Raw genomic sequence first — 576,716 nt, 5'->3', positions numbered from 1 at the left:
CCCCAGTTGGCTGGAGCCCCTGGGTATGGGCCCCATCGGCCTCGTGGCTAATCCGCCACTGAGTGCAATGTACACACAGCTATAATAACAATGAATATACATTGTGGCTTGGACCTGCAAGACCTTGCGCGGTGCACAGCAGGGAGAACCAGTCTGTTGCACACCCGGGCAAGTGTGAGAGAAGGCTGGTGATGAGCACTGCTGTCCCATTTGCCCCAGACACTGGGCTTTGGCATGGCAGTGCACCTCCCTCCCCTCACACGCCTGCCCCCTCGCTTGCTAGTGTGCACTGCACAAAGGGGGTGGAGTGAGCTGCGCAATGGTCTTGTCTGAGGAGATGATTTAAATGCAGGCCTCATCCCACCAACCAGGGCCTTTACCATGCATTCCCCCCGGGCAAAATCCTGGGCCTATGGAAGTCAGTGGCAAAACTCCCATGGATTTCAAAGGGGCCAGAATATCACCCAGGGCTTCAGTCATGTTATGGGGCAGGAAGGGCTTGATGGCTGCCCAGCAGCATTCTCAGCATCCCCTGAAACATGACTCCTGCCACCTAGAGACACAGTCTGCACCTGCGTGGCTCCTTAGGCCGGCTGTACTCATAGAATCATAGAATATCAGGGTTGGAAGGGACCTCAGGAGGTCATCTAGTCCAACCCCCTGCTCAAAGCAGGACCAACCCCAACTAAATCATCCCAGCCAGGGCTTTCTCAAGCCTGACCTTAAAAATATGTAAGGAAGGCGATTCCACCACCTCCCTAGGTAACGCATTCCACTGTTTCACCACCCTCTTAAAGTGTAGGTCCCCATAGCTGCCTCTCTCAGGGGTGTGAAAATCCCCCCCCCCCAAGTGTAGTAGCTATGCTGACCTACCCCCCGGCAGAGTCACAGCTAGGTCAGCGGAAGAATGCTTCTGTCAGCCTAGCTACCACTGCTGGGGGAGGTGGCGACCCAGAAACCCCCCTTCCATCACTGTCATCTGCATCTACACTATAGGGTGGCCAACTTTCTAATCACATGAAATTGAACACCCCCAGCCCGCTCCCTTTCTGATGCCCTGCCCATGCCCTACCCCTTCTCTGAGGCCCCACCCCCCCACTCGCTCCATCCCCCCTCCCTCCATCACTTGCTCTTCCCCACCCTCACTCACTTTCACCAGGATGGGGCAGGGTGTTGGGGTGCAGGAGGGGGTGAGGACTCTGGTTGGGGGTGCAGGCTCTGGGGTGGGGCCAGGGATGATGGGTTTGGGGTGCAGGAGGGGGCTCCGGGCTGGTGCAGAGGCTGGGGTGCAGGGGGGTGAGGGCTCCTGCTGGGCGTGTGGGCTCTGGGGTGAGGCTGGGGATGAGGGGTTTGGGGTGCAGGAGCGGGCTCCAGGCTGGTGCAGAGGCTGGGGTGCCGGGGGGTGAGGGCTCCTGCTGGGCGTGTGGGCTCTGGGGATGAGGGGTTTGGGGTGCAGGAAGGGGCTCTGGGCTGGAGCAGAGGCTGGGGTGCAGGGGGGTGAGGTCTCCTGCTGGGCGTGTGGGCTCTGGGGTGGGGCTGGGGATGAGGGGTTTGGGGTGCAGGAGGGGGCTCTGGGCTGGAGCAGAAGCTGGGGTGCAGGGGGGTGAGGTCTCCTGCTGGGTGTGTGGGCTCTGGGGTGGGGCTGGGGATGAGGGGTTTGGGGTGCAGGAGGGGGCTCTGGGCTGGAGCAGAGGCTGGGGTGCAGGGGGGTGAGGGCTCCTGCTGGGCGTGTGGGCTCTGGGGTGGGGCTGGGGATGAGGGGTTTGGGGTGCAGGAGGGGGCTCTGGGCTGGAGCAGAGGCTGGGGTGCAGGGGGGTGAGGGCTCCTGCTGGGCGTGTGGGCTCTGGGGTGGGGCTGGGGATGAGGGGTTTGGGGTGCAGGAGGGGGCTCTGGGCTGGAGCAGAGGCTGGGGTGCAGGGGGGTGAGGGCTCCTGCTGGGCGTGTGGGCTCTGGGGTGGGGCTGGGGATGAGGGGTTTGGGGTGCAGGAGGGGGTGAGGACTCTGGTTGGGGGTGCAGGCTCTGGGGTGGGGCTGGGGATGAGGGGTTTGGGGTGCAGGAGGGGGTGAGGACTCTGGTTGGGCGTGTGGGCTCTGGGGTGGGGCTGGGGATGAGGGGTTTGGGGTGCAGGAGGGGGCTCCGGGCTGGTGCAGAGGCTGGGGTGCCGGGGGGTGAGGACTCCTGCTGGGCATGTGGGCTCTGGGGTGGGGCTGGGGATGAGGGGTTTGGGGTGCAGGAGGGGGCTCCGGGCTGGTGCAGAGGCTGGGGTGCCGGGGGGTGAGGTCTCCTGCTGGGCGTGTGGGCTCTGGGGTGGGGCTGGGGATGAGGGGTTTGGGGTGCAGGAGGGGGTGAGGACTCTGGTTGGGGGTGCAGGCTCTGGGGTGGGGCTGGGGATGAGGGGTTTGGGGTGCAGGAGGGGGTGAGGACTCTGATTGGGCGTGTGGGCTCTGTGGTGGGGCTGGGGATGAGGGGTTTGGGGTGCAGGAGGGGGTGAGGACTCTGGTTGGGCGTGTGGGCTCTGGGGTGGGGCTGGGGATGAGGGGTTTGGGGTGCAGGAGCGGGCTCCGGGCTGGTGCAGAGGCTGGGGTGCCGGGGGGTGAGGTCTCCTGCTGGGCGTGTGGGCTCTGGGGTGGGGCTGGGGATGAGGGGTTTGGGGTGCAGGAGGGGGTTCCGGGCTGGGCCAGGGGGTTGGAATGCAAGGAGAGGTGTGTGTGCGGGGTCCTGGCAGCGCTTACCGCGGCTCTGCAGCCTCTAGGCTCATGGGCAGCCAGGTGGTTCCGCGGAGCGGACTTTTAATGACCCGGTCGACGGTGCTGACCGGAGGCACCAGGGTCCCTTTTCGATTGGAAGTTCCAGTTGAAAAGCAGACACCTGGCAACCCTACTATACTACGGAGTTGTACCCCCATAGCTACAGCACTGTGGTGCAGATATGGCCTGAGTTAAGGTCTTAGAGTGGGAGCCGTGTTAGTCTGTAGCAGCAAAAACAATGAGGCATCCTTGTGGTACCTTAGAGACTAACAGATTTATTTGGGCATAAGCTTTCGTGGGTAAGAACCCACTTCATCAGATGCATGTCTGACTCCTCTGTTAGTCCCACAACGGCAATTACAATCAAAGCACCTGAACATTTGAATTCAAGGCAAAGAGGAGCAAAACCAGGTGGCTGTGGGATTATTTGAATAAAATGAAACCCAAGGATGGTTTAGACCCAGCCACATTTGTCCAGCCCCTCCCCCAACATCCAGGGCTCTGTGCATGAATGGTTCTGGTTTTGCCCATCAGAGTTCAGTCAGAACACTTCATGGCCAGTATTCAACTTGGCCTGCAGTCAAACCTTAATCCTCAGCCAGGAAATGCCAGAGAAATCAAGCCTGAGAGTGACGTCTAACTCACCACAAATGTAAAAGATCCGGAGCGGTGTCAGACTGTGGTCATGCCAAAGGCAAACACACAGACAACTCTGGCTCCATTCGACATTCCAAAGGGTTCCAGACTCCCCTAGATGGCAAAAGGACCATTGGCATGATCACCTTTACCAGCCGGCAGCTTGTCCTGATCCGTGCTGCTCGCTCTGCTCCTCTTCCTCAGCCTCAGTGAGCAAGCCCTCCCCCCACTGTCCTCTCTTCGCCTCTCTTCCCCAAAGGCAGTGACAAATGGAGTGACTCGGTGAGCTCTGGAAGGACATCACAGACACGGAATCTGGGAGCTCTAGAATCACATGGCTACTCATCTTAGTGCAAAAAGAACAGGAGGATTTGTGGCACTTTAGAGACTAACAAATGTATTTGAGCATAAGCTTTCGTGAGCTACAGCTCACTTCATCGGATGCATTCAGTGGAAAATACAATGGGGAGATTTGTATACACAGAGAACATGAAACAATGGGTGTTACCATACACACTGTAAGGAGAGTGATCACTTAACCCCTGCAGCATCCTGAACTCCAGAGGGCCACCGAGGATCTGGAACTGGGCTGAGTGGGCCGAGGAATTCCTTAGAGCGCGGACTGTATGGGGCAGGGAGCCTGTCTGCCATTATTTGTACAGCACCCAGCACAGCAGGGCCCCAATCCTGACTGGGGACCCCTGCCCTAACAACAATATAAATTCTACTAGTACTACCTTGGCAGGCCAATAACCCCCTGAAGACAATGAGAGGTAAGGAAGGAGGACCCTGGGGGCTGCAGTGGGGAGGAGGTGTTGGCAGTACCCCACCTTCCCCTGAGATGAAGGGGAGAGGATTCAGAGACCCTCTTTCCCACACACTCCCCCTTCTGAGGGAGGCCAGGGATTTGGGGGGAAGGGGGCTTGGTAAGCGTCTGTGTATTGTAAAGGCAGGGATTTCACAGCCTGAGATCAGCACCTGTGGGGCAGTACCACCAGAACCAGGGCCCATTCCATGTCCAAGCGCTGGGTTACCTGTTCCTCTCCAGCACCATGGGCTCCACGGCATTCCTCTTCCCATGATCCACAGTGCAGGGTCTCTGGGGGGCCAAGAGACATTGTCCCTCACAGACCTTCAGGGATTTCCTGACCCTGTCTGACTGCTATGACCTGGTGTCCCCACATGCAGAGAGCAGAGCAGCCCCACTGCCCCGTGACCCCTCGGTCCTGAGGAAGGGTTAAGAGCAGGCCTTGTTCTCCAGTAAGTGGAAGCATCCCTCTTGCTCTTGCTATGGGGAGTGGGAGCAGGGAGGATGCTCCTCACAGATCTTGAGGTACCTGTAGGCTCAGGGGAGGACCCCCTGCCCATTGCATGCAGTCTGTGCCCTTGTCAAGGTTCCTCTGTCACAGGCCATGGTACGGCCTGTCATTTCTACCCCACCAAAGGGAGGCTGCAGCTTTGGGTCCAGCTCTCTGCGCGGCATGGAGATGACCCAGGAGCTGAGGCCCGCGGCCCATCTCTATAACACTCTCCTTCAGCCCCAGACTCATTTACTCCCAGTGTAAACAACATCCTTACAGCAACCCTTCTGCATTCCACTCAGCAGCCCTCCTCGCGCCTCCGCTTGCAACAGCAGCAGCATGTCCATCTCTGAGTGACCTGGTGGCGCTCTGCAACAGCTTCACGCGCCAACCCTTGCTGAACAGCTCTTGCTTATCCTGTGCAGTCAGCTCCGAAGAAGCCTGCTTCTCCCAGGCTGATTACTCATCTGGGAAGAAAACGCATTTGCCATGTGCCTGCTGCTCGGGGTTAGTCGGATCTAAGCAAGTTGGACCTGTGGCTACCCCTGCCCTTCTCCTGCCTCTGTTCTCCCTGCGGAGCTGCAGCAAGGTGCTTGGTACTGCTGTCGGCTCCAGCTGGCATACAGCTCCAGCAGGGGCAACTCACCACCCGGGCAGGTGGCACTGACTAGGGCTCTTCTAGTGCCCGGGGAGAGCTGCAAAGGCCAGAAAGCGCTAGGATGTGGTCCCTGTCCATGCGGAGCCCTCGGACTACTGTGGCATGCAAGGAATTGTGTGATTAAACCCCAGCGCATCCAGCTGGGTGTGCAGCCGTGACTCCTGCTGGGCTCTCCTCGGTGTGAATAGGTGCTCACTGCAATGGTCCTTGTGCTAAATCGAAGACAGCAGGAAATCTCATCCTGCATTGCATTAAACCCTTCCTGGGAGTCACAATAGGGGCTCCCCGCCTGGCCACTTAACCCCTTCTTGATCAGCACCTTGCTCCCTCCACCTCCTCACCTCTGTGACCTCTAGGACAGCCAGTGGCTGGAGGGGCTGGGCTGTGAAATCCGGTGGAGACAGTGTGACAGATATGGCAACTTCCTGCCATATCTGGGGAGACCTTATTGAATTCATCTGAAGTATTTTGGGGGTCCCATGTCTTAAAGTAATAGTTCATGTATGATTCTGTTCTGCGGCATGGGGGAGGAGTTCCCACAGCTCCTCCTGGAACTGAAAATGGGGTGGCGATAAGGCAAATCAGCCAGGTACCACCTCCTGGGAAGGTTCTCATCTACTAGTTCAGACTGGATTCTCTAGGGACCAACAGACAAAGAAAGGACGTCTGGATAAATAGGCTGCATTTAAACTGATTTGAGGCTTGCTTTCTGATCCAGCAAATGGACAGGAGCTGCTGTCCAAGGGGCTCCCTACCCTTGAGGAAGGGTTGATAAAATTTTGGGCTCTGGAGGCCCCATAAGACTGAGGGTGACCTCTGTAAATTGTTAGCAGGTGTATAGGAATGCTATTTTTTTTAAAATGTTTTCTCTATAATGCTTTTACTTTAAGAATAAATGTGCTTGCTCAGAAGCTCAGAACTGGGGTAACTGGTAACTGTGGGCAATACATGTTTATCGCTCTCAGAGAGAAAGCCAAGTGCAGGCACTGGCTTGTTTAGGCAGCCTGGCTTGCTGAGGATATCTGGGTATAGCTCAGGGAGCTGTCCAGCCTTATAACCCCTGGTCAGGAGGGAGGGAAATGCGGGTCTCCACCCAGGAGAGGTGATGGCTGGGAGCTGGAAACCTTTGAGTGGCTGGCCTGAAGGACCAGAGGGTTATACTGGTACAGACATCCTGAATCTGTGACAGATCGCTCTCCTCCCTCCCCTCCCCTCGATGACACAGCCCTAAAGAGAAGGAGAGAGGAGGTGAGGTGTGACAGGAGCAGTGGTGGCCCTGCTAGCTAGGAAACACCACGCAGAATGCAGCCTGTGTCCTAGACGTGGGCACAATGCTCTCTGCTGTGCCAAGTGCCCTGCTGCCATGCATGTATGTGTGAGACGCACTGCTCTTTCCAGGTAGGGACTCATCCAGAAGAACAATGGTGGATAAACTAAACAGAAATAAGTCACCAGGACCAGATGCTATTCACCCAAGAGTTCTGAGGAAACTCAAATGTGAAATTGCAGAACTGCTAACTGTAGTCTGTAACCTATCATTTAAATCAGGTTCTGTAACAGATGACTGGAGGATAGCTAATGTGACCCCAATTTTTAAAAAGAGCTCCAGAGGTGACCCCAGTAATTACAGGCCGGTAAGCCTGACTTCAGTACTGGGCAAACTGGTTGAAACTATAGTAAAGAACAGAATTGTCAGACACACAGATGAACTTAATTTGTTGGGGAAGAGTCAACATGGTTTTAGTAAAGGGAAATCATGCCTCAGCAATCTACTAGAATTCTTTGAGGGGGTCAACAAGCATATGGACAAGGGGGATCCAGTGGATATAGTGTACTTAGATTTTCAGAAAGCCTTTGACAAGGTCCCTCAACAAAGGCTCTTAAGCAAAGTGAGCTGTCATGGGATAAGAGGGAAGGTCCTCTCATAGATCAGTAACTGGTTAAAAGACCGGAAACAAAGAGTAGGAATAAATGGCTTGTTTTCAGAATGGAGAGAGGTAAATAGTGGTGTGTACTGGGCCCAGTGCTATTCAACATATTCATAAATGATCTAGAAAAAGGGGTAAACAGTGAGGTGGCAAAATTTGCAGATAATACAAAACTACTCAAGCTAGTTAAGTCCCAGGCAGACTGTAAAGAGCTACAAAAGGATCTCACAAAACTGGGTGACTGGGCAACAAAATGGCAGATGAAATTCAATGTTGATAAATGCAAAGTAATGCACACTGGATAGATAATAAGACAAAAAATATCATATTACCTCTATATAAATCCATGGTTCGCCCACACCTTGAATACTGTGTGCAGTTCTGGTTGCCCCAGATCAAAAAAGATATGTTGGAATTGGAAAAGGTACAGAAAAGGGCAACAAAAATGATTAGGGGTATGGAATGGCTTTCAGATGAGGAGAGTGATAAAACTGGGACTTTTCAGCTTGGAAAAGGACTAAGGGGTATGATAGAGGTCTATAAAATCATGACTGGTGTGGAGAAAATAAATAAGGAAGTGTTATTTACTCCTCCTCATAACACAAGAACTAGGGGTCACCAAATGAAATTAATAGGCAGTAGGTTTGTTTTAAACACAAGGAAGTATTTCGTCACACAACGCACGGTCAACCTGTGGAACTCCTTGCCAGAGGATGTTGTGAAGGCCAAGATTATAACAGGGTTCAAAAAGAACTAGATAAATTCCTGGAGGATAGGTCCATCAATTGCTATTAGCCAGGATGGGCAGGGATGGTGTCCCTAGCCTCTGTGAAGCTGGGAATGAATGACAGGGGATGGATCACTTGGTCACTTGACCACCTGTTGATCACTTTAGATAAGCTATTACCAGCAGGACAGTGGGGTGGGAGGAGGTATTGTTTCATATTCTCTGTGTATATATAAAGTCTGCTGCAGTTTCCACGGTATGCATCTGATGAAGTGAGCTGTAGCTCACGAAAGCTCATGCTCAAATAAATTGGTTAGTCTCTAAGGTGCCACAAGTACTCCTTTTCTTTTTGGTGATTACCTGCTCTGTTCATTCCCCCTGGGGCACCTGGCATTGGCCGCTGTCAGAAGACAGGATACTGGGCTCGATGGACCTTTGGTCTGACCTAGTGTGGCCGTTCTGATGTAACAATGGCACCAATTTAGAACAGAACCAGCCCCAATTTTTATCTTGTGACTTGGCAGCGTCCTGATTTTCAGAAGCATTAGGAGGCACTTGGGGTCAGTTCTTCAGCTTGGCACTTGGACAGCCAGCCAGGCACATGGATTCTGCCCCAGAGCTATGAAAACCCATGGCCCTGGTTGCTAGCATAGCCCGGCAGGAATGCTGTGGATACACACGGCCCTGTTCTGCCATCACTAATGCTGCATAGGACCTGGCGTTCTGCATAATGCAGACAAGCTGGGTGGGTTATGGAAGTGTGTCAGGGAGGGTACCGCTGTATTTGAAAACTCAGCCTGCCCTTCCAGAATGAATACTCACCAGGACGGGCTGCGTAGTGGGGGGAGAGCTGCTCAGCCAAGGCCTGGGTAGATGTGAGGGAAAGGGGGAGAACTGGGCAGAGAAGCAGTGTAGATGTGGACAACATTAATACAGACATTCTAAAATGTTGTTTCTTTGAACGCTGACACAGGACACGTAGCCTGAGCCCATGTGATCCCCATTGTACAGGATAAACATCATCCTTTCTCAGGGGTAGAAATCAGTCCCCAGGATCACACCACCCACGGGGCCAATGGGCCAATATGCACTTGCATTTACCTGACCTTCCCATTGTCAACAATACACACCAATCACACCAGAGGACAGCAAAACTAATCCCAGCCGAGCCAAATTGCTCATGGCATTTCCAAGCTGTATTCAAACTCAAGTGGGAAGTCAGTTAGACATGGTAAGTGCTTGGATGGCAGAATAGGGCTAACACAAAGAAAGCGCAATGCAGATCGGATGAGGAGATTTACCTGACAATAGGAATGTGTCCCCCGTGGCATTGCATAATCCCCAGGCAGAGGGCGGGGAACATTCCCCTTCACACTGGGGGGGTTTTCAAACTTCCCTTGCTAGACAGAGAACAGCAGCTCCAGAGCCAGCCCTGGTTTTGCTGCCTGTGTTATGGCTCAGCTCAGCTCCAGGGCTGCTGGGTTAGCAGAAACAGCTCTGAGTAGGTTTGTTCTCACTTCCACAAGGAGCAAAACATTGAACCTGTTGGGCCAAATTTTGGACTTTCCAGTTCTGGAGCTCAACCCTTCAAACACCGAACAATGAGTGCAATGTTACTCCTGTGAGCAATTCCCAACAGGGTTACTCCTGGGAGTAACAATACACACATGCTTAGGGGCTTGCAGGAGTGGTGCCCACTGCCCTGGTGTCATTGGCCCCTCTCCCCCATCTCTGATTTGTTCCTGCACACAGCATGGAGCAGGGTACATGCTTTACATGCATAAATGCCCTGACCTGTGCAAATCAACTGCTGGGCACCCAGCAAGGGGCCTACATCAGACAGTCCTAGAGTCCTACAGCGTAAGCCAGGAGGAATCACCAGCTCATCTGGTCTGACCGCTTGTACATCACAGGCCACCAGCACCACCCAGCACCCGCACTCTACACCCAACAATTGAAATGAGACCAAAGTTACAGCCCACTGAAAACCAGACTGTGATGGATCACAGGGAGAGAACAGGAGGGCCCGAGGCCTCTGCAATGGCAGGGAAATGATTAACTGAGATATACCTAGATGAGGTTGGCAAGTGACCCACACGCTGCAGAGCAAGGCTACCCCCCCACACTCCCGGGTCACTGCTAATCTGATCTGGAGGAAATTCCTTCCCAACCCCACACACGGTGATCAGTCAGACCCTGAGAGTGTGAGCCAGAAGCAGCCCACCCATCACCTGAGAGAGAGAATGCTTGGTGCCACCTCCGAGCCCTGGCCCTCCCTGGCCCATGTCCCGTCTTCAGCCGTGGCCTGCCCTGATGCTTCAGAGGAAGGGAAGGAAAAACAACACAACATCAAACACCAGAACATAGTGGGAGGTGGGGAGGGGGAAATCCCCTCCTGACCCCTGCAAGTGGCTGGATGAAAACCTGAAACATGAGATTAAATAAAATGGGGGTCCAAAGTGAGAGGCAAGTCAGAGGCACTCTGAAAACCTGGCCTAGCCTAGTGTCATCTGGGCTGCAGCATGTAAAGAGGGGATATTAGGCCTTAACTGGGAACAAGAGACTTCAGTTTGGAACATTTAAAAATACACTTGTAACCTTTGCAGAATGACAGCTGGGTCCAGTTGATCCCACCAGAGCTTGCATGACCTCTCCAAGTCATCTCTATTTTAACCCCACCACTGTCGGGGCCTCAGAACATCACAGGTATCACTTTCCTAACTGAGGCCAGGGTGGAACTGTCCTGGAAACTGGCTAATGCTTCACCTTCCTCAACAGAGCAGGACAGTTAGTCCCACCTCTGCAAACCACACCTGTTCAGCAAAGCACTTTGTTATATCCTTGGCACGCGCATGCGTATGCACACACACACACACACAAGTTAGATCAAAATATCAAATACTCTGCTGGGAGGATGCAATGCAGCTTTGCTTTATTTCTTAGAATTCAGAACACACAAGAATCCCAAAGCAGAGAGAGACAAAAAAGACTGCTCCCTGAGGCAGAGACAGCCAACTCACCCCCCAACCTCTTGTTGTAGGCTGGCTGGCTACAGACTGACTGCTGCTAGATGCCAGATTTGGCATGATTTTGGCAATTAATTGATCGTTGACTATTAGTGGTAAATAGGCCCAATGGCCTGTGATGGGATGTTAGATGGGGTGGGATCTGAGTTACTACAGAGAATTCTTTCCTGGGTGTCTGGCTGGTGAGTCTTGCCCACATGCTCAGGGTTTAGCTGATAGCCATATTTGGGTTTGGGAAGGAATTTTCCTCCAGGGCAGATTGGCAGAGGGCCTGGGGGTTTTTCACCTTCCTCTACAGCGTGGGGCATGGGTCACTTGCTGGAGGATTCTCTGCACCTTGAAGTCTTTGAACCATGATTTGAGGACTTCAGTAGCTCAGACATAGGTGAGAGGTTTATTGCAGGAGTGGGTGGGTGAGATTCTGTGGCCTGTGTTGTGCAGGAGGTCAGACTAGATGATCATAATGGTCCCTTCTGACCTTAAAGTCAATGAGTCTATGAGGCTATGAGATTGCATGCTTCCCTAGGGAATTCCCTGCCTGCAACCAGGGCCAGGAAATCCCCTGAGAATTTAAAGCAATAGATCTCAATTTTAACAGAAAGAAAAGGAGGACTTGTGGCACCTTAGAGACTAACAAATTTATTTGAGCATGAGCTTTCGTGAGCTACAGCTCACTTCATCGGATGCATTCAGTGGTTTTTCCATGTTATCCAGAAGCAATGCAGGCTCTGAGATCCAAACACAGCAATCTCCCACATACAGAGATCAGTAGGAGCCAGGGGGTGCTGATCACCCCTTAGAATCTGGCCACTACATCCCAGACAGGGAGGGCAGCTCCCAAAACAGAACAGAGAAGGGCCTGTTTGATTGTGTAATGTGGACCTGCCATGTCAGGAACAAGGTTCAAGGTCGAGTGCTGTAAACCATCAAGGCAGCTTATATAATGTTGCCCCTTTTCAACCTGAGCAGCTAGACAAAAGGCCCTGGGGATAGCCCAGCTGGGAGTAGAAATACCAGCCAGGTATTTATTTGAAGCAGTTTTGTTTTCTTACAAAGAATGCACAAAGCCCTGAATGCAGAAAGAACCAAGGAGCAGGAAACAGCTTCCTTTGCTCACAGCACCAAGTGTGCTCTTTTCAGCCTGCACCCCTGACCCAAGAATCTCTCCCCAGGTTTCCCCAGGGTCAGACGCCAGGCTCTCAGCTGCTCCTCTGGCTGTGTGGCTGTCTCCCCAGTGTCAGAGTTTTTTCTGTTCTGCCTCCCCCCGCCCCCCCCCCCCCACACATATACCAACCACAGGCGCACACACATCTGACCACAATACCCAGGCGAACCCCTTGCCCACATAGTGCTCCTGTCTGGGTAGACTCTGTGAGGCCTTGTTTTTGGTGTGAAGTGGAGGGTGCAGGGCACATTCACACTTCCGTTTTAACAAGGTTTCCTCCAGCTTCTAACAATAACCCCAGAGCCAGTATAAATGGTGTATGAGCCAGATCCAGCAGCTGCGCCCCAGCCCTTCCCCAGGCTGAACTGCGCCTCAGGACTGCTCTGAGCGTTAACTGCATGACCTAGCACTTACAAAATCCTAAAGCAATTGCATTTAATAATATTCTGCAGGAACTCTTTTCCTGCTGCATGGAGCAGCAGAACTAACGATGTTCTGAATTACGATTGGTTTTCTTACGTTTATTGCTGTTGATAAGTGCGTGTAATCTGCAGGATTCAGATCTGTGGAGGAAAACAGAGAAATGAATCCAAATATGACTGATTATTCTGATTTATTATTTGTATGGTGCTAGCTCGCAGGACCATTCAGCATGGAGCAAGGCTCCGTGATGCTAGCTGCTGTACAGATACATAATCAAAGCTGGTCCATGAGACAAAGGGTTTACAATCTAGGCACATTACTCTGGTCCTCAATGGATGCACAGATAAAGCAGGTGGAGGAGGAGGTGAGAAATGATTTTTGACATGGGTGTTTATAATCCTACAACATGGAAAGGAGGACTTGTGGCACCTCAGAGACTAACAAATTTATTTGAGCATAAGCTTTCGTGAGCTACAGCTCACTTCACAACATGGGTTAGTCCTAGAGTCAGAGAGTTTAAGGCCAGAAGGGACCACCAGATAGGGTTACCACCTGGACAGTATTTGACTGGCCTGTCTGGTTTTTTATGGATTTGCCAGAAAATAATTTAATCTGCCGTGTTTTTTTACTTGAGTCTAAAGAATTGCATTATTCTCACAATACATTGGGATAGCTAATGGTAAAAGTTTGTGTCCAGCTAAAGATGCTGCAGTGTTCCCAATTCCACAGTTTAAGTGATAACAGATCAAAACTGTTGAAAATACAGCAGCTGTCTGCTCACCAACACGCAAGCGCATTGCACATGTGTGTGTAAGAGAGGGTTTGAGTCATGTGGGCGTGAGGAGACGTGTGATGTTATTAATCTTATCTATATTGTGTTCTCTCTCTGGATACTATAAGTAGCTGTTGAAGGGGGGGTTGTGGAGTTGCCTTGTGTGTGGGGGGGTGAGTGCTGGATTTTTTGCATTTCTAAGGTAGCAACCCAACCATCAGATCATCCAGTCCAGCCTGTACATCACAGACCACCAACACCACCCAGCACCCGCACACTATCCCCAACAACCAAAACAAGACCAAAGTGTTACACCCTAGAGGAGAGTAGCCTGTTCTGTACCACAGCCACGAGGAGGGGAACCGAGGTGCACCAGTATCTGCAATGGCAGGGAAAGGATTAAATAAACAAGATGTACCCAGATAACCCTGGCTTGGAACAAGCAGCAGCCAACTCATGAGCCTGATCCAAAGCCCAGTGGAAAGACACCCATTGACAGTAATGGGCTTTGGGTCAGGCCCCAATTTATCCACATCACTGCTCTACACACACATTGTCTTGTAATGTGGTCAAGACTGGTCAGTGCGTTGTTGTGCTGGTGACGGGTGTGAGCCTGCCAGCCCTGCAGACTGGGACATTCTCATTGTGCACAGAACATGGAAAGGGCAGTAGTGTAGGATTCCCAAACATTAGCGCCTGATCATTGGCCTCCACCTCAGTGTGGAATGGGCAAGAGGCAGTTAATCTCCATGCCTCTTCACTTGCAAAAAGTTCCCTTGGCGGGGTTTCAGGCTGCTGCCACACACCTTTCTCCATTTCCCCCTAGGCCGGGAATCCATTGCCAGCAGGATAGCGCTACATTAAAAACCTCCCACAAACTGAGGTCGACATAGAGGTCACTCGGGGAGCATTTTCTTCTTCAAGACAGCAGCTCTCAGTGAGCCTGAACAGTGGTTCCAGCCCAGCCTCTGGGAGCCAGCTGTGTCTCCGGGATTCTTGTACCTGTTGAGTACAGGTCTCCCTGCCCTCCTTGAAAGAATCACTGCTTTGCCTGCTGTCTCAGCAGTGTTGCTTTGGTCCAACAACCCCAAATTCTGGGGAGACTGAAGTTCCTCTGTGCTTGAACTGGAGCAATAACTATTTACACATTTCATCATAGCTAATCAATTGCAATTGCACAATGACCTTTCAGCCATGAGAGCATGTGGGTCAGGGGGAGTCGGGAAGGGCAAAGATGCAGATGTTTTAATCTGGATTCACAAAGTCTGGGGGGATTCATCACAGCCCTTATAGCACAGGACCCCAGACTGTGGGGTGCACCCCCCTAGGGGGGCGCTGAGGAACATTTTGGGGGGGGAGGGGAAGGCATGGCTGGGCCCTGGGCTAGCCCCCATGGATGGCAGGGAGGAAGCGTCACTCAGCTCTGCTCCTGGCCCTGGCCCCGGCTGCTGGCCCAGTGCCCAGGACTCTGATCCTAGCCCTACACCCGGGGGCTCCACTGTTGGTCTCATCCCCTGGCCAAGTCTCAGCTCCCAGCCCAGCCCTGATCCCAGAGCCACAGCCCCGCTCCTGGCCCCAGGCGAGGCAGACAAAGATAAGTGGGGACATGAGGTAAAAAGTTTGGGGACCACTGCCTTATAGACTTCCCTTTCCACCATGCACGCTCCTTAGCACACCATAGGCCCTAATAACACTTGCTGTCAGTGTCTTTGTTTAACGGACTCACCTTCTTGCATCATTATGAATAAGAACAAGCCAATTCCCTGGACTTTGGCACCAATTAAGGCCGTTTATGCCATGTACCTGCAGTTGCCTTCAAGCCAGTCATTGATTGGAGAATAATGTACATTGGTTAGGGTTTTTTCTAAGGTTGGCCTGTACGTGCAAGTTGGGATGCTTTCTACTGGACAAGATAATTTTAGACCGATGTTACATCATGGAAAATGTTTAAACAAAAGTTTCGTTTCAGAGTGAGTTGCATAACCACGATTATTTGTTCTACTAGGGAACTGGCCCAGTAATTAAAACGGGAAGAGGTTATTCAGTGGAATAACTAAGTCATAGTTGCAGAACTGGCTATAACAGATGAGGTGGTTGCCAAAGTCAGCAAAATATTAGAGGCCGCAAAAAGGATAGTGTTTGTAGGCTGTAAGGGCATACGTTTTCCAGTTTGTCCAGAGCAGAGAGTTATCTCTGCACAGCAGTATTCATGGAGCTGATCTGGGACAGCTCAGTGAAGAGCCAAGAACAAAGTATCTTCCTTTTAAAGTAAAAACTTGCAAACAGCTAATTGCAATGGGAGCCGCCCAGCCAGAGTGATTACAGAGGAGAGCCCAGCTAAGTGGCAGCTTCAGGGCAGCTGCTGTGGCAGGTGCTATGCGACGGGATTCCCCAGATGTTACTGTGCTCAAACCCACACACCTGCACCCCCAGAATCATACAATAAACCCAATGCCATTGATTAAAATGCACGGACAAGCCAAGGGAATTCCATTCTTGGCCCGGCCTGCTATTGACATCGATAATGAAGCTCTTGTAGAACAGGACTGGGGGACACAGGTTCAGGTACGCAGAGCGCAAACTGGGCACGTAGACTGCAAGCTCTCTGGGACAGGGCTGCCTCTTGTTCTGTGTTTGTACCTGGCACAGTGGGGACCCGGGCCAGGGCTGGAGCTCCTAGGTGCTGCCACAATACAAACAATCAATACAAATTAGGACAAAGTTTTCAAATTTCTGTGGTTAACTTGTGGCAGCTACGTCCGCATTTAGGCACCTGCGTGAGCTGTTTCCCAGCAGCTGGAGGCTCTAGGGTGGTACAATGGCTGTTGAGTTCAACATGAGGTAAGGGGGCTTAGCACCTAGGAGATATGCTCTGCACTTCAGAAGATCCAGCTCTTCACTTCTCCCCTTTGCAATCAGGAGTTGGGCTGCTTTCCCCGTACGCCATGAAAATATGTAAGTTCAGTGAGAACATGTGCCCTGTGCCTTGTGTTGGCATGTAGCTTCCTGCGGGACACGGTCAATGGCCACTGCCCGCCTCAGCTGTGGAGGGGGAGGAGAAATGAGATAGTCCAAAAGCATCATTATGACTTTGCAAAACACAGGGACAAAAGCTTCCATGAGCTCGTTAAGGCTGATACAAGAACAAAGGAGACAGCTATGGTAGGAGGTGTAGAAAAATAATCTATATTCCATAGATATGCAATAGAATGCCCCTACACATAAGGTATAACAGTGCTCCACGCACTTCACTCACCTCCCCATTCACTTCTGGATCCAGTTTCCTATCCATATCTGAGTGTTAGCTCTAAGGACATGGAGCACATTGGTTACTAAGGGTCTGATCCTGAAGACATGGGGTGAAATCCAGGCTCCATTGGAGTCAATGGAAAAACTTGCACTGGCTTTAATGGGGCCAGGATTCCACCCATAAACATCACATAAGAGGGGATCACTGCCATGATTCAGGGCTGCAAGATCAGATCCAAACAGATGGCTTTTATGAGGCACTGTTTTACACAACAAGTTTTCAAACAGAGGGCTTGTTGACACTTGAAATCATAGAATATCAGGGTTGGAAGGGACCACAGGAGATCATCTAATCTAACCCCTGCTCAAAAGCAGGGCCAATCCCCAATTTTTGCCCCAGAGCCCTAAACGGCCCTGTTGCCTGGGGTGCCATTTCATCTAGGGCCAGCCCTGATCAGATGAACATAGAATACAAATAATTCTGTGTTTTCTCTAACTGCCAGTACTGCTCTAGGTTCGGAGGGTCAGGCTGGGTTATTTCCTTCCCTCACTCATCATCACTGATGCTAAGATTTCTGTACTTAAATGAGGTCCTCAGTCACACTTGTGCAGCCTCATTGTCTCAGTGATTTGCCTGGGTGTAACTAATGGGAAGTCAGTGATGTAGCCCACAGAGCAAGCTTTAGCATTTATTTTATTCCGCAGTAACGCAAAGGACCTTCAGGCCTGTCCCCTCTACGACATTGGCTTTAGCAGTTAGCATAAGGCTAAAGGCCTATGGACTTTGGCACAGACAAATGACCCGATGGTCACCCCAAATTTTGGGGACCTGAGAATAGAGTGTTTAAGGGGGAAATTTGTTCATAACGACACCAGCCAAACACAGGAACATGAGCTAACACCAGCTTCTGGATAGGATGGGAACATCTGCCGCTGTCTAACCACAAGAGGGCCATGGCAACGAACTGATGTATATGAGAATAAATTGAGATCATTAGTGTACTAACCTATAGGACAAGGGCACCCCAGCATTAGTAATGTGAGGAAATACAAATAAGGAAGAGGGGAGAACCCCCTACAGAATATACATTAGGCATGGTGGCATCAGCATAACGTATTATAAAAGTTGTATCCCAGCCCTTGGGCAGGAGGAGAGAGAGATGTAGCCCTTGGGAGGTGCCGCTGGTGGTGATGAGGAAGAGGATGGCTGACATTTCGGGCTGTTCTGCGAGGGATGGTGTGAGTATGGATGTGCAGACGTACTTTCTGTATTATCTCCCTCTACCGTGCTGGGTTAGAGCCCTTGTGACTGTGCTGAATGTATTAAGCTACTGGAAGTACAGAAGGGTTCCTGTAGTGGGAGGGTTGCAGCTGGGCACATTGGGGTTCCCAACAGAACAGTAATTTTAATAATACTGGGCCTGATCTTGGGACAAGAACCTGTCAAACCTCAGAGTGATAACTGGGGATTCTTAAAAAGAAAAGGAGTACTTGTGGCACCTTAGAGACTAACCAATTCATTTGAGCATGAGCTTTCGTGAGCCACAGCTCACTTCATCAGATGTTTACCGTGGAAACTGCAGCAGACTTTATATACACACAGAGAATATGAAACAATACCTCCTCCCACCCCACTGTCCTGCTGGTAATAGCTTATCTAAAGTGATCAACAGGTGGGCCATTTCCAGCACAAATCCAGGTTTTCTCACCCTCCACCCCCCCACACAAATTCACTCTCCTGCTGGTGCTAGCCCATCCAAAGTGACAACTCTTTACATAGTCAAGTCGGGCTATTTCCTGCATAGATCCAGGTTTTCTCACATCCCCCCACCCCCATACACACACAAACTCACTCTCCTGCTGGTAATAGCTCATCTAAACTGACCACTCTCCAAGTTAAGTAATCAATATAATTAAGGATCCAATTCTGTCATTGAGGTCATCGGTTCCATGACTTTAACGGACCTCTGTGACTTCTTTGGCTTCAGCCCACTGCAGCGGTGGGGCTGGAGCAGTTGTCAACCCCACCATAGGAGCAGTGGGCCAGGGCCAGAGCAGCCGCCGCTGGAGCAGCCCTTGGGGCTGATGGGCAGCCCCCATGCGCAGGAGCAGCGGCCGGTCTGGAGGAGCAGTCAGTGGTCAGCCACCAGCAGGCCTCCGATGTTAGTCCCCTCAGGATATTTTTAGTAAAAGTCATGGACAGGTTACCAGCTTCTATGGATTTTTGTTTATTGCCCTTGATCTGTCCGTGACTTTTACTAAAAATACGCGTGACAAAATATTAGCCTTAACTATAATTAACATGATTCATAGACTGGGCTACGGTGAACAATTATGTTCATTAAGCACAAGTGGGCCTAAAGTCTCTTTCAGCTGGGTTGGCTCCTGCAATAAAAACTTACTGTCACTTGACTCAACAGACCAGCTCTGTGTGAGCAAGGGGTTGCTATTCCTTACAAAGACACAGTAGTTGTTCAGAGTAGAGCTAGACCATCACTGCATACCAGCATCTGGCTACCGCAAGATGACTCAGCACGGCAGAGCTAATTAGTAACGAGCAAGCAAACCAGTTAATCAGGTGGCATGAGGCAGCCACGCCCTAGCCTGCAGAGAAACCTCGCTCTCCGTGGCCCCTCACTGAGAGAGATACCCCTGAGATTCGACTCCAAGGGCCAGGTTTTTAAAAGTGTTTAGGTGCCTTCCATTCAAATCCAGGGGAATTAGTACCTAGGCACTTTTGAAACTCTCACTTGGCTCCTATCTGCACCTTTAGGTGCCTAAACACCTGTTTTGTACACGACTTATATCCGAAAGGCTGAATTGGGAAACTGGGCTTGGCGAAAATGTTGCTCAGGCTACAGAACTAATTCTTCTTTCCTTGGGGAGGGTCACTCCCAGCTGGGATTTTTAAAGCTTCAAAAACTGCAGCTTGTAGCAGGTTTCAGAGGAACAGCCGTGTTAGTCTGTATTCGCAAAAAGAAAAGGAGTACTTGTGGCACCAGAACTCCTTTCAGCAGGGCAGGCTGAATGAAAGAACAAAGAGTTGAGAAACCTTCCAAGGTTTTTCTGCTCCCTGCTGGGGCGTTTCTGCAAGGCAGAGTGGATGGGTGGGCCTGAAAGCAGTCACTAGAGTTAGCTAACTTGAGGTTAAATCCGAGTGAAGACAAGGCAGTTTGTAGCATTCACATGAGTTCACAGGTCCACATAGACCCCAGCCTCCCCCATAGTCTTTACTTCGACCTTCTAACACGAAAATGACAAACTGCCTTGTCTCCACTAGGATCCTGTTAGTTCCTTTTCTCCTAGCGAAGATGAACCCCAAACCAGTTTGGCCTGCTCCCCAGCCCTTGCACTGATGGCTGCGAGAGATAAGATTACCTGACTTCCAAACTTTTCCTAAAAGTGGGAGAAGGGCAGGGACTGTGCCTGAATATCATATCCAGGACACAAGGCTTTTGTGCCCTGCATTTGCTGAAGCATCAAAGTTCCACTGTGTGGGGGCCTCTCTATTGTAGTGGCAGGGTCCCCAGAGCCTGGCTCATCCAGTACCTAGCCAGTCAACAATCTTTGGCACTAGAAACGATTGAACAGCTGGGAAGGCACCAGCAGGACAGTTATGTTGAATGCACAAGGAGAGAATATATTGTTTGATAAGCTTCTAACTACCCTCCATTTACCTAGAAAAATGTCTAAAGTAAGTGGCTACTTATTAACCTCATAAAAATTATGGGTTGGTGTTTTAACCTCCAACCTGTGGATAACCCTAAAGTATTTGCCACTCTGATGTGATTTCTGGAAGCATCATCCTTTGGAGGCAATACAGGCAGGAGGGATGAGAAAACTGGCTTCCCCACTGCAAATAGCCACAGTGCTAATGACAGGGGTGCAAACACCGAGATGGCCAAGTTGCAGAAGAAGTATGTAGCTTTTCCAGTTATCTGCAACACTTGGATTAAGTTGCTTTCTTTTAGTAGCTCTTTTGCTATTGTAAGCAATAGAATACAGCTATTTTGCAGCATTCTTCTGAAGCGGTGGATCCTGGCCCTTTCCAAACTCATTCCCTTGCTCAGTGCTTTGGATTTTGTGCTTACCTAACACTAGCTGAGTGGCCTCCCACCTTTACTTTGGGAACAGCCCTGAAATCCTTTGGAACATGGCCCCTTTGGTTTTGCGTCTAAATTTTTGTTAGCTAGCATTTCATGACTGCATGTATACAACTGGTTGGGATGGACAAAAAGTGGCTTTCCCCTAGTGCTAGAGGGCAAAGAGTCAGATTTCAATGTACCTTGGAGGTGAGCAGAAATGGCACAGCTGTCTTCTTTGGTGCAGAGCCAAGTTCTAGGAGCTGCTAAAAAGTGGAGACTCAGCAGTGAACATCTGGAGAGGCGTTGCATCCACACAGTGACACAATAATCATGTCCTCTCGTTTATGGGGATGATGCCCCTGCATCGGCAAGACTCAGCCCAATGAGCTGGCCTTGGCGATAGTCCATAGGGCTGGGCTCCACGAAGGGACTTGTGGGGTGCAGTGCAGAGCAGCACAGCACCAGACTGTTAGGTGCTAGAAGATCACAGGAAAAACGCCGTGCGCTACAAAGCCTGCGTTAGGCGCCCAGGCTCCCTCTGCGATGAAAGGGAAGAGACAGGCACCTGAAAGTGGATCCACTGAAGACAGCATGTTAGCTGGGGAGTCGCTTCAACTAGTCACTCAGAGTTGTCAGTGATGGGGGTGTCCTAGCCTCACTCCTCTCAGGGAGAAGGCACCTATGTCTCTCCCTCTCTCTCTGCCCCACTGACGGTTCCACTGTGGCTAAACACTTAGTTCCTGGGACAGAGAGCACATGTGAGAGTTTAGGCACGTAAGTACCCCTGTGGAGCTGAGCCTAGCCCCCGAATCACCCCAGGGTGTTGGAAGAAGGAGGGGGCTGCTCCCCTTTGTGAGGAGATCCCTGCAGCTCTTACACCTTCTCCCCATATGTTTTGGACCACGAGGACTTTTACGCCACTATTCTGTTTGCTCAGTGCTGCTCATGGGACCTGATTCCCCATGCCTGAGGTCAGGATCCACGCTGCCTCCAGAGTGCTAAGTGGAGCAAAGGAAGCATTTTTATTAACCTCATCAAAATGGTCCTTTGCAGCCCCAGAAGTCTGCCTTATGAGAGGCAGGTGCCAGGTCAGGTAGGGCCTCTGGCAGTTCCAGCACAAGCCGTCTTTCTGCTCTGAATACTGCATTCAATGCAAGCCTGGGGAGGAGGAGGAGAAAGGTCCATGTTCACACAAAGCTATGCTGGGGTTACACAAAGGCTCTTCATTTGAAAGCACAGGATGTAAGAAGATTACAAACAACCAGTGCCATTTCTGCTGAGCGGCTGAGCGTTATGCTAATACACTAATGAGATGACAGAGAGATAGGACCGGATCCTTAGCTGGTGTAAATCAGTGCACTGCATTCATTTCAGGGGAGCTATGCTGATGTACACCAACTGAGGATCTCACTCACAGTATTTGCATCTGGAATTGACACGTACGTTTGTATATTTCAGCTTTGGTGCCTTAGGACCACCACCAACCTTGTTTGCTGGAGACAAAGACTTGGGTACACCCATCCAGATAGGGCAGACTGAATCTAAGGGTAATTTTGTGCATGAGACAACATGTTTTTACTGAAATACACTTTTCTGGCCCTACCCATACTCACATGTTTGACAAAGTCCAAAAAAGAGGAGCAGAAAGTAAGATTTCAAAAGCTCAAAGTATGGGAGTTGTAACGGGGTCTGCTTACCCCGAACTAGCCCAGACAGGGTTCAACCCCTATTATTGACAGCAGAAGTCCCGCCTCCCCGGTGGGACTGGCCATGCTCGAGATGCTCTAGCAATGTAAAGGGAGGAAGCCCAGCTCATTCTGTGCTGGAGGCTGCAGGGGAGGGATCTGTCTGGGAAGTGCCTGTGGAGGGTCAGCCACAGCTACTGACTGTGCCGGAAATCAGAGCCTCCCTGGGCCTGCTTGACCTCCAGCAACTGGAGGAGCCACAGGAGGCGACCAGCCCAGCTGACCATGGAGAATCTGAAGTCTCACGGGAGACCCCAGTGCAGACTCTGGTAGGAAGTGACCCAGGGAGGGAGATGGAGTGGTACCTCCTGCCCAGGAAACCGCAGTGTGTTTTGGTAGGACCCCCTCGCCCCCTGACCGTGCTGAGTCAGTGGCAAGTTGTTACACCACTGTTAGGGCCCTGGGTCAGGGCCTGGTGGAGTCGGGAGGGCTTGGGCCTCTCTACCTGGGCTGCCACACCCCTTGGTGGGTGCCCCTATAGACTCTGGCTGCTAGGCCACACTGCCCTGATCCTAGGGGCATAAACTGTCACAGGAGTCTTTTCTTTCTTTATAATAAATAGGGTTACAAACCCTTTTTGAAGGATCAGCATTTCTGGTCTAGATCATTCACACACAGAATTGTGTTACACCCAGAGCCAAATCCGGAAGCCTTTCCTCAGGAAAATCTCCCACAGGATGAATGGAAGTCTAGCTGGAGTAAGGAAGCAATAAGAACTGCAGGTTGGGGCTGTAGGTTTCCACAGAACAGAATCAGCACCCTCTGTGGTAGAGAGACAAGGTGGGTGAGGGCCAGCTTCTCATACATAAATGAGATTGCCTCACCCACCTTGTCTGTCTAACATCCTGAGACCAACATGGCTACAACAACACTGCATCCACCCTCTGTGCTAACTTCTTCGGCTGTACCTGTGCTTGCCATTCCTACCGTCTAACATTCTTTGCCTGTTGGAGTGCAAAGTCATTTATGATTCTTTCCAGCTCATGAGCAATCATGTTTCCATAGTTGAGAATATTTTTAATGCACTCTTCCCACATGTGACCTGGAGCTGTGTTTCTCAACCTTTTTGACACCAGGGACTGTTTTGCTGCCTTCCTAAACTAGAAAGGGAGATCTCCGGGACCAGCGCTGGTCCACAGACAGGTCATTGAGAAACACTGGCCTACAGTACGTTGTCTCTCTCTGGAATTTAGATTTTTCCACAAATCCACCATGGAGAAGTCATCTTGCCCAAGAAACATGTCTCGCAAACACCTTTTTATGCTGCTATTTGCTAACATTTTTACTGACTAAAGAAATCTCTTACATCATGTTGGGGAAAACAGAAATACAATGTGTTTGGGTGTCATGAAATCCACTTGTATGACAACACGTAGAACATGTTTTGTGTGTATAAACAGTTATGTGTGATGCTGGGAAAGTCATTTAGACCAAATGTTTCACAGGAGGCTACTAGTTGTGGATTTCTGATTTTCTGGGCACCCACCATGTGACTCCTGGGGCCTGATTCACAGAAATGCTGAACACTACCAGCTGCAACTAAGGTCAATGGGGGCTGTGCTCCAAAACTAACGTGCTATAAAACGTGAAGCACTCTGAAAAATCAGTTCCTAGTTTCTCAAATTGAGTATCCAAATTTAGTTGACCCTTCTAACAATTTTGGCTTTCATTTCAGTTTCCCATGGATAAAAATGAGGACAATATCATAGAATCATAGAATATCAGGGTTGGAAGGGACCTCAGGATGTCATCTAGTCCAACCCCCTTCTCAAAGCAGGACCAATCCCCAATTAAATCATCCCAGCCAGGGCTTTGTCAAGCCTGACCTTAAAAACTTCTAAGGAAGAAGATTCTACCACCTCCCTAGGTAACGCATTCCAGTGTTTCACCACCCTCCTAGTGAAAAAGTTTTTCCTAATATCCAACCTAAATCTCCCCCACTGCAACTTGAGACCATTACTTCTTGTCCTGTCTTCTTCTACCACTGAAATAGTCTAGAACCATGCTCTCTGGAACCACCTCTCAGGTAGTTGAAAGCAGCTATCAAATCCCCCCTCATTCTTCTCTTCTGCAGACTAAACAATCCCAGTTCCTTCTGCCTCTCCTCATAAGTCATGTGTTCCAGACCCCTAATCATTTTTGTTGTCTTTCACTGGACTCTCTCCAATTTATCCACATCCTTCTTGTAGTGTGGGGCCCAAAACTGGACACAGTACTCCAGATGAGGCCTCACCAATGTCGAATAGAGGGGAACGATCACGTCCCTCCATCGGCTGGCTATGCCCCTACTTATACATCCCAAAATGTCTGTTATTACTTGGAACCACTTAAATCCTACTTTTTATACTTAATACAATCACTTTTGCTTATTAATTAACCCAGAGTTGTTGCAACCAGGGCCCTATGGTTGCACCAGGCCTTGTACAGAGGAGGTCAAGTGGGGTATCTATGGGAAGGTTGCAGTTTGCTGGTTATGATTATGCTGTCGGTAGGTGTAACATTTTTGTATTTGAAGTTATGAATATTGGCTAGGTACTTGTATCTCAATGTGTTTGATTCTAAGTAGTCTCAGTGAAGCATTTGGTCAGCTTCTTGAGAAAGGACTATTCTCAGTAAGTGCCCAATCAAGAAACACTTAAACTGACAATGGACTTTTGAGAGACGCCAATCCACACCTGAACTTGCCTGGGAATGTTCAAACTAACATGTAAACAATGGCGTCAGCCCGCAAAAAGCTGAATCATTCATTGATATGTGATGTGTCCAGGTGGCTACAAACTCCATCTTGTTGCTGTGACTTTGCACAGAAGAACAAAAGGGTTTCCACCCACAAGAGGGAGAATATAAAAGGCCCTGGAAGTCTCTCCATTTTGTCTTCATCTGGCTTTGGATGGGCAGCGTAAATAAGATGGGGGGCTACAAATCAAATGAGTAAGGATACAAAGAAATATCAAACAGCTACTCACTCAGGCAACACTCTCCCTCCTAGGCACTGGACGAGGCAAGCGCCTGTGGGAAAAGTAGTGTGTGATCCTGTCAATACAGACTGCACGGTCATGCAGGCACACAAGAGGGCCAAGTGAAGTATGGGTAACCTTAATTCTGTCATGCCCTAACTTCTGAGTGCCTGACTTTGCAACCACAATATTCTAACTTTTAAAAAGTTTTTATTTAGTTATTTTTTTAATGTAACTTGGAAAGACTCTTTAAATCACCATTTTGCTACAGTTTCATGTGGCTGTTCACTGGAAGCATTAGGACCCTACCAAAGTCATAGTCCATTTTGGTCAATTTCGTGGCCGGTGGTTTTAAAATTAGTCAAGTTCACATTTTCAGATGTTTACATCTGAAATTTCATGTGTTATAAAACCCTGGGGGTCCTAACACAAAAAGCAGTCAGGGTGGGTGGGCTGCAAGGCTATTGTAGGGGGGTCATGGGATTACCACCCTCACTGCTGCCCTGCTGCTGGCAGGGGCACGGCCTTCAGGGGCACTGTCGTTCGTTCGTTCTTCCCCCCGCCCCGTCTCATCTCTTAGTCCAAATCCACCCTGTTCCCTGGGCATCAGATTGGGGGGGGGGGGGTAGGTGGAGAGGGAGCCCAGCAGCAGCCTGCTCAGATCAGCTGTTTGCTTAAACAACTGCTGGCACCTGTAGTGACTGCGAGTCAAAGCACTGGAAACAGTTGGTGGGTAACAAAAGTGAAGCAAATCGCTCCCTTGGATACATGTTTCTCCTTGGTCCCGAGGTTCCTGCATGGGTGTTATGCAGGCCAGGGAGGGAGCGAGGCTGGGGGAAGTGAGGCAGGCAACAGGGGTGAAATTCAGAATTTGGGAGGGGACTGCTGGGGTGAAGGAGAAGGGCCAGGAACGCTACTGGCTGGTAATGCTCCTGGGAATGGCGCCAGGAGTGAGAAGGCAGCGTTGACCCCGGATGTGCATTGGCCCTTCCACACAGAAAGGAACTATTGGAGCAGAGCATAGGTGGCCTCTACGTCCCATAGGTGGCCTCTACTCAGCCACATTTCACAGCGTCTACCGCTTATGTGTCCACCCAACTGCACTCCGATCCAGAGCAGCGGCCTGCCTAGTCCAGGAAGTCAAGGAAGTCCGTGGCATGATGCCCATTTCCCACGCTCAGTGGCCCATGCTTTGCAAAGGTGTGTGGCCCATGCCAATGCACGACAGCCAAGGCCGGATTAACCTTTTGTGGGCCTAGCACCAAACCTATTTGTGGGCCCCAATGGAGGCAATGGTGCATTGTGCGGGGAGGTGGGTTCCCAGAGCGAGGGGCCAGCCAAGGGCAGCCCTGCTCTGCCCAGCCCAGTGCAGGGCACTATTTACAAACCGGCATTTGCCAGATGCACAGTGGCCCGCCCGGCCATGTGCTGCTAGCATGCCCCTTGCCCTTGGGGGGGCAGGCCAATGCCATGCCACACAGCCCCTTCCCCCCCCCACCCACATCCCATAGGCACTGATTCTGTGGGTGCTTCGGGACTAGAGCACCCACAGCAAAAGGTAGTGTGCACTGAGCACCCACCAGCGGCCCCACCAATCAGCTCCTCCCCCTCGCTACCAGCACCTCCTGCCTGCCGCTGATCAGCGGCGAGGGGGAGGAGCAGGAAGAGGCGGAGCGAGGGCGGAGGGTGCAGAATGAGGCAGGAAGAGGCGGGGTGGAGGTGGGGTCTTGGGGAAAAGGGTGGAGTGGGAGCGGGGCCTGGGACAAAGGGGGGGTCAAGCACACCAGGAATCAGAAAGTTGGCACTTCTGCAACACCCCCCGCCTCCCTATGGCTGGAGCCCTCCCCGGACCTGTTATGGCCATTCCCTCCCAGACTCTGACCCACAAATGCACAGCACCCTGCAGAGCACCACTCCTGCCCAGCGCCCCCCTGCCCACAGGCCGAGCGCCCCCTTGCCTGCAGCCCCACCACAACTACCCAGCACCCCACAAAGAACCCCCACTCCCTAGTGCCCCAACACACACTGATCTTCCCCACCCCCTCACAGCCCAGCGCCTGCCCCCCAAGAGACCCACTCCCCCACGCCGTGCCTCCTGGCCGCAGTCACTGGCCTTGCTGGGAAGTGACTGTATGCCAGGGGCGGGGAATGGCTCCAGACCCTTGGGAGTGGCGCAATCAGCCAGGTCAAGGCCTGCCCCTGCCTCAGGACCCACCTGCCTGGAGGGGCCCAGCCAAGCCTCCCCCACTGTTCTCCCTTCTCCCCACAACTGGCCGAGACTGGCCAGGCTTCTGTACCAGTCCTAGGTGGCTCAGCTCCGGGGGTCAATGGTGGGAAGCAGAGACTGCCTGGAGCTGGAGGTGCACTGGGGTCCGGCCAGGGGGCAGAGCGGAGCTGGTGGGTGGGTCAGGGAGTGGAGAGGAGTTCTCGGCCAGCCAAGAGGAGCAAGTGATGGGTGAAGGGGAGCCAGCTGGCTGGCAGGTTCTCGGGGTGCAGGGCAAGCGGAGCAGGCCGGGGCCCCTTCTGAGCATGGGCCTGGCTCCGTGGCACCACTGACCCCATTGTAAACCCAGCACTGATGGCAGCTGAGGCTCTGGCCTGGGAAATCTGGAAAAAGACAAGGGAAAGATTAGATCCACAGGAAACTCAATACAAAGGAGTAAACAACATCAAGCTGAAATTAGCTAACAGATTTGTGTGACGGAGTAGGGAGTGGGGCGAATTGATCGGGGAATATTGCAGGGGAGTTTTATTGGGACTGTCTGCATTGGTGATGGGATACCAGGGTGTGAATTCACTTGAGGGACATACCTGAGCATGTAACCTGAGCCCAGGAGGGGGGTTGGGGCCAGGTGACACCTTTTGCCCAGAAAAGTGGACAAAGGCTGGAGGAGGAGCCAGGGGGAGGCTGGATGAGATGGCTGGAGGGGGGTTTCAGTTTGAAGCTGGCTGGGGAAATGGAGGGAGCCCCAAGGCTGGGGTCTATAAGCTCCCTGCCCCCCAGAAGGACCTGACTGAGGGGTCCTGTTTGTACCTACAAACTCTGTTTTGGACTGTGTTCCTGTTGTCTAATAAACCTTCCGTTTTCCTGGCTGGCTGAGAGTCACAGTGAATCACAGGAAGTAGGGGGTGCCGGGCGCTGACTCCCCCACACTCCGTGACAATCTGCACATGAAATTAGTCACATTAAAGGAAAAGGGAAATATCCTCAGCTGCCAGTGTGCACCAGCTGGAGATCTGCTCCCATAATACTTACCTGACCAGTGTTATCTGATTTTGAAGGGCCATGCTTTGAAAAAACGGGAAAACAGATCAGGTCAAAGGCTTTTGGCTTTTCATGTATTGTGCAGAAGTTACATGCATATCACTGAGCGCAAAGCACATACAGCTTCTTGGCTGCACAATGTTTAGGTATCAGTCCTGTACGGAAAGACATATAGAAGGTTGCTTTGGTGAAGGCTGTGAATACAAGATTCAGGCTTGTGCTCTGCATGGTCACAGATGAGCTATCTTGCTAATCAGGATCCAGTGATCCCAAAGGGAAGGCTTTTAATAACAGATATTGTCATTTACATAAAGAACGAGGAGTACTTGTGGCACCTTAGAGACTAACAAATGCACGCATCTGATGAAGTGGGTTTTAGCCCACGAAAGCTTATGCCCAAATAAATTTGTTAGTCTGTAAGGTGCTACAAGTACTCCTGTTCTTTTTGCTGATACAGACTAACATGGCTATCACTCTGAAACCTGTCATTTGCTTGGAGATCAAATGAGTTCCACACAGCAAACTGCATCATATTCCAGTCTTTCATGACAAATAAATTCAAAGTGATTACAGAAATCTTTAACATTTATAAGCACATGATAAGCCCTGTTCCCAAGGGTCTCCTGATATACCAGCTCTGCTGCTTTTTTAAAAAGACTGGTTTCCATTGCATTACCCCAATGATATGCCAGTGTCATTCAATTGAAATGAATGGTGTGACACTGCAGTGCACAGCAATGAACCATGCAGGTGGCATCAGACTGCAAAGTTCTCTACACTCATTACCAGGGCTCATATCACTGGCACTTCAGAACATGATCTTCCTGCAGCATTTGGATTCTTGGCATATAATCAGCCTGAAAGAGAGCAAGCACCGAATTTATCCAGCTGATCACAGTTTTCTTGTCATCTGATGATCACAAAGCACATTAGAAACATTAATTCATTCTCTGAATGAATTATTCTAGGTATACTATACCACTCAGCTGAGTGGTAGGTTAGTATACCTGCACCCATTTTACAGATGAGTAAACTGAAGCACAGAGCAAGTCAGAGAAAAGAACCCTGGAGCTCTGACTCTCAATTCCTATTCTAACCACTAGGTTATATTTCTTTACTGTGGTTCCTAATTACGCAGAAGCAAGAGAGGTGCCTACTGAATGACCTCCACTACTTTGTCAAACACAGTGGTTTTCTTTGCAGAGCCTCCATCCAAGGCCTAACCCTGTTTCGTTTAGGTATAACCTGAGCACAGCTCAAGCTGGGCTGGCTGCAGAATAACTTGGAATCTTTTACAAATCTTTGAGTACTGGGTGGGAGGCTGAATTGTAGCCAGTGAACAGCACACACTGTTGGGCCGGCCTCTGCTCTGAACTCTGCTTTTCCCAGGTGAATGGTACACAAGTTGTGCAGCATGGTATTAGGAACAACGTTAAGATGGACTGTGCCAGAGTTCCAATAGCGGGGTAATCCTCCCCCTGCCTCCCCGGGAACCTGCTGTCTCCTGCTTCTCCTCGGAGCCAAAACAGGCCGCGAGAGCCAGTCAGTGCTAAGGGGCAATTGGCCATTAACTATCATAAAAACTGAACTTTTTGGGGGGGAAACTTTCAAATGTGCCTACGGGACGCAGGGGTTCATGTACCACTAACTTTCAGCAGGAGGTGTGCTTCTAAATCCCTTTGGGGCTTTTGAAAATCTCTCCCTTAAACATTCTGTGAAGCGCCTATAAATAGCAAGTGATGACCCTGAAGCTAATACTGGGTTTGGGATCTCTGGGCTCGGCTGTATTTTGGTCTCCAGGCTCAGTTGCTCTCTGTTTAGGATGTCAGCTCAGCCACGCCTGAGTGAATTCCAGCCTCATAATCACCGCTGCTGTGCCATATGTCCCCCGGGGTGTATTTGTTCCATAATGGACACACATAGTGATGTCAAAACTTGGCAGCACTCAGAGAGGAGATGTCTCCAAACCTGCTAGAACATTATTTAGTTGCATGAGACAAGAGGAAATTTAACTGAGTTTCTGTAGCAAAGAGAAGAATCATGTGGTGCCATAAATTAAGGTGAGGTCATGTCATCTTCGGAGGTCAGACACAAACACAATCATTAAAACAAACCACTAATCCTCTTTAAATAAAACAGAGCAAAGTGTCCAGACTACTGCCCTGGTATGTAAACGACTCCTTGACACATGCTGCAAATCCACCCCCAAGCCTAATATGCTTCATATAGCTGGTGTTGGCAGGTTAGGGTGACTACTGAGCAGATGTAGCCCAGATGCCATGTCTGGAACAGAATGGACAGGGACCATGATGGCATATCCCTAGCCTGGTCTGCTTATCATCGGCATGTGCGTGCATCTTATCTACGGAGATCACTCCCTCTCTGCTGCAGGCTGCTTCCCTTCTTTAGGGTGCTATCTCCTAAGGACAAGAATAGTGTGTGCCATAAGTCAAAACATGCCCCAGCTGTACGAGGCTCCTGCTTTATTAACTTCCCCGAGGCTGCCCCAGACCCACAGGAGAGTTCCTGAAGAAGGCCCAGTGTGCTCTGTCCTAATTATCCATGAGCAATATTATCTGTGTGACATCAGTCTGTGGGCAGAGTCAAGTGCTCCCTTGTAAAATCACCATTTATGGATTGTTGGGCCAATGGCACCTGACTTGATTTGTAAAATTCACTCTAGTGACAACTGGCAGCTATGTCCTTCTGCTCTAGTCACATGGAATCCTTTTTCCAAAGAGCCCCCCATTCCTTGCTCTCAGCAGGGGGAAATGCAGGTCTTGGGAGTTGTCAGACACGTGCAGCTGTCTGCAGCACGGAGGAGAGATCAGGTTGAAAAAGTCAAGCCCATCAGCAGCTGCTATTAAGAAGTTGCAGGGTCACAAGTCCCTGTTCTCTTTTCTCTCTCTCACAGCAGCTATACGTTTGATTTGGGCCTAATTCTGTAGCCTTGACATGAACAGCCCCATTGGCTCCAAGGGTTGGAACCTTAAATATTTGTCTGTATATGAAAGATTTGGTGATCACACCCAGGCCTGGCCATAGTACTTCAGACATAAGCACCTAACCAATAACCCATTTGGCACCAGTCCAACGGCATTTCACTTCTTGCAGGAGGCAGGTGGCAGAAAATGGAGCTTATTTTTTTACAGCCAAGGAGCTATTTTGTCATTACCCTAAAGCTGTGTCTTAAGAACAGCTGGACCCCAGACAAGCAGGTCTTTGGGTGCTACCACCATACAGTGCCCCTAAGACCTCTCTAGCTCTAGTGGTGACAGTCCCATGGGCTGGGCTGGACTGGAGCCAGCCGCATCTTGTAGCAGCACGCTGGACAGTGCTGCTAGGGTCTAAGGCAAGATGGTTTGCATTGAATGCCATCAGTGGCGTGTTTTCACACGGGGCGATGGACCTTGGGCCAGTACGAGCACGTGCAGAGGAGACACAGTCTCAGTTCCGTGCTCTGTCACTGGCTCCCTGTGAGATCGCGATTTCAGTGGAAGTTAGGAGCCTTAATACCTGAGGACATGGACCTCAGTCCTTCTGAGCTTCATGCCCACCTGTCCAGTGTGCATAGTGGCCCTGCCTTCTGGACAGATTTACAGTGAAGATTTACAGTATTTCATGTGTTTGAGACACAAATACTGCAATGGTGGGGGCTGTACAACTGCCTGCGATAGATCCACTTCCTCACCCAGGCTGAGCACGTCACAGCCCCTGCAGAGCTGGCCAGCACACTCCACGCTCCCTGGAGCTTTGGGAGGGTCCCAGGTCGGTTTGCAGATGTGAGGGGCTGTTGGCACTAGGCTACTGCCAGCGCTCTGCCTGCCAGCTGTCTGCAGCTTTCTCAGATTGCTGCTTCGGGCCTTGGTAGAGATGTCACAGCCCTGCACCAGTTCCCAAGCTTTCACAGCTGTGAGCTCACCGACGGCACATAAATGAGCTGGAACACAGTACTTCTGGTCCAGTTCCTAGCAAAAGCCTAGCTAAACCTAGCAGCTCCCTTTGGGTCACCTTTCACCTCCCACACCAGGGACCAGCCAAGCAGTTATCCCCTCACTGAGCCCACCACTGGTGTGATGGAGTCTATTCTCTGAAAACATCCACTCAGTGTGCAGCAGGAGTCAAAAAAGCAAACAGAATATTGGGAATCATTAAGAAAGGGATAGATAATAAGACAGAAACAGAAAATATCCTGTTGCCTCTATATAAATCCATGGTATGCCCACATCCTGAATACTGCGTGCAGATGTGGTCGCCCCATCTCAAAAAAGATACATTGGAATTTGAAAAGGTTCAGAAAAGGGGGGATATGAGAGAGGTCTATAAAATCATGACTGGTGTGGAGAAAGTAAATAAAGGAAGTGTTATTTACTCCTTCTCATAACACAAGAACTAGGGGTCACCAAATTAAATTAATCGGCAGCAGGTTTAAAACAAACAAAAGGAAGTATTTCTTCACACAACTCACGGTCAACCTGTGGAACTCCTTGCCAGAGGATGTTGTGAAGCCAAGACTATAACAGGGTTCAAAAAAGAACTCTTGATGATTACCTGTTCTGTTCATTCCCTCTGGGGCACCTGGCATTGGCCACTGTCAGAAGACAGGATACTGGGCTAGATGGACCTTTCTTATGTTTCTTATGGCCGTTCTTATGTTCTTATTGGCTTGAGGACAAGCCCCAGGGGAAGTCTGACAGACGTCTTCTCTCTCTATGAAGTACCGAGATGCAGGAAGTTCACTGGTTCCCACTCCAGCCATGGAGGCTGTTGGGAGCTGCTCTTCCAGCACTGCCCCATTGATTTGTGCTTTCCCCCAAACAAAGCCATGTTTGCAAATGTGTTGGTAATGCTGTTCCCAGCAGCCTGCTGGGGCTACAGGGGCATTTGTCAATTACTGGTGTCTTGCCTATTGAAAGCACTTGGCATTTGGCCTTTTGCCTCTCCATGCAGCAGAGATCTACCCCAACAGCCAGCTAATGCACATTGTATCTGATGCATTGTTTACAGTAGCTGCCAGGCTGCAGTGTGATGAGTGTGCTGAGAGCCAGCTACCACCCAGGAACTGCTTTCAGGGTAGGAAGTTCCACCCAAAATCAAAGGGATTGCTTTCTCTGTGCTAGTATGGGAGAAGCAAGCTCAGCTTGAGTCACTTTGAGACCTTGGGTCCAGCCAGGATGTGAAAGCAGAAGAGACAGTTCTGATGGCAGGCCCCAGGAAGAAGATATGGGTATAACGTTTATCTTACAATATGCATAGAATACATCACTGGCCAATTACAAGAGGGCAGGTCAGATCCTCAGCTGCTGTAAATGAGCAGGGCTCCACTGAAGTGATTGGATCAATGCTGATTTACACCAGCTGAGGACCCAACTCGTAGTAGTTTTGTGAGCAGGAACCATGGTACATAGCATTACTGGGGGAAGCTTACTAAGCCCTGTCTACACATAGATTTTTTTACCAGTTCAACATGGTCTCCTAGGGGTGTGGGTTTTTTTACCAATACACTTATACCAGTACAACCGCCAGTGTGGACACAGTTATACAGGTATAAGTGTGCCTTTTACTGATGTAGATTATTCCTCTTCCCATATGGGAATAGCTATACCAGTATGCACACCCACTGTACGGTTTGCACGGTGTTAGCAATACTGGTAGAAAGCAATACTTCTTTTGTGTGGAGATAAGCACCAAGGAATCTGTTTGAGTCTTTCACAAGTATTCTCATGATATGTACAACCAGGTTTTCCACCTTCTCCTATCTATTCCCTTGGAAAGGAAGGGAATTAGACTGCTTGTATATTTCATGCAGCAGTGTTTTCTGTGGGCAGTATAGGAAGGTAGGGACAGGTGACTTGTTTTGAACACTGTGCTGTGTCACCATCCCTCTTCTAAGCAAAGTCAGAGAGGATTTTCTGAACTAAAAGCCTTCAGTGTATAGCTGCTGACTGTGGAGTAAGAATTTGGAAGAAGAGCTCTCTCCTCAGTGGTTTGAGCATTGGCCTGCTAAACCCAGGGTTGTGAGTTCAATCCTTGAGGGGGCCATTTAGGGATCTGGGGCAAAAATTGGGGATTGGTCCTGCTTTGAGCAGGGGGTTGGACTAGATGATCTCCTGAGGTCCCTTCCAACCCTGATATTCTATGATTCTATGATTCTCAGCCCAGTTAATACCATGCACCATGGCCTGGCTGGGCAACGTCTTAGAGAATGGGGCCCACACGTTGATGCTGCAAAGACAGCCATTGAAATACCAGGCTGCTGCAGACTTCCCTGCTTTCTAAGCAAGGCAAGTCCTTCCCGGAAGGCTCTGTGTTGTAGCTGGCAGGGTTCTGAACAGACTCGAGCCAGGCACATTTTTCCCAGTGCACCTGGGGCCACTCAGCTTTCTCTCGTGCCTTGCTGCTCAGTGCTGACTTGCCACATCCCAGAAAAACCGGGCAAGCGCTGAACGTGTTCCTGTGAGAGGGCTCTCTGCACAGCTGGCATCCTATGGCTATTCGCAGAAGATCCTTGTGGCAGCTTGGCACATCTTAACGCTCTTGACTCTCTCAATGGTCGCACTATGAACAGCTGAGTTGATGGAGGCGTGTGCAGCTCAGTGATAGCCTGACTCCCGTTCTGTTTATTTCCTTTGCAGCAGGCTGGGCTGGATGTCAAAAGTGACAATGAAGGAGATGACCAGCCCACTTTTCCTATCCCCAATCTGTATAGACAGCAATGAGAATAGCGGTGGAAGAGGATAATGTTGCCTTTTGCATTGAATAAGACTTGGCTGCATGGCTAGCACATTTGCAAGGCAAGAATCGCATTGTCAGGGAGTTGGTAGCACTACTTCTAATGCAAATTGCTTACTGGCAGGAAGTTTCAAGGCATATTGTAACAGTTAAGCTTCTTGCTGGAGATAGGTGACCTGCTGAGCCGTTTTTGGTTAAAGTCTGCAGCTTTGGGGGTGTGGACCAGAGCTGGGTCTGTGTTGCAGCAGGCTAGTGTGTCTGGCTCAACAAGGCAGGGTTCTGGAGTCCCAAGCCATCAGGGAAAATGGGCTCAGAGGTAACTGTAGCACGTCAGGTGACAGTCCCAAGGGGGTCTCTGTGACTGAACTCGGCACAGTACATTTATAAAGTTTGCGGACGATACCAAGCTGGGAGGGCTTGCAAATGCTTTGGAGGATAGGATTATAATTCAAAATGATCGGGACAAACTGGAGAAATGGTCTGAAGTAAACAGGATGAAATTCAATAAGGACAAATGCAAAGTACTCCACTTAGGAAGGAACAATCAGTTGCACATATAGGAAATGGGAAATGACGGCCTAGGAAGGAGTACTGTGGAAAGGGATCTGGAGGTCTTAGTGGACCACAAGCTAATTATAAGTCAACAGTGTAACGCTGTTGTAAATAAAGCGAACATCATTCTGGGATGTGTTAGCAGGAGTGTTGTAAGCAAAACATGAGAAGTAATTCTTCTACTCTACTCCACGCTGATTAGGTCTCAACTGGAGTATTGTGTCCAGTTCTGGGTGCCACATTCCAGGAAAGATGTGGACAAATTGGAGAAAGTCCAGAGAAGAGCAACAAAAATGATTAAAAGTCTAGAAAACATGACCTAGGAAGGAAGATTGAAAAAATTGGGTTTGTTTAGTCTGGAGAAGAGAAGACTGAGAGGGGACATGATAACAGTTTTCAAGTACATAAAAGATTGTTATAAGGAGGAGGGAGAAAAATTGTTGTTCTTAATCTCTGAGGATAGGACAAGAAGCAATGAGTTTAAAGGGAGGTTTAGGTTGGACGAAAAACTTCTGTTAGGGAGGTTAAGCACTGGAATAAATTGCCTAGGGAGGTGGTGGAATCTCCGTCATTGGAGATTTTTAAGTGCAGGTTAGACAAACACCTGCCAGGGATGGTCTAGATTATACCGAGTCCTGCCATGAGTGCAGAGGACTGGACTAGATGACCTCTCAAGGTCCCTTCCAATCCTATGATTGGCAGCACTTAAAGCTTGCAAGATGCCAGTTTAAACATGCAGCATTTCCTTTAACTCTTAAGGGTTTATGGTTTTAGGTTGATCCAAGCAGTATACAACCTGCTCATTGTCTTCCATTTCTTTTCGTGTTTATTCAGTAATATACAGGACTTGTTGATTGTCCTAAGCTGGGTCCTTTTTTGCTTTCGTTAACACCGTGTTCACAAAAAGGGGGTCACAGAATAACGTTAGCCTCAGACATCCCATATCGTTAATCCAGGCCCCAGAGGACTCATGAGTGCAGCCTCTCTCAGGATCAGGTGCTTGGCATCCATGTTTGAAAACTTTAGCCTAATGACCATCTCTACAGACAGACAAATGAGGGTTTAAGATCAGCTATAATAAGCTCAGATATAGCACTTTCCGGCACGGAGCTCAAAGCACATCTCAAAGAAGCATGAATATCGTGACTCACTCTACAGAAGGGGAAGTGACCTATACAAGGTCACACAGGAGAACCAGGAGTAGAGTCAGCTCACTGACACTGCAAGTCAAAGCTTTACCCACTGGGTCACACGGCTGCTAGCCTGAAATGACCTCCTTTGCAAGCCGAAGACCTACCACAGCAGAGACAATGTCAAACAATCTTGATCTGTTCAAGGATGTTTCTAATTCTTCACCTGAAAGGTGCACTGAGGAAGATCAACCACCACCTCCAGACTATTTCACAAACCCTAGTTTGAACAGAGAGGTTTTCATGATTTTTCAATATATGTGATTCTTTCTCATTTAAAAATCCCTCAGCAGCCTTCTTAACCTAAACAAAAGCCCCTTGTCCTTAGCTCTCCCACGTGTAACCCCCACCCTTGTGACCTGCAAAAATGCATACAGAGGTCTGCTCTCCAAATTGATTTCCTGACCCAAAACTACATGCAATATCTTAAGTGGGAAGTCCAGAATAACAGGTTAGAGGGGGAAAGGAAACTGTGGGTGGTTGGCTCTGCCCTAGTACTGTCCTGTTTGTTTCTGTTACGGAGCTCCCGTGAAATACACAGCTCAACAGCAGGAATGAATTAAGGGTAGAATTCATTAGCTGTGCATAATCCCACAGTATAGTAATAATACCATGGGCTTTTGCAGAGTGGCTGTCTGCGTGCCCTGAAATACAGAAACACTGGCTTTATCTCTGTGTGATAGCAACAGACTTAATAATGCCTTACACTTCATTAGCACAGCACTCTCCAGCCACAGATCTCAAAATGCCTGACAAGCAGAAATGAGCTGAGCCTCCCTAAGGCCCCCTGTGCATGGGGCTATTATCAGCAAAGACCTGACATCTCCTCCTGGATATCTCTCCAGCCACTTACATGTGCCATGGGCAAACCCTCCCTCGAGAGCTGCCATCCCCCAGTGCCATCCCCCTGTCTGAGGGTGCTCTCTCTCACCCTCCCAGTTGCTCACTGTGACGAAGCTGGGGATTTTTGTAGTGTTTTACATGAATAGCATGTGCCTTCCTCAGTTTCCCTGTGTGCTGCATGTTTAACGAGGTGGTGAGAGAGGGTTTGTTGTTGCAGAGGACCAGGTGTGACCTCGCCTAGCAGCCCGGACCCCCGGACAATGGCCTGGAGATGGGGAATCCTAACAACTGGTGACTAAAAGGCCCACCCAGCTTGGCAGTCAGCTGGTTCTGACCAGTGGAAGGACAAAGGGCTGAGGAGAGAGGACCCCAGTGACCTGACCAACCAGTTCCAGCCAGAGGGGAACAAAGGACGGAAGAGAGAGGGCCCCAGAGACCTGTTTACCTGGGACGGAAGACAAAGGACAGGGGAGGAGCTGTTGGGGCCCCTGATATCAGATGCCCAGCTGGAAAGTGTAGGGTCTCTGGACTGGAGACAGAGAGAGCAGCCAAACCCACCTGGATGCAGGGGAGACTTAGATGTGCTGTGCTGAGGGAGGCCAGGCCTGAGGCCCTGAGAGCTTCCTTTGCTGGGTTCAGATGCTTAATAAACCCTCCAGTGTTACGCTGGCTGAGAATTGCTCTGGTGTAGAGAACCGGGGGGCATTATTCCCTCTGGGAGTGGAGGCTCTGGGGATCCAAAGCGAGTGGATTCCCTGAGGGGGCCCACGGCAAGAGAGTGGCATGCTAAGGCTCAGAGAGGTGTGGTTCCAGGAGGCAGAGGGGCTTAACCCCCGAGAGAGCGTGGACCCCTGAGAAGGGCTGTCACGCTGAAAGGGGTTCCCCTCAGGGACCGTACAGGGTCAAGAGTGGGCATGACCTGTGAGTCCGTGACACTCATGCAGACACATCTTTCAGTCTGCCCTGTCTGCAGCCCCCCACAGACATGCTGAGTCACAGCCCTGTCACTAAGGCTGCTCAAAAATGTTTCTATTGGAAGTTTCAGAGTAACAGCCGTGTTAGTCTGTATTCGCAAAAAGAAAAGGAGGACTTGTGGCACCTTAGAGACTAACCAATTTATTTGAGCATGAGCTTTCGTGAGCTACAGCTCACTTCTTCGGATGCATACCATGGAAACTGCAGAAGACATTATATACACACAGAGACCATGAAACAATACCCCCTCCCACCCCACTGTCCTGCTGGTAATAGCTTATCTAAAGTGATCATCAAGTTGGGCCATTTCCAGCACAAATCCAGGTTTTCTCACCCTCCGCCCCCTCCCCCTCCAAACTCACTCTCCTGCTGGTAATAGCCCATCCAAAGTGACCACTCTCTTCACAATGTGTATGATAATCAAGGTGGGCCATTTCCTGCACAAATCCAGGTTCTCTCACTCCCTCACCCCCCTCCAAAAACCACACACACAAACTCACTCTCCTGCTGGTAATAGCTTATCCAAAGTGACCACTCTCCCTACAATGTGCATGATAATCAAGGTGGGCCATTTCCAGCACAAATCCAGGTTTTCTCACCCCCCCACCCCCATACACACACAAACTCACTCTCCTGCTGGTAATAGCGGAGGGTGAGAAAACCTGGATTTGTGCTGGAAATGGCCCAACTTGATGATCACTTTAGATAAGCTATTACCAGCAGGACAGTGGGGTGGGAGGAGGTATTGTTTCATATTCTCTGTGTGTATATAAAGTCTGCTGCAGTTTCCACGGTATGCATCCGATGAAGTGAGCTGTAGCTCACGAAAGCTCATGCTCAAATAAATTGGTTAGTCTCTAAGGTGCCACAAGTACTCCTTTTCTATTGGAAGTGTTTTTCAACAGAAAATTGTGGTTTTGACTAAGCAAAATTTCTCATGAGAAGTGTCTGCTTTCCGCCAAGAGAACTGGTATTTTATTGAAAAACTTAGCACCTGAAAACCAGCATATTGTGATTTGGAAATGCTGCCATATTGCCTCCTGGAGTTGTAGTACGCTTACCTCATGTCCCCATTCTGCTCTATGGGCTGGGCTCCCCAGCTGGATTACATCTCCCATGATGCACAGGGCATCCCCCTCAACTCCATTCAAAACATTGCTAGTAGGGCATGGCCCTTGCCTATCCTTCTGAGTATGTCACCCCTGTCTGAGCCCCTGCACTGGTTCCCCCTCCGCCATCACATCAAAGTGAAACTTCTTATTCACCCTTTGAAGGCCTGTCCCAGCGCTGCCCCTTCCTGTGTATCAGCTCTTGTATCTTAGCATGTTGGCCCTTCTACTCAACCGCCCACACCAGCATCCTTTGCCCATTTGTCCCCTTCTCCCACAAGCACCGGCATGCTTTCTTCCATGGCATCGCTGGTAATCTGTGCAGTCGTTGCCATGTGCTCCTTCAAATCCCTTCTCCAGCCCTGCCTCTCCTGTGATGCCCCTGGGAAATTGCCAGCTGGGAATGGGACTGCCAGCAGGGAGTGCTGGAATTTATAGCTTAGCACTTTAAGCAACAATACAGCTGTGAATGCCCTGTAAGCCGTCGTCTGACCGCATACAGCTACCACAGTCTGTGTCACCATGTGTGTCCTCCCTCCTGCTTTCCCTCTGTCTCTGAGCTGTAGCCACATGCTGCAGCTTGTCTTCAATTCAGCTGGGAGCTCTTCAGGCCTGGATTGTCTCTGACTGTGTCTCTGAGTAGTGCCCGGCCCAATGGGACCCCTGCCAGGACGGGGGCCTCCTGTAACACTAAAAGTACTAATCACCCTGCTTTACAGATGGAGAAACCTCCACACTGAATCTGGTGTGCTCAAGGGAGCCCCAAGGAGTCAGGGGTCCAAATAACCGCCTTGGGCGCTTGGCAATCCCAGCCAGAGAGGTTAAGTTACTTACCAAGTTCACACAACAAATCCCCGTCAGAGCTGGGAACAGAACTCAGATCTTCCGATTCAAGACCTGTGCTTTGACAAGTAGATTGGACTTCCTGTCAATTTTCCACACAACATTTGTTTGAGCATTAGCTACACAGGAAACTATAATGTGTCCAAGTAACATTTCCTAGCATCTCTATTAATTTATTATTATTTATTTATTCCATCATGGCACTTCCCAGACCTATTAAAACCATAGGTGCCAAGGATCTCACATTCTGAATGAACTGAAATACAAGGGCTGAAAATAAACAAGGGCGTGGAATGATGCTGAAGCTCATGAGATGTGTGTATTCACACACAAACACTCGTGCGCACACACACGCACCTCCTGAGAGTTCTGTTTGTGTTTCTTTGTGTAGCGTTGAGTGTTAGCATTTCTCAGCTCCACTGGGCAGGCATGAGTTAGTGATTCAGCCCCTCTGGCTTTAGCTCAGCACTCTCCTTCCCCATCAGCCCAGCTCCTGTCAGAGAAGAAAGGCCAGATCTGTGCAGGGGCGGCTTGTCAGCCCAGGCAAGTGGGGCACAGCCTAACCGACAATTCCCCAAAGCTAAAAAGTACACCCTGCCTATTCTTTTTCGCTTCAGTGCTAAATCCATTCCGAGTAAAGGACAAGCGGTGAGCTGATTGAAACGCCCGAACTCCCTCTCTCCAGGAGCGAGAGGCAGCGCCAGACAGGTCGAAGCACAGTTCGAAGTTCTGGCACTGGGAGAGGCTCCAGTCTTGGTGTTGCTAATAGTGCCTCCCGAAGCTGCCCTGTTACCATAGCAATGTACCACACTCAGGAGACACTTTATCAGGGCGTTGCTGTGGTAACCCCTGCTTGGTGATGCTATGGCAGGAGGGTAGAGGTTAAGCCTGGGCTGCAGGGAGTTTGCAGGGGGCAGGGATGGGCCCTGGGCCGTGCACCTGCCTGGCCCCCTCCCTGGAGGTGGGCCCCAGGCCTGTGCCAGCCCACAGAGCGGGGGCAGTGAGGGAAGCGCCAGCTTCCCGAGGCTGCCTGCTGCTGCACTGTAAAGAGGATAAGCTTTTAATAGCCCATAAACCTTACACTAGGTTGGGGTGGAAATCACTTTTGTGATGTGTGCCTCACCTGTCAAAAAAGTCCCGAGCCACTCCTGGCTCTGCGCAACGCTGGGAAGGGCTGCCTGCCGCGGGAGCAGCTGGCGGTGTCAGAACACAGCGTGAGAGGAATCTGGAAAACCTGATAAGAGACAAGAAGTCAAGTGGTCCGTAAATAGGAATAATGGCAGCAGGAGGGAATGCTACATATGGCAATGTGTGCTGGGGCTGCCATGCAGCTAGGAGTGTGAAGGAGCCGGGCAGCCACAGTGTCACCTTTCACTCCCTAACACCCAGGATACCCAGGGTGGGTGTGCATCATCCCAACCCCTCACCCCACACACTGGGTGTGCATCACTCCAGCCCCCTCCCCTCCATGCGTGGTGTGCATCAGACCCCTCCCCCACACTGGCTGTAAATCACCCCAGATCCCCTGTCCCCATGCTGGATGTACATCCCCCGCACCCACACATACACATGTTGTGTGTGTATCCCCCTCACACACACACACTGAGTGTGCATCACCTCCTCACACACACACACTGGCTGTGCATAACTCCCCCCCACACACATTCTGGGTGCGCATCACCCCCCCCCCCACACACACACATATTGGGTGTACATCATCCCTCCACACACACACACTCTGGGTGTGCATCACCCCTCACACAGACGTGCTGGGTGTGCATCACACCCCTCCACCCCACATGCTGGCTGTACATCACACACACACACACACTCTGGGTGTGCATCACCCCTCCCACCCCACACACACAGCCCCTGCCTCCATTGGCTCTGCTCTGGTGGCACAAAGTGGACTAAGAGCTGCTGCACCAGGGCAAGAGGGATGGATCCCCCCGGCTTAGCCAGAGCGAGTTCCTGGACAGGGAAACACAATGCACAGTCTTCACACAACTCACCATCAACCAGTGGAACCTCTTGCCAGAGGATGCTGTGAAGGCCAAAACTATAACTGAGTTCAAAAAAAGAGTAAGTTCATGGAGGATAGGTCCATCATTGGCTATTAGCCGGGATGGGCAGGGATGGTGTCCCTAGCCTCTGTTTGCCAGAAGCTGGGACTGGCCGACAGGGGACAGATCACTCCATCATCGCCTGTTCTGGTCATTCCCTCTGAAGCACCTGGCTACTGTCAGAAGACAGGATACTGGGCTAGATGGACCATTGGTCTGACCCCATATGGCTGTTCTTATGGATAGTCCTGGCCTACATACAGCTTTTGTAACTGTGTCACAGAGGGGTATGATTTTTATGCTAAGCTAGTTTTACCTGTACGGCCCCTATTAGGGATGCAGTTTTACTGCTATAAACGTGCCTTATCCTGGAACAGCTCATTCACCTCCCAGCTGGGAGCAGCCATACCAATGCAGCCATACCCTTGATGCTGACAGAACTGCTTCTAAGTTAACCTCGGTTTGTCGCATGCGCAGGATCTGAGCCTCTGGCCTTTCTCCCACGCAATGTTTGCTGCTTCGATTGTGCCTGGATGAGATCCGCAGCCACGGGCTGTAAGCAGATTCATTCACTGCAAGCTGGCCACCAAGGAAATGAGACAGCAGCTCTCAGGTTGGCTCCCACTGACCAGTCACTCCAGCCGTAGAGGCGAAAGGGGCTGCAGTTGTTCGGAGCCTGGCCCATTGCCCGTGTTAGGCACGTAGCAGGAGGCTGCTACCTTCACGGCAGAGTGGCCACGGCTCAGGACACTGCAGCTCCACTTTGGTTTCTCCTGAACCAGTCTTGCTGTGCTCGGGGTTGGAATGTAGCTGCCGGCGCGACGGGGGTCCCTTTCTCATTAGCCTGATCTCCCCTATGCCAGGGTCTGGCCCAATTCCAGCCCTGGCGCTCTTTTAAACAAAACATGTCAGCATGTTGAAGGGCTGAACACATGCCATTGCTGTGGCTAGAGTGTTAACCCCAGGAACCTCCACAATACACAGCCATCGTCAATGTGGACCTCAAACCCCTCAGCCACAGCTGAATAACGTCTTTTTAACGATCTTTCGTAGAACATAAAAGACTTTAATTGGTGTTTATTTCAACTACGTCCTTCTCTCGTGTTATTTTATGAGATCAAATAATAACTATGTGCATACAAGAACGCTGAGCTAAGAGAGCTGTTGATTATTGGTATCAAAGTAAAAACTGTCTCAAAATGTCTCAAGGACAAAGAACCCTTTCATATATTAATGTAGGATCTGAACAAAATAAGAAATGGGGAATAAAAACAGTTGCTGACACTTTTGTTCCACAATTTGGCAGTGAGGATCAGATAACCTACAGCTGAGCTAGTTGCCCTGTTTTCAGAGAATTCTCTGCTCTTAAACCGAGAAATCAAAACCACATCGCCAACATCCTGACCATAACACAGGGACTGGTCTGTAGCTTTCCTTAGTCTCGCTTGTGCAAGACAGGGTACAGGAACTGCTCTAGATTGTCTTCTCTTTCCTTTTGCTCCATTCCTGTCTGGGCTTCTGGACTGGAACCCTACAGCTCTAGGTTAATTTCCCTGCCCTACCACAGATTTCGTGCGGGACCCTGGGCATATCCCTCAGCACCAGATTTTCAAGAGCTTAACTCCCATTTGGTCACATAAATAAGGTCCAGATTTTCCAAACTGTGCAGGTCCCACAATGTCCCTTAGGGACGGATCATTAAAACAGCTCAGCACCCAACGTGCACCTGACCTGCTGAGCGCTTCTGAAAATCGGGCCACTAATGGGAGCTGGGCTCTTTTGAAAAGCTCCCTCCAATTGGGGGTTTTGTGTGTTTCTGAAAGTCTGGCCTCAGTCCCTGTGTGCCTCCATTCCTAATCTGCCTGCTGGGGGTAAGGGCGCAGCCCTACCTGCCCGGGTGTTGTGAGGGAGACATTATTAATGTTTGTGACTAGGCACTTGTTCTTCAGTCCTCAGTGCCAGGAAATGCCAGGAAATAACAACTAGTCACCATGGAGCAGATGCACAGGCTCTGCCCAGCAGTCCTTCACCAGCCAGACCCCCTTCACCTCGTCCCTGCACAGCGGGCAATGTAAGGAAGCTCAGGATCACTCCCCCCCCCCTTGGCAGAAGGCGAAGCTGTGCAGAATCCACACTGGGCTTAGGGCTCAGAAGCAGCTAGACCCGGGGCTATGCTGCATTTCGCTCAGAGAGCCTGGCGAGGGGCACCACTCACCTGCGAGACAGCGGGGTAGAGATGAGTTCAGTTAAAGGCTGAAACCAAAAAAATGCGGGCAGTCCTTGATGGGGGCTGTCCCAGGGACTCCAGCTCCCCAGGCAGAGGCAGGCTGGATGCTTGGCAGTTTTATTAAGTGTTTAAATCTTCCTCTGATGGCTTCTTTGTAAGGCAGTGACTGGAGATTCCCTTGTAGTTCATGTGTGGATGATGGGGTTATACCGTGTGTATGGAGTGTTAATAAATGCTGTAATGATAACAATATTTACATTCTAGTGCATTATTTCCAGGGGCGTCTCCTTGAAGCAGTAGCCCCCCAGAGGACCCAGCTGTACAGACTGAGCTCCTCTGAGCTCATTAGTAGGGCACATAGGAGAGGCTTGAACCAGAGCAGTGAAAAGCTTGTTCCAGGCCTGGATTAGCCTGGCAGACTGTTGCAAACAGCATAACCTTGAGCGTCCCTGAGGGTTTTGAGCTGCGTCATATGGGAGGATGGTGAAAGAGCACAGCTCTAGGTGTCCGTGACAGGCAGCCAGCGGGGCTCACAGCCTCTTCCCGCTGACCTGACCTTCTAGAGAACTGAGATCAGGAAGCTAATGCCAGCTTGAGAAAAGGGCTGACGTGATCCCTGCTGCACCCACTGAGCTGAGAGAATTGCTAGGGAGTGCAGTCTGCTGGCAGAGAGTGTGTCCTCCTCATCTTAGCAATCAGGAAGTAGCTCCGTTCGGGATCCGATCCTGGGCAGCCTTAAGGAATAAATACAATATCGACAGCTCTCTCCAAAGCTTTTGGGTTTGTATAATGCACTGCAGGCTCGATATGAATTCAGTTCAGTGGGAATAAAATGAGGGCGGTACATATGTGTGCCTATATACACACCTATGAGACAGAGCTATGTGTGTGCATGTGTATCTATAGGTTTTATACACATGTGTGAGCATGTATCCATAGTCATATAGATATATGTGCAAACACACATATATATACACACACAATGTGTGTGCCTTACATCCAGACATTCACAGACACTGGACCATAGCTACACAGAGAGTGACATGTCTGCCATCACCGACCATGGTGCTAGCTAGACGAACATATCCCCTACAGACCCTGAGATGCTCGCAGGATAATTTTGTATTGCTCTGAAATAACTCGGGAAGCTACACTGTAGGGCAGTGATAGAGCTCAGCGGTCCAGCAACCAAATTAGCAATGAAGATTACCCAGAAAAGCCACAGTCATGTGAATTCATTGTTTCATCTACTGTAGTACTGTTCATATGTAAACAATATGGCAGGGAAATATTTACTTTGGATATAATATATATATCTATCATTCCCACAGCAAATAAGTTAATAACTTAGTGCACGTTGATAACTTCATTGGTCAATAACATAGGAGAAGTATCCTGACTGGTTAATAACTTTAATATCATGTGCTGCAAAGAGCCGCAGGGGAGACATTAAAGAGCCACTTGTGACTCAAAAGCCTCAGTCTGAGTATCGCTGCTGTAGAGACAGAAAAGTGCTGGAAAGCTGGGCCCTTTTCTGGGCCATTTTCCTAGACAGTTTGGCCCAGTTCCACCCCAGACCTGACTGACAAGGCACTCAATTCTGCAGCTTTGTGTCAAGCGGGTGCTAGAAGTGGAGTGGGGGTTGGTTACTGTAACCATGGCTTCGCAATGCCCCTTCTGGGCATCAGCGATGCCACGAGAAGGGGCAGCTCTGCAGTTACCCCCAGCTCCCTGGAGAAGGCACAGAGACTGTTGCTGTCCTCATAACCCCATTCTCTGTTATCCTCTCCACACTGCCTGAACCTGACACATGGCCATGCACTCCGACCAGCCTCTCCCTCAGCCTCAGCCCGTCCTGGCATCTCCTCCTGTTGTTCTTACCTTAACTAGGGACCCAGCGAGGGATTGCCCTGCTGCAGAGGGCGTGGGAAGAGCACAAGGACTGTGCTTGGGGGAATACAGGGAGGGCAAGGGCTGGGGCCATGCATCACCCGACAGGGGGTAGGGTGGAGAAGTGCCCACCATAGGCGCCGACTTCCACTGTTCCTGGTGGGTGCTCAACCCCACCCCCGCCCCTGGCCCCACTCCTGCACTGCCCCGCCCCTTCCCCAAAGTTCCTACTCCCTTCCTGCCCCCATTCCATCCCCTTCCCCCAAGTCCCCGCCCCTGTCCTGCCTCTTCTCTGTCTCCTTCCCTGAGCATGCTGCATCCCCGCTCCTCCTCCCTCCCTCCTGGAAAGTCCTAAGTGCCACCAAACAACTGTTTGGTGACGGGAAACGCTGGGAGGTAGGCAGAGGAGCGGGGATGCAGCGCGCTCAAGGTGGGGGAAGAGGTAGGGCAGGGGGCAGGGAGCTTGGCTGCCGGTGGGTGCAAGCACCCACTAATTTTCCCCCATGGGTGCTCCAGCCCCGAAGCACCCACGGAGTCGGCGCCTATGCGCCCAGCACACACACGCATTCACTCTTCTTGTGTGTTCCTGCCACTGCTTACCAACCCTGAAGTGCAGAAAGGTGCATGCCCCCCACAGCACAACTCCACTCCCAGAGAGCTTGTACCCCCCTCTCCCGTGATGTGACGTAATCTCTTCCTGAACTCCTCCTATCCTACTTGGGGGAAGTGCCCACCTAGCTCTTCAGGGCAGGAAAAGCCTCATTTCTCTGCAAGTGTCTTTGGGACACCATGTCAGTTATTATGTCCAAAGAGTCAAGCCCTGAAAAGTTAGGACAGACCAGAATTATGGTCTCCATGTGACCTTCTGTTGGGATGTCCCAAGACCCTCTTCCGCTCAGGTCCCACACATTCAGTTCAATTCCAGAATTCGCCACTTTATTTGGCATACAGCAACGCTACACCCAGGGTGAGCAAGCTCAGGTGCAGGGGGGCAGATGCAGGGTATATCACAAACCCAAAGTCACACCACAAAACTTCTCCTTACACTCATCTCTACTAACACCTGCATTCCTGACTGTACATTGCATCACATACTTCATGGCTTGGCTACTTTTCAGGAACCCATCCCTGTCCAGCATGCTCTGTCCATGTGCTGTTCACTGTAACCTGAGTGCTGCATTCCAGGTTCATCTTCTCCATTGCCCTTAGTACCAGGACATTCCTGCTTATTTGAGCTAGACTCACTCCAGCCTACTTACAACTTAATCTTCTCTTCACCTTCCCAGTCATGCCCATGGAAACGAGGTCTTATGTCAAGGTGGGCCTACACCTTCGTGCAGTCCCCTTGTGCGGATGCATTATGACACGTTCTGCAAGGACATTATCTCAGGATACTTTTTCGACATGACCCCGCAATCCATTCCATAATCCACCATTCTAGGAATTCAGTGCTCAGAGGAATTTGTATGGACTTTCACCCAGGACACTAACCAGTGATGAGCTGCCAAAATCTTAACAACTGGTTCCCTCCTCACCCCACAAGAGGGCCGTGGCCCGCCCCTGCCCCCTGGGACTCCTGCCCCGCCCCCGGGACTCCTGCCCCATCCAACCCCCCGCATCCCTTGACGCCCCCCGTCCCGGGACCCCAGCCCCATCCACCCCCCTCCCCATCCCCTGACTGCCCCCAGAACCGGGCAGGAGGGTCTCATGGGTCACCGAGTGGGTGCCCACCCCGCCCTGCCCCTAAGAGCCAGAGGGAACTGCCGGGGGGTGAGGTGGGGAGTCCCGGCGGTGCTTACCTGGGGTAGCTCCCAGGAAGCATCTAGCAGGTCCCCCTGGCTCCTAGGGGCAGGGTAGCATAGCTGGGGGGGAGCAGGGGGAGCGGCCGCTCCCCCACTGATCACATCAAAAGTGGCACCTGAGATGCTGACTCCTGTGGGTGCTCCAGCACCTGTGAAATTCGGGCCACCTATCTGTGTAGCTGCCTAAATATGGACGTAGAAACTTAACTTCACAGACGCACTTTTTAAAATCTTGTGCGTCCCCACCCCACAGACTGACAATGTATGCTGTTTCCAGATCTACAGCCAGTCCAGCCGATGCCAGCACCTCCGGCCTTGGTGGGGTGCTATTCCACTTTCATGGACATGACTGGGAGCCCTTAACGCACAGTTCCAGGTCACTTTCAGACACTGAGGTCTCATGCGCCCAATCACTGAAAGCCAGTCTGGAGCACGTGAGCACCTACCTGAGAGATTTGCAGGGTCGTGATCGCTCTGAGCTAGTGCCATACCACAGGCAACTCGAACCATTAACCAACAGCAAGGACATAGATCCAGCGCCCCTTGCATGCCAGACACTGACTCAGGCAAGTTAGTGATGAGTTCAAATCCAGTACAGACTTTCCACCAGGGAAGGCTGCAATGCTGGCTGGCATCTTACTGAGGAGCCCCATAGATCCATTATATTCTCAGGATGATAGCGGAGGCCTCTGGGAGTCATTCTGAGTGCTCCTCAGCTTCAACAGAAAGTAGGGTGGATTAACATAGCCCCTGGAGCCAGTCCACAGGTGCAGACTGGATCCAGAAATGGCTGGCAGAGTCGCTTATCAGATCCTGGCTTCTGTGCAATGAGATGAGAGCTCGCTGAAGCTGATGGTCTGGTTACCTGTGGCTGTCAAATTGTACCCACAGTCCTCGTGGCAAGGATACAATGGAAGCCAAATGTCTCCTCTCCAATCCACACTGGGGCTATCTTTGCATATTCTGCATGCAGAACGTCCACTGATGCAAAGGGAACTGGGTGTGGAATGAGTGACAGGCATGCGCAGTGGGGAAACATTTGTGTAGCTTGTCATGCCGATGAGATCTCTTCGAACCTGGGACCCAGCCCGCAGCTGGGAAAAGAGGAGTTTGCCCCGGAAGGGAGGCATAAGACTTCATGGATACACAGAGTCCAAGGCCAGAAGGGAAAGGGACAACTGTGATCATTTAGTCTGACCTCCTGTGTTGCACAAGCCAGAGAGCTGCCCCCAAATAATTCCTCTCAGAAGAAACATCCAGTCATGATTCAGAAATTGCCAGTGGTAGAGACTCCACCGGGCCCGGTGTCTTGTCCCCGTGGTTAACTACCCTCGCTGGTGACACCTTACATTTTATTCCCAGCCTGACATTCACTAGCCTCAGCTCCCAGCCATTGGACTATTCTAGACTTTTCTCTGCTAGCCTGAAGAGCCTCTTATCAAATATTTGTTCCCATGTCGGCTTATACACTGAAATTAAGTCACCCCTTAGCCTTGTCTTTGTTAAGCTAAACAAACAAACAAAGCTCCAAGCACTCCTGGATGGAGAGTCCATTCCTGACACACTGTGGTTGGTGGCAACATCTCACCAGCATTTGGGACACATTTAAGATGGAAGCAGAAGCCCCGAACAGTCAAGCTCATTAATGATGCTGTGGTACACCCCTTGGGAGTGGGGCCCAAACCCCAGTGTCCTGGCCACGTTCCAACTTGGACAATCACAGTTCACATAGCTACATGGAAGGGACAGTTACGCGTCCCCTTGGAGTTCCCACCGGCTTGACTTCCTGTCCTAAACTCCTATGTAGCATTTCTGTGCTCTGTGAAGCTGTTGCTACACCCTTGCCCTCAGAAGAGGCTGTCGTTCCATCGGGGTGTGCGGGGGGGGGGGTAGTAGCCCCTGTAAATCGTTTACCCACTGTACAGGCTGTGGGGATGTGTGTGGAGTAGGGACTCAAGATGAGGGCTTCAGATCAAGGTGCTTTTCAATGAGAGAGTCCAGCGAAGGGCAACAAAAATGATTAGGGGTCTGGAACACATGACTTATGAGGAGAGGCTGAGGGAGCTGGGATTGTTTAGCCTGCAGAAGAGAAGAATGAGGGGGGATTTGATAGCTGCTTTCAACTACCTGAAAGGGGGTTCCAAAGAGGATGGCTCTAGACTGTTCTCAATGGTAGCAGATGACAGAACGAGGAGTAATGGTCTCAAGTTGCAGTGGGGGAGGTTTAGATTGGATATTAGGAAAAACTTTTTCACTAAGAGGGTGGTGAAACACTGGAATGCGTTACCTAGGGAGGTGGTAGAATCTCCTTCCTTAGAGGTTTTTAAGGTCAGGCTTGACAAAGCCCTGGCTGGGATGATTTAACTGGGAATTGGTCCTGCTTCAAGCAGGGGGTTGGACTAGATGACCTTCTGGGGTCCCTTCCAACCCTTATATTCTATGATTCTATGATTCTATGAATGTAGTTGTCGTATTGCTATTAGTAATGTTAAAAGCCATTGATTTGCCTAGCAGAAGTCTCTGCCCTGCCCCCTTTGCTGTTTTTGCATGGCCATCCATAGTCCTTCCTTTGCCAAAAGGAATATCAAGGGCCAAGCTTAAAATAAAACCAAACACAAGGGTTGACTGAGGTGATAACCAAAAGGAAAGGCTCATCCGATCTCATTCCAGAGTGATCCTGCCAATTGGAGGAGTTGTGGTTTCCAAAGCACTGTGTCCCCTGTGTGTTTTCAGGGGACATGACATGTGATAGCTAAGTAATCTAATACCTTCCTGATCACTCACCCACTGAAACACAATACAGAATGCTGTGTGGAAACATTGTTTGCCAGCTCAGCACTTAGTGGAAAGAGGCCAAACGCATTTCTGCTCAGTTCCTTTGTAAGGCCCCAGCATTGGTCTGTCTCCTGCAGAACATTTGCATCATGCAGGTAGGGGTGCGGCAGAGCTGGGATACTTTGGACAGAAGAGTGCAGTGGAAGAGTTTCTGATCTCACACTGGTGTAAATAAGGAATAACTCTGAAGTCACAGGAGTGGTAAATCAGTGGTAGTTTTAGTAAAAGTGATTGTGACTTGATCACTTTTGTAATGTGCAAACAGAATAAAGTCCAGACCAGCAATATATATACTTGGTGCTTTAAAAGGGCCAGTTTAACAAAGCTGAAAACAATCATGAGCCAAATATTCTGGGAGGAAGAATTTAATCAGAAAACTGTGAATGACAATTGAGAATTGTTTAAGAACATTTTACTAGATGCCCAAAAGGCCATAATCAAGGATGAAGGCTGTATGGTTAAAAAAAGGATCGACCTTAAAGGAGAAGTGAAGGGAGCTATAATATATATATATAATGGTGTTAGGGGGCTTATTCCTTCACCCACTTACTTCCCTGGTCCTTCTCGCATGAACAGAGAGCAACAATACCCGAAGTCCAAAGGTGCAAACAATTCGATGTTTATTGGGGTGAACTTCCAGCAAGCATGATTCCAGTTTCCTTCCTTAGTATCCTCCTTCCCAGCTCTGACACCACAGAGCCTTACACCTGTGTCCCTGTTCCCATTCCTACCCTTAGCCAAACATGATTCCAACTTCCTTACTCCCATTCCCTGTTCCCATTTCCCCCTTTAGCAAAACATGATTCCAATTTTCTTACCCCCATTCCCTGTTCCCATCTCCCCCTTTTAGCAAAACATGATTCCAATTTTCTTACCCCCATTCCCTGTTCCCATCTCACACACCCACATGCCCACCCCCACCCACACCCACTCACTTCCTCATTGACTACAGATTATATAGTAAAACTTGAGTTCTGCTTAGCTATACCTTAACCAATCATTTTCCTGAATTTTAACTAACCAATCCTAACATATTGTAACATGATTATGTAACCAATTATATCCCACCACCTCAATTAGTTTACACCCAGCAAAATTAATTATACAGCAGACAGGAACAATCACAGAACCAGACAGAGATTATACAGACAAACAACAGCAAAGTGGGAACTATAATGACAAAACAATACAGAAGTGAGGATTTCACATCCCAGCTATTGATAAGTGAGTTCTTGCCAGACAGGATGCTATCAAACTAAGTTTCCTTTTACATTTTCTAGGCACTTCCCTTTCTCTGGAGGTGATAGGAATACAATCCTGTCCTGATAGAGCCTAACAGCCCAATAGCACCTTATTTCAATGTGACTAGTTTGGAATGTGAGGATGTGACCGTTCGCTCCCCAGCTTATGGCTGCCTCTGCTGCTTAGCCAAAGGCCTGAGCCTAAGCACAGGGCCACAAACTGTCACAGTAAGAGAAGGCCCTTACACTGGCAGACAGTGGTTTTGATTCTTTCTTTTATACCTCTATCACTAGCCAAGTGATAAGAATACACCTAAATTCTTAGAGTATAGGCCTTTACAGACAGGCCTGAATATCTATATCCTAACAAATGGAAGAAAGGGGATGCTGATAGTAATGAATATAAATCAGAAGCTAGGAATTGTAGCATATTGGTAAGGGATGCAAAGAGACACAAGGAGAAATCTATGATCAGCAGAGTTAAGGGGAATAAAGAGGAGATTTTTAAGTATGATAAGAACACAAAGAATCCTAACAATGGTATTGGTCCATTCCTAGGTGGAAATGTAGAATGATCAGTAATAATGCACGAAAGGCAGATGCATTCAATCAATATTTCCATTCTGTCCTTGGAAAAAAAGAGATGATGTGCTCCTATCACATCATGATGATGACAACGCGCTTTCCCTTTCAACAGTAACTCATGGGGATGTTAAAGAGCAGTCACTAAAGTTAGACCTTTTTGAATCAGCAAGTACAAATAACTTACATCCAAGAGTTCTAAAAGAGTTGGTTGAGGCTCATTGGATCTTTAAGGTTGATTTACAGTAAGACTTGGAACATTGGGAAAGTTCCAGAATGCTGGAAGAAAGCAATGTTGCCCCAGTATTTAAAAAGGATAAATGGTATGACCTAGATAATTATAGACCTGGCAGTCTGGGAGCAGCTGATACTGTACTCAGTAAATAAAGATTTAAAGGAAGGTAATATAATTAATGCCAATCAACATGGGTTTATGGAAAAGAGATCCTGTCAAACTAACTTGACTTCTTTTTCTGATGAGATTACAAGTTTGACTGATAAAGGCAGTAGTGTTGATATAATAGACTTAGACTTCTCTAAGGTGTTTGACTTGGTACCGCATGACATTTTCATTAACAAAACAGACCAATGTAAAATTAACATAGCACACATTAAGTAGATTAAAAACTGTCTAACTGGTAGGTCTCAAAATGTAATTATAAATGAGGAATCATCACCAAGTGGGTGTGTTTCTAGAGGGGACCCACAAGGATCAGTTCATGGCCCTACACTATTCAACATTTTTATCAATGACCTGGGGAATAAAAACATAAACTCATCTGCAGACAACACAAAAGTTGGGGGAGTGATAAATAATGAAGAGGCCAGGTCACTGATACAGAGTGATCTGGATCTCTTGTAAGCTGGGTGCAAGCAAACAATATGAGTTTTAATATGGCTAAAGATCAATGTATACTTCTAGGAAGAAAGAATGTGGGCCATATTTACACAGTGGGATACTCTATCCCGAGCAGCTGTGACTCTGAAAAAGATTTGGGGGTCATGGTAGATAATTAGCTGAACAGGCGTGCTTCTTCGAGTGGTTGCACATCTCCAATCCACTTCCGGTGTATGCATGCCTAGTGCACTAGCGGGAAGGATTTTTCCCTCAGTGGAACCCATCCAAGTGGCGTATGCACCCATCGCTGCCTCATGTTGCTGTGTGCTGGTATAAAAGGCAGAGCCACTGTGAGGGTGCCCCCCCATAAGGCTTTATGGAAATATGCTTCTGAATGTGTATATGACATAACTGGAATATGTTTTATGCTACATATGCCATGTAACATATCTCTGTAAAGGTTATGATCTACTGAATATATTCATCCTATTTGTATGCATGTGTCATTGTTGTATTTGGAGCTATGAATATTGGCTGTATACTTGTCTGATTGTAAATAACCTTAGTAAGGCATTTGGTCAGCTTCTTTAGAAAGGAATTTGCAAATTAAGTGCCTGGTCAAGAAGCATTTAACGAACAATGGATGTTGGAAGGCTCCAATCCACATAAGAAGTCTTCCTGGAGACATTCAAGATACCATGTTGGCAATGGCTGCTGCCTGAAAAAACTGAGTCATGCATGGACATGTGACTTGCCCATGTGACTCCAAAACTCCATCTTGGAGCTGAACTTTGCATAGGGGAGAGGAGGGGGTCTCCTCCCACAAGAGAAAGTCTATTTAAGCCTGTGGGAGACCCCTTCATTTTGTCTTCAGCTGGCTAAAGAGAGAGCCTCTCCACCCCCAAGGATACCTGAAAGAAACTGGAACAAAGGACAGTAACTACACGGGGTGTGAGTGATTGCTGGACCCAGACTAGAAGGTGACTAGTCTGTAAAAGGAAGCTTACCGGAATTCCTCTAACGGTGAGGTTTTTATCTGTATTCAGTTATTTCTTACTGTATTAGACATAGACTGGCTGTTCTATTTTATTTTGCTTGGTAATTCACTTTGTTCTGTCTGCTATTACTTGGAAACACTTAAATCCTACTTTCTGTATTTAATAAAATCACTTTTTACTTATTAATTAACCCAAAGTATGTATTAAGACCTGGTGGGGGGGCAAACAGCTGTGCATATCTCTCTATCAGTGTTATAGAGGGCGAACAATTTATGAGTTTACCCTGTATAAGCTTTATACAGAAGAAGAAGTCACGTGCACAGGACACAGCACTTCCATAGGCACCAGCCTGAGCTGATGGGGCTCGCTGCCTCCCCGCCTCCCCAGAGCTACACTGCAGCCTCGTGCAGCAGCCCCAATGCCCACTCAGGGCCAGAGAGATTCAGGGTTTGCTTCTTGTAGGGGGGGACTCAGATACCCCCATGTGTGACCTCACCGAAACCCAGGCAGACGGACAGATAAAGCAGGCACTGGCTGAGGTCTCTGTGCTCCCACCAAGGCACCGGGCTTCCAGCTGACTCAGGAAATGTGGCTGCAAGGAGCTGGCTAGTGTTGAGGGGTACTGCAGCAAGCACAGCAAGGCAAGGAGAAGTGCAAGTGATTAGATCAAGGTCTGCCAAGCGGGAGCCAAGTCTGGTTCAATAGCCAGTAACAGGAAGAAAAGTAAAGAGAGGCAGACAAGCCAGGATGTCATTTGCAGGGTTGTGGGTAGCCCTGTTTTACCAGAGCAATGGAGCGGGGTTCATCATCCAGGCCCTTCCTTCTGGGTAAGGCTTATGCTGTGTTAGTGTCACCCCCAGGGTGGAAACCCCCCAGGCCCCGCTCTGTGGCATGGAGAGGAGGAAGGCAGTTTCCAAGGGCACGTCCCGTTCTCCTGCAGGAGACCACACTGGCTCCCATTGCTGCTGTTGCCTCCCCCGGCAGCGAGGTAAGAATATCAAGCCCACCTGGAGTGAGTACGGGGTGGGGGGGGAGGCCGGCACAGAGCGTGCGCTGGGCAGCAATCACATGAAGGCAGAGTGCTGGGAAGCTGCTAGCCTGCCAGCTCAGAGACTGAAGTCCTGGCTTTGTTCATAGAACAAATACTGCAGAGCACAAACACTGCACGGATCCCCTGTGGCACAGTGAGCACATCACAAGCATGACTTGGGCAGGCCTCGCCCAGCCGAGAGAGGGGCCCAAATAACCTTCTGCTTCTTCTACCTTGCAAGAGCTTCACCTTGCGATAGGGGCTGGGAGGAGAGCACTGATGGCATCTGTGCACAAATGGCCACTGTCTGGGCGTTGCTGGGCATTCAGCGGTGGGCACCCAAAGCGCTTGGCACATGAAAAGCAAGGTCTAAAGCCCAGGACAGCAGGTGAGAGGCTGGCTATGGGGAGCTTGACTACCTGGCTGTGGGGGTTGGTACTTAGACTGGTTTCCACCCAAACCAGCACTGGAGTAACTCAATGGGATTGCATGGCCCCCCCGCCCTGTGTTGTTGCAGGGCAGCGCTCCCATTTCAGCTGCAGAGTGTTCCATGGCCATGTAACTTACAAGGTAAAACACAGGGATGAAACTAAACTGAAAATAAGCTGCCTGTAACCAAACTGCACATGTCACACACAAGCTGGCATTGACTGAAAGAGCACCTTGAGCTACATTAGTTCCAGCCTGTGTGTAGACAAGGCTTAAGAGTTTAGAAGAAGCTTCTGGTAGCTCCTCTGTACCCAGCCCAAAGCTTTGTGCAGCCAGAGTCTGAATCCAGCCAAAGGGTTTTCTTGCCCTTTCCTCCCTGGAGAGCCGAGCCTGCATCACCAGAGCTGCCTCCTCAGGGCGTGACTTACTTGATCTCAGGACTGCACCCTGGCATGCACACTTAGGCCTTGTCCAGCTGATGAAAGAGGGGGCCTTTTAAAATCCTGGTACCTCACTCAAGTGAGTTAACCTGATTCTAAACAGCCCTGTGCAGACAATTTACAATTGTGTTAGCTGGAGTTAGCTCGTGGGGTCTTCATCTTGGCTCCAACAGCTAACATCGAGTTAAAGGGGACACCCTTCATCTACATTAGGAAAAGTGGGGATTTAGGTCAGGCTTAGCTAAACCAGACCTAACCTCCTCCACTTTTCCTCACTGAGACAAAGCCAGACTGCTAGCTCTCTGCAGCTAGCTCGCAGCATTAACAAGCACTCTTTTGCCTCGGCGAGAGTAGGATAAAAGGTGTGCTATCATGTGGAAGCAAACACATGTTAAATAACATGTTTGAATGGCCTAGTGTGGATAAGATGGTGTGCTTCTAACAGGGACTAAGCAGTTTAACCTGTTAAAAGCTCACTGCCGTGGCTAGACTAAGCTTTGTAAGCCTTCTGCTAGGTGTTGTCAGCAACAAAAAGGGCTGGGTTAGATTATAGCCAGTAGTTCATCCTCCAGGGGTTTAAAACAAAGATAACTTTATGGGGAGGGGGCACCAGAATAAACTTGGGAAAGGCAGAAGTTAATAAGCCAACAGTACTCTGAGGTAAGATTCCCACCCCTCCCTCCGGGATGTTTTAGCAAGAGTCCCTCAATCCTCCTCTCACAGTTACGAGTGGCTACTGCAGTCTAGCCACTTCCCAGCTTCCCCGCTCACACCTGGTTGCCAGCCTGTCTCCAGCCCCAATGGGGAGGGCTGCGTGGGGTTCTACTACCTGACGCGATTCCACTGGAGTCACTGGGTTACACGGCTCTTTGCTGTGGTGTCAGCCCAAGCTGCTTGGCCCTGTTTCCTGCCTCAGCTTGGTGGCTAGTCTTCAGAGAGGGGTCAGGGGCATGTAGGGCCCTTCACATACTCCTTGTTTCCAGGGAGCCACTCCCAGCAGCAAATATGAACCCCTACCCCCTCTTTCTAGTCTGGGCCAGGCTCTCTTGCCCAACCTTGCCAGACTGTGGTTTTGGTCAGGGTGACCCTTCATGGCAGGCACATTTAGAGCTGCTGTTCACTGCCCCCTCAGTTTCCCACAGGGATAATAAAGGCCCGTCACCCTCGCGCTTAAAACATCATGGAACTTTGACTAAAATATCCCAAACTGTCACATAACCGAAATGCCAGTAAGGCCTGGCCCACTCAATCACTTCCCATGGCTCACCCTGAGATGGCACCAGAGCACTCCCTCCCCTGTGGAGTCCCTGGCCCCTGTAGTTTTCAGGCAGCTCTGGGCCATGCTTCTCTCATTTCACCACCAGGTGTCAATAGCCCGCTCCCTGCTCACCAGGGCTTTCATCGTACTAAGATCTAGCTGCCATATAGCTCTTTCCATCAATAAGGGCAGGCCTACACTACAAAATTAAGTCTACTTAAGTTGACGTACAGCCACCGCAGTAACTAAAGAGGTGGGTCATGTCCACACTATGCGCCTTCTGTCAGCGGTGCGTGTCCTCACCAGGAAATCATCCACCAACTTAACGGTGTGGGGCACTGACAGCTGAGTCCCACTACCCCGGACTGACAGCTAGAGCCGCCCCCCGCCCCGCACCACGGCTGTCAGTCTGAGCCCACAGCTTGATAGCGGGCCGTCAGCCTCCCGGGGCCGGGGGGCTCCAGCCGTCGGCCGCCCGGGGCCGGGGGGCTCCAGCCGTCGGCCGCCAGGCTATGTAATCAAAGCAGTGGCCACATAGGCACTGCATCGCCCTACTACATCGACCTAAGCACTCCGCCTCTCCCGGAGGTCGGCGTAGTGGGTGAGTTCCATCAGTGGGAGCACCACTGTAGACCAGGCGCAAAGGCTCTGGCCCACTAAGGCTAATCACCCCTCCAGGCAGTGGGACTGGGGCTGGAAGGGGAGTGAAGGAAGAATCCCTCTACAGGTGACCCGCAGGAACACAGTGCGGCTACAAGCACCAGCGTCATGGCCTTGGAGATGGCAGCTAATTGTGTGCCACTGGAGGGGGATGCAGAGCCCGGCTGGACTGGTCTGGGCCTCACCACCCATGGAGTGCCAGTCACAGGGCTGGAGCAGCCGCTGCCGCCCCTGTCTCCCAGAGCAAGGAGCCAGAGGAACTACGTAGTGTCAGATCCCCAAGGCCCCCTCCTCCCCCGCACCCTCCCCCATGTAACAGTGTGCAGGGAATTGGGCTCTGGGCTATAGTGCAGGGGCATGTGCCCATCCCTGACCTCCCCTTTGCACAGTGGCAGAGCCTCAGTCCTCCAGGAGAGCCCCCCGGCCCCGCCCACACTGGGGAAGCAGGCTGGGCCCTCGGTGCATCTTCCACAGGGAACCCAGGCTAGCCCTGTGTGGCTCTCTGCCCCCCTCTAGTAGTCAGACCACGTATGGCACTTTAGGACTGCAGCCAGTCCCTGTGGCGTGGCTGGTACAGTCCTGGCCCATATGGGGAGAACTGTGTTTCTAGTGGGGTGAGGGTCTGGAGCACTCACATAGCTCTCTGCCCCCCTCTAGCAGTCAGATCACACATGGCGGGTTGGGACGCTGCCAGCCCTTTAGCCGAAGCCCTAGAGCTTCATGCATTTAAATCCCGTGGCCACGGGTTCGGTCCGCGCACAGAGTCGAGTGGCTAATGCACCTTTCAAGTGAGTAGCATGCGTGTGTTTGGAAAGGCTAGCCCTTGAGCTGGATGTGGCAATCTGGCTCCAGTGTCAGGATTACAGTGTTCTCAACAGCCTTTCCGTCACTCTGGCTCAAAGCCTGCCATAGGGACAGGTGACCTTTATTGGTGCTCTCTCCCCTCTGTTTGACAATTGATCAGTGTCTCCTGTGCCTGGCACCCAGGAAGCCTCGGTTACCTCTCGGCCGATAATCGCCTGGGGTTACTGGTTTCAGGCTTCCTTCAGCACCCAACAACTCACAGTCATCAAGCTGAAGGCCAGGAGGGCCCACCAGCCATCCAGTCTGACCTCCTGCATTGCCCAGGCCGCCAGCACCATGCAGCACCCACCCACTGAAATGAGATCTAAGCATCACCGCCCACAGGAGACTGAACCAGCCTGTGCCATGGGCAAAGAATAGGAGAGCCCCAGGTACCCCTATGCCCAGGGCCCCTGCAGTGGCAGGGATTGATTACGGGACCCATCCCCCAGGATGACCCAGCCTTCTCATCAGAGACACCAACTTTCCAATGTGCAGGAGGGAGCTCGACCCCTGGCCCCGCCCCCAGCCCCAGCCCCACCCCCACTCCCACTCCACCCCTTCCCCCAAGGCTCCACCCACATCTTCCCGCCCCCGCTCTACCCCCGCCCTGCCTCTTGCTGCCCTATTCCACCCCCTCCCCCAAGCGCACCGTATCCTCGCTCCTCCCCTCTAACCCCCAGCACCTCCTGCATGCAGTGAAACAGCTGACCGCAGCGAGTGGGAGGCACTGGGGGGAGGGGGGAGCTGATAGGGGGGCTGCCAGCGGGTGCTCAGTACCCACCATTTTCCCCCCGTGGGTCTTCCAGGGCTGGAGCACCCACGGACTTGTTGCCTATGCTTCTCATTGCTCTCTGCTCCCATCCCACTGCCTGGAGTTTTACCGTTGAAGCCAGTGGGAGCAGTCAGGCCGATGCTGAGCATGTCAGGAAATCTGTGCATGTCTGTGCATGCGGAGTCTGCATTGCCATGCCCCAGGAAATACTGCTGTGGGTTGGACAGAGTGCAAGGGTCGCATAGTGAGCCCTGGTTACTGGCCATGGAGGAGATGCAAGAGTTGTGCTCTCTGTAAGAGACTTTCATGCACTACTTTTGTCTTTGGAAGTGGTTTCTGTGGTGAGCTGGCCCAGGCAGCTCCGATCCCTCCAGGGCTAGTCAGTGTGGGTCAGGTGACTTCAGCTCTGGGAGGGGCTGAAGGCGATGATGCAGTCCTTCCACTACCACAGTCAGATCTGTTTCTGAGTCAGTTTGAAAGTCAATAATCCTTCCGTGACCATTCAGTTTCACTCTGCAGGCAGGGTGGGTGTCATCACATGTGACAGATCCCAGAACTGGTGGCTCTTGACTGTCTGTAGTAGTCAGTTCCCTGACTGCCTTAGAGTGGCAAACTCCTGCAAAAGGTCCATAGTTTGTGCATGTATTACAGTATCTCCAACCTGTCTGTGATGTTGAGCCCGTTTGGTTTTGCAAGAATGTCTGCATACGCTCTGGGGCAACATCCCTTTCCATTAGCAGTAGGGTGCATGGTTTGGCAGTTTGACAGGACTGCACCTGTGGTCAGTGGAGACCCTGCAGTTTGCTTGCCTGTGGTTTCCAGGAGAGAAGGCTGCTGGCCAGGCATTCATTGCTGGAGGTGTTGGACTCTGGAATTTACTCCTGCCCTCCTTTAGCCAGAGCTTGGCTTTGTTCATCTTCTGGGAGCACTGCACAGCTCATCTGTTCTCCTGGGCATTTTGGGGTAGTCAGATAGGGGGCTAGCTAGCCTGGGAAACAAGCAGGGAGAACTGGAAGTCCTGGCACAATCAAGGAATTATGATGTGATTGGAATAACAGAGACTTGGTGGGATAACTCACATGACTGGAGTACTGTCATGGATGGTTATAAACTGTTCAGGAAGGACAGGCAGGGCAGAAAAGGTGGGGGAGTTGCACTGTATGTAAGGGAGCAGTATGACTGCTCAGAGCTCCGGTATGAAACTGCAGAAAAACCTGAGTGTCTCTGGATTAAGTTTAGAAGTGTGAGCAACAAGGGTGATGTTGTGGTGGGAGTCTGCTATAGACCACCGGACCAGGGGGGATGAGGTGGACGAGGGTTTCTTCCGTCAACTAACGGAAGTTACTAGATCGCAGGCCCTGGTTCTCATGGGGGACTTCCATCACCCTGATATCTGCTGGGAGAGCAATACAGCGGTGCACAGACAACCCAGGAAGTTTTTGGAAAGTGTAGGGGACAATTTCCTGGTGCAAATGCTGGAGGAACCAACTAGGGGCAGAGCTCTTCTTGACCTGCGGCTCACAAACCGGGAAGAATTAGTAGGGGAAGCAAAAGTGGATGGGAACCTGGGAGGCAGTGACCATGAGATGGTCGGGTTCAGGATCCTGACACAAGGAAGAAAGGAAAGCAGCAGAATACGGACCCTGGACTTCAGAAAAGCAGACTTTGACTCCCTCAGGGAACTGATGGGCAGGATCCCCTGGGAGGCTAATATGAGGGGGAAAGGAGTCCAGGAGAGCTGGCTGTATTTTAAAGACTTATTGAGGGCACAGGAACAAACCATCCCGATGTGCAGAAAAAATAGCAAATATGGCAGGCAACCAGCTTGGCTTAACAGTGAAATCCTTGCTGATCTTAAACACAAAAAAGAAGCTTACAAGAAGTGGAAGATTGAACAAATGCCCAGGGAGGAGTATAAAAATATTGCTCAGGCATGCAGGAGTGAAATCACGAAGGCCAAATCACACCTGGAGTTGCAGCTAGCAAGGGATGTTAAGAGTAACAAGAAGGGTTTCTTCAGGTATGTTAGCAACAAGAAGAAGGTCAAGGAAAGTGTGGGCCCCTTATTGAATGAGGGAGGCAACCTAGTGACAGAAGATGTGGAAAAATGTACTTAATGTGCTTTTTTCCTCTGTCTTCACGAACAAGGTCAGCCCCCAGACTACTGCACTGGGCAGCACAGCATGGGCAGGAGGTGACCAGCCCTCTGTGAAGAAAGAAGTGGTTCGGGACTATTTAGAAAAACTGGACGAGCACAAGTCCATGGGGCCGGATGCGCTGTATCCAAGGGTGCTAAAGGAGTTGGCGGATGTGATTGCAGAGCCATTGGCCATTATCTTTGAAAACTCATGGCGATCGGGGGAGGTCCCAGATGACTGGAAAAAGGCTAATGTAGTGCCCAGCTGCTGGCCCCCGCCCCAGGCTAGTGCCCCCAGCCTTGGAATAGGTGCCCTGGAGTGATAGGAGGCAGGGAGGGCACGGCCGCAGTCCCCCAACCCCAGGAGGGCAGGTGGTGTGGCTGCAGCACCTCCCGCCCCAGAGCAAAGGGAGAGCAGATGGCGCGGCCCAAGCCGGGGCCACCCCAGAGGGAGACTGGAGCAGCCGTACTGAGCGGAAGCAGGAGGGGGAGGGTTTGGGGGCGAAGCGTGAGCGGGGCCATGGCTGGCTGTTTGGGGAAGCACGGCCTCCCCCAGCCTATGGTACCCGCACCCCATGTCTGGGACCAACATGGCTACAACACTGGTATAAAGGAGACAGATCGGGAACTTATATTCACCCTCTGACAATACAAAGGTATGGAAACATGCAAGGACATTGAAAGGGGGCCAGTTCTGAACAGACGAAAGAAATACTTTACACAATGTGCCATTCGCCTGTGGAACTCATTGTCATGAGGTAACACTGAAGCCAAGCACTGAGCAGGATTCACACAAGGATTGGACATTTCTCTGGATAACATATTCATGTGTATAATAGTATGAATTAAATAAAGAGCAGCCTTGGAAGGGCCAGAAACTCTCCTGCTTCAGAGCATAAGCCAGCCTCCAACTAACAGGGGCTAGAAAGAAGCCTTCTCTGGGGACAGGTTATCCCATAACTGTGGGGGTTCTTGCACCTTCCTCTGAGGCAGCTGGCAGACAGAGGATGCTCGAGGAGTTGGGCCCCAGCTCTGATCCAGTCTGGCACTTCCATGGTCCTAAAATTGCCATGAAAGTCAGCAGAAAAAGACAGGAAGAAATGCAGTGCTTGGCCAGAGGTCCCGCTGTGTGATTGTGAGACCCACCCACCCCTCTCTGTGTGAGGCAAGCGTCCGCCCGCGTTCCTTTGGCAGTCTGGGACTGGCTCAGGGCGACCAGACGAGTCAGCTCTTGCCAAAGGGAAGATGTCTTCCAAGGGGGTTCAGAGGTTTTAGAGTCATTTAAATCCAAAGCTCGCCAGAAAAATGTTTTTCCGTTTGGAAACAGCCTGTCCTAAGCACACACAGCTCTCTCTCCAGACTCTATCCCAGTCAGCTTCTGTCAGCAATGGACACCCAACCGTCAATTCAAGCACAGCTGGCAAGGCGGCCACAGGGTCAGATTCCAATCTGTGACGGTGGTGTGAATGCCTTTTCAGTGGAGTTACTCCCCATTCATACCGGAGTATCTGAGGCCTTGTCTACACTGGCAAGTTGTGGCGCAGTAAAGCAGCTTTCTGCGTCGGAACTCCCAGGCTGCACCCGCTGCCAAGCCACTGAGTGTGCAGAAACGGGCAGCTGCAGCACGGTAAAAAGACCACCCCGAGAAGAGCCATTCAGCTTTCTGCACGGGTGCCTCAGCGCTGCGGTGCCAGAGTGGACACCCTGGTCGATACAGCGCGGCGATTGGGCTCTGGGAGGCAGGGCCGTCCTTAGGCGTACGCAGCTGCCTAGGGCGTTAACCCTAGATTGCCCCAAATTTCATGGTGCCCTAGGCAGCTGCGTGCTGCATACGCGGCAGCCCCAGCCCCAGTGACCAGCCCTATCCCTCGGCTGCCCCCCCCCCGCGGGCTGCACCCACCTCAAGGGGCAGGGCCGTCCCTAGGGGGGTGTGGGGCCCTGGACAGCTCCCACCTCTTCCCCTTTCCCCCGGCCCGCTCCCATTCCACCTCTTCCCCCAGCGACCCCGCACCCACCGGCAGCAGCGGGAAGTGGAGCAACCCGGCCCCAGCCCGCTCCACTCCTCCAGCTCCCACTTCCCGCCGTCGGTGAGTGCGGGGAGGCTGGGGAAAGGACCCCCCCCCCCCCCCGCTGTCACCGGCGGCAGGAAGCGGAGTGCCGTGGCTGGGAGCTGGCGGAGTAGAGCTGGCTGAGACCGGGCTGCTCTGCTTCCCGCCACTGCCGTGAATGCGGGGGTGAGGGGGATCCCTTCCCCCAACCCCCCTTCCCCGAGCGACAAGGCTGGGGCCGGGGTGAGGGAGGCGGAGCGGACTGCGGACTGCTCCCCGCTAATCTCCTGGGCCACTCTGGGCCCCCCAAAAGTGCCCCCCACAGCTCCTGCCTCCCAGACGCTGGGGGTGGGGGGAGGCCGGGGGGGCTGTGTAAGGCACCCAAATGGCTAGGGACGGCCCTGCCGGGAGGTGTCCCACAGTGCCTGTTCTCGCCTCTCTGGTCATTGGTTTGACCTCTACTGCTCGGCCCCCAGGTGACCAGCTGTGAGCCCCACCCCTTCAGTTCCTTGGGGGCAGAAGAGAAAGAGGGGCTCTGTGGGACAGCTGCCCAGAGTGCCTGGCTCCAAATAGCGCTGCCAGGGCCACACGCGGGACCACGCTATTGCACAAGCAGCGGACAGTGTGAACACACAGCAGCGGTTTCCCGTCCGCGCGCTCTGAGCCAGGCTGGAGCGGCCGGCGCTGTCTTTCCGCCAGGGAAGACAGACCCCGAGAGCGGGCTGTGGCCTGCCCAGTGCTCTGAGCAGTTAGCTGTTTGCGAGGAGGGTTCTCCGCTGGTCAGATGACAAGGAGTGACCGCATTTGCTGGGCTCCTTTAGGGAATGGACACTGTCACACCTGGCTCTTCCCAGCTACTTACAGCAGCCAGTCACTGCGCTTATCACAGAGCAACCCTGCCCCCCTACCCTTACTGAACACCTCGGGGCTGGGAACGAGAGGCAGGCAGGGGTTAAAGGAGATTGAAACGGGCGGGGAAGTGCTCACCTGGCCAGCCAAAGCAGATGGGGGGGCCCCCCTTGTGCTCTGGCAGAGAAGGGTGGACACTACATTGATGACATCTTTGTCATCTGGACCCATGGGAAAGAGGCCCGTAAGGAATTCCAGCAGGATTTCAACAATTTCCACCTCACCATCAACTTCAGCCTGGACCAGTCCACACAAGAGACCCACTTCCTGGACACTACAATGCAAATAAGCCATGGTCACCTAAACACCAACCTGTACTGTAGGGCTCCATACTCTGGCCGTGGAGACACGCACCTCTCTAGGAGTCAGAACACAGTTATTGCAGCTGGTGGCCGTAGCAACAACACCTGCTCAGCAACTTTACAGGAGGCAATTTATAGCTTTAATCTATGGGCGATGAGAAGCAGCATGAGTCAAAACCCAGCAGCTGCTAAGAATAGCTCTCATTTACCTTGATGACATGAACCAAAATAGCCCTAATTCTAGCAGCCTCCACAGGCTGATCAACGTCACTCAGTGATCAAAATTAAAAAGTAACTTGATAAATGGGGCCGAAAATCGCTGTCATCCCAAAAAGAGCGATATGCCACCACTTCCACCCCAGGGGCACATTTCATTGGCACCTCTACAAATGCTGAGCAAACAATTAAGCCCCTTGTGAAGTTTCTGTGGTTGAATGGGGTTCTTCCAGTTGTGCAAAGAGGTAAATTTAGCATAAAGAAGTTGGGTCATAGAATATCAGGGTTGGAAGGGACGTCAAGAGGTCATCTAGTCCAACGCCCTGCTCAAAGCAGGACCAATCCCTGACTAAATCATCCCAGCCAAGGCTTTGTCAAGCCTGACCTCAAAAACTTCTAAGGAAAGAGATTCCACCACCCTCCTAGTGAAAAAGCTTTTCCTAATATCCAACCTAAACCTCCCCCACTGCAACTTGAGACCATTGCTCCTCGTTCTATCATCTGCTACCACTGAGAACAGTCTAGATCCATCTTCTTTGGAACCCCCTTTCAGGTAGTTGAAAGCAGCTATCAAATCCCCCCTCATTCTTCTCTTCCGCAGACTAAACAATCCCAGTTCCCTCAGCCTCTCCTCATAAGTCATGTGCTCCAATCCCCTAATCATTTTTGTTGCCCTCTGCTGGACTCTTTCCAATTTTTTCCACATCCTTATTGTAGTGTGGGGCCCAAAACTGGACACAGTACTCCAGATGAGGCCTTACCAATGTCGAATAGAGGGGAACGATCACGTCCCTCGATCTATGGGCAATGCCCCTACTTACACATCCCAAAATGCCATTGGCCTTCTTGGCAACAAGGGCACACCGTTGACTCATATCCAGCTTCTCATGCACTGTAACTCCTAGGTCCTTTTCTGCAGAACTGCTGCCTAGCCATTCGGTCCCTAGTCTGTAGAAGTGCATGGGATTCTTCCGTCCTAAGTGCAGGACTCTGCACTTGTCCTTGTTGAACCTCATCAGATTTCTTTTGGCCCAATCCTCTAATATGTCTAGGGCCCTCTGTATCCTATCCCTACCCTCCAGCGTATCTACCTCTCCTCCCAGTTTAGTGTCACACTTCTAAAAGCATTCACCAAGTTTGGGTGTCTGGCTTGTGTCACCTAGGGCCCCATTCTCTGAGTTGCTATGTGGGCACTCAGCACTGCTGAAAAATCAGGCCCTAGCTATTGGGTGGGACACCCAGCAATTAAGGTACCCCAAATCAGTGGGCACATAAAGCAAACTCTTTCCCCAGATTTCCCCGCAGGACAGTGGCAGTGTTACTTCTCAGCACTGGCTTGACACTAGCTGGAATTACAGCTCGTGAACAGCAAGGATGGATGTAAATTTTCTTATCTTGTTTCCCCTCGAGGTTGATTAAAGTTGTGTTGCTAAAATGAAAGCGTGTTAGATACACAGGGAAAATACATCTTAGAAATGCAAACACTGTAGATTGCTGGGGGAATAGCTGGCTTAAAGGCTTCTCTGGCCATAGTAATACACGCTTGAAGGCAGCACCTGCATCATTGTTTGAACGCGCATTATAGTCAAAGAAGGGCTTGCATGCATCAGTGAGATTTCTAACAGCTCCCTTCTTTCTGTGTTTCCCATCTCCCTGTAGGATAGTGTGCTATGGCACAGTCTCCGGGGGGACTTAGCCCAGCGGCTAGCTGCTTACTGCAATGCCTGCTGGGCTTTGACGGACTAATTTAAATAACTAATGTTGCTTGATAAGATACACAATGTTCCCTTCACCAATTTGCACACTACCCCTCATCCCCATTGCAGACATGCTCCCTTTGGGCCCTCAGTCCCTGCAATAAAGATAAGGGACCTACAAAAAGCTGCACCTGTTTCATGTTACAGGAAAGAGCCATTTAATCTACCCACAACAGAGATAATGGTCACTGAGCTTGATTACCATGCCTCCTGGTAACTCAATACAATCAGTCAGCTGGGAAGGAGGCTTCTGTTTCTATTTGGATTGAATTTGGTATTTACAGGATTAAATAAAACTCTCTGACTGTAGTACCCAGCACAGTGGGGTCTGACCCCGGCTGGGGACTCTGGGTCCTGCTGCAGTACAAACAACCACAAGTAATAAACATAAGCAAACAGTTATGCAGTGTGATTCCCCCCTGGGAGAAACCGCATGGAGTGTGACTTCATGCAGCAGCCAGCAAATCCCCCATTCGCTGGTTAACAAAGAAAGACTGTTCCGATCAGACGACAGTTCAGAAATCAGCGTCAGATGGAATTTTCCCCGAGTGGCTGTGTCTGCATCTTTTGACTGCACTCTGCCGTGAGCAGCATGGGACCCAAGCCTCAGCGGTTCTCCATCTATTTGCCATTCTGGGCTGCATATGCGGCCTACAATGTGTTATGTGGGTGGCATCCAATCCTACCTGTATGGCCCTGAGGATGTGACATGCGCTGCAGCTGTGTGCTGCTTAGGCCACAGGGGCTGCAGGTTGAGAACCGCTGCATCAGACACACTGGGACAGAGCCTTGGATATGTTTAGGCTCCTCGTTTCCATTGATTTCAGGGGAAGTTAGGAGCCTAAATATCTTTGAGAATCTGGGCCCCAGGGGTTATTGCAGAGAGGCCAAGAAAGTGCCATTTCCCCTTACAGCACCTTCCTCCCAGGTATTGCACCGTGGGAGTTTCTCTCTCCGACCTTGGCCAGGCCAGCAGAGGCAGCCATCTTGAGGGAAGGATAGGAGTACAACAGCAAGGATCTCTCTAGCTATAGTGAGGCCAGTCCAGTCACGTGCACTAGGGGCCAGATCCAGCGTTCACTGCAGTCAATAGGAGCCCTTGTGTTGTCTTGAGTGGGCACGGGCCTGGGCCTAGGAGTGCCTTGGTGCTGAATAGCATACCAGGGTAGGCTGTGCGATATTCCTTGTCTGCAATAATGGGAACTGCTAGGCCTATTGTTTTAAGAAGAGAGCGAGAGGAGCCATGCAATGACTGTGCTATGGAAAAACATTATGGGGTCTAATGCCCCCAAGCATCCTGCTGTTTCAGAGAGGGGCTGGTGCTTCAGCAGGGAGAACAAGCCTGGGGGCCATGGAGTACTCACTAACCCATCTGTGTCAGGGTCCATCGAGAGCCTCATTGAGCATGCTGGCGGCAGGGCGAGCGCCCAGGCCAAAAGTCTAGGCTGAAATATGTGTGGAGAACGCCAGCCCCTGCTCAGAATGCGAGGGGCCCATGCTTACCCCGACTATGGGTATTCTGGTACCGGGCCAGGTCCTTCTCTGGGGCTAAGGAGCACAAAGGCATAGTTCAAGGAGGAACGCCAAGCCCATCTCTGCACTCCCCAGTCACTAGGGTACATTAGCCTAACTTGTGCTGTTGGCTAACGGTGTCAGGGGGCCATGTCTGCGGCTGGGGGAATGGTGCCGCTGTTCCTCCAGGGGTGCCCAGGCTGTCAGCGAGAGGGAGAGCTATGCAGGGATGTTGGTTCAGGCCCTGCTTTGCCTGCTGATCTCGTGCATGGGGGTTACCTCTCAGGGCTCTGCGCTCAGGTTCTGCCCCAAACAGATGTACCAGAGCAGGGATCTCAAACTCAGATCACCATGAGGACTAGTACATTGGCCTGAGGGCCGCATCACTGACACCTTGTCATACGATACAAAAGTATAGCCAAAAATGAAAAAAATGAAGAGTAATATAGTATGCTATTAAAAGTCAATGTATTAACTTTTTAAAAAGTTAAAGCTAAGCTATTACCAGCAGGAGAGAAAACCTTTTGTAGTGATAAACACCCATTTTTTTCATGGTCTGTGTGTATAAAAACATCTTCCGTATTTTCCACAGTATGCATCCGATGAAGTGAGCTGTAGCTCACGAAAGCTCATGCTCAAATCATAGAATCATAGAATATCAGGGTTGGAAGGGACCCCAGAAGGTCATCTAGTCCAACCCCCTGCTCGAAGCAGGACCAATTCCCAGTTAAATCATCCCAGCCAGGGCTTTGCCAAGCCTGACCTTAAAAACCTCTAAGGAAGGAGATTCTACCACCTCCCTAGGTAACGCATTCCAGTGTTTCACCACCCTCTTAGTGAAAAAGTTTTTCCTAATATCCAATCTAAACCTCCCCCACTGCAACTTGAGACCATTACTCCTCGTTCTGTCATCTGCTACCATTGAGAACAGTCTAGAGCCATCCTCTTTGGAACCCCCTTTCAGGTAGTTGAAAGCAGCTATCAAATCCCCCCTCATTCTTCTCTTCTGCAGGCTAAACAATCCCAGCTCCCTCAGCCTCTCCTCATAACTCATGTGTTCTAGACCCCTAATCATTTTTGTTGCCGTTCGCTGGACTCTCTCCAATTTATCCACATCCTTCTTGTAGTGTGGGGCCCAAAACTGGACACAGTACTCCAGATGAGGCCTCACCAATGTCGAATAGAGGGGAACGATCATGTCCCTCGATCTGCTCGCTATGCCCCTACTTATACATCCCAAAATGCCATTGGCCTTCTTGGCAACAAGGGCACACTGCTGACTCATATCCAGCTTCTCGTCCACTGTCACCCCTAGGTCCTTTTCCGCAGAACTGCTGCCTAGCCATTCGGTCCCTAGTCTGTAGCTGTGCATTGGGTTCTTCCGTCCTAAGTGCAGGACCCTGCACTTATCCTTATTAAACCTCATCAGATTTCTTTTGGCCCAATCCTCCAATTTGTCTAGGTCCTTCTGTATCCTATCCCTCCCCTCCAGCGTATCTACCACTCCTCCCAGTTTAGTATCATCCGCAAATTTGCTGAGAGTGCAATCCACACCATCCTCCAGATCATTTATGAAGATATTGAACAAAACCGGCCCCAGGACCGACCCTTGGGGCACTCCACTTGATACCGGCTGCCAACTAGACATGGAGCCATTGATCACTACCCGTTGAGCCTGACAATCTAGCCAGCTTTCTATCCACCTTATAGTGCATTCATCCAGCCCATACTTCCTTAACTTGCTGACAAGAATACTGTGGGAGACCGTGTCAAAAGCTTTAAATTGGTTCGTCTCTAAGGTGCCACAAGTCCTCTTGTTCTTTTTGCGGATACAGACTAACATGGCTGCTACTCTGAAACCTTTTTAAAAACTGTAATGCGAAGAGAGGTTTTAATAAACTATAAACACTCAGCAATGCACCTCACTCAAATGACAAAACACGCATTTACTTTTAGAATTACTTTGGTTAAAACCCCCTGCGCTGCCTCCGGCCCCGCCCCCACTCCACTCCTTCCATGAGGCCCCACCCCTGCCCTGCCTCTTCCCACCCCTTCCCCAAAGTCCCCGCCCCAACTCCACCCCTTCCCTGCCCCTATTCCAACCCCTTCCTCAAATCCCCGCCCCTGCCCCGCCTCTTCTTCGCCTCCTCCCCTGAGTGTGCTGCATCCCCGCTCCGCCCTCCTCCCTCCCGGAAAGTCCTAAGCGCCACCAAACAGCTGTTTGGCGGTGGGAAGCGCTGGGAGGTAGGTGGAGGAGAGGGGACGCGATGCGCTCGGGGGCAGGGGGAAGGAGGGGACTGGAGGGAAGGGAGCTTGGCTGCCAGTGGAGTCGGCACCTATGGCAGGCTGCAGGAAATAACTCCGTGGGCCGCATGTTTGAGACTCTTGTGCTAGGGGATGGTTATGGCACAAGAGACCTTCAGCTACAGTGGTGGTCTCCAACCTTTTTATACCCAAGATCACTTTTTGAATGTAAGGGCAATTCAGAATCTACCCTGGCCCTTCCCCGAGGCCCCGCCCCTTCCCCAAAGCCCCATCCTGCTCACTCCATGCCCCCCTCTCTCTGTCACTCACTCTCATCCACCCTCACTCACTTTCACTGGGCTGGGGCAGGGGTTTGGGGTTTGGAAAGGTTGCGGGCTCTGGGCTGGGGACGAGGGGGTCGCAGTGTGAGATGGGGCTCTGGGCTGAGCCTGGAGCAGGGGGTATGGGGTGCAGGAGGGGGTACTGGGTGCTGGCTCTGGGAGGGGTTCAGGGCTGGGGGTTGGGGTGCAGGAGGGGGTTCTGGGTGCAGAAGGGGGTATGGGATGCTAGCTCCTGAAGGGGGCTCAGGGCTGGGGGTTGGGTGCAGGAGGGGTTATGGGGTGCTGGCTCTGGGAGGGGGCTCAGGGATGGGGTTGGGGTGTGGCCTCCCGCTGGGCAGCACTTACCTCCGGTAGGTCCCGGTGGGCGCAGCAAGGCTAAGGCAGGGTCCCTGCCTACCCCACCCCCACACCGCTCCCAGAAGAGGCCAACACACCCCTGCGGCCGCTGGAGTGGGGAGGGCAGGGGGCATGTGGCTCCATGCGCTGCCCCACTGCAAGCACCGCCCCCACAGCTCTCCCGGCCAATGGGAGCTGCGGGGCCGGTGCTTGCAGGCAGGAGCAGCACACATGGAAGGAGACCTCTGCCCCCCACCTCCGGGGTCGCCAGGCTGCAGTGGCCCCTTTCAGGAGTGGTGTGGGGCCAGGGTAGCCTTAGCCCGCCACACTGCGCTGCTGCCGGAGATTGCGATCGACTGGGAGATCCTCTAGGATCGACCAGTCAATTGTGATCGACCGGTTGGTGACCACTGAGCCTCAGAGAGACATTTGAGAGGCCAGGCAATAACTCAGAATCAGCCATCGTTGCCCAGACTCCGTGCATTGGCAAGAGAGGCACGAGCGGTTTAAAAGCCCTTTCAATGTAATTGCCACAGGTCCCTTCTGGAGCTGGAAACACTCAGGCACAGGCCTGCCTGGGGATCCTGCCTTGGCTAGACGGCCTCCGTGGGCAGAGCCAACACCAGCATGCACTCCCCTCATGCGCGGGCAAAGCCCACGGAAGGCAATGGGACTCTAGCTGGAACAGGAGCTGAGTAAGACCCGTGGCTATTGGCCTTGAGGGTGGGGAGCACCAAGGGCTGTGATTTCTGGGGTGTGACTCCCAGGAGCCCCGCTGGTGGCGGGATGACATCACTGCAGAGGCGATGTGATGTCCTAGCAGGATGACCGTTTCCAGTGACGGCATGTTTGAATGAGAGGACATCAAAGGCATCCAGTGCCTGCATTAGCAGAGCTATGAGTAGAGAAAGGCCAATGGGCATTTTCACTGAGGTCTTTGTCAGCGTCTGATTGCACTGAGAACTGATCCGCTGATGTGACGTGCCTGGAGCCCCGCCCCTGCAGCAGACCAGCCCTGTCTTTCCGCTGCTGGGCTTGCCCCGCTCCGGGGGTGCACGGAGGAGCCTGCCTGGCTGTGCTGTGGAAGTGGGGCTGCACGTTAACATGGCCAGCACTCTAGTTCCTCCAGGGGGCGTTGTGGGTACGGTGCAGCACGACTCACGCAGGGGTCTTTCGTACGTGCCATTGGGCTTGCCGCTCCTCTTCCCCACGGGCCTGCCGCAGGAGATGGGGAAACACAGGGCTTGCCAACCTCTGGCTGAGCCTCAAGCACAGGGCATGCAGCACCGAACACAGCGTCAAACAAACAAAGCTTGCCTCCACCCCCATCCAGGTGCACAGGACTCACCCTGGCAGTGGGACCACCATCTCCCAGCACTACATCCGGCATGTTCCTGGGGGCGCGAGGAGCCCTGGCCTACGTGACTCGCAACACTTCCAAGCCGGCATGCCTTTTCTCCTGGCGTAGCACACGCCTGTCAAAGCCCGCAGACGGGGCTATTGTGCACAGTGCCACAAGCACTTCAGATTTTCCACGTCACTTCTCTTTCTGGTTACCGTGCTCAGCGAGGCAGCATTTTCAATGGCTCACTAGAATATTAATGAATAGCAAACAGAGAGCAAACCACTCTCCAGAGTGTATTCTATTTGTATTTTACAGCTTGGCATTGTACCAAATCATGCCCAGATGGGCCATAACGCCTCACCCCTTGAGCTGTTTCCTTTGCGCTGTAGCTGTCACCTTCCTTACTCTGGTGATGGGACACAGACAGTAACAATGCAGCTTTCCCAAGCTTCCTCTACCACCGGTTTATTACCTATTGGTCCCCACCATTGCTACCACTGAGGCTGATCCCTGGTGGTAGCAACCATGGGAGTGCTTGGGTAGATGTTCGTAGGTGCCAGGAGCAGCTGTTCTGAACACCCATGTCCCCTAGACCAGTTCCGGGCGGGCGCAGATGACCTAGTGGATAAGATGCAAGCAGCCAGTGTACACCGGCGCTCCTGGCTTTGCTCGCACTGATGAAGCGGAACTGGTGGTAGCAACAGTGTGAAATTTACAGAAAATTGGATTCGCGTAGACACCCCTCAAGCAGCCAGGTGTTCTCCAAGATGGCCCTTAATATGGCGCAGAAAGCACCTGGGGTCATATGGGACTGCACTGTCTAGTTTCCTAGGGTCTGCTACTGTTACCAAATGTTTCAGAGTGGAGAAAGGAACCAATGATAAGGGATGGTTTAAATCAATCACCTTTTGCCACTGTGAGGCAGCAGAAGGGACACCAAGAGCCAGACTGCAGCCATTTCGTCTGATGGGGAGGCTGAAGGGAGCAGCAGTCCCATCTTGCACGTACAACCCAGACCCTCTCTGCATTCCCAGGGGGCTGAAGGGGAGAGAATGGTTTGGGAAGAAAAACGGCAACATGCCTACAGCATACTGCCCCTCTGGGCAAGTTGTCACTATTTTCTCTGCTGAAGATATACATGGGATCAATAAAGGCAGGCTATAATGGGGACCCTGTGCAGCACTACAATGATATCCCTGCCTCACTTTCCCTTAATGGGCTTTCAGTAAGTCCAATGAGGCTGATGTATATTGAAGTGCCCCTTCAGGGATCTAGCTTATTTAACCCAAAGATGGAACATTACACAAATAGGCCTCAACTCCAGCATTCTAGCATCCTCAGCATCCTTGGTCCAACCCCCCTCAAGCCCAGGTCCCTTATCAGAGAGGCCCTCTTGACCCAGAAACCTCTTCTGGTGCCAGGGCCTCTTGTCATCAGCTGGGGAAGTATCTCTCCTCTTGAGTCACGGTCCCCACAGAGATCACACTATGACACCCCTTCCTCAGGACAGCATATAATGCCTTTGATTGGGGGCTCCTGCACCCACCTGGATAAGTCCTTCCATTGGAGCTCCTCCCTTGCAGAGCCTCCCCCACCTAGGAGCGCTCTTCCTTGGTTTCCTGTCCTGGTGAGGCCCCTCACCAGCTCCCCTGAGAAGCCCTCCCCTTGGGAGCTCTCTCTTTCTGCATTCTGGGGACTGGTCCTCTCCCCAGGAGCCCTGATCTGTAGGGAGACCCACTTGGTGTAGCTTCCTAGCCAGCCCCGGAGGAGCTTTTTCCCCAGGTGCTCCCTCCCTGCTTTCTGTCCTGCCGAGCACACAGGGCAGAAGTTAATTAGTTCTGAGTTATCCCCAGATGGATCCGGGCTGGCTTGTTCTCTTCAGCAGAGCCTGTCACAGGTAGGCCAAGCACCTGGCCACCTCAGGGGCCAGCTACCCTATGACCCAGGCTCTGTGGGAACAGAGGGGGAGATTTCTTACCAGGGTGTAGGAAAATCAGACACTCCAGACACCAGCCCTGTGCATGGTTAATATATTAATGTGGCTGAGAAAGGAAACAGCCACTCTCCCTTCTCCCCACAGAGCCCGCGGGTGTCTCTGGCAGCAAGGCGGAGATTTAGCAGTCCCTCCTGGAGGCCACCTCAGACCCCAGTGCCCCAACAAAGCACAGGGCATGCAGCACCAAACACACCGTCACAGCCTGATTGCCCCATCAGTGGCTATGGCAAGACCGTTCCCAAATGAAAATTGGGTTCCCCCTCAACGCACCTCGATTGTGGGGCCTAGGGGCCAAAGCCACAGCTCTGGTGCTCATCAGCGACTCCTGACTGAGAGATTCATTCATCTCCATCCTGGTGTTTCTAGGGCTCCCCATTGCCCTAGGGTAGGAAGGTACCAGCTCCCCTTTGGTCAAGCACGAAAAGTTACTCCTGACACCTCCAGTTATTGAAAGCCAGCTGTGGACCCCGTCTTCCCCCTGTGACCAGGCTCCATGTGGGGTGCCGGGATTTCATGAGTAGCTGGGCCAGGGACATACACAATGGCAGCCTGGCTGGTGACCTTCCCTCGGGGTTGGTGCTTGGCACTGTGCCCGCCCTCCAGCCTGACTTCCCTCCACCGACTGGCACCTAGCCAGAAAAAAGCCCCGGCGGGACTAGAATGCCGTATGTGACATAACCCGCAGGTGGGAAGGGCTTTGGCTTCACCCGACTCTGCCCTGAATTATTTGGCCACTGCCCTTGACAGGCTGCTTGTTTGAGACTGGCCTGGCCTGATTCCCTCCCTGCACTACCTACGCTAGCAAGCTCAGCCCAGCTTTGTCCAACAGTACTGTCTCCAGGTGGCTGCAGCTGGCTCTTGAGTATGGATGGTACCTCCAGGCTTACAAATAAATCTGCTCCCTTTTTCAGCCTATGCCAGTTCAGCATCTGCCCTATGGACTATCAAACGGGTCGTCACTTGCGAGTGTGGAGTTTGGCCACTTCTGTGTTAGGCTGTGAAATCATTTAAAAAATGTACAACAGCGGTGCAGGCATGTTGCTTTCTTGGCTAGGAAATGCTATTTGCAGAGGTAGGCACCCTGGGAAACCAGCTGTGCAGGCCACTGTTAGCGACCAAAAGGGCAGGTGACAATTGGCTGTGAGGGATGGGAACATGTGGTTACTGTGGTACCAACCCCACATCAAAACTTGCCTTCAGAGATTGTTTCTCTGTGACTTGGAGCACGGAGTACCATTTGCTCCAATGAGTGCAAACCATCGTTCGGAGATCATATTAATAGATAGGGTGCAGCAATGAGTAGGTGAGATTTCACAGCATGACATACTTCCCCAGTGGACATGCTCGGCTGCAGGCGTTCAGCACTGGCCTGACGCTGGTCCCATTGATCAGCTCCCATTAATTTCAATGGGAGCAGCATGAGGCCAGCAGTAAATGCTGCTGAAAATTCTGCCTTTTCTTTACAGTGAAGTAAGTTAAGAGCATTGGGTGCAGAATTCGGATTACAACTTTTGTTACAATTAACGGGAGAAATGCCAATACATGGCACTGAAAATTTAACCTATTGCACAAAGACCTAATTCAGGTCATGGCAAGTTGGGGATGTGTGTTTGAGTCATGTTGGAATCCAGATTTTTAGAGGTGCTTGGATTCAGTGAATTGCTCATTGGCACAAATGTAAACACATCAGATAACCACATGATTAACAGCATCCCACTAAAATGCAGCATTCATAAGTCTCATGCCCTGTAACATTAACACAGTCTGCCATGGGACAAATCTAATCATAGCAATTAGAGAATAGATGTTCAGATAAGCTAATAAAACAGTTATTAGGCTCAGGAGTAAAAGGGTGAAACTCTCTGGCCTGTGGTCAGACTCGATGATCTAATGGTCCCTCCTGGCCTTAAAAATCTGTGAGCCTATGAGTCAGTGTTTAGTGAGAAGTCTCTGTTCTGAATTTGTGCAGGATGGTTCTCAGTCCGAAAAGGCAAATACAGGAGTTCTTAAAGTCCCATTGGCAGTGAGAACTGAGATCCTATTATCACATTCTTAGGGAACTGTATTTAAACACATGCTTTTCTGGACAGGGGCCAACATGAGTTCAAATCTCAGAAGGCTCTCTTTTCTGTGAGACACAGTGTGCAAAAGCCTCATGTCTCATGACAACATAGCCTCAGAGCAGACTGTAAGCAGGGCAATGGGAACAAAAACAAATTAGGAACAATTTTTAAAAAATCCAACAGTAGATCATAGAATCATAGAATCTCAGGGTTGGAAGGGACCTCAGGAGGTCATCTAGTCCAACCCCCTGCTCATTGGTGTAGATGTTATACCAATGCTACATACATTTGATTCTGATTTTCAACATCTTTTTACCTTATCTGATCTGTATCCAGTCACTAGCTAATACTTGCTGGGTCAGTCACCAAAATAGATTCCTGCATGCTTACTCGAAACCTGCCCCACCCTCCCCGCTTTTGTATGTAGAATGTGTTTATTAGTTACAGAACGGCTGAGCCTCTCGGTATCCATGCCACAAGCGCGTGGCCTCCACCTTGAGCCCAAAGGACTAGCTGAGGCCAGCAAAGTATCATAACTGCAAACCTAGACCTGAGAGAGCCTCTATTTCCAGCATGCTCTTGTCATGATACTCTCATGTGCCTGCCTTACACTACCATTGCCCTGGGCGAGCATGCCACACATGGTGCCAGCACTGAGATTTACTGCAGTGCAGAGGCCCCGTGCTGGGCTGATAGCTCTGGGCCCCCACTGTCACTGGATGGTGCCAGAAACCGATAGGGGTGATCAGGCTGGCCTGGAGAGGAAAGTGAGACCCAAGGACTTTGATGCCAACTGGCAGAGGGCACAGGGTACATAGGGCTACAGGGATCCCCTGAGGTCACTGACAGGGGTGATGTAAGGTCTCTGCTGAAAGCCTGTGCCACACTGGTCATCATAACCATTGTGAGATGTATGTATGGCGAATATGTGAGGAGTTACGTCTACATGCTGAATATTATGTGCACTAGGCCTTGTAGTTAAAGGCAGGTCACTCAAAGGCAGCGTGTCTTGAACAAACGTCTTCAGGCACGAGGGAGGAAGCACTGATCTCCTGGGTGGGCGACTGTGGATGATGTGTCTTACAATAGACACCTGTGAGCCTACTGAGCCAATGAGGAGCTTGCGGAGACTTCAGGAGGAAATTATCAGGAAGAGGTGCGCAGCGGGGGGCGGGGTCACCCCGTTTTCAGGTGAAGATCAAAGGTCTGGTCAGGTATATCTGGGGATGCAGAGAGATGTCCTTGCATCCTTCTGTCTGGGAGGACAGGCTGGCAGTGGGCTTGATCTTATGAAAGGGGGTTCTCCGCCATCCTGGCTGAAAATGCTGGGGAAAGGACTTGGGGTAGCTATCTGTAGGAGACAGGAGGAAGGTCTTGAGAGTTAAGTTTAGGCTCTTCAAAGCATGCTATAATGTTGTTATGTAACCATTTGCATCTGATAGTAAGCTGGTGTGTACTGTTCCTTTGGGAGCAGAGTGAGAGGTCGGTGAGTGTTCAGCGGGGCAGGGGCTTAGCGCTCCACAGGGATGCTGGGGTGGGTGTGTTCCTATCGCTAACCTCGTGCTGCCAGAGGCTGGTGGGATCAGGGAGCTGATCCATAACATGTCCAGATGAGACTGCTCCATGCTAAGGGCAGATGGTGGTGAGGTGCCTTCCAACCCTGGGGAGTGTCACAGAAAGGGCAAGGCAATGGGTCAGCTGTCCCCAGAACAGAGACCAGTGGGGCAGGCTTGCTAAAGCAGTCCCCAAGCTAGCTAGGGCCTCCACAGCAATATTCATCTGGCCTGAGCTGATCAGCGAGCATGTGCGCCCCTCCACCAGAGCCTGCAGAGCTGAGGACTGGGGGAGAGCACAATGCCATTATGTCCATGTTCTGTTCCCAGCTCCACCAGAACCTCTCACAGTGATGCATCATAGTGCAAGACCAGAAATGGCCAGACTGACAGGGGTGAGATGGGTGTGTCACAGGGTACCACTCACCACTAGGGCACCTCCTCTTGGTTGCTCTGGGGGTTAGCTCCCTCCAGGTCCAAGACTCCCTTCTGTCATTTGTTCACATGTCCCAGAGCCTCCCCCTCTGCAACTCAGGGCACGCCCTCTTCATGGCTTGGCCTCCAGCCTAGTCACTATAGTCCTCTCCTTCTGGGGTATCAAGGTTTCTCCATCCAAAAGGGCAGTCTTCCCTTCCTTCCCCAGTGGCTGCTAGGGGAACCCTGGCCCACCCTATATCCCCAGCTTCCATGCCTAGCAACTATGATCTGCTTGCTCCCAGACTCTGCTGCTATTTCCCTGGACTCCTTCCTACATCTTCTGGCTGCCTTCTTCTTTCTGGGAAAATTCCTTGGGTGGGGGGGTGGGGGGAAAGGATGATGATGGTGGGTCCAGTACATCCTGTCCACGGTACAATGTTTTATTACTTCTGTCTGTTATGCTGGAGATGATAGATAAAAACTGCTGTGTTGGACTGAAAGGAGATGTTCTCAGTCCATTTATAGCTTCTGCCTTCTGTTTCCTACAGCACTGGACACTATCTGAGTCACTGAAAAGTTATCATGGGAATGCTGGGAAAGCCACATCCCACCGCCTTGCACTATGGAAATGTGGGAAAGGGGGGGAAAGGGGGGGAAGTAGAAATGTTGATAATTGCCTGAAGTGAACTGTATAACATCTACAGTCACAGAATGGCAATTTAAAATGTTAACTGGTGCTACTACTAAAGACAGATCTTCCTTACATTGTAAAATAGAAGGACTAAAAATTCCCAACTCCCAATCCTGCAAACGCTTATGGCCAGATTTTGCCACCCAGAGCCCTGGTCTACACTATGGGGTTAGGTCGAATTTAGCAGCGTTAGGTCGATTTTAAAATGAATGAATCTACACAACTAACCCTGTTCTGTCAACCTAAAGGGCTCTTAAAATCCACTTCTGTACTCCTCCCAGGCGAGGGGAGTAGCGCTAAAACTCGACCTTGCTGGGTCGAATTTGGGGTAGTGCAGACACAATTTGATGGTATTGGCCTCCGGGAGCTATCCCAGAGTGCTCCAATGTGACCGCTCTGGACAGCACTTTGAACTCTGATGCACTATCCAGGTACACAGGAAAAGCCCCGGGAACTTTTGAATTTCACTTCCTGTTTGGTCAGCGTGCAGTCCCCCCAGAATCGCAAATGAGCTTCAGCATGGACTGAAAGGGAGACACTGGATCTGATTGCTGTATGGGGAGAAGAATCTGTGAAGGCCGAACTCCGATCAAAAAGAAGAAATGCTTAATACATATGCCAAAATCGCACAGGGCACGATAGACAGAGGCTACAACAGGGACACACAGCAGTGCCACGTGAAAGTCAAGGAGCTCAGGCAAGCCTACCAAAAGACAAAGGAGGCAAATGGTCACGCCGGGTCAGAGCCCCATGCATGCTGCTTCTATGATCAGCTGCATGGTATTCTAGGGGGGGACCCTACCATTACCCCACCACTGTCCGTGGGCACCTGCAAGGGGGGAGTTTCACTCAACAGGGAGGAGGATTTTGTGGAGGAGGAGCAGGAGGAGGAGGAGAATGTGCAGCAGGCAAGTGGTGAATTCGTTCTCCCCAGCAGCCAGGACCTTTTCCTCACCCTGGAGCCAATACCCTCCCAAGGCGGGATCCCCGACCATGAAGCCGGAGAAGGCACCTCTGGTGCGTGCACATTTGTAACTACAGTACAGGCGTTAAAAGCAATAGTGTTTAATGTTTGATTTGCCCTGAAGAATTGAGATGCATTCGTGGCCAGTACAGCTACTGGAAAAGTCTGTTAATGTGTCTGGGGATGGAGCAGGAATCCTCCAGGGACATCTCTATGAAGCTCTCCTGGAGGTACTCTGAAAGCCTTTGCAGAAGGTTTCTGAGGAGGGCTGCCTTATTTCTTCCTCCACGGTAGGACGCTTTACCACGCCAAGCCAGTAGCAAGTAGTCTGGAATCATTGCAGCACAAAGCATGGCAGCGAATGGTCCTGGGTTTGGTCGCATTCAAGCAACATTCGGTCTTAATCTTTCTGTGTTAGCCTCAGGAGAGTGATATCATTCATGGTCACCTGGTTGAAATAGGGGGATTTTTGTAAGGGAACAGTAAAAGGACCCCATTCATGCTGGGCTGTTTGTGCTTGGCTAAAAGGGATCATCCCGGAGAATAGCCACGCGGCGGAGGGTGGGGTGAAGGGATCATTCTAGAGAATAGCCGCACGGTGGGGTGGGCAGAGATGTGTGCATTGTTCCGCTTGCATTGCTACGAGTGCCTGTATTGAGTCCACTTGGTGCTCCATGATGCTTAGCAGCCGCTTTGTGCTTTTGTGCCGGCGCTCCTCATTCTGCTGGCGGATCCTCCTGTCACTGTCCCGCCACTCCTGCACTTTTTGATTTTCATTACTGGAATGCTGCATTACTTCATGCAGCATGTCCTCTTTGCTTCTACATGGCCTCTTTCTGATTCTATGGAGTCTTTCAGCCGGTGATAACAGGGACAGTTGAGATCTCAAGGTTGCATCCGTAAAGGCAAAATGCAAACACTTAACAGAGGCAGCATTGTTCACACCAGATAGAGCAATGTTTCCCCTGTACTTAAAGACAAGCAAAGTCTACACAATAGCATAATTTGTTGTGTTTCTTTTCACATAGCAGTTGTGTTTCTTTTCAATAAATTAATTTTCTTTTCAATAAATGGATTTTTTGGCTTTGAAAACATTCTTTATTATTGCATAAAGTAAAAGACACCTTAGCCCAGGAAAGAAACAGGCCCTGCAAGTCAGCATAGCAAACACAGATTCCTACTAACATTGGAGCCACTGCACTTCACTCCCGTCTGGTGGCTTTCAGCCTGAAATTGCTCCCTCAAGGCATCCCTAATCCTTGCAGCCCCGTGCTGGGCCCTTCTAATAGCCCTGCTCTCTGGCTGTTCAAATTCAGCCTCCAGGTGTTGAACCTCCAAACTCCATGCCCGAGGGAATCATTCACCCTTCCCTTCACAAATGTTATGGAGGGTACAGCACGCGGATATAACAGTGGGGATGCTGTCATCGGCCAGGTCCAGCTTCCCATACAGAGAGCACCAGAGGCCCTTTAAACGGCCAAAAGCACACTCCACAGTCATTCTACGCTGGCTCAGACTGTTGTTGAACTGCTCCTTGCTGCTGTCAAGGTTCCCTGTGTAGGGTTTCATGTGTAGGGTTTCATGAGCCATGGCATTAAAGGGTAAACGGGGTCTCCAAGGATCACAATGGGTATTTTGACTTCCCCTACGGTGATCTTCTGGTCTGGGAAGAAAGTCCCGGCTTGCAGCTTCCTGAACAGGCCAGTGTTCTGAAAGATGCGTGCGTCATGCACCTTTCCGGGCCAGCCTGCGTTAATGTCAATGAAACGGCCACAGTGATCCACAAGCGCCTGGAGAACCATAGAGAAATACCCCTTCTGATTTATGTACTCTGAGGCTCGGTGGGCTGGTGCCAGAATTGGAATATGCATCCCATCTATCGCCCCTCCGCAGTTAGGGAAACCCATTTGTGCAAAGCCAGCCACAGTGTCACACACATTGCCAAGAGTCACAGTTCTTCTGAGCAGGATGCAGTTAATGGCCCTGCAAACTTGCATCAACACAATTCCAACTGTAGACTTTCCCACTCCAAACTGGTTAGCGACTGATCAGTAGTTGTCTGGAGTTGCCAGCTTCCAGATTGCAATAGCCACTCACTTCTCCACCGTCAGGGCAGCTTTCAGTCTCGTGTCCTTGTGCCGCAGGGTGGGGGCGAGCTCCTCACACAGTCCCATGAAAGTGGCTTTTCTCATCCGAAAGTTCTGCAGCCACTGCTCATCATCCCAGACTTGCAAGACGATGTGATCCCACCACTCAGTGCTCGTTTCCTGACCCCAGAAGCAGCATTCCACGGTGGTGAGCATGTCCGTGAATGCCACAAGCAATCTCGTATCATATGCATTACGCGACTCAACATCATCGTCAGAGCCCTCACTGTCAGTTTGTAGCTTAAGGAGTAACTTGACTGCAATTCATGACGTGCTGGCGAGACCCATCAGCATACTCCTCAGCAGTTCGGGCTCCATTCCTGCAGACCGAAAGGGAAGACAGAGCGCGCAGTACAAAAAACGTTGAAAGATGGCGCCAGATGTGGATGGAAGCACAGGGATTGCTGGGATGAAAACTGATGCATCACGGGGCATTGGGACAGGACCCAGAATGTCCCGCATTCCCCATCCCCTTCCCAGAAGCCACAGCGCCAGAATGGGAAGAGGTGCTCTGTGGGACAGCTGCCCATAATGCACCGCTCCCAATGCCGCTGCAAGTGCTACAAATGTGGCCACGCCAGTGCGCTTGTTCCTGTCAGTGTGGACAGACTGCAGCGCTTTCCCTACTGCGCTCTCCGAAGGCAGGTTTAACTCACAGAGCTCTATATCTGCAAGTGTAGCCATGCCCTAAGTGTTAGTATGTTTGGGCTTAAAGTTTGTATATTAGATGCATGGGAACATTTTCAAAGTGGCCCAAATGATATGTTGTCTGTTTTTGGAACTTGATGCCACAATATATATTTAAGGCTCCTTTTCAAATACTTAAATACTTAAGAATATCTCCTTCTACTTATATTCTGTGCAGAACTCTAACTGTTGAGGAAGACCTGCAGACAGTTTGGAATCAAAAAGACAGTTTAGTAGATTAAAAAAAGAAAGCCAGATTTTCCTCCTTATCTGGCTGAGACAACATAAGGGTTTTTGGTTCCTAAATCCAAATAACTTTGCGTTTTAATGCATCAGTGCTTGTCCCTGCTAAATTGCACATAACCACTGAAGCTATTAAAAATATCTTTTTATGGCAATGTCACAACACTTCTTACTGAGCCGCTAAGATCCGGGTATCATGCCTGATCACCTCAGCATTTCTGATGAGGAAGCAAAATTTGATCCACTGATTATGTCTGAGGAAGAGCTTTTTACTCACTGCCTGCAGTTGTACTTGCTCAGATCATTATCTGAGATAGCACGGTCTGAGACAGCACAGCAAGATTTGGGGCATTACTGTATTTATTAGTCTGCCAGTCCAACCGTTCTCTACTATGGTTAGCCACACCTGGGCTGTTTTAGAGGCTTTTGCTTCAGACTTCTGCAAGAACATTTTAAAAGTGTTTCTCTGCCAAGTTAGTCACTATGTATTTGTTGATGCCTTCGTTTTGAAAATGTAAATAAGATGACCAAAAAAAAGAAAAAGGAAAGGGCTCGGCGCAGTGTAGGTCAGACACAGTGAGACACAGGACTGTGAAATCTAGTACTGGAGACATCCTACAGGTGTAAAGTTATCGCTGCTGCAGTGACTGATTTTGCACAGATTTCGGGGGTTCTATAAAATCCAGGAAATTCTGCTGGATTCCACAAGGGGATCTATATATCTGGAGTTTAAAGTCCCTCAAATGCCAGCAGATACCCCTCAAGGTCCATGCAGTGGTGCAGGATTTACATTGACAGACTGTGGAACATTAACAGCACAAAAGGTGTGACCGACCTCCTTCACTCAGGCCATTAGCTGCAGGCAAGAGCTCACCTCCTGTGTCCAAACAGCAGCTCCCCTCCCGGCAGTGTTTGCAAAAGGAGAGAGAGGTGTGATACACAGCAGCGCAGATAGTCAACAGCACTTCACTTTGCTGGAGTGAAGGCAGGGCCTAGTCAACAGCAGTATCTGTGTCTGGAAGTGTAGGTGATGTGAAATTAATGGCCCCAGTTACAGCTGAGAAACTATTTGCTTTGCCCAGCACTGTATCTCTAAGGCCATCTGCTGTTCAAAATAGGTTTGTGCAGTTAAAAGAACATTAGACAATTCCTACATTGCTTTAGGAGGCAGTACTGCGGCTACTGTACTTACAGCTAAACCTTGGTCATTATACAGATGCACAACTCTCATTTAGCTAATGCCATAGAAAGCCATTCTTGCCAGACAGTCAAAGTGAAAATCTGATATTACAACAAAAGCATATTGAACTGGGATTTTCTGTGAAGAGCACTGCAATTTTGCAGCAGTTCTATCGTGAAGCTGAGCTGTTGTAAGAGAGAATTCTTGATTTAGATAAAATGTCAGGACACAGCACAATAAATGAGGAATTAAACAGATGATATAAAAAAAGACCTCAAGGAACATTTTTACAAGTGTCCTTATTTCTTCTGCAGGAACAAAGTGGCTGGGAGAGCAATACAGCAGTGCACAGACCATCCAGGAAGTTTTTGGAGAGTGTTGGGGACAACTTCCTGGTACAAGTGCTGGAGGAACCAACTAGGGGCCATGCTCCTCTTGACCCGCTGCTAACAAACAGGGAAGAATTGGTAGGGGAAGTAGAAGTGGGTGGCAATCCGGGCAGCAGTGACCATGAGATGGTCAAGTTCAGGATCCTAACAAAAGGAAGAAAGGAGAGCAGCAGAATACGGACCCTGGATTTCAGAAAAGCAGACTTTCACTCCCTCAGGGAACTGATGGGCAGGATCCCCTGGGAGGCGGGGGGGAAAGGGGGGGGGAAAGGAGTCCAGGAGAGCTGGCTGTATTTTAAAGAAGACTTATTGAGGTTACAGGAACAAACCATCCCAATGTGCAGAAAGAATAGCAAATATGGCAGGCGACCAGCTTGGCTTAACAGTGACATCGTTGCTGATCTTAAACACAAAAAAGAAGCTTACAAGAAGTGGAAACTTGGGCAGATGACTAGGGAGGAGTATAAAAATATTGCTCAAGCATGCAGGGGTGTAAATCAGGAAGGCCAAAGCACAAATGGAGTTGCAGCTAGCAAGGGATGTGAAGGGTAACAAGAAGGGTTTCTACAGGTATTTTAGCAACAAGAAGGTGGTCAGGGAAAGTGTGGGACCCTTACTGAATGGGGGAGGCAACATAGTGACAGATGATGTGGTAAAAGCTGAAGGACTCAATGCTTTTTTTTGCCTCGGTCTTCACAGACCAGGTCAGCTCCCAGACTGCTGCACTGGGCAACACAGTATGGGGAGGAAGTAAGCAGCCCTCAGTGGTGAAAGAACAGGTTAAGGACTATTTAGAAAAGCTGGACGTGCACACGTCCATAGGTCTGGATGCACTGCATCTGAGGTTGCTGAGGGAGTTGGTCAATGTGATTGCAGAGCCATTGGCCATTATCTTTGAAAACTCATGGTGATCAGGGAGGTCCCGGACGATTGGAAAAAGGCAAATATAGTGCCCATCTTTTAAAAAGGGAAGAACTACAGCGGAACTACAGACCAGTCAGCCTCACCTCAGGCCCTGGAAAAATCATGGATCAGGTCCTCAAGGAATCCATTTTGAAACACTTGGAGGAGAGGAAGGTGATCAGGAACAGTCAACATGGATTCACCAAGGGCAAGTCATACCTGACCAACCTGATTGCCTTCTATGATGAGATAAGTGGCTCTGTGGATATGAGGAAAGCCGTGGATGTTATATACCTTGACTTTAGCAAGCTTTTGATACTGTCTTCCACAGTATTCTTGCCAACAAGTTAAAGAAGTATGGATTGGATGAATGGACTATAAGGTGGATAGAAAGCTGGCTCAATCAATGGGCTCAACGGGTAGTGATTAACGACTCGATGTCTAGTTGGCAGCCGATATCAAGCGGAGTGCCCCAGGGATCGGTCCTGGAGCCGGTTTTGTTCATTAATGATCTGGATGATGGAATGTATTGCACCCTCTGCAAGTTCACGGATGACACTAAGCTGAGGAGAGAGGAGAGTAGTGAAACACTGGAATGCATTGTCTAGGGAGGTGGTGGAATCTCCTTCCTTAGAAGTTTTTAAGGTCAGGCTTGACAAAGCCCTGGCTGGGATGATTTAGTTGGGGACTGATCCTGCTTTGAGCAGGGGGTTGGACTAGATGACCTCCTGAGGTCCCTTCCAACCCTGGTATTCTATGATTCTATGATTCTATGCTGGAGGGTTACGATAGGGTCCAGAGTGACCTAGACAAATTGAAGGATTGAGCTAAGAGAAATCTGATGAGGTTCAAGAAGGACAAGTGCAGAGTCCTGCACTTAGAATGGAAGAATCCCATGCACTGCTACAGGCTGGGTACTGACTGGCTAAGCAGCAGTTCTGCAGAAAAGGACCTGGGGATTACAGTGGACGAGAAGCTGGATATGAATCAGCAGTGTGTCCTTGTTGCCAAGAAGGCTAACGCCATATTGGGCTACATTAGTAGGAGCATTGCCAGCAGAATGTGGGAAGTGATTATTCCCCTCTATTTGGCATTGGTGAGGCCACATCTGGAGTATTGTATCCAGTTTTGGGCCCCCCTCTACAGAAAGGATGTGGACAAATTGGAGAGAGTCCAGCGGAGGGCAACAGAAATGATTAGGGGGTTGGGGCACATGATTTATGAGAGAGGCTGAGGGAACTGGGCTTATTTAGTCTTCAGAAGAGAAGACTGAGTGGGGATTTGATAGCAGCCTTCAGCTACCTGAAGGGGGGTTCGAAAGAGGATGGAGCTTGGCTGTTCTTAGCGGTGGCAGATGACAGAACAAGGAATAATGGTCTCAAGTTGCAATGGGAGAGGTCTGGGTTGGATATTAGGAAAAACTATTTCACTAGGAGGGAGGTGAAGCACTGGAATGGGTTACCTAGGGAGGTGGTGAAATCTCCATCCTTAGAGGTTTTTAAGGCCCAGCTTGATGAAACCCTGGCTGGGATGATTTAGTTGGTGTTGGTCCTGCTTTGAGCAGGGGGTTGGACTAGATGACCCTCCTGAGGTCTCTTCCAACCCTAATCTTCTATGATTCTATATAGGTTGAATGCTGTGGGGTAGTAAGGCCCAAAACAAAAGATCAATTTTATAGATTTGCAAAGGGTTCCCCAGCCAGAGGGGAAACTGAGGTACAAACTAACCTATCAGCACAAGGTGACTGCAGGTCACCAAGGGGAAATTGAAGCACAGGTGCACATTAGACAGAAGATGACCAGGAGGAATTCCACACAGCTAGAAGTTTTCAAGTGATACCAGGTTCTCAATGTGGAAACTGTGGAAGATATCTCCTAAGATCCAAAGAATCTTGGATGTGGTCCAAGGGAACAGAGCGATGTATGGGACCACACCAGTGGATGGGAGCTTGACCCAACTTGTAAGAAAATCAAGCTTGCCCACAAAGAGTTCTCCAACTGTCCAAGGAAGACATACGATCCTTGCTGGGGATTCAATACTCAGAAAAATTGAGAGAACATTCTACAAGGGACAGGTGGACAAGAGGACAGTGTTTTGTCTTCCTGGAGCCAAGACATGAGATGTCACTCTAAGATCGGGAAGCCTTCTGAAGTTGATAGGTAAGGATCCATTGGTGATGGTTCATACTGGCACTAATGACATTGTGTCATGGGATTTCTCACAGACAGTAGATGACTTCATGAAACTCAGAAGTGTGCTGAAGAATAATAATGTCCAAACAATCTTCTCTGAGATCCTTTCTGTCCCATAAGCAAAGGAAGTCAGAAAGAAGAAAATTCTGGACGTGAAGCTCTGGCTAGGTAAGGGGTATAGGTTACAGAGTTTGGTTTTGTGGAACATTGATCCACCTTCTATAGGGAGAGGGGGCTGTGTAGTTTGGGTGGCCTTCTCAGGAGAAGGGGGACCAATCTTCTCATGAACAAGCTGGTTAGAGTAGACAGGAGAGGGTTAAAGTAATAACAAAAAGAGAAGGTAAAAACATTTAGAACAAAATTAAACAAAGAACCGAAGCATATGAACAGAAGAAATTCTTTAATTACCAATACACTAATGCTAGGAGCCTGAGCAACAAACAAGAGGAACCGGGATTACTCATTTATGATCATAAATTCAATCTAGTTGGTGTGACTGACACCTGGTGGGATGATTCCCATGGCGGGAATGTTAAGATCAATGGCTATAATCTAATTAGGAAGGATCGAGTGGGCAAAGGTGGGGGGAGTGGCATTCTGCCAAAAATGGCATCACCTGTTTCCGTGTCACTGTTAACTTGGAAGAAAATTATCTTGAATGCTTAGGGAATGCTCACTATTCTAATAGATAAACCACATGATGAGGTATTAGTTGATGTCTGCTACAAACCACCAAATGACACTTGGGAACAGAATGACCTGCCTCCTTACACACCTATCTAAAAAAAGGGGGGGGGGGGACTTTCCGTTTCAGTGACATGTGCTCAAGGTGTCATGCAGCCAATACTAAAACAACGTCGAAATTTCTAAACATTATAGATGACAATTTCCTAGCTCAAAAAAGTGTTGCAGCCAACACAGCGGGAGCTTGTCCTGACACATAAAGAGGAACTGATTACAGAACTGATCACATTTATAATGTGCAAACTGAATAAAGTCCAGACCACTAATATACATATTTGGTGCTTAAAAGGGCCAACTTCACAAAGCTGAAAACAGTTATGAGCCAAATCAGCTGGGAGGAAGAATTTAATCAGTAAAATCTGAATGAAAATTGGGAATTGTTTCAGAACACTTTACTAGATACCCAAAGAGACATAATCAAGAAAGAAGATTGTATGGTTACAAAACTGACCTGGTTTAGAGGGGAATTGAAAGCATTCATAAATTAAAAAAAATAAAAACCGAAAGGGAAGCTGATAGTAACAAGCAGCTCGCCCAGAAGCAGCTCTCCTGGAAGTGCCTTCTCCGGCTCCTGAGTGGAGGGGCGGCCAGGGGGCTCTGCACACTGCCACATCTGCAGGCGCCGCCCTCGCAGCTCCTATTGCAATGCCGGGGGGGGGCCATGCCACTGCTTCCGGGAACCATGTGGAGCGGCCCCCCGACCCTGCTACCGGCTGGAGCGTTGGAGCACTGGAGCGCTGGAGCAGGGCAAGCCCCAGAGCCTGCTCCCCAGCGGGAGCTGGAGGGCCGGCTTAAAATGGCTGGTGGGCCGGATCTGGCCTCCAGGCCATAGTTTGCCCACCCCTGAGCTAGGAGTTGTAGAAAATTGATAGGGGAAGCAAAGGGAGAAAAGGAGAACTCTATGACCAGAGTTAAGGACAATAAAAAAACTCCTTAAATATATGAGGATCAAAAAGAATGCTAACAATGGTATGCTCAAATAAATTGGTTAGTCTCTAAGGTGCCACAAGTCCTCCTGTTCTTTTTTGCGGATACAGACTAACACGGCTGCTGCTCTGAAACAATGGTATTGGACCATTACTAGAAAATGGTAGAACCATCAGTAACAATGCAGAAAAGGCCGGCATGTTCCGTAAATATTTCTGTTCTGAGGGAAAAAACCCCAGATGATGTAGTCATGTCATATATTACACCCTTTCGTTCCACTAATATCTCGGAGGATGTTAAACAGCAGTTACTAAATTTAGACATATTTAAATAAGCAGTTCCAGACAACTGGCCTGCAAGATTTTTAAAAGAGGCGCTCACTTGACCATAAATGTTGATGTTCAATAAGTCTTGGAACGGTGGGGAAGCTCCAGAAGCCTGGAGCTAATGTTGTGCCAATATTTAAAAAGGGTAAAAGAGATGACCTGGGTAATTATAGGCCTGTCAGTCTGACACTGATCCCAGGCAAGATAATGGAGCAGCTGATACAGGGCTCCATAAATAATTAAAGGAGGGTAATATAATTAATACCAATCAACATGGGTTTATGTAAATTAGGTCTTGTCAAATCACTTAATTTTTTTGGTGAGATTACAGGTTTGGTTGATGGGGCATGGCTCCGGGCCGCTGCCTCTTGAGTCCTCGTGCCCGCCTGTTTCCTGTACACGGGGGCGGGGGGGGGGGGGGGGGCAGGGCAAGGGGGTTGGGGTGGGGCTGGGGGAAGGTAAGTTGGGGGAAGAGAGAAGGATAGGCCAGGAGGAAGAGAAGGGGGTGGGCTGGGGCAGGGGACAGTGGGGGGAGAAGAAGAGAAGGGGATACAGGATTGGGCGGGGGGGAAGGGGGGAGAAGCTGGGCATGTGGCGTCCCCTCGGCAGCAGCAGCAGCCCTAGCAGGGAGGTGGCTGCAACCAAACCAGAGGAGCCACGTTGCTGCGGCAGCCAGCTCTGGAGGGGCCACCCCCAGCAGCCGGGGCTGCCCCGTTGAGCTGGACCGTCCCCGCAGCCCAGGTACCACTCCAGGCGGGGGGAGAGAGCCAGGGAGCCAAGGCACCTGGCTTCAGCATGCGCATGTGTGTGCACGCACTTTGCCCTCCCCATACAGCAGTCACACGACACCTATGGCCAGGGGTAACAGCGGTCCTGTAATAGACTCGATGTTTGACCTGGAACGGCATGGCACGTTCAGGAAAAAAACGTAGGAAAATATAAAATTAACAGGGCAAACATTAAATGGGTTTAAAACTGACTAACAGGTCAGTCTCAAAATGTAATTTTCAATGGGGAATTACCACAGAATGGATGTATGTCCAGCAGGGTCCCACACGAATTGGTTTGTGGCCCTACACTATTTAACATTTTTATCAATGATTTAGAAGAAAACATAAAATCATCACTGATCAGTTTTGCAGATGACACAAAAGTTGGGGGAGTGGTAAATAACGAAGAGGCCAGGTCACTGATTCAGAGCGATCTGGATCATTTGGTAAGTTGGGTGCAAGCAAACAATGTGGGTTTTAATGCGCCTAAATGTGATTGTATAGATTTAGAAACAAAGACCATCAGCCATACTTACAGGATGGGAGGGCTCTCTCCTGGGAAGCCAGGATTCTAAAAAGATTTGGGGGTTCTGGTGGATGATCAGCTCAGCATGAGCTCCCAGTGTGGTGCTGTGGCCAAAAGAGCTGATGTGATCCTGGGCTGTATAAACAAGGCCATCTCGACTCGAGCAGGAGCAGACAGGTTATTTCACCTCCGGAACTGGCACCGAAGCAACCGCTGCGGGAATCCTGTGTCCAGTTCTGGTGCCCACAATTCAAGAAGGATGTTGATAAATTTGGAGAGGGGTCAGAGAAGAGCCATGAGAATCATTAAAGGATTAGAAAACCTTCCTCTATCCTGATAGACTCAAGGAGCTCTATCTATTTTGCTGAACAAAGAGAAGATTAAGAGGCAACATGGTTACAAAAAGAACAGGAGGACTTGTGGCACCTTAGAGACTAACAAATTTATTGGAGCATGAGCTTTCATGAGCTACAGCTCAAGCTCACTTTATGCTCAAATAAATTCGTCTCTAAGGTGCCACAAGTCCTCCTGTTCTTTTTTGCGGATACAGACTAACACGGCTGCTGCTCTGAAACCTGTCATTAAACATGGTTACAGTCTATAAGTACCTAAATGGGAAACAAGTATGTAATACTGGGCTCTTCAGGCTAGCAGAGAAAGATCTAACACGTTCCAATGCCTGGAAGTTGAAGCCAGAGAATTTCAGACTGCACATAAGGTGTACATTTTTAACAGTGAGAGTAATTACCCACTGAAACAATTTACCAGGGATTATGGTGGATTCTCCATCACTGAACATTAGTAAATCAAGGCTGGATGCGTTTCTAGAAGATCTGCTCTAGGGCTTATTTTGGGGGAGTTCTCTGGCCTGTGTTATCCAGAAGGTCAGACTAGATGATCATAGAATCATAGAATATCAGGGTTGGAAGGGACCTCAGGAGATCATCTAGTCCAACCCCCTGCTCAAAAGCAGGACCCATCCCCAATTAAATCATCCCAGCCAGGGCTTTTGGATCACAGTGGTCCCTTCTGGCCTTGGACTCTATGAATCAGATCTGAGAGCGAAGCCACATTTCCCCACCCTACCCCAGGCACTCACAACCTGTTGAGCATGAACACTCATTCCTTAATCACTTATTTCAGCCATTTCTGAGAACAAGGTTAAGAGAAAATACATTATTTTGGATTTTGGATCATGTTAAATTAATTTTCAACTTATTTTGAGGAATTCTAGCACCCCCATGCTGTGGAGCAGGGACTTAAAACTTGGCAGGAGTCACATTTGTGCCAGGGATGTGCCTTTTGCTGTTTCCATAAAAAATCATCCAAATGTGGCAAATTCATAAGCCCTTGAAAACATCTCAGTTTGCACATGCTCAGTAGAGACTTTGTTTGAGTTTGGCAGCTAAGTTCTCCAAAACTTGAACCTTTACTGAGTTTGCTGCAGCCTGGGGACGCAGGACCTATGCAGGAGTTTCCCTGCAATTGCTGCTCCAGGTTTCTGGGGGACCAGGTACAGGAACTCCAGTGTCTCCACTGCTGTTGCCTGAGTACCCCAAACCAGTAGAAAAGTTTGACCTTGATCTCATTGTGCCTCAATTTCCCCATCTGTAAAATGGGGATAATACCACCACCTCACCTCAAAAGGGCATAGTGAAGATGCATTCATTAATGAGTGTGAATCACTCACATACAATAGGGATGAGTGCCATACTACAGCCCATAAGGAAATTAATAATTCTGTAATCAACAGGGTTTGAATAGTGGTCAGTAAATATGGCCTGGGGCCACACAGCAAACAAGCAGACTAAAGCAAATTGTTGAATAGCTGTTCATTAAGTGAGCACCATCCATCCCGTGCACTGAATGAGGTAGAGACCCTGTTCAGCTTGGAGCAACCACCTGGTCCAACTCTGCAAGCCAACATAGCCCAGAGCAAAGTGGGTCAGGGCCTTGCAAAGCCTGCTCAGCTCACCTCTGCTAGCCTGATGATAAGAGCCCATGCTGTTCTAGTCAAGGAGTTGAGTCTGTTCTGTGCCATTGACATCATTCCAGAGAGCATCCGTTCCTCCATCAGTGTGGAAACACCATACAATACAGTCCCTCCACAATCCCTACATCACAGTCCTCCTCCACGAGACAGAGCTGTACCCTTCTCTTTCTGGACCCAACCTTCACTATCCCACCAAAATATAGTTCTTGTAGAGTTCGGGTGACCCCTGAGCCAGGGCATGTTCAACACAATTTTTATGCCCCTCTTTATTGCCAAGTTAACTGTTTTTTATTAGTCTTCTACTTAAAACATAAACAAAATCTAACCAAACCCACCAATCCTGTTAGGTGGAATTGTGGATAACCATGGACATGAAGCGGACAGAGCAGTTTTTTGCCCTTCTCACTGCCAGTGCTCCAGAGAGCTCCATTCCTGTAGGAGCGCCATTCCTTCTGTAGAGCTCCATTCCTTCTAGTTATGGGACTTGTAGTGGGTCCTGTCCCTTGTGTTATGGCTTTGTCACACACTATCTCATAGTTGGGCTTGGGCAAGTTGATAGGTATGGACATGGGTGTGACCCAGGGTGCCTGGGGCAGCCCTCCCGAAAATGCCAAGGTCAGGGCAGGCTGCAAAAGGGACAGAGAATATGCCCAAAACTGGTGGTTAACACTGAAGTTAGACTCACCAACCACTCATAAACTGTGCTCCTGATCCCCCACACTGGCTATCGAGAAGCTGAAAAAAGAAATCACACAGTCATAGAATCATAGAAGATTAGGGCTGGAAGAGACCTCAGGCGGTCATCTAGTCCAACCCCCTGCTCAAAGCAGGACCAATCCCCAACTAAATCATCCCAGCCAGCGCTTTGTCAAGCCTGACCTTAAAAACCTCTAAGGAAGGAGATTCCACCACCTCCCTAGGTAACCCATTCCAGTGCTTCACCGCCCTCCTAGTGAAATAGTTTTTCCTAATATCCAACCTAGACCTCCCCCCACTGCAACTTGAGACCATTGCTCCTTGTTCTGTCATCTGCTCCACCCCACCCCTTATAGTTCTCTGGCTCCCAATTGGCACATGGGTCCAGTACCGTGAGAGGTTATTTAAAAACTCTACTCACTATATAAAATGTTATTCTGACCCCAAAGGGTCAGCCACATTACTAGGTCAATATTAGTTTAGATCTCACCCCAAATCCCACGCTGCCAGCCAATCCTTTAGCATCTAAAACTAAAGGTTTATTATAAAGGAAAAAGAAAGAACAAGAAGAGAGTTGTTAAATGGTAAAGCAGTCAGATACATACAGACTTCAAAGGCCATATATCAGGTTCTTAGCAGTACTGGTGAGTTTGCTGGCTTGAAAGTTCCTCTGGAACAGATCCACAGCTCGGATGGGTCCTTTGTTCAGAGTTTTGTTTATAGAAAAGTCCCTCCAGAGGTAGGAAGCAGGAACGAAGACAAGATGGAGAAGATGCAGCTGCCTTTTATACTCTTGTGCCCTGTGGCTTGTACTTCCTTTGTCCCAAACACAAGCTTCACAGCACATGGCATAGAAAAGTCTTAGAGTTCTGCCCATAGGCAGGCCCCTACATGGCTTGCTGACTCATAAGCTGTATCCCTGACTCTGTTCAATGGGTTCATTGTACAACATTGTTCATTGTACAACAGGCTAGACAGTGTTGATGCCAGTCTGTTTGAGGGTGTCACCCAGAAACACAGCACAAGTATTTCAACCTATCTATAACTCCCACTACAAAGGGGATACAAACATATAAACAAGCTTATCATATTTAGCAAATTATAACATTTGTTAACATTTTCGCAGATACCTCACATGGTATATCTGCTCAGATTCCTTGCAGTTTTATAATATTGGTGTTAATAATATCATAAAGTATATCACATAATATCACATGGTATATCTGCTCAGATTCCTTGCAGTTTTATAATATTGGTGTTAATAATATCATAAAGTGTCTCCCGTATTTCATACAGCATCACAATGGGTACAGAGAAACAGTCTCTCTACAAGCTGACTCCTCCGAGAAGTGCATCTTCCTGGGAATGCTGCTCAAACACGCAGTTGGGAACTTGCGAAGAAGAATGATTATTGCTCTCTCAGGCAGTGGCCAACAGCCCCTAGCAGTGCAGAAGGGGAGTCTACACAATGCCAAGCAGTCTGGCTAATGTGAATATTAATGGGCTTTTAGGCATTTGGCTGAAAGAGCTCGTAGGCCCAGTCATCATCGTCATCAAGTGTGCACTGTGGACCATTGCACCAACCAGAGTAGCCATGATTGATGATGTCATACCTGGTGTTGTGTAGTGAAGTTCCCAGATGTGGCTTACCCTGCGAATCCACGAATTTCCGGGGCGCCCTGTAGGCAGTGCCAGGTAGGGTCAGAGCATGCACCCCTTCATGAACTGATGGAGAGGTTAAGAGCAACATGGCTGAAGAAAAGCCAGATCTCTGCCAGACTGTGACATGGTGCACAAAGTCAGATCACTTTATTCTCAGGATTTGGTGCTGACAGAGTATATGGAATGTCTCCAGCCACTCCAACTCTGCCTGTAACAGGATCCAGGTTTCTGACCTGTACAGCAATATAGACAGCACACATGTTCACTAGATCCTGACCTCAGTCTCAGCACATAGATGTTTTGCAGTTTACACAGATGAACTTGTCAGTGTTCTCCACAGTGCTCGATCCCACATGCTGAGGGTTCTGGTGGCCCAGCTCAGACGTTCTGGACCTGGGTCTTCTGCTATGAGATGTTCAACCCCATAGTTTGTAGGCCCAGTGATCATCAGCAAAGGCAGATTCAGCCCATAAATACCTTTGGCTCCATTCTAAAAGAATCAGTGACCCTAAGGTGGCTGCAGAGGACCTCAGAGTGTCTACTGTCACTCTTGCATCTTCTCACAGGACCAGTGCATTAATGGAAGCTAAAACACCCTCCAAACAGCTGCTTCCTAACAGCTACAGAAGTTAAGATGAGGATTAGTGCTAACAGTAGCAGCAGCAGAGACAGCAAGGGTTGCTGGACAGGGCCCTCGTCTAGGGAGCAGGAGACTTGGATTCTAATCCTGGCTTTGCTAAGGATCTGCTGTATGATCTATGGCAAGTCGCTTCCCCTCTCCAGGCCTCGGTTTGCCTCTTGTCCAGTTAGACGGGGAGCTTGCTGGGGCAGGGGACATCTCTCAGAAAGTGCCCAGCCCAACAGGGCTTTGATCTTAGCCTGTGCCACTTTCTGAGGAGTGCATGCGGAAAGTTCTCGCTGAGATCAAGGCCCTGTTGGGCTGGGCACTTTCTGAGGGACATAGATGGAGGGATGGACAGCACAGCTTCCTCAGCCACCAGCACTCAACATCCGAAAGCCAGTGAGCTACTGCCTCAACTTCCTATCAGCACTTTAACTCCACAGCAGAAGCCAAGCCACGGAGAGGAGCCAGGGGCAGGAGGGCTGGGTGCTGGCCGGTGGAGAGGTTGGTCCTGGGGAGTGCACTGACATCTAATAAACACCCTGAGAATCATGGGAGGGCCAGCCTGGAGCAGCTGGGAGTCCTGCAGGCAGAGGAGCAGGGCCATGGATAATCACTGCCTGGTAGGAGCATGATCCCGTGCTGTTCAATGTACCTTTCAATGGGGGTGGGGGACGAGGGGGCTGGCCTTGTCAACCCCCACTCCACCCCGAAGGCTGGGCCCAGGAAAGCCAACCGGCCTGGTCCAGTGTGTCAGGAGAGGGGATTGCAGGCCATGCTCCCCCCTCCAAGGGTCAGCACAATGCACAGGGAGGGTGTGAGAGAGGGGCATGTCTGGGGAGGCTCCCACATGTGCTTTGACTCAAAGCTGGCAGTGAATTGGGGTAAATTTTGCTTTAAAGTTCAGGGGTTCATCTGGGCCTGAATCTGGAAACAAAACTCAGGGAACAGGGCTAGGAGGGTGGGGGTGAGGCTGGCCTTTGCAGATGAGACCAATGGATGTATTCACATGGGCCTGTGTGCTCGGGTCTCCTGCTCACATCCAGGGCCCGTTCCTTCCCACGCTGCCTCTTATTTAACCCTTCACTAGCCAGTGACCCAAGCAGACATGCAGTTGCTCATGGGTTTATCGTCATCTAATGCCAGCTCTCCTCTGCACAGGCCCATGGCATTCCTCCTCCTCCCCACAGTGGGTGCAGAGTGGATGTGTCTTTCTCTGCATCACTTTCTGCAGTAAAAGGAAGTAAAATCAAGAGAAAGCTCTGAGTTTCCACTTTACCCAGGGAGCAGAATCTGGTTAGTCTTGTCCCTTGAGATTGTTTCACTGCATGAGTCTAAGTAGGGATTGGGTGTGCTGGTGGGGCTGTGCTGAATCTAGGGCAGGAAGAGCACTTGACTTGCTCACGCACTTCTAGAGACTAATCTTTTTTTTAAAAAAGGGATTTGAGTTTCTGTGTCCCAGAAATACCATAACCTCAGCACCTTCCCCACACGCAAAGAGAAAGCTACGTCTGATTTCTGTGTAGAAGGTGCTGTGCTGAGCTCTGAAGAACCTCATTGCATGCCTGTGCAAAGAGACCAAAAGCCCAGCTGGAATAAAAAGAAAATCTATCCTGAAAAGACAGCCCTAGCAAGGGGCTGTGTAACAAGGCCAGCCTTTTAGATGAAAGGCCAGTCTGACAGGGAAGAGAATCAGATTATTACTTTCTCTTTCGGCCCTGGACAGCTACTGAAGGAAAGAACCAGTCGCCACTCATGAAGGTTGACAAGGCAGCCATAACGATGAATTAAATCTGCAATCATTATAAACCTCAACAGACACTGTCTCTCATCAGCCACTGCATTGCTTAATCTTTCTAGACAAACTTGTCAAGACTTCGTGAGAATGGCAACTGCCTAATGTTATATCCAGCATCAAGGACTGATCACCTTTGGGAATCAGATCCTGTGCAGTGTTGGGGCTGGTGGTACTTGGATAATCATAGAATCATAGAATATCAGGGTTGGAAGGGACCTCAGGAGGTCATCTAGTCCAACCCCCTGCTCAAAGCAGGACCAATCCCCAATTAAATCATCCCAGCCAGGGCTTTGTCAAGCCTGACCTTAAAAACTTCTAAGGAAGGAGATTCTACCACCTCCCTAGGTAACCCATTCCAGTGTTTCACCACCCTCCTAGTGAAAAAGTTTTTCCTAATATCCAACCTAAACCTCCCCCACTGCAACTTGAGACCATTACTCCTTGTCCTGTCCTCTTCCACCACTGAGAATAGTCTAGAACCATCCTCTCTGGAACCACCTCTCAGGTAGTTGAAAGCAGCTATCAAATCCCCCCTCATTCTTCTCTTCTGCAGAGTAAACAATCCCAGTTCCCTCAGCCTCTCCTCATAAGTCATGTGTTCCAGACCCCTAATCATTTTTGTTGCCCTTCGCTGGACTCTCTCCAATTTATCCACATCCTTCTTGTAGTGTGGGGCCCAAAACTGGACACACTACTCCAGATGAGGCCTCACCAATGTCATAGAATATCAGGGTTGGAAGGGACCCCAGAAGGTCATCTAGTCCAACCCCCTGCTCGAAGCAGGACCAATTCCCAGTTAAATCATCCCAGCCAGGGCTTTGTCAAGCCTGACCTTAAAAACCTCTAAGGAAGGAGATTCTACCACCTCCCTAGGTAACGCATTCCAGTGTTTCACCACCCTCTTAGTGAAAAAGTTTTTCCTAATATCCAATCTAAACCTCCCCCACTGCAACTTGAGACCATTACGCCTCGTTCTGTCATCTGCTACCATTGAGAACAGTCTAGAGCCATCCTCTTTGGAACCCCCTTTCAGGTAGTTGAAAGCAGCTATCAAATCCCCCCTCATTCTTCTCTTCTGCAGGCTAAACAATCCCAGCTCCCTCAGCCTCTCCTCATAAGTCATGTGTTCCAGACCCCTAATCATTTTTGTTGCCCTTCGCTGGACTCTCTCCAATTTATCCACATCCTGCTTGTAGTGTGGGGCCCAAAACTGGACACAGTACTCCAGATGAGGCCTCACCAATGTCGAATAGAGGGGAACGATCACGTCCCTCGATCTGCTCGCTATGCCCCTACTTATACATCCCAAAATGCCATTGGCCTTCTTGGCAACAAGGGCACACTGCTGACTCATATCCAGCTTCTCGTCCACTGTCACCCCTGGGTCCTTTTCCGCAGAACTGCTGCCTAGCCATTCGGTCCCTAGTCTGTAGCTGTGCATTGGGTTCTTCCGTCCTAAGTGCAGGACCCTGCACTTATCCCTATTGAACCTCATCAGATTTCTTTTGGCCCAATCCTCCAATTTGTCTAGGTCCTTCTGTATCCTATCCCTCCCCTCCAGCGTATCTACCACTCCTCCCAGTTTAGTATCATCCGCAAATTTGCTGAGAGTGCAATCCACACCATCCTCCAGATCATTTATGAAGATATTGAACAAAACCGGCCCCAGGACCGACCCTTGGGGCACTCCACTTGATACCGGCTGCCAACTAGACATGGAGCCATTGATCACTACCCGTTGAGCCCGACAATCTAGCCAGCTTTCTACCCACCTTATAGTGCATTCATCCAGCCCATACTTCCTTAACTTGCTGACAAGAATACTGTGGGAGACCGTGTCAAAAGCTTTGCTAAAGTCAAGAAACAATACATCCACTGCTTTCCCTTCATCCACAGAACCAGTAATCTCATCATAAAAGGCGATTAGATTAGTCAGGCATGACCTTCCCTTGGTGAATCCATGCTGGCTGTTCCTGATCACTTTCCTCTCATGCAAGTGCTTCAGGATTGATTCTTTGAGGACCTGCTCCATGATTTTTCCAGGGACTGAGGTGAGGCTGACTGGCCTGTAGTTCCCAGGATCCTCCTTCTTCCCTTTTTTAAAGATTGGCACTACATTAGCCTTTTTCCAGTCATCCGGGACTTCCCCGGTTCGCCACGAGTTTTCAAAGATAATGGCCAATGGCTCTGCAATCACAGCCGCCAATTCCTTCAGCACTCTCGGATGCAACTCGTCCGGCCCCATGGACTTGTGCACGTCCAGCTTTTCTAAATAGTCCCTAACCACCTCTATCTCCACAGAGGGCTGGCCATCTCTTCCCCATTTTGTGATGCCCAGCGTAGCAGTCTGGGAGCTGACCTTGTTAGTGAAAACAGAGGCAAAAAAAGCATTGAGTACATTAGCTTTTTCCACATCCTCTGTCACTAGGTTGCCTCCCTCATTCAGTAAGGGGCCCACACTTTCCTTGGCTTTCTTCTTGTTGCCAACATACCTGAAGAAACCTTTCTTGTTACTCTTAACATCTTTGGCTAGCTGCAGCTCCAGGTGCAGTTTGGCCCTCCTGATATCATTCCTACATGCCCGAGCAATATTTTTATACTCTTCCCTGGTCATATGTCCAACCTTACACTTCTTGTAAGCTTCTTTTTTATGTTTAAGATCCGCTAGGATTTCACCATTAAGCCAAGCTGGTCGCCTGCCATATTTACTATTCTTTCGACTCATCTGGATGGTTTGTCCCTGGAACCTCAACAGGGATTCCTTGAAATACAGCCAGCTCTCCTGGACTCCTTTCCCCTTCAAGTTAGTCCCCCAGGGGATCCTGGCCATCCGTTCCCTGAGGGAGTCGAAGTCTGCTTTTCTGAAGTCCAGGGTCTGTATCCTGCTGCTTACCTTTCTTCCCTGCGTCAGGATCCTGAACTCAACCAACTCATGGTCACTGCCGAATAGAGGGGAATGATCACGTCCCTCGATCTGCTGGGTATGCCCCTACTTATACATCCCAAAATGCCATTGGCCTTCTTGGCAACAAGGGCACACTGTTGACTCATATCCAGCTTCTCGTCCACTGTCACCCTTAGGTCCTTTTCTGCAGAACTGCTGCCTAGCCATTCGGTCCCTAGTCTGTAGCGGTGCATGGGATTCTTCCGTCCTAAGTGCAGGACCCTGCACTTATTCTTGTTGAACCTCATCAGATTTCTTTTGGCCCAATCCTCCAATTTGTCTAGGTCCCTCTGTATCCTATCCCTACCTGCCACCGTATCTACACTCCTCCTAGTTTAGTATCATCCACAAATTTGCTGAGGGTGCAATCCACACCATCCTCCAGATCATTTATGAAGATATTGAACAAAATCGGCCCCAGGACCGACCCTTGGGGCACTCCACTAGATACCGGCTGCCAACTAGACATGGAGCCATTGATCACTACCCGTTGAGCCCGACAATCTAGCCAGCTTTCTACCCACCTTATAGTGCATTCATCCAGCCCATACTTCCTTAACTTGCTGACAAGAATACTGTGGGAGACCATGTCAAAAGCTTTGCTAAAGTCAAGAAACAATACATCCACTGCTTTCCCTTCATCCACAGAACCAGTAATCTCATCATAGAAGGCGATTAGATTAGTCAGGCATGATAAATGTCAGTCTGATCAAAACTCCATGACAACTGAAGACAAAAAATAAGAAAAACATGTTTGGCTTGTCTGGGGTTTCCGTGTCTAATAAAGCACAGATCTGGTGGTTGCACTGATGTAGTGGAAGCCTTTAGTGTAGACCTACTGCACTGATGTGTGAACCACAAAGTAAAACTATTTCCCCATGTTTATTCCCCCCCACCTCGCTGTTCCTCAGACGTTCTTGTCAACTGCTGGAAATGGCCCACCTTGATTATCACTACAAAAGGTTCCCCTCCCCGTCCCCCCGCTCTCCTGCTGGTAATAGCTCACCTTACCTGATCACTCTCGTTACAGTGTGTATGGTAATACCCATTGTTTCATGTTCTCTGTCTATATAAATCTCCCCACTGTATTTTCCACTGAATGCATCCGACGAAGTGAGCTGTAGCTCACAAAAGCTTATGCTCAAATAAATTTGTTAGTCTCTAAGGTGCTACAAGTCCTCCTTTTCTTTTTCCAAGTCTATAAGTAAACCAAGAGATGCTGGGGTGTTGAATCATCATGTGTCAGATGAGTGGAAATACAGCATCTGCTTCTAGAGGGCAGGTGCCAGGACAATATGCCGAGAGAGAGAATGCTGATGGCACGATGGATGGGTGAAGACTGTCCCGTTGTTCCGATCTATTTGCAGGGGCTGGAACCCCAGTAGTAGAAAACCATGGTCGGACTGGGCATCACCCACTATAGCAATGTTGCTTAGTTTAAAGGGAAGCCACGAATGAAATGCAAGTGGAGGTTGTGACGGGTTTTCCCAGGGTGCAACCTGGAACTGGAGTACCGCTGAGCCCTCTCTTCCTCCAACCTGGGTTTTCTCTCACACTGTGATGCTGTTGCTAAGCCACAAACCTCTCTCAGGTACTGTACTTAAAGACATCCACAGGCAGGGACACACCCAGCTGAGTTATATGAATGCTTCTCCCAGTTCTCTCATGAACTAACAATAGAGAGGCTCCAGCCAATTCCTCCCAGCCCTCAGCTTATGACCCTAGAGCTGTACCGGTCCATCCCTCCCTCAATGTGGAGAGGACATGCACCAGTTTTTGTACACTGAGCAGATTTCCCAAGCATTTCAACCACAATGCACTGTTTTAGATAAAACATAAAATAGGTTTATTAACTACAGAAAGATAGATTTTAAGTGATTATAAGTGGTAGACATAAAGGATAGAGATGGTTACCAGAGAAAACAAAAATAAGCACACAATCTGAATTCTATAAGCAGGATTTGAATCAAGCAGTGTCTCACTCTGATAGATAGTACAAACAGGTCACATATTTTCAATACACAAGCTGAAACCTGTAACTTCAGCCTGTGACAGCCTCCCCCATTCAAGATCTTTGTCCTACAGATGTTTTTCCAGGTGTTGAGTGGGGGGGGGGGGAAGAGAAATGAGGCCAAGTGGTGATGTCACTTCCCCTCTTTTATTGCTTCTTTCATCTTGCTTGGGTGGGTCAAGCAGTCTCCATTGTCTATGTGCTATGTCTGAGAAGTCTCCACTGTATACAGTTCCTAGGATAGCCCTTGTGAGTGTGGATTCCCTTAAATGGGCCATCAGCAGCATCTGGCTGCTCCACTGTTGTACCTGAAAGGCTGGTTATGGGTGTTCCCAACCTCATAACATATTCCAGTAACACACACGTAGCAAAACTTCATAACTTCTTATACAATGATAAACACTAATATCCTGTTGACTGGTATGTGCTAACAGATCAAGACTTTTAAAATGATACCTCACAAGGCAGACTTTGTACACAACACATCATAATTATATGACAGCAGTGAATATGGGGGTTCCAAGGGGCTGCCACAGAGGTCACATTTTCTTATGGGCTGAAAGAAGGTAGATTCCAAACACGTCATTGACTTTTTCACTGATGCTGCAGGTTACTCACTCGGGCATTTGTGACTCATTGACACACCCCTGAAGATAAGGGAAGTGGGAGATGCCCTCAGGAAAGGGAGCTAGAGTCTGGGACAAATAGGTCAAAGTAGCATCCCTAAAAGGCAGCCAACACAGGGTAGGAGACTGAGGCCTTATCTATATTCAAAGATGCACTGTTTTAACTAAATGAATTATTTTAAACCTATTTAGTTAAGCTGGTGCAAGATACAGTGTGAACACCCTTAACTTGATTTAAACCAGGTTTATACCCATTTACCTGAAGTTGATTCCTTACCAAAATCTATATAAATCAGGTTTAAATTGTATTAAGAGGATCCACTTTTGTTTGAACCAGTTTTACCCGAATCAGTTTTAAAAAAAAGAATCACATCATGAGTTAAAAGTATTTCAGTAGAAACAAGGCCATAGGCTGGTGTTTATGATGTGTTTAGATTTTAAAAAGGGTAACTTTGACCTTGTAGGCAGAGTATGTAAAGTGCAGGTTTCTCTCACTTTAGAACCACTATCCAGTAAGAGCAAATCTTTGTTCTGGCTGTGATATTGTAACATCTCTTTTTGCCTTCTGATCAGTTGTGTCCAGTTGCATCACTCACATGGCTGATTGTGCCGCAGTGTGTCAGGACAAAGCAGCATCACACTACAAGATACGATGCACGCAGCATGATGGGAAGTGATAGCTAAGTGTCAGAGGAAGAGAGATTCATTTTTTAATCTATTATTTATTGTCAGTGGGTATTGTAATCTGAGCAAAGCCAATGAACAGAATCAGAGCAGACAGGTAGGCATCTGTATGTCATTAGACCAGGGTTAAAAGGAGACTCTTGGGGAATTCAGAGCTTTTTGTGTTGTTTCTCTTTTTTAACTCTGTATTCTTTGTAATGCTATTAAACACACCTTAAAACAAACCAATCTGCATCTACTTTAAGGTCAGCAGGGACCATTATGGTCATCAAACATAATACAGGTCATAGAATTTCAGAGGCTGGAATCATTGGTTGATTGACCTAGAACATGTCTCTTAGAAAGATGTCCAATCTTGATTTAAAATGATAGAGAATCCACTGCAGCCATAGCTGAGGTAATAGCAGATTTTTCAGTTTGCCAAATTGTTTCAGAGCAAACCAAAAATGAATGGTTGGGTTGAATGAAACATTTTGTTTTGACAAAATCAAAATGCTTAATTGCCGTTTTGATCAATTAAAATGTTTGCTTTTTAAATAAAATTAAAGGAAAATAGTTTTGGACTGAAAAAAAAATCAAAACATTTCATTTTGAAAAATGTCAAAACAAAATGTTTCGGCTTTTTCCAATGTATGTAATTATTTTACTGTCACAATCCAGACACAAATTCCTGAACATTTTACGGCCACCGAATCTGCATTTTCCCCACAAACATGTGGCTGAAAAATGTTGCCCAGCACGAAGCAGAACCCTGATACAAATGTGCTCCCTGCACCCAGTCTCAGTTTGACCAACTTCATCTTCCAGCCCCTGGAGCTCACTGTACCTTGCTCTGCCCTCGAGCTGTGGAAAGCTCCTCTTTCTGTTGAATAAACTAAAGAGATTGAGCTTTTTAAGCATCTCACTGTAACACAGATTTCCCAGACTTCTGATCTTTCTTGTGGCTCTTTTTCTGAGCACATTCCAGTCTTTTAACATCCATTTTACAATACTGACAGCAATGGGCTCCCGAATGCCATATACAAAGGTAATATCACACAAATCTGAAAAAAATCCCCAAGATACTTGAAATCCTGAAAATTTTCCCATTCAGATTAAAATACTTTCGGTAAATCAAAATGTGGGGCTTGTGTGACATAAAGCCATATTACCAGCAGCTATTGACCTTTGTGAAGATGAATAGCATTCGTTATGAACCCAAGAGGTAATGTTGGTATTTTCTGCAGAGAGCAATAAATCCTGGTTTTCAATGTCAGGAAGAAGAAAACACTATCTGCATTGTTACGTACATTCTGAATAGATCTGGAAATCTCTCCACTAAGGCCACACATTTTATAAGCGTAACATTTCCAAAGTCACTATACTTACGACAGGGAATGACACAAGACAGGTATTTTGGTAGAAGATCTATCCAGACTTTATTTGCTGCAACTGGGAAATGATCTACTTTAGCTGCAATCCAATACTGCATTTGAAGGAATTTCTTACAAATTACACTCTGACCAGATCAGCAACCCGATTGTCCTGTGTGATTTCAGCTCCACGTCTTCATTCATTGCTTGTAGAGTGAGGTGGTGACATTTTTCTTCACCTCGGGTACTGTATAAAGGAGAGAATCAAAGCAGGCTAGGAGTTGCTAGTTGTTGTTATGTCTGTGGATTGAAAAGAGAAGGAGAACGTGAACAGTGTCTTACCAATGAAATCACAAAGCTGTGGAATCATAAAGAGTGGCTTATTTTCAACCTGGAGTTTAAGTTTAAATTGTTCAAGGCACATGAATTAGTTGACCTGGAGGCAGGGCCATCCCTAGGGGGGGTGCATGGTCCGGGGCAGATTCGTCTCTTTCGGGACCAACCGTGCTGGCCAATCGTACCGGCCTGCAGGGCCCCCCAAAGCTCGGGGCCCGGAGCGGTCGCCCCGATTCGCCCTACCCAAGGGACGGCTCTGCCTGGAAGCTGCCCGCAAAAGCTTTAACCCCTTTGACTCTCCAGAGCCTGGAAAATCTTGGGCCAGATTCCGATTGTCACAATTCAGGGCAACTGCACCTATATTCTCCCCTACCCCTGTGGTCCAGCCAGGGCACCCACTGAGGCTTATGGCTCTCAGCTGCTATTGCTCTTGGGCAGAGATCAGGGGTTTTACCAGGCTGCACAGTTCCCAGCCTACACTGTGTTACTCCAACAAGCCAGAGCCATTGGCCATTATCTTTAAAAACTCCTGGCGATCGGGGGAGGTCCCAGATGACTGGAAAAAGACTAATGTAGTGCCCATCTTTAAAAAAGGGAAGGAGGAGGATCTGGGGAACTACAGACCAGTCAGTCTCACCTCAGTCCCTGGAAAAATCATGGAGCAGGTCCTCAAGGAATCAATTCTGAAGCATTTAGAGGAGAGGAAAGTGATCAGGAACAGACAGGATGGATTCACCAAGGGCAAGTCATGCCTGACGTATCTAATTGCCTTCTATGATGAGATAACTGGTTCTGTGGATGAGGGGAAAGCAGTGTTGTTCCTTGACTTTAGCAAAGCTTTTGACACGGTCTCCCACAGTATTCTTGCCAGCAAGTTAAAGAAGTATGGGCTGGATGAAAGGTCTATAAGGTGGATAGAAAGCTGGCTAGATCATCGGGCTCAACGGGTAGTGATCAATGGCTCCATGTCTAGTTGGCAGCCAGTACCAAGCGGAGTGCCCGAAGAGTTGGTCCTGGGGCCGGTTTTGTTCAATATCTTCATTAATGATCTGGAGGATGGCGTGGATTGCACCCTCAGCAAGTGTGCAGATGACACTAAACTGGGAGGAGTGGTAGATACTCTGGAGGGTAGGGATAGGATACAGAGGGCCCTAGACAAATTAGAGGATTGGGCCAAAAGAAATCAAATGAGGTTCAATAAGGACAAGTGCAGAGTCCTGCACTTAGGATGGAAGAATCCCATGCACCGCTACAGACCAGGGACCTAGTGGTTAGGCAGCAGTTCTGCAGAATAGGACCTAGGGGTTACAGTGGATGAGAAGCTGGATATGAGTCAACAGTGTGCCCTTGTTGCAAAGAAGGCTAACAGCATTTTGGGCTGTATAAGTAAAAGTATTGCCAGCAGATTGAGGGACGTGATCATTCCCCTCTATTTGGCATTGGTGAGGCCTCATCTGGAGTACTGTGTCCAGTTTTGGGTCCCACACTTCAAGAAGGATGTGGAAATTTGGAGAGAGTCCAGTGGAGGGCAACAAAAATGATTAGGGGACTGGAGCACATAATTTATGAGGCGAGGCTGAAGGAACTGGGATTATTTAGTCTGCAGAAGAGAAGAATGAGGGGGGATTTGACAGCTGCTTTCAACTACCTGAAAGGGGGGTTCCAAAGAGGATGGATCTAGACTGTTCTCAGTGGTAGCAGACGACAGAACAAGGAGTAATGGTCTCAAGTTGCAGTGCGGGAGGTTTAGGTTGGATATTAGGAAAAACTTTTTCACTAGGAGGGTGGTGAAGCACTGGAATGTGTTACCTAGGGAGGTGGTAGAATCTCCTTCCTTAGAGGTTTTTAAGGTCAGGCTTGACAAAGCCCTGGCTGGGATGATTTAATTGGGGATTGTTCCTGCTTTGAGCAGGGGGTTGGACTAGATGACCTCCTGAGGTCCCTTCCAACCCTGATATTCTCTGATTCAGTGGCTCTGCAATCACAGCCGCCAGCTCCTTGAGCACTCTCGGATGCAGTGCATCCAGCCCCATGGACTTAGATGCTTATTTCAGGTAGGGTTTTAGAAGTTGTGTTTTTCCTGCCCTGGTCTCTCTCGGTCCTGGAGAGAATCACAAAGAAAGCTCAAACAAAAATCTCCCCCCACAGATTTGAAAGGATCTTCTTCCCTTATTGGTCCCTTTGGTCAGGTGCCAACCAAGTTATTTGAGCTTCTTAACCCCTTACAGGTAAAGGAGGGATTTTATGCTACCCTTAGCTGAATGTTTATGACAGCCCTGGTCAGTGGGGTCTCAGAAGACAGAGAGTTGTGATTTCTGGACCCATCTCAGTGCTAATTAGTCAAGGGGAGGAGAGATGCTACCATCAGAAGTCCTGACTTTGCCCCAGTGCACAGCCCTCTTAGCACCACCCTGACCAATCAGTGCTAAGGAGTGTGAAGCGTTTGACACGTGATTTGAAAAAATGTGCCTAGGGATGTGAATTTTTTTAACAACTTGTATAGTCCTAAACTGCTAACATGTACATACCCTGAGAGGAGGTATCCCGTGGCGGAGTGGAATTTTGTTAAATTAATCCATGTAAAAATGGTTTAAAATGTCAAGGGACTATTTTAACATTTCATTCCAAATACACAGCAAATAATTGTGTTTTCCTCTAGCTTTTCAAACTGTGTGGAATCACCTGCAGTACCTTGTCTGTGTGTGTTGTGCAGTATTGCCCCAGCGTTGACATTTTCCAAAGAACGTATCATTTTCTTTGCTCATTGGGGGCAGTTCTGCCCTTCAGTCAACAGCAAGAGGGTCTGGACATATAAGTACCATGTGTGCCCATCTCATGTAGCTCTCAAGAGAGATGGCCCATCCAAAACACTCCTTGAGAAGGGGCTGATCCATTTCCTGTCATTGATTTTGGCTTAACCTCCCATCATCCCCACACTCTACCTCAAATGCCTAACAGATCGTGGCAGAATGATGGACAGGGCCTACTTGTTCTGCAGCCCTATTACAGGCTACCCCAGCCTGGGGAGCGACCCAGTGCTCCCTAATCTACAGCATATTCACAACAGCATGACAGTCAATGGCAAAAATATCAAGGGTTTCCTTTTTGCCATAGTTTAGAGAAAAACAACTCTAATGTCTGCACTAGAGACCAGCATGTACAAACAGGGGGAAAACTTCCATCCTTTGTGCTGTAGGGTTTTGTTTTGTTTTTTAAATAAAAAAGCAGTAAAAACATCCCATTGTCTGAGACCTCCACAACTCTAGGCAATAACTCATTAGTGATATTTTCTCTACCCCTGTGTGACAAGATGGCCGACGTTAGTCTTGGGGGGTCCTGCCCTTTTCTTGGCGGGGAGCTAAAATGCCAACCCTTGCCCCGTTCTTGGGGCGCCGATGGCCTCGCTAGTGGCCCAGGAAGGTGGTAAAGGAGGGAAGTGGGGGAGGGGTCTGGGTTTGCTCCTTACTCTGAGCCCCAGCCCCTCTCAACTCTTGCGAGTTCTTACCCTCTTCTCCCTTGGGTAGGGAAGGGAGTCTCCCTCCCCTACTGGGGCAGGGTCCCTCTTACTTCAGTTCTCTGACTTTCCAAGTCTCACAGCAACACAGCACAGCACAGCTCCGGTCGGTTGGTCAGTCCGTCCGTTGGTCGGTCCGTCCGTCGGTCCGTCCATCCGTCGGTCGGTCAGTCCGTCCGTCCTTCTCCTTCTGTCTGCCTGAAGCAGAGGGTTTTATTAGATTCCTAACAGGGCCTTAATTGACTGCAGGTCCTCCAATTAACCTGCAGCCCCCTTCCCTAGTCTATAGGGACCCACGCCTTAATTAGCCTTGAGCTTATATATTTCCCCTCTAGCACTCTCCCACTGCTCCCTGGCCCTTCTGTATCACACCTTGTAAGAATATTAAAGAATTTTTAAAATGATTTTAACAAATTTCCTGCTTCCTGCTTTTTAGTTTAATAATTTAAGTTTTATATATTTATATATATATAAATCATTTTCTCCATTCACTATTGTTAGGGGTTGTTATAAATATTTAAAACATATATATATATATATATATATATATTGACAATACAAACCTTTTTTGGCTTTAAAATCTGGTATGACTACATGTCGGATGTCAGAAAACTGATATAAGAGCTATTTTAGGGCCCAGCCCCCCAAGTTCCTATGACCATTGTGCTAGGAACATATCCTGACGTGTCCAAAGCTAAATAAAGACAGACACCTGCTTAGAATTTTCATGGCTGCACCCAATAAATGCATTTGATCACTTTGGTTGCAAAACCAGACTTTTTACAGAACCAAAATAAAAGAATTAAGACAGTGAAGTGAATTACTATCTACATTGCATTAAAAATTGGCCTATTTGAGAAAAGATGAGCCAAAAGGGATGAACTGATTTTTAAACATTCATTCACAGGATTTTTACAAAATCAATATTAATACCCATTAGAAAGTGTAAACTATAATTCTTTACATTCTGTATTTGCTCCCTCTTTCATACTTATGTAAGAATATCAGCAATTCTGTTTATCTTTTTTTAAAGTCTCATATTTGCTTTCTAAAAACCTGTAATAAAATATATAATTCTTATATCACAGATCAGTATAAAGTATCATTATAAATACCTAGGTCTTCACACTCCTCTCTCCAATAGTTCCTGTGGGAAAATGTGCTGAGAAGTTTTTTACTGACATTTTGATTTATAAACTCCAATTTTCCTTAAAACCCCTCACATATTTCACGAAATATTTTTCCTCTTTCTGTCTTTGCATTTTATCTTCTCCTTGCATCCCAATGTATTTCTTTATCATTTCTAGTTGTGGTGCTATTTCTCAGTTATTAGTTTAGGCGTATGACATGAAATCCTGCTGCTTCTTCCCCTCCCAACATAAGATGAGCCTTCTGCTTGAGGGTCAGAGGGCAGAAGGGATCAGGTTGGGCCCCGGAAGGGAAAGGGTTTGGGTTATAATATCACATCTGGATATCCTCATTTCCTGTTGTTGGGAACACTGGGACATGGCCACTAGGTAACTCGAGGGGATGGAAGACCACGAGTGTCGATGAAGCCCCCTCGCACTAGGCCCAAGTGTCCTTGGCCCCCCCTCCCGCCTGGAGGCACTCGCAGCAGTTCTGCGTACTAGGCCCAAGTGTCCTTGGCCCCCCCGCCTGGAGGCACTCACAGCAATTATGCTGAGGATCTGCAACAATATGTTGCAGAGTCAGACCGCCTGAAACTAAACAAGGCCAAACAGGGCAGATATGGAAGAACAATGCTGAATAAAGCAGCTTTATGTATAACAGAGAACAAGGGAACTAGCTGGTAACTGGATTGGCTGGCTATATGGATACTTAGGGCAGCTTGCTATTGGATAAGTATGATGAAGAAAGGATGTATAAAGGTCTGTGTAACTTCCTGCTTTATGTGCAGGATTTGAGATTCTATTCTCCCTGTACCTTTTTGAAGCTTCAAATAAACTTTTCGGCTTCTCGTTGTGATTATTGGGTGAAGCACACCGGGTAGTGAACCAAGTTGTTGTTTTGCCTCTCGGCACTGGGTGCCGGCAACACTGTGATGTCATCATCCTTATTTTATCTCTGGATCAATCTCAATCTCACCTTGACAGAAGCTGGGGCAGTTGCTACTGTCAAGCCCTTTAGCATGCTAATCTCTGTGTTGCCTCTGCAAGATGCTGGCAGATATCACAGTGGGTTACCTTGGATTCCAAATCAGCTGCTAAACCTAGGCACAGTGTTAGAGAACCCAGAATCCTTGGAGAGAAACTGCTCCCTATGCAGAGCCTTCCACGTCTCTGCGTATGCACATCACATCTCACCTGTATCACCCTGCAGCATGGCTCGAATGAAACATGACAGGGCTGCTCCTCCAGCCCTTCACTGCCACTCAGGCATCACTCCGAGAGTATTTTAGGGAGCAATCAGAGAGACTTCACATGGAGTTCAGTGCTTGGATCAGGAGAAAGTAAACAGGGCAGGTGCTGGAGTACTTCCAGCTTCAAGGACATTTTGAGCACATTCAAGGGGAAGTGCAATTATGCACGCTACGCCTTAAACTCTCAGATTGCGCGTTGCCAGCTGCACAACAGCAGAGGGTGGGCAAGGGATCTGGAGCGGGGGCACAGCCAGGAAGGTCAGGTGCAGAGGGCGGCTGGCTAACTGAAGGAGGTTGACTGGGAGCCAGGTGGGATAGTGGCAAGCACCAGTAAGAGCTACAGAAGGCACTTGTATGTGCAGCCAAGTGGGTGTCACAGCTCCACGGGATCTGTGCTACACCCCAGCTTGTAAACAGTCCCTTGGAGGAACCCTTTCAATGTGCCAGCCCCCCAAGCCAGGCAATCTCAACACCTCCACAACTGAGCCTCCATGCTCCAACAGCCCTGCGTCACACCATGAGCTCTGCTCAGTGATCCAGCTGAGACAGATTCCTGGTCAGAGACTTTGACACTGTTCAGGGACCAGTGCACCTCAGCCAGCATTTGCAGTGACACGAAGCAACCTTTTCAAAACAGAGCAGTGTTTATTAGCCAACTCGAACACAGCATCGGGAAGTCCTTAGGTTAGCACAGGGAAATAAGGGTTAAATCATAGTCCAAACCAGTGCTCCACCCACTCAGCCTGCCATGGAACCCAGTTCTGGCTCTGGTTCGCCAGTCTCAGGTGACAGCTCTGTGTTGCTCCCAAAAGCCAACTCTTATTCTAGCCCCTGACACCCCTCAGGCCATTGCTCAATTCCTGCAGACCCACGCTGAGTTCACAAGTCTGTCTGCCAGAGCTTCCCATGGCAAGGTGTCGACTCTACAGTCCTCAGGGGCTCCCACTGGCCTTGTGGCTCCTCCATTGATATGGGTGGGTTTCAGCCAGTCCTTTAACAACCCATTCATTCCACCCCAGAGCTGTGGGCCCTGGACACCTGCAAGAAATCTACCAGTGTTTAGGCAAAAGTCTTCTCAAGTCTGCAGTAGATCAGATGAAACATTTCAGTCCAGCAAATCGGCATTTTCCAACCAGTCTAGTTGAGTGGCTGGTCATGCAGGGGAAGGATCTGGAGTGTGAATCAGGGCAGGAGTTTAAAGGCCAAGGGGAAGGAGTAGAAGTGGGTGGATCTCAGATGGCAAGAGAAGGAGAGGAGAGATTAATAGCTTCTCAGGCCAGAAGGGACCATTGTGATCTTCTGATCTGACCTCCTATACAACAGAGTCTAGAGAATCAAAGGCATGCAGTGCTACAAAAGATTTTCAACCCTTTGGTTACGTGCCTCCCCCCCTCCCCCGGGTTAAAGGGTTAAATAACTCTCTCTTACAAGGGAAAGATGCAGCAGCCAAAATGAAGGAAGAAATACCTCAGTATTTTAAATACAACCTAACCCTAGACATAAGGGTGGCTATGATTTCCAGTAAGCTAATGCAGTATGGATGGGAAAGGATACAGGCCAAGCCTAGGGAATGATTCACAATGAGATATTTATCTGACAAATTTGACCTCATTCTGCTTATAGAATATCATTTTCCTCCAATACATGTTACAGTTAGATAACAGATTTTGGTTTACAGATGTATCATGACTATTTGAAACTCAAACTGTGTGGCTTAGATGTGATTTATCAGATCATTCTATCACATCAGGCCAAGCTTTTCCAGAATGGGAGGTTGGGCTTGGGTGGTCATGTCAGGCTGAACGTGGCTGCTGCAGAGTGCATGCTCCCCAGCAGGAACAGCGAGCAGACTCTGTGGTGACAGCTTGTGTCTCTGTGTGGGGTCAGAGAAGCAAGCGGAGGCTGGGGACAGCCCTAAGGCACTGCTGGGGCTGTGCAAACAGGCACCAAGCTGAAACCAACGGGCCATCGGAACATCCAGGAGCAGCAGTAGCCTTCATTCGGCTTTAATCAATCGTAAACACTGAAGATGCAGGTGACAGGAGTGACAGATACAAGTCCTCTAGTGGCCTCCTTGCCAGACACTGATAACTGGTTTCATTTGGGTTGGATTTTTTTTTATCCTCAGACACATTCTTCTTGGAAAGCGTCAAATATCTGTCAACAGGAACTTTGCTCAGAGATTTCATGGTGATTTAACAGAGCATCTTCTGTACATGCCTGAACCGGATTTACAATTCAGGGTTCCTGTGTTACCTCCTAATTACACTCACTGGTGCACAGTCAGGTTAGTTTGGGGTTTGTGGATTCAGTTCTTAGAAACAGAGCACAGCATCTTATGAAAGTTTTTGTGGATGTCCCAAGAATGTGCAGTTACACCATGTTCACAAAATGAATTTTATTATTGGTGTTAGACAAGGGTTAGCCCATCTGCTGGTGGACTATTGTACAAATCACAGCAGCTGCTGCTTCTGTATTTGTGTTACTAACCTCTATGGTCATGTGTGGGTATTTCAGACACATGCTTAAAAATCTCACTATGCTTCCTACCTTTGCCCCTTTCCCCCAACTCCCCTCCTCATCCCCTCTCCCACCTCCCTTAGGTAACCCTAAAACAAGTCATGTATATCAAAGCATTCAAGTATTGACTACATCCTCACCTGGGAATTCGATTTGTTAAACAGCGGGGGGGATAGCTCAGTGGTTTGAGCTTTGGCCTGCTAAACCTAGAGTTGTGAGTTCAATCCTTGAGGGGCCATTTAGGGATCGGGGCAAAAATTGGGGATTGGTCCTGCTTAGAGCAGGGGGGTGGACTAGATGACCTCCTGAGGTCCCTTCTATGAGGGAACTGTTAGGCAAAAATTAAAAATTCAGTTAGCAGCTAAGGCAAAACCCCACATAACTAACAAGCTGGCCTACCAGAGGCCCAAGGACAATAGCAGCTGTAAACACTGGATAACTTAACTGGTCAGATGTCTGCCCAGTAACTCAGCCTCTCAGTAAGAAAGAACTGTACAAATCCTCCACAGCTTTCCAGATATCTGTGAACACTCACCCCTACCCCCACCATCCCACCCCTTCGCCTTAAGGGTAGTCATAGATAATTAATGTAATCAGGATGGTTTCTATCTGTATGTTCTGTTCCTGTCGTTATCATGTTAAGTGTTCTCTCCCTCTCTCTCTCTCTGAAACAATGTTTGTCTCTGTAAGTACAAAATAAATGCAAATAATATATATATATATATATATAAAACTGGTCACTGCAACATCGTACTTTTGAAGTTGTTTATCAGTCTCCCCGGTGCCATAAATAAACCTCTTCAGTATTGTCTGTGCTGACTGATTCTTGGAGAAAAGAATCTCCTTGCTTCACATTGGCTTCAACATATATTAATCATTCATATACTGAAAAGAGACAGCAGCTGACACAAAACATTAATGTATACAGTGAACAATATCTTTGGAGGCAATACTTCTCAAGGAGCCATGAATTTTAGGTAAAATGCATTAAAATAACTTTCTTTACTCTTCACCTGCAAATTGCACATTTTATTTCAAAGACAGGCATATCATTCTACAGTAATGCCTTCTGGGTGCTGGGTTTTGCAGAAGGCTTTTATTAAGCTCCATTATATTCCTGCAAGAGGATAACTTGAAATTTCTGGAGGATTACAAAAATGCTCCCTGGTTTAATAAAGGTTTCCTGAGAGCCGTTCTGAAATTCCAGTGGCTTATGAACTCTTCACTCTGAGAAAAATACCTTTACATGCTCTTTATCACAGATTCACATGACCACCCTTTCCTGGCTTAGCAGTACTCAAGTCCACTACACAGAGTTTCTAACATTCAGGAGCTTTTCAGCGCAGAGGCTATAAGCCAGGCATTTTTGAAACCTTTGGGGTTCGGTCATAAGTGTGCCACCAAGCAGGGGAATAGCACGTTGAAGTAGGGAGGTGCCATTACTGCTGTAGAGGGCATCAGTTAGACCATTACTCAGCGGTGAAAGTAAGTTAGAGGACTTACCGGTATGCCGCAGTCCTGAGCAGGGGGCGTGGCCTCAACCAGAAGAGGCGTGGCCTCAACCGGAAGAGACAGGGCCTTAAATCCCCGGGCTCTTTAAATCTTGATTTAAAGGGCCAGGGCTCAGGGGCGATTTAAAGGGCCCAGGGCTCCAGCTGCCGCTACTGCAGTGGAGCCCCGGGCCCTTTAAATCACTGAGGAGAACCTGGGGGCTCCCGGCTGCCACCGCTACCCCGGGGATCTGGGCTCTGGCAGAGCTTTAAAGGGCCTGGGGCTTCGCTGTGGTAGTGGCTACCCCAGGGCTTTGGCAGCAGGGCTCAGGTGGGGATTTAAAGGGCCCCGGGAGGGTAGGGGGGGCTGGAGCTCCGGGGCCCTTTAAATCCCTGCCAGAGCCCCGCCGCCGCTATCCCAGGGCTTCGGCAGCAGGGCTCAGGCGGGGATTTAAAGGGCCAGGGCAATATCAGTGGCTGGAGCTCTGGGGCCCTTTAAATCCCCGCTGCAGCCCGGCCGCTGCTACCCCAGGGCTTTAAATTGCCCTCTGGGAAAGCCGGTCCTGGTACAGCGCAGTGGCTCTTATTGGTACACCATACCGAGGAATACCAGCTTACTTTCACCTCTGCCATTACTGCAGGCTGCAGAAAAGCACAACATAAGATTTGATATTTGAAATTCTGCTTTATAGTGGGAGACTTAAGAAGCTCAAGCTATTTATTTTTCCTAAAGAAAGGTCAAGTGGTGACTTAATCATGGTCCACAAATACCTACCAGGGGAGAGATTTCTGAGAGTAGAGGGTTCTTTTAATCTGTCAGACAAAGGTCTAATGAGACTTCATGGCTGGAAGCTGAAGCTAGACAAATTCAAACTAGAAATATGGCATAAATTGTTAACAGTTGAGGGTGATTAACCACTGGAACAGCTTCCCAAGTGTTGTGGTGGATTCTCCATCACTTGAAATCAGGGCTGGATGTCTTTCTAGAAAATGCACTGTAGCTCTCACCAAAAGTTATGGAGCCACAGATCTGGTCATCTGGTCAAGCTCCCACTGTTGGACATTTGCCAGGCTGCTGAGCAGGGGCAGTGCAACAGTGTGGATCCTTGGGGTGCTGAGAGCCATTGAACCAAACTATAAACCCTGTGTGTGATGGAAACCACTTCAAGCCAGGGGTGCTGCTGCCCCCCCCCCCACATCCCTAGTTCCAGTACCTATGCTGCTGAGTCAGGGATAAGCGATATTGAAAGCCAGTTGACTCAGGCTTAGCAAAAGGTTCCTAACCCAGTTACTCTCTACTCAAGAGATAAAGCACAAGAGAGCACAGATGACTGGAAAACAGACTCTCCTGAGCGGCATGTGCCTCTCTCTAGCTCACCCTTCCCTTGGGAGTCCTTGGGGGACCATCTGTGTTCAGGTAGGCAGGGTTCCCTGCAGCAGCTCCCCTCTGCTTGAGCTGGTGAAAATGGCCAAAGATGCACAGCAGAACAGCTACCACCTTTCTGTAACCTCCCAGTGTCTTTGATCATGTGACTGACTGATCAGTCGCAAAAGAGGACCACAGTCCCCTACCAGATAACATTGTTTCCAGGCGACTTCTCCGGATAAACCAGCTCTCCTAGGTAGGAGCCAGCCTTTTGTCTGTGTGAACAGAGGGCCATCCAGATTTAACAGCCCTTTATTGTTAGTCTTGTGCCTCTATCCCTTGGCATTTCAGCTTGATGTGGAGGTAGACGGACAATAGAGAAAGTGAACGAACCCCCGCATTCAAAATGGAGCTTGCAGTCTGACATGAATACACGTAGACAGCCCCCAGGATCAACCAGTATCGTAAGCTGTATATGGACAGATTCCCCAGATCATCACATATGGGCATGGTGAAGAAATTCCTGGGTGAGGTTCTGTGGTCTGTGCTATGCAGAAGGTCAGGCAGGAGGATTATAATGGTCCCTCTTGGCTTTAAAATCTATTAATCTGAATCACCACATGAAAGAAATAAAGCCGTTCAGGGGCTTGCCATTTGCTGCACAGCCAAAAGTGAAGCAGTCTGGGGGGAGGGGTATCTCAGTGGTTTGAGCATTGGCCTGCTAAACCCAGGGTTGCGAGTTCAATCCTTGAGGGGACTATGTAGGGATCTGGGGCAAAAATTGGGGATTAGTCCTGCTTTGAGCAGGGGATTGGACTAGATGACCTCCTGAGGTCCCTTCCAACCCTGAGATTCTATGAAGTCCTCAGGTTTGGAAATGACACATGATTTCATTCAAAGATTGTTTCCCATGTATTGGGCCAAATCTTCAGCCAGTGTAAATAGGTATAGCTCTATTGACTTATGCAGATTGCAACCAGCAGAGGACCTGGCACATTACATTTTTAATGTAGGCCTGAAGGAGACAAGAACAATCCCACTGAGAGTTAAGGAAAACAAATACCTTTCAACTGAGCACTTTGCTAAATCCCCTCACACAAGAATTCTCCACAAGCAAAGAGCTACAGTGAAGTCTCCTATTACTAGGACTTCATTGCTCTTACAAAATACACTGCAGTGTATAAAACAGATGTCATGTAAGTATATGCTAAATAATTAAACTGCACTTACCAAATAAATGAGCAAAGTATGTTTAATGCACTTTCAATTCAGGAAAGATCTTAAGCATTTGCTGAAAGTTAAGTATGTGCATAAGTCCCATTGAAGTCAGTCCATATTTCCTGAATAGGAAAGCTTTTCCTACATTTGCTTTTGAATCTGGGTTTAACCTATTTGCTAATTCACAAAATTCAATAATTTGCAATGAGTCATATTAAGGCAAATGAGCAAAAGCCTTTTCTAATTGCATTTGAATCCATTCCCTTTAAAATGAGAAGTGCATTTAACAATGTCACCAAACAGGACATATATCACCCCAAGGTGGTCGATTCAAAAACAGCTTCATCTCCTAAGTGGAAAGGAACCCTTATTTTGTGCAGTTGTACTGCACACTTGCTGTTTTGATCTGGATTAACCCAGAATCATCTTATTTTCTGGATTTAAGTATCTTTTGATACCCAGACTGCAGTCATGTTCTTTGGATACAAAGATCACGTCCTTGTGTAAACATTCCTAAATTCTGTCTCTGTATCTCTGACTGTGGGCTACCCTAGCTGGGGGATAGAGTCAAGGGGGTGTGCAGGGCAAAGCAGCTTTCCCTCTCCTGCCAAGAGCAGAGAGAGACAGAGATCCTTCTTTCTCTCTTGGGCTTGTGTGAGTGCAGCTGATGGTGAAGAACAACCTGAACATGAAGATGTGGCCAAAAGAACTAATGCAATCCTTGGATGTCTGACTATGGGAATATCAAAGAGGAGTAGGGAGGTGGTTGTACTTTATATGGCACTGGTGAAGTTATCACTGAAATACTGTCTCCAGTTCTGCTGTCCACACGTCAAAAAGGATGTTGAAATGAGGAAAGAGTTCAGAAAAGAGCTACAAGGATGCCTGGCCTCTCGGTTGGTCTCCAGAATCTAAGCTTTCTATGATTTAAAAAGCAAGTCTCTAGCGGTTATGGTGGTAAAAAAAAAACCCTGCAAAATGTGACCAATTCAGAGACACCTCCACGAATTTGCAGAGAGTGTGAGGTGTGATCTGCTCCGTTCATTTCAGTGAGGACTAAGGTAGATGCCAATGAGGATACCTTATATGTCAAAATTGTGAACTACTGCAGTGCTTACCACAGCACGTAAGGAAGGAGAAGGAGGGTCATACAATGAAGATGGGAGGGAGGAAAGTCGGGGTGGCTTTAGGTCTTCTCATGAAATGGAGAGAGAAGGGTTAGGGGAGCAGAAGGAGAGAATTTGAGATTTGGGGGATGAAGGAAAGGGTGTTTGGGGAGAAAGAGTGAAGATTGGGGGAAAAGGGCATTTGCAGGAGTGAGGGAGTCAGGAAATATGCAGGGAGGAAAGAATTGCTCTTGGGTACTCAGTACTTTTGAATCTGCATCCTGGATCACTCCCGCTGGCAGAGCCACCATTCTCACCAGGAGGAATACACCATGGTTTACATGGCCTCCAACTGGAAATTTATTTTCACAACTGGCCCCCAGAGAAACATCCTCTGCTCAGAAGTGTCTAGCAAGAGGAGCAAACCTCCTGCCCCTGACAGCTACTCCCCAACCCTTGTCCCACTGGGCCCCTTCCGCCCTAATCCCAGATCCAGGCACTGCATGGGCAGGTGCCTGCTGCCCATCTGATGCAGACATCCAGGCCTCTACCATCCAGAGCCCTTGATTCCCAAGAACAGATGGAACGTAGCACCACAGAATCTATGTGGGATGCACCATAACGAATGCGGAGTCTGAATCTGATTTCACGTTGTACAAACGTTGCCAAATAACTCTATTCGTTGAATTCTGGAAGAAGAGCAGGTCCTGGGTTCTATGGAAACCAGCACCTATGAGTTCATAAGAAGTTTTGGTCTCAGAGTCTCCTTCCTTGCTTCGCAGGCATTTTTATTAGCGGCAGTCACCCTGCAGCATGTCTAATGGGAGCTTGGCATGCATAAGAATGAGTGCTTTGGAGAGATGATTCAGAATAATTATCATGCTCCATGCTAGCTGGGTTTCCCTTTAGCGTGGGTGCTGTGATCATGATTTACATATCTTTTTAAATAGAATTAATATGCTGGAGTCAAGAGGGGAGAAATAAATTATATCTCCAGCTTTTCATGAGCACTAATTTAAGTCCACAAAAGAACACAAATGAAGGCGAAAGTTTAGGACACATGGTGTTGGCACCGGCAGCAATAAATTAGATTGCATGAATCATGAACAATGCTCGTCAGTGTCATTGCAGACCCAATTAGTAAATAAGGAAGAACTGCCCTTGGTTACACCTACAACTCAGTTACTCTCCATTAACTTGAATTAGACAATACTTCGCTGTTGCAACTTCAGATCAGTGGGGTTGCACAGGTGTCACTGGCGTGGGACATTGTCCATTGGTTCTGTTACCTTCCTCAGTCTACATCTAAGACTTTTGAATGATAAGTGTATTCCCAAGGTAAAACTCCAGAGAGAGAGAGAAATTGTTCTGAGTGACATGAGGGAATAGAACTAGGAGTGGGATGAAATTAAATCCAGAAAGACAGAAGTCTCAATACCTGCAACATCTTGTTCTCCGGCCTTGACAAATGCATTCCTGCCCCACTCACACCCAGTCGGAGTGCTGCTACATAGGCCGTGTTCCTAGCTCCGGGCTTTGATCATCTCACCCCACTCTTTGAATCCACCCACTGGCTCCTCTTCTCTATCTTATCAAACATCACTTTCAAGGCCCTTCACAGCCTGTCCCCACCTACCTGTCATTTCTCACTCAGTATCAAAAGGTCGGCTCTTGTCTCCAGTCAGCCCATGGTGTCAGCCTCTATCGGCCACTTGTTAAATTCACAAACAAGCACTTTTGTGCATTCCCCCACCCTGCCCCTCATGCTTGGGAGGAGCCATTTCATTATCCTCCTTCAAATGCCTTCTTAAGAACTTAAGGATGGCCATATGGAGTCAGACCAATTGTCCATCTAACCCAGCATCCTGTCTTACAGCAGTGGCCAGTGCCAGATGCTTGAGAGGGAATGAACAGAACAGGGCAATGATCAAGTGATCCCTGTCATCCAGTCCCAGCTTCTGTCAGTCAGAGGTTTAGGAACACCTAGAGCATGGGGTTGCCTCCCTGACCATCTTGGCTAATAGCCATTGATGGACCTACCCTCCATGAACTTACTAGCTCTTTTTTGAACCTTGTTATACTTATGGCCTTCACAACATCCCCTAGTAACCAGTTCCACAGGTTGACTGTGAGTTCTATAAAACTCTCCTCTGCCACAATCCCTACACAAAGGAACTGGTTAAAAGGGGAGAATACAATGTATCATACTGAAAGGTGAACTGTCAGGCTGGAGGGACGTTGCTAGTGGAGTTCCTCAGGAATCGGTCTTGGGACTGATCTTATTAACATTTTTATTACTGACCGTGGCACAAAAATTGGGAGTGTGCTAATAAAATTTGTGGATGACACAAATTTGGGTGATATTGCCAATATGGAGGAGGACCGGAATATCAGACAAGAAGATCTGGATGACCTTGTAAACTGGAGTAATAGAAATGGGATGAAATTTAATGGTGCAAAGTACAAGATCATGTATTTAGGGATAACAACAAGAACTTTTGCTATAAGCTGGGAACTTTTCAGTTGGAAGTGACAGAAGAGGAGAAAGACCTGGATGTATTGGTTGATCGCAGGATGACTATAAGCCGCCAATATGATGCGACTGTGAAAAAAGGCTAATGTGGTCCTAGGATGCATCAGGTGAGGTATTCCCAGTAAAGACAGGGAAGTGTTAGCACCATTATACAAGGCACTGGTGAGCCCTCATCTGGAATACTGTGTGCAGTTCTGGTCCCCCATGGTTAAGAAAGATAAATTCCAATTCAGATGGGAACCGGTGCAGAGAAGGGCTACTACAATGATCAGAGGAATGGAAAACTTCCCTTATGAGAGGAGACTCAAAGAACTTGGCTTGTTTAGCCTAACCAAAAGAAGGCTGAGGGGTATGATTGCTCTCTATAAATACATCAGAGGGATAAATATCAGGGAGGGAGAGGACTTATTTAAGTTAAGCACAAGAAAAGATGGATATAAACTGGCCATCAACAAGTTTAGGCTTGAAATTAGATGAAGGTTTCTAACCATCAGAGGAGTGAAGTTCTGGAACAACCTTCCAAGGTGAGCAGTGGGGGCAAAACACCTAACTGGCTTCAAGACTGAGCTTGATAAGTTTATGGAGGGGAGAGTACGATGAGACTGTCTACAATGGCACGTAGCCAACCTGTGACTGCTAGCAGCAAATATCTCCAATGACTAGTGATGGGACACTAGAAGGGGAGGGCTCTGAGTTACTACAGAGAATTCTTTCCCAGGTGTCTGCCTGGTGGGTCTTGCCCACGTGCTCAGGGTCTAACTGATCAACATACTTGGGGTCTGAAAGGAATTTCCACATGGGTCAGATTGGCAGAGAGCCTGGTTTTTGGGTTTTTTTCCACCCCCTTTCTCTGCAGCATGGGGCCTGGGCCACTTGCAGGTTTAAACTAGTGTAAATGATGGATTCTCTGTAACTTGAAGTCTTCAAAGCATGCTTTGAGGACGTTAGTAACTCAGCCAGAGGCCATGGGGCTATTACAAGAGAAGGTGGGTGAGGTTCTGTGGCCTGTGATATGCAGGAGGTCTCAATATGGGGTCTCAATGTGGCCCGCGGAGTTATTTCCTGTGGCCCACCATAGGTGCCAACTCCACTGGCAGCCAAGCTCCCCTGCCCCCCGCACCCCTCCTCCCGCCGTGAGCATGCCACGTCCCCTCTCCTCCGCCTGCCTCCCAGCGCTTCCCGCTGCCAAACAGCTGTTTGGCAGTGCTTAGGACTTTCCAGGAGAGAGGGAGGAGGAGCGGGGACACAGCACACTCAGGGGAGGAGGCGGAGAAGAGGTGGGACTGGGGCAGGGATTTGGGGAAGGGGTTGGAATAGGGGCAGGGAAGAGGTGGAGTTGGAGTGGGGACTTTGGGGAAGGGATTGGAATGGGGGCGGGGAAGGGGTGGAGTGGGGGCGGAGCTGGGGGCAGAGGGCAAGTAATTTTAGTAATTTTAAAAGTAAATGCGTGTTTTGTCATTTGAGTGAGGTGCATTGCTGAGTGTTTATATTTTATTAAAACCCCTTTTTGCATTACAGTTTTTAAAAAGTTAATACATTGACTTTTAATAGCATACTATATTACTCTTCATTTTTTTCATTTTTGACTATACTTTTGTATTGTTGTATGAAAAGATTTCAGTGATGTGGCCCTCAGGCCAATGTACTAGTCCTCATGTGGCCCTTGTGGTGATTTGAGTTTGAGATCCCTGGACTAGATGGTCATGATGGTCCCTCCTGACCTTAGAGTCTATGAGAAATGTTCTGTAACTGTAGGTGCTATGGGGGAGAGCAACAGACAGTGTGAAAAGTTGCAAAGGAAGAATGAACATAAGAACGGCCATACTGGGTCAGACCAAAGGTCCATCTAGCCCAGTATCCTGTCTTCTGACAGTGGCCAATGCCAGGTGCCCCAGAGGGAATGAAGAGAACAGGGAATCATCAAGTGATCCATCTGCTGTCACCCATTCCCAGCTTCTGGCAAACAGAGGCTAGGGTCACCATCCCTGCCCATCCTGGCTAATAGCCATTGATGGACCTATACTCCATGAATTTATCTAGTTCTTTTTTGAACCCTCTTATAATCTTGGGCTTCACAATATCCTCTGGTAACCGGTTCCACAGGTTGACTGTGAGTTGTGTGACAAAATACTTCCTTTTGTTTGTTTTAAACCTGCTGCCTATTAATTTCATTTGGTGACTCATAGTTCTTGTATTATGAGAAGGAGTAAATAACACTTCCCTATTTACTTTTTCCAAACCTGTCATGATTTTATAGACCTCTATCATATCACCACTTAGTCTCTTTTCCAAGCTGAGAAGTCCCAGTCTTATTAATCTCTCCTCATACAAAAGCTGTTCCATACCCTTAATCATTTTTGTTGCCCTTTTCTGAACCTTTTCCAATTCCAATATTTCTTTTTTGAGATGGGGCAACCACATCTGCATGCAGTATTTAAGATGTGAACATACCATGCATTTATATAGACACAATATGATACTGTCTTTTTATCGATCCCTTTCTTAATGATTTCCAACATTCTGTTCTCTTTTTTGACTGCCTCTTGCACATTGAGCAGCTGTTTTCAAAGAACTATCCACAGTGACTCCAAATTCATAGAATCATAGAATATCAGGGTTGGAAGGGACCTCAGGAGGTCATCTAGTCCACCCCCTGCTCAAAGCAGGACCAATCCCCAACTAAATCATCCCAGCCAGGGCTTTGTCAAGCCTGACCTTAAAAACCTCTAAGGACAGAGATTCCACCACCTCCCTAGGTAACCCATTCCCGTGCTTCACCACCCTCCTAGTGAAATTTTCTTCCCTAATATCCAAACTAAACCTCTCCCACTGCAACTTGAGACCATTGCTCCTTGTTCTGTCGTCTGCTACCACGGAGAACACTCTAGATCCATCCTCTTTGGAACCCCCTTTCAGGTAGTTGAAGGCTGCTATCAAATCCCCCCTCACTCTTCTCTTCAGCAGACTAAATAATTCCAGTCCCCTCAGCCTCTCCTCATAAATCATGTGCTCCAGCCCCCTAATCATTTTTGTTGCCCTCTGCTGGACTCTTTCCAATTTTTCCACATCCTTCTTATCATAGAATCATAGAATATCAGGGTTGGAAGGGACCTCAGGAGGTCATCTAGTCCAACCCCCTGCTCAAAGCAGGACCAACACCAACTAAATCATCCCAGCCAGGGCTTTGTCAAGCCTGGCCTTAAAAACCTCTAAGGAAGGAGATTCTACCACCTCCCTAGGTAACGCATTCCAGTGTTTCACCACCTTCCTAGTGAAAAAGTGTTTTCCTAAAATCCAAACTAAACCTCCTCCACTGCAACTTGAGACCATTACTCCTCGTTCTGTCATCTGCTACTATGGAGAACAGTCTAGATCCATCCTCTTTGGAACCCCCTTTCAGGTAGCTGAAAGCAGCTATCAAATCCCCCCTCATTCTTCTCTTCTGCAGATTAAATCATCCCAGTTCCCCTCAGCCTCTCCTCATAAGTCAAGTGCTCCAGCCCCTTAATCATTTTTGTTGCTCTTCGTGGGACTCTCTCCAATTTTTCCACATCCTTCTTGTAGTGTGGGACCCAAAACTGGACACAGTACTCCAGACGAGGCCTCACCAATGCCAAATAGAGGGGAATGATCACATCCCTTGATCTGCTGGCAATGCTCCTAAAATACTGTTAGCCTTCTTGACAACAAGGGCACACTGTTGACTCATATCCAGTTTCTCATCCACTGTAACCCTTAGGTCCTTTTCTGCAGAACTGCTGCCTAACTGTTCGGTCCCTAGTCTATAGCTGTGTATGGGATTCTTCCATCCTAAGTGCAGGACTCTGCACTTGTCCTTGTTGAACCTCATCAGATTTCTTTTGGCCCAATCCTCTAATTTGTCTAGGGCCCTCTGTATCCTATCCCTACCTTCCAGCGTATCTACCACTCCTCCCAGTTTAGTGTAATCTACAGACTTGCTGAGGGTGCAATCCACGCCATCCTCCAGATCGTTAATGAAGATATTGAACAAAACCGGCCCCAGGACCGACCCTTGGGGCACTTCGCTTGATACAGGCTGCCAACTAGACATGGAGCCATTGATCACTACCCATTGAACCTGACAATCTAGCCAGCTTTCTATCCACCTTATGGGTCCACCATCCCTGCCCATCCTGGCTGTGACAGGATCCTGTGACAGGACAGGGTGCAGCCTAGGACTGTGGGACTGCTGTGCCCCCTGAACTCTCCAGCCTGGGCTGTCTCTCATAAATGCTTTGCTAGTGACAAGCAGCAAACCCCTCCATGTGCTGTTATCACTCAGCACAACAGCATGTGGAACCTCACACCCAGCTAGATTGCATGAATGCTCCCAGAGTCACTCGTGAATCTCAAGAGAAAGGCACCAGCCAAATCCCCCCACCTCCCAGACTTGTACCTCGGGAATATACCATCTTTATTAATTGGTTCATCACTTAATCAATGGAAAGTGGATATACACCAGCCTTTGCAAACCTGAGCAGATTACCAAACACTTCAAGCAAACTCACTAGTAAAGATAAACAGTAAAAGAAGTTTATTGACAACAAAAGATAGATTTTAAGTGATTATAAGTGATAGGCAAAAAGTCAGAGTTAGGGCTAGTCTACGCTGTGTGGTCGTGGAGCTCTCCCAGTGCTCTAAAAAAACCACCTCAATGAGGGGTGTGGCTACCAGCGCTGGGAGCGTGGCTACCAGTGCTGGGGCACTGTTTACACAGGCGCTTTACAGCGCTGCAACTTGCTGCGCTCAGGGGGTTGTTTTTTCAAACCCCTGAATGAGAAAGTTGCAGCGCTGTTAATTGCCAGTGTAGACAAGCCCTTAGTTACCAAAAGAAATAAAATATAAGCACACAGTCTAAACTCTCAACCCTATTAGACTGTGCAACAACTAGATTAAGCAGTTTTTCTCACCCCACTGGATATTGCAGTTCATAGTACACAGGTTTCACCATTGAAACCTGGGCCAGTCTCCTCTGCTGGAGTCTTCAGTCTTCTGTGAGTCTCCTTGTTGCTTATAGCATAGGTGGGGGCAAGAGAAAGGCTAAGCATGTGGCCGCTGTGTTCTGTTTTATACTGTCACTCCCATGTGCATGGAGAACACAAGTCCAGGCATGTCCAGTGGGCATTGCTGAGTCCCCAGGCAAGGTTGAGCAATTCCCCTGGTGTGGCCTAATTCAAGTGAGTCATTGCATTGTAGCTCCCTTGCTGGACAATGGCTGGTTATGTCTGTTCAGCACCCATCTGGGTGTTGGTTACCTCCCTTGTCAGTGTCGCTGGAGAGTTAGTATCTGGGTGCCTCCCAAACCAACAGCATATTTTAGTGACAACCATACAACACATTCTCATAACTTCATATGCATTGATGATATACATATATAGATAGAAAAATGACTTTCAGCAGATCATAACCTTTCCCCGATACCTCACACAGCGTGTTCTAGATGCAATATCACCATTATATATAAATGAGGAATATGGGGGCTACAGGGTGCTCCCCCAAGGTATAGAATGTCACACTGGCTAATAGCCATTGATGGACCTATCCTCCATGAACTTATCTAGTTCGTTTTTTAACCCTGTTATATCTTGGCCTTCACAACATCCTCTGGAAGGAGTTCCACAGACTGACTGTGCGTCACGTAATCGATCCTCCTTCACCTGGAGAACTCCCTTGCAAAACTCCCCTGCTAGTCGCTCCTGGTCGCTAGCTTCTCTGGTCGCTTAGGAGCCGGCTTTTTAAAACCCTGGTCTTCCTGAGTAGCCCCACCCCCTTGGTTAAGGGTTGATGGGTGCTAAATGGCTTAGGGATCTGGCCCTTACCGAAATCAGATCCCTCCTTCCCTATTAACAATTTCCCATGGAATGCAAAGAAGGAATCATTCAATTAAACTAACAGCAGCTAAACTTAAAGCAAATAAAAGGAAATACTACTTCACACTGTGTAGCCAGCCCATGGAATTCATTAGCCAGGAGGTCCTAGAGGCAAATACTGTTGCTGTATTTATAAAGAACCAGGTAATTTTATCAATAATAACACATAATTATGTCGCAGTCAACCCTCAGTCTCAGGGCATCAGCAAATTGTGAGAGGTTACAGGGGAAGTAGGATACAGAGGGACCTAGACAAATTGAAGGATTGGGCCAAAAGAAATCTGATGCGGTTCAACAAGGACAAGTGCAGAGTCCTGCACTTAGGATGGAAGAATCCCATGCACTGCTACAGACTAGGGACTGAGCGGCTAGGCAGCAGTTCTGCAGAAAAGGACCTAGGGGTGACAGTGGATGAGAAGCTGGATACGAGTTAACAGTGTGCCCTTGTTGCCAAGAAGGCCAATGGCATTTTGGGCTGTATAAGTAGGAGCATTGCCAGCAGATCGAGGGACGTGATCGTTCCCCTCTATTCGACATTGGTGAGGCCTCATCTGGAGTACTGTGTCCAGTTTTGGGCCCCACACTACAAGAAGGATGTGGAAAAACTGGAAAGAGTCCAGCAGAGGGCAACAAAAGTGACTACGGGGCTGGAGCACATGACTTATGAGGAGAGACTGAGGGAACTGGGATGATTTAGTCTGCAGAAGAGAAGAATGAGGGGGGATTTGATAGCTGCTTTCAACTACCTGAAGGGGGGTTCCAAAGAGGATGGATCTAGACTGTTCTCAGTGGTAGCAGATGACAGAACAAGGAGTAATGGTCTCAAGTTGCAGTGGGGGAGGTTTAGGTTGGATATTAGGAAAAACGTTTTCACTAGGAGGGTGGTGAAGCACTGGAATGGGTTACCTAGGGAGGTGGTAGAATCTCTTTCCTTAGAGGTTTTTAATATCAGGCTTGACAAAGCCCTGGCTGGGATGATTTTGTTGGGGATTGGTCTTGCTCTGAGCAGGGGGTTGGACTAGATGACCTCCTGAGGTCCCTTCCAACCCTGATATTCTATGATTCTATGATTCTCCCTACACACAGCATTGCACAGCTGGCTAAGTGCAAGAGTGGTAAAGGAGGAATTGCCTTCCCATGGAGCATCTGCTGCTGGTCTCTGCTGGAGGCAGGATATCTGACATGACATAGACCAAGTGCTGCGTGATCCGGGATGGCAAATCCTATCTCCCTATGCAGATTACCAGGCTAATGCACTGGCCTAAATGGAAACTTGTGGAATTTACACGTTCCAAAATTGAAGCAACAGCCACCATAAATGCTCCAAAATATCTGTTTTCTAGGTGAAAATTGTTCTGTAAATATTCCCTTGAAAAAACTATGAATATCTTCAGCCACTTGGCCACACTGTGTGCGCGCACTTTCCAAAACTATTCTCGCCAATGAAGTTTTCTTTCAGGAATGTTTGCTCAGACAGTGGCTTTTAAGTGAATATTAAAGAACACTCACCCCAGACAATGAGTTAGGTAACCTGGGGTCTAATCCCATCTATCCCACCAGTTTTCCCATCTATAAAATGGAAATAATGTTGTGATTTGTGTTAATCAGTTGCTGTAGAACACTGTGTAAACAAAGTATTAGCATTGTATCTAATTCCTTTATAAAAGAAAGAAAACTAAATATTAGACCCACTCAGCTCTAATACTAACAGGTTCTGACATCTTTTGGCAAGTCACTTAAGGGAAACTGTTTAGGTTTAAAATTATAATGTATATTCTTACTTTGTTACTAACTCTGCAGAGAGAGAGACCCTGTCAGGACTCCTGGGTTCTATCTCAGCTCTGGGAGGGGAGAGGGGTATATTGGGTTACAGAGGACGGGGGGGGGGGGTGCAGATACATCTCAGTTCTATATAAGAACATCAGAACGGCCATACTGAGTAAAACCAATGGTCCATCTAGCCCAGTATCCTGTCTTCCAACAGTGGCCAATGCCAAGTGCTTCAGAGGGAATGAACAGAACAGGTAATCATCGAATGATTCATCCACTGTCGTCCACTCCCAGCCTCTGGCAAACAGAGACTAGGGACACTCAGAGCATGGGGTTGCATCCCTGCCCATCCTGACTAATAGTCATTGATGGACCTATCCTCCATGAACTTATCTAGTTCTGTTTTGAATCCTGTTATAGTTTTGACCTTCACAGTATCCCCTGGCAAAGAGTTCCAGGGGTTGACTGTGAAGAAATATTTTCTTTTGTTTGTTTTAAATCTTCAGACTATTCATTTCATTGGTGACCCATAGTTATTGTGTTATGCGAAGGAGTAAATAACACTTCCTTATGCAACTTTTCAACACTATTCATGATTTTATAGACCTCTATCATATCCCCCCTTAGTCGTCTCTTTTCCAAGCTGAAAAGTCCCAGTCATTTCAACCTCTCCTCATATGACAGCCGTTCCATACCCCTAATCATTTCTGGGGCTGAAGCCTGAGCAATGTAGCTTCGTGGAGGCCCCTGGCAATTGCCCTGCTTGCTACCCCCACATTTTTATGGCTGACTTAGAACAACACTTCCTCAACTCTCGTCCCCTAATACCCCTACTCTACTTGCACTACATTGATGACATCATCATCTGGACCCATGGAAAAGAAGCCCTTGAGGAATTCCACCATGATTTCAATAATTTCCATCCCAACATCAACCTCAGCCTGCACCAGTCCACACAAGAGATCCACTTCCTGGACACTACGGTGCTAATAAGCGATGGTCACATAAACACCACCCTATACCTACTGACCACTATTCCTACCTACATGCCTCCAGCTTTCACCCAGACCACACCACACGATCCATCGTCTACAGCCAAGCTCTACGATACAACCGCCTTTGCTCCAACCCCTCAGACAGAGACAGACACCTACAAGATTTCTATCAAGCATTCTTACAACTACAATACCTACCTGCTGAAGTGAAGAAACAAATTGACAGAGCCAGAAGAGTACCCAGAAGTCACCTACTACAGGACAGGCCCAATAAAGATAATAACAGAACGCCACCAGCCATCACCTTCAGCCCCCAACTAAAACCTCTGCAACGCATCATCAAGGATCTACAACCTATCCTGAAGGACGACCCATCACTCTCACAGATCTTGGGAGACAGGCCAGTCCTTGCTTACAGACAGCCCCCCAACCTGAAGCAAATACTCACCAGCAACCCACACCACACAACAGAACCACTAACCTAGGAACCTATCCTTGCAACAAAGCCCGTTGCCAACTGTGTCCACATATCTATTCAGGAGACACCATCCTAGGGCCTAATCACATCAGCCACACTATCAGAGGCTCGTTCACCTGCGCATCTACCAATGTGATATATGCCATCATGTGCCAGGAATTCCCCTCTGCCATGTACATTGGTCAAAATGGACAGTCTCTACGTAAAAGAGTAAATGGACACAAATCAGATGTCAAGAATTATAACATTCATAAACCAGTCGGAGAACACTTCAATCTCTCTGGTCACTCGATTTCAGACCTAAAGGTCGCAATATTAGAACAAAAAGACTTCAAAAACAGACTCCAATGAGAGACGGCTGAATTGGAATTAATTTGCAAACTGGATGCAATTAACTTAGGCTTGAATAGAGACTGGGAGTAGATGTGTCATTACACAAAGTAAAACTATTTCCCCATGTTTATTTCCCCCACTCCCCACTGCTCCTTGGACATAACTGCTGGAAATGGCCCACCTTGATTATCACTACAAAAGGTTTTCTCCCCCCCACCCCCCGCTTTCCTGCTGGTGATCAATCTCCTTACAGTGTGTATGATAACACCCATTTTTTCATGTTCTGTGTGTATATAAATCTCCTCACTGTATTTTCCACTGAGTGCATCTGATGAAGTGAGCTGTAGCTTACGAAAGCTTATGCTCAAATAAATTGGTTAGTCTCTAAGGTGCCACTAGTACTCCTTTTCTTTTTATTTTAGTATTGTTTGTGGGGTTACATGTCATTTTCTGGTCTGTGATGGGCTGAAATCTTTCCTGTGTCATTTAATAGAAGGATACACCCTTGTCTCACTGTCACGCACACGTATGGCCTGAGGGCGCTCAGCTCTTTGCAGTGACTGGGATCCTTAGGCCCCGCCAGCAATCACATCACAGGGAGCCAAGTGCTCTCAGCTCCACCCCGGAGGAACTCAGAGCCCTTCCGGATCTGGTCTGCAGCGATCCACTGCTCGAGTGGTTACAAAGCATGGTGGCTGACATGCTATTTGTCATTGTGTGGCAGGTGTGCCTCACCCCATGTGCTAATAAAGCAACCAGCAGCTGTACTGAATTTAGAGAAACAGAAGTGAATGCTAGCTATTCAGGGAGAGAACCTCCCCTCTTGGCACTGGTTGTATATGCCCTGGCAATCCTCCCCATTTCCCCAGAAAGATCAAGGACCTCTTTGATGACTACAAAGGAATCCCAGTTTGTAACATGCTCTGCACGCTTGTGGCACTATGTGACTACAGAATAATACAACTAAATGCATCAGCTACAAAGGAACCAAGTGAGGTTTGAAAGCAAGCCAGCTCTCAAGACGAGGCGCGTGTTCTGGTCTGCTCTCTCCACGGGAAGAGCAAGATGCCTTGGGCAAACTTTGGCTGAGATGCAAGCTGGGCAAGAGAGAGCCCTAAACAAGTTCCCGATTGACAGTCCACCTGTGAGCCACAGAAATCTGGGCAAGAACCAGCCTGCAAGGAGGCTACACCCCTGGGGGACTCACCTTGATGATAAATGATGATCTTCTGAGCCATGGGAATTAGAACAGAAGTACTTGTGGCAGCTTAGAGACTAACAAATTTATTAGAGCATAAGCTTTCATGGGCTACAGCCCATTTCATCCGATGCATAAAATGGAACATATAGTAACACACACACACACAAGTTGGAAGATACCATACAAACTGTGAGAGGTTAATTAGTTAAGATGAGCTATTATCAGCAGGAGAAAAAAACTTTTGTAGTGATAATCAAGATGGCCCATTTAGACAGTTGACAAGAAGGTGTGAGGATACTTAACTTAAGGAAATAGATTCAATATGTGTAATGCATCCGATGAAGTGAGCTGTAGCTCAAGAAAGCTAATGCTCAAATAAATTGGTTAGTCTCTAAGGTGCCACAAGTCCTCCTTTTCTTTTTGCAAATACAGACTAACACGGCTGGTACTCTGAAACCAGTTTCTCCTTGGAGTCTGTTTTTGAAGCTTTTCTGTTGCAAAATTGCCACCCTTAAATCTTTTACTGAGTGGCCAGAGAGGTTGAAGTGTTCTCTTACCGGTTTTTGAATGTTATGATTCCTGATGTCAGATTTGTGTTAGAGCAGAGAATGCTTTATCCCACTAGAGAATTAGGACCCCCATCCTCTTCCAGTAGGAAACAGCACTTGTTAGTCTTGCGAGAGCATAAGCAATCACAACTTGAAAATGGAACACTTTGTCCACAAACAATTTGAGGGGTCTAAAAATGCATTCGCCATAGTTTCCTCTCCTTTGGAGTTCTGTGCCCTTGGACCCATGGTGGAGCTCAGCTTTGCAGGTGGAGAGATATGAAAAACAACCCAATGAAATGGTTTCAAACTCACTGAAGCATTTTAACAAGTTTATTTTTCTTGTAATGGATGTGGAGCAAAGTCAGTCTGACAGCGTGGTATAGTATAGCTGTTTGTTGGGGCACATTGATTTTATTGGCACACATTGTGATGAGCTCTAGCTCATGACTTTTGCTTGTGCATAATGTCCCATCCCAAACTCATGCCATTAAACCTTTATGTCACATCACACTCTCATTCTTTCATTCTGTATATTTTGTGTACCCAGGAAACAATACAACTTTGGAGGCATAATTTTAAATGGATTGAGGTATTTTACAGTCACTTGGAGTGGTTTTGTCTCTGTATTTTAAAGTAATAGAAAGAAATGACGAGTGAACATCTGAGCATTAACAACCAACTGCGCCATTGACATCCATCCTTGTGCGGTTATCTGAGTGCTGCACAGTGGAGCTCCTGCTATGAACATTTCAGTACAGCTGGGGGAGGGAGTTCATGTGTATCTCACTTGTTAAATATTGAAGTATTGAAGGGAATGAAGCAGTAAATTTAAACAAAATGGTGATAGCAAGACTTTTTGCAATGCATTCAAGACTGCATTTGGGATGTAATTTTTAGTATGCCCAGTAATCGATGCCAAGGCATAGGCCCCGAAGAAAGATTCACAGCACTATCTACATTCATATTTTGGGCAGGGAGGGGTATGCTAGCAAAGAGCTGCTAGACTCTGAATGACAATGTAAAACACAGATGATTGTAATTTTCCCTCAATCCAATGGCTAACGAGAGGATAAGCATGAAAGTGTGGCAAGTATGAATTGTGTATTATCTTTCTTCATGAACTGTCTGCTGGAAGCCATATCCAGGTCTGTTCTGGAAACTGTGGGTCAGCCCTGGCCCCCAAGCCAGCCCCTGTGCACCATTCTAGTGGCACAAAAGGACTGGAAAGCAGCTGGGGATTCTTGTAAGGGGTTATTATGAGCCAGCACAACTTAGCTTAGAGTGTCCCAGAGGGTGCTCTAACTAGTGCTGGGGGCTTAACTAGCATCCAGCTGGTCCCAGCACTGAGGGCAGGGGGAAGGGGATGTAAAGCATAGCTCTGGAATATGTGGTCATGCCCAGCAGTGGCACCCAGATACTTAAGGCTATGAGGTTATAGGAGAGTCCGGGCAAACTGGGCAGCTCCCCATTTCGTTAGCTACATTGTACAAGGACTCCCCACCTCCCACAACGATGATTTGGGCTGGGGATGAAACACAAACCATTCAGTAGCCATAAGGGCCAGGAGAAGGAATCACACTTTTTCACAGATTCCAAGGCCAGAAGGGACCATTGTGATCATCTAGTCTGACCCCCTGTATAACGCAGGCCACAGAGCTTCCCCAAAATAATTTCTCGAGCAGATCTTTTAGAAAAGCAACTGTGAAGAAGTGGGGGATTTTTTTAGTGTTTTGCATGAATACTGTGTGGGTCTCAGTTTTCCCTGTGTGCTGAATGTGTAACAAGGTGGTGGGAGAGGGGGTTTGTTGTTACAGAGTACGAGGTGTGACCTTGCCTAGGTGTCAAGCACCCAAACAACTGCCTGGAGATGGGGGACCCCAGCGACCGGTGACCTGGTGACCAGGAGTCCTACCTGTGCTTGGCAGTCAGCCTGTTCTGGCCAGTGGGAGGACAAAGGGCTGAGGAGAGAGGACCCCAGGGACCTGATCAACTGGTTCCAGCTAGTGGTGAACAAAGGACAGAATAGAGAAGGCCCAGGCGACTTGTTTACCTGGGACTGAAGACAAAGGACAGGGGAGGAGCTGGGGGAGGCGATATAGGATGCGTGGCTGGAAGGATGGGGCTTCTGGACTGGTCTGAGAGAGCAGACAGAGCCCACCTGGATGCAGGAGAGACCTAGATGTACTGTGCTGAGGGTTGCTAGGCCCGAGGGTCCTGAGGAGTTTCATGTGCTGTGTTCAGACTCTCAATAAACCCTCCTGTTTTACACTGGCTGAGTGTGTAGAGAACAGAGTTGCCTTGCTCCCTCTGCGAGTGGAGGCCCTGAGGGTCCAGAGCAAGTGGACTCCCTGAGGTGGCCCACAGCAGAGCCAGGTGTGCTGGAGGCTCAGAGAGGTGCGGTCCCAGGAGGTGGAGGGGCTTACGACTTAACCCCTGAGAGTAGACCCCTGAGAAAGGCTGTTACACTGAAGGGGATTCCTCCCAGGGACTGTACGAAGCTGAAAGAGAGCACAAGTCCTGTGAGTCCGTGACAGCATCCAATCTGGATTTAAAAATGGTTAGTGATGGAGAATCCACCACAACCCATGGTAAATTGTTCCAGTGGTTAATTACTCACTGTTAAAAATTGACACCTTATTTCCAGTCTGAACTCATCTAGCTTCAACTTCCAGCCCTTGGATCATGCCAAATCGAAGAGCCCATTATTAAATATTTGTTCCCTGTGTAGGTATTTAGAGACTGTGACAAAGCTCTGTCATTGCCTCCATGGGTCCCGCGTTTCCTGGCGGATTTCGCTAGCCTCAGAGGCTCACTGTGACCCTGCACATAACGCTTCTCTCTCTAGAGACAAGTGTCACAGTCTACTGAGCCATTTTCTTCATAAGCCAGCGAGGGAGGTGAGGAGAAGTTATCCTTCCTTGCACAGTCTCTGTTCTCTCCCAGTCTCAGTGATTAATCAGGGAGCAAAGGTGCAGGGGCTGGGGGGGGGAGGAGGCCCGAGTGCACCCTCTACTCTGGGCTCCAGCCCAGGGACCCTAATAGTATCAGCTATGGTAGCTGACCTTTTAGAAACATAACATTTTTTACAATTTCCTGGGCTACTTCTCCCACAGCAGCCCTCACTTCCTCCAGCTCCACTTCACCCTTACCTCAGGGCCTCCTTCCTTGTGCCTGATATGGTGTGTACTACTCAGCCTCTCCAACAGTGCAACTTCCTCCCACAGCTCCTGACATCCACACCCACCTGACTGGCTGGGAGGCTTTTAACTAGTTTCAGTCAGCCCCTGATTGGCTTCAGGTGTCCCAATCAACCTAGCCTTCTCCCTGCCTTCTGGAAAGTTCTTAATTGGCCCCAGGTGTCTTAATTGACCTGGAGCAGCTGCCATTTCACCTATCCTGGTACCAGGGATTTGTTTAGCCTGGAGCTAATATATTTCTCTCCCACTACTTTTCTATAGCCATCTGGCCTTGCCCCGTCACAAGACTATAATCAAGTCACCCCTTAACCTTCTCTTTGTTAAACTATGTTCGACTCAAGGACCTCAAGCTATCACTAGAAGGCAGGTTTTCTAATCCTTTAATTATTCTTGTGGCTCTTCTCTGAACCCTCTCCGATTTTTCAACATCCTTCTTGAATTGTGGGCACCAGAACTGGACACAGGATTCCAACAGTGGTCACACCAGTGCCAAATAGAGGTAAAATAACTCTCTGCTACTACTTGAGATTCCCCTGTTTATACATCCCAGGATTGCGTTAGACCATTTGGCCACAGAATTGCTTTGGGAGCTCATGTACAGCTGATTATCCACCATGACCTCCAAATCTTTTTTAGTCCCTGCTTCCCAGGAGAGAGGCCCCCATCTCTTAAGGGCAGCCTACGTTCCTTGTTCCCAGATGTATACAGAGACCTCAGGTGGAAGGGCCCATCTGAAATGGGTCAGGCCCTCCCCCTCAGGCCAAATATAAAAAGTCATTATGGACAACAGTTCCCAAACTATGGAACCCCCCCAGGCCCATCTCGTCCCCACCAAACTATTCACCATAACTACGAGACCACTGGGGAGCTGGCAAGACAGCACAGGCTGAGAGGTCAGCAGGATGCAGACAGCAACCAGCCCTTTAACTCTGTGCATTGAGCAGCCAGTTTCCTGTTGGATGGATAGTTACACATAATGGAAGGTTTCTACTTTTTTCTTTAAAAATAGGAAAATATATTTTTAAAACCTACTTTAAGAATGCTTTTTGTGTTGCAAAACCAAGCACTCGAAAGGTAGGAAATGCCAGATTTACAGTTGCTCATGTGACCTTAATTCTGCCCCTTGTACGCGTAACTCATCTGCTCAGGGCTGTCAGAAGAAACAAATCTCTAGGGGTTCTTCTTAAAATTAAGAAATCCACCAGCTCAAGGCCCCACACAGAAACCTGTGAAAAGCTAAACACCTCTCCTGGGCACCCTCGACAGGCATCTTCCCCACTCAGCATGGAGTCTGGGCATGAAACAAGAGAAAGCCATCAGGGGACACATCATCAGTCTGGGGAAACACAGCAACAGCAGAGATAAGTGAATGAAAACTCAGATTCCTCCTCCATGCCCCACTCTCCTGGTGTCTTTGCAGGAATGCTGTAACTCAGTTCCCCACCTGCCTGTGTGGACATCCAGCAAGCAAATATCCTTTAACAAATTACTCCCCCCTCCTTCCCCATCCACTGCACCCCACTCACGGTTTGGTGTCACTGGGTAGCATGGTCCAAGAGTCTGGGAGTGCACTCAGGTAGACCTGTCTCCAGTCCCTTGGGAAATGCTATCTGGTTTGGTGCTCAGGTGCCAAACCCAGCGTAGCTAGAGTGATCTCAGCTTTACTTGTGCTGGGTAGAGATGCCCTTACTGGAGTGCCCTCAGTTCAGCTGCTGCTGCCCTCTGAGGCTTCTGCAAAGAGACTTCTCTTGTTGCAGAGCTGCCGCCGCCCTGTTCCATCTTTCATCGCAGAATTGCCTCGGCATTATCCTTTGCTAAGTCTTCATTGGAGAGTATTCAATGGCACATCAGACCCTTGAGCAGAGTCCTTATTGTTGGAGACATGCTGCTTGCCACAGAGTAGAAAAGTCTTTCTCCTCCTCTGCTTGCAGGTCAGTCCTACTACTCCACCAGTTTGGAATTCATGTGCAGTTCTGGTTACTCCCAAAAGTGTCACTTGGAGGATTTCTGGGTAGCAAGCATATGCAAATGAACTGTCTCCACAGCTATACTTCCCCCTGTTGACCAATAGATGGGGGCAAAGAACTCCTTTCTGCGGAGCTTTTATGTGTAGCTTATAAAGCAGCCCCTTGGCTTCACCACTAGATGGATGCAGTGAGCTTCCCACCTGCTAGAGCTCAGGTACAGGGTTACATGCATAGCTGTTATGATACAGTCTAATTACAGGATCACACACTTTTTTCCCCCACAAGACCCCTGCCTTATTCAGTGCACTGGATGCACACAAAAAGGGGGTTTATTAAGACTGCATGGTGAGACAGGACATCATCCTGCTCCTGTCTCTTTTCTAGCCACAACCTTTGTGCAATTTATTTACCATGTTTTCCCCCCATCACCATTACAAAACTTGTGCATCTTTGTATACAACAGCATTCACTCCCCAGCTCATTCAGCAAAGGAGGAAGAAGCGGATGGTATCTCCTCCGGAGAGATCTCTACTGGCTCTGACAAGGGCCGGATTAACGCAGGGGCTTTAGGGACTGCAGCCCAGGGCCTCGGGCTAAGGGGAGCCCTACAAAAATAAATCCATAATTATACACAATTCAGTGGTCACCAACCCATTGATTGTGATAAACTGGTCGATCCCGTAGCCTCTGCCAGTTGATTGCGATCTCCAGGCTGCTAAAAGTCCAGTGGTGCAGCAACGCTCAGAATCATAGAATATCAGGGTTGGAAGGGACCTCAGGAGATCATCTAGTCCAACCCCCTGCTCAAAGCAGGACCAATCCCCAATTTTTGCCCCAGATCCCTAAATTGCCCCCCTCAAGGATTGAACTCACAACCCTGGGTTTAGCAGGCCACTGCTCAAACTGCTGAGCTATCCCTCCCTCCAACAGGTTTAGGCAGGCTGCTTGCATGCCATGGCCCCACGCTGCTCCCAAAAGCGGCCTGCTAATGGCATGTCTCTGCAGCCCCTGATGTGTGTGGGGGGGTGGGGGAGGAGTCTCTGTGTGTTGTCCCTGCAGCTCCCAGACCCCGCACCTCCTCCTGCACCCCAACCCCCTGCCCCAGGTCAGAATCCCCCTCCTGCACCCAAACTCCCTCCCAGACCCCACACCCCAACCCCAGGTCAGAATCCCCCTCCTGCACCCAAACTCCCTCCCAGACCCCACACCCCAACCCCCTGCCCCAGGTCAGAATCCCCCTCCTGCACCCAAACTCCCTCCCAGACCCCACACCCCCTCCTGTACCCCAACCCCCGACCCCAGGTCAGAATCCCCTCCTGCACCAAACTCCCTCCTAGAGCCCGCACCCCTCACCTTCTCCTGCACCCCAGCCCCCTGCCCCAGCCTGGAGCCCCCTCCTGCACCCAAACTCCCTCCCAGACCCCACACCCCAACCCCCTGCCCCAGGTCAGAATCCCCCTCCTGCACCCAAACTCCCTCCCAGACCCCACACCCCAATCCCCTGTCCCAGGTCAGAATCCCCTCCTGCACCAAACTCCCTCCTAGAGCCCACACCCCTCACCTTCTCCTGCACCCCAGCCCCCTGCCCCAGCCTGGAGCCCCCTCCTGCACCCAAACTCCCTCCCAGACCCCACACCCCAATCCCCTGTCCCAGGTCAGAATCCCCCTCCTGCACCAAACTCCCTCCTAGAGCCCGCACCCCAATCCCCTGTCCCAGGTCAGAATCCCCCTCCTGCACCCAAACTCCCTCCCAGACCCCACACCCCAACCCCCTGTCCCAGGTCAGAATCCCCTCCTGCACCAAACTCCCTCCTAGAGCCCGCACCCCTCACCTTCTCCTGCACCCCAGCCCCCTGCCCCAGCCTGGAGCCCCCTCCTGCACCCAAACTCCCTCCCAGAAAGAAACTAATATAACAGCTGTTCTAAGGTAAGAAGTAGGCTATTTTGAATTAACTTAACTATATTCTACATGTTCTAAGACTGAAATGTAATCACAGAATGGCTTTATGTTAATTAAAAGGCAAGTCTAGCATAGCATTAACAGCCTTGATGCCATAATTGTGATCATTTTGTTTTAAATTAGGAAAGAGACTTGTTAGGGTTCCCTCCCCATTCTGAACTCTAGGGTACAGATGTGGGGACCCACATGACAGACCCCCTAAGCTTATTTCTACCAGCTTAGGTTAAAAACTTCCCCAAGGCACAAATCCTTTGTCCTTGGATGGTACGCTGCCACCACCAAGTGATTTAGACAAAGAATCAGGGAAAGGACCACTTGGAATTCCTATTCCCCCAAAATATCCCCGCCCCCAAGCCCTACACCCTCTTCTTGGGAAGGCTTGAGAATAATCTACCAACCAAATAGGTAAACCAGATTCTTAAAAAACAGAACTTTATAATAAAGAAAAAAAAGTAAAAGAAGCACCTCTGTAAAATCAGGATGGAAGGTAACTTTACAGGGTAATCAGATTCAAAACACAGGATTGCCCTCTAAACAAAACTTTAAAGTTACAAAAAACAGGGATAAACCTCCCCCTTAGCACAGGGAAAATTCATAAGTTGAAAACAAAAGGTAATTAACGCGCCCTGCCTTATTTACTTACTCTTTTTGCAAGATTGAGACTCACTTTAGGATGGTTTATAGAAAAAGGAGTTTTCTGACTTGGTGCTTCTCAAGAGAACACACAAACAAAGAGCAGGAACAAAGCCTTCCCCCCACCCCCCAGATTTGAAAGTATCATCTTTCCCCATTGGTCCTTTTGGTTAGGTGCCAACCAGGTTATTTGAGCTTCTTAACCCCTTATAGGTAAGGAGGAATTCTAGGCTACCCTTAGCTGTATGGTTATGACAGACTTGTATACCAGGGCCCCACAAAATCTAATAGCCCCGGACCCACAGGAGAATTAATCCGGCCCTGGCTCTCACTCTCAAAAGTCTGCTATTCTCTCTCTTCCCTCTGAGCCCTTCCTTCCCGTGTCTTGCTACTTTCTCACCTCATGAGTTAACTAACTTTGTAGCTCTCTCCTGCCCAGCCCAGTCTATCGGTTAGGCACAGTCTTGCCCCTCAGATTTTCTCCCGCCAGGGATGATTCAGTTGGTGAGCCAGCAATCAGGGCGCTGTCACAACTGCCATTGCCCAGCCCCCGTCACAGATGGGCAGCTGTGAAGCTGGCATTGCCTGACTTTTGGCTGGTTGGCTTTGCAGCTAGAGCCAGTTGGAAACTTTCCAGTGAAACGTTTTACAGACATAAATCCTGAGTCATCAAAAGTGAAATACTCCCTGGAAACACATCACTTCCAATGACCTGAGGAGGAGCTCGAAAGCTCGTCTCTCTCACCAACAGAAGCTGTTCCAGTAAAAGATATTGCTTCTCCCACCTTGTCTGTCTGACACCCTGGAACCGACATGGCTACAACAGCATTGGGAAAAGAGGAGTCTTAACAGAACGCAGGCAGGATTTTGTAGCTTCCTGGTCCCTGCTAGCTCGCTTACCCCACTCCTCAGCAGCCCACTGGGGTCACAGAATCATAGAAATGTCAGGGTGGACAGGACCTCAGGAGGTCAACTACTCAGCCCTGCCTCAGCCTGGGGGATGGAGTTTACCTAGCCCAGCCCTGACAGGTGTTTGTCCAACCTGGTCTTAAACCCCCCAGTGAGGGGGATTCCACAATCTCCCTTCAAAGCTTGGGTGGCAGGGGCTCCCTCAAGTCCTCTCCAGGCCCCACTGCCAGTCATGTACAATGTCTGCCCACCCCCCAGTTCATAGCACACGAGGGGCTCTCAGAATAAAACAAAAAAGAACGGGTGTCCCCCGCCCCCTCTCCTGTAGGAGACAGGGGACTCCAAGTGAAAGACAAGAAGGGCAAAGGTGGCCTGGCTCTCAGGCAGTCTTTTGGACTGGGTCTATCAGCAGGTCTACTGTCCCTTAGTGGGGCCTACCTCTGCCCTCTCCTCTGGGGTGTCCTGCCCCAGGTTGTCTGTGCACCTCTGTGGGTGCTGAGGCCTGCAACTGTCTCCCTCTCATCTGCCATCTCTGGGATTGGAACAGCCTTTCTCCTCTTCACCACCCCTTCCTGGGCCAGGTTTCCCCCCATCCAGGCAGAACAAGCCCTGCAGCTGCACCTTGTTAGTGCCAAACAGGCCCAGAAGAGCTTGTTAGTCTCCTCTCGGCCAGACTGAGGGCATGTATCTTCACAGAAACCTATTCCAGAGATTATCTACCCTTGTCATTAGAAAGTTTTTTCCTAATATCGAACCTAAATTGCCTTGCTGAAAATTATAACAGCCCTTAACAGATCTGAAGACAGTTAATCTCTCCTCAGTCTTCTTTTCTCAAGAGTAAACATGGCCAGTTTTTTAAACCTCTCCTCATAGGTCAGGTTTTCTAAACCTTTGATCATTGTTGTTGCACTCCTGACTCTCTCCAATTGGTCCACATCTTTCCCAAAGTGAGGTGCCCAAAATAGGACATGGTACTCCAGCTGAGGCCTCACCAGTGTCAAGTAGAGCAGGACAATCACCGCCTGTGTTACTTAGAATACTCCTCTTAATATATCTGTGATAGAGTGCTGGACCCTACTGAGTTCTCGGAGTGAGCGGGTGTGAGCCTGTCCATAGCTGAAGGCCCCTCCCCTATTGAACCTGGGGCTCAAGTGAGTTTGGGGGACAACTGATGTCAAACAGAGACAGGAGTGAGGGTTACAGGGTGCAGGGAGCATGAAGGTGACACCGAGCAGAGAACCCCAGACAACGCCCACTGCTCCTTGCAGACATCCAGAGAGCTAGTGGATATGGCCCAGAGGAACTCTGCCCGGATGCGTGATCGAAGGGAGGAAAAGAAATAGGCCCCACAGTTGCAGAGCACCTCCCCATCCAGCATCCTCCTCCTGGTGTTATAGATGACCAGGAGGTGGTTGGTGAGGAGGTCTTGTGTCTTTGTGGGACCACAGATAGGGTGTGTTGCAGGGAAAAGTGCAGCCATAACCTATGGAGAAAGTTCTGGAGAAGCCGGAAAAGGGACTATAATCTGGTACACTCTGTGTAGATGTGTGCCAGGGTCTACCTCACGCTGCAGAAGGGGCAAGTGTCAGGGAAAGGGGGGTGAACCGCACAAAGTACATGCCTGTGCTCACAGCCCCACGAAGGAGCCACCAGCAGATGTTCCCGACAGGCCGTGGGACCAGAGTAGAATACAAACTGGCCCACCAGGGTTCCTCACCCTCCACAGATGGTAAGAGGTCCCGACACTTGATGTTGGGATGGAACACGAGGGTAAGGGAATGAAAGATGTGGAGCATAAGCGTGTACAGTTGTTTCTAAGCCACAGTTCAAACACGAACTGGCAGCAAGTCACACAGCTGGTTCAGAATATGGAGCGGGGGTGGGGGCAGGGGAAACTCGCGGAGCAGGGGCCTGATGCCAAGCAGGTGGGCAGAGAGCACCCTCCTGCAGGACCCACTCAAGGAAAACCTGAGAGGTGGGCAGTAAGGCTGCCCTCACCTTCTGGAGTATGCATTGGGGGACATAGAATCATAGAATATAAGGGTTGGAAGGGACCCCAGAAGGTCATCTAGTCCAACCCCCTGCTCGAAGCAGGACCAATTCCCAGTTAAATCATCCCAGCCAGGGCTTTGTCAAGCCTGACCTTAAAAACCTCTAAGGAAGGAGATTCTACCACCTCCCTAGGTAACGCATTCCAGTGTTTCACCACCCTCTTAGTGAAAAAGTTTTTCCTAATATCCAATCTAAACCTCCCCCACTGCAGCTTGAGACCATTACTCCTCGTTCTGTCATCTGATACCATTGAGAACAATCTAGAGCCATCCTCTTTGGAACCCCCTTTCAGGTAGTTGAAAGCAGCTATCAAATCCCCCCTCATTCTTCTCTTCTGCAGGCTAAACAATCCCAGCTCCCTCAGCCTCTCCTCATAACTCATGTGTTCCAGACCCCTAATCATTTTGGTTGCCCTTCGCTGGACTCTCTCCAATTTATCCACATCCTTCTTGAAGTGTGGGGCCCAAAACTGGACACAGTACTCCAGATGAGGCCTCACCAATGTCGAATAGAGGGGAACGATCACATCCCTCGATCTGCTCGCTATGCCCCTACTTATACATCCCAAAATGCCATTGGCCTTCTTGGCAACAAGGGCACACTGCTGACTCATATCCAGCTTCTCGTCCACTGTCACCCCTAGGTCCTTTTCCGCAGAACTGCTGCCTAGCCATTCGGTCCCTATGAAGGGTGGAGAGCCCCAGGATCTGACTGAGCGCCAGGGGATCCACCCCAGTGCCCCCGGTCATAGTCCAGGAGGTCTCCAATTCTGGTGGTTCTTGCCAGGATCAGCCTCTGGTGCACCGAGGGGGATTCTGCCACGTGCACACCAAGTTGGGGGTTGTGTAGCAGGGGCTCCGCGAGGAGATCTGCTGCCTCGGTGGCCACCACAGACCTGGTTGCTGATACCAGCTTCCAGGTCTGGAGGAGGTCCTGGTAGAAGACTGGCAGCTCAGAGAGGTCTCGCGGAAGACCCCTTGGATGGAGACAAAAGAGCTGCCAGTCATATCGGAGCCCTCAGAGGTAGTGGAGGAAGGCGTGTGCCAACATGCTCCACACCAGACTATCTGCACCATAAGGGTGTCTTTTCAGGGCCTGGAGGCGGAAGACATGGACCTTACTGCAGAGACAGACCAGGCCCTGTCCTCACTCCTCTAGGGGAAGACGCAGGACCCCTGCAGAGACCCAGTGCAGCTTGGGTCAGAAAAACTCCAGAATTAGCCTCTGGAGCCAGGCTAGGATACCCAGAGCCAGGCTCAGGGTGTTGAGCCAATGCCAGAGCATATACAGGACCAGCTGGTTAAGCATCAGTACCCTCCCTCACAGGGAAAGGCACCGAAGCAGTCCTGTTCACCTCCGCAGCCACTCAGCCACCCTGCCCTCCAAATCTTGCCAGTTCTCTGGCAGGGAGAGATGGGTGCAAGAAAGGTAAACATCCAGATAGAGCAGCAGGCCTGCGTTCCACTGGATGGCTTGGAGTGCAGGTGGGAGGGAGCTTGCCTGTTACCCATCCCCGACCATCAGGCCAGAGCTCTTGACCCAGTTGACCTAGGCAGAAGAGGCTGCTAAGTAGATAGCTTGGCAGGCCTCCACTTGCACCAGGTCTGGGTCCCGGACCACTAGGAGCATGTTGTTGGCATACACTGACAGGACCAACCAGAGCTCCAGTTCATGGAGCACCAGCCCCATCATCCTCCTGCAGAGGCGATGGAGGAAAGGCTCAGTGGTCACAGTGTAAAGCTGGTCTGACAGCGGACAGTCTTGATGCACCCCTCGCCAGAAGCTGACTGGTCAGGGTCCAGTTGAGCCTAACCAAACACTCCATGAAAGGGTAGAACACTGGAGAAAGCCCACAAACCGGGTCCTGAAGTCGAATGCCTACAGCGTGCCCAGGAGATACCCATGGTCCAGCCTGTCAAATGCCTTCTCTTGGTCCAGGGACTGGAGAGCAAACAGATCATCCCTACATCCAAGCTTGAGGAGGTCATGGACCAAATAAAGGTTATCAAAGATGGTGTGGCCCGGGACAGTGTAGGTCTGGTCAGGGTGGACCACATTCACCAGCACGGACCCTAGCCACAGCAAGATGGCCTTTGCTATGACTTTGTAGTCTGTGCTGAGTGAGATGGGATGCCAATTCTGAAGGTCACAGCATCTTAGGCAGCAAGGCAAGCACGTCACCTGCATGACAACGGGAGCACCCGCTCCCTAAGAACTTGGCCCAGATGACAGCAAGGTCTGGGCCCAGGACGTCCCAGAACATGCAGTAGAACTCCATGGTCAGCCTGTCCATGTCCGGAAATTTATTAGTGGGCATCAGATGGAGGGCTTCCGAGAACATGGCCAGAGTGAGGGGCAGCTCTAACTGGTCCCAGTCACCCGTGCTGACCATCGGGAGTGTGTCCTAGAGCACCCTGCAGGCATCTGCATCTGTTGGATCCAGGGAGAAAAGGCTGACCTAGAAGACCCTGGCCCTCCCCCACATCATCACTGGATCCATGATGCGGGTGCCATCCCCTGCCAAAAGGCAGGTGACATGCTTCTTGGTCCCCTTCTTTTTTCTCCAGGGCATAAAAGAAGTGGGAGCTGTGATCCATCTCCCAAAGGAGAAGGATGAGGGATCAAACAAAGGCACCCCGAGTCCTATGGTCATCAAGGGCCCAGAGCTCCCTGTACGCGCCACAGAGGGATGGATCCCCAGGGCTGGCAGCCAGACGCCTCTCCAGCTCCAAGACCTCCTAATCCAGTTACTCTATCATCAGGTCCCTCCACCAGCTAGTCCCCTATGTATAGCTACAGCAGAAGAGCAGGGTGCGCATCTTCCCCACACCCCAACACCAATGCACCGAGGGAAAGGCTCACCCCTGCCCACGCCAGGCCAGCCAGAAGTCCCGGAAGGATGCCATGAAGCCCATGTCCTCCAGCAGGCTATTGTTGAAATGCCAATAGACTGGCCCTGGCCTCTCCACAGTAAGAGAGGCTGTCACAGCCACCAAATGATGGCCCAAGAAGGGGGCCGGTCAGATGCTTGACGAGTGGGCCCATGATAGATTAAAGCAAGATTCAAAAAAATTCAGTCCTTGGCACCATGATGGACTTGGCACCCATGGCCATGGCAACAGGTGAGGGATTGCCTGAATCCAGGCCTCCAGATGGGAAAGGAAGTAGCTGCCCCATCTCAGCACCAGCCATCACCACAATGGGCTCAGTGGCCTGGAGTAGGGTGATGTCTGTGGCCAGGCAGGTGGATGAGCCGAGTGGGGACAGCTGCCTAGGGAAGGGGAGGGGATGGTGCAATGAAATCAGCACCCAGAGTGAGGCCTGCTGGCAGAGGTTCACCCTCCCCCTAGGTAACCAGGGTCAGACCCAGGACTTAGAGCTCCTCGAAAATGGAGCTAAAGTCCTCACCACCACCACCAAGTCCTTCCCATCAGCAACCGAGACAACGTCTACCTTGGCGCCTATGGGGAGCATGGATGACAAAGGGGCGGGGGGCTCCCTCCGAGGCCTCCTCGGGGAGGGGATCCAGGAGGGAGGCTTTACTGCCGCCTCTGCTGCCATGGTATCCCAGGCCAGCCCCAGCCACTGGGCCTTGTCAGGGGGCGCAGCACAAGGCTGGGCAGCAGCAGCCTCCCGTCATGGTCTTACGGGCGGCCTCCTCCCCCTCCATGCCGAGGAGGAGGTGCTGGGCCCACACCTTCCACTTGCTGTGCTTCCCCTGAATGAGCACCCAGCCCTCCAAGGTGGTAGTGGAGGGCTGGCCAGTGGGGGCAGGTCTAGGGGGCAAGAGTGATGGTTTCAGTGGTCGGGGAGGCAAAGGTGGGACAATACACTGTACACAGTGGTGACGGGGCCCACCCGCATTACAGAGGGGCTATCCCTGGAGCCCAAGCAGAGGCGATGGCAGGGGAAGGAGGAGAAAGGGCAGCACCCGGAACTGGGTGGCCAGGGTCGCTGGCAGTAACAGGGCCAGCACCCTCCCGGGTCTTGGGAGTCCCAGATGCCCCTTCGTGCCAGCCAAGGGGCAGTTCCTCTGGACATGCCCCATTGCCCAGCAAAGGAAGCACCAGGCCTCCCCCAAGGAATAATGCACCCAGTACTGCGTCCCCTGAAAGGACCCCTCGAGAGCCTCTTTGTCACAAGTTGCCAGCAGCAGCCGGATCTGTACCTGCCAGTGGAATGAGAGGCAGAGGCAGATTAAGATTTACTGGGGCCCTGGGCACAAAGAACATTTGGGCTTCCCCACCCGCACCCCACGGCCCAGCACGCTGCTCCTCCCCTTCCCTCACCCAAGGCCCTGCTCCCTGGCCTGTGGTCAGAACTGCCCAAAGACCCCAGGCTGCTGTGGGGAGCCCTGGACCCTCCACCTGTCCTGGGCAGCACACCCTGGGGGGCAGGGACATGGGCCAAGGGCTGATCTCAGGCTCCCCGGCCTCCCCTCCCAGGGCAGGTGGAGGGACTGGGGCTCCCCAGGCAGCTTTTAAGTGATCCACAATCTCAGCATCTCTCCTTTTCTGGCTCTGGATGGGGTTAGCCCTGTGGTTCCCTTGCCTAAATCAAGATCAGGACTCCATTTCATGAGACTACACAGACCTCACAAACACAGACTAAAGGATGATCCCTACTCCCAAGAGCTCCAATCATTCTTAAAAGCCAACACAACAAGTGAACATGATGGATGCTAGGAGGGGAGTGATGAGGGACTCTTGCAGTTCCGAGCTGGTCAACAGGAAGGTCCCAAATCAGGTATTTTTTTAAGAATAGCTTTGTTAGAGTTCCCTACCAGATCCTTGGGACTCCCTCAAGGCCCCACTCCAGGGACAAGTGACCCTGGGCTTGCTGTCCATTATTTTTAAAGCATTTTATTTATTTTCTCCTTCTGTACAGACTCTCCTTATCAGGGCCCTTTCCCCAACATTATTAGTTCCCATCTCTTCAGCCCCTTCAAACTGTAGGCCAGTCCCTCAGGGTGTGTACTACCCGTCTCTTTGCGTCTAGGCACAGGGCCAGGGTGGGTTCATGAAGTATATGGAGTCCACTGATCAGTTATGGAATGCCTGCTTTGATGTCCCCACCAGTGAGGGTGCCAATGGGGCCTACCTGTTACCTAACTCCCTACTTAAGCTGCTCATCACTAGGGACTTTCTTATTGCTATGGACCTTATGTGGAAGGCACTCAGGTCCTGCAGTGATGGACAGCAGGACAAAACCCTGAGATAGCAAGCTAGACATCTCCCCTACATAGGAGTCAATCTCCCAGCCCTACAAAAGCACTCCCAGAGTCTGGAACTGCTGAAAGCTGAGGGGCTCCTCACGCTAAAAGGAACCTCCATGTAGAGCTGCTGAGAGGGGATATGGAGCTACCAGGGCCATGTGCTCCCAAAAGCCTGGCATCACAGAAAGAAGGGGAAAGAGGTCAGCTCCGTTACCAGCTGCAGTAAGCAGCAAGAAGTACCTCTGAAAGAGCAGCCCCTTTGTGCTGCACAGAATGACCCTTGGAGGGAACAGTCAGAGCTGCTGGTTCACAGGGAAACAAAACCTCCTGTCAGAGCCATAGACTCAGCCCAGTAGTGGAAGAGGGAACCAGAGGCTAGTCTGGCTCACACATCACCAGCAGGATGGCTAGCTGGGCCATCTAATGCAGGCAATGGGGTTAGGGCTCTGTGGGGCTCACCCGGGGGCAGGACCCAAAGGTAATGGGGGGAGGGGGATGTGGCTGCACATGAGTCACCAGTGTGTGTGACCTGAAGGTGGCAGGACAGTTGGGGTGGGGACTGCACAGAGGTCAGGATGTGGCCTGCCGAATCATTCCTGCTGGTGATGCTGCAAGGCTGGGAAGGCCCTAGCATGATTCCCAGCTCCTTGGGAGTTGGAGGCATTCGTGCCCCTGAGACAATGAGCACAGGGCCCTGCGAGGTGGGTTGGACAGTCACTCACTAGCACAGCGCTGTACCGTGAGTCACCCTTTGCCTGTGCTGTGATGGGGAGGCTGCAAGGTCCCAGCCCCTGACAGAGCATCCCGAGTAGGGCAGGGGCTGGGAAAGCCCTTGCAAAGGCTCCTCCCGGCCTCCATGCTGCTCGTCCTCATCCCCTGCACGAGCAGCTTGTGCCCAGACGAGGTGCCAATGCCAGGGCATGGCTGAGCACTGCCACAAAGAGGCAGACTGTGGTTGCTCATGGAGACCACAGCTTCCAGCAAGCAGAGATGACAAAATTACTCAGTCCAGCAACAACAGCATTCCTACCACAGAGTCCAGCAACAGCAGCTGTTCCTCCTCCTCAACATCAGCAGCCAGCCAGGAGAGACCCCAGTGGTGGTGGGGTCACTCACTCCTCTCTGAGAGGAAGGCCAGCAGGGTCTCCCACATAGCAGCTAGTGAGAAAGCAGGAGGGATCTGGGAGTGGGGGCTGCTAGAATTGAACAGGTGGGCCCTCTGCTCACTTAGGCACCAATCAGTTCCCCTGGAGAAGGCTGACTGGGGAAATATGCAGCTAATTAGCTAATCAGTCTGGGGGCTGTGAACCAACTAGCCATCATCTGAAGGCTATAACAGAAGACACAGGAAGGAAACAAGGGGAGAGGATGGGGTTAACTGAGTCCAGTTGTGCTATGAAATCCCAAGGGTGAGGAAGCTCTGTTCCTCCCTAGCCCTGTGGGAAAGGGCAGGAAATCACCATAGGTACTTATCTGCACAAGACTCTATTAGTGTTGGTGGTGGGTGTCAAGGTTCCTTCCCCACTCTGAACTCTAGGGTACAAATGTGGGGACCAGCATGAAAACCTCCTAAGCTTACTTTTACTAGCTTGGGTTAAAACTTCCCCAAGGTACAAACTATTTTACCCTTTGCCCTTTCGCTGCCACCACCAAATGTTTATCCAGATACTGGGAAAGAGTTGTCTGGAAACGTCTTTCCCCCCAAAATCCTCCCAACCCTTGCACCCCACTTCCTCACCAATTTGCATAGGTGACCACAGACCCAAACCCTTGGATCTTAAGAACAATGAAAAAACATTCAGTTTCTTACAAGAAGAGTTTTAATAGAAGAAAAATTAAAAAAGAATCACCTCTATAAAATTAGGATGGTAAATACCTTACAGGGTAATTAGATTCAAAACATAGAGAATCCCCCTAGGCAAAAACCTGAAGTTACAAAAAGACACAAAGACAGGAATATCCATTCCTTTCAACACAGCTTATTTCCTCAGCCATTTAAAGAAATCATAATCTAATGCATATCTAGCTAGATTACTTACTAAGTTCTAAGACTCCGTTCCTGTTCTGTCCCCAGCAAAAGCATCACACAGACAGACCCTTTGTTTTTTTTTCCCCCCTCCAGCTTTGAAAGTATCTTGTCTCCTCATTGGTCATTGTAGTCAGATGCCAGCGAGGTTATCCTAGCTTCTTAACCCTTTACAGGTGAAAGGGTTTTTCCTCTGGCCAGGAGGGATTTTAAAGGTGTTTACCCTTCCCGTATTTATGACACGCCCCCCAAATCTCAGCTAGGGTGAAACGCTGGCTGGGATTTCTTCCTGGAGCTCTAGGAAAAAACAGAGTTAATAAGACACATGCACCTCTAAATGTACTACCAAGTACATAAAGACTAACAATATTTTCCACATCTCAAGGATGATTTTAACCAGTTGATTCTGGGAAACTTTCACGGGAGAGTGCATCAGCCACTTTGTTAGAAGCTTCTGAGATGTGTTGGATGTCGAAATCAAAATCTTGGAGAGCTAAACTCCACCGAATAAGTTTTTTGTTATTTCCCGTGGCGGTATGAAGCCACTGTAGTGCAGCATGGTTGGTTTGCAGGTGGAAACGCCGTCCCCAAACATATGGGCGTAGCTTTTCCAGAGCATAGACAATGGCGTAACATTCTTTTTCACTGATTGACCAGTTGCTTTCCCTCTCAGACAGCTTCTTGCTGAGAAACACTACAGGGTGGAATTCTTGATCTGGTCCTTCCTGCATTAAAACTGCTCCCACACCACGCTCAGACGCATCTGTGGTTACTAGGAACGGTTTGTCAAAGTCTGGAGCCCTTAGTACAGGGTCAGACATGAGTGTCGCTTTAAGCTGGTTAAAGGCTTTCTGACACTCTTCGGTCCACTGAACGGCATTTGGCTGTTTCTTTTTGGTTAGGTCTGTCAGTGGGGCGGCGATTTGGCTGTATTGCAGTACAAATAGTCTGTAATAACCGGCCAAGCCTAAGAAGGATTGAACCTGTTTCTTTGACCTTGGGACAGGTCCCTTTTGGATAGCATCCACTTTGGCCTGTAGGGGGTTGATAGTTCCTTGACCCACCTGGTGTCCAAGGTAAGTCACTCTGTTTAGGCCTATTTGACACTTCTTAGCCTTAACAGTTAGTCTTGCCTCTCTTATGCGCTCGAAGACTTTTTGTAGATGTTCCAGGTGTTCTGCCCAGGAATCCGAAAATATGGCCACATCGTCAAGGTAGGCGACTGCATATTCTCCTAATCCCGCTAGGGGACCATCTACAAGTCTTTGGAAGGTGGCGGGTGCATTCCACAGCCTGAAAGGGAGTACATTAAATTCATACAGCCCGACATGTGTGTGGACCATGAATTTGGTATGGCCCTACTCATAACAGAAGAACCAGGGATCACCAAATGAAATTAATAGGCAGCAGGTTTAAAACAAACAAAAGCAAGTATTTTTTCACACAATGCACAGTCAACCTGTGGAACTCCTTGCCAGAGGATGTTGTGAAGGCCAAGACTATAACAGGGTTCAAAAAAGATCTAGATAAATTCATGGAGCTATTAGCCAGGATGGGCAGGGATGGTGTCCCTAGCCTCTGTTTGCCAGAAGCTGGGAATGAGAGACAGGGAGGGGATGCGCTTGATGATTCCCTGTTTTGTTCATTCCCTCTAGGGCACCTGGCATTGGCCATTGGTGGAAGATAGGATACTGGGCTAGATGGACCTTTGGTCTGACCCAGTATGACCATTCTTATGAAACCCTGCATTTATGTGTTCCCTATTACAATCTTGCTGTTATCTGCTGCTGACCTTTTCCTACCCTTTAATTTAGTATTGACTTCTGAGCCTGGTTGGGCTTTTTATTATGTATATCTTCATTTTATTTATTATTCAATGGGAGGAATGATGATGGGGATTTTCTTCTCCAGCATTTTCTCGTTCCCACCTTTTTACAAAAAAAGACCGATTAAAATAAACTGTAGTCTTTTTATCCTTAAAGAAGGGGTTAAGGTGTGTAAGAAGTAGCTGCGACAAGAGCTGCACTAGTCATTCCAAGTGCATTTGGCTCAGTTCTGGTGGCCCCACATAGTCTTACTGGAATTTGCTAGTATGTAACAGACAATAGAGTTCCTGGTTGTTACGGCGTCTGAGCTCTCCAGAGAGATCAGGGGAGAAAGGTCTTATATCCAGCAGGAAAGCAGCGTGTTGATTGAAAGGGAGGAAATGGGCTTCATTTATCAGTGATTTTATTCTCTGCTTCCTCTTCACCATTATCTTCTCCTCCCTGCTGGGACACTAGGAAAGGACGATGTAATGTGATGTACAAACCCTGTGCTAGACCAAGGCATGAAAAAGTTAATGGTCTGTCCTGGAGACTGGGACTTAAGTCAGCCCAGCCCTAGCATAGCTGACAGCAGTGTACTGCTCAGACTGAGGCTGCTCCAGCTATAGCTAATAACCAGGAGGGAACTGAACTTGAATGGGAGGCAGCCACCATGACCAGGGGGATGCATGTCTCTACAGAGCTGGGTTCACAGGCCTGGGGACTACAGCCAACAAGTTGGGGTGTAAGAGGCTTCCCTGGGGAAAGGGTGACTCAGCTGCCATCAGTCTGATCACTCAGGGAATGGGATAGACTGACGGGAGATAAGGGGGACAGTGCACATGGCATTTGTGTTGCCTCTTAGACTGTGGATTTGTGTGTAGACAGTCATGGAGCCTGAGGTCAAAAGGCACCTACAGATCATCTAGTCTGACCTCCTGCGTATCACAGGCCACCAGCACCGCCTAGCGCTCGCTTGCTGAACTCAGCAACCACAATGAGCCCAAAGTGTTGCAGCTTGTAGGAGACTTGCCTGTTCCGTGCCCTGGGCAGAGAACAGGAGGGATCCAGGTGCACCAGTGCCCTAGCCCCTTGCAATGGCAGGGAATTAAGTTGAGACAGACCCAGGTGATTCTGGCAGATGAACCACAGCCTGCTATCAGGATCCTGGGCAAAGGGAAGCAGGAGTTTGGGATTCCAGAACTGAAGCCAGAGGTTAGAGGTGCTAGCAGGGTCAAGAGTTCAGCCAAGGGTCAGAGCCAGGAATCAGGCTGAGGGTCAAAACCAGGTATCGGGGTCCGTGTTGGGATTCCAGGGGCCAATCAGGAGTCAGAATCCAAGTCAGAACCAAGGTCAATACCAGAAGCTCAGGAACAGAAAAGAAGGGCAGTCATTGCACCTACCTAGAAACCCATATTGTTGCCTGGAAACTTCCTGGTATGTCCCATGGGCTTCTATAGGGACAAGGAGCTAATCAGAGATTGCAAAAACCATTGTTGGTCACATCCCTCGAGAAAGAACTTCCTGTGGCATTGAATCTTTGTGGGTTGTGGGTCAAAGGGAGTGGCCCCATTGCAGCTGTTGCTGGGTGATGGTGTTGGGGTGCTGGTTACCAAGGAGCCCTGCAGGCACAGGTTCAAGTTGTGCTGATCTATACACCTACAGCATAGAGGAAGGCAAAGAAACCCAAGCTCACTGCTAATCTAGCATGGGAAAAAATTCCTTCCTGACCTCCCCCTATGGTGATCAGTTAGATCTTGAGCAAGAACCAGACAGCCAAGCACCTGAGAATGCTCAGAGCCCTGGCACACCCCAGCCAATTCACCCATCTACAGCCATGGCCATCCCTGATGCTTTGGAGGAAAAGAACAAAACAGCAGAATACATTAGGGGCAAAAACCCATCCTGATCCCTGCAGGTGCTCAGCTAAAGCCCTGAAGCATGAGACTTTACAAACCCTGACATGAACCAGAAGGGATGATCAAGCCTGCTGAGCCCTGCCCACACCATCACAAGTAGCCTGACATACAATCACACTCATAAATTTATCCATCTCTTTCTTAACACTACCTAATTTGTTTGCCCTCACAAGTCATTTTGGGAGGCTGTTGTATGTGCCAGGGAGTGTGCTCCTTTTACATCTGCCTACGATCTCTGTACCAGGCTTTACAAACCATACTGGATGTGACTTGGTAAACTGATGATTTGGAGCTGTATTCAGCCTCCCCCACATTGTCCTAAAAGATCTTTAGGCTCATGTTGCTGATACATCTAGTGGTTCACAAGTTGTGATCATAACTGGGGGCTGAGGCTTTATCTGCTTTGGGAGCCGTGTCATCTGGCAGGGTGGGGGCATCCGCAGCAGATTCACAGAACAGATTATTTTCAGCTGTTCAAAACAAGTGTTACAATGTTCACATCAATCCAGCCTGCAGACACTCCACCCTCCCTCAGCATCTGCTTGATCAACAGTGAGCTACCAACAGCCATCAGGTTGTTTCATCCATATCAAAGTTCAGCACATGCCTTTCCAGGCCTTTTGGAGCAGAATAGAGACCCTGAAGTAAATTGATTTGCTGACCTTTCATTGCAAAGGAGTAAATCCAAAGATCTTAGCTGGCATTTTTTCGTGCCCATGTGCCCAGTTTGGATTCATGGGAAGATAACTTGTCCTGATGTCTGAAAAATATTATGCTCTTATCGGTGAGAGGCAATCTTTATGGCTTCAATCCCCTGCAATGCTGGAGGAATACTTCTAATGCTTGTCTACCCAGCCAGCGTTACTTGGTCTGAAAATTTCACTTTTTCTTCTTTTTCAGTTGCCTGATTAATTCCTATCCCTTTCTGATCACTTTCTAGAAGAGCCTGATGTGCCACTTATACCTGCAAGTCCATTCCATTACTTGGGTTATCAGCACCGTGGGCTTTTGGACAGTATATGTGCAGATGTGCCTTTTCAGGGGCGATGCCTTGCTGAAGGATTGCTCTACGTCAGCGATGCATAGACTGATTTTTATGAAAATTAATGTAAGTGGTTTCTGATCAAGTCCAGTGGTAACAGGATGACCGTACAGCCCTAGTTACAACACAAGCCTTTAGTTTCCCCTTCCTCGATGACCATTTATGGTGCTGTCCCCTTATTGTGCTGCAGTCTCTCCAGTTACCCTATTGCTCTTTGCACTGTATATAATGTTGCCCTCCTGTGCCATGCAGTACTGTCACACTCTTCTAACGATTTCTCTTAGCTCCCACACACAATGAATTGACAAGAACTTACCACGTATTCGGGAATTTTTCCTCCAACAGTTTTTTTTTTTCATGTTCAAAAGGCATCTTACTCACAAGCTCAGCGTTTTGCTTCCAGAACATGTGTTTCAAATAAAGGCACCACAGGGCCCAAGATTTTCTTCTTTTCAGTAACTTGTAATTAACAATTTCTAGTTTAAGAGAAGAAAATCTTCAGTAGACCTCCCACGGCTCAGAGGACACCATTTCATCTTGTAAGCCTCCTGGCTCTGGAATTCGGTGACTATGACATCAGAGATGCCGTCCAGAATTCTGCACATTTCCCCCTCCCACTATTTTGCTATCAGCAGACATGACCCAGCTCTCATGATCAGCTCAGAAGACCCCCCAGAAGTTTAGATGCCCAGCCAAAACCTATCCAAACTGGGCCTGAAATCTGGGCTGGTAGAAGAGAACCAGGTGGAACCTGCTCGGAATCTAGACTGACGAGAAATGTCATGATTCCAGGCCTCCTTGAGGTGTTTTAGTGGAAGTGAGAGAGTGGTGAAAGTTAAACACAACTCTCAGAAGAAATGATTGGAGGGACCGAGCCAAAAAAGTAGGCCAGGGAACGTTTGGCTCTAAAAGCCTGGAAGGTTGTTGAGTGTGTGGGGGACCCATTATGTCCCAGTCTCAGTACTCCTTCCTAGGTCTCTGCCGCTTGCTGCCGCAGCATGGCCACCACCGCCTCCCTAGGCTCCAAACTGACAACCTCAGCACCCTCTAGTGTCTGCTAGGGTGACTTGCAGCTCCTCCCTGCAGTGCCTGAGGCTTCAGACACACTGTGGGAATGTGGGACAGGCCTGCCAAGTATGTGAGTGCCACACAAGATGCTTGACAGCTGGCTGCCTTGGGACTGCTGCATTTTCCACTGGTGGATGGTCCCCTGCTTCTCCTGCCACTGCACTCCCTCATCTCCTGACCGCCACTTCCCTGTCCTTGTGCTTTCCACTTTATTACGACCTCCCTTTCTTTACCCGTCCCCCTCTTCCAGCTGCAGAACTCCCCCCTCCTCTCCCACATCAAACCACAGCCACCCCTCAGTGCAGGTCTTCAGTTAATATTTTATATATGTACACACAGCCTACACAGAACTCCCTGTGGTTAACGTGGTGTGTCCCTGCTATCACCCATACCGCCCTGCCTGCGTACTGACTGCATCCCTTTCCCCCTTCCTTTGCACGGTTTGCAGAGCTAGCAAATGGACCAGCAAACAGGGGAGTTTTGCGAGGCAGCTCTCAGGGTGAAGAAGGAATGACTGTGACCTTTGGAGTGAGTTTGCTTGCTTATTAGTTTGTTGTTCGCTTGCTGCTTGCTGTATGCCTGCTTGACTGAAATTTATAGAGTGGAGTGGTCTGTTTGGAGGGCGTTGAGCCTAGTGGCCTTCCAGGCAAGGCTGAGAGCTGCTGAAATGAGGCTTTGATTCCTGATCCCTTTAGGATCCCTTAACAAGGGGGCAGGGCTACTCACGGACCACAGGGGTTTAAAACGCCAGCTCCAGACCTAAGCAACCAGAGGAGCTAGCAAACAGGGGAGTTTTGCAAGGGAGTGCAGAGTGGGAGCATGACCACCAGATACAGATAACATTCTCTGAATGTAGGCCAATAAACATTTCCCCCCAAAACAAAGAAAGAAAAAGCTGCATGAGTAAAAATAATGCAGTCAGAAGTCCAGCAGCAGAGTGGGAGCTGTCCAGTTTATTGCAGTGAATGCAGCATGTACGATTACCTGCCTTGTGGGCAGGAGGCGTATGTATGCATTTGGCGCAAGCAGCTCCTGGCCCTCAGAGACGGCCTATGGGCTCTTGAGGCCAGAGCGACTGAGCTGGAGGAGCTAAAGGAGGCAGATAGATGCACAGAGGAGACTTTCTGGGACCCAGTAAAGTGGGTCCCACCCCCAGTCTGGCAGCCTCTCTCCTGTTGAGGAGGATGAAAGTCTCAGAGAAGGAGAATATCAAACTGGAGTGGAGGGAAATGATCCCATAGTGGGACCCTCCTTCCAGGTAATGTCATGGTATCCTCTTGTGCAGAGGACACCTCTTTGGGGGAGGGAACTCCCGTTATTAGGAGAAGACAGGTAATAGTAATCTGGGATTTGATTATTAGAAATAGATAGTTGGGTTTGTGATGATCAGGAGAACTGCCTGGTGAATTGCCTGCTGGGTGCAAAGGTTGCGGATCTCTTAGACATCTAGACAGACATGTGCAGTGCTGGGGAAAAGCTGGTGGTTGTGGTACATTTAGATACCAATGACGTAGGGAAAGGTAGGAGAGAGGTCCTCGAGGCCAAATTCAGGCAGCCACATAAGATTACAAAGTCCATGTTAACACTATCTGAAATGCTCCCAGTTCCACGCGCAGGGCCAGCTGGACAGGCGGCAAACAGCGGAGCAGCTAACAGAGGGAGTTGGCCTGGGGTCTGTCCGAAAGGAGCTATGCCAAGTGCTGCATTGAGGGGCTGCGTTGGCAGTTGGTGGGGGGGTGAGTATCTGAGTGTCTGTTGCGGGGACAGTTTGTCAGTCTGATCATGTGGCTTGATTGTTTGAAAAGTGTGAATTGGGAGAGCTTTGTTCCAGGTGGGCCTTGAGTGGGCCTGATTGTTATAAAAAGGCAGCCAGTTGCGAACCAGCTGAGCGGTGAACAGCAGAGAGGCTAACAGAGGGAGTTCACCTGGGGAGAGCCCACTGAGGCTTTCATCTTACAGGCTTCTCTGAGTAGGTACTGCAACAGCTGAGGAAGCTCGTAGAAGGAAGGTAATACGGATGGTGAGCGATCGGCTGTTGTGACCTGCACAGGTTGTGCCACGTCTGTCTTTCTTCCACAGGAGAGAAGCGACTTTGTCTGTACAAAGTGGAAGTTGGTCTCCATATTGGAAGAGAAGGTTCAAGGTCTGGGGAAACAAGTATCGACCCTGCATTGCAAAAGAGAAACTGAAGATTTCCTGGACAGACGTCAGGATATGCTTCTGCGAACACAACATTCTGAAGATTCAGAGCAGGCACTGCGGGGACAGGAGGACAATGAAGAAAATTGGCAGCATGTGACCTCCAGAAGAAGAAAGGGGAGCTTCCATGTACCAGCAATGCAGATACAGGTGAACAACCGTTTTCATGTTCTCTCCACAGGTACCAATGCAGAGAGTGGACCAGATGATACATCTGAGGGAAGGGAGCAGAAGAAGACTCCACTGATTGGAAGGCATGAGATGCACTGTCCTAGGGATGGGGGTTCCATGACCACCACTCCCAAGAGAAGGAGGTGGGTGGTGGTGGTCGGGGACTCCCTCCTAAGGGGGACTGAGTCATCTATCTGCCATCCTGACTGAGAAAGCCGAGAAGCGTGATGCTTGCCAGGAGCTAGGATTCACGATGTGACGGAGAGACTGCCAAGACTCATCAAGCCCTCAGATCGCCACCCCTTCCTGCTTCTCCACGTGGGCACCATTGAATCATAGAATCATAGAATATCAGAGTTGGAAGGGACCTCTGGAGGTCATCTAGTCCAACCCCCTGCCCAGAGCAGGACCAATCCCCAACTAAATCATCCCAGCTAGGGCTTTGTCAAGCCTGACCTTAAAAACTTCTAAGGAAGGGGATTCCACCACCTCCCTAGGTAACGCATTCCAGTGTTTCACCACCCTCCTAGTGAAAAAGTTTTTCCTAATATCCAACCTAAACCTCCCCCACTGCAACTTGAGACCATTACTCCTTGTCCTGACATCTGCTATCACTGAGAATAGTCTAGATCCATCCTCTTTGGATCCACCTTTCAGGTAGTTAAAAGCAGCTATCAAATCCCCCCTCGTTCTTCTCTTCTGTAGACTAAACAATCCCAGTTCCCTCAGCCTCTCCTCATAAGTCATGTGTTCCAGTCCCCTAATCATTTTTGTTGCCCTTCGCTGGACTCTCTCCAATTTTTCCACATCCTTCTTGTAGTGTGGGGCCCAAAACTGGACACAGTACTCCAGATGAGGCCTCACCAATGTCGAATAGAGGGGAACGATCACGTCCCTCGATCTGCAGGCAATGCCCCTACTTATACATCCCAAAATGCGATTGGCCTTCTTGGCAACAAGGGCACACTGTTGACTCATATCCAGCTTCTCGTCCACTGTAACCCCTAGGTCCTTTTCTGCAGAACTGCTGCCGAGCCATTTGGTCCCTAGTCTGTAGCGGTGCATTGGATTCTTCCGTCCTAAGTGCAGGACTCTGCACTTGTCCTTGTTGAACCTCATCAGATTTCTTTTGGCCCAATCCTCCAATTTGTCTAGGGCCCTCTGTATCCTATCCCTACCCTCCAGCGTATCTACCACTCCTCCCAGTTTAGTGTCATCCGCGAACTTGCTGAGGGTGCAATCCACACCATCCTCCAGATCATTAATGAAGATATTGAACAAAACCGGCTCCAGGACCGACCCTTGGGGCACTCTGCTAGATACCGGCTGCCAACTAGACATGGAGCCATTGATCACTACCCGTTGAGCCCGACAATCTAGCCAACTTTCTACCCAGCTTGTAGTGCTTCCATTCAGCCCATACTTCTTTAACTTGCTGACAAGAATACTGTGGGAGACTGTGTCAAAAGCTTTGCTAAAGTCAAGGAACAACACGTCCACTGCTTTCCCTTCATCCACAGAACCAGTTATCTCATCATAGAAGGCAATTAGATTAGTCAGGCATGACTTGCCCTTGGTGAATCCATGTTGACTGTTCCTGATCACTTTCCTCTCCTCTAAGTGCTTCAGAATTGATTCCTTGAGGTCCTGCTCCATGATTTTTCCGGGGACTGAGGTGAGGCTGACTGGCCTGTAGTACCCAGGATCCTCCTTCTTCCCTTTTTTAAAGATTGGCACTATGTTAGCCTTTTTCCAGTCTTCCGGGACTTCCCCTGGTCGCCATGAGTTTTCAGAGATAATGGCCAATGGCTCTGCAATCACATCCGCCAATTCCTTTAGCACTTCTTTGATACTGCAAAGAATGACCGTGAGCAGATCACTGCAGACTACATGTCTCTGGGAAGAAGAATAAAGGAGTTTGGGGCACAAATGTTGTTCTTGTCCATCCTCCCTGTGGAAGGAAAAGATCCAGGAAGAGACCGTCGCATTGTGGAAGTCAACGAATGGCTATGCAGGTGGTGTTGGAGAGAAGACTTTGGATTCTTTGACCATGGGATGGTGTTCCAAGAAGGAGGAGTGCTAGGCAGAGACGGGCTCCACCTAACGAAGAGAGGGAAGAGCATCTTCGCAAGCAGGCCGGCTAACCTAGTGAGGAGGGCTTTAAACTAGGTTCACCGGGGGAAGGAGACCAAAGCCCTGAAGTAAGTGGGGACATGGGATACCAGGAGGAAGCACAAGCAGGAAAACGCAAGAGGGGAGGACTCCTGCCTCATACTGAGAAAGCAGGATGATCAGTGAGTTATCTTAAGTGCCTATACACAAATGCAAGAAGCCTGGGAAACAAGCAAGGAGAACTGGAAGTCCTGGCACAGTCAAGGAATTATGATGTGATTGGAATAACAGAGACTTGGTGGGATAATTCACATGACTGAAGTAACTGACATGTCATGGATGGATATAAACTGTTCAGGAAGGACAGGCAGGGCAGAAAAGATGGGGGAGTTGCACTGTATGTAAGAGAGCAGTATGACTGCTCAGAGCTCCAGTATGAAATTGCAGAAAAACCTGAGAGTCTGCGGATTAAGTTTAGAAGTGTGAGCAACAAGGGTGATGTCGTGCTGGGAGTCTGCTATAGACCACTGGACCAGGGGGATGAGGTGAACGAGGCTTTCTTCAGGCAACTAACAGACGTTAGTCTGGCTGGGATGATTTAGTTGGGGATTGGTCCTGCTTTGAGCAGGGGGTTGGACTAGATGACCTCCTGAGGTCCCTTCCAACCCTGATATTCTATGATTCTATGGTTACTAGATCATAGGCCCTGGTTCTCATAGGGGACTTCAATCACCCTGATATCTGCTGGGAGAGCAATACAGTGGTGCACAGACAATCCAGGAAGTTTTTGGAAAGTGTAGAGGACAACTTCCTGGTGCAAGTGTTGGAGGAACCAACTAGGGGAAGAGCTCTTCTTGACCTGCTGCTCACAAACCGGGAAGAATTAGTAAGGGAAGCTGGAAGGTAGGGATAGGATACAGAGGGACCTAGACAAATTAGAGATTGGGCCAAAAGAAATCTGAGGAGGTTCAACTAGGACAAGTGCAGAGTCCTGTACTTAGGATGGAAGAATCCCATGCACTGCTACAGACTAGGGACCGAGTAGCTAGGCAGCAGTTCTGCAGAAAAGGATGTAGGGGTTACAGTGGACGAGAAGCTGGATATGAGTCAACAGTGTGCCCTTGTTGCCAAGAAGGCTAATGGCATTTTGGGCTATATAAGTAGGAGCATTGCCAGCAGATCGAAGGACATGATCATTCCCCTCTATTGAGCATTGGTGACGTCTCCTCTGGAGTACTGTGTCCAGTTTTGGACCCCACACTACAAGAGGGATGTGGAAAAATTGGAAAGAGCCCAGCAAAGGGAAACAAAAATGATTAGGGGACTGGAACACATGACTTATGAGGAGAGGTTGAGGGAACTGGGTTTATTTAGTCTGCAGAAGAGAAGAATGAGGGGGGATTTGATAGCTGCTTTCAACTACCTGAAAGGTGGTTCCAAAGAGGATGGAGCTAGACTGTTCCCAGTGGTAACAGATGACAGAACAAGAAGCAATGGTCTCAAGGGGAAGTTTAGGTTGGATATCAGGGAAAACTTTTTCACTAGGAGGGTGGTGAAGCACTGGAATTGGTTACCTAGGGAGGTGGTGGAATCTCCTTCCTCAGAGGTTTTTAAGGTCAGGCTTGACAAAGCCCTGGCTAGGATGATTTAGTTGGGGATTGGTCCTCCTTTGAGCAGGGGGTTGGACTAGATGACCTCCTGAGGTCCCTTCCAACCCTGATATTCTGTGATTCTATGAACTGAAGGGTCTCAATGTGTGGATGAGATGATGGCATAGGGAGGAGCGGGTTAGGTTGATTAGGAACTGAAGAACCTTTTGGGATGGGAGGAGCCTGTACAGGAAGGATGGGCTCCACCTCAATCAAAATGGAACCAAAATTACAAAGGGCATAGAGGAGTTTTTAAACTAAGGGCTGGGGGGAAGCTGACAGGTGCAGAGGAGTGCATGATTTGGACAGACATCCCTTAGGGGAGGACTGATTAATGGGGATTCTCTGTATCTTAGTGAGGAGGTGAGGATAGAAGTTGATAAAGTACAGGTAGAAGCTGAAGAGAAGGAGTCAAATGAAAAAGAATCTCATTCAGTTACATTACATGAAGGCAGACAACTAAATATTGACAAATTTTATAAGTGCTTGTATACAAATGCAGGAAATCTAAACACTAAGATGGGTGAACTTTGGTGCCTGGTATTAAATGAAGCTATTGATATAATAGGCACCACAGAAACTTGGAGGAATGATGATAATCAATGGGACACTAATATCAGGGTACAAAAATATATCAGAATGACAAGTAGATTGTGCTGGTGGGGAAGTGGCACTGCATGTGAAAGAAAGCAGAGTCAAATAGAGTAAAAATCTTAAATGACTCAAACTGCACCATAGAATCTCTATGGATAGAAATTCTATGCTTGAGCAGTAAGAGTATAGCAGTAGAAATACTACCAACCACCCGACCAGGAAGAGGATGGCAGTCAGGAAATGCTCAAGGAAATTAGAGAGACTATAAACATAGAAAACTAAATAATAATCATGGGGGATTTCAAATATATCCATATTGACTAGGTACATCACCTCAGGATGGGATGCAGGGATACAATTTCTAGACATCATTAATGACTTGTATCTGCTAGTCCTGGAACCCTCAAGGGGTTGGCAGGCTCCGTACCTGGCTCTGCGCAGCTCCCCGGACGCGGCGACATACCCCTCAACTCCTAAGCCGAGGGACAGCCATGGGGCTCATTGTGCTACTCCCGCCCTGAGCGCCTGCTCCACAGCTCCCATTGACCAGGAACTGCAGCCAATGGGAGCTGCGGGGGCAATGCCTGCGGGCGGAAGCAGCGCGCACTGTGCAGAGCCACCTGGTTGCCTTACACCTAGGAGCCAACAGACATGTTGCAGCTTCCAAGGAGTCCCCCAAAGTAAGCACCACCCAGAGCATGCACCCCTCACCCCCTCCCGTACCCCAACCCCCTGCCCCAGCCCTTAGCTCCCTCCCAGACCCTGCACCCCGCATCCCTTCCTGAGCCCCCTCCCGCACCCAAACTCCCTCTCGGAGCCTGCACCCTGCACCTCTTCCTGCACCCCAGATCCCTGCCCAAGCCCTGAGCCTCCTCTCACAACCAAAATCCCTCCAAGCCCACACCCTGCACCCCCTCCCACACCCCAACCCCCTGCCCCAACCCAGACCCCCTCCCACACCCTGAACCCTCATTTCTGGCCCCAGCCCATTTCTGAGGCACACCAACCCCCTGCCTCAGGTTTGGGCCACCTCCCACACTCTGAACTCCTCAGCTGCACGCCCCCAGCCCAGAGCCTTCTCCAGCATCCCCTGCCCCTCATCCCTGGCCCACCCCAGACCCTGCACTCCAACCCACTGCCCCATCCTGGTGAAAATGAGCAAGTGAGTGAGGGTGGGGGAGAGCAAGCAACCGAGGAAGGGAAGATGATGTGATGGGGGCGGGGTCTTGGATAAGGGGCAGGGCAGGGGTGGGGCCTAGGGCAGGGGGCAGGGCAAGGATGTTTGGTTTTGTGCCATTAGAAAGTTGGCAACCCTATGTGAAGCTTGTGTTTGGGACACAGGAAGTACAAGCCCCATGGCAAAAGGAATATAAAGGACAGCTGCATCAACTCCATTGTGTCTTCATTCCTGCCTCTTACCTCTGGAGTAATTTTTCTACAAACTGAAACTCTGAACAAAGGACTGAATGACCCATCCAAGCTGTGGATGTTGTCCAGGGGGACTTTCAAGCCAGCAAACTCACCAATACTGCTAAGAACCTAATATATGGACTTTGAAGGCTCTGTATGTATCTGAATGCTTTACCATTTAACACCTCTCTTCTTGTTCTTTCTTTTATAATAAACCTTTAGTTTTAGATACTAAAGGATTGGCTGTCAGCGTGATATTTGGGGTAAGAGCCAAACTAGTATTGACCTGGTAATGTGGCTGACCCTTTGGGGTCAGAAGAACATTTTGTACAGTGAGCAGAGTTCTTAAATAACTCCTTACTTTACTGGATCTATGTGCTGATTGGGAGCCAGAGAACTGGAATGAAAAGAGGGAGCTGTGTGATTTCTTTTTCAGCTTCTTGAATGGTCAGTTTAGATGAGCTATTACCAGCAGGAGAGTGAGTTTGTGTGTGTATGGGGGTGGGGGGGATGTGAGAAAACCTTGATCTATGCAGGAAATAGCCCGACTTGATTATGTAAAGAGTTGTCACTTTGGATGGGCTAGCACCAGCAGGAGAGTGAATTTGTGTGGGGGGGTGGAGGGTGAGAAAACCTGGATTTGTGCTGGAAATGGCCCACCTGTTGATCACTTTAGATAAGCTATTACCAGCAGGACAGTGGGGTGGGAGGAGGTATTGTTTCATGATTTCTGTGTGTATATAAAGTCTGCTGCAGTTTCCACGGTAAACATCTGATGAAGTGAGCTGTAGCTCACGAAAGCTCATGCTCAAATAAATTGGTTAGTCTCTAAGGTGCCACAAGTACTCCTTTTCTTTTTGCGAATACAGACTAACACGGCTGTTCCTCTGAAACTTGATAACCAATGTGGGGGATCAGGAGCACAGTTTGTGACTGGCAGTGAATTTAACTTCACTGTTAACCCCCAGTTTTGACCTTGCGATTTTCAGGGAGGGCTGCTCCAGGCACACCGAGTGTCACAAGTCCCTTGACAAGAAGCTAAATTCTTTGCATCAGTCTTCCCTGTAGAGGATGTGAGGGAGATTCCCACACCTGAGCCATTCCTTTTAGGTGACAAATCTGAGGAACCATCCCAGATTGTTCCAAAAACCCCACTATTGACACCTCAAATTGATAAATTCAACAGTAATAAGCTTTCGTGAGCTACAGCTCACTTCATCGGATGCATTCAGTGGAAAATACAGTGGGGAGATTTATATACATAGAGAACATGAAACAATGGGTGTTACCATACACACTGTAACGAGACTGATCACTTAAGGTGAGCTATTACCAGCAGGAGAGCAGGGCGGGGAGGGGAACCTTTTGTAGTGATAATCAAGGTGGGCCATTTCCAGCAGTTGACAAGAATGTCTGAGGAACAGTGGGGGGTGGGGGTGGGGGGATAAACAACAGGGAAATAGTTTTACTTTGTGTAATGACCCCTCCACTCCCAGTCTCTATTCAAGCCTCAGATAATTGTATCCAGTTTGCAAATTAATTCCAATTCAGCAGTCTCTCCTTGGAGTCTGTTTTTGAAGTTTTTTGGTTGAAGTATTGCCCCTTTTAGGTCTGTAATCGAGTGACCGGAGAGATGGAAGTGTTCTCCGACTGGTTTTTGAATGTTATAATTCTTGACGTCTGATTTGTGTCCATTGATTCTTTTACGTAGAGACTGTCCAGTTTGACCAATGTACATGGCAGAGGGGCATTGCTGGCACATGATGGCATATATCACATTGGTAGATGAGCAGATGAACGAGCCTCTGATAGTGTGGCTGACGTGATTAGGCCCTAGGATGGCGTCCCCTGAATAGATATGTGGACAGAGTTGGCAATGGGCTTTGTTGCAAGGATAGGTTCCTGGGTTAGTGGTTCTGTTGTGTGGTTGCTGGTGAGTAATTGCTTCAGGTTGCGGGGCTGTCTGTAAGCAAGGACTGGCCTGTCTCCCAAGATCTGTGAGAGTGATGGGTCGTCCAAGGAGAGACTGCTGAATTGGACTTAATTTGCAAACTGGATACAATTAACTTAGGCTTGAATAGAGACTGGGAGTGGATGGGTCATTACACAAAGTAAAACTATTTCCCCATGTTTATCCCCCACCCCCACCCCCCACTGTTCCTCAGACGTTCTTGTCAACTGCTGGAAATGGCCCACCTTGATTATCACTACAAAAAGTCCCCCCCCCCCCCCCCACTCTCCTGCTGGTAATAGCTCACCTTAAGTGATCACTCTGGTTACAGTGTGTATGGTAATACCCACTTTTTCATGTTCTCTATGTATATAAATCTCCCCACTGTATTTTCCACTGAATGCATCCGATAAAGTGAGCTGTAGCTCACGAAAGCTTATGCTCAAATAAATTGGTTAGTCTCTAAAGTGCCACAAGTCCTCCTTTTCTTTTTGTGAATACAGACTAACACAATTGCTACTCTGAAACCTGTCAACAGTAATAAATCACCAGGACCAGATGGTATTCACCTGAGAGTTCTGAAGGAACTCAAATGTGAAATTGCAGAACTGCTAACTGTGGTATGTAACCTATCATTCAAATCAGCCTTTGTACCGATGACTAGGGGATAGCTAATGTGACATTTTTATTTTTTAAATCTGCAGAGGTGATCCTGGCAATTACAGGCTAGTAAGCCTGAGGTCAGTACTGGGCAAACTGGTTGAAACTATAGTAAAGAACAGAATTGTCAGACACATAGATGGACATGATTTGTTGGGGAAGAGTCAACATGGCTTCTGTGAAGGGAAATCATGCCTCACCAATCTACTAGAATTCTTTGAGGGGGTCAACAAGCATGTGGACAAGAGGGACCCAGTGGATACAGTGTGCTTGGACTTTCAGAAAGCCTTTGACAAGGTCCCTCACAAAAGGCTTTTCAGCAAAGTAGGCAGTCATGGGATAAGAGGGAAGGTACTCATGATTCAGTAACTGGTTAAAAGATAGAAAACAAAAGGGTAGGAATAAATGGCTGGCTTTCACAGTGAAGAGCTAAATGGTGGGGTCCCCCAGGGAGCTGTACTGGGGCCAGTGCTAGTCAATAAATGATCTGGAAAAAGGGGTAAGAAGTTAGGTGTCAAAGCTTGCAGATGATACAAAATTACTCGAGGTAGTAAAGTTCAAAGCCGCCTGTGAAGAGTTATGAAGGGATCTCACAAAACTGGGCAACAAAATGTCAGGTGAAATTCACTGTTGATAAGTAGTGCACAGAGGAAAACATAATCCCAGATATACGTACAAAACGGTGGGGTAGCTGTTACCACTCAAGAGAGAAATCCTGGGGTCACTATAGATAGTTCTCTGAAAACATCCACTCAATGTGCAGCTGCTGTCAAAAAAAGCTACCAATGTTGGGAACCACTGGGAAAGGTATAGATAAGAAGTAAATATCATAATGCCACTATATAAAGCCATGGTACACATATTTTGAATACTGCATGCAATTCTGGTTGTTCCATCTCCATCTAATTTGATATATTAGATTTGGAAAAGAGAGAGAGAGAGAGATGGGCAACAAAATGATGAGGGGTATGGAACACCTTCCCCTTGAGTAGAGATTAAAGAGACTGGGGCTGTTTAGCTGTCTCTTTTCCAAGATGGTTGAGCAGCGCCGGATTATTACATTCTGAGGCCCTAAGCTATGTCAAGTGTAAGAGGCCCCCTGCCATAAAAAAATGAATTTATTATTTTCATAGAAAGGACATTGGATATATAAAACCAAAACCCTCATATTTGCATATATACAGAAAGGCGAAGTTGTAAAAAATAAAATAATAATCTTCATTTTCAGCAGCCCTCTCTGTAACAATGACATCATGACAGAAATAAATTTTAGACAAAATTTTTGAACTAATTGCATGTAAATAAAGTAGAAACAAACAATACAATATAAAAAATACAAAATAAAAAAATACAGTAAATAATACAATTTACTAGAAGAGTTCTCAGGAAATTTGTCTTCTCTGTTGGCATCTAAATTGTGGAATTCCTTGTCTGAATACGCAATGAGACTCTTAGAAGACATAAGGTGGCAATAGACAATACAAGAGGCAATGGAGGATATAGGATGGGGATAACCCAGAAGCTTAAAGCTCACCTGTTAGTTCTATTGATATAAAATACACCTAGGTAATAAGCAAACCATCAAAAAACTGTATGTGGGTTGTATTTTTCCAATAAATTGATTTCTTTTGTTTTCATAGACGGTTATGCTGAATTACCTAATATTGGTACTAAAATAAGTATCAAAAAGTTTTTATTGAAACCAGTAAAATTAATTCTGTATTATAAATATTGAGATTTATATATCTATACAAAAATAATATTTTATTAATATATATATATGCTAAAAACCTGTATTTTACCAGGATATTTCTGAGAAATTTAGTGCTATTTTTTCTATGTTCTCACAGGAAAATGAGAGGATATATAATTTTTTTTACACCATGAACAAGGGAATTATCTTTCTTTTCATATGAATAAATGAAAAAAACACTTGATTAATTTTGGTAGGGAAATACAAAGTTTATCCAGACTATATATAAAATATATTTACAAATGTTTATTCCCATTTAATTTTTGCTACGAAACAATGAACTGTTGGGATTTTTCTTTTGCCATACTATAAAAATACAATGCATTATGCATATATGATGTGATTTATAAGTCTGTAGAAGCATTTGTACAGAGCACACGACCCGTAATAAAATATGATCTTGCGCGCTCCAAAGCCGCCGAGCAGAAAATCCCAGTCTGTTTTCTAGGCTGATATTTCTCTTTGCATTCGCTTCTCTATCCTCTGTTTCCCCCAGGGCCACTAATTAAACTTGAGTAAACACCTCGGACACACAGAGTGACAACAAGCTGTTTGTGCAAAAGAGAAAAAAGATTTACTAGAAAAAAGACTGGTAATCTCTAGACAGGCATTGAGGAAAAACTAACCTATATTCAAGGAAAAATAATGATTATTGGCTTTCATAGAATCATAGAATATCAGGGTTGGAAGGGACTTCAGGAGGTCATTTTGTCCAACCCCCTGTTCAAAGCAGGACCAATCCCCAACTAAATCATCCCAGCCAGGGCTTTGTCAAGCCTGACCTTAAAAATATCTAAGGAAGGAGATTCCACCACCTCCCTAGGTAACGCATTCCAATGTTTCACTACCCTCCTAGTGAAAAAGTCTTTCCTAATATCCAACCTAAACCTCCCCCACTGCAACTTGAGACCATTACTCCTTGTTCTGTCATCAGCTACCACTGAGAACACTCTAGATCCATCCTCTTTGGAACCCCCTTTCAGGTAGTTGAAAGCAGCTATCAAATCCCCCCTCATTCTTCTCTTCCACAGAATAAACAATCCCAGTTCCCTCAGCCTCTCCTCGTAAGTCATGAGTTCCAGTCCCCTAATCATTTTTGTTGCCTTCCACTAGACTCTTCCCAATTTTTTCCACATCCTTCTTGTAGTGTGGGACCCAAAACTGGACACACTACTCCAGATGAGGCCTCACCAATGTCGAATAGAGGGGAACGATCATGTCCCTCGATCTGCTGGCAATGCCCCTACCTATACATCCCAAAATGTCATTGGCCTTCTTGGCAACAAGGGCACACTGTTGACTCATATCCAGCTTCTCGTCCACTGTAACCCCTAGGTCCTTTTCTGCAGAACTGCTGCCGAGCCATTCGGTCCCTAGTCTGTAGCGGTGCATAGGATTCTTCCGTCCTAAGTGCAGGACTCTGCACTTGTCCTTGTTGAACCTCCTCAGATTTCTTTTGGCCCAATCCTCTAATTTGTCTAGGGTGCTCTGTATCCTATCCCTACCCTCCAGCATATCTACCACTCCTCCCAGTTTAGTGTCATTTGCAAACTTGCTGAGGGTGCAATCCACACCATCCTCCAGATCATTTATGAAGATATTGAACAAAACCGGCCTCAGGACCGACCCTTGGGGCACTCCACTTGATACTGGCTGCCAACTAGACATGGAGCCATTGATCACTACCCTTTGAGCCAGACAATCTAGCCAACTTTCTATCCACCTTATAGTCCATTCATCCGGCCCATACTTCTTTAGCTTGCTGGCAAGAATACTGTGGGAGACAGTGTCAAAAGAAAAGGAGTACTTGTGGCACCTTAGAGACTAACCAATTTATTGGAGCATAAGCTTTCGTGAGCTACAGCTCACTTAAAAGCTTTGCTAAAGTCAAGGAACAACACGTCCACCGCTTTCCCCTCATCCACAGAGCCAGTTATCTCATCATAGAAGGCAATTAGATTAGTCAGGCATGACTTGCCCTTGGTGAATCCATGCTGACTCTTCCTGATCACTTTCCTCTCCTCTAAGTGCTTCAGAATTGATTCCTTGAGGACCTGCTCCATGATTTTTCCAGGGACTGAGGTGAGGCTGACTGGCCTGTAGTTCCCAGGATCCTCCTTCTTCCCTTTTTTAAAGATGGGCACTACATTAGCCTTTTTCCAGTCGTCCGGGACTTCCCCCGATCACCATGAGTTTTCAAAGATAATGGCCAATGTCTCTGCAATCACATCCGCCAACTCCTTTAGCACTCTCGGATGCAGCGCATCCAGCCCCATGGACTTGTGCTCGTCCAGCTTTTCTAAATAGTCCCGAACCACTTCTTTCTCCACAGAGGGCTGGTCACCTCCTCCCCATGCTGTGCTGCCCTGTGCAGCAGTCTGGGAGCTGACCTTGTTCGTGAAGACAGGGGCAAAAAAAGCATTGAGTACATTAGCTTTTTCCACATCCTCTGTCACTAGGTTGCCTCCCTCATTCAGTAAGGAGCCCACACTTTCCTATATATAGCCTATCATAATAGCCTATAAGTCATAGCCTATAAGTCATATATGCACATAGTTTGAAATAACTTGCTCACCAAGTACTCAGAATATTTTGATATATATGTATATTTTCCTTCACTTCTCTCAAAACCCTATATTTATCCCTTCGTCCGCACTTTCTGATATTTACTGTGAAGGTTCCTGAAACTGACGGAGGGAAGCCAACACAAATTTATCCTCCCCAAGGTCCACTCGACCCAAGTCCATAAGATGATCGCCTGCAAACTCAGTCGTGTGAAGCATGGATAACGCATGGAGCAGCAAGCGGTGTGCGCACTAAAATACACAATTGTCCGTCTGTACAGACCAAAAGGAGAAAGACCCCACTAACATACGAGTAGGAGCATGGCAGGATGGCTTCACGACCCTGCTGTCTCCGACTTCACATTTTTCCCGATTTTATCGGCAGCGAGATTATTTATTTATTTAAATGTTCTGAAGGCACGGTCAGAATTTTACCAGTAGCAGCTGACCAACAAAAGGCTGCCTTAGGAGACTGATGGAAGACTTACATGTAGAAATACTAATTTTACAAGTACAATTATCGTTTCTTTCTCAGCCCTGGCCTCCCATCTGTCAATAATGAACAATTAGTGAAGGGTAAAAGTAGAGTAAGGGTATGTGTGTAGCCAGATGTGTATATTTTTGTCTGTAGCGAGGTGGTCACCCTACTCCTGCCGGGAGGGGTTAAAAGCAGCCCTGGGGTAAGGCTGTGGCTGGGGAAGGCTGAATGGAGAAGCAGGGCCCAGCTGGCCCTTTTAAGAGGGCAGTGGGCCAGGAGTAGACAGTCTCTCTCTGTCTCTAGAGGGAGAAAGGCCTGGCTGCTGGGAAGCTGAACAGAGTACCTGAGGGGAACAGGCTGGGGAATAGGGCAAGGGAGCTGGGGAGCTCCCGCCTTGAAAACCCCCAGGCTGCAGCCTTGTCAAAGGCCAGAAAGATACTGGGGTGCAAGGGTGCAGCCCAGGGTAGGCAGAGGCAGCCGGTCCAAACCCCCCTTGCCTGTGATGAGTGGCTTATACAGACTGCAGTTGGCCCCAGTGAAAGGGGGCTAGATGGTGACTGGCAGTAGCCACTGAGGTGAGGTGGGGATAGTGGGTGGGGGTTCCCCTGGGTGGGGAGACCCAGAGCGCGGGTGTACTGCCACTGGGCAGCGCCTGAGGACAAGGGGCACCGGGTCCGGGAAGGACACAGGGGCCAGTGGCAGCGAGGCACCAGCCTGCAGAGGGTACTCTGGGTCAAAAGAGCTAATTCCCAGGATGACCGACAGGAGGCACCGCAGGGGTGGGTCTCGCCCCGTGACATTGTAATATTTGAATTAAAATGTCTATATTTAGAAAGAATCTTCCTTTTCCCATATCTCCTTTATTTATCAACCGATTTTGATAAAATTTGAAATGGAGTCATTTTTTTTCTTTTTTAGAGGCCCCTCATATTGCGAAATCCTAAACTGTAGCTTAGTTAGTTTATACCTTGATTCAGCATTGTGGGTGGGTGGGCTGGGGACATGATAGAAATTTATAAAATCATGACTGGTGTGGAGAAAGTAAATAAGGAAGCATTATTTACTCCTTCACATAACACAAGAACTAGGAGTCACCCAAAGAAATTAATAGGCAGTGGGTTTAAAACAAAACAAAAGGAAGTACTTCTTCACACAATGCACAGTCAACCTGTGGAACCCGTTGCCAGGGGATGTTGTGAAGGCCAAAAGCATAACTGGGTTAAAAATTTTTTAATAGCTTCAATATGGCTGTGAGAGTAATTAACCATAGGAACAATTTATCAAGGGTCACGGTGGATTCTCCATCACTGACAACTTTTAAATCAAGATAGGATATTTATCTAAAAGACCGTCTCTAGGAATTATTTGGGGAAGTTCTATAGCCAGAAGGTCAGACTGGATCACAATGGTCCCTTCTGGCCTTGGGATCTATAGAGAAGACATAAGAATGGCCACACTGGGTCAGACTGATGGTCCATCTAGCCCAGTGTCCTGTCTTCCAACAGTGGCCAATGCCAGGTGCCCCAGAGGGAATGAACGGACAGGAATCATCCAGTGATCCATTCCCTGACCCAGCATTTGGCAGTCAGGGGGTAGGGATACCCAAAACTTGGGGTTGCCTCCCTGCCCATCCTGGCTGATAGACATTGATGGACCTGCCCTCCATGAACTGATCTAATTCTTCACTGTAGGTGTGTTTAGTACCTAGCACAGGTTCCCTGAATTGAAGCCTTTAAGCACTACTGCAATTCCTACCATAAAGAGAGTCTTGTGGAGACTGCAGCATTTGCTTCTGTTCACATTAACCTCTTATTTCATGCTGTGCCTTAGAGGGCCATGCTGAAGGGACAGGGGCTGCATTTTGTCAGTGTGCTACTGTCATCCTAAAATGACAATTGTTAACATTCTATCATTGCGATCTCACCATTTATATACCATCCCAATGTGCAGCAATACAGGAGATACAGAGAGGGGCCACAGGAATTAGCTCACTTTCACAATCAGCATGAATCTGGAGTAGGCCATTCAGTGCTGTAGGCCTTAGCCCAAAACTCCTCATTTTTTCTTTTTGTGATGCTCTGATGCAGCGTTCCAGGCCAACGCCAATTACTGATTATTAGGGCCTCATCGCAAGGTGCTGGCAGATCAAGAAATCTCCTAGCTTCAATAGACAAAAATAGTAGACTAAAAGAGCGCTATACACATTGGCAAACAGAACTAAAGCATATAATGGCAGCTGTTTACTTTTGCCATGTGTCCTCCTTATCTCAGGAAGAGTGGGTACATTGCGCCAGTGTACTGTATTCAGTATGACAATGCTCTTCTACTTTCTACTATTCAGCCCCCCGCCCCCCCCCCCACAATCTCTCTCTTTAATTTTTTTCATCTTACTCTGCTTTGTTTTATGCATTTACCAGGACTTCCTTTCAGTTCAGCTGGTCATATATGTATTACTCCAAACTAGCTATATGGCAAATAATATTTTAGTTTTAGAATAGAAGTGGATACAAATGTTATTAAAATCACCTTTAAATAAGATTACCACCAATTTGGTCATAACTTGAATATTTAATTATATGAAGAAATGTAACTGTACAGGATTAGAGCCATCTTTCTATCAAAAGAGAAGTGGACTAGGCTGCAGTATGTACAATACCATAGAGGCAAGGAGATTGCAGTAATATGTCACAGTATTTGTGGTACCATATGGATAAAAACAGAAGCCTAAAGCTTCTCATTCCATATTTAGGTGCCTAAATAAGAAGCTGAATTTTCCAGTGCTGAGCACTTAATAGGACTACTCATGTGCTCAAGTTTAAGCACTGTGCTGTATCGGCGCCTGAGTTCTCTCAGTGGAGACTCAAGCCCAGCTCCTGTGCAGGGCCAGGTGCCACCCACTGGGAGAGAAAAGAATCCACACATTTCCTGGGGGTGTCCTTAACTAGCTTTCATGTTTTTTTTCCTTTTTCCCTGAGCTGCATGGCTCTCATCTCCGGTGCCTTGGGCCATGCTCCCTGCAGTCCCGTTTCTTTACACTCTATGGTCGGTTTTGAATGATAGAGATGTAATGGAACCCTTTATCATATGAGAATGCAGGTTGAGGTTACACCAGCATGCCAGCAATGCTGTATTTGATCAGGTGTACTGTCTGGGGTGAAAGTATAATAGTCTCTCCTATTGTCCCCTATAGCTAGGGTGACCATATTTCCCAAAGGGAAAACAGGACACCATGAGGGGCTGGCCTGAGCCACTCGCCTGTGCCCTGCCCCCTACCCCTCTTTCCTCGCACGGGGCTAGAATCACTGCTTACCTGAGCCCTGCCTGCTTTCACATACAAGACTGGGGCTGGTGTTGCTGCTTGCCCAAGCCCTGCCTGCCCCTTGAGTGAGGCTGCGGCTGGAGTCACTGATCTCTTGACCCCTGACTGCCCCCCCGCCCGAGCCCTGCTTCCCCCCTGGCATGGGGCTGGCATTGCCCCTCCGTACCCCACTTTTTTGACACAAGTTGGCATTTGTCCTGTTTGCTCTTGCCAATTGATCAAGTTGGCAAGAGCAAACAGGACAAATGCCCAGTTTTGCCAAAAAAGTTGGGACGGCCAGGACAGGGCTTAAAAAAAGGGACTGTCCTGGCCAAAATGGGACATATGGTCACCTACCTATATCTGCCAAAATCTCTCTCCCTTCCACTCTTCCTCACCCACCTCCAGCTCAAATCTAGCTCTAGAGTTATTTCCCAGTTTCATCTTTCAAAGCCAACTGTCAGAAATGTCGTTGTGCTCTTGCCTTCCCAGTAACCAGTCTGAAATGTCAAGGAGACAGGATCCTGGGTTGCCGGTCAATTGTCCCTGGCTCAGGGGATTAATCTGAATCCAGCTTTGTTGGCTTTTAAAGAGACAGGGCTTTTATTTTCTTAATCCTCCCCTTTTCCCTGCACTATATCAAATATGAACTACTGACTGATTTCAATCAGTCGTACTGTTCTAGGGAATGGTATCTGTTAGAATTCTATAGGATAGTTCAAATAAACATAGGAAAGGTATCTCTATTTAATTCAATTTCTGTAGAATTATATTAAATGTCCATAGACCATTATTGGTTTAATCCCTTCCCTATTTAACTCTATAAACCTTTTTGGCAAGAGGGCAAAACACAGAGTAACCATGGTGTTATTTCCTGCTGCTATGTAGTGATAGTTATATCATAGAATCATTACATCATGAAGCATCATTTCCTGACACATTGCAACACTAACTTCAGAAAGCCATGTCACATCAAGGGGGCTCCGACAACAGGGCGAGGAATGTGTAGGTGAACAACGTTTTACAGTCCACTCTGACTCCATTTAATGCAAAAATCTCTCTTCAGCTCTGCAAATGCAAGCACTGTTCAGCTAAATGGACCAAAAAGGTAAGTGCAAGTAGTGCTTGTCTCTTCTGTTACACAAGCTTTCAGTCTAGCAGACAGAAATGAACTTTTTAAAAGTGGGAAAATCCTGAAGCTTTTACTCAGCCAAAACTCCCTTTGACTACAACAGGGGACAAATCCAAGTCAATGGGAAGCCTCTGGGGTTCGACTGTGTGCTTAATTACCCAACTTTCACAAAAATCTCACCTGATCATTTTATTAATTAGTAAATTGCTCTTAATAGTTTAAGACTTAGGGGGAGATTTTCAAGACCCCTAAAGGATTTAGGTGCATACATCCCCTAGGAAGTGGGGGATTTATGCTGCTATACACCGTAGGCGCTTTTGAGACAAATGAATAGGCAGCAAATTTCATTTTGCCTGGTTGGATTTATCTAGGCTGAAGGCCTTCGATGCGGACACTCTTACTCTCTCTGAGTGAGTGAGCTGGACCTGTGAACTCAAGTGCCATTTGTTATGTATCCAGCACCTGAATCTGCACCCAGATTTCCAGTCCCATTATTTTAGTTCTCTAATTCAGTAGGTAACTAGTGCTGCCCCCTTTGGCTTAAAACAAAAACAGGAGGAGACCAATACAAACTAAACTCCATGGCCCGGGTTCTTGGAGCCACAGGTGCTGATGGATCTATACAGAGATTATTCTGCAGTAACCACAGTTCCTGGGTTACGTTGCCTTTGCAGAGAGACTCTGATGGGCTGTACGCTCCGGCCATTGCTGAGCTGTGGACTGCTCCTAGAAAGCAGTGCCTTTGAGCATCGCTGAGAGCAGTATGGCGTCTGCTTGCTGCCTTTACCTATTGCCTCTCCCTGCGGCAGAGCGCACCCTCTCCTGTGAGGGCTGGCTGGCAAGAGCTGCCACTTCATGAGAGCAAGGCAGCTGGAGCCCAGCAGCCCTGTTACAGGCATTGGGCCCCAGGGGCGATTGGCATAGATAAAACCCTATTACGCTCATCCCATCTGCCCTCCTCTTTAGCACATACCAGGGGCCCTTACCCGCTGATTCCTGCACTAAGCCCGTAACTTCTGTTGGAGCTAGAGCATATCTTTTAGATAGACCACTCTTGTATCAAACACACCACGGTGAGGGGTTTAGCGCTAAAATCGACCTCGCTGGGTCGAATTTGGGGTAGTGTGGATACAATTCAATGGTATTGGCCTCCAGGAACTATCCCAGAGTCCTCTGTTGTGACTGCTCTGGACAGCACTCTCAACTCTGATGCACTGGCCAGGTAGACAGGAAAAGCTCCACGAACTTTTGAATTTCATTTCCTGTTTGGCCAGCGTGGTGAGCTGATCAGCACAGGTGACCATGCAGAGCTCATCAGCACAGGTGACCATGGAGTCCCAGAACTGCAAAAGAGCTCCAGAATGGACCAAACGGGAGGTACTGGATGCTTTTTTTGCTTCTGTCTTCACAAACAAGGTCAGCTCCCAGACTACTGCACTGGGCAGCACAGCATGGGGAGGAGGAGACCAGCCCAATGTGGAGAAAGAAATGGTTCGGGACTATTTACAAAAGCTGGATGATCACAAGTCCATGGGGCCAGATGCGCTGCATCCGAGAGTCCTAAAGGAGTTGGCGGATGTGATTGCAGAGCCATTGGCCATTATCTTTGAAAACTCATGGCGATCGGGGGAAGTCTTGGATGACTGGAAAAGGCTAATGTAGTGCCCATCTTTAAAAAAGGGAAGGAGGAGGATCCTGGGAACTACAGGCCAGTCAGCCTCACCTCAGTCCCTGGAAAAATCACGGAGCAGGTCCTCAAGGAATCAATTCTGAAGCACTTAGAGGAAAGGAAAGTGATCAGGAAGAGTCAGCATGGATTCACCAAGGGCACCCTTCTTCACTAGGAGGGTGGTGAAACACTGGAATGCGTTACCTAGGGAGGTGGTGGAATCTCCTTCCTTAGAAGTTTTTAAGGTCAGGCTTGACAAAGCCTTGGCTGGGATTATTTAGTTGGGGATTGGTCCTGCTTTGAGCAGGGGGTTGGACTAGATGACCTCCTGAGGTCCCTTCCAACCCTGATATGAGCCCCATACATGCCGCTTCTATGATGAGCTGCAGGCAATTCTAAGGGGGGCCCCCTAAGACTACTCGACCCCTGTCCAGGGACACCTGCAACGGGGGAGTCTCACACAACAGGGTGAGGATTGTGTGGATGAGGAGGAGGAGGTGGTGGTTGAGGATAGTGCACAGTAGGCAAGCGGAGAATCCTTTCTCCCCAGCAGCCAGGAACTGTTCATTACCCATGGAGCATGCTGAGAGGAGGCAGGTTGCAATGCTGAGCCTAATGGGGGAGCAAACTAATATGCTTAGGCATCTGGTGGAGCTTCAGGAAAGGCAGCAGGAGCACAGACCACCACTGCAGCCCCTGTGTAACCGCCTGCCCTCCTCCCCAAGTTCCATATCCTCCTCACACAGACGCACAAGAACGTGGTGGGTGAAGGCTACAGGCACCCAGCCACTCCACCCCAGAGGATTCCCCAAGCACCAGAAGGCTGGCATTCAATAAGTTTTGAACTGTAGTGGGGCCTTGTCCTTCCCTTCCCCCCTTATCCACCACCCCACCCGGTGCTTCCCTCCTCACTCACCCCTCCTGGGCTACACCTGCAAGTTTTCCCCCTATTTGTATGATGAATTAATAAAGAATGCATGATTTTGAAACAATAATGACTTTATTGCCTCTGAAAGTGGGAGGTCGGTTGGCTTACAGGGAAGTAGAGTGAATCAAGGGGGCGGGTTTTCATCATGGAGAAACAAACAGAACTGTCAAACCGTAGCCTAGCCAGTCATGAACTGGTTTTCAAAGCTTCTCTGATGTGCAGGGTGCCCAGCTGTGCTCTTCTAATGGCCCTGATGTCTGGCTGCATGTAATCAGCCGCCAGGTGATTTGCCTTACCCTCCCACCCCGCCATAAATGTCTCCCCCTTACTCACAGATATTGTGGAACACACAGCAAGCAGCATTAAAAATGGGAATATTGGTTTTGCTGAGGTCTAAACAAGTCAGTAAACAGTGCCAGCGAACTTTTAGATGTCCAAATGCACATTCTACCACCATTCTGCACTTGCTCAGCCTATAGTTGAACTGCTCCTGACTACTGTCCAGGGTGCCTGTGTATGGCTTCATGAGCCATGGCAGTAAGGGGTAGGCTGGGTCCCCAAGGATAACTATAGGCATTTCAACATCCCCAACGATAATTTTCTGGTCTGGGAAGTAAGTCCCTTGCTGCAGCTGTTCATACAGACCAGATTTCCTGAAGATGCAAGCGTCATGCGCCTTTCCCAGCTATCCCATGTTGATGTCGGTGAAACATCCCTTGTGATCCACCAGTGCTTGCAGCACCATTAAAAAGTACCTCTTTCGGTTTATGTACTGGCTGCCTTGGTGGTCTGGTCCCAAGTTTGGGATACGCATTCCGTCTATCGCCCCACCACAGTTAGGGAACCCCATTGTGGAAAAGCCATCCACTATGACCTGCACATTTCCCAGAGTCACTACCCTTGATAGCAGCAGCTCAATGATTGCGTTGGCTACTTGCATCACAGCAGCCCTCACAGTAGATTTACCCACTCCAAATTGATTCCCGACTGACCGGTAGCTGTCTGGCGTTGCAAGCTTACACAGGGCTATCGCCACTCGCTTGTGAACTGTGAGGGCTGCTCTCATCTTGGTATTCTGGCGCTTCAGGGTAGGGGAAAGCAAGTCACAAAGTTCCATGAAAGTGCCCTTACGCATGCGAAAGTTTTGCAGCCATTGAGAATCATCCCAGACCGGCAACATTATGTGTTTGTTTCCCGAGCCCAGAATCGGCATGCCACAGCATGGACCTGCCCCATTACCACCATGATGCCCACAATGCCAGGGCCCGTGCTTTGAGAGAAGTCTGCGTCCATGTCCTCATCACTATCCGGAACGCCCTGTCGTCGCCTCCTCGCCTGCTTTTGCAGGTTCTGCTCATACTGCGTGTAATGCGCAAGGTGTTTAGAATGCTCACAACCGCAGCGGTGAGCTGAGCGGGCTCCATGCTTGCCGTGGTGTGGTGTGAGCAGGAGAGCAGAGTTGCAGCGGAAGCAGTGGATGACAACGGATGCCACGAGAATAGATATTTATACAGAACAACTAATCGTCCTCATCCACCACTTCTGCTGCAACTCTGCTCTCCTGGTGCCATGAATCCACCTCGCAGGTCCTCTTGTTGTTCTGTATAAATGCCAAGGTCCGGCAGACAGCAGCGTGCCATTAAAAATTGGCTTGCGTGCCGTGTTTGGCACGCGTGCCATAGGTTGCCGACCCCTGGTCTATACTATCAAGTATCAGGGGGTAGCTGTGTTAGTCTGTATCCACAAAAAGAACGAGGAGTCCGGTGGCACCTTAAAGACTAACATTTATTTGGGCATAAGCTTTTGTGGATGGTTCCGGCTTTAGGCAGCCGCTCCCGACCCGGTGGCCAAGGTAAGATACTTTGGCCATCCCCACCTTGCACTTCTCAGCTTGTATGGTCAGCCCAGCCTCCTGGAGTCGGTCCAGCACTTGTTTAACCTGGGACACATGGTCCTCCCAGGTCTGGCTAAAGACACAGATGTCATCAATGTATGCCACAGCAAAACTCTCCATCCCCCTCAGTAGCTGATCCACCAGGCGCTGGAAGGTAGCAGGCGCCCCCTTGAGGCCGAAAAGCAGTGCCAGGAACTCATAGAGCCCCAGAGGGGTGATAAAAGCATATTTCAGTCTGGCATCTGCATCCAGTGGCACTTGCCAGTAGCCCTTTGTAAGATCCATAGTGGTAAGGTAGTGAGCTCCTCCCAGCTTCTCTAGGAGCTCATCAGGCCTGGGCATGGAGTAGGTATCAGACACGGTGATGGCATTAAGCTTCCGATAATCCACACAGAACCAGATCAATCGATCCTTTTTGGGGACCAACACCACAGGAGAGGCCCAAGGGCTAGAAGATGGCTGGATCACCCCCAAAGCCAGCATGTCACTGACCTCTCTTTCCAGGTCCTGAGCAGTTTTCCCTGTGTCTCGGAAGGGAGAGCATCTTATAGGATGATGCGATCCTGTCTCCATCCGGTGGACAGTCAGATTAGCGAGTCCAGGCTGGTTGGAAAACAGCTGTTGGTACAAATGCAGCACCCCTCTGATCTCAGCTTGCTGGGCAGGTGTTAACTGATCAGAGAGGGGAACTGTTTCCATGGAGGAGCCAGCTCCTGTCTCAAGGAATAGATCTACTGAAGGGTCATCTCCCTGCTCCTCCCAATGCCTACACACGGCCAAAACCACATTCCCCCTGTCATAATATGGCTTCATCATATTAATATGGTACACCTAGTGGCGGTGTGCCCGGTTAGACAGTTCCACCACATAGTTTACCTCATTTAGTTGCTTGACAACCTTGAAAGGGCTTTCACAGGCAGCTTGTAGTTTGTTTTTTCTCACGGGGGAGGAGAACCATCACCTGGTCCCCGGTGGCATAGGCGTGGGCCCGCGCCCTGCGGTTATACCAGACCTTCTGCTTCCTCTGGGCTCTGGTCAGATTCTCCTTGGCCAAGCCCACAAGCTCAGCAAGTCTTTCTCGGAAGGTCAAGACATACTCCATCACTGATTCTCCATTGGGAGTGGCTTTCCCCTCCCTTTCGTCTCTCATCAGGTCCAGGGGCCCCTTTATCCTTCTTCCGTATAACAGTTCAAAAGGCGAAAACCCAGTAGATTCCTGGAGCACTTCCCTGTACGCGAACAGCAGGTGAGGTAAATACTTGTCCCAATCCTGTGGGTGCTGGTTCATAAAGGTTTTCAGCATCATCCTTAGAGTTCAATTGAACCTCTCCACCAGGCCACTGGACTGGGGGTGATATGCTGAGGCCCAGATGTGCCGGAGCCCAAATTTCTCCTACAAGCATTGGAGCAGGGCTGACATGAAGTTGGATCCCTGGTCTGTCAAGACTTCCTTGGGGAACCTCACTCGGCTGAAAATGGTCAGCAGCGCATCTGCCATGGTGTCTGCTTCAATGGAAGCTAAAGGCACTGCCTCGGGGTAACGGGTAGCGAAATCTACCACCACCAGAATGTATTTCTTCCCTGACTGGGTTGTCTTTCTGAGAGGCCCCACTATGTCCACAGCCATCTTCTGAAAAGGCTCCTCTATGATGAGCAAAGGTCTCAAAGCCACTTTCCCCTTGACCCGGGCAGTATTAAAGACTCCAGTCCAGTAAAAGTTCTGTAGCAGCCTCTGCCTGGTACTCCGGATTCCCTGGTGTCCTGCGAGAGGGATGTCATGGGCCAGGTACAGTAGTTTGCAGTGACAGTTCTGGGGGACCCCATGACTCCACTTCCCCTGGGGAAGCCCATTCTTGGTACAGGAATCCCTTCTCCCACAGGAACCTCTCCTGGCAACCTCTCCCCATGGTCTGTGCTACACTGAGGCCAGCCAGGTCCCTTAGCTTCTGCAAGGAGGGATCTTTCTGCAACTCGGCCTGGAACTCAGCAGCTGGGGAAGGGATGGGGGCCTGCTCCCTCTCACTGGCTGGGTCTGAAGCCACAGCCCCTCTGAGCCTTGTCCCTGTGCACTCCCTCCCCACCAGGGTAGGGTCCTGCACCTCCAGTGAGGTACCCTCCCCGATGTCAGGGCATAGTGCCCCTCGCTGGCTCTGGCTCACAACTAAGGCGTTCTGGGGGTTGCTTAGCCAATCCTCTAGGTCACCCCCCATCAACACCTTAGTGGGCAAATGATGGTGCACCCCCATGTCTTTGGGGCCCTCCATGGCCCCCCATTTCAGATGTACCCTCGCTACAGGCACCTTGAATGGAGTCCCGCTCATGCCTGTCAGCGTCAGGTAGGTATTGGGCAATACCCGATCTGGAGCCACCATCTCGAGCTGGGCCAGCGGCACCTCAGCACCTGTGTCCCAATATCCATTGACCTTCCTTCTATCCACCTCCAGGGGAACAAGGCACTTGCTCCGCAGGGACAGCCCCGCGCCCACCCTGTAAACTGAGAACCTTGAGTCCGGAGCATCAAGCCCCCCAGCGAAGCTGGTCTGGGAAACTCCTCCCTCCTGAGCAGTTGGTAAGCTGCTAGCTCCATGTGCCTGGGAAGCCTGCCCCTCCTCCGGCTGGGTCCCTACCCAGTTAACCCTGTGAGGGTTCGATTTGCTCAGTCCATTGGTCCCCGTGAGCCAGTCAGTTGGTCCTGGTGCTGGTTGTTCCCCTGGAGAGAGGGTCTCTACATTCCCTCTTTGGGGGGTCCCAGGGTGACTCTCTCTCTGCACTGTGGTGGGCTTATTCTTTTCGGACTCCTCCGTTCCACCCCCTGACCGGCTGTCCACAAAATCGTTGGCCAGCTGCCCTGCACTCTGCAGGTCCTCTGGCTTTTTGTCCACCAACCATATCCTCAAGTCGGATGGGCAATGTTCATACAGGGGTTCCAGTACAACCAGTTTAACCATGTCCTCCTTAGTCTGGGACCCATCTGCTCACTTGTGGACATATTCCTCCATTTGGAGGATCAGTTCCAGATATGTGTCCTCAGGGGTTTTACGCTGACTCTGGAACTTTTCTGGTACGCCTCGGGAGTCATTCCAAACTTGCATAACAGGGCCTATTTGAACAGTTCATAGTCCCCTGCCTCCACCCCTTCCATTTGGTTGTACATCACTACGGCTTTGGGGTCCAGTAAGGGGGTAAGAAACCAGAGCCTGTCTGCCAGATCAACTCTGTGCAGCCCGCAGGCCTTCTCAAAGGCCATCAGGAATTCATCTATGTCCTCCCCTTCCTTAAACTGGGACAGGATGCGCTTATCAAAGTTCCATGTAGTCCTCGGTCCTTCACTCACTGCAGTGGGGGGCTCTCTGCTCCTCAACTTTGCCAACTCCCGTTCATGCTGCCGCTGTTTCTTCCAATCCTCCAGCTCTTTCAGTTTTATCTCCCTTTCCCATTCCAACCGCCTCAGCTCCAGCGATGAGGAGCTTGGCTGTGAGGATCCCCTGCTGGCCATGGGGGTCATGGTGTCCCTGGGGTTCGCCTGGATGCCTCTAGCCCCTCCCATAGCCATAGGTGGGAGGGGCCTTGGAATGCCCTCGGCAGCAGTCTGACCACTCCCAGCCCGGACAGACACCAGTGCTGGCGCTGCATCTTCCAGGCTGCTTCCCTTAGGGACAGGGATCAGCTCCTCCCAGCTATACTCCTCCTTCGGCTGGGCAATCAGCAATGCTTTGGTGGCCTTCCCTCTGCGAAGCCCTTTCTCCTTGCACAGCTCTACAAGATCTCTCTTAAAGAGATGGTTATTCATCTCCCCGCTGTTCCCAAGTTGTTGTGGACTCGCAGGCCTGTGTGCTCTCAGCTCCCCAGGGTTTCCAGGAAGAACCCCTACTGTGCCAGCCTTTCTCCAGGTCACCACATCTTTCCCAGGGTCAAGCTGCAGACTTCTCCGCCCCTAAAACCGCTTGCAGCAGTCCCCAGGGGGATCCCCTTACTGCAACAGTCCTTCTTGCTGGTCACACACTCCCAGGGGTTAAGCGTAGCTCCTCTCTGAGCCTTCAGCATGCCTGGTTCTCATTAATCCCCCTTCATTTTACTGCTCCCCAGTCACTTACTGCAGGAAGTGCCATCCATGGGGTGCAGTAGATCCCACCGCTTCCACCAGTTGTCACGGAGTGTGGAGGAGTCAGGCCCCTGCACCCCCCACTTCCTGCAACTCACTGTGACTCTCAGCCAGCCAGTAAAACAGAAAGGTTTATTAGACGAGAGGAACACAATCTAAAACAGAGCTTGTAGATACAGAAAACAGGACCCCTCAGTCAGGTCCCTCTTGGTGGGTGGGGAGCCCCCCGTGTTAGGATATAGATATTCAGGCCTGTCTGTAAAGGCCTATACTCTAAGAATTTAGGTGTATTCTTATTACTTGGCTAGCTACAGAGGTATAAAAGAAAGAATCAAAATCACTGTCTGCCAGTGTAAGGTCCTTCTCTTACTGTGACAGTCTGAGGCCCCGTTCTTAGGCTAAGGCCTTTGGCTAAGCAACAGAGGCAGCCATAAGCTGGGAAGCGACTGGTCACCTCCTCACATTCCAAACTAGTCACATTGAAATAAGGTGCTATTGGGCTGTTAGAAATACAATCCTGTCCTGATAGTGCCTATCGCCTCCAGAGAAAGGGAAGTGCCTAAAAGATGTAAAAGGAAACTTAGTTTGATAGCATCCTGCCTGGCAAGAACTCACTTATTAATAGCTGGGATGTGAAATCCTCATTTCTGTGTTGTTCTATCACTGTAGTCCCCATTTCCCTATTGTTTGTCTGCATAATCTCTGTCTGGTTCTGTGATTGTTCCTGTCTTTTGTATAATTAATTTTGCTGGATGTAAACTAATTAAGGTGGTGGGATATAATTGGTTAAATAATCATGTTACAATATGTTAGGATTGGTTAGTTAAATTTCAGTAAAATGATTGGTTAAAGTATAGCTAAGCAGAACTCAAGTTTTACTATATAGTCTGCAGTCAATCAGGAAGCGTGTGGGTGGGGAAATTGGAATTATGTTTTGCTAAAGGGGGAAAAGGGAACAGGAAATGGGGGTGGGGAAACTGGAATCATGTTTGGTTAAGGGCAGGAATGGGAACAGGGACACAGGTGTAAGGCTCTGTGGTGTCAGAGCTGGGAAGGGGGACACTAAGGAAGGAACCTGGAATCATTCTTGCTGGAAGTTCACCCCAATAAACATCGAATTGTTTGCACCTTTGGACTTAGAGTATTGTTGCTCTCTGTTCATGCGAGAAGGACCAGGGAAGTAAGTGGGTGAAGGAATAAGCCCCCTAACACCCCATCTCCCTAGCCAGCTCCAAACTGAAACCCCTTCCTGCAGCCTCCCCCAGCCCCTTCTCCAGCCTTTGTCCAGTTTCCCGGGAAGAGGGTGTTACCTGGCCCCAACCCTCTCCTGGGCTCAGGTTATGGAGGGCAGCTGCCATCGGTTACGTGCTGGCCGTCAAGTATCATCCCTCAGTGAAGTCACACCCTTATTTCCCATCTCCATCTAGTATTGGTGCAGTACCCCAGGGAAACAGAGGCACACCCCATGTTAGCAGAAGACAGTAAACTAGTAAAACTCCCATGCAACATTACCAGGTTAATACTCCCTACTCCGTTACAACTCCACTATGACCCCCGGATCCCTTTCCACAGTACTCCTTCCTAGGCAGTCATTTCCCATTTTGTATGTGTGCAACGGATTGTTCCTTCCTAAATGGAGCACTTTGCATTTGTCTTTATTGAATTTCATCCTTTTTACTTCAGGCCATTTCTCCAGTGTGTCCAGATCATTGTGAATTTTAATCCTATTCTCCAAAGCACTTGCACCCTCTCCCAGCTCGGTATCGTCCGCAAACTTTGTAAGTGAACTGTATGCCATTATCTAAATCACTGATGAAGATATTGAACAGAACCAGACCTAGACCTGATCCCTGTGGGATCCCACTCATTATGCCCTTCCAGCATGACTGTAAACCACTGACAACTCCTCTCTGGTTTTCCAACCAGGTTTGCACCCACCTTATAGCTCTGTCTAGGTTGCATTTCCCAAGGTTGCATTTGTTTATCAGGTCATGGAGACAGTATCAAAAGCTTTACTAAGGTCAAGATATACGATGTCTACTGCTTCCCCTCATCCACGAGACTTGTTACCCTGTCAAAGAAAACGATGAGGTTGTTTTGACACGATTTCTTATGTTTATGTTCTTGATTTGTTTTTGACAAATCCATGCTGACTGTAACTTTTCACCTTATTATCTTCTAGATGTTTGCAATTTGATTGCTTAATAATTTGCCCCATCATCTTTCTGGGTACAGAAGCTAAACTGACTGGTCTGTAATTTCCTGGGCTGTTCTTATAGCCCTTTTTATAGATGGGCAGTATATTTGTTGTTGTCCGGTCCTCTGGAATCTGTCCTGTCTTCCATGGTTTTTCAAAGATAATTGCTAATGGCTCAGCGATCTCCTCAGTCAGCTCCCTGAGTATTCTAGTTAGGATGCATTTCATCAGGCTCTGGGGACTCCAAGACACCTAATTTGCCCAAGTTTCAGAGTAACAGCCGTGTTAGTCTGTATTCGCAAAAAGAAAAGGAGGACTTGTGGCACCTTAGAGACTAACCAATTTATATGAGCATGAGCTTTCGTGAGCTACATCCGATGAAGTGAGCTGTAGCTCACGAAAGCTTATGCTCAAATAAATTGGTTAGTCTCTAAAGTGCCACAAGTCCTCCTTTTCTTTTTGCTAATCTGCCCAAGTAATTTTTAATTTGTTCTTTCCCTGTTTTAGCCGCTTCTGCGCCTACCTCGTTTCCACCGGCATTCACTACGCTAGATGTCCCGTCACCACCAACCTTCCTGATGAGAACCGACACAAAGAGGTCACCAAGCCCTTCTGCCAGGTCCCCAGTTCCTGTTATTGCCCCCTCCCCTTACGCCACAGGCCTACCCTGTGCTTGGCCTCCCACTTGCTTCTCATCTACTAGGAGCAGATTCGGGGGGCCGCGAGCGTGCGACGGGCAGAGGCCTGTGGGAGTGTGAGCGCGCCCCGGGCTGGCCCGGGGCGGGTGCGCAGCGGCGGGAGGCGCGGGGCCTGGTCTCCTCCCATCGCCGCTGGCGGCCGGAGGGGGCGCGGCCAGGCCGCCGTCGGGCTCGAAGAGCTCTGGCCAAACCCCGCCCCGCGTTGTTCTCCTCCGGCCTCCGCCCCCCAAGCTTTCCTCACCACAACACCAGACGTCACTTCCGGGCGCCCTGAGTGGCGATTGGAGGCGCCGGACCGGAAGCGAGGGCGGGCGCCGCTCCGTTGCCGCAGTGACAGGGCTGGAGTGGAAGATGGCGGCGCCGCGTCGCTCCCAGCATCATCACCACCATCACCCGCCGCCCCCCGCGCCGGCCTCCCCGCCGCGCAGCCCCGGCCTCTCCCCTGCGGGCGCCGCGCCCTCCCCGCAGCGGCACAGCCTGGCCGGGCCAGAGGGCGAGGCCCCCGCTTCGGGCGGCGGCCGGGACGCGGAGCGCGCCCTGTCGCCGGAGCAGCCGGAGAGCGCGGCCGGGGCCGCCCCCCCGCCGGCTTCCGGCCCCAGTAGCAGCAGCGTGGCCACCAGCAGCGGCAGCGCTTCGTCGTCCTCCTCGGCGGCCTCCAGCCCGGCGGCCGAGAGCCCGGAGCCGCCCGGGCCGGGCGCGGGGAGCGGCGCCTTCCGGGAGCTGCTCGAGGCCTGTCGCAATGGAGACGTGACCCGGGTCAAGCGCCTGGTGGACACGGGCAATGTGAACGCCAAGGACATGGCGGGAAGGAAATCCACCCCCCTGCACTTCGCCGCGGGTGAGCGCCGCCGCCCGGCGGGGGAGGGGGTCGCTGTGCGCGGGGGCGCCCTGCGTGGCGGTGGGCGGCCCGGCCCGGCCCGGGGGACCTGCCCCAGTGTAGCTGCTGCGCAGTGGGGCTGGGGAGGTGGCTAGGTCACTGGATGAGAATGGAGCTGAGATCCCCCCCATGGGCTGGGCTAGAACAGACCCTAGGATAAAGCTGGCTCGTGAGCTTGGGGAGAGCACTTCAGACTGCTGCCTTGGAGACTCCGAAACCTCCTCTGACCCTCCCCCCCTTTAAAAAAACCTTAAGGATTTTTGGTCTGCTCCCGTCTTGACAGGGATGTGTTAATGTCAGGTTAGCAGTGTTACAGATTTGGAGAACAGAAGTTTTTGTTATCAGTGGATGACTCTCTTTGTGCTTTCCTTATCTTCCTGGTGAATGTTACAGGCACTTTTCTTTGTAACTTAAACATTAGTTTAAAAAAAAGTTTGTAGCCCTTCAAAACAAACTGCTGAATAGGTGTAGGTCAATGGCCTTTTCTTAAAGGAAGGCAGTTTAGTAACAGAAAGCATTACTACATTCTTAAGGTAGGCCCTCAGTGATGTCAGTAACTGCTCTCTGCTTAAGCTCTTATTTCAAACTCATATTCTTGGTGTCCGTGTGAGCCACTCTCTTCTGATTATTCTTGCATGGGGAGATGTTGTGTCTGTGTCCTGTAATCCTTCCTGGTTGTTGAGAAGGGAGAGATGCTGTCTCCACATTGTCTGAAGAGGACTTGTGTGGAAGTAGCTCTCCAGTGTTTCCACCACAAGGTCCAAGACACTAAGTTCCATCCTTGTGTTAAGAAGGGTCTCTAGAGCACAAAAGTTGCTTTAGTGGTGGAATCTTCAAAGCACCTACAGGTGGGGAGGCAAGTGAGAGCAGACTCTTCAAATGTCCCCTTCCCCCCAAACAAGGGCAAAAAATAATACTTTGAACTCACTGGGGTAAGAAGAAAAGAGGAGGAAAGATCAATGAGAAACAAAAAAAAATCATAGGCCATGAAAATTTTCTTCCTTACTAGTTGTACAAGAAGTTAATCCACTAGTGTGCATATAATTAGGGGAGAAAGTAACATTGGGGCACTTTCGGAACACAGTTGGGCTCCAACTTCCTTTTGGGGGATGATGTTCTTTGTAGTACAGTTGTTCCTAGGGTATCAGCCTGGACCCCATTCAGCTGTGCGCTATGTGGGCATGTACTAAAAGAGAGATTCTGCTCCAAAGAACATAGTCCTGGCTAGTGAAAATGACACAAGTGTATAAAAACACACAAATAAGGAAGGGGATAACAATAAAATATGCAAGATATTCAAAATAAGCCATAGCCTCCGCCCACTAACTAACATGATTACTGAACGTGGCTCTTGTGCAGATTGTAAATTCTCTGGCACATTCTATATTTCTTTGTGCTAAGTGCTGTACATTGTGGCCTCTGGGCATTACTCTTAAAATATTTAATAATACAACATCTGTTTGTGTACACAACGATCAATATTTACATTTTAAAATGTGGTTCGGACTAACCGCACTGAAATGACTTTCTTAGAAAAATCAGCACTTTTAAGGAATGCTCTCTCAAAGACTTCAAAGTGTGTCCAGCTTCCTTTCCCACTGGTATTGCCTTGGTTATTCTGGATATGTCGATGTAAAGAGTCAAAAAGTGGTTCTCTGCTGGGCCCATGTCTTGAGTCCCCAAGTGCTGCCACTATAGCTCATGAGCTTCATATTGACTGAATTTGTAAAAGCAGTTTATCCCCAAGGAGTATGCAGATAGAGTTTAATTCTACAGAGCCTTGAAATGTGGGCTTATGGTTGCAAACTCCTTAAGTTCTATAGCTCAAGTGATAATTCCATGAGACCTCAACCAAGGGTCAGCAGCATGTCTGTATACGGACACAAGTGTCTGTGGTAAAAATTTTGAGGTCCGTGGTAATTTTTCAAAAAATTGAAGGACTGAATGACACAACCCCCACAATGTCCATCACTAAGTATGGTAATTTTGTCAAGTGTCCGTTGCGTGACATGGTGGTTCTGAGCCCTGGCCTCTGCTAGGTCCTACTTATCCTGAATTCAAGCTTATAAAAGCTTCACCAACATACTTCATACATAAACTCTTGAGCATCACTGGTGAAACACAGGTGTCTCTAAAGTTACAAGCAAAACTTAATCTGTCACTTGGATTGTGAACATGAAAAACACTTTCCTACTTTGAGGGGAAATGAACAAAACTTATGTGAGAGAAGTTGTGAATGTTGCCCTTTAAAACAATTTTAACAGAATATTATGTTCTAATAGAAGAACAAAAACTTGCTTGAAGTGCAGGACACTTACTGTTGGAAGATTCAACATCAAACTTAACTCTGTATATCTATAGACTAGACCAGCAGTTCTCAAACATTTTAATGGGGTCGTCAGGGCTGGCGTTAGACTGGCTGGGGCCCAGGGCCAAAGCCTGAGCCTCGAGCCCTGAGTGGTGCGGCTCAGGTTACAGGCCTCCTGCTTGGAGATGAAGTTTTTTGGGCCCCCCTGCCCAGGGAGGTAGGGCTCGAGCTTTGGCCTCCTTGTCCGGAGCAGCGGGGCTCAGATGGGCTCAGGCTTCAATCCCTCCTCCTGGGGTCATGTAGTAATTTGTGTTGTCAGAAAGGGGTTGCGGTGCAATGAAGTTTGAGAACCCCTGGACTAGACACTTTTCAGGTGCCATGTAAATTATCGTAATTTGATAAGAATGACATCAGGTACTAGTGGATCTCTTTTATGTGTTGGGAAGGTATTAGGATAAACTTTTGTATTAGGGGGTTCTGCCTTTGAAAGTGTCAGCAAATGTCAGCCATGGCAACTGATTTCTGATGGAGACTGGGCACTAAATGCCCCAGTACCAACTATGTGGCTGAAACCAGACAGTCACTACACTCTTGAATTAACTCGCAGGAAAATGATAAAAGAGGAAAAACACCACATCACCTGTGGGTGAACGCTTTTCATGATGTGATCAATCTGTCTGACCTGTCAGTCCTCAACCTCAAAGAAAACACACACAACGTTTTCAAAAGACTCGTGTGGGAGCTTAAATTTGTAACTTTGCTCGACACTAAGGGTACGTCTTCACTACCAACGTTAAAGCGCTGCCGCAGCACCGCTTTAATGTGGCTGTGTAGTCATGGCACCAGCGCTGGGAGAGCTGTTCCACGAGGGGAGCAGCTCCCAGCGCTGGTGCACTGCCTACACTGCCACTGTACAGCGCTGAAACTCGCATCGCTCGGGGGGGGGGAGGGGGTTCACACCCCTGAGCGAGAAAGTTTCAGCTCTGTAAAGTAAAGTGGAGACCAGGTCTAAAAAATATGGACTGCACAGAGATCCTGGATTTATGGCTTATTACAACAACATAACAACCCCCTCCCCCTTTCCTTTCCATCCTATGACTGGATGGGTGTTAATGGGCCACTTCACCCTGAATGGTCCCTTGAAATATGCGTTAACTACTTATGCTAAACAATCTGTTCCATCTTGTATTTTGCTGTGTACATTTCCCAGACCTGAAGAAGAGCTGTGTAAGCTCCAAAGCTTGTCTCTGGCTAGGTACGCTACCACTTATGTCAGTGTAACTTATGTTGCTATGGGGTGTGACCCCCCCCCCCCTCCAACCTGAGCAAAATAAGTTACACTGACATAAGTGCTGGTGTGGACACGGTGGGAGAGCTGCTCCTGCCGACATAGCTACCGCCATTCTTTGGGGCAGATTAATTAAATTGATGGGAGAGGGCTCTCTGTCCGCATTGAGCGGCTGGCTTCACTAGAGATCTTAGTGTCGCAGCTGCCTCAGGACAGTGGCACTGCTGACTAACATAAAAGAGAAGGAACCACCCCCACCCCGAAAAAACAAAACAAAAACCAAAGCCAAAACCTCCAGCCTGCAGTCACTTATATGAATTTTGCCTGTGGCTGTTGATAAGGCTCCATTCTCCAGTCACTTCTTTCTGGGTCTTGGTTCACCCACCCAATTCACAGTCTGTTGACTGTTCATGTTCAGACATTGCTTCTTTAGCAACAGTGACAAATTAGAAGAATTATTTATTATAATAGTAATCTTTTGGCTTCAGGTTTTTTGGTAAAAAAACGTTGAGATCAGTGTTTTTTAACTTTATGAAGTTTTTAGGTTCACAAATCTTTCTCTATCATAAGGGAAAGAGAAGAAAAATAGCCCCTGAGAAAAGAACATTAGGAATCAAAATGCTTTTTTTCCCTTTCTCTCTCTCTCTAGTGCAAAGATTGCAAAATACATGTGTACTCTGGAGCAATTATTTGCAAAACTCAAGATACACTTGAAACGATTAGGTTTAATACATCCGCTTGTTACATCAGCAAAACTGTCTTTAGAGGCTTGAGATGAGTTTAACATAGCTCCTTTCATCAGCAATCAATAGGGTAAAAGTGACCTTTTAGGCTGTATCTGGATGGTGGAGTCCTTCCACCACGTCAGGAGGATGGTAAATAAGGAGTCACATTTATTTCCTTATTCAGGAAGCTCAGGGAGCATATCTTTCTGGAGCTGCCTCTTTTGGGACTATGGGTGTCTTCATGGACAGGAGATGCTCTTCTTCCCACTCACCTTTTGAGGAACTTTATCTCCCTGAAAGGGGAGTATGTATTTGTGGGGGGAGCAGCAGTGGTGGTTAAGGGGCTGGCTGGGGGCCATATGTATTTTCCTCCCCTGGTGCTATTAAGTGGGCTGCTGAATTTCACAAGCAGATATTCAAGAGGAGTTGCATGTGGCAGTGACTGGTGAATTTTATTTGCCTTTGTTCTCTGCCTCTATTAGTAGGGAGGGTGAAGATTCTGGCTGTCAGAAGATGGAGAAAGAACAGCTGGCAAGGACTGGATGTTTCTTAGATTATTCCTTCTGGTTTTTGTTTAACTTCTAAAATCAGATGCCAAAATTTGTAAGCCTAGTGACAGGCTTATGTTTTGAAGGTTATATTTTTTTTTGCAGCAAGATGGTCTAGAGACTTCGTTTTTTGTTGTTGGTTTTTTTAAATGAAAGCTTTAGAGTAGATTTAGGGGACGTTGTGAAAATGTGTATCCCCTTTGTTTGGGAACTCTTACGCTGTGTTTTGGTGGTAAATAGTGTGCTGGTTCTCACTGAGATATAATATGTAAAAACAAACTTGAAATTTTTACAAGTGGTTTCTTCCCTCCTACTTCTTCTCCTTGTGTGGGCCACATACCGCTGCTTTTTGAGATTAGATGTTTTCCTAAAAGAGGTTCTGTAAGTCAAACTAATTCAGGGAAGTTCTCTGGCCTCTGTTATACAGACGGTCAGATTAGATGATCACAATGGTCCCTTCTGGGCTTATCTGTGAATCTACTACTACTTTCCAGTCATCAACTGAAACCCCCCACTGTACCTATACTGTTCACTCTTGTAATTGAGTTGGAAATCCTGTTCTCTGTATACAGCCCAAAGAATTCCCTTTTAGCCATTGTGGATAGAACAAATGATCTAGAGACCCCAAAGTATCATATACATTTGAGCAGGGGCCCTTTATTTTGCTCCATCTTCCATAAAGGAGCTGTATTGTGTGACTTTTGCGTGGCAGCCTCCTTTCCCCTGTCAGCACAGAGCTGCCAGTTTGTCTACTGACTTGGTTGATTTGAGGGAAAATGTGGAGAGCAGACAATCAGAGGAGGTACTGCTGTACCCAGTTTATGTTGCTGCTTTGGTCACTCTAAGGTACTTCACTGTCTAACAATTTTGGTGTTTCTTTTCAACATATCTGTTTCCCAGAACACAAGAACTTGCTGAAATCTTTTTTTATAATGTGCAGAGAACTCTGCTTTAATGCCTATAGTTAACAGAGCGAAGTTCTGCATGGAAACTGATGAGGGCTTTCACTTGCTAGGATGGTACACAGTGATAGTAGGGCAGAGTTAAGGTTGATATTTGAATCTTTTCACAATTAGGTTTTCAAAATGTTAAGGAAACAAACATTCTAAGGCCATGATGCATTATTTGTGTGATGTGGAGCGGAAAAGCTGCTTTTTGAGCCACTTTTAGCTGGGAGCTCAAACTTCTTAGGTGAGGGAGGCCATTTTTGTAGAGGCAGTGACTTCAGCATGTAATATGAATGAATTACAGGCAGCAGTGATCCATCTGGTACTGAATACTGGCTTGTGTTTTAAGTGGATTAAAGTGCTTAAAGTCCACCCAACTTTATTCTATTCAACAACCATTTTTTTTGGCAGTTCTGTCACTAAAAGACTATGGCAAATGGCTGGCTGATTGCATCTTGCGTTGTTGTGATGTGGCTGGCGTGAAGCTGGAGGGCCATGGTGAGGCTCATTCAATTCATTGACTAATGGAGGTTTTCATTTCAGACATAGGAAAAATAGCCTTATAGTCTTCGCTCTGAAGACTCTACAAAGTATAATTGCTTGGCTTGGGTTTGGTCTGTTTCTGTAGCAGTAATGCTCAAACACACCTGCCCTCTAGAATATCTTTTTGGTGATCAGTGTTTTTGAGTTTGCCACACTGCAGTTATTTGCTTTTGGATGCAACTTATAGGATATAAAAATACCATTTATGGAGGTGTCTTCTTACCCTTCCTCTATATTTAGAATTTACTTTGTTGCCGTTGGCCTTGTTCTTGCTGTTTGTCAGAGTTTTAATGCTTGCTCTCTTAAACATTCACCAAGTCAGTTCCCTTCGAAGAGTAGAAATCCAGCAGAAATGGTGTCTTCACAGAAGGGAAAAATACCTTGATACTCTGTTTCTCTGAAGATGCCTCCTGTATGAAATTCCTTGGAGTTTGGCAGTAAACAATGTTGAGAGGAGCTGGTTAATTTTACACTGTTTTATTGCAGTGTCTCCTTGATGCATTTAATGCTTCAGTAATTTTTGTGACTGAGTCTTTTTATGGAAAGTCTCTGTTTTCTGCTCTGTCATGAAGTGTCACAGCACACAGTCAACCTGTGGAACTCTTTGCCAGAGGATGTTGTGAAGGCCAGCAACAGGGTTTTAAAAAAAAGAACTAGATAAATTCATGGAGGATAGTTCCATCAATGACTATTAGCCAGTATGGGGAGGGATGGTGTCCCTAGCCTCTGTTTGCCAGAAGCTGGGAATGAACTACAGGGGATGGATCACTTGTTGATTACCTGTTCTGGTCATTCCCTCTGGGGCACCTGGCATTGGCCACTGTTGGAAGACAGGATACTGGGCTAGATGGACCTTTGTCTGAGCTGGTATGGGTGTTCTTATGACTGGAAGGATTCAAGGGTAGTGCTTCCCTACCTTTAGGGGTTATCACATGTTCTTACCTGCTATTGCTGTGCTTGGATCTAAAAGTCTGAAGAACTTGGAGTGCTGGACAAGCAGGAGTGAAAAATGTTGCCAGAAGACACTTTGTAATTCTGTTTCTCTGAAGATCAAGGAAAAGAAGTTTCTCTTCTAAACCGAAATAGCTTGAAGATGAGACCTACTGTTTCCCTCCCCCCACCCTTTTGTAAGGGAGCCATCACAAAGGAATGAAGACACTATAGTGATTCTGTTCTTCTTGGATGGTTTACTTCTAGCAGTGTTAACTTACTTTTTAAGGCTGCCTCTTTATGCCAAAGAAGGCCAAACAGTAGAACCGTTTTAGATCAGTATTGCAACACTTTATTTGAGATGAGTGACTTGTTTTGATGGAAGAGGTGATAGATCTCACTTACTATTGTGGTAAGGATGGGTGAGTAGACTCTGTGCCTGGGCAGGTGAATTTTCATGATAACTTCCTTTTTAAGTCTTAAGATATGAAATGGGCCTGGGGTAAAAGGTAAAGAGACTACATGTTGAGGTGTATCCATTGCTGCCCCTCTGCTCGGGACTAGCTTAACAAAGGAATCTAGTTGAGGAAGGGGAATGTCTTTCTTTAGAAGTACTCCTCATTAACTTTAGTAATATTCATTAGGCGTTGGATCCCTTTGCTCTCAATAATAAATGTTGAGGATTTTTTAAATCTTTCCACAGTAAACTACAACTAGTGACTAAGGACCTATGATAATAATTGGGCCTACAAATTTATCCTAATAGTGAGCTCATCTGTAAAAAGTGAGTGAAAGTTTATAAAACGTCACAACCTATAATAACAAATGTTGATGGGAAAATTACAAAAGGGAGACAGACTGAATTAATCTAAACAAAGGTCTACTGATTTAATTCAAATATTGTGTTAAGAACATGCCTGGTAAACAAGAGGCCTATGAGACCAGAAATTAATGAATCAAAATTGGTGTGTTGGAAGTTATGCCTAATTGGTGGACAGAATAATGAGATGCATTGTTTTGCCCACTGCTCTCTTTTGGGGTCCTCAAAAAGACACTTTGAGTGGACAGACACTGGCTGATGGGAAGCAATGAGTTTCACCATGGATGCTACCCTCACCATCTCTTGGAACCCCAGACCTTCTTTAGCCTAATCATGAGATGACCAGGCAAGAGAGGGAGCCAGGTGACGTTGCCACCACCACTGGCTCTGGCTAGATCCCAAATACCCCTTTGGATGTGAGACTCAGTCAGCCCCCTCCTCCCCCTTGTGTGTTCCCTTCCTTCTTCACCTTCTTTCTTACCCCTCTCCTTTTTCCTGCTGTCTAGTAAGAGTCTGGCTTTGCTGGCCAAGACTCGGTATTTTGCAAAACTGTGACTAGAAAAAGGCAGCTAAAAGCAGTGCCTTAAATAGCCTGATGCTGGTAGATGTTTGCCAGGTCTTGGAGTGACTAATAAGAACTGCATGCTGTTCCTGTCTTTTCCGTTGGTAAGATTGCAAGTAAAAGGGGACACCAGAAACAGAAGCTGCATTTTCTTCTTTTGCTGTTCTTTCTCTCCCGTGTTCTGTATGTTTGTCTTGTTTTTGTCTTCTAGGAAACAGGATCAGACTTTAATGGTAGCAGCTCCAGTCCATTAACTTCTCCCCCCCTTCCCCCTGCCAAAGAAAAGGACAGTTATTACCCTCTGAGACAGTGAAACAAGATGTCTTTGCCCCCCCCCCCCCAAGACTCTACAGCTAAAGGGAGCAAGGGATGTTGTTAAAATGAAAGTCTTATTTAATATTTTATATTTCAAATGTTTTAACTGTTTTCTCTTCTGCAGCTTTAATAGAAGGTTAAAATGATTTTTAATGGTTTGTGTGCCATTGCAGACTGAGGTTTCTGTATACCAAACCCTGAACCGTGTCCAACATTGAACAGTTTTAAACAGTGGTAGAGGTCATGTTAACACTTCACTCTTCGGGCCCACTTATTCAATCTAAATTAGTACAACAGACCAAAGGACAACGATCTCACTTGGAAAATTGGAAAAACTGTCATTGTTTCCTTTAATAGAGGAAGATAAGGCAACAGGGGATGGATGACTTGATTACCTGTTCTGTTCATTCCCTTTGGGGCATCTGGCATTGGCCACTGTCGGAAGGCAGGATACTGAACTAGATGGAGCTTTTGTTTGACCTAGTCTGGCCATTCTTATGTTCTTATCCATTAACCTAAAAATGGGAAAGCAGCTGGAGAGTATATTACTGGAGAGATACTTAATCAAGTGATGAAATAGCTCTCTGGACTTTTCCTGGGGTTTCTGTCTGGAATATAGAATGAAGTAGTGAACCTACCAAGTGGAAAGAGACCTGATAGTAAAATTGCCAAAGAAGGGTGGCTTAATAACTGGACAGGTATCATTATTCTCAGTGCTTGCAAAAAATCATGTGCAACATCATCCTGGAACATATTAAGAAACAGATCTCCAGCTTAGAGACGGAAGCAGGTTTTAGACCTCTGAACCATATCTCAGACCTATTTTAGAAGAAATCCTGGAGTGGGCAGATGTGACGGGTTTGGTCACAGAGACCCCCCTTATGACCTTTATGATACCTTACAAGAGACCTTTTGCATAAAGCATATTCCACTTACATCATATTCACACACATAAGCATATTTCCATAAAACATAATGGAGTGCAAAATCACAGCAGGCACCTCTTGTGATAAAGTTTAGAGCTTTCCAGAAGCTTTTGACAGTGTGCAGAGAGAGAGTCTTTGGAAAATTATGAAATATTATGGAATATAAGTAAGAATAATTGGCACCATCAAGGATCTATATAACGTTAAACATGTAGTCTGATGGTTACATCAGCAAATGGTTTGCACTGACAACAGGAGTAAGGTAAGGGTGTATTATGTCCCCACTATGTCATGAGGAAAGTAACTGCAGAAGGCAACTGAGGAATTTTATTGACCAATGAAGCACAACTGGATAACCCCCTTGTTTATTTTGTGCTCATGATATTGTCCTGTTTAGTTCAACACATCACTTAAGGGACAAAAAGACCCAGCTTTTGGCAGATAAACTATTGGTTCATCAACAAAGGGAAGACAAAATATATGGCTATCAATGTCCCCAAAGCAACAGAGTAGATGGAGAGACACTAGAAGTAGGAAGCACTTTACCTGTCTAGGGAGTGAGATGTGTAAAGATGGTGTCACCATGCTGTATGTCAAGCAGTGTATATTGAAAGCAGCAAACAACTTTCAGAAACTTGAAAAGATTTGGAAAAGTAGTATGGCTGACAGTGATACAAGTATGAATTTTTAATTCATGTCTCTCCTCCTTTATGGAGCAGAGTCATGAGAATCTACAACAGAAATGGATAAGATCAACTCATTCTAAAGTAAAAAGAAAAAGAGTACTTGTGGCACCTTAGAGACTAACAAATTTATTTGACCATAAGCTTTCGTGAGCTACAGCTCACTTCATTGGATGCTATATCTCACGAAAGCTTATGCTCAAATAAATTTATTAGTCTCTAAGGTGCCACAAGTACACCTTTTCTTTTTGCAAATACAGACTAACACGGCTGCTACTCTGAAACCTGTCATTCTAAAGTAAAAACCTGGGAAAGGTCTTCAGAGTTCACTGGGAAGTATCTTGCAACATCAGAAATTCTAAGGAGAGCAAACTAAACAAAAGCATCAAACATGGTCAGGCAATGATGGACATATTTAAGACATGCTTTAAGGATGCCACCAACCTGACTTCCACATCAAGTAATAATGTGGACACTAGCTGGAAAGAGAAGAGGGCAACCTAGAGAAGCATTATGCAGAACAAGGGAGAAAGAAGCCGAATCCATCTGTTTGACACTCAGAACAGACCAGCACCAAACCAAAATCAGTGGTGGCATCTGGATGCCCTATGCACCTGATGGGGTGGGAGGATAAAGAAGAATATTTGAAGTATACCTTTTTTTGCGGAGGCTAAAACACTTCTAGAAGCCAAGGCCCTAATCCTGCAAAGGGATCCACGTCCGCAGACTCATACCCATATGGACTGGACGCCTTTGCAGGATTAGGGCCTGTGAGATGGCAAAATCCCAAGGACAAATTTAATAGATCCAACAGACTTTCATTTTAAACATCTCTGATCGTTCTCAATATTTTATCTGTATGAATTGTATTAACTTCTAATGACATGAAGCGTTCTGTGCTTCAGCTATAGCCTGTTTTTTGATTTCTCTGAATAGTGTGGTCTTGTACAACAAAATCATGTTTAAAATGTGTGGAGGTGGAGAATGAGAAAATACAAGAACATGAACATAGAACTTAAACTCAAATTATTTATTTAGTGAAACCTCAAACCGCATTTTACTGGAAAGCTTGTACGCTGCACTGAAAATGTCTGATTCAGTTTCTAGATACAGTGAAGTTAATGCACTTATTTTCAGCCAGTGGTCTTAATTCTCTTTTTACACTGTTGTGAATTGGGAATAGCTCCATTTAAGTCAGTGGAGTTGTGTTGATGTAAACTGGTGTGAGGGAAAATCTGGCTCAAAATATGCTTAACTGAAAAGACAAATTAAACTAGCCTGAAGTCCCCACCTACCACGGAAACCATTCTGACAATAACATCCATTTTCTTAATAAGATGAGCGCTTTGAAATGGAGAAGTGCACATGTTCTGATGTGAACTAGGTTTGGTCCTCTAAAAAGTAATGAAATGGGATTACGTTTATTCAGTGCATTTCTGCTATTTTATCGAACATAATGACAGTGTTCAGATATGGATAAACTGTGCTTTTCCATTTTCTTGATGATATATTCTCAGACTTTTTTAAAGAAGTGTTTGGACTAACAAATCTAAGAGCAAGTAATCTGTAATGTGGAAGAGAGGGTAAAAGATGCAATGAAAGTACAATTACAATAAAAAGTACAATAAAAATCTTTCCTAGAAAACTGAAAACCAAAGTTTTACGGAAAATTGTGATCAGAGTAAAACTGAGATTATAATTCATTTAAAAGAAAATAGACCTAGCTAGGTTGGCTCACAAGTTGCACTAGTTGTGTCATTGGCTGAGCCAAACAACTTGACACTCCCACATTACCTGGGATACCTGTCAAAACCAGATATAAATTTCTGCTTTTTAGTAAGACAAGTGAAATTATACAACTGCATTATCTGACTGCATGATATAACTAGAACTTGATATGTAGCTAGTACTCTAATTGGGGAAGACATATTCTTCTTTCTTCATGCAAGGGTATGGATATTCTATAGTATTTTATGACTTTAGTCTCTTACCTGCAGAAAACATGAGGGCCAAGACTTAATAGTAAAGCCGAAAGTTAGGCACCTAAATAAGTAACTAGACTTTCAGAAGTGCTAAGCAGCTACCCCCTCCCACTGACTTAATTGCCAAGATGAACTTGGTTTAAAGCAGTGGTTTTCAACCTGTTGTGGGCCGCATATGCAGCTCTCTGTGTTATGTGGGCCGCATCCAGTGGTGCGGTGGACCTGGTTTGCACCGGTTTGTGTGAATCGGTTGTTAAATTTTGAAGCCGGTTTAGAACCAGTTGTTAAAGGGGTGGGCAAACTCTGGCCCGTGGGACCATCTTGTCTGTCCCGCCTGAGCTCTCAGCTGGGGAGGTCCCCCGGTGAATTTTTACTCACCCGGCGGCACTCCGGGCCTTTGGCGGCACTTCGGCGGCAGGTCCTTCTCTCGCTCCGGGCCTTTGGTGGCAGGTCCTTTAGTGCCGCCGAAGGCTCGGAGCGACTGAAGGAACTGGTTCTTCAGCTTCTTTCAGCTCATCACTGGTTGCATCCACACACTATACCTGTATACTACCTGTATGGCCCTGAGGATGTCACGTGGGCCGTAGCTGTGTGCTGCTAGGGCTGTAAAGGGCCACAGGTTGAGAGCCACTGGTTTCAAGTCTTGTTGAAGGTTTAATTTTCTTAATGTTTTACCTGATCATCTGGGTAAGGTCTTTAAGTGGAGGATTTTGAATTAAAGCCTCAATTTGAGTAAATTGTTAGATGGATCAACTTTCTATCTGGAGATGCACAAAGATTTAAGGTTTAAACAAAACTCTCACAGTTCAGGGCAACTGAACCTGTATTCCTCTCTGTGATGCAGCAGCAACACCGACTCTAGGCTCCCAGCTGCTTAGCTTTCACCTCTCTTGGGTGGAGACCTGCGTGTGTGTGCACGCGCGCGTCTGTCTCTCTCTTCTCCCTCCCATCCCCTCCAGGGGTATTTCCAAGCTGCACAGTTCCCTGTCTACACTGTTATTGCCAGATTGCCTAATGAGCATGGCATCTGTGTTTGCTTACCCTTGAAAGACAATGAACAAAGTAATTGCCAGCAGTTATGCGTTAACACAACCCTTTTTATGCAAGCACATTTATTCTTAAGGTGAAAGCATTACAAAGAAAACATTAAAAACAATAAAGGAACCTACACATGTTAATAAACTTACCAACGATCACCCTTCCCCCCCTCCAACTCCAGCAGGAGTCTTTCTAGCCCTTTCCTAAGGTTTTGGGCCCTCTCTTGAACAGAAGATTCTGTCCATTTGCTGGATCAGAAAGAGGGCCCTGAAGTCAGTTTAAACTCGAGCTGTATATCCAAAACACTTTTCTTTGTCTATGGGTCTCTAGAGACCCATAATCTCTTTAACGATTCTGAGTCTGACTCACGTGTTTCCTGAATTAAAAAGCTTCATTGATAGAACTGGAAACAAGACTTTAAAAAAGTGCTAATTAGATTCTTGTTCTTAATCTTCATTGTTTCATGCAATCCATTAATTCTTGGCAAAACTGAGTGAGGGAGATGGTGGGATCTCCATTTTACAGATTGAGGTGGTTGAGGAAGGAACTTTGCTTTGTCCAGCTGCTTGTCCTAATCTGCATTTGAAAGGGAGGATCTAACAACAATAACTAGATTAGTCAGTGTTGACTTCAGCCACATTAAAATTTTGTCAGTTGTGCTCTTTGAAAAGGCATTCCAGAATACATAAAATTTGAAAGAGTAGGATGTGACCCAGGAGAAAGGTTTCTAGACCTGTTGCCCCCCAATGAGAAATGGAGGAAAAGGTTAGGATTTTGACTTTTACCTTCTTAAGAGGTCTTTGGGAGGGTCCTAATATTAACTAATATCTTCTTGCTGGGGCATACTACCCGTGTATGTGCACTTGGATTGGTGCCTTGGATTTTGGAGAACTAACCTTCTGATTGTCCATGATTTTGGGATGTGTGATGTAATGATGAGCTCTAGAAAGATGTGCTAATTGAGGATTTTAACATTCATTATTAAGGCCCTCTATTTTCCCTTTGACACTGTTTTCACAGAGCCCATTGTATGAGTCCTGTGCCCAACCTCAGAACAATTCTGAGCCATAGTTGGCAGCTATGATTGCAGTTTCCTCAGGTCCTCCATTGCCTACACTGCCACCTTTTAATGGTCCTTCAGTTTCTCGACCTTTGGAGTGGTCATTGAAGTCTCTCTCCCTTCATCCACTATTAAAGAAACAAACTTGACTATAAATAGTTTTTTTATTTTGTCACTAGGGTTAGGTGGAAAAGTTTGTTTTTACTATTTAACTCTGACCATTTCATTGAATCTTTAATTTAGGCCTTGCCCACGATGGGGGACCCGTCTAAAAGAATGGGATTATTGCACCGGCTTCAGGTGAAGAGTGCTAAGGCTGAGATGCCTACAAGGTCTTCTCAGAAAGGGCTCCAAAGGGCAGTAACCTTTGTGCTCCAGAACCTGTTTCTGCAAGAGGCTCTGGAAGCACATGAGTTTAGGGGACATTCTTCTCATTACCTGAATTTATTGTAAATATGTCCCTTGTCAGTCTAAGTGCATCTTTCAAGTGGGAAATATATTTGACCTGTACTGAACATTCCATGTTTATGATCAAACGATTGAAATACAGAGGCTTTTAAAAATGGATTTACTTCTCGTGGTTGTTCCTATCTCTAGAACATACTTCTTAGCCCAACATAGATATTTTATTAGACTCTGTGTCGACAAACATTTAACAAAGGTTTCTTTCATCTCACAGGTTTTGGAAGGAAGGATGTAGTAGAACACTTGCTGCAAACAGGAGCCAATGTTCACGCTCGTGATGATGGAGGGCTAATACCTCTTCATAATGCTTGTTCCTTTGGTCATGCTGAGGTGGTTAGCCTGTTACTATGTCAAGGTGCAGATCCAAATGCCAGAGACAATTGGAACTACACTCCTCTGCATGAAGCTGCTATCAAAGGGAAGATAGATGTGTGTATTGGTAAGTATTTGTCATTAACTACATCAATTTACTTAAAAATTTAAACACATTAACATTGCAGTGAACTTGTATTGCTCAGAATTGTAGTGACTGTTTCCATTCCACTTGATAGACAAGGGACCAGTTGCTTTTCTCTTCCTTGTTAAGAAGGGTGTATTTTTTCCCCCCCATCCGCACGCCCCTGGTGGGCAAGTAAAGAGATGGTAACCTAAAATTTAGTGACTTACAGGATTCACAACACAGTGTTTTCTAAGCTTGCGGTCTGGAAAGCTAAACTGGCACAGGAGCTAAATTTTGATGGAGGAGTAGTCTAATGGAGTTAATTTACCATTTTGGCAGAAACATAACATGAGAACTCTGCCAATAAAATGGAAGGTCTGACTTCAGATAACATCATGGCTTTTTGAGGCTGATCCTGGTATTGTGGTATTCTTCAACCTGTGAAGTTGGGTATTTCCTGTGTTATAAGAATTGAAAGGCTGACCATTTTACTACTATTTGAAAGCTTTGAGGGACTAGTTACAAGACAAACTTGTTCAAAACAGTTATATATTTTCAGCATATACAGCAGATATTCATAGAATATCAGGGTTGGAAGGGACCTCAGGAGGTCATCTAGTCCAACCCCCTGCTTAAAGCAGGACCAATCCCCAACTAAATCATCCCAGCCAGGGCTTTGTCAAGCCTGACCGTAAAAACTTCTAAGGAAAGAGATTCCACCACCTCCCTAGGTAACGCATTCCAGTGTTTCACCACCCTCCTAGTGAAAAAGTTTTTCCTAATATCCAACCTAAACCTCCCGCACTGCAACTTGAGACCATTACTCCTCGTTCTGTCATCTGCTACCATGGAGAACACTCTAGATCCATCCTCTTTGGAACCCCCTTTCAGGTAGTTGAAAGCAGCTCTCAAATCCCCCCTCATTCTTCTCTTCCGCAGACTAAACAATCCCAGTTCCCTCAGCCTCTCCTAATAAGTCATGTGTTCCAGTCCCCTAATCATTTTTGTTACCCTTCGCTGGACTCTTTCCAATTTTTCCACATCCTTCTTGTAGTATGGGGCCAAAACTGGACACAGTACTCCAGATGAGGCCTCACCAATATCGAATAGAGGGGAATGATCACATCCCTCCATCTGCTGGCAATGCTCCTACTTATACATCCCAAAATGCCATTGGCCTTCTTGGCAACAAGGGCACACTTGACTCATATCCAGCTTCTCGTCCACTGTAACCCCTAGGTCCTTTTCTGCAGAACTGCTGCCTAGTCCCTAGTCTGTAGTAGGGCATGGGATTCTTCTGTCCTAAGTGCAGGACTCTGCACTTTTCCTTGTTGAATCTCATCAGATTTCTTTTGGCCCAATCCTCTAATTTGTCTAGGTCCCTCTGCATCCTATCCCTACCTTCCAGCGTATCTACCTCTCCTCCCAGTTTAGTGTCATCTGCAAACTTGCTGAGGGTGCAATCCACACCATCCTCCAGATCATTTATGAAGATATTGTACAAAACCGGCCCGAGGACCGACCCTTGGGGCACTCCACTTGATACTGGCTGCCAACTAGACATGGAGCCGTTGATCACTACCCGTTGAGCCCGACAATGTAGCCAGCTTTCTATCCACTTTATAGTCCATTCATCCAGCCCATACTTCTTTAACTTGCTGGCAAGAAGACCGTGGGAGACTGTGTCAAAAAATTTGCTGAAGTCAAGGAACGTCCACTGCTTTCCCCTCATCCACAGAGCCAGTTATCTCGTCGTAGAAGAGCCTAGAGCCAAAGCAATTTCAAATAAAATTGAATATTTCAATCATTTTAAATGTATGTAGATCATAGTAAATATTCTTCAGTAATATCTTTCATTTTTATATATTTTCAGTCTGCTTAGTAATACTTTCTTCAAGCAGAGTTCTTTATTTTTAATTGTGCAGACTGGCTTGAAAGTTACTTCTGAAGGAAGCCGTGAAATTGTGTGGTCAGTATTTCAGATCTGGAGGGAAAAAATAACTTTATTATGTAGCCACATCATATTAATGATCATGGTTACAAATTTGAGATCTTAGTTTTAATCTGAGGGCACTTCATTTTATTATATGGACCAATTTTGAAAAACCTACAGTGTTTGCTTAAAGACAGTCCCGACAAAAATTTAGTAGGGAGATTATATTACCAGTGGATAATGAGACCACTAATGGGAGTCCTGTGTCCAATTCTCAGTCAACACTCCAAAGAGGGTGGTGGAAAATGTGGAGAGGGCTCAGAGAAGAGCCACGAGAATGATTTGAGAACTGGAAAACCTGCCGTGTATTGAGACCTTAAAACAAAGGTTAAGAGGTGACTTAATCGTGGTCCATAAATAGCTACACAGGAAGAAGAGACCTGATGCTAGAGAGTTCCTTTAGGTGGCAATGGCATGACGAGATGAGTCTAGATGTGCACAGGAATACATAACAAATTTAAGTGAGGGTAATTGGGAATATTTTGCCAAGGGATGTAGTAGATTTTTCCATCACTTGAAATCTTTACATCAAGAATCATGGTCTTTCTCATGCCATAATAAGGACTTAAATGATTCCATAGAAACCTGCGGTGTACACTTTTCTACATGTGTGTGAAATGATTCTGGTGTAGTTTGATCAAGATGTAGATAATTTAGTGTCTGGCTTGTCTGTTTTACCCATTTTAGTATGTCCCTTCCTATTTTTATACGGGGCCCCATCTCCAAGTCCTGTAAGTAAATAACTCTGCAAAGCAGACTTGTATACATTTATTTATCATTTAATTTTCTATGTATGGCAGAACGCTTGAGTGTTAAGAGGACGTACAAATATCAGTCTTTGATAGAGAGGTTGGTGGAGTCTTGTTCATGCCTTAAGCAATATTTGATGGCACAGCAAGGATTCAGACCACTTGCAAATATATTTCTGCAATATTCTTAGGCTTGGAAGGATTAATTTTTATTGATAAATGTTGATTTCACCCTAAAGACACCGACAGATGTTTAGATGATAAACATTTGCAGATAGGAAAGGTAATAAAAATGCTGAGAATTTTAGTCAAAATCCAGAGATTTTTTTTTTAAGACTTTTGAATTAGGCTTGTTATGAATGGATTCATGAATGAATCGTAACGGGTATGACTTGATGATTTAAGGATATTTACTTTGTATATTTTGACATGTGATGTTGACCATTTGTTTTAATGATGTATAAAGATTTAACTTATTTATGCTGTCATTAAATAATTCTGATCCACTCCCACAACTGTGAAATTTTTAAATGGGGGGAAAAGGCTTAAAAATAAACTTCAACTGACATTATACAAAAAATGCTGACATGCATAAAAATAGATTCTGCCAAGCCTAAGTATATTGTACAGTAGCTATTTTTACCCAAAGTGTTGATTACTGATATAATTGTTATATAAGAAATTGGCTGGTACAAATCAGTGTCAGGTACTAGACTTAAACAAGTCAGGTATGCTTTATTATAAAGCAAGAATTTGACAGTGTCTGGAACACTGGCACAACATATGAGAAATTATTGTTGAACACCGCAATATCTGCTGAAACTTTTCTTTTTAGAAACTGTCTACTGACTTTTTCCCCACATGCTTCATTTTGGCTCTTGTTTATTTTGAACATCATCCAAAAGCTAAAATGGGAGATGCTTGCCATATTTGTTCTTTCCTCCCATCTGCATGTCTTTGTCCATATCATCGTTACCATGCGAATGCTGCTTCTGTAATATGGCAGGAGAGTAAACTGGTAATTGAAGAGCATAATGAGCCAGGAAACATGGAAAAGTCATTAACAGTGGTCTTTCAGAGCCACAATAAATGTAACAAGATAGGAAAGCTAGAATACTAGCAAAAACTGGATAGTGATTACAATAGATCTGAAGATTGCTAATGGTCTCTGGATTTCAGTTGTTAAATAGTTTTTAAAATAGTAAATGCACACTTCTACTGCATAGTTTTGATATTGCTTAATTGTCATTGACATTATTTGCATCTAACTGAACAACATTTCTTTCCCCCAGGTAGAACATGAGAGAGAACAAACCATATGTGGCAAGTGTAGGTCATGTTGCTTAATGTGCTACAGGAAGATGCTTGTTTACCATGGTGATAAGACAGTATAAGAATCTGTATAGCACAGAATGGAAAGGTGCACCTGTTTAGCTCAGAAAATCTGGCCCATGACTTGTAGTCTGACCTGGTGTGTCCCTTTGTCGTCTTTGTGCTCTCTATCTTGGAACACCAAGGATCCCTAAGGATGGCAAATGCTTAGCAAAAGTGAACATGTGCTGGCCATTTCTTTTGGGATGATTAGGCATTGAAAATTTGTTTTCATTACTTAGTAATCAAATGTATGTCAGGTTTTGTGTGTTAACACCATTTAATGAATGTGTGTGTTTTTTAAATTGACTCAAGCATTGGAAACAAGAAAACTGTTAGATTGCAAGTTGATGATATTTATAGATCTTTGTGTTGGCTCATCTGTTACTAAGATGCATGTTTAGTGTCTGAGTTCTGCTCCCAGAGCTAATGAGAAGCATTTTGCTCTTAAGTATTGCTATTCAAGATCGAGCACCATTTCATTTGCTTAGGGAAGAACCAAGCAAGAAGCATTTTACTATAATTCAAGAATGAACACTAAATACTCATGGAAGAGTACTGTCAAGTCACAGAAGTGATTTTCAAAGCTAAGATAGGGAGAACGAAGGTTTCTAGTTTGCTATGGAAGACCAAATATGAGGGAACATGAGCATACTAAGAATTCAACCTTTTTGTTTCTGTACAGTCCCAATAAAACATTGCATCTAGCTTAATGCTGACCGTTTGTGGTGCTGGGTGTAGGTGTAGAGCACGCATGCTTATGGCCAAAATGTAGGAAAAGCTCCCCCCCCCCCCCTTTTTTTTTTTTTTTGCTGAAGCAAAATACTGAAAACGAACCTTGATTGATAGTCTTTGCATGCATGTAAATCTTGTTATGGATTAGGCAACTGAAGTTGTATGAATTTCACTTCTGTATACAGCTTTTTTTCTGTACCACTCCAGATACTATGAATGGAGACTGAGCATCGTAACTTGTTACAACATCCTTTGATATCTTTGGCTTTGTCTATACCAGACATTTTTCCAAATACTTTCCACAACTGCTGCCAACTATTGTAAAGAGAACTCCGTTATTAGTCTCAGTAGGAACTCTTGAGAAATCTTTGGATTCTTCTAGAACCCTTCTGCATGCTGGAGGAAATCAAAGCAATGAAAAGGAAGAAGCTAGTTTGTTGCTATTGAGGTACTCCTTGGTTCATTGTTATAACGCAGGGGCGGCCAACCTGAGCGTAAGAAGGAGCAAGAATTTACCAACGTACGTTGCCAAGAGCCACATTAATATATCAGCAGCCCGCACCAGCTCCCCCCACTCCAACCTGCAGCGCCTCCTGCCTGCCGGCAGCTCACCAATCAGTGCCTGCCGTTCGCCATGATCAGCTGTTACGCAGTGTGCAGGAGGCTCTTGTGGGGAGTGGAGGAGAGCGAGGACATGGTAGGCTCGGGGGAAGGATTGGAGTTGGGGCAGGGACTGGGTCAGATCAAGGGGTTGAGCACTGAGCACTCCCGGGCATGTTGGAAAGTTAACATCTATAGCTCCAGCCCCGGAGTCAGTGCCTATTCAAGGAGCCGCATATTAACTTATGAAGAGCCATATGTGGCTCCGAAGCCATAGGTTGGCCACCCCTGTTATAGTGAGACTTCAGCAATCCAAGAGTTCTTGCACCAAGTGGCTCTCCTAGAAAGTGTGGCATACAATCCCCTGTAATCTGCAGAAGTCAGGACCTCAATAATACAGCTCTTTTAGCTTTAGCTTTTTCCTCTCTGGGTATGTCTACACTGCAAAGAAAAATGTGTGGTGCTGACACTCAGAGCCTGGGTCAGTTAATTCAGGCTCATGGGGCTTAGACTGCAGGGCTGAAAATAGCAGTGTAGATGTTCCCACTTGGGCTGGAGCTCTGAACGGGAGGGTCTCAGAACCTGGGCTCGAGCCCGACTGGGAAAGTCTATACTGCTATTTTTAGCTACAGAGTAGCTAACTTTTTTGTTAAAAGAAAAGGAGTACTTGTGGCACCTTAGAGACTAACCAATTTATTTGAGCATAAGCTTTCGTGAGCTACAGAAAGCTTATGCTCAAATAAATTGGTTAGTCTCTAAGGTGCCACAAGTACTCCTTTTCTTTTTGCGAATACAAACTAACACAGCTGCTACTCTGAAACCTAACTTTCATGTTGTACACATTCCAAGACTTTGTTCAAAAAGTCCCATTAGTCCAAAGAATATTAAGGATTCATCTGCAATAGTTGGTCTGATGTCAGATTTTCTTCATTTATTTTGTATTATCAAAGGCTATAAAAAGCTGTTTTCTTCAGCGATGGTTATAACATTTTTAGGGCTGTCAATTAATCAGTTAACTCACGCGATTAACTCAAAAATTAATCATGATTAAAAAATTAATTGTGATTAATCAGTTTTAATTGCACTGTTAATGTAATACCAATTGAAATTTATTAAATATTTTTGATGGTTTTTCTACATTTTCAAATGTATTGATTTCAGTTACAAAATACAAAGTGTACAGAATACAAAATGTACAGTGCTCAGTTTATATTATTTTTGGTTACAAATATTTGCACTGTAAAAATTACAAACAAAAGAAATAATATTTTTCAGTTCACCTCATACTAGTACTATAGTGCAGTCTCTTTACTGTGAAAGTGAGACTTACAAATGTAGATTTTTTTCTTACATAACTCCGCTCAAAAACAAAATAAAGTAAAGCTTTAGAGCCTACGAGTCCACTCAATCCTACTTTTTGTTCAGCCAGTCGCTCAGACAAACAAGTTTCTTTTCGTTTACGGGAGATAATGGTGTCCACTTACTTGCAATGTCACCTGAAAGTGAGAACAGGTGTTCGCATGGCACTTTTGTAGTCGGCATTGTAAGGTATTTACCTGCCAGATATGCTAAACAGTCATATGCCTCTACATGCTTCCATGCTGGTGATGCTTGTTAAAAAATGCGTTAAATAAATTTGTGACTGAATTCCTTGGAGGAGAATTGTAAGTCTCCTGCTCCATGGTTTTACCCACATTCTGCCACACGTTTCGTGTTATGGTAGTCTTGGATGATGACCCAGCATATGTTGTTTGATTTAAGAACAGTTTCACTGCATGCTGACAAAACAGGAGTGGGTTGTTGAGATTCTGTGGCCTGCATTATGCAGGAGGTCAGACTAGACGATCATAATGTTCCCTTCTGACCTTAAAGTCTATGAGTAACACAAAGAAGATTCCAATATCAGATTTCCAAAGCTAGATAGATCACTCAACCCAAGGTTTAAAAATCTAAAGTGCCTTCCAAAATCTGAGAGGGATGAGGTGTGGAGCATGCCTTCAGAAGTCTTAAAAGAGCAACACTCTGATGCAGAAACTATAGATCCCAAACCACCAAAAAATAAAATCAACCTTCTGCTGGTGGCATCTGACTCGGACAATGAAAATGAGCATGCGTCGGTCCGCACTGCTTTGGATTGTTATCAAGCAGAATCCATCATCAGCATGGACACGTGGAATGGTGGTTGAAGCACGAAGGGACACATGAATCTTCAGTGCATCTAGCACATAAATATCTTGTGATGCTGGTTACAACAGGGCCATGTTCTCTCTTTCAGGTGACATGTAAACAAGAAGCAGGCAGCATTATCTCCTGCAAATGTAAAAAAAACTTGTTTGTCTGAGTGACTGGCTGAACAAGAAGTAGGACTGAGTGGACTTGTAGGCTCTAAAGTTTTACATTGTTTTATTTTTGAATGCAGTTATTTTTTTGTACATAATTCTACGTTTGTAAGTTCAACTTTGATAGATTGCACTACAGTATGTGTATTAGGTGAATTGAAAAATACTTTTTCTTTTGTTTCACAGTGCAGATATTTGTAATAAAAATAAACAAAAAAATGGACACTTTGCATTCTATGTTGTAATTTAAATCAATATATTTGAAAATGTAGAAAACATCCAAAAATATGTAAATTAATGGTATTCTGTTTAATTTTTTTAATCGCTTGACATCCCTAAAAATTTTCTTTAAAAAAAATCTGATAGCATGCTGAATTTGTGGTTCCAGTGATGTCATAATCTATAATAGCAATTTAATGGTAGATTTTTACTGGGTGTGTTCTGACCAGAGATCTCCACAGGAAGCAGGGCTCTTCGAGTGCTACTTTTTTCACTTAATCTGTCTGCTGGAATCACAAAATAAAGATTACTCTTTTTTTCACCATAGGAAACCCGTCTTATGAGTATGAACTAATAGTCTAAATGTTTCAGTTCTTGCTAATATGTGACAGCAACATATTTTTCCTGCAGAACTTAAACCCTATTTGTTAGAAAGGTATATCTGTGGATTCAGGGAGAGTGGGAAGGAGTCACCATAAAAATAACATCCCCACTTATTTATAGAAATTAGGGAGTGGAAGTGGAGGAAATTCTATGATCTGACTCATACAGGAGACATGACTAAGACAGCATGGTTATTTTTGGCTTTAAAATCTAACTTAAAATCTAAGCTTTAAAAACTAACTTTAAAATCTAAAAGTTGACTAAACATGGGAATAGTGCATAATAAGCATTAAGGGCAAATATAGAAATGTTAATATGCCAAAGAATTGAATTGCATGTCTGTGACGTTCCACTCTGGTGGTGTCCGGACCAGTGATCTGCTAGGCTACTCCAGTCCTCAACTCTGGGAGCCAGCCTTACCCTGCTCTGCTGTGAGAACCCCCACTCCTGGGCTGTTCACGCACAGCCTCTGGCATGTAAGCTGCTCCCAGCTACTTGTAAGTGAATTACACTAGCCCATATTTCCAGTCCCAGACACAACCCTAGGAACCTCTGTCTTGCAGTGTCCAGTTATGCCCTCTGGACGCTGCAAGCTTATGAGAGTTTGTCAGTTTAACAAAGAAATTGATATGTACCAGGCTTGTTATCCCAAGGGGAGCCTCTGACACACTGCAAACCAAACAGATTTATTAACTATAAAGATAGATTTTAAGTGATTATAAATCAATGCATAACAAGTCAGCGTGGATACCAAAATAAAATAAAATATATAAGCACACAGTCTAAACTCTCAACCCTATTAGACTGGGCAGCAACTAGATTAAGCAGTTTTTCTCACCCTACTGGATATTGCAGTCCTTAATATGCAGGTTTGTTCCTTAACCTGGGCCAGTCTCCTGTGTTGGAGTCTTGTCGTCTTCTCAGTGTCCTGGTTGTTTGCAGCAGAAGTGGGGACAGGAAAAGGGCCCAGTATGTGTCCACTCTGCCTGTTTTATGCCCTCAGTCCATGTTCTTGTAGAACATAAGTCCAGGAATGTCTGGGGGGCCTTGCTGAATCTTTCCCAGCAAGGTTGAGCAATTCCCTGGTGGGGCTTCATGCAAGCGAGTCATTGCATTGGAGCTCCCTTGGTGGACAATGGCTGTTGAAAGTTTATTGACACCCCACCCGGGATTTGGTTACTTTCCTTGCTGTTGCTTCTGAGGACCCAATACCTGGCTGATTTCCCCCAACTTACAGCATGTTTTAGTGACCACCATACTACACAGTTCTCATATCATATGCATTAATGATACACATCTATGGATAGAGAAATGACTTCCAGCAGACCATGACCTTTCCCCTGATACCTTACAAGGCATGCTTTATATGTAAGATCACGATTATATTAAAATGAGGAATATGGGGGTTACAGCATGCTCCCCAAAGATACAGAATATCACAATGTCTCATTGACAAACTGTTGAAAATAGGCATATACTGGAATGGAAGTGTCAGATGACCACAAGGTGAATTTAAAGTAGGTCAAAGATGGCAGAACTGATTGTCATTGTGTAAGAAACCACTTTACTTGGAGAGGAGATATGTCAAATTTGGTGACACTGTTTATGAGTTTTAAACTGTTCTGAGCACTCTTAAAGTGGGTTTAATTCTAAAGCTTCGTCACTGGCTTTCAAAAAACATTTTCTACCACCTACCCTGTGGGCTTTGTGGATTTCTAATTTTGTTCTGATCTTTTTTTGACTGAAATGTCAAGTCAGACCCAGATGCCATTCAGAGAGCATAGTTGGCGCCTGCCAAGTAGAACTTTGTGGAGCATGGGTGGCTAACTACACATGATCAAACAGTACAGATCAGGGCACTCAGAATGAAAATGGGTTTATACAGAGCAAGACTGGTTTCAAATGTAATGCTATGGTTGTGGGAAAACATAAGCAATACAACAATCATTCAAGCTTTTACAAATATTCACATTCCTTGAAGGAAAGTGATACAGAAATACTATCTGACAACAGTGACAAGAGAATAGTGTCTTTACAAGCTATGATGCTTGGGTGATTGTCTACACTGATTCCGCTCTTGGTGCATATGTGCCCCATGTGTGTGAAATGAGATTCTTTTTTGAATAGCAGTACCAGTTGTGGCTGCACTAATGCCCATCCCTGCCTACAGAATATCATAGCTCTGGGTGTAAGGGGCAGGGCAGGGTACCCATCGCTCAGTTCCTCTGATTTGCTCCTGGTGCAAGACAAAATACTAGCAGTGCCCATGTTCCTTATGCAACATAGCCATTTCCTAGGTCACTATTGTCGGAAGATGCAGACAAGCACACGCTTTTGGGGTCTCATCAGATTGCTGAGGGGATCCTATTGCTGGATCCAATGTACATTAAGCCTCTGGAGTCTGAATCAAGTACAAGCATTGCCCCTAGCTTGGGGTCTCTATCACTCTTAGGGTGAAGATCCTCTGTCAAGTGCCCCCTTCTGAGAGCTGAGACATCTTGGTTAAGCTGCCTAGCCTGTTAGCAGTGCTGACAACTTAGACTTCACCGTAGTTTAAACGCACTGTCTCTTGTAACTCAAGCCATGTTGGTATTCTGGGCCCACAGTTCCCCTCTTCAAGGGAAACTTAGTTCGTTGTAGCACATACCTCAGATACTTACTTTGGACAGGATTCTGAAACCTCATTGCTCTTTCCTTAAGCACCAGAAATAGAGTACAGATCATACAGAATGTAAGCCTGAATGTAATGCTGCTCAGTCTTGCCCACCCTTCATTTGTGGGGCAGGGGACAACTGTCTGAATTATGAGGTAGGCAAGGTTCCCCTGTCTCATATTCCTGCATTAGCTTCCATTTGCTTGAGGTGGTGGAATGGCTGAAGATGCAGAATAGATCAGTTCCTGCCCTGTATATAACCACCTTGTCTCTCTGTGTGAGGTGGCTCCCAGATCAGCCTCCTCAGGTGATCCCAGACCCTTACCAGCTGATTTTGCTGTCTTGCAACCTCTCCCCTGACAAACCAGTTCTCATGGATTGGAGCCAGACTGCTGCGCTGGGCATCACAGCATGGGGAGTAGGTGGCCAGCCCTCTGTGAAGAAAGAGGTGGTTAGGGACTATTTAGAAAAGCTGGACGTGCACAAGTCCATGGGGCCAGACGCGTTGCATCTGAGAGTGCTAAAGGAATTGGCGGCTGATTGCAGAGCCATTGGCCATTGAAAACTCGTGGCGAACGGGGGAAGTCCGGGATGACTGGAAAAAGGCTAATGTTGTGCCAATCTTTAAAAAAGGGAAAGAGGAGGATCCTGGGAATTACAGGCCAGTCAGCCTCACCTCAGTCCCTGGAAAAATCATGGAGCAGGTCCTCAAGGAATCGATCCTGAAGCACTTACACGAGAGGAAAGTGATCAGGAACAGTCAGCATGGATTCACCAAGGGAAGGTCATGCCTGACTAATCAAATCGCCTTCTATGATGAGATTACTGGTTCTGTGGATGAAGGGAAAGCAGTGGATGTATTGTTTCTTGACTTTAGCAAAGCTTTTGACACGCTCTCCCACAGTATTCTTGTCAGCAAGTTAAAGAAGTATGAGCTGGATGAATGGACTATAAGGTGGATAGAAAGCTGGCTAGATCTTCGGGCTCAACGGGAAGTGATCAATGGCTCCATGTCTAGTTGACAGCCGGTATCAAGTGGAGTGCCCCAAGGGTCGGTCTGGGGCCGGTTTTGTTCAATATCTTCATAAATGATCTGGAGGATGGTGTGGATTGCACTCTCCGCAAATTTGCGGATGATACTAAACTAGGAGGAGTGGTAGATACGGTGGCAGGTAGGGATAGGATACAGAGGGACCTAGACAAATTGGAGGATTGGGCCAAAAGAAATCTGATGAGGTTCAACAAGGATAAGTGTAGGGTCATGCACTTAGGACGGAAGAACCCAATGCACCGCTACAGACTAGGGGCCGAATGGCTAGGCAGCAGTTCTGCAGAAAAGGACCTAGGGGTGACAGTGGACGAGAAGCTGGATATGAGTCAACAGTGTGCCCTTGTTGCCAAGAAGGCCAATGGCATTTTGGGATGTATAAGTAGGGGCATAGCGAGCAGATCGAGGGACGTGATCATTCCCCTCTATTCGACATTGGTGAGGCCTCACCTGGAGTAGTGTGTCCAGTTTTGGGCCCCACACTTCAAGAAGGATGTGGATAAATTGGAGAGAGTCCAGCAAAGGGCAACAAAAATGATTAGGGGTCTGGAACACGAGTTATGAGGAGAGGCTGAGGGAACTGGGATTGTTTAGTCTGCAGAAGAGAAGAATGAGGGGGGATTTGATAGCTGCTTTCAACTACCTGAGAGGTGGTTCCAAAGAGGATGGTTCTAGACTATTCTCAGTGGTAGAAGAGGATGGGACAAGGAGTAATGGTCTCAAGTTGCAGTGGGGGAGGTTTAGGTTGGATATTAGGAAAAACTTTTTCACTAAGAGGGTGGTGAAACACTGGAATGCATTACCTAGGGAGGTGGTGGAATCTCCTTCCTTAGAGGTTTTTAAGGTCAGGCTTGACAGAGCCCTGGCTGGGATGATTTAATTGGGGATTGGTCCTGCTTTGAGCAGGGGGTTGGAGTAGATGACCTCCTGAGGTCCCTTCCAACCCTGATATTCTATGATGGTCTGTTTAGGATGTTTGTGTTAGAATAGAATAATTAAATTAGGATTGTCTTCTATCAGCCTGGTATCACAGCCCTTTGGAATTTAGGTCCAACATGATGGTGAAAGGACAACAGAAGGCAATGTGCTGCACCTTCAAAATTTAGTTTGCAGCTTAGTAAAGATACATACAGAGTTCATAATCTCACACAGAGCTCAGAAGTTATGCAGATTCCCTAAATCTTTCCACTACGTGGACTTTTTTAGAGTTATTCTTAGTTTAATATTAGTTTAGTTTTTATTCTTTTTACCTGTTGGCTGCTTTTTTGGCCGTCTTTGGGCTGGTCTACAGTATCGCTGTAAATCAATCTAAGTTACATTATTTGTTATGTAACTTATGTAACTGACGTCGACATAACTTAGGTTGGCTTATTGCGGTGTCTATACTGTGCTATGTCAATGGGAGGTGCTCTCCCGTTGACACAGCTTTTGCCTCTCAGGGAGGTGGAGTACAAATGTCGATGGGAGAGCTCTCAACAGACCCACTAAATTGACACCACCACATCGATCGCAGCGGTGCTGATTTAGCTGGTGGAGTCAACATGGCCTTTGAGTGGGTAAGTATAGCTCACTCCCAGTAGAGGGGGTTATTCCTTTATTATGGGGAGTTCCCAAGTCTCCTGGCTTTAAGAGCTGACAGTTGTGTGACTCCGCCATGCCTGTTAATGATAGGTGCACCAGTTACCTCATCTGCCTGTCTGGGAGACAGGCATGTGCCAGATTGCAGCTCTGTTGCTAAGATGGGCCCTCAAGAATAGAGAAGTGAGGCTGAATTTCTTGTTGCTGGAAAGATTAATGCAACATCCATCTCTGTCCCTGAGAAGCCTGGGAATGATCCAGTGCACCCTATCTCGGCACCAGGAAGTTGTGGCTCAGCCTCTACTTTGAAAAGTTGTTCCTCTCTCAGAGCACACTGCATCTGTTTGTGTTTTTAAAGAGGAGAACTGAGTACCATGCCAATCAGGATTCTAGATGCAGATCACCACCCCTGACCCCAAGTAAGAGGCTTAAAACTTCTCCTCTGCTTCCATCAAGATCCATGGCCTGGAGTTCCTTCCCAGTGCCATGGCACTGATGATTCCTTCATCCCACAAGGACTGTGCTGCTTCAGTACCATAGCTACATGGTGACTCTGGCCCTGGCATTGGCAGACATATTTGGTGGTGACCACTTCACCCTGTCACAGAGCACCATCTCAGCACAGAGCCTTCCCTGGCACTGGAGATCCCAGAACTGAGACTCTTCATGCTACTGGCTGACCAACCTATCGGTCTGTTCCCTGAGTCTCTGATACTGGATTTTTTGAGATGTTGTCTCCAAGCAACTATGTGCTACAATCATACCTCATGTAGACCCAGTACTTTGGACAGGAGTGCCCCCTCTAGAGGAGACCTATTCCTCCTTGTCCTCTTCATCAGCATGCTCCAAAGGCTGTCTTCCCCCTTGCCCCCATTATCCACCTTGTGTGGCCCAATGGGTATCTGGTAGGGAACCTAGAGAAGAGTATACTGGAGAACATGAGACAAGTGGACTTCAAGGGGCACCTTTTGTGATATCTTCCCTGAGTCTGCCACCCCATTTTTCTTACCAGCCCCTGGGACATGAATCCCCACTTCAGAAGACTCATTTCCTCGGTATGTCAGCTAAGATCTCTTTTACAGATGAGGCAAACCCCAATCACTCAGCCCCGAATCCTAGAGGGCACGGAGTACATAGAGCATCCTACTTCTCGTCTTCGTCCCTTTAATGAGGCTGTTGAACCACCCTCTTTTGTATCTCAGAATGAATTTAAGACCCTTCAGGATTTCTTGAAGAGGATTGCAGGGACCCTTCACATTCAATCTGAGGTGATACAGGAGAAACAGACTACTAGACATTCTCCACATGGCAACACTGGGTAGAGTAGCAATGCCCGTTAACTTTAGTCAGCTCAAAAAGAGCCTTGTTATCTGGCATACTCCTGTCTCCATTCTACCCAGCGTGAAGAGGGTGGACAAAGTATCAAGTCCCCACAAAGTGATTTGAATCTTTTTTTTCTGGCACCAGATCCTTGTTCCTTAGTGGTGCAAGCAACTCGGGAGAAGTCCAGGTAACAGGCTTTCTAAAACACTCCTCCTGAAAAGTTTCAGAGTAGCAGCCGTGTTAGTCTGTATCCACAAAAAGAAAAGGAGTACTTGTGGCACCTTAGTCTCTAAGGTGCCACAAGTACTCCTTCCCTCCTGAAAAGGATCCGAACTCTGCCCTTCAGGAGGGACCTTTTCTCCAAAAACTAGTTTTGATGTGAGTTGAGTCTGACAGAACTCTCCATGGATCTCTGCTGCTGCTTCTGCTTCTGTTCATCCCTTTCGGAACTCTCTTTCCTGCTTCCGAGACAATTGGATGAGGAAAACTTATAACTGGTGGGCCCTCGAGGTAAAGGGGTATCCGATTCATTCATTTAATAACAACCCTCTTCCCTCCTTTCTCAACCCTCTTCAGGCACCAGTCTCATGGGTCTCTTCAGGAACAGGCGGTGAGCTCCCTAATGCAACACAGAGCTCTTGGAATAAGTACCCTTAGTATTCTGAGGAAGAGACTTCTATTGTCATTTACTTTCCAGCCCCAAAGAAAGGGGGTTGGAGACCCTTCCTTGACATTCAAAATCTCAATGTGTTTATCCGTCATTTTTAGATTCCAAATGGTCATCCTAGCTTCCACACTCCCTTCCCTAGATCTTTTTGGACTGGTTTGTGGCTCTCTATCTTCTGAATGCATATTTTCTCCTCTCCATCCATGTGGCCCACAATGACACCTCAGATTTCTAGTAGAGACTTCTTTATTGATCGAGTACCATCTGTATTTTAAAATAACCTTTATTAAGGCCTAAACTTCAATCTAACTCGTTTTTTTAAATGTGAACAGAACATGGGCTGCCAGAGTTTTAACCCCCCTAAACTAGTGGGAATCACTGGCTAAGCACTTAAAATTAGGATTTTAGTTGAAGTGCTAAACCAGCTTTTGTCAGCAGTAGCCTCTTCTGCGGGGGCAGAGAAATTATTTTCTTCAGCTACTTAAATTAAATGACTAGTTCGTTCAAAGTTTAGAAATGGATGGGGAGTTGGAAAAAGCAGGAAAGCTTGTTGTCCTCTTTAAATCTCTGAATAAAAATGGGGTGTGAGGATTATCTATTGAATCTTGAAGGACTTGGTGACCAGAAACAATCAGTTCAGATCACTAACTACAGATACTTCCTTTGTTTAATCAGTTTGTAAATGCAAAACATATTTTGATAAACATTTTTTCTTGCATATCCAGCACATTCAAGGCAGTTTAGTTAACTAACTAATAAATACAGTTTTAAAACAGCTGTTTTTGTGTGTTTTCAATTGAATTCCAGTTTACATCACTAAACTCCAGTGGCATAAAAATAAACGTAAAACTACATGTTACACAAAATGCAGTATGCAGGACAAAAATATATAAATGTAGAATTTTGTTGCAGCTTGGGTAAAGTTGTTTTCATAATAGAGGTGAAGGATTTTAAAAAATAAAAACAAAACATTGCACTTTGGAAGTTCTGTCTAACCTACAAGACTGTTTTAATCAGGGAGTTGAACTGTTAAAAATTTTGGTTCAGTTCTTGTTCAGGTTCATCAATATTTCCTAACTCTCCAGTTTGGTTCCAGTTCAGACACTAACTTAGAATGATGGTTTGGTAACTGGTTCAACCACTCTTGTTTGAACCAGTTCAGATACATTTCTTGTAGATTAATATTATACGCTCTTATGCTCGCTTTGTAACTCCTCCTAGCGAAAATATTTATCATTGTATGCTTTAGGAACTTATTCAACAGAATTTCATTCAAAAAATTGTTGTCTACAAAAATGTATCACAATTTCAAATTATGAGCTGGGTTAGGATAAATTCCAGGTCACATGATGTCCATTTTTCCTCTGTCAATGGTTGATCCTACTCTTTGTCCTCAAGGACACACGTGAGAGACTAGGTAGGCACAGCCTCAGGTTGGGCAGTGGGTGAGTTAGCAGTTGGTTCTGGCCATGCTGCTGGCCTGAGCAATGCACTGTGTTTAGTTGGTTCTACTTGTTTAAGCTAATCAACTCAAAGATTTAATGCAACTGAAACATTTCAACATTCTTTGAGATTAAGAATGTAAGAGAGTTCATTAAGTAGTTAATTTTGAAATAAAGGAACCCAAAAAAGTAGCAAAGGAAAGTAACAGGCCTTAATTTTTTTTACTAATATTTCTTTGCCTATATTAAACAATAAAAGATTCTACACCGTGGAACTGCAAACCTTAAATAAATAAATAATAAATCAAGCAATATGCAATGTCTATTCTGGGAAAAAAGACTCCTCTGTCCTAGGGGACAGAGGGGAAAAGTTCTGGGCTCAACCAGCCATTGAGGTGAGGTGACAGTGGGGTCATTAGTCAGAAGAACTGCTACAGAACCTTTCCCCCTTCAGACTGAACTTCCTTCTCTCCCTCCTCAGTCCCCTCCCTTCATTCTTCCTTTTTTCAGGTCCCCCAGAGACACTCCTTCCTTCCTTTGCTGTCTCCTTCCCCCCCCCCGCCGCCACCTCCCTAGCATAACAGAGTAATTTAGCCAATGCAGGGTGGCCAGTGGAGTGGGAGCAGGAAGGAACTTCACCAGGGAAACAAAACCAGAAACAGAGTGGAAGAGCAGGGGAGCTTTGCAGCCTCAAGTCAAAACAAAGGTCCTATTTCTCTCTCGTCCTGCCTCACCCTCAGGTCTGAGGCCTGAGTTACTGGCTGCTAACAATCAGCAGGAAGTGGAAGGGGAGGGAGGTGTTCCCTTCTATGGGCAGTCCTTACCTGGGCATAATAGGAGAGCTACCAATCCTAGAACCCCTCTCTAAGCCTCTGACCTGTCTTTTCATTTCCTCCAAAGGCTTACTGGGAAGTGTAGCGTCTATCCCTTTTTGAGGGTTGGACCAGGGAGAGACCGTCCCTCAGCACCTGATTATTGAATCTTTTGATTTGAACCAGTTTTTGTTTTTTCTGGGTTCTGTTTCAATTTGGGTTCAGTGCAACTCAGAGGTTTTCAGTTTGGGTTTAGTTCAGGTTCAGTGAAAAATCCTCTGAACTGGTGTTCAGGGTTCAACTCCTTGCTTTTAATTTCTAATATTTTTGTTTCCTCTCCTTCCTCATGGGCCTTGAAACTCTTTAGTTGGTGACTGTCTCAAAGATAGCAGTCTGAACAAGGCTGCACTCTTTTATACTTTAAGGCTTTTTGCCCTTCACCCTCAGTTAGTAAGGTGAGTTAACTTCAGCCTCTGTCTAAAACTTTTAAAAATAACTCCTCCACAAACAGTTTGGGGTAGCAAACCTCTATTCTTTTTAAACCTGCTCTTAATTGTCTGGCATGTCTGTGTTCCCTCTTCACCTGAGAAGGATGGTCGCCTACTTTAAGTATTTTTCACTTCCCCAGCTAGATATTTTTCTCTGGGTCTGGGGCCTTTAGCATCTACAGCTTTGTATTTGAATCCTAGATTAGAATGACAAGCCAAAGGAGAATCAGATCAAGGACAACCTTGGTTCTAGCCTTCATCCAGAGTGAAACTCTTGGGATCTCAACTGATCCCCCAAGAACTCTTATTATGAACTGGATCTGCAGATGGATTATCAGTTGGAATGGAGAAGGCCACTGTGGTACAGGCTGCCTTACCGGTAACCCCAACCTTTCATTATGAATCCATAACAGATGGAAGATGATAGAAGGCGGTAGCTACTGCAGTGTTGGAACTGGCTCTCTTAGATCCACACATAATGGAGCTTGACCGTTATCTGGTGAAGGGGTACAATCTCCGTTGTGTCTACAAGAAGTTTTTCAGAGGATGAAGAGCAAGTGGCCTTTCAGGAGTTTACTGATTTGGACCCTGAAACACATGTCCAGCAGTTGCCTGTTAAAAACATGAACATTTCACTAGCCACTTATCTATATAAAGATACAGTAGCATTCCAAGAACTAGTACAGAAGGTGGCCTCTGCATTGAAACTACCTACTTGCTCTCTGAAAGAAATACATCCAATTTTTGATTGTGTGCTCAGTCTTTGGGAAGAGTATCATTACAACTTTCAGACAGTCTGTTGCAACTTGCAGAATTAATTAGGCTGCAGAGAAGAATTTATCCAATGTCCAAAAAAGCGGATAAAGATGTATCACTTATCTCAGGATGGCTTTTCATATGTCCTGAAACCTAACTCTAGTGGTAGAAGCTGCTATTCAGAGAGTCGGAGATGGGTGATTGCATTCCACACTGTCAGACCAGGATGATAACTGATGCTTTAAGAAGAAAGGTCTCTTCCTCCTCTACCCTGAGCTTGAGTCACTCTTACTGAGTGGGCCATTCTCTATCAGTTCTGTCTTCGGGACAAAATGTCTAATTTTACTAAAATGTTACCAGATGAACAGAAAAATTGGCTAATGCCATAGTCTTTGATGAACAGCAGCTAGCAAAGCTGCCTTTGCACACAATATTTGACTCTTCAGTTACAGCTGCCAGAACTCTTGTATCTGCTCTCTGTGTAAATACGCTAGGTTCATATCTTTGGGGTTGCACCTGGAACTAAGGTGGAAGACATGCCTTTTGAGGAAGAGGGATTTTTCAGCACCAGGACAGATGAGGTTTTAGAGAATAAAGGTATGTGGCTAGATGACTGGGTTTGTGGCTAGATGACTGGGTTTCTACAAAGCCCCCAGAAGAAGATTGTTTAAGTATTAGAAGTTTGCCTTTTTTGTACATGAAATGTAGAAGGAGGGGGAAGAACCAGTTCTATCACCAACATCAGTAATCTCCTCTTCCATATCAGTATGGGAGAAGGAATAGTAAGCCAAGAGCTGCGGGCATGGAGATGTCTTCAACAGCAATATTTTTGAATGTCAAGCTTCAGATTTGACATGCATCTCAAGGACTGCAAACCATTCCTCCCAGATTTTAATTCACTTTCTTCTGGAGACAGTCAGTATTTCCACCAATTGTCATCTGTGACATCGGACAAATGAACATTAGAAATTATCCACACTGGATACTCAACTCAGTTAAAAAATATTCCTCCTTCCAATTCTTCCCTCCATGTTCAGAGACCCTCCTCATTAGTCTATCAAGATCAGAGTGTTTCAGGCTTTCATGGAATTGGGAGCTGTGTAGGAGGTCCCGGAAAAGTTCAAGGGCAGAGGATTTTATTCCAGTTATTTCCAGATACCCCCGAAGGAGGGAGTCTTTGTCCAATCCCAGACCTAAGAAAGCTCAACAAATTCGCAAGTTCTGCTTCTGAATGTTGACTTTAGCTTCTCTAATTCCCAAGCTTTCCCAGAAATTCTGGTTTACATGACAGATGAAAGATGTGTTTTCACATTGCTGTAAGATGTTCGCACATCCTTCTGGCTCACCTTGGGGAAATAAACATTTTCACCATCTGGTGAAGTGGGTTTTAGCCCACGAAAGCTTATGTTCAAATAAATGTTAGTCTCTAAGGTGCCACAAGGACGCCTCGTTGTTTTTGCTGATACACGGCTACCACTCTGAAACCATTTTCAATACAGGTTCCTTCCTATTGGACTGTTAATGTCCCCCGAGTGATCACAATGTTCGTATACCTCAGGAGACAAGGCATTTGTTTTCCCTTTTTCACAACTGGTTAATAAAGTCCGTGTCAATCTCTGTTTGCCAAAAGTATTCTTGATACATGCACCCTCTTCCAGACTCGGGGATTTACAATAAATCAAAATGAATCATTTCAGTTACTGCAGAGAATCCTGTTAATAGGTGTGGTATTGGACTCCCAAGAAAACAAAGCGTTCCTACCTTGACAGATTTCAGAGTGTAACACTGGCTGTACATACCTTATGTGAGACTATTGCCTCAAATCAATGGGCACGTTAGCTGCAACAACATATGTAACCCCATACACTTGGCTAAAAATGAGGAGTCACTGGCTCTCAGCCGTTACATGCTGGGACAGGACAGTATGAACAAGAGTTACTATTCTAAAGAATGGTCTAATACACCTATACTGGTGGACAGCCCCTCCAAATGGGGTGGCATTTTGTCAATAGGGGTAATGTCAAATGCTTCCAAAGCAGGCTGGGGAGGTCATTGCAGCAGCCTCATGCCTCAGTCTTTGGAATATTTGAGAGGAAGTTGCACATCAGTGAGAGCTAAGAGTTGTCAGAGGGGCATTGTGAAAGCATCCTTGCACCACCCTGCCCTTCAGATAGGTAAGTGGTAACAGAAAGAAAGTGCTTGAGAGATAAGCCCTTGTATCAGAGGCCTGAGCTAAAGTCGTGGGCAGGTGTTCCTGATATAAAGCAAAGTTAGCCAAAGTCAGGCTGGGAGCAGACATCAGGCTCTGCCTGCGAGCAGGCTCACAGCCTCTGGCAAGAATAGGCTTGGTATTGCAAATACACGGGGTCTGACGTCTGCTCACCGCCTGACTTTGTGACTTCGCAAAGCTTGCCGACTCAGTAAGCTCAGGCCTTGGACACAAGGGCACGTGTCTTGGGCTCTCTACTACAACTACTACGGTGTTCTACATAGAAAGCCAGGTGGTGCTTATTCTTCCCAACTTTGCAGGAAGGCTATCAGATTATGGCAGTGGTGCTTCTGTGTTCTGGTATTCTCAAAACAAAGTCTTCTTGCCAACATGGTGGGATATCTGGAGGTCTTGTGGCCCTCTGTTTGAGCCACTATGTCTAGTTTGGAGGATTTTGCCCTTGTTAACCTGAGTTGCCTAACATAAATGGTACAGAGTCTAGTGTTTACAGACGTTTGTTCCAGAATACAAGTGCCTGTAGCTTACCCTAGGACACAGCCTATAGAAACAGTTATGTCCTGGGACAAAGATGTTTATGTAGTGTTCAGATTAACATTCATAATTGTTTTAGCTAACTCCGCTTAACTTCTAAGACAAAATCTCTAGTCTGGACATATACTATAAGGCAGTGGTTCTCAACCGGGGTATGTGTACCCCTTGGAATATGCAGAGGTCGTCCGGGAGATACGTCAGCTCATCTAGATATTTGCCTAGTTTTGCAGCAGGCTGTTTGAAAAGCACTAGCAAAGTCAGTACAAACTAAAAGTTCATAAATGACTTATTTATACTGCTCTATATACTGTATCAGTGTTTCTCAACCTGAGGGCTACAATTTATTTTATAATTATATGGTAAAAATGAGAAAGTAAGCAATTTGTCAGTAACTGTGCTGTGGCTTTTGTATTTTTATGTTTGATTTTGTAAGCTAGCACTTTTTAAGTGAGGTGAACCTTGGGAAACACAAGACATATCAGACTGCTGAAAGGGGTACAGTAGTCTGGAAAGGTTGAGGATCACTTCAGGGAGAGGTAAATAAAAAGAGGAAGTGGTGAGCTTATAGCCTCTAGTCCTGCATTGGAGATTGCATTTTTTTAATATTGCTCCATTTCCATTCAAAGTGCTTAACTTGAAAGTATGGTTATAGTCAATTGGTTGGGTAGATAAAGATACAATTGCTGTTTAATGGGAGCGGTAGCCAAAGTAAATTCTGAGGGTTTGGGTGGAAGGATGTGCTTGACCACCATTCTTCTGTGGTTTCCCTCTCCAATAGAGAACAGACTTAAAGCCCTTGTAAAATACAAGCTCTGGCTGCAGTTACAGCTTTTTGAGATAAAACTTTGTCTTGGACAACCTTTGCAATAACTGAGGCACAAATAACTTGGCTTAAAATAAGCCCACGAAAGCTTATGCTCAAATAAATTGGTTAGTCTCTAAGGTGCCACAAGTACTCCCGTTCTTTTTGCAGATACAGACTAACACGGCTGCTACTCTGAAACTAGTCTAAGACAAGCTTCAAAAAACATTGTGTATTCCTATGTATGGTGTACTAATGTATTTTATAGTCTAAAATATTAGTTTGGGGAAGCCTTCTGGACCTTTTAAATTGTTCCCTTTGGCTATAGAAAAAAGCACGAACTATTGAAATATATTTTATGCTCTAAGACTGCGATTTCTCCCCACACCATCGTGACTATTTTTGATGATGCAGTTATATGCTTTCAGTGTAAAAAATCTGCAGCATATAGAAAACTGAAAAGATGGTGTGGGGGCAATGGAAAAATCCTCTTTTGAGACTAGTCTCTGACATTCCTGCAGAAACTTCTTAAACATTTCTAACTTATCACTGTGTTTGTTGCAGCAAACAGGGCAATGCTTTGTTGTGAGGTGATGCAAGCTGATTGTGTATCTGCCTCACTGTTGTCTGCTAGCAAAAGGGGTGGGTGTGGGTGGTGTTTTTACGCAGTGTTTTCCAGTGACTTCAGGTTCTGAAAGGATCTGTGCTCACTCTCTTTACCAGAAGAGGAGAGGCATTTTTTTTCAAGGGAGCTGTAGCCTGATCCTTTTAGATGGTTAATAATTGTATTGATTCCCAATTGGTACTAATTTAAGGAGTTAAGGGTAATACGGTTCTTATCCCAGAATCAGGCTCCATAGAATTAGAACTGACAACTTCAATATCTTTTAGGAAACCTTGAGATGTGTGGCAAAGACACTCGGACTGAGGGCAAAGCCAAGCTATGGCTATTTTTATTAAAACAATCAGTAGAGACAGGAAAGCACTAGACCACATAACACCCCTCCCCCCCCTATGGTGGATTGGTGTTATAGGGCCTTGGCACTAACATGAATGTTCATGCTGATGCCCAGTCTTCTATGTCCAAATCTAACTTCCTCACCTTCATAATAGTGGGGTACACTTAACTTATAGGATAACATATTAATGCCTTTTAGGCCATTATCATATACATCACCTATTATTAAATCTACCAGCTATTTTACCCTAGAATATCTAAGCCCAGTATCAGTTCAATGTTCTTCTGGTTGTCTGGTATCATTATGTACCAGCTCCCTCTATTGAGCAAGCTATTACCCTAGATTTTGGGGAAATGGGAACTATTGGGCCATTTGATCTATGAATCATAGAATATCAGGGTTTGAAGGGACCTCAGGATGTCATCTAGTCCAACCCCCTGCTCAAAGCAGGACCAATCCCCAGTTTTTGCCCCAGATCCCTAAGGGGCCCCGTCAAGGATTGAACTCCCAACCTTGGATTTAACAGGCTAATGCTCAAACCACTGAGCTATCCTTCCCCCCAGTGCTAAGGGTCAAAGGCCTACTTTACTTATGCTAACTTGCTGAAGCCAGTGTCTTACAGGATACAGACCTATAGGTTGCTTGCATTACTGCTGAGTAAAATATAGGCTAAGCTAGCTCTACGGGCTATGAGGCAGATGTCCTCAATATAATTGAAGATCGGGATATGTATAGTATTTCTTATTACTCTTGAGCTGTAAATCTCTGTTTAGCTAATGCTGTAAATCAGAATTTCTAGCTGTCTTCTGGGAGGGGTAAAATGGAGGCCACTCATACCTTCAAAATTCACAGCCCTCATTCCACTTCCCCACCCCTGGTGTTAGAGAAGCATATAGAACAGAAATAGCTCTCCAATCCAAGCTCCCTTTGTAATCTTGTTTTAATGCAGGGGTTCTCAAACTGGGAGTAGGGACTCCTCAGAGCGTTGCAAGGTTATTACATGGGGGGGTTGCAAGCTGTCAACCTCTACCCCAAATCCTGCTTTGCCTCCAGCATTTATAATGGTGTTAAATATATAAAAATGTGTTTTTAATTTATAAGGAGGGGTCACACTCAGAGGCTTGGTATGTGAAAGGGGCCACCAGTAAAAAAAAGTTTGAGAGCCACCGTTTTAATGTAATAAAACGCTCCCTCACGGTACTGATGGGCAAGATCCCCTTGGGCTAATATGTGGGGAAAAGGAGTCCAGGAGAACTGGCTGTATTTTAAAGAAGCCTTATTGAGGACGCAGGAACAAAACCTCCTGATGTGCAGAAAGAACAGCAAATATGTCAGGCAACCAGCTTGGTTTAACAGAGAAATCTTCGGTGAGCTTAAACACAAAAAAGAAGCTTACAAGAAGTGAAAACTTGGGCAGATGACTAGGGAGGAGTATAAAAATATTGCTAGAGCATGCAGGGGTGTAATCAGGAAGGCCAAAGCACAATTGGAGTTGCAGCTAGCAAGGGGTGTGAAGGGTAACAAGAAGGGTTTCTACAGGTAAGGTAGCAACAAGAAGGTGATCAGGGAAAGTGTGGGACCCTTACTGGATGGGGGAGGCAACACAGTGACAGAGGATGTGGAAAAAGCTGAAGTACTGAATGCTTTTTTTGCCTCGGTCTTCACAGACAAGGTCAGCTCCCAGACTACTGCACTGGGCATCACAGCATGGGGACTGATGGGTTGGAGTTCCCTTAACTAGGATTCCAACTTTCTTGGCAGACTGAACCTGTTCCATTGCTATATGACATCAGTTCATGCTTTCTATAAGCAGTATTTGATGGCATAGTTACTGCCAGTTCAGATTAATCCTTTTTCTGTAAACTAATAAGGCAGGTGCTGAGTAATGACCTCCCCCCTCCGCCCTTTAATGGGCTAAATTCTTGCTTTTCTCTCCTTGGGCCAGTTTTACTTTCAGGCTTGGTAACCTGTCAATTCAGGATTAGTGTAGCTGAGACACAAAACAATGAATTTCAGGAAAGGGATCATCCTACTGGGAACAAAAAAGTATCAAAATTTCAATAGTTTTAAGTATAGAAATAGTGGAGGTAAAATACCTTTTAGTCTACATCAAAAGAGTGAATTCCATTTTGACTGCTGTGTAATTGTTTGGATGCTTTCAAATGCTGAGAGAAATGAGCTTTTAAATCTTCAGTTAAATATAGTTTGGGAATATGTGATGTTCACAGCTAATACCTAGATTTATGTGCTACCAGGTCCTGGGTTAACAAAGTACAGCATACCTTGTAGGTATTATAATCTAGAGAAAAGTAGTAGAGAGTAATTTTATACTGTGTTTCAAAATGAATTTGGCAAAAATGTCACCTTCTTCACAGCTAGATTGCATTTTGACAGTGCTGTTTCCCTGAGTCACCGTATTGCATTGGAGGGTAGGGGAGAAGACACCAATTCTAGTTTGCATGAGAGAGCTGAAATAGTCACTGGGCTGTAAAGTGATTTTAGTTTTTTGTAAAATCTCAATCTGTTATCTGTAAATGTGATTGATACGTTATAAAGCTGGAAGGGACCACTGTGATCATCTAGTTTGATCTCCTGTGTAACACAGACAGTAGGAATTAATTGAGGGAAGTTCTATTTGAAGTAGAGCATGTCTTTTAGAAGAAAAATCTTATCTTAATGTAAAAATTGCCAGTGATGGCGAATTCACCACAACCTTTGGTAAGTTCTAATGGTTAATTACCCTCAGTGTTAAAGATTTGAATCTTATTTTCAGTCTGAATTTGCCTACCTTCAATTTCCAGCCATCAGAGCTTGTTATACCTTTGTCTGCTAAACTGAAGAACCCATTATCACATTTCTGTTCCCCATGTACAGACTTACAAAATGTGACAAGTCACCGTTTAAGTTTCTCTCTGTTAAACTGAATAGATTGAGCTCCTGGAGCTAACAGTGTGATGTTGTGGTGAAAAAGACAAATATTCTGGGATTTATTAACAGATGTTCATATGTGAGACATGGAAGGTAATTGTTCTGCTATACTCAGTACTGGTGAGGCATTAACTGGAGTATGATGTCCTGGTTTTGGGCACCACTCTCGAAGATGTGAACAAATTGGAGAGTCCAGAGGAGAGTGACAGTGAAGAAAGGCTTTGAACACGACCTATAGGGAGAGGTTGGAAAGAATTGGGCATGTTTATCCTAGAGAAGAGAAGACTTTGGGGGGGTCAAATGGCATGGTAAGTTTTCAAATATGTAAAAGGCTGTTAACAAAGAGGACTGTGATCAGTTGTAGGTCCACCAAGTGTAGGACAAGAAGAAATCTGCTTAATTTGCAGCATGGGAGATTTAGGTTAGATATAAGGAAAAACTTTCTAACAGGCTACCTAGGGAGGTTGCAGAATCCCCGCCCTTGGAGGTTTTTAAGAACAGGTTAGACAAACACCTGCCAGGGATGGTCTAGGTCAGTGGTTCTCAACCCCAGTTAGCACACAGCCCATGTGACATCCTCAGGGCCATACAGTTAGTATATACATTGTGTAGATGCGGCCCACATCACACAGAGAGTGCATATGTGGCCCACAATGGTAAATAGGTTGAGAACCACTGGTTTAGGTATACTTAATCCTGCCTCAGTGCAGGGGAATGGACTAGATGACCTCCTAGTCCCTTCCAGACCTAAATTTATTATTGCTGCTTTATATTTAGCTGTTAATGATAGATATCACTTTAAAAAGTTCTTTTAATAAAATAATCTCTTTAATACAAGGCCTCATCCAATTAGAAACATTTTAAAGAAATAGGTTTAAATTGGATTTTAGCATTAGGAATATTAAGCAAACAAAGATCAGTGGCTCAGATTCTCTGTATTGGATGAAATCAGAACATGTTGCAGTCCCTTTCCCAATCACAGTTAGAAATATATTCACAGTACTTGCTGTGGTTGCCATACTGTTTCCAAACCTCAGGGTGAAACTGGCCCAGATTATTAGGTTGATGTTTCTCTGTCTGCTGCTGGGGAAATATGGTGGCTAGAGAGAGATGTTTTGGGAGGGATGGGATAGAGGGGAAATACGATGAAAATAATTAAGGGAATGTCTACACAGCAAGAGAGACACCCACGGTAACGAATCTGAGCGCAGATCAACTTACTTGGGCTCCTGGGGCTTGTGTTGTGGAGCTAAAAAATAGCAATGTGGACATTACGCCTCGGGCTGGAGTCCAGGCTCTGAAACCCAGTGAGGGGGGGATGATCTGGAGTCCAGGCTCAACTATACTGCTATTTTTAGCACTGCAGCTTGAGCCTCCTGAACCAGAATCCATTGACCTGGGCTCTGAGATTCGCTACCAAGCCTTTTTTCTTTCCCCCCCTCCTTTTTTTTTTCCTGTGTACCCTGAGAGAGAATCCCCTCCCTCCATTGCTCCCTCCTACCAAGGAAAAAACGGAGAGTAAACTAAAGGAGGTTGGTGATGGGAACGGGAAGGACATGAGGCATTGACCACAGATCAATACTAATGAAATTAAGATATTTGAAGAAGAGAAATGAACAAAATGAAAAGGAGCTAAAAGTGTATAATAGAAAAATATGCTGAAGACTGATTTAATTAAATCCGTTTTATGAACAACAAAACTAACTCATTTGGAATAAAATTACTTTCATATGTATCCCAATTAAGGGAAAAAAATACTGTAATCTGAAAACCACATGAGCAATAACTTTAGGGACTTCGGTGTTCCTGGATCACAAGTGTCTTGCTAAACACTAACACTTTGTTGGCCAGTAGCCACTTCTGTACTTCCAGACATCACCTGGCTTAGACAAAATCCTCATGACAAATATTGGCTCTACATGCAGACAATAAGGACAATAAGAATTTATGCCCACGACGAGTAAATACCAGTTGCTCTCTCAGCTAGTATGCCCAGTGCACCAAACAATCACTTCTCTGATGGCCACATAGGTTTTTGCAGGATTGCGGAAATTCTTTGATAGTTAAGATAACCTTCTGAATGAGTCAGTGCTGTATTCCTGTACTGAGACTGCAAATAGCTCTGGGATGCTGTGAGTGATCCATTGTGTATAACTTTGTTCCGTTCCTGGCTGGGCCACAGACTTTCTTGGTGGTGCGGGGTGAGTCATTTAGATCAAAATTTCAGTTAACCACAGTCGGTTCCTTATTTCTGGTTGCTCAACTTGGAACATCTGGTGCCTGATTTGCAGAAGTGTTGATTGCTTGCAGCTGTAGCTGATGTAAATAGTAGTTGTGGATGCTCAGCAGTTCTGGACAGCAAGGCGGTGCATTCTGGTACAATGAGCATAGGGTTGGAATTCAGTTCACAATATGGCCATGGGCTCTTTTATTTCAGGCTGTGGGTCTTAAATAGCTTTAGCTTCAATTTATAATAAAGTGTGAATGAAAACAGATTATTATTTTGATGAAAGTCTGTGTGTGGACAAGCCCATAGAGGTTCTCTTCCACTGAATTGGAAGACTACTTCCATTTTTGTTATCATAGAATCATAGAATATCAGGGTTGGAAGGGACCTCAGGAGGTCATCTAGTCCAACCCCCTGCTCAAAGCAGGACCAGTCCACAACTAAATCATTCCAGCCAGGGGTTTGTCAAGCCTGACCTTAAAAACCTCAAAGGAAGGAGATTCCACCGCCTCCCTAGGTAATGCATTCCAGTGCTTCACCACCCTCCTAGTGAAAAAGTTTTCCTAATATCCAACCTAAACCTCCCCCACTGCAACTTGAGACCATTGCTCCTTGTTCTGTCATCTTCTACCACTGAGAACAGTCTAGATCCATCGTCTTTGGAACCCCTTTCAGGTAGTTGAAAGCAGCTATCAAATCCCCTCTCATTCTTCTCTTCTGCAGACTAAACAATCCCAGTTCCTTCAGCCTCTCCTCATAAGTCATGTGTTCCAGTCCCCTAATAATTCTTGTTTCCCTCCGCTGGAAGCTTTCCAATTTTTTCACATCCTTGTAGTGTAGCGCCCAAAACTGGACACAGTACTCCAGATGAGTCCTCACCAATGTCGTATAGAGGGGAACGATCACGTCCCTCGATCTGCTGGCAATACTCTTACTTATACATCCCAAAATGCCATTGGCCTTCTTGGCAACAGGGGCACACTGTTGACTCACTGTTGTCTTGTAGTTACTCAGGAAAGCTTTCATTGAGTCTTGCCATGGAAAATTTGGAAAGGTAAGAATACAGTATATTTAAATGTGAAATCACTTACTCACTATTTTTTAAAGGGAAGACAAATTTTTGACCGCAAAATGATCAAGTTCAGTCGTTTTGAAAATAACCATGCCAAGCGGCATTAGATCAAGTGGTGAGGCCATGTCTACACTTCCAAGCTTATAGGAGCACAGCTGTACTGATACAGCTGTGCCACTGTAAGAGTGCTCTTATAGCCACGTCATGCTGGTGGGAGAGAGTTCTTCTGTTGACATAATAAAACCAGCTTTATAAGCAGTGGTAGCTGTGTCCGCGGGAGAGCGTCTCCCACTGACATATAATTGTGCACACAGGCGCTTATGCTGGCAGAAGTTATGTGGCTCGGGCGTATGTTTTTTCACCCCTGAGTGACAGAAGTTTTGCTGACATAAGTGCGAGTGTAGACACGGCCTTATTTTCAGGGTTCATCCTGCTATATCAAGTTGGGAGTAGCCTGAAGCACTTAACAGCAGCTGTAATTCATGCTCTATGTAACTTTATAACTCATTTTTTTGGGGGGAGAAGGGAATCTGATCTTTGTTAACTATCTGTTGTACTGATTGCTGTAGTAACAAATGTAATTAAAACAATCCTATGTGTCACGTGAAGAAATGTGAGGCATCAGTGAAGACCAGCAATCTATATAAGTTAAGAATCATAATGATGGTGAATGCAGTTGAATTCCATGTAAAGCTTTTGGATAGTTAAGTTTACAGGATTTTGATTTTTCTCATCTTTTATATAAAGGATCAGTTAAAAGAAAACTGTTCTGTACTGGTTTAACAAAAGTTTGTGAAAAAGGCCTAATGGGTAAGTAATGGTATTGTTTATACCTGTTTATTTTGACTGCCAGACTTTAAAAAAAGTTTGAATTAAATACAAATTTGGAAGGGGATACTGTCTAGTGGTATTTCTGTATTGTGGAGCTACAAAATGGGATTTTCGCTCTGCAGTAATTCTGCATTATGATGCAGTCTTTAATTGTGTGATTGCATAACAATTTTTCCCCCCACAGGACCCCTGCTTCATACAGTGCACAGGATGGGACCTGCTCTGGGAATGAATCAGGGTTGTGTAGTAAAAGAGGCAATTGTCTGTAGGACCCCTGCCTTGTGTTGCTGAAATTGGAAGGTGTGTGGTGAATGAGGTAGAAGAATACAGGAGGATTGTTTCATGATTAAGGCACCAGAGGGCAATGAGAAGCGTTTTGCCAGTGGGTTTCACAGATGTCTGGTGGCAGCGGAGCAGACTCAGAAATTTTGTATTCCATTTTAGGTTCTAGAGGGGAGAATAGGGAGTATACTCCAGTGGTCACAGACCCTTCTGCATTTGTCACCTCCGGCCTGTCTCTGTTCCAGTCTCCCAATCTAGTTAGTCCTAATCTCCATACACCCACCCCACCCTACCCCCGATGACTCCTCTCATCACACTTTTGGGGTATGTCTACACTGCCCATGTTACAGCATGGCTGCAGCAGTGCAGTGATGTGGGCAGTCTAGTGATACTTTATGGCCGGGGAAAGAGCTCTCCCGGCGATAAAAAAGAAACCACCCTGAACAAGCAGCGGTAGCTTTATCGCTGGGAGTGCTGTCTATACTAGCGCTTTTCAGTGCTAAAACTTTTGTCGCTCAGGGGTATGTTTTTTTTCACACCCTTGAACAACTAAAGTTTTAGCGCTGAAAGTGGCAGTGTAAACACAGCCCCACTCTCCTTTTGCAGCCAGCCCTTTTCTCCCACAGCAGACTCCCTGTTAGATTTCCACTTGCTTCCCTGCACCTGCCATCCCCAAACCCTGGCTTCTCTGGGGTCCTCATCCAGTCTTGGTTGTCTGTCCCTTCTAGCCCCTTTCCAATCTCTCTCCCTCTGCCCCAGCTCCTTGTCTTAGTCTTCCTGCCTAGCGAGTTCCAGTCCCCTGCCCCCAACCTCCTCATCTGATCTCTCTCTCCCCTCCATCTCTCAGTCTCAATACCCTTTCCCTGGCTCCTTGTACCAATCTGCTCCCTTCCCTCGGTCCAGGTCTTGTCTCCTCTGCATCTGAGACAGGTTGCTTTTTTCCTCCATGATACCTGGGCATAGTAGAAGGAGCATTGACAGTGCAGACTGTCTCCCTTTCCTCATTTTTCTGCCTGGTGCCACCAGGATCAGCAGTTACAGGGGAACTCTAACAAAGTTTCTTCTGAGCATTTGCTAAGATTATTCAAAGGCTCATAATGTGGCCAAATTTTGAGTTTCCTGCCCAGAACAGCAAAAGGCACATCTCTGACACCAGAACCCATGTGCCCCCTGCCACATTTCAGGTCCCTGTTCTAAAGCATGAAAGTACTAGAGCTTTTCAACAAAACAGCTGCATGACTTTAACATGGGCAAAACAACATCTTTCTTCAGTCTTTTATTCTTTGAAACAAACTACTTTTGTTGAAACTTTCACCCAAAAATTAAGACTGAGGCAGAAGCCTGGCATAGGAAATTTCAGCCTAAATGATTAAAGTTTAGCAAAGTTATAAACAACTAAAACCAGGGTCGTCTTATGGGGACATGTCAGACAGACTTCAGTGTAGGTGGTGCTCCTAGCTCAATCTGTAATAAAGCAGGTGTTTTCTTTGAAGAATCTCTCACTGGTTAGATATGATTATTACTGACTAGTTGGTTTTGTGCTGGATCACTTAATATTCTCTTTCTGGAATCCTGTCAGTTAAATGTTTGGGGTTTTATCAGTTGCAAGATGAAATACCTCCCAGTACTTTTTCATCATAAATCCATTGTAGTCTTGCAGCTTCACGATGAGCATTGTTGCTTGAGCTGCCCCAAACACCTGCTTTTCTTCTTACCTATAGTGTTCTTGATACTGATTCTGCACTGTCTTGGACACTCTACTATCATTCACACCTGTGTAAAGTGGGTATAAAATGGTCATTCAGAATTGGTAGCATTTTACTTACTTTGTGCAGTATACAGGGCAGTGGACAATTGGTCTCCTGGTATTTAATATTTGATGTTGGTGTGTGGACTTCACTATTTGTCATCCCATTCTTTAGGAAATGTTTTGGTCTTGAAAGCAAAAGGCCCGAACTGTATTACTGTAGTTATTTTTGTTTAAGATAGCTTAAGTGTGGAATATCCATTTCCAGTTTCTTGCAAAGGCTCTTGTAGGATATTGCTACAGTGAATTACCACATACATGCCTATGGTTGTATACTGCTCTCTGCTTCAGATATTTTTATGTAATTGAATTTTTGTCTCAGTAGTTTCAGTAGAAAAAAATATTGTGGAGGGTAATAACTTCTGAGCATCCAGATTGCAGGGTACCAGAATAGCACACATTACCCTACTTGTTACAAATTTTGGACACAGAGAGTATGTTGTGGTAAGGTTTCTCTGTAAATGGTGAGCCACTAAAAGACTTGAGCATTACTACTGTTCTGAGATAGAAGGATCTGGATATTCAGCAGTAAAAGGAGCGGCAGCAGCAGCAGCAGCAACAGCGGTAGTAAAGACAGAGCAGGTTCCACAGTTAGCATATTTCACAGTATGAGTCAGTGTGAACACAGCTTCCCAGATAGCTGCCTGCAGGAGGGAATGAAAACTGTATATTGAAAAAATATTCAGGTTTCATGATTATGATGCTAAGTCATGTGATCTTTACTATACCTTAAGTTGCCAACTTAGCTTTACTCAAGAGAGGATCCTTTGCTGCAGTGTATTTAAAAAAAAACAAACGGAAAATTGTGCAATGTGTGTTTATGCTTACACCATGCCGAGGAGACCCTTACCAGTAAATAATCTGTGTGTCCCTGAGGTAAGATATTGTTTCTGCTTTCCCTGCACAGTGCTGCTGCAGCACGGAGCTGATCCAAACATTCGGAACACTGATGGGAAATCAGCACTGGACCTGGCAGATCCTTCAGCAAAAGCTGTACTCACAGGTAAGAGTCATAAGTTTCTATTGAATTGTCTTCTATAGTTCATTGTGTATATACCTCTTCAGCATAGAAGGAGCAAAAATGTATGTGTCGTTATCAGGTTCCTTATTGAGTGGATATAACTGCCATTAATTGCCATGCTTCCAGAGGTTTGAATTGCTTATTTCACTTATTTGAGAGAATTGTGTAATTAGAAAACATCATTCATTATTCACTGCATTTTTATCACTAGCCTTCATATGGGTTGAATTGCAGCCTCCATCCCCTGCCCAAAAAAAAAGGTGTCAATTACTCAACAGTGAAGGTCTTAAAACAATCAAGGACGTTTGTATTACTGTAATAGTAGCTGTGATCAGAAAGGTAACCTGCTACCTTATAGCTTAAATCAATATTTGCTATGGATTTGTGTGCTGCTCTTCTTCCTCCTCATCATTAGCCATTTAGATATAAATGATGGGCGACACTGAATTCTGTGGGCTATTAACCTAACCATTAAAGAATACTTTGCACATTGTTTTTTACGAATGTAATGTTTTCATATACTTATATTTTTATATATAATATTTATTAATTACTTTAAAATATCAGTGACCATTAAAAATTAGTATCCTATGGAAGAGTTGTATGTCCAGAGTTCATATACGTTTTGTGCTGGTTTTGTTTTAAGTGATTTTTAGGAAATAGAGGTTAGAAGGAGATAAATGTGGCTATAAAAGCATATTAGGCTGGGGATTAGATTCAGCAGTTGACCCTCATTGTCAACAACTAGCTATTTTTTTCCCTAGTGTTTTATTTGTCTTTGCACTCTTCCCTCCTCTTTTGTATTGACCAGTTAATGTGTAGTTGATCTGCTAATGCAAAACACATCTCTCCTTGTGCATGTTTGTGTTTAGGAAGGGAGAATACAGCTCCCATCACATTCGGTCAGTAAACATTTTCCCCCCTTTCTTTTTTCTCCCAGTACACTGTTATACATTATCTGATCTGAAGTGAACTGAGTGTGTTTGTGGAACAAAGCTCTTTAAACATGACTTAGTTTAATTACTGTGCCTCAAATTTAAAGAGACTCCTGTAGTGTTAACATTAATGATAACTGTGCTAGTCAGGTTAATCTGATTTTTGTCAGTTAATAAAAGGTAAGATATTACAGACACTGCATGCAGATAGGATATATGTGGGAATCAAGGCAACTTTAAAATAAACTACCTAGGAAGGGATTAATGTGAACGGAAAATTTAATTACAAGCAACACTGAAAATTTTCTGCTTTGGGGCCACTGATTCATGCCATCTTTTCAGGCTCTCCCTAAGGCCAACCTCAGGTGTCAGCAATAAATTTAGGAAGAGCTTTTGCAAAGGTGACCTCACTATGACGTGCCCCATTATCCATTTTAAGTACATGGGGATCTTTTTGCAGATTTCAGTGGGCATTGGATCAAGCTCATGTGCCTTTGGAAAAAGAGAACAGTCTGTTGTAGCAAGTGTGTATGGGCTGGAAGTGGCCTTCTGGAAGGCTGTAGACTCTTCCTGCGGTAAGCATAGTTTGCTGTATGGAGCTTGCAATTGTTCTTCCTTATCTCCTAGCACAGGAGTGCCCAATTGTTGCAGTACTGAGGGATACCTTGACAAATTGATGGAAGCTAAAGGTCTGCACCGAAGCTGCATATAAACTTCAAATATAAATAGAACCAAATTTTCTTGTATTCTTCCTTTGTAGATTAATAAAATGAGGTTTTTTTTTTTGTTTACTATCACTAGCAGTGAGAGCTTGAAGTTCCTCAGCTTTGTCCTGAAGGTGACCCTTGGCTACATTTTGGCCCTTCAGTTATATATTGTGCATCTGTGCCCTAGCTGTATACACTGGAAACACATCACCCTTCAGCTGGTATACAACAGAATTAATAGGTTTAAAAATGTTGTAGCTGGAATCCACCTAAATCAGAACTTCTTATTAATGACTGTTTTGTGGAGACTATTCATCTGCATATCTTCTCTGTTAAACTTCTGCTTTCCCATGTATTTCCAGTGTGCTACATCTTTAGGGGCTCTCCTCTGTTCACTGTCTTAAAGGGATTTGACAGAAAATTTTGGTGGCTCGAGCTTCACAATAGCCTTTGGCAGTAGCATTCTCTCTGAGATCAGATATAAGTGTGTTAGACGATATTGTTTAGTGAGATGAGTACTAGATTACACTTCATTTACAGTATTTGTATGTTACATGGTGATATTTTTGGAGGTGCTCAATGTTTGATTAACATTGCTCCTGTTAAAGACAATGGTAAAACTCCTCACTTTAATGGGAGCAGAGTTGACTCAGGCTTGGTGTACAGTACGCGGTTATTTTGGAATTAGCCGAGTTAATTGGTGGGGAGGGATAGCTCAGTGGTTTGAGCACTGGCCTGCTAAACCCAGGGTTGTGAGTTCAAACCTTAGAATTATAGAATATCAGGGTTGGAAGGGACCTCAGGAGGTCATCTAGTCCAACCCCCTGCTCAAAGCAGGACCAATCCCCAACTAAATCATCCCGGCCAGGGCTTTGTCAAGCCTGACCTTAAAAATATCTAATGAAGGAGATTCCACCACCTCCCTAGGTAACGCATTCCAGTGTTTCATCACCCTCCTGGTGAAAAATTTTTCCTAATGTCCAACCTAAACCTCCCCCACTGCAACTTGAGACCATTACTCCTTGTTCTGTCATCTGCTACCACTGAGAACAGTCTAGATCCATCCTCTTTGGAACCCCCTGTCAGGTAGTTGAAAGCAGCTCTCAAATCCCCCCTCATTCTTCTCTTCCGTAGACTAAACAATCCCAGTTCCCTCAGCCTCTCCTAATAAGTCATGTGTTCCAGTCCCCTAATCATTTTTGTTACCCTTCGCTGGACTCTTTCCAATTTTTCCACATCCTTCTTGTAGCGTGGGGCCCAAAACTGGACACAGTACTCCAGATGAGGCCTCACCAATGTCGAATAGAGGGGAACGATCACGTCCCTCGATCTGCTGGCAGTGCCCCTACTTATACACCCCAAAATGCCCTTGGCCTTCTTGGCAACAAGGTCACACTGTTGACTCATATCAAGCTTCTCGTCCACTGTAACCCCTAGGTCCTTTTCTGCCGAACTGTTGCCGAGCCATTCGGTCCCTAGTCTGTAGCGGTGCATGGGATTCTTCCATCCTAAGTGCAGGACTCTGCACATGTCCTTGTTGAACCTCCTCAGATTTCTTTTGGCCCAATCCTCTAATTTGTCTAGCGCCCTCTATATCCTATCCCTACCCGCCAGCGTATCTACCTCTCCTCCCAGTTTAGTGTCATCTGTAAACTTGCTGAGGGTGCAATCCACACCATCCTCCAGATCATTTATGAAGATATTGAACAAAACCAGCCCGAGCACTGACCCTTGGGGCAGTCCACTTGATACCGGCTGCCAACTAAACATGGAGCCATTGATCACCTTGAGGGGGCCATTTAGGGATCTGGGCAAAAACTGGGGATTGGTCCTGCTTTGAGCAGGGGGGTGGATTAGATGACCTCCTGAGGTCCCTTCCAACTCTGATATTCTATGATTCTATGAAGTAAAACGGATTCCGTCCACACGACCAAACCGGTTTTCAAAGGGCTCTTTAATCCAATTTCTGTACTCCACATCGGCAAGTGGAGTAGCGCTAAAATCGAGATTGCAGTTCCAGGTTATGGGTACCGTGGATGCAATTCGACGTTATTGGCCTCCGGGAGCTATCCCAGAATGCTCCCTTGTGACCGCTCTGGACAACACTCTCAACGCCGATGCACTAGCCAGGTAGGCCGTAAAAGCCCAGGGAACTTTTGAATTTCATTTCCTGTTTGGTCACCATCAGCACAGTCCACCATCACAGGCGATCATGCAGAGTCCACCATCACAAGAGACCACAAAGTCCTGGATTTGCAGACGAGCTCCAGCATGGTCCGAATGGGAGGTACTGCATCTCATTGCATGTTGGGGAGACAAATCTGTTATGGCAGAACTATGCTCCAGAAAAAGAAACGCAAATATGTGTGCTAAAGTCTCCAGTGCCATGACAGAAAGAGGCTACTCCAGGGACACAGAGCAGTGTTGTACAAAAATCAAGGAGCTCAGGCAAGCGAACCAAAAAGCCAGAGAGGCGAATGGGCACTCTGGGTCACAGCCCCATACATGTTGCTTCTGCCGTGACCTACATGCAATTATGTGGGGTGATGCCACCACTACCCCACCACTGTCCGTGGACGTCTGCAAGGGGGGAGTTGCATGGAGTGACGAGGATGAGTTATTGGAGGACGAAGAGGAGGACAGGGCACAGGCGGCAAGTGGGGAATCTGTTTCCCCCCCCCAGCCAGGAACTATTCTTAATGCTGGAGCCAATAGCCTCCCCCCACTCCCAAGGCGGCCTCCTGGACCATGACCCTGGAGAAGGCACTTCTGGTGAGTACGAGTCTGATCGGAGCCTGGGGGTGGGGGAAAACCCAGCTGTGCTGGGCTGTTCGCATTTAGTTTAAAGGGCTCATCCCTGCTCAGAGCCACATCGGAGCCACGCGGTGGGGGGAGGTGGCGTGTTGTGTAAAGCGATCATCCCAGAGAGCTTGCAGGCCCTCCTTTGAGACGGCAAACCCACCAGGCATTGCTTGTTATGGGAAAAGGGGCCCGGCAGTTTGAAAGCATTGAAATGAATGCGGAAGAAGCAGAACCCTGTGTGCCCCTAGGGCTTACCATGTCTGCCTTCAAGCTGAATTCTGTTGCCCGGCCACGTGTGATGGCTTACTCACACCAAAGTGTCAGGCACTTCAGCATAAGAGGCAAAATGCGACCTTGTATAGAAAGAACATGTGCTGTGTACTATGAATTGCTTGTTTCACTGAGAAAGAGTGTCCCCTTTGTTCTCTAAAATGTATCTTAAAATATTACCCTCCCTTTTTCTCCTCCCACAGGTGCAAATGTTACAACGCAGCTCCTATCTACTCTGTCCCAGAGGCTGGTCCAGATTAGAAGGCAGAAAAAACAAACTCGGGACGACATGTTCGTCGAGCTCATGCAGTCCTCCCGCACTGATAGGGCCCAGCTGAATGTGTGGAGGCAAACAATTGCAGAGTCCCATAAATCATTAAATGAACACAAAGAGAGGAGGGACGTGCGTGATGAGATCAGGCAGGATGCTATGGTCAAGCCCACGGGGGAGCAAACTGACATGCTCCACTGTATGGTGGATCTAATGCGGGAAAGACAGTAGACCACAGACTGCCAGTGCAGCCCCTGTATAACTGCCCTCCCTCCTCCCCAAGTTCCATAGCCTCCTCACCCAGATGCCCAAGAACACGGGGCCAGGGGGGGAGGGAGGCTGCGGGGACCCACACACTCAACCCCAGAGGATTGCACAAGCAGCAGAAAAATGGCATATCCAAAATTTTGATTTGCTTTCTGGACTTGTCCTTCCCTCCTCCTCCACCCCCCGAACCCAATACCCCCCCTCCTCCCTGGTCTACCTTCTGATTTCTCTCAATGTGTTGTGCAACAAATAATAAAGAACGCTTTTTAAACAATTGTGACTATTTCTTTTCATATCTATAATATATATAAAATATGTATGAATGAAGGGGGCAGGTAACTTCAAGAGAAACCAGCTGTCACACCATACCCTGGCCAGTCATGAAACTGGCTTTCAAAGCTTCTCTGATGCGCAGCACGTGCTGCTGCGCTCTTCTAGTCTCCCTGTTGTCTGGCTGTGTGAAATTGGCTGCCAGGCGAGTTTCCTCAACCTCCCACCCTACCGTTCACGTCTCCCCCTTACTCTCTCAGATATTGTGACGCACACAACAAGCAGCAATTACAATTGGCGTATTGGTTGTGCTGAGATCTAACCAAGTCAGTAAACAGCGCCAGTGCACTTCCAAATGTCCAAAAGCAGTTTTACCACCATTCTGCACTTGCTCAGCCTATAGTTGAACTGCTCCTTACTACTGTCCAGGGTGCCTGTATATGATTTTATGAGCCTGTCATTAAGGGGTAGGCTGGGTCCCTGAGGATAACTATTGGCATTTCAACATCCCCAACAGTAATTTTCTGGTCGGGAAGTCCCTTCCTGCAGCTGTTCAAAGAGACCAGAGTTCCTGAAGATGCGAGCATCCTGTACCTTTCCCGGCCATCCAATGTTGATGTCAGTGAAACGTCCCTTGTGATCCACCAGTGCTTGCAGCACCATTGAAAAGTACCCCTTGCAGTTTACATACTGGGCGCCCCGGTGTTCCGGGGTCAAGATAGGGATATGCGTTCCATCTATTGTCCTGCTGCAGTTAGGGAACCCCAGCGCATTAAAGCCATCCACAATGGTCTGCACATTTCCCAAAGTCACTACCCTTGGTAGCAGCTGGTCAATGATTGCGTTGGCTACTTACATCACAGCAGCCCCCACAGTAGATTTGCCCACTCCAAACTGATTCCTGACTGACTGGTAGCTGTCGGGAGTTCCAAGCTTCCACAGGGCTTTCGCCACTCCTTCTCAACTGTGAGGGCTGCTCTCATTTTGGTGTCTTTGCGCTTCAGGGCAGGGGACAGAAGTCACAAAGTTCCATGAAAGTGGCCCTACTCATACTAAAGTTTCTCAGCCACTAGGAATCATCCCATACCTGCAACACTATGCGGTCCCACCAGTCTGTGCTTGTTTCCTGGGTCTAGAATCAGCATTCCACGGCATGAACCTGGCCCAACGCCACCATGATCTCCCAATCACCACATGCCGTGCTTCTAGGAACGTCTGTGTCCATGTCTTACATCAGTATAGTAATCGCGCTGTCGTCACTTCCTTGCCCGGTTTTGCATGTACTGCATCTATTGCTGGATAATGTGCGAGGTATTTACAATGGTCAGAACTGCAGCGGAGATCTGCTATGGCGCCTGCATGGGTAATCCTGGACAAATGGCGTGAAAAGTAGGAGAGCAGAGTGGCAGTAGAAGAGGTGCTGTTCGGTTCACGATAGCCGAAAAAAGGCGGGAAATGGCTGTCTTCTGTAGCTTTCATGGAGGCGGGAGCCCAGGACAGACACCGAGCTTCTCCATGTTAGCACGGCAAGAGCGGGAGAGCAGAGTTGGTGGCGGAAGCTGTGCTGCTTGGTTCATGATGGCTGAGCAGAGTTGGCAGCGGAAGTGGTCGATGAGGAAGAGAGAGAGTGTAGATACTTACAGAGATTACATAGAAAGACGAGAGGAAATGCGAGGTGGATTCGTAGTACCAGGAGAGAAGCGGTGCACCATACTGCACCATCTGCCGAAAGCAGTATGGCGTCTGCACTCCAAAAAGGCACAAAACAATTGTCTGCTGTAGCTTTCATGGAGGGAGGAGCGACTGATGACACACACCCAGAAACACCTGCAAGAATGATTTTACCCCATCATGCACTGGGAGCTTAACCCAGAATTCCAGTGGGCGGCAGGGACTGCGGGAACTGTGGGATAGCTACCCACAGTGCACCGCTCTGACATTCGATGCTAGCCTCAGTACTGTGGATGCACTCTGCCAAATTCACGTGTTTTAGTGGGGACACACAAGACCGAATGTATAAAATCGCTTCCAAAAATTCAAATAGAATAATTTCATCCTGTAGACGTACCCTAATGCCAAGTGTATTGGAAAACTCATCCAAACCTTCATTATGCTTGTACCTTTAGAGCACTCACTTATTCAAGCAATGTTGATTTATTGCTGTTATTCATGTAGGGTTTAAGTGTCCATGTGTGTAAAATGGTCACTGCTGCATAGCTTGAGAGACTGAGATTCCTCTTACAAACTCATTTATTTACCCAATGAATTTTGTGCATTGATGCATGCTTTGGGAGTAAACTTCAGTGGTGAACTTTTTGTGAACTACAAATTAAAGAGAAAAAGTGAATAGAGAAGTCATCAATACACTGGCTAAGTCATAAAAGAAATACTTCAGACAGATTTATGAAAAGAAAAAACTCCCATTAGCTCAATAATGGGAGTTTCATACTTTCTTTCCATGTAGATTGCATTTCCAGCAATATTAAGCACAGTGGCGGCAATTGTCGAAGCCACAGTGATTCCATTTTCTTCATCTTCCAGACTAGGAAAATGTATTTACCACCCCGTCTCTCAACCTGGGGGAAGGGTATGTAATGCAAGGCTTTCAGGGAAGACTTCCAGCTTCTCTTCTAATACATTTTCTTAAAATGTGTACAAAGAAGACACAATGCAAATGAGGGACCAATTTTATGATGGAAATGGCATTCTAAAGTTTGCTCTAAAATTGAAACTGAGTCTAAAACAGTTTAATGTCTCTAACGTCAGTTAAGTAAACACCCAGATTCGGCTCCTGAAAATAATTGTATATCCATCCAGAGGATGGAAATTGTGTTCTGATACCTACACTCAGAAACAAGCTTCCCTTCCTTCTGCAAGTAACCAAGTCATCCCTGGAGTGACACAAGCATTTCATGCCAGTGGTTAATTATCTCAATTTTTTAAAACTCCTCTGCCTTTCTTAGCAAAATACAGCCATCTCTAACGGTTTCTCCAAGCTGACTGAAGAAGGGTTTTTATCATTGTGATGGGGTGTACGTGCCTTGCACCAGTCACAAAAAGGTTAACTGTGCTTTGCAGGCTGAGGAAATCCCAAGCTTCTGACTCTGCTGAGCATGCTTAGCCTGGAGGCAAAGTGTAAAAGGAAGCAGCCCAACTCTGCCTGGGCAGGCAGCTGAAGTGGGAGGATGTAGACTGCAGGCTCTCTCCAGGGAGCTACTGCAGGCTCTCTCCAGGGAGCTGCTACAGGCCCTGATTACAGAGCTATGGCACACAGAGGTCTAGGCAGACTCCAGGCTGCCTGATGAGCCCGGAAAAGGGACTGTGCCGGCAGGACCTATGCCACTTGAGGACCCCAGAGACCCTGGGGAACCGTGGAGCATCGCCGAGGGAGAAAGGGTAGGAAGCAGCCCAGGGGATTTAGACATTTCCCAGTGAGTGAACTGGAGAGCCAGACAGCTTATCACGGGAGGATCCCCGCTGACTTGGTGGCGAGCACCCGCACCATTGCCAGGTCCCTGGGCTGGGACTCGCAGGAGCAGGGAGGGCCCGAGTCCCCCTACCCTGGGTGCCACACACCCCTAAGTGGCGTCCCACTTCCCCATCGGGCCAATGAGCCATGCAATCCCACAGAGGTGGGTTACTTTAATGACTCAGGCCATTAGGCCACGCTGCCCTGCTGGAAGGACTGCTTATTGTCACTGGCCATTGGGCCTCACTGCCTTGAGCAGAAAGGCTGCTTTACTGACGCTGGCCATCAGGCCATGCTGCCCTGAGTGGAAGGGCTGCTTCATTGACTCTGGCCACTAGGCTGCACTACCATGTTTTATAGTTAGGGCCATGAACACAGGACCTAACAGGCTGCTATGCAGTTTTTTCCCCTTCTTCTCGCCATATGAGACCCGGCACCCAGGACGGCATGTACCTACCCTGCAACAAACATCTTCCTTTTGGGCTAAAATTTCTGTATTGTCTTTACACCAGTTTTGCTATAAAAATGAAATACCCATGTCTAAAGAACTGGTAAAGTTATACACATCCTGCAGCCTTTTAAAGAAGCTTTCTAGTTACCTCTTCCTTAAATTGCTAACCTGTTTTTAGATTAACTCTTTGGGATAGGGACTGACTTTTATCAGTGTTTGTACAGTTCCTAGCACAATGGGCCTTAATAATGAATGGAACTTCTGGGAGATGTATTGCAATACAAGTCCAATAAGTAACAGCCTCTAATTATTGCATTGTTCTACCCATTTCCATTTTAAATGTTAATGTTTTTATTTTTCTTGTATGCTGTCATATAATTAACTGAGAAAATTCACTATTCATTTTAAAGTTGCTCGTGTAATGAGCTTCACTTCTCCTACTCTACTGCTTGCTATTCTGAGTTGCTTCTTACATATGAATTACCCATCAGTGCATTTGTGCAACTTCCAAAGCTATTAATGGGAGTTAAATACGCAGTGAGTGGAAAGTGTGCCCTTTGATAGGTGAGGGTTCCCCTAGAAATGAAAAGCCCAAACCTGAATACCTTAGACCCTTTCCCCAGATAAAAGGAATATTAGGGAAAACTAATTTCTTGTTCATGAGCTGAATCCACTCTCCAAGTTAGAACAAGGACCGTGATCTTCCTACTTATTATGGAAATAAAAATACCACTTTTTTTAAAAAAGAAAAGCATTACTCAAATCATATATTCAGCTTTTCTCACCCTCACCTATTTTTAAAAAAGATGTTATGTTAGGGATAGGTAGATTTGTAGTGGTGAAGCTGGGCTAACACTACAAAAAAGTGTTAATGAGAATTTATATGAATAAGCCTTTAGTTTATTTTGGCGTTTGATTCCTTTTTGATAGTTTTCTGTGAACACTCATAGGAGTGACTTTTTGTTTTTTGTTTCAAAGAATGTACATAAATCTTCATATGAAGAGTCACACCAAGTGTTTGTGCAGCCATTCTGAAATCTTCTTTGAGTCTTTTATTTATAAATGTTTGTCAGTCACTCGGAGCAGAAACAATGACATGTGACGTGTTACCTTCTTAGTGTAAACAAGTAGTTCATACACAGCCTATAGGCTGAGATATGTTTACATAAAATGTACACATTTGTACACAGAAATCCCATCAATGGATAATTTACTATTAGAAAAAAAGGCAAGATCTGCTGGATATTTTACTGCAAATTTACTGAGGCTTGGAGAGTAGGAGAAAGGACTTTGTGCACAACCTAACTGACTTTCATTTTAAGTAACAAGCTTCAGGAGGAGGGGATACATTTTCATTTCTTCTTAGAGTGCTTGCTCATGTCCATTCCATGTTAGGTGTCTGCGTGCCACGTGCACCGTTGCCAGAGATTTTTTCTCTCTGTGGTATCCATCAGGCTGGCTCAAGTGCCCTCTGGTGCCGTACGCTCATGCGCTAGTTTAAGGAGCCTGACTGGCCCCCCCCATCCTCTCAGTTCTTTCTTATCTCCCGTGACAGACTCTGGAACAACTTCTCTTGTTTCGGCAAGGTGTTCAGTCAGTGGTTCTGTAGAGGATGCTTGCTGGAACCGAGCAAGGACAAGCAAAGGAAGTGCTGTGGAGTGCGACCTGCATTGGGCCCCTCCTCTAGCCCCGCTCCATAAATGTAACCGTTGACTCTACCCTGCTTGTAGCTGCCATTGAGTCCAGTGCAGGACCATCCATTGACAGCGGGGGGACATTGTGGCACCACCGGGAGTGCGGTACCGTCCACTCTAGAGGCCTTTCCGGCGGCCAGCGACCTGATTACTCTCCCAGTACCGCTGACCCTGCTGGGACAAGTCCCGACACCAGTGAGATAGTCAAGCAGAAGGGATCATGTTATCCTGAGCTCTTATCTGGCACCAGGTCCTCTGGTACCAACCAGAGGGAAACTGGCCCTGTTGATGTTGACGAAAACTTCCGCTGTCCAGCACCAATCCCCGCACCCTTGGCACCAGCTGGCAGCAGCGAAGGGTACTGTCCCTCATGGTCTCCTCAAGTTGACTTGTCCTTGGAATTGGAGGTGGAGCCCTGCACCCAATCAAGGGCCTGTGACCAGTACCTGACCTACCTCCTAACGGATCTTAATGTGGTTGCCACTGCTGCCCCCTCCCCCAGAGCCTGGCCCGGAGGACAATGGCTGATGCAGGTCCAATGGTGGTTTTGGAATCCATGGGTTTTCCACTGGGACTGCCTTCCAGCCATTCATACTCTGTGGTGTCCGAGAGAAGGGCTCCTCCCCCATACCATCCAGCACCCGACCTGGACTCCAGGAATGAGTCCGGTACCGACTTAGGCCTGCGTGATGTGGTCGGTGCAGAAGAAGAGGAAGGCCTCCTGCCGCTGCAGGCTGCCTCCTCCTAAGAGGAAGCTGTCTTGGGACCGAGCAGCTCGGTGCAGCAGAACAATTTTAGAGCCCAATAGAAGGGTGACTTCTAAGCTGGGGCTAGAGGTGTAGGTGCTTAGAGTCCTCACGCAGCCTGATTGACATTTCGGCTGCGGCGGCACTGTCAAAGGTGGCCATACCACTCAAAAAGAGTTGAGAAGTAGTACTGTGTTCCTGCCAAGAGGTATCAATACCTATATTTCCACCCCTCTCCCAATGAAAGAGATAGGCAAGGCGGCCAAAGAAAGAGACAAGCAAGGGCTGCAAGGCATGACCCCCAAGCAAAAGATCTCAAAAAAGCTAGACCTGTTTGGTAGAAAGATTTATTCTACTGGTGGGTTACAGCTTCGCATCTCCAACCAGCAGGCCTTGCTTGGGAGGTATGATTATAACATCTGGGACTTCATGGCAAAGTTTAAGGACTCTTTACTACAGGAGTCCAGGCAAGAGTCCCTTCTGATGGAGGAAGGGAAGACCATAGCCATGTCCTCCTTCCAGGCAGCTGTAGACACAGCTGACACGGTGGCCGGAAAAATGGCATCGGCTGTGGTCATGAGAAAGATGTTTGGCTCCAGTCCTTGGGGCTGTCTCCAGAGGTTCAGCAGTCCATCCAAGATCTTACCTTTGAGGAAACCTCCCTCTTTTCTGAGCAGATGGATTCAAAGCTCCATGGTCTGAAAGATTCCAGGGCTACCATCAGATACCTGGGCATTTATTTCCCGGCACCTTCAAGGAAATATTTCAGACCTCAGAAGCCAGCCTTCTTCTTAGCTCTTCCACCTCGCCAAGACCTGTTTAAAAAATGGAGCAGGGGTTGTAAGTGTAGACAACTGTCCCCCCCTCCACCTCAACCACACTACTGGGATTGCACAGATATCCGGGAGTCCCCCAGCAGAACTTTTTGAAGTGGCACCTGAGGGTATTATATCAGTTCCCATACTGGATCCTGCCCCCCCTCCCCCTTTGTTTTTAGGCCAACTCTTCTACTTCAGCCTGGTGTGGTTCTTCATCACCTTTAGTTTTCTCTCTCCCCTCCACCCCGGCCCATCCCTCTTCAGGGACCCTTCTCATGAGCAACTTCTAGCCCAGGAGATGCAAGCCCTCCTGAAGGTAGAGGCCGTGGAGGAGGTGCCTCAGAACCTGAAAGGGAAAGGATTTTACTCCCGCTATCTCCTAATCCTGAAGGCCAAAGAGGGTTTTTGACCGATCCTAGACTTGCGTCTCCTCAACTGTTATCTCAAGAAGCTGAGGTTCTGCATGGTGTCTCTGGCCTCTATTATTCCCTCCCTGGATCCAGGGGACTGGTATGCTGCCCTTGACTACCTTCTGTGCCCTGGGCCTATTGATAAACGAGAAAAAGTCGACTCTCGTCCCTATCCAGAGGATAGAGTTTATCGGGGGAAGTGCTTGATTCTACCCAGAGTCTCCGTTCCAGACAATGTCGGCGCTGATATCCAAGGTCAAGGCCCACCTGGTCACGACAGCCTGTTTTTGCCTCAGACTCTTGATTTACATGGCCGCATGTGCTTATGTGGTATGGCGCGCAAGGCTATGCCTCAGACTCCTTTAAGCTAGGCTGTCCTCGGTGTATTCATCAAACAGTCATCACTTGGACTCGGTGCTTACAGTCCCGACCCGGTCTCCCTCTACTGGTGAAGGATCCCCGATCAGTGGGTGCAGGCGTTCCCTTCATCACTCCCCACCCACACACACCTTCAGTATTCCTCATTTTGGACTCGTCCAACCTATTTTGGGGGACTCACCTTGAGCACCTCAGGACTCTGGGCCTGTGATCCCAGGAAGAGCTGTCTTTGCACATAAACATCAGAGTTCAGAGTGGTCTACTTAACATGCCAGGTGTTCCTACTCCAGATCACGGTCAAAGTTGTATGAGTGCTCATGGACAAATCGGCAGCCATGTTTTACATTAACAGACAAGGAGGAGTGCATTCATTTACCCAGTGTCAGGAGGCCATTTGCCTGTGGGACTTCTGAGTGAAACACTCTATCCACCTTGAAGCTTCCCACATCCCAGGAGCCCAGAACACTTTGGCAGATCACCTCAACAGGTCTTTCTCTTCTCACCACAAGTGGTCCCTTCATCCAGAAGTAACCAGAACCATCTCCCAGAGATGGGGATTTTCCCATGTAGACCTGTTTGCACCCAAGCAGAATAGGAAATGTCAGCAGTTTTGATTGCTGTGCGGCCGCAGTCCGGGCTCCCTCTCTGGCGCCGTTCTACTCCTGTTGCCAAAACTCCTGTTCTACATGTTTCCCCCCATTCCTCTGAAAGAAAAGGAGTACTTGTGGCACCTTAGAGACTAACCAATTTATTTGAGCATGAGCTTTCATGAGCTACAGCTCACTTCATCGGAGCTGTATGTATATATGGAGCTGTAGCTCACGAAAGCTCATGCTCAAATAAATTGGTTAGTCTCTAAGGTGCCAAAGCAGGACCCAATCCCCAACTAAATCATCCCAGCCTGGGCTTTGTCAAGCCTGACCTTAAAAATATCGAAGGAAGGAGATTCCACCACCTCCTTAGGTAACGTATTCCAGTGTTTCATCACCCTCCTAGTGGAAAAAGTTTTTCCTAATATCCAACCTAAACCTCCCCCACTGCAACGTGAGACCATTACTCTTTGTTCTGTCATCAGCTACCACTGTGAACACTCTAGATCCATTCTCTTTGGAACCCCCTTTCAGATAGTTGAAAGCAGCTATCAAATCCCCCCCTCATTCTTCTCTTCTGCAGACTAAACAATCCCAGTTCCCTCAGCCTCTCCTCATAAGTCATGTGTTCCGGGTCCCTAATCATGTTTGTTGCCCTCCGCTGGACTCTTTCCAGTTTTTCCACATCCTTCTTGTAGGGTGGGGCCCAAAACTGGACACAGTACTCCAGATGAGGCCTCACCAATGTCGAATAGAGGGGAACGATCACGTCCCTCGATCTGCTGGCAATGCCTCTGCCTATATATCCCAAAATACCATTGGCCTTCTTGGCAACAAGGGCACACTGCTGACTCATATCCAGCTTCTCGTCCACTGTAATCCCCAGGTCCTTTTCTGCTGTACTGTTGCCGAGCCATTCGGTCCCTAGTCTGTAGCGGTGCATGGGATTCTTCCATCCTAAGTGCAGGACTCTGCACTTGTCCTTGTTGAACCTCATCAGATTTCTTTTGGCCCAATCGTCTAGTTTGCCTAGGTCCCTCTGTATCCTATCCCTGCCCTCCAGCATATCTACCTCTCCTCCCAGTTTAGTGTCTGGGTTGGTCTGGGTTGAATCTGATGGAGCTGGCCTACTCAGAACAAGTCCACGGGGTCTTGTTAGGTGGTAGGAAACCAACTACTAGAGCAACTTATCTAGCCAAGTAGAAGCATTTCTCGGTGTGGTCTTCCCAACAAGGCCTCTCATCAGCCCCTTCAGTTTGTGCTGGAATACCTGCTGCATCTGAAACAACAGGGACTAGCCACTTCATAGATTTAAGATGCATCTATCAGCAATCTCAGCTTTCTAATCTTCGGTGGAGAGTCGACTGGTTTTCTCACATGAGATGTCCATTCGCTTCCTTAAGAGATTAGAGAGGCTTTACCATCAAATGCATAAACGCATTGCACCACGGGACCTAAACCTGGTCGTGTCAAAACTCAGACTCTCTCTTTGAGCCACTGGCATCGTGCCCTCTGTCATCTCCCTCCTGGAAGGGCTGCCTTTCTGGTAGCGATTACCTTGATCAGGAGGGTCTCGGAGATCAAGGCTCATATATGGTGTTCTTTAAGGACAAGGTTCAACTGCGCTCCCACCCAGCATTCCTCCCAAAGGTGGTCTTGCAGTTTCATAGTAATCAGGCTATTTTCCTCCCGGTTTTCTTCCAAAAACCACACAAGAATACAGAGGAGCATTGTCTACACATGCTGGATGTTTGATGTGACCTGGCCTTCTACATTGAAAGAACCAAGCCATTCCATAAGTCCACACAGCTCTTTGTGTCAGTAGCAAACCAGTAGGCCTCAGCTCAGAGAATTTCCTCCTGGATCTCTTCCTACATTCGTGCTATGAGCAGGCAGGTTCCCCACTGACTACCATCTTGGCAGCCCATTTGATGAGAGCTCAGGCTTCATCAGCAATGTTTCTGGACCAGGTCCCGATTCGAGATATCTGCAGAGCAATGACCTGGTCATTGATACTACTCTTCCCTTCCACTGTGCCATCACCCAGCAGGCTAGGGATTATGCGAAGTTCGGTAGAGCAGTATTTCAATTCACATGTCCATGATCTCCAAGCCCATCTCTTTAGGTACTACTTGGGAGTCACCTAATGTGGAATGGACATGAGCAAGCACTTGAAGAAGAAAAAACAGCTACTAACCTTTCTATAACAGTTGTTCTTTGAGATGCATTGCTCATGTCCATCCCACAACCCACCCTCCTGTCCCTCTGTCAGAGTTAGCTGGCAAGAAGGAACTGAGAGGGTGTGGAGCTGTGTAGCGGGGTGGTTACCCACTCCTGCCCTTTGGGGCTTAAAACAGCCCTTGGAGAGGGCTGGGGCTGTGGGCTGGAAGCTGGGCTGGTTGGGGAAGTAGCCGCATCTGGGCCATGCCCCAATCAGGGCCCAGCTGGCCCTTATAAAGGATGGGAGCCAGAAGCTCTGTCAGACATGGGTATAGTGGGTGAGGGTTCCCTGGGGTGGGGAGACCCAGGGAGTGGGGGTACTGCCAGGGGGGCAGCACCCAAGGCAAGGGCACCGCGTCTGGGAGGGACACAGGGGCCAGTAGTAAGGCGGATCACCGGCCTGCGGAGGATGCTCTGGGCTGGAAATTGAGCTAATTTCCAAGAATGACCAGCAGGAGGCGCTGCGGGGTGAGTTAGAACACTTACAGGCTGGCTGGGCCCCTTATACTGCTGCATGAGCAGATGGCAGAAGAGGGCGCTAGAGCTAGCCCGATGGATGCCACTGAGGGAGAAATCTCCGGTGATGGTGCATGTATTATTTAGCATATGTTTATAAGAGTTAAAACTTTGCATAAAGGTTGGTCAGGTATTATATGTTCTGTCAGTCCCATTTGGTGTGCATTCTGAGTGTATGTTAGATTGGCAAATAGATTCTTTGGTATAATGGAGCCATGTGAAGCACAGCTTTTGATATAGTGAGTGTTCGTTCATATCCATTAGTTACAATAGCACCAGAGTTTTGTAAGCGTCTTACTTACTATTCTTTCGATGTGTCGAAAGAATAGTAAATATGGCAGGCGACCAGCTTGGCTTAACGGTGAAATCCTAGCAGATCTTAAACATAAAAAAGAAGCTTACAAGAAGTGGAAGGTTGGACATATGACCAGGGAAGAGTATAAAAATATTGCTCGGGCATGTAGGAATGAAATCAGGAGGGCCAAATCGCACCTGGAGCTGCAGCTAGCGAGAGATGTCAAGAGTAACAAGAAGGGTTTCTTCAGGTATGTTGGCAACAAGAAGAAAGCCAAGGAAAGTGTGGGCCCCTTAATGAATGAGGGAGGCAACCTAGTGACAGAGGATGTGGAAAAAGCTAATGTACTCAATGCTTTTTTTGCCTCTGTCTTCACGAACAAGGTCAGCTCCCAGACTGCTGCGCTGGGCATCACAACATGGGGAGTAGATGGCCAGCCCTCTGTGGAGAAAGAGGTGGTAAGGGACTATTTAGAAAAGCTGGACGTGCACAAGTCCATGGGGCCGGATGAGTTGCATCCGAGAGTGCTAAAGGAATTGGCGGCTGTGATTGCAGAGCCATTGGCTATTATCTTTGAAAACTCGTGGCGAACGGGGGAAGTCCCGGATGACTGAAAAAGGCTAATGTAATGCCAATCTTTAAAAAAGGGAAGGAGGAGGATCCTGGGAACTACAGGCCAGTCAGCCTCACCTCAGTCCCCGGAAAAATCATGAAGCAGGTCCTCAAAGAATCAATCCTGAAGCACTTACATGAGAGGAAAGTGATCAGGAACAGTCAGCATGGATTCACCAAGGGAAGGTCATGCCTGACTAATCTAATCGCCTTTTATGATGAGATTACTGGTTCTGTGGATGAAGGGAAAGCAGTGGATGTATTGTTTCTTGAGTTTAGCAAAGCTTTTGACACGGTCTCCCACAGTATTCTTGTCAGCAAGTTAAAGAAGTACAGGCTGGATGAATGCACTATAAGGTGGGTAGAAAGTTGGCTAGATTGTCGGGCTCAACGGGTAGTGATCAATGGCTCCATGTCTAGTTGGCAGCCGGTGTCAAGTGGAGTGCCCCAAGGGTCGGTCCTGGGGCCGGTTTTGTTCAATATCTTCATAAATGATCTGGAGGATGGTGTGGATTGCACTCTCCGCAAACTTGCGGATGATACTAACCTGGGAGGAGTGGTAGATATGCTGGAGGGCAGGGATAGGATACAGAGGGACCTAGACAAATTGGAGGATTGGGCCAAAAGAAATCTGATGAGGTTCAATAAGGATAAGTGCAGGGTCCTGCACTTAGGACGGAAGAACCCAATGCACAGCTACAGACTAGGGACCGAATGGCTAGGCAGCAGTTCTGCAGAAAAGGACCCAGGGGTGACGGTGGACGAGAAGCTGGATATGAGTCAGCAGTGTGCCCTTGTTGCCAAGAAGGCCAATGGCATTTTGGGATGTATAAGTAGGGGCATAGCGAGCAGATCGAGGGACGTGATCGTCCCCCTCTATTCAACATTGGTGAGGCCTCATCTGGAGTAGTGTGTCCAGTTTTGGGTCCCACACTACAAGAAGGATGTGGATAAATTGGAGAGAGTCCAGCGAAGGGCAACAAAAATGATTAGGGACCCGGAACACATGACTTCTGAGGAGAGGCTGAGGGAACTGGGATTGTTTAGTCTGCAGAAGAGAAGAATGAGGGGGGATTTGATAGCTGCTTTCAACTACCTGAGAGGTGGTTCCAGAGAGGATGGTTCTAGAGTATTCTCAGTGGTGGAAGAGGACAGGACAAGGAGTAATGGTCTCAAGTTGCAGTGGGGGAGGTTTAGGTTGGATATTAGGAAAAACTTTTTCACTAGGAGGGTGGTGAAACACTGGAATGCGTTACCTAGGGAGGTGGTAGAATCTCCTTCCTTAGAGGTTTTTAAGGTCAGACTTGACAAAGCCCAGGCTGGGATGATTTAATTGGGGTTTGGTCCTGCTTTGAGCAGGGGGTTGGACTAGATGACCTCCTGAGGTCCCTTCCAACTCTGATATTCTATGATTCTATGATACTTTGTATATATTTTAGTTTTACTTTGAACGCTAACCCTTTATTTTTAAGCCTCCGCGATTCCTTTCTTGCTACCATACTTGAATAGAGAGGTACAGCAATTAACTTTTAGTAATACACACACATTTTAACAGTGCAAATCATCTGTTCAAGAGTGCCTGCCTATTTTTGCTTGCTCTCTGGTCCCACCTTCATTTTTTCCACTGTATCTGTTACTCGTTTTTGTGCTCCAAGGAAAGGGGAGGGACTTTCTTTTGGCATCACTTAGGCTCTTAGGTTCAGTTGCCTTCCTTGGTAATTGCACACTCTGCTTGAAATAGTTCTACCTCAGTGTGAACCAGCGACCTCTTAGTGCCAGCTGGCAGAGGGCACAGAGGGTTTGGTATCTACATACTAGTTTGCCCAAGTGTCATATAAGGTCTCTAATGAGAGCCTGTGTCAGATTTGTTCTCATAATCACAGTCAAATATATATAGGGGTAATAGGTAAGGATGTATGTGTATATATACTGAAGATTATGTTCTTAAAATCTGTGACTTGGGGCTGGTCACCAGAAAATGTGAGAAACTGGTTTCTTTCAGGCAAGAGATGTTTATCCATCTATCTACATGTACACTGAGTATTGTATACTTCTCAATGGACACCCATTTACAGTCTGAACAAAATGCTAATCAAGTGATTATAAAATCTCCATGGAAGACCCTAGAGAGGAAAGCACAAAGCAGTGGAGGTTATCCTGTTTATGAGGTCACGCTATAGATTTTTAGGCTATAACTAGAGACTGACTCTGGATCTTTCCACTGAGGAGGCAAGAGTGTGATGTGATTTTTTCCTGAACCGAAGATCACAGCAAAGTCTGGCTGTAATGTGTTGGAAGGATTTTAGGTGTGCTTTTGCTCTGACATGACAGCGGCTTATTGGTTAACTTTAGGTTCTTGTATGCTTGTTTTATTTTGTGTGTTCCTTCTTTCCAATATTTCTACTTGCTATCATTTGAATCTCTGTTCTTTGGTACATAAACGTATACTTCTTTTCTCTGTAAACGTATGTAAGTACAGTGCGTTAATCTGAGCGGTATTCTACAGTATAACTGATAAACTCTGATGTAGTGTTCCTTTGAGAGCAGAGGATCTGATAATTCTGTGAGTGCCTAGTATTGAATCAGGGGCTGGGCACTCCAGGGAGATTCTCAGGACTCGGGGGTTGGAGTGCACCTCTTCTTATTCTGTAAAGAGACAGTGGGGCCTGTGGCAGCCTGGAAGGCAGCACTAGTGTTGCCAGAAATTGGTGGTGGTGGGAAACTGACCAACTGCAGGCACAAATGATGATTCCTCATGCTAAGAGCAGGTGGTTGTGAGATGCCTCACAACCCTAATACCTCCGAAACATCACAGTCAGTTACTTTTTGCTCCTAATGTTCTGACTTTTAGATGGTCCTATATTTCTTGATTACTGTGAACTCTGAATTTTATAATTCTTGAACAACATAGAAGTTTCAATTCTTCAGAGGTGTAAGTTGTAATAGAGCCCTCATTCTTAGGTTCCAGACTTATGGCTTTAGCTGTTGAAGCTGACTAGCAATCTTACTGAATTTAGGAGTGTCATTTTTGTGACACGGGTGGGCAGAGGGTCTAAATGGTGTTCCAGTACTTAAACTCTCACATTTCCGTCTCTGGCACTTTGTCAGATCTTTTACAGAATATTTTCCTAGCATTTAGCCTCTTGTGGGTGAATAACATAGTTTTTTATTATTCTGTTACGTTGGGGGACAGGGGGAGAAACGGGAGGGGGGTGGGTGGGCAATATGAATTTTCTTCCCACAGCTCAGTCCAATTATTTTCTTTAAAAACAGATATAAAAAGGGGAGATAATATAATTGTCTAATGTACTTGAACTCTTTTAAATAATTCATTTGGTAGCCCTTGAAGTTCCACTAATTACCAATAGGCCATTATTTTCTTTATCTCACAGCCCTTAGTGGGTCAGCCTAGGATCTAAACTGGGAGAAAGCATTCTTTCTTCATATGTAGATAGTTTCTTCTTGTGTGACCAGTGATAGGGCACAGTGCCTATGTGGAAGCAGATGGCAAGAAGAACTTGAATGGAGATTTTTAGACTGCCTGAGAGTGGCTTTTGACTATAGTTGTAACTTTTGTATGGTATCAAATACAGTGCATGCTTCTCTAATAGCTCTCTGCCTCTTTCCTAGGCTAAGAATGCAGGTGGTAGTTTTACAGGTCTGTCCTAACCACAGTTCTTGACCAAGGGGCAGTAGCTGTAGCTCTTGGATTTGGGAAGGTAAAGGCGCTATGAACATAGTTTCCAGTCCATTGGCAATGGACAGTAAGGCCACCTCCTCTCTGGTAAAGTCACATTCTACAAAAATAATGATGATCCCAGTGGCCACCCTCACATGCAGGGGCTCTTAATATGAATTATATTTTTTAAAAAAATGCGTTGGTTGGCTTGGCAGGTCAAGCATTCAAAAACTAGCAAATGCCATATTGAGGTTTCCTGTGCAATTTTAACTCATACCCCTTGTGCCCATGCATTATGGTACATTCTGTATTTACATGGTCATGTACTATTTCCCCAACAGAGCCCTTGCCTCATGTGGCGCACAGACTAGACACTGCTCACTTAATGAGCTATTCAATGTATTGTTCAGTATATGGCCCCAGGTCTTATTTACTGCACACTATTCAAACCCTGTGTTGAATACCAAATTATTAATTTCCTCACTGGCTTTTCTAAGTTGCTTATCACTGTATTATCTGAGTGCTTCACAAACACTAATGAATTTATCTTTACAACACCCCTGTGAGGTAGTATTACCCCCATTTCATAGCTGGAGGAATTGAGGCACAGAGAGTTTAAGGTCAAAAGGCTCAATTAACTGTGTGTGCCCAGTCTGAGACATCTAAAGTCTGATTTTGCAGTATTTTTATAGCCCTTTATGTTCGAAGTACAGCTCCCATTGACTTAACTTGCATTTCAGCACTTCTACAAATCAGGCACCATGCGTGTCAAGTTTAGCACAGAGAAAATGAGGAATGCAATTCGTGGCCACCAGTGAAAAGCTTAGTTTAAGTGACTTGCCAAGCATCAGAAATTCTGTGGTAGAGCCTGGGAAGGACTGGAGTTCTCCTGTGTGACAATGCATTATCTTAACCACGACACTATTCTCTCTTCCTACAGTCCCTTTGAGTCTTCCAACTTCTGCAGCAAATGAGATAAGGGTCCAGCTGACAGCCTCATTCACTACACAATCCAGATTGCTTGCTTAAGCACTGTCCATTGCGTGCAGCGAATGAGGCAGACGTCCTATGGGGGAAAAATGTCATCAAAATTGTATCAGAAAGCATATGTCCAAGAGACTTGAATTAAGGTTGCACAGGCAACATAGTCTAGGTTCTGAAGAGGAGTGTGCTCTAATAGCAACAGACTCTGTGCTTCTCTCTTAGCATGTCCCCGTCCCCCTTTACTCCTGCCCATCTCCTCACGAGGCCTGTTCCCCAACCTATAGAGCCCTGCATGAATACGCAAATGTGTATCCGCATCCAATCCGCTATCTGCCAAAATTATCTGCGGGTATCTGCGGATTTGCAGGGCTATACGCTGGGGAACGGGCTGAGGCTCCGAGGCATCCCCCCTCCGGAGTCTGGTTGGGGAGAGACGAATGGGCGGTCAGCTGTGGAGAGCCCACACGGAGTCACGGACCCTCCACCTGTCCTCAGCTGGGCGGGGAGCCTCAGGGGTGGGGACACTGCCAGGGCCTGCTCTCAGCTCTCTTTCCACCTCCCCCGCCCCACCCCGGACAGGTGGAGGGTCTGCCATGGCTCTCCAGCTGGGCTCAGTGCTGGCCTGGCGGGGGGAGAGGGGAGATCCATGGAGCTGCCCGGTGGCTGCTTGGGCCCCCCGCCCAGGGCAAGTGGAAAGGACCCAGGTTCCCCACAGCTTCCAGGGCGGCTCAGAGCTGTAGCCCGGCCACTGTAAGAGCTGGGCAGGCAGCCGTGCGGAGTTGCGGCAAACCTTCCACCTGCTCTGTGGGTATTTCAGTAGTGACTATAATTATGCATATTAAAACACTAACAGGCACATTTTAAAAATCAGATTTCAATGTAATTCACAATGAAAGCAGCATAATTAAATTGTTCAGTAATACAAAACTGCCTTAAGAAGCAAGTGGAGGAGAAATTTTTTTGGAAATTTCCTGTTATAAGAGTCAACTGAAGGTAATGAACTTCTTGAATACTATATATATTTTTGTGCAGTTCTAATTTTGTAGAATTGAAATTTGATGGGGGAAAATTCACTTACTTTTATTACCGGTCACTCACTGACAGCCGTTCTGGGGAAACGTCAGATTTCTCATATTCCATCCTAAGAGGTGGTTATTTATCTTGGATATGTGATGGCAGGTTATGATTTCTTACATGGAAAAAGAAACATGAAAGTCAGTAGGCCTTTTTACTATAATTTACATGTTATAATATTTTATTTCTTCTTCAACCTGCCAATCACTAAAAACAAAACAAAAACCTGGTTCATAATATATAATTTTAAAAAATCCACATAAATTTTCCCCTGATGAGAAGAAGGGAGAAAGAAGGAAAGAACCGCCCATAAAGATGCTTTTTGCAGATAAGTTGTAGCTGTGTTGGTCCCAGGAGATTAGAGAGAGAGAAGGTAGGTGAGGTGATATCTTTTATTGGATCACGTTTGATTGGTGAGAGAGACAGACTTTCGAGCTTACACAGAGCTCTTTTTCGGATCTGGGGCCTGGTCTATGCTACAAACTTAAGTAGACAGAAGCCGTGTTAAGTCGATCTAATTATGTATGTGTCTACTCTGTCTAGCTCCTTCCACTGATCTAAGTGGCCTGTAAAGTTGACTTCTGTGCTCCCATCTCCGCGAGAAGTGTAGTACTTGATTCAACATCCGCAGGTTGACATGGGGATAGTTTAGACACTGTGTTGTGTAATTCAAATGAATTGGCTTCCAGGAGGTGTCCCACAGTGCTCCGCTGTGAACGCTTTGCAGAGCACTTTCAATTCCTCTGCACATCAGCCAGGTACACAGGAAACAGCTGATCCCCTGTTAAAACCCTGGGAACTTCTGATTTTTCAGTTCCTGTTTGATCAGCATGGAGAGCTCGTCTGCACGGCTGATCATGGAGACTCAAGGCTGCAAACATGCTCCAGCATGGAGTACACAGGAGAGTGGTGGATCTTATTGCTGTGTGGGGAGAATTGTCTGTGCAGGCAGAGAGCTCCAATCCAGCAGAAGTAACGCTGACATTTATGCCAAGTTTGTGTGGGGTATGGGGGAGAAGGTCTACATGAAGGACACGCAGCAGTGCCGTGTGAAAATAAAGGAGCTTCAGCAAGCGTACCAGAAGACAAGGGAGGCGAACAGTTGTTCTGGTTCTGCCCCACAGATATGCCACTTCTGTGAGGAGCTGCATGCGATTCTTGGCTGCGACCCCATTACTACCTCAGAATGCTCAGTGGAGCTCTCTGAGGAGCCCTGGGCGACCTTGAGCAACAACGAGGAGGACGTTGTTGATGAGGAAGAGGGGAATGGGAAGCAGGCAAGCCAAGAACTGTTTTTAACCCTGGAGCCCATCCCTTCACAGGACCAGTTGGCAGCAGAGTGTGATGCCGGGGAATGTACCTCTGGTGAGTACACATTTCCAATCAAACTGTAGGAGTTACATGCTATTATTTTTAATGTTTAATCTGAAAAAAAAAAATGTAGGTGTACTGGGTATCGGTGGCCACTCCAGTTGTGCAGAGGGTGCTCTCAGGAAAAAAAAACTGTTTGTGTGTGTGTGTGTGGGGGGGGGGCCTGGGAATCCTCCATGGAGATCTCTTGGAAGCTTTCATGGAGGTACTCTGTAATCCTTTGCAGAAGGTTTCTGGGAAGGGCTTCCTTATTTCATCCAGTGCAGTAGGACACTTTCCCATGCTGCTCAAGTATGAACTCTTCTGACATCATTGCAGCACAGAACATTGCAACATAAGGACCAGGTCTGTACCCAGATGCTTGTAGCATCTGCTTCCTTTTTGCCTCCGTTCTCTTCAGGAGAGTGGTATCGCTGGGAGAAATGGGTAAGTTTTCAATGCAAGCCCTTGAACCGGAAACAGTTAAGTAAGTAAACCAACCCTCCTCCCCCCTTGTTGAAATCTGGGTCACACAACTATGCTTTTCCAAACGTGCCATGGCTGTGGTTGCAAGGGATCACTGTGTACTGCAAGCAGCATGGGGGAGTGGTTGCTTCCTCTTTGTCTCCCTTCCCTCCTCAACCCGGGGCCGCTTTTGTTAATTTTTTTTTTTAAACAAACCAACCTATTTGGGGGGCTTTACGCTGATGCCGGTCCTCAAGCACCATCCAGGTTGCTGTGGGAAAGAGGGCTTTTTACAAGTTCCAACCTGTGATCCCAACGATGTCTTCTCAAAAGCAGCAGCACAAGATGTCTCACCCATGCCTCATGGCCTTACTCACCATGGCTGGAGCAGCAGTAGCTAGCACTTGTGATTACGTTGTGGCTTGCACCAGAAACAGTGTATGCACTGTCAATCCTACCCTTGTGCTTTGCATTTCTTTCAGCTGAAACCTTGTCCATTGGCGCATCCTCCATACCGGGACAGCCACTTTCCCAGATTAGAAGGCAGAAAAAGAAGACTTGGGAGGACATGTTCAATGAGTTAATGTGCACCTCTGAGAGTGACAAGACAGAGCTTAGAGCATGGAGGATTACACTGTCTGAGAACCTGGACATGGACAGGGAGGACAGGAAGAGATGCTGTGGATTATGAAGGTGCAGTCAGACATTTCGAGGCGTCTGGTTGAGCTTCCAGAAAGGCAGCTGGATGCTAGTCTCTCTGCAGCCTATGCTGAATTTGCTGCCATCATCACCCAGTCCTCAGTCCTCCTCTCTCAAACGTCCATTGGGGCAGGGTTTGGGGAGTTCTGTATCACTTGCACTCAACACCAGGGGAGGGTACAAGGACCAGAAGGCACCCATTCCAACACCTTTGATTGTTGTTGCAGTGCATCTGTAAGAAAGCTTTCCTTGTTTCTCCCCCCACAGTGTTATCAGCCCTTTTGCCCCAGGTTATCTTACTTTTCCTTGCTGTCTGTGTGTTTGTCTGCATAATAAAACTAAATGATTGAGGAGAAAAGGCTATTCATTCATTCAGCACCTGGTGGGTGGTGGGGGTGGAGTTTACAGGGGAGAAAATGCAATGGAGGGGACAGTTTGGTAAGGAACAACACACAAGTGTCGCATTACTCTGACTCATTGCTGAAACTGTTTTTCAAAGCTTCACAGAGATGCACAGTCTCTCGATGTGGTGGTCTTATTGCTCTGGTATCTGGCTGCTCAAAATTGGCTACCAGGTGATCTGCCTCAACCGCCCACCCCGGTGGAAACTTTTCTCCCTTTGCTTCACAGATATTATGGAGCACACAGCAGGCAGAAATAACAATGGGAATACTACTTTCACTGAGGTCTAACCTAGTAAGCAAAAACCACCAGTGACCTTTTAAACATCCAAAGGCACTTTCCACCACCATTCTGCACTTGCTCAGACTATGGTTGAACCGCACCTTACTGATGTCTAGGCTACTGGTATACGGCTTCGTGAGCTATGGGAGCAAGGGGTAGGCTGGGTCTCCTAGGCTCATGATTGGCATTTCAACATCACCAACGGTTATTTTGTGGTCTGGAAAGGAAGTCCCTGCTTGCAGCTTTCTGAACAGACTTCTGTTTCTAAAGATGTGCACGTCATGCATCTTCCCTGACTATCCCACGTTGATGTCGTTGAAACAGCTCTGTTTGTGTGATCTGCCAGCTCTTGTAACACCATAGAGAAGTATCCCTTTCGGTTTATGTACTCTTTGGCAAGGTGGTCTGGTGCCAAGATAGGGATATGCATTCCGTCTGTCGCCCCACTGCAGTTAGGGAACCCCATCGCAGAAAAATCATCCACTATGTCCTGTATGCTGCCTAGAGTCACTACCCTTTTTAGCAGAAGTCTGTTGATGGCCCTCCCACAACAGATCCCACGGTAAATTTACTCCAATTGATTCCCCACTGACCGATAGCAATTTGGTGTTGCAAGCTTCTACAGAGTTATTGCCACTTTTCCACTGTCAGAACATCTCTCATTTTACTATTGCTGCGCTTCAGGGCTCGGGAAAGCTCTTCACACAGTTCCTGGAAAGTGACCTTACGCATTCAAAAGTTCTGCAGCCACTGCTCGTCATCCCATAGCTGCATAACGATGCGATCCCACTAGTCAATGCTCGTTTCCCAGGACCAGAAACGGCGCTCAACCGTGTCAAGGTAATGCCTGATGTTCACCAGCAACTGCAAATTGTCCTGCTCTGTGTCTTCCAGCAGGGCTGCTTGTGTGGCATCACATTGTTCTGCGAGGCGGCTCCTGTATCAGCTGTGTAAATACTGCAGGATAGGGCGCTGAATGGGGTCCATGCTTATTGTCTGCAGGTAACCCAGGCTTACAAAAAAAGGCACGAAACAGGCTTGGTTTGTTTGCCGTTGATCTCAGGGGAGGAGGAAGGGAGGTAACGCCATGTTCCCATAACCACCCACGCCAATGTTTTAGTCCCATAAGGCATTGCAATCCGCACCAAAAATTCCATTCAGCTACATGCACTATGGGGTAGCTGCTCACACTGCAGTGCTCTGTGCGTTGATGCAAACGCTACCAGTGAGGTTGTGCTCCGTTGACACAATGAGTGTAATGTGGACACACAAGATTTACTTGCTTAAATTGGAGGCCTGATGTCGACTTACATAAATTTGACTTAACTTTGTAGCGTAAACATGGCCTGGGAAACTAACTCGAAGTGTCTCTGCTAAATACAAGATTTGAACAGATTCAGCATAAGTAGTTAACACACATTTCAAGGGACCATTCAAGGTGAATTTATCTTCATAAATGATCTGAAGGATGGTGTAGATTGCACTCTCAGCAAATTTGCGGATGATACTAAACTGGGAGGAGTGGTAGATACGCTGGAGGGGAGGGATAGGATACAGAAGGACCTAGACAAATTGGAGGATTGGGCCAAAAGAAATCTGATGAGGTTCAATAAGGATAAGTGCAGGGTCCTGCACTTAGGACGGAAGAACCCAATGCACCGCTACAGACTAGGGACCGAATGGCTAGGCAGCAGTTCTGCGGAAAAGGACCTAGGGGTGACAGTGGATGAGAAGCTGGATATGAGTCAGCAGTGTGCCTTTGTTGCCAAGAAGGCCAATGGCATTTTGGGATGTATAAGTAGGGGCATAGCGAGCAGATGGAGGGACGTGATCATTCCCCTCTATTTGACATTGGTGAGGCCTCATCTGGAGTACTGTGTCCAGTTTTGGGCCCCACACTACAAGAAGGATGTGGATAAATTGGAGAGAGTCCAGCGAAGGGCAACAAAAATGATTAGGGGTCTGGAACACATGACTTCTGAGGAGAGGCTGAGGGAGCTGGGATTGTTTAGTCTGCAGAAGAGAAGAATGAGGGGGGATTTGATAGCTGCTTTCAACTACCTGAAAGGGGGTTCCAAAGAGGATGGCTCTAGACTGTTCTCAATTGTAGCAGATGACAGAACGAGGAGTAATGGTCTCAAGTTGCAGTGTGGGAGGTTTAGATTGGATATTAGGAAAAACTTTTTCACTAAGAGGGTGGTGAAACACTGGAATGCGTTACCTAGGGAGGTGGTAGAATCTCCTTCCTTAAAGGTTTTTAAGGTCAGGCTTGACAAAGCCCTGGCTGGGATGATTTAACTGGGAATTGGTCCTGTTTTGAGCAGGGGGTTGGACTAGATGATCTTCTGGGGTCCCTTCCAACCCTGATATTCTATGATTCTGTGAAGTGGGCTGTTAACTAAATGCTCCAATTAGCAGCTATGTGGGTGAAACCAGACAATCACTGTGCTATAGCTTTTGAATGAACTCTCACAGGAAAATGATAATAGGATGTTTTTTCTATCACCTGTGGGTGAACACTTTTCACAAAGTGATCATTCTATATCTGACCTATCAGTCCTCATCCTTAAAGGAAACCCACACAGCACTTCAAAAGACACTTTGGTAGCTGGCATTGCAGGAGATAATAGTGCCTGATTCTTGTTTACAATGTCACCTGAAAATGAGAACAGGCATTCGCATGGCACTATTGTAGCCGTTATCACAAGATATTTACATGCCAGATGCGCTAAAGATTCATGCTTCGACCACCATTCCAGAGAAAATGCATCCATGCTGATAGATTCTGCTCGATAACGATCCAAAGCAGTGCAGACTGATGCATGTTCATTTTTATAAACTGAGTCAGATGCCACCAGCAGAAGGCTGATTTTCTGTTTTGGGGTGTGGGTTCTGTAGTTTCCACATCAGTGTGTTGCTCTTTTAAGACTTCTGAAAGCATGCACTACACCTCATCCCTCTCAGGTTTTGGAAGGCACTTCAGATTCTTAAAGCTTGGGTTGAGCGCTGTTGGTATCTATAGAAATCTCAAATTGGTACCTTCTTTGCGTTTTGTCAAATCTGTAGTCAAAGTGTTCTTAAAACGAACAACGTGTGCTGGGTCCTCATCCGAGACTTCTATAACATGACATAATGTGGGTAAAACAGAGTAGGAGACATACAATTCTCCCCCACGGAGTTCAGTTAAAAATTTAATGCATTATTTTTTTAACGAGTATCATCAGCATGTAAGCATGTCCTCTGGAATGGTGGCCGAATTTTTAGCATATCCGGCACGTAAATACCTTGCAATGCCAGCTACAAAAGTGCCATGCAAACGACTGTTCTCACTTTCAGGTGACATAAATAAGTGGGCAGCATTATCTCCCGTAAATGTAAACAAAGTTGTTTGTCTTGGGACTGGCTGAATAAGAAGTAGGACTGAATGGACTTGTAGGCTGTAAAGTTTTACGTTTTGTTTTTGAGTGCAGTTATGTAACAAAAAAAAATCAACATTTGTTAGTTGCACTTTCACGATAGAGATTACACTACAGTACTCGTCTGAGGTGAACTGAAAAATACTATTTTATCATTTTTTACAGTGCAAATATTTGGAATAAAAAATAATATAAAGTGAGCACTGTAAGCTTGATATTCTGTGTTGTAATTGAAATCAATATATTTGAAAATGTAGAAAAAAATCCAAAAGTATTGAATGCATTTCAATTGGTATTAACAATGTGATTAAAACTGCAGTTAGTTTTTTAAATCACAATTTTTTTTGCCTTAATCACGTGAGTTAATTGCAGTTAATTGACAGCCTAAGGTTCTTCATAATTCTGAAAGTTTATTGGGACTGGTAACGTAGTAGCAACTTGTTTTAACAATATTTAACCTTTTTTCTAGTACTAAGGGTGTGTCTACAGTACGAAATTAGGTTGAATTTATAGAAGTCAATTTTTTAGAAAGCTATTTTATACAGTCGATTTTGTGTGTCCCCACTAAGCTCATTAAGTCGACGGAGTGCGTCCACAGCACTGAGGCTAGCGTCAACTTTTGGAGTGTTGCACTGTGGGTAACTATCCCACAGTTCCCACAGTCTCTGCTGCCTATTAGAATTCTGGCTTAAGCTCCCAATGCCTGATGGGGCAAAAACATTGTTGGGTACATGTTGTCAGTCGCCCCTCCCTCTGTGAAAGCAACGGCAGACAATCGTTTCACGCCTTTTTTCTGTGCGGGCACCATTCTGCTTTCAGCAGATGGTGTAGTAGGACTGCTAACCGTTGTCATAGAACCACCACTTCCACTGCAACTCTGCTCTCCTGATGCTGTGAATCCACCTCGCAGGTCCTCTCTGTGACCGTCGTCATCCACCGCTTCCGCTGCCACTTTGCTCTCCTGGTGGTCTCGCAGGGCCGCTTCTGCTGCAGCTCTGCTCTTGTCTCGCCATACCACGGCAAGTGTGCAGCCCACTCAGCTGTTGTGTCCTGGCAGCAGATGGTGCAGTAGGTCTGCAAAACTGGTCATCCGACCACCGCTTTCCCTGCCCCTCTGCTCTCTTGCAGATACCGTACCACGGCAAGCATGGAGCCTGCTCAGATCACCGCAGCAGTTATGAGCATTGTAAACATCTCGCGCGTTATCATGCAGTATGTGCAGAATCTGCAAAAGCAGGTGAGGAGGCGATGGCAGCGCGGTGACAAGAGTGATGAGGACATGGACACAGTCAGTCTCTCAAAGCACGGGTCCCGGCAGTTTGGCCATTATGGTGGCAATGGGGCAGGCTCATGCCATGGAATGCCAATTCTGGGCCTGGGAAACGAGCACAGATTGGTGGGACCACATAGTGTTGCAGGTCTGGGATGGGATACACAGGCGGCCTGGACAGTAGTCAGGAACTGTTCAACTATAAGCTGAGTAAGTGCAGAATGGTGGTAGAATGTGCATTTGGACATTTAAAAGCACGCTGGCGCAGTTTACTGACTCGGTCAGACCTCAGGGAAAGCAATATTCCCGTTGTTATTACTGCTTGCTGTGTGCTCCACAGTATCTGTGAGAGTAAGGGGGAGATGTTTATGGCGGGGTGGGAAGTTGAGGCAAATCGCCTGGCCGCTGATTAGACGCAGCCAGACACCAGGGCGGTTAGAAGAGTGCAGCAGGGTGCACTGCGCATCAGATAAGCTTTGAAATCCAGTCTCATGGCTGACCAGGCTATGGTGTAACAGTTCTGTTTGTTTCTCCTTGATGAAAACCCACCCCCTTGGTTCACTCTACTTCCTTGTAAGCCAACCGCTCTCCCCTCCCGCCTTCGATCACTGCTTGCAGAGGCAATAAAGTCATTTTTGTTTCAAATTCATGCATTCTTTCTTAATTCGTTACACAAATAGGGGGATAACTGCCAAGGAGCCCCGGGAGGGGTGGGGGAGGAGGGAACGAGAAGGCCACACTGCAGTTCAAAACTTATTGAATGCCAACCTTCTGTTGCTTGGGCAGCCCTCTGGGGTGGAGTGGTTGGGTGCCCAGAGGGGGCCACCCTCCTCCCCCGTGTTCTTGGGTATCTGGGCGAGGAGGCTATGGAACTTGGGGAGGAGGGCGGTTGGTTACACAGGGGCTGCAGTGGCGGTCTGTCTTTCCTGCACCTCAACCATATGCCAGAACATATCAGTTTGATCCTCCAGAAGCCTCAGCATTGCATCCTGCCTCCTTTCATTATGCTGCGGCACTTTTCCTCTTGATCCCACCACCTCTCCTGTTGCTCCTGTCACTTGTCGTCTCGCATGTCTCTCCTGTCCTCGCATTCATTTTGTGCTTTCCTGAGCTCTGCCATTGTCTGCCTGCACACATTCTGCTGGGCTCTTTTAGTTTGGGTTGACTGCATGAGTTCAGAGAACATTTTATTGCGAGTGTGGTTTTTTTCGCCGTCTTATCTGCACTAGCCTCTGGGACAGAGATGCTAGTCGCAATGTTGAAACACTTGCAGCTGCGGGAGGGAAAAAAAGGGAGATTAAAATTGAAAAAGACACTTTGGCCATTTAAAAGGAGGGGCTGATGTTTTTGGGTTAACGTGCAGCACAAACCCAACTAACCCCCCTACCCCCACACACACTCAGTTCTCTGGGATGATCACTTCACCCCTCCCCGCACCTCATGGCTAACAGCGGGGATGATTTCTTTTCAGCCACAGGCAAACAGCCCAGCAGGAATGGCCACCTCTGAATGTTCTCTTAATAAAATTCCCGTATTTCAACCTGGTGACCATGAATGATATCTCTCTCTTGAGGATCACACAGAGAGATAAAGAACGGATGTTGCTTGAATGCCAGTAAACACCGGGACCACACGCTGCCATGCTTTCTTATGCAATGATTCCAGACTCCGTGCTACTGGCCTGCTGTGGTAAAGTGTCCTACCATGGAGGAAGCAATAAGGCTGCCCTCCCCAGAAACCTTTTGCAAAGGCTTTGAGAGTACCTCCAGGACAGCTTCATTGAGATGTCCCTGGAGGATTTCCACTCCATCCCCAGACATGTTAACAGACTTTTCCAGTAGCTGTACTGGCCGCGAATGCATCCCAAGTCTTCGGGGCAAATTAATCATTTAACATGCTTGCTTTTAAACCGTGTATTATATTTACAAAGGTACACTCACCAGAGGTGCCTTCTCCTCCTTCAAGGTCTGGGAGCTCGGGTTGGGAGAATACTGTCTCCAGGGTAATAAACAGTTCCTGGCTGTTGGGGAGAACGGTTTCTCCACTGGTGTGCGCTATCTTCAGCATCCCCCTCATCATCTTCCTCTTCCGCAAAATCCTCATCCTTGTTGCGTGAGACTCCCTTGCAGGAGTCCACGTACAGGTGTGGGGTAGTTGTATGGGCACCCCCTAGAATGGCATGCAGCTCATCATAGAAGCGGCATGTCTAGGGCTCTGGCCCCGAGCGAGCGTTTGCCTCTTGGGTTTTTTGGTAGGTTTGCCTGAGCTCCTTAAGTTTCACATGGCACTGCTGCGGGTCCCTGTGATAGCCTCTGTCCTTCATGCCCTTGGAGATTTTTTCAAATATTTTGGCATTTCGTCTTTTGGAATGGAGTTCTGATAGCATGGATTAGTCTCACCATACAGCGATCAGATCGAATATCTCCTGTTCGGTCCATGCTGGAGCTCTTTTGCGATTCTGGGACTCCATGGTTATCTCTGCTGATCAGTTCTGCGTGTTCACGCCACGCTGGCCAAACAGGAAATGAAATTCAAAAGTTTGTGGGGCTTTTCCTGTGTACCTGGCCAGTGCGTCCGAGTTGAGAGCACTGTCCAGAGCGGTCACAATTTAGCACTGTGGGATAGCTCCCGATGGCAAATACCGTCTAATTGCGTCCACACTAACCCAGATTTAACACGGCGATGTCGATTTTAGCGCTAATCTCCTCGTCAGGGAGGAGTACAGAAATCTATTTTAAGAGCCCATTAAGTCGACAAAAATGGCTTCGTTGTGTGGATGGGTGGAGGGTTAAATAGATCTAATGCTGCTAAAATCGACCTAAACTCGTAGTCTAGACCAGGGCTAAGACTTCCTTCCCTCATAAAAGTTGTTAAAAAAGGTGAACCCACTGTGGCCCCAAGTCTTGCAGTGAGGTAGTTGACTCTTTAAGCCCATTTAGACCCTTTGAAGTCAGTGAGACAGAATGTGGGCACAGAGGGCTGTCCTCAGAAGTCTCATTGCAGAACCGGGGTCTAAATGAGCAGTGAAATGTAGAAATGCTACCAATATAAAAGTTGTACTTAAAAGAAAAAACATTTCCCGCTGAGTACAGAAATTCATTCACTTCGTCCAAAAATCATTCTTAAGGTGGCAAGCAGAGGTGGTGATGTAGGTTAATTTTTCTCTTTTCCCTTGCTTTTTCTCTCCAGCCTCGTGGAAATCCTTCCATAGAAATTAATAGTTTTTATTTCGATGTATTCTTGAGTGATGGTGATTGGGTGGTGTGTGCTGTGTTCCAGAAAGAGCCTCTCTGCACCAGCATCTCTCTAGACATCTATGGGAATTTTTCAAGAAAATGCTAACATCAAATAAGAAATTGCTAGTTAAATTGTTTCTCAGTGCAGATTTAGACTTTAAAAAACAATCAGACATCTTTTGGGGGATAGATAAGATGAAAACTAGGAAGCATAGCCCTAGAAAAATCCCACAGATATTCAGTGTGTTTCGTTGTTTTTTTAAATGGTCAGTAGTATCATAACCTTTGTACAACTATACAAGCCATGCCTCTTACCTTGGTTACAGTACCAGTAGTATTATAGTAGTTAATGATGATCTGGAGTGTCATCTGATCCTTTTGAAGCTGAAAGAACAGAGTACATTCCATTCTCTCAAAGGACCTCTCCCATATGTTAGTAATCCCAAAGATAAACTCTCTATTTCTGAGATGTTTTACCACAGTGAATGCATGTTTGCTGGAGTTGCTGAGGTTCCCTGATTCCTGTTCAGATATTGACTAAAGTAACTGAGTCCATAGTAGCTATTTGTGTAAGGATTAACTGAATTTCAAGGCAATATACATAGAACAAGAACCAGGGGGCAACTCCTCAGTGAGAATATATGCTTTTCCCCTTCATTGGTGAAAAACATTTCTGTTCACTCTTTGCTCTGGTAGCTGCGTTGTGAGCAAGCCTAGGAGAGACAGTTTGGCCAAGAATAGTTTGGTTCTCAGTTCTGTTACAGATGGCATTTACAGATACCATCATTGTATTGCTTACATAACTGTAAAGAGATATTATCTTTTCTACACAAGTTTAGGGACTTTGCCCTAGTTGGTTCTGTTTCTAATAGGGTAGGGATTGACTCGTTTGATGGGCTCGTGGTGGAGGAGGGCAGAAATCATCCAGTTTCTCTGTTTAAGATTGACTTTATAGGAAAGTTTGCAAGTTCACTGTGTGACAGTTAGTTAATATTACTCTTGTCACTTCTCTCACAAAACTGTTTGGTCACTTTCTAAGAGACTGAGTACACCATTCTTTCTTAATTTGTCTTATTTGAACATGCAAAATGTGCAAATAGCAGACCACTATCTGTTCATCTTTTAGTGATTTTGTTCAGGAATAAGTAAATTGATTAAGTTTTTCCTTTTGGTCAAGTTGATCCTCAAATTCATTAAATGGGCCATCTTGATTATCACTACAGTTTTTTTTTTTCTCCTGCTGATAATAGCTCATCCTAATTTAATTAGCCTCTAAGAATTTGTATGGCAAATTCCACCTTCTCGGTATGTGTATATATACATCTTCTTACTATATGTTCCATTCAGTGCATCCGATGAAGTGGGCTGTAGACCACGAAAGCTTATGCTCTAATAAATTTGTTAGTCTCTAAGGTGCCACAAATACTCCTGTTTTGTGTTGGGTGTTTTTTTTTTTTTTTTTTTTTTGTTGCGGATACAGACTAACACGGCTGCTACTCTGAAACCTGTCATTAAATGGAAAGTTGACTTTGTCTTAGTTTCAGGCTATAATTGATCCATCCTCTACAGTATTTTGTAAAGATACCCATGCTGTTAGCTAATTTGAAATACCTTCCTCAGGAATTTCGTCTCAGTTCACTTGGACATGCTGGAGCGAGCCCTTCAGCCAAATTTTACATATATAGGCCCTTCTGCTTTTATCTAGAGCATAAAGGCCTTAAAGCAATTTTTTCATTTAGATTCTCACAATATTTCAAGTGTGAATCCTGTTAATATGGCTATCTGATTGCATTTCCTATTTCTTTGTTCTCCCCATATAGCAGTTCTGAACTTGCAGGGACATCTTAAGGCCATTCAATAAGGCAGATGAGTCACAGCAGCAAGTCTCAGATTGGGATATTTTAGGAGCCAATATAATTTATTTTGTTTCAAACACATGCTACTTCTTAGCCTTTCTTAATTTCAAGCATAGAATTTTTTGAAATATTTGAACAGAAAAGAGTATCACTTTCTTCTCTTTTTTTATTGCACACTTATCGTCCTTGCAATAACTTCATTTATCTGAAAGTTTGTTAGACCTTAGATGGTTTAACTTTTGCTGTTTGAATCTCATCATGAAGCCCTGTGGAAAGTGTTGGACAGACCTCTTTTCCCTCGAACACCAGTTAGCCTTGGAAGAAATATATACAATGAGGAAGAAAATGAAAGTGCCTTTCAATTGCAACACCTCACTACTGTAGTAATTAAGCCTTTTGCTTTGAATGTAATGCAAGCCTGAATAGTTATAACTAGCATTATTTTTCAGCTCATCAGAGATGACATATTTGCAGAACATAATAGTAACTCGTTAGTGCACCTTGAGAGCAGCTGTCACTTTAGTACAGTGGACTGTAGTGAATATCAATCATTAAAGTTGCATTTTGTTTTATAACTGTCTACAGCCAGATAACCATTTTAGAAATGCACTTACAGTTTACTTGGCATTCTGATAGTGATGGCAGTTAATATTTATCAAAACAAAAACATTTTCAGTGGTAAAACTGAAACTTTATGCTATCAAGATAGCAATTCTACTTTTAAAAAATTACTGTTACTCTTCTACATAGAGGAAAAATAAATAAATTCGTGAACTTTAGCTAGCATATTTAATGTTTGAGGAAAATGGCGCACAGTGAGACTGTGTATTGGAAATTTTATTTCCTGGTGCTCTTCCGTTACTGCCCCCTCTACAGTGATTTTCAACAATTTCCAATAGTTTCAGAAGGGCTAATGCTTAGCAAATGATATTCAAATCCTTTAGCATCTCTAGCATCACAGCTAGAGCCAACCTTAGGGTTAGGCTTGTTAAATTTTTCTTGGGCTGCCTATGAAGCATACTTGGATCACTCCATTAGGCACAGTACTGGTCATAGGATTTTGGGAAAGCTTATTGAGATGGTTCTTTGAGGTCTCCATAAACTAAAGTGATTCTTTATATAAAAGAAGGCAGAGAGAGAGAGAAGCCATTGGTTTTCTCTGCTGCAATGCTGAAACCTAGATGCTTGTGATGTGGGAAGGGGGGGCCATCTGCAATTTCCAATATAACTTTTTTTTTAAAAAATTTTAAAGGGTAGTTCTCCAAATAAGCAGGTGAATGTTTTGGTCTTCAGGGTTTTATTTGTATTCTGGTGAATGTGAGCTTGAGCATATATTTCAGAAGGCCATCCAGTCTTTAAGGACTTTAAGTGATGGAGAATCCACCACATCTTTAGTAAGTTATTCTAGTGGTTAATTATGCTTACTGTTAAAAATGTGCACCTTGTTTATAGTTTGAATTTGTTTAGCTTGAATTTCCAGCTATTAGCTCTTATTTGAAGACTCCTCTTGTAGTAGGTATCCTCTTCCCATACAGGTACTTACAGAATGTGATCAAGTCACCCCTTACCCTCTTTTGATAAAATAACTAGATTGAGGTTGTTTCTCACTCTTAAGTCTTATTTCAGGTTTTCCGGACTTTGGATATTTTGCATAGCCCTCTTCTGAACACTCTTCAAATTTTCAACATCTGTTTTTAAAATGTAGACACCAGAACTGGACACACTATTTCAGTAGTGGGCTGAGCAATATTGTATAAACAGGTAATACTGTGTCCTGTTCATAGTCCATTGTTTATACATCCAAGGATCACATTAACCCTATTAGACTATGTCTGCACCACGGTCAGTGTGATCACAGTTTGGGTAGGCATATCTCTGCTTGCTTTAGTCTATCCAGCACAGCTAAAAATAGCAGTAAAGATGCAGCAGCATTGGCTTTAGTGCAAGCTGTGCAAGCCTGCTCAAAACCCGGTATGTACTTGCCTTGCTAGCTCGGACTGAAGCCCGTGCCGCTGCATCTTCGCTACTCGTTTTAGCCGTGCTAGCTAAATAGCAGTTCAGGTAAGGCATGCCCATGCTAGTTTTAATTGTATCTCCAATTTGCTGTGTATACATAGCCTTTTTAGGTGCAGCATTATATTGAGAGCTCTCCTTCAGCTGGTTATTTGACGTGACTTTAAGTCCTTTTCAGTGTTCCTAGTTTCCAGGATACAGTTCTCCATCCTGTAACAATGACCAACATACTTTATTCTTAGATGTATAACCTAGCATTTGTCCTTCTCCTTACTCAAGAAACCTCAAGTGGAGATAGACTTATGCGATGGCAGCTGAGGGCACCAAAGTCCTTATAAAGGGGGATACCACCTGTAAAAGTCTGACTTTCAAGTAATAAAACTACTTTTTTTTCAAATACTCTGAACTAGCAGGGATACTCCAGAATTATGTGCGCTCTTCTACAGGAGACACTTTCACTTTGACACACAGGAGACGTGTTCACCCCCAGGCTGGAGCTCTTGTTTTTCTGCTTTAGCACCATATTGTCCTAATGTTACTTCTATAATTTACGGGTTTGTCACAACTCCTTACCTCACTGTTTCCCTACTCTGACCAGACTTTTCCATACACTTGGCAGTTAATCTGTGAATCTAAATACTTTCCAGATCCTCTGTGATAAGCAGAGCTGCCTGAGATCACTGAGGTGTTAAATTGCTGTCCTTTATGAACACAGACAAAATAAATATTTGAAGACAAATTTCTCCAAGAAATGTTACAAGAGTGAAATGTTTAGATATCTGTGTATTAAAATTTTTCTTTTACAATTGTTATACCTGCTATCTCAGAAAAATAATTACAAATAAATCCTAATCACTGTATTAGAACAAGCTTTTGGGTTCCTTATCTTTGCTACTTGCAAATTAAGTTGCATGAAGAGTAAGGTATTTAGGTTGCAGAATTTCTTAGTTGAATGGCTTACATCAGTATAGTGACTGACTTAGCTGTCAAGGGGGATGTGAGAAAACCTTGATCTATGCAGGAAATAGCCCGACTTGATTATGTAAAGAGTTGTCACTTTGGATGGGCTAGCACCAGCAGGAGAGTGAATTTGTGTGGGGGGGTGGAGGGTGAGAAAACCTGGATTTGTGCTGGAAATGGCCCACCTGTTGATCACTTTAGATAAGCTATTACCAGCAGGACAGTGGGGTGGGAGGAGGTATTGTTTCATGATTTCTGTGTGTATATAAAGTCTGCTGCAGTTTCCACGGTAAACATCTGATGAAGTGAGCTGTAGCTCACGAAAGCTCATGCTCAAATAAATTGGTTAGTCTCTAAGGTGCCACAAGTACTCCTTTTCTTTTTGCGAATACAGACTAACACGGCTGTTCCTCTGAAACCTGACTTAGCTGTATTTCTTCTGGGCTACAGTTTCTCTAAGTATGACTACTTGGTCCTTCCTGGAAGATCCTTTGAACCTGGCAAGAGTCTGATTAAGGATTAAAATAACTGTATAATTTAATTTTTTTCTTGATTGTAACATTCAGACATTCAGTAAAACATTGCCTTGAAAATATTCCTGGGTCAGATTTAAAATTCATTTTAGGTGTTGTATATTCACTAGCCATTAGATTGAAATTCATATTGACCCAATATATCCAGTTTCTTTGATCTTTGAAAAGGTCTTTCCCGCTGGCCAGTGTCTATGTTGGCATCTGAGACTGGTGTTTTAGAAAAAAATCTAATTGTGTAGATTGGCCTAGATGCAATTTTAATGCTTGCTGTAAGGCAATTGAAAGCTGTTTTTTAACCAAACTTAGTCCAACTGCCACTTGCCCAAAGTGGTCCTCCTCAAAACTTCATTGGGCATATAAAGAGTACTTGTGGCACCTTAGAGACTAACCAATTTATTTGAGCATGAGCTTTCGTGAGCTACAGCTCACTTCATCGGATGAACTTCAGCTCACTTCATCGGATGAGCTGTAGCTCACGAAAGCTCATGCTCAAATAAATTGGTTAGTCTCTAAGGTGCCACAAGTACTCCTTTTCTTTTTGCGAATACAGACTAACACGGCTGTTACTCTGAAACATATAAAGAGTGACATTTGTCACAAGGCCGCCAAGGAGTCTAGATGGAGATTCACGTAGGCACACTGTGTAATCTACTTAGACAATTTCTGAGGATGCTTTCTCTCTGTTTTGAGCCTCTCCCCTGTTGTCTTAATGCTCCCATTGCAAGAGAGAGTGCTTCAGACTGTGCTTTGTGATTGTTGGCCCCCTAAATGCTTGTCCAGGTGATGAACACTCTGCTCAAGAGACATGGTAGTTAAGAGTCAAGGAAATGTCATTGTGCAGTGCTGTTTAAAGCAGGGTTTCCTAACGAGTGTGTTCAGACTCACTTGTTTAAATGAAAATACTAACAGCAATTCACATGGTCTCATTTTTTCCTTCCCAGTCTTCACTTGCCCATGGACTCAGCAAACAAATTAAACAAGTTGAGAACCGGAATTGCCCTATTTATGCTCTTAGATTCAGTTATTAACACTTTGTTTAAATGTACCATAAGATATCTCTACACATAAAGTTAGTGTATATATTACAGTTTGCTGCTTTTCTCTTTGGATATTTTTAAAAGTGAAATTTGGCTTTGAGTTGTTCATTCAGAACCAAATTGTGCCTGGTTCTTGTGCGTGTTTGTGTGCTTATCCAACGAACTCACCCTGAATCGATTGCAGTCTTTGTGGATGCTAAGCATTCTAAAGGGGAAATTAAGGAGATAGGCTATGGCCTCCATAAACACTGCGCTGTCCAGCATCTGCCTAAGGGAGAGTGCATTGTGCACATTTGTGCTTAATGCCAGGAAGCTTTCTGGAAGGCATAGCACTTCCTGGCACTCCCAAGGGGTAGTATGATGCTACACTCCTGCCAGTGCAGGCCTGTGCCTTAAAGACACAATCTTCTCCTGAGTGTCTACAAAACTGTACCTTTTGATCAAGTCACTTAAGGTCTTATGCTCGGCTTGATGGCATTTCTCAGTCATTGCACCTGACAACTTGGGTTTTGGCTGATTGAGCACTGCTGACAGATACTGCTTGGAACAGGTTTTAAACATTTAAACAGGAAGACTTATTGCTTGAAGTGGAAAAGATTCTGTATTTTTTTTGTGCGAATCAGAACAGTTTGATCCAGTGGAGACCTGTCTGAAGCAAGAGGGACTAGCATTTAGATCTCTCAAGGTCCACCTGGCAGCAATATCAATGTGTCACACTTTGGTACAGTCACACTCTTTTTTTACATCCAAATGTATCAAAGTTTAAGACCTCTCTGGTTAGGGTCTGGACTTCCTCATGGACCTCAGTGATGTCTCTCCAGGCACCATCTTACCATCAAGATGGTCTTTCTGATGGCCGTTTCCACAGCTCAGAGTCAACCAGTTCCAAGCTCTCATGGCCATACTGCTATACACATCCTTCCATAGGGACAAGGTGGAGTTGAGACCATGCCCCAAGTTCATCTGTATGTGGTCTTGGGCCTTCACTGGAACCAACTGATTAAGTTGGCAGACTTCTTCCTGAAGCTGCACTCAACATCATGAGAGAAGCTGCATCCAGAGGGATGTATGCAGAGCTTTACTTTATTACCTTAATACGATCAAGTTGTTTTGACCGTCTCCCTATCTCTGTGTCCTTGCTGGTATGTCCACAGGCCAAGCCATCTTGGCACAGATTATTTCCAAATAGATGACGTAATGCATTTCCACCAGCTAGCACCTGGCTGATGAGCCTCTCCATCTGAATATCAAGGCACAGTCCACCAGAGCACAGGCTAAATCTGTTGCCTGCTTTAGAACCATTCCACTATCCGAGATCTGTAAGGCTGCAACCTTGAGTAAATGACTGACTTTTGGGAAACATTATGCCCTTGCTGTAGCAGCCAGAGCAGATGCCAAGTCTGGGAGAGCAGTACTTCAACTGTTTTGGCTAATTCAGCTGATATGCCTCACTTCCACTCACTTGCCAGTTACCTCAGTGGAATGCACACTGACATACTGGAAGAGAGAACTGTTACCCTACAGTAACTGTGCATGTGGATCTCACTCCTAGTGCACTTGTGCCCCTGCATGGTAGTTGAGAGGTTTTTCCCTAGCAGTGTCCTCTAGGGGTGGCACATGCATCCCTCATGCTCTCCTGCTCTGCCTCCTGAGAGCTTAAGGGTCAAGGCAACCCAAACCACCAGACACTTCAACTTTTGGTGTTCCTCCTTCTTACTACTCATTCTTTGACTCCTTCAGGGAACTGATGGGCAGGATCCCTTGGGAGGCTAATATGAGGGCGAAAGGAGTCCAGGAGAGCTGGCTGTATTTTAAAGAAGCCTTATTGAGGGTGCAGGGACAAACCATCCTGATGTGTAGAAAGAATAGCAAATATGGCAGGCGACCAGTTTGGCTTACCGGCGAAATCTTCGGTGAGCTTAAACACAAAAAAGAAACTTACAAGAAGTGGAAACTTGGACAGATGACTAGGGAGGAGTATAAAGATATTGCTCGAGCATGTAGGGATGTAATCAGAAAGGCCAAAACACAATTGGAGTTGCAGTTAGCAAAGGATGTGAAGGGTAACAAGAAGGGTTTCTACAGGTATGTTAGCAACAAGAAGATGATCAGGGAAAGTGAGACCCTTACTGAATGGGGGAGGGAACCTAGTGACAGACGATATGGAAAAAGCTGGAGTACTTAATGCTTTTTTTTTAACCTCGGTCTTCACAGACAAGGTCAGCTCCCAGACTGCTGCACTGGGCATCACAGTATGGGGAGGAGGTGAGTAGCCCTCAGTGGTGAAAGAACAGGTTAAGGGCTATTTAGAAAAGCTGGACATGCACACGTCCATGGGTCTGGATGCAGTGCCTCCGAGGGTGCTGAGGGAGTTGACTGATGTGATTGCAGAGCCATTGGCCATTATCTTTGAAAACTCGTGGTGATCAGGGGAGGTCCCGGATTATTGGAAAAAGGCAACTATAGTGCCCATCTTTAAAAAAAAAAAAGGGGGGGGGGAGAAGGAGAATCTGGGGAACTATAGACCAGTAAGCCTCACCTCAGTCCCCAGAAAAATCATGGATTAGGTCCTCAAGGAATCCATTTTGAAGCACTTGGAGGAGAGGAAGGTGATCGGGAACAGTCAATATGGATTCACCAAGGGCAAGTCATGCCTGACCAACCTGATTGCTTTCTATGATGAGATAACTGGCTCTGTGGATATTGGGAAAGCAGTGGACGTAATATACCTTGACTTTAGCAAAAGTTTGGATACTGTCTCCCACAATATTCTTGCCAGCAAGTTAAAGCAGCATGGATTGGATGAATGGACTATAAGGTGGATAGAAAACTGGCTAGATTGTCGGGCTCAATGGGTAGTGATCAAAGGGTCTATGTCTAGTTAGCAGCCAGTATCAAGCGGAGTGCCCCAGGGGTCAGTCCTGGGTCTGGTTTTGTTCAACATCTTCATGAATGATCTGGAGGATGGGATCGATTGCACCCTCAGCAAGTTCGCAAATGACACTACGACACTACGCTGGGGGGAGAGGTAGATATGATGAAGGGTAGGGACAGGGTCCCGAGTGACCTAGACAAATTGGAGGATTGGACCAAAGGAAATCTGATGAGGTTCAACAAGAACAAGTGCAGAGTCCTGCATTTAAGACGGAAGAATCCCATGCACCGCTACAGGCTGGGGACCGACTGGCTAAGTGGCAGTTCTGCAGAGAAGGACCTGGGGATTATAGTGGGCGAGATGCTGGATATGAATTAACAGTGTGCTCTTGTTGCCAAGAAGGCTAATGGCATATTGGGCTGCATTAGTAGGAGCATTGTCAGCAGATCGAGGGAAGTGATTATTCCCCTCTGTTCAGCACTGGTGAGTCCACATCTGGAGTATTGCGTCCAGTTTTGGGCCCCCCACTACAGAAAGGAGGATGTGGACATATTGGAGAGAGTCCAGCGTAGGGCAGTGAAAATGATCAGGGGGCTGGGGCACATGACTTATGAGGAGAGGCTAAGGGAACAGGGCTTATTTAGTCTGCTGAAGAGAAGAATGAGGGGGAATTTGATGGCAGCCTTCAACTACCTGAAGGGGAGTTCCAAAGAGGATGGAGCTTGGCTGTTCTCAGTTGTATCAGATGACAGATCAAGGAGCAATGGTCTCAAGTGTCAGTGCGGGAGGTCTAGATTGGTTATAAGGAAAAACTATTTCATTAGAAGGGTGGTGAAACACTGGAATGGGTTACCTAGGGAGGTGGTGGAATCTCCATCCTTACTGGTTTTTAAAGCCTAGCATGACAAAGCCCTGGCTGGGATGATTTAGTTGGGGTTGGTCCTGCTTTGAACAGGGGGTTGGCCTAGATGACTTCCTTAGGTTTGGAAGAGACCTAATCTTCTGAGATTCTATGACATCTCTGAGGCAGCTTTGAGAATCTGAGCCTTGTTAAAAAGAAGTTGGTCTTTGGCAAACTAATTCCCTGCCTAATTGTCCTCATACAGAATTAATAGGTGCCAGACTCTGTTCCCGGCTGTAGCAGCACAAAACTTAAATGGCTAGCTGAGGATTCTGTTGGTGTGACTGTGCCATCCACATCTCAGTTCCCAATGTGGCCAGGACCTGCTATGGTCTGGCTTTCCCTGGCTGATAGAATGGAGTGTTGGGGCGGTGGGTGTCTGGATATATACTAGTAGAGCATTTGGGCTGGCCCAGAACAAGTGACTGCACCATTTCTTAGATACCTTTGGCCCTCTCCTCTCTTTGAGTCTCTGCTGAGTATAGCTCAGCCGTATCAGGGAATCCAACCCTAACTTTTAGACTCTTACAGGATAATATTAACTTTGGCTTGGGTAGGAAGGACTCAAGTATTCATTCCTGTGGGCTCCATGTATGATGATGATTGAACTGTACTTACTTCTATTGATCCAGCCACGCTGTTTTCAGTGTCAATCATATTGCGTAAGGTGATCAAGCTGTTTAACATCGTAAAGGCTTAATTTCATGCAGATAATACTGTGTTAATGGGTTATTACTGTAGGCTGCAACATTTGCTTCAGCTCACGTTTCACTCGTTTGTGTTCAGTATGTACATACTGACATACTGAGAATTTTACTTTTGTAAAGGGATGAGGGTTTGAGGGAAATTCATTGCAGTTCTACAGCTTCTGATTCTGAAGTATGGTGTTTCAGGACAGAGTGTATTCTTCTTAGAATATTACCACTTTCAAACAAATGCCTGTTGCATATTCGTAGATTCTAAAGCCAGAAGAGAGCATTGTGATCATCTAGTCTGACCTGTATAATACAGGCCAGAGAATATAACCAAAATAATTCCTAGAGCAGATCTTTTGGAAAAGCACCCCATCTTGATTTAAAAATGGGCAGTGATGGAGAATTCACCATAACCACAGTAAGTTGTTCCAATGGCTAATTACACTCATTGTTAAAAAATTAATGCCCTATTTCCAGTCAGAATTTGTCTAACTTCAACTTCCAGCCATTGGATCGTGTTAGACCTTTCTTTGCTAGACTGAAGGGCCCATTATTAAATATTTGTTCCCCATGTAGGTACTTATAGACTGTTACCAAGTCACCCCTAAACCTTCTCTTTGTTAGACTCCAGGAGCTCTGTATCTATAGCCTATCGTAAGGCATGTTTTCTAACCCTTAATTTTCTTATGGCTCTTCTCTGAACCCTCTCAAATTTTTCAATATCGTTCTTGATTTATGGACACCAGAACAGGGTACAGTATACCAACAATGGTCGCACCAGTGCCAAATACAGACATAAAATAACCATTTTGCTCCTCCTCGAGATTCCCTTGGTATGCACCAAACAATCTCATTAGCCCTTTTTGGCTACAGTGTTGCACTGGGAGCTGATGTTCAGTTGATTATCTACCATGCCCCCAAATCTTTTTTAGAGTCCCTGATTCCCAGCATAGAGTCCCCTGTCTTGTAAGTATGACCTGCATTCTTTGTTCCTAGATGTCTTCGTTTGCTTGCTCCCAGTTTACCAAACAATCCAGATTGTTCTGTGTCAGTGGTTTCCTTTTCATTATCTATTACTCCTCCAATATGTGTGTCATCTGCAAACTTTATCAGGGTCATCTGCAGATGATTTTATGCCCTCCCCCCCACCCCCCCGATCATTGATAAAAATGTTGAATAGTGATCTCTGTGGGACTCCACGAGAAACACACTCATTCAATGCTGATTCCCCATTTACAATTATATTTTGAGACCTATCAATTTAGCCAGCTCTTAATCTATTTAATGTGTGCCATTTTACTTCCATATTGTTCTAGTTTTTTAATCACCATGTTGTGAGTTGCCATGTCAAATGCCTTGCAGAAGTCTCAGTATATTACATCAACACTATTACCTTTATCAACCAAACTTGTAATGTCAAAGCACAAAAGATATCAAGGTGGTTTGACCAATAGGTTTTAACACTCTTGCTTTTCAAATGCAATTTATTTCAGGGAGAACCACTCTGGCACAATCCCTCTGATCAGGGAGAGTAGGAGAGCTGCTCCCTGTAGTATCATGCTTTACATCAGCTTTTGTTTTAGTAGCACAAATCAAGAGTATCTGAACAGTTGGATATGGATTTGGATAATAAGTTAATACTTGTAATACAATACCTTGCTTCAGTATGTATGCTGATAATATTAGCCAATTTTGCTGTATACAACAGATATATTTATCTAACATAGTTTGACCTCACAGGACCTAATGTGATATTCAAATTATCTCTACCTTTAACAGTCCTCTTCATTTTTCCTTGCTTCAGTTCTTTCTTCATCCCAGTTTGGTTTACTCTTTCCCTGATTACCCTTGCTTTTCTCTCAAATGTCCTCTCTCTCCGGTTCAGAGCACCCATCTACATCTTTTGAGAGCAGTTTTTGCAGACCCATCTTAAATTTGTTTCCATCTCCCCCATCTAGTGGTTTTGTGAAGAATGAAGAGCAGGTCCAGCCCTTCCAAATAAGTCAGACAGGGGAAAGATGGAGAGAGAGAGAAGTGGCAGATGGGAGCAGACTTGAGACAGAGTGAAGGTAGAAGGAAGTACTTAGACATTTTGGGCAAACTTTAAAAGGCTCAACACCCAACAGGCGTTTGTTCTCAGTGATGGCAGCTGGGTGCTGAGCACTTCTGAAAATCTGGTCCCTTCATTACTATTATCTCTATACATTTTGTATGTGGGCAATTTCAGGGGTAAAGGTTTGCTGGGATAGTGGTACATGGTAGAGAGAGCGCTTCTGTAGCTGCTACGTGTTTGTATCCTATTCAGATAGTAAAGTACTCCTGTAGTTCAGCCAGTCTTTGTCAGAAGGAAAGATGAGCATGCTCTAAACTACTGACTCATGCAGTATTTGTTGGTTTATGTATTCTGTAAAAAAAAAAAAAAAAAAAAAAAAGAGTAAACCAGGACAAGAGAGACCTGGGGGAATATAGACAAATTATGCCTTCCTCCTGGTGAACAGTGATAATTTAGGTGGGATTTGCAGTGTAATGTGGCAGCACAAAAAGGCCAGTGCAGTTTTGGTTTGCATATCTAGGGGCATCGCTGTGCGGTGAAGCAATGCAATAGTCCCTCCTTGTGGCTCCAAGCCAGCAAAGCACTCAAAGCATACAAGTAGTCTCATTGAATTCAATGGGGATACTCCTGTGCTTTAAGGTAAGCACATCCACAAAGTGCTTTGCTTCTATTACTTCTGTGGACTTACTCCTGGAATAGTGATTTCAGTGAAGTATTGAGTGATCTCTCAGGACCATAAAGATGTAGATAAACTGAAGTAAATTTTGTGAAAAGGAAAAAGTAAAGATTAAGGCCTGAAAGACTGCACATAGTTCTTTATATCTTTTTTTCTTTAATTAGAGGCCTTCATTCTCAAACACTAAGGCCTCTTTGTGCCGCTCTGGTAGCACAAAGGATTCTCAGAAGAGCAGTTGCATAAGACCCCTTTACGGTGCCAGAGTAATGTAAAGGACTTTTAGCCAAACAAGGTAAACTGGGTCTGATTCTTATTTACACTGAGTGAACCCTATAGGGATGCATGGTCATCTACAAATATTTGGGTGTAAACTCCTAAAAGGGAGATGAATTATTAAAGTTGTCCTGCAAAATGAAAAAAGAATTTGTGCCCTTAGTTCTGTTACAGAAAGGAAAGTGGTTGGTTGGTTTCCTGCTTAATTTTTACATTAGAAATTTAAGTCTTGTCTGCCCCAGAAGAACCTGCCTAGTAGCTTTATGGCCTTACTCAAGGAAGTGAAATTTGATATGGGAATTGATTTTTATGTAGACTGATTAAAATGATTTGTTGGAGAAATGCTTTCTTTGTTAGAGATTCAGCACCTCTCTTCATTCAGTCGGGACTGAGAAAATGCCTAATCCTGGTATGATTCAGCCAAGAAGTCCCCTACCAAAAAAGGGCAAGCAAGACTTGACATTCCTGATATTTCCAAACTGAGGCGGGGGTAGGGGAAGGGAGAAATAAGGAAAACATCTTTTCATCATGTGTCCAAAGGGCGCAAATCCATTTTTCCCTTTGTAAGTTATTTTTAGGGTGGTATGAAGATGAGGGAGAGCGGATGAAATTGAAAAAAGAAAATCTTAGGATATTGGAAGAAATTTGCTGGCTGGAACAGGTTGCATTATAGAATAGTCTCCTTGTAATACAATGTGTTGACTTCTGTACAAGCTGGTGGTGCCAGCCTGTCTTTTGCTGGGCCTGATCCTTTAGGCCAAGGGAATTCTAGGAGATGTAGTCACCATAGGGACCCTAAGAATTGTGGGCTGCTGCAAGGTCTCCTGGAAAGAGCGGGTAGGAATTTTATAATTAAATACCTGAGGCTGAGAACAAGTGAGTGGCAGGGAGTAGGGAAGTGCTGAGAGAAACCAGAAGGAAGTCCGACCTGGTCTGGGATGCTCTGCCATGGGAGCTGGGGAAGCACTCAGTCCAGATGAGGCTGTGGAGAAGTCCATGAGGAGGCAGGAACCCTAGGGCTGGAGAAGGAAGAGATCCGGGGCAAAAAAGTATTAGTGTAGGATTTAGACTTAGATGTGACACCTGTTCTAGGGGCACAAGGTCAAGGCTTCCAATGAGGGTGAAGCCCCCCTCCCTTCAACTTCCTGCATCAACAGAGTTAAGAGACCACCTAGATCTGGGGAAGGGTGACAGAACTAATTGGTTCTGTCTGGACAGCTAAACTACTGTACCAGAGGAGAAACTGAGATATTGTTAGGTTTCAGAGTAGCAGCCATGTTAGTCTGTGTCCGCAAAAAGAAAAGGAGGACTTGTGGCACCTTAGAGACTAACCAATTTGTTTGAGCATAAGCTTTTGTGAGCTCCAGCTCACTTCATCGGATGCATTCATTTCCACTGAATGCATCCGATGAAGTGAGCTGTAGCTCACGAAAGCTCATGCTCAAATAAATTGGTTAGTCTCTAAGGTGCCACAAGTCCTCCTTTTCTTTTTGAGATATTGTTGTGACCTGGCACTGGAAAGGTAAGCAAATCATTGCATTTCTAGGGCTGCCTCTCTTCTCTCATCTGAATGTTCAAAACTAGAGTGGATACAGCCTTAGAAAATATATTGTAGAACAGTCCTGTACTGCTAGGGTTGGGTAGTGAGTGGGTCATATGAAGCCCGGTGTAACATGACTCTCCAATCCAGTTAGGGTCTTATGGGTGCTGCCACAATATGTATCATCATAATTTGTAAAATGCGCTCTTTAAAAGTTCAGATACATTCAGCTATTCAGCATGCCATATTCTTTCTCATGTTTATATATATTTTCTTATTAAGCACATTAACCTGCATTTCTCAGTGACATGTTTTTTGTCTTAGAATCATATAACCCAGAAACCTTTCAGAAATGGTGTGCCGAGTCTTCATTTATTCACTTTAATTGAAGGTTTCGCGTGCCAGTCATACATTTTAACGTTTTTTAGAGGATCTCTCTCTATAAGTCTATATATTATATAACTAAACTATTGTATGTAAAGTAAACAAGGTTTTCAAAATGTTTAAGAAGCTTCATTTAAAATTAAATTAAAATGCTGATCTTAAGCCACTGGCCCGCTCAGCCCGCTGCCAGCCCGGGGTTCCGTTCACGTAGGCTGGCAGCAGGCTGATGGGGGGCCTGCGACCAGGACCCTGGCTGGCAAGGGGCGGGCAGCCAGAACCCCAGACCAGCAGTGGGCTGAGCGGCTCAGCCAGCTGCCACTCAGCCCACTGCTCGTCTGGGGTTCCGTCTGCTGGTCCTGCTCAGCCCACTGCCAGTCTGGGATCCCGGTCCTGCCCATATAGAGTTGGTACCTACCTTCTCCCTGGCTCTGGCCCATTCTCTTCCTCTCTCTGCACTGAGCTGAGGGTGGGAGTGCACTGAGCACAGGGCTGGGGATGCAAGGTCTGGCCAGGAGCTAGAATGAGGGAGGGGGCTCAGGGTTGGGCCAGGAGGTTTGGATGTGGAGTGCTTACCTGGGCAGCTCCCATTTGGTGCGAGGGTTGCAGGAGCTCTCGTTTGGTGCTCAGGGTGGGGGTGGGACTGTGGGGGGTGCAAGAGTCAGAGCAGGGGGCTGGAAGTGTGTGAGGAGGGTGCAGGAGTCGGGGCATGGGGTGTGGGGGGGGCTGGGTATGAGTGGGGGGTGCTGGAGTCAGGGCTGGGGTCATGGGGGATGCAGGGATCAGGGCAGAGGGCTGGGGGTGTGGGCTAGGGTTGTGGGGGTGCTTCCAGTCCCCTGCCCAGAGTGGTTCATGGCAGGTGGCTGGAGGGTGTATGCCCTGATTTCCCCCCCCCCCCACCTCTTCTCCACCTCCTTCCCAGAACAGGGAGCGCTCTGCGGCTCCGCTTCTCCACCTCCCTCGCAAGGGACATCAGCTGATTGGCAGCAGGGAGGGAGAGGAGGAGGGGCAGGAACCCAGTATGCTGGGGGAAGAGGCAGGGGAGGGGGAGCTTCTTCAACCTGCCCCCGCGGGGGGATGTGGGGAGTGGAGAAGAGCGGGCCGGGGCGGGCAGGATTTTTAATGGCACGCTGCTGTCTGCCTGGGTTCGGCAGCGGGCTGAGCGGGGCCAACGGCTGGGACCCGGCAGGCAGCAGCGTGCCATTAAAAATCATCTCGTGTGCTGTCTTTGGCACCCGTGCCATAGATTGCCAACCCCTGATATAACCTTTCTTCTCTTGCCCTGGGAAGTTCATAATTACTAATTACTATTACCAGCAGGAGAGTGAGTTTGTGTGTGTATGGGGGTGGGGGGGATGTGAGAAAACCTGGATCTATGCAGGAAATAGCCCGACTTGATTATGTAAAGAGTTGTCACTTTGGATGGGCTAGCACCAGCAGGAGAGTGAATTTGTGTGGGGGGGTGGAGGGTGAGAAAACCTGGCTTTGTGCTGGAAATGGCCCACCTGTTGATCACTTTAGGTAAGCTATTACCAGCAGGACAGTGGGGTGGGAGGAGGTATTGTTTCATATTCTCTGTGTGTATATAAAGTCTGCTGCAGTTTCCACGGTAAACATCTGATGAAGTGAGCTGTAGCTCACGAAAGCTCATGCTCAAATAAATTGGTTAGTCTCTAAGGTGCCACAAGTACTCCTTTTCTTTTTGCATAATTACTAAGTTACAAACGTCCTCTATTGTATGGGCATGTCTGTGTTCCTGTGGTAGTACGCACTCACCTCTTGTGAGCCCCTCCAGTTGGATGTGTGCAAACCTGCACTCCTTCTCTGCTCATGGTGTCACATCAACAGACGTCCTTGTCAGGCAGGTCTTCAGTGGCTCAGCCCTCCGGTGAAGTCACACACAGTGTAAACATATGAAGGAACTCCTTCTGGGGTAACCCTCTCTGCGGTCTTTAGTCCCATCTGTGGGCCTGTTTACATTCTAGCCCCTTTCTGGGCATTTAGTACTGAGTCTTATCCCCTTCTTGGGGCTTAGTACACCTCCTCAGCGGTCTCTGGGGAGACCCGGGCCTGCCCACGACTCTGGGTCCCAATCCAGGGATGGACCTACTGTTTTCTTTAATAATTGCTGTGGGTACATTCCTTGGGCTGCTTCCCACTCTGTCCCATCAGCTTCACCTATTACCTTAGGGTTACAGTCTTTGGGTTCCCTGTTTGTGCAGGGTCTCTTCCAGGCCTCCTTGCCTGGAGTGTTCCTCTGTCCTCTCCCTTCTGGTCGCAGCCAGCAACTGATCTGCTCAGGTCCGGCAGCTCCTCTTAACTTGGCCTGCTGCACTCTGATGGCTGCTTCCCCTCAGCCTCTCTTGGCAGGCCTGGAGGATCCATTTTTCTTGCTCCTTTTCTGGGGTGGGGTGTGACAGGACTGCAAGGTCTCCAGGAGGGGGCCTCAAAGCCTGGTACACCGCATCATAGTTCCTCAGAGCTTTGTTGAGAGTTTCAGCAAAGGTGCCATTGTAGACGACTATCCACTCGGAACTGGACTGAATTACTAATGAATGCATTCCAAACAGGCCAGCCTCTGGAATTCACCAGTGAAGCACTTCTTCCAGGAAAACACTATCCTTGCTCTCTCTAAGTTGAATCCCTTCTATGGCCCCTACTTTGTGGATTCAGGGAATCCAAATCTGTGTCCCCACTGTGTGACTGCAGAGTGAATCTTCCCTATTATTGACAGGTTTCAGAGGAACAGCCGTGTTAGTCTGTATTCGCAAAAAGAAAAGGAGTACTTGTGGCACCTTAGAGACTAACCAATTTATTTGAGCATGAGCTTTCGTGAGCTACAGCTCACTTCATCAGATGTTTACCGTGGAAACTGCAGCAGACTTTATATACACACAGAAATCATGAAACAATACCTCCTCCCACCCCACTGTCCTGCTGGTAATAGCTTATCTAAAGTGATCAACAGGTGGGCCATTTCCAGCACAAATCCAGGTTTTCTCACCCTCCACCCCCCCACACAAATTCACTCTCCTGCTGGTGCTAGCCCATCCAAAGTGACAACTCTTTACATAATCAAGTCGGGCTATTTCCTGCATAGATCAAGGTTTTCTCACATCCCCCCCACCCCCATACACACACAAACTCACTCTCCTGCTGGTAATAGCTCATCTAAACTGACCATTCTCCAGGTTTAAATCCAAGTTAAACCAGAACATCTGGGGGGGGGGGGGTAGGAAAAAACAAGAGGAAACAGGCTACCTTGCATAATGACTTAGCCACTCCCAGTCTCTATTTAAGCCTAAATTAATAGTATCCAATTTGCAAATGAATTCCAATTCAGCAGTTTCTCGCTGGAGTCTGGATTTGAAGTTTTTTTGTTTTAAGATAGCGACCTTCATGTCTGTGATTGCGTGACCAGAGAGATTGAAGTGTTCTCCGACTGGTTTATGAATGTTATAATTCTTGACATCTGATTTGTGTCCATTTATTCTTTTACGTAGAGACTGTCCAGTTTGACCAATGTACATGGCAGAGGGGCATTGCTGGCACATGATGGCATATATCACATTGGTGGATGTGCAGGTGAACGAGCCTCTGATAGTGTGGCTGATGTTATTAGGCCCTGTGATGGTGTCCCCTGAATAGATATGTGGGCACAATTGGCAACGGGCTTTGTTGCAAGGATAAGTTCCTGGGTTAGTGGTTCTGTTGTGTGGTATGTGGTTGTTGGTGAGTATTTGCTTCAGGTTGCGGGGCTGTCTGTAGGCAAGGACTGGCCTGTCTCCCAAGACTTGTGAGAGTGTTGGGTCATCCTTTAGGATAGGTTGTAGATCCTTAATAATGCGTTGGAGGGGTTTTAGTTGGGGGCTGAAGGTGACCGCTAGTGGCGTTCTGTTATTTTCTTTGTTAGGCCTGTCCTGTAGTAGGTAACTTCTGGGAACTCTTCTGGCTCTATCAATCTGTTTCTTTACTGTTAGACTTTCTGGGCTGAAGTTGAACTAGTGATCTGGAGGTGAAAGATCCTGTATTTCATTATTGTTTCCCTCAGTCATCCAGTCTACGGGAAGTATAGTTTAATGGGAAAGAAACTCTCTCTTCTTGCTCCAATTATGAGTCCAAAAAATAGTATCTGGCAAAGATGCCCTGGATAAGTGAAGAGAGACGACTTTCTCAGTGATATACTTACCGTTTCATGTGTGGTTTTGCTATTAATCTCTTATCTTCTGCTGCATTGGAAAGCAAAGATATATTGTCTATGACAGGACGCAGAAATGAGTTGTGTTTTAAAAAGTTATTGGAGTGCCAATGACAGTGACTGAACACAGAAGCAATCTTTCCTCTGAAAGCAAACCTGCAAATACTACTTAAATTCCTGCAAACATAACATTCGTTTATCAATAGCATTTCCAGTCTCTAGCAGATAAAGGGAGATAGTATTTTTCCACAACTAAAAAAACAAAAGGAAGCAAATAAATGTTCAATAATAAACTTTATCACTCAAATTTTATTATGTATGAAAGAACAGAGTGGAATAATCTACAGTAATTTATACATTAAATTTGATACTCATATCAGTATGCAATATAATAACCTTTCTCTGTTAATGTTCTTATTCATTTAGCTCACTCACACAAATTTAAAATACAGAATGTAATGGAGATTCCTTTTCATTTGACATAGTATCCTTATGGAATGTGGTGGAAGCTCTCTACATACAGGGTTCCAGAAATGTATTCCAAAGCTTGTTGGTCTAGTTATTGTCCAGTAAACTCCACCTCCCCACCCTTCCCTGAATCACTTTACTTTCGACTGAAACTGGTCATACAAAAAAGTGCTATCCAAAGCATGAAATAACCAGCCAAAGTAACACAATGCATTTTCTCTAAACTCTTTCAGTGATGATAATCTTAACATTATAGGGTCTTGTGAGAGAGTGTGAAAGGAGGACTTCCCCTCCCCCATAGCAACCTCAGCATCATTGCCTATGAGTCCTCTCCTTGCCTCTTCATTCCGTTGGTGTGTTAATGCACCCAGCTAGTTACGCATCCTCACGTCACTCACGTTCCTGCTTAGTTGCCAGTGAGCCAGTGTGAGTTTAGAGCCCTGAAAAGGAACCTGCTACCTCTGCTTAACAGGAGAGGAGGCCAGGAAATATCCTGACGGGCAACCTCTGCTAGCCAAACGAGGAGGAGATCAGGTGCTGCGCAGTAGCAGTGAAGCAGATTCTGATCTTGCCGGAGGATGGGAGATGCTCCCCAGAGGCATGGGAACCACTCAACAGGAATGCACTGCAAACCCAATTGGGTCATAGCCAGATTCCGCTCTCCTCCTCCTGCTTCCCTTGAACACAGCACTGCTCAAGGTTCCAGGGTTTAAACTTTCCCTGGATTAAATGGGAAGTTTGCTTGGTAAAGGGTGCTAATATAAAAAAAATACATTTTAAAAGAAAGTGTTTTTCAACTTCTAGTTTTTAGGTTGTTTGAAATCACCAAAATTCAGGTTAAAAAAAAACCTAACAAACCTGCTTCCTTCCTTTTCTGTCCACCAGCCAGAGTTCTCCTTTTCTGGGCAAGAAGTCTAGGTGTAAAGGTATTCATGAGGCTTCACCTCTTCAGGGGAGTCTACTGAGGCCCGTCAGTGAACTCTCCCTTTGTGTCCGAGGAGGAGAAAAGGGCACAGCAAGTGCTCTGCCAACTCCTAGTCTCCACAGTAAGAAATGTAAAGCTTTTGCCAAGCTCCTCTCCCTCCTCCTTTTCATTGCCATCAAAAGGGGGCAGGAAAAAGAGCAGCACATAGGAAAGAGACCCCTGTTGCCAAGAAAAAACATCCCAGTGTCAGCAGAAGGGATCTCCTTCTCCTGTAAGGAATCTGGTCAAGGAATCGTGCTACAGAGCACCTTGAGAAATGCAGGATAAAATCTGTTTCTTGTAAGCAGGATGAGTCTCACTCCACTTGTTAGGAAGATGGCCAGCTGTCAGACTGTTGCAGGGCCCAAGGAGAGGGCTCAAGACAAGCCTTTTCAAATTGAATACTGAAGGCCATACTCAAAAAGTACAGCCTCAGTACTTGACTAGGCTCTGCAGGACGACCCCACGGGTCACAAGGAGTTAAAACAAGGTAGTAGAGAAAATGACACCACAAAGAAGAACTATCCATTTGGTTCCAAACTTAAACCACGTGTCATGTACCTTTAAAGACAGTTATCACGGCGGACTGGGATTTTCTGACACCTCAAAAAGGCTAAATAATGTACCCAAGCAGCGTTACAGTTGTTAGAGAGCTTATTCTTTCACTCTCGCATGAACAGAGAGCAACACTACCCGAAGTCCGAAGGTGCAAACAGTTCCGTGTTTATTGGGGTGAATTTCTAGCACGCTTAAATCCAAGTTCCTTTTTCCTTATTTTTGAATCCCAACTTTCTTCCTGTTTGCCCCTAATTTATATAGTCTATACCTTAAGCAATCATTTCTACTGAAATTTACCTCACCAATCCTAACACATTGTAACATGATTAGCTAACCAATTATATCCCACCACCTTAATTAGTTTACACCCAGCAACATTAATTTTTCAGCAGACAGAAACAATCACAGAACCAGACAGAGACCATGCAAATAAACAATAGTAAAGGGGGAACTATAATGACAAAACAATACAGAAGTGAGGATTTCACAATGACATCTATAAAGACATAAGGGTTTCCCAGCTGTGTCTATTAAGTGAAAAGAAAAGGAGTACTTGTGGCACCTTAGAGATTAACAAATTTATTTGAGCATAAGCTTTCGTGAGCTACAGCTCACTTCACTGGATGCATTCAGTGGAAAATACAGTGGGGAGATTTATATACATAGAGAACATGAAAGAATGGGTGTTACCATACACACTGTAACCAGAGTGATCGCTTAAGGTGAGCTGTTACCAGCTGGAGAGCGGGGGCGGGGGGGGGGGGGGGGCTACATCTTTTGTAGTGATAATCAAGTTGGGCCATTTCCAGCAGTTGATAAGAACGTCTGAGGAACGGGGGAGGGGGGAAGATAAACATGGGGAAATAGTTTTACTTTGTGTAATGACCCTCCACTCCCAGTCTCTATTCAAGCCTAAGTTAATTGTATCCAGTTTGCAAATTAATTCCAATTCAGCAGTCTCTCCTTGGAGTCTGTTTTTAAAGTTTTTTTTGTTGAAGAATTGCCACTTTTAGGTCTGTAATCGGGTGACCAGAGGTATTGAAGTGTTCTCCAACTGTTTTTTGAATGGTTTCAGAGTAGCAGCCGTGTTAGTCTGTATTCACAAAAAGAACAGGAGGACTTGTGGCACCTTAGAGACTAACCAATTTATTTGAGCATAAGCTTTCTGTAGCTCACGAAAGCTTATGCTCAAATAAATTGGTTAGTCTCTAAGGTGCCACAAGTACTCCTTTTCTTTTTGGTTTTTGAATATTATAATTCTTGACGTCTGATTTGTGTCCATTTATTCTTTTACGTAGAGACTGTCCAGTTTGACCAATGTACATGGCAGAGGGGCATTGCTGGCACATGATGGCATGTATCACATTGGTAGATGGGCAGGTGAACGAGCCTCTGATCGTGTGGCTGACGTGATTAGGCCCTATGATGGTGTCCCCTGAATAGATATATGGACACAGTTGGCAGCGGACTTTGTTGCAAGGATAGGTTCCTGGGTTAGTGGTTTTGTTGTGTGGTATGTGGTTGCTGGTGAGTATTTGCTTCAGGCTAGGGGGCTGTCTGTAAGCAAGGACTGGCCTGTCTCCCAAGATCTGTGAGAGTGATGGGTCGTCCAAGGAGAGACTGATGAAGTGGACTTAATTTGCAAACTGGATACAATTAACTTAGGCTTGAATAGAGACTGGGAGTGGATGGATCATTACACAAAGTAAAACTATTTCCCCATGTTTATCCCCCCCACCCCCACTGTTCCTCAGACGTTCTTGTCAACTGCTGGAAATGGCCCACCTTGATTATCACGACAAAAGGTTTCCCCCCCACCCCCCACTTTCCTGCTGGTAATAGCTCACCTTAAGTGATCACTCCGGTTACAGTGTGTATGGTAACACCCATTGTTTCATGTTCTCTCTGTATATAAATCTCCCCACTATATTTTCCACTGAATGCATCCGATGAAGTGAGCTGTAGCTCACGATAGCTTATGCTGAAATGAATTGGTTAGTCTCTAAGGTGCCACAAGTCCTCCTGTTCTTTTTGCGAATACAGACTAACACAGATGCTACTCTGAAACCTATTGATAAGTGAGTTCTTACCAAACAGAAAACTAAATTTCCTTTTACATCTTCTAGGCTCTTCCCTTTCTGTGGAGGTGATAGATCGGATCACCTTTCTAACAGCCCCAGGTTGCCTTATTTCAGTATGACTAGTTTGGAATGTGAGGGTGTGACCGTACACTTCCAAGCTTATGGCTGCTTCTGCTGCTTGGCCAAAGGCAAGCAGATTTTCTTTTATACTTCTGTAACTAGCTAAATGATAAACATATACCTAAATTCTTAAAGTATAGGCCTTTACAGGCAGGCCTGGATATCTATATCCTAACACTCCACCCCTTTTTTTCTTTTGGGATCCTCCTGCCAAGGTATCCCTGGAAAAGCATAGGACATAGGGCGACACACTTCCTGATAGGGCCAGGCATCAAGGTGGAAGGTGTGAATGCTCCATCTGTCCCACTGCCCCTTGTGTAGTACAATGCCCTGCAGCTTCTCTCGTACGGGTATACCACACCTATTCCAATTAGTGTTCCAGATTTCCCATTATAGCAGGCCCGAGAAGGTTGGGTCCGGGTTGTCTAGGGGGTTGTGCCCCCCTTGATTGTTTCCATATGCAACGTAACACAAATACAGTTAACAATACATCAAATACAGTTAACAATACATCAGCAATACATCAATCCACAGCAACACTGAGAGTCCTGACCACTGCAGTATGGTCCAACATCCTGGCCACCAGCAAGAACACTGCTTCTTTTCCTTTGATAGGGTTAAAATTTTGTCAGCGCCATCCTGTAGTGTGTATTGTAAGTGTGTCCAACTGTTGGCGCTTGCAGCAATTTGCTTTGTAATCTTTGCATACTTTTGTCCATATTGTGTATCCATTTAATATCCACAGTGAAATTTGGTATTGTCTAAACCAATTCAAGTACTTGGTATGGCATGGGGTAGTAGGTGCTGGTTCAATTGTTTACAACAATTAAGTCCACTGATCTATTGGTGCACCATAGTCCAGGTAGCAGTGTATAGAAGTTCATAATTTAGTCATATAGTGAAAGGATTTTGCCTCTTAGTGTTATATTGCAGGATTGCATACATTCCCAAGAGAATATACCGTACCCCATACACATTACCCCTGAATGCCCCCCCTTTGCAATAGGCCATTGATCCTGTTCCTCCATAGTCATAGGAGAGGGGCACGTCCATATTCCTCCTCTGGATATACAACTACTCAATGTGATGACAGTCCAATTTACCCCATTCCACCTTCCCACCTATTTCCTAGTGGCTCCCAACATGCTCCCCCTTTCCTAGTTACTCCCACAGGGTTCAAGGGGACTGCCTTATCTGCATTTCCTTCCCATGGTATCATAGTAACAATTACACAAGAACTCTCCCCACAGGTGGGGGATGTTATTTTCCCGCTAGATGGGTATGTTTTTGCAATTGTATGTTTTTGCAAATGTATTTTTCTAATACCTACACACACTTCTCCCCATGTTAGTCTTCTGAAGCGATCCCCCATCCATGTCACCGGGTCCCCTGCCCAGTGAGTTAACTGTAAGTTTACCTCCACTGTGTCCTCCACCCTGTGGCAACTGCCGATAGTTGCTGTGCCATTAATTCATGAATTTGTTGTTGAAATTTCACATTTTGGCTCACTAATTGTTCGGTTACCCACTCGTCCCCCAGATTCCATGTACCCAGCATAGTGTTCCCAGCTGCCCACAATCCCCTTTTCCGACGACGATTCCAGGTGTGTCCCCTCACCCACCCATTGAATTGTTGTTTCAATCCTTTTATGTACATACTACCATTAGGATGAATTCGGTCCACCCACCATGCCTTGGGGCGTCCCATCCCTGGAATAGAGTGAAAGGACACGTCAAAAAGTGCTGGCTGCACCTGCTCCCACAATGGCTCCCAGACATTTGCTCATCGGGGAATATTCTCAGTTCCTGTGGCCACTTTAAATTTGAATTCTTCCAACTTGGCATCCATATCACCTGTAGGGTTACAGTCTGTAAAATGGTTAACTCATCGTACACCCAGCGTCCCAAAGGGGATTTTACGCCCAATGTAATATGTACGTAACAATCACACCTTTGGGGATTATCTTCCATGGAAGTACCATTGCAGTTACATATGGTAACATCACACCCTAAATGTGGGGCCCTATTTTCCCCAGAGGGTTCATTTGTTCCAGGAGACCAGAGGGTTATATTCTTTGGACCCTCTATAACAAACCACATAGCTGGGTAACTGTGTTTTCCATGATCAGTAATCATTGCAGCACCCAGGGAGTACCATGCAATATTTCCTGATAAATTGGACGTTCTCCACCTGGTTAGGATTCCCCCATTTAATCCATAAACCATATACCAACGCTGCCAAATTCCTGTTGGAGTATTAGTGGTACATCTTTCTATGGGGAGATTCTCATAGTCTTCATTAGCTTTATTACCACAGGTTGCATGTGTAACCGTCCATGTGTTTGTTTCCTCCTTTTGACACTTCACACCCTGGGATCTGAATAGAATTTGTAATGTGACAATTGTAATTAGCACTAGTAATTGTTCCATCCAGGGCCAGGGAATTTTCATCCTTTTCTCCCTTTAGAATTAACCTGTAATACACACACAACAAAATTTACACGTCCCCTTTCCCAATCCCCTGTTTGTACCTTTTTATTTGCGTGCAGTGAACCCACTCCCATCTTCCATTCTCTTTACCCAGTAATAGCAGACTGGGCCGTAACTGGTCAAGGACAAGATAGCGGCCCTTCCATTTAGGAGCTGGGAATGGATGGTGTTGACCTGGAATCTTGTACATCACTAGATCTCCCACCATGGGTAGATCATGCTCCCCGGGCAGGTCATACCATGCTTTGACTCTTGCTGCTCCTTGCTCATCTCACCAGGCCACCGCCTGCTGTACCTGTTTTACATGGTCGATTAGAGTTAAAATCCATTCTTATGTTAAGCCTTGTGTAGTGACTTCCCCAGGTACTGGGGTAAGTAGATTTTCCCACCGTTACGTGGGCCTTCCCATGAGAGCCTTGTATGGAGAAAATCCTGTGCCCTTTGATTCTTGGGCCCTTATTCTCATTAAGACAAAGGGCAGAAACTGTGACCAGTTTTTTCCTCCCATTTCCACTCCCTTTCTTAGCTCACGTTTAATGGTGCGGTTCATGCGTTCCATCTGCCCCGCAGCCTGGGGGTGATAAGCAATATGGAACAATTGTGTGATTCCAGTGAGGGCTGGTAGCTCCCCTAACAGGTCTGATCGGAAAGCAGCCTCTTGGTCTGAGTCAGTCACCTTTGGGACCCCGCAGCAAGTGAATACCTCATTTACCAGTATTTCAGCAGTTACCTGGACAGTTTGATACTTCGTGGGGAAAGCTTCCACCCACCTTCTAAAAGCATCCACTACCACCAACATGAATCGATTTCTCCTGTGATCTGGTGGTAGGGGTCCTGTGTAGTCAATTTGTATTCTTTCCCAAGGTCCTCTTGGAGCTTGTCTCATTAATTCTCCCCTTAGCACCTTGTGAGGTGGGTTGTGCCTGGCACAGTCCAAACAATGTTCCAGATGTGATTTTAAATCAGCTGCCATTCCTGGCCACCAGCACAACCTTTTTAAAGTTCCCAGTGCCTCCTCAAATCCGGGGTGTCCCCCTGCCAAGCTCCCATGCATCCAGCTTAAGAAAGCCATGCGGCTTCCCTGAGGACACAGCATTATTGGTCCTTCAGCTGTTAAGACACACCAAATCGCTTTGGCTGTGTCTATGTACTTTCCAAGGCAGCATCAGCATCAGTGTTCCTGACATCTGGAAAGGCATCCTTTCTGTGTCTGTGTGCATTGTTAAAGAAGATTTCTCTACTTGTGACCTCAGGCTCTGGCTATACTAAGAGCTGGGGTGGGATTCCTCTGGCTGTGTACATATACTCCGGCTAGCTCTCACTGAGCTAGCACCAGTGTTGCAGCGTTGCCATGGCGGGAAGGGTAGCAACTGTGGCGGCCTGGTTTGGCTGTGCCAAGTACAGACCCACTGCATGTACGTCCTGCTTACCTCCCTGCCCCAGCTGCTGGGAAAAGGGAGGGTCCTGCTTGAGGGACTCCTATCTGCTTCTGGCCTGTAGGTGTCTGATGAATCTGAAGCTGGTCACCCCAACCCAATTTGGCTGCATGAAGCAGCCTGTCTTTCTTTTCCTCCCACCTCGGAGCCTCTTGTTTGCAGTAAGGGTGGTGAGCTTCCACTACCTCAGCCCTTCCCCCACTTTGAGTCTTTTCTAGCGAATAGCTTCAGTACTGGTCATAACTTTCCCATGCAGCAGAAGAGTAAAATTGATCAGAAGAGCAGCAGGGAAAACTATGAGACTTCTTGTAAGTTTTTACTCTGCAGCTGTTGAAGAAGCTCTGGGCTGCATGAGAGGCAAGGGAGCTGACTGCACATTACAATGCATCACTACACTTGGTTCATATTGGGAAGTTTATCTTCCCAACTATAAGGGATAGAAATGATTCTGCAGACACTGATGGCACTCTTTTGGGAAAGCTTCCTGCTCACTGGTGTGAATGGCCTTTTCAAGTCCTTGTTTGGAATCACTTTGAACCTGGAGTTTGCAAGGAGCTAAGTCCTTTTCCAACATTAATCTTCCTTCTGCGTCTTATACACAGAAAGCAGTTTGGGGTGAGTGGTCATGTAGAAATAATTATGGTTAGTTTTTTTAACAGGGTTATGTCAGCATAATAAAAAGACTTCGATATGACTTTTACATTACAGGCATGTGCTCAGCTAAGCAGAAGGAAGTTCATTTACTTGGAGAACAACATAAATGTGACTTTCTTCACATTTTATTTTTTACAGAAGTAAGATGGAATCATATTTGGAGGGATTAAATGTTTTGGTAAACTCAGATATTAAGTGACATATTAATTGAAACCTAATTTTGTTTTGAAACTTGGAATGTTACTGCTAGAACAAGTGGCTATTTTTGTATCTTTATTCTTTACAAAAGACAGACTTGATCATTTTTATACATTTACACTGAAATCAAATTATGGATAAGTACTTACCTATCTTTAGTTGGCACGAAGGCTGAAACAATGTGATTTTTGGAGCCCCACATTGTTTGTTTTTGCTTTTTTTAGTTTTAAAGTTTTCATGGTTACAGGGCTAGCTGCAACCCTGTGCTGTTTCTGGTCTCTGAGTGCACACCCTCTGGTATCAGGCCTTGTGCCTTTACCTCTCCTGTGGAGGAACTCAGCAATTCACCCATTGCTAAACTGAGCCCTGGGCTACAGTGCCCTATCCTTAACCAGCAGGTCCAACTGGATTCAACACCTGTGGTTCGTTCTTTCAGGAGTCTGACCAGTATTATCCAGTGACAAAACCAAAATATTGTTTATTTTAACTGTAGAAATAGCATGTAGAGAAAAAGGATTTTAAAACAGTCTACCTCTTATCTAAAGGTTTTCCATCCCCTGATGCTCACGTAGGTAGGCGTACCTTCTTCAGACATCTCAGTGAGTGCCTGTGTCTTAGTCTGGTTCCCTGCAACAACTCTCGTCTCTCTCGAGACAAGGAGAGTTCCTCTTAAAACTGCTATAGTCTTCTCCGTCTTTTGTTTCCTGTCCTTTTCCTGTCTTGGCATTGTCTTTTAACCCTCAAGTGGTTGCAGAGAAGTGGCTTTATCTTGAGTCATTCTTTTTCCTTCATGCTTGTTTGTCTTTTGCAGCCTGTATTAAACTAACCCAATATATTCATACAGTAAACATCCCAGTAACCAGGTCTACAGTATTCAGCCATTATTACAGACTAAATAATCTCAGTTCCCTCAGCCTCTCCTCATAAATCATGTGCTCCAGCCCCCTCATCATTTTTGTTGCCCTCCACTGAACTCTTTCCAATTTTTCCACATCCTTCTTATAGTGTGGGGCCCAAAACTGGACACAATACTCCAGATGAGGCCTCACCAATGCCGAATAGAGGGGAATGATCACGTCCCTCAATCTGCTGGCAATGCTCCTACTTATACAGCCCAAAATGCCATTAGCCGTCTTGGCAACAAGGGCACACTGCTGACTCATATCCAGTTTCTCGTCCACTGTAACCCTAGGTCCTTTTCTGCAGAACTGCTGCCTAGCCATTCGGTCCCTAGTCTGTAGTGGTGCATGGGATTCTTCCATCCTAAGTGCAGGACTTTGCAGGACACTTGTCCTTGTTGAACCTCCTCAGATTTCTTTTGGCCCAATCCTCTAATTTGTCTAGGTCCCTCTGTATCCCATCCCTACCCTCCAGCGTATCTACCTCTCCTCCCAATTTAGTGTCATCTGCAAACTTGCTGAGGGTGCAATCCACGCCATCCTCCAGATCATTCATGAAGATATTGAACACATCTGTTTGTCCTTACTATTAGCTTGTATTCTGCCAGGCCAGTAACCACAGAGTCTATAACTAAAAGCTGTTACTTGCAAGTGGGTCCCCATGGCCCCATCCTTCTGCATTCCTCCTCAGTGGGGGCTGTTGGTTTGTATTGCAACTGTGCCTAGGGGTCCAAATCAAGGTCCATTGTTCAGGCACAGTACAAGCACCTAGTGCTTCCCTTGAGTTCCTGCACTGAAGAGTTCACAATCTAAGGATGGGATTTTCCTAATGGGTTTAGGAGCAAATTAAAAAACACCATTAGCTGTTATTAGTCATTCAGAACTTCAACACAGTCCTTTGTTCAATGGCTTCGGTCTCCCTAGCCTTCCAGCCTGTAGCATGTCTGATCTTCAGAAAGGAAATCTCCGTTCTCTTCTCCCCTCAGGGCTTGGCTTGCAACTGTAGGGTTCATTGAACTAGAATGCCTGACTCAGGTGTTTGGGAGCAGAGACCATTGAAGACTATTTCAACGGAAGAGGAAGTTCAGATGCAAGAGGGAATTTTTTCCCCATGTCTTCCAAGGAGACAGTTACTCCTGTGGTGGAGGAGTTACAAGTTATCAGCATAGATAAGTCAGACAACCCAAATGAGGGGAACTACCTAAACGGGCAATGTTTTACAAAATACATGGAATAAATACTAGCAGATCTCGTGGATAGATTTATTATTTACTGTGCAAGTACACAAGGCTCTTTATAGGATATGTGAATGGTCCTATCCTAAATTATGCATACATTCTGTGAGTTTTCACACACACGCACAAATTAACATGTACACTAGATTAAATTGTTTGCTTGCTGGTAAAGGAGCCATTCAGCTCTCTAAGGGTGACTTCTTTCTAAAAAACTTCATGAATAGAAAAATAGAAGCATCTCTGAGAAGGCACTCTGCAGCAGCTACCATACAGACTTTCCCCTGCTTCCCCAAAGTGTGGTGGGATGGTATAAAGAGATGTCAACCACAGAAGATGAATTAAAATCCAAGATCTGCAAGACTTCCCTGGCTGCTGCTTTGTCCTATATGCTTCTGTGGACATTGGAGTTTTCCTACAAAGTGGTTTCTAGGATATAATTATAACCCTTGGAAGTGAACAGAACTTAGCAGCTTCAAATTTCTGTAATAGATAGGAGGCCTTTAGAAAAAAGATGTCTGAATTTGTGTGTAAGGATAAGGACATCGTGTCTCCTACAAGTGGATAAGCACATAGATGGACGAGACTAGAATTTTCACCAGGAAGAAAAAATCCCTTTGTTCTTATCACCAAAATGTCTCGAAAAATTGTGTGGCCACCCCAACTTGTTCTTTCAGGATTGCTGCTGCTTTGGCATACAACTCAGATGTGTCAGCTGATTAAATTTCAAGGTGGCCACTTGGGGGTAAGGCATACTTTTACCAGACACAATACAATCACGTCCTCTGATGTTGAGGATGACAGAGTGGTCCCACTGTGCTAGAGATGTTTTTGAAAGAGTAGGGGTTCTTCTATTGTATATTTCCTCGAAGTTACCCCTCTTCCTGGGACATCACTATTGCTCACTTCCCAATGGGAAGGCTTGCCAGAGATGCTTTATAAATAAAGAAGACATTCTAAGTTAAACAAGTAACTTCCTTTGCTCAAGAATTCATGCCTGACAGCCCATCCCTTTTTAGTCTTCAAGCTGGAACTGTTTTCTCATACAAGGTTTGCATGGTTGCTGTCATTTTTCTATATTTTACAGCTTCAGATGAATTTTTCTGAGGAGGAAATAGAAGAGGGCAGAGGTCCTATACCTGCTTGACAGCTCAGGCTGAACACAATCAATGGTGAAGATTGCTTGATGTGCCTTTTGAAGAAAATACAATGAAAAATAAGATTTTCTTTTCTCCCTCTTTCCCTGGCTTATCTTGCTTCAGACTTTTTGTTGTTGTTTGAGACCCCTTCCTTCCTTTGTGAAGTGAGGCAGGGTGGTGGTGGCGGAGAGTATTTCGTTTGGGATTCCTCATCTCTTTTCCTCCTTCAAGCATCTTCTGTTTTGCACTTTGGCATAGTGTTTCCCTCTGCCAAATTTAGACACCTTTCAAGAATAGTGAACCATGTAAATTATGCTAGATTGAGGATTGCTTTAATGGTAAAAAGGCTAACATACATTATTTATGTTTTGTATATAGACAGTGTTAGCATGGTGGAAATAATCTGAGACTGGTTCCAATGGATTGATCTGCATGTAACACATGCTGGGAATGGGCAGCTGTAACATTAGATAAATCTTTTCATGCATAAATGGAATGTTTAATAATGCAGTTCTTTGGAATCAAAACTAAATCACAGCAGCTTAGTAAATTAAAGGATTTTGTCTTTAATTTATTAGCTTGTTTTTCTTTCCTCCTGCCAGTCTGTTTTCTGAGGAGCTAAGCTTTTATTTATACTATGTTTTCAGTGAAGTATATTGTCATACAGGATAAAGTTTAAAAAACAATTCATTGGTTGCCTTATCCTGATATATATCTAGCCTATAAACCATTGTGCATTTAACAAACACAAAACAACATTTATATTAATAAGTAAGCGTGGTACGTACTGTCACATGGGCCAGAAAATGTTGAGGCAAGTTCAGTTGTAGACACGAGAAAAGTCTTTCAGTCTTTCTCCAGTGAAGAATGAATAACATAATCCTTTACAGCTAGATCTTAAGCACACCTTTATCCCATATAACTGTAATATTAGCCACTATGTGCTGTATTTCTGCAGAAGCATCAAATGGTATCTGTATTTAAATATTAAGCAAATTTTACTAGTTTCTGAGCTGCCACTTTCATAGAATATTTCTTTAAAAAGAATCTATAGGTTGTAAAGAATCTAAACATTACTTGTGAACGAAATTCTCGAAGTCTTCCCTACAGAGCTCACACAAGCATATCTAGTACATCTTACCTTGTGTTCCCTTTTTAACTATGAAGTAACTTATTTGAGATATGAAGAGGGATATTGGGTCCAGGTAATATGCAGTGGTAATTGAATATTAGCTACTGTAGCAAATAGTCACTTAGTGTTATACCACCTAAGCTACTGCCTGTTTTCAAAAAATATTTTGTTCCTAATTCTTTTCCTATTTGTTAATTGCATGCTTTTTGGCTAGTGAGCCAGAGGGAAGAAAGGTTTAATGAATCATAGCTGCAGCTGGGAGGCAAAATTACTTTTGAGTTTTGTGGCTTTTAAAATAAATGTGGAAAAGCTGTTTTGTTCTTTTTCTTTTGTTTTTTACTGTGGGAAACATCATATTTTTCAAAATACTTTAGAGAACTAATTTATCAACAGTTCAGATTTTCTACACAGGATAGTCAGTTATTCATTATAGCAAAATCTATTACCTTTGTTCTGACATTCTTTTGATGATAAATTGCTTGCCATAGTTTGCTGTAAATGTTACATAAAAATATGAAGTTGTATTTTTTCTTAACAATTCCAACAACTTGGTAATGAGGACATGATGCAGTCTGTTTTGTTTCTGATTTTCTTCAGCTTCCAAAATACCCTGCTAAGAAGTTTCATTGTGACGTGCATCCTAAGTTAGAGAGATCTCCAATGTATATTTCTCCTCTGGTGAGAAAAAGGAAGATCTTTTCAGTTTTTGACCAAGGTCTTTCTTAACCTTTTCTGTCACTGTATTAAAGAAAGACACACAACTGTATTTCACTGATAACTGGAAGTATCTGGAAGACTCTGTGGAGAATCTCTGACAAGAAGGTGCTTAAACTGTGACAACAGCAAAGTGGAACTGATTTAATTCTGGCCAATTTTACGATGTAGATCTTGGTGAATCACTCTGCTGATGATGTTTGGATGACGTTCTCGGCAGAAGTGGGAGTAGAGACTAACATTTGTCTTCCCTCTCACTTTTAATAGGAGTAGATTTTTCAGGTGCTGCTCCTGCTGAGCCACACCAGAGAATTAACTAAATTCTTATTGGCTTCTTACTGTGCTTGCTGGGTTATGTGTTAAGGGCAGCTGTGGCAACACAGGTGCAGTTCTGAGGAGATCACCCTGTTCTCCCAAGCAATAAGTTCAAATACTAGAGATGGCTCCAGATATACAGGAAAAAATTACTCTTCAGTAATAGACTTTTAAGATTAAAAAAAGGGAAGCATGTATAGTACCTATCCCAGTTGTATATATTCCCCTGTAAAGATAAAAATCCAACCCTTAAATTTGTTTAAATTCCTAGTCTCACATCCCCCAAGTTCACCACATACAGCTATATGTAGCTTTTTATGAAAAAACAGCAATTTTGAAGCAAGCTGCATGCTTAAAGCAAAGACCCTGTAACCAGATAGCTAACATGTTTTCTCTCACAAGTCATTTTTCCAGTGTAGATAAAGCCTCTTTCATCCGTGTACAATCTGTTCCTGTTTAGAAGATTATTTTTGTAACCAAAAGGAGAGCCACAGGTCTTTAAATGAAAGATGAGATGCTGCAGCACAATTCCTTGGCAAGGGATGGGTTCTTCTGCAAATTCTATGGTCATGGAATCATAGAGTAAGCAGGAGTCCTGGTTTATAGTCATAAAATATATTTTAACATCAGTGTTAAAAATTCCTCATACAATAAGTACAAACTCCCCTTTTTGTATGTGCCAGCCCTCCTAACAGTGTATAATCCATTGAATAGTCTTCTTCCTCTCCCTAAAAGTCTGTAACACAAGAATGCCAAATATGCTTTTGGACAAGGAAGGGTGAGGGGCAGAGTAGGGAATAAGAGATCTGCTTATTCTCCCTCTCCTTCTCCCCCTCCCACTCCACCGCCTCATCTTCCCACTGCTTGCTGCAGGTGTCGGTTGGGAGTGTTATGTCACTGACATGCTGTACACTTGATTGTTTGTGCTGAAAGTTCACAGCCCCTCTTTGAACGACTGTGATTATAGTGTTTTCAGGAGGGATGGGGGTTATTTCTCTCCTCCGCGCTCTCCTTAATATCTCGTGGAAATATTGGAACAAATCGGCAAAACAGCTCTCATCGGCCTTTTTGGCTTTCAACAGGGCAGTGGTCACAATTTCTCTGCCTACTGACTGACCTCTGTATGGTCAACCTTAATATAGATTTTTCGGTTCCATCTGCCAGTGAGGGACATCTTGTCACTTTCACAGTCTAAGGTGCATATTATTGAACGTGGCCAGAGGCTTGGTTTTGTTGGTCGTTTCTGAGTCTTTTAATGTCATCTTCATCCACTTATTCCCCAACTATTGAACAGCCAAGTGGGAAAAGAGTAAAGTAAGCAAGTTCACAGCGAGTCCCCTGGCGTAGATGGGATAAAACAGAGAAGTAATTTCAATTCCTAATTTCAAGTGCCGGTTCTTACTCTGAGGAGATGTGCAGATCATCCATGCATTCTACTTACTGGTAGCCTTACATATTGGTGGATTCACATTGCTGTTAATAGACTGTCACTACTGTAGCATATTTCACAATATTGTAGCATATTTCACAATAATTCCAGGACATTATATATTTGTGTTTGTCAAATGCCAGTAACTCCTGTTTGATAGTACACCTTAAAGCGGAAAAGTGCCTTCATCAATTAGTTTGATCCAGGTCTCTCCAAAACTCGCAAACCTTCTCATGGCTGTAATTGTCCATCCCTCTGCTCCCAAAATTACATTCAAAGTGAACAGCCATGAATGAGAAGCTTACCTTGAGATTACTTCACTACCTGTCTGATCCACCAGGGTTATTTGGGCATTGATCCAGAATATGCATGTGGTCATAGCTGCCATTATCAAGCAGATTTTCCCAGGGAGATGCCAAGGTCTGAGTAGTTAGAGTTCACAAAAGACCTCAGTTAAGGGTGGGGGCTGGGGGCGGAACGGTGATGTTTCTGGTTATCTACACAGTGTGTTCTTGTTTAACCAAAATAACATGATTGGACTGGATGAGACCCAAGGTCCGTGAAGTCCAGTATCTAGCTTCTGACAGGGCTAGCACCAGATGCTTTAAAGTCAGGTGCAAGAACCATGCAGTCAGCGGATGTGGGTTAATAACCGCCAACCCTTCTTCCCACCCCCCCTTTAGGTCTCAAGCCAAATCCTGATCTCTCATAGACGGAATAAGTCCTGAAGCACATGGTTTAATATCTTTTCCAACTTTTGGTTCATTGGGATGACTCTGGAACAGAAACTGTAACATTCCAGCTGCATCCTTGACTTTCATGGTGTGACTTTCCCAAGGGCTATATATTTTGCTTACTGCTTTGCTTCCAAATCTCATGTCTGTGGTTGAACCCTAAAGTGTTCACTTCCTTTTTTAGAGAACCTGGCCTTACTGTGTGAGAGCAGCTGATTGTGCCACTTGAGAGTCCTGCTCAGGAATGGGCTGTTCAAGAGGATGTGCTAACCTGAGTTGTTTATTGCTTGTACACAGATGCTCAGCTCCTCAGGAACTATTCCAGCCAGCTGAGGTTGAGAATCAAGTACTTGCAAGCTGATGCATTGATGGACGTGTAGCAGGAGAAATACCTGCGTAACTCAGGGTATGTCTACACTGCAAACAGGTGTGATTGCAGAACATGTAGCCAGACCTGAGCTAGCTTTGATCTAGCCAGCTTGAGTAACAGTAGCAGTGAAGCTGCAGCAGTACCGACTTCAGTACGGGCGAGCTGCTTAAGAATGTAGTCAGGGGCTTGGATGGGCTTGTTGTATAGCTATTGTTACTCAAGCTAGCTCGATCAGCGCTAGCTCAGGCTTGTCTACACATGCTGCAATCACACCTCTGACATCTTCTCAGGAGGAATTCTGACTCAGTACAACATCGGTGTCTTGCTTCGTATGGTGGGCGGGGGGCATCAACCATACAGCCAGCACAGAGGCTGCAGAAAAACTAAATAGGAATATTTGTTTGCTTAGTCCTGTGTGTCTTTATAGAAGGACATACCAGATGGACTACTTTAAAAAACACATGGAGAGAAAATGTGTGTGTTCATGGTAGGATGGGAGGATGGAGAAAGATAAACTCCATAGAAAATGGGAATGAGAGAAGGAGTGAACAAAGAAAAATCTAGAAATTAGACACATTGTTAGTCAACAATATGCAATAGTGAAGTAGTGGCAGGAACCATAGTGAAGGCTCATGTTACCTGGCTTCCAGTATGAAAACTGGGAATTGAAATGGAAAAAAGAGAAAGTGAGTGAAAGCTGTCATTGCATTAGGCATTAATTACTCCTGGGGGAATTTTGCATCACTGGGTGTGCACAGAATTCATGGCTCCCGCAGATGTCTTTGCTTCCCTGAAGAAAAATGACTTCTGATGGGGAAGCAAAGGGAAGCTGCAAGGGTGGTCACGCACAGGTTGGTGTGGGCGCCTGGAGCAGCTGGTAGAGACGTAAATCACTGCGGGTGGCCGGGGGTGGGGGATGCTGGGCAGTCGTGCATGTGAGAGAGACAGACACTCTGTCCCTCTTGCAGAACGCTCAGCGTGGAGGGTCAGGGCTTTGGGATGTTTCTGAGGAGTAAGCGTGGGGCAGGCTCTGTCCCCTCAGGCAGAGCAGAATGTAGCAGCCTGCCTGCTTAGTGAATTGTTCCCATTGTCCTTAGTGAATTCCCCCAGGGGTATAAAACAGGTGTAAAAATTTGAAGGCTCCTGTACATTGCCAGAGTGGTAATGTCCTTACTGTAAAGGACTGTATGGCCTTATAAATGCTTATGGTGCTTTAGTAATTAGAACTGGTCTAAATTTTTGAACTGAAAAAATTTCCTATCAAAATGTGTTCCATGAATTAAAAATTCAACACCAAAAATTAAAAATTCTGCACACAATATTTTAGAATTCTGCAAAATTCTACATACTTTATTTGTTAAAATAATGCAGTATAATCATGCTGGTTTCAATTATTTTGGTAATTTATTTAAACTACAATACAATGGATGGAGAATGGGAGGGGGGAGCATTGGAGGAAATCCCCAACCCCCCTCTGTCTAATAGTAATGTAGTTAGTATTGACTCTTTACTTCTAGTTATTAGTCAACAAATATAGGCAGCCATATGCTGTGTTACATCATAGGCAACTGAAGATCAAGCAAGGGCTGGGGACTCAAACTCACAATTTATACCAGCTACTGATCATCTCCAGAAAAGTCAGTAACAGTTTTTTGGCGCAGAATTCCCTCAGGAGTAATTAGTGGCCAGATTTTGAAGAGTGTTGAACATCCAACAGCTTCCATTGAGAACAATGGAGATCTACCCCACTGCCCCAATAAACGCACACCTCTTTGACAGCTGGGTGCTGAGCTGTCAAAAACTTGGCCCTAAAACTCTTCAGGTTGCAGCTACTTTTCAAAAAGATTCTACATGTCTCCACCTCCTACCTACTGTACATTTTGAGTTGCAAACCTCTATCAGTGTCTTCTCATTCTCTTGGCATTCCGTCTGTCTGTCTTGTCCTCCCATCGCAGTTTGAATGAGTGATTGAATACAATGAAAATACATCTTTAGCAAAAGCTTGATGTGTAGAATAGGGTATGATAGATTGGAAAGTGTATTCATTTCTCTCACTGAAAGTTTTTTTTAAAAAAAGTGGGGTGGGATATGTGCCTGATCTGTTGCAGCACGGTGTTACTGTGAGTGGCATAAACTACTCAGAGAAGAAATAGAAACTTCTAGTAAAAATGGAAAAAAAAAAAAAAAACCCTGAAAAAATCTTAGAGGAAACAATATTTTGGGACAGGGTAGCATTGTTGAAGGCAGTGAAGATTAAATTGGTTACCAAACCTGTTATCAGTTATGATTCTGCAGTTTGATTTGATTCTATTATTTCTCCGTAATGTGCAGGAAGAGCCCCCTCTAACAGTCTGTTGATGGGCTTCTCTTTGCCTCACTGGTTCTCCTTTGTTGATTTTTAGTTTGCAAACCCTTGGGGACAAAGTCTGTTTCCTTTCCTCTCTGGATAGTACTATTAGAAATTTACAAAGAAATAATAAATAGCTTCTGAAAATCATCCATCAGAAATGGAAATCTGCTATACATTGAAAATATAATGAAATATGCTACACTGTACCTTTAGACACAGACTGTCCAGAGACCTATTCTGGTGCGCAGGTTGGGCCTTTTTGGTGATTCCCATGTCCATGTTAAATGGGGGATTTAAACTGCATCTGAGCATTACTAGTAATAATATTGCCACATCTCTTGTACATAGTAGATGACATATATGCGTTATGTAACTGAGAATGGTAGAACACTATTACAGAAATCTCTTCTTGGCAGTGTGTGCAGAAGGGGCCTCTAGATTTCCCCAGCATTACTTCCTGTCAGGCCTTAGGGGACTTCTAACTTTCAGTTTCTTTAAAGCTGAATCAGGAGCATTGAACTGCACTTAAATTCAGGTTCTGTATAAGAAACTAAAGGTTATTAAAAGTACCTGGGCTACCAGCAAAGTGACTTGGCAGAGCTGTGGGTAAAACCAGGCCATAATTTTTCTTTTGAAATCTGTTCTCAGCAGCACTTCACTGTTAATTGAGCCATATTTGATATCAAGTTTCAAAACGCTTAATTAAGAAGCCTTTTAAATTTCTCCCTAGTTAGCTTTGTCAGAGGAGACTAAAAGTTAAGGTACCATGGAGGTGTTGTTGCAGGCAGGGGAAACGTTTCGAACTTGCTCTTCCAAATGCAATCTGCCATTTTTCTGCAATATTTAAAACGTGGTTGGGCTTGGCTAGTTTTTGGTTACAAAGGCTTAAAATGGGGTGCTTACTGCACTCCTGATCTAGCCTATTAAATAAACAGTTTATAGTAGCAGCCCAATTGCCTTTGAGAAACAGATGGGGCAAGAAATATGATGGAATCTAGGAACTCAAATCTAAACGGGGAGGAAGAATTGAGGTAATAAAAGACAGATTTAAAAAACATTTCTATACTATGTATGTCTTCCTCTACTGCTTTCTTCCCCTCACTTTTTCCTTGCATTCTTTCACTGAGAACTCTTTTTCACACAGAGAAAGGATATTACTCATAGAACTCATAGAATATCAGGGTTGGAAGCGACCTTAGGAGGTCATCTAGTTCAACCCCCTTCTTGAAGCAGGACCAATCCCCAGTATCCCTAAATGGCCCTCTCAAGGATTGAACTCACAACCCTGGGTTTAGCAGGCCTATGCTCAAACCACTGAGCTATCCCTCCCCCCAAAAGAAGTCGCGTTCCCTGATCAGGAATCAAACCCGGGCCGCGGCAGTGAGAGCGCCGAATCCTAACCACTAGACCACCAGGGAGCTCTGGGGGGAGGGATAGCTCAGTGGTTTGAGCATTGGCCTGCTAAACCCAGGGTTGTGAGTTCAATCCTTGAGGGGGCCATTTAGGGATCTGGGGCAAAAATTGGGGATTGGTCTTGCTTTGAGCAGGGGGTTGGACTGGATGACCTCCTGAGGTCCCTTCCAACCCTGATATTCTATGATTACCATAACACACTTTTTACAAGCTGTTATATTTTTAAAATTTTCAGTAGGGTTCTCAAGCGATTAAAAAAAATTAATCGCTATTAATCGCACTGTTAATAATAGAATAACATTTATTTAGATAGTTTTGGATATTTTCTACATTTTCAAATATATTGATTTCAATTACAACACAGAATACAAAGTGTACAGTGATTACTTTATATTTATTTTTATTACAAATATTTGCACTGTAAAAAGATAAAAGAAATAGTATTTTTCAATTCACCTGATACAAGTACTGTAGTGCAATCTTTTTATCATGAAAGTTGAATTTACAAATGAAGAATTATGTACAAAAAAAGACTGCATTCAAAAATAAAACAGTATAAAACTTTAGAGCCTACAAGTCCACTCAGTCCTACTTCTTGTTCAGCCAGTTGCTCAGACAAACAAGTTTGTTTACATTTGCGGGAGATAATGCTGCCCACTTCTTGTTTACAATATCACCTGAAGGTGAGAACAAGTGTTTGCATGGCACTTTTGTAGCCAGGGTCGCAAAATATTTATGTGCCAGCTGCGCTAAAGATTCATATGTCCCTTCATGCTTCAACCACCATTCCAAGGGACATGTGCCCTGCTGATAACGGGTTCTGCTTGCTAACCATCCAAAGCAGTGCGGACCAATGCATGTTCACTTTCCTCAACTGAGTCAGATGCCACCAGCAGAAGGTTGATTTTCTTTTTCAGTGGTTGGGGTTCTCTAGTTTCCGCATTGGAGTGTTGCTCCTTTTAAGACTTCTGAATGCATGCTCCACACCTCATCCCTCTCAGATTTTGGAAGGCACTTCAGATTCTTAAAGCTTGGGTAAAGTAATCTAACTATCTTTAGAAATCTTACATTGGTACCTTCTTTGTGTTTTATCAGACCTGCAGCGAAAATGTTCTTAAAATGCGCAACATGTGCTGGGTTATCATCTGAGGCTGCTATAACATGAAATATATGGCAGAATGCGGGTAAAACAGAGCAGGAGACATACAATTCTCCCCAAGGAGGTCAGCCACAAATTTAATTAATGCATTATTTTTTTTGATGAGCATCATCAGCATGGAAGCATGTCCTCTGGAATGGTGGTCGAAGCATGTAGACACATATGACTGTTTAGCATATCTGGCAGGTAAATACCTTGCAATGCTTGCTACAGAAGTGCCATGCGAAAGCCTGTTCTCACTTTCAGGTGACATTATAAATAAGAAGCAGGCAGCATTATCTCCCGTAAATGTAAACAGACTTGTTTGTCTTCGGGATTGGCTGAACAAGTAGTAGTACTGAGTGGACTTGTAGGCTGTAAAGTTTTATATTGTTTTGCTTTTGCGTGCAGTTATGTAACAAAAAGGTCTACATTTGGAAGTTGCACTTTCACAATTAAAGAGATTGCACAACAGTACTTGTATGAGAAAAATACTATTTTTTTTGTTTGCCATTTTTACAGTACAAATACTTGTAATAAAAAATAAATATAAAGTGAGCACTGTCTACTTCATATACTGTGTTGTAATGGAAATAAGTATATTTGAAAATGTAGAAAAACATATCCAAAAATATTTAATAAATTTTAATTGGTATTCTGTTATTTAACAGTGTGATTAAAACTGCGATTAATCATGATTATTTTTTTAATTGTGATTAATTTCTTTGAGTTAATTGTGTGAGTTAACTGCAATTAAAAGATAGCCCTAGTTTTCAGCCCTGTAATATTAGAACACTACCACAACCTCATGCTTCCTGGACTATTAAAACACCTTGTCATGACTTAATGCTGTATTTTACTCTCTTTGCTTGCTTTAGAGCAGGGATAATCATATGGGAAAATGGAAATATGTTAGTGGACTATTTTCCATTTCTCCCTGAAAGAGGTTACAGAGAGAATAAAACTTTGAGGTTTTGTGGGGGAAAAAATAGATTTTTTTTTTTAAAGCCAGCTCATGTAGTCTGTGTCAGGGCACTAATTGCTCCCAATTTTAATGAGGTGAATATTTGTTTAAAACTAATTGCTGTAAAAGTATTGGAAAGTATTAAGGGAGACTATGCTAGGCTGGGGAAGACGCTTAAGGAAATCGAGGCTCAGGTGATCTTTAGTGGGATTCTGCCTGTTCCTGGAGAAGGGCAACAAAGGCATGACAAGATTATGACTATCAACAGATGGCTCAGGCAGTGGTGCTAGAAGGAAGGCTTTGGGATGTATGGCCACTAGGAGGCATTCCTGGACAGAGAACAGTTCTCTCGGGATGGACTTCATCTGAGTAGGGAAGGAAATAGACTTCTAGGATGGAGACTGGCACAACTGATTCAGAGAGCTTTAAACTAGGAATCTGCGGGAGATGGTTGGGAGATGTCCAGATAATCCACCGGATTTTAGCACTGAGAGGAAAGAAAACAAAGTAAGAGAGCATACAGCCATGGGTAGGAGAATGTATAAAAGGAGGAAGGGCAGTGTGGATACCAGTCTAATAGGTTCTACTGGCTGTAGAATGACCGTGCCTAATAGGGTACAGAATGTGAGCGAGGCCAAACAGCAAAAATGAAAATGTTTGTACACTAATGCGAGGAGCCTAACGGTAACAAAATGGAGGAACTAGAGGTACTGGTGCAGGAAGTGAAACCAGATATTCTAGGGATAAAAGAAACATGGTGGAATGGTAGTCATGACTGGACTATAGGTATTGAAAGGTATGTGCTGTTTAGGAAAGACCGAAATAAAGGTAAAGGTGGTGGAGCATTGTATATCAATGATGAGGTAGAATGTAAAGAAATAAGAAGCGATGGAATGGATAAGACAGAGTCCGTCTGGGCAAAAATTACATTGGGGAAGAAAACTATTAGAGCCTCCCCTGGGATAGTGCTTGGGGTGTGCTATAGACCGCCGGGATCTAATATGGATATGGATAGAGCCCTCTTTAATGTTTTTAATAAAGTAAATACTAATGGAAACTGTGTGATCATGGGAGACTTTAACTTCCCAGATATAGACTGGAGGACGAGTGCTAGTAATAATAATCGGGCTCAGATTTTCCTAGATGCGATAGCTGATGGATTCCTTAATCAAGTAGTTGCTGAACCGACAAGAGGAGATGCCATTTTAGATTTGGTTTTGGTGAGAAGTGACGACCTCATAGAAGAAATGGTTGTAGGGGACAATCTTGGCTCAAGTGATCATGAGCTAATTCAGTTCAAACGGAACGGAAGGATTAACAAAAAATAAATCTGCAACTAGGATTTTTGATTTCAAAAGGGCTGACTTTCAAAAATTAAGGAAATTAGTTAGGGAAGTGGATTGGATTGAAGAATTTATGGATCTAAAGGTAGAGGAGGCTTGGGATTATTTTAAATCAAATCGGAAGCCTGCATCCCAAGAAAGGGGAAAAAATTCATAGGCAGGAGTTGTAGACCAAGCTGGATGAGCAAGCATCTCAAAGAGGTGATTCAGAAAAAGCAGAAAGCATACAGGGAGTGGAAGAAGGAAGGGATCAGCAAGGAAAGCTACCTTATTGAAGTCAGAACATGTAGGGATAAAGTGAGACAGGCTAAAAGTCAAGTAGAGTTGGACCTTGCAAAGGGAATTAAAACCAGTAGTAAAAGGTTCTATAGCCAGATAAATAAGAAGAAAACAAAGAAAGAAGAAGTGGGACCGCTAAATACTGAGGATGGAGTGGAGGTCAAGGGTAATCTAGGCATGGCCCAATATCTAAACAAATACTTTGCCTCAGTCTTTAATAAGACTAAAGAGGCTCTTAGGGATAATGGTAGCATGACAAATGGGAATGAGGATATGGAGGTAGATATTACCATATCTGAGGTAGAAGTGAAACTCAAACAGCTTAATGGGACTAAATTGGGGGGCCCAGATAATCTTCATCCAAGAATATTAAAGGAATTGGCACATGAAATTGCAAGCCCATTAGCAATTTTTTTTTAATGAATCTGTAAACTCAGGGGTTGTACCGTATGAGTGGAGAATTGCTAACATATTTCCTATTTTTAAGAAAGGGGAAAAAAGTGATCCGGGTAACTACAGACGTGTTAGTTTGACATCTGTGGTATGCAAGGTCTTGGAAAAAATTTTGAGGGAGAAAGTAGTTAAGGACGTTGAAGTCAATGGTAAATGGGACAAAATACAAGATGGTTTTACAAAAGGTAGATCGTGCCAAACCAACCTGATCTCCTTCTTTGAGAAAGTAACAGATTTTTTTAGACAAAGGAAACGCAGTGGATCTAATTTACCTAGATTTCAGTAAGGCGTTTGATACCGTGCCACGTGGGGAATTATTAGTTAAATTGGATAAGATGGGGATCAATATGAAAATTGAAAGGTGGATAAGGAATTGGTTAAAGGGGAGACTATAACGGGTCCTACTGAAAGGTGAACTGTCAGGCTGGAGAGAGGTTACCAGTGGAGTTCCTCAGGGATTGGTTTGGGACCAATCATATTTAATCTTTTTATTACTGACCTCGGCACAAAAAGTGGGAGTGTGCTAGTAAAGTTTGTGGATGATACAAAGCTGGGAGGTATTGCCAATTTAGAGAAGGACAGGGATATCCTACAGGAGGATCTGGATGACCTTGTAAACTGGAGTAATAGTAATAGGATGAAATTTAATAGTAAGAAGTGTAAGGTCATGCATTTAGGGATTAATAACAAGAATTTTAGTTATAAGCTGGGGACGCATCAATTAGAAGTAACGGAGGAGGAGAAGGGCCTTGGAGTATTGGTTGATCATAGGATGACTATGAGCCGCCAATGTGATATGGCTGTGAAAAAAGCTAATGCGGTCTTGGGATGCTTCAGGAGAGGTATTTCCAGTAGGGATAAGGAGGTTTTAGTACCGTTATACAAGGCATTGGTGAGACCTCACCTGGAATACTGTGTGCAGTTCTGGTCTCCCATGTTTAAGAAGGATGAATTCAAACGAACAGGTACAGAGAAGGGCTACTAGGATGATCCGAGGAATGGAAAACTTGTCTTATGAAAGGAGACTCAAGGAGCTTGGCTTGTTTAGCCTAACTAAAAGAAGGTTGAGGGGAGATATGATTGCTCTCTCTATAAATATATCAGAGGGATAAATACCAGAGCGGGAGAGGAATTATTTAAGGTCAATACCAATGTGGACACAAGAACAAATGGATATAAACTGGCCACCAGGAAGTTTAGATTTGAAATTAGACAAAGGTTTCTAACCATCAGAGGAGTGAAGTTTTGGAATAGCCTTCTGAGGGAAGCAGTGGGGGCAAAAGACCTATCTGGCTTTAAGATTAAACTTGATAAGTTTATGGAGGAGATGGTATGATGGGATAACATGGTTTCGGTAATTAAATATTCATGGTAAATAGGCCCAGTGGCCTGTGATGGGATGTTAGATGGGGTGGGATCTGAGTTACCCAGAAAAGAATTTTCTGTAGTATCTGGCTAGTGAATCTTGCCCATATGCTCAGGGTTTAGCTGATCGCCATATTTGGGATCGGGAAGGAATTTTCCTCCAGGGCAGATTGGAAGAGGCCCTGGAGGTTTTTCGCCTTCCTCTGTAGCATGGGGCATGGGTCACTTGCTGGAGGATTCTCTGCTCCTTGAAGTCTTTAAATCACGATTTGAGGACTTCAATAGCTCAGACATAGGTGAGAGGTTTTTTTGAAGGAGTGCTGGGTGAAATTCTGTGGCCTGCATTGTGCAGGAGGTCCAGACTAGATGATCATAATGGTCCCTTCTAACCTAAATATCTATGAATCTATGGAAAGCTGTTTTAAGAAACTAACATTCATTAAAAGAATGCTGCATGTATATTTGCCCATTACTTGCATCTAGGTCTGCAAGATCCTGCGATATCGGACTCTAAAGTTTATTGCCTTTTCTGGTTTTTTTGGAGATATTTTTATGTCTTCTCTAAGCTCTGTGCTTTTGGACTGATGGTAACCAAGGCTAATTTACAGGTAGAGAGACACAAACAATAGTCCCAATAAATCTTTTAAAAACGTCATGAAAATTTTCTAGAATACTTTGTCACATATGATATACCGAATACACGAGTTGTGTGAAAGTTTTATCATCACTCATTTAGGAATGATCTGCATAACTCTTTTGTAGCTTCAGCACTTTTGAATAGTGTGTCCATTCCAAACTGTCACTGATAAACACCTTAGACCAAGATTTTCCAAAATAGGAGCCTAAAGTGAGACTTCTTACTCCGTGTTTAGACTCCTAAATAAGTGACCCGGGGTGAAATCCTGGCCTCTTGAAGTCAAAAGTAAAACTCCCATTGATTTCAGTGAGACCATGATTTTCACCCCCTGATTTTTCAAAAGTGGCTTATCATTCAATAACTCCCACTGATGCATGTAAACGCTCTTGGGTGCTCAGCCCCTCTTTAAATCAGGTCAGGGCTCAGGAAATTATTCCTGTTTGGGGCAGTCAGTGGGACTTTAAGCACTCATTTAATTTGTGTGTGTGCTTAAGCTTGTAAATAGAGCCCTTAATTCAGGAAAGCACTTTACTGTGGAGTGAGGAGTCCAGCTTTAGTCATCTAAGTTTGAAAAATCTTATCCTTTTATAATACCAACACATCATATATTCTCAATAATATGCTTGTCTGTAACAAACCACACAGAAGTGATCAACTCCATGCTGCTAAAAGACAAAACAAAGTCATCTTTATTGCAACATTAGAAAATCGAGAATTCAGATTCGGGAAATGGGAAGGTCCTGAATCTACAAGAGCAATTGATTTCCCTGGGCTATATGTGCATGGATCTCATTCCAGGATTGTGGCCTATGGCTGCATGCTTAACTCTGAATCTTTGTTTGAATGTCTCAAAAATGAACTCTCATTAAAATATGTGCAATAATACAGACATTTCAATTATTTGGAATTTCAGACTTTGATTTAGTTTAAAGAAAACTATTCAAATTTAAAATCAACATAAAGGAAAAAAGATATTGGTTTTTTATTTTGGTTTGAATATTTGACAGGAATTTTTTTTCCTCATCCTTTTTCTCAGATGTTAATGAGCTGGTGTCTTACACAGTGTACTCATCTTTATGTTTACAAAATTAAAATAGGGATTTATACATGGGACTAGATCTGACCATAAAAGTGGCCTAAGCTTTCAGTAATATGGCATGGTTGTGGTATATAGTTGCAATAACATATTATACATATTTAATGTTTTTTTAATCCCACTTAATTTTTCAATTCCTAGAAAACATTTTAACCCATGTATTTTCTCCATCATTCATTGCTGTTTTCTTTGACTGTAATTGCCTGGTTTCATCCATAACTGATCTGTTGCTAGTCTTTATCTGGATTTAAGAGCTTTTCTTCAGTGGAAAAAGCTAACGTGGTAACTAACTCATGGTATAATCCTAATGTTGACAAGGCATTTGTAGTTATTAGCTAGTGCTAACATGTTAAAACTGCAACTGCCTTGTCCACGCTAACATGTTTACAGTGCGTTAGCAGCAGTGAAATACAAAACAAAACATTTTTCCCCTTAGAGTGGACACATCTTCACAGTATGCTCTTTTAAGTGAAAAGACCTGTTAGGTGCCAGAATTGCTCATCTTCACTGAAAAGGCACCAGAGAGCACTACAATCGTATCCCATACATACAGGCAGTTCTGCAGCTGCAGTTTTAATTGTTTGGCTTAAAAGTTTAAAATTGTTTTGGCGATGAAATATTCTGGAAGACTGATTCATTTTGTTGATATTCTCTAGGATGTGGCATTTAAAAAGAAACCGTTTTATGCTGCCACTAGATAGTGGTCTTTGGACACCAAGGTATGGATACTAAATTGTATTCAGGAAGTTCTGGCTCATGTTTCTGCGGCACTCTTGTGCTGTATTCTGCTTTAATTATAAAATTCTGCGGATGCCTCAAGTAATTAAAAGCCTGAATTAAATATCAAAATAAAATAATATGATTGGACCGTTATTCCTTGCATTTATTTTGAAATATAATTCAATTTACTTTATGCTGCCTCCCAAAATTTCAGTATGATTCAGATATTTGTATTGTAAGCCATAATTATATAACAGAAGATGTCTGTGAAGAAAATGGAACTCTTGATAGCCTGGCAAAGAACTGCAGTTTTTGTCGTCTGGAAATGCCTGGGAAGCGATTTGGGGGTTTGGTAGCTACCAGGTGGTTCAATGAGTTTAGCTATAAAAGCTTTGGGTTTTGGGGGTTTTCTAGTGATAATGCATAACATCAACGTAAAGCATATAAACAAAAGGCTGAATCCACTGGTATGGGTGGAAATGATGTAAAGATGACCCCTATTGGAGATCAGCACGGTATTTGTCAGGCTATGTTGTATTCCTGTCTTTACTATCAGAATCTAACTACTATAATACTCTCAACCTTGGTACGTGCTGTCAAGATCATTGGCACTGACACTGTGCTTGGAAGGAATTTTTCTTTCTTCCAAAGCTGAGAATTGCTAAGGAATTTGAAAGAGCAACTCATGCTCCACTATCTAAATCTTATGAAGGTTGAGCATTACTGTGTGAAGCCATAAATCTCAGCCTACCCAAAGTTAATTTGTTTGTTTGGTCCAAGTCTGTCCATTTCTTACAATTTTTAAAAATCAATTTGCAAGGCGGATGGTCTGAGTTTTTGTATTTCAATTCTAAACTTTAGTGTTTAATAACATGAGTATGTATATTCTTCAAAAAAGTACTTTGCAAACATATTTATCATTATATACATGGGACCAAATGGTGCAGTCTGTGTCCAGGTTTTCTTATACAAATTGGTGTAGCAAGTGCTTACTTCTTTTTTGGATCATAGTTCATGGCAAAGCATGCCATTCAGATTAGATACGTTTTTTAGAACAATGAAGTTGCACTCATTTAAAGAGAATTTTTTTCCTAATGCATAGTGCAGGAAAGCTGTGACAAATTTTAAGACTCTCTTGTCTTGGTTTTGGTATCAAGACCTCTTTTATCTGTAAATATCTCTGATTTTATTAAAAATAATTCATGTACTTAGTTAAATCAAGCTACCTAATCCTAGATTTCTTTCTGTTAGAAATATTTCATTGTATTCAAGCTCTTTGGGACAGAGAGAGGGCTCTTGTTTGAACAGCATCTAGCAAAATATTATTTAACTTTGGGACCTTTGGGTACGACTATAAATCCAGTCAGGACTGGAGCTCCTTTGTGGTAGGCGCTGTGCCATCACTGATGAAGAGCGCACAATCTGCAAGGTGGGCCCCCCATTTGAGTAGGGCTGTTAAGAGTCACTGCTGGAAATGATATAATAACAAACAGCATCAAGCCATTTTTCTAGTGGCCAGAATTTTTTTCGTCATTGTTGCTTTATTTGTGTAACAAAATGTAAATTATTTGATTCGGAAGTCAATCAGCGCTTTTGGTTCTGCATTGATTAGAAGTACTGTAATTATGCCCAGTGTTTTGTTTACACTGTGCTAAGAATGAGGCATATGTTGTGTTGTGGCTTGAAAAAATCCCCTCACCAGTGGTAACTAGGAAACTTCTCTGGGTGAATTTGGAGAGCAGCAGGGAGACCTAGCCTTTGGTTGTTTTTTTGTTGGGTTTTTTTTTTCCAGCGTTCAAATCTTCCTTACAAGCATGTTTCTGTGAATGTTCCAAAAATTACTCTAATCTTGTTTTCCTAAATCAAGCAGTCACCTTCAGTGCCCCTGCTGGTGATTTTAATTTTGTAATTAACTCAACTTGGTCCATTACACTGCTGCTATTCAGAATCCTATAGGCAGCCATGAAAGTGTAAAGAACTGTGTCCGTTTCACTCTGCTGCTGGTTGGAAAAGCTAAAAGCGATGGCAGAAATAGACACTAAGCTATTCACAAGGGAAGATGACCCAAGCACTTCTTCTCCCAACAGTTAGGATCTGGGTTGGGGAGGGAGAAAAAGAACTCAACTCTTCTAGGGGATGTTGATTGGCATCTTCCTACTTATCAGCTGCCTAGGGTGGGATTTTCGCAGGTGCTCAGTGTAAGTCTGACTGCTCGCATTGAAGTTAACAGGAGTTTCACCAGAGGCTGGTATAAATAAATGTGGGTGGTAGTAGGCTTTTCAGCAGGGCCTTGCCTTCATACCTCACTCATGCAGGAGAATGCTATATCCCATTTTTTTCATATCTGCCTTTGGATGGTTGCTTTAATCCTCTGGCTAGTAGGAGTCTAGGACATTTTCCAAACCCTGCATTAAGCGTTCCTGGAATGTCCTACTTTCAGAGCGTTTGCTGAGGATGTTTAAAAGTGAATTTTCCTAATTCTGAATATAACTTTGCTTAGATTTATAATTAACATGTATAGTTGTGATTGAGCTTCACTGAATGTCATCTCATTTGCGGTGGGGCCAGAACAGCTCATCTTCACCGTGTGCTCTTTTCACTTAAAATATTCAGGAGATTCAATTTTTAAAGTGTACCACAACCATTCATGTGATTTTTTTTTTTTTTTTTTTTTTTTATGATTTAAGAACATGCTCGCTGCAATTAAATGCAAGTTCGAAACTACGACTTTCAGAGAGTTTGTGCCTTTTGGGGTATATTTTATATTTTGAGTGTATGGTTTTCCTGAAGTCTAGAAAAGGTTTCAGAAGTTCTGATTTTGGGAATTTTCTAAGCCTTTACGAGCCATTGCTGTTTGTAAGGACCTTGAATAATAATATTGAACTTCAAAAATAAACTGCCTTAGAAACTGGTAATTTGTACCTTTTAAAGAGCCATAATGCCTTGCTTTTGTCTCAGAATTTATTATGCTTCACAAGTATACTGTGTCCTACTGAATAGGAAAGTGGGGGCGGGGACATTGTCTTCAGCTGGCATACTGTTATCAGAGGGAATGTGTTTCTGGACACAAGATTTAGCATTCATTGGTTGTCTGAAGAAAGCCATTTCATCTGAGGATTGGATAAGAAGCTGTGTCAATTTTCTGCCCGTCTCCAAGGCACTGGTGATGCTGCCTTCACAAGCTGGCTAACGTCACAGCTCCATCACCCAGCAGGGTGTGGGCTCTTTTTTTCTCCTCTTCTCTGTTTTAATTCTGTATTTGCTTCCCATTGCATTTCTTAATCTGTGTTCTGCCAAATGCTAACAGCATGATATTTTGCAATCATTTAGGTGAATACAAGAAGGACGAACTCCTGGAAGCTGCTAGGTAAGTGCTGCTTAGAATACAAAGCATATTTTGGTGATGGGAAGAGATGAGGAAAAGGGGCTTTTATAAACTGTAATGTTTTGCATTGCCTTCTATGAAATGATGCAGATAAACCAGTTTATTAGAATAAATCTCTTTGGACTTAGTCTGTTATAAATAGAAAAGTCTATTTATTTAATTGAAATCACCCAATATGATGCTTATAAGGTTAATATTAATTGAGTTCTTGCCTTAAGCTGCTAGAAATCCTATTTACCATTTAATGATTGTCCTTTTTAGGTGGAAATTACATGTTGTTGGAGTATTTCCTTTTTTGTTTCACCATCTGAAAGCTTTATTTTCAAAATGTTTCCTACCAAAACACAGCCTAGAGAAGCAAGAGCGAAAGGTGTAAAGTTCAGTCTAATATTCTAGAAATGATTTTATTCTTTTTCTTTGACAGCTTGTAAAACAGTTATTTTTATACTGTAATTTCCCATTCAATAACATTTTAAAATGTTATTTTTAGCAATATATAGTGGTATTTGGCATGTGATCTGAAGAATAAGTTAACTACTAATTCAGAAAATGGCTTTCAGCAGATCAGTAAAACTGGCTAAAGGAAAGATCCTATTATAAGGCTGAAGAAATAGACGTTCAGAAATTTTTTTTGCATGATCTACTGTGGATTTAATAGCAAATAAAAGAATATTCGGATTTCATCAGCAGTTCTAAAACACTTAAGAGATATTTTGCAAATTGACATATTTTCCACACTCTGCTTTGAAGAATAGCAATATACACTATATTAATATGAAACTTCTTATCAAATCTTTTACAAAGGGACATGTCTCCCCCCCCCCCCCCCTCCCCTTGCAGGAGCGGTAATGAAGAAAAACTAATGGCTTTATTGACTCCTTTAAATGTGAACTGCCATGCAAGTGATGGGCGGAAAGTAAGTTAATATCTATTTAATATTTTTACAGTTTTAGAGAGGTAAATGTGAACACTCTGAAATGCAGATATATAAACCAGGACAGAGGATACGGCTGAATTCTAAATGATGTGTTTTCACCATAAAATTAAATGCTGCCATACTTGATACTGGCAGCTGTGGCAGATGGACAGAGCCAGTGGACCATGAATTTTGAGCCTGCCTTTTCTTTTAAATATCAGGTACTGTGTTGTATAGAAAATGAGATGGCAGAGTCTTCAAGAATAAGAACAAAATGTAACATGTTAGACTGTTAATAAAATAGCTAAAGGAACAGAGGATCGTTTACTGTCTCTACATTATACTTAGGGGTTCTCAAACTGGAGGTCACGAGGTTATTATGTGGGGGGTCACGAGCTGTCAGCCTCCACCCCCAAACCCCGCTTCACCTCCAGCATTTATAATAGTGTTAAATTATAAAAAAAAGTGTTTTTTAATTTATAAGGGGGGTCACACTCAGAGGCTTGCTGTGTGAAAGGGGTCATCAGTACAGAAGTTTGAGCCACTGCATTACATGGTGTGGCTATCCCATTTGGGGGAGAGGGGGGGATTCTTCGGTAGAGGAAGTTGGCTCTCATAGGCCCTAATACCTTGCCAGTTAAAGCTGACAGTGTGTAAATGAGATTAGCACTGACTGAATTTTCTTAACTTTGACATTGCATTGTTTGGCTTGGCTGTAGTTTTATTTATTAGGGATGCTGAATGAAAGAAAATAAGGATTATTTGGAATTAGGGGAACGGAAGAGCATAGACAACTAAGGCAGAATGCTGGCAAGACTTTTAGGATATGTTCATGTAAATTACATAATGTGCATCTGGCTACTTAATTTCTATGCTTAATGTCCTTAGGGTTTCATGATTTATGATGATAGACATTCACGTTAACAGACACAGATTTGTCTAGCTTTCTAGGTTTACAGACTTTGGTGGCTATTTTTAAGTATATGTTGGAATTTTCTTAATATATGTAGCTTAGAAAATCTGTCACATGCAATTGTACATCACACTCTGAAGAGTTTGAGTTGATCCAGTAAATAAGTATTTCAGACCGAAAAGCATGTATTTTAAATTCTTACTGTTTTTAGAAGTATTTTCAATGCAATCTCTTTTTTTTATTATTTTTTTTTAAATTTTTTTAAGTGTAATAAAACTGCTGACCCAGATCTGCAGCTGGGGTAAATGGGCACAGCTCTATTGAAGCCAATGGAGTTATGCAGATTTACACTAGCCAAGAATCTGGTCCACTTTATTCATAGGGAAAATATTCCTTGCCTTACCATTGCAGAGTGCCTGCTGTTTGCTACTAGAATGTTGCTTCGTTTGTTAAAATATGCCGACAGACCTTTACAGGCATCAATGTGATTAACAAAAAGAAAATGAGTACTTGTGGCACCTTAGAGACTAACAAATTTATTTAAGCATAACCTTTGTGAGCTTGAGCTGTAGCTCACGAAAGCTTATGCTCTAATAAATTTGTTAGTCTCTAAGGTGCCACAAGTCCTCCTTTTCTTTTTGCGGATACAGACTAACACGGCTGCTCTTGTGAAATGTGATTAACGTTTGCTTAAATGAAACAAGTAACTTTTTAATAGAAAAATTAAAATTGCAATATCTAGAAACATTAAAAAATTTAGTGTTTTACTTCTACAATCCGTATTTTAAATATTACGGGTTGTTGTCAATAATTGAACCCTTCTGAATCTTGGTAGAACAAGCTATTTAAGCAATTAAGTTTAAGACCCATTAAAAAAGAGTATAAGCATATGAAAATGGCCATACTGGGTCAGACCAAGGGTCCATCCAGTCCAGTATCCTGTCTTCCAACAGTGGCCAATGCCATGTGCCCCAGGGGGAATGAACAAAAAAGGTAATCATCAAGTGATCCATCCCCTGTTGCCCATTCCCAGCTTCTCGCAAACAGAGGCTAGGGACACCATCCCTGACCATCCTGGCTAATAACCATTGATGGACCTCTCCTCCATGAACTTACAGTTCTTTTTTGAATTCTGTTATAGTCTCGGCCTTCACGACCTCCTCTGGCAAGGAGTTCCATAAGTATGTTGTGTGGGGAAAAAATGCTTCCTTTTGTTTGTTTTAAACCTGCTGTGTATTAATTTCATTTGGTGACCTCTAGTTCTTGTGTTATGAGAAGGAGTAAATAACACTTCCTTATTTACTTTCTCCACAAGAATCATGATTTTATAGTCCTCAATCGTATCCCCCCCCCTTAGTCGTCTCTTTTCTAAAATGAAAAGTCCTAGTCTTATTAATCTCTCCTCATACGGAAGCTCTTCCACACCCCGAATCATTTTTGTTGCCCTTTTCTGAACCTTTTCCAGTTCTAGTATATCTTTTTTGAGATGGGGCGACCACATCTGCACACAGTATTCAAGCGACAATATGATATTTTCTGTCTTATTATCTATCCCTTTCTTAATGATTCCCAACGTTGTTTACTTTTTTGACTCCCGCTGCACATTGAGTGGATGTTTTCAGAGAACTATCCACAGTGATTCCAAGTTCTTTCTTGAGTGGTAACAGCTAATTTAGACCCCATCATTTTATATGTATACTGGGGATTATGCTTTCCAATGTACATTACTTATCAACATTGAATGTAATCTGCCATTTTGTTGACCAGTCACGCAGTTTTGTGAGATCCCTTTTGTAGTTCTTCGCAGTCTGCCTGGGACTTAACTATCTTGAGTAGTTTTGTATCATCTTCAAATTTTGCCACCTCACTGTTTACCCCTTTTTCCAGATCATTTACGAATATGTTGAATAGGACTCGTCCCAGTACAGACCCCTGGAGGACACCACTATTTACCTCTCTCCAGTAATGCAGTATTTTGTCCTGATACATGGGGATCTATGATGTACTCCCTATGTGTTTATTATAAAGATATAACTCACCGTTTGTGTTTTTAAAAAGATAAGACAGATCTGTTTAGATGAAGTATTATTTAAATATGTATAAAATACTGTTTTGTCATAGCTGAGTAGTAAGACACACAAATCAACAACACATTTCTGGTTGAGAATTTGAGCCCCATCACTACTGATATGAGGCCAAAGGTAGGATTGCGACTTTGGTCAACAAGACCAATGATCCCTCAGAAATATACTGTCTAGAATTTGTGTTGCCATGAAATAAAAATTAGATGTAAGGAAAAAGTTACTCATTTGGTTAGTAGCCATCTTTGAATGGTATGACAGCACTTGAGTTAACACAAAAGCTTAATTTAAGTCCAAGGTTCAGAACGCACATCAGAGTTAGAAGTAAACAATGCTGACATTTAGAGAATACATTGGTTTCTGTGTTTGTCCAGTTCTTGTCAGTGAAAGAACTAGTTGCTGAAAGCATTCTAAGAAATCAGGTGGTTTTCATCCAGATAAGGATAAGATGGTTCTGTTAATTGTTAGGACTATGTCCTTTTTGTAATAGTAGTCAGTATCATAAAAATGTGTACCATCGAGTCAGTTTGCTAAATAAATTGAATCCACTCAATCCATTCAATAAATTGAATCCACAGACAAGGCTATTTTGAGACTTTTATATTTCTTTTTTTCAATATTAGTGTGCAGATTGGAAATTCAAGTAGAAGGCATTTTTTATAAGTACAGTGTTGTTCAGCTGAAAGTATTGTATTAGTAGGGTGTGGGTTTTGGGCCCTTTAACAGTGCAAGACTATTTTGTGGGACTTCTGAAGAAGTTTAGATGAACCTGTGGTGCAAATAATTACAGCTGATGGTACATGGACTGTTGTGAGCTAGTGTGTCACCTGGTGTAAGTCGGAGTAGCTACATTGACTCCAGTTGACCTACACTGATTTACACCAACTGAGGATCTAGCAGACTGGGTTTTTTTTAGTGTTTTACTGTCTAGATAATAGACTGGTTTTTCAATCCTTAATGTTTTTCCAAAAAAAACTCTTGTGTATTTCTCTGATTTTAACATTTTTAATGCACCTGTACTAGCGAGGCACAAATTTAATTGTAGGTGAGAAAACTTACACTAACCTCTGTACTTTTGTTTGTTGTTTTTTATTTTTGTGTAACATAAGACATCAGTAGGTTCCATACATTGTGCTCTTTACATTTTAGAATCTGCATACTAAGAGTGGTTGCATTAGAACTACTATTTACGTTTTCTCAAACATTTTTCCTCTAGCAGCTGTTGTCAGAATTTATATTAATGCTTGCTATAATTTTATAGTTTACCCATTTTTTGTCTGTATAATTTTTACGCACCATAAAGAAGATCCAGAGTTGTTCTTCATTGTGAAATTTGTTGATCCTAAAGAGTCCAATTCTTAGTGGACAGGTGTCCCGATCGTAAATAGCATCACAGCTGGCACTGCTAGCCTCTCTCACCACTTTTATGTATTTGTTCAGCATAAAGGCCAAAGATTGAACAGGCAGGGGAAATGAACTATCGTATTACCATAGAGGTGGTCCCTCCAGGTCAAGGTTTAAACACGTTACCTGGATGTTGTGGAGAGGGTCTCACTGCTGAGGCCTGCCTATTACTTTTTCTCTTGATAAACAGAGAACTTCAGTATTCATGGCTGTTGAATTAGTACCTTCCTAAGTGTTTTTAAAGAAATAAATACATGAGAGAGAGAGAGAAAATACATGAAACAAAAAAACACGCATCTGCTAAAGCACTCCCAAGATTGTGGTTATCTTCAGTACCAAAGATTAGCTATAATTTATGAGCTTTATTATGATAGAGTAGAATAAACAACAATATTGCACAGAAGTATCTTCTCACACATTAAACTAGTTTGTGTAACTATTGGTTTGTATATATGTATAGAATTTGTAAGTGTGTGTGTGTGTGTGTGGAGGATACTACACAAGTAACTAAGCTGTACATAGTAAATTTCTTGACAAGACAACTGAAAGCATTATATAGTAGCAGGATTTCACAAGAAACAAATAATAAAATATGCCCTTGTATACATGCTTTTCAGAAATTCTGTTGGTTAGAGAGACAAGTCAAGTAGGATCTGTCCCTTCACATCTGTGCCTTCCAGATGGCTGGATACCTCATATCTCTAACCCCTCTTATAGAAATGGATGCAAGTATTCATCTACAGATAGCGCTGCTTGAAGCAGCATCAACTTCAGCATGGATATTTGCTGCCTTTTGAGGGGGACTACCTCGAATCGTAGCTTTACCTTTTACCCACCACAGACTCAGGGAGCTAGTTCCCACAGATTGCATACAGAGAGCTTTCCACAGGGCCAGCAAAGAGGAGAAATGATGCTATGAAAGCAACGCTTTTGGCCTACCCTCACCTCAAGAATTTCCTAAGAAACAGTGTCCACTCATGGTCACAGAGGTGGCCATATAACCTTTAAAATGTACTCCACCTGAAGCTGACTAAAACACTCTTTGTGAAAGAGAACCTGAGTACTCTGCTGAGGGGGAGACAGAGTGCATACGCACACACGTGAGCAGTTTCCCTTTCTCCTTGTCTTCCGGGTCTTGCTCCTCCCTTTCCACATGGCTTGTTATTTTTCATACTATATCTGTCTAACTTAAATTTACACTTTTTTGGAGCAGGGAAGTAGTTGTCTAGTCTGTAAAATGCCATGTACACCTGTGGTTCTATATATAAATTACAAAAAATGTTACATTAAAAGAACATTATTAAGGTTGCAAATCCAAGCACTCCAAAGTTAGGAAATGCCAGAGTTAAGATTACCTGATCACATGCTTTTTTTCCAGAGGACCCCTGCCTTATTCAGTGGAAAGGATAGATAGTGCACACATAATGAATTGCTACTCTGTATTTTGTTTAATCCATATAGGTCAGTGTGTGGCCCCATGCCTTATTTACTGCACACTGTTCAAACCTTGCTCTGAAGACAGTATTATTAATTTCCTCAGGCACTTTTCCATGGCGTTCATCACCATGTAGTACCTGAGTGCCCTTCACAAACACTAATTAATTTTCTCAACTCCCTGTGAGATGAGGGATGATGTTATACCCATTTTACAGAGGGAAACTGAGGCACAAGCACATTAAGGTGAAAAAGTATCCACTAATTTTGGGTGCCCAATTTAAGAGATGTTGGGCCTGATTTTTCAGAGTAGTTAGCATTATAATCTAATTATGATATGCGTCTAATTTAGCTGTTGTGCCTTCTGGAGTAGGGAAATCATCTAGTCTGTAAAATGCCATGCACACTTTATATATGCCAAGCACAGCTCTTATTGACTTCAGTTGCAGCTGTGCATGCTCCGCATTTCTGCAAATCAGACCCCAGGGTCTCAAGTCAGGCACCCAGAAAATGGGGAACACAATCAGGGATCACCTGTGAAAAGCCTGGTTTAATGTATTTTCCCAGCATCACACGAACTCTGTGGCAGAGTCAGGGATGTAACCCAGTTCCCTAGGGCAGCATTTAATAGCTTTAACCATGAGGCCATCCTTTCTCTTCTTGCAACCCCCTGCCTCATTCACTACATACCTTCCAGCCTCTGCAACAAATGAGACCAGTCCCCTTTACTACACAGCCCTGATTAGTTCTCCGAGCACACCTACCGTCTAGAAGAATTAGTATGTATAGTGCACACGCACAAGGGCCATCCTCGTCCAATTTCAGTCTAATCCACTCTTTTACTGCCAACCTAGTGTCTGCCCCCCCACCCCCCATACATCTACCAGCTCCCATTCTCCCACCACCAGGCTTCTTGTCCTACTCTACTCCCTCTGCCGCAGTGCCCCTATTTCCTCAAATCCAGCAATTGTCCTGTCTGTATTTGAGTCAGGCTGCTTCTTCCTGACCCATACTCCCCTGTCATAGTGACACAGGAATGCTTTGCCACATGCGGTCGAGCAGGATTTATGGATTCTATATAGCAAATGCATAGTAAGAAGTCCAGCTCTCGGGTCGGTCCCATATATGCCACTGTGTAGCAGCAATCTGGATATGAGAACAACCCACCCAGTGTAGTATGTGCTTGTCCTGGGGGGCAATGGCATGGAAATTACTCCAGTTCTGAAGCTCTAGCAACATCCACAGAGCAGCTGTGATGCTCTGGAGTGACCTTGTGAGGGATGGTGGGAGATTACATCTCTCTCTTCTTCCCATCCACTCCTCCCACCTTCACTGCCTGACTGCTTGGGCTGTAATATGCGCAGGTCAGGTAAGCAGAAAGTGAACTGTATAAGAAACAGATGAGTTATTCCCTAGCTCCCTGGGGAAAGCTTCCTAGCTGAGTTGGTAAGTTGCTTTGCCAGCTCCTGACCTAGAATACTCGAGGTTGCCAACCCTGTGCATTCCACAATCATGAGATTGACTTAAAATTCAGGAAATGTAAAAAAAAAAAATAAATGTTGGGTTCTTCTTCGAGTAGTGTCCCTATGGGTGCTTCACCTCAGGATGAGCATTCATTTGTGTACTCCTGATAGAAGACTTGTCAGCAGTGTCTGCATCTGTGTCCCAGACACTCCTGTGCTCTGGTACAAGAGTATAGAGGGAGGAAGTGGACCACCTACCATTCCAGTTGCTTCTGAGTTGCCTGCTGCTTGAGATGGAGTATCACAATTTCTGTTAGATAGCTATGCAGTTTGCTACCCTTCTTGCTTAATTTTTTCTTTTTCTCAGTATTGTTTTTTTATTTTGTTAGCACAGATTGTGCTCTTTTACGAGGAGGTTTCCCCTTCCCTCCTTTTGCACAATTTGGGCCTTTGTTTTTTTCAGGCCTGGACCTGCGGCTTCAAGTAAGGGTTATGCCTGAGACCACACACTTCAAATCCTGCCAGACCCTCACAGGTTTTTCCCTCACAGCAGCAGACCTTCAGACTGCCTTTGCTGCCTGGGAGAGTCTTACATCTCCTCCATATGTAAGGTCTGCTCGGGTTTCAAAAGCAGATCTAAGGATTTTAGGGAAGACAGGCTAAAACTCTTGTTAGTGGAGCACTCACCGAGACTGATGGGATCTGAGTGATGACACCCCCCTCATTCCCCCTGTACATTGGCTCTCCAGAGAGTTCTGGTGACCATCTCTACTGAGACAGTGAGCAAAGACCCTGGGTGACCTTCAAAACCATCTAGACCAGTGATTCTCAACCTGTAACTTGCAGGCCGCTTGCAGCCCAATCAGCACACACCTGCGGCCCATGTGACGTCCTCTGGGCTGTACAGATAATATATAGAATAAGAATATAATTATAATATAATAATTAATATATATAACGAGAATAAAATTGTCAGACACATAGAAGAACATAAATTGTTGGGCAAAAGTCAACATGGATTCTGTAAAGGGAAATCCTGTCTTACTAATCTATTAGAGTTCTTTGAAGGGGTCAACAAATATGTGGACGAGGGAGATCCTGTGGACATAGTGTACTTAGATTTTCAGAAAGCCTTTCACAAGGTCCCTCACCAAAGGCTCTTACGTAAATTAAGTTGTCATGGGATAAGAAGGAAGATCCTTTCATGGATTGAGAACTGGTTAAAAGACAGGGAACAAAGGGTAGGAATAAATGGTAAATTTCCAGAATGGAGAGGGGTAACTAGTGGTGTTCCCAAAGGGTCAGTCCTAGGACCAGTCCTATTCAACTTATTCATAAACGATCTGGAGAAAGGGGTAAACAGTGAGGTGGCAAAGTTTGCAGATGATACTAAACTGCTCAAGATACTTAAGACCAAAGCAGAGTGTGAAGAACTTCAAAAAGCTCTCACAAACCTAAGTGATTGGACAACAAAATGGCAAATGAAATTGAATGTGGATAAATGTAAAGTAATGCACACTGGAAAAAACAACCCCAACTATACATACAGTATGTTGGGGGCTAATTTAGCTACGGCTAATCAGGAAAGAGCTCTTGGAATCATCGTGGATAGTTCTCTGAAGATGTCCACGCAGTGTACAGCGGCAGTCAAAAAAGCAAACAGGATGTTAGGAATCATTAAAAAAGGGATAGAGAATAAGATGAAGAATGTCTTATTGCCCTTATATAAATCCATGGTATGCCCACATCTTGAATGCTGCGTGCAGATGTGGTCTCCTCATCTCAAAAAAGAAATACTGGCATTAGAAAAGGTTCAGAAAAGGGCAACTAAAATGATTAGGGTTTGGAATGGGTCCCATATGAGGAGAGATTAAAGAGGCTAGGACTTTTCAGCTTGGAAAAGAGGAGACTAAGGTGGGGATATGATAGGTATATCAAATCATGAGCAGTGTGGAGAAGATGAATAAGGAAAAGTTAATTATTTGTTCGCATAATATAAGAACGAGGGGCCACCAAATGAAATTAATGGGCAGCAGGTTTAAAACAAATAAAAGGAAGTTCTTCTTCACTCAGTGCACAGTCAACCTGTGGAACTCCTTGCCTGAGGAGGTTGTGAAGGCTAGGACTATAACAGGATTTAAAAGAGAACTAGATAAATTCATTGAGGTTAAGTCCATTAATGGCTATTAGCCAGGATGGGTAAGGAATGGTGTCCCTAGCCTCTGTCTGTCAGAGGGTGGAGATGGATGGCAGGAGAGAGATTACTTGATCATTACGTGTTAGGTTCACTCCCTTTGGGGCACTTGGCATTGACCACTGTCAGCAGACAGGATACTGGGCTGGATGGACCTTTGGTCTGACCCAGTATGGCCGTTCTTATATATTGTGTGGATGCAGCCTACATAACACAGAGATCTGCATATGTGGCCACAATGGTAAATAGGTTGAGAACCACTGATCTAGACCCTCAAAGAAGAAAGAAAGAGGAAGTCCCCATCCCCCCCTTTGGTCTGACTCTCGGGAGACCTTGCGTCTGTTACAGGTACTACTGAGGCACCGATATCTTCCGGTACTGAGATCAAAGCACTGTTTAAGACCATGCTGCACGCTGAGAAGCCGTCAGATAAACCACCTAGAGCGGCACTTACATGAGCACCAGATTCTGTGCCTCGGAAACTCAGGGACTCCAGGCCAAGTCAAAATCCTTATTGATATACCACCTTCAATAGCCAGACATGAAGGATGCACCAATCAGAGACTTGGGTACTGTCTCCTGTACCACCTGACATACTGTCTTCTGAGGTTCCCTGTCTGGCACTTTGGTACCAGTTTGAGACTCCTATCCCATGAGGACCTGGAATCCCGGAAGAACCTAAATCACCATTACTGAGGGATACCAAGAGACATTCCACACTCCTACCATGTCACCTTCTAGAGCCTACTTACCCTCTGCTACCATCTTCAAAACTTGCCCTCCAGTACTGACACTGTCAGAAACCCCTCAAGAAGTCTTTGCGGGTACGGAGAGACCTTTCTAGCTGGTACTGACACAACATGCTCCAGTGCCATCACACCAACAATAATGACTTCTGGTACCCATGCAATTACAGGGCTCTTTTCAGGTCCTTAGACTGACTCGACCACTGGTACCCGAAGCCATTTCTGTCTCCAGTTGACACGGGAGATGACACCTCATCTGATTTAGAGGTGTTTATACAAGATTCCTCCAACTTTCAACCTCCCTCCCTTGAAGTACACTATGAAGAGGAAACTCCTTTCAGGAGATACACCTAGCAAACCTGGCATGGACAACCATGGAAGTCCTTTCCCCTTCATTTATGCTCCATCATGGTGGGCTTGTTGGAATCCGTGGACCGTTTATGGTGACCAGTTCTGCAGGGTCCTGTGTTGTAAGGGGGCACATCAGGAGCAACAACCATCATCCTTGGGTCCTGCTATACAGCGAATCTTATAAATAAGCAAGAATTACCTGAGGAGGAAGAAATATCACCCTCTCAGAGATCCTCCTCCTCACTGATGAAGCGGTTAGGCTCTGTCCCTCTCACCGTTCCCCCCCGTCTTATGCTGACAATTTCAAGGCCTTACGAAATGTGTAGCAGAGACCCTGCATAGTCTGTTGCAGGAGATACGGCATTCCCTGTTGGACATCCTTCATACATTGCCTCAGAGCAAAATTGCCTTCCCCATCAATGATTCTCTGTGATTATGTTCCGTGTGGCAAATTCCAGCTACTATACTACCTACGTGTAAATGGGCTGACAAAAACACTGCATCCCACCCAAAGGCTCAGGATATTTTCTTCTCACCCAACTCCCTACTTGTAGAGAGTTAACAAATGCAACAGACAAAATCTGGATCTGTTTGATGCCAACCAACAAAGCGCTAAAAGGGTAGACCTTCTAGCAAAAGCTACTCCTTGGCCTCGTTGGAGTTCAGGGTAGCCAATTACCAAGCCCTGATGGCAACATATGATTATACAAAGGTTTCCAAGTTTTCATCTTTTATTGAACACCTGCCACAGGATCAGAAAGAACAATTTCTCGCCCTCATAGTAGCAGGGCAAACAATTGTCAAAGCATTTCCCCAAGACTTGCTCGATGCTGCTGACGCAGTTGCATGCACCGTGGCTACAGCACTAGTCATGCACTAGCCATCTTGGCTGCAGTTCTTTGGTCTGCCCCAGGAGGTACAAACACTGTTGAGACCTTCTCTTTGAGGAACACAATTTTTTTTAATGACACTACGGATGGGTCCCTTCATTCTTTTAGAGACTCCTGGTTGACACTATGATCTCTGTTCATCTAAACCCCTGCAGCAAAGTAAAAAGGACCATAGACCACAGACAGCTCAGTGGATCTCACCCTGTCCACTACCAATCCATGAGAATGGCCACACCTCCCAAGAAGAAGCCCACATTCACTAAGAAAGGACTGTCCTCTACAGCAACTGCCTAGTCAGTGACATCCTCAAAGCGACCATTTTGACCCTTGTCAAGGGTCATGAACTTTCTCCCTCTCTGGATCTTATGCTGCACCTATCCCCCCATATCCTTATGGGGATCATCTCCTATTTTCTACCTTCTTGGGAGCTCATCATCTTGACGGGTGGATACTGGAGATGATTTCTACAGGTTACTGCATCCAGTTCAGCTTCTTTCCATCTCCCGCACTCCCGCCTCCCCCACCCCCCCGCGCACTCTCTTCAGGGACCCCTCTCATGTGTGTCTTGTGAGGCAGGAGGTATAATCCTTCCTAACATTAGGGGCGATTGAACCTGTTCCAGTGGACTTTATCGAATAAATATTCTATTCCCAGTACTTCCTGGTTCAGAAGAAAAATGGAGGGGAAGTCGAGATCAATTCTGGACCTCAGGACATTGAGCACCTTTGTTTATTCCCTCTGGTTCAGAATGGTAACCCTAACAGCCATAATTCCCTCTCTGGACCCAAGAGATTGGTTTGTCTCCCTCAACGTCCACCATGCTTATTTTCAAATCTCCATGCATTGCTTGCACAGATGCTTCCTATGTTTTATGTGGGCAGAAACCACTGCCAGTATCACATCCTACCTTTTGGCCTCTCCATTGCCCCACAGTTGTTTACAAAAGTCCCCTTAGCCATCACAGCCCATCTTTGCCCAATGGGAATAATTGTTTTTCCTTACAATTGGCTCCCAAAAGGCCACTTATTTCTTGAGGTACAGACAGCAACCAGGATGCCCCATCTCTGTTCCACTCATTGGACCTCTGCCTCAATATGAAAAGATTTACTCTTTCATCCACCCAACAAATAGACTTCATCACAGCCACTCTGGACTCCTCTAATGCCAGAGCATACTTGCCCCAGGACAGATTTGCCACTAAATCCAGCCTCATCTCAACAATACAATAGCCCGCAAACCACAGCCAGGGCCTGCCTGCAACTTCTGGGCCATGTGGCAACCTGCATGCTTGTGACACCCTTAGCAAGAATACACTGTGTCTTCAGGCCTAGCTGGGAACAGTATACATACACCACCAACAAACAGTCTGTCCAAGTGGGAATCATACCTCAGAGAGTCCTTGGTTCTCTACATTGGGAGTTCCATTCTTGCAGCCTCCTCCCACAAGCATTATCACTATAAACACCTTCCTGATTGGCTGGGGTGCACGCTTCCAAAATCTCATAGCTCCTCAGGAAGCGATCTTCTAATACATTGATATGGAGCTCAGAGCAGTTTGCTACACTTGCCAGCACTTCTTACCCCATATAAAGGGCCACTTGATCAGAATAATTGTAGACAACAGAGTAGCAATGTAGTATGTCAGTCGTTGAGAACGAGGAACGTCCCAGTCCTTGTGCACCAAATCTATAAAACTACGGGACTGGTGCATATTACACTGCATACAGATCTCAGTGTCTTATCTACCAGGACTACAGAACAGTGTGGACTTCCTTAGCGTGCATTTCAGCATCAACTATGAGTGGGAGCTGAGCAAGTTATCCCAAATTACCTCTTACCTGGGGTCTTGCACAGATAGAGCTCTTAGTGACACCATCCAATGCTAAGTGCGGGTGATTCTGCTTGAGGAGAGGGGCACGGTCACAACTCAATGGCAGATGTCCATATCATTCCTCGGCTTCATGTATTGCTATATGCTTGTCCCCTAATTCCGTTACTGCTCAAGGTCTTGAACAAATTTTTGGCAAGAAAAGTTAGAAGCCATCCTCATAGCACTGTCATGACTGAGAGTTGGTCTCTGGGACCACCTCTTCCCCTGCCTCTGACAGAGAATCCCCTCATTCAGGAGTCGAGATCCATCATCCACCCAAACTTCTTGGTGCTTCATGGCTACTAAATGGCTTTCTGGTATAGGTCAGGACTGTTCCCCAGAAGTTCAAACAGTATTGCTTCACAGCAGAAAACCCACAAGGAAAACTTGCATGCAGAAGTGGAAATGCTTCCAGACTTGGTACAGTCATCGATCTATACCTTCTTTCAAGTCTCATCTGACACACACTCTCTGATTACCTGTAAAGTAAAAACTAAAGAATTATTGCTGAGTTCAATTAAAATTCCCCTTGCTGCCCTCACAGCCTTTCACACCACTATCGAGGGATTTTCAGTCTTCACCCACCCAACCACTGTGAGGTTTATCAAAGGCCTGTTCAACCTCTTTCCTCCTGTCAGGGAACCATCTCCACTGTGGGACCTCAACTTTATCCTCAGTTCACTGAGGAGAACCCAGTTTGAACCTGTTCTCTACTTCATTTGGCGCTTAAGACCTCTTTTCTTATAACCATCACCTTGGTCAGGAGGGTAGGGGACCTTGTAACTTTGATGGCTAATCCATCATACACTGTCCACCCCCTTGCATCCTACATAAGGTTTCTTCAGAATTCCACATTAATCAGGAAATCAGTTTATCGGTGTTTTTTCCCCAAGTACCACTCTTTGAGAGAAGAAATGAGTCTCCATGCACTGGATGTAAGATGAGCGCTCGCTTTTTATCTGGATAGGACTAGGCCCTTCAAAGGCTTCACCAAGGCTTTTCATCTTGATTGCAGAAAGAATGAAAGGACATCCATCTTCCACCGGAAGACTGTCCAAATGGGTTGCAGGATGCATCTATGAAGCCTCAGAGGTTTACCCCACTCCAAAGGTGATTGGGCCCTGATGGAATTAACAATTTACCTCTGTAGCCCTGCTGCCATACATACCAATCTCAGACATATGGTCTTCAGTGCATATGTTTTCCTAGCACTGCACTCTCGTACTTGCTTCCAGAGCTGACACTGCTTTCGGTGATACTGTTTTACAATCTGTACTGAATCTGGCTCCTCGGCACTCTCCTTCATAAATGAGGTACTGCTCAGTAATCTCCTGACATGGAGCCCTGTAGGGACGCTGCTTGAAGAAGAAGGAGAGGTTCTTTACCTTGTGTAGTAACTGGAGTTCTTCCAGATGTGTGTCCCTGTGGTTGCTCTGTTTCCTGTCCTCCTTCCCCTCTGCCTCAGTCTTTTGCTTTTGTGACAGAGAAGGAACTCAAGTGGTAGTGGGTCTACCCTGTCCCTATAAACACTTGTACTGGAGCACAAGAGTGCCTGGGGCACAGGTGCAGTCCTGCAGACATTGCTGACAAAATCTATGATCAGGAATGCACAGGCATGTGTGCATCCGGATGTGAAACACCGCTAGAGGTGCACATCTCAAAGAACTCCAGTTACTGTACAAAGTAAGTAACCTCTTTTTTATTTTTTATTTGCCTTCTGGTTTCTGAGCCTTCAGGGAACTCTCAGTCCACATTGTCACACTTTTCTCTGCAATTGTGAAGGCTAGAAGCTTTCTTTTAACATGAAAACTTCAGCCTTTATTTAAATCAGCTGTTTAGGAGGTGGGACTTCAAGAAAAAAAACAAACATTGCAAGTTTTGTGACAAAATCACGAGAGGGGGAACACTGAACCTTTTCAATGTTGTGCATTTTTCCTTCTGATTGTACAAGTAAAAATCAAACCTTTTAAATTAATACCACGTAAGCCCATCCATCTGTTTGCAGTGTACATAGTGCACGGATTATATTGAGGTCTGTGTGTTAAGATGAATATTCTAAAATGAATATTGTTTAGAAGAATGATATTATAGTATTAGTACTCCATTTACAGTTACAATAGGGAAGTTTCATTGTTTTAACTGTTGTCAGAATAAAAATTATCTTCAAAAAAATTGCACATGTAGTGAAAGACTTGTGAACAAATACCCAATAGGCAGTATATTTTACTGTGCCCCAAGGGTATGTTTAAATATTTGGGTATGTTGGGTATGTATGTGTATATTTAAATATTTGACATGCCCAATATATTTGCAGTGTCACTATAAATACAAGTCACATTATCTTTACTCTGCTTTGACTAGCTTTCTGACAGTAAAATATTTCTTTGTTGTTGTTTTTAGAGGTGCTAGGGTTTCTCTTTTTCTTAACTCTGTGGGTTCTTTTTAGGACAGGAGGTGAAGTCTGTGTTCGACTAATGTACAGAAAAAATACTTCTTAGGAGTAGGGATTTATGGCCATAGCTAGACTACGGAAAGACTAGTCCATGGCTATGATTTCTCCGCTCTAGGTTAATACAAATAATAATAAAGAAATGTTCTGGGTTAGCTAGTACACTTGCTAAACTAAGGTTGACCATGACTTGCTATCACGGTTTTTAAAAACTGTTGTCTCTTTGTCTATGTTAGGTGCTAAGTGGTGTTTCAAACCTGTTAAATAAACACATTTTATCTGACCCATTTGTTAAATGTGTGTCATTTTCCTAGGCTAGACTGAGCCTAAGAGGCTTCCTTAATCCCTGTTGTGTCATATTTCCTCTCCTGCTTCAGAGTTAAACAATTTTGATAATAGGTTATAAATATTAAGCAGTAATAATACTTAAGGTAATGCCCGGAGAGCCCCATCAAAAGCAGAGCCCTGTTATGCAATGTGCTGAGTACAAACACAGGAAGACATGGTCCTGTATTCTTCTAATTTATTACAGTTCATGTTTTTTGGAGGTGCGGGGACAGGAAAATGTCTGTTCTCACCCTAGAGCCCAGAAGGAGATGCAATAATGCTCTTTGAATGTTAGAAGGCCATGTCAAAGCTTATCTAGCCTTTTCTCTAGAGTTCACAAAGTCTCTTTTACTTTGTCGCATTTGAGCATCCTTGAAAAGGGCAACAGATTTGTCAAGGACATGTTCCTTTAGCTGTTTGCTTCCTCATGGTGATTGCCCTCACACAGTAAAACTCTGGCAATGCTTCTCTAGAGTAGTTCCCATCTCTTGGCTGAGAGGAGAGAACTTACAGCAGATGATTTGTGCGGAGCTGCCATTTAGTGCTCAGTATGTTAATCAAGCACTGCCATCTGGATTTGGCTGTATCAGCAGACATGACCAGCCTTCAGAACATGTGTGGAGGACAGTTCTCCTGCCATGGACTTCACTGACCTTTCTTAAAAGGCAGCCTGATTACCACTGAGTATCTCCCTCCTATTCATTTCAGCCTAGTCCAGTTAGGTGACCGGACTCCCCCATGGGTCTGGGTAATGCTAGTTAGACCTACTATCCACATTGATTTCAGCCAAGAGATGGAAGAAGCAGTATTTCCGTGGCCTGGTAACACCAGTGTGGGCACACCTCCAGAAGGCCCCTGTCAGATGATGGAACTGAGTCAAGGGACTATCATCAGAACCAGAATGATTCAGGATAAGATGGGGCATGGCATGGGATGATTTAGTTTTGGATTGGTCCTGCTTTGAGCAGGGGGTTGGACTAGATGACCTCCTGAGATGACCTCCTTCCAACCCTGATATTCTATGGTTCTATGTCCATCATGCCCATGGAGATTTTGGCAAATATATTTGCATTTCTTCTTTTGGAACGGAGTTCTGCCTGCATGGATTCTTCTCCCCATACAGCGATCAGATCACAGAATCATAGAATATCAGGGTTGGAAGGGACCTCAGGAGGTCATCTAGTCCAACCCCCTGCTCAAAGCAGGACCAATCCCCAACTAAATCATCCCAGCCAGGGCTTTGTCAAGCCTGACCTTAAAAACCTCAAAGGAAGGAGATTCCACCACCTCCCTAGGGAACGCATTCCAGTGCTTCAACACCCTCCTAGTGAAAATTTTTTTCCTAATATCCAACCTAAACCTTCCCCACTGCAACTTGAAACCATTACTCCTTGTTCTGTCATCTGCTACCACTGAGAACAGTCTAGATCCATCCCCTTTGGAACCCCCTTTCAGGTAGTTGAAAGCAGCTATCAAATCCCCCCTCATTCTTCTCTTCCGCACGCTAAATAATCCCAGTTCCCTCAGCCTCTCCTCATAAGTCAAGAATTCCAGTCCCCTAATCATTTTTGTTGCCCTCCGCTGGACGCTTTCCAATTTTTCCACATCTTTCTTGTAGTGTGGGGCCCAAAACTGGACACAGTACTCCAGATGAGTCCTCACCAATGTCAAATAGAGGGGAACGATCACGTCCCTCGATCTGCTGGCAATGCCCCTACTTATACAGCCCAAAATGCTGTTAGCCTTCTTGGCAACAAGGGCACACTGTTGACTCATATCCAACTTCTCGTCCACTGTAACCCTAGGTCCTTTTCTGCACAACTGCTGCCTAGCCACTTGGTCCTTAGTCTGTAGAAGTGAATGGGATTCTTCCTTCCTAAGTGCAAGACTCTGCACTTGTCCTTGTTGAACCTCATCAGATTTGTTTTGGCCCAATCCTCTAATTTGTCTAGGTCTTTCTGTATCCTATCCCTACCCTCCAGCATATCTACAACTCCTCCCAGTTTAGTGTCATCTGAACACTTGCTGAGGGTGCAGTCCACTCCGTCCTCCAGATCGTTAATGAAGATATTGAACAAAACCGGCCCCAGGACCAACCCTTGGGGCACTCCGCTTGATACCGGCTGCCAACTAGACATGGAGACATTGATCACTGCCTGTTGAAGAATCCCAAGAAGAATCTTCTTTACCTGGGAAAAGAGAAAAGCAGAAGGCTCAAAGTCCACTTGGGAACTCATCTTGCAAACCTAATTTACCTGGGTAAGGTAAATTCATTTGGATGTTATGATGGTGGGTGCTAGAGAAAATAAGAAGATAAGCAGTACAATAATGCCTGTGTGTCTCAGCCTTGGAAGTCTGCTGGAAGAATTTAGAAGGGAGAAGGAATTGACCTAAAAATCTTCCATTCTGATTGGAGGGCACTCTACCTGAACATCAGATGATAGAGATCACGATCATTAGGGTTGTTGCCAGTCGTAGAAAATGATTAGTAGCTAAGAATAACTGGTTTTTTGATGATCAGTAGGGACTTAGAGCAATCAGTTTAACCCTATACAAAGAGAAACACAGAGAGATAATGCACAAAGATACATATTCAGGCATACAATGCAATGTACATATAAACCATTTCTAAAACTAAGTTATATTGTATTCCTTTGATGAGCAGCGAGATGAGGGGGGGATACCAAACAAAATGTCTAGCTCAGTGGTGCCAATTCAGATACTACTTGGGGGGAGAGGCAAAATCCAGTGTTGTCTGCCTCCTCTTCCCTAGGACTCTGGGTCTCCCTTGGTCTGGGGATCCTTCCTCTCTCATATCCACACAGTGCAGGAGCCAGGGCCACCAGGAGTTGAGGTCTTGGCAAACTCCCCTGTGCTACACCATGGAGGAACAGACTCTCCATGCACCAGGTCTCAACACCATTTTGCTGTGCAGAAGGGAGACCGAGTCAGATTTCAGTGGCATTTTGACCTTGCAGCCTGAGTGATGCTCCAAACCCCAGTAGTTGGGCCATGGCCTTCCCTGGCTGCATAGCCTATGGACCTTTGAGCAAGTACAAAATGCTTCGGGCAGGGGGCATTCGCAGCCCCCTCCACCTCTTGATTGTGCCACTGGTTAAGAATCCTCATGGTATCGTAACTCTTGAAAAAACATAATGTCAGTGAATAAGAAGAAAATAGAAAAGACTGATCAGATAACCCCTAAGCATAGCATTAATTATAAAACTACATTAGCACCTTGCAATAGAAACCTACTTCTTACAGACAAAATTCACTACAGTCTGTAAATTCTCAAGAATGGTAACTGCTCAATTTTGAAGCACACTGAAGCTAGCTATAAGAAGAATGATCTCTTCACTGCTTTTTTCCCTTTTGCAAGGCTGCATTAGTTCTGCAGTGGAACAATGTGATCTACTTCCCTGGATTATTAAGGAATTAAATTATACACCTCATAAATAGCCATTTTTGGTTTGGAAAAGCGGATTTGGTAAAATATTTTTAATAGTATCTTACATTCTTTACATTAATTTGGTCCCAAAATATCAGGAACGAACTTGAATGTTTATCATCTCACACTAGGCTGTTCAACACTAGTGCTTTAGTACTTTCCTAAACTCTGGAGGCACTCCAGTGCTTACTCTGCTTCCTTGGTGTTTACACCACAAAGGTATGTAGACGATAACCTATAACGTAGTCTTCACATAGCCAAACGTGTAAGATTTTAAAATAAAAAATGTATAATCATTCCCAGCTGTTCTTCTAGATCTTCAGCATCTGTCTAGTATTGAGTCTATAGCTCTAATATGAATGCAGTGTTCCTGGCATGATCTCATCAGAGTCCTGTACACGGGGATTTTTACTTCTGTGTTCCATGGTGTGATGCTTCACAATCACAATTACTTACTGACCTAGGGGAGCACTTTCATACATTACTAGGAGATAAGCCCTTGGTGAAGCTGGGGATATTCTGTGCTATGTATCACAACCCTGGCTGTACTGTCTCCTGAAATTATTCAGTGGCAGAGAAGGTTTTGGTTGTTGGGGTATTTTTTATCTGTAGACTTTTCACTTTGTCTGTTCTTCAGACAGCAAATAAAGGAATGATGAAAAGTATTCTTTCTTCACCTAGTCAGTTTCCATCTGCCCCCAGTCTCTTTCAGCTCCTCACAAGAGATCTCAATTTTAAAATTAAATCAGTATGTTTTTCAGATCTGGACATTTTGGGGAGTATGTATTACTGGTTGCAAAGCACCATGGGAGGTTCTTTTAGTAGTAATTGTTGTTAATTTTACCAGGCTAAAATTATTCCGTTCAACAGCACAATTAAATATTGCTAGCTGTGTTCTGAAGATAATATGGTTTCAATTAAATTATATTTAACTAAATTTAAATTACCCCTGGCAAATGCAGTCTATGTGGTAAACTTGAAAACAGATTTACCAATCAGAAAACAGTGTAATAGGGATTGTTTTAGTCCTATATTTTGCTATTTGGTTCAATGACCAAAAGTTAATTTGTAGTTCTAATCTCAATATTAAGATTAACAGTTGAGTGAGAAGTGTGTTCTTTGCTTAGTTTTAAAATCTTGTAGTCATTAAGAGTTCCCTTTTTTTATTCTTAACACAATTTACAGAAATTATTTTAGCTCAGTAGCTGGTGTGGCTCTGTCATTTCAGAATTTACACTTATTACTGTTAGTCCATTTACATTCAGCAGCAAGACTCAACTTGCTTTCATGGAGCTACATTTAGAAATTTGTCCTTAAGGGATAACGGTCAACCATGCAATTAGAGAGCACATGACTGCTATAAAATGATTGAGTGGGAAATGGTACAGTTTGAATAGTTGAGGATCCCAAGCCATGTGGCTGACTAACATGTCTGCATGAACTCTGGTCTAGTCACAGAGAACCTAATTCCATTACTTAGATTTCTGTGAGTCTTTATACAGCACTTAGCACAGTGGAGCCCTGATCCTGATTGGAGCCTCTGGACACCACAGTATAAATATTAAATAACTATACTCTATCTGATATCAGGAATTTACATTTTTCAAAGTAGCACTCATTTCATTATTTTTATTGTGATAGTGTCCAGCATTCCCAGCCCCATTGTGCTAGGCAGATACAAACACAATAAGGTGTACAATAAGGTGCTCCCTGCCCTGGAGGGCTTACTATCTAAGTATAGGACAAGAGACAACAGCTGGATACATTATTGCAAAGTATTTCCTGTAGCCTCACTTTTCAAGCTGCTAGTTAAAAACAAATACGTATAGTGTAAAACTTCAGGAATGTCTGCTATAGATTTTAGTGTAGTTCCAGCTGTTCTCTCATTCTTGTCAATCAGTATGATAAAGTGGCAGCAAGGGTGTACTGCCTGCACTTGGAACATATTCCTGATATACGGTCATGAGTGATGCAGTTGGCTTTAGAGAAGGCTGTAAGAGAACAGCATCAAATAGACCCAGGCCGTTGGGATTGGAAAGAGGCTCTGTGGCATAAATTCTAACCCCCGGAGGAGAAGGTTTGTTGCCTTCTCAGAAGCTTTTGCTTAGTATACCAAATTCAAATAATCATCTTGTCAGGAATCACGACATCTTTCAAAGTAGTCAGCTGTATGTAAAGTATGAAACTGAGACCTTTTCTCTGATTAGAAACCCCACTGTGCATCCCATAATTCAAAGAAGGTAAAACACACAATGCTTTGAGGGAGCTTCTAAGACACACTTTACAAGTGCAAAGTATTATCGTTATTACTGCTGTTCTCTGCAGGCAGTCCATTCGGATTTGAATAAATGTAACTTGTAACATATGATGAAAAATGAGTCAGAATTTTGCACCACTGCTTGCATTTTCTAAATCTACTGACCGCTGTACTTACCTACATGCCTCCAGCTTTCATCCAGACCACACCACACGATCCATCGTCTACAGCCAAGCTCTACGATACAACCGCCTTTGCTCCAACCCCTCAGATACAGACAAACACCTACAAGATCTCTATCAAGCATTCTTACAACTACAATACCCACCTGCTAAAGTGAAGAAACAGATTGACAGAGCCAGAAGAGTACCCAGAAGTCACCTACTACAGGACAGGCCCAACAAAGAAAATAACAGAACGCCACTAGCCATCACCTTCAGCCCCCAACTAAAACCTCTCCAACACATCATCAAGGATCTACAACCTATCCTGAAGGATGACCCATCACTCTCACAGATCTTGGGAGACAGGCCAGTCCTTGCTTACAGACAGCCCCCCAACCTGAAGCAAATACTCACCAGCAACCACACAACGGAACCACTCACCCAGGAACCTATCCTTGCAACAAAGCCCGTTGCCAGCTGTGTCCACATATCTGTTCAGAGGACACCATCCTAGGGCCTAATCACATCAGCCACACGATCAGAGGCTTGTTCACCCTCCCATCTACCAATGTGATATATGCCATCATGTGCCAGCAATGCCCCTCTGCCATGTACATTGGTCAAACTGGACAGTCTCTACGTAAAAGAATAAATGGACACAAATCAGACATCAAGAATTATAACATTCAAAAACCAGTCGGAGAACACTTCAATCTCTCTGGTCACTCGATTACAGACCTAAAAGTGGCAATACTTCAACTAAAAAACTTCAAAAACAGACTCCAAGGAGAGACTGCTGAATTGGAATTAATTTACAAACTGGATACAATTAACTTAGGCTTGAATAGAGACTGGGAGTGGAGGGGTCATTACACAAAGTAAAACTATTTCTCCATGTTTATCCCTCCCCCCCTTCACCCCCCACTGTTCCTCAGACGTTCTTGTCAACTGCTGGAGATGGCCCACCTTGATTATCACTACAAAAGGCCCCCCCCCCACTCCCCCGCTCTCCTGCTGGCAATAGCTCACGTTAAGTGATCACTCTGGTTACAGTGTGTATGGTAACACCCATTGTTTCATGTTCTCTATGTATATAAATCTCCCCACTGTATTTTCCACTGAATACATCCGATGAAGTGAGCTGTAGCTCACAAAAGCTTATGCTCAAATAAATTGGTTAGTCTCTAAGGTGCCACAAGTCCTCCTTTTCTTTTTGCGATTACAGACTAACACGGCTGCTGCTCTGAAATAAATCTGTTCAGACTCGCTGACTGTGGGGAAGGTGGGAAAGCTGCGTGTATAAAACGTAGTATTTCCTCTTCTCCCTTCCTCAGTAAACAAAAACCTAAATGTATTTTTGTTGTTAATGTACACAATAAAATCCACAGGATTGCCGTATAACAGAGCTAAAAATGACCAGCAAAGAAGAAAATTGGGCATAGTCCCTTTTCTTTATGATTTATACGGAAGTCCTGAAAGTGTGCGGGCTCTGAAATATTCTGCTAAGTTTCTACATAGGAAATTCAAATCTTGTCTCTCTTGTTTTTCCTGAAAGACTGTATGGATAACTGTAGAACCAGTAGGATTACAACATCCAAGACCTGATGTAAGTGAACCAGAATAACAGAAAAAGAACGTGATTTTATTCACTGTTCAAAACACCTTGTTTTTTTTACTGTTGAATATAAATGTCTGAAAAACAGGGAGCAAAGTGGTTCTTATTAAGGATTCAGCATACCTGCTCCTTCATTTAAGAGCTGAGAGCTCACAATTCAAGCCTGAGACCTCCAAGGAGCTCTCTAGCAATCCAGTAAAGACCAAGCTTCATCTTTTGATATTTCTTACTTAAACAACAGGCAGTACACCTCTCCCTTTTTTTCTTAAACACTTCAAATTCCTTTCAGAGGAACAGCCGTGTTAGTCTGTATTCGCAAAAAGAAAGCTCATGCTCAAATAAATTGGTTAGTCTCTAAGGTGCCACAAGTACTCCTTTTCTTTTTTCAAATTCCTTGTAAAACATAGAAGAACAAAACAGGGATATAACCCCCTTCTCTTTCCCCTATCCCTTTCTTTGCAAGCCACCTTCAATGTAGCCAGAGCAGGGATAACTACCATTTCAATTATTTGGGTGCTATCCTCTATTGGTAAAATGTCCACCTTAAGTCAGTGGCACAATTTAGAGCAGCAGTTGAAACTTCTTTTGGGTGTCAGAGTTGGCTCTCAAAACCAGGGAGCTGGAACTTGCTCCCTGACTGTATCCCCTGCTGAGCAAGAGCTCCGGAACACACAAGAATCTGCCCACTGTTTTTTTTATTCACACTACCTTTTGTATTTAATATTAAAATCCCGGGTCCATTAAGCTAGGCCAAATCTTAGTGATTTAGAAGCACCAAAAATGTATAATAACTGATAGCCTACCATTTGAAACTTCTGTTTCTTATGAGAATGCCTTAATTGTGGAACAAAATTTTTAATGTTTAAAGTAATTATTTTCTCTTTAGCAAAATCTAAGTGACAAAGAGAGACCACATCAGCATGGAATTCTGCTGGCTCACCCTGTCTAAAATTATAGAGATTTTAAAACAGTAGACTAAAGGTGTTAGGACTTCAGGCCAACAGGTTGTGAACTGGAAAACAAAGGATTCATTCCAATTATTGTAGAACACGGCAGTACTGAGACTTTTGTTGCAGAAAGCAAAAAAGACGACCGTTTCAGCTATGATTAAAAAAAATTGCAGCAGCAGTTCAGTTGCTGATATTGAAGGTAATATCCCTTTTAGACTAGCATGGAGCTAGCATTTCCCCTGGGTTGCCAGCATTTTAACCCGCTAAACCAAAATTAAAATGCATTTAGATAGAAAATTACTTCTGTTCAAGGTAGTGCTGCTTCCAGTAATCTGTACGTTGTCTCTGCGTAATGGGAACGTCTTTCCAGATTTGTTCCTGCTAATACTGACTAGAATAGTAAGGGTATGTCAACTGAAAGTTTAGGTTGTGGGGGTGATGTGAAAAACTGCTGAATCATACTCATAATACTCTTTATTTTTTTCCCATGACTGTACTTCCCAGTGATAAAACATATGGATCATATCATGCAGAGACTCTTGCATACATAGAATTTTATTCAACTGGCTTTAATGGGACTGCTCAAAGTTTCTGCTATATGTAGGTGTTTGCAGGATCAGGCCCTGTACAGTAATTAGTAATAGTCTTCCTTAACTGTTAAACACAGTAAATCCATAGCAAGTTAGCGTTTTAACTCAAATTGTTTGCTTTAGAAGAATTAGTGTTGTAATATGGTGTTATTTCAAACAGTCATTGGTTCACTGGCATTAATAATCTGGGACATATTCGTAATTGTTTAAGAACCTCAAGTTTAAAATACTTACTCTCTAAAGATTCTGTCTGCTAGGATTCTCACATATGTTCTTGGTTCCCCAGTGTGAGATGGGCAGAAATCCTTGAGTTCTTGAGAAATATATTGGTCCCCAAGGGTGGAGTGTGAGCTAGCCTCTGTTGGATGTTGTGTACCATATTTTGAGTTTACCTGCTGCTCTTAGAACCTTCCAGTTAAGTTCCTTCTTGTGAGGAAAACCTTTGCTTCACATGGTCAAGAGCTGAATCTCTCTGATGATCCTCCAATTCCTTATCTTGCTGACCAGATTTGAAGGCATTATCCATTTTTTTCTCTGTGTTCTGCCTTTCAGCAAGGTGCGAGTTCCATTTTAAATTCTATGTATGTTTAGCACTTTCATGCCTTTGCTTCACTATGTCTTTTGGTGCCTTGCTCAGGTGTTTGAATACTACTTTCACCCAGCACTACAGTGCACTAGTCCCAGTGTTTCTAGTATTTCAGTACATATGTTGGCATGCTGATAATTGTTTCCAGTGCCTGTGTTTCTAGCACTTTGGAACCTGTGTTGGCATTCTGACTAGAGCAGGCTGGAAAACGGAATTCCCGTTCAGGAGGAAATTCTGAAATTAAAAAATCACTCTGAAATGGAACAGAACATTAACATTTCCAGTGATAGGAGAATTCCAAAATTTATTTTGAAAAATTAAAAATGACATTTTGTTTTGACCTTTTGGACACATTTCTAAGGCTCCCCCAGCTGCCTGGAATCCCCCGGCATCCTACCATTCAAGGAGCTTGGAGAGCCTGGAAGCTGGGCATCTCTGGGAGCCTGGAAGCTGAGATTTTCTGGGCTACTGATAAGCCTGGTAGTCAGGTGTCTGGAAGCCCAGGCTTCTTTGCAGCCTAGCAGGCTGCTGGGAAGTGGGAGAACTACAGAGCTGGAAATAGAAAAGGAGTACTTGTGGCACCTTAGAGACTAACCAATTTATTTGAGCATGAGCTTTCGTGAGCTACAGCTCACTTCATCAGATGTTTACCGTGCTGGAAATGATTCTCCAAAGAAAATTTAAAAATTTCCAGCAAATTTGAAATTTTCCTGTGGAAAACTTAGATTTTGTGGGACATGAAGTGTCTCTCAGTGCATCCCATCACAGTACCCAAAAATGCCTGTTACAAAGTAGAAGTTCAACAGTGTCCACCACCCATGCTGGGAGAGCTCTTGACAGTTTTACCAGAAGATCAGTGTGCCATATTGTATCAAAGGCCGCTGTCAGGTCCAAGAAAATCACTCCTGTCTTCAAGCTCTGTTGAAACCCATTTCCTATATATGTAGTGAGGGCTAGGACTTGGTCGCATGTGGTTCAACCCTTCCAGAAGCCAGCTTGGTCGACGCTGAGAGTTGCCTCTACCTCTGGAGATACATGCTGGAGGATAAGCTGCTCCAGGACTTTCAAGATGACAGATAACAGAGAGATTGGTTGGTAGCTTGCCACATTGTGTGGGTCCTCTCCAAGTTTTAGAAGGGTGATCGCTTCTGACATCCTCCAGATCCTTGGCAGGTTATTCTCATTAACAACCTGTGTCAGGATTTTGGATAGCCCTTAACAGGCATTAAGGTGGTTTCAGGAACACCTTAGTGGTTTCAGGTGTTTCCTGGTGTTTCAGGAACTCTGGCGAAATATTGTTATATCCTGCCGTCGTTCCGGGTTTGATGTTACTGAGTACAGTGTCTAATTCAGTACTTGTGAATAGGGCTATGCACTGAGAAAGTGGCATCCGAACTGCCACCATTCATCGTGAATCTGCCATTTTACAAGCTTATTCAGGGGAACTTTTGCAAACCAAAGGGAGTGGCTAGCGACTTGTTTTGGCGTGACAGGAGCACAGGGCATCTCTGGTGGTTGTAAGGACAACTAATGGTTAATTTGCACAGTTCAAATACCTGTTTGTTTAATGCAAAATAGTCAGGAAGTAACTGGTGGGTGTTCCAATGGATTAATGCCATATGACTTTGTATGGATTGGGCTCACGGTATTCCGTCTCACGATCAGCAGTCTTTGGGGGTGCTTTTATATATTTTATATTTTTACTGCATTTCTTAGATGATTTTCCTTAGTTTACTGCATGTGCAGTTTTGTAAGGAGTGTGAATGTGATAATTAGAAGGTTAAGTGAAAATAACTTCAGTCCCTGGTACATTTCTTTACTTAAAACATCGCCCTGCTTCTCCAACTCCCAAGCAGCTCATTTTCAAAAATGTTAAAGGAAAAAACATCTGTTTGAGTACAGATCTGGGGTATAGAAGCTGGCAGTGATTGCCACCCTGTGTACAATGATCTCCGCTTAAATGCGTGCTGCCTGCATTTCCTGCTTTACAGAAACCTTACAACTTGAAGATAACACGAGCATCTTACATAAGCCTTTACTTTAGTTTTGTAAAGTGGAGTTATACCCCTTTTAATTACCCTAGCCATTAGACTAGGGGAGGACAAACTTTTTGGTCTGAGGGCTACATCAGGTTTCCGAAATTGTATGGAGGGCCGGCTAGGGGAGGCTGTGCTCCTCAAACAGCCAGGCGTAGCCCGGCCCCCACCCCCAACGCCCCCATCCCTGTCCCCTGATGGCCCCCAGACCTTCCTGCCCCTGACTGCCCCCCACCACCTCATCCAACCCCTCCTCTCATTCCAACTGCCCCGCCCCTGGAACCTCTACCCATCCAAACACCCCCAGAACCCCTGCCCCTGACTGCCCCCCACCGCCCCATCCAATCCCCCCTCTCATTCCCACCACCAGAACCTCTGCCCCCATTCAACCCCCCCGTTCCCCGCCCTCTGACCGCCCCGACCCCTATCCACACCCCCGACCACCACCCCGAACTCCCCTGCCCTCTATCCAACCCCCCGCTCCCTGCCCCCTTAGCATGCAGCCTGGAGCACTGGTGGCGGGCGGCGCGACAGCCGCACCGCCCAGAGCACCAGGACAGGCAGCCGCGCTGCCCGGCTGGAGCCAGCCACGCCACCGTGCAGCACAGAGCACCGGGTCAGGCCGCGGCTCTTCAGCTGCGCTGCCTGGCAAGAGCCCACAGCCCCGCTGCGCAGAGCATTGTGCTGGCAGCACAACGAGCTGAGGCTGCGGGGGAGGGGGCACAGTAAGGGAGGGGGCCGGGGGCGAGCCTCCCAGGCCAGGAGCTCAGGGGCCAGGCAGGAGGGTCCTGTGGGCCAGATGTGGCCCATTGGCCGTAGTTTGTCCACCTCTGCATTAGAAAATGACTGGTATGCCTTGGTATATGGTATTGGTATGTGCCTCTATGGGGAGCATGTAGGGTTATCACCTGGCTAGTATTTCACCAGCCTGGCCAGTTTTTTTTATGGATTTGCCAGACAAATAATTTAATCTGCCATGGTTTGTTTGTTTTTTTACGTGGGTCTAAAGATTTGCATTATTCTCCCAATACACTGGGATATGTAATGTTAAAAGTTTGTGTGTCCAGCTAAAGATGCTGCAGTGTTCCCATTTCCACAGTTCAAGCGATAACAGATTGTAGTGGTGTGGTGGTTGTCCCTCCCCCTCTGGGTCAAAAGGAGGCCACACCGCCTCACTATGTTGTCGGGGCCTCCCCCTACTATCAGGGAAATTAGTGTGAGGTGTTAACATCCCGACCCGTCTAATGGGCTAAGCAGCCAACTATTTATAGCCCTTGGGCCCTTCGAGCCGAGGCTGCACACAGCTTAGTGTGGCAGGGCTCAGAGCCCACACAGGTGACAAGTAGCTCCAGGCCTTTCAGCTGGGGCGAAGCAAACACAGTAGTCGATTAGCTCTGGCCTCTGGAGGCAGAGAAAGAGGAAACCCTGCATTCAGTTAGCTCTGGGTTCTAGTTTCAGGGCCAGAGCAACCCCAGGAGTCCATCAGCCCTGGTCCCTTGGTGCAGAGACAGGGCAAGCCAGCAGTCAATTAGCCCGGATCTTTTAATGCAGAGACAGGGCAACACCAGTAGGCAGTTTGCTCTGGCTCTGCAACCCGAACCCAGAGCTAATTGCCTTCTGGTGTTGCCCTGTCTCTGCATTAAAAGATCCGGGCTAATTGACTGCTGGCTTGCCCTGTCTCTGCACCAAGGGACCAGGGCTGATGGACTCCTGGGGTTGCTCTGGCCCTGAAACTAGAACCCAGAGCTAACCCCGTAGTCAATTGGCTCTAGTCTCTGGGTTCGGAGACAGAGCACACCCAGCAGTCAATTAGTCCTGGTCTCTTGTGGCAGAGACGGAGCAAAGCCAGTAGGCAATTAGCCCTGATTTCTTAAGGCAGAGACAAAGCAAACTCCAGTAGTTAATGAGTTCCGGTCTCTAGCTGCAGAGACAGAGCAAACCCCAGGGTCAGGTGGCCTAGCTTCGGGGGACAACCTAAGAGCACAGGGCACTGGACCTGGTGAGGGGAGGCTACCACCCTAGAGGTGGGGTGGGGTAGCAGATGGGGTTTGGGTCCACCCTACTCCAGCAGACCCCAGCCCAGGGCCCTAACAGTTGTGTCGTGGTGCACCACTGGGCCAGCAGGGATCCAGCCACAACATGCCGACCTTGCCTCAGGCAGAACTACAGCTTGACAGAGATCTGCTGTCCCTGGGCCACTTCCTCTCCTCCCCCCGGGGTGTACCTGCACCATAGATTCATAGATACTAAGGTCAGAAGGGACCATTATGATCATCTAGACTGACCTCCTGCACAATGCAGGCCACAGAATCTCACCCACCCACTCCTGAGGTGATAAACCTCTCACCTATGTCTGAGCTACTGAAGTCCTCAGATCATGGTTTAAAGACTTCAAGGAGCAGAGAATCCTCCAGCAAGTGACCCGTGCTCCATGCTGTAGAGGAAGGCGACAAACCCCCAGGGCCTCTGCCAGTCTGCCCTGGAGGAAAATTCCTTCCCGACCCTAAATATGGCAATCAGCTGAACCCTGAGCATGTGGGCAAGATTCACCAGCCAGATACCCAGGAAAGAATTCTCTGTAGTAACTCAGATCCCACCCCATCTAACATCCCATCATAGGCCATTGGGCCTATCAACCACGAATATTTACCAATCAATTAATTGCCAAAATCATGTTATCCCATCATACCATCTCCTCCATAAACTTATCGAGTTTAATCTTGAAGCCATATACCCTCACTGCTTCCCTTGGAAGGCTATTCCAGAACTTCACTCCTCTGATGGTTAGAAACTTTCGTCTAATTTCAAGTCTAAACTTCCCAATGACCAGTTTATATCCATTTGTTCTTGTGTCCACATTGGTACAGAGCTTAAATAATTCCTCTCCCTCTCCGGTATTTATCCCTCTGATATATTTATAGAGAGCAATCATATATATGAGGCAGTTATGGCCCAGAGGATACAGCACCAAACTGGGACTTGAGAGACTTGCGGTCTATTCCTTGTTCTCCCATTGACCTGCAAAGTGACCATGGGCAAATCACTTCCCCTCTCTGTGCCTCAATGTCCCCATATGTACAATCAGGATAATATACTGCTGAAAAGGACCACAGATTGAATATGAGTCAATGGTGTAATGCAGTGGTGAAAAAGGCTAAAATCATTCTGGGGTGTATTAACAGGAGCCCTGTATGTAGGGCATGGGATCCTCCACCTCTTCAGCATAGGTGGCAAGTGACAGTCCTGGCAGGTCTGTGGCAGAAGCAGGTTCCCCAGTGGGTAGAGTGTTGCTGGGCTCAGCAGCAGGGTCAACAGCCGGGAGCGAGCAGGGTCCATCTGCCTCCTTCGATGTCTATCTTCCAATTGAGCGGGAGGCCCCAACTTCCTTTCCCAGTGATGTACTTCCGGCAGGAGGAGCGGAGCAGGCCTGGCTCTGCCCACTTGGGCATGGAGGGTGGTTCCTCCCCCTCTAGCTCGGTGGGAGGCCACACTGCTCACAAATCAAAACTGTTGAAAATACTGCAGCTATCTGCCCACCAACATGCAAGTGCATTGTACGTGTGTGTGTGTGTGTGTAAGAGAGGGTTTGAGTCATGTGGGAGTGAGGAGATGTGTGATGTTATCAATCTTATTACTGGTTCTGTGGATGAAGGGAAAGCAGTGGATGTATTGTTTCTTGACTTTAGCAAAGCTTTTGACACGGTCTCCCACAGTATTCTTGTCAGCAAGTTAAGGAAGTATGGGCTGGATGAATGCACTACAAGGTGGGTAGAAAGCTGGCTAGATTGTCGGGCTCAACGGGTAGTTATCAATGGCTCCATGTCTAGTTGGCAGCCGGTATCAAGTGGAGTGCCCCAAGGGTTGGTCCTGGGGCCGGTTTTGTTCAATATCTTCATAAATGATCTGGAGGATGGTGTGGATTGCACTCTCAGCAAATTTGCGGATGATACTAAACTGGGAGGAGTGGTAGATACGCTGGAGGGGAGGGATAGGATACAGAAGGACCTAGACAAATTGGAGGATTGGGCCAAAAGAAATCTGATGAGGTTCAATAAGGATAAGTGCAGGGTCCTGCACTTAGGACGGAAGAACCCAATGCACAGCTACAGACTAGGGACCGAATGGCTAGGCAGCAGTTCTGCGGAAAAGGACCTAGGGGTGACAGTGGACGAGAAGCTGGATATGAGTCAGCAGTGTGCCCTTGTTGCCAAGAAGGCCAATGGCATTTTGGGATGTATAAGTAGGGGCATAGCGAGCAGATCGAGGGACGTGATCGTTCCCCTCTATTCGACATTGGTGAGGCCTCATCTGGAGTACTGTGTCCAGTTTTGGGCCCCACACTTCAAGAAGGATGTGGATAAATTGGAGAGAGTCCAGCGAAGGGCAACAAAAATGATTAGGGGTCTGGAACACATGAGTTATGAGGAGAGGCTGAGGGAGCTGGGATTGTTTAGCCTGCAGAAGAGAAGAATGAGGGGGGATTTGATAGCTGCTTTCAACTACCTGAAAGGGGGTTCCAAAGAGGATGGCTCTAGACTGTTCTCAATGGTAGCAGATGACAGAACGAGGAGTAATGGTCTCAAGCTGCAGTGGGAGAGGTTTAGATTGGATATTAGGAAAAACTTTTTCACTAAGAGGATGGTGAAACACTGGAATGCGTTACCTAGGGAGGTGGTAGAATCTCCTTCCTTAGAGGTTTTTAAGGTCAGGCTTGACAAAGCCCTGGCTGGGATGATTTAACTGGGAATTGGTCCTGCTTCGAGCAGGGGGTTGGACTAGATGACCTTCTGGGGTCCCTTCCAACCCTTATATTCTATGATTCTATGATTATCTATATTGTGTTCTCTCTCTAGATACTATAAGTGGCTGTTGAAATGGGGGTTGCAGAATTGCCTTGTGGTTGGGGGTTGGAGTTGTGGCAGGCTTGCCATGTCGGGGGGAGGGGGTGCCAGGCTTTTTGTTTTTGTTTTTCCATTTCAAAAGTGGTAACCCTAGGAGTACAACAAGGTTCCCAGGAGTGTGTAAGGGCCTGACTGTCCTCTCAGTAGCTGGGTCTCCTGCTACAGTTCTTCTAGCCTGGCAGCTGTGGCAAGAGCAAGAAGGGAGGGTCAAGGAGTGAGAAGACATGGCCTCTCCCTGATCCTTCATCCACAAAAATACTGCTTCTTAGACAGAGGGGAGCACGAATGGGACATGAATCTCCAAAGGTGGATGCAGCAAAAAGGGTCTGGAAACCTCTGGTATATAGTAATAACATCACAGAATTATAGTTACATATGTAAGTGCTATCTAGGGATTCCTAATTGTAGGCCACTTGGCTTCCAGTGCAAAGCATTGGGGAGACAGTGAATTCATAGAACAATTAAGTTCTTTTTCTAAAAGTAAGACCATTAGATTGAGATGTATACCTTAGAGGTATAGTATGATATACAGTATTGCTACTCATTGACATGATAGCTGGTTTTTAGTCTCCAGAAGCCGTTGGAACAATCCATCAGTTTCACATAGTAGTCCATTTACTGAAGTATTTTACTGGTTCTTTCCTTGATCCGAGCAATTTGTGTAATGATCAGGTTCTGTAGTATGATATTATCTTGGTAGGCCTTAGTTTAATTAATTAGCACTTGTATAGTAGGTATTGTTAAATGTTAAATCCACCCTATTGTTTCAAGACAAAGAGTGGAAAAAAGAATGTAGGCCATACTTACGGGATGGGGACTCTATCCACCACAACTCCCACATCTTTTTTAGAGTCCCTGCTTCCCAGGTTAATCAGTGGAGTATGAGCTCACAAAGTGACGGTGTGGTTAAAAGAACTAATGTGTTCCTGGGATGTATAAACCGGAATCTCTAGTAGGAGTAGAGAGACTATTTTACCACTGTATTTGTCACTGGTGCGACCAGTGGTGGAATACTGTATCCAGTTCTGATGTGCACAATTCAGGAAGGATGTTGACAAATTGGAGAGGGTTTATAGAAGAGCCACAATAATGACTGAAGAATTAGAAAATATGTGTTATAGTAGTAGACTCAAAGACCTCAATCTAATTAGCTTAACAGAGAAGATTCAGGGATGATTTGATTACACTTGTCAAAGTTTGACTCAGACTCACAATTTATCAGACCACTCTGTTTTATTAGCAAAGCTGCTCTGCTAATACATTTAGAAGTGAGCCCCCCGAGTGGGGCTTGTGTCTCTTAATTTATACAGTTTTTGGAGAACAAGTTACAGAGAAGTTACAGACAAAAGAAGAAAAAAGATTTTAGTCACCACCCTTCGAGATCCCTGAGACCAGTCACGTATCTTCAATTACCTGCCACCCTTAACAATCTCCTTTAACAGCTTCCAGTTAACTTAACTAATTGCCCTTCACACCTTCCATTCTGATGCCTGCTTCTTAGATGTGCTGGCTCTATCTTAATTGCTTCTCCATTCAAAAGCTAACTGTCCCTACATGTGCTCCCTCAGATACTTTGTAACATGTTTTGGCATGCCCTCTCATATACAATGTATCCAGCATGTCCCCTTATACAACGCTATACTTACACAATGTTATACTTCCACACACTGTTAAGCAGGGCCAGCCTTAGGGAAAATAGCACCCTGGGCAAACTTGTATTTTGGCGCCCCAGCCCCAGCTGTCTCCCCATTCATTCCCCTACTGGCCCCAGCTGTCTCCCCCATTCATCCGACCCTGCTGCCTCCTGTCCCCCATTGCCCCGAGCTCCCTTCCATGACCTCGCACTCGAGGCCCACCCTCGCACTCCAGCCTCTTAACCACAGCATCCCCCAACCACGTCGCCTACCTGTAGGGCCAGCCCTGCCATGCAGTGACTCACAGCTGGATGCCAGGGTGATGGGCATCATAGGAAATGTTGACTCCCCCTGCCAGTGCTCCAGAGGACCCTCATCTGGTCGCTGAGCAGGACAACCACGATGATGTAGTAGGCGGTCTGCTGCACTCTGACAGGGTGAGCAGGCTTTGGGGCAGAGTCGTACCTCTCCTGCACCTCCCAAGAAAAAGGGGGAGCCCCTGAGAACTGGGGAGCATAAGGAACTGTGAGGTTCAGAGTGTGGCATTCAGGAGGGGATCTTGAAGATATGAGGGACACCCTGAGAACTGGGGGGGAGGCAGGGTGGCTAAGAACAGGGAGTTTGGGACCAGGGGGGCAGAGGGAGGGGCCTCCTGCGAGCTGTGTGGGCATGGAGGGGGGCCGGAACCTGGGGGCACAGGGAGGGGCCCCCAGGAGCTGGCGGGGCTGGGAGCTGGGACAGAGTCAGGACCCCCTAAGACTGACTGATGTCTTTGCCCTGCAGTTTTAGCTCCCTTGCGTTCCCCTCCCAAACTGGAAGAGGCTGGCAATTTCCAGCTCCCATTGGCCAGCTGAGATGCCACGCTCACCTTCCACTGGGTGGCATTGCTTTCATTCAAGCTGCCCATGGAAGGAGGAACAGCCGGGCTAGGACAGTCCCAGAGGGTGGCGGGGAGGAAGAGCATGCCAGCTTCCAGAGAGCAGAGGCAGGACTAGGAGCCGGGCTGGGAAACCATGTGGGGCAGAGAGCAGGGGATCTCCACTCTGGAGCAGGGAGGCGGGCACTCCTGCTGAACCAGGCTGCATCCTGCAGGCAGTGAGGGGATGCCCGAGCCCCTTGCCTCTTCACCATGGCACCCCCTGACTATGGCGCCCTGGGCAGATGCCAGGATCACCTAGCCTTAAGGCTGGCCCTGCTGTTAAGGAACAAATATTTACTAATGAGCTAGCAGAGAAAGGTATAACATGATCCAGTGGGTGGAAGTTGAAGTGAGACAGATTCACACTGGAAATAAGATGTAAATTTACCAAGGGTCGTGGTAGAATCTCCATCACTGACCATTTTAAAATCAATATCAATCTTTTTGTCGAAAAGATTTGCTCAAGGAATTATTTTGGCTAAGTTCTCTGGCCTGTGTTATACAGGATCACAATGGTCCCTTCAGGCCTTGAAATGTATGAAAAAGACATGCTTTGCATGAAGCATAAATAAGCCGTTTAACCTCCCCACCGCCACCACCTGCCAAAGTACAGCATACTGGCATAAAAGACCTTTGGAAGTTCTCTGATGTCTGCTTTGAGAGCTCATATGAGCAGTGCCCTGCGTACACCATGACATATTGGGACAAAATTTTGAGGTAACAATCCCAAAATTCCATGGCAATAACTACTAAATCCCTTAAATTAATCATGGCAAAATTAATGTATTCAGTTGCCATGAAGTTTCCTTTGTTGCCGTTCCTCCATCTCCACACAAGTACATGCAGCTGTGGCTCATAGTTGAGAACCCATCAGCATAAACTCCACTGATTATTTTTATAGTGATTATTTTCAATGTGTTCTCCAGGGATCCTAGCACCACGCTCCATGCCTTGGCTCCAAGATGTTCTCTAGGCATCCTGGTGCAGAATTACCTCCGTCCCAGGTGTCTCAGGGAAGGGAAATACTTCTGGTCTGTTTCAGTGGCTCATCTTCCAGGCTTCGCAGCTGTGCTCTTCTTTAGGCTCGCCAGACTAAGCTTCTGGCTCCATCGAACAGTGCAGAGCACCAATTAGCAATTTCATGAAGGGAAAGCCAGAGAGCAAGAGGCAGCTACAGGAAACGTCCCAGCAGGGCAGAGCCAGAAAACCAAATGGCTGCAGCAAAATGGCAAATTCCATGGTATCTTGGGGGAAAAATTAGGTATTCTGTGGTCATGGAATTGTGGAGTCCACAGGGCCTTGATTAAGAAGATTGAAGCAGTTCACACTTTTGAAAGCCATTGTCTTAAGTTGTCTACAAACTCAGGGTTTGTCTAGATGGTAAGTTTGTTGACTTGCCATCTAGACAAGCCCTCAGGCAGGCAACACTGCATTCATTTTGTTCATGTTTTCAACAACCATTAAAGCTGGAAAATTTGTTTCCATGAAAACTGGAGCACACTTCTATGGCAAAGGGATAAATTAAGTGGCAGATACCACAGCCACAGAGCTGCAGATTACATGGCCTCTGCTTGAGTCATAACTTTTTTTTAAAAAGCCTTCAAGCAATGAAGGAATCTTGACAAGAGGCCTGGTCAGTTAGTTAGTTCTTTGTTGAGAATATCCTTTTAATCCCACTTAATATGAGTGAAAAGGAACTTTGCAATGTGGCCATCATTGTTTTAGAAATAGTATGCAGATAAAAATTGAGGCAATTACTTGAATCAAAACTAGGCTGACAGACCCTGCTGTAGTCCACGTCTCCGTCCAAGATCTGATCTCAGCTCCAGATAGCATAGGTAGTTCAGACCTTTTGGTATATTGGGACTATTCAGCCGTTTCCACAAGATGCCTTCCAATGGTGTTTATACTATACCAATTGAGACAATTAGCACAATATATGCATTCTTGAAGTACGCTCTGAAACATTAAGCATGATGACATAGCATTTTACAGTGGTCTGTTCTGGGGCAGACCCCCATGAAGTTAATGCATCTTACTTTCGTCCAAACTGTGAACTCAATGTCAGAAAAGCAGAATAACATCCCAAGAATTTCAGGGACATAAACTTTGAAGAATTGTTTTGTACTTAAAGAAGAGAAAATATAGGTTACTCTCATATATCTTTTTGAAGTTTGTAACAAGATGGATGGCTCAGGTTATTGCTTCTAAATTAAGAGCTTTACATTTGTTGTTTACACTTCAAACACTAATGAACTGTGAAAACAAAATAGATAATTCTCCAAGTATATGTTTCATACAAAACTAAATAACTAGTTTAAAATCCAGAAATTAAAATCTAGCAAGCAGTAAGTGCAGATGTTTTTCCTAAAACATGTGAGTGGTATTACTTCAAACAGTATCAATGCTAGCTCTGTCCTCAGGGAGACATACAGATTTACTGCTTAGTATCCAGAGCAACTATTGTTTCTGAAATGAAATATTGGAACTATATTAAAAACCTACTCCAGACTACTCAAAGTAATGTAATAGTCCTAAATCTGAATTAATTCCTGAAAACACGTACTGTATGTGAATGTACAGTGTTTTCTGACATTTTATCACAGAAAGCGGTAACAATAGAGTGCAGTTTGGCTGGATGATAGAGGAAGTATCTTAAATAACACCTCTAATACTGTATATTTTAAATGTTAACACTAAATTATGTTAAAATGTTAACACTTAAGGCTAAACAAAGGATATTACATGACTTGCAACTCTCATTAGATGTTGGTGAATATCTGTTTCTATGTAGGATATTACTGTCTTTGAATTATATTTGAATTGTGTGGGGGAAAAAAAATAAAAACAAAACAAAAACTCCTGAAATTAAACCCTTTCTCAAATTTCCAGCTCTAACTCCGAGGGAAGATGGGAATAACATCACCCTTTTCTATAGGTGTACTTGCTCCTTCAAATGAAGAAAAGTACACAAAATTCACTGCTGAATTCAAAGCTTTTAAGGTAGTTAAACTTCTTATAAGTGAATAAAAGTGGGACAATTGCACTCAGTTAAAATGGTGTTCTTATTAATTAGGTGAGGTAAAAGATATTATTTTAATTATTGGGCAGAGTTTAAGTAGCAAAATGTTTTGCCATTTAAAATGTAGAGTTTGCAAAAGAATTGAACATTGTGGGAGGAAACTATACAAACTGTACACAGTTTGCTACAGGGTGGATTTGATTTAAATCAAATTGATTTAAATCACTAGTTAGGAAGACTCGATTTAATCATAGATTTCTACATAAGTACATTCTTGACCAACCTGCTTCCTTTCATCATCTTCAATGCAGTGTCTTCCTGAGAGGGAACACTTCTCAAGATGTTATTTCATTTAGGCAGCCAGGCATTGCATTTCTTTGTTGCACTGTTTGCATTTTGCATGCATGCCTGTCTTACCCACAGGTAGAGGAACTTCATTAAAATATTCCTAAACTGGGTCTCTCTTACGGCTTGCTGCCGTTATAGGTTTTCCCTTCTAGTGAAAGAATGGTATGGTAGATCTCAAATCAGTGAAGGCCACTCTCAGACCTCAAGACTTCTGCAATATGCTGCTCAAACAGTTTCACTTTTGTTTCTACTGCCTGTCCCTCCCTTCTCACATTTATCTCCAGACTTCTTCTCCTTGTCCAGCTCTATTCCGCCCCCAACAATCATCTATTCATTGATCTTTTTGAAACTTTGTACTTTTAGAGAGAGGTAAGGGATTGACTCTGTGTACACACATTTGCAGAGGGACAATAGGGTTGAGGTCTGTTATTTCTCACCTCGATATATTATTTATTTTTTTAAAAACATTTTTGCTGTTAACAAGCATGTTATCGCTGGAGAGACAAATCCACAGTTTGAGAACTGCAAAACTAAGCATCTCTGATGGTACTTTCTAGACTGAGCACTGAGTCCCTAAATTACCCTAAATAATCTATACAGAAGCCCCTGGAGCCACATAAGATTGGGTCCCTAATCCATGAACTATTGGAACTCATTTACAAAACTTTTCTTAAACATGACATGAATATATTGTCTCATATTATAGAATTAGAATTTATAATCCCTATTCCATGATGAGATATCTTTGAGCTATAATGTATCTTAATTAAAACGATCTTTAGATGGTTTTTTTCCTCAAAAAGCATTTTATCAAAAAAAATCTGATTTTAAATTTAAAAAATCAGATTTTTTTATTTTTTTTAAAAAAATCATTGATTTTTATCCACCCTGGTTTGCTGTATATTCATGGTTATGTACATAAGCATGGTGTACCAAGACACCTGCAATCTTTGGGCACAGAGCCAGAGAAAGACAGCCCTCCTACAAATGGAGCACAGTCCCTTGTTCTGCATGATGCACTGCACTTCCTCCCCCAATTTTTAAATGTTTGACTTTTTGGAATCTGAATTAAAAATGTTGGCATGTGTTTTAAAAAATGAACATGCATTTCTGCATGCATTCAGGTTTTATGTATGTATGAAATTTCCCAGCCTGAATATTTGCACTGAGCGTTGTGTACACAACTGCACATGCATTTCTAAAAAATTGGGCCATTATTTAGTTAGCACCACTATGAGAGGATGATCTGTAGCTGTCTGGATCTCTCCTCCTCCCCCCACCTGATCTGGATTGTCATGCACAAATACATCCACTTGGGATGGCTAGTAACAGCTGTGGGAAGTCAGTTGCACCAGTTCAACCTGTCAATTTAAAAATAAAGTGTATAACAGCATTGCTATTATCAAGTGCTGAAAAATCCTGAGACAGGCCCCAAAAATCATGAGATTGGCTCGAATCATGATTTTAAGAATAATACATTTGAAGTTCCTTTTATTTGTCTTCTGGCTTTTGAATCCCTATGGTTAATTTTTTTCCAGTTTCTTGGAGATTCTGGTATAGTTACATGACTCCAGGGTCTAAGGCTTCAGAAAAACCCCAACACATCAGATATTGCAAGCCACACGATAAACTCATGGGCATTGGCAACACTAGGACAGAAGCGTCAGTAGAAGTATGGAGTATAGCTAGCCAGGAATTTGTTTTTGGGTAAAAAAAAATTTTTTTTTTACAAAAATGAAAAGAACGCATTTGTCTCCTTTTCTACAATTTGAGTTTTTGTTGAAAAACCAGAAAACACAAAAAATGTGGCCACTCTGACAAAATGTTTGGTTTTACAGAAAATTTTTACCTGACTAGCCAAATTTTTCATTTTCAAAATTTTGTTGTTTTTAATGAAAACCCCCCAAATGTTTCAAACAGACATCTCCTTCAAAAATTACTAGTTGGGTTGGGGGTGGTGGTGAAAAGAAAGCCGTTAAAAGAAACAAACCAACAAACATTTTGAACAAAAAATATCAACCCGTCCTAGCTAGGAGTGCTAGCCAAGGAGCATTGTTCTGGAGCTGGCTAGAGAGCCAAGGTCCTCAGGCTATGTAGGGAGACTGGTGGTGTTGATATCCTGTGCTGTGTATTGTTTTTGTTCTGTTCATTTTCTCCATACTGTTGTGGGTGCGAAGGACACCTTATTCTCGCCCCCCCCCCCCCGCACTCCCGCCCAATAAAAATCCCACAGCTACCCCAACAATCAAAATCTGGACAACCTCTTAGTATATCTGTTACAACCAAAGATCTTTGCAGTGATATTAAGATAGACTCAGGAAGCAGACCTGTTGAAAGCCTCTGGGTAAGGATAAAAGAGGTAAAAAAAAAACCAAGGGTGATGTCTACTATAGACCAGTGGTAGGTGTCTACTATAGACCACCTAACCAGAAAGAAAAGATGAAGCTTTTTTAAAAAACTAGTAAAATCATCCGTAACACAGAACTTGGCAGTGGTGGGGGACTTCAACTACCCAAACATCTGTTGGGAAAATAATACAGCAGGGTACAGATTATCCAACAAGTTCTTGGAATACATTGGAAGCAACATTTTTTGTAAATAACAGAAGATGGAGAAAGTGAGTAGGGGAGAGGTTATTCTAGATTTGATTTTGACAAATAGAGGGAAACTAGTTGAAAATTTGAAGGTGGAAGGCAGCTTGGGTGAAAGTGATTATGAAATGACGGAGTTCATGATTCTAAGGAATGGTAGGAGGGAAAAGAGCAGAATAACGATAATGGATTTCAAGAAGGCAGACTTTAGCAAACTCAGAGAATTGATACATAAGAACCTATGGGAAGCAAGTCTGAGGGAGAAAAAGAGTTCAGGCGAGTTGGCAGTTTTTTAAAGAGACGTTAGTAAGGGCTCAAGAGCAAAGTATATCAATGCATAGGAAAGATAGGAAGTGTGGTAAGAGACTCCCCTGGCTTAAACAGAGATCTTCAATGACCTGAAACTCAAAAAAGAGTCATACAAAAAGTGGAAACTAGGTCAAATTACTTCCCAAAGAGTGAATATAAAATAAACACAAGCATGTAGGGACAAAATTAGAAAGGCCAAGGCAAAAAACAAGATTAAACTAGCTAGGGGCATAAAGGGCAACAAGAAAACATTTTACAAATACATTAGAAGCAAGAGGAAGACCAAGGCTTTTGATACTGTCTCACATGACCTTCTCATAAACAAATTAGAGAAATATAACCCTGACGAACGTACTATAAAGTGGGATCACAACTGGTTGGAAAACCATACTCAAGAGACTAGTTATCAATGGTTTGCAATTAAGCTGGAAAGAGACACTGAATGAGGTCCAGCAGGGATCTGTCCTGGATCTGATAGTCAGTTTATTTATAAATGATTTGGATAATGGCATAGAAAGTACACTTACAAAGTTTGCAGACAAAAGTATGAACGCAAAGCACAACGCTTCTGAAGGGCTAATTAATTGGACAAATACAAAATGGGAAACAACTGCTTAGGAAGGAGTACTGCAGAAAAGGATCTGGGGGGTTATAGTTGATCACAAACTAAATATGAGTCATCAGTGTAATACTGTTGCAAAAAAAGTGAACATCATTCTGGGATGTATTAGCAGGAGTGTTGTAAGCAAGATATGAGAAGTAATTCTTCTGCTCTACTCCACATTGGTAAGCCCTCAACCGAAGTAGTTGTGTCCAGTTCTGGGTACCACACTTTGGGAAAGATGTGGACAAACTGGAGAAAGGCCAGAGGAGAGCCAAAAATATTATTAAAGGTCTAGAAAACAGTGACCTACAAGGAAAGATTGAAAAAATAATTGGAGTTTAGTCTGGAGAAGAGAGGACTGAGCGGGGACACAAATATGTAAAAGGTTGTTGAAAAGAGGAGGATGATAAATGATTCTCCTTAACCCATGAGGACAGGACAAGAAATAATGTGCTTAAATTTGCAGCAAGGGAGGTTTAGGTTGGACATTAGGAAAAAACTTCCTAATTATAAGGATAGTTAACCACAGGAATAAATTGCTCAGGGAGGTTGTGGAGTCTCTGTCATTGGAGGTTTTTTAGAACGGGGTGGGCAAACTACAGCCCGCAGGATTGCTACCCCCGTGGCACCTTGGGTCCCGTGCCGCTCCCGGAAGTGGCCAGCACCATGTCCCAGGGATGGTATAGAAGATAATACTTAGTCTTGCCTCAGTGCAAGGGACTGGACTATAGATGATCTATTGAGGTCTCTTCCAGTCCTACATTTCTATGATTGATAGGTGCATACAAGACACCAATTCCTCTTTTTAGCAATTTACAGTCTAAATAGGGATGCACAAATGACAAGAGATCATGCTTGGTGAGGGGAAGAAGGGGAGAGAGAACAAGGAGTAGATATTCCAGAGGAATATGTATTTGCTTATGGGCAGAAGATCCTGAATTATGCACTATTTTGTCAGTTGGGAAAGGATTTTTTTTCAGTGAATCACTTGTAATTAGTGAAAATAACTTGTATGGTGGATCATCCTAAACTGTTCAGAAGAATCCTTGTTTAAGGAGTAATTTGAGTGAAGGAAATATGATCAAATGGAAACAAAGTTTGAAACTATTCCAAACTTAACGTGCATCACGGAAGAAGATGTAGCTGTGTGAGGAACAAACAAAGGGAGCAGCCAAGTGTCTGGTTTATACTGAGTAAAGGCAATGAGTGGAAAGAGATAAGATCACAAATGTAAGCAGAAGCAGAATATTTTTAGAGCCTTTAAAGCAAGGATGAGAAACATGAGGGGAAGGTGTCTTTTGGCAGCAGCATTTGTATGGGCTGAGGCCTTCCATGACAACTGACCCAAGGTGCAGAGAAGAGTGTTGACACGATGATTTGAAGTAAGGTTAGATTGGAAGTAGTAATAGGGTGGATTGGGGGTGGAGGTATATGCTGGTGTTTGGGGATTGTGGGGATAGTGACATTATGAACAATTAAAAAAAAAAGGAGTGAGGGGGGAAGAGTTAAGGGAGGTGGGAGAAGAGATCAATTCTGGTGATGCTGGGTTTGCACTGGCAGCAGGACGTTCAGGATTGAGATGTTTTGGAATCAGAGCTACAAGACAGAATTTTTAAAAAACCTGAAGTACAATGAAGAGCTTTATAGTTACCAAATTATACTAGCATCTCTCATAACACTTTCATTACTAACTCAAGGAGCAGCTACTTGAAGAGGGAAGTAGATGCTTTAATTTCCCTTTGGTTGCCATAAAGTTGACTGCTATCTCTCTCTTTAAAAATATGGGAGAAGTGGCAGTCTCCCAAAATCTTTTCTCATGGATTCCCAGAGTCACTCATGCAGACCTGGTGGCAGTAATTTGACTCTCTGTAACTTAATTTTTTTAAATTTAAGAACTATAGCCAAGATGTCCAAAGATAGGATCTTAAAGTTAGGCTTCTGAGTTTATGTGAAACTTCCTAAATAAGTTACCAGACTCTCAAAAGTGCTGAAGTCAGCGGGAGCTGCATAGGGTTGCCAACCCTCCCGGTTTCTCCGGGAGTCTCCTGGAATCTGGCTCTATCTCCCGGAGGCTACAGAAGCCAATCCGGGAGATTTTAGGCTGCTAAAAGTCTGGCGGTGCAGTGAGGCTAAGGCAGGCTCCTTGCCTGTCCTGGCCCCACGCCGCTTCCGGAAGCGGCCAGCACATCCCTGCTCCCTTGCGGCCCCAGGGTGCGGGGGCAGGAGAACTCCGCAGCTCCCATTGGCTGGGAACTGCGGCCAATGGGCGCTGCGGAGTCGGGGCGGGGGCAGCACGCAGGCCGCTTCCGGGAGTGGCATGGGGCCAGGGTAGGCAGAGAGACTGCCTTAGCCCCACTGTGCCAGCAACCAGGAGCCCCCGAGGTAAGTGCCACCCAGCTGGAGCCCACATCCCTCACCCCCTCCTGCACCCTAACCTCCTGCCCCAGGCTCAGCCTGGAGCCCCCTACTAAACTCCAAACCCCTTGGCCCCAGCCCACACCTCAACCCCCGTCTCAGCCTGGTGCAAGTGAGTGAGGGTGGGGGAGAGCAAGCGACAGAGGCAACGGGGATGAAGTGAGTGGGGTGGTGCCTCGGAGATGGGGCAGGGCAAGGGGTGGGGCAAGGGTGTTTGGGTTTGTGTGATTAGACAGTTGGCAACCCTAAGCTGCAGGGTGTTCAGCATTTTGAAAATAAGATTGGTGACTTGGCTCCTGTGTTTCGAACCCTTTGCCTTTTATTAAACGACTCTCATCCTTTTTTATGCATCGGCTATGGTGTTCATTAACTTTGGCTGCTCCTCTCATTTTGTGGGCTGCATAAATTACAAACCGCCTATGTACTCTGCCTCCGTCTTACTTTCTGTTGTTTCTCTTTGCAGTCCACTCCTTTGCATCTAGCAGCAGGCTATAACAGAGTTCGAATAGTCCAGCTTTTGCTTCAGCATGGTGCTGATGTTCATGCAAAGGACAAGGGGTATGTATATTGGTTTTTAATTAATTCTCTGGTTTCACTAGTTAGTTACATTTTAAGAATTATTTTTATCATTGTTCTGTTGTATGTTGTAATTCAGTCTGTATCTGAAAATGAGTTAATCTAAAATTGGAGATGAGAATTGGGGCACAGTTGTTTCCAGAATCAAAATTTTGTTTTTGTGGTAAATAATCTTTTGTAAAAGCCCAAGTGAGGATTGAAGTGGGATAGTGTGCTCCTTAGCTATGTAGATCTTCTATTTTATGGATTATTCCTTCATTAAATAAGTGCATTTTGAAATCTATATTGCTTGGTTCTTTATGGGTCCGCTGTGTTATTGGAAATTCTGTGCACAATTTTGAGTGTTGATGGACTTCTGGTATTATTTTGGCAATAAAAAATGAACTCAAGGTGTGACAGACAAGAGGCATATTCAGTTACACTTTTCTGTGACCTGATTATTTTGTCAGGTATATGCATGTCAGCTCCATAAGATTTGCACGTGCACAACTGATGAGATAAACAAGCACCTAGTTTCACAGCTATTACCAGCAGTAAACATCATAGGAAGAGAAGACAGCAGAGCAGTCTTTTCTAAGGTGAATTAACATATTTCATAGATTACTCGGGCTAGTTAAGTCCAAAGCTGACTGCAAAGAGTTACAAAGGGATCTCAGAAAAACTGGGTGAGTGGGCAAGAAAGTGGCAGATGAAATTCAGTGTTGATAAGTGCAAAGTAATGCACAGTAGAAAACAAAATCCCAACTATATATACACTATGGTGGGATCTAAATTAGCTATTACCACTGAAGAAGATCTTGGAGTCATTCTGGATAGTTCTCTGAAAACATCTGTCCAATGTGCACCATCAGTCAAAAGGGCTAACAAAATGTCAGGAACCATTGGGAAAGGGATAGAAAATAAGAAAAGAAAACATAATATTGTCTCTATATAAATCCATGGTTCACCCACACCTTGAATACTGCATGCAGTTCTGGTTACGCCTTCTCAAATAAGATATAGTAGAGTTGGAAAAAGTACGGCGAAGGGCAACAAAAATGATTGTGGGTATGGAAAAGCTTCTGTATAAGGAGAGATTAAGAAGACTGGGGCTTCTTCATCTTAGAAAAGATGGCTGAGTCCTATGATAGAGGTCTGTAATAACACTAATGGGGTGGAGAAAATGAATAGGGAAGTGTTAACTTACACCTTCATGCAACACAAGAACTACGAGTCACTCAATGAAGTTAATAGACAGCAGATTTAAAACAAACAGACGGAAGTACTGCTTCACACAACACACAGTCAATCTTTAGAACTTGTTTCCAAGAGTGTTGTGAAGGCCAATAGTATAAAACAGGGGTCGGCAACCTTTCAGAAGCGGTGTGCCGAGTCTTCATTTATTCACTTTAATGTAAGGGTTTCGCATGCCAGTCATACATTTTAACGTTTTTTAGAGGGTCTCTCTCTATAAGTCTGTGTATTATCTAACTAAACTATTGTCGTATGTAAAGTAAACAAGGTTTTCAAAATGTTTAAGAAGCGTCATTTAAAATTACATTAAAATGCTGATCTTACGCCGCCGGTCCACTCAACCTGTTGTCAGCCTGGGGTTCTGTTCACCTAGGCCAGCAGCAGGCTGATGGGGGCCTGCGGCCGGGACCCCGGCTGGCAAGGGGTGGGCAGCCAGAACCCCAGACTGGCAGTGGGCTGAGCGGGGCCGGCGGCCGGGACCCTGGCGGGCAAGGAGCCGGCAGCCAGAACCCCAGACTGCCAGTGGGCTGAGAGGGGCCGGTGGCCGGGACCCCAGACCGGCAGTGGGCTGAGTCGCTCAGCCCGCTGCCAGCCTGGGGTTCCGTCCACCGGCTCCTGCCAGCCAGAGTCCTGGCTGCCGGCTCCACTCAGCCCACTGCCGGTCTGGGATCCCGGCCCTGCCCACCTGGAGTGGGTACCTACCTTCTCACTGGCTCTAGCCCATTCTCTTCCTCTCTCTCTGCACTGAGCTGAGGGTGGGAGTGCACTGAGCACAGGGCTGGGGGTGAAGGAGCAGGCTGGGGGTTGCGGTGCAGGGTTTGGCCAGGAGCTAGAATGCGGGAGCGGGCTCAGGGTTGGAGCAGGAGGTTTGGATGTGGAGTGCCTACTTGGGCAGCTTCCATTTGGTGCAAGGGGTGCAAGTGGGAATGTGGGGGGTGGTGCAGGAGCTCCCGTTTGGTGCTCGGGGTGGGGGTGGGAATGTGGGGGGTGCAAGAGTCAGGGCATGGGTGTGGGGGGGCTGGGTATGTGTGTGGGGTGCAGGAGTCAGGGCTGGGGGCATGTGAGGAGGGTGCAGGAGTCAGGTCAGAGGGCTGGGGGCATGAGAGAGGGTGCAGGAGTCAGGGCATGGGGTGTGAGGGGGCTGGGTATGTGTGGGGGTGCAGGGGTCAGGGCAGAGGGCTGGTAGTGTGTGTGTGGGGGGTGCAGGGATCAGGGCTGGGGTGTGTGGGGGGGTGTAGGGGTCAGGGCAGAGGGCTGGGGTGTGGGCTAGGGTTGTGGGGGCACTTCCAGCCCCCTGCCCAGAGCAGCTATAACGAACTTGCTTTGGCCTCGAGTATTTCTGTTATTAATAGTCACGTCCTGCCCCCTGACTGACCCCTCAGAATGCCCGACCCATCCAAACCCCTCTGCTCCTCGTCCCCTGACTACCCCCTCCAGAGACCCTCCTCCCCTAACCACACCTCCCAAGAGCCCACCCCCTATCTAAGCCCCCCTGCTCCTTGTCTCCTGACCGCCCCCTCCAGAGACCCAACCCCGTCCCTAATCATCCCCAGGACCCCACCCTCTACCCAATCCCCCTGCTCCCTGTCCCCTAACTGCCCCGACCCCTATCCACACCCCTGCCCCCTGACAGGCCCCCCGGGACTCCCACGCCCTATCCAACGCTCCCATCCCCTGACCGCCCTGCCCCCAGAACCTCCGAACCATTCAACCCCCCTGCTCCCTGTCCCCTGACCGCCCCCTGAGACCCTCTGCCCCTTATCCAACCCCTCGGCCCCGGCCCGGCACCCTTAACATGCCGCTCAGAACAGCATGTCAGAGCCTGATGCGCTGATCCGCTGGAGTGCAAAGCCCCGCCCCCCCGAGCGCTGCTTTCCGCATTATATCCAAATTCATGTTATATCGGGTCACGTTATATCAGGGTAGAGGTATAATTGTGAGTGCTATTTCTTAACATTAATGTATGGTAGATTAAACACTTATGTTACATTACTCAAAAATGTTTTTATGCTATTCTTAATCAGCGCATTATTCTGAAAATAAATGTAAATGTATTTGGTTAAGATTCCATTTGATTTTGAAATCTGCTAATTTTACAGCCTGAAAATACTTCAGAAGTCTTTGAAAATGCTTCCTAGATATGTAATTTTGTTTTGTTTTATTTAATCTAGCGGACTTGTACCTCTTCATAATGCATGTTCATATGGACATTACGAAGTCACAGAATTGTTACTTAAGGTAAGTGGAGAAATGGAAGAAAACATGAGCATTGCAATATTGCAAAATTACGGAGAGAAATAGTTACATCATACAATAGTTAAGACTGTAGCCTTATTTCTGTTTTTTTAAAAAAAAAATTGTGATTTTCACACCTGTAATATATTATTTCAGTTGTGTGGGGCTTTGAGCCTTTAGACATACACCAGTACCACTGAATTAAGTATGTGTTTTTTCCGCATAATCTCGGCAGACAAGCATTAGAATTTAGTTAACTGGAATTTTTTTGAAACAAAGGTGTCTCAATAAAAATTAAGTTCATTGCAAAGTTCAGATTTTGGTAGATGAAGATAAATCAATTATTTTTCATTTCATTTGAAAATAACTTAATGAGTGTTAAAGTTATAAAAATGAAAACCTTGTGATCTTTGTCATGGTTATCTCTTATTACTAACATAAAAATTTCTTTCCCACTCCTAGCATGGAGCCTGTGTTAATGCTATGGATCTCTGGCAGTTTACCCCCTTACATGAAGCTGCTTCCAAGAATCGTGTAGAAGTCTGCTCTTTGTTGCTTAGTCATGGTGCAGATCCAACACTGGTCAACTGCCATGGCAAGAGTGCTGTCGATATGGCTCCAACACCTGAGCTAAGGGAGAGACTGACTTGTATGTATTTCAACCGTGAAATAATTTTTAATATAAACTGACTCACCTTTCAACCCAGTTCCTTGTTAGTAATGGGAAATGCAAAACAACAGGATATAGAGGTGTCCATTTCTCACTTCTAAACTTGTAGAGATCTATACATGTTCTCCTTCATGAAATTGCCTTTATTCATAGCGTTTAAGGCCAGAACGGATTGTTAGATCTTGTCTGACCTCCTGCACAACACAGGCCAGGGAATTTCACTTAGTTACCCCTGTAGTAATCCCTATAACCAGAGGCAGATTAAGGTTTCCTGGGGCCCTGGGCCAGAGCAAGGCCCCTTCCGCCTGAGGCCCCGCCCCCATTCTGCCCCTTCCACCTGCAGCCCCACATCTTTCTGCCCCTTCCCCAAGGCACACCCCTGTTCCACCCAAGGTCCCCACATTCTCCCCCTCCACTGCAGCCCTGCAACCCCTTTCCCTCCTTTCTCCCCCTCCCTCCCCTCTGCGCCCACGATACCTGAGAAGCTCTGTCCCTGCACCATGGCCCTGGGGTGCAACAAGGAATGAGAGCTCCTCCAGTCCCTGGCCGCAGCGGGGGTCTGGGTGACCAGGGTCAGGGCACTGGAGCTTCTCCCCCCTTGCCTCCTCTTCCCCTCCCCCCCCAGGCTTCTGCCAAAAGCAGGGTTCTGCTGAGGGAGGAGGGGGCGGGGGAGGGGGCTTCCCCTGTGTCACCTCTTCTGCTTGGGGGAGGGGAGGCTTCCCACGGCTTCTGCTGGGGACAAGGTCTCTGCTGGTTAGGGCTTTCCCTGTCCTGTGGCTTCTGATGAGGATGGGGCCTCTGGGTGGGGAGGGGCTTCCCCCATCCCACAGCTTCTGATGGGGATTGGGTCGGGCTGGGGCCGCTGGAAGGAAGGGGGAGCTTCCCCCATCCCACGGCTTCTGCCAGGGCTGCGGGTGTTGGGGGGGATTCCCCCACCCACCCAGAGTTGCTGCCAGGGCATGGAGTTGGGGCCTGCAGTTTCTCCCACCCTGCCGGCCTAGTGGCCGGAGCTCCCAGCTTCTGCTGCCCTGAGGGGGATTTTTCCCGGACCCCGCCCCACAGTTGGCCAGGCCCCCAGGGGGCTAATCCGCCACTGCCTATCGCTTGGGTTTGACTAAAGCATATCTTCCAGAAAGCCATCCAATCTTGATCTAAAGACTTAAAGAGATAGAGAATCCACCACTTTCCTTGGTAGTCTGTTCCAATCACTCTCTCTGTTAAAAATGTGTGCTTTAATTCTGATCTGAATTTGGCTGGTGTGAATTTATAGCCACTTGTTCTTGTTATGCCTGCCCCCGGTAGATTAAAAGGCCCTTTGGTACTCAGTATTTTCTTCCCATGAAGATACTTCTACGCTGTAGTTAAGTCTCCTCTGAATCTTCTCGTTGACAAGCTAAGCAACTGAGCTCTGTTCGTCTCTCGCACTAAGGCATTTTTTACAGCCCTTAAATCATTTGTGATTCATCTCTGCACCCTCTTCAGATTTTCAGCATCCTTTTTAAAATGTGGGTACCAGCACTAAACACAGTCTTCCAGTATCTGTCTCACCAATTCCGTCTACAGAGGTAAAATCACTTCCTCACTCCTACTCACTGTTTATACATCCAAGAATCGCACTGGTCCTCTTTGCCACAGTATTGCAGTGGAAGCTTATCTTGCATTGCTTCTCTACTATGACCCCAAAATGCTTTTCATTAGAGCTTGTCAAATGATTAACAAAATTAATTGCGCTTAATCGTGAGATTAAAAAATAATTGCAATTAATTGCAGTTTTCATCTCACTGTTAAACAATAATAGAATACTGTTTGTTTAAATATTTGTTGATGTTTTCTACATTTTCAAATATATTGATTTCAATTACAACACAGAATACAAAGTGTACAGTGCTCACTTTATATTTTTTATTACAAATATTTGCACTGTAAAAAGATAAACAAAAAAGTAGTATTTTTCTATTCACCTCATACAAGTACTGTAGTGCTCTTTATCGTGAAAGTGCGACTTACAAATGTAGAAGTTTTTTTTACATAACCACACTCAAAAATAAAACAGGGTAAAACTTTACAGCCTACGGATTCACTCAGTCCTACTTCTTGTTCAGCCAATCGCCAAGACAAATAAGTTTGTTTACATTTACAGGAGATAATGCTGCCTGCTTCTAATTTACAAGGCCACTTGAAAATGAGAACAGATGTTTGCATGGCACTGTTGTAGCTGGCATTGCAAGGTATTTATGTGCCAGATATGCTAAATATTTGTATGACCCTTCATGCTTCGACCACCATTCCAGAGGACATGCTTCCATGCTGATGACGGGTTCTGTTCAGTAACGATCCAAAGCAGTGCAGACTGATGCATGTTCATTTCCATCATCTGAGTCAGATGCCACCAAGAGAAGATTGATTTTCTTTTTAGGTGGTTCGGGTTCTGTAGTTTCCAAATCAGAGTATTGCTCTTGTAAGACTTCTGACGGCATGTCCCACACCTCATCCCTCTCAGATTTTGGAAAGCACTTCAGGTTCTTATCCCTTGGGTCCAATGCTGTAGCTCTCTTTAGAAATCTCATCCTGGTACCTTCTTCGTGTTTGGTCAAATATGCAATGAAGGCATTCTTAAATCGAACAATATATGATCGGTCATCATCCGAGCCTGCCATAACACGAAATATATAGCAGAATGTGGGTAAAAGCAGGAGACGTATAATTGTCCCCCAAGGAGTTCAGTCACAAATTTAATTAACACATTTGTTTAACAAGAGTCATCAGCATGGAAGCATGTCCTCTGGAATGGTGGTCGAAGCATGAAACTTCTGTCACCTGCTACTCAGTACTCTGACACACCCCATTCTGACAGCTCCATTGGCACCGCCATTTGTGGAAGTCTCCAATTCTGAGGATACAAATGTTTGGCGTGGCCTGCCACTCCTGTTTCAGAAGCACAACTACTGAAGGGTTCCGACGGCACCATGACAGTTTCCCACTTTGTCTTACCCACAGAGGTAGTACCCAGGTCTTTGAGCACAGGCTCAACAGCAGCAGGATCAACTGGGTTGGTCATATTGGAGCTCATGGCTTCAGTATTCACCTTGAGAGTGGTCCCGTTCAACTTGGGAGGATTCCCCATCTTGCCCCGACAACCTTAGTCCGGTTAGACGTTCGGACATGGGGTTAGACGATGCACCGATTAGCCCGATTCTTATGGTACTGGCGGATCTGGAGAGATTCCCTTTGTCGTCTCCAAATGTTGCCATGTCATCAACACCTTCCTCCCCACCAGACTACTGACGGTTTCAAGAGCTCCTACGGAGGCTAGCCAATACTCTTGAGATCCTACTAGAAGAGGTGCAGGACAGTCATCATCATCATCTACTAGACATTCTGCACACATCAGTACTGGCAATGGTGGCTCTACCAATCAATGAGGCCATTCTTTAACCAGACCGCAACATGTGGCATACCTTGGCCATATGCACACTGACTCCGAAGGGGGCCGAGAAAAGATGGGCCGAGAGAAGATACTACGTCCCCCCTAAGGGGGCAGAATTTCTATTTTCACACCCTCCACCTAACTCCTTGGTGGTACAGGCTGTGTCGGAGTGGACGAAACAACACCAGTGCTCCACCCTGGCAGACAGGGAGGGTAAGGCACTGAACCTTATGAGTCAAAGGTCTTCTCTGCTGGACTACAGTTCTGGATCTCTGACTACTTGGCACTGATGGCCAAGTATGACTTTATAAACTCTGGCCGGATGGAAGAATTTACAGACAAGTTACCCCAACAGGATCATAATCATTTTTACAGGAAAGCAAGTTGGTCACCATATCCATACTTCAAGCTGCAGTTGATTCAGCGGACATATCCTCACGTGTGTTAGCAATGGGAAGTGTCATGAAGAGGGAATCCTGGTTACAGTCCTCAGCTTTCCCTAGAGAGGTACAAAACACAATACAAGGACCTTCCATTTGACGAGTCAGACCTCTTGAACCAGAAAACTGATGATTACTTACACTCACTAAAAGTCTCTAGAGCCAACTTACAATCCGTGGGCATTTGGAACCAAAAAGAAAAAATTTATAGCCCACTGCAAAGCCGATGCTGTAGAACAGCCCATTTCTATCACCAATGAGCCTTTGAGCCTCCTCAGAAGCACCGTAAGGTGCACAGAACCCATCCACCTGTTTGGGCAACACAGACCCCTGCACAACACACTCAATTGTCGTGAAAATGGTATTTCTGAGTGCGGCTAGAGAGCTGTCAACCACTCTGTATACCAATGTTCCTACCATGAACCCCTTTTGGGCGTCATCTCAAACTCTTTCTACCAGCATGGAGAACTATAGCAAAGGACAAGCGGACATCATTCAACGTAGCTACACCTCGAGTTTATGATATCTCCTCCATATCCCTTCCTAACCTCCCTGCTGAGATCACTCTCATGATAGTATTCTTACTAGGGCTGCCAATTAATCGCAGTTAACTCACGCGATTAACTCAAAAAAATTAATCGCAGTTAAAACAATAATTGTGATTAATCATACTGTTAAACAATAGAATACCAATTGAAATTTATTAAATATTTTGGATGTTTTTCTACATTTTCACATATATTGTATTCTGTGTTGTAATGGAAATCAAAGTGTATATTATTTTTTATTGCAAATATTTGCACTTTAAAAATGATAAAAGAAATTGTATTTTTATACAAGACTGTAGTGCAAACTCTTTAATTGTGAAAGTGCAACTTACAAAATTTTTTTTTTACATAACTGCACTCAAAACAATGTAAAATTTCTGAGCCTACAAGTCTTCAGTCCTACTTCTTGTTCAGCCAATTGCTAAGACAAACAAGTTTGTTTACATTTACAGGAGATAATGCTGCCCTCTTATTTACAATGTCACCAGAAAGTGAGAACAGGCATTTGCATGGCACTTTTGTAGCTGGCATTGCAAGATATTTACATGCCGGATATGCTAAACATTTGTGTGCCCCTTCATGCTTCGGTCACCATTCCAGAGGACATGCTTCTGTGCTGATGACGATCGTTAAAGAAAAATGTGTTTAATTAAATTTGTGACTTAACTCCTTGGGGGAGAGTTTTTTTGTACATAATTCTACATTTGTAAGTTCAACTTTCATGATAAAGAGGTTACACTACAGTACTTGTATTAGGTGAATTGAAAAATACTATTTCTTTTGTTTTTTACAGTGCAAATACTTGTAATAAAAATAAATATAAAATGAGCACTGCACACTTTGTATTCTGTGTTGTAATTGAAATCAATATATTTGAAAATATAGAAAAAACATCCCAAAATATTTAAATAAATGGTATTCTATTATTGTTTGACAGTGCAATTAATTACGATTAATGTTGTTAATCGTTTGACAGCCCTAAATCTTACCCTTGAGATGGACTCCCTCCTGCAGAGACTAGCAGTGTAACCAGTTCCTGCACCCTTTCAGGACACAGGGTTCTATTCCAACTACTTCCTGGTACCCAAGAAGAAGGAGGATGGAGACCCATTTTGGATCTCCAGCTCCTCAACTGCTGAATTCGCAAGCGATTATTCCCTTGCTAGAAAAAGGTATGTGGTTTATGGCTCTTGATATGCAAGACGCCTACTTCTATATTGTTGTAGACCTGACCCACGGGAGATTCCTGAGGTTCAAAATAGGACCTTGACACTTGGAACACAGGGTTCTCCCATTCAGACTTACTTCTGCTCCTTGAGTCTTCACAAAGATTTTCTCCGTGGTAGTGACTCATCTCCAGTGTCAGGGAGTCCTTGTCTTCCCCTATCTGGATGACTGGCTGCTAGCAGCGCGGTCCAGAGAGGAAGCTCAAGTATCAACTTCTCAGCTTCTACTCCTCCCTAGGAGTAAGCATTAATGTTGAAAAATCGACTTTAAATCGACTTATTCAGTCCCTGGAATTCATAGGAGCTCACATCGATGTGGCTTCTTCACAAGTTATCTGCCACAGGACAGATTCCAAAGCCTACTGGACCAAATAGTAACCTCTAACCCTTTGGTTTCAGCCAGGACCTGCCTTTCCCTCCTAGGGCACATGGCAGCGTACACATATGTCACGCCATTTGCCGAGCTGCATCTTTGCTGTCTACAGCTATGACTGCAAAGGATTTATTCTCTCATACACCAATTCATGAACACTATACTCATTGTCCTGCCGGAAGACATCTCCTCACTTTGGTGGTGGAAAGACCTGCTTCAAGTCTGCTCCAGATGCCCTTCCTCCTATCTTTGCTGAGCGTGACAGTCATAATGGACATGTCACTCGCAGGTGTTAGGATATAAATATTCAGGCCTGTCTGTAAAGTCCTATACTTTAAGAATTTAGGTATATGTTTATCATTTAGCTAGTTAAAGAGGCATAAAAGAAAGACTTAAAATTACTGTTTTCTTGTGTAAAGGCCTTCTCTCACTGTGACAATCTAAGGCCCTGTTCTTAAGCTAAGGCCTTTGGCTAAGCAGCAGAGACAGCCATAAGCTGGGAAGCTTATGGTCACATCCTTACATTTCAAACTAGTCACACTGAAATAAGGTGCTATTGGGCTGTTAGGAATACAATCCTGTCCTGATAATGCCTATCACCTCCAGATAAAAATGGTTTTTAAAAAAAAAACTTAGTTTGATAGCATCCTATCTGGCAAGAAATCACTTCTCAATAGTTGTGGTTATGAAACCACAGAACAAGGAGTAGTGGTTGACAGAACAAGGAGTAATGGTCTCAAGTTGCAGTGGGGGAGGTTTAGGTTGGATATTAGGAAAAACTTTTTCATTAGGAGGGTGTTGAAGCACTAGAATGGGTTACCTAGGGAGGTTTTTAAGGTCAGGCTTGACAAAGCCCTGTCTGGGATGATTTAGTTGGGGATTGGTCCTGCTTTGAGCAGGGGGTTGGACTAGATGACCTCCTGAGGTCCCTTCCAACCCTGATATTCTATGGTTCTATGAACCCTCAATTCTATATGTTTATCTTTATGGCTCCCACTTTTCTATTGTTAATCTGTCTGGTTCTCTAATTGTTTCGGTCTGCTGTATAATTAATTTTGCTTGGTGTAAAACTAATTAAGGTGGTGGGATATAATTGGTTAGCTAATCATGTTAGGATTGGTTAGGTAAATTTCATTAGAATGATTGGTTAAAGTATAGCTAAGAATATTACTATATAAACAGGGCAAACAGGAAGTAAATTGGGATTCGAAAATAAGGAAAAAAGGACTTGAATTTAAGCTTGCTGAAAGTTCATCCCAATAAACATCCAATTGTTTGCACCTTCGGACTTGGGATATTGTTGCTCTCTGTTCGTGCAAGAAGGAGGAGGGTGAGGGAATAAGCCCTCTAACAGCAGGTTGGGGCACTCACATGGAAGATCACATGACACAAGGCATCTGGATCATGCGAGAAGTCAGGATGCACATAAACATACCAGAACTTCGGGCAGTGCACAAAGCATGTCACTTGTTCTTACCAGCTATCCACTGTCGCCACATCCTTGTCACATCAGACACCACCACCACAATATACTACGTAAACAAACAAGGAGGCATAAGATTCCCAGCGCTGTGCATGAATATGCCTGTGGAAATGGTGCATAGCATATCATACCCTTTTATCGGCAACCTCCCTGCCTGGTACCAAGAACATGATTGCAGATGCCTTCAGCAGGAATTTTACTACCAACCATGAATAGGAATTGCCTCACACAGTAATCGTGCACATCTTTGACTGCTGTGGGATGCCTGTCAGAGACCTTTTTGCTTCACAGAATACCAGGTGCACCCAGTATTGCTGAAGAGGGGACATGGTCCCCACTCACAGAGCGACGCTCTGGTTGTCAATTAGTTGGACTGAAAGAACTATGCTTTCTCCTCCATACCACTCCTATTGTGTTCCCTCCACAAACTCTGTCGAGAGAGCAATGGCCATTTTGATTGCCCTGTTCTTGTCTTGCCAATTCTGGTTCCCTCTTCTCCACATGTCAAAGCACTCTACACTTCCACTCCAGACATTCCCGGAACTGCTGACACAGCACAACCGCAGACTCAGGCACCCAGATCTACGGACGCAACACTGAAAGCTAGGTTTTTGGCTGAACGCCTTGGTTAGCACGAGAATGCCCATTAGCAGTGCAAGACATCCTCTCCAGTAGCCAAAAGGAATCCATGAGATGCTCCTATAAGGCCAAATGGAAACGTTTCACTTCCTGGGCTCAACGGCAAGGCCTTGTCCCCGAGGCCGTGGGCATGCAGATACTCGTAGACTATTTTCTCTATCTGAAAATCTTGAGTCTCGCTCTCAGCTCCATCAGAGTTCATGCAGATGCCATTAGCGCTTTCCACCCTCTAGTGGCTGGACATTCAATTTTTATGCACCTTTTGACTGCCTGATTCTGGAAGGGCCTTTTTTTGTAAGTACCCCCCATTCAACCTGTCGCTACCCAATGGGACCTCAACCTAGTGTTCCTCATTAATGAACCCCTGGCCTCCTGCTCTTTCTCTCCTCTCCATGAAGGTCACTTTCCTTGTTGCCATTACTTCAGCGAGGTAGGTTGGTGAACTGGGAGCCATGGTGGCAGACCCCTCCCCCCTTCACTGCATTCCATAAAGACAATGTATCACTCTGATTGCATCCAAGTTGCTACTAAAAGTGGTTTTCTGATTCCATCTCAATCAACTCCTACATCTACGTACCTTCTTCCCCAAACCACACATCTTTCATGGAGAACGGCGACTTCATTCTTTTGATGTGCGTAGGTCTGCAAAGGACAGAGCCATTCCGGAAGTCTCCCAGGCTATTTGTCGCCATAGAGGAGAGAATTAAAGGACAGGCCATTTCCATCCAGTGAATCTTTAAGTGGGTTTCTAGGTGCATTACATAAGATGTCAAGACAATCCTCACCAGGTGGGATAGGCCCACTCAATGAGAGTGCAAGCATCAACCACAGCTGTGCGTCATGATGTGTCCCTTGCAGATATATGTAAAACTGCTACATGTAGTTGGTACACACTTTTTCCTCCACTACACTCTAGTATGTGATTCCACAGGAGACGCCTCATTCAGTGCAGCAGTCCTCCATTCTATGATTCCGTCATCTTCCTCGCATTCTCCTCCTCACTATGAACTGCTTGTCAGACACCCTCAATGGAATGCAATAGGGACCATCACTCAAAGAAGAAAGAGAGGTTGCTTGCTGGTAACTGGGGGTTCTTTGAGGTATGTGGTCCCTATCTTTATTCCAATCCCAACCTCTTTCCCCTCTGCTGCGAATCTGATAGGTCTGTGGTGGAGAAGGACCTGGAGACACTGGCAGTCCACCCTGCCCTTTATCACCTCAGGCGAAACCACAAGACAATACATGGGCGCATGTGCGGACTGCCGAACGATACTACTTTCAAAGGTTCTGGCTCCGGGCATATGACGCACGCACGTAACCCTCAGTGGAATACAGATGGAGACCACACATTTTGAAAAAGCTCCAGTTACTTTCCCTTCTTTCCCTTTAGTAAAGTCATATGTTCTAATTTGGGAACCCTACCCTCTCTACTTTAATCAAACTCAAAAGTTATTGTTTCATTATTAAATAATAATAAGAGCAGAACAGAGTTCAGGGAGATGATTTTAATTAACTTTGTAAAGCAAAAACATGACTTTCAGACAACTTCATTTGGAGATTTATCTGTCCCTGCAAATTAGCCTGTGCTAACCAACTATAATGTGATTGATTTTTTGCTTTTGCAAATTAATGACAAGGAAAGAGAGGAGAAGCGTCAATGATGCTTTGTTTTCCAATATTCTGTAAGGCCTGGTAGCATTGTTGGGCTGTCTGAATCTCACTGCGTTATGCCAGGCTTATTCTCAGACAGGAGAAGATGGTTTTGATGGAACCAGTTCAATACTTTTTGGCACAGATGGCTGTGAAGCAGTAAAAAGGCTTTTGATTTGTTTTGTCATCCAGTTTCATATATGTGTTCTTCCTGGGCTGGAAAATTAGACTAATCTGTTGAAGCATGTCATCAGTTTGACATAGAAAATGCTGGCATGTGGCCTTACAGGGTGAAGTTGCCACTGATACTATAGCTAATTCTCGCAACAGTATTTAATTCTTTGGAATTCATTCTCAAACCCTCTTGATTACTTCATGATGGTCAATGTTCTAAACTTAGGTATGACCATATAAAATATAACTATTCTAGAATTCAGTTTGGTCATAATCATGTTACCAAACTCTGATTCATCATTTGTAACTTAAATAAAGAGCTGCTTTCCACCAGAGCCTTCATTACTCAGTCTTGTTTTTCTGATATCTGGTCAGAAAACCAAACAAAAAGGATTCCTCCTAAACCGGTGGTGGGAAAGTTACGTCCTAACCTTGAGTCTAAATTTCTCTCTCATCTGTTTTTGTCTCACTCTTATAACAATGAAAGACAATAACACAAGTTATAAAGTTACAGAAAACTGCTAATTCCACAAGAAGTAACTTCTGAAATAAGTTAGAATAAGTCTGCTGACTTTCGGTTTTGTTCATCATTTATTAAAGGGTACTTTTACATATTTGGATATTAATATATCCTGCTCTCCTTCTCTCACCGGTGATCCCAGTGTCATCAGTGGGATTACTTGTAGGAACAAAGTGAGCAGGATCTGATGCTTGGCCATTTTTATGTTAAAGGAGCAATATAATGGTAAGATTCTATGCTGCACCTCCAACAGGTGCAATACCGAACTCTCAGATGGGGGAGAGGGTTAAGTAAGGTGGCTTTAAGCCAACTTTGTGTCCTCTTGGTCCTGGATTGATCTGGAGGCTGGAAGGTCCACTGGTGTAATTTGGGCCTGAAATCTCTGTAGTGCTGTGTGATGCAACCCCACCCTGGCATGCCCCCTATGCTGGAGATTGCGGTAGGGCTCTCGGAAGGTGGCCTGGTAGCTGTCTTCTGTAGTGCTGGTCCTAGAAGACTCCTCCTCTGGCTGGATACAGAGTTTTTAGTGATTCTTATAACACTCTTCATTTTGGGGCTGGAGTGGGAGGATGAGGGTTTTGCCCTGGAAACTGGAACCTTCCTTCCTATCTCACCCCAAGAATATATTTCTGCCTTCACTAGGAGAGGTTTTAGGATTATGTCATCATAGCTGATGTTACTATTTAGGGCAATATAGAACATGTTTCTTTCCCCTTTGGTTAATTCTAGTTAGGTTTCTGAAATAAGATGTGTTACTGAATATTAAGTGTGTCTTATTTCTCCAACAGATGAATTCAAAGGACATTCTTTACTGCAAGCAGCCAGAGAGGCAGACCTAGCCAAAGTGAAAAAGACTCTTGCTTTGGAGATCATTAATTTCAAACAGCCACAGTCACATGAGACCGCACTGGTGAGATTATATAGTCAGTTCATTTTTTTGTGATATATGTGGAAGTAGTGCTAGTTGAAGAGCTTTTTTTTAATTGCTAGACTATGAAAATGTATTCATCTAAAATTGAGGATGTGCCACCAGGCATCTTATGTGTTAAAAGTAAATCACTGCTATAGAAGAAACGTTTTACATTTTTTTCACCCTTGAATTCAGTTTTTATGCAGGATTTCTCCAGAAACCTTCAAGTAAGCTACTGCTTATTTCTTCATGTTGAACCTTTGTGTTCTCCCCACCTGATTACCTTCCCTGTAGTGACAACTGCTAGAGGGTTTCTCTGTGTTCTGCTATCACTGCAGTTGTCTTGTTTTTTCTCTCCATTTTGTCTTATGTTTTATGGACACTTGTTGCAAAAAATATTTTGGGGTGCCAGCAGGTTGAGATGAGGCAGGCAACAGAAATGTATCATGCTGGCTTATGGGAGATTGGAATAAGTTAGCAGGCTGCCCTCTATCTTTCATCTTTTTTAAATCAAATTTTTCACCAGAATCCCAATTAGACTTGCTTCTTGATGAAAATCATTCTCCAACATTCCCACACAGATGAGTTTATTAATAATACTTAATTCTTTCAACATCTGACAGAAGTCAGCAGTGAAACGTTTGATGCTGTTCCTGCTATATAGGGGCTTTCTGGCTCTCACTGACCAACCAGTTGTTTCCCTTCTCCAGCTGATTGGTATAACTCTCTGCTGGCAACGTATATTTGTTGTGATGACATTCAGACCTGTCTAGCATTACAAAAGAACATAAGAGTGGCCATACTGGGGGTATGTCTACACTACGAAATTAGGTCAAATTTATAGAAGTCGATTTTTTAGAAAGCGATTTTATACAGTCAATCGTGTGTGTCCCCACTAAGCGCATTAAGTCGGTGGAGTGCGTCCACAGTACCGAGGTTAGTGTTGACTTTCGGAGCGTTACACTGTGGGTAGCTATCCCACAGTTCCTGCAGTCTCCGCCGCCCATTGGAATTCTGGGTTAAGCTCCCAATACCTGATGGGGCAAAAACATTGTCACTGGTGGTTTTGGGTTCATGTCGTCAGTCACCCTTCCCTCCATGAAAGCAACGGCAGACAGTCATTTTTCTCCTTTTTTCCGTGCGGGCCCCATACTGCTTTTAGCAGATGGTGCCATAGGTCTGCAAACCGTTGTCATCAAACGACCACTTCCACTGCCACTCTGCTCTCCTGATGCTATGAAATCCACCTCGCAGGTCTTCTCTGTGACCGTCGTCATCCACCGCTTCTGCTGCCACTCTGCTCTCCTGGTGGTCTCGCAGGGCCACTTCTGCTGCAACTGCTTGGCTGCTCTTCTCTCGCCATACCACAGCAAGCGTGTAGCCCGCTCAGCTGTTGTGTCCTGGTAGCAGACAGTGCAGTAGGTCTGCAAAATTGGTCATCCAACCACCGCTTCCCCTGCAACTCTGCTCTCCTGCAGATGCCATGCCACGGCAAGCATGGAGCCCGCTCAGATCACCGCAGCAGTTATGAGCATTGTAAATACCTCGTGCATTATCATGCAGTATATGCAGAATCAGAACCTGCAAGAGGAGGTTATGGCAGCGCAGTGACGAGACTGATGAGGACATGGACACAGACTTCTCTCAAAGCATGGGCCCCGGCAATTTGGCCATTATGGTGGCAATGGGGCAGGTTCATGCCATGGAACGTCGATTCTGGGCCCGGGAAACAAGCACAGATTGGTGGGACCACATAGTGTTGCAGGTCTGGGATGATTCCCAGTGGCTGCGAAACTTCCACATGTGTAAGGGCACTTTCATGGAACTTTGTGACTTGCTTTCCCCTATCCTGAAGTGCAAGAATACCAAGATGAGAGCAGCCCTCACAGTTCACAAGCGAGTGGCAATAGCCTGTGGAAGCTTGCAACGCCAGACAGCAACCAGTAAGTCGGGAGTCAGTTTGGAGTGGGCAGATCTACTGTGGGGGCTGCTGTGATGCAAGTAGCCAACACAATCACTGAGCTGCTGCTATCAAGGATAGTGACTCTGGGAAATGTGCAGGTCATAGTGGATGGCTTTGCTGCAGTGCGATTCCCTAACTGTGGTGGGGCTATAGACGGAACCCATATCCCTATCTTGGGACCGGAGCACCAAGGCAGCAAGTACATAAACCGAAAGGGGCACTTTTCAATGGTGCTGCAAGCACTGGTGGATCACAAGGGACATTTCACCAGCATCAACGTGGGATGGCCGGGAAAGGTATATGACGCTTGTATCTTCAGGAAGTCTGGTCTGTATGAACAGCTGCAGCAAGGGACTTACTTTCCAGACCAGAAAATAACTGTTGGTGATGTTGAAATGCCTATAGGCGAATCGCCTGGCCACTGATTACGCGCAGCCAGACACCAGGCTGGTTAGAAGAGCACAGCAGGGTGCGCTGTGCATCAGAAAAGCTTTGAAAACCAGTTTCATGGCTGACCAGGCTACGGTGTGACAGTTCTGTTTGTTTCTCCTTGTTGAAAACCCGTCCCCTTGGTTCACTCTACTTCCCTGTAAGCCAACCGCCCTCCCCTCCCCCCTTCGATCACCACTTGCAGAGGCAATAAAGTCATTGTTGTTTCAAATTCATGCATTCTCTGTTAATTTGTCACACAAATAGGGGGAGAACTGCCAAGGTAGCCCGGGAGGGGTGGGGGAGCAGGGACGCACCGGGTGGGGTGGGGGAGGAGGGAAGAAGGCCACACTGCACTTCAAAACTTACTGAATGCCAGCCTTCTGTTGCTTGGGCAATCCTCTTGGGTGGAGTGGTTGGGTGCCCAGAGGGGGCCCCTCTCCTCTCCCGCGTTCTTGGGCGTCTGGGTGAGTACGCTATAGAACTTGGGGAGGACGGCGGTTGATTACTACAGGGGCTGCAGTGGCGGTCTTTGCCTTTCCTGTACCTGTGATAGCCTCTGTCCTTCATGCCCTTGGAGATTTTTTCAAATATTTTGGCATTTCGTCTTTTGCAACAGAGTTCTGATAACACGGATTCGTCTCCCCATACAGCGATCAGATCCACTACCTCCCGTTTGGTCCATGCTGGAGCTCTTTTGCGATTCTGGGACTCCATGGTCATCTCTGCTGATGAGATCTGCATGGTCACCTGTGCCGATCAGCTTGCCACACTGGCCAAACAGGAAATGAAATTCAAAAGTTTGCAGGACTTTTCCTGTGTACCTGGCCAGTGCATCCAAGTTGAGAGTGCTGTCCAGAGTGGTCACAATGGAGCACTGTGGGATAGCTTCTGGAGGCCAATACCGTCGAATTGCGTCCACACTAACCCAAATTCGAACTGGCGATGTCAATTTCAGAGCTAAACCCCTCATCAGGGAGGAGTACAGAAATCTATTTTAAGAGCCCATTAAGTCAACAAAAATGGCTTTGTTGTGTGGATGGGTGCAGGGTTAAATCGATCTAAAACTGCTAAATTTGACATAAACTCATAGTGTAGATGAGGGCTGGGTCAGACCAAAGGTCCATCTAGCTTGGTATCCTGTCTTCCAAAAGTGGCCAATGCCAGGTGCCCCAGTGGGAATGAACAGTACAGATAATCATCAAGCTATCCATCCCCTGTCACCCATTCCCAGCTTCTGGCAAACAGAGGCTAGGGAAACCATCCCTGCCCATCCTGGCAAATAGCCATTGATGGACCTATCCTCCATGAACTTATCTAGTTCTTTTTTGAACCCTGTTATGGTCTTGGCCTTCACAACATCCTCTGGCAAGGAGTGCCACAGGTTGACTGTGCGTTGCATGAAAAAATACTTCCTTTTGTTCAAAACAAACCTACTGCCTATTAATTTCATTTGGTGACCCCTAGTTCTTGTGTTATTAGAAGGAGTAAATAACACTTCCTTATTTACTTTCTCCACACCAGTCATGCTTTTATAGACCTCTGTCATATCCCCCCTTAGACATCTCTTTTCCATGTTGAAAAGTTCCAGTCTTATTAATCTCTCCTAATATGGCAGCCATTCCATACTCCTAATCATTTTTTTGTCCTTTTCTGAACCTTTTCCAATTCCAATGTATCTTTTTTTGAGATGGGGCGACCACATCTGTACGCAGTATTCAAGATGTGGACATACCATGGATTTATATAGAGGCAATGTAGTATTTTCTGTCTTATTATGTATCCCTTTCTTAATGATTCCCAACATTCTGTTTGCTTTTTTGACTGCCACTGCACATTGAGTGGATGATTTCAAAGAACTATCCACAGTGACTCCCAGATCTCTTTCTTGAGTGGTAACAACTAATTTAGACCCCATCCTTTTATATGTGTAGTTCGGATTATGTTTTCCAATGTGCATTACTTTGCATTTATCAGCATTGACAGTTGTTTTCTGGATTTGCCTGTGGTAGTTGGCCCCCCTATGAGTTCTCAAGTCTTGTTCAGGTCTTTGACATGGAACACTGTTAAAGATGCAAAGCACCCCAGCAGTATGCTGAACTTTGTGCTCGCTGTGGTCATGGCATTATCTAGCAGGGGGCCTTCTGTGTGAAGGTACAGTGTCACTTGCGTGTATTTTTGTGTGTTAGTGACTTCACTGGAATTAGCCTCTGCTCCCAATTCATCATTTCAGCTAGCAGTGAAGTCAAAGAACACAGAGCCAATATCCCAGCAGTCTTTGACATAGACATAGAAAGTGAAGTGGAGTGGAATTGATGATCTCGTTCAAATCAGTGTGACTATGTTGTTTTACTTTGAGTATTAGAAGAGGGAATTCTTCACAGCAATGAGTCATAACTATTAAGTATGACTTTTGTGCTTGCTGTTTAAAACCCCTGTGGCTGGGCTCAGAAACATCAGGAGATCAATAGGCCCTGTCTTACAGGGACCAATAACTAGTTTTGTCCAAGATGGTCTCTCATCCTAGTGGTGGTCTCTTCCAACCGTTACTCTGGAATTTAGTACATGATTTTCAGTTACTTGGAATTGTGGGAGCTTAGTTTCTCTGAAAATCAGTCCTTTGACATCTCAATTTGGGGCCTAAAATTAGTGGACATGTTTGAAAATTTCAGTCCAGGGGGTGACTGGCCCTAATGCAGTGGTGCAAAGGAGTAAGAGGGAGCATGGCCCATCACCTTGCCCTACCTGAACGCATGGCAAAGGCTGCATGCTCAGTACGCTGCAACCCTCCCCACAAAGCAGCCAGCGGAGTTGACCCACACAAAGAGGTATATTGCACCTAGTAAAGGACTATAGCAACTTGCTCCTGTCTTCCCCTGGGCAAGAGAGGTTATGGAGGCCCTTGCTTCCAAGACACACCACTAAAGATACCTCTCACTTGGAACATTTAACCAAATTATGCCATGCAGAATGCGTTACTTTCCTTAGAGCTTCCTTTATTTCATAAATCCAGATATTGAGCAGTAACTGCAAACACATACTGTACCAGCATGGCAATCAGTTAAGATTAACACATTAAGTATACATCAAAATAGAAGAATAAATAAAACAATTAACTCAGTCTACCACAGAACTCATGTTACATTGAAGGAAGCAATGTAACTCTTCAGAAGCCATCTGCAGAAAGTGGGATTTTTGCCTTTAGCCACTTCTTGTAGTACACCATTTAATGTCCCTATGTCTTGCTTTTACAGATAGTGACTTAACCATTTCTCATGTGTGACTAATAGTTATAAAATCAAAATTGTTTTAAAAGCAGCATGATTTAGCTTTAATAACTAGCTTACATTTTGTTTGGTGTATTTTATATTGAGGCAGAAATGTAATACATTTCGGTAGGGTTCTATTTGTAAGCTTCAGTCTAATGTTCAGTGGGGTGTGTAAAAATGATGAAGTCATGAAAACAAAAAATGATGCGTCATGAAATATTGCATAGTCTAAGTAGTAGATAATTTTTTTGCTTTGTTTTTCAGCACTGTGCTGTCACTTCCCTGCATCCTAAACGGAAACAAGTTACAGAACTGTTGCTCAGGAAAGGAGCTAACGTTAATGAGAAAAACAAAGAGTAGGTGTCCAAAAATTTAAGCCAAATTTTACGTTTCCAAAGGACTAGGTAATACAGTATTTGGATGATAAAACTAACGTCTGCCATTTTTCACCTAGCTTCATGACGCCTTTGCATGTTGCAGCTGAAAGAGCTCATAATGATGTCATGGAAGTTCTGCATAAACATGGAGCAAAGGTAAATATATTCTAAATAAAGTAGTAGGAGGTAGATGGTCTTGTGGTTAAAGCACATGGCTAGCAGTCAGGAGAACTACTGCTTTTTCCTTACTGTGCCTCACACTTTCTGTGTGACCCCAGAAGTGTGCTTATATTGAATAAGTGGGAAATGCTGAGTTCTCAGCACTTGAAATTTAGGTCACTTACTTAAGTGCCTAAATGAAGATTTAGGAACCTAACTTTAGTCACCCATTTCTTTAAAAGTCTTGCCCTGGATTTTCAAAAATGTCTAACATTTGGTAGGGGCTGTTGAGTTCTCAGTACTTGTGCAAATCAGGCCAATTTTAGTTAGATGTCTAGCTATAGATTTTTGAAAACTTTGTTCTCAGCCTTCAGTAATTAACTCTTTTCTTGTTTTCCCATCCAAAAAATTCCTTTTATTAATTCACCCTTTTGCTGTAGATAATGACCACTACCCACACAAGTCATTTATAAGCTCACTGTGAGTTGTGGTTTTAAAGGTCATGTTTTGGAAGTCGAACAGGAAAAGATGAAAGCGTAGCCCCACAATTCTAAACATCTTTCAAAGATGTGTGTCTTTGTCCCTTCAGGATGACTGTAGCAACTAATTAGAAAATTGTTATTGTGATCATTATCGTTTTGCCACTTACCTTCTCTCGAAGACATTTTCTGCATAAAAGGCATTTTTTTATGAATCAGTTAAAATTTGAACAATCTTATTTTTGCTTTTAGGGTAGTTCAGTTAGCTATAGCTGAGTCTGCATCCAGGTAGCTAGAAATGAAGAAGTATGCCTATAATAACAATCTATAATGTCACTCCTGAAGTACTAGGAGGTGAGAGCAATGTAATTGAACATCTAGTTAATACAAATCTTTTTTATTTTAAGACAACTGAATTACAATGTAGGTGCCCATTTTAGAGCTAATTTGCAGATCTCAGTATCTGACTCACTTTCAAAGAGGTTTAATAGAATCATAAAATATTTTAATGACTGTACCATGGCACAGTGTGTCATGTTCTAGAATTCTGATACAGCTGTAGCTTGCCTAAGACTTTTCCAAGGAGATTTTTTTTTTTTTTTTAGAGAAGAGCATTTGCATTCATTCAAGCTGTTAATTATAATCATTTTCCCACATTATCTCCTGATAATATAGCTATATGCTAGAAACAGGAATCTCATCTGTTGCTTACAGCAGCAGATTGAGATTTCGTAGGATTATGGCCAGATTTTTCAAGAGTTCAGTATCAGCAGTTATTGAGGGGTCGGGGCGGGGGGGAGGGGGAGAGATAACAGCATTAGGGAGATTAAAATAATAGCTATCCTGGAACAGATCTCTGGTATCGTCTAAGAACGGTAGTTTTGATAACTCATGGTTAGGTTTGAAAGGATTAGAGCTCTATCCGTAAATATCAGTGAACGTTGATTTCACCGAACACACACACCAACAAAAATATTTTCATCAGTAGTAATCAAGAATTTTCAGACAGGCAAAGTATGAAAAATGCTGCTTGAGAACTTCTTAGAGTTTCATGTAAGGATATTTACTTTGTATGTTTTGACATGTAGTAGACAATTTGTAGTTTAATGATTATAAAGCTTTTTTTTTAATCTCAGTGTCTATTACAAAATTGTCTGTTTTCCCTCCCCCCCCATAATTTTTCACAACTGTGACAATTTAAATCGAAAATAGAATTTTTTTTTAAAACGCTCAAAAATAAGCACTGAAAACATACACATCTGGAGGTGGGAGACAAATGTGTAGGAAGCACTAGAGTACCTTGGGTCAGGGCCTTCCTTTGAGGGCCTTCCTTGGCACTATTTTATACATTAAGTGAAAGTTCTTCTGCTCTGTGGGGAGTAGCTGCAATGTGTGTAAAATTGTTTGTTTCATTAAAAAATATATAGGACATAGGTATAATGTACTTGGGCAGCTATTTGGGTGGGCAGGGGACAGTTCTTTTTCTTGTGTGACGATGGGGAAGAGAAACTGATTGTATTTCAGAGTTAGGGCTCAGTCCTGCAAGTTGCTAGGCACTCTAGCCCTAATCCAGGAAAACATTTAAGCAGGTGCTTAATTTTATGCATGTGAGCAGCTCAGTGGTACTGGATCAGAGTAAGAATGATCAGTACCTTATGAGATTGAGCCCTAACTGTATATATTTTGTAGATTAAACATAGAACTTCTTTAAAGTACAGGAATGTCATTTTTGTTTCGTGTGTGTGGGGCAAGATCTAAAAACAGCTTGTTGGAGAGGAGATTCCAACGGACCACCTTAGCATTTGTATTTCCTTTTTGGTGGCAGGGATTTAATTCTCTTTATTCTTAACTCAAGGTAAACTACAAAATTGTTGATGTTGTTGACTGCTCAGGATCAAATGACAAATGGCAAGGTGAAGGCTGTATTTATAGTAAGACCTCGTGTCTGGTTGATCTATGGAGGTACCCTTTATTTATTTTCAAATAATAGTCGTAAAAGCCTCAATACCACTAATATTGTCCAGCATCAGCTAAAATATATGAAGAGTTTGCCATAAATATTTTGGCAAGAATTACATAACCAGTTGATCTTTGTCTACTTCATTCCTTGTGGGATTGAGAAACACAACAGATCTAAACTCAGAGCAGGAAAAAGTCAAACACTCCTGCCATAATATTCTTACAATAAGCTGCTAAGTATGCCAGATATGATTAATTATACCATGCACAGCCGCAGTTTGTTGGAACTGCTTTGTGCTGAAAGGTGCCACTGGAGCAGCCGTCCAAACTGTCTACTTCCCCTTAAAGCACAAAGTATGCAAGTCACCATGGGGGTAAATGATCCAAGGCTAGACTTTATTCGTGCTTGGTGACAGGTTGTAAATTGACACTGTTCAGTCACATGGACTTCTTCTGCCAGGAAGTTCAAATGAGCCCTGTGATGGGTATGGCAATTTCCTACAATATCTTTGGGAGACCTTACTGAATTAAGTCTAAGTATCTTTGGAGTCCATTGTATTAAATTAATGGTTTATGTCTTATGGGCCAGGATTGTATACCGCCTCTTAAGGGGGAAGATGTCACACATGTGAGACCTGAGGGTTCAAAGGACTGTTCAACAATGTGCCAAACAAGGATGGACTTTTGGAACAAAAAGTGTTAAGGGATTTTCCTGGAGAATCTCTCGGGGGAGGTGAATGCAAATTAGCAAATGCCAAACTTTTTGAAGCTATGTCCTGAGGTGTGGGCCATTGTCTGCTGATAACCCGTTACATGAGGCCGGGCTCAAAGGCCCAAGCTGTATAAAGGAAAGATTGAGCTATTCATGTTTCCTCTGGTTATGAATCTTAGATTTATGAGCTGTAAATCACAGGGAAAACACAGTTATGGCTTTTGAATGACTCACACCTACCAGAGCCTGATGTTGGAGTTGGGGTGATCTCTGGTAAGCTTTTTAGCGTGCATGTGGGTTCTTTTTTTTTTAATATGATTTCTCTGTAGTGGTTACATCAAAGAATAAATGTGCGTGCTTAGAAAGTGCTGTGTGTAACTTGTAATTGCGGGCAATACACTGGACATAGCCTCTGGAGAGAAAGCAAAGTACAGATGCTGGCTTTTAGATAGTTTGGCATGCTGGGAATATCAGTGTGAGCAGGGAATCATGCAGCCTGGAAAACCCTTGGTCGAGAGAGAGAGGGGCTGGTCTCCACCCTAGAGAGGTGATGGCTGAGGAGGCGGGAGCTGAGAATGGGTGCCCTCCGTGGACCACGTAAGGGGAATACAGGTGTAATAGCCCTGTAACAAACACTTTTAATAGAGAGAATAGTATATTTTTACATGATTGCCCACTGGCTGATATTACAGCAGCTTCATTTAATTGAAAACATTTCTGCAGTGATATGCCTGTAAGCTGAGCTATCCTAGCAGAAAAAGCTTCTCTCTAAAGACCAGTCCACACAAGAGATCCACTTCCTGGACACTACGGTGCTAATAAGCGATGGTCACATAAACACCACCACCACAAACCTACTGACCGCTATTCCTACCTACATGCCTCCAGCTTTCATCCAGACCACACCACATGATCCATTGCCTACAGCCAAGCTCTACGATACAACCGCCTTTGCTCCAACCCCTCAGACAGAGACAAACACCTACAAGATCTCCATCAAGCATTCTTACAACTACAATACCCACCTGCTGAAGTGAAGAAATAGATTGACAGAGCCAGAAGAGTACCCAGAAGTCACCTACTACAGGACAGGCCCAACAAAGAAAATAACAGAACACCACTAGCCATCACCTTCAGCCCCCAACTAAAACCTCTCCAACGCATAATCAAGGATCTACAACCTATCCTGAAGGATGACCCATCACTCTCTCAGATCTTGGGAGACAGGCCAGTCCTTGCTTACAGACAGACCCCCAACCTGAAGCAAATACTCACCAGCAACCACACCACAGAACCACTCACCCAGGAACCTATCCTTGCAACAAAGCCCGTTGCCAACTGTGTCCACATATCTATTCAGGGGACACCATCCTAGGGCCTAATCACATCAGCCACACTATCAGAGGCTCGTTCACCTGCACATCTACCAATGTGATATATGCCATCATGTGCCAGCAATGCCCCTCTGCCATGTACATTGGTCAAACTGGACAGTCTCTACGTAAAAGAATAAATGGACACAAATCAGATGTCAAGAACTATAACATTCAAAAACCAGTTGGAGAAGACTTCCATCTCTCTGGTCACTCGATTACAGACCTAAAAGTGGCAATACTTCAACCAAAAAACTTCAAAAACAGACTCCAAGGAGAGACTGCTGAATTGGAATTAATTTGCAAACTGGATACAATTAATTTAGGCTTGAATAGAGACTGGGAGTGGAGGGGTCATTACACAAAGTAAAACTATTTCTCCATGTTTATTCCCCCCCACACTGTTCGTCAGACATTCTTGTTAACTGCTGGAAATGGCCCACTTCTAAGGAGTCAGTGGGACAGTGTTGATACTCAGATACTATGCATGAGTGTAAAACATCACATAGGAATTGTAGGAGAAAAACTGAGATGGTTAAATATTTTATAAATCCTGTCAAGAGACTATTTTAGAATAAGAGGATATTTCTACTGAGATACAACGGGGTCAGTCAAAAGTTTGTTGCTCTTTGTGCTGCTGTTCTCCCGAGGAGTTAGGAGGATTTTACAAACTTTCAGCATTTGACACTGACAGCTGATATTCTGATGATACACTGTCAAAATGTTCCCTGAGCAGATCCCAACTGTTGAGCTGCCACAGCTGACTGGCAGTATGAAGAAATATTGCTGAAGCTCTGGAATCTATTCTGTGTGAGACAGCAGCAGCGCGATGATGAAAATAATGTCTTCAGTGCCGGCTAGTACACATCCATTTTGATTTTCTCTACCAGATGGTCTCATGATGGAGGCACTGAAATGAAAAGAACAGAGGGAAATAACAGAGAGCAAGAGGTTTCAGAGTAGCAGCCGTGTTAGTCTGTATCCGCAAAAAGAACAGGAGTACTTGTGACTCCTTAGAGACTAACAAGGGAGCAAGAGAGATCCCTGCAATGGAAAACAATTGATAGGAACGTAGGTTTTTAATGCTTACTCAAAACACTTTTCTTTGGCAGGTAAATACGGTTTTAAAATGTCATGGTTAGAACAGAGGTGTGACTGTTTACATGCTAAAATGTGAGGAGATTGGATCCAGGATGATTTCTATAGCATAAAAGCTGTCAAATCTGTTGTGTGGTAGGTTGAGAGAATCGCTTACAAAGGACTGTCTGGAAAGCAGTTCGGAGCTGTAGCTGTCTGATTTGAAAGTGCTCAGGAGGAGAATCCACATGGATGACCATCTCATTTATTTGACTAGTTCAGCTCTAATGATCATGCGGGCCCATTAGCACATATATAATGGTAGTTTGGATACTGTATATTTTCTCACTTAGAGTTGGAATTTGAAAGGACACTCTTTTAGACCTGAAATTGTCAAGTAACCCAAAGAATTACCTTATCAGGTTGGACTTACTGTAAGTCTCAATATATTTTTCTGGAATTAAAGACTTGTATTTTATATCTGATACTTGTAGAACCTTTTCTTGAAATAAGTCTTTCAGTTGTGAACAAACAAGTACACAGTCTCCAGCCTTAAAGATTGTATCTTGGTTTACAGTACAAAACGGTTCCCGAAGTAAAGTTCTGTCCCTGGGATTGTTTGGGATGAGAGTGCTGTATAGCTTTGAAGGCAGATTGGCTTTAAGGAGATCACACTCCCAACTTAAGTGGCCCCTTTAAAGACGGAAAGCAAGTGTACCTTCTGCTAATAGTGCTGTAGGGACCCAGAATAATAACTAGTTCACATCCTGCTTACCTGCTCTCTAATCATCCCCAACCCCTTTCTGTCCAGGAAGTGAGCATGTACTTGTTCAGATTGCTTATGTTTGTCTGCTGCAAGGATTGGTTGTGAGGAAAATTAGTTATTTGAGAACTAAGGTAAGATCTGCATGCCATATAACATAAAACAGTTAGGAATATAGTACTGGAAGGGACCTCCTCTGTGACAGCATGGCGCATATTAAATGGCTTAAAAATTGGTTAACAGATAGGTCTCAAAATGCAATTGTGAACAAAGGAATCATTGAGTGGTTGTGTTTCCAACAGGGTCTCACAGAGATCAGTTTTTGGCCTGGTGCTATTTTTATTAATGATCTGTAAGAAAACAAAATCATCATTGATAAAGTTTATAGATGACACTAATTGGGGGAGTGGTAAATAATGAGGAGTACAGGAGTACAGACTGAGAACAATCTGGATCATTTGGGCACATGCAAACAACATATGTTTTAATACATCAAGAAACACAGAATGCAGGCTATACTTACAAGATGGGGGACTCTATCCTGGGAAGCAGGGACTCTGGAAAATATTTGGAGGGCATGGCGGCTAATCAGATGAACATTAGCCCTTTTGGCCACAGCGTCACACTGGGAGCTCATGCGATTTTAGGATGCATAAACAGGAATCTCGAGTTGGAGTAGAGAGGCTATTATACCTGCATATTTAACACTGATGCAGCCACTGCTGGAATCCTGTGTCCAGTTCTGGTGCCCACGATTCAAGAAGGATGTTGATAAATTGGAGAGTGTTCAGAGAAGAGCCACCTGAACGATTAAAGGATTAGACAACATAACTTATAGTGTTAGAATCAAGGAGCTCAATCTATTTAGCTTAACAAAGAGAAGGTTAAGAGGTGACTTGATTACAGTCTATAAGTACCTACATTGGGAACAAATATTTAATAATGGGCTCTTCAGTCTAGCACAGAAAGGCTGAACATGATTCAGTAGCTGGAAGTTGAAGCTAGGTAAATACAGACTGCAAATAAATCATATATTTTTAACAGAGTAATTAACCATTGGAACAATTTACAAAGGATTTAGTGGATTCTCCACCAGTGGCAATTTTTAAGTCAAGATTGGATGATTTTCTAAAAGATATGGTCTAGGAATTATTTGGGGGAAGTTCTCTGGTCTGCCTTATACAGGAGGTCAGACTGGATGATCACAGTGTTCTCTTCTGGCCCTGGAATCTGTGATTCTGTTAATAGTCTTCCGTCACAGTCAACCTGGTCACATAATTTCATTCATAAACTTGATCAGTCTCCATCCTAAAACCAGCTAGGTTTCTTGCCCCCACTAGTCGTATTGGAAGTCTATTCCAGAAACTCATGCATCTGATAGATAGAAATCTGCTGTAATTTTTCAGTCTAAATTAATTAATGGTCAGTTTATACCAATTTGTTCTTATGCCAACATTGTCCCTTTGCAGAAACATCACTTCTCTCTCCCTGGTGTTTACCCCACTGATGTGTATACAGAGAGCAATCATACTCTCAGCTTTTGTTTTGCTAGGCGGAACAAGACAAGGTCTTATCCAATCCCGAGACACACAAGCTACCGTGTCTCCTCTTGTAAGATAAGCTTTCTATTCCCCTATCCTAGTAGCCTTTGTCTGCACTTGTTCCAGTTAGAATTAATCTTTCTTGAACATGGCTGACCAACACTGTACACAGCATTCCATCTGAGGTCTTCACCAGTGTTTTCTACAATGGTACTAATACTTCCCTGTTTCTACTGGAAAAACCTCACCTGGTAAATCCTTTGATTGCATTTGCCTTTTTTTGCAGCTGCATCCCATTGGTGACTCATAGTTTTCCTAATATACCCAGGTCTTGCTCCTCCTCTGTAGCTTCCAACTGATGAGCCATTCGCTTATAGCAGAAATTCTTACTAGTCCTTAAGTGCATGACCTTACACTTGGTACTGTTAAATTTCATTCCATTTCTGTTACTCCAGTGGTAGTTCTGATGACTTTGCCATTGTCCCTTTCATGTGTGCATCATTTTCATGTGCAGTGTTGAGGCTGAGGGATACAATCTAGCTGCTATGATCCTGTTATTCTGTGCTGTCAGTCACAAAGTATTGAAATTAGAGAAAGGGAGGGCCTCTGCTCTAGTTCATCCCCTTGGTCAAAATGCAGTATTATTGCCTACATAGTTTAATTTTATGCTAATCTTGCCATCTATAACCCTGGGCAGCCATAAACTCCTTAAAGGAGTTGTACCTGTTGTCAGTGGTTATGGTAATCTTGGGTTCCAAGTCAGAAATAAAACTTCGGTTGAATAAAACTGGATTTTAATTCTTCAGTGCCTGGTTTGTGTTTATGGTTTGTCTAGTCTTTTATAAAAGTCTTTTTGGTAAGTGAGCATGAAAGGGAGGGACTTAATAGCACTGGTGTGAGTCAAACCTGTTTGCAGGTGGATGTTGTGCAAACTCCCTATTCACTTTCTGTAGCTCATTGAATCATAGAAGATTAGGGTTGGAAGAGACCTCAGGAGGTCATCTAGTCCAACCCCCTGCTCAAAGCTGGACCAGCCCCCCACTAAATCATCCCAGCCAGGGCTTTGTCAAACTGGGCCTTAAAACCCTTGAAGGATGGAGATTCCACACACCTCCCTAGGGAACACAGTGAAATAGTGTTTCCTAATATCCAACCTGGACCTCCCCCACTGCAACTTGAGATCATTGCTCCTTGTTCTGTCATCTGCCACCACTGAGAACAGCCGAGCTCCATGCTCTTTGGAACCCCCCTTCAGGTAGTTGAAGGCTGCTATCAAATCCCCCCCTACCCCCACACTCTTCTGCAGACTAAATAAGCCCATTTCCCTCAGCCTCTCCTCATAAGTCATGTGCCCCAGCCCCCTCATCATTTTCATTGCCCTCCGCTGCACGCTTTTAGTCAGGAATTGAGGCAAAAACTTTGTTCTATTCTACCAAGGTAAGAATTTTGGTAAAGTCAGATGGGACTTCTGTATAGTAAGTACATCTGTGATGCATGCAGCTCACAGCATGGAAACCTTACAGTTGGAGGGTGATGGCAAGTTATCTGTGACAATGTCCAAAGAATATAGAACAGTTTGTGTTTCCTAAATTGACCAAAAAAACCCCAAAGCTGTTGGATATCTGCATTTACATTTGCCATGAACAGCCATTAGCTACAAAGGTTCTACTTAAAATCTTTTTAAAGTGCATCTTGGCTATTATTCTCTTACTTTCTCTGTGAATGTTCTGCATAAACTCCAGATGTTTAGATTAGATTATTATTTTAGATCTTGTCATACAGGTAGGTTTCCATTAGATGAGACTTTTTATTAGGTCACTTGAAGATGCCTATTCATCGTTCTGTGCTGAGCTCCTGCATTACCTAATTCCTTGTTGCCTGCTTATAAGCTCTAGATTTCTGTTTCATTAAAAGAATTAACAAGTAGCAAGATGGACTGAATTCGTGATAACTGAATTTAGGTTTCAGGCTTGCATTTTTCTCCCTGAAGAATTCTCCTCCATCTGACCTCTTTAGATGGGTTTTTGAATTATTATTATTAGATTATGTTGAGTTATTTCTCCTCTGAGGATGGCAGATGGTAATTTTCTTGCAGCTTGAACCTGCATGAAATTCTTAGGTTAGATGTAAATATATTAACCAATCATCCACTGTGTATTAGAGTTTTGCTTATTCAGTTACTTTTGTTAAAGGGTGACTTTTTTTCAAAAAGATTTAATTTATCCAAGTGAACTTTGTCAAAATATTTAATAAAGTTTTAAAGTACAGATTTTTCTGGTAATCCTGTTTCATTTTATGAGCAACATAAATTAATAACTGCATTATATAAGGAGTTAAGAAATGTAATCTGAAATAATTAATTACTTTTTAATTAGGAATATTTTAATTGATCCTTCGTTATTCTGTCTTAATAATGTGGCAAGGCAGCAGGGTTTATAAGTAAATTAGCATGTGCTGAAATTTTACTTGTTACTCTTCTTTCATATTAAGGTTTTGGGACGGGGTGGAGGCTTGCAATTATAAAGATACTTAATTTTATATTGCTGAATGATTTTTCAGATGAATGCACTGGACACACTTGGTCAAACAGCTTTGCATAGGGCTGCTTTGGCAGGTCACTTGCAAACCTGTCGCCTCCTGCTGAATTACGGCTCTGATCCCTCCATCATCTCCTTACAAGGTTTCACAGCAGCACAGATGGGAAATGAAGCAGTGCAGCAAATTCTAAGTGGTGGGTAGAAATAGACTTCATATTTTAACCTTCTCCCTTTTTTCCCCCCTCAGTTGTAATAACTTAAACGTGATTTCTCTGAGACTGATTCTTTTGGTGTTATATAAAGTTTTGTCTTCCCTCTGCTACCGCACCACACGCACAAATGTCTGCAGTTTACTTTGTGTTTGATACCTTTTATAAGGATCTGCTCTAGTTCTCCAGTTATTTTATGTAATAAAACACTGCCCAGTAGACATTTAAATGTAACCTGCTACATTGCAAAAAATCAATATTTGTTGAATGACCTGAATAACCCAAGGTGTCATAAATGTAAAGGTAAGGGAAAACACCTTTAAAAGCCTTCCTGGCCAGAGGAAAAACCCTTTCACCTGTAAAGGGTTAAGAAGGTAGGATAACCTCACTGGCACCTGACCAAAATGACCAATAAGGAGACAAGATACTTTCAAAGCTGGAGGGGGGGAGAAACAAAGTTTCTCTCTGTCTGTGTGTTGTTTTTTGCCAGGAACAGAAAAGGAATGGAGTCTTAGAACTTAGTAAGTAAGCTAGTTAGATATGCATTAGATTCTGTTTTGTTTAAATGGCTGAGAAAATAAGCTGTGCTGAATGGAATGGATATTCCTGTTTTTGTGTCTTTTTGTAACTTAAGGTTTTGCCTAGAGGGATTCTCTGTTTTGAATCTGATTACCCTGTAAGGTATTTACCATCCTGATTTTACAGAGGTGATTCTTTCACTTTTTCTTTCATTAAAATTCTTCTTTTAAGAACCTGATTGCTCTTTCATTGTTCTTAAGATCCAAGGGTTTGGGTCTGTGTTCACCTATGCAAATTGGTGAGGATTTTTTATCAAGCCTTCCCCAGGAAAGGGGGTGTAGGGTTTGCAGAGGATTTTGGAGGGAAAGACGTTTCCAAGCGGGCTCTTTCCCTGTTATATATTTGTTAGACGCTTGGTGGTGGCAGCAAGAAAGACCAAGGGCAAAAGTAAAGGAACCTTGACACAAGATAATAAGAATGGCAGAGAGCATATTTCTCATTTTACTCTTATTTATTTCTTCTGTCCCAAAGTACAGACCTGTGGATTGCTAGCTACAGCTGCCCTCTGCTCGGGATGTAATACCTACTAGAAACTGGACCCTACCTATAAAGATATTTGAGTCCCATTTCTAACATTTTTGATTTTTCTAAAGCTTTTAATATTGGTGGTGGGAAGACTCAAAATAAGAATACTTGAGTAAGTGTAGGTAGGTATATTTTGCATGTGAGAGTCATATGCTCTCCAGCTCCACCCCCATTTAACTGTCTTACAGATGATCTCTCCAGACATTAGCAGTGTCTGTTGTTACCAGAGTACATGCTGGGGCATCATACCTAGTATGAACCAGCACTCCAGAGAGCCTCTCTACAGATATGAAAGTATGGTTCCCATTAACTGTATAAATATGCTCGCTGCTTATCTTATCTGTAGTCATTTGGGGTATTCAGCACATAATTCTAAAGGATGTGTTTTTTTATCTTTGGAAGTTAGTTTTAAAGAGTTCAGAAGTGTTAAAAGAGCACAGATCAACATATTAAAATAACCATTCAGAAGAATTCCTGAAGGGGCACAAAGGTTAGATTGTTTTTTCTCAATTGCAAACAGATTATTTTTGGTTTGTATGATAAAAAATATCCAACAGGAAAAAACTTGTTTTAATATATGGAGCAGAGTAATTTAAATGATGCTTAAACTCCTAGTGCCTTTAGAAACACTAAATATTTCTTCTTATTGCTGTCTTGAGGTATAAGGCATGAGCAGAAAAATATATCAATAGTTGTAAAAGCAATCGACTCCCACTTCAGATGCTTTGATTATCCAGTAACAACTCACTGGATGTGATTTATAAAATCATAAAGTTTATATGAATTATAGAACAGCAAACATATGTGAAGAGTATCACTGTTTTCAGGTAGTTCATTAAGCACTTCCATCTTTTTGTGCATGTGCCTTTTTGCATGCCTGTATATATTACATTATTATTATTATTATTATTATTATTATTATTATTATTTGTACAAATTAAACAACACTTGGTAATGATTTTTGTATGCCGGGATTTGAAAGGAGCCAGTGAAAGCCAGTAGGAACTGGGCACCTATTTCCCTTAGTCTCCTTTGAAAATTGAAAACTTAAATGATACCATGGGCCTGTTGTTTTCTAGCAAAAAAAAAAAATCTTCAATATGAAGGGGGTACCATTTTAAAAACCAAAGCTTGTAAAGTGTGGGTACATAAAGGAGATACGTACCTATGTATACATTAGATATGTATATTCTCTCTCTCTGTGTGATTTTATATATGTGTATTAGAGAGAGAGTGAGAAAGAGAAATAAAAATTTAGGGAATAAATTTGGAGAGGGTGATTAATCATGTTTCCCTTACTGTTAAAGAGATTATCGGAATTTAATTTCAAGAAGAGGTAAGGCAAAGCTTTAAAATTAAGCATTTTGAAAAGTAAGCACTTATTTGTCTTTTCTGTGAAAACTTTAATTTCTTCTTTGAGTGCTTGTTCATGTCCATTCCAATCAGGTGTGTGCGCATGCAGCATCCGTCGGGTTGGCCTGGGCGACCCACCACCCCCTCCATTCCTTCTTACCACCAGTGACGGTGGCTGGAACTCTCGCTCAGCAAGTTCGTTCTTTATCTGGTTGTATATAATTAGTTCGTTAGTGTTATTAACATTGTTAGTGTCTTAGTATAGAGTTTGTTGGGGGTTCTCCCCAACCCCCCCGCCACTCCAGTTCCCGGAACCGTGGTATGTCGCAGTTCCCGGGTTTCAAAACCTGTGTGGAGGCCAGAGACGATGCGGCCTTTGAAAGAGCAGTACTCCAATCCGTGGATAGCTCCAACCCCAGCTCCTAAATTTGGCTTGGGAGTCACCTGATTGGAATGGACATGAACAAGCACTCGAAGAAGAAAAAGCAATTACTCACTTCCCGTAATTATTGTTCTTCAAGATCTGGTGTTCACGTCCATTCCAATACCCAGCCTCCTACCGGAGCAGCCAGCAAGAAGGAACTGAGGGGGTGGCGGGTCCCCAGGGCTCAATATTAGGCGCCATGAAGGCACGACTCCAGGGAGTGTCCAGGCTGGCCCAACGGATGCTGCTAGGGGAAAAATCTTCCAGCCAACGTACACACGCGCGCGCACACACCTGATTGGAATGGACGTGAAAAACACATCTCGAAGAGCAACAGTTACAAGAAGTGAGTAGCCATTTTTTCGGACATCATGCAACGCTGGTTTTCAGCACAGGAGGCAGTATTTTTGCACTTGGGCAAAACTCCCACCTATCTCCCTCCTCCATATACACACGCAAACCCCACGCAAAGATTGGGGCTGACGTGATACACGCAAGGGCTTTGGTGTTGTCCTCAGAACAACAAAGGGTTGTTGAGCATGTTTTGTTCTGTGTTCCAGGTAATCAGATGTCTTAGTCCTGTTTATATATAAAAATCCTATAAATATCTCTGCAGATTTATTTTATATAGGATTCGTTTGAAGAAATATTTTTAAATATTCAATTTAGCTTGATGTAAAGACTCTTATTTAGCTCCATTATTGCATTACTGAGAAGTATTGGTTAAAATTATCTTGGAGTATGCTTGATTTTTTCCCCCCCACATGTTTTACAAGCAGGGATATTTCACAGCTATGAGATCACAACCGTTCAAACAGCTTTCTGATGACCTCATGGGTGGGAGGTCTGTCTTTACTCAAACTGGTATTGAGATTTTGATTATGACCATGAAATGCAAATTTCTAATGTATGAAGGGTCATAAAATGGGCTGATTAGAAAGTTTTCTAAACGCCTGTAAAAAAAAAAAAATGCTGTTTGTTTATCTTCTCTTAAAGCGTAAGTACCTTTGTTTCTTTGCTCAGTCAGCTTCTCAAATATTCAAAGCCTTTCCTTAATCAAATCTCAATCTGGTGGAGTTTTTAATTTCCATTTCCAAATTTAATTAGATTGTATTTCTGATTTTTGTGATCCTACCTTCATTTCCCGCTTGAAGTCAGTTCCTGGGCCATATTGTGGTGTTAGAGGGCAGAAGGCCAGAGAGCAGATAAGGAAACAACAGCTGAAGAGCCAAGTCCCAGGTGGTGTTCTGTGACCCTATCAAAGCAGTAAGATACTCTCCAGTGCAGCCTCCCTACTTCAAAGCTTTGAGGAGGCTGTGGTCAGGTGAACTCCAGCAGCTGTTGGGGAGAGGAAGGGAAATGGGGTAATAGACTCTTACTAAGATCATGACTGGAGGGAGAGGGCTAGAATCTGAACCCTCTAAAAATGAATTCGGTTCATGCCGTGGTCTGCCCAGGGCTGCTGATACTAGCAGGGAGCCTACTGCATCCCCTTCCAGCAGCTTTTGGCACATCATTTACTAATGTCCATGCTGGCGGCTGCCAGTGGTGCTAGCTTCCTGGGTAGGCTCAAAAGAAAGACTTAGCCTTTCTGGACATATCAGAGGTGCTGATCCCATTCCTAGAGGGTTAAGTTTTCATGAGTTTCCTCTGCCCTTGCTCTTAGTGAGCATTTCCCCACCTTTGCAAGTGGGTTCCTAGGTTCTGCCTTTTACCTTCCCCCGTAGCTAGCGCTGTCCATTTCTCTCTCCTTTCTCCTCTACCCCCCGCCACACACACACACACTCTCTCTCTCTCTCTCTTTCATAGAGACAGAGGGGAGGCAGATTAATTTACCTTTGTGGCAGGGTCCAAGAACAGCCGCTGGGATATCTACTGCCTGTGTGCTTTGCAACCTTCTGCCTGCTCTGTCATCACAGGATGTGTCAGGAAGAGAAAACAGGGTATACAAATGAGAAATACAACCTCAGATTGAACTGGCAAATCAATTTACATGCACAGCTAGCTGGGAATTCAGATGTCCATTTGTACTAGTTGTGCGCTTCTGCAAACAGTTGATTTCACTAACTGGTTAGAAATAGCAAAGTGAGAATTGTGGACGTTTTAATGACACCAGATCACTCTGTTTGTGTACTTGCAGAAGGTGCTTGTATGGTCTGTTGGGTTAATTTTTTTAATGATAGTTAAAGTTTTATACACATTTTTAAAGCTTTCTTTTTGTCCTTCAAGAATTACCTCTGCAGACCCGCTTTCTTGTGGGCATACTCCTTGGCACTGCAAGCTCTGAACCGTCTAGAAATAGTAGCCCCTGGGGCAGTGTGCCTGTGGTTTCAGGGCATATAAGAGACCCCATCCCCAAGTGCTCTGTCCCTTTTGACCTGAAGTAGGAAATAGTCTCAGAATCACCAGTTAGGCTACATTACAGAAATAATTATTCCTCAGCTCCTTAAACTGAATGGGGGGTTAAGTAATGTGTCCTCCCACTCTGAAAAATAGTCTCCAGTAAAACGATAGGAGAAAAGAGTATAGTTGCCAGAAATGTTTGTGGCACAGATGCCACTTTCGACTCATATTTTGTTGTAAAGCTTGAAATACTGAAGAGTTTCCAATTCAGCAGGCAAAAGTGACCAGAGGACAATAAACTTTCCAGGGTCATCTGAGCTCCCACTCCTTTCCACCCAGCCTCTTCCTCTCTTCCCAACTGACTGTCTTTCTCACTCAGGTGCCTCAGTCCTGTACAGCTCTCAGTTGGAAGAAGAGGAAGCAACATCTGGTCAAGATGGGTGAGGGAGGGGTACAGTTTATGGCTGGGTTTGGAGCTAATGCCTGTAATTGTTAACTATCCATTAAAAAGGAGGAAAGATATATTTAAAATGCATCTTTTTTATTGCCTCCCCATTCCCATTCACTTTTCTTAAACCAACTCTGTAAATAGAGGCAGAGAGATTTTGTTTTTCAATTTGGTAGTTGGTGATGTTGTGACACTTGAGCCTACAAATTTACCCAGATTGTGAGCTTAACTGTAAAAAGTATGTAACAATTCATAAAATGTTACGATAACCAAAAATAGCAAATGTTGAAGGGCACAGTACAAAAGGAATGCAAAATAACTCTGTTAGTCTAAACAAAATATCTAAGTCAGTATAATTCAAAAAAATGTGTTTTGCTACCCCTCACTTTTTGGGTCCTTAAAAGAACGAAATTTTGTGGGGAAAGTACAAAAGAGTTTTTAAAAAGCACACTTGAAAGAACAGACAAAGGCTACTGAAGCAAGCTTCACTATCATGGCTGCCACTTCCTCTATTTCTTGGGACCCCAGGCCTTCCTTATCCTGATCTTCAGAAATGTCCTGACCAGACCAGGCCAGGGGGAGAGAGAGGGAGCCAGTTTACAACCCAGATACCACCTGGGATGAAAGAACTTTAACAGCAGCAGCAATAAAAACAGTTAGAGCCCATGTCAACTAACATCTTCTCTTTTTTCTAAAAATGAACAGTTATTACCATCTTTAATACCATCTAAGAGACTGTCAAACAAGGAGTTTTTTCTTTCTAAAACTCTCTCCAACTAAAGATATAGAAAACAAAAAATGTTAAAACGAGAGCCCTGTTTAATACTGTACATTTCAAAGGTTTTAACTGTTTCTCCTTCTTTTCTAGATCTTTAATAAAAGGTTAAAAAGGTTTTTAATAGTATATTTGCCATGGTGCTAAGCAGGCTGAGGTCTCTGTACACCAAACCCCAGACCTTGTTTAAAACTGTTTAATATTAGGCAGTAACTTAGTTACATTAACACCTCTGGCCCATTATTCCTTCTAAATTAATATAACTGTGTACAATTGTTACATCATCAAGAAATCCCACCTGGCCAATCAGAGTGCACCCTGGACAATGATTGCCCAAAACCAGATTCTAGAGTCCAGCTCCCTCTCCCTTTGCTGTGTTGGCTCTCCAATACTACCAGGAGTAAAAAACTGTACAATCCTATTCCAGTCTCTAAAGTCAGCAGCTCTGCACCTTATTGCCTAAGTGATTTTTGAAAATGGGACTTAAGCTGTGCTAAATTGCTTAAGCACTTTAAAAAAATTGTGCCTGTAGTCTCTTTGGTCAATTTAGAAAATGCGTGAGGCTGAGTTTGTCCGTATTATGGCATCTTAGGTATTTTGGTGTAGGGCTATGTAATTATCAAAGTTTCTTTTCTTTTCTGTAGAAAGTACACCTGTACGCACTTCTGATGTGGATTATCGACTGTTAGAAGCGTCCAAAGCAGGAGATTTGGAAACTGTGAAGGTAGGTTTGTCTAGGTGATACTTGTAGGATGGAAAGTATTACTGAGCAAGATCTTCTCTGCTAGGAGAAGGTGCAATGACCTAAAAATCAAAAGGGAATCCTACAAAAAGTGGAAAAATGGACAGATTGCTAAGGAGGAATACAAAAGAATAGCATAAGCATGTAGGGACAAAATCAGAAAGGCTAAGGCAAAAAATGAGTTACACCTGGCAAGGGACATAAAAGGCAATAAGAAGTTTGTTAAATACATTAGGAGCAAGAGAAAGATAAAGGAAAGTGTAGGTCCTCTACTTAGTGGAGAAGGAGAACTAATAATTGATGACATCAAGAAGGCTGAGGTGTTTAATGCCTGTTTTGCCTCAGGGTTCACTAAAAAGGTTAATGGTGACCAGATCGTCAACACAATTAAAATTAACAAAAAGGGGGAAGAAACACCAGCCAAAAATGGGGAAAGAACAGGTTAAAGAATATTTAGATAGGTTAAATATATTCAACTCTACAAGGCCTGATGAAATTCATTCTAGGGTACTTAAGGGACTAGCTGAAGCAACCTTGGAACCATTAGCAATTATCTGTGAGAGCTCTTGGAGGATGGAAGAAGTCTCAGAGGGCTGGAGAAAGGTTCTATTGTTTACCCATCTTCAAAAAGGGGAACAAAGAGGAGCTGAGGAATTATAAATCAGTCAGTCTTACTTTGATACCTAGAAAAATACTGGAACATTTGTAAAAAGAAAAGGAGTACTTGGGGCACCTTAGAGACTAACAAATTTATTAGAACATAAGCTTTCGTGAGCTACAGCAAGCTCTAATAAATTTGTTAGTCTCTAAGGTGCCACAAGTACTCCTTTTCTTTTTACGGATACAGACTAACACGACTGCTACTCTGAAACCTGTCATGGAACATTTGTGAACACCTAGAGGATAATTGGATTATAAGAAATAGCCAGCATGGATTTGTCAAGAACAAATCTTGCCAAAACAACCTAATTTCCTTCTTTGACAGGGTAACCGGCCTAGTAGATGGGGGGAAGCAATAGATGGGATATGTATCTTGATTTTAGTAAGGCTTTTGACTCAGACCATTTGAAATTTTTATAAGTAAATTAGGGAAATGCGATCTAGATGAAGTTACTATAAAATTGGTGCAAAACTGGTTGAATGACCGTATTCAAAGAGTAGTTATCAATTGTTTGCTTTCCAACTGGGAGGATGTATATAGTGGAGTCCTGCAGGGATCAGTCCTGGGTCTGGTATTATTCAATATTTTCATTAATGACTTGGATAGTGGAGTAGAGAGTATGCTTACAAAATCTGCAGATGACATGAAGCTGGGTTTTGAGCATTTTGGAGAATAGGATTATAATTCAAAATGACACTAACAATTGGCTAATTCGTCTGAATTCAGTAAGATGAAATTCAATAAAGATAAGTTCTTTGCAGTACTTCATGTACGAAGAAAAAATGAAAGGCACAACTAGAAAATGGGGAATAACTGGCTAGGTGGTAGTATTCCTAAAAAGGATCTGTGATCTACAAACTGAATACGAATCAACAATCTGGTGCACGGGAAGTAATTGTCCCACTCTGCTCAGCACTGTTCAGGCCTCAGCTGGAGTACTGTGTCCTATTCTGGGCACCACACTTCAGGAAAGATGTGGAGCAGTTGGAGAGAATCCAGAGGAAAGCAGCAACAACGACCAAAGGTTTAGAAAACCTGACCTAGGAGGAAAAGTTTAAAAAAAAAAAAAAAGAAGGGAAGGGGGGGCTGTCTTGAGAAAAGAATCTTTAAATGTGTTAATGGCTGTTATAAAGAGGACTGTGATCGGTAGTTCTCTATGTTCACTGAAGGTAGAACAAGAAGTAATGGGCTTAATCTGCAGCGAGAGAGATTTAGGTTAGATATTAGGAAATTTTTCTAACTATAAGGATAATGAAGCTCTGGAATAAGCTCCCAAGAGAGGTTGTAGAATCCCCATCATTAGAGATTTTTAAGAACAGGTTGGACAAACACCTGTCAGGGATAGTGTAGGAATACTGGGTTCTGCCTCAGCTTACGGGGCTGGACTGGATGACTTCTCAAGGTCCCTTCCAGCACTACATTTCAATGATTCTGTGATCTTGGTTCTGTCACTGGTTTCATTTAAATGTTCAGAAATGTTGTTTTTCCTTGTTCCTGTGGAATGACCCCACTCTCCCATGCTTGGGCACTTGTGCACATGAGAGTTCAGGCACACACTCAATAATGTGATCATTATACGGTGTTTTCCCTACCTAACCACTGTTTCTTCCATTAACTGTGGAATGCAAAGGGTCCGTGAGCAAGTATTCATTAATGCCAGTGCCTGTAAGTGTGGTGACCGTACATAATTTGTTTTAGATAAAAGAACAGCCACAAAAGTCAGATCTGGCACATGGTACGTACCATAATTATGGTTTAAATAGAATTTCTCTTTTCAGTGTTCTCCACCAATCCAGACATTTGGAATTATAGTTCCTCCCAGCCATCTGATGGAGACAAAGCACACATGCTTTTGAGAATGTCACATATAAGGGTCCAGATATCCCTTAGCCATTAGTAGATTGAGCACACTGTGTCCCCCTAGCAGGCTGCCAGAGGAGAGAGAGAAGTAGGTCCTTGAGATCTAAAGGAAGCCACATGGCACACTTTGGTCTGTGGCTGCCATAGTAGCACATATGAGTCACTGAAAGCCAGTGAGCCTTAGCCCCTCGTGCAGGGCTGATGAGAAGGGGAGAAGAGGAGACAATTATACTGAGGCCCCAAGCTCAAGGGGGCCCTAAAATGTCTTTAACAAGGGTGAAATGGGAGTGAAATTGGAGGGGAGGGGTCCCAGAAAACATGATGAACAGGGGCCCCAATTTTTTCTCGATGGGCTTGCCCATGTGTAACAGGGAAACCCCCACACCTTTGCTAGCATATCCAGACCCTAGCAAGAGAATGAGGCCCCAGTCCAGGGCTGGGCTCCAATTCTGCTAGCATTGCCAGACCCTCCTCCTGCATGAAGTGCCAGGGCAGCTTGGACTTGAGAGGGGTGAACAGGGCCAAGTATCCCCTCAGAAAGCCCCGAAGAGGTAGGAGGCGCCACACCAACTCTTTAGGGCAGGAAGGGATTCAGGAGCCCCACAACAGGATGACTGCTCCTTGGACCCCAGTATCTGCAGCTCCCAGGATAAAGAAAAGGAGTAGAAAACGGACAGACCAAACTCTGCCCCTTCCTTGGGCAGGTGCAGCACTTGCCTTGAGGAGGGACACTGGTCCTAGGAAAGCCCCCTGTAGCTTTCATAGTCATGTCTTGGTTTGAGCTGCAAATTGAACTTTCTTGGACCTTGAGCACCTTCCACCATACCCATGCCAGCTGATGAGCAGGTCTAGCACCAGTCTTCTTCCTGCAGAAGATTTGCTCTCCACCATGGAGCAGGGAGTGTACCGGCAGCTGCAGCCCCGGGAATCAGCTTCCCACACACACACCATTGCCAAGCAGACTGGGGGCAGAGAGGAGAAGCTGCTCCAGCTGTTCTTAACAACACTTTAGTCCTCATAGAAAATGCGGGATGGGAGCATCTTGCTGGTGTGTAGCTCTGCCTGCAGATGCTCACCAAACCTCGTCAGATCAGAATTCCAGCTCCCACAGGGGCAGGTAGGAGATTAAGGACAAAGAGCAGCCACCATTCTGGGTTACCCCTGAGAGGTGAAAGGGATGAGCTAAGGAAAGAAAGCAATGTGCTCTTCCCTCTCCATGCCCCCAACTGACTGTGCCCAGCTTGGCTCCACGTGGGCGGAGACGCTGAAGAAGAGAAACCTCTACAGCTGTCACTTGGAACAGGACCACACCTCCAGCTGCCTCCTCCTATTCCTCCTCGTAGGGCTCCCCTGCTGTTCAGTCCGGACTTCACGAAGATTTGGGGCTCTGCCTTCTGGTCTTTAAAGAGCAAGCCAGGACAGAGACAACAGGAAGAGTGCAGCCCCCATCCATTCCATTGCAGAGAAGAAATAGCTGAGTCCTGGTCACAGAATACCACTCAAGATGTCAGTCCAGTCAGACACCACTCAAGTCTGCAAGGCCTAGCTGAGGAGGAGGTCGAGCAGTGAGAAATAGGCTTCCCCAATCTTAAGAGAAGGCTGAACCCCTTACAGAGGGGACCAGCCAGTAGCGTAGCTGGGGGGAGCGGGGCAGCGGCCGCTCTCCCACCGAGCAGAAGTGGGGCCTTTTTAATTTTTACTCGCGCGGCGGGTCAGGCGGTGCTCCGGGTCTTCAGCGGCACCCGCTTGTATTCATCCGACCGCACTTCGGGTCTTCCGCGTCGGGTCCTTCACTCGCTCCGGGTCTTCGGCGGCATTTTGGCGGCGGGGGGTCCAAGTGAAGGAGCTGACGCCGAAGTGCCACCAAAGACCCGGAGCGCCACCGAGTGAGTACAAGCGGGTGGCGCCTTTTTTTATCTCCACTCCCCCTGTTTTCTCCACCTGGGTACGCCACTGGGACCAGCCAACATTGTTAGAGGTTGGCATGTACTTGGGAGGTATTTGCTGGGGCCAGGGAACTTTTATCCTCCTCTTACAGGGCTCTACCTCTATGTTGGAGTAGAGACTAGGGCACCCTAGACAGAAAACCAGCCCAACAAGGCTCTTTGACCTCTGGGTGTCAGACATGGAGGTGCTCCTTTAGAGCCTGAGGGATGGGTGCTGCCATGTCAGAGGTGGAAAGAGAACAGCAATCCCTCTGGAAAGAGAAGTAGCTCTCAAAGATCTTCTTGACAAATGAGGTATGCCTGACAAGGTCCTTCATAGTTACTATAGCTTCAGTACATGCGACATGCACCTCCCATGGGGCAGTGAGGTGCCTACTGAAGCTTGGAAGGTTTCCAGAGGCCAGAAATGAGAGCTCTGAGCAGGCCAACACTCTCCCAGTTATGCACTCGAATATGTTGTCCATGTATTACACCATACAGGATATAATCCTATCAATGGGAGCCTTAGCAGAGGGCCAGAGACCCCTGCAGCTAAAACAGTGGGTAGCATATTCTACCTCCAACACCAGGCTAGAAGCCATACCCTTTTTCAAGGCAGACTTTTTTCAGGAAGAAGTTGGAGAAGATCCACTAGCTCTTAGTGTCTTCAGAGAATTGAGGTCCAAGAGATTCCCAGCAGGTCCCCAGAATTTCAGATCAGTAGGCACGTATCCAGGGAGACGAGGACCTACTAGCTAGTCCAATAAAAAAGGCAGACTAACAAAAGGATTAGCTTTTTATGTTACCAAAGAAGAGGTAACAGACTGCAGGGATCCCTTTCAGGCTTTAAATCGTTTGTCTGACGGTACAAGGGCCTGAGCGCAGAGTCCCAATGTCACAGGAAGGCTGAGGGATTTCTTCCACATATGGGTCCCACCATGGGTCATGGACATGATAATAGACCAGTATGCCTAGTTAAGGGCAAAGTGAGATGATCAAGGGACTTTGTCGTTCTGTTGCCCTATAGCAATGTCAGTTACAGATACAGGCCAATCAGCTGGTCTGGGGAGAAGAGGGGGACACAAGGATCTACTTAATTGTCTCCAAAATAGTGGAGGAGTCTTTGTCCAGTTTTGGACTTGAAAAGAGTCACCTCCTTCCTCGGGATTCAGGATGGAGTCACTAATGCCTGTTGTTCAAACTGAACCATCTCCAGGATATGCCAGTCCTTGAGTCTCACCAGAAGTGTCTTAGATTCATGGAAACAGGAGCAAATCGAACAGATATCCTGGAAACCCCACCACCCCCCACTGTTCCTCAGACATTCTTGTCAACTGCTGGAAATGGCTCACTTTGATTATCACTACAAAAGGTTCCCCCCCCCCCCCCCCTCCGTTCTCCTGCTGGTAATAGCTCACCTTAAGTGATCACTCTGGTTACAGTGTGTATGGTTACACCCATTGTTTCATGTTCTCTATGTATATAAATCTCCCCACTGTATTTTCCACTGAATGCATCTGATGAAGTGAGCTATAGCTCACAAAAGCTTATGCTCAAATAAATTTGTTAGTCTCTAAGGTGCCACAAGTATTCCTTTTCTTTTGCAAATACAGACTAATACGGCTGCTACTCTGAAACCTGGAAATACTCTGGACCTTGGATTTATTGTATATTTAACCCCTTCTCCCATCCGTGATAGTCAGGGTACTACAGAAGTTTGCCAGATCTAGGGGAGCTTTTTGTAGCTCCAGTATGCTGGAGGGGGGATAGCTCAGTGCTTTGAGCATTGGCCTGCTAACCCCAGGGTTGTGAGTTTAATCCTTGAGGGGGGCCATTTTGGGATCTGGGGCAAAAATTGGAGATTGGTCCTGCTTTGAGCAGGGGAATGGACTAGATGACCTCCTGAGATCCCTTCCAACCCTGATATTCTATGATCTAAGAAGGCAGTGGTACCTGGAAATGGTGATGTCTGTGTCCCCACCCTCTCTCCAGCTCTTGTTAATTCTGTACCCAGGGATATTGTCCAGTAGTTCATGATGGCCCAGCACAGTTTGCAATCTCAATTGAGGCCACAGTGCCAGTCATCCTGGATATCTTGCAAGCTTGTGTAACTTTGAGCTTGAGCGTCAGGTACATTCGAGTTCAGGCCATGATAGTCACAGTGTTCAGAGGCTCAGTTGGTGTAGTCTCAGTTGGCTATCACCCCAAAGTTTCCAGGTTTCTGAGGGCAGTGGATAAACTGAGAGTGGTAGTTCATTATCCGAAGCCTGCATGGGGCTTGAATCTGGTGTTAAGTGTTTCCATGGCTCTCCCTTTGGATCATCTGAGAAGCATTTCTCTGTGACTACTATCCTTAAATCCTGTTAGTAATAACATTATGTTCAGCAAGAAGATAAGGGAGCATAATCCCTTTCCTGCAAACAGCTGTATATAATTTTTCTTGGACAAAGTCATGCTAAAGACTTGGCCAGAACTCAGGCCCCAGACATTGTCTGTCTTTCACCTAAACAGAGAATTTGCCCTACCTACGTTTGGTCCCAATCCTGAGATGGCTACATTACTCGAGCCCTGCAGATTTGTGTGGATGGGACAACAGAGTTCAGGCAGACTCAGAGCTTTTCATCATGAACCAGGGTTTAAAAGTCAATTGCTATTCAGATCTGCTATCTCTGGATGCATCAGAGAGACTATACAGCAGGAAAGAAAGTACACCTGTAAAGTTCATCCTATCTGACAAGAAGGATTTGCAAGGTTACTTCCCACATCTTTGTCAAACTTATGGAATAAGCTTGCAGATGTGCCCTTTGTCAAAAGGTGTTGCAGGCAGTTGTCTAATGATGATCACACCTGTAATAAAATGATTAACTTCACTGTGGAGGTCTGAAGCATCTTCACTGCCGTAGAAAAGAGAAGGGGAAGGCTTCCTTATCTGTTTTCTTTTTTGAGCTCTTCTATACCAGTTCCTATAAAATGCTGGTGCCTGTCTCATGCCTGAGAATGTCAATGCAGAGTCCCTGATATGGTCCAATTGCTACAGTTAGTACAGTTATTTAATGGTTTTTGAATAGCATCAGTCTAAATTTTTCTTTAATACTGCTTTCGAAGTATTCAACTGAAGGCTGACCGATGACAGACCTTGATAGCTGAGTGTATGGCATCCTCAAAAGTCTCAGTGTTATCCTTTAAATGACGGTGCACATATACATTGCATTATACGTGTATGCTCCCAATGCAGTCAAGTTGGAGATTTTTGCCAGCAGTATCACTACACGACACATCTGCCCCTGCTCTCCTTGTGCTCTCAGGCAAGGACATAAAAGGGGCGTCCCGCTGCCCTCCTGTCAGGTCCTTCTCGCTGCCTGTGGCAAGAGTTGGAGCTCCCTAAAGCCTTAGCTTTGGTCAGCAAGCTTTAGAAACTTTGTCCATAGTTGTTATAGTTATACTGTAAGTGTATTTTAGTGTGTAGCATATATTAAAGTACTGAATAGTGTAGTATAGTTATGTAGATATAGTTCTATTAGTACCTGGAGTACTATGTACTATTAGTACTATGACAAAATCTCCAGGTTTTAGATAGTGTGCCACTTGCAGGGCCATTATCCCTTTCACAGATGGGCACAAAAGTTGTCTGATTTGTTTGAATGAGGGGCATGTGGGGGTCAAATGCTTTATTTGTACCTCCTTTCCCACCTGAACTAAGAAGCAGAGAGAGACTGTTGCTTGCAGGTTCACCTCACGAAAGAAGGCAATGTGACCTGTGTCTGAGCCATCTCCCAGTTGTGATCCTGGGGCCTCTGGATTGACTCAGAGTGCTCCAGCTTCTTCTGAGTCCAAAGATAAGTCTGGAAGCAAACATCATGCTTCCCCATTTCTGTCTGGGTCAAAGAGTTCTAAATGTTCATTATCTCGCAAGACCTCTAAATCTAGGTCTTCTCCCAGAAATGCATCTAGTAAGTCCTCCAGCACCCCCCGGAAAAGGGGAGTACAGAGTGTGGCACAGCCAGAGGGCTGTGTTCTGAAGAGAATGCCGTGATCCTTGGAGCGACACGGGTCCAGGAGCAGAAATGATGGTGGGTGAGAGATCACCAACAGTCAGCGTACCGACCTGTGGAACTGATCCGCAAGACAACCAGCAGGAGGCGTTAGCGTGGTGAGTCCCACCCCATCACAGAGTCTAAGTTATTTTCTGAAAAAACAGATACCATGCACATGGTTCAGTGGTAACAGCCGACACATTAGTTGTTTGGACATTCCAGTTTTCCCTTTCCTGGACAATTGGCCAGTGCAGGCAGCAGCATTAGATGAGTGTTATCATCATCATCGCTTGTCTAGGCTTGTCTCAGAGAATCTTTCACAGGATTTCTGACTATATCAGACTCTGCTACCAGCTTACTAAAGTCTCTCCTCCGTCGAGAATAACAGCTCACTCCACCAGAGCTCAGCTTTCCTGGGCAATGTTCCAATAGCTGATATATGCCAGGCAGCAACATGGTTGTCTGTTCCTCTTCTACTCATTATGCCATTGCACAAGCTCTCTCTATGATGCCAGCTTTGGCAAGTCAGTGCTACAGTCTCCATTTTGGTGATCCAGAGTCCCTCCACCTGAAAAGGAACTGCTGATGAGTCACCTACATTGGAATGTATGGGAGCACAGTCAATCGAAGGAAGAAAGAAACAGTTACTTACCTTGTAACAACTGTTCTTCAAGACCTGTTGTGCACATACACATTCCACGACCCTCCCACCTTTCCTGGTGGTTCGGTCATTGCTCACAGTGGTGTTACGGAGCGGAGAGGGAGATGGTGGAAATGCCTCTCGTATGCCTTCACCTGGGAGCAAGAGGAGAACACCCATACTGCTGGCAAAAGTCTCTGACTCGAGTGCACTGGGCACACATATGCCTACAGTGAATGTGTAGGTACACAACACATCTCTAAGAACAACAGTTACTGTAAGGTAAGTGACCATTTTTTCTGTCTCTGTCTGTTGATTGGAGAAACTATAACCCCCAAGTGTCTGGACTGATACAGAAGATCTCAAAAAAAGAACATTAACAGGTAAAGAAAATTTCCCCTTGCATTACCACTGCCCCTCTATCTCACCTTCTCCCATACACCCTCAGCTTATCGTAGCTTTGGCAAACATAAGTGTGGTTGAAATATTGCACTGTTGGTTTCAGACACAAGGTGTCATAGAAAAATTGAGCAAAATTGGTTCGGCCTTGTATGTTGTCTGGTTTGGGTATATGTGTTACACATACATACAAACACTTCTCACACTGTGTGTTCCAATCAAAAATGTTGTGTGAACCAGCTCAATAGCTGAACTGACTTTATTCAAGCTTGATTTGTTCTGTATATTGCTCTGAGATCTATAGAACAAACAAAGTCTGAAAAAATGGGTTCATTGGTACTTAAGTTAAAAATTGAAAAGTTTTTTCATACGTGTGTAGAATTTGTGGCAGGGAAGAGTCAGTTCAGCCTAAGGCTTATAATGTTTGAGATGAATATGCACAATAGACTTTGCCAGTAGAATTTGTGCTGCGGAGGTTGGCCAGACAGAAGTCTCAGTCCCAGTACTGTGGGGGTTTCCCTATGCTTCAGAATAGACTAGAACATTGCGTGGTTATAGTTGGTAAATGTTTACTCTTTAATGGTGACTACTGTAGATCTAAGGCAGGTTTGGATGTTAGGGCCACTGTGAATTCTTTTAGCTTGATCTAAACTTGCAAGAGTTTTTAAAGCCTACCAGACCTTACAAAGATTTCACCATTTCCCAGACTACCTTGTGTCTGAAGAGGGAGACAGAGGGGTAATGGTGCCTCCCCATTCAAAGCAAGCGACCTAGACAAAGGAGCACATGGCTAAGATAAGAGTTCTTACCTCTGCCACTAAGTGGCCTTAACTTTTCATTTTTATGTAGCACTTTAAAAGTATTGTTTAGCTAGATCTCGCAACATTCTGTAAGAAAATAGCATCTTATTAGATGGGCTAATAGATGGGTTAACAAAAGTAGAAAGGTTGTGATTTCTTCAAGATCATACAGTAAATTGGGATAAGAGCCAGGATTAGAGCGTAGCTCTCCTGACTCCCCATTCCACTAGATGCCATTGTTTAATCCACTATACCACAGACCTCCCTAAACAAGCCACTAACATGTCTTTCTGATTCCCCATCTGCAAAATGGGAATAATACCTGCTTGCCTCATCTCTTGACCCAACTAGACGGGGATTCTGTTTACCAGTATTCTAACTTGTGGATTTGGAGAGGTGAACTCAAAATATACTGCCTTAAAATAGGGGGAAAGTTGTCAAATCGAAGCCATGAACAATTAGGAAGTGCCCATGTTCAAGTTTATGAAACGTCCCACTATCAGAAAAGAATACTTTTTACTTTAATTAAGGGGGAAGAAATGAGTTGAAAACATAAACAAGTTTCTAACTGCGATCAAGTTCTGTAGTAAACGTTTTGTTTCCTCTTTGATCTCAACAGCAGCTTTGCAGTCCTCAGAATGTGAATTGCAGAGATTTGGAGGGACGTCATTCAACCCCGCTGCACTTTGCTGCAGGTTATAACCGTGTATCTGTAGTAGAGTATCTGCTGCACCATGGGGCAGATGTGCACGCCAAAGACAAAGGGTAACTTTTCACTATTATTTCTTATTAACCAGTGCTCCTCACATTCATTGTGGGAGAGAGTTAATAGTCTTCTCAGCAATGTTTAGCTTTCTGATAGTACTGGTATCAAAATATTAAACAATAGTATTATAGTTGGGATAACTTCACTTCTTTAATCTCTGCAGTTTTTTTCTCCTCTGTTCTCTGTTTTGTTTTTGTTTTTTCTGCTTAATAGCAGTTTATCAAATATTTTGGAAGGTCTAAAATTAGCTTTTTACTTGTATGATGTGAAATAGCCAGGGTGAACGCTGTACATTTTTCTCTTCTTCATAGATGGTTTATATTAATACAGAAAGTTAACTTTTAAAAAGTTAACTATTGTTCTCTCTAACTATTACAACATGTTTTCCCCCTTTTAAATCAAACTATCAGGAAAGGCTAGAAATACTATACAACCTCTTTATTATTTCTAGACTTTCCAGGCACTTTGATTTAAAAGGGGGAAAACATGTCACAGTAGTTAGAGAAACCAATAGTCAACTTTTAAAAAGTTGTTTTTCTGTATTAATATAAACCATCTATGAAGAAGAGAAAAATGAACAGAGTTTCAAGGTTAGGTTCAGATTCTAAATGTCTTGAAGTTTTAAGCTCCTTTCAAATGGAATTGAGTACAGTTTTTTCCCCTCAATATTACACATGCATGGCTTACTAATGCCCAAACTTCACGTGGCAAATGGGATTTTAGCCACCCACTTTTGGAAATTTACACCCAAGTGTCCAAAGTCGACATTACAGCAGTGATTCTTGCAACATATGGCTATTGTTAGCAATATTGATATGGCCTGTTTATAGAAATTATTAATAATGACAATTGGTCGAACATCATCAGTTAGAAATATCATTGGCAGGAGCTGAAGAAAAGCTGTTTTCATTCGCTGCCTGGAAAAGGGATGTTCATTTCATATGTACCTCAATAGAAGGGCATGTAAAGCTGTGAAACTGGGGCTACTAAAAGATGCTAATAGTCTTTTTTTTCTCTCTGAGGCTGTTTTATCCACGGGAGCTTTGTAAACTTGTATTTGAATTCGACTTTCTGTGACAATTAAAACTTTCTTTCTCTTTGATTAGCGGCTTAGTACCCTTGCATAATGCCTGTTCATATGGACACTATGAGGTGGCCGAGCTGTTGGTGAGGCATGGGGCCTCTGTCAATGTGGCAGACCTGTGGAAATTTACCCCGTTGCATGAAGCAGCAGCAAAAGGAAAATATGAAATCTGCAAGCTGCTTTTAAAAGTAAGTCATTTCCAATTACCAAATGTATTTTTAAAGGTGTGTTCTGTTACATTTAAGATCTGAAACAAAGATCATTTTATTATTTTTCAGTGAATTAATTTGAATCCATTTTCATCTTAAATTTTACTGTGATATCTGGCGCTTTCTATATTGAATGTGAAGTCATTTGAAGTGCCTTTCAGAACATGTTCACTTTTATTAAAATTCATCAGTACAGATGATTTTTCAAGACAATGTTTTAATTTATTCTAAAATATTCCTCTAATACATTCAATAACGTCAGTTAAATAACATTTACTTCATACAAACTGAAACAAATGGAATTAGTTTAAGGATACAAAAAAATGAACTTTTACTTGTGGAATAGTTGCTACAATTGAATAAACTTTCATTGGTATTTGTGCAAGTGTACAGAATACAGCAATAATTAAATGTGGTCTTTAGAAAATATCTTATGTATGAGAAAATCCTCAGAGGAAATGTAAATTAAGACAGTTTGGAAGAAGCACGATAATCAGCAGGAGTGCTCAAGCTAACAGCCCCTGCTTTAAACAAAAACCCTTAATGAGAATGTTTAAAATAAGCTTGACAAAATTGCAAGAAATTATTAGGAAAATTAACCCCACACATTGTTTTCATCATAGGCGTTTATATACTTTTTTTAAAAGGTAGGCAGTTGTCAGGCTCTCTCCACCCCTTTTTACATGGTTGCTGCTTAGCCAAGCTATTCCTACTCAATCTTGGTAATTTTTCTGAGGACTTTTTCACTTTGATGGAGGACCACCACAGCAATTTAAAATCCTGCTGCAGTAGAACCCACAAGCTCTCCCTCACAGAGGTCCCAGGGCTGTGCTTGATGAGGGCCCCTAAAGCGACATCTGATTACAGAAGTTATCTCAAACTCTCAAATGCAGTTTTCTTTTATCAGCACTGGAGTGCTCTGCAGCCCAGGCTCGTTCCAGTGGGGAGTTAGCCGTTCTTGCACTCAACCTCAAAGGATCCTCAACAAAAGTCAGTTCCTTAATAGACACATTACAGAAAACTTAGAAGCACTCCCTAAGGTCCCTAGGAGGTTGAGGTTATATAATACCTGTTGTAAATCAGACTTCTGCATCCAAGAGCTAAAAGGCTCCAGTGACACACCCTTAAAATTGGCACTGTTGGTCTTTAAATCTGTTGGTCCTGGGTACATTTGAGACGATTTCCTTGAGCCTTGTACTGGTTGGTATTTGTGCTCCTAGCCCGCTGGTTACGAAGGGTTTCTGCTGCTCTGACCGGCAATAATGCCTTTGTTTTGGTGTGCGCTGGGATGCGGAATGTGCACCCTCCTGAAATCTCCCTTACTTTGTTCCGCTTGAATTTAAAAATATTAAAAATAAAGTTGTTTTTTCAAATGTATTTTTGGGAGGTATGCTGTTGGCCTTATCTCATGTGACCTTCTCTTCCATTACCTTGCTTTGAACTGCATCCTCTCTTTTGCTTCTCTGTGCTTGTAGGTGAAGAGGGCTGTCTTTGTGTTCCTTAATTTTTGTCTGTTTCTCATTAACATTCTCCCTGTCTGTTTCTGTATGGCCCTATCAGCATATATCTGAGCCCATGGATGTGTGTTTTGTTGTCCTCCAGAAGGAGAAAAGTTCCACTTTGAAACCTTTCACATTAGGGATCTAGAGCTGTAATTTTCAGAAGACTGCAATAGACATTTTAAACAATGTGCCACAGAGAACACTTTCTCCGAAAGCTGCTTGGATGCATTAGAGCCAGTCTTTGCCCGCTTCTTCCATTCACATCCTTACTCTATACTGCTGTCTAATAGACACAGCCTTGGAAGCAGGAGAGTGGTAAGCTCCCCCCCTCCCTACCCCCCCCCTCCCCAAATTGCCCACCTTAGCTAACAGCAGGGCTGTTTTGCTAGTGCTAACAACTGTTAGACTGCTCTGAACATTGCTATACAACACAGTGGGTAACATGCTGGCAGTTGCCAGCACCTTGTCTGTTGCAACTCTCCCACTGTTATGACACCACAGGAACTGCACCATTGTTAGCAATGGTGGGAAAGTTAAGGGGAGCTAACCTTTGGTAAAAACGTTCCCTTATGTAGATTCACATTTCTCTCCTGAATCTCGGCTTTGCTACATTATTGCCATTAACAATGGTGCAACTCACTAAGTTGTAGTGATGCAATGCGTCCCTGTGGGCCATCCTCTTCTGAGTGCTCCATTGCACTGCATCAACATTCAGCACTCCTCCATCTCTTCCAGGACCAGCACGCTGGGTACCTATTCCACAGGGCCCAGATGTAGAGGTTTGTGGGAATAGTAATCCCCAGTTAGAGAAACTGTACTAAAAACTTTTAAATGTGGATTGTAGAAATCAGCATTCTGTATTGTATAAAAATATATACTGAAGTTTTGGAACAAGAAAGCCTTTATGTTGCAGTGCAGCAGCTTGTAAAGCACAAAACTCAGGAGCTGCAGTAGGTCAGAACAGAATTATCAGGGTATAGGAGGAAACCTGCACAACCTGCAGAGCGGATTTCCAAAGGGGTTACAGGAGCATTGTCAGATTGTACAGAAGTGCCTTTACAACACCAGTGCTTTTAGATTATGCCAGCACTGTGAAGAATGACCACATGCAGAATGCAGCTGGGATGAGCCTTGCTCCAAGCAGTTGCCTTTACAATGATGCAGTTGCAAAACTCGTGAACCATGGCAAGCTGTGTAATGTATAGGTGCAAGAAGTTACAAGTGCAGTGTACGTTTACAGCACCACAGCCCTCTAGTATAGACAAGGCTCTTCAGACCCGTAAGGTTGCTTTGTAGATTAGCAGTTTGGGTTTAGCTTTCGAAATGTCTGTTCTGTACAGTGGGTATCCACTAAAGTACATGGCTGTTAATTCATGAAAATGGATTGCCAGAATCTCACTAGCTTTGAGAGCATTCCCAGTGCTATTCTGCAGAATGCAGTCCATGAACTGACATACCTAAGTATTGCACTCATGTATTTGTGGCAATAACATGTAGAATTGTTATTTGTAGCATGGAGCGGATCCAACAAAAAAGAACAGAGATGGTAACACTCCTCTAGATCTGGTGAAAGAAGGAGACACAGATATACAGGACTTGCTGCGGGGAGACGCTGCCTTGCTAGATGCTGCCAAAAAGGGTTGTCTGGCAAGAGTGCAGAAGCTGTGTACACCAGACAATATCAATTGCAGAGACACCCAAGGAAGAAATTCAACACCATTACATCTTGCAGGTAAGCAATTTACCAGAGCTTCTAGACTCTCTTATCACAGTTATGTAATGGAATCAACAAAAAACAGAGCATGTTATAAGGAACTGACATAGAAATAGTTTCACAGCAAATTGCCTTGGTTACTAGGCCAGCTGTCTAGACGTATTACAGGAAGACAGTAGCTTGCAAAAGAGGTGCTTTTGAACTCCAAAAATCAAATAGTTTTAGCTTTCCCACCTTCCCAGTTTTTCTGTTAGTTCTATTGATACTCTGTTTTCTTTTCTCTTTTTGTAGCTGGGTATAATAACCTGGAAGTAGCTGAATACCTTCTAGAGCATGGTGCTGACGTTAATGCTCAAGACAAAGGAGGACTAATCCCCTTACATAATGCAGCATCCTATGGGGTAAGTATAAGCATTTATACTTGTGATTTACAGTGCTAAGTTTCTCGTAATTTTGTAATATTTTTAGTATACAAAGTAGGGGGAAGTCTTTCAAGTGGTTGCATCTAAAGCAAGTTATTGCGACAGACTGTCTTATCTGGAACAAAGTTTGGCCTCCGTAGCCATGAGGGAATTATTGGTCCAAGTCACTACGATATCTTACTCCCACGGGTCTCAGTGGCTTTCATAAAAAAGCCCAGAATTTGACCAGGAGGGGGATGCAGTTGGTACTACTGTATACAGGGTCACTTACAGAAATTTTGGAGTACCATTGAAACAGTTGCTATTATGGCAACCAAAACATTTGTAGCAAGTTGGCATAATGTTTGGCACCTCTTGTTTTTAACCAAAGAAATCTCTCCTGCAGTTGTAGAAATAGGCAAAGATTCAGATGGTGATTAAGAGTTTGAGTGGGAAGGAAGAGAGAGCAGTGTCTGTGGATCAAGCACAAGTTCATTGTGGAGCAGCACTATTAGGATGAGTAGTCTGTTAGTGATCTCCCTTCCTTCCCACTCTCACAAAGCAGGATTAACATACAGAGAATCAAGCATCTTTATGTGCAGTATCTGCACAGATGTAAGATGGACCTTTCCCTAAAACACTACATGCCACTTTACCTTGTGAGTGACTGCAGAAGGAAATCTATTACAAGCAATTGCTTGAAGTCTGTTCTTGAAAGAATCCCAAGTATATGAAAGACTACATACATGACACTAAGTTAATGCCAGATTTGTTTGCCTCTTCTAGTTGTGTTTTCCTCTGCTTCCTCCCATTATTGTAAATGCAATTTCAGTAACTAGAACACTGACAAAAATGGCTGCACTGGAGATCAGAGGGGAAATGGCTTGAATGCGGTAATTGAGTCCAAAATTGTTTTCACGTTTATACCAAAATGAAAGTTACCAAATTGTATATATTTAGTGGTGCTGTTGTGATGCTGTATTTTATGCCTCAGTTTGTCAGTCGTTATTTCAGATACTGTACCAGATATGTTGCAATATGTGGGCATGATGAGAAGGATTAACAATGGAATGCAAGCCTCTAATCTGATTCTTCCTTTTGCTAAGGATCATTTGAAGTTGTTAACATTATTTGAATATTTAAGTCTTGTGCTGCAGGTGTTTTTTTCAAACTTCAGTAAACTAGCTCTTTTCCATCTTTGCAGAACAATCCATCACAGCTCAGTACTTTTTCTCTGTCTTCGAGGTCAATCCTTTGCTTTTAATGTACACATTTTATATAGTTAAACTACAGATTATTTATCACATTTGTTAGCCTTGCGTTTCATTTACTGTGTTTTGTCACAGCTGTATAGGATAGTTCTTTTAAATTCTTAAGAACTGAGCAGTACTTAACCCTTGCTGTTTATTGCTCCCTCAGACATTTTGTCAGCAAATTTAACAAATTTGGTTTCTCCAATAGCTAAACAGTAAATCTTACATAAAGAAGGCAGCAGGAGAAAAGGATACCAGAGACAGAGCTGGTTTTTTATATGCCTTTGACAGCTCTTGCCTCTGCCATTTACAGATGTCCACAGTCTCTGATTTAGTGTTGTATTAGAAAACTTAGTTTTAGAAGTGGGATAGAAGGGAGAAAAGTGCCAGCCTCCCACAGTTACACAAAGATGTTTCATTTTTAGTCAGTATAAAATATTTATCTAGCCAAAAAGTCTGATAACCATGGAAGGAGAACTGGGAACTCTCTCCATGTTTTTCAGGGAGTGGAAGTGAGTGGCAATATGCTTTGTCAAAAGTCTAATGACCTTGAAGTAAAATGAACAGAAATTGGGGCAGAGAGTCTTAGAGAGCCTTGAACTGACCATGGATTCCAAATGAAAATAAGTGCTGCGATTTCTGTCTTGCTCTTCACGCAGAGGGCTACAAGTTTACCCCTCGCTGACACCCACAACTTCAGCATCAAGTGTTTTAATCTGCTGAAGGGAAATTGGAGGGTATTTGGAAGCGAAAATTGCCAATAATTGTTTCACACTAATAATCACTTTAAGAAATCATAATTCCAGTCTAATTCAGTGTCCTCTCTTCTGCGTGGTTAACGAGAGTTGTGTTCAACATTCTTTCAGCAGCTTTTTTTTCAATTGTTCTCATTGTATATTTGCCATCGGCACCTCTTAATCTCAGTGACATGGCATAGATCAGCTGTGAAGGGCGGAATACTTGGTTGCTCCTGAATTTTTATCTAATATAGTCAACGTTTTGTAACTCCTTCGTTAAAAATTGCTTTTCCTTTAGTTCCCCCATCTTCATGTTGGATATACCCTGTTTGTTTACCACATAATTAGGTGGTGTCTTTTATACCATGTGGCAGAAAAGTATGGGAAATACCAATTGCTCTGCAAGTTCAGAAGGGGAGAAGTGAGGTTAGCCATCTTTTAAACCAATATTTCTTGAGCGATAAAGCCAAGCCTTTTTGCGAGAGGTTGGTAGCTACTTTAAAAAAAAAAAAAAAACGTAGGGAAAGATTAAATCTGTCAGTATCATGAATCTTTGGGTTTGGGTCTGTGCTGCCTATTTCAAACAAGTTTTCATACTTCAATCTGCTGGTTTTTTTAGCTGAGTATACTGCTTTTGCCTTTATGTAATGATAAACCAGTTAGTAAAAACACTCATAGGAAGGTGGTACAGGGAGTAATTTTTCCCTATAATTTGTTTCCTTTTCTTCTTTTTTAATTTGGATGATGATTTTAAATGGTTTATAGTTGTAAGGGTGGGGTACAGAAGCAAATTACATGTCTGTTAAAATGCCACATCCGTAACCTATGGAAATGAATGTAGATGAGGGAAACTGTACCAGCATCACTTTGGTTCAAAGTATTTTTTGTAGCTCATTGTACCAAATAATGAAATAAATGCTCAAGGGCCAGGTTTTCAAACGGGTTCGTTTCAAAGGGGTTCAGCTGCAACTAAATCCAACCACCTTTTTAGGAGCCCAAATGGGAGTATTTCTTAAAATGTGGCCAAAAGTCACTAAGCTGCACTAGCTGACACTGTATAAACGACAATAGTTTGAACACAGAAAATAATAATGCTTCTCTTCCCTGGGTTTTCTTATTTTGTATATTTTATTGTAAATCGGTATTCTGTAGATCCTTAACCGTTTGCTTTCTAACTTTGGGTGTAAGTCAATGAACTGCTAAGCAGAACGAAAACAGCAGATGAAACATGTTCCTTTATCCCTGTTCATACATATTTAAAATCTATGTCAGGCCATACAAGCTACAGCAATCTGAAGAAAGATGGTACTTGTTCCGTTTGTCAGTATCTGGAATGTTCTTCCTGCTCCCAGGGACTTCACAGTGGTATCTGAGCTCCAGAAATAATAAAACCAGTTCAGGAGTGGACACACTTACTTTCCTCAGCAAAGTCCCCGTCCTACAAACACTTACACACTGGATATCAGGGATATCACACACTTACAGTAAAGCACATTTGTAAGTATGTGCAGGATCAGGGTCTGAAAATATAAAGAATTCTTTTTAGAATAAGATAATGCAAATCTAAAACTCCACATAATTATCCCTTTCTATAACATCAACCAAAGAAAATCACCTAATCTCATTATTCTGGAGCTGAACTGCTTAATAGCTAATATACAGTACAGCTAAACTACATGATTAAATGCAATCCAAAGCAACTCGCACAACTGATTCCTTTGAGCGAATTGGGAAGTTGGGGTTTCCTTAGCACTTTCATATTTAGAGAAACGTAGTTTATTCAGCTAATAAAATATGGCCTTGTGCTGCCTTATGCGGCTTTGAAATCACAAAGCTGAGTCAGGAAGAGGAAAGAATGTCCATCATTGTTCGTATGGCCATTGCTGATGGGAACGCTTTTCAGTCTTTGACTGGAGGGAAAGTTGTCGTGACCTAGGCAGGTGGGTGTAAATAAAGGGAGGGGAAATGAAGAGGATCTCTGAACATGCATATTATCTCTTCATGTGACTTAACAATATCACATCGTATGGCCTCTACATTGCTATACCCTGTAGCAGCTACTCTGTACTTTAATGATAAAAGTATTGGGTTTTTTTCAGCATGTGGATATAGCAGCGCTCTTGATTAAATACAGCACATGTGTAAATGCAACAGATAAATGGGCATTCACACCGTTGCATGAAGCAGCACAAAAAGGAAGGACACAGCTATGTGCTCTGCTACTGGCTCATGGAGCAGATCCAACCATGAAGAACCAAGAGGGTCAAACACCTTTAGACCTGGCAACAGTAAGTTCATATTGCAAAGCATCAGAAACTGTTCTAAAGAATTTGCTTTATGTATTAAATGACACTCAGTGCCTCCACTGTGCCAGTGGTCCTCAGCCTTCTCCACCCTGGGATTTGGAAAGGGTAGGGTGGTCAGGACTTCTTTAAGTCCATGTACAACCCCTCTGTTGGCGGCAAGCCCATGCACAAATCGTAGGATGAGATTCTAGTATCTTAGTTAAGGTTTAAAGTATCAGTTTAATTCCCAGCACTTTAATTTTACCCAAACTGAACCTTTCCACCTGAAATGTCACGGATGTGAGCTTTAGCCAGCACACACTTTATTTATTTGAATCTTTTCAGGGAAATAGATCAGACTTTGAGGAAGTATGAGTGTTCCAAAAAGGGTATTCTCAGTTCTTAAATAATTTCTTAACCCTTTTTAGGTACAACATAACTCCAAAACAGTGTGGCTAGAATGACCCAGAACCTCCAAACTTGTTGTTAGCTGTAGGTCTTCCTGAATACGTGTCTTTGACTAGTTGGGTTTTGTTAGTGGCAGGATTAGTTAAAAATAGTTTCCACATATCTTATAGGGCACACGGAGTTTATGAATTCCAGGTGACCCCATTATTGATGGTTGCTATGTGGGGAGTGGCACACAGAGAACTGGAAAGTAGAGAAGTTTGGAATAGACAGGGGAGGGAGTAGGAGAGTTTGAGCCACAGGAGGGGGTGAGGAGGCTGAGCTGGGGAAGAAAACAGACTCATGGAGTGGTCTAGACACCATTCCCCAAATAAATCCACTTTACATGTTCCCCCTGCACCTCCACACATGTTGCTGTCCAGTGACTCTGAAAAGGACTTTAGGGATCATTGTGGAAGCCAGCTGAACATCAGTTCCCAGTGCAATCTTATGGCCAAGAGGGCTAATGCAGTGCTTGGATTTATAAACAGGAGAGCATCAAGTCAGAGTAAGGAGGTGCTCTTACTTTGTACACCGCATTAGTGAGACCATTACTGGATATTGTGTCCAGTGTTACTGTCCACATTTATTTTAAAATGTTGAAAAATTGGAGTGAGTTCAGAAAAGAGCTACAAGAAGTATTTGAGATCTGGACAGCCTGACTTACAGTGAGAGACTTAAGAAGCTTAATTAAGTTTTTCCAAGAGAAGGTCAAGAGGTAACTTGACCATGCTCTACAAGTATCCACACGGGGAAGAGATTTCTGACAGGAGAGGTCTCTTCAATTTAACAGCAAGGGCATAATGACATCCAATGGCTGCAAGCTAAAGCTAGACAAATTCAGACGATGAATAAGGTGCAGGCTTTTTGTAAAAGTGAGGTAAATTAACCTTTGGAACAGTTTACCAAAGTAAATGGTAGACTCCTCATCTTTCAGAGTCTTTACAGTCAAGACTGGATGTCTTCCTATGGGCTTATCTAAAGGGACATTTAGTTTGCAGCAAGCTAAAAGTTCCCTAGTGCTCTCTGATCTCTTCCTGTTTCAAACCAGGAACTTTTAGTGCACAGCAGCAGGGTCCACAGACACTTAATGCACAACAATTTAGTGCAGGATAGACTCACACCCTAGCTTGCTGCAAACTTTGGCTGTGGTGGGAGGGATAGCTCAGTGGTTTGAGCATTGGCCTGCTAAACCCAGGGTTGCGAGTTCAATCCTTGAGGGGGCCATTTAGGGATCTGGGGCAAAAATTGGGGATTGGTCCTGCTTTGAGCAGGGGGTGGGACTAGATGACCTCCTGAGGTCCCTTCCAAGCCTGAGATTCTATGATATGTCTACACTTGGAGCTACTGGTGTGATTCCCAGCTTGTGCAGACGCAGTCACAGTAACTCATCTCCAGCTAACGCTCTAAAAATAGTGGTGTAGCCACAGTTGTGCGGCAGCAGGGAGCAATGACAAAGGCTCGCCATCCCAAGTATGTACCTGTGGGGTCTCAGCAGGTTTGTACTGGGGACTGCTGGTGTGTGTTAGCCTGCTGTGCACAGAGTGTCCGTGTGGACCCTGATGACTGTGTACTAAAAATTCTGTATGGTGCTTTGATTTATGCTGCTTTGAAATGGGAGTATATTAAAGCACACTAGTGAACTTTTAGTGCGCGGCCACAGGCTCCATGTGGACAATTGCTGTGAACTAAGGCTATGACTACACTACAGCCTATGTTGTCATAATTTATGGTGCTATGGGGTGTGAATAAACCACCGACAACTGCCAGTGTGGGCAGCGCTATGTTGGCAGGATATACTCTACTGCTGACAGCTACTGCCGCTCAAGGGGGCTGGCATAGTTAAGCTGACGGGAGAGCTCTCTCCCGTCTGTTTAGAGCGGTACATTAGAGAGCTTACAGCAGCACCACTGCAAGCTCTGCAATGTTTAGACAAGCCCTAAAATAGGTTCTCTAGCTCAACCAGCAGTTACAGGATTGAGGAAGGAATTACGTGGTGGAATTGTCTGATCTGCTATGCAGGTCTGATGAGATTATTATACTGGTCTTTTCCGGCCTTCAAATCTATAAAATCACACTGCCATGAGGAAAAAATGTAATTAACTCTCTGACGTATAATAGAAAATAGACCTGGTCTTAAAAAGTTGTGTTAAGTGGGTGCAATTTTTGCCCCTTTTTTTTTTTTTTTTAGGTTTTTTTTTTTCAAAATGAATGACCTATGACAGGATTAAATTTATGTTATGAGATTGTTGGGGATTTTACTTAGATGGGGACTGGGAATAAGGTTATCCACTATATGTATTTTTTTCCTTCCTTAGTAAATGAATAGATGGTGATTTTAATGAAAATAAAGCCCTATGTGAATGTGCTTTCTGTCTTTCAGGCTGATGATATCAGAGCTTTGCTGATAGATGCAATGCCTCCAGAAGCCTTGCCTACCTGTTTTAAACCTCAGGCAACCGTAGTTAGTGCCTCTCTAATCTCACCAGCATCTACTCCCTCCTGTCTCTCTGCTGCCAGCAGCATTGATAACCTTACAGGGCCTCTGGCAGAACTAGCAGTGGGAGGAGCATCAAATGCTGGGGATGGAGCAGCAGGAACAGAAAGGAAAGAAGGAGAAGGTAATTTTTCTGCTGGGTAAGGTTCCTTTACAAAAATACAATAAGACGGTGCTTAGCATTGCATTCTGCTTTACTTGATCCTGAAGATGTTGAATATAAAAATACTCCCATCTCAAAGAAAATGTGAATTTCTCTATTTCTCCTGTTTTCTTCCTCTGCTCTTTGAGTGACTGTTCCTCGTAGTTATCTTTTCGTTCATGATTAGCTCAGAATCCAAAGGCGCAAGGGTCACTGACTAAATGAACAGATTTCCGCTGTTGCTGCTGGACAAAAATTCTGATGGGTATAATTGTGATTTGGGGAAACATGATGGCTGAGATGAGGGGGTTGTTAAAGTTTTAATCCTTTGATTAATATTTGAAATACATGCTGTCCATCAGCATCTGAAAGATGGTATAGCAAAAATGCACCCATCTTCATCTGTATTCCTGTGTAACTTGCTGTCCTGTTTTACTGAAATCAGATGTTTCTGTTTTTAAGCGGTTGTTTTGAATGTGTATTTAACATTCAGTTTTTACTGAGCTTTTGTACGGTCTGAGGTAGGTTATTTGGCTGAGGACTATAGAGAGCTGTGTTTTGAAACTGAGGGCAAGCTGACATTATGCTAGATGATGGATATCTTCTACATTGATCTGTTTCTTTCATTATAGTCGCTGGTCTTGACATGAATATCAGCCAGTTCCTGAAAAGCCTTGGGCTTGAACACCTGCGGGATATCTTTGAAACAGAACAGGTAATAAGTGAGCCTCATGTATGGTGCACTTGTATGTTCATTTATAGGGAATGCAATAAATACTCAAGCAAATTTTGATTTCATCTGTTATTTCCTAACTTTTTTAAAATGACTGTTTAACATCTGTCAAAAACAAAAATAACAAAGGAAACTACAAATGAGTTATCTAGTACCTTAAAGTGAGGTTTTCCTCAGAAAAAGACTGAATAAATGGCATCACAGTTATTTGAGGCTGGGATCAAGTTTGCTCAGTTTACAAGTAAAATAATTTTTTTTTTCCCAACTGCCAGCTCTGCAAATTCATCCCGGGATCTGAGTCACGATTGATCCTTTGGTCTTGAGCATTATTACCAATAAAGGTTTTGCAGGACAAATTAGACCCTAAGCTACATGTGTCCTTTCCCATTCATAAACCCGTTAAAGGTTTTTTACAAGGAAGAGGGAGAAAAATGGTTCTTCTTAACCTCTGAGGATAGGACAAGAACCAAGTTGCAGTGGGGGAGGTTTAGGTTGGATATTAAGAAAAACTTTTTCACTAGGAGGGTGGTGAAACACTGGAATGCGTTACCTAGGGAAGTGGTAGAATCTCCTTCCTTAGAAGTTTTTAAGGTCAGGCTTGACGAAGCCCTGGCTGGGATGATTTAATTGGGGATTGGTCCTGCTTTGAGCAGGGGGTTGGAGTAGATGACCTCCTGAGGTCCCTTCCAACCCTGATATTCTATGATTCTGTGAGTCAATGGGCTTAAATTGTAGCAAGGACCATTTAGGTTGGACATTAGGAAAAACTTCCTGTCAGGGTGATTAAGCAGTGGAATAAATTGCCTAGGGAGGTTGTGAAATCTCCATCATTGGAGATTTTTAAGATCAGGTTAGATAAACACCTGTCAGGGATGGTCTGGATCAGTGGTTCTCAACCGTTCCGGACTACTGTACCCCTTTCAGGAGGCTGATTTGTCTTGCGTACCCCAAGTTTCACCTCACTTAAAAACTACAAAAGTGTCACAGAACACTCTTACTGAAAAATTACTTACTTTCTCATTGTTACCATATAATTACAAAATAAATCGCCACCCCCAGATTGAGAAACACTGATGAAGTATATAGAGCAGTATAAACAAGTCATTGTCTGTATGAAATTGTCGTTTGTACTGCCATTTCTAGTACTTTCCATGTAGCCTGTTGTAAAACTAGGCAAATATATTGATGAGCTGATGGACCCCCTGGAAGATCTGTGTACTCCCAGGGGTACACACATCTCTGGTGAAGAACCACTGGTCTAGATAATATTTAGTCTTGCCATGAGTTCAGGGGACAGGACTAGATGACCTCTGGAGGTCCCTTCCAGTCCTACAATTCTATGATGCCTGTGCAAGCCTATTGCATTGAACAGAGTTATTAAAGTGAAAGTGATTAGAACTTAGTAAACAATGCCCTTAATGGGCAAGGCAGAAGAGAAACTACTTTACCCAGGCCTTGTCTACGCTAGAGAATTCAAGAAATAGTTTCCTAAGGTTATAATCTTAGCTGTTTTGGGTGTGTAGGGCTAAAGAGTAAATAGTGGGGGAAAAGTATGTTACCAGTTACTCTGGATATGCAAAATGTATTGTAAGAAGTTACCATGTTTGTGGTCAGTTTTTGGAAGAGAATAGCATTTGAATGCTATTGTGAATTCTTTTTCTGAACAGCTTCTTGGACAAACACATAATTTACTAGTGTGAACTAAGATATAATGTGGGGCGGGGGAGAAATAAGACATATTAAACTGTAGCCATAAGTCAGGGCACAAACACTTTAAACATAATGTGTTGGTTATGAAAATTCTCCAGACTATTGTATGAAGTGTTAAGAGTTGTCCTTTGCTTCCCAATTCTTGTAGATATGACTGTTTTTCTTTAGTTTTCATTGACATTATGTATACGTCTTCTCCACTTCAGCATGAATTGTAATATTTCTTGGCTACCTTTTTCTCCTTAACTAGGAGAAGTGTGCTTTCCATATATTTAATAGAAGTTTATATTTATCAGAAAAATGGAATATTGGCTTTTTAGAACCAGGAAAAACCTTTCTATCCAAATAGTTCTGCTCTCCTTAGTTATCTTAATCTAATTTTGGATTGTTTCATTTAGTCATGACCCTCTAGAAACAAATCTTTAAGTATTGCTTAAACTCATTTTTCCTGTTTAAAAAACCTTCCTCTTCCACTGAAGAGTTCTACTTTAGATGCTTATCTTCTAAGTAAGGCTGTCGATTAATTGCAGTTACCTCACTTGAAGTAACTCAAAAAAAATTAATTGCGATTAATTGCAGTTTTAATCACACTGTTAAACAATAGAATAACAAATGAAATTTATTAAATATTTTTTGATGTTTTTCTACATTTTCAAATATTGATTTCAATTACAATGCATAATGCAAAGTGTACAGTGCTCACTTTATAGTATTATTTTTATTACAAATATTTGCACCGTAAAAAGGATAAACAAATAAAATAGTATTTTTCAATTCACCTCATACAAGAACTGTAAAGCAGGCTCTTTATCATGAAAGTGCAACTTACAAATGTAGATTTTTTTTTCATTACATAACTCACTCAAAAACAAAATTAAAACTTTAAAGCCTAGAAGTCCACTTAGTCCTACTTCTTGTTCAGCCAATCGTTAAGACAAACAAGTTTGTTTACATTTACGGGAGATAATGCTTTCTGCTTTTTATTTACAATGTCACCTGAAAGTGAGCAGAAGCGTTCACATGGCACTTTTGTACGGGCATTGCAAGATATTTATGGGCCAGACATGCTAAACATTCGTGTGCCCCTTCATGCTGCCCCCACCATTCTAGAGAACATGCTTCCATGCTGATGATGCTCATTAAAAAAAAAATATGTTAATTAAATTTGTGACTGAACTCCTTGTGGGAGAAATGTTTGTCTCCTGCTCTGTTTTACCTATATTCTGCCATATATTTCATGTTATAGCAGTCTCGGATGATGAGCCAGCATATGTTGTTCATTTTAAGAACACTCACTGCAGATTTGACAAAACACAAAGAAGGTATCAATGTGAGATTTCTAAAGATAGCTACAGCACTCGACTCAAGGTTTAAGAATCTGAAGTGCCTTCCAAAATCTGAGAGGAACGAGGTGTGGAGCAGACTTTCAGAAGTCTTGGAAGAGCAACTTCAGAACCCAAACCACCTATAAAGAAAATCAGCCTTCTCTTGGTAGCATCTGACTCAGATGATGGAAATGAACATGCATCAGTCTGCACTGCTTTGGATCATTATCAAGCAGAACCCGTCATCAACATGTCCTCTGGAATGGAGGTTGGAGCATGAATCTTTAGAACCTACAAGTCCACTCAGTCCTAAAGTTTTGCATTGTTTTATTTTTGAACGCAGTTATTTTTTTTTGTATATAGTTCTACATTTTAAGTCCAACTTTCATGGTAAAGTGATTGCACTACAGTAGTTGTAATGAGGGAATTGAAAAATACTATTTCTTTTGTTTTTTACAGTGCAAATGTTTGTAAGCAAAAATAAATATAAGGTGAGCACTGTACACTTTGTATTCTGTGTTGTAATTGAGATCAATATATTTGAAAATGTAGAAAACAGCCAAAAATATTTAAATAAATGGTATTCTATTATTGTTTAACAGTACGATTAATCAGGATGAATTTTTTTAACTGTTTGACAGCCCTACTTCTAGGTTCTGTACAATTTTCCCCCACTCGTGAGAGTTTTAAAAATGCAAATCGGCTTTACTTGTCTCTTTCATCATTTTGAAAACTTGTTAATTCATCTCATACTGTTGTCCTTTCAAGCCAATAAGTACATCTTCATAGTCATTCCATATTATTTGGATGCTTGATGTCTGGAACTGTCTTTGTTTCCCATACACTACAATCTCTGCAAGGAAACAGCCCTCCTGTGATACAGGTACCAGGGAGGGACACCTTTTCATTTTGGATCTCCCCTGATGTTAATCCTAGTCCTCTGGCTGTACGGTAGTATCTTTTGCAGTCTTTTGTAGTGCTGCTCTGCACTTGATGGATGTTTTCAATGATTCTTTCATAGTAATCTTCATATCTTTTGCCTGATCGATATGTTGGGTTTATCACATGTTTATCACATGTTTATCACATATCCCTTGGTTGAGTCCCTCTCTCCTGAATTAAGCATATTATCTTTGTCTACAGTGGACTTTGTTTTCTACTTACAGATCCAGTTATCTTAACTCTCCAGCTCCTTTTGAATCTAGTTGTATGGTTTCCCGTTGATTAAGCCTCCAGTTCTATTGTAATGTGTAAATTTGGGAGCAGATGTATTTGAATGCCTCTCCTAAATGAAATTTTTCTGTATCTCTGAGGTCCAAAAAGTAACCTGTGCATAGAATTTCTGTACAATATGAAAAGTTTGTGTCTAGACTGCCCTTTATGTCCTGCTCTTAAATCAATTTTCTGTTTCACATTTTATTTAACATCCTATTTTATTACTTCCTGCTTTAGCAGGTAATCTCTATTACCTTGAAATGCAGCCTTGTCAAATGCTTTGAGGAATCTTAATATATTACAGCCAGTGAATAGTCCTGATCTGTCATCATGACAGTCATTATTCCTAAGAACCGTGGGTTACTGAAGCATGATTTTACATAGCCAAATCGTGTTTGGAGACACACACGCACCATATAAACACAAAGCGAATGTTTTAGAAAATCTGTAATGGCATCGATGTAGGATGTGTTAGACATTTTAATAAGGACATAACAGCAAAAGAATGGGAAATTATCAGGCTAAAATAGAACTTTTATTTCCATGCTGTATGTGGTGGAAATACATTTATCAGTATTTGTGCAAAAATGTAAAATCTGGCTACAGTGTGCTTTAAACTGTTGATATGTGTATAGTGCTGATGTACAGCACCACGTTAGTAATCCTGACCCCTTAATAATCTTTTCAGGAAAGCTGTTGTCTGGGATTTTTTTTTACTATTTCTGTTGTCACTCATGCAGGTCCACCAGTGCTAGCAATGGTGGGTGTGTTAGTGTAAATAATATATTGGTGTGTTAGCCGGAGTGCCATCTAACCCTCCTCAGAGCCATTCTAGATAATACAGTGACTAGTCACCTGTGTACAATCGTCCTTGATGTGGAGCTCCATCAATGATACTTCAGCACAGGAAATTATTTTTAAAAATCCAATATCAGTATGGCCTGTCACTGAAGGGGAAGAGTTATGATGCACCTAAGGAACAGAGGAATGCAAGTCCCACTGATTTGCAGTGGGGCATATGCACCTAAATCCCATAGGCACACTTGAAATCTCCTATCAGTTTTAAATTAGCCTTTTATCATTCCTTTAGCAATATCAGATCCAGACTAAATCATTTTCCTAGTAATATTTGACTATTGTTTCACTGCATTCATTAAATGGTTAGAAATTATTCCCAGTTTGGTGTGGAGTCTTACCATGAAGGGAGATGTATGGAAAATTAAATAGCTTACTTTTTAACTGTTATGTTAAATTAGATTTCTGTGTTAGTTTTTGGAAGAGAGAGGTATGTTCTGTGTTATTTACACACATTCTGCAGCAGCCAGCATAGAGCAGCTCTCTGCTGTCTCATCCTGGGGAGAGACCCTGTGGTATTTACCTGGGCCAGCCTCAGACAGGAAGGTGGCAGTCTATTAGATTGCAGGGTCATCATAATAAAAATAAAATACATAAACTGAGGGATTCTACTCGTAGCATGAATGCAGTGTAGGTACAGTATAATTTCTGTAACAATGGGACTTTTTCATTTTTTCCTTAGGAGGTAATGAAGACTTGGCTACTAATTTTTGTCATCCTTTCTCTTTTCAGATAACTCTTGATGTATTGGCAGACATGGGGCATGAAGAGTTAAAAGAAATTGGCATTAACGCATATGGACATCGCCACAAACTAATAAAAGGTGTAGAGAGACTTCTAGGAGGGCAGCAAGGTAAATATGTCAAAACAGTTGGCCCTACCTGTTAACTTCGAGTTATGTACACCTGGACCTGTCTGAAATAATTTTCAGCAGACTTTCAGCAGTTGCCTTGTAAAAGGAATGCTCTTAAACCACCCCCAGTCTTAGACCGTGACTTTAAAGAGTCTAGGTGTGGTAAGATGCGTTCCTGCTTGCAGCATTGAACCAAATTCCGGCTAGGCAGTAGAGATAAAATGGCTGGAGTCAAAGGAATCTTTCAGTCTGGTGGTGCAAAGATGGGGTGGAACCATTGTCTTGTCTCCTCTCCACCTCATCTGGGGAATGCACACCCCAAGAGGTACATGGAGGGGAGGAACACGGATTCAGCAAGGGCAAGTCATGCCTGACTAATCTAATTGCCTTCTGTGACGAGATAACTGGCTCTGTGGATGAGGGGAAAGCAGTAGACGTGTTGTTCCTTCACTTTAGCAAAGCTTTTGACACGGTCTCCCACAGTATTCTTGCCAGCAAGTTAAAGAAGTACTGGGCTGGATGAATGGACTATAAGGTGGATAGAAAGCTGGCTAGATCGTCGGGCTCAACGGGTAGTGATCAATGACTCCATGTCTAGTTGGCAGCCGGTATCAAGCGGAGTCCTGGGGCCGGTTTTGTTCCATATCTTCTTTAATGATCTGGAAGATGGCGTGGACTGCACCCTCAGCAAGTTTGCAGAGGACACTAAACTTGGAGGAGTGGTAGATACGCTGGAGGGTAGGGATAGGATACAGAGGGACCTAGACAAATTAAAGGATTGGGCCAAAACAAATCTGATGAGGTTCAACAAGGACAAGTGCAGAGTCCTGCACTTAGGATGGAAGAATCCCATGCACCGTACTGGCTAGTCAGCAGTTCTGCAGAAAAGGACCTAGGGGTTACAGTGGACAAGAAGCTGGATATCAGTCAACAGTGTGCCCTTGTTGCCAAGAAGGCTAACGTCATTTTGGGCTCTATAAGTAGGGGCATTGCGAGCAGATGGAGGGACGTGATTGTTCCCCTCTATTCGACATTGGTGAGGCCTCATCTGGTGTACTGTGTCCAGTTTTGGGCCCCACCCTACAAGAAGGATGTGGAAAAATTGGAAAGAGTCCAGCGGAGGGCAACAAAAATGATTAGGGGACTAGAACACTCGACTTATGAGGAGAGGCTGAGGGAACTGGGATTGTTTAATGTGCAGAAGAGAAGAATGAGGGGGGATTTGATAGCTGCTTTCAACTACCTGAAAGGGGGTTCCAAAGTGGATGGATCTAGACTGTTCTCATTGGTAGCAGATGCCCGAACAACGAGTAATGGTCTCAAGTTTCAATGGGGGAGGTTTAGGTTGGATGCTAGGAAAAGCTTTTTCACTAGGAGGGTGGTGAAGCACTGGAATGGGTTACCTAGGGAGGTGGTGGAATCTCCTTCCTTAGAGGTTTTTAAGGTCAGGCTTGACAAATCCCTGGCTGGGATGATTCAGTTGGTGTTGGTCCTGCTTTGAGCAGGGGGTTGGACTAGATGACCTCCTGAGGTCCCTTCCAACCCCGATATTCTATGATTCTATGCTGCTCTGAGCACAAGGCCATCATTCTAGCAGGCTCCAGCATGAAGTGCATACAGTGGGAGCAGCTCTTTGTGTACCTACGTAAAGGTCAGTCACGGTCTAGTGCAGGGGTTTGTTCCAAGATTAACACACACAACTGTTGGTTACTAATAACTAATTCCTGAATGGATCACACTGTAATTGCAAACTGTTGGAATTGTCTCTATCACACAGGCTTCAGCTGCTTCACTTGAAAGCAGAAATTGCTGGATAAGTTCTTTTCCCACATAAATTTTATTCTTTTAATATTTTATTCTATTTTAATACTCTCTTTTAATGCCTGCTGCTTTTCAAGCATTTGATCTAATTTAGGTTGTATTTCCTTTGTTTACGTCCTTTATTGCATTTGCTCCTGCTCTGGGGTTATTCAACAAACAATAATAGTAAAGCTGGGTAAAAATACAGCTGGTATTGTTTCCTACAGTTGATTTTTACTTCTTAAATTCTTCCCTTTTGCAGGCACCAGTCCTTATTTGACTTTTCACTGTGTGAGCCAAGGGACTATTCTCCTAGACCTTGCTCCCGATGATAAGGAGTATCAATCAGTAGAAGAGGAGGTATTATAAATACAAATATTTTTGTTTTAAAAATTGGCTTGTGTTTGCTGCTTAATGTCTGTCCTGGAGGTCAGTGTGGTTCTCCACTGCAAAGTGATCCTCTCAAAATAGCATTGGTGGGTTCCACCTTACTGCCACCCAGTGATTACAGATCCAGATGTGATCCCTGATGGCCAGATCTTCAAACTCCACCTAGGAACTGAAGGTCAAACTAGGTTCTTTTCCTCTTATATATCCCCAGTGCTCTGCGGGCCCAATTCCACACCCAGGTACACCTGCGCTCATCACTTTTTTTCAGATTATGGCCTCGGTGATACCTTTGCAACCCTCGCTGCCTTTAGTAGAGCTCCACAAGTGTGTCACTGACTTAAAATAAACAAGCCATGCTGTTGGTGCTGCTCAAAGAGAGACTCCAGCCCTGCAGCACCAAAGCAGTTAACAGGAATAAAAAAGATCTGACCCCAGGGCACTCAGGGAGCAGTAGGAAAGGGCCGTTTTTATGCAGTCTCTTTTGGCAAGCGAAACAACATCAAGGTCCTCTGTAGTGTGGGGGGAAAGGACCCAAGCCCCCACAGCTCCATGGGGACAGACCAGGCATCAGCATCACCTCACCCCCAAAGACAGCAATCAATCCTGCAGCTCCCAAAAAATGAGCTGAGAGTAATTGTGGGTGGAGGCTGGAACAACCATTTCTCCCCAGGGTCCTGGGTCATCGTTGAGAGTAGGACAGGTCACACAACAGCCCCATGATCCCCTTAACGTGGCATTGCCTCTTGCCCCCAGAGAGACCAGGTGATGGGTGGGGCCGGACACACCCTTCTGCTGTTGGGGATGATGGTGCACATAGAGCTGCGACTGCTTTCGTGTTGCTGGGTGACTGCGCATGTTCAGATCTTCCTTGCTCTGTCCACTGTCTGCCAGCCAGGCTAACCCAGTGCTTCTCCCTGCCTTGCCACAATCTCCTGCTCAGGTGCTGCCTTCTCCACAGAGACACTTGGATACTAAGGCGATGAGTGCCAGGATAAGAACTTAGATAGGGTAGGATGGATGCTGTATGCTGTGACCCTTACCTGTAGTTGGTGTCCCGATGTGTATGCACCACGGGGCCACGTATGTGCACCTACCTTCATGAAAGTCATCAGTTTTTCCCTTTTTTAGCTAGGGTGTTTGGGAACATAGGTTAAAATAGAACCAAAGGGATTACACTCTCCTTCATCCCTTTCCCTGTGGTTTGTATCCACTGCTTCAAGAGGCAGCTCCTTATGCTTCTTGAAGTCTTTTGGAAACACCCATTGAATGTGCTCTTGGGTCTGGGTCATTAACTCCCCTTACAAAGTGTATTTTCTTGGAGAAGTGTTCAAAAGGCTCATATGACAGATCAAAATGAGGAGGGAGGTTTTGTGTGTACTACTTTATGGTATTAGCTATTTAAATGGAAAAATAAACAGATTACATTGTAAAACCTTTGACCTTGAGCCCTAGACCTTCGTGTGTGATCTGTCCATTCCTGTTAGTAGGAAAGCACATTAGGACATGCAGGATCAGGGACTTAGGGTGCTATTTTAACAAATTGTTTGCTTAGTTTAATAAGGAGGCATGGTATGACAACCTCATTGTGTCCGATCACCTTGTCACCAGTGAAATACTGATGCCAAGGGTCTGCTTAGCAACCCTAACAGCTTGCTGCCCTAGCAAAAGTCAGAATATCGACTGCAAAGTTCACATGTATTAGACTGTTTTGCCTCTCACTTGGTACAGTTTATGTTGATTTTCTGACTTAACATTGCCCTAGATTGTAACTGTTTCTGTGATGTGCTAGTGTTTTTTTGTTTTGTTTTTAAAGTAAGTTGAAAATGTTTAAGCTACTTCTTGCTTAGACAAGAGTTTGGAAATCCAGAGTTCATACAGGATTGCATATAGCTTGCGTAACAGACAGAGTCAACTGCCAACAGAGTCAAATACAATATTTATTTGGGCTGTTATTAAATTCTGTTACTTTAACTGTAATTGTCTACCAAAAGTCACTTACCTGTAGATGAAATTATAGTTCTTGATAGCTGGTAATAGTAATGTACAAACATCACAATGTATTGATCCCCCCAGTAACCAAGAAATGGAAGATTATGTACCTTAGTTATACATTCTTTATTATGTCAACATAGTCTTTCCAGAAAATCTTTCTTGCTTTTTGTAACATTATAATTGGAACTTTTGAAATTCAATGAAATTCATTGGACAGCAAATTCCAATGTGCTTATTTTCTTACTTGGAGTTTTATTGACAAGTTGGGTCATTGGATTTGTTCTCAGCCAATATCCTGGAGCAATGTGCTCCACTGGGACTTTCTGTACTCTAACAAATTAAAGAACATAGCTGTATTCAAATTTGAGGTCTCTTAACTTTTGGGTTTCTTTGCTCATTCTCCACGAATGTAATCTGTTATAAGTATATTCACCGTTCCCCATTTTTTGGCCTTGCTTAAATGAACTCCCTTTCCAGCTCATTAATATTATTAGCAGGTGTCAATGTTTCAGAATTCCATTTGATATTCTTATGCAGATGCAAAGTACAATCCGGGAGCACAGAGACGGTGGCAATGCTGGAGGGATCTTCAACAGATATAATGTCATCAGGGTAAGTCTCAAAGACTTCAGAAAATCAGAAGTAAAATAAATGGTAATTATGCTAACAGGTGGAATCATTTTGATATGCTGCCCTGTCATTATATAATTGCATACAAAAATCCACATTACAAGAACGTCAAAGTTGCACAGTCAAGCATTCAGAAGGTAAGAAATACCAAAATTAAGACTGTACATCCATGCTGTGCAGTGAAGGAGGCAGGAGGTGACCATGTAATTACAGACTGTACCATAATGCATACACACAAAGGGGATAAATTATTAAAGTGGAACAGGCAATCTTAATTCTGGCTTCTGATTGCTTGACTTTGCAGCCTTAACGTTGTGTAGGGTTTTTTAATGTAATGTCCCCAATTTTTTTTTTACAAAGCAAACTTCGACCTGCTTCATATTGCCTTGATGTCAACAGGGATAGTATTGGGAGCACAGACGAGACAGCTGCCCTGCTTTCAGTTCCTGTGGCCAGTCCCACAGGAGCTCCCTACAGCTCCTGGGATGGAACATGTTCAGTCACTCTGGGGATAGCCAAGTGCAGTCCTGTCACCATTAGGAGCTGTGAAGGGATGGAGCATGCTCAATATGGATAGAATTTTCAGAGTATTTAGCTGCCAGACTCTTCAAGTCTCTACTGAGCATGTGCAAACTGAGATTTCTCAGAGGCTCATAACTAGGCCAGTTTGGATGGATTTTCCCAGGGATGGCAAAAGGCACATCCCTGACACCAGGCCTAGCTGCATCACCACCACCAAATTTGAAGTCCCTGCTTCAAAGCTTGAAAGCACCAGACTGGAGCTTCACAGCAAAATAGTATTATGAATGTTTCATGTACACAAAACAACACATTTTCCCCTAACTTTTTCTCAGAAATGGCTGAACAGTTTTTGCCTAAATTTTCCAACAAAATTCTGCCTGAGGCAGGAACCTAAAATTTCAGCCCAAATGGTAAAAGTTTGGCAAAGTAATAAGCAACTGAAAACAGGATCTTATAACAGGAAGTGTTGGGCTACCTTGACTAAAGGTGGTCTGCCAGCTCTGTCTGTAATGTTTTTTACCAATTTTGTTTTAAAAGCAAAACCACCCCAGATATTTGTTATACAGTCCATGCCTCTTGCTACAGTTTCCCTATACTGTATAGAATTACATTTCATTAGAATTGAATCATATTTTTTGTTTACACTGTAGATTCAGAAGGTTGTGAACAAGAAGTTGAGGGAGAGATTCTGTCACAGACAGAAGGAGGTGTCCGAGGAAAATCACAACCATCACAATGAGCGTATGTTGTTTCATGGTGAGGAACTAGTCTCTATTTCTAGGCTTCACGACTTCTTTAAAAAAAGGGGGGAGTGGGGAGGAAATGTTAGTGTTAATCATTGTACATTGTTTTTGTATTTCTGCTCGCTTTCCTCTCCACCATCAGAACGTATGCAAGTGTGTTTTGATGAGAAAAGTTACACTTCTTCAAGAAGTGTCCCTGTGGGTGCTTCACTTCAGGTGTGCATGTGCCCCTGCACCTTTGAGCAAAGATTTTTAGAAGCAGTGCCCGTTTGGCCCTTCCATGGGCCCTACACATTCTCATGCCCTGTTCCGAGGATATATAGAACCGCATGCAGGACCCACCCTCCGTTCTTTTTCAGGCTCCTTCAGCCTGAGATGAAGTGTAGAGTGTGCCTGTCCTCGTCAGCCTAGTTCGTGTTTAATGTTTGTGGTGTTAGTTTTTGGAATCACGGTTCCCTCTTTTTTTCTTCTTTTTTCTCCCTGTTAAGCGGGATTTTTTGGACTTTGCTCTGGGTGTCTGACTGGATCCCCTAGTTTTAAGAGCTTTCTTTCCTTTCATGAACCTATCCCTATCAGTGACAGGCATCCTCAGTGTCTCTGTCAATTTGGTAGACACTCATATCCCCAGCAAGTGCAAGTTCTGCATCTCATTCAAGAGCAGATCTCAAAACCATAGGGAAACAAGGTTTAGATTAGTGATAATTTAGTGACAGGGGGAGGGTTAGCTCAGTGGTTTGAGCATTGGCCTGCTAAACCCAGGGTTGTGAGTTCAATCCTTGAGGGGGATATTTAGGGATCCGGGGCAAAAATTGGGGATTGGTCCTGCTTTGAGCAGGGGGTTGGACTAGATGATCATAGAATCATAGAATATCAGGGTTGGAAGGGACCCCAGAAGGCCATCCAGTCCAACCCCCTGCTCAAAGCAGGACCAATTCCCAGTTAAATCATCCCAGCCAGGGCTTTGTCAAGCCTGACCTTAAAAACCTCTAAGGAAGGAGATTCTACCACCTCCCTAGGTAACGCATTCCAGTGTTTCACCACCCTCTTAGTGAAAAAGTTTTTCCTAATATCCAATCTAAACCTCCCCCACTGCAACTTGAGACCATTACTCCTCGTTCTGTCATCTGCTACCATTGAGAACAGTCTAGAGCCATCCTCTTTGGAACCCCCTTTCAGGTAGTTGAAAGCAGCTATCAAATCCCCCCTCATTCTTCTCCTGAGAAGATGATCTCCTGAGGTCCCTTCCAACCCTGAGATTCTATGATGGAACAAGCCCAAAGACCAACTTCTGACCTGGGTACCGAAAACCTCCACATACACAGGGCTTCAAGTGCCCCATCTACTTTGAGATCCTTGTCACTGAATGCCTCAACGTATACAGGCTGAACTATGCTGTTTACCTCTGGGCATCAGTCACCAAAAGTCTCAGCAGACAGCTTCTGTGTCAGAAGTCCGCAGTACAGAGAGCTGTGTTACCTAAGCTTCTGGTTGCTGATGAGAAGAATCGGAGTACTGGGTGTCTTAGAAAATCTTGGCCACCAAATCACAAAAAGACTCTGCATATCTCATGTCACAAGGGGAATTCTTTAGATTCTCCATGTGGTTCAGGTACCGGGAAGGCCTCTAAGGTGTCCTCTAAGAGACTGACTACAAAGAGAGATTGGGTACTCAGGTCATCTACTTCGTACCCAGACCGCTAGAGATCTCAAAGAGGACTACACCACCAGACACTGAAGTTGAATTTCTGATACCAACATGCATTGGGAGGAAGAGTCCCCTGCCTAGTGGTTAGCACCCCAAGGCAGCAGTCACCCCCAGTGAGTGCAGTTAGGGTCAGCAGCACTGCCTAATGGGTGCAGTTCAGGTTAGCATCTCTGCCTAGGGGATACAGGTCAGAGGTGGCACTGGGTTTATATGAACCCAAAACTATGGTAACTAGTCTCTGTTTTCCAGGCAGCGTCAGGAAATAAATCAGTGGGGGACGCAGCACTTCTGTCTGATAAACGATTGGTTCACACACAAGTGCTTCCATCCAAAAATCCTTGTTTTTATTGAATACAAAGCACACATCAAAAATAGCAATAGTCTAGAGCACCCCAGATAGATATAGTTACACAAAGGCTGAGATAGTGTCGAGTGGCAGCAGCAGGGTTCCAGTGGCTGGCTTTCCTTCTAGCCACTGGGGAGATGGATTTCAGTGTCTCCTTGCCCATAGAAAATCCAGACTTCTCCAGAGTATTCTCTCTAACTAAACTCTTTATAGGTTTCTTCAAACAAAGCACATAACTCATAATGACCCCTAATATGCTAGCAATTTCCCTAGCAACAGCAAATAATAATTCATTATTCTACTTATCAGCAAAGCAACTTCAGCTAGAAGTTTTACAGACACAGGCACCTGGACCAAGGTCAGCTCCCTTCCATTCTCATTTAATGCCATTTTACTTTATCTATCCTTGTTAGTAACACTGCAGCTTGTGCAGCTGTTTTTGTCTGCCTAAGCAAGTCCAAATTCTTCCTCTCTACGTGGTATCCTCACCTTCACTTCATGATGGCTAAATGCACAAGAAGGCTGCTGGTTATGGCAAGTGCAGGTTTATGTTAAGTCCAGTTCTTTCATAACATCTCCATCTAGTGGGTACGGGCCTTGGGCAGGGTTGGAGAACCTGGGCCCTCCACTCCACTGGGTTGCAATGCAGAGACCTGGGAGGCTGGTTTGGCTGCTTACCTGGTGGCGTCTTCTGTCAGCCTCAAGTCAGTTTTCCTGGGTCACTTCCTGCTGCAATCTGCGTCCCAGCCAGCTGCTGTCCATCTCTGGGGATTGCCACCTCCAGGCTTTCAGCCCTAGTCCCGGTCATCGGGTACTGTTGCTCCCCTGTATCCAGGCAGCAGTTTGGTGCCTCCTTCACCCAGAATTGCTCCTTAATCCCCTTCTGTCCTATGAGGGGTTTATACACCCCATCGCACAACACCATCCCATCACACTGTGGTACTGACAGCATCTTGAACCTCTGCAATAACAACATAGTCTGCTCGTGGTCACTCTCAAACCAAGCTTCCAGTGTCCAAGATATTTGTACCAAAACCAGTCTCTACAGGATCTCACCTAGCTGCTACCCATATACCATCAATATCACAGGAGTTTAAGTATTCAAGAGACGACATTGTTTCAGTGAGCCAGAATGCCTGCTATTGTCTGGTACCGAGCGTTTACCTGTACCGACACCCACTCGGTCACTGACTCCTCATTTTCCTCCCAGGCCACCTGACTCACTGAACTCTACCATCCATGATGATCAGTTGTTACCTACCATGGAATATATTGAGGAAGACTCATCTGACTCAGATTTCAATACAGGGTTTTTCTGTCAGGGTTTTTCTCCAATACGCACTAACACAAGAGGACAGAAGACCTCCAGCTCCATTCTCTTGGCTTGACCAGCGTGGATGCTTTCCCCCTTGGACCTCCCCAGTGGCCTTGGACTCTGTACTGTCAGCAATTTGACAACATCTACTCACTCCCACAGAGAGCATAAAGAGGTATTTTCCTTAGCCCCCACTCCCACCTTTTCTAGCAGAAGAGAGGACCTTTGAGGACCAGGAGGCAAGGGCTGACAAGAAGATGACATCTCTTACTAATATATCGTCATCGCCTGACGAAGCAGTCATGCCTCCTCCACCTTCGATAGCGGATGACTGATATGCGGATGTCACTGATATACTTCATATTCCATTAGAGGTGATCCAGGATTCCCATCATAAGCTCCTGGACATTTTGCACACCTCAGCTTCTACACAAGTAGACATCTCTGTCAATGAAGCTTTACTGGAATCTGCTAAGATCATCTGCGACTGCACCATCTACTTGCAAGCATGCAGATAAGAAATACTGTGTCGCAGCTAGGGATTTTGAGTTTTTATTCTCCCACTCTGCATCAAACTCCCTGGTAGTGTAGGCGGATAATGAATGCAGTGGGCAGCACAATACAAAATCTACCCCTTGCAACAAGAACAAGAAGAGACTTAACCTCTTTGGTTATAAGACTTACTCCTTAGCCATGTTGCAGTTTTGAGTAGTGACTCGTCAGGCCCTTATGTCAAAATACGACTATTGGAACTACAATACATTTAAAACCTTTATTGAACATCTACCAGAGGAGCATGAGGAGCAGTTTAAAGCTATTATACAGGAAGATCAGCTTTTGGTAAAAATATCCTTTCAGGCTCCTTGGATGCAGCTGGTACTGCAGCCAGGTCCATCTCCACTGTGATCATAATGCAGTGAGCATCTTGGCTGCAGCTGTCAGGCTTTCCTAGGGAGATGCAGAATAATGCTGAAGATCTCCATTGTGACAGCCTTTAATTGTTTTTCAAGTCTACACATGACTCCATTCACACCTTGAATGACCGAAGGCCAAGCACAGATCCTTTCGGATCTATACACCAACATATAAAAGAAAGTTTAGCAAGTCACAGTCAGCACAGAGATCTTGCTCAGCCCATTTTTCCACCTTCCATAGGCCACCCGGGCCAAGAGGCCTAAATATTCAAAAAGGAAGCCAGTGGTTGCCACAGTTTCTTCATCCCAGCCATCCACGTAGTCCAAGCACCAGTTTTGTTGGCTTTGTCAAGAGTCTAACTCTTGCCCACTTGACAAGGACTCACTGTTGCACCATCCTATCCTCCTTCTCCCCTTTAAATACTTCCTCTCCCAGTTTCAGCCTGCTGGGAGACCATAACATCCAACAGATGGATGTTGGAGGCCATTACATCTGGTTATACTAATCATTTCACCTCCATCCCCCTGTCCCTCCCTTCCCCTATCCCTTTTCAAAAACCCATCTCATGGGCAATTGCTGAGACAGGAAATGGCCTCGCTGCTATGCTTAGGGGCCATGGAACGAGTTCCAGTTCAGCTCAGGGGAAAGAGGTGCTACTTCAAGTACTTTCTGGTCCCCAAAAAGAATGGGGATGGAGGTCAGTATTCCATCTCAGATGCACGAACAACTGTGTGAAACAGCAGAAATTCAGGGTGGTAACCCTTGCAGCTGTAGTTCCCTCCCTCGATTCCAGGAATTGGTTTGTGACTCTCAACTTTCAAGCAGGGCTTTGGAGCGGAGCCCAGAGCTGGAGTGCAGAGCAGCTCCGGAGCAGTGTAGCTGCAGGTTTTTGCCTGGAGCTGGAGCGGACCTGGAGCACAGTTCCAAAGCTCTGCTTTCAAGACATGTATTTTCATCTGGCAATTCATCCCGCTCACAAGAGATTTCTTCACGTCATCATCGAACGTGACCACTATTGGCACCACGTGCTCCCTTTCAGCCTTTCCTCTGCCCTAAGGGTATTCTCCTAGATCCTCGTGGGCATAGATCCCCACCTTCATCACCTGATGATAATGGTCTTCTCTTTCTTGACAATTTGTTGATCGGGGCTGATCTTATCAAGGGATATTGTCAGCAGTACAAGCGATGAGGTCGCTATTCCACATTTTGGGCCTTCGACTCATTCTCAAAAAGTCAGTTTTGACACCAGCACAGCAGATAGACGGCAGAGGAGCTTCTCTAGTTGTGTTAACAGCCAGGGCTTACCGTCCTATGAACAGATTTCTCACCCTGCAGAATCTCATCTCAAGGATTATGCGCAGTTCTCATATTCCGGTAAAAAATTGTCTTCAACTGCTAGGGCACATGGCAGTTTGCATCTTTGTATCTCAGTGTGCCAGATTATATTTTCAGTGCATCCAGGAATGGGTCGGACAGTCTATGTGCCAAACAAGCAGAGTCTGGACAAGCCCTGTTCCCCAGTAGGTTCTGCAGTCATTCAGCTGGTGAAAGGATACTCATTGCTCTCAACTCTAGAAGATTGATGTGAAGAAACTGCTCTCGAGATGACTATTTGCCCTGTTTTTTTTGCGACCCCCAAATGTGCCCCCCTAGCCCAAGAGTGGTGTGTCTGATGTAATGATGATGGTGGGAGGATCTTGAACAAACGGGACTCCTGAACACTCCTTCAAACCATTAGCTACATGTTTGCTTGTTCACCTTTCCCCAAAGACAGTCTTCTTGGTGTCCATCACTTCCGTCCAGAGGGTCCAAGAGCTGGGGAATTTAATGGCGGATCCCCCTTTATAGAGTTTTTCAAAGAATCATTATAGCCACATCCAAACAAAGGTGGTGTCTATGGTGTCTTCTGAATTTCTTATAAACCAGACCATTCATCTCAGTTTTTTTTCCCAAAATCAAATCAGACTCAGTAGTAATCTGCCTTCCATAGGTTAGATGTCAGAAGCCTAAGGACATCAGCTTTTCGTCTGGATAGAACCAAACCTTTCCAGAAGATCCCTAGACTGTTTGTTTCAGTTGCAGACAGATCCAAGGGATCCACAATTTCCAACCAGACGGTCTCAAGATGGATCTTTGGGTGTGTTATTTCATGTTATGACCCTGCTCGCATTCAGCCTCGTTCCAGAGGGTTAGCCCGCTGTACAAGATCACAGACTACTTCTATGACATTATTTTAGAATGTTCCAGTTGTTGAGATTTGCAGACCTTCGACCTGGACTTCAGTACATACTTTCTCCAACAATTATGCTGTGGTTCATGCCACTAGATCGGATGCTGCGGTTGGCAGTGCAGTTCTGTCTTGAGTACTAGATTCTGTTTCAGAGCTCCCTCCTCTCTGTGGGACTAGTGCTTGGCAGTCACCTGAAGTGGAGCAGCCATGAGGAAGGAGCAGTTATCTTGTGCAGTAACTGGAGTTCACTGAGATGTGCCCTCCTACCCAGCCTCCTTCCTCTCTGCTTTGGAGTTTTGGGCAGGGATGGTGTCCCTAGCCTCTGGTTGCCAGAAGCTGGGAATGAGCAACAGGGGTGAATCACTTGATTACCTGTCTGTTCATTCCCTCTGGGGCACCTGGCATTGGCTACTGTCAAAAGACAGGATACTGGGCTAGATGGACCTTTGGTCTGACCCAGTATGTCAGTTCTTATGTTCTCTTATTGGACTTTGTGGTAGAGAAGGAACTGAGGGCAGAACAGGGCACAAGGATGGGTAAGGCACATGCATGGGCTGAACAAGCACTGCTACCAAAAATATCCAATCAAAGGCACAAGGGTGCGTGCACACCTGAAGTGGAGTCCCCGTAGGGACACACATCTTGAAGAACTCCAGTTGTTGCACAGGGTGAGTAACCTCGCTTTTATATTTCAGACCTGCCATTTCTTTGTTAAACCATATTCAGTGCAAGCCACTTTGCTGGACCTATTGGCAGCCCTTAGGAAGGACATTTAGTTGGGGATTGGTCCTGCTTTGAGCAGGGATTTGGACTAGATGACCTCCTGAGGTCCCTTCCAACCCTGATCTTCTATGATTCTATGACATTGCATTGCCATGAGAGAGGCAGGATGTCAGAGAAAGGAGGGGAGCTGCATCATGCCAGGGTAGGTTAGGGAGCCAGAGAGGACGGAAAGAACAAGGAGGACATCAAAAGACTCTGGAGAACTGCTCAGAAATGCTTGCAAACTACAGCCTCCTGAATAGCTTAAGCAAATTGCACAAGCCCCAGTAAAAGTCGGTTTCGTGTAGCAAAACGTTGTCAGGATAATCAGACAAAAGCTGCCTGTCTTAGGTGGAATTAACTGCTGAAGAATGATTACATTTGACAAGATAAATTGCACTGAAATTTGAGTGGCGGGGAAAAGGCATGTAATGAGATTTAGTAAATGAATAACAAATATCATGAGTCATATGTAGGATTCTGGTACATAATGATAAATCCCATCCCCTACAGTATTTTATCAGGTATAGCTTCCCCTTGAGTTGACTGAATTCATTTTCAAACATTTAATTTACATATTACACATAAACAAGTACCTCTTATCAGTAAAAGTCTACAGTAAGTCTGAGCTCCAACCTGCACAAAAGCTAACCGCCCCCCCCCCCCCCCCATGTGTCTTTCTGTTCTAGGGTCTCCTTTTATTAATGCCATTATTCACAAAGGATTTGATGAAAGACATGCGTACATTGGAGGGATGTTTGGAGCTGGAATTTACTTCGCAGAGAACTCCTCGAAAAGTAACCAGTATGTGTATGGAATTGGGGGAGGGACTGGCTGCCCAACACACAAAGACAGATCCTGTTACATTTGTCACAGGTAAGTTTCCAATGGATTTGCCCACAGGGAAAACACACGATTTCTGTCTCCTTTATGCTTTTTAGCTCTGGCACAGGATGTGCTTCAGAGAAAGACTAGCCACTTGGGCTTGGACATGGCATGAAAATTCAGTTTTTACAGTTTGTCAGGGCTGAACAGAAAGGGTCCCAGCAAGCCCCAGAAGGGGTTTGAAAATTACATATAGACATTGAGTTTACAGGGAGTATAAATAAAAGAGAATGGTGGCTTATGAATAAGGCTTGAAATATCAGGGTTGAAACTGAGTGGATCATGGTAAATAATAGTGATTGGATGCCAAGCAATCTTTACAGCTGCTTGTGCCTCCATGTAGTGGCTTCTGCTGGCAGAACAAACCTGGGTGCCAAGAACTGGATTTATTGCAGCTTGACCAAAGAGCAGGGTTTTTGTAGCGAGCAAATATTCATGGATTTTGTGTGTGTCATTTATTCAAGGCCTTGATTGTCAACGAAGTATATCAACAAGCTCTACAGTGGTTCATAGGCGAGTGGCCTTGGCCTCTCTCCCTCTCTGAACCAGTCATTGGGTAATAAGAATTTGAGCTGCCTGCAACAAAACAGTTTAAAATAAATTATAAAGTAGATCACCACAGCCTGCATTTTACCAGATGTGTGTCCACATGCACCGTTTTTTATGAAGGTTTTTCTTTCATTCATGGTTTTCATTTTTAAAAATGTATTCTTAATTTCCTTATTTGAAGGCTCAGGGAAATGCATTTTGATTACTTAAACAAGTTCCTAAATATTGAAGTCGTTCTTAAGGTTTACAGTAGTCGTCTGCTCCCAGTAAGATTTGATCCATGTGTTGTGTTCATTTCTCTCTTAGACAAATGCTTTTCTGTAGAGTCACTCTTGGAAAATCCTTTCTGCAGTTCAGTACAATGAAAATGGCTCATGCCCCTCCAGGACATCATTCTGTAATTGGCAGGCCAAGCGTGAATGGACTTGCATATGCTGAATATGTTATCTACAGAGGAGAGCAGGTATGTGGATTATAAATTGGGCCTTTCATTTTCAGTTTTTATTTTATTTAATTTTGCATGTGAATTTATCAGTGTTTATTACCACAACAACAAAAACATGTGAAAATCAGTGCAAAACACTATTATTAATTTTTCTGGGTAAATATCAGGGTTTATTTTGGTGACCTGAAAGACAGGAAAAAAGTATTCAGTAGATTAATGCTTTGAATTCCACTCATCAGTGTGTTTTGCTGCAGAACTAAAACAGAACTCAAAACCCAAGGCCACCTCTGAGTTTAAGAAAACAATATATCTCTAATCCCCACATAAAACTTCATTTGAATAAGCAGTTTATTATTGTAGACTTAGAACTATTAGCATATAAATATTTACATTTAATAATTGGGCCGCACCATTTGCAGCGCATACTCAACTTCATCCTTTTCTCCTGTTTTTGTTTTTTTTTAATTTTTGAATAATTCCTTATGTTCTGAAACGTGTTTTGAGACAGATTTTTGTTCTCTTTCCATTTTAGTGTGTTAAATCTTTAAACTGTTATCTGCTAGTCCCTTGAAATGTGTACGTGGTGGGCATGAGATTCATCAGTACGTTCAGATGTGCATGCACTTCAGAGTTTGCATGCGTGTCTGTTTGTTGTGTGTATCTTCTAGACTAATAATACACAGCCTTCCGTCAACAGGCAGCTTTGCACATACACCCAGACTAATGTATTATCATACAATATATTGCATGAGATATGTGTTATTTTCCTAATAAAGCAAGTTATTGTTTATATAGTTAAATGATACAAAAGTAGGGTGAAAATCAGAAAAAAATGAATCATCGCTTTTGTGAAACCTGGGAATTTTTCAGTAAAAATCAGTTTAAACTGAAAGCAAAGGGGCTTAATTATAAAGTATCAGAATAATGGAATGTGCAAAATTTGTAGTCAGTGTGGCCATGTCATATACCAAGTATTGTGTGCTTGTCTGATAACCATCCAAATAATGTTCCCAAATTATGTACCAGTCAGGGCTCTACAAGTCATTTGAATACATAGTGGTGGCCAGATCCCCAGCTGGTGTAAATCAGCATAGCTTCCATTGACTTCAGTGGTGCTACACAGTTCTACACAGATGAGAATCTGGCCTTTGTGTATATATAATCTGGTAGCACTGATTCTCCATGGCCTTGGCTCTGCTGCAGCGAAGGCAGACTAATTTCAAAGACTTTTCTGGTAGTTAGTGGGCAGAGCTGTGTCTTATTCCATAGATGCCAGTTAGTAGTTACGGTGATCGTTGCTGCAAAGTGTACGATTGCCATGCAAAAAGGGAGTTGGGTGATTCCTTATGTGGCCAAACTTAGTCTTACTTTTGTACCAGCATAAGTAGTACTGAAGACTTGTTTTGAATAAAACCAGTTCAGATAAGACATTTGCCCTGGGAATGCAACTTTCCATTGACGTGCCCTGTTTACTGTGAGCACCTGCAGGAAGGTTGTTCCCACAGTCCACGGCTCAGAGGAAGCAGTGAAGCTCCAGAATGCTGTGCCCTGGAGCAACACAGCCAGCGCAGTGCTGTGCCACAGGGACCAGCACCCAGCAGCTCCCACTGTTCTTCAAGTGATTGCTCATGTGTAGTCCACTATAGGTGTTCGTGCTCACCACTTGCACCAGTGTTGGAAGCTTTTCCCCAAGCAGTACCTGTAGGGGAGCGCCCCTAGTGACTCCTGGAGTGGCGCCTCCATGGTGCGGTAGAAGGGGTGCTGCATGCTCCCCTCCACACTCAGTTCCTTCTTACCGCCAGTGAAGTTGCTTTGGAACTGCTCTGCTCCAGCTCTGCTGCAGCTCATCCCCAGGACTCTTGTTCGTTCAGTGTTGGTACCTGCAATTAGTAGTTGATTAGTTTAGTTTAGTTAGTGCGCCCGGGCCAGGGCATGCCCCAGGCCCCGGGTTTTAAGTTGTGAGACACTTGTAGGCGACCAGTGCCAGTGAGTGATCCACAGGCAGACTGTTTATCTGTTTGGGTGAAACCCATCTCCACGATCGCTGCAAGATTTGCAAGTCGTTTAAGCCTCGGACCAAGAAAGAAAGAGACATTAGGCTTCAGGCCATCCTGATGGAGTCAGTGTTGACCCCGACTCTGGCGTGCCGCTCCGAGTCGGCACCGGGTATCGCGGTGTCAGTACGCAGCGACCCACCAGCACCATCTCCTAGTCGGCATGGCTCCCCATCCACGGGACACGCCAAGAAGGCTAAGAGGCCTTCTTCATCATGGCACCGGAGCAAGACTGGGGGAGAGACTAGACACATTCTGGGCAGTCCTCAGTCCCCATTGGCCTCCGACTCAGGTCAAGTGGAGTAGCCCAGCCCGTTCGGAGCAGGCTTCCCTGGATGTCCGGATGCCCTCAGGACATTATGTCCATGCCAGTACCTGGAGCACCATCAGTGTTGGCCACGCGGTCCAGAGGCAAGCCACCACTGGAATCTCCACAGTCTCCCCCGGCTCAGTACCGGTCTCGGTAGAGGGAATGTTCCTGACGCCATTCGCCGCTCAGCAACCATCCTGTGCATAGTCCACATAGGTTGCCGTCAACCCCCACCAGGCTGTCTGGCTGGGTTCCGTCTGACATAGACTCCTGGCACCGCTCCACCTCGAGAAGTGGATACCGACGGGACCAAGGCAGATGACGCCAAAGGTCCTCGTCTCAACAGGACTACCGTAGCCAGTTGAGACACGAATGTCGACACCGTTCTCGTTCTTCGTCTCACTCCAGGACCCCACCTTGGCACCGCTCCCATAGCCCCGGACATCAATCGCCGGTGCCTCGCTGTCGCGGATCTGCCTGCCGGAGCCGATCACAGAGCAGCTGCTACCGGTGCTACCGTTCTTCCACGTCAGGGTCATGGTCTCGTGGTCAGCACCACTCCCGGCATCGCCGCTCCTCCCGGTCCAGGGACAGCGGCAGGTCATATGTCAGCCCGGCCTCCCTTGGTAGTCATCCATTGCTGGGTCAGGCCAGTCAGGCCGAACAGCCTGCTCCGCTGGTGCCACAGCAGGTGCAGTGGCAAGGGGCCCCGGGACTGGCGCAGTGGTACCAGTGGGCACCATGGCCCCTAACGCAGCCCCCAGTGGCGGTTGGCTCGGTGGCCGGAGCTTCTGAACAGCCGGTGGCCTCCCTCTCCTGGCCTCCGAGGAAGGTGTCGGTGGGACGCACGTCTTCAGCACCGTGCCTGGAGAGCAACCAGGGGGTGGATCCTCCGGTGCCGGTGGACACACAAAGCACCGCGCCTATCTCCTCGCCCTCCCCTGATGAGGCGATTACAGCCCTGCCTCCTTGCGTCCCACAGGAGGACTTTAAAGCCCACCAGGAACTATTGAAAAGGGTGGCATCAAACCTCAACCTCTAGGCAGAGGAGGTGGAGAAGCCCTCGGACTCCTTCTTTAACATCCTGTCTGCCTCGGAACCGGGCAGGGTGGCCTTGCCACTCCATGAAGGAGGGGCGAAAATTTCAAATGCCTTGTGGCAAACCCGGCCTCACTCGCCCCCATCTCTAAGAGAGTGGAATGCTAGTATTTTGTGCCCCTAACTCCCTGGTGGCTGAGTCAGTCAACCACAGGGAATGAATGGCAGGGCCAACCAGCCCCTACTCTGAAAAATAAAGACTTGAGGAGGCTATATTCCTTTGGAAGAAAAATTTCTTCGTCCTCGACCTTCCAGTTACAGGTGGCGAACCATCAGACTCTCCTGGGCCAGTACGAGTTCAATCTATGGGGCTCTCTGCCAAGTTCGAGGACTCCCTCCAGGAGTGCAACAGGAAGGAGTTCAAAGCTCTGGTGGAGGAGGGTACAGCAGTTGCTAGGGCAATCCTGCAGGCAGCGTCGGATATGACGGACATGGCCACGCAGTCCATGGCCTTCACAGTGTCCATGAGAAGGGCATCGTGGCTCCTGCTGTCCGGGCTGTCCAGCGAGGCGCAGAGCTCCCTGCAGGACCTCCCATTTGATGGCAAGGCTCTGTTTGCAGAAGAAACAGACATAAAACTGCATGGCCTGACGGACTCCCGCACTACGCTTAAGACTCTCTTGGCCTCTATGTTCCGGCTCCAGCTAGACCTGAGTTTAAGCCGCACCAGGCTCCCACCCAGGCCACCCACTCTAAATATGAGCCCCCCCATAAAAAGTCATGGGACTATACGAAATGGTTGCAGAGACAGTCTCGGTCTGCCCCCGAGCCTGGATCCTCCAAAGGCAAACAGGCAAGGAAGTGGCAGTTTTGACAGGACACCCAGGGGTGACCTACCAGTTCTCATCAGGGATCCACCCCCAGTAAAGCTTCCCTTCTCCAACTGGTTATGTGCTTTCCTCCTGGAGTGGTCGCAGCTGACCTTGGACCGATGGGTCCTCAGCACCATCTCTCGGGGCTACACCCTCCAGTTTACCTATACCCCGCCCAACCACCCTTCACCCCCATCCCTCCAGGGGGACCCCTTTCACGAGGCTCTGCTTGAGCAGGAGGTGGGGTGGCTCCTTGGTCTAGGAGCGGTGGAAGTGGTGCCAGCGGAGTTCAAATGCAAGTGGTACTACTCCCGCTACTTCCTTATCCCAAAGGCCAAAGGGAGGCTCAGGCCCATCCTGGACCTGCGAGGCCTGAACCAGTACATGGTGAAACTCAAGTTCTGCATGGTCTCCCTGGCCTCCATCATCCCCTCCCTGGATCCTGGGAACTGGTATGCCACCCTCGATCTGCAGGACATGTACTTCCACATCCATATATTTGAGGGGCACAGACGCTTCCTCCGTTTCACGGTTGGGCAGGAACACTACCAATTTACGGTCCTCCCGTTTGGCCTGTCCACTGCCCCCAGGGTATTTACAAAGTGTATGTCTGTGGTGGCAGCCTACCTCAGGAGCCGTGGGATCCAGTCTGGACTACTGGCTGGTCAAGGAGAGCTCCTAGTCGCAGGTATGGAACCATGTGGCTCTCCTCCTGTCCACATGCGCCACTCTGGGCCTGTTGGTAAATGACACCCGCATTAGTCCCAGTACAATGCATAGAGTTCATTGGGATGGTCCTGGACGCCACATCAGCCAGAGTCTCCCTCCCACAGGACAGGTTCGAGACCCTGAAAGGGCTCATTGCCTCGGTCACAAGGTTCCCAGTGACAACTCTTGGGTCACATGTCGGCGTGCACATATGTGGTTTGTCACACCAGACTCAGGATGAGGCCCCTTCAGCTCTGGTTGGCCTCAGTATTCTCCCAAGCCAGAGACAGGATGGACAAGGTCCTCACTGTGCCCGAACTGGTGATCGCCTCCAAATGATGGTGGTCCTCCCCGGGGAACATGCTCCACGGGGTCCCATTCAGAGGTAGGCCTCATCTCTGGAACTGGTGTCCAATGGGGAGCCCATGAGAGAGACGTTCAGACCCAATGTCTGTGGTCTGTGCAGGACCTGGTCAAGGAGCTCAGGGCAGTCCAGCTGGCGTGCATGGCCTTCCGCTCGTACCTGGAGGGCAGGGTGGTCAGGGTCCTCACGGACAACATGGCCTCGATGTTTTACATCAACAGGCAAGGTGGGGCCCGTTCCTCTGCCCGGAAGCCCTCCAGCTGTGGGACTTCTGTACGGCCCACGACATTTGCCTACAGGCCTACCACCTACCGGGTGCCCGGAACTCACGGGCAGATAGCTTGAGCAGGGACTTCTCCTCTCAGCACAGGTGGTTTCTTCACCCAGAGGTGGTGCACAGACTTTTCCAAGAGTGGGGAACTCCCCAGGTGGACCTGTTCATGACTTGACAGAACCATTGCTGTCCCCGGTTCTGCTCCGGGGGTGGCTGGGATGGGGTGCTATCTCCAATGCCTTCCTCCTGTCCTGGTCAGGCCAATTTCTTCATGATTGCCCTGTCGTGGCCCAGGCAGCATTGGTAAGGGACCCTCACAAGCCTGGCGGCCGCCCCACCATGACCATTACCGTCCTGCCCGAACCTGCTCTCCCAGGACCAGGGCCGCCTCCTCCACCCCAACCTAGCGGCACTGCACCTCGTGGCGTGGCTGCTCAGTGATTAGGCCAGGAGGAAAGGACATACTTGGAAGGGGTCCAGCACATCCTCTTGGAAAGCAGGCGACCCTCCACACGCCGAGCCTACTTGGCAAAATGGTCTCGGTTTTCCCGCTGGGTGGGTGAGCGGGGCGTTCCCCCTGTGGCTGCCCCGATCCACCTCATTTTGGACTACCTCCTTCACCTTAGAGCCCAGGGCCGGTACCCTCGTCCGTCAAGGTGCACTTGGCAGCCATATCAGCCTTCCACCCGGCGGTGCAGGGCCACACAGTGTTCTCCCATGCCATGACTGGCCGATTCCTTAAGGGGTTGGATTGTCTCTTCCTGTACACTAGGCCCCCTGTCCCGCAGTGGGACCTGAACTTGGTGCTGGCCCAGCTGACAGGCCACCCATTTGAGCCACTAGCTACGTGCTCCTGGTTGCACCTCTCGTGGAAAGTAGCCATCCTGGTAGCGATCAGCTCGGTGGGTCTCGGAACTCAGGGCCCGGACCTCCGAGCCCCCGTACACGGTGTTCCATAAGGATATGGTCCAGCTCTGCCCACACCCCTCGTTCCTCCCAAAGGTGGTCTCCTCCTACCACATGGGTCAGGACATTTTCCTGCCGGTCCTCTGCCCCAAGCCCAGTACGTCCAGTGAGGAGCGCTGTCTCCACACGCTAGATGTGAAACAGGCTCTGGCTTTTTACCTGGAGCAGACTAAGCTGTTCAGGAAGACTTCGCAGCTGTTCATCGCCTCGGCCAAGCGCATGAAAGGTCGGCCGATCTCCAATCAGCGGCTCTCCAACTGGATCACCTCGTGCATCCATACCTATTATGAACTGGCGGGAATCCCTCCGCTGCCAATTGTGAGGGCACACTCGACTAGGACACAGGCCTCATTGGCTACCTTTTTAGCCCATGTCCCCATTCAGGACATTTGCAGGGCTGCCACATGGTCTTCAGTTCACACGTTCACCTCGCATTATGCGATCGTCTTCCAGACCAGGGAAGATGCCGGGTTCAGCAGGACCGGACTCCGTCCCGAGAGTTTGTGAACTCCTATCCACCTCCAACAGATATAGCTTGGAATCACCTATTATGGAATACATATGAGCAATCACTCGAAGAAAAAAAGACAGTTACCTTCCACATCCCGCCCTCCTTCCCCTCTGTCGGAGTTGTCTGGCAAGAAGTAACTGAGGGTGGGGGGAGCGCTCAGCTCCCCTTATACCGCAGCATGGAGGTGCCACTCCGGAGGTCGCTAGGGGCGCTCCCCTACGGGTAATGCTAGGGGAAAAACTTCCGGCACCAGTGCACATGGGGAGCACACACACTACTGTGGAATGGACATGAGCAGCACATCTCGAAGAACACCAGTTATGGAAAAGGTAACTGTCTTTTCTCAGTGCTGAACACTGAAAAATCTGGCTCTTAATATGAGCTCTTTCTGCTGTGCCCCCACTGGCATAGACATCTAGTTCTCCTGCTGCTTTCCTCTCTGCTCTCCTTCTTTGGTAGCTGTGCTCAAGAATTCTGGTGCCGTGAATAACAGGGGGAGAGGTAAGGGAGCAGTTATATAGTCTTTCCTACTGAGGAATCTCATTGATCTCTACAGATATCAAGAGAAAGCTAAAAAGCAAAGAGGGAGAGCCGATGGGAGGAGGAAGATGTTTATACTGAAACATCAGTGTTACAGTAACAGACATGTAATAGCCTCCATGGTCTAAAGCCCTTTTGTAAGGGACTGGGCACAAGCAGTCTGGCTGGACTGGGGTCTCACATCAGGAATGGTAGTTGCTGAGCAGGAGTCGGAGGAATCACAAGAGCCAGATTCAGTGACCTAGAGTCGGGATCAGAGGCAGGCTGTGATTGGAGATGGGAGGTCAGGTGACAAGGTGAAGTCCGGAGTCACAGCAGGCCAAAGTTTGTGTGGTTGCCCAGACAACTTCCTGTGACAACCCTGGGGTTTAATAGGGCACTTGGCCAATCAGAGGGCCACAGGGTACTATCACTCTGGCTCCCTTGGGTGCTGCTTCCTGCTGCAGCTACCCTCCACAGTGCTTCCTGGCTGTAGCTTTCCATAGCCTCCTGGTGGCTCTGTGGGGAATGTTAGCCATCCCAGGTTCTGCAGACCCAGGTTCTAGTCCATGGACCCTTACATCTTTGTGATACTTTAGCAACGCAAAATATATGAAGGCTGAAATTGTAACTTACTGTCCATATCCTTCAGAAAAGCAATGGTTTGTTCCTCTGCTTATTTTCAGGCTTACCCAGAATATCTCATTACATACCAGATCATGAAACCAGAAGCTCCCTCACAGACTGCAACAGCAGCAGAGCAGAAGACCTAGTAAATGTCGAGTGGTGAAGCAAAATATGATTTAAATCTTGGACTAGATGACATTTTGTTTCAGAAAATCAATATCCTATAAAATTCATGACAACCTGGAAATAAGCTGTATGTCTTTTATAAAGCATTGCTATATTGACAAGTGTAATATGAGTAACTGATACATACTCAACTCCTACTGTTCCTTTTGAGGAAATGTTTACAAGGGACTGCCTTTTTACAACATATCTCAGGCTCATTCTCACCGCAGTTACCAAGTGTAAAACAACATTGCATTGATCTAGACTTTGGGAACATTATGCTACAAGCAGAAAACATTACCAGTACAACTCCATATGTTAAAATTTCACAGACTACTGTTCTCGTTATTTTTATTTACAGATAAATTGCATTAAACCCAGAATTTCTTTTCAGCACACAAAATTCAACTTATTGTTTAGAGAGATATTAGTCAACTATTTATTTTACTTCTTTTATATTCTGAAATTGAGCCAGAACCTTCTTAAAGATATTTTGCACAAAGTCAAGTTGGCTAAAATCATTAACAATGCAATATGAGTTTCTTATCCAAGAAGGGGCTAAGTCCAGTTCTTCAGCTTAGGGGTTTTTTGCACTTTTATGAGCAAACGTTGCTACAGGCATAACTTTAGGGTGGAAACAAATCAAGTTTCAATTTGCTGCTTTCTCTGTCAGTTTTCATGGGGAAGTATTAGTGAGCTTCGTGAACTTCATAAAGCTGCCTCTTGTGCTAGGTAAAACTTCGTGAAGCAGGTCAGTGCCCTCTGCTGACTAAAAGATAAATATCACTTTATGACTGAAAGGTTAAAAAGACTGCTGAAGTACAATGCAGACTGTGAAATGTTCTCAAGTGACAGTGGCATATGATTCAAAAGAATCCACTTTGTGAGGGGATGAAAATTAGTGGGTAAAAAGCCAGAAGATTGTGTGCAGGAGTATAAAGTGCAGTTCCTTAAAGACACACCCAGAAACTGGCTAATTTAAAGCAACAAAAATGGATTACGTTATGTTGGGTTCAACATCACAATTGAAGCGCATGAGTGATGTACAGAAAAGATACAAACATTTATTTCCACCAGTGTATAATTGGTTTTAAACATCAATTAGTGGGGACTGGGTTTATATGAGAACAAAGCCAAGCTTTGTCCTTTCTAATCATCTTCCTACAATGTTCTGTTTTTATTTTGACTGGGTAGGGGAAGGTTACTTTCAAGCATTGCTTAGCATAATATAAAATGGTTTCAAATGTCCAATACAGAGGGTGTAAATTTAACAAAAACAAAATCTTGACTTCCTTTTGCCACTTTAACTTTAGGAAGATGGTGGAAGTTGAAAAGGAAACCATTTTAAGATTCTTTTCGAATAGGCTGCATCACCGAGAGGCACTGTAGCATTTATTGTGCAATGACATTGGAAAATGTACGGCTGAGAGAGCTAGACTTTTACGAGTGCATAACAGCCAGTGATGTTAAATTGCTCGTGTTACAATTCTTGCATTAATGCCTTTTACCTCCAGAAAGTATTGAAGTGACAGGTTAGTGTATTGCCTTTCGTTTACAAAATAAAAGAATTGTCTACTTGCACAAATCTGTGAATAAAGCAATCCAAAAAAAATCTGAACAGAGATTTTCAATATAAAAACAGAAGACATTCTGCAGAGAGATTCTTGTGGAGAACAAATGTTACCACTTGTAAAATTGGGAATTTGAGGCAGACTCGCTGAACTGCACACCATCTTTTGCACTATACCTAGAGAAAAGGTTAGAAGCAGCAGTTCCAATAAACATCAAACTTTTCTTTGTTTTGCTTAAGTCTCCTGTGCCAGCACTGGACATATGGTTCTGAGTTTGGTTTTGTGACTCTAACATGCTTCGTCAGTCCAAACCAGAAGTAAGACCCAGCTGTCCCTTTTAATTAAATTTCATTGACTCAAGTTGGGTGTTTGTGTTTTGGCTATTTGTTTAATAGTGTTAGAATTCAAATGATAACAACTAGGCTTTGAAGTTTGTATTCATTTAGAGGGCTTTTTATTTTTACGTTGTTTAGTTAATCAAGGGTTGGGGATGTGCCATCCGCAGTAGTTTCAGATAGCTGTGAAAATGCATATTACCGGCCATCTCTCATTAGACATAGTTTTAAATGGTAACACAATTGTGCATCTTAGTTGAGCGAAACAGTTAACATGGGTGTAGAAGTTCAAAGCTTCACAGCTTTAAAAAAAACCCTATGCCTGATTCTGTTGTTGTTTGTGGTTTCCAATGTACTAATTGAACTAATGGCTGCTCTAGGTTTCATCTGGAGCTCTGAACTTCTAGAAGACAAAAATGTGGTCCAATATCTTTTAACTGCCAGTGTTATGTATCTAATGTTCTGTGCAGAGTAAAGGTGCTGTGTGAGGAAATCATTTGCAGTGGTTTTTGTCTTGTAAATCACTTGATTTTGTAACGGTTCAGGGCCAAAAGTTGAAGAATGCACATGCCTAGTGCACCTGCTTTAAAAGTCATTCACGTATCACAGAAGCCTAATATGGTTCTCGCCAAAAGAATAAGTAGTGGATCCTCAGCTGTTGTACATTTTCAGAGCTCCGCTGACGGCACTTGACACCACCTGAGGATCCATCCCCAAATGTCCAACCCTCTGGGCTTGTCTTCACTACTGGGGTAGGTCGACCTAAGTTATGCTCCTCTAGCTACATGAATAACATAGCTGGAGTCGATGTAGCTTAGGTCGACTTACCCCGGTGCCTTCACTGCGCTGTGTCGACGGGACACGCTCTCTGGTCGACTTCCCTTACTCTTCTCAGAGAGCTGGAGTGCCGGGGTCTACCGGAGCGTGCTCTGCTGTCGATTTAGCGGGTCGATTTAGGGGGTCTAATGAAGACCCCCACTGCATCAGGTGCAGCGACGTTGATCCCCTCATAGTGAAGACCAGCCCTCAGAGTTGCTTTCCTGAGAGTAAAACAGCTTTCTGGTGGAGAGGCCGAACGCTGTGATGGGAAGGCGAAAGCCTTTTACAAAAGGCATTAGCCAAGCAACTCAATTTCATGTCTGTTAATTCTTTAAAACAGCACCCAGTGCCTGAGCCTCGAATGTAGCCCCAGCACCTGTGTCATTTACCTACTCACGTGGCCCGAACGATGAGAATCCTCATTGCTCCAAAAGGAGGGCTGCAAATGTCCTGCTTCGAGCAGGGGGTTGGACTAGATGACCTTCTGGGGTCCCTTCCAACCCTTATATTCTATGATTCTATGTCTCAATGTCAGTATGGTGGTCTCTGAGCAAACCCATTCGCAGCACACCCAGAACACTGCCTGTCTGAACTTTTGACACCCAGCGGAAGCATGTGAGAAATTCAGAGTTCAGGGCACGTAACTGGGTTACCCAGATGAAGAAGAGCCTGAGCCTGGCCACCCCATCAGCTGAGGGTGCACAGCTTCCATTAGTGGCAGTGGGAATGGTGCATGCTCAGCGGGCAGAAGAACCTGGCCCAAGATGTTCAGATTCTAGCAGGCCTGTTTCTGGAATGCTCTCCACATTTACAGAGCCCGCTCGCCCGCTGCGTGAGCAAAATGGGAAAGGTCAGGCTTCAGGGCTGTCAACCTGTAGCATTAACCCTTTTGAGGCAACGCATTGTGAAACTTCTGGACCCTTTGTGACATGACCCTCAAAAATAGAACAACCACTTACAGTGAAAGTGCTGATTTTACTCTCCATTACTGTGGTGGTTTCAGTGAGACAGATAAATTAGGTAACTAATGTACAATACCAAAATACAATACTGCAGTCCTGAGTGCTGTAAACAAATTCTATTAGGGTAAAACAAATAAGAGCACAATACCTTTCATTTTGATTTTTTGTGTCTGCTTATCTCTACATCCCAGCTCTATTGAAAACTATTACAAACGCTGCATATAATTTTCACCATTTTGGAACACAGTTGTTTTTGAATCTCAGAAACAAGAATGTCTTTCTAAACTCCTCCGGCCTGTTCACACCTCCTGTGACCAAATCCCCTTCCTACAGAGCAGCACCACCACCGTGTGTGGCAGAAGCTCATTCATTGGTTTACTTATGGACTTGTACTTTTGTTGTTCAGTACTAGTTGGAATAAACCTAAAATTAAAATTCTGTGTTTAAAAAGCATCGTAAAGCTCTGTTTTCTGTCAACACTGGTGAGAGTGGAAGCAAATGCAGAAGAAACACTTGATGTCTGAAGATGAACCACTGCTGGAGAAAGGTTTCAGAGGAACAGCCGTGTTAGTCTGTATTCGCAAAAAGAAAAGGAGTACTTGTGGCACCTTAGAGACTAACCAATTTATTTGAGCATGAGCTTTCGTGAGCTACAGCTCACTTCATCAGATGTTTACCGTGGAAACTGCAGCAGTAAACATCTGATGAAGTGAGCTGTAGCTCACGAAAGCTCATGCTCAAATAAATTGGTTAGTCTCTAAGGTGCCACAAGTACTCCTTTTCTTTTTGCTGGAGAAAAGAATTCCCTCTCAGTCCCAGTGCAAGATCCTAAGAGTCTCTCTGCTGGAGATCGCAGGCAGGGAGAGTGTCTGCTTCCAATGGGAGTGTGAAGCCTTGTTGGATGCCAAAGCTTCATGCAACCATGTGGTCTGACAGATGCTGCAAGGAAGCTGCCCATATAGGACATTGTCCCTGATGCTGCAATTCCATTTTAGAGTCTTGTGCCAACTGCTGACCATTGTAGCTTGCTATAATATTGGCAAAATCCCTTTATTAAACCTACATTCATGGAGAGCAATGTGTACATAATTCCTTATTTTAATCTAGAATTCACATACGATTGCTAACAAAATATCACCCAAGTTTGCCCGTAACCAAATTTACACAAATTATGGAATAAAGGTCAACGAACAAGACACAGTCTAATTATTTGTATGCTCAATGACACTGACCTGGAATTGGGGTTTGGGGGAGAGTGTTTGTGGGGATCTGATCACTTTTTGCAGGAGATTTGTCTGCTTCCTTGCTGCTGTTGTGCACCCAGGTACAAGTGCGCACACAGCTCAAAAATCCAGCACATAAAGTATCTGACTAATGTCTCAAGCCCTTTTTAAAACAATACTTCAATTTTGCTGGGTAAGAAATTAGTTAACAGAGATTCATACACCATATCCTAATCCATGGTTTGTAGAGCGAGTGATTTTTGCAGTGACATAAGAACAAATGTAACCGGTGTTCTTGTTCCTCTTGAGTATGGCTCTCCTTTGCCTCTCCTTTCTCTTCCTCCTTTTTTCCTCTCCATCTGTCAACATCCAAACAGAGTTAAAATTCAAGAATTCTGCTATTCTTTGTTTCTGGACTTGAGTCCACTAACATAGACAGAACTACGGATGTTGAAGGAGTTCAACAGAAGGCACTCTGATGATATTTTAAAAAGGAAAAGCTACAGAACAGTGAGGGAGAGGTACTGTTCCCTACAAATCTGAACATATGGGATATAAGTAAAACCTACCAGCTCTGGGACATATCTGAAAAACTTCTGGAGAAAGATGAATGAGCCTCATGACTCAACAGGGGATGCCAATTATGCATTTTACATGACATGAACAAGTATACCTGAGAGTGCTTATTATCTGATTGTTTTGATACATCTGTTTCTGTCTCGCTAAATCTTTGGGTGGCAGTTTTTAGTGTTGGTTCCATTAATTACTGATTTTACTTGATTAGAGTAGTTATGTGATGCATGGTAATTTCAGTTTTTCTTAACATCTGCAGAACTTTCTTCAGCTTTGGAACCTAATAAAGGTGACCATTTTTTTTGCAACAGGCCATTCGGCTTTGTGTATTGATCTCCGATCTCTCATAGAAGGAAATCTTAGAACATTATTGTGCTTTGGATTACCTACCTTTAGTTATAACCAGTTCCTGGTTCTAAGCCAGGAAGGAGACTGTTCAGGTCTGCTTCTGGCTCCACCATGTACTACAGCATCTAGGACTGGGCAGTGTCTTTGGCAGATCCCTATATGGGTACTAAAAATACGTTGGGGCACCCATCCTTACCTTAACCAAGCCTGCCTTGGAACCAGTAGAGCACTTGGGTCCAATGGAGCAGTTGGCCCAGCCTTTCACAAGGTCTCAGTAAATACAGCTTTGATTCCTCCCATCTTGGCAGGAACAGCTTCAGCTAAGGGTTAAGCCATCCATCACCTACACTTAGTGGTGTGAGAGGTTTGTTTTCTGGCCACATTGTGACTGTGATTTGTCACCTATCAGACACTGTGGACAGTAAGATAGTGTGGCATTGGCTGAAATGCTCTGGCTATACTAACTCCCTGAGATTCATCCTATTCACCTCTGGGGTCCAGAACTCTTTCCAATTTCCAGAAGTATTCCATCGGTGCACCCCCTTCTGTGCCATGGTCACATAATCAGTAAAACTCAACCTTACCTCTGGGCAGCAAGTGTTCCATTCCATGTCTAGCTGCCGTGACTATTCTTCCTGAATGGTTCAGTATCTGTGTATAGACCAGACCCTCGGTAGAATTTGCAAATTATACAAAATTACTAAAGATAGGTTATACCCAGGAAGACCACGAAGAGCTACAAAAGGATCTCTCAAAACTGGGTGACTGGGTGTAGCCAGACAGCCAGCCCCCCCCCACCCCCCCCCAGACCAGCATTGCTGGAAACACAGGAGGAAGCCGGAACAGGGCACTTAACATATATTCCAGCACAGCCTTTGAAGCTGTGAAAGCACAGGTGTGCTGCTACAATGTGCCTCTGGGAACAGATACAACGATTAAGCTCACAGCAGGCAGAGGCCCTGTGACAGACATGGCTCTTAGCCCCTACTAAATAGTGTGATGCACACACACCAACATCCTAGGTGGGAAAATATTTACCCTGATAAAAGAAATGTCCAGTAGTCGAAACTTACTGTTTCTCTCCCTTGCAAGTGTAAACTACTCTTGCGAAAGCTGGCGTCACCCAGACAGACCAGCCTCAATTTGGCATAAGAAAGGAGAAAGAGAATAAAGGAGTACAGAGGTATAAGTAGGGGACCTACAGCACCATGATTTTTGAGTGCTTTTCACTATCTATCTGCTGGTCAGATAAGTGACAGCCTCCCAAGGCTTCTGCAGCTAAGAGGGTCCCTAAGCCTTGTCCCTTATTCGTCTTTCTGCGGAATTGAGTGACCGATCCTGGCTTGGCACCGCTGGAATCGAGAGATGCAAGGAGGGTAAGAAGCACCCACACCTGATCTCCTATCTTTAGTGTACACATATTTTGAAATAGAGCTCTATACTTTGGGATTGTGGCTTCAGTTTTGTAACTTGTTTGTGTGTGTAACATCTCTACATTTAAATAAGTAGGCACTAGCAATTTTGTAACCACATGATTAGAATCTAGCTTAATAAATTTTGGTAACCATTTGTGCATAAGCCTGACTTGTTTTCTCTGGTTTACTGTAAAGCAGCCAACACAATTAAAGAACCTCAGCCGTTTTGGCTCTAAAGCCTGGCCATTAGGTGAGAGTACTAAGAGCCTAGCGTTGAGTTGTGCCGCCTCCATGGGGCAAACTCTTGGGGCACCTGTCAGTCAATCCTGGCTGCCCGCTGCGAAGGAGCTCTGAGCTCTAGCAGTTAAAGTCACGGGTGTGGAGAGGCTCTTAGTGCTGCCATTGGGGCACCTGTCAGTCAGTATTGACTGCCCGCTGCGAAGGAGCTCTGAGCTCCAGCAGTTAAAGTCACGGGTGGTTAGGACCTTGGGGCATCCGTCAGCCTAGCCCGGGCTGCCCGCCGCGAAGGGACAGTGCGTCCTAGCGGTTAAAGTCACGGATGGTATAAACGGGCATAGCTGGCACCTCACCAAACATCCTTGGCCGTCGGCTAACACTGGGCAACAAAATGGCAGATGAAATTTAATGTTGATAAATGCAACGTAATGCACGTTGGAAAACATAATCTTAACTATACATATAAAAGGATGGGGTTTAAATTAGTTGTTACCACTCAAGAAAGAGATCTTGGAGTCATTGTGGATAGTTCTCTGAAAACATCCACTCAGTGTGCAGCGGGAGTCAGAAAAGAGAACAGAATGCAAGGAATAATTAAGAAAGGGATAGATAATAGGACAGAAAATATCATGTTGCATCTATATAAATCCATGGTACGCCCACATCTTGAATACTGCGTGCAGATGTTGTCACCCCATCTCAAAAAAGAAATAGTGGAATTGGAAAAGATTCAGAAAAGGGCAACAAAAATTATTAGGGGTATGGAACAGCTTCCATATGAGGAGAGATTAATAAGACTCGGACTTTTCAGCTTGGAAAAGATACAGCTAAGGGGAGATATGATTGAGGGCTATAAAATCATGACTGGTGTAGAGAAAGTAGATAAGGAAGTGCTGTTTACTACTTGTCATAACACAAGAACTAGGGGTCACCAAATGAAATTAATAGGCAGCAGGTTTAAACCAAATAAAAGGAAGTATTTTTTCACACAATGCACAATCAATCTGTGGAACTCCTTGCCAGAGGATGTTGTGAAGGCCAAGACCCATAACAGGGTTCAAAAAAGATAAATTCATGGAGGATAGGTCCAACAATGGCTCTTAGCCAGGATGGACAGGAATAGTGTCCCTAGCCTCTGTTTGCCAGAAGCTGGGAATGAGCAACGGGATAGATCACTTGGTGTTTACCTGTTCTGTTCATTCCTTCTGGGGCACCTGGCATTGGCCACTGTCAGAATACAGGATACTGGGCTCGATGGACCTTTGGTCTGACCCAGTAGGGCCATTCTTATGTTCTTATGTTAACTTTTGGGGCACAGTGATTTTCCTAGTGGTCAAGGCAGTCAACCATATGGAGCGTCTGGGCTAACCCACTCCTTCCCCTAAGAATAAGGACTCGAGGAGACTAGCCTTGTTCGGTAGAAAAATTTATTCGTCCTCAAGTTTCCAGCTGAGGGTGGCAAACCACCAAGCCCTGGTGGGCAGATATGACTTCAATTTGTGGGGCTCAATGCCAACGTTTGCGGACTCCCTCCAGGAGCATGATAGGAAGGAGTTTAAGGCCCTGGCAGAGGAGGGCACAGCTGCCACCAGAGTAGCCCTTCAGGCAGCCTCCGATGCCACGGGTACAGGCTGCAAGAACTATGGCCTCTGCAGTGTCCATGAGAAGGGCATCGTGGCTCCTGTTATCTGGGTTGTCCAGCGAGGCACAGAGCTCCCTGCAGGACCTCCCATTCGACACCAAGGCCCTGTTCACGGAACAAACAGACGTGAAGTTACACAGTCTCAGGGATTCCCACACGACATTAAAAGACTCTTGGTCTCTATGTCCCCGCCCCGGCCAGGACCAAGTTCAAGCTGCAGCAGGCCCCAAGTCAGGCCACCGACTCCAGATACGAGCCCCCTTACAAAAAATCAGGGGACTATAAGAAGCTCCCACAGTGGCAGTCTCGGCCTGGGCCCTCCAAGGACAAGCAGGTGGGTAAGTGTCAGTTTTGATGGGACGCCCAGGGACGACTTACCAATTTGTACCAGGGATCCACCCGACCTACCTTTCTCCAACCGTCTATGTACTTTCCTCCCAGATTTCAGAGTGGTAGCCGTGTTAGTCCGTATCAGCAAAACGAATGAGGAGGACTTGTGGCACCTTGGAGACTAGCAAATTTATTTGATCATAAGTTTTCATGGGCTAAAACCCACTTCATCGGATGCCTGCAGTGGAAAATACAGTAGGAAGATGTGTATATATACACAGAGAACATGAACAAATGCATGTTGCCATACCCACTATAACGAGCGTGATCAATTAAGGTGGGCTATTCTCAGCAGGAGAAAAAAAAACCTTTTGTAGTGATAATCAGGATGGCCCATTTCCAACAGTTGACAAGAAGGTGTGAGTAACAGTAGGGGGAAAAATAAACATGGGGAAATAGTTTTACTGTGTGTAATGACCCATCCACTCACAGTCTTTATTCAAGCCTAATTTAATGGTGTCCAGTTTGCAAATTAATTCCAATTCAGCAGTCTCTCATTGGAATCTGTTTTTGAAGGTTTTTTTGTTGTAATATTGCAATTTTTAGGTCTGTAATCGAGTGACCAGGGAGGTTGAAGTGTTGTCTGACTGGTTTTTGAATGTTATAATTCTTGACATCTGATTTGTGTCCATTTATTCTTTGGACACAAATAAATGGATACATCAGATCTCTCAATTACAGACCTAAAAGTCGCAATATTACAACAACAAAAAAACTTCAAAAACAGACTCCAACGAAAGACTGCTGAATTGGAATTAATTTGCAAACTGGATACAATTAAATTAGGCTTGAATAAAGACTGGGAGTGGATGGGTCATTACACACAGTAAAACTGTTTCCCCTTGTTTATTTCCCCCTACACACACTGTTATTTTCACCTTGTCAACTGCTGGAAATGGGCCATCCTGATTCTCACTACAAAGTTTTTTTTTTCTCCTGCTGATAATTGCCTACCTTAGAATCATAGAATATCGGGATTGGAAGGGACCGCAGGAGGTCATCTCGTCCAACCCCCTGCTCAAAGCAGGACCAATCGCCAATTTTTGCACCAGATCCCAAAATTATTTCATTAGTCTTGTTACAGTTGGTTTGACAACACCCATTGTTTCATGTTCTCTGTGTGTGTATATATATATATATCTTCCTACTGTATTTTCCAGTGGATGCATCTGATGAAGTGGGTTTTAGCCCACAAAAGCTTATGCTCAAATAAATTTGTTAGCCTCTAAGGTGCCGCAAGTACTCCTCGTTCTTTTTCCTCCCAGTGTGGTTGCTGCTGACCTTGGACTGATGGGTCCTCAACACCATCTCCCAGGGCTCTACCCTCCAGTTTCTCTCTACCCTACCTGCCCTTCCTACCTGTCCCTCTTCAGGGACCCCTCTCACAAGAACTTGCTCGAGCAAGAGGTGAGGCGGTTCCTTCACTTAGGGGCAGTGGAGGTGGTACCGGCGGAGTTCAGATACAAAGGGTTCTACTCCCACTATTTCCTTATCCCGAAGGCCAAGCGGGGCTCAGGCCCACCCTGGACCTGTGAGGCCTGAACCAGTACATGGTAAAGCTCAAGTTTCACATGGTCTCTCTGGCCTCCATCATCCCCACCCTGGATCCCGGAGACTGGTATGCCGCCCTCGATCTCCAGGATGCGTACTTCCACATTCACATATTCGAGGGCCACAGGCGTTTACTCCGCTTCATGGTAGGACAGGAACACTACCAGTTCACCGTCCTCCTGTTTGGCCTCTTAACGGCTCCCAAGGTCTTCACAAAGCGTATGTCTATGGTAGCGGCCTATCTCAGGCGTCGTGGGGTCCAGATTTTTCCCTACCTCGACGACTGGCTGGTCAAAGGCAGTTCCAGATCACAGGTACAGGACCACGTAGCGCTCCTCCTGTCCACATGCACCACACTGGGGCTGCTGGTAAACAGCACCAACCCCCCATTGCAGCGAATAGCATTCATTGGTGCGATTCTCAACGCAACATCGGCCAGAGCCTCCCTCCCACTGGACAGGTTCGACACCTTGAGGGAGCTCATCGGTGTGGTCACAAGGTTTCCCGTGATGACCACCAGGGCATGCCTCCAACTCCTGGGCCATATGTCGGTGTGCACGTATGTCACGCCAGACTCAGGGTGCGGCCTCGACCACTGCCAACCCACCCGGACCTTGTCTATCAGGACCAAAGTTGCTGCCTCCACCCCAACCTAGCAGCCCTCCACCGCATGGCATGGTTGCTCAATGGTTAGGCCAGGAGGAGAAGACCTGCTTGGAGAGAGTCCAGTGTGTCCTCCTGGAGAGCAGGAGGCTCTCCACATGCCAGGCCTAACTGGCAAAATGGTCTCGGTTTTCCCAGTGGCTGCCCCGATCCATCTTATTCTGGATTACCTCCTTCATCTCAGAGCCCAGGGCCTAGCGCCATCAGAGTGCATCTGGCAGCTATATCAGCCTTCCACCCGCCAGTACAGGGCCACACAATATTCTCTCATGCCATGACCAGTTGAGTCCTTAAGGGCTTGGACCACCTCTTTCCTTATGTTAGACCCCTGGTCACTCAGTGGGACCTGAACTTGGTTCTGGCCTGGCTAACAGGACCTCCATTTGAGCCCCTTGCTACATGATCCCGGTCCCACCTCTTCGGGAAAGTAGCCTTTCTTGTGGCAATCACATCTGCTAGAATGGTCTCAGAGCTCCAGGCCCTGACCTCCGAACCCCCGTACACCGTGTTTGCCGGGGGGGGGATAGCTCAGTGGTTTAAGCATTGGCCTGCTAAACCCAGGGTTGTGAGCTCAGTCCTTGAAGGGGCCATTTAGGGATCGGGGGAGTTTGGGATTGGTCCTGCTTTGAGCAGGGGTTGGACTAGATGACTTCCTGAGGTCCCTTCCAACCCTGATATTCTATGATAAGGTCCAGGTCCACCCACACCCTTCGTTCCTCCTTAAGGCAGTCTCTGCCTATCATATGGGCCAGGACATCTCCCTGCCGGTCCTCTGCCCCAACCCCACACGTCTAGTGAGGAGCACCGCCTCCACATGCTAGATATGAGAGGGGCCCTGGCTTTTTACCTAGAATGGACTAAACCATTCAGGAAGTCTACACAGCTGTTCATCACCACGGCCGAATGCATGAAGGGCCAGTCTCCACTCAACAGCTCTCCAGCTGGATCACTTCCTGTATCCGTACTTGTTTCGACCTGTCTCGACAAGGGCGCAAGCCTCATGGGCTGCCTTTCTGGCTCATGTCCCTATTCAGGACATTTGTAGGGCTGCCACATGGTCGTCAGTTGACACATCATCTCGCGTTATGCGATAGTCTCCCAGGCCAGGGAGGATGCCGGGTTCGGCAGGGCAGTGCTCCGTCCCGAGTGTCTGTGAACTCCTACCCACCTCCAACAGATTTAGCTTGGAATCATGTATTGCGGAATACACATGAGCAAGCAGTAAAAGAAAAGACATCTCAAAGAGCACCAGCTACGGAAAAGGCAACTGCGTTGCTCATGTCCTTTCCACAACCCGCCCTCCTTCCCCTCTGTTGGAGTTGTCCGGTAAGAAGGAGCTGAGGGTGTGGGGAGTGCGCAGCGCCCCTTATACCGGGCCATGGAGGTGCCACTCCAGGGGTCGCTAGGGGTGCTCCCCTACGGGTACTGCTTGGGGAAAAACTTCCAGCACCGGTGCACAGGGGGAGCACGCACACTACTGTGGAATGGACACGAGCAACACATCTCGAAGAGCACCGGTTACAGAATAGGGAACTGTCTTTTATCGCCCCTCTCTGCACCCAGTCCTACAGTCTTCTGCCTTTTGTCCACCAGCCAGCAGCCACTGATGCCCCCAGTAAGCACAGTGCAGAATCTGGAGAAGACGCTGCAAAGCCTCCGCTCAAGTGGTGTCATGACTTGCAAATGGACACATGGGAAGCTGATGCAGCAGGGAGGGTGGAATGGGGACAAGGATGTTGTGGCTGCTTAAGGATAGGCCTGAGCTGGCCATGGAGGAGGGGGAAGGTACCCCATCACATGTCACGACACGGTGGGAGAGCAGCTCTGCAGCCCCAGTGCTTCCCCTCGTTGGGTGGGGAGTGGGCCCAGCCTCTTCTCTCCACCCTCCTGCAAGCCTGTAAGGTGGCCCAGCAACAGGGCGTGGACAAGGGGCCACCGAGGCACCAGTCACAGGTCAGTCCCTGCTGGGGCATCAGGGGCCAGTGTTGCTCCTGGAGTGGACATGCCCATGTTGACAATGGTGTCTGTGCCTTTCCTCTGGGCGGAAAGTGTGCAGGGCTCCGACCTACCCCTCCACCTTCAGTGCTAGCTGGTTCTTACTGCTGTGGGCAAAAGAGCCCAAGGTTTCCACAGTCACCAGTTCCCCTCGCAGCTTTGCGGAAAGTGAATTTCAGGCACGTGCACAGGAATTCGCAGCTAGAGTGTAACTGGGCCCGTGCACGTCTCCCGGCCGAGAAGGGCTCGGGGAAGCCGAGAAGGACCAAACCAGAGAAGCTACCAGTCCTAGCACATAAATACCACAGCTCTGCCCATGTGCCATGCAGCTGGGGGAGCACAATGTCCCTGGGGAATAAACCTCAGGGACACATCCCAGGCTGCTCCTGGCCCTGCTGCACACAGAAAGGCCGTGTTCGGTGACGAGCCAGTCGGGCAGGCTCCATGCTGTTCCATTCCGGCCACGCTGCTCAGCATATGAGTGTTCATAAAGGTGACGCCATAACCCCTGCTTTTCCCACAGCTTATCATGCTGCCGTTTTCCATGTGCCATTAACTCCCCTTTTCCGCCCAGTGCTTCTAAAGTAGCCTGTGAACAAGACGAAGGATTGGTCTCAGCACTCCCCAGGCTGCCAACCCTGGTTTCCTCTCCCGCATCCCACCGCTTGCAGGGCTGAGCTAGCGACTAAGCTGGCCGCTCCAGTTTGGTGCCTACAGGGTTGTCTACACACCCGTGCCCCGGTTTAGTTAAACTGATACAAGCTGTGTAGTTGTTTCAAATGGGTGATTTCCGTTTAGCGCAAACCAACTCATAATTAACTTAAGCTAAATTAAAGTAAGCCTAGTGTGAGCTGAAATAATGATCAGTGTAGCCTTTTGCACTGCTTTAACTGTATCAATTCCTCTTCTCCCTTACCACTAGTGTAAACCAAGCTCCACGGGTGCCCATCAGGCACCTCGGAGGCTGTGGTGGTCTTTCCACAGCTGAAGGGCCGTGGGGGGAGTAGCAGAACTACTCACAGCTGTGTCGTAAGCAGCTTTCCACCGGCCATCCCAATGACTCAGGGCCGGCTTCTGTGGCAGGGCTGAGCTCTGCCCTTGTCTGCTCTGGCCCAGCTGCACTCCTTGTCAGCGATGGGTTACTGTTGGAGGTCGGGGTGTGAATAACTACAACTAACCATGTAACTGATTAAAATTCTATCAGTTACATGGTTAAACGTTTAACCGGGGAACTGGGGGTGCTGCAGCACCCTCACGTTTTAGGTGGGGCTCCACTGGGGACTGAGGCTGCTGGCCCCATGCCCAGGGCTCTGCTACCTACAGCCGGGTCCCGGCCCAGTGCAAGTGAGTGAGGGTGGGGGAGAGCGAGCCACTGAGGGAGGGGGAACGTAGTGAGTGGGGGGTGGGTCCTTGGGGAAGGGGTGGGGCTAGGGTGTTCAGTTTTGTGCCAACAGAAAGTTGGCAACCCCACTGCTGCCCCCCCCCCAACCCGGGGTTCTGCACAGCGGAGGGATAGGACCCCGGCCACGGGCAGCAGAGCCCTGGACATGGAATGGCAGCTGGGACCCCAGGCACACCGGGATGCCAGGCGTGGGGCAGCAGCTGGGACCCCGGGCACGCCTGGATGCCAGGCGTGGGGCAGCAGCTGGGACCCCGGGCGGAGTTTAATCATTAACAGAAACTGATAAGTATCAAGAGTATCAGTTAACCGGTTAAACTTTGACATCCCTAGTTGAAGGGTGATATCTGCAGCAGCCTCCAGGGGACTAAATCCTTGGGAGGGAAGCAGGCTAATCTCCAGCGCTAGACAGCCATAGCCCTTGAGAAAGTTGTCCCTGGTTTCCTCTGCCACCTGTAGGGCCAGTTCTTACTCCCCTCGTGCAAGGAGCAGGTGGGGAAAACGCAGCTGTGTGCTCATCACCTGTGCCTCTGGCCTGGGCCGCTAGCAGGGAAAATAGACCCTCCCACCCCCTGCCCCTGGCCAATGCTGGAGCTGATTGCGAAGGATTGGATGCTTGCTCAACTGGATTCTCAGACTGGACCCCTGACTTGTGAGCCAGAGTTCGAGTTACGAAAGCCTCACCCTCTGCAACTGTTCCCTATGCATCAGCATTTCATCATCCCAGCTGGCACAACGGGCCTTCAGGCAGGGGCTGGCCAGCTGGAGTGTCATAGAATAGACAGGTTTCAGAGCAGCAGCCGTGTCAGTCTGCAGCCGTAAAAAGAACAGGAGGATTTGTGGCACCTTAGAGACTAACCAATTTGTTAGAGCATAAGCTTTCGTGAGCTACAGCTCACTTCATCGGATGCATGCAGTGGAAAATACAGTGAGGAGATTTATATACACACAGAACATGAAACAGTGGGTGTTACCATACACACTGTAACCAGAGTGATCACTTAAGGTGAGCTATTACCAGCAGGAGAGCGGAGGGGGAAACCTTTTGCAGTGATAATCAAGGTGGGCCATTTCCAGCAGTTGACAAAAACATCTGAGGAACGGTGGGGGAATAAACATGGGGAAATAGTTTTACTTTGTGTCATGACCCATCCACTCCCAGTCTCTATTCAAGCCTAAGTTAATTGTATCCAGTTTGCAAATTAATTCCAATTCAGCAGTCTCTCCTTGGAGTCTGGTTTTGAAGTTTTTTTGTTGAAGAATTGCCACTGTTAGAACCAGAGAGATTGAAGTGTTCAGTGACTAGTTTTTGAATGTTATAATTCTTGACGTCTGACAGACATTTCTGATCTACTTACACATTTGGAGTTTCAGATAAGTAGGGCTGAAGTATGATTTGATGTTTTTTCATACTTTTGTTTTAAAGCTGCTTAAAGCATCGCTGCTCTGTGTCTCCCCTCTTTCCCGGAGAACCACAACACACAGACAAAGGGAAGTTTTTTCCCCATTTTAAAAAGTTCTAGCCCTCCCATTGGCTCTTTTGGTCAGGTGCCCACTCCTTTCCCTTTACCTGGGGAACTTTAACCCCTAACAGGTTAAGCAGCCACCCAGTTATAGCTAACTGGCTGGCTGCATGTCCCTAAAAGGGACCCTCTCCGCCCCCGCTCTTCATTTATCATAGCAGCTAAGGACTGGGCTGGATTGGAGGGGGCTGCCTGGCAAATAGGGGTTCAGAGCTGGCAGCAGGAGCAAGGGGGATTGGAGTTGATTGGGACACAGGGGGCTGTGTGAAGGCGGGGGGGGATAAGAAAAAAGCTACATGGAAGTGGGTGACAGTGCTGGTATTTTTCTCCAAGCACCAGCTCCTGGAGCCAGGTGATTATGGGAATCTCGCTGCTCGCAGTTTAAAACAGCTGCTGTGTTGTGTGAGTGCAGAGCAAGGATTGACCCTGGGCTTAGAAACCAGGAGGCAAATGAACCAGCCCAGCACTGCTTACTGGTGTTTAACTCATGATTTTTAGTCCAATATCTCGATTGTTTGTGGCCTGATGTGTGGCCCTTAACTGCTTGGGGCTGGTCAGGCCTAGGAGCCCAGGGCAGGCGATGCCTTCCACCACTCCTGGGAGGAGTGAATGAGAGGGACCTGCTTGTTCTGCCCATTAACCATCACCCAGCTCCCCACTGCCCCCTCCCCCATTTGAGAGCGCACTGCCAGGGATGTGGTCTGCTTCCTGCAGTGACACAGGCTCTGTGCACCAGGGGTGTGCCCTCTGCTGCGTTAAGCTTCAGCTGCCCTTGTTGGGGCAGGTGTCTGTCTATGAGGTGGCATTGGGGTGAGCACCCACCACCCCTGGGTTTTGGACAAGCTGCTTTGTGCCTCAGTTTCCCCACCCATGTCTAAGGTCTAATGCCCATGTCCCTGGCATGGCAAGCTGTATTCATCAGTGGCTGCAGTGTGCTGGAAATATACTGCAGCATTTACCAGGGTGCTGGCACCCCCATGAGAGACATTCCCTTGCTACACAGTGCTGCCGCAGGGTTCCTCCGCCTGCGAGCGCCCTGCCCCAGCCATTCCTGGCCTCCCCCCGACCAGGGCTGTTACTGGGGAGCTGGGATGTCTAGGACTGGCTTGAAGCGCTGGGTGTCTGTGCAGCATCCAGGGCTTGACTGGTGAACCTTTATCGGGGCTGCGACTATCCCTCAATGGGAGCCAGATCACAGGCGCCTGAAGGGAAGAAAGCCACTTTGGCCTCAGGCAGAAATGCGGACTTCTCCAGCCTGACCGGGGGAGGGATAGCTCAGTGGTTTGAGCATTGGCCTGCTAAACCCAGGGTTGTGAGTTCAATCCTTGAGGGGGCCATTTAGGGATCTGGGGCAAAAAATTGGGGATTGGTCCTGCTTCAAGCAGGGGGTTGGACTAGATGACCTCCTGAGGTCCCTTCCAACCCTGATATTCTATGATTCTATGACCCTCCTGCTCCCAGTGCGGGCCCAGGGTTACTGCTCCTGCCAGCTCCCCCCAGCCAGTGCCCACTTTCCCCCCCTCCAGGAATGGCCCAGGCTCCCTGCACAAAAGGGGTTAATTTGGAGGCCTTGCAATAGGGTTTCTAATTTCTCCCAGTCTCATTTGGACTCGTGATTTTTGCACGTTCCTCCCTTTGCACCGTTCTCCTCAGCGCCCAGCCCCCGCACTGCCCCAAGAGGCCTCTGCCAAGCTGACCCCTGATTGCACTGGCTCTGGAGAAGCTCCAGCACCAACCGGGCGTTAAACCCCCGGGAACGGTGCCTCAGGCCCAGCCAGCCGGCCTGACGCGCACGGCCATGCAAACACGCGCCGGGCCAGGCTGGGAAGGGGGAAGCAGCGCAGCCTGGAGCCCCGTCCCGCCTGGCCAATGTGCCTGTGGCGAGCATCTAACACACGAACTCATCGCTTTGCTAAGCTGACTCTTCCCAGTCTTCCTAATTGCCCTGCTACGGCAGCTGGGCCATGCCCCAAGCACGGGCATCACACGGCTTTGCGCCTTTTCCAGTTCTAACACAGGGCGTCAGTTGAGGGGACCAGGCCGGCAGGTAGTAGTCAAGGTTTTATAGCGGGGCAGCACACTCCTGTCTGCTTTTATTCACTCGCTCTTTCCCAGTGGGGCCTAACTTTCTGGTAGCGGGTTTGCCTGCTGCTCACCAGTGGCTGTTTTCAGGAAAATGCTCCCCGCTGACAGCAAGAGCTCTGGAGAGTTGGGATTAGTTTTTCCAGCATGCATTACTTTGCACTTAGCAACGCTGAAGTAAGTTCAGCTGCCATTTTTTGTTGCCCAGTCATCCACGTGCGTGAGAGCTCAGTTTTCGACTGAACCATCTTGAGTAATTGTCTATCGGCTACAAATTTTGCCACTTCACCGTTTACACCTTTTCCTAGACCATTTACGTATATGTCGAACAGCACGGGTCCCAGTACAGCTCTGGAGGGGACACCTCTCTCTCCACTGTGTTAGTTATACCCTTTGTTTCCTAGCATCTAACAAGTTACTGAGCCATGACAGACCTTCCCTCTTAGCCCATGACGGTTTACTTTGCTTAGGCGCCTTTAGAGAAGGACCTCTTCAAAGGCTTTCTGAAAATCCAAGTACATTAGACCACCTGGCTCATCTTCGGCCACAGGCTTATTGTTGTTATTATTCTGTTAAGCTTGGCTTAACAGTGAAATCTTTGCTGATCTTAAACACAAAAAAGAAGCTTACAAGAAGTGGAAGATTGGACAAATGACCAGGGAAGAGTATAAAAATATTGCTCGGGAATGCAGGAGTGAAATCAGGAAGGCCAAATCACACCTGGAGTTGCAGCTAGCAAGAGATGTTAAGAGTAACAAGAAGGGTTTCTTCAGGTATGTTAGCAGCAAGAAGAAAGTCAAGGAAAGTGTGGGCCCCTTACTGAATGAGGGAGGCAACCTAGTGACAGAGGATGTGGAAAAAGCTAATGTACTCAATGCTTTTTTTGCCACTGTCTTCACAAACAAGGTCAGCTCCCAGACTACTGCACTGGGCAGCACAGCATGGAGAGGAGGTGACCAGACCTCTGTGGAGAAAGAAGTGGTTCGGGACGATTTAGAAAAGCTGGACAAGCACAAGTCCATGGGGCCGGATGCGCTGCATCCGAGAGTGTGAAAGGAGTTGGCGGATGTGATTGCAGAGCCATTGGCCATTATCTTTGAAAACTCGTGGCGATCGGGGGAAGTCCCGGACGACTGGAAAAAGGCTAATGTAGTGTCCATCTTTAGAAAAGGGAAGAAGGAGGATCCTGGGAACTACAGACCAGTCAGCCTCACCTCAGTCCCTGGAAAAATCATGGAGCAGGTCCTCAAGGAATCAATTCTAAAGCACTTAGAGGAGAGGAAAGTGATCAGGAACAGTCAGCATGGATTCACCAAGGGCAAGTCATGCCTGACTAATCTAATTGCCTTCTATGACGAGATAACTGGCTCTGTGGATGAGGGGAAAGCGGTGGATGTGTTGTTCCTTGACTTTAGCAAAGCTTTTGACATGGTCTCCCACAGTATTCTTGTCAGCAAGTTAAAGAACTATGGGCTGGATGAATGGACTATAAGGTGGATAGAAAGTTGGCTAGATTGTCAGGCTCAATGGGTAGTGATCAATGGTTCCATGTCTAGTTGGCAGCCGGTATCAAGTGGAGTGCCCCAAGGGACGGTCCTCAGGCCAGTTTTGTTCAATATCTTCATAAATGATCTGGAGGATGGTGTGGATTGCACCCTCAGCAAGTTTGCAGATGACACTAAACTGGGAGGAGAGGTAGATACGCTGGAGGGTAGGGACAGGATAAAGAGGGACCTAGACAAATTAAAGGATTGGGCCAAAAGAAATCTGATGAGGTTCAACAAGGATAAGTGCAGGGTCCTGCACTTAGGACGGAAGAACCCAATGCACAGCTACAGACTAGGGACCGAATGGCTCGGCAGCAGTTCTGCAGAAAAGGACCTAGGGTTACAGTGGACGAGAAGCTGGATCTGAGTCAACAGTGTGCCCTTGTTGCCAAGAAGGCCAATGGCATTTTGGGATGTATAAGTAGGGGCATTGCCAGCAGATTGAGGGACATGATCGTTCCCCTCTATTCGACATTGGTGAGGCCTATCTGGAGTACTGTGTCCAGTTTTGGGCCCCACACTACAAGAAGGATGTGAAAAAATTGGGAAGCGTCCAGCGGAGGGCAACAAAAATGATTAGGGGACTGGAACACATGACTTATGAGGAAAGGCTGAGGGAACTGGGATTGTTTAGTCTGCGGAAGAGAAGAACGAGGGGGGATTTGATAGCTGCTTTCAACTACCTGAAAGGGGGTTCCAAAGAGGATGGATCTAGACTGTTCTCAGTGGTAGCATATGACAGAACAAGGAGTAATGGTCTCAAGTTGCAGTGGGGGAGGTTTAGGTTGGATATTAGGAAAAACTTTTTCACTGGAATGCGTTCCCTAGGGAGGTGGTGGAATCTCCTTCCTTAGAAGTTTTTAAGGTCAGGCTTGACAAAGCCCTGACTGGGATGATTTAGTTGGGGATCGGTCCTGCTTTGAGCACGGGGTTGGACAAGATGACCTCCTGAGGTCCCTTCCAACCCTGAGATTCTATGATTCCCTCAAAGGACTCTAGTTGATTGGTGAAGCTTTACAAAAGCCGTGTTGGCACTGCTTCAGCGTAGCATTCATTGATGTAGGTGATCGTTTGGTTTTGTTATTTAATATAATGTCTCCCAATGAGCCTGGTACTGAAGTGAGACTCACCAGCCTGTAACTGCCAGGATTGCCTCTGGAGCCTTTTTTAAAGCTCAGCATTTGATTAGCGAGCTGCCAGTCGTCTGGTACATGCGATTTAAGTGATAGGTTACATGCCACAGTTAGTAATTCTGCAATTTCATAGTTGAGTTCCTTCAAAACTCTTGGGTGAATCCCCTCTGGGCCTGGTGACGTACTACTGTTTAGTTTGGCAATTTGTTCCAAAACTATTTCTACTGGCACCTCAAATTGAGCCAGTTCCTCCGAACTGGCAGTAAAAACAATGACTCTGGTGGTGATTCCTGCTCCCCACCCATAGCTTCTGCAGTGAAGCCTGCTGCAAATTATTTGTTGTCCCTAGCAAATTGCTGTTCACATTCCTTCCTGGCCTAATTGTACTTTAACACTTGACTTGCCAGAGTTCATGCTCCTTTCTATTTTCCTCAGTGGGATTTGACTTCCAGTTTTTTAAAGGATGCCTTTTTGCCCCAAACTGCCTGTTGTACTCTGTTTAGCCGTTGGGGCATGTTTTGGTCCTCTTATTTGTGGTACACATTTAGTTTGAGCCTGTCATGTGGTGTTTTTAAATAGGCTCCATTCAGTTTGCAGGCATTTCACCTTTGTACCTAGTCCTTTTCATTTGCATTTCACTGACTTGTGCAGTTCCTCTTTTTGAAGTTAAATGCTACTGTAGGTAGGTTTGTTTTATATGTTACCCCATACAACGGTGTCACGTTTAATTACATTATGGTCACTATCAACAAGTTGGTCAGCTATATTCACCTCTGGGACCAGATCCTGTGCTCCACTTAGGGCTAAATCAAGAATTGCCTCTCCCCCTGTGGGTTCCAGAACTAGCTGCTCCAAGAAGCTGTCATTAACATGGTCTAGACCTTTTATCTCTGTATCCAGTCTTGAGGTGACATGTTCCCACTCCATAGGGGAAATCCCCGAGTATTATTGTTTTTCTGTTTTTGTAGCCTCTCTAATCTCCCTGAACATATCACAATCACCAGCCTGGTCAGGTGTTCGGCAGCATATTCCTACTGCTCTACTCTTCTTGTTCAAGCATGGACTGTCTATCCATAGAAATTCATTTGTCATTTAACCCTATGTGACTATATATACACACCACTCCTCCACCAGCACACCCTACTGTCATTCTGAGAGATTTTGTACCGCTGGTACCATGTCTCATGGATTTCCCTCATTGCACCAGGTTTCAGCAATGCCTATATCTCAATATGTTTCAGAGCGGTAGCCGTGTTATCAGCAAAAATAATGAGGAGTCCTTGTGGCACCTTAGAGACTAATAAATTTATTTGGGCATAAGCTTGAAGTGGGTTCTAACCTTAGTCTCTAAGGTGCCACAAGGACTCCTCATTATATATCAATAGCCTCATTTAATGTCAAGCTCTATCTTAATATTTAGACTGCTAGCATTTGTACAGCGTGTCAATAGTGAATTGCTTATCTTTACATTATATTTAAATTGACTCTTTTTTGGTTAACTGTCCCTCACTAGTGCCTACCTGTCTTTACCCTCTTTACTAAGAGAGAGTTCCCTTTTAATCAATCCTCCCCTAAGGGATGTCTCTGTGCAAACCATGCATTCCTCTGCACCTGTCGGCTTTTCCCTAGCCCTTAGTTTAAAAACTCCTCTATGTCAACACCCCTCTTTCGTATACCGTTGGCTCATCCACGTATTGAGACTCTAGTTCTGCCTAACTGGCTTTGCACATGGAACTGGAAGCATTTTAGAAAATGCTACCATAGAGGTTATGGACTTTACTCTTACGTGGAAGCCTGAATTTGGCCTCCAGGACCTCTCTCGTACATGTAGGTACCGGCGATGTAGCACAACCACTGGCTACTCCCAGCACTGCACATGTGTCATAAATAGAAAGGGAAGGGTAAACCCCTTTAAAATCCCTCCTGGCCAGAGGAAAAACCCTTTCACCTCTAAAGGGTTAAGAAGCTGGGATAACCTCGCCGGCACCTGACCAAAATGACCTATGAGGAGACAAGATACTTTCAAAAGCTGGACGGAGGGAGAAACAAAGGGGGTGGGTGGCTTTTCCCGGCAACAGAAAAGGAATGGAGTTTTAGAATTTAGTAAGTAATCTAGCTAGATATGCGTTAGATTCTGTTTGTTTAAATGGCTGAGAAAATAAGCTGTGCTGAATGGAATGGATATTCCCGTTTTTGTGTCTTTTTGTAACTTAAAGGTTTTGCCTAGAGGGATTCTCTATGTTTTGAATCTGATTACCCTGTAAGGTATCTACCATCCTGATTTTACAGAGGTGATTCTTTTACTTTTTCTTCTATTAAAATTCTTCTTTTAAGAACCTGATTGCTTTTTCATTGTTCTTAAGATCCAAGGGTTTGGGTCTGTGTTCACCTATGCAAATTGGTGAGGATTTTTATCAAGCTTTCCCCAGGAAAGGGGGTGTAGGGGTTTGGGAGGATTTTGGGGGGAAAGACGTTTCCAAGCAGGCTCTTTCCCTGTTATATATTTGTTAGATGCTTGGTGGTGGCAGCGATAAAGTCCAAGGGAAAAAGGAAAATAGTTTGTACCTTGGGGAAGTTTTAACCTGAGTTGGTAAAAATAAGCTTAGGGGGGTTTTCATGCAGGTCCCCACATCTGTACCCTAGAGTTCAGAGTGGGGAAGGAACCTTGACAACATGTCTGTCTAGATGTCTCGAGACCTGCAACCTTTGCACCCGGCACGCAATTCACAAGGCGGTTCTCCTGGTCATCGCAAACCCAACTATCCTATATTTCTAATAATTAAATCCCCCATTACTATTACCTGTCTTCTTACTAAGTAGGGTACCCTTCCCGGGGGGGGGGCGTGTCCTCACCGACATCATGGGTCCCTAGAATGGTCCCAGCTCTGGGATCATTTCCTTCACTCCAACTTGATTCTCTCCTTCCCTGAGACTTTCATCCTTCTCAACAGCACGGGGGCGGCCAGACGGGGGGTGGGACCTGCTCTACCAGGTCCCAGAAAGTCTTGTCTATGTATCTTGGGCTGCCTAAGCTTCTCCAGTTCATCCACTGGGGCCTCAGGAGCCGGCACTGTTTCTGAGGGCCTGGGGCTGCTTGCACCATGCACACACGCCACCTGCCCACAAGGCGGGTAATTGTATCTGCTGCATTCAGTGTGATTACCTGGATAGCCTGCTCTCTGCTGCTGGACTTCTGCCTGCGTTACTTTTACTTGTGCCAGGTTTCTGGGGGGTGGTTTAGAGTACGTTTGTATCTGCCTCTCCACACGCCCTCACAGAATTCCTGTCTGCTAGCGCCTCTTCTCTCTTAGGAGCTGGCTTTTTAATCCCCTGTGCTCCCCAGGTTACCTTCTCCCCCTTCTCAAGGGATCCTAAAAGGGTTACAGTTCAAAGGATAGCAGTGTAAGCGGGCGCAGACTCACCCGGCAGCACCTCCTGCTGGTCATCTCAGGGAATTAGCATCCAGCCTCCAGAGCATCTCCTTCAGGGCGGTGTCTCACCGCCCCGGCCCCTGTGTCCTTATCTTGGGTACTGCCCCCTGGTACTACCCCCCACAGTTTGGAGTCTCCCCCTCCCAGGGGAGCCCCCACCCACTATCCCCACCTTGCCTCAGTCTTAAGCTACTGCCAGTCACCACTCAGTCCCCGCTCCCTGGGACTGCAGTATCAGCCACTCATCACAGGTGAGGGGATTTAGACCTGCTGCTTCTGCCTACCCATGGCTGCCCCTGCAACCCCAGTACCTAATAGGCCTTCCCAGGCCTACAGCCTGGGGCTTTCCTAGGCCCGAGCCTCCCAGCTCCCTTGGCCTTCCCCAGCCCTGCTCCCAGTCTAGGTACCCTGCTCAGCACCTTGCAGCCAGGTCCCTCTCTCTCTGAACTAGAGAGAGTCTCTCCTGGAACTTCTGGCTCAAAGCCTTTATAGAGTCAGCTGGGCCCTGATTGGGGCATGGCCCCCAGCTGCCGCCACTTCCCCCAATCAGCCAGGGTTTTGCTCCCAGCCCCAGCCCTCTGCAGGGCTTTTCCAACCCTTTCAGGGCTGGAGCAGGTGCTCACCCCGCTACAAGCAGGCTACAGCCTTGGTAGGAAGCTCTCAGCTGGGCTAGCTGGCCAGTAGGCTCAGCACACAGACCATACGGAAATCTTCAAGTAAGCAAATGAGTGCACAATTATCAACTAACCGCCCAAGCTCACTCCCAGGAGCACAGTCTTGCCTCTTTCAACTGGAGAAATCCCTTGCAAAACATCCCTGTTGGCTGCTCCTGTTCATTAGCTCACCGCAAGAAAGCCACTGAATCCTGTAGAGCAGGGATGGGCAAACTACAGCCTGGGGGCCGCATCTGGCCCTTCAAATGTTTTATTCCAGCCCTTGAGATCCTGCCAGGGCATGGGATCCAGGGCTTGTCCCACTCCATGCATTCCATGGCTCCATGTGGCTCCCGGAAGCAGCAGCATGTTCCAGGCCCCCCCCCCCATCTCCTACACATAGGGGAAGCCAGGGGGCTCTGCACACAGCCCCCGCTATCTGGAAATTGCAGCCAATGGGAGCTGCAGGGGTGGCACCTGTGGACAGGGCAGTGTGCAGAGCTGCCTGGCTGCACCTCCACATAGGAGCCAGAGGGGGGACATATCGCTGCTTCTGGGAGCTGCTTGGGGAAAGTGCTGCCCGGAGCCTGCACCCCAACCCCCTCCAGTGCCCCAACCCTGATCCCCCTCCCACCCTCCAGGTAATCCCTCATCCCCATCCCAGAGCCCGCACACCCCCACACCAATTTCATGAGCATTCATGGCCTGCCATACAATTTCTGTGCCCGGATGAAGCTCTCAGGCCAAAAAGTTTGCCCACCCCGGCTGTAGGGGAATCCTGGTCCTCATGGATGGAACACCAGATTCAGGAGACATGGCTCTGCCACTGACCTGCTTGGTGACCTTCACCTGCCTCAGTTTCCCATCTGTAAAACAGGGACAATACTGACCCTCCCTTGCAAAGTGCTTTGAAATCTGCTGTTATAAAGCGCTGTGTAGGAGTATGAAACAGACAGTACTGTTGAAAATGTATTTATTTTTCTCCAAATGATCTCTCAGGCAATAAATAAAAACAAACATGTCAACTTTCTAAAAAAACATACATATATACATCTGACACACATACAGACATCTGTAGCAACAGGACCACTGTGAGTGAGGGGGCTGGACCCAGGAATTATTGCATTGCTCTCCAGATTTTATCCAAAGCTGCCTCCTTGCTGTACCCTTGGAGAAGGATCTGTGGCCACCTTGGTCAGAGAGGACAGCCGGCTGCACAGATTCTGTGCGATCATCAAAAGCAAGGATGCTCTCCTATGGTGGGCCACGGTATTTTGTTACTTAAAGTGCAGGACAAGAGATCAGTGGCCATTTGAGGAGCCAGCACTAAAGCAAAAAACCCACACCCCTGTGTGTGCCCGTCCAGCAATGAGACAGTGGGAGCATTGAGGCCAGGCCAGCCATACCCAAATGGGCAGAGCACCATCCAGCACCACCAGCTGGAGCTGCCATCTTGTGGATAAAGTGTTAACCTGAGGTCCTGCTTGCTTTGGGCCCAAGCTCAGTGAAGACACCCCAGGAGCAGGAAGGGCCGAAGCCTCCTGGTGCCAGGTGGCACTGGAATTCACAATACCTGCTGTGATGCCAAGGGGCTACACCCATCCATCCATCCCCCCCATGGCACTGGCACCAAGCTCCACTTCTCGCTACACTCCCAGCCCTGCTCCAGGGGCCGGGACTAGGGAATCAGCAGCATGGGCGCCGAGGGCAAGGTGCTCAACTCCACCACACTCCACATGGAAGAAATTTTGAAGACAGAGACCCAGTGACACAACAGGCCTGGCTGCGTTTGGTTTCTTGCTCTTGGAAAAGATGGTCTTCAAACAAATCTGGGCATAGATTCCCCCCCTACGAACACTGAACTTCTTTGACCAGTTAATACGGTAGTAAAAAAAGGGCAGGTGATGGCAGTTTTGAACCTTACTCACAGGGAAGAGGTCACAGACTCCAGGGTGTATTTGCATTAAGAGTGGAATGATGTGAAATGCAGTGTTGCTCAATGCAGGCTGGTGAGCGTGCTCCATCTGTTAACTGATCAGATCACTGAGGCCTTGGCTTGGGGACGAGTTACCAGTTTTGGTGTGGCACATATAAAGGGACACATTTTCCAAAACCCAAAGCTATGACTGCAAGACATTGGCACGTGCAAAAGTAAAAGTAAAAGCAGCTGGAACTCAGAGGTGAAGCTTAGCTGCCTCTGTTGAACATTTGAGCCAAACTACCTTCATTTAACAGACTAGGGTATTCCTTTAATGGGTAATTTTAGCACATTCCAACCCAGGCTGAGTCAGGAGCCAAGGCGATGTTTAAGGGGGACTGAAAAGAAAAGAGAAACCCCTGCTCAGAACAGGTTGGTGGGGGCATTATTGAGATACCATTTTGGCAAACAGGACTGCTTCCTTCTGCCACAAGCAGCCCACCAGAGGGCAGGAGTCAGCTTGCCCAGCAGTATTTGGGTCTGGGGAACTGATGGTTCTCAGGGGTGCAGCGCTCTGGGGAGACAGTTCCCAACAGAACTAAGGCACAAATCCCATGGAGAAATAAACACCGCCAGGAAGGCAAGGGAAGATCTGTCTGCAGTGAAAAGTGTCTGACCCCCAGTGGCCAGAGTTGTCCACTGTCCCAGACACAGAGGAGGAAATTGTGCCATGAGCTGCGGTTGTGGTTTTTATTTCAATCTGCTGGGCTGGAAGCTTGGGGCTTGCTGCCATGGAGCCCGGGGGGGTCTCTACACAGCACAACAAATAAAACCCAGACCTAGGGCAATGAGGCTCAGAGCTCCCAGGTTGCAGAGCCCAGGCTCTAGCCCAAGGCAGAATGTATACACAGCTGTTTGTAGCCCCTAGCCCAAGCCTGAGTCAGCTGACCCGAGCTCTGAGATTTGCTGCTGCAGGGTTCCTGGGTTTTTTTGGGTAGTGTAGATGTACCTCGTTAGCTCCAGATCTCAGTGAAGTAAATGGGAGTTGTGCCAAGGGGACCAGGATCTGCATGCAGCTAGCGTGAATCTAAGGACACTGACAAGGGGACAAAAAGCTAGTAACCACATTACCAGCAAATGCAGTCTCAGGCACGATAGCATCTTCGTACAGCCAGATTCATTACTGGCCCTGAGTCGGGTTTGGAGCAGGGCATTGCAGACTTGTGGCTTGAAATGATGGGTACCTACTGACACCCGACTGCACTGTACATTCAGAGTGTGAGAGGACTCCCTTGTCCAGAAAGGACAGTGACCCTGCCCTGCCACAGCTGCCAAGATTGTTCCCTAATGGAGAAAACACTGCTCTAGTGGATAAAAAGGCTATTCTGATTTGGGAAATAACATTTCTGGGGCAGCCAGAGCAGCACCCTACTGTCACTGATGCTTATGAACTACTGATTAGCATGCCACGGTCCCAGGCTTCCTAGCCTAGCACTGTTCCCTTATATCCCCCGAGGATGGATCCCAAGCAAGCATCCAGGAGCCTCAGCACAGAGCACCCACCAGCTCATGCCAGGATATACAGTGTTCCAGAGGAGCGTGGGGAGTGCAAAGCAGGTGTATAAGCATTGGCCCCGCCCAAGTAAAGAAACCACCCTTTTCTGATGTAAGATACATTACTACAAGCAGGGCTAGGAAGGAGACAGGATACTACCTCTAGGTGCTACCCACTACGCACAAAGATTGTTCCTTGGACGGAAGAGTCCATGGCGCAGTGACTGAGTGATCTGAACTCACTTGTGTACAGCCTGGAAATACACACGTTAATCCCTGTCCCCCAACACAGGAGACTGGTACAGCAGTCCTTGCAGGTATGTGATAAGAGGATTTGTTCTCTAGCTGCTTTGAGACCTGCATGCTGTTGTGCTCATAGTTAACACACAAACAGGTTATAGAATCACTGACAGCACAAATGTTGCAGTTCAGTACTCGGAGGCAATCACTGCAATAAATCTCATGGGCTCAACTTTGTTTTTAGCAAGTCCATGTTTTAAAACCAGAAGTCTCCTGCCCAGGTTAAAAATATTTCTGCTGGGTGTTTGTTTTGGGGGATTTTATTAAAGAAATATTAGGGAAAAAATCAAAACCAGGCACTTTGGGAAATTGTAATTTTCTTCCCCAAACAAAACTGGTCAGACACATTGTCAGGATTTGTGGAATTCACAACTTCAAGCCTTGCTGCTTAAAAACAACAAAAAAAAAAAACAATGAGGTAAGGAGTTTCTCCGCGAAAACAAGGACCCCCATAGGCAGCTCGAAGCCAGCGGCAGACCAGCCGTTATTGCTCGGTGTCGAGGGGAGAGTGGCAATGCTGGCCAGCGAGGCCAGTCAGTTATTGCAGGCTCATGGCTGGCAGCGGCTGTGAGGTCAGCATCCCTCCTGCTGGAGGTGCTACCTCAGTGCTGTAGTTAGTGCCATGTGCTAACAGCTGGGCGAGGTGGTGATGGGGCTGTGCAGGTAGGGGAGGCTGCTGGGGGTCGCGTGCACCCCCATGGAGACCGGGAAGCTGAACACAAACTGGGAGGTTGGCGTGGAGGAGGTCTTGCCCCGCTCTCTCAGCGGCCCCGGGGGGCTGGCAGCCTCGGCAGCACAGGAGGTGGCCAGCACTTGGGACTCAAACTGCAGCAGCTGCCCCATGAAACTGAAGTTGGGGGAGATAATGCTCCTGCGCTGTTTGACAAACTCAAACGCCTCTTCTAGCTTCACACGCTTCTTCATCATCAGGTAGGCCAAGCAGATGGTGGCAGAGCGGGAGATGCCAGCCTGGCAGTGCACCAGTACCCGGCCGTGGCAGTCCTTCACCGAGTCTGGGGGCAGAAGGGAGGGAGTTGTGAATAGCTCCCCCAGCTCACATGGACAGCTCAGGAGCACCCCCTGCTGACAAAGGGCCACTGGCACAAGAGACAGGAGCTGTCAGACGAGGCCACATCTGTACAGAACAGCAGCCACAGCCCTGAAGCCCAGGTGATGGGGGAGCAGGGTCAGAAGCTCCATACAGCTGCTTGCCATTAGGTACCTCTGAGCACCCCTGCCTTCCACTGGGGCAGCAGGTGCTCATCCCTCCGGCAGGCCCCAGAGCTGGCCCACAGCAGGCCCCAGAGCTGGCCCACAGCAGGCACCCAAAGTGAGTGGGTGCTTTAAGGGGACCTTTCCAAACCAGTGTTTAACAGACGGGGGGCCTGCCCCGCTACGGTTCTAGATGGGGCACTGGGCCCTGGGAAAATGCACACTTCTCCTAGCCCAGAGGGGAAGCCCCTTGGGTGAGAGTAAGCCAGCCCTCCCCCACCCTAGTATCTGCCCTCCCCCACGCCCACCACACAGCTCCCAGGCTTAGCCAGCAGCGCACACATACCTATATACTCTATTGCTTCCATGAACCAGGAGCTGATGTCAGCCTTGTGGTTATCCTCCACTGGGATGCACTTGTACTGATAGTGTCCTTCGAAGTGATTGGGACAGTCTGACGAGACGTTCAAGAGGGCCGTGATGCCCAGCGTGTCCAGCATGTCCCTCCGGGCTGCGTGATACGCACTGCCAAGGTAGAGGAAAGGAAGGATTTCCACTGGGCCTCCCTGTTTCCGGAGAGAGCAACACAAAGGTCACTGTCAGGGGGGAACATCGCTGGGAGGCCAGGGGAGAATGTCATGCACAGAAGGGGGAGGAGGCTGAGACCAGCTACCAGCAAAAGCCAGCAAGTCCTGCATCTTCAAGAGTAACGCAGGAATTGGGGCATCTTTCGTTTGAATGGCCTACTCAGGGCCCCTTGAAGGGGCCTGGTTCCCAGGGTCTCATGCCAGGCCACTAAGAACAGAGACATGCAAAATCACTCCATGCTTCTGGAAATGTAGGTTCTGGTGCCCAGTGAGCAAATAAAACCCTCCAGCTCTGGTGTGAATCTCAAGCGTCTCCACCGAAGCCAGAGTCACTCTTGATTCAGGCCCACGTAACAGCAGACTGCAGCTCCAGCTCGGCAGGCTGCACACAGCCATGACAGACCAGTCCCCAGAGCCGAGAGCGGCACTCATTACAGCAGGCCTTCCCAAATGGGTTACCTACACAACCCTGTTGGAATGGACTATTTCCACCCAGGACCCCAGACAGCACGGGGGGACACCCTTTGAAAGAGCAAGATGCTGTCCTGCACACAGCAGGACCTCGCACGCACTGTCCATGTCAGGTTATGCCATGTGGTGACCCCCACCCCCGACGCTCAGGGCGTTACACATTTCATGGCATGTGGGAAAACCCTTTAAACACTAGGACCAAGGTCAGTGTGCATGGTGCTCCGAGCAGGGCTGAAGGATGGGGAAGCTACCTGATCATGCAGGGGGGTCCCACAGGAGCTGCACCCCAGTTCGATCGGCTCTGTGCTGGCTGGTGGAGAAATGCTGCTCAGGGATTTCGTTTTCGCACAGAATTCTGGGTACTCTGAATAAAACCTCTCGTAGCCTCCTGCAATTAAAGAGACAGGCATGAAGGGTCTGGAAAAGCGATTTCATTAGACAAATCTGTCTATAGGAGGCAGCCTGCATTCCCTGCCAACTACAGAGCCTAAGGGCCGACAATGCAGAGACCTGGCAGCTCTACATTTGCCACTAGATGTCACTACTGCAAGGAAACGGCTCCAGGGGATGGTGTCAGCCATTTCTAGTCTCCATCTCCTAGTCCGGCTCTCAGGGCAATGCTACCCGTGCACAGGGGAGGGATCGCCTAGGACGGCTACACTACCCGAGGGACCGCGCTCCCCCTGGAGTACATGACGCCTCACCTTAAGGAGCATCTGAGCTCGCAAGGGGCTATGCTCTGCCCCTCCTCTGGGCTCCCACGGAGGCATGAGCAGCTCCAGGAAAACCAAGACAAGGGCATTGCAGCAGCTCAGCACTTTCCAGGATCGGGCCATTGGCTCCCAACGTCCCTGCTCAGGGCTAGCTTTTCCCCAGCCCCCGGGTGGCCCTTGTGGGCAGCACACACAGCATCTCACTTGAAATCCAGCAGCCAAGGGGTGGGGTGGGCGAGCACTGTCTCAGCAATACACTTCTGCTCTCCGTGACTGTGTGTTTCCACCACCCAGCAGTCCCTCATCCCAGCTGAGGAGAGACCCCCTCGTGTCTTCCTGTCGGTCACCCAGCATACCTACCCCCTCCCTGCACAGAAGTTACAGAATTCCCAGAAGTGACCTACTACAGGACAGGCCTAACAAAGAAAATAACAGAACGCCACTAGCCGTCACCTTCAGCCCCCAACTAAAACCCCTCCAACGCATTATTAAGGATCTACAACCTATCCTGAAGGACGACCCATCACTCTCACAGATCTTGGGAGACAGGCCAGTCCTTGCCTACAGACAGCCCCCCAACCTGAAGCAAATACTCACCAACAACCACATACCACACAACAGAACCACTAACCCAGGAACCTATCCTTGCAACAAAGCCCATTGCCAACTGTGTCCACATATCTGTTCAGGGGACACCATCACAGGGCCTAATAACATCAGCCACACTATCAGAGGCTCGTTCACCTGCACATCCACCAATGTGATATATGCCATCATGTGCCAGCAATGCCCCTCTGCCATGTACATTGGTCAAACTGGACAGTCTCTACGTAAAGAATCAATGGACACAAATCAGATGTCAAGAATTATAACATTCAAAAACCAGTCGGAGAACACTTCAATCTCTCTGGTCACGCAATCACAGACATGAAGGTCGCTATCTTAAAACAAAAAAACTTCAAATCCAGACTCCAGCGAGAAACTGCTGAATTGGAATTCATTTGCAAATTGGATACTATTAATTTAGGCTTAAATAGAGACTGGGAGTGGCTAAGTCATTATGCAAGGTAGCTTATTTCCCCTTGTTTTTTCCTACCCCCCCCCCCAGATGTTCTGGTTTAACTTGGATTTAAACTTGGAGAGTGGTCAGTTTGGATGAGCTATTACCAGCAGGAGAGTGAGTTTGTGTGTGTATGGGGGTGGGGGGGGGGGGATGTGAGAAAACCTGGATTTGTGCTGGAAATGGCCCACCTTGATGATCACTTTAGATAAGCTATTACCAGCAGGACAGTGGGGTGGGAGGAGGTATTGTTTCATGGTCTCTGTGTGTATATAATGTCTGCTGCCATTTCCACGGTATGCATCCGATGAAGTGAGCTGTAGCTCACGAAAGCTCATGCTCAAATAAATGGGTTAGTCTCTAAGGTGCCACAAGTACTCCTTTTCTTTTTGCAAAGACAGACTAACACGGCTGTTACTCTGAAAAGAATAACCACCATGCTGGCAAAATCCAGCCCCGTGTCAGCATTTCTATAATGCAAGTAAACAGAAGCACCATCCTGGTACCCACGCTGGGCTCAGACCATGTCCTCATGGGGGATCAGCCCCCTTCCAACCACCATTGCAAGCCCCCAGTGCACATAGGAAAGTTGTCATTTACACTGGTTGAATTTTGTCCCCTCCCCTGCCCTGCGGGGCAGAGATCATTGGTCCTCTCCTGATCTCCTTACACTAGTGCCTGGTATGAGGGTAACCCCCAGTACAGAATCGGTCTTGGATTATTCCATTTTGTGGGTTGCAGCACCATGGCAAGCCAACGCTTATCTGCTCCCACTGAGGTCAGTGGCACAGGATGGGGCTCCATGCGAGTGTGGGTTCATGCACTCAAAGGGCAACATTGCCAGGGACTCACAAGACTGCCCTTGCCACGCACAGAGCATGAGAAGACACACGCCCACGAGCCTGGCTGCAGGAAGGGCCCCAGACTGCCGTTACATGCCAGACAGTTCCCTGCAGCAGAGCTGTGTCCAAGGCACAGCTGTGCACAGACTCCGTACTGAGCCACAGACCCTGCCAATGCCCTCATTCACACCCTCGGCACAAGCCTGGCCGCCAGGATCTGCCCCCCGACACAAAAATCCCACGCGGGGCAGAATTTTGCTCCACTGCACTTCCCATGGCTACAGCAGCGGAATGTCAGGGAGGGACCCGAACCAGATGCCAGCCAACCGTGCGTCACAACCTCCGTTCTCAAGGGATGCTTTCGGCAGGCCTGCCATCGATGTGGCAGAGGTTCTGTACCAGTGGAGCGTGACCCCAACCCTTCCAAGGGGAGTCACCAGCAGACTCCAACTGTGTTCGAAAGAGGGTCACGCCGCTGGGGCTATGAGGTCAGTGCGGGGCGGAGGATCTCTGGCGTAGGGCATTAGTAGCTGACTGTGGCCCCGGCAGTAGCCTATCTAGCCCTCCCCACCAACGACAGTTGGTGAAGGGGCGGGGCAGACTCAGTGCTCATTTATCAATCGTCACTCTTAATCGCTCACACTAGGGCAGTCTCCAGAGACTCCAGGAGCGTGCTCCGTGCGGTACGTACACAGAAATACAGCCCCTGCCCCACCGAGCTGGCAGATCCAGATTTCACAGCCCGTCTATAATTTTATTTTGCTTAAAGAAATTTGCCCAAATGCAAGTGTAGCTCTGGGAAGTGGTTAGGAGCAAACTAGTACCTTCACTCTTTCAGGGGTGCTAGAATCTCCTTCCCAAGGCTGCTCTGTCTTCAGGCTGAAAAATCCTCTTGATCCGTTAAGTAGCTTTTAGCTTGGAAGGGGAGGGGGACAGCAAGATTTTGTCAGAGTAGATAATAGGAGACTGTCCTGCCATCCTTATCTGCGAGAGTTTCCAAAAAGAAAGAACAACCTTGCAAAGGCAATTGTTCTGAGTTGTTTATACCAAGGGGGAAAAACCTGACAATTTTGATGGGCAAAAAACCCCAAAAACATCACATCTTCAAAGGCACCATACTCCAGAGACTGAAAAGCCAGCTGGACAGAGCTGGAGTAAAGCAGTTGCATGCTAGCTCAAGTGATAATGGAGAGCAGAAAACAGGTTATTGCCAGCTTTCAAAATTAAACTGGTGGGGCCATGACAGGGTAGCTTCTGTCACACTGTCTAAAGGAGGTGACATTTGCAATGTCCGAGACTTCTCTTTTCAAGCTACATTGGCCTGCTACCCTATCTTCCCATTCACACTGATCACTAGTTCCATCCGTTTGGAAAGAGGACCACATTGGAGTAAAGGTTTTTACCCTCTCCACCCCCAAGTCCAAGATATCACTTGAAAGTAGGAAATCAAATGAACTCACAACCCTGTGCTGAGCATCAGATCTAACAAGAGTTATATAAATGACTGGGGGGTGGCGGGGAGAGAGAAATCAGACTGTTTACCTTGCATCTCATGCTATAATTTACACTTGTGTGGAGCAACTGTGAAATTCACCTTGTGTAGTCACTTATACCTATGCAAGTTAGGTTTTGCTAGCAGATCGGTATGGTTTTAGATGGTGGGGGGAATCAGATGCTTATCGTCGTCAAGAAGCTCTGGATCTATGCTGTTCTACCTCATCACAAGTCGTCTTCTTTCCCTTTCCCCACACTGCAGTCCCCTGCTCAAAGGAGCTTTTTAAAAGTTAACTCTTGGCCTAGTTCCCCCGTGCCTTACAGTTTATGGAATCAGACAGACAATGCTTATCCCTGTGATTAAGGGTTTGCTGTATCACACTTACAGATATTAAAAAAGAAAACCCACACAAACACAGATCTGATGATGCTGTGGAAACAGCTTGTTGGTTTTCGTAATTGTCCATGTGATAGTCAATCACAGATGGCTTCATATTTTCCTACTAACAGACAAAACAGAGCTGTTATTGATTGGCTCTAGTGCAGGGACTCAAATGTCATCTGTTTACCTCCAGGGATATTTCTCTCTCTTTTAAAGACAAATGATCTTTGAGTCCTTGTAAATGTTGACCTCTGTTAAAAATCCATATTGTGCATGTAACTAAGCTGTTTTATCATCACTGCAGGAATCTAGCCACAGTAGGGCTGTGTCTACACTATGTACCTTTTAGCAACACAGCTATGCCATTAAAAGGTGTGCAGTGTAGCTGCTCTGTCAGCAGGAGAGCTCTCCTGCCAACAAAAAATCCCCCCCCCCAAATGAGCAGTGTTAGGAGCACTCTGCTGCCGACAAACTGCTGTTCACAGCAGCGCTTTTTGTTGGTAAAAAGCTTTTGTCACTTGGGGTGGGTGTTTCTAAGTTTTACTGATGGAAGTCCGGTGACATAGAATCATAGAATATCAGGGTTGGAAGGGACCCCTGAAGGTCATCTAGTCCAACCCCCTGCTCGAAGCAGGACCAATTCCCAGTTAAATCATCCCAGCCAGGGCTTTGTCAAGCCTGACCTTAAAAACCTCTAAGGAAGGAGATTCTACCACCTCCCTAGGTAACGCATTCCAGTGTTTCACCACCCTCTTAGTGAAAAAGTTTTTCCTAATATCCAATCTAAACCTCCCCCACTGCAACTTGAGACCATTACTCCTCGTTCTGTCATCTGCTACCATTGAGAACAGTCTAGAGCCATCCTCTTTGGAACCCCCTTTCAGGTAGTTGAAAGCAGCTATCAAATCCCCCCTCGTTCTTCTCTTCTGCAGGCTAAACAATCCCAGCTCCCTCAGCCTCTCCTCATAACTCATGTGTTCCAGACCCCTAATCATTTTTGTTGCCCTTCGCTGGACTCTCTCCAATTTATCCACATCCTTCTTGTAGTGTGGGGCCCAAAACTGGACACAGTACTCCAGATGAGGCCTCACCAATGTCGAATAGAGGGGAACGATCACGTCCCTCGATCTGCTCGCTATGCCCCTACTTATACATCCCAAAATGCCATTGGCCTTCTTGGCAACAAGGGCACACTGCTGACTCATATCCAGCTTCTCGTCCACTGTCACCCCTAGGTCCTTTTCCGCAGAACTGCTGCCTAGCCATTCGGTCCCTAGTCTGTAGCTGTGCATTGGGTTCTTCCGTCCTAAGTGCAGGACCCTGCACTTATCCTTATTGAACCTCATCAGATTTCTTTTGGCCCAATCCTCCAATTTGTCTAGGTCCTTCTGTATCCTATCCCTCCCCTCCAGCGTATCTACCACTCCTCCCAGTTTAGTATCATCCGCAAATTTGCGGAGAGTGTAATCTACACCATCCTCCAGATCATTTATGAAGATATTGAACAAAACCGGCCCCAGGACCGACCCTTGGGGCACTCCACTTGATACCGGCTGCCAACTAGACATGGAGCCATTGATCACTACCCGTTGAGCCCGACAATCTAGCCAGCTTTCTACCCACCTTATAGTGCATTCATCCAGCCCATACTTCCTTAACTTGCTGACAAGAATACTGTGGGAGACCATGTCAAAAGCTTTGCTAAAGTCAAGAAACAATACATCCACTGCTTTCCCTTCATCCACAGAACCAGTAATCTCATCATAAAAGGCAATTAGATTAGTCAGGCATGACCTTCCCTTGGTGAATCCATGCTGGCTGTTCCTGTTCACCTTCCTCTCATGCAAGTGCTTCAGGATTGATTCTTTGAGGACCTGCTCCATGATTTTTCCAGGGACTGAGGTGAGGCTGACTGGCCTGTAGTTCCCAGGATCCTCCTTCTTCCCTTTTTTAAAGATTGGCACTACATTAGCCTTTTTCCAGTCATCCGGGACTTCCCCGGTTCGCCACGAGTTTTCAAAGATAATGGCCAATGGCTCTGCAATCACAACCGCCAATTCCTTCAGCACTCTCGGATGCAACTCGTCCGGCCCCATGGACTTGTGCACATCCAGCTTCTCTAAATAGTCCCTAACCACCTCTATCTCCACAGAGGGCTGGCCATCTCTTCCCCATTTTGTGATGCCCAGCGCAGCAGTCTGGGAGCTGACCTTGTTAGTGAAAATAGAGGCAAAAAAAGCATTCAGTACTTCAGCTTTTTCCACATCCTCTGTCACTAGGTTGCCTCTCTCATTCAGTAAGGGGCCCACACTTTCCTTGGCTTTCTTCTTGTTGCCAACACACCTGAAGAAACTCTTCTTGTTACTCTTGACATCTCTCGCTAGCTGCAGCTCCAGGTGAGATTTGGCCCTCCTGATTTCATTCCTACATGCCCGAGCAATATTTTTATACTCTTCCCTGGTCATATGTCCAACCTTACACTTCTTGTAAGCTTCTTTTTTATGTTTAAGATCCGCTAGGATTTCACCGTTAAGCCAAGCTGGTCGCCTGCCATATTTACTATTCTTTCGACTCATTGGGATGGTTTGTCCCTGTAACCTCAACAGGGATTCCTTGAAATACAGCCAGCTCTCCTGGACTCCTTTCCCCTTCAAGTTAGTCCCCCAGGGGATCCTGGCCATCCGTTCCCTGAGGGAGTCGAAGTCTGCTTTCCTGAAGTCCAGGGTCCGTATCCTGCTGCTTACCTTTCTTCCCTGTGTCAGGATCCTGAACTCAACCAACTCATGGTCACTGCCTCCCATATTCCCATCCACTTTTGCTTCCCCCACTAATTCTACCCGGTTTGTGAGCAGCAGGTCAAGAAAAGCGCCCCCCCCAGTTGGCTCCTCTAGCACTTGCGCCAGGAAATTGTCCCCTACGCTTTCCAAAAACTTCCTGGATTGTCTATGCACCGCTGTATTGCTCTCCCAGCAGATATCAGGAAAATTAAAGTCACCCATGAGAATCAGGGCATGCGATCTAGTAGCTTCCGTGAGTTGCCGGAAGAAAGCCTCATCTACCTCATCCCCCTGGTCCGGTGGTCTATAGCAGACTCCCACCACGACATCACTCTTGTTGCTCACACTTCTAAACTTAATCCAGAGACACTCAGGTTTTTCTACAGTTTCGTACCGGAGCTCTGAGCAGTCATACTGCTCCCTTACATACAGTCCTACTCCCCCACCTTTTCTGCCCTGCCTATCCTTCCTGAACAGTTTATATCCATCCATGACAGTGCTCCAGTCATGTGAGTTATCCCACCAAGTCTCTGTTATTCCAATCACGTCATAGTTCCTTGACATCACCAGGACCTCCAGTTCTCCCTGCTTGTTTCCAAGGCTTTGTGCATTCGTATATAAGCACTTGAGATAACCTGTTGATCGCCCCTCATTCCCAGTATGAGGCAGGAGCCCTCCCCTCACAGACATTCCTGCCTGTGCTTCCTCCCGGTATCCCGCTTTCCCACTTACCTCAGGGCTTTGGTCTCCTTCCCCCGGTGAACCTAGTTTAAAGCCCTCCTCACTAGGTTAGCCAGCCTGCTCGCGAAGATGCTCTTCCCTCTCTTTGTAAGATGGAGCCCGTCTCTGCCCAGCACTCCTCCTTCATGGAACACCATCCCATGGTCAAAGAATCCAAAGCCTTCTCTCCGACACCACCTGCGTAGCCATTCGTTGACTTCCACGATTCGACGGTCCCTACCCAGGCCTTTTCCTTCCACGGGGAGGATGGACGAGAACACCACTTGCGCCTCCAACTCCTTTATCCCTCTTCCCAGAGCCACGTAGTCCGCAGTGATCCGCTCAAGGTCATTCTTGGCAGTATCATTGGTTCCCACGTGGAGAAGCAGGAAGGGGTAGCGATCCGAGGGCTTGATGAGTCTCGGCATCCCCCCTCATTCTTCTCTTCTGCAGACTAAACAATCCCAGCTCCCTCAGCCTCTCCTCATAAGTCATGTGTTCTAGACCCCTAATCATTTTTGTTGCCCTTCGCTGGACTCTCTCCAATTTATCCACATCCTTCTTGTAGTGTGAGGCCCAAAACTGGACACAGTACTCCAGATGAGGCCTCACCAATGTCGAATAGAGGGGAACGATCACGTCCCTCGATCTGCTCGCTATGCCCCTACTTATACATCCCAAAATGCCATTGGCCTTCTTGGCAACAAGGGCACACTGCTGACTCATATCCAGCTTCTCGTCCACTGTCACCCCTAGGTCCTTTTCCGCAGAACTGCTGCCTAGCCATTCGGCCCCTAGTCTGTAGCGGTGCATTGGATTCTTCTGTCCTAAGTGCAGGACCCTGCACTTATCCTTATTGAACCTCATCAGATTTCTTTTGGCCCAATCCTCCAATTTGTCTAGGTCCTTCTGTATCCTATCCCTCCCCTCCAGCGTATCTACTACTCCTCCCAGTTTAGTATCATCCGCAAATTTGCGGAGAGTGCAATCTACACCATCCTCCAGATCATTTATGAAGATATTGAACAAAACCGGCCCCAGGACCGACCGCTGGGGCACTCCACTTTGTCCACAAATCCTAAGGTAGTTGCTGAAATCTTAATCCACAAGATGTGTTTCATCCCAGCCAGACTACTGCAGTTCTGGGTTTGCAGGCCTTGCAATTACTGTTCCTTGGTGGCAACTTCTATAAAACCCAGCAGACTGATTACTTGGCCTACATTTTGCCTTCCAGCATCCTGCCCCATATTAGAAGGGCATTCACTGAAATACAGCACTCGGTAGATTTCCGGTATGCTTAGTCGTCAGGTGTCTCAGGCCTCTGAGGAGATCAACACATCACATCCTCATGTACCCTTATTTCTCTAGATTCCAGGTTCTGCCTGTTTCTCATTGCCTTTGAGGTGTGACTCTGTAGCATGACCAGCAGCGAAAAAGAATTGCAAGAAGAAGATGGAAGAGCATCCACTGTCCAACAGCCACCGCACAACAGGGGAGCTGGCAGCTGCTGCCTTCATAGAAACACTCATGCTCTGGAAGGAATAACAGAAAAGGGTAGGATGACAATTCATTGTGAGCTGGTGGGGGTGTTACACAACACCTTCTCTTTACAACTGCTAGACTCCCACGTGAGATTACCTTTTGCCGGAATTCTGGTTTCTCTTCTTGTTTAATACCTATGAAGAGTTTTCATGTTTTAGGACTATTTTAATTAAGTCTCTAGGGCTTGGATCTTGAAGCCATCACACCCAGGGGAAACTCCCACAGACACTGGTGCTGTGTGTGTCTCAGAGGACAGAGCTGAACAACCATAGCATCAGGCCACAGGTTGTTCCCCACTGTCAGCTTCCAGATGGCACCTCTGTCTTCCAGGCAGGAACGGGCAGGCCCAGCATGAAATCCGGGCCCCACTGACATCAAAGGCTGTTTTGCCATTGACTGCAATGACTCATTCATTGATTCATTCATTCATGCAATGAGATTCAGCTCTCAGTCACTCCAGCCTAAATGAAGCTGGACAGCAATGAAGTACTCAGAATCTGGCCCTAAAGCCATGTTAATTGTGAGCTATGCGTCTTGGCTGTGCAATTCTTTGTGTCGTCCATCCCCAATAAAGGTTGTGATTTAGTTCTAAAGTTTGATTGCACTGGTAAAAAAAACTGAACTGGAAATTTGCATTGACTGTGTGCACCTAGTGGGAACAGGCCCAGCTTCAGCAAAGCACTCAAACAGGTTTTTTGTGTGCACGCGCTTAAATCCCTCCCTGTTCACCCCCTCCTGAAGTCAATGGGATTTTTTTGCAGGATCAAGGCCAGAGAGAAAGGATACCTCCCCCTCCACACACACAATTTGCTGCCTGATTTAACAATCTGATGCTAACATTTCACTCCATCCGGAGGTTCTGCTGCTCGTATTATTGAATGATGTTCCCCTAACCCTTTTTCTTGATAGGCAGCCTGTGTATTAAAACACTGCACTCCATGACAGACAGAACCCCAAGGCGGGATTACAAGTAATACGAAGTCGCTGGTCTAGAAGAATGTCATAGCTTTGATTACAGCAACTGTAGGCAGGCAGGGTGGTCTAGCCTGTGGAGCTGCAGGTTCTTGGGTCTTAATTGTGATTTAGCCACTGCGTCACTGCGTTTGGGAAGACATTCGGATCTCCTTGTACTCCACTTAACCCAGCTGCACGACTGCTTTAAAGCCTGGTTTCACTCTACAGCGGATACGACAGGTCAGCTCACCTGACTCCCATTAGGTCAAACAGTAACCCCATGCACAACTTAAAAAAAGACAGGTTACAGTGAATTTAACATAACAGATGGGGGGTCTGATATTGCTCCCACTGACTTCATTAGGAGAAAGTTTACCCTCACCCCCATGTCAAGTGCCATACAAACACCCTTAGGTGTAACATGTCTTTCTTGTGAAAAAGCTTTGAGATTTTACATATAATCTAAGACTGGAGAACCAAAGGGTCAAGTTTTACAGGAAGGAATAATTCATAGTCAAACAAGTGACAAGAAACCAAGTCAGGCCCAATTTTTTTTAAATGTAAAAGTGAATCTAGTCAGCCATGGTATTCAAACAAGCCAGCATTTCACGTTTGCAAAAAGACCAAACACATTTATACTAGATGCCATTGCTATGTAAGTGTTTAGTCTTAGAAAAGCGCCGCTGTTTTTACTGTGCCTAGCACCACGTAAATGTCAAATATTATGTTTAACCAATCTGTTAACGGACTCACCATCATCTAATGGCACACACAGATCCCTACGTAAAACCAACAGATTCAAACTTGTTAGCCGAAAGACAAAAATGTAATTCCACTGGCGGCTCACTTTACCCAAACACACACAGAAGTAGAAGAAAAATTTATTTTAAAAAAATGGTCATTACTGTCGGTCTGCTTTTAAAATAGTGACTATTGGAGGCAGACAGTTTATAAAAAAAATAATCAGCAGCTGATAAATCTCTGGAACTGGGTGGTCTTTCTACTACAGTGAACCACACTTCAGACGACTTTTGCTCAAGCAAAATCTGCCTTCAGCAACCCAGCCACACCAGCATCCCAATGTGGACACTTTTTTTAAAAAAAAAAAGTTTCATTTGATTCAAATTAGTTCCATCTACCCAGTCTAAAGATCTGCGTAGTTCTGTCATTACCAATCCATCTCCCACTGATCTCAGTCTGCTTTAAAGTTGGACATAGCTGAAGAGCACCAGAGAAACAGAATATATTCTCAAAAAGAAAAGGAGTACTTGTGGCACCTTAGAGACTAACCAATTTATTTGAGCATGAGCTTTCGTGAGCTACAGCTCACTTCATCAGATGAAGTACTCCTTTTCTTTTTGCGAATACAGACTAACACGGCTGTTCCTCTGAAACCAGAATATATTCTAAATATCAAGCTTGATGGAGAACATTCCTGAAATTTTATTAAAAATGTGCACGTGGATCCCATCTGGTTTATCCTAAAACTCGTGCTTGGCTTGTAAGAGACCCTTTGGACCTCAGGGTCAAGGCTATACTTCGAAAAATAAGGTAGTAGGTCAGGTGTCAGAGTAGCGGCCGTGTCAGTCTGTACCCACAAAAACAAAAGGAGGACTTGTGGCACCTTAGAGACTAACCCATTTCTTTGAGCATGAGCTTTCGTGAGCTACAGCTCACTTCATCGGCTGCATACAGTGGACAATACAGCGGGGAGATTTTATATTTATATTTTATAAAATCTCCCCATTGTATTGTCCACTGCATGCATCCGATGAAGTGGGTTTTAGCCCACGAGAGCTTATGCTCAAAGAAATGGGTTAGTCTCTAAGGTGCCGCAAGTCCTCCTGTTCTTTTCCTAGTAGTTCAGTTAAGCTGGACACAGAGAATTGACTAATTATAGCATTGTTCGTATCATTAAACCCTGTTAGTTAGCAAAATCAGCACATCCCCAGTCTGACTGCAAAACTCTAGACCAAAAAAAGGACATGCAGGGGCACCAGAACCCTTCAAGAAGGGTTGTTTGGGGTTTTTTTTTTTAAATTACATTATTGCTTTATCCTAAAAACACCACAGAAAGAGGAGTGGAGAAAATGAAATCCTCCTTGCGCTCAGACAGTTTTCTTTTGTCCTGAGACCAGCACATTATTCCAGGCAGTCAGGAACGTTAACACGGTTCTATACAGGAATAAAGCAGAGTTCCCTTCAAAAAGCACATTCCAGCTGCCACACCACCGCACCCGCCCGCAAACAGAAGCGAATTTGGCTGCGCGCTTCTAGATCCCGTTTGATCTTTGTCACAAACACTCAGCTCCGGTGGTTCCGCCTCCCCCGGTAAAATGTTAACAAGGGGGTGAGAAAACCAGGAAACCTAAACCGAAAAAAAAATCCTGCAACTCGCCTTCGCGGTTCAAGCAAAGGTCACCAGTAGCATTTCCCCAACAGCTGGCCGGTCAAACGGGCAGGAACCAACTGGAGCAGACAATAAACCCGCTGTCCGCGGGCCCACCCTAAGCCACAGGCGTGCTGCCGAGGCAGCCTCCAGCCCCCAAAGGGGAAGGAAGGCGGCGGAGGGGTCCTTTGATCCCCCCCCCCCCCAGGTCTGCAGGCTGGCTGGGCGGGCGAAAGAATGAATGGAATGTGCCCGTGTGAACGGAAGAAAGGAAACGCAGGATCCGCCCCCCCGCACGGCACCCGGAGCCTGCCTGCCAGTCCCGCAGCCGACGAATACAGCACGGCCCATGGGTCACACTCAGCCCCCTGCGAGCCTTGCAATGTGTGCACGGCCCCCCCCCTCGCCCCGCTGCACGGGGCTCCAGCCCCCCCCGCTGCACGGGGCTCCAGCTCCAGCCCCCCCCACACCTCCATGCACGAGGCTCCACACACCCCCCCACGCACAGAGCTCCACACACACACCCAGACCCCCCCCAGCTCCACGGGGCTCCCCCCCCACACCTCCATGCACGGGGCTCCACCCCCAGCCCTCACCCCGACTCCCCCAGCCCCCCCCCCCCGCTGCACGGGGCTCCACCCCCAGCGCCCCCCCACCTCCATGCACGAGGCTCCACACCCCCCCCCATGCGCCCCCAGCACCTCCATGCACGGAGCTCCATACACACACCCAGGCCCCCCCCCCAGCTGCACGGGGCCTCCCCCCCCACACCTCCATGCACGGAGCTCCACACACACACCCAGGCCCCCCCCAGCTGCATGGGGCTCCCCCCCACACCTCCATGCACGGGGCTCCACACACCCCCCCACGCACCCCCAGCACCTCCATGCACGGAGCTCCCCCCAGGCCCCCCCCCCAGCTGCACGGGGCTCCCCCCCCACCTCCATGCACGAGGCTCCACACCCCCCCCCACGCACAGAGCTCCACACACACACCCAGCCCCCCCCCCCAGCTGCACGGGGCTCCCCCCCACACACACCTCCATGCACGGGGCTCCACACACACACCCAGCCCCCCCCCGCTGCATGGGGCTCCCCCCCCCACACCTCCATGCACGGGGCTCCACACACACACCCAGCCCCCCCCCGCTGCATGGGGCTCCCCCCCCCCACACCTCCATGCACGGGGCTCCACACACACACCCAGGCCCCCCCCCCCCAGCTGCACGGGGCCTCCCCCCCCACACCTCCATGCACGGGGCTCCACACACACACCCAGGCCCCCCCCCAGCTGCACGGGGCTCCCCCCCCCACACCTCCATGCACGGGGCTCCACACACACACCCAGGCCCCCCCCCAGCTGCACGGGGCTCCCCCCCCCACACCTCCATGCACGGGGCTCCACACACACACCCAGCCCCCCCCCCCCGCTGCACGGGGCTCCCCCCCCCACACCTCCATGCACGGGGCTCCACACCCCCCCCACGCACCCCCAGCCCGGGCGCACCTTTGAGCAGGCGGATGTCGGCGCGCGCCGTGTCGCGGCGCAGCGCCCGCACCACCAGCCACACGGTGCTGTCCTCCCGCAGGCTCTCGGCGCGGGCGCTGCGCTCGTCGTAGAGCACCACGGCGGGGAAGAGGCCGGCGCGCAGGCGGGCGCGCACCTCGCCCTCGGCCGGCAGGATCTGCTCCAGGCTGACGGCGCCCTTGGCGCGGCGCCGCACGATGCTGTTGCAGCGCACGCTGAGCGCGCCGCGGATGTGGCCGGCGCCGTGGGCCAGGAAGGGCCGGCAGTCCAGCAGCAGCGGGCAGCGCCCGGGGCCCGCCTCGCGCCGCAGCAGCCGCCGCAGCGCGCTGCCCTCCACCTCGCGCAGCTCCCCCATGGCGCGCGGGCGGGCAGCGGGGCCGCGCGGCCGGGAGCCCTGGCGGAGGCGCTCGGGCCCGGCCCTTTACAGCGCCCGGCCCCGCCCCGCCGCCGCGCGCCGGCCGCTGAATGGAGCGCGGGGCCCGCCCGCCCCGCGTCACCGCCATTCACAAAACCCGGCGGGGCGGAGGGGGCGGCGCTGCTCCGGCTGGTGAATGGGGCCGCGGGGGGATGGGCGGGCGAGCGAGCGCGCGCCGTGTGAGGCCGCTGTCCCCGGGGGCGCGGGGCACAGCTCCTCTGCTGGGGGCCCATAGGGCCAGGGGCCTCTGCTCTGCTGGGGGTCCTCGGGGCCAGGGGCCTCTGCTCTGCTGGGGGTCCTCGGGGCATGGCTCCTCTGCTGGGGGCCCACAGGGCCGGGGGCCTCTGCTCTGCTGGGGGTCCTCGGGGCATGGCTCCTCTGCTGGGGGCCCACAGGGCCGGGGGCCGGCTCCTCTGCTGGGGGCCCTCGGGGCCGGCTCCTCTGCTGGGGGCCCACAGGGCCGGGGGCCGGCTCCTCTGCTGGGGGTCCTCGGGGCATGGCTCCTCTGCTGGGGGCCCTCGGGGCCGGCTCCTCTGCTGGGGGCCCACAGGGCCGGGGGCCGGCTCCTCTGCTGGGGGCCCACGGGGCCGGCTCCTCTGCTGGGGGCCCACGGGGCCGGCTCCTCTGCTGGGGGCCCACGGGGCCGGCTCCTCTGCTGGGGGCCCACGGGGCCGGCTCCTCTGCTGGGGGCCCACAGGGCCGGGGGCCGGCTCCTCTGCTGGGGGCCCACAGGGCCGGGGGCCGGCTCCTCTGCTGGGGGTCCTCGGGGCACGGCTCCTCTGCTGGGGGCCCACAGGGCCAGGGGCCTCTGCTCTGCTTGGGGTCCTCGGGGCATGGCTCCTCTGCTGGGGGCCCATAGGGCCGGGGGCTGGCTCCTCTGCTGGGGGCCCATAGGGCCGGGGGCTGGCTCCTCTGCTGGGGGCCCATAGGGCCGGGGGCTGGCTCCTCTGCTGGGGGCCCATAGGGCCGGGGGCTGGCTCCTCTGCTGGGGGCCCATAGGGCCGGGGGCTGGCTCCTCTGCTGGGAGTCCTCAGGGCCGGCTTTTCTGCTGGGGGCCCATAGGGCCAGGGGCCTCTCCTCTGCTGGGGGTCCTTGGGGCATAGCTCCTCTGCTGGGGGCCCACAGGGCCGGGGGCCGGCTCCTCTGCTGGGGGCCCTCGGGGCATGGCTCCTCTGCTGGGGGCCCACAGGGCCGGGGGCCGGCTCCTCTGCTGGGGGCCCTCGGGGCATGGCTCCTCTGCTGGGGGCCCACAGGGCCGGGGGCCGGCTCCTCTGCTGGGGGCCCTCGGGGCCGGCTCCTCTGCTGGGGGCCCACAGGGCCGGGGGCCAGCTGCTCTGCTGGGGGTCCTCGGGGCATGGCTCCTCTGCTGGGGGCCCACAGGGCCAGGGGCCTCTGCTCTGCTGGGGGTCCTCGGGGCTGGCTTCTCTGCTGGGGGCCCATAGGGCCAGGGGCTGGCTTCTCTGCTGGGAGCCCATAGGGCCAGGGGCCTCTGCTCTGCTGGGGGTCCTCGGGGCACGGCTCCTCTGCTGGGGTCCCATAGGGCCAGGGGCCTGTGCAGGGGTCTGTAGTAGGGACGAGCCTGTGGGGCACAGCTAGTGTGGAGAGCACCATGTGAGTGAGTGAGTGGGTGGGAAAAGGGCAGACACTTGAGCTGCAGAACAGCCCCTCCACGCCAGGCAGCCCCATGTGTCGAGTCCCACGTGTAAGCTTCCCTACCTAGCCCTTCAGCAGGGATCACCTCCCGTACAAGGCCAAGCAGGTTGAAAACCCACTCCCTTCCCCACGGAGGATGCACCATCCCTGTTTGTTTTTCTTGAAATAGCTCTCCTTCTGCATAATGCTTCACTATCCCATACATCGCAGCTGAGTAGGCCAGTATCATCCTTGTCTTTTGCCACAGATGTCCCTATTTATAGCTTTCTGCTGTTGGCAGGTCTGCAGTGCTGGGGGGAGGGGAAGATGTTTTCCTCCCCAATCATTCAGCCCCCACATTGCCCGAGGAGCTGGCATGAATTGCACCATAGTGACCCTGAAAGGAATGATTTGGGTATCATTTTTTTAAAAGCAATGGATGCTAAGAGATCCTTTGCATGGCTGGGCTTTTATTTTTAATGTGAGAGTGGATGGGGAATTTCATTTGGAACAAGACTGTCATAGGAACTCTCCTCCTGACATTGCTTGTAATGCCATGGATGAATGATGTCAGCTTAACCTAGAAGGAAGCCTAAACTGTGAGATTTAGTGATTTTTTTTAAAGGACAAAAAGCTGTATTCTGGCATCCTTCCTCATACCCATGTGACTGGGATCCTGGCAACAACTAGGCTTCCATTTCCATGCCCCTTCTGTGGGGAAATGATTATTTCAAACAAATAAACCAGTGGACCGAGTCTGTGAGCATTCCACGCACATACTGAAATGCATCTGGCAGGTCTGTGTTTTTTCTTGCTATTACCAAAATCAGATTAATAAAATATCAGTGACTGCCAATATGTTCTTAGGAGTTCAACAGCTTTTCAGGAGGAAAAAAGAGAAACACTTAAGGTTTTGTTTGAGAATGAAACGCAACCTCTTTTATATTTAAAATGTACATGCAAAACTAATGTTATTGTAACTGACCTTCCCTGGCTATCCATATTCCTTCTGTATATTTTGGGACATTTCCTGAACCCATTTGGAATGGTGAGATCATGACATACTGGAATATTAGAATACCACTTTAATCACATCATGAGACATCATGTTATAGACTAACCAATGGATACGTTAATTATGGGGTGGAGGTTGGAGAAAAGCTCAATTCACCAGAGTCTCGGGTTGGAATTATGGCACCATAATGCAAATACTTCCTGTTTTCTTCCCACTAAGATTAAGGCATTGATCCCCTATGGCGCCCCTTCCCTTCTCTTCATTATTCTGTCTCTTCCTTTCACCTGCCTCCCATGGGGTTTTATCTAGGGCCGGACAAACATTGGAGGGGCTTGATTTACAAGGGGCTCCTGAACAGAACCCAGCAGGGTGGATCTGCTTGAAAATTTTCCTCGGGAGCAGTGTTTTGTTGAAAAATTGCCATTTTGTTGCAATTGAAACTTTCCGGGGGAGCATGTCAATGAAATTGTGTTTTACATTAGAAGTGGAGCATTTTGATCAGGTTGAAATGTTCTGCTTCATCTCTTCAGAACAGGATGTAGCAGGTTTTCAGTTCAAAGTGACTCTGCATCATGACAATTATATTATAAAGTAAAAAAAGGTGAAAGTTAAAATTGAATCAAAATATTTTGACTGAAACAAAATTATTCCTCCCCCCCCCCAAAAAAATTTCATTTCATATTAATTTTTGTGCCAATGTGGAATGAAAACAAATGTCAAAAATGCAGAATTTCCTGTGAAATCCTGCAGGGCATGATAAATAGCAAGTGGCCCTTGGCCAGCCCTGGTTAGTTTGCTTGGAAGTCCAGGTTCTAAACAAGACCAAACTGCCACCCTCTGATGGCTTTGGGAAAAGGCCACCCTACAAGTAAGAAGAAAAGGAGTACTTGTGGCACCTTAGAGACCAAGGTGCCACAAGTACTCCTTTTCTTTTTGCGAATACAGACTAACACGGCTGTTACTCTGAAACCTACAAGTAAGATTTAGGCTGGGGCATGTCCCAGGGACTGAGGGAAATGGTAGACGAAGGCACACCCAATGCAGAGGGGTTTTGTACGCATTCACATACCTGGGCTGATTGTTCTTGGGTAAATAGTGCTGGAGAGTTCAGAATAGAGTTCAGTTCTCTAGCCAAATGATGTGGCTTTGCTCCTTATATCATCTGTAGGTGGCAACCAGAAGGCAACAAGGTAGTGTGTGCAGGCTTCTATGAAGACATTCCTTCCCACAGAGGGCAGCGTTTGGAAGGACAGGTTAATAGGGGATGTGATTCTCTACACGCTCAGCAGTGATTACCTGTGCAAAGTGGCTGTAAAGCGCGATCACTGAGGTCTGTGAATGGAGAATTCTGTTTTGGTAGCATTTACACTCCTGCCAATAGCAGCACATGGCGCAAGGCAGTGAGGAGTCAGGCCCATAGAGGACTCAGATGGTTCCCAAGTCCCAGACACATGGTGTGGATAGGCTCCCTTCCCCCATTTCCCTGCCGCTGCCCACTTCCCTCTTTGACAGCTCCTGCCTGCTACACTGTTGACTTCTGTGCTAGCCAGCTGGGTTTGTCTTACCCTTCAGCAATTTACCATTTGCTGCCATAAGAGTGCTTCCATTGATAAAATATAGTCATTCGTTTACGTGCCTTGGGTGCAGTGTGTTTAATACCCCCAAGGAATGTATTCCATCCCACATCCTTACAATTCATTGTAAGACGAAGTTATTTTGTCACATACACAAAGTGCAACTTTGTGAGAGGAAGCCAGGAAAGAGGAAGTCTACTACTACAGGTACTGACATACAAGATACCTTGAGGCCTTGCCCTACAAAGAGTGACAGAGGGTCGTCACATTTCCCTTGATGTCCACAATAAAGCCCCATCCTTAAATCTTGAGCTTTGAAAAGAAAAAAGTAAAATTTAGTGTCAGATTTCAATATAATTTAAAAATTGTATTCAAATACAAGCAGAATTTAATGTTAGTTTGGACCATAAACTGCACCTTTCTGCTCAGGAAACTCCCACTGAAATCAATGGAAGGTTCAGTTAAAGAATTGATGCTAAGATGTAGGCCTTTGTGCAGGGGAATGTTTGACGCTTGAATACACTGAGGAATCCTGCTTCTTTTTGTAGGAAATGTAGACTACATAGTCCCAGCATGTGCACACTATGATGTCATGTGGAGTACATCCAGGTGCATGTTACTATCTTGGACACCTTAAATACTAATTACATCTGGTTTTATATTAAAATGTCATGAAACAAGGAGTTCTCGCTCTGTACCTGACAATTATGGTGTATGACTGGCTCCCATAATTGCCTCAAGGCGATTCACAGAAAGGTGTGTGGGTGTGTGTACGTGCTTGCTCAGCTCCCAAATTTACAGGGAGCTGTAGGATGAGCCTGTTTCAAATGTCAGTTCCTGTTTTAAAATACACATTCTAGAAAGTGAAAGGTATCATTGTGCTGTATCAAAATTAGTAGAGAAAATGATATTCAGCAGTATAAATATCAGCAAAATAGATAAGATCAGTACATTTCATTTGTCAGTGCGGTATGTATAAGCAGTCTGTTATGTTCAATGGTGGCTGACTTGATCAATATTACTCAAATTCATACAAGAATTCCAATTTTCCTATACTAGTAATAGAGGAAGAGAGAAAACTTGACTCCAGTTGGGCAGGTTTACTGGAGTGGACTAGCCACAGCTTAAATACTTCCAAATCACACTTTCGGCTGAAAGATGCACATGCATTAAACAAGAAAATGGGGACAATGCAGGTTTTGGAATGCAGCCGTTTCTGGGGTGAAGTGCAGCAGCTCTTTAACAGCAGACAGTAACACTACACAGCAGTTCAGGACAGACTGTGAAGAATAACACAGTAGCTACTGGGGAGGTTTGAGTGGGCCAAATATGGCCGGTGGTAAATCCCAGTATAAAGAACAGTCTATGAATTCAAGTTACCATGATTCTGCTCACTCTGGTAAATCAATCAGATCTCAGCAGACATTTCTGTTATGCCCAATTATGAGTCACTGTCGGGCTCTTAAGTGACACTGGCATTGTACTTAGTTTCCATTTAGGAAGTGGTGAAGTCTAGGCCTTAGAGCTATGAGCTAGAGATACAGGATTTTGTCATGGAGTTTCTAATCTAGTTTTGAACCTCCAGCTCGTGGCGTCCATCTGAGCTGGCCTGGGTAACTACGTTACAAAGCAAAGCCACCGGTGTGTTTGGCAGGGGGTGGGCAATGGAAAGGAGGGACTGCTATGTTGTACCCAAAAGTGTTCTAACCAGCTTTGAAGAACATGCGCTAGCCACAGCTGGTCACTTGGGTGCGGCTGACAGGCTTGATGGATTCCTCAAAGGTGACCCAGGTAGGCAGAAGGAGTTGCCTGCCCAGTGGGGAATGGAGCGGCTTGTCTGCACCAGAGGCTGGGAGTCACTGCTGCTGTGGGACCCTGGCAGCTGTGCCTGGAGTTGGGGGAGGAAACCTGCCCCAGCGCTGAGCATTAGGAGGACACAGGGGGACCCCTGCTTCACGTGGACTGTGGCTTTGCTGCCAGAGGGAAAAGGAACAGTTTGTTTGAAAAGCTCCTTGTGTTTGTATGGACCCAAGCTGGCGCGTTGATCTGACCCCAACTCTCGGACCTCCTCTGCCCCTCCGGCCTAACCTGACCCCCAGCCTCTCAGCCTGCCTCTGACAGGGGAGTTTTTAACTTGAACATGTTGCTATATCTCACCCCTGCGTGGTTTGGAAGAGCGAGGGTCCAAACTCCTGAGGGGAGAGAAGGGAAAGATGGAGCTGTGACGAAGTGGGACTGTTCTTAATGTTTCCTCTGAATAGTGTGGGGGTGCCTCAGTTTCCCCTAGGCAGTTCTTAAGTATCTAGGTGGTGGGGTAAGGGTGTATGATCATTGCAGTGCCCTAGAGGGCATGTGTGTGCAGGAGTCTGGACACAGAGAATGGCCGACACCCTGTTTCCTGGCAACTGATGGCCTGGGCCCTTCCCCCCCTGCAAGGTGAGAGCTGAAGGGTTGGAGAACAAAGGAATCAGGTGACCTACTGGCCCGGGAAAGGAACAAAGCCCAGAGGAGGAGGGGCTGGAGGGGTTTTTCAGTTTGGGGCTGGCTGGGACATGGAGTGAAGTGCAGACGTGGTTGTCTGGCTCACTGCCCCCCAGAATGGACCCAGCTGAGGGGTCCCGTTCTCTGCACCTGCAAGCTCTGTTTTAGACCATGTTCCTGTAGTCTAATAAACCTTCTGTTTTACTGGCTGGCTGAGAGTCATGTCTGACTGCGAAGTTGGGGTGCAGGACCCTCTGGCTTCCCCAGGAGCACCGCCTGAGCGGACTGGCTGTGGGAAGCGCACGGAGAGGCAGAGGATGCTGAATGCTCCGAGGTCAGACCCAGGAAGATGGAAGCTGTGTGAGCTGTGTGTCCTGAAGACAGGCTGCTCACAGAAAGGCGACTACCCCAGAGTCCTGACTGACTTCATGGGGAGCAGTTCCAGAGCATCGCCCAGGGACTCCGTGACAACTGGTGGCAGCGGTGGGATGTACTGCACCCCGTGGATGGCGCTTCCTGCAGTAAGTGACTGGGGAGCAGTAACACGAAGGGGGATTGCCGAGGACCAGGCCTGCTGAAGGCTCAGAAAGGAGCGGTTTCGGGGGGCGGTTAACCCCTGGGAGTGTGTGACCAGCGAGAAGTACTGTGCAGTAATGGGGTCCCCCTGGGGACTGCCGTGAGCAGTCTCAGGGGCGGAGGAGTCTGCAGCTCGACCCTGGCAAAGAGGTGGTGACCTCGAGAAGGGCTGGCACACTAGGGGTTCTCCCTGGAAACCGTGGGGAGCTGAGAACACACGGGCCTGTGAGTCCACAACAACTTGGGAGGAGCGGAGTGATGGCCTGTCACCGTCTCCTTAAGAAGGACATTGTCACCCTGTGCAAAAAGAGAGGGTTGAGCATTGGAAAGTTCACCAAAGCAGAGTTAATCGTGCAGCTGGAGGAGGATGACCGCTCTAAGGAACAGATTCCTGACCCCAACTGGGGCTATAGCAGGATCTGGGAGCAGCTGAAGCGGGAGCCAGGCATCGCCAAGACTCCTGTCCCCGACCAGACGAGGGTCTTCACGATCGGGTTCCCCATCGGGGGATCAAGACGGACGGGATTGGAGCTGAGTCTGAGAGAGCAAGAGGACCGTGGGAGACAGCGAGAGCCCGAGAAAGAGCTGCAGAAGCAGCAGCAGCATGAACTGGCGGTGGGGGAGCGGAGAGGCCTAGGGGACCTCCCCGGGGTGAGTGGGGATAGATCCCGGGGGGCCAGTTCCGCAGGGAACCTCGAGACTAAATTGCTGCCCCTGGTTAAGGAGGGGGGGGGTGTGGATGCCCACCTCACTGCCTTTGAGCAGGCTGGCGATTTGAACCAAGGGGACCCTGCGGAAAAGCCCCGGTGTCTAGCTCCCTTGCTGGGTCCCAAGGCCACAGACTCCGTCAGCCAGATGGTTGGGGATGTGGACAGGCTCCCACTCCTGACCCCAACCTATATGTCTGTGTGGAGTTTCCTGGGGCCAGGCCCCCCGGACCTCCAGTGGGAGCAGAAGGTGATGGTCAATGGGGAGACATTCTTGGGGTGGCCAAAGGGCATGGGCTGCATAAACCTTCCCACATGCGGCCTGCGAGTGCTATCGACCACCCCTGACCTAAGGGAGGGCGTGAAACTGGAAGGGCCTGGTGTAACTCCTACCAAGGAATGGGAGAGATGCTGGGGCATCCATGGGAACGTTGGTGGCTTCGAACTTCCCCAGGTCACCGGCTAAAGTGACCCCGCTCAGTTCGATCTCGAAGGGGGGAGAGATGTGACGAAGTGGGACTGTTCTTAATGTTTCCTCTGAATAGTGTGGGGGTGCCTCAGTTTCCCCTAGGCAGTTCTTAAGTATCTAGGTGGTGGGGTAAGGGTGTATGATCATTGCAGTGCCCTAGAGGGCATGTGTGTGCAGGAGTCTGGACACAGAGAATGGTCGACACCCTGTTTCCTGGCAACTGATGGCCTGGGCCCTTCCCCCCCTGCAAGGTGAGAGCTGAAGGGTTGGAGAACAAAGGAATCAGGTGACCTACTGGCCCGGGAAAGGAACAAAGCCCAGAGGAGGAGGGGCTGGAGGGGTTTTTCAGTTTGGGGCTGGCTGGGACATGGAGTGAAGTGCAGACGTGGTTGTCTGGCTCACTGCCCCCCAGAATGGACCCAGCTGAGGGGTCCCGTTCTCTGCACCTGCAAGCTCTGTTTTAGACCATGTTCCTGTAGTCTAATAAACCTTCTGTTTTACTGGCTGGCTGAGAGTCACGTCTGACTGCGAAGTTGGGGTGCAGGACCCTCTGGCTTCCCCAGGAGCCCTGCCTGAGCGGACTGGCTGTGGGAAGCGCACGGAGAGGCAGAGGATGCTGAATGCTCCGAGGTCAGACCCAGGAAGGTGGAAGCTGTGTGAGCTGTGTGTCCTGAAGACAGGCTGCTCACAGAAAGGCGACTACCCCAGAGTCCTGACTGACTTCATGGGGAGCAGTTCCAGAGCATCGCCCAGGGACTCCGTGACAGGAGCACATGAAGGGGTGTCTGCAGGAGGGAGGGGGCCACTAGCACCCCATAACCCTTCTGCTTTTGGAGTGGGGGAGGGGAGCAGGGCATCTCTCCGCTCCCACATGCCCGGAATCAGCCGGCTGAGGGCCATGCCAGCCCCACGGACCCTTGCTGCATTGGAGCATAGGAGTGGATACTGCCAAAATCAGAACCAGTTACTAAGGTGACTTCCAGATCTAGCCTCGATTACAATAGGGCATTTTTCAATCATTTCTCCCACTCCCCACTAACCCAGTTCAGCTCCACCAATGGTGACAGCCTTGGGACGCTGGCTGTAGACAGGACTCTTGCAGAAGCCCTGCCTTGAGTAGTCCTACTCTGAGCGCAGGAGAGGTGCTGCAATAAACGGTGGCAGCCAGAGGCCCATCTGCACCTGGGTTTGCGAGCAGGGAAAAGTTTTCAGAAACATCCACATCTTCCATGAAAAGCAGGTGATTGGGATGCCCACCCCCGAGCTTGGGTGAGTCGAGAAAACCTATGGGCCTCACCCTGAGTTCGAGAAGATAGAGACCATCTACCCCATGGCCTTGTCGAGAGACAAGGTGGCGGAGGTCATATCTTGTATCGGACCAATTTCTGCTGGTGAGAGAGACAAGCTTTGGAGCTTACACAGAGCTCGTCTTCAGGTCTGGGAAACTTCTGGGGCAAGCGCTCAGGTGAACGGTGCTGGAGGCCCTACAGAAGTGTCCGGAGACCTTGCTCTCAGCAAGTCCAGCTGACACTTGGCATGGCGGTAACAACGCCGGTAGATACTTTTGCACTGTCCATACTAGTACTCCCAGCTATGGTGCTGCACCAAGGAGAGTGGGTGATTTTAAGAAGACCTTGAGTCTCATCTTGCTGGCACGTGCTTATGCTGGTCATGTCCTGACATGAGTTTAGTTTCATCATGTAGGTGGGATAACAAGTTAAAGAGCCACATTAGGGAGATGTGTGGCAGCTCAGCTCTATAACCATGTTATCCCATCCACATGGCAAGCAAAACCCCATCCCCACTAGTGCTGCCTTGGTGTGTGGAGCCAGAGATGGAGCTTACTCCCTGCCCAGCTGCAGGTGAGAAGCTGGCCCCCAGACCAGGCGGGCAGGGCTCTCCTAGTCCTGCACAGTTTATGACTCAGTTCAGCAATCCGGCAGCCCTGGAGACGGTCTCTACTCTAGTTTTCTTTATAGACTTGAGACAATGAACAAGTTTCTTTCGCCTCAGGCAGCTCCCATTTATCGTCTTCCTTCAAAGAGATGAGCGTTAAAACCCCTACTCTGCCTCAAAGATGCTCCAGCTGTCTGGGCTGCCACTCCCACCAGCAGGCAAGCCAGAGGGTGGCTTATTCGCAGAGAAGGGAGAAGTGATTTAACCTGCTGGATAAGCAGCACTTCATAAGACCAACAAAAAGTTGATTTTTTTTGTGCTTGAGTAAGGGGCAGCGCGTCACTGCTCTGCCCCGGAAGCAGCGGGGGAAGGAACAGCCACTCAGAGTCCTTGTGGATGCCAGAGACGGGAGGAGCCCTTTTAAGGGTGCATCTTACTCCTGGCTCATGCCTCGACAGCTGCATTGGGCAGCAAACAGGGTGGCACTAGCTGACCTGGATCCAAAGGGCTGTAGGTTGAACAGGGATGTAGGGCTTCCCTCCCCTGCCGAGCCAGGGCAGATAAGGTCATTAACTGAGATAGGATCATTGGGAACTGCGAGAGCTCCTATCCGCTCTGTGAAAAGTTCCTTGGGATTATCCTGGCCTTAGACAGGCTAGCTCCTCCGGCCTGCTCTACCCTGGGCTTTATTTCCAACAGTTTCCCACTGCCACTCAGTGGCTCACCCTGGCAATGCTAGCAACAGTGGGGAGCATGGGTGCCGACAAGGCACTGGTGTCTCCTGCTTTTCCCTCCAGATTGCCATGGACCTCATCTGAGCACGGTTAGAGGACATAGGTACTATAATGCCAGCAGCTACTCAGCACTTTGTCTGTAATAGCTGCTATCCCCACAGCACTTACCCAGGGCTAAGGTTGGGGTAGACCCATCCTGATGCATCTGCACTGCTGCCATCAGCTCCTGCTCTTCCAGGGGGAAAATCCGGCCTACTAGCACCAGCCTATGCTGCCCATATTAGCCCCTGCTCTAGTGAGACGCTTCACTACTCAGCTAACTAAGATGAGGATGTTGAAGCCCAGCATTTAGATCCCTACTTGCCCCCCATCCTTTGTTCATAGCTGTGTATTTATATTGATTAGACACAGGCGAGTTTGGGATTTCTTCTCTTTAAAGTGATCAGCAACACCAAGCAGCAAGGATGGGGTCTGTCCCTGCCCTTCGGGATGGCACTGAGAGCCAGGGGGCTCCATGTGTGTCCCCACCAGACCCGTGCACATCATTCAGCCTTAACTAGCTCTCCCCATCAGCAGAACTCCAAGTGCTTTATACAGGAGGTCACACTCATCAGCCCCACTTTACAGCTGGGAGAAGAGTAAAGCCCAGCGCCCTGCTCCCCGGTCAAAGCTCTCCCTGCACATGGTGCCTGCCCAGCATGTCCTCTGCTGACATCACAGCACACTCAGGGCCTGCAGTCTGGCCCTTGCTATCCGACAGAAGCATGGAGCTTGGTGGGGGTGCAGTGGGCAGTCTGTCCTGAGTGTTCCCCATAGCGCGTAGCCCAAACAATGAGTTCTGTATAGCTCCTTGAACCTGGCTGGCTGGAGTTTGTTTTCAAGGTGATTGAGAACAAGTCCCAGAGAAGAGTCAGTGAGACATCTTAGGAGACTTAGGACCGCCTGTCCAAAAGAGCTCAGCTCCCAACACTCCCGCTGTTCTTAGTGTGTGTGGGGGGGGGCGGGTGGTGGTGAGGAATTCTCCATTGCTGTCAGCCTGTGTGTGTGTGTGACGAAGAAGTCTCTCTTGGTGGCAGCCTGGGAGTGGCGTAGTGAGGCATTCTCCATTGTTTTCATGCTCAAATAAATTGGTTAGTCTCTAAGGTGCCACAAGTCCTCCTTTTCTTTTTGTTCTCAGTGTGTGTGTGGTGGGGAGAACATCCACTGTTCTCAGTGTGCGTGGGGGGAATTCCTCCTGTTCTCACTGGGAGCTGCTAGTTACTGAGCCCTGCTGAACATTGGCCCTTGGTATATTGCCAATGTAGTTCTATGGGGGTATGGCTAAACTGCAATTAAACACTCCAGGCTGGCCTGTGTCAGCTGACTCGGGCTTGCGCTGTGGGGCTGTAACATTGCCATATTGTTGGGGCTCATACTGGAACCCGAGCGCTGGGACCCTTTTAATTGGAGTGTAGACTCACCCATAGGGACCAGAGACCCCTTCCAGCAACAGCAGCAAGTGTATCTGGGAATTACAGAGACTGGCAGTTTGTTGGCTTGTTAGGGTCAGACACAAAGCTTAGGGAGTTGGTATTTGTGGTCCACCTTTCTGTGAGCCCTTAAAATCAACAGCACCCAGTAACCCCAGGAAGTCTCTCTGGAGCCAGGGTCATGGGGGTTTAATCAGTAATCAAAGAAAAGGTTGAATTGCAATACTGCTTGTTATGCCCTCTGAACTAGGAGGAGTGAAAACGTGAGGAGATGCTCAAGATGGGGTAGTGTCTTGTTCTCCGGTAGGCGAGTCACATGCTCTCCAGTGAATGAGACTGATGCCGTTAGCAAAGTGCGTTCTGGGCAATCGCTCAGTGAAATTCAGTGCCATGCACAGAGCCCACACAAGGCACCACTTATATCAAACTTCAACCACTGGAGTGCAAATGATGCCTAGAGCTTTGTGTAGGCCCTGCACACAGTGGGAATGCCACCCGATCTGCTGAAGCCAGGGATCACAGGGGTGCTGCCTTTCTTGGATGGTCAATAGAATCAGAGAAAAGATCAATGTAACCATTCTGCTGCCGGTCTTCTTCTGCAGCTGCAACTCTTTGCCAGAGGATGTTGTGAAGGCCAGAACTATAACATGGTTCAAAACAGAACTAGATAAGTTCATGGAGGATAGGTCCATCCAATCTGGTCCTGGTCCTGGCTATTAGCCAGGATGGGCAGGGATGCAACAACATGCTCTGAGTGTCCCTAGCCTCTGTTTGCCAGAAGCTGGGAATGGGCGACAGGGGATGGATCACTTGATGATTAGCTGTTCTGTTCATTCCCTCTGGGGCACCTGGCATTGGCCACTGTCGGAAGACAGGATACTGGGCTAGATGGACCTTTGGTCTGACCCACTATGGTTGTTCTTATGTTCTTACGTAAAATTAATTATAATATAATAATAAAAATATTTAGTACAGAAACACCCCAAGATAACGACCTCTCGAGATAGCAATGATGTGAGATAACGACCTTAGCAAATAATGCATTTTAAAAATCTTGCCCTACTAAGAAATGTGTATTTATCTAAGTTTCCCAGTCATAAATCTAGCATTCTGGAGCAAAGTTACTAAAACATAATCCAACAAACAAATGTTCCTTTAATGTGCCCCTCCCTTCTCCCTCCACTGCACCCCACCCCTAGTTGTTGTCCTGGGTCAGTGAAGACCCAGAGTTCAGAGGTGCTCTCACTTGAGTTCACCTCCCACCCTTGCTCGTTCTTTCAGCCACTCACCACTCGTTCCAGCCACTCGCTCTGGCCGCTATTGTTCGTCGTACCACCGTTCACTCCTCCGCTCTGTCGCCGATGGCCCTGAGCCATCAACTTCTGCTGCCACCTGCCACTATGACCTCTGCAGACTGCGAGTTGGTCTCTTGAGGTTCCATCGAGCTCTCAGTGATTTCAGCTCTCAGTGGGAGAACCTCACGGCTAGTGCAGGCTGGGCCGTCTCTTCTACAGAAATGCTGTCCCACAGCGGCACTTAGACCTGATTATCAGTGATTTCAGCTCTAGTGGTCACTTAACAAAACAAAAAAGACTCTCTGTGGAGCCTAATCAGCTCTGTCTTTAAACAGGGGACCTGTTGGGATCCTGGAAGTGTGAAAGGACCTCCCCCAGCCTAAGTAAAGGATCCACAAGGTCCAGGATCTCAATTAATTATGGGGGACAGCTAAAGATATAACAGGGATGGGGTGAGGTCACAGGGCTGAACGAAGGGAACCTGATGGGGACACCGAGCAGAGAACCCCAGAGAGCGCCCACTGCTCCTCGAAGGTGTCAAGGGAGCCAGCGGACACCGCCCAGAGGAACTCCACCCGGATACATGAGCGGACAGAGGATTGGAAATAAGCCCCACGGTTGCAGGAAACCCCGTCAGCCAACCTCCTCTCCCCGGTCTTCTAGATGGCCACTTTGGCCAGTGCTAGGAGGAGGTTGACAAGGAGGTCCTGCGACTTTGTGGAGCCATGGATAGGGAGTGCATAGATAAGGAGGTGAGGGGAAAAGTGCAGCCAAAAATGCAACAGGATATCTAAGAGGAGCTGGAATAGGGGCTGCAACCTGGCACACTCCAGAAACACATGTGCCAGGGTGCAGAAGGGGCAGGTGTCTGGGATAGGGGTGAACCGCACCAAGAACATGCCCATGCTCACGGCTCCATGAAGCAGCTGCCAACTGACATCCCTGGCGGGCTTCGGGACCAGGGTGGAGTATAGGCTGGCCCAACTGGGGTTCCTCACCCTCCAGAGGTCGTAGGAGGTCCCGCCACTTTGTGTTGGGGCGGGACGCGAGGGTGAGGACATGAAGGGTGTGGAGTACAAGAGTGTACAGATGTTTCCTTGGTGTAGTCCAGAAACAAGCCAGCTGCAATTCGTGCAGCTGACTCACGGTGAAGGGGCAGGATGGCCAGGTGGGTCCACAGGGCAGGGACCCGATGAGAAGGGCCAGAGGGCCTGGGGTGTAGGGTGGGTGAGGGCTACCCTCCCGCAGGACTTGGTTGAGGTAGGCCCGAGAAGTGGGCAGTAAGGCTGCCCTCACCTCCTGAAGTACACGCCAGGGAGTACGAGGTCTGGAGAGCCCCATGTGCTGAGCGAGCGTCAGGGGATCCAGCAAGTCTCCCCGGTCGTAGTCCAGGAGGTCTCCGACTCTGGTGACTTCTGCCAGGACCAACCTCTGGCGCACTGAGGGGGACTCCGCCACTTGCACACGGAGCTGGGGCTTGTGTAGCAGGGACTCCACGAGGAGATCCGCCCCCTCAGTGGCTGCCATGGACCTGGTCACCAAAACCAGTTTCCAGGTCCAGAGGAGGTCCTGGTAGAAGACCGGCAGCCCGGAGAGGTCTCGCGGAAGACCTCTCGGATGGAAGTAAAGGAACTGCCGGTCATATCGGAGCCTGGAGGCAGAAGACGTGGACCTGAGTGTACAGGCACTTCAGGCCCTGTCCTCCTTCCTCCAGGGGCAGGTGGAGAACCCCTGCAGGGACCCAGTGCAGTCCTGGCCAAAAGAACTCCAGAACCAGCGTCTGGAGGTTGGCCAGGAAACTCGGGGCTGGAACCAGGGAGTTGAGCCGGTGCCAGAGCGTGGCCAGGACTAGCTAATTGAGCATCAGTGCCCTCCCTCGCAAGGAGAGGCGCCAGAGTAGTCCCGTCCACCTCTGCAGCCACTCCAATACCCTGCCCTCTAAACCTTGCCAGTTCTCCGGCGGAGATGGGTGCGTGGCAGAAAGGTAAATGCCAAGACAGAGCAGTGGAGCCATGCTCCACCGGATGGCCTGCGGCGCGGGTGGGAGGGAGCTCGCCTGCCACTCGTCCCCGACCATCAGGCCAGAGCTCTTGACCCAGTTGACCCAACAGGGTAGAGGGGCAGGTCAAATAGTGCCTGTGGCTCTTTGGCAGTGTCCACACCACCAAGCAAAGCACATGTCCCCACCCTCTCTCTCTCTCTCTCTCCACTAGGATCTCCCCCTGCTTAGGGAGTGCAGTTCAGTTGATGGTGACCAGGGCTTAATTTGTAGTGAAAGAGATGCTGGGATTCCAGCAATTAGGTACTGGGGCTCAAGCAAATTTTTTACATTCATCACTGATGCGGCAAGCCCAGAGGTCCTGGGACGATTAACTGGCAAGCCTAGAGGTGTCGGGGTTCAGCCCTGGCACCCCTGGCACAAACTGGAGGGCCGAGATAGGGTCCAGAGTGACCTAGACAAATTGGAGGATTGGGCCAAAAGAAATCTGATGAGGTTCAATAAGGATAAGCGCAGGGTCCTGCACTTAGGACAGAAGAATCCCATGCACTGCTACAGGCTGGGGACCGACTGGCTAAGCAGCAGTTCTGCAGAAAAGGACCTGGGGATTACAGTGCATGAGAAGCTGGAGATGAGTCAGCAGTGTGCCCTTGTTGCCAAGAAGGCCAATGGCATTTTGGGATGTATAAGTAGGGGCATAGCGAGCAGATCGAGGGACGTGATCGTTCCCCTCTATTCGACATTGGTGAGGCCTCATCTGGAGTTTTGCGTCCAGTTTTGGTCCCCCCACTACAGAAGGGATGTGAACAAATTGGTGAGAGTGCAGCGGAGGGCAACAAAAATGATCAGGGGGCTGGGGCACATGAAGTGTGAGGAGAGGCTGAGGGAACTGGGGTTATTAAGTCTGCAGAAGAGAAGAGGGAGGGGGGATTTGATAGCAGCCTTCAACTGCCTGAAGAGGTTTCCAAAGAGGATGGAGCTCGGCTGTTCTCAGTGGTGGCAGATGACAGAACAAGGAGCGATGGTCTCAAATTGAAGTGGGGGAGGTCTAGGTTGGATATTAGGAAACACTATTTCACTAGGAGGGTGGTGAAGCACTGGAATGCGTTACCTAGGGAAGTGGTGGAATCTCCATCCTTGGAGGTTTTTAAGGCCTACCATGACAAAGCCCTGGCTAGGATGATTTAGCTGGTGTTTGTCCTGCTTTGAGCTGGGGTTTGGACTAGATGACCTCCTGAAGTCTCTTCCAACCCTGATATTCTATGATTCTATTAAATTAAACACTGAGGGTGACCCCCTCAATCAGGATAGGCTAAGAACTGTTCTGCTGCCCTTTACTCATAGAATAAGGATAACAACATTTCATTATCCCTGAAATCAATAGTTAAGTGATTTGTAACCCAATACCAGCCAAAATCGATCACTTGGGCAGCACAGCTGTGTCTGCTGGATACCTAGGTTGAGTAGGTGTGTTCATGTAAATACAGTCTGGTCCTGAAACTTCTGCCTGCCCCACACTGTTCATCACTAGCTGTCAGGGAACAGCTCATTCAGACCTTGCTTACAAATAATAATTAGAAATTATAAGGTTGGCCAATATCGCTGAAACAAATGCACCAACATAGTCATATACAACAACATCTGTGTGAGGAAGCTAGTCTTTGTTCATACTTTTCAAACCCATTATACTTTTTCAGGTACAAGTATTTTATCATATACTGTATATGCTTTTAAAGAGTGTATTAATGGTTCAATTTCAATTAAAATTTCCAACCAATGACTAAATTGGCAACACTGCATGTAACCAGTTGACCCCGGGGCGGTGATGGGGAAATCCAGGGTGGGAGGGTATAGGGAAATCCCTGGAGGCATCTGAGCCATTAGCAATTATCTTTGCAAACTCATGGAAGATGGGAGAGAGTCCAGAGGACTGGAAAATGGAAAATATGATGTCAATCTATAAAAAGGGGAATAAGGACAACCTGGGGAATTACAGACCAGTGCTCTTAACTTCTGTACCCAGAAAGATAATGTAGCAGATAATTAAACAATAAGTTTGCAAACATCTAAAAGATAATAAGATGCTAAGTAACAGTCAGCATGGAATTGTCAGGAACAAATCATGTCAAAAAAGACAACCTAATAACTTTCTTTGACAGGGTAAAAAGCCTTGTGGATAGGGGGGAAGGGTCCTCAAAGAATCAATCCTGAAGCACTTGCATGAGAGGAAAGTGATCAGGAACAGCCAGCATGGATTCACCAAGGGAAGGTCATGCCTGACTAATCTAATCGCCTTCTATGATGAGATTACTGGTTCTGTGGATGAAGGGAAAGCAGTGGATGTATTGTTTCTTGACTTTAGCAAAGCTTTTGACACGGTCTCCCACAGTATTCTGCTTGTCAGCAAGTTAAGGAAGTATGGGCTGGATGAATGCACTACAAGGTGGGTAGAAAGCTGGCTAGATTGTCGGGCTCAACGGGTAGTTATCAATGGCTCCATGTCTAGTTGGCAGCCGGTATCAAGTGGAGTGCCCCAAGGGTCGGTCCTGGGGCCGGTTTTGTTCAATATCTTCATAAATGATCTGGAGGATGGTGTGGATTGCACTCTCAGCAAATTTGCGGATGATACTAAACTGGGAGGAGTGGTAGATACGCTGGAGGGGAGGGATAGGATACAGAAGGACCTAGACAAATTGGAGGATTGGGCCAAAAGAAATCTGAGGTTCAATAAGGATAAGTGCAGGGTCCTGCACTTAGGACGGAAGAACCCAATGCACAGCTACAGACTAGGGACCGAATGGCTAGGCAGCAGTTCTGCGGAAAAGGACCTAGGGGTGACAGTGGACGAGAAGCTGGATATGAGTCAGCAGTGTGCCCTTGTTGCCAAGAAGGCCAATGGCATTTTGGGATGTATAAGTAGGGGCATAGCGAGCAGATCGAGGGACGTGATCGTTCCCCTCTATTCGACATTGGTGAGGCCTCATCTGGAGTACTGTGTCCAGTTTTGGGCCCCACACTTCAAGAAGGATGTGGATAAATTGGAGAGAGTCCAGCAAAGGGCAACAAAAATGATTAGGGGTCTGGAACACATGCGTTATGAGGAGAGGCTGAGGGAGCTGGGATTGTTTAGCCTGCAGAAGAGAAGAATGAGGGGGGATTTGATAGCTGCTTTCAACTACCTGAAAGGGGGTTCCAAAGAGGATGGCTCTAGACTGTTCTCAATGGTATCAGATGACAGAACGAGGAGTAATGGTCTCAAGTTGCAGTGGGGGAGGTTTAGATTGGATATTAGGAAAAACTTTTTCACTAAGAGGGTGGTGAAACACTGGAATGTGTTACCTAGGGAGGTGGTAGAATCTCCTTCCTTAGAGGTTTTTAAGGTCAGGCTTGACAAAGCCCTGGCTGGGATGATTTAACTGGGAATTGGTCCTGCTTCGAGCAGGGGGTTGGACTAGATGACCTTCTGGGGTCCCTTCCAACCCTTATATTCTATGATTCTATGATTCTATGATAGATATGGTATATCTTGACTTTAGTAAAGCTTTTGATACTGTCTCCCATGATCTTCTCGCAAACAAACTAGGGAAATGCAACCTAGATGGAGCTACTATAAGGTGGGTGCATAACTGGTTGGAAAACGGTTCCCAGAAAGTAGTTATCCGTGGTCACAGTCACGCTGGAAGGGCATAACAAGTCGGGTCCCGCAGGGATCAGTTCTGGGTCCGGTTCTGTTCAATGTCTTCATCAATGATTTAGTTAACGGCATAGAAAGTACACTTCTAAAGTTTGTGGACAAAACCAAGCTGGGATGGGCTGCAAGTGCTTTGGAGGATAGGATTAAAATTCAAAATGATCTGGACACACTGGAGAAATGGTCTGAAGTAAATAGGATGAAATTCAGTAAGGACAAATGCAAAGTACCCCACTTAGGAAGGAACAATCAGTTGCACACATACAAAATGGGAAATGACTGCCCAGGAAGGAGTACTGCGGAAAGGGATCTGGAGGTCATAGTGGACCACAAGCTAACTATGAGTCAACAGTGTAACGCAACTGAAAAAAAAAGCAAACATCATTCTGGGATGTATTAACAGGAGTGTTGTAAGCAAGGCACGAGAAGTAATTCTTCCGCTTTACTCCACGCTGATTAGGCCTCAACTGGAGTATTGTGTCCAGTTCTGGGCACCACATTCCAGGAAAGATGTAGACAAATTGGAGAAAGTCCAGAGAAAAGCAACAAAAATGATTAAAGGTCTAGAAAACATGACCTATCAGGGAAGATTGAAAAAATTGGGTTTGTTTAGTCTGGAGAAGAGAAGACTGAAAGTGGCCAGGATAAGTTTTCAAGTACAAAAAAGGTCGTTACGAGGAGGAGGGTGAAAAATTATTCTCCTTAACCTCTGAGGATAGGACAAAAAGCAACGGGCTTTAATTGCAGCAAGGGCGATTTAGGTCCGACATTAGGAAAATCTTCTTGTCAGGGTGGTTAAGCACTGGAATAAATTGCCCAGGGAGGTTGTGGAATCTCCATCACTGGAGGTTTTTAAGAGCAGGTTAGACAAAAACACCTGTCAGGGATGGTCTAGTTATTATATAGTCCTGCCTTGAGTGCAGGGGACTGGACTAGGTGACCTACTGAGGTCCCTTCCAGTCCTACACTTCTATGATTCTGGGGCTTGGCTGTTCCCTTGAAATCACAAGAGGACATCATGAGGAATATGGCCCTTTCAGGAGCAATGAATTAGGGGAGCTGCCATTGTGTTGAAATGCCCCTGCTCATACAAGTGCATCATCATTTAAAATCTCTACATATGATTTTAGTTTGTCTGTAAGATTTAGAGATGGGCCTAATCCAAATCCCCACATCTGAACAGTTGCCAAAACAGAGCTGGTTTAGATACAGATTCACGTTTGGATTGCAACTTCTTGTCCAGCTCTCACGGCCCGAACCCAAGCCTATGGCTGCAAACGCTTTCCAGCACCTTTGGCGAAAGGCCCTCTCCAGCAATATTACATGTTTCATAGATTCCAAGGCCAGAAGGGACCACTGTGATCATCTAGTCTGACCTGAATAACACAGACCAGAGACTTGCTCCGCAATAATTCCTAGAGCAGATCCTTTAGAAAAAAACATCCAATCTTGACTGAAAAATTGTCATTGGTGAAGAATCCACCATGACCCCTGGTAAGTTGTTCCAATGGTTAATTGCTCTCACAGTTCCAAATTTACACCTTATTTCCAGTCTGAATTTGACTAGCTTCAACTTCCAGCCATTATAAGCTGCATGGAAACTTTTTAAAGACACCATAACAAAGGCTGAATTTAAATGTATACCCCAAATTAAAAAACATAGTAAAAGAACCAAAAAAGAGCCACCATGGTTAAACAACAAAGTAAAAGAAGCAGTGAGAGGCAAAAAGGCATCCTTTAAAAAGTGGAAGTTAAATCCTAGTGAGAAAAATAGAAAGGAGCATAAACTCTGGCAAATGAAGTGTAAAAATATAATTAGGAAGGTGTGGCAAATTGCCGGCACGATTATGATGGGTCCTGCGCTTCCTCTTCTTGTGTGTGTGTGTGTGGGGGGGGGGGTTCAGGGTGCAGTTTCCTGCCCCTGAATTAGGGTATCTACTGTCCGACTAGTAACCCAGAGAAGGGTAGTGGAGAGGGAGGGACCTGGGCCAGCCCTCTACTCCGGGTCCCAGCCCAGGGGCCCTAGGGATAGTGGCAAACCACTTGAACTAGTGCTTCCTTCCCCTGGGCTACTTCCCTCTCCTGCTCTTCAGCTTGTGGGGCTTCCTGCCCTCTCTCTGCACAAGCCAGGTGTCTCTTTACCTAGGGTCTTGGTCTTCTAGCCAGCCACGGCACTTCTCCAAACTCTCCTCTGCTCCAATTCCTCCAAACTGCTCTCTGCTCCAACACCAAACCACTCTGCTCCAACTCCTTCCCCTGGATAGCTCTCCTATATCACTCTCCTGCTGCCCTCTGGCCATGCTGTATCACAAAAGCCAAAAAAGAATTTGAAGAACAGCAAAAGTAATTGCAATTTTTAAAATATACACCAGGAAGCCTGCTAAACAACCAGTGGGGCCACTGGATGATCTAGAGCAGGGGTGGGCAAACTATGGCCCATGGGCCAGATCTGGCCCGTCAGGGCTTTGGACCCGGCCCACAGGATTGCCACCCCCGTGTTGCCGCGGGCTCCTGGAAGCGGCCGGCACCACGTCCCTGCAGCCCCTGGGGGACGGGGGGCAGAGGGCTCTGCGTGCTGCCCTCACCTGTGGGTAACGTCCCCCCACAGTTCCCATTGGCCGGGAATGAGGAACCACGGCCAATGGGAGCTTCAGGGGAGATACCTGCAGGGGAGGGTAGCACGCGGAACCCTCTGCTCTTCCCTCCCCCAGGGGCCACGGGGACGTGGTGCTGGCCGCTTCTGGGAGCGGCGTGGGGCCAGGGCAGGCAGGCAGGGAGCCTCCCCTGGCCCTGGTGCACGCTGCTGCCACCCCGGAGCCGCTCCAGGTAAACCCCTCCTGCACCCTGCACCCCAACTCCCTCCCCTGAGCCCCCTGCCGCACCCTGCCTGAACCCCAACCCCCTGCCACACCCCTTCTGCACCCAACCCCCTGCCCTGAGCCCCCTGCTGCACCTCACACCCCTCCTACACTCCAACCCCCTGCCCTGAGCCCCCTGCCACACTCTCCTGAACCCCAACCCCCTGCCCTGAGCCCCTTCCCGCACTCTGCACCCCCTCATGCACCCCAAACCCCTTCCCTGAGCCCCCTCGTATCCCTTCTCTGCCCCAACCCCTTCCCCTGAGCCCCTTCCTGCACACCGCAGCCCCTCCCACACCCCACACTACCTCCTGCACCCCAACCCCCTGCCCCAGCCCCACATTCATGGCCCTGCATGCAATTTCCCCACCCAGATCTGGCCCTCGGGCCAAAAAGTTTGCCCACCCCTGATCTAGATGCTAAAGGAGCACTCAAGGATGATAAGGCCATTGCAGAGAAACTAAATGAATTTTTTGCATTGGTCTTCACGGCTAAGAATGTGAGGGAGATTCCCAAACCTGAGCCATTCTTTTTAGGTGATAAATCTGAGGAACTGTCCCAGATTGAGGTGTCATTAGAGGAGGTTTTGGAACAAATTGATAAACTAAACAGTAATAAGTCACCAGGAGCAGATGGTATTCGCCTGAGAGTTCTGAAGGAACTCAAAGGTGAAATTGCAGAACTACTAACTGTAGTCTGTAACCTATCATTTAAATTAGCTTCTGTACCAGATGACTGGAGGATAGCTAACGTGATGCCAATTTTTAAAAAGGGCTCCAGAGATGATCTCTGTAATAATAGGCCGGTAAGCCTGACTTCAGTACCGAGGAAACTGGTTGAAATGATAGTAAAGAACAGAATTGTCAGACATATACATGAACATAATTTGTTGGGGAAGAGTCAACGTGGTTTTTACAAGGGAAATCATGCCTCACCAATCTATTGGAATTCTTTGAGGGGGTCAACAAGCAGGTGGACAAAGGGGATCCAATGGATATAGTGTACTTAGATTTTCAGAAAGCCTTTGACAAGGTCCCACACCAAAGGCTCTTATGCAAAGTAAGCTGTCGTGGGATAAGAGGGAAGGTCCTCTCATGGATTGGTAACTGGTTAAAAGATAGGAAACAAAGGGTAGGAATAAATGGTCAGTTTTCAGACTGGAGAGAGGTAAATAGTGGTGTCCCCCAGGGGTCTGTAGTGGGTCCAGTCCTATTCAACATATTCATAAATGATCTGGAAAAAGGAGTAAACAGAGAGGTGGGAAAATTTGCTGATGGTACAAAACTACTCAAGATAGTTAAGTCCAAAGCAGACTGTGAGGAGTAACAAAGCGATCTCACAAAACTGGGTGATTGGGCAACAAAATGGCAGATGAAATTCAATGTTAATAAATGCAAAGTGATGCACAAAATAATGCATATACAATTATGGGGTCTAAATTAGCTGTTACCACTCAAGAAAGAGATCTTGGAGTCACTGTGGAGAGTTCTCTGAAAACATCCTCTCAATGTGCAGCGGGAGTCACAAAAGCGAACAGAATGGTGGGACTCATTAAGAAAGCAATAGATTATAAAACAGAATATATCATATTGCCTCTATATAAATCCATGGTACGCCCACATCTTGAATACTGCGTGCAGATGTGGTCACCCCATCACAAAAAAGATAAATTAAAATTGAAAAAAGTTCAGAAAAGGACAAAAAATGATGAGGGGTATGGAACAGCTGCCGTATGAGGAGAGATTAATGAGACTAGGACTTTTCAACTTGGAAAAGAGATGTCTAAGGGGGGATATGATAGAGGTCTATAAAATAATGACTGGTGTGGAGAAAGTAAATAAGGAAGTGTTATTTACTCCTTCTGATAACACAAGAACTAGGGGTCATCCAATGAAATTAATAATCAGGCTTCAAACAAACAAAAGAAAGTATTTCTTCACACAGTGCACAGTCAACCTGTGGAACTCTTTGCCAGGAGATAGTGTGAAGGCCAAGATTATAAGAGGGTTAAAAAAAGAACTAGATAAGTTCATGGGGGATAGGTTCATGGAGGATGGCTATTATCAGGATGGACAGGGATGGTGTCCCTAGCCTCTGTTTGCCAGAAGCTGGGAATGGGCCACAGGATGGATCACTTGATGATTACCTGCTCTGTTCATTCCCTCTGAAGCATCTGGCACTGGCCCCTGTCAGAAGACAGGATACTGGGCTAGATGGATCATTGGTCTGACCCAGTATGGCCGTTCTTATGTTCTTATGATTGTGTTATACTTTTGTCTGCTAGACTGACAAGCCCATTATCAAATATTTGTTCCTTATGTAGATATTAACAGCTGGTTTACACTAGAAAATTAGGTTGACCCAGCTACGTCGCTCGGGGATGTGAAAAATCCACACCCCAGAGCAGAATAGTTAAGCAGACCTAAGTCCCTATGTAGACAGTGCAAGATTGACGGAAGAATTCTTCTGTCGACCTAGCTACCACTTCCGTGGGAGGAGGGCTGCCTACACCAATTGGAGGACCCCTCTGGTCGGCATAGGTAGGGTCTACCCCAAAGAGCGACAGCGGTGCAGCTACAGAGCCGCTGTCGTGGTATAAGTGTAGACAAATCCCTCTAGACTATAACTGAGCCACCCTTTACCCCTCTTTTGGCTACGCTACGCAGATTGAGCTCCTTCAGTCTCTCACTAGAAGGCAGGTTTTCTAATCCTTTAATCAGTCTTGTGGCTCTTCTCTGATCACTCTCCAATTGATCAACATCCTTTTCGGATAGCGGGCACCAGAACTGGACCCAGGATTCCAGCAGCGGTCGCACCAGGGCCAAATACAGAGGTGAAATAACCTCTCTGCTCCCACTCGAGATTCCCCTGTTTGTGCATCTCAGGACCACGTTAGGTCTTTTGGTCACAGCATTGTACTGGGAGCTCCTGTTCAGGTGATTATCCAGCGCAACCCCCAAATTTTTTACACAGTCACTGCTTCCCAGGACAGAGTCCCTCCTTGTGTAGTATGGACTACGTTCTTTGGTCCTAGATATATACATTTACATTTAGCCATATTAAAATGCCTATTCTTTGCTTGCATCCAGTTTACTAAATTCTCCAGATTGTTCTGAATCGATGACCTGTCCTCTTCATTATTTACCACTCTCCCAATTTGTGTTATCTGCAAACTTTATCAGTGATGATTTTATGTTTTCTTCCAAACCACTGGTAAACAGTGTAAAGCCAAGAACCGATCTCTGCGGGACCCAGTAGAAACACAACCACTCAGTGATAATTCCCCAGTTACAATTACATTTTGAGACCTATCCATTGCCAATTTTTAATCAATTTAATGTGTGCCAGGTTAATTTTATATCATTCTAGCTTTTTAATCAAAATGTTGTGTGGTACCAAGTCAAACACCTCAGAGAAGTCTAAGTCTATTATATCAAAACTATTGCCTTTATCAACCAAACTTGTAATCTCATCAGAAAAATAAGTCGTTAGTTTGACAGGATCTCTTTTCCATAAGCCCATGTTGATTTGCATGAATTATATTACCCCCCTTTAATTGTTAATCAAGTCCCATATCAATATTAATTGAGTCCTGTATCAGTCAATCCATTATCTTGCTCAAGATCAATGTCAGACTGACAGGCCTATAACTACCAGGGTCATCCCATTTACCCTGATTAAAAATTGGCACAACCTTCACTTTTGTCCAGTCTTTTGGAAGAGTTAGTCTTTCTTGTTCCTTGTTGGAACTAAGGAATTATATCTCCAAAATTTCCAGCAGTGTTTCGCCCTAGAACACCTGCACCGTGGGGATTTTCAGTAAGATTCCCTTGCATACATCCAGGCTTGCACTCTAGCTGAGATGTTAAAAGGTCATCCTCTGCTTGTGTTGCTATAAAATCCTAAAGAAAGTAAAGGGTTAATTGTCTCCTTCTAGGGAGTAACTATATGGTAATTAACTAGAAGGGAATTCTGTTTAACTTTGTCTGGGAAGGTGTTAAGATGCAACAAAAGCGAGTCAATTGGAAATCATGCAAAGGTCCTGTGTGTTGCAGGGCAAGAGAAGTGATTTAATTACCAGTGAGTGTGTCACCTCATTTCCTGATTTTTAAAACTCTGAAAGTGTGAAAGATAATATTCACTGCAAAGGGTGCCCAGATGGTGCTTAATGAAATATATCCTGACAAGTGATTCATTTCCTTCACAATAGACTCAAAGAGTCGTCTTTTATACAGCCACGGCCAGGAAAGCAATCAGGAAAGGAGTTTGGGGGAAATGAATTGTCAAAGAAGATGCATATTTGTATGATTAAATGTCAATATGTACTTTGAATTAAGGAAAAGGAATGTACACCTCTTGTAATTGTGCCAGCTAAAATCCAATGAGGGGGGGCTATACATTTGAGAGGCACAACGATGCAAGGTAAGTTCCCCGAAGAACACATACCATGGTGGTGGGAGAAGAGAGGAGAGGGTTGAGCAAAGATGACTCTATCCAGACCTAAAGGGATAATCTTCTGTCCACAACAAACCCACCCATATTGAAATACTCTTTCCCTTGCCTGTGTGGACAGAAAAAAACATACAGTATGATCAAGTTTAGGAAGTCTGTGTGTCGAAGAGTAGTATAAAATGTTTTTCTCCTGTCCACACAAACAGTGGTCATGAAATTGTTTGACCACAGCTGTGGTTTACATTGATTATGTGTGTAGTGTAACAGCAAAACGTACCGTGTCCAGGGAGCAGGTGACAATACTGTTGTGTCCTAACTGTGGCATGAGGAGGTTTGGGTTTCTCCCTATTTTACAGCTCCTCATTCTTGTTTCTTCCCTTTGCATATTCTCTCTCCTCGTCTTTTTCAGGGGAAGGCCTCAGACGTGATCATAGATTCTCCTTCCAGTCATGAGTGTGGTTTCTCCTTCTACCTTACCTGCTTCTCCTGCTGTTATGAAGCCAAACACGGCAGCAGAGATAGAAAGAAAAAAGTGAAGTGGGAGGTTTTTACTTTTCCTGCTATTCCATTCCCCTCCAGCCCCTCACTGTCCAGAGCCAAGATCAGTACACACTCCAGTAGCCATGGGTGGGGGTGGCTCTGAGCGTGGGTTCCAGGGCTGGGCTGTAGGAGAATGCAGCTGTGCCATCAACCCCCTCCTAGCGAACACAGGTCTGTTCTACACTGCTCAGATAACGACAGGGTTACAAGATGGTTTCCCAACGTGGTCTCCATCCACAATGACAAGACAAGACAGTCTAGCATGATTTGGCCATAACCATGTTACACAACAAGGTGCCCAGGCCTACATTTTGTGGGCTGTCACAGGGCTCTGCATGGGCACAGCAATCCACTTGTGTGTAAAACATTGTGGGATCATGGCCTAATTCTGAAGCATGGATAAGTGTGTAGTGTAGACACAGCTTTGTGGCCCACTTACACTACAGATGCAAGGAGATCCAGTGTTGGTGCATTTATCCCTGGGACAGATACCAGCATAGCTGAGACTTTACCAGGGGCTGTAACCGGACTAAAGCCTTGAACACGATTGCAATCTTGGCTACACTACTGAGTAGAACTGCTGTCACCAGGACAGGGCATAGTCATGCTCAGCTGGTCCCCGGACTAGCATAGATGGGTCCTGACTGAAAGCTTCAATTCCCCGAGACAAGAGAAGAGTATTCATTCTCCCTCCCCACCAGAACACAAACCCATGGGTCAGACTAATTGCTGACTCACACCCAGGCAACTACACTGAATCAGCAATTCATCGAGCCTCATCTTTGAGCATTTAGAGAACTGGGTCAGCTGAACAAAGATCAGTCCCAGTCTTGTAGCTCTTTGGTACTAACTCCTTCATGTCACACCCTTTGCTCTTATTGTCTGCACCAACTAGGAACATTACTGTCATCTTAGGGTATAAATCTAGATCACTTGAAAAAGCAAGTGCATCTTTTGCCCTTTTTACCATTCCAGAACCCCAGCCACCTTCATAGTGATGTGACAGCTGACATGAGTGTCCGTGTGGCTAATAAACAACCAGTTCATTTGAAAAAAAAGTTACCTTTGAACAAGAGCTTCCCAAATGGTAACTATCTGACTGTAATTAACTAGTCATTTCCGCAGGGAGGAGAAAGAGCCTCAGGAACTTGGCAAGATGGCTATAGTCCCTGAAGTTTAAATAATGCATTTCTAAAGTTTGAGTGAGTGTGAATATTTATCTTTAACAGATGGGATAACTGCAGAGGCACCTTTCAGATTTCAATGGAGGGTAGCAGCTTCAGTGGGAGTCAAAGGACCACTTTGGATGGAGGCGGCTGGGCCAAATTTGAGTGGCATTGTGAATCCATGCACCAGGTCCCAATGCCACTCAAATTTGGGGTGGTATGCAGGTAACCTGGGCCCCCTCTTAGCAAAATTCTCGTTGCACCCCTGGCTCAAATATTGGTGGGGTGGGGGCCATTTTCCAGAATACTGGTGGGGCCCACATAACACTACTAGGATAACATGTGAGAGAAAGTGGGGAGGTAGGCGGGATTGCCTATACAGTACCCCTGGATAACTGATTTCAGAGTAGCAGCCGTGGTAGTCTGTATCCATAAAAAGAACAGGAGTACTTGTTTCAGAGTAGCAGCCGTGTTAGTCTGTATTCGCAAAAAGAAAAGGAGGACTTGTGGCACCATAGCGACTAACCACTTTATTAGAGCATAAGCTTTCATAAGCTACAGCTCACTTCATCGGTTCCAAAGAGGATGGAGCTCGGCTGTTCTCAGTGGTGGCAGATGACAGAACGAGGAGTAATGGTCTCAAGTTGCAGTGGGGGAGGTTTAGGTTGGATATTAGGAAACACTATTTCACTAGGAGGGGTGGGTGAAGCACTGGAATGTGTTACCTAGGGAGGTGGTGGAATCTCCTTCCTTAGAGGGTTTTAAGGCCCGACTTGACAAAGCCCTGGCTGGGATGATTTAGTGGGGGATTGGTCCTGCTTTGAGCAGGGGGTTGGACTAGATGACCTCCTGAGGTCCCTTCCAACCCTGATGTTCTAAGATTCTATGATTCTGTGCCTTGTGTTTCGTTTGGTTTTGGGGAGTGCCCAGCATCTTTGCCTTTCTCGTGGCAAACCTGGCTTCTAGGCTGGTTCTTTCAGAGATTTTTCTACTGTTATACGTGAAACAGCTACTTCTCGGTCATTCCAAGCTCCATTTAAGGCCACTGGCTATCAATCACAATCTTCCTTCGTTAGGTAAGGTTCACAATAGTTACTGATTTTTATTCTGCCCGTGGGATATTCATCCCATGATTGGGAACATGCAGAAAAATATCCACACAGGGGACAGACTATACTGGATGATCAATGAGGGCCTGATCCAACACCTGTTGAAGGTAGCTGTTGGGTGCTCAGCACTTTTGAATAGTCAGGCCACTGATTTAGGTGTATAAATATGGACTTATTTTTGAAAATCTTGGACTTAGGCCCAAGTTTTATTTTTGTAATGCATGTGAAATAAAGGGGGTGCTGTCAGAAATTGGAATTTTGAAAAACAAAGCTAGTTAATTGTGAACAAGCAGGAGCTGTCAGCATGCCTTTCTCTCTTTTGAAACCCTCAATTTAATTATTAAGAACCTATATAGAAGAGAATAGAGACTTCACCTAAGACAAACTGCTTCTGCAAAGCATTGGGAACGGCTCCTGCACTTCCACCAGACAAACCCAAAGGGTGAGTTTTCCTTTCAGTGGAAGTTGCCTTGATTTTTTTCTTCCTCTAAGCCTGAAATCTAGTCCCCAGGCAATGGGACAGCCCCACTGTATGGGCAAGGGCAGGAGGAGGGGCTGGATGCACACCCCTTGCATTGCAGCCCACAGGGGGCTGGTTTTGGGCATCCATTACTGCCTGGATCATCCCTTTATCTGCACACAAGGCAGGGGCCATGGCCCCCTCCCCGGTCATTAGAACGAAGTAGGCTCTGCAGCCACCCCCGAGCTTGCGAAGGTTTACTTTCCCCTGGTCCCAGTGTATTTGCCGAGTCCTAGGCCTGGTTACTCAAGGGTGTTGGGTAGAGAATGTTAACCTTTGAGAAGGTTTAAGTGCATTGCCCAAAGTCACACAGGAAGTCTGTGGCAGAGCTAAGAATAGAATCTGAATTGCGTCACTCTCCAGCCAGTGCCTTAACCACAATCCCATCCTTCCTGCCCGCAGCAGAGATCACAGCTCTGCAGCTGTGTGCATCATTCGTCACTTAGCTCCACACTTGTGATCTTGATGGCTGATGTTGCATGCAGTCTCAGAAGTCAGTCTCTCTTGTAATTTACCTGAAGAGTGAATAGTTCATTCAACTAATGTTGTAAAGAAATGTCCCAAAGAAAGCAAAGACTTAAGAGACTCTCTTTAGGGCACATTTGCTTGTTAAGCACAGGGAATGCTAAAGAATTTAGTCTGAGGAGAGTAAAAGAAAATTATGCAAGAATCTAGTTGAAGAGCGGGAGGCAGGACAATGCAGTCACCCTTGTGTGTTTTCATGCTCTCCTTGGTGTCAGTTTCAGGAGTATGAGAGGGAAGTAACCACAGACATGGAAATTACCTGAGAGAGACCAGCTAGGGGAGCCAGCTAATTAGGTGGATGCAGGAAGCCATCTGCATTGGAACAACAGCCGGTGTTTGATGTGGCCATGGCCAGAGAAACCAGCTGAAGCAATAACTGGACTATCAGAGCAAAATCGGGCTGAGCACTTGAAAACCTGGCCCTGAGCTCATTTGAAAATTGGGTCTGTGGTGTAGACAGGCTGAAAAGCCAGAAGGCAAAAGCAGTTAGCTCCCACAGTGGGCCGGGTTCAGCCCAAGATTTTACATGTTGAATTGCCACAGACTTTGTTTGTTTTTAAACCCAGAGTCAAAGATAAAGCTTCAAGCGGAGATCAGATTTGGGAAAGGGTGGGGTCTCTGCCAAGCTCCATGCAAGGAAGCCCTGCCCACTGAATCCACCAGCCTAAGGCATAGGTACTGGAGCTACAGGTGCGAGGGGTGCTGCCACACCCCCTGGCTTGAAGTGGGTTTCCTTCACACACAGGGTTTATAGTTTGGTTCAAGGCTCTCAGCACCCCCTCTACACACATTGTTCCAGCTCCCCTGGCCTAAGGTGCTGCTCTCAATATGGAAATTAGAGGATTGGGCCAAAAGAAATCTGATGAGGTTCAACAAGGACAAGTGCAGAGTCCTGCACTTAGGACGGAAGAATCCCATGCACCGCTACAGACTAGGGACCGAATGGCTCGGCAGCAGTTCTGCAGAAAAGGACCGAGGGGTTACAGTGGACGAGAAGCTGGATATGAGTCAACAGTGTGCCCTTGTTGCCAAGAAGGTTAACAGCATTTTGGGATGTATAAGTAGGGGCATTGCCAGCAGATCGAGGGACGTGATCGTTCCCCTCTATTCGACATTGGTGAGGCCTCATCTGGAGTACTGTGACCAGTTTTGGGCCCCACACTACAAGAAGGATGTGGAGAAATTGGAAAGAGTCCAGCGGAGGGCAACAAAAATAATTAGGGGACTGGAACACATGACTTATGAGGAGAGGCTGAGGGAACTGGGATTGTTTAGTCTGCGGAAGAGAAGAATGAGGGGGGATTTGATAGCTGCTTTCAACTACCTGAAAGGGGGTTCCAAAGAGGATGGATCTAGACTGTTCTTAGTGGTAGCTGATGAGAGAACAAGGAGTAATGGTCTCAAGTTGCAGTGGGGGAGGTTTAGGTTGGATATTAGGAAAAACTTTTTCACTAGGAGGGTGGTGAAACATTGGAATGCGTTACCTAAGGAGGTGGTGGAATCTCTTTCCTTAGATATTTTTAAGGTCAGGCTTGACAAAGCCCTGGCTGGGATGATTTAGTTGGCGATTGGTCCTGCTTTGAGCAGGGGGTTGGACTAGATGACCTCCTGAGGTCCCTTCCAACCCTGATATTCTATGATTCTATGATTCTAAATGCAAGTAACAACATTAATTCTCACCTAGAGCTTTGCCTCAGGCAATTTCAACATGCTTTACAAAGGAGGCCAGTATCCTTAGTCCCATTTTACAGCTGGGGAAATGGAGGCCCAGAGCGGGGAAGTAACAGGCCCAAGGTCACCCAGCAGGCCAGTGGTAGAGACATCAATAGAGCATAGGTATCCTGAGCCTCAATAATTCTACCTGCCAGGTGGACTAGTCACATGCTGGGTTGGGGACAGAGTGCTCAGAACCCCACCTTTTTATGGATTTTTGCATTGTCCTGTGTAGAGCCAGGTCAGCCCATTCATTAGGGAGAGAAAGAGAATTCTCCTAGGAAGTTTAACAGACCTGCTTGCCCCTTTGTCTAGGCCTCAGCTGGTGACCCTTTCTGGCATGAATCGCCCTAATACCGGGGGTTGTGTTAGCTAGTGCTCTGTAAGAGGTTATCTACACGAGGAAATTGGCATCGCTCCAGTGGGGAAAAAATAGGATGCTCCAGCTATTCCAGTAGATCTCCCCCATGTGGACAGTCTGTTCCGGAGTAACAGAGACTTTATTCCAGCTCCCGGAGTCTGCGGGGGGGGGGGGGGGGGGAAGGGCAGGGGCTGCAGAGGCCCCTGGGAGCTGCGTCACGGAACAACAAGGATTTAGTTTGAAGACCTCGGGCCCAGCCCAGGGAGAATGCAAAGCCCCAGGGCTGAGAACCGTCTGACTCTGGAAGTTAGTCTTTGCCCTGCTTTGGGACTACTACAGAGTCCCCTCCACCCCCAGACTGTGCAACTTGCCCTCCTCCCTGCCCCTGGCTGGCTGCAAGAGGAGCAGAGCCCTGCATGCCCTACTCTGCGGCAACGTGCACCCCAGGGGGCACTGCCTCAGCTCCTGTGATCATTGCTGCCCTTCGTGTGGGGTATGCAAAGAGGGGTGGGGGAGGCTCCTTGTGCCCCACTCAGTGCCAGGGACAATCTGACTCTGTGGCTCTTCACAAAGGCCTCCCCTGCCCTGAGAGACCAAGACCAGCAAGTACTTCAACAAGCAATTGTTTTACCCTGGTTGTTCTGCGCTGGCCGGGTGCATTCACAGCAGCCAGTCCGCAGCGGAGCAAGGCTTTTCCTTTAGTCCACGCTAGAGCTGCCTTACACCAGTGCAGGTGGGGGGCTGAGACCTTGAGAGCAAAGATGAAAGCTCCCTCAGCTGGCACTGCTCCTCATTTGTCCAGCTGAGAGAGCCATTGTCAGGGCCCTACCGGGGACAGTCAGGGTCAAGGCTCAGGGCAGGGGCAAACCTGAGGCTGAAAGTCACAGGGGAGTTCGCAGTCGGGTTCCAAGCCAGGCTTGACACCAAGGGTCAGAGTCCAAGTCAGGAGGCAAAGTCCAAATCAAGCCAGGGACTCAGGAGCAGGAACGGTGATGGCAGCTACAAGAGAGCCACACTGTTGCCTGGATTTTTCCTGCCATGCCGCTTGATTTTATATAGGGTCGGGAGCCAATCAGGAGCCATGAAGCTGCTGTCTGTCAAACCCTTGAGGCGGAACTTCCTGTGGTCTGTGTCCACAGGAGGTGGAATGCAAGCAGGTTACAGCTGCTGTCTGATAGCTCTGCAGGCCTGATTGCTAGACCCACAGGGCCTTGCATCCATCTCTCTTCACCCCAACCATTCCCCTTTTCAGCCATGCCACCCACAGAAATAGTCCCACTCTGCCAGTCCTCGGCTCGCCATCCTGCCGTAGAGCACCAGCTGAGGCAGAATCTGCTGTATTATTTCAGTTGGAATAAAGGGGTCAAAGGTGTTAACATAGCCCAGTCACTGTCCAACATTAAACAGTGTTAAACAAGGCCCAGCGTTTGGTATACAGAGACCTCAGCCTGCTTCGCTCCATGGCAAACGCCCCAGTAACCATTGGCTATGTCTACGCTACCACGGTAAGTCGACCTATGCTACGCAACTCCAGCTACATGAATAACGTAGCTGGAGCCAACGTACCTGAGGTTGAGTTACCGCAGGGTCTACACCGCGGTGGTCGATGGGAGAAACTCTCCCGTTGACTTACCTTACTCTTCTTGCCGGGGGTAGAGTATGGGCTCGACTGGAGAGTGATCTGCGGCCGATTTTGCGGGTCTTTACTAGACCCGCTAAATCGACTGTCGGTGGGTCGATCTCAGAGCATTGATCCCGGCTGTAGTGTAGACTTGCCCGTCCTTTTAACCTTTTACTAAAGATACAGAAAAGAAGGAAAAAGTTAAAGCCTTTGGAATGTAGAGTACTAAATAAGGCTGTCATTTTAACAACGTCCCTCGCTCCCTTTCCCTTTAGCTGGGGGGAGTTTTAGACGGAACCCCCGCTTATCTGACAGGCTTGGATGGGATCAGAGATGGTAATGACTGTCCTTTGGGGGGAAAGAGAAGTTAGTTGAGAGGGGCTGGAGCTGCTGTTGGTACAGTCCAATCCTGTTTCATCCCAGGTGGTGTTTGGATTCATCTGGATCCAGGAAGAGTGGTGATGTCAGCTGGGACCCTCTCTCTGGCTCAGTCTGGTCAGGACACCCTTCAGGATCAGGAGGAAGAAGGTCCATGGTCCCAGGCAATGGTTGGGATGGCAGAAGCTCACTCCAGTAGCCTCCGTCTGTTTTTTGTTCTTGCCCCCCAAAGTCTCTTTCTTTAAGGACTTAAAAGGAGAATGAGGGGTGGAACAGCCCATCCTCTCATTATATTGTCCACCAGTTAGGCCTAATATCTGACACTAATTTCCAGTTCCACATCTTCTGTTTCTACTAAGCATGGTTTCAAAATAGTTCTTGAATTATATCAACGTGGCTTTTTGTTTGGACTAATTTAGTGTCTCTGTCTTGTTCTCTTGCACCTGTTTGTAACACTCATCACTGAAAACCACATGATTGACTGTCATTAACATTTGTTATTCTGGGTTATTGTACCACCGTAGGAACTTTCATATACTTTTTACAGGTGATCTAACAATTGAGTAAATGTGTAGGCTGAATTATTACAACAGATCCGAGGCTTGATGCGCCTTTGGGCTCAGATGCTGCGCTTATTTACACCACTGCAGATCCAGAACAATTGCACTGAAGTCAATGGAGTTACTCCAGATTTACACCATTGCAGCAGAGCATGGGTGAGTGTGGGATGGCACAGTCTATGAAATGCACTGTTGCTTGGGTGTTACCTGCTTCTAAACCTCTCGGCATGTTGGTGGGTTGGATTAAAAGGCAGGGCCTCATTCTTTCCTGCCATTGCACATTTATTGGGATTACACCAGGGCGAGTGTGTCCCTATCTCTTATTGCAGTCTGTCTCCTGACCATGGGCAGTGGGTAGCATAGGCAGGGGAAGGCTGTGCCTCCCGAAACAACCTGGTATGGTCCTGCCCATGCTTTGCCCCCAGGTCCCCCCCTCCTGCCTGCTTCCAGTTCCCTTCCTGCTCTTCTGTGGCCAAGAGGCTGGGGCAGGCAGGCTGGGGTCAGTGCGCACACGGCCCAGGGCTGGGGACCCTGGGGCTGGGGCCATGCTGCTCGCCTGCCCAGGGCTGGGGCTGGGGGCACTGCGGCCGTGCCGCCTGCCCGGCACTCCGGGGCTGGATGTGAGCATTCTTTAATGTTTGTATTCCAATAGCTCGGTCAGAATCAGTGTCAGGTGCTGTATAAACACAATTTAAGACACAATCTCAACCCCCAAGTTAGAAGTATAATCGCACACCCTGTCATTTGGTTACTGTGTGTGACTTTTTTTTTCTCCCACCAGAAGGTGTGGTGTCTTTTGAGTGTCCTTCCTCAAAGGCCCTGCAACGTTTCCATATTAAGGGGAACTGTGCCCGAAAGGAGGCGGGGTCCTCTGGAAAAAATAGTAAGTGATCATGTAAGTAGAGATGGTGCCACACTGCGCATGCAGAAGCCAGCTGAATTAAGGAGGCAACTAATCGTGGCTTTTCCTCACCTTTGAGTGCTTGACTTTGCAAGCTTAATCACACCGTTGTTGGGGGATGTAATAGATATATAGATCCCACTGACTTCAGTGGAAGGAAGTTCAAGCCCATATGGAGTTTGCTAGGAGAAAGAGTGTGTGTGTGTGTGTGTGTGAGAGAGAGAGAGAGAATGATCAACCTCTGAAGAAAACAAGATAATTTAGTCTGGATCATAATGGGAGATAAAACTCTGAAATCAATGGGAGCTAGGCTCCTCGGTGCTTTGAAGATCCCAGTAGGTGCTTATCTGCATCTTAGATGCATAAATACCTTTAAAAATCCAGCCCCTTGTCCCTTTATCTTCCTTTCCTTTCACGAACACCCTGGATTTCCTGTCCAAGTGTAACATGGGGTCTTGTCACCCCAAGTAGAGAGATCAAAGATCTTTGACAGCTTTCCCTTATGCCTGCCACAAAGCTGCATGCAGCCTCCAACGGGCTGCTGTCTTCGATGCTATGATCAGCAACAGGATCCAGCAAATGCCACTTTTGTTTTATACAATGCAAATATTTGTCGTAAAAAATAAATATAAAGTGAGCACTGTGCACTTCGTATTCTTTGTTGTAACTGGAATCGATATATTTGAAAGTGTAGAAGACACCCAAAATATTTAAATAAATGGTATTCTATTATTGTTTAACACCACAATTAATTGCACGATTAATCGTGATTACATTTTTTAATCATGCGAGGTAATCATGATTAATTTTTTAATCGCTTGACAGCCTATCTATCTATCTATCTATCTATCTATCTATCTATCTATGCAAACAGAAAGCTGAGAGAGAGCCCTCTTTAATCTGTTGTCCTGGTTTTGCTCTTTACCAAACCCTGGTACTGAAAAAGACCATAAGGTCATCCTCTTGACAGGTCCATCAGCCCTGGGCCTTAAGGAAGTTGTGCAATTATGTCTCAGAGCTTGAGCTGGCTGTCCTGTTAATGGTGAATCATGGCCCACCCATGGAGTTAATAAAGAAACCACTGAACCTTCTGAAAGGGATAATGCAGAACCTGTTTTTCCCACTTTTCTGTGGGCTCTGATTTTGGCAAACTGACCTGTTCAGAGTGAACATCATCGCCTTCCCAGTGAGTTTAGCAATTCCCGTTACAGACCACAGGCAGCGAGTGAGACCATAACTTACCAGCTCCTGTCACTTCTGGAGCCCCTCTCTCCAATATGGCCGCTGCCTTGGGCTGCCCTTTGTGCCTGCACCTTCACTCCCCTACATGCAGGGGTGCAGGTACTGGGTGTGGGACATTACTGCTCAGAGCGGCTCTGATCCACGCTCTGTTTCTGAGTTGTGCTTTTGCCCAGACCCCAAGAAAACACGCCACGGGCTGTGGTTGCCCTCAGACGCCTACTGCTCCTGAGCCTGGCTAGTGCCTCCAGTGATGTGAAGCCGCAGCACTCAGCTTGTTTGCAGAGGAGCTTCAGCAGGACCCCGGGGAGTGGAAGAAGCCATCTTCATTGGCTTGAGGGTTTCTCTTCACTTCCTGACTCAGCTGTGCCCCTCTGCTCTGCCCTTCTGCTCCTACCACCTTGAGCTGTCTGGTAGCTAGACCCAGAGAGAATTTGAGGGTCTGTCTGTGCCCAGTAGCCTACATAAACTATTCCCTTATACCCACCACAACCCAGCACTGTCTGGGCAGTCAGTGCAGACATGTCTCCGGGCTGAGACTAACATTGGAGGGCACCTGAGGGTGTTTCCGGTTGACACACTGGCCAGTGCTCCATAACAGGCAGGGGAGCAGAGCCTCAAGTCAGCGTGGGCCTGAGGCTGATCTGACACCAGCATTACCCCCGTGTACCTCAGTGGACTCGCTAAGAACAGGGCCCTGTGCACATTGGAAGTGCAGGCTGTTCCCAGGTCCCCCGTGCGGAAGAGGGAGGCGAGGAAGGTCAGGGGCACCAGACCAGCAAACATATCCCAGGAGGAGGGCGGTGAAGAGAGAGAACCTGAGCTTTGCAAACAGGGGCTGAGGCTGGCAGGACAAAGCGACGCAGGCCAGCTGCTCAGGCTTCAAGGCACATTGAGAAATTCGTTCCAGGCCTGCACCAAGGGGAAGAGCAGAAACCTAATTCGGAGCCTCCTGCCCAGAAACGCAGCAGCAAGGACATCAGCATCAGCAGGGTGGAATTCATTCATGTCGACCACGAACCCAAAATGGAAGTGCTTGCCTTTCTAGGCCAGCGTGTGTGTGTCAGACAGGAGCATCCAGCTGCATTCAGAAGGCAGCACTGTTCCCTGGCTGGGGAAAGAGCACGAAACCCCACAACGGGTGCTAGGTGCTGCAGGGAGTGGACAGGAAGAACTGGGGGGAGGAAGAGCAGTAACGGGTGCAAACCCAGTTGGGAGTGGCCGACTTGACAGCAGGGGCTAGTCTCTGTCTCTATACTGATTGTAAAAAGAAAAGGAGGACTTGTGGCACCTTAGAGACTAACAAATTGATTAGAGCATAAGCTGTTAGTCTCTAAGGTACCACAAGTCCTCCTTTTCTTTTTGCGGATACAGACTAACACGGCTGCTACTCTGAAACCTATATTGATTGTGTGTGGGAGGGCGGGGGAGGGGGAGGGGGTATCTCATTTTTTGGTGTTGAGAAAAGTCTATAACCAAAGCAAATTTTCCCTTTTCCTCTTGCAGGCAAGTGTCAAATAATTAGTGACTTTCCTCCAGAGCCTCGATGATACATATGCCATATTAACACTCCCTCGCCAGCCTGACTAAGCCAGCTCTTTAACAGCACTTACCCTTTCACTTTCTCTGCTTTCCCCCCTTCTTTGCCACAACAGTCTGGACCCAGTGATTCGATGTGGGGATATTCCAACTCTGGGCTCATTATTAGTGGGGAGGGGGGTAGTAAATAAAAGAAATTGCAATCAACTGCTGTGCAATACCCTCTTCCCCCTTGTCTGACGGCTCTTGCCATGGGTTTGCTGGCCCAGGAACGCCAGGGAGTTCTCGTGTCAGGAGTCTCTGCTCCGCTTCCGGCTCGGTGGCTGTGGGGAAGCTGCCAGAAGGTGACCCTGATGGGTGAGAGGAAGGAAAGTCACTGGGTGTTTTCCCTTAGCAGCTCCATTCTGGTGGGAGCTTCCTGCTCTTCTATGGTTCTCATTTCCCTGAGGTGCAAGAAAAGGCACAAAACCTCAAGCCTGTGTAAATTGTCTGCCATGGATGAAGTTTCAAACAGCTCTGACGTGCAGCTACACCCAACACTGTCTTACCAGCAGTTTATGTTTAATGCAATGAGCTCTCTGGTTCCAAGCACCCATATTACACAACCCAGACGCAGCCTTTTCCCTAGGAAGTTCTAGCTGTCCTCAGGCTTTTTAAAATAAACCCCTTTTTATTAAACAAACATGTATCATAAGACACGTTGTCTGCTGGAAGGCACGTGAGCTGAAATACAAGTGTGTGATACATCCCTCTGAAGGAGAGCAGGGAACATAATGCACAGAGACTCATGTAAAGTAGGGAGCGGGCTGCAGAGCCATTTCACCACCAGCTCCTTAACTGCACTCCAGCTGAGGTGGGGAAGGGCTCACAATCCCTACCCCGGATAAGCTGTTTGGTGGCCACGGGAAATGAAACTGTGCCGTCTATCAGCTTCCAATGAGCATGTGTGCACATTGCCAAAACCAAGCTCTGAGCCCTGCTGGTAGCCTGGGCAAACAGGCCAAGCACTGACTGGCACTGAGAGCAAATGATCCTTTTGCCCCCCAGGAGGGCTGTCTAGCTGAAGTATAAGTCATTCTTTGAGGACCGTAGCAGGTCCTCAAGGAATCAATTCTGAAGCACTTCGAGGAGAGGAAAGTGATCAGGAACAGTCAGCATGGATTCACCAAGGGCAAGTCATGCCTGACTAATCTAATTGCCTTCTATGACGAGATAACTGGCTCTGTGGATGAGGGGAAAGCAGTGGACATGTTGTTCCTTGACTTTAGGAAAGTTTTTGATACGGTCTCCCACAGTATTCTTACCAGCAAGTTAAAGAGGTATGGGCTGGATCAATGGACTATTAGGTGGATAGAAAGCTGGCTAGATCATTGGGTAGTGATCAATGGCTTGATGTCTAGTTGGCAGCCGGTATCAAGCAGAGTGCCCCAAGGGTTGGTCCTGGGGCCGGTTTTGTTCAATATCTTCATTAATGATCTGGAGGATGGTGTGGATTGCACCCTCAGCAAGTTTGCAGATGACACTAAACTGGGAGGAGAGGTAGATACGCTGGAGGGTAGGGATAGGATACAGAGGGACCTAGACAAATTAGAGGATTAGGTCAAAAGAAATCTGATGAGGTTCAACAAGGACAAGTGCAGAGTCCTGCACTTAGGACGGAAGAATCCCATGCACCACTACAGACTAGGGGCCGAATGGCTAGGCAGCAGTTCTGCAGAAAAGGACCTAGGGGTTACAGTGGACGAGAAGCTGGATATAAGTCAACAGTGTGCCCTTGTTGCCAAGAAGGCCAATGGCATTTTGGGATGTATAAGTAGGGGCATTGCCAGCAGATCAAGGGACTTTGATCATTCCCCTTTATTTGGCAATGGTGAGGCCTCATCTGGAGTACTGTGTCCAGTTTTGGGCCCCACACTACTAGAAGGATGTGGAAAAATTGGAAAGAGTCCAGCGGAGGATAACAAAAATGTTTAGGGGGCTGGAGCACATGATTTATGAGGAGGGGCTGAGGGAACTGGGATTGTTTAGTCTGGAGAAGAGAAGAATGAGGGGGGATTTGATAGCTGCTTTCAACTACCTGAAAGAGGGTTCCAAAGAGGATGGATCTAGACTGTTCTCAGTGGTACCAGATGACAGAACAAGGAGCAATGGTCTCAAGTTGCAGTGAGGGAGGCGTAGGTTGGATATTAGGAAAAACTTTTTCACTAGGAGGGTGGTGAAGAACTGGAATGCGTTACCTAGGGAGGTGGTGGAATCTCCTTCTTTAGAGGTTTTTAAGGTCAGGCTTGACAAAGCCCTGGCTGGGATGATTTAGTGGGGGATTGGTCCTGCTTTGAGCAGGGGGTTAGACTAGATGACCTCCTGAGGTCCCTTCCAACCCTGATATTCTATAAAGTCTCTCTGATATATGGTGCAAGTTATACATGAGTGTAATGGGCAGTCTTATCACCCAGTTCATTAACACCCACACATATTATCAACTTTGCCAGATGCTAATCAATGACATTTGAAGTCTCAAAGCCCAAATAAAATGCACTAGATAAACCAGGGGTGGGCAAACTATGGCCCAGGGACCGCACCCAGCCCTTCAGACATTTTAATCCGTCCCCTGAGCTCCTGCCTGGGAGTGGGATCAGGGGCTTGCCCCGTTCTGTGTGTGCCGTGGCTCCGCGTAGCTCCTGGAAGCAAGGACATGTCCCCCCTCTGGCTCCTACGCATGGGGCAGCCAGGGGGGCTCTGCATGCTGCTCCCACCCCAAGTGCTCCCCTGCAGCTCCAATTGGCCAGGAACCACGGCCAATGGGAGCTGCAGGAGCGGCACTTGCAGATGGGGCAGCGCGCAGAGCTGCATGGCTGCACCTCCATGTAGGAGCTGGATGGGGGACATACCGCTGCTTCTGGGAGATGATTGAGGTAAAAGCCACGTGGAGCCTGCACCCCTGACCTCCTTCCGCACCCCAACCCCATGCCCCAGCCCTGATCCCCCTCCCATACTTCTCACCCCTCAGCTCCACCCCCCAGCCCGGAGCCCCCTCCTGCACCCCAAACCCCTCATCTCTGGCCCCACCCCAGAGCCCATCCCCCCGGCCAGAGCCCTCTTTCCCTGCCCCCCATGCCCCAAGCCCCCGCCCCAGCCCTGATCCCCATCCCGCCCTCTGAATCCCTCGATCCCAGCCTGGAGCACCCTCCTGCACTCCCAACCCCTCATCCCCACCCCAGATCCCACATCCCCAGCCAGAGCCCTCACCCCCCACACCCCAACCCCATGCCCCAGCCCTGGTCCCCCTGCTATACTCCTCACCCCTTGGCTTCACTCCCAGCCCAGAGCCCCCTCCTGCACCCCAAATCTCTGACCCCACCCAGAGCCCACAGCCCCAGCCAGAGCCCTCTTTCCCCCCCCCCGCCCCATGCCCCAACCCCCTGCCCCAGCCCTGATCCCCCTCTCGCCCTCTGAACCCCTCAATCCCAGCCCGGAGCACACTCCTGCACCCCCAACCCCTCATTTCTGGCCCCACCCCAGAGCCCGTACTCCCAGCTGGAGCCCTCACCCCTTCCCGCACCCCAATCCCCAGTTTCATGAACATTTGTGGCCCGCCATACAATTTCCATACCTAGACGTGGCCCTCGGTCCAAAAAGTTTGCCCACCCCTGAGATAAATGCACACAAACCTTCTGCGCTGTGAAAGGAAAGGGGTCGATTGCATGCCTTCCTCACTTTAACAAAGGGACCAGCCCCAGCAGCATGCATGCCCCACAGGCCACATCGGTGGAGTCACTGTTCAGCAGAGAGGGTTTGGACAGGATGCCTTGGGAAGCTTCAAATGTACCTTTTCCATCACAGAGCCCAATTCTGCTCTCACTGGGATGTTTGCCAGGGACTTCAGTGGGACAGGATCAGGCCCACATAGAAGGGGCGAGAGAGCAGGTTTGATCAAGACTAGGAGATGCATGTTGTCACTTGCTACTTTCTTCTTCAGTTCAGGGGAGCTTGTTTCTGCCTTATTAGTGGGGTCTCGCTGGTCCCAGCACACGGCAGTGGTTACAGCACATTTCTCACCCGGCTGTTGCGCTCGGGAAGGGGCCGTACAGGCAGGGCTGGAGGCTATCCAGGGCCACAGAAGGGTGAGCGAACTGGTCGGATAAGGCGACAGCCCCTCCCACCCCCACGTGCAGCTTCCCCCGCAACCTGAGCCGAACCCTCTGTGCTTCCTCCCTGATGGCCAGCGGGAAAGAACTGCAGAAGGCAAGGCTGAGCCCCCGTGGGAAGAGCCCCAGACTCCACTCTCACCAGACTGACAGCGCACATCCCGGGCTTGGGAGACGCAGGTTTGGAGAAGGAGGTGAGGCATGAGGCCCAGCACTCCAGGGACAGGGCCTCACCTCTCAGGGACTGCCCCAGAAGCCAGGCTCTGGCCATGTCCACACTGCAGCTCACAGTAGCAGCTCAGCGACGGCCAGGCAGCTGTGCTGTGGAGCCGTAGTGCAGCCTCCTACAAGGAGTGAAGGAGTTTTCCACGGATTTACTTCGTCCAGGTCTCCGGGAGGCACGAGCCAGGCTGCTGGCAGAATGCTTCCACTGCCATAGCTGAGTCCGCGCTGGGAGCTAGGTCGATCTAACCACACCCTAAGCGACATAGCGAGGTCGATCTAATTTTTAAGTGTAGACTAGGCCGAAGTCTGAATCTGGTCCTGCCGTAGCCCTGTCTACACTAGGCTTGTCCTTTTTAAAATCTCCCAGCCTTGTTCCACCCTAATGCAGGTCCTGAGGACAGCCACCGGGGAGACTCTGATTTGGACAAGGCTCAGGGGGGCTTCGGTATTCTTTCCTATGATGTCATCTCGCCTGCTCTGAGATGTTCGACACGGAGGTAACAGTGCCTAGCACTCCCAACATTGCGAGCACCCTGGCAGCTGCACCAGCGGGAGACTTCCCGGGACACGTCTAGTGATACATCGCTCTGTCCATGCCGCCCGTAAGCTGGGAAACGTCACCTGGCTAGTTCAGGTCTGTCTCTGACCTTGACAACAGCCATGCTGTGGAGGGGCTCGTCAGTCATTGGCTCCCTGTGCTGGATTATATTAGCTGTACCCAATCTAAATCATCTTTGGGATGCCCGGGGACCAACGTGAGAACGGCTCCATAAGGGCCGGTAACCACAGCAACAACCATTGCAACTGACCAGTCTCCAGGCTTCCCCTTAATAGTGTGTGAATCCGACTGAACCCCGCTGAGAGAGAGTGGGAAACAATCCAGCATTTTCTCTCTGTCATACTGATCTGAAGCCCATCAGCGTAGTATCGGAGCTCCCCTGGCAAGCCTTAGTGTCTTTCTCCTCACACCCCCTGCAGGCAGGGCAGTGTGTTTATCCCCACTGGGCAGAACGGAGGTAGCAAGACTAAGTGAATTGACCAAGGTCACACAGAGAGTGTGTGGCAGAGCAGTGAATTGAACCCAGGTCTCCCAAGTCCCAGCCTAGTGTCCAGACAAATGGACCATCTTCGCTGCACTGAAGGGGCACTGTGCATGCAGCCTTTTTAAGACACAAGTTAATGAAATAAATAGACAGGGGCTTTAAAAAAGGTGGACAGTGTCTTGTATTTCCCCCCTTCCTTTTCTGCCAACTTCCTGTTCTGCAAAGCAAGTTGGCCGATCTAGTGAAAAGGTCCCAAGCCATAGACACATATGGATGAGGAGGGCAATTAACATCCAGCAGGAGGAGGATGGGAGCTCACAGAACACATCTAGGAGCCAGCCCCTGCCCGCTGTGAACTTCCTCAGCTAAGCACTGGGGTGGGAAATCTGCGTGTCTTAGTGGGGTCACTGCTTGCTGTCAGCCTAGCATAGGGCACACTGCTCACACATGCCCATTGAGACGGGGGAGCTGATCAACACTGAGCGCCAGATGTGTGTGACAAACAGTCTCCACCCCAGTCTCAGCCTGGCAAAGGAATGCTAATCACCGCCTCTTGCTACCCGGCCCTGCTCGCGCCAGGCTGTCGCACTGCAATTCACTCTTTCACACACTCAGCTGCCAGGGCTCCAAGGTATTCGCCTGCCCTTGTCACAGGCTGTTTCACAGTCCTGGTGGATCCAGCTCTAAGCTGCTCTCCGCTGCCGTTGGCAGTGCTCTTCGTACGTCTCACAAGAAAAGCTGGAATAAAACTGCATTTCCACGGCAGTCAGGAGCGGCCCGTGCTCTCCCTGGGTTGTACGGCAAAGCTGGCTTGGCCCATGTGTAAGTGGGACATGTCCCTGCTCCTCTTCAGCGAGGGGTGTGCCACACCCTAGCTCAGGAGCCGTGGCAGCACGGGCAGCAGGGAGCAGGAGCAGAGGCTAGTGCCAGGTGGGTGTGTCCTCCGCGTGGCTAGCCCAGCTGCCGTGGCTGTGCTCCTATATTCTTTGCATGCTGGCTCAGTGAGCGCGAGAGTGCGTATGTCTATGCGAGCTGGGAATCACACCCCTAGCTCCAAGAGTAGGTGCGACCTCAGTGTCAAAACTCCCCTTGTTTCCGACAGTGCAGGCGGGAGTGGAGGGGAAAAGCGCCCATCGCCTCCCCCCGCCCCCTTACAGGGCTAGAGAGGGAGGAGAGAAAAGAAATGATAGCAAGACGTGGTAAAGTTATAGGGTAAGATGGATAGTTGAAGAGTTCCAGTTTAATAAATGGAAGCAATGCCATGGGTCCCGTGAAGACTTGAGGTGCTTTAGGCAGACAGTTTAGTGGCCTACATCTCAGGGTTGAATTTGCATAGCTTTCCTTGAACCATTCAGGCGTGGAGCTGGGGATCACTTGCAAACTGACAGCCCTGCAGCCCAAGCCAGCCTCCCTAGCAGCCACGCATGCAGCTTGAGCAAGGAAGGTGGCAGAATTTAGCCTTGCCACACCCCATAGGGGAGAGCCCAGGGAGCAGAAAGTAGTTCCCAAAACCAAGCTTTGTAAGGGAGGGATGGAGCCAGGGGCATTGGAACAGTTTGTATAGTGGAGATGCTGAGAGCCATTGAACCAAACTGTAAACCCTCTGTGTGATGGAAACCACTTCAAGTCAGGGGGTGCGGCCGCATCCCCAGCACCCCTCGGTCCAGCACCCCTGAATGGAGCCACTGAAGTACAGCTCTTTCCACATCTGGATCAACAAACCTCTGTGTTCAGCAGTGTCCATGATCTCAAACAATAGACCCAGTGTCACCTAGTGTCCTCTGACTTCTTTGGCCTCCTCCAGTCTGGCATTTTCTCTGTCACTGTGAGTGTAGCTATGTCAGTCCCAGGACACTGGAGAGGCAAGGTGGGCGAGGGAATACCTTTTATTGCACCAACTTCTGTTGGAGAGAGAGACAAGCTGAAGACAAGCTCTGTGTGGCTCGAAAGCTTCTCTCCCCCAGCAGCAGAAGTTGGTTCATGAAAAGATATGTGTGTATCTTTTTAGTATGTTGGAAGCAACTCTTTGGATTACCTCAACAGATCCTCGCTTCCCCATGAGCCTGTATGAGCTCCATGGCTGGAGCTCTCCAGGTGCCTGGGGGGGATGCTAGGGGTGGCGGAGGAAAGGGACAGAGCCGGGGAGCAGGTGCACTGTGTGCCATGCTGCCCTTTGGGGAAGTTAGTGCTGCTCTGGGATGAATCAGCATCTTCTCTGCATCTGCATCCCCTTGGGATGGGGGGCTATGCTTACACAGCTACCAGGGCAGGTCTCCCACCAGAGAAGGCAGGATGGCTGGGTTGCATGACAGACAGGCAGGCACATCACATGATCCTTTCCACTAGCATCTCCAAGAGCTTCGGGTTGGCTGGCCAATGCCCCTACCCCAAAGCTCTCTCTCCATCCAGGAGCAAACACCACAGGGCAGGCCTCTAATTTGCAAAGACTGACTGTACACCGGACGAAGTAGCAGGTTATGGTTTGGTCTAATTTAGCCCATCAGTAATTCCATCACGTGTCCCCATGTGCACCTACTGTGGGCCAGGGTAAGACAAACTTGAGTGAGAGGAGGGATGGTCCCATGATTAGGATTTAGGAGCCCTGGATTTAATTCCCTGCTCGGATTGGGCCCTCAGTCTTGCTCCTGCTAATCGTTTTATTGGTGATGGAACAGGAGTGAACATTCGTGCCATTTTACTGCTTTCACCCTTTTTCCTTTTACCCAGGAGACTCCACGTTTAAGAATCTGGGGTGTTTTATATTTTCTCCTCCTCCTCCCTTAACTGACTAATTCATTTGCCATATTTAATTTTATGGCCCCTCTCTTCCCCCGCCCCCCATCCCCACCCACCCCCACAATTTCCTTTGCCTACGTTTTCTCTTGCTGTTGCTGTTACTCACCCCCTGAAACACTCACACTAACAATACCAAAAAAAGGGCGAGGATAAACTTTTCAAAGGAACAGCCGATCTAAGGAAGTGGTGACCAGTGTGTACACACACCTGCGACGGGTGTGTGTACACATCTCACCTCTTGAGTGCCTCCGGATGCTGCATGCATGGCATGGCATGGCATGGCATGGCATGGCATGGCATGGCATGGCATGGCATGGCATGGCATGGCATGGCTCTGGTCCCAGCCAGGAACTGCTCTGCCTAACTCCTGGAGCTCCTTTTATCTGAGCCTGCTGGTCTCTGATTGGCTGCTTCCATGAGGCCACTCTAGGCAGGTCTGGAGGACCTACCTTTGCTGCTTCTTTCCTGGGGTGGGGTGTAGTAGGACCATGGGGCCACCAGCAGGGGGCCATGATGGCCCCCGGTGCATCCCATTGCGCTACACTCGAGGCCCTCTGAGTTAAAATCATGGTAATGAATCACATACCCAACAGCTGTATAGCAAGGGAAAGGGGTGATATATAGCACCCAAAGGGAATGGAAGAGGGCAACTCCTCCAGCTAGCCCTCTACACTTGGACCCTCTCGCTATCCCTGCCCCCACGTTCCACCCTTCCTTCTGCCAATCACTGCAGCGGGGCTGGGGCTGGGAGAAGAAAGCAGCACCGAACAGTATCTGTGCGTAGAGTGGAGCCTGCCAAGAGGGGGAGGTGTCATAACATGCGGGCTCAATGCAATGCCCACAGCAGTGCCGGAGCCCTTTGTGGGAGACAGCAGGACTGGGGCTAGCCTGGGAGAAGGTCAGGTGCTTTGGGGGTGCTTCTCTGGTGGGGCGCTGAGAGCCAGAGCCCTAGACTGGGGCTTTTTGTTCTCTGTTTGTGCAGCACCCAGTCCACGGCTGGGCTCCCAGGTGTTAGGTAATAAATCCCAGGTGAACTGAATAGGAAAAGGGCCAGTTTCATTGCCTCTTCCCTTCGCCCACAGTGGGGTCACGGTCCAGGCACCTTGCAAAATGCAGCTGGCAGAGCTGTGGCTGGTGGGAATGATGAGTCTGGAAAGGCCTAGAGTAGAAGAGGCTTCGGAGAGGAAGTGCCTATTCACAGCCTGCATGCTGGCCGCACCTGGGCCTCGCTGCAGGGGGGCTCACCGCCCCAGGAACAAGTCGACTGGCTATTGCTCCCCCCAGTCAACTGCCCCAAAGTGCTCTGCACATGCTGTTAGGGCAGCAATGGGGGGACTGAGCGCTGGCAACGGCAGTGGTGAGTGTCCGCTCAGCAGCATCCCCAGCCAGCTGGACAGATTGGCCTGGTTGCCTCGACTGCTGCGGTCGGGGAGTGGGGAGGCTGGCTGGCAGAACAGATGAACACTGTGCCCGGCTGCGTCCTTCCTCAGAAGGGAGGATTAACTCGGTCAGGCTTCAGGCCAGGAGGAGAGATGGCCCCAAGCCAAAAAAGGGGGGCCTGAACATCCTAGCTCTGGAAATCCTGAGCCAACCCGTGTGGCTGGGCTCCAGCTCACCTTAGGGGGATGTGGAATAACCATTTCACGGGCACCTAAGTGACTTAGGCTGCTAAGTCCCATTGACTGGCAATGAGGGCTAGGCTCTTATGTGCCTAAGTCCCTTTGGAAAACGGGACATGTGTTCCTAAGTCACCTAGGCACGGTTGAACATTTGGCCTGTGGTCTCACCTAGAGGCGTATGCGGGTTCTGCGGCGATTCACAGATTGCAAGGCCGGAAGGGACCACTGTGATCATCTAGTGGGAATGCAGTCTGCCCGGGGGCTGTCTCCCCCTTGCCCCGAGCTGAGGCAGGCCACCCAGGCTCAGAGGGCTTCACACCAGCACCCCTGACATTGAGGGGCATGTTTCAAATCCCAGGGAGACTCAGCTTAGCAAAGTGTCCTTCCAGGATAGCCCTGAGCTGAGATTTATCCAGCCCTTCAGAAGACTTGGCTCTGTGTTTCCCTGGAGGGACAGGGTCTGAGCTGCGTGATGGACAAGTTCTTACTCTAGAGAGGAGTCTTCACTGTATGGGCAGCCATTTGCTTGTCTCCACCCTGTTCTCGTGGTCAGGTCTGTGGCCCCAGCTCTCTGCAAACTGGGGCAGGGACCAATTATCAGAGAAGGGCTAGTTCAGAGAGCACCATTCCCTTGGGACACCTCACAGTATTGCTCAGCCTCCCAGGGCTGACCCCTTCCCCTTCCCAGGAGGGACACCAGTCACCCTAGTACGTCGCTCCATTCTCACAGATGGCACTGTCACTGGGTCATGTCCTGATCCTCCCTCTCCCCCAGTCACTGCCGTTCCCCACAGACTGTCTGCTTCCTTCCCCATCTCTCCAAGGTACCCCCCTACACCTGTTTGGTTCCCCAGAACCGTATGAGGGGGGCAGATAAGCCTGGTCCCGTGGTGGGCAGAACACAGCAGTGGTGACAGGAAGAAGATGGAGGCATGTGCCTGCCCTGGAGGTGGCCATGCATGAGGAGGGCAGCAGCAGCTGGGGAGAAGGCCAGGTGCTTTGGGGGTGCTTCTCTGGTGGGGAGCTGAGAGCCAGAGCCCTAGACTGGGGGATGGCAGGGAATACTCTTGAACCCCCCAAAAGCATCCTGTCCTGCCAGCTGTGGGATACCAGAGAGGTATGACACTCCCAGAGGCCCTCCCGGTGCTAAGCTGCCCAGGGATCGCAAACGGCGTCGGATCAGTGCCTCTGACTGGGGAAAGCCCAGGCTGAAAAGAGTGTGCACGACTTATGGGCCGTGATGGATCTACAGACTGGACCCTTCAGGTGCTATTTCCAGACACACTAACCCCTGGGCAGATGCAGTGCCACAGACAAACAAACAGAGCAGGAACCAGGAACTGAAAGATTGTTATTTGGTTCAAAAGACAAGTGCCTGTTTTATGTTGTAACCTCTTTTCCTCTCAGTTCTCTCCCCCTCCTTCTCTGGCCCCAGGCTAGAGAGAAAATAAATAGATTTACTGCTGGGTTCACTTCCAGATGAATCATGCCATGGGACAGGGCCGTGCTAGAACAGAGAGTGAGAGACAGATGACGGTGGTGAATGACTGATGCACAGAGAAATCCTTAGCTGAGGAGCCCAGCTGACAGGGTCAAAGGAGAAAGGTGAGGTAAGTGCAGCCCCCCAAGGCAATGCCCACAATGGCAATAGACCATGTTAACTGAACCAGTTTTAAATTGTGGTTGAACAGAATTCATCTAAGGTGAAATTCAGAGGTCCCTGCTCAAGTCCATTTAAATCTCACTTTAAGCCCTAGGCTTACTTGTGTTAGCATGCGTGAGGTACAAGGGTGAAATTCACCTGTGGGCAAAGAGTCTGAGTGTTTAAGTGGGACTTGTTTACTAGGGGAAATGGACAGGAATAGCTATTCCAGAATAGCTCCATGGGTGGACACTCTTATTCAGGAAGAGGAGTGCTTTCTCCTCAGTCAGCTTAATCCACTTTGAAATCGGAGTAAGGCCATGTCTACACTACACGGTCTATGCCGGCATAGCTAGGGTGCCATAGCCATGCTGGCATAACCCCGTAGTGTGGGCACAGCCTACACCAACTGAAGGGGTTTTTCCAAGGATGAAGGAACACCGCCTCCCTGAGTGACAGTAGCTAGATCGACAGAAGCATTCTTCCGGCAGCCCCGCTGTGTCTACATAGGTCAGCATACCTATGGTGCTCTGGAGGGTGGAGTTTTCACATCCCTGAATGCTTTACCTGTATCAGCTTAAGTTGTAACTATAGACCAGGTCTAAGATACAGGGAATTATTTCAGAATAGTTATTGCTCTTTAAATTCAAACCCTACCTTATTCTAGAATAACGTCCCCATGTAGACAAGTTTTTAATGGTGTATCCTCTCTGCAGGAGTGAATTTCAGAGCACATTATTATTGCTAAAAAATAATAAACCATCACAATCATTCTCGCTAACGCAATGGAAACACATTCTGCCCAGCTTGCACAGGCCAGGTATAACCAGATTATACTGTTTAAAAACCATGTTAACCTAGCCTAGGATCCTATCTACATTATCAATGCAGCTGTGTTAGGGAATCAAGTTACATTCATTCCCTGACATGGGTAAGGCATAGCTTGATTTTGCAGTGTGGATGGGACATCAACATGTTTTGAGAATTGTGCTGAAAACTTAGCACTGCTAAATAAAACAAGGATCATACTTCCATTAGGTGAGGGGGAGAACTGTGTTGTTCCTGAATCCCTCATGTTTGCACCTGCAGAGTAGACAGGGCATAAAGTATATTTGACACTGATTTTAAAATGGTTATGGCTGGTTTGTGCTGGCTGGGACCCTCGTATGAACTGTGTTCACGTGATTTTTGTTAATATGATTTTATCTTCTTCTTTTGTAGGGCTTAAAAACAGCAATGTTAGACGAACGTAGATGTCCAAGTCTAGGTTGGCAAGCCAATTGATGGCTTCAGGAGTGGGGGTGGGGAGAGATACTTCTAGCATACGATCGCTTGGGAATTTAGGGTATGTGGAGATGTGCCCGTATGGGAAGCCACATTTGTAGTGTTGATTTTACTGTACCTGTAATAATCCGCACCACAGTGTTAAGCTGCGGATTGGCAAGTGATGTGTGGGAGCTGCATCCCCAGATGGGTGAGCAGCAGTCTGTGGTAGAGTTGACAAGGGCCAGTGAAGGAGTCAGTCACATTTTTTCATTGGCTGCCCTGGTCGTTGCTGCCAGTTTCTGAATAAGGTTTACATGCATCTCTGTTTTGTCATGATACTTTTCAGCTACTTGTGGAGGTAGTGGGGGGTGGGTGGTATGTGAGGCTTTGGTCTAATGTCACACCGAGATATTTCAGGGTGGGATTGTGTCTTCTCTGCTGGCCCCAGAAATCCACCCGCAGTTTCATCCTAGCCTTGTGATTGTTTAGAGGAAATACTGACATGACAGTCTTAGTGGGGTTTGGTTTTAACCCCTCATATAAGAAATATTCTTTCATGGTTTTGAAGTCCTTTGTTAGGGTTTGTTCTATGATACGCAAATCTCGAGGCTGTGTCATCAGAGCAATGTCATCAACATAGATAAATTTCCCTGCTGATGTTTGTGGAAGGCCACTGAGTGTTAGCTCCGATTCCAGTGGTCAGCTGTCAATGAGAGTGTACGGCCTGCTCACCAAAGAAAACATGAAACCTATGGTTGGTCAGAATTTCTTGGAAAGCTTTTATCATTGCATTGCGTGGGATAATTTTGCTGGCTTTCAGGAGGAGGCTGTTCCTCCATACAGGGTTGTAAGTGGCAGATAAGTCTCAGCATGCGGCCCTGTCTGCGCGTTTGCTGGAATTCTGCCTCAGTGTGTGTTGTTAAGGCAAATACTTGCTTGGAAACCCGCTTGTGCAGACATTGTTTCTACAAGCAACTTGATCCTGACCAGTAATATTCTCTCCCTTTTCTCCAATACCAGGAGTCCATTCTCCAAGGGACTCCTGGCATGGTTTAATGACAGTTGTCTCTATATAGGCCTCTGTAAAGGATGGTGGCAGTGCTCTCAGGTGGGTGAGCTAGATATTCTTAGGTCTATCCCGGAACCTTATTCTATAGATCTTGAAACTATCGATAGATGAGAAATTAGAGACAAGGTACAAAGATTCTCTCTCTTTACAGATGGAGAGAAATTGCTTCAGGTGACACCCTCTGCCAAATTAACAGAAGCCTAATTAGCATCCCAAAGGAAAGACAGAGGCACCCAACGAGGAGGGACAGGCTGCTAATTTTAGTGTAGGCAAGAACAGGTATGCAAATAAATTTGACTATAGCCCAGGCGTAAGCTTAGGACAGATCTGCATGGGTCAGGTTTGCAGAAATTTTCCGTATTTGCTAATATCAGCTCAGCTTCACCAGTGTTAGTGATGCTGGGATCCCTGGTAATTTGTGTGATTGTTACAGCAGTGCCTAGAATCCTCAAGTGAGGCCAGGGCCTTGCCATGCCAGGCACTGCAGTGACACGCACTAAGAGATGCTCTCTGCCCCAAAGATCTTACAGTCTAAGCTGGTTTCTGTCCACAGGCTTCCACACAAAGCTCTTTCCAGGTTTCAATCGGTGTGGGGTTGCACCACAGGGAGCTTCAGGTTTTCGGGAACCCAAATGTTAAAAGGGAAGCTCATCCAAAACTGCTGAGCTTTGCTTGGTTTCAGACTGAGATCCAGGTTTGCCTGAAATTTGGCCCACAGTCTAAAACCCAGCTCTGGCTTGCTAAAAGATGTGCAAGCCCCAAAAAGCTGCCCAGCAAACCAGGCCAGATTGGGGATTGACAGTCACTTCCAAAAGCAGCTCCGCACAGCTGTAGTTGAGAGATCTTGCAGCCATGGCATTACAGTAGTGCTGTGTTTTCAGGGCCTTGCCATGAAAAGGGTGGATTTCTTGCTCTTCACTTACTTAGGTGTAAGAGGAAATGGCAGGTGAATGCTGCAGTCAAGAAGCGTTTCTCCACCTTAGTCCTATGTATGCATTGCTGCAAAACACTTCAGCTCCCCCTTTCACATTTTCAGTCCATTTTGAAGCAATTTCCATTGTGTTGTGTTCTCTCACAGCGAGTGCTCTGAAACAACTAAATAAAATGAGGAATGTTATCCATATTCTAGCTGCCATGTGACAGCCATTCATTCCACAATCCTCTGGAGAATGTCACAAATCCACAGGCTGTCTCCAAGTGCTGCGTTATGTATTTGCATCTCTGTTGTGGCAGAAAGATGTAACCAGACATGTTCCCATTGGCTCCGTTTCCGGCTCAAGTTGATTGTAACCTCTGCTCACTAAATTTGCCTCCAGATCTTCCTTGCAAACACAGTATTTACTTTGATAAAAACGTATCTTATTTTCCTCCAAAATTCACATCCCTTTTTGATGAACCACCATCATAAATAGGGAAGAAAGAAGGATCAGAAAACCCAGAGGTGATGCATGGGGGGATGTGTGTGTGTCACACAGGGTCATATGCTCCCCCAGATTTCTGCCAGAGTTCATATCCCCTGCCCTGAACCCCACTGCATACCAACAGAACCTTTAAATTGTGCCCCCCCCCCGCCATCAACAGTTATGCATCGTCTCTGAGAAAGCCCACCCTCTTTCAGAAGGGTAGGATGGTGCTAGGTCAGACATGCCCCTTGCGTCCATCATGTAGGGGCTGGGGGATGGACTTGAGCAGAGAATTTGCCCTTTAGTGCATTAGCTGATGTTCTTGCTAGTCTGGTTTTTGGCTTTGGGGCTTCAGGTCCTTGCTGAGACACCATTTGCTGGCTAAGTGGCTTCCGTGGCAGCTCCTGCTGTTGGTTATGTCCATCATTCAGCCAGGTTCCAGCATTGCTCTCTGTGCATTGTTCTCCACTCAGCAATGTAAAAGGATCAGTCTGTCCTTGGACAACTCCACGCTCAGACTGGCAATGTTGTATGGTCAATAGCAGTTGCTCCACAGAAGCACATTTAGCTAATGATGTTGCACCGCACCCCCTAAGACACATTTGTTATGATTGCATGGTTTAATGTGTTTGCAAGACCATTTGTTTTTATGAAGTTGTTCCCATTTGGGGATATTTAAAGAAATATATGCGTTGAATTTTTTCATGGCATTTGGTTCAAAAGCATTTGATTTTATAGGCCTCTCTGATGAAATTTTCATGAACTATATTTTTCATAGATTCATAGATATTTAGGTCAGAAGGGACCACCATGATCATCCAGTCTGACCTGCACAACGCAGGCCACAGAATTTCACCCACCACTCCTACAAAAAAACCCCCTCACACCTATATCTGTGCTATTGAAGTCCTCAAATTGTAGTTTAAAGATTTCAAGGAGCAGAGAATCCTCCAGCAAGTGACCTGTGCCCCATGCCACAGAGGAAGGCGAAAAACCTCCAGGGCCTCTTCCAATCTGCCCTGGAGGAAAATTCCTTCCCAATCCCAAATATGGCGATCAGCTAAACCCTGAGCATATGGGCAAGATTTATCAGTCAGATACTACAGAAAATTCTTTCCTGGGTAACTCGGATCTCACCCCATCTAATAGCCCATCACAGGCCATTGGGCCTATTTATGAATGTATATTTTTGAAAGGATATTTACAGGGCACTTTGATGAAAAGCCGGAAAAGTAGCACCACTTGCCCAGCCATCATTTAAAGGGTAAGGTGCACACACCTTAGCCTTCAAATCTTCGGGCATGCGGCACACAACACTGAAATGCGTGACCGATGAGCAAAACCAGAACTGACATTTTATTTTCAGGATCAAACCTGTTTTTAAGGAATGTTTTCACCAGGAGAACTAAGGATCTACAACCTATCCTAAAGGATGACCCAACACTCTCACAAGTCTTGGGAGACAGGCCAGTCCTTGCCTACAGACAGCCCCGCAACCTGAAGCAAATACTCACCAACAACCACATACCACACAAAAGAACCACTAACCCAGGAACTTATCCTTGCAACAAAGCCCGTTGCCAATTGTGCCCACATATCTATTCAGGGGACACCATCACAGGGCCTAATAACATCAGCCACACTATCAGAGGCTCGTTCACCTGCACATCCACCAATGTGATATATGCCATCATGTGCCAGCAATGCCCCTCTGCCATGTACATTGGTCAAACTGGACAGTCTCTACGTAAAAGAATAAATGGACACAAATCAGATGTCAAGAATTATAACATTCATAAACCAGTCGGAGAACACTTCAATCTCTCTGGTCACGCAATCACAGACATGAAGGTCGCTATCTTAAAACAAAAAAACTTCAAATCCAGACTCCAGCGAGAAACTGCTGAATTGGAATTCATTTGCAAATTGGATACTATTAATTTAGGCTTAAATAGAGACTGGGAGTGGCTAAGTCATTATGCAAGGTAGCCTGTTTCCTCTTGTTTTTTCCTACCCCCCCCCCCCCCCCAGATGTTCTGGTTTAACTTGGATTTAAACCTGGAGAGTGGTCAGTTTAGATGAGCTATTACCAGCAGGAGAGTGAGTTTGTGTGTGTATGGGGGTGGGGGGGATGTGAGAAAACCTTGATCTATGCAGGAAATAGCCCGACTTGATTATGTAAAGAGTTGTCACTTTGGATGGGCTAGCACCAGCAGGAGAGTGAATTTGTGTGGGGGGGTGGAGGGTGAGAAAACCTGGATTTGTGCTGGAAATGGCCCACCTGTTGATCACTTTAGATAAGCTATTACCAGCAGGACAGTGGGGTGGGAGGAGGTATTGTTTCATGATTTCTGTGTGTATATAAAGTCTGCTGCAGTTTCCACGGTAAACATCTGATGAAGTGAGCTGTGGCTCACGAAAGCTCATGCTCAAATAAATTGGTTAGTCTCTAAGGTGCCACAAGTACTCCTTTTCTTTTTGTAAATAAACTAGGGGTTTTTAGTACCAGAGAGCGGAAATATTATTATCTCCATTTTGCAGATGGAAAATTGAAGATTAAGTGACTTGTCCAAGGTCACACAAGAAGTCTTTGACAGAGCTAGGGACTGAACACCCATCTTCTGAGTCCTATTCTTGTGCCTTAACCACACACATAACCAGTCACAGAAGCTCAAAATGACTCACGTTCTCATTACTGTCTCTCTATACTATATATGAATTTGAGTAACTCCCTGAGTCAACCTTATTAAAAAAAAAGAGAGAGAATCCACTAGAGATTGAAGGGAATGTGGAAGAGTGCCTGGCAAACAGAAGCATTTATGCAAAATATCTGGAGTGTGAAATAACAGAAAAGTGTTTTTTATCCAGTTCCTACATGTCTAGGTTTTACCTGAATAAACTGACTTAGATGACAGAACAAAAATACCCCCAAAATACAGTTTACCATATAGTGCTGAAGCAGAAAAGGTCATTAATCTATCAAACTGCTGCATATCTCACACACACACAGTAACCTAACCTCCCATTGTCAGCTGATCCACAATCATAGCTCCCAACCCAGCATGGTAACGGAGTGAGTGAAGGATGAATGAAGTGAGATGAATCAGAGAGTCCAAGCTGAGAGCTAGGTGAAAAGTTTCCCTTCCCCCGCTGCCAGGAAATCATAGAATCATAGAATATCAGGGTTGGAAGGGACCCCAGAAGGTCATCTAGTCCAACCCCCTGCTCAAAGCAGGACCAATTCCCAGTTAAATCATCCCAGCCAGGGCTTTGTCAAGCCTGACCTTAAAAACCTCTAAGGAAGGAGATTCTACCACCTCCCTAGGGAACGCATTCCAGTGCTTCACCACCCTCCTAGTGAAAAAGTTTTTCCTAATATCCAACCTAGACCTCCCCCACTGCAACTTGACAAATGGCAAATAGGATTAGAGCTGATGTGTTGGCTTCGCTGGGCTTTCCCCAGGCTGTGAACACACAACAGGCCCCCACTGCCTGAGGACACCCGCCAGCACAGCATCACCCTGATCTCCACTAGCCAGGGCTGGCCTGAGCAGTTTTTTAATCTGCCCTGCACAGTATTTTTACCTAAGCCCCAACCTTCTAAACCAGACTGTCTCCCATCCCACCCTCTCTCCCATCAAACCTGGGCTACCTCTGCTCCCCCTGCCCTCGTGTAAGTGAGGAGCATGGTCTCATCCCATCAATGACTAGGGGAGGCAGGGGTATCTAGGGCAGCCCCTGTTCCCAGAAGCAGTGGGATCTGTCAGCTGCAGCAGACCGGCCTCTTTCGGGGGCAGCTGAGCCAGCAGCAGACAGGGAGAACACAGAGCCAATAACATTATCGCCAGGCTAATGGCACTGAGACCCAGCACCCGACGCCTCTCCACAGCAGCAGGAGACGCTGGACACGGCTGGGAGTGATGCTCCGTAGGTAGCTTGGCTGCGCTGCCATCTCCGGCTGCACGTGCCTGGCCAGCACCGGATTGGGGCAGGGCACTAGGGGTTGGGGAGCAGAGGAGTGACAGCGAAAGGGAGATGGAGACAGAACGTGCACCATTCGGAGAACGGAGAGTCATGGGGGGGCGAGCTGCTTACCTGTCCACGGAGCATCAGGCACCCAATGCAGCACAAAATGCAGCCAGGTGAGCTTTTCCACGCTGCCCTGCCCACGGGCAATACAGCGGCCCAGTCCCCCGGCCTGGCAGCCAAGTTTTGGCCCCCCAGGGAACTGAGGCTGTTAATCAGCAGGAGTTGGGACATTTTGCTATTTCCAGCTCTGTTTCTGCTGCCTCCATCACAGCAGAACCCTGCTAGCCCAGCCGTGCCAGACTCGTTCGGTCCTGAGGGCCCCATGATCACGTCGTCTGGGGAGGGGGACCGGGGGGTTCAGTGGCAAGAGGCTAACGACATGGGCTTGTCCGACGGCAGAGCTAAGTTAAACGCTGCATTCAAATGCACTGTTGAAAAGTAAATGCACTGACAAGCCATCCATCTTCCTGTCCACTAACTCACCCTCCGTGGGCCCCCACACCTATGGGTGGCTCTTCCCTCTTTCCCCAACACTTTGGGAATTCCCCCCTTTGGGATTCCCCCTTCAGAGAAAGCCCCCCTTCTCCGGGACACACACTGGGAATTTTCTGTGGGGTGGGGGCAGAGAAGGAGTCACTCCCTTGCAGTGGCAGGAACAAGGGGGCAGGGAAAGACGCCATCACTCCTTTCAGGCTGGCTGGTGACGTGGGATTCCCTCGGGATGAGGGCCAGGAGAACAGCAGAGCCCAGCCCTGAGGAATCAGCAGCAAAGGGGGATGCTGGAAAGAAGCCACCAGTTAGCCCAATCAGGCACACGCTCCCCCTTAGCTCCACCCAGTTCATGGCTCCTGAGCTGCAGGCAGGTAGCTGTGGAAGGTCCCTGTGCAATGTGAGGGAAGGGCTGGGAGAACCGGGTCTGTCCTTGGTGGCTTATCTACAACACCCTTCCCTTCCTGTGACTCATGAAGAGCCGTGCTTGCTGTGTCTCCCCTTCAGTTTGCAGCATTCCCAGCCCCTTGACCCCACTGGGGACATGACCACCCTCTTGCTGGCTTTATCATCTGGTGCATACTTTCATCTGAACTTCGCACTTGGCCAAGAGTGTCAGACATGGCCACTGGTATAGAATCATAGAATCATAGAATATCAGGGTTGGAAGGGATCTCGAGGTCATCTAGTCCAACCCCCTGCTCAAAGCAGGACCAATCCCCAACTAAATCATCCCAGCCCGGGCTTTGTCAAGCTGGTCCTTAAAAACCTCAAAGGAAGGAGATTCCACCACCTCCCTAGGTAACCCATTCCAGTGCTTCACCACCCTCCTAGTGAAATAGTATTTCCTAATATCCAACCTAGACCTTCCCCACTGCAACTTGAGGCCATTACTCCTTGTTGTGTCGTCAGCTACCACTGAGAACAGCCTAGCTCCATCCTCTTTGGAACCCCCCTTAAGGTAGTTGAAGGCCGCTATCAAATCCCCCCTCATTCTTCTCTTCTGAAGACTAAATAAGCCCAGTTCCCTCAGCCTCTCCTCGTAAGTCATGTGCCCCAGCCCCCTAATCATTTTCGTTGCCCTCTGCTGGACTCTCACCAATTTGTCCACATCCCTTCTGTAGTGGGGGGACCAAAACAGGATGCAATACTCCAGATATGGCCTCACCAGTGCCGAAGAGAGAGGAATAATCACTTCCCTCAATCTGCTGGCAATGCTCCTACTAATGCAGCCCAATATGTTGTTGGTCTTCTTGGCAACAAGGGCACACTGCTGACTCATATCCAGCTTCTCATCCACTGTAATCCCCAGGTCCTTTGCTGCAGAACTGCTGCTTAGCCAGTCAGTCCCCAGCCTGTGGCGGTGCATGGGATTCTTCCTTCGCTTGTCCTTGATGAACCTCATCAGATTTCTTTTGGCCCAATCCTCTAATTTGTCTAGGTCACTCTGGACCCTATATATATACCTATAGGTATGTTTGGGCGCCTCAGTTCTGGGGTGCCCCATGTGAGACAACTAATAGCGTCTCCTTATTGTGAAACCCAACACCCACTATTAGTGAGCTGTTGGGCATCGCCTACCTAATGCACCCAAATCAGTGACCTCGTAGCTTCTGCATTCATAGGTCCTTGTGATGGTAAAATGTGCCCAGTAAGGGCAGAACCAGGGTGGCCAGCTGATCGCATGCAGCCCAGTGGTTTGCTGTCAGGTGGATGACTTTTCGTCACTGCCAGTGGATGGCCTTATCCTAAACTGGGGCCAGCGCAGCAAGTAGACTAGGCTTCCAAGGAGATGGAAAGGTCCTTTGTCTCTTTAACCTTCCCAGTTATTTCATGCAGAGCAGTGCAAATTACCATATTTACTGTTGAAAAGCCACCTGGGTGGCAATACAACACTCAGATAATCTATGGATACGAATAGCAAACACGAGGCAGGATGGTTCCACAGAGAGGCTGTGTCACCTTGCCAGCACCACACAGGAAGTCTATGGAAGAGCACAGATGTGAACCCAGGTGTCCATACAGCTAGCTTACTGCCCTACCCACTGGACCTCCCTCCCTTGCTTAAACAAGCCTGCCTTTCCTTTGTGATCATAATACATTTGGAAACAATGCTCCCCACACTCACTGGGGTCCAATTTTTATGGCTTGTAAAAAGCTTCCATGGCTGAAGTGTGGCAGGAATATTTTTAGTGCAAATCAGAGGCCTCCTTAGAAGCTAGGGTACCCCTTTGAGACAGCTCGCAGCAGACTGAAAAGGTGCACAGAGACTGCCTGGTTGGTTCCCTCCTCACCAGTCCTAGTAAATGTGCTTTCCAGATCTCTTTGCATAGGCCTGTTGTCAGACATGCTATGTTTGTTACAGCAGGCTCTGCTACCGGTCAGTGCGGGGTACAGTCTGTCTGTGCCCATGCCTCAGGGGGCAGGAGTCTGTTAAAGCCTTAAGTAAAGTGCTTTCGCTCAAAGGAGGAGCTCATGTTTTTAGCTCCGGAGGTCATTGGTTCAATCCCCAGTCAGTTGGCAAAGATGGCCGCCATCACCCCTGCACTAGGGAATTACACCAAAGAAATTTCCTCTGTTTTACCACTGATTCAGCAGCTGCATTGGAAGCCCTAGTGTAGATGTGACTCCAGTAGCTATGCCTGGCTCAGTTAAACTAGCTGTGCTTTAACTGATGTGGTGGTGAGGACATGAAAAGCCACCTGAGCCTTGTCCTCGCTCCGCTTCCCACCTGCGCTAGCCCCCATGCAGCTGAATTGGTGCGAAATCTTTGGCACCTCAATAAAAGTAGCCAAAGTTTCAGAAGTGCTGAGCTCCTGCAGTGTCCAGGGAAGCCAATAAGCACCATTGAAAAATCAGACCTCATTTATTTACAAACCTAAATCTAGCTTTAGATGCCTATATTTGGATGCCAGGTTGGAAATCGTTGACCTTAACTTCCCCCTGCCTTCAGTCCCCATCTTTAAATGGGGGTAATACTGCTTGCGTCCCTCACAGGGGGGGCTTTGAGAGACCTCATTTTTGTTCATGTTTGTAAAGTGCTTTGAGATCCTCACATGGAAGGCGCTAGAGAAATGCACGGTGCTCTTAATTATCGCTGGCAGCTCCACCGTAGTTAAGGTTGCCTGGCACTCTCCATCGTCAATCCCATTTTCTGGTGCTCATAACTTAGCCAAACTTTAACCATTTGGGAGGAAATTTTTCATGCCAGGTGTCTGGCTCAGGCTGAATTCTGTTTTTAAAGTTTCAGCTACGATGGTTCAGCCATTTCAGAAAACGAGATGAAGGGAAAATATAATTTTTAACGTCAGCAAAATACTGTAACAACCATTTCATTGAGAAACTCTAGTGCACCTGCTCTTTGGAGCAGAGACCTTTGGCAGGGAGCCAATAACCCTGTTGCCTTTTGATGTTCCCATTTTTAAAAAAAAACAGCCAAATTTGGCCAAGTTATCAGCCTCTGAAATATCGCAGTTTCCGCCTGATCTGTGGGGCTTGTCAGAGTCTGGCGGGTAACCTCCCTGAGGATTCTGTCTGCACTGGGCATGCACCAGCCCAGGGCTGCAAGGGCTGAACAGAACCTTTCCTGCAATTGTCCCTCCTGTCTGCCAGGGCCTCCTGTGGCTCGGGGCACAGGAACTGGAAGCAGGGGAACCGTCTTAGTACACCAGCTGCTGTCACCAGGCAGCGAAGCTGACGAATACGGAGAGGAGATATTGGGTGGGAAGGCCGGGGGAGGGAGTAGATTAGGACAAGACGCATGTGGCAGGGGAGGGAAACCTGGGACTGGCTGGGCAAGGAGACTGGGACAAGGAGCCTGGGGGAGGTGGGGACTGGGATGAACCCAGGGAGGGAGGGAGACTGAGACTAGGTCAGCATGGGGAGGAGACTGGGACAAGGAGCCGGGAGGGGAAGAGTGCAACTGTCTGGGCAAGGAAACCAGACCTGGGATAAGCAGCCTGGGTGGGGTGGACAGCGGGACTGGCTAGGCGAAGAGTCTGGAACTGCGGCATGGAGCCCAGCAGGGGGAAAACTGGTCTGAGAAGCTGGGGTGGAGGAAAGAGACTGGACTGGCACGGGAACGGACTGGAGAGAACAGAAGCAGAAGTGCTCCAGTTTGGACAGAACAAGGGCAGTGTGATTTGTAACCACTGGGGCACACTCCCCTCCAGAATCTGCCCTGGAACCCAGGATTCCCGAGTCTCAACATTCCTCTGTTGTCATGAACGAGATAGGATCTTGTGGGGAGAATAGCGTGTGATCATGTAATTACAGGCTGTATCTGAATGCTTGCGCACACTTCTACCTCAATTCTGGCATGCCCGAACTTTTTTTTGCAAACTTAATGTTCTTTTAACAAAGAAAGCATAGTGTAGCACAGAGATAAGTCTCTAGCAATGTGCTAATGAAAGGACTGATGAAGAACAAAACTTCCTTGTTGTCACCATGGGAAATATGCCCCCCAGGATATTAAAAGAGTTACATGCTGGTGTTTGTACCCATGGTGGTCAGGCAAGCGTGATTAAGTGGACTCAGATGAACCAGTGGTGTTTTTTTAAGCATTGATTTTTGCCTCAGTATCACTCATCAAAAATAAAGATCACTTCTGGGGTACACACTGAGTTAGCAATGCCAAAGACTATTGAGTGGCATGTAGAGACGTCAAATACTGCATTAATGGGTTTTGTTGAATTCGCTGCTTCCTCCATTTTCACCAACATGAAGCAAATCATTTTGCATTAGCAATATTTCCTATTGCATTTGGTTGACCTGAAAGCAAAGTGGATGGTTGCTGCATGCTCTTTCTGCAGAGTATCTGCAAGAGCATATAAAGACAGGGAACAGGGAGCAGAGAGATTGTAAAACGAATAACACCTGGCTCTTGAAATTGTTCCTTTGATGTATGTCATGCTGGCTCTGCTTAGTCATTTCCTCAATGCAAAGTCACACAAAAGGTCAAGGACACAGTCTTAGCAATGCAATACTCACTGAAGTGCATAAGAACATAAGAACGGCCATACTGGGTCAGACCAAAGGTCCATCAAGCCCAGTAGCCTGTCCTCTGACAGTGGTCAATGGCAGGTGTCTCAAAGGTAATGAACAGACAGGTTATCATCAAGTGATCCATCCCCTGTCGCTCATTCCCAGCTTCTGGCAAACAGAGGCTAGGGACACCATCCCTGCCCATCCTGGCTAATAGCCATTGATGGACCTGTCCTCCATGTCCTCCCTTTTAAGCAATATCTTTGCAACATTCACCAAGCTCCCATTGTGAAACTGACATTCGTACTGTAGCCACCAAGGGCTAGCTCTGGTTGTTTGCACTGTCTCTTTCTGCAATAGATGGAGTGACCAGAACTGAGCACAGCATTTCAGCTGGGCTTGCACCTTTGATTT

General features: G+C 46.5%; 3 protein-coding genes and 1 long non-coding RNA gene across 7 annotated transcripts; 2 read left to right on the top strand and 2 right to left on the bottom strand.

Annotated features, from left to right (window-relative positions):
• Window positions 1–107,134: 107,134 nt before the first annotated feature.
• Window positions 107,135–190,242, bottom strand: LOC142071823 (uncharacterized). Of its 4 annotated transcripts, XR_012667996.1 has the most exons (5): window positions 189,996–190,242; window positions 189,071–189,203; window positions 110,935–111,141; window positions 108,067–108,221; window positions 107,135–107,393 (listed from the first exon to the last, which is right to left on the bottom strand). XR_012667996.1 is itself a non-coding variant. In XM_075127411.1 (2 exons), the coding sequence occupies exon 2, from the start codon at window positions 185,976–185,978 to the stop codon at window positions 184,806–184,808; it is 1,173 nt and encodes a 390-aa protein (XP_074983512.1). In that variant the 5' UTR covers window positions 185,979–189,203; window positions 189,996–190,242; the 3' UTR covers window positions 181,217–184,805. The 4 variants fall into 4 exon arrangements, 1 of the variants encoding a protein (XP_074983512.1); XR_012667998.1 differs by lacking the exon at window positions 108,067–108,221; XR_012667997.1 differs by lacking the exons at window positions 189,071–189,203; window positions 189,996–190,242 and adding an exon at window positions 117,347–117,379.
• A 97-nt stretch (window positions 190,243–190,339) lies between these two features.
• TNKS (tankyrase) lies at window positions 190,340–468,623 on the top strand. The gene is made up of 27 exons (XM_048846834.2): window positions 190,340–190,865; window positions 206,259–206,483; window positions 240,217–240,312; window positions 326,920–326,956; window positions 327,815–327,890; window positions 372,865–372,959; window positions 376,382–376,448; window positions 376,908–377,094; window positions 388,384–388,505; window positions 394,431–394,522; window positions 394,621–394,699; window positions 405,166–405,337; window positions 412,444–412,523; window positions 423,480–423,625; window positions 424,733–424,898; window positions 427,934–428,153; window positions 428,427–428,536; window positions 432,626–432,814; window positions 435,642–435,879; window positions 436,530–436,612; window positions 442,468–442,588; window positions 444,651–444,748; window positions 447,308–447,382; window positions 448,573–448,678; window positions 456,627–456,813; window positions 457,678–457,834; window positions 466,119–468,623. The coding sequence occupies exons 1-27, from the start codon at window positions 190,379–190,381 to the stop codon at window positions 466,203–466,205; spliced, it is 3,798 nt and encodes a 1,265-aa protein (XP_048702791.2). The 5' UTR covers window positions 190,340–190,378; the 3' UTR covers window positions 466,206–468,623.
• LOC142071822 (uncharacterized) lies at window positions 240,924–245,856 on the top strand. Its single transcript, XR_012667995.1, has 2 exons — window positions 240,924–244,744; window positions 245,248–245,856. It is a non-coding gene; the product is annotated as an uncharacterized LOC142071822 (long non-coding RNA).
• A 24,049-nt stretch (window positions 468,624–492,672) lies between the features above and the next one.
• DUSP4 (dual specificity phosphatase 4) lies at window positions 492,673–512,534 on the bottom strand. The gene is made up of 4 exons (XM_048846845.2): window positions 512,138–512,534; window positions 498,010–498,146; window positions 497,047–497,266; window positions 492,673–496,501 (listed from the first exon to the last, which is right to left on the bottom strand). Exons 1-4 carry the CDS (start codon window positions 512,511–512,513, stop codon window positions 496,116–496,118), a joined length of 1,119 nt encoding a protein of 372 aa, XP_048702802.2. The 5' UTR covers window positions 512,514–512,534; the 3' UTR covers window positions 492,673–496,115.
• Window positions 512,535–576,716: the final 64,182 nt, after the last annotated feature.

This window comes from Caretta caretta, chromosome 4, assembly GCF_965140235.1.
Source record: "Caretta caretta isolate rCarCar2 chromosome 4, rCarCar1.hap1, whole genome shotgun sequence".
Taxonomy (NCBI): domain Eukaryota; kingdom Metazoa; phylum Chordata; order Testudines; family Cheloniidae; genus Caretta; species Caretta caretta.
Note: the sequence above shows the minus strand (reverse complement) of the source record. Positions and strands in the feature narration are given on the sequence as shown.

Bases quoted from the DNA above. Each gene is read 5' to 3' on its own strand.
- DUSP4 (XM_048846845.2), bottom strand. From the start codon at position 512,513: ATGGGGGAGCTGCGCGAGGTGGAGGGCAGCGCGCTGCGGCGGCTGCTG. The intron at 498,147-512,137 runs GTGCGCCCGGGC...CTTTAATTGCAG, and splicing joins CGACATCCGCCTGCTCAAAG to GAGGCTACGAGAGGTTTTAT. The intron at 497,267-498,009 runs GTAGCTTCCCCA...CTCCGGAAACAG, and splicing joins GGACCCCCCTGCATGATCAG to GGAGGCCCAGTGGAAATCCT.
- LOC142071823 (XM_075127411.1), bottom strand. From the start codon at position 185,978: ATGGTTAAACTGGTTGTACTGGAACCCCTGTATGAACATTGCCCATCC.
- TNKS (XM_048846834.2), top strand. From the start codon at position 190,379: ATGGCGGCGCCGCGTCGCTCCCAGCATCATCACCACCATCACCCGCCG. The intron at 435,880-436,529 runs GTAATTTTTCTG...CTTTCATTATAG, and splicing joins AGAAAGGAAAGAAGGAGAAG to TCGCTGGTCTTGACATGAAT. The intron at 442,589-444,650 runs GTAAATATGTCA...TCCCTTTTGCAG, and splicing joins ACTTCTAGGAGGGCAGCAAG to GCACCAGTCCTTATTTGACT.